This window comes from Dermacentor variabilis, chromosome 9, assembly GCF_050947875.1.
Source record: "Dermacentor variabilis isolate Ectoservices chromosome 9, ASM5094787v1, whole genome shotgun sequence".
Lineage (NCBI taxonomy): Eukaryota > Metazoa > Arthropoda > Arachnida > Ixodida > Ixodidae > Dermacentor > Dermacentor variabilis.
The window spans coordinates 20284455-20725845 of record NC_134576.1 but is presented as its reverse complement, the minus strand read 5'-3'; the positions used below and the strand labels follow the sequence as shown (position 1 = coordinate 20725845).

The 441391-nt window shown below is 47.9% G+C and overlaps 2 protein-coding genes and 1 long non-coding RNA gene across 15 annotated transcripts; 2 read left to right on the top strand and 1 right to left on the bottom strand.

Moving 5' to 3' along the window:
* Nucleotides 1–10914: 10914 nt before the first annotated feature.
* On the bottom strand, nucleotides 10915–13862 carry LOC142592537 (uncharacterized). Of its 2 annotated transcripts, XM_075704034.1 has the most exons (5): nucleotides 13718–13862; nucleotides 13555–13650; nucleotides 13261–13308; nucleotides 12346–12426; nucleotides 10915–11618 (listed from the first exon to the last, which is right to left on the bottom strand). In XM_075704034.1, exons 1-5 carry the CDS (start codon nucleotides 13749–13751, stop codon nucleotides 10933–10935), a joined length of 945 nt encoding a protein of 314 aa, XP_075560149.1. In that variant the 5' UTR covers nucleotides 13752–13862; the 3' UTR covers nucleotides 10915–10932. The 2 variants fall into 2 exon arrangements, with proteins under 2 accessions (XP_075560149.1, XP_075560150.1); XM_075704035.1 differs by lacking the exon at nucleotides 12346–12426.
* Nucleotides 13863–34173: 20311 nt separating this feature from the next.
* LOC142557940 (uncharacterized) lies at nucleotides 34174–53353 on the top strand. The gene is made up of 3 exons (XR_012822902.1): nucleotides 34174–34664; nucleotides 52642–52763; nucleotides 53203–53353. It is a non-coding gene; the product is annotated as an uncharacterized LOC142557940 (long non-coding RNA).
* Nucleotides 53354–124546: 71193 nt separating this feature from the next.
* LOC142592534 (uncharacterized) lies at nucleotides 124547–407765 on the top strand. 12 transcript variants are annotated; one of them, XR_012830714.1, is made up of 11 exons: nucleotides 124550–124624; nucleotides 150241–150336; nucleotides 179265–179478; nucleotides 224209–224271; nucleotides 265462–265522; nucleotides 299281–299844; nucleotides 343537–343621; nucleotides 345897–346050; nucleotides 371118–371404; nucleotides 371491–371603; nucleotides 385827–385915. XR_012830714.1 is itself a non-coding variant. In XM_075704019.1 (9 exons), the coding sequence occupies exons 1-9, from the start codon at nucleotides 124593–124595 to the stop codon at nucleotides 405314–405316; spliced, it is 1530 nt and encodes a 509-aa protein (XP_075560134.1). In that variant the 5' UTR covers nucleotides 124550–124592; the 3' UTR covers nucleotides 405317–407765. The 12 variants fall into 12 exon arrangements, 10 of the variants coding, with proteins under 10 accessions (XP_075560136.1, XP_075560134.1, XP_075560133.1 ...); XR_012830715.1 differs by having other exon boundaries at nucleotides 385822–385905; XM_075704019.1 differs by lacking the exons at nucleotides 371118–371404; nucleotides 371491–371603; nucleotides 385827–385915 and adding an exon at nucleotides 405029–407765 and having other exon boundaries at nucleotides 150241–150312; nucleotides 179268–179478.
* Nucleotides 407766–441391: the final 33626 nt, after the last annotated feature.

The window sequence follows — 441391 nt, the reverse complement described above, 5'->3', positions numbered from 1 at the left end:
ACTGAGGGAGTCGAACGCCTTTGAGAAGTCGGCAACCAGGCCGGGCGTGTAAAGTTTGTTATCTACATTGTATTATGTACTATGTTTTCTTTCAAATTAGTAGCACTGTTTCTGTCGACCTTCCCTTTCGAAAGCTGAATTGCGCATCTGATAAAATATGTCTGCTGGAAAAAAAGCTTGTTATATGAGTGCAAATTATTTTTTCTAAGTCTTTTGAAAAACCAAAAGAACAGAAATAGGTCTGTAGTTATTTATTATCTGCTTTTCACCCACTTCATGTATTACGGAAATCTTTGCTTTCTTCATTTCTTAAGGAAAAGTGGCAGTTTCTCGCTCAAAATTGAATATATGCTTTGGCTCAAAAGTTGGAGATGTAATAACATATTTCACAGGTCTTATTCGTATATTGTTTACATCTAAGGCCTTGCTATTGTTGAGGTTCATTTCGGCTTCATCTGTTGGCAAAAGCACTCGAAAATCTACTAATCTGAAAAACGTTTAGTATTATGGGCTAAATTCATGCTTTTCCAAAGGTATGCATTATTGAAAGCACTGGCATAGATTCCACAGTTTGGAATAAAGCTTGTGAAGGTATAACATTCAGAGCCTGTGTATGACACACAAACGTGCACATATGGCAGCCATGTCACTTCTGCACCAAAATGAAATTCTCTATGTTCGAACAGTCTCGCAACAGCATAACATTTCGTAAGTGAAGAGCACGTTAGAAATTTGGGTATATACTGCTAACACAAGAAAAATACATGCAGCATACAAAGGTGTTGAACGAGGCACACTGAAAAGCCACCTTGTAAAAATATTGTAAGTGCCTTTTCTATAACCAGCCTTTTATAACAATGTTTAGGAGGCAAGAAAACCAGCAAAATACTAATTTTTATTCTTGCAAATTACGTGCATCTGCTTGCCTTGCACTGATTGTGACTAAATTTACATAAAGGTAATGAATCGCATGTCTAGAAAAACACCTGCATTCCCATCCTAACCAAACTAAGGTACAGAACTAAGAAGGACAAAGAAAGGCATGTCAGCTGGTGACAGACCCAGTGGCTTTTGAAGAACCTGTGTTAGTAAAAAAAAAAAGGAAAAATAAAACCCTCATTTAGAGTAAAACCAGCAAATAAAAGTTATATGCTTAACATAAACATGATTAAGAAATTATGTCTACATATAAAAAAATAGCCATGACACTATCCAAAAAGATGCTGTTCCCCACTGAGAGCTGTCAAGTGTATATTTATAACTCTATAGTTTCTGTAACGCTGCCATCATTTTCGAGGACTGATTCTATGCTAGTTATGAAATTACAATATTTTAGGACCTGAACATTCACGATGCATAGTTTCTTGTTTTAAGCCTGGATTTTCAGTGGCTGTCCTCGCTAGGCTGAACAATGGTATAAAAACAAATACAACAATAACACGCACAATAATTAAGGGACCAAAAATATAAAAGTGAAGGCATATCATAATGCCAGAAGGCTGGTATAATTCACACTATAATTTAAAATGCCTATTCAGGTTCACCCAAAGCATCTCCCATGCTCTTTTGCTGCTTGGAAGTTATTATCGCTTTCCTTTGCATCTTGTTGGCAAGCTGCACTGAACACCAATTAGTACAACTGCAATAACTGATGTCTTACTCTACTTGGTCTTCCAAAATTTATTGTCTAAAATAGAATGTATCATAATCTATACAAGTTTCCGCATGACCACAGTGAAGCATGATGTTGCAACAGCATGCATAGATAGCCCTTGGACGTTATCTGGCCATTGTTATTAGGTATTTGAAGACCGCATGTGACAGTTGACGTAAGTAGAGTTTAGAACCCTAATGCAAAATATTAATCATGTACCATGCACTAAATTCTTTTGTAGAACCGACAGTCAATTTTATGGAAATGTGGGCATGCTACACAATGCTGACTTAGTCAATAACATTAGGGTAGTTTAAATTTCTGAATAAAAACCAACTGAACAATAAGCATAACATAACATGCCAACTTATCCGCTCGCAAAGTGCAATTCTTCAACCAGGCGACTGCTGCTTGACAAATGGCACGGGTCTTCATATTTTTCCATGTGGAATAAATTGTGGAAAACCAAACCATCTAGTCAAACAATGCAAGTACCTTAGAGTATCAGCAGTTTTGGCTGATATCCAAAGCACTGTCACATACGAACAGTTCTGCAATTAATAAATTAAATTTTTGGAAACTCTTCTATGGTACTGCAAGGAGGAGGAAGCTTCATATAAAAATTTCCGTCCACCAAACTGTAGCTACACTAGGTGCATTACAATTTTCTCTTTAAAACATTTCCATCAATTTTTGTTTCATTCCGAACACCATGAATTTTGGAAGTAAAAATCAATGCACTTATGCCTAGTCAAACAACAGCCCTCAAGTTACCTTCAATGATACTGTAGACATGCAGGTCCGAGGCTCATTTTCTGCCACTGGCCTTGAGTGCTGAAGTTTCCACCCAAGCTGTCTGAAAATACTGGGTACGATCCCGCAGTAAGCATCTTGAGTCCCAGCCCTTCATAAGAGAGAGCTGTCATGTCTGAAAAAAAGATGAGAGAAAATGTCAGCAAAAATAATTGAAAGCTAAAAACACTAACGTACACAACGTGGCTAGTACACTGGCTGCATTAAGGCAGGAATGAAAGCCCCAGAAAAGGTAAGGCAGAACAGCAAATAACAATCGATGATTGTGCAGTCCAAAGAAATTCTTGTGGCAACATTTACGCACAGAAACTGCTAGATGCACATAGCATTAAAAAGTTATAACTGTACCTACTGTGTACACAACAACTCAAAAACATGAAGACAAGAAATGGCAAATGATGCCTTCAGGTAATATGTGCGGGCTTACTAACCAGTGGCCTTCACCCAAAAAAGATCACGTACCCACGACACCTGTGGCAGAAAGGATATTCCACATCTGCAGCCAAATTTAGTAAGTGGTGGCACTGGCTAACTCTCCCAAGGTAAGTTCTAGTAGTAAAATGCCCAAGAAAGTCGTTGGGGAAACGGTGCCGCAGTGGCTCAATTGGTAGGGCGCGCAATGCAAGCACCCCACCTGTAGCCAGTTGTTTGTTCATCGATTTTCGTTTCCATTAATTTCCCCTGTGTTGTCCAAGCTTGGTGTCCGTGTTTGTTGGCTTTTATGATTAATAAAAATCGGGTCCCTCGATTCCCTTCCTTCTCGGTAATCAGATAATGAAGTCACTAACATTCATACCACGTTCTTGTAACTTGTGCCAGGTGTAAGTGAAAAATTCCATCTGGCACAAGTTATAAAAACGTACTCATAATGTAAATTCATAAAGCTCTTGTTTACAAGGTGACGTAGAAAAGCAGGATTGGAGCTCAACCTGGAATCTAATGTTGTCACAATATCCTATAGTCTTCCAAGAACATCTTATAATCGGCCATTGCCATTCTGCGAGTTTCGTTGCGAAAGCAACGTTGCAACCTTTCTCTCATTCTTCCTAGCTTGCTTAAATTTCGCCTTAGAATTTAACTGTTCCGAAGCAGTAGAGCAACTAGATTCAGATACATACTCTTCGTCAATAACTTCCATGGCGAGACTGATCAACCAAGCATAGCGCACCGCTATATATCCCAGTAAAGCCGCCACGGAGCGAGCGCAAGGCGAGAAGGTCGTATCAGCGGAGAGACCACCTGTTATGTGCGCCATCGGCTCGGGGGCCACGGCACACGTTGGGCTGGATGGATGTTATGGGCGTCCCCTTTGGAACTGGGCGGTGGGTTGCGTCACCAAGCTCTTGCTGCTATGCTGCTTAATATCCTACCTACACTCTTAGGCAAAGTTACACCCTTTGGCTTGCCCCTTCTGCTACACAACAATAATCGTTATCTGCCTTGATGCGTTTCCTTGCTTTAGCGCTGCGAGCCCGCAACATTCCAGGAACGAACGGCACGCGCGTTATCAGAAGGAGCACTCCAAAGGGTGTAAACTGTTCTATGCTGATAACGCGCGTGCCGTTCGTTACTGGAAAGTACCGGGCTCGCAGCGTTAAGGAGAGGAAACGAATCAATTGAGGCAGATAACGATTATTGTTGTGTGGCAGAAGGGGCAAGCCAAAGGGTGTAACTTTGACTAAGAGTGTAGGTTAACCAATGAAAAAAAATTACCGACGATTACGTTACTTCCTAATGCGAAGTTTGAGCGCAGCAAATAAGCTGTTTCACCTTTTCGATAGATTGAGGCAAAGAAATCGAGCAACACATGTATGCGCTATCACAGATTTTTTTTTTATTTTTCACACGTATTCCTTTAACAAAGACTCCACTAACAGTTCTTGACAGTCATGAAGGAAGCTTTGTGGTCGGAGAAATAGACTGATATATGTTCGACTTGGTACACCAATGCTTGATTCTCAAAGACGAGATCTATACAAGTGCCTCGCGAGGTTGTCACAGCCGTGGGACGCGTTACGAGCGAGAGGAACGGGATGTTCTCCCGCATAAGTGTTAGGAAATTGCTGTTTGTCTTTATGTCAAGCCGCCACCGATCTGGCTCTCTGATTGCCACCGCACAGGGCGAACGGCAGCGGCAATTTCGGCTCGGGCGGTGCACATATACAGATCCGCCGCCACCGATCTGGCTCTCTGATTGCCACCGCACAGGGGTTGCATTGGTGGAGGAGCGAAGAAAGGAATTAAGTTCGAGCCGGCGCTTTGACAACCGGAGACTCGCAGGAAGAGGGGGGAGGGGGGCGGCGTGTACACCCAGCGGCAAACGATGGGGGCAGAAGCGCGCGCAGCAAGCGGACAACACGATAAAGGGAGGAGGGAAGAGATAGCAGCGACTGACTGATGCCGCTGACGCCGATAGTGAGTCAACCCTAGCTGCGGAGTTGGTTTCAGGGACAACGAATAACCGGCGCGTCGGCAACTGAAGAGCACCCTATCCGCCACACAAGAACAGGGGGGGGGGGACCCTTTCCTCCTCTTTCTGCATGGCGGCGACGGTGTTCTATGCAGTCACGTTATCTTGACTCTCTAGCGGCGTCAGCGGCATCCAGCGGTATCAGTCGGTCGCTGCTAGCGCTGGGGGGATGAAAGGGGGGCGTTGCTGGTTACGAGGCCGACGACGACGCGAAACCCAGGAACGGACGCCAAAGAGCTGCGCTCTAAAATAAAAGAAAACACTATGAACTACCACGTCCAAATTTTCTGATCCCCTATTGATAGGCACATGCGACGAGCGGCTCCCTTCTCGCTGCGGCAGGGAGCAAGCTGACGTCACGCGTTGTCATAGCAACGGAGAGAGCTGACATCACACCACCTGCTACAACGTTACTAGACTAGGTTCAGTTTTCAAACTCCCGTGACTGCGTCCCAGAACTCTGATTTTGTCCACTTTTGGAATGGGGATCCCCCCAGCTGTGAGGGAGATTTGCGGTTCCTCCTTACTGGCCCTGCCTTTCCTGCCTTTCAGGCCAACAGCTTTAATGGCGAAACAATAAGGAAACTAGACGGCTGCGCAGTGCAGACCAAGAGGCTGATCCGCAGGATTGCCAACAGGCGGTCCGGGATGAGAGAAGCGAATCTATTTAAGCTAGTCCAGGCCTTTGTTATAGGTAGAATAGCTTATGTTGCGACCTTCCTCAGTTTTAGGTCATTCGAGAAGAAGATTGAGGGCATCATACGTAAAAGTGGAAAACAGGCGCTGGGGCTTCCCATCCGCACTGCAAATGAAAAGCTTTTAGCTCTACGGCTCCACAACACTCTTGAGGAGATTATTGAAGCAGTGAGGATCTCGCAGTATGAGAGACTTGCGGGAAGCCCTACGGGCAGAAAAATCCTTGCTAGGCTAGGCATAAACTATGAGGGGCAGGAAGGCATCAAAATCGACCTGCCGCGAAGCGTGCGGAACCGACTAATAATCCCACCACTACCTCAAAGCATGCACCCAATCCATCACAAGGAATGCAGAGAGAAACGGGCCGAGGCTCTTGAGAAGCGTTTCAACTCGAAGGGCGTGCTCTACGTTGATGCTGCAGACTATGGCAACGGCCGCATGGCCCTAGCTGTAGCGAGCGCTGAAACTAGATTGATGGCCAGTGGCACAGTTCCAACGGATTGCTCTCAGATTGGAGAAGAATCTGCCATAGCACTTGCAATTGCAAGTACTTCAGCCAAAATTATAGTCAGCGACGCTAAGGTTGCGGTGATGAACTTTGCCAGAGGCAGAATTTCTCCCGAGGCGAACAGAATCCTGCAGACCTGCAGAGATAGCAGGAAAATTGAAATAATCTGGGCACCTGCGCACGCCTCCCTCGCTGGGAACGAGGCGGCTCACGAATTAGCTCAAGGACTTACATTCCGAGCTGGTGGGCTAGCCGAAGGCTTCACGGGGCGGGACCGCTTGGTGCGTTACAGAGAGATCACACAACACTACAGACTATAGGGCGGGTTAAATATCTTCCGGCTGATATATCCTTACACAAGAGCCAGGCCTCCACTTGGCGTCGCCTGCAGACCAACTCGTTTCCAAGCCCGGTGTCGTGCAGCCTCTACTACCCGGGTCAGTACTCCAGCCAGTGTAAGCTATGTAAAGCCTGGGCTAATCTTAGTCACATTCTGTGGGAATGCCCACAGGCTCCCTCTGAGGGATGAATAAAGTCTTTAGAACAATGGGAGACCTTATTACTCAGCTCCGATACCGAGATTCAACTGAAGACCGTCCGACTGGCCGAAAACGCCGTTAGGGTCCAAGGACTCCTGGCCGTCGTCCAGGTGGGAAGGCTTAAAGCCTTCCCTACATCTGTTGGACACATAAAGTTTTACAATCCAAAATCCCGTGACTGCGTGGACCCACCACCGATCCTCGCATCTCGTGGCGCTGCTGTCGCACTTTGCTCGGTCAGCACGGCGCGGACAGGGCGACGAAGCACTGTCCGCTGTTTATGTGTTTTGACGCATTGTATACATGCGTGTTTTGCTGCAGTCTCGGTGCATTTTTGCGACACTTATGCGTTTTGAATGCCGTGCGCGTTTTGAAGAGTTTACGGGCCGTATCATCCAATTTTATTTGGTGACGCGAATGCATATTCATGTTCCGTTCCTGCAGCGATAACTTAATTTGAATGTGCAAGTCTGCTCGCAAGGGAGCAAAGCTCACGTAGGTTTCAACATTGCACTTGTGAATGCGGTGCTCTGATGAAAGAAATAGTGCTAGCTTCATTTTTTTTATCCCGAAATGAAGTGCTGAGAGTGTGTATATACCGTGTGTCCCAGCCGTATCCAGCTTTTCTGGACACAAGGGTTCAGCTCGCGTGAATGCCACCACGTGGCGTACTCGCCTTAAACTTTTCAAACTTCCCGCGGTGACGCGTGATGACGTCAACCAAACAAAAATAAAAAAAGTAAAAGCTATCCCTGCTCACTGAACTTCGCCACAATGCTTGTCCCGCCGGCGTTATCAGTGTTCTTGATCAAGAGTATTCGCTCGTCGCCTGGAAATTACTCGTCATCCAGCGTTTACTCGCGACGAGGAACTGTTGATTCTGGGCTTTTGATGCGGTTCTTTTTTTTTTCCTTCTTTTCTTTTTCTTTTTTTTCATTCTACGGAGTAAAGAAGCTAGCCTAACCGTCAGAAGCACTTCGGGGCAGCCTTTCTTTAGTCGGCACACATTGGGCGCGTTAAGTTAGCGCGCTCCGAACTCCAAAGAAGCACGCTCGAGTGCGCTCGAGTGCGACGCCTTCGGAGCTTAACGGCGATTTTCGCCGACTGCTTTCGGGTGCACGAACGCGCCGTCTGGCGAATGTTACGTTGCTTCCGCATCCGCTATCGCTCTTCGCGCGCTTTTCGAAAATGGCCCCGCCGACCGTACGCCTAGAAGAGGAGCCCACTGCGGGGAGGGGAACGTCAACCCAACCCCCGCCTAAGACCTCTTCTATAATAAAGTTTATCTCTTCCTCTTCCTCCTGCAGTTCTTGTTGGACGATGAAGAGGTAGAAGAACTTGACATCCGGCGGCGGAGGCAGAAGCGGCGGCTTACCTATGCGATGCAAGCTGTTCGTGCTGTTTTCAGAGGTACCTTATCAGAGGATTTATTTCTGCTCCTCGGTATGCCGACTGATGACTCATTGCAGATCTGCTTCTTTCTGGGGTTTTACGCGCCAAATCCAGATCTGATTATGAGGCACGCTGTAGTGGAGGGCTCCGGATTAACGTTGACCACCTGCCGTTCTTTAACGTGCAGTACAACGCAAGCACACGGGCGTTTTTGCATTTCGCCTCCATCGAAATTTATTGCAGATCGCAAGAGGACAGAAAGCCGTATGATCCGAGGCATCCAGAATTATGTCATCAACGTTGTGCCCAGATACACGGACTTTTGAGGTAAGTAGTCCTATCAGTTTTAAACAACGCACGCGGTTTAATCTCCGCGCCGTAACTGACGCCTCTGCTTTGCAGTCATCGACAGTCTGTGCATTATTTTTGCAGAAGGTCGCTGTACACAACACTGCCTTTGTTTCGCGAGGACCAAGTTAATGTATCAGATTAAATGTTTTAACTAGTCTACTAAGAATATCAGTGCTCACTGCACGGTTCTTATTGATGCTAAGCGCATTAAGTACAAGCTAGCAATCATAAAACTGTGCTAGCTGTTGGCTTCCAGGTCCTGTTGCAGATCACACAGGGGAGACTCACCACGGAAAGGACACCAAGGATACCTCTCCATACAAAGGTGTTAATGGATCTGTGGTTGCTTGGCAACCAAGAGTCCTTCCGAGGTGTTGCCGACCGTTTTAGAGTCAACAAGGGCCTGCTACACTACGTTGTCAACATCATTGAACTTTGGGCAGGTGCAGCACCAGAATTTATCCAGTGGCCTTTGTCACTGCAGGATGTAGCCCATGAATTCTACCGAAAGTGGCGGTTTCCTGGAGTTGTCGGTGCTGTGGACGGTTGCCATATCGCTATCAAAGCCCCAGAGAACGAGCAGGATGGTTATTACAATAGGAAAGAGTTTCACTCAATCATCCTGCAGGGTTGCTGTGATAGCAACATGGCATTCACCCATGTGCATGCAGGCTCTCCAGGAAGAATGCACGATGCCAAGGTGTTCAGTGCATCAGGCCTGGACAGGCTAGTAGAGAGGTTACCGGCAAACTTCCATATTCTTGGTGACTCGGCCTATGCACTGTCTGTCGGACTCATGCGACCTTACAGAAATAATGGCCATCTAAGTGCACAAGAAATAAAATTCAATGAAAGACTAGGCGCAGCAAGATCAGTAATTGAGCGGGCATTCGCACAGCTAAAAGGCAAATTCAGGCGGTTGAAATACCTTGACATGAAAGGCTCTGCACTCATTAGTAAATATGTGCTGGCATCATGTGTTTTGCACAACATCATTCTTATGTCAAAGGATTCCTTTGATTGTGAGGGCCTGGAGGAGGAAGGTGATGACGACGATCCATCTTTTGATGGGAACTCCACAGGAGTTTCGGAGAGCAGGGGCGCACTTAAGCGCCGAGCAGTAATGTTGGCTTTGTAGAACACAGGCATGAAAACAAACAGATACTGGCAGCTTCAGCATTTAAATGTTTGTATTAACCACCGTTTATTGCGTTTTGGTAAACAATAACAGCCATAACAAAAACATTTCATGTACTGTCCACGAACATTTTTATGTTGTGAATTGTTGGTATAAATAAAACACTTATGAAATAAACTGAGTACTTGCACCTCTATCATAAAGCAAAATATGAACACAAATGGCACTGCTTCGTGTATGTGACTAGTGTTTGTACTTCAAGTAGCGTTGCTCTTTCATGTGTTTCCATTGAGATGTGCAGCAACATACATGGGAACAGGTGATTAGTCTGTATAAAATTCTTCAAGTCCTTAGAAGATATACAATATCAGCATAAGGCACTACATAGAAACCACTTTCGTTCCCAGAAAGCTTTCTGTTGAAACAATGAGCAAAAGATGCTCTAAAAAAACTCTTATTAAAGTGTTGAAACCACACGGCAACTATGTATGTCAATACCTACATATATATACAACATCAACACAAAGAAATGCAATGCCAAAAGCAAGCAATTTCAGCACAGAACTATTTGAACCAGAGCAAACAGCAAGCTGATTGTTTTGAGACTGCAAAAAAATAAAGAGCAGGCTGGCCAATAAACCAGGTGTGAAAGCGTTATAAATGTCAAAGACAGCAACCACCAAGAAAAGTCTACTGCAACAGAAAGGTAGAGGGAGTAGTGTCACCGGTAGAAACTTCAGCACAAATATATTTTGACATAGAGCCAAAAAAAAAAAACTTAAAAACTGAACAAACGGCAAGCTGCCAAGTATGCAAACAAAAGTATTCTCTAGCATGAAAAGACAATACAAAAACCATAGCAAGGCACAAAAAGAAAAGACAACCAGATCGGTAGAACAAAGCCTGTTGTCCATTTAAGCAAATTGAGATTTTTGGCACCAGTATAATCCCATTTGAATACCGATCGGACACAAGTGACAACATACTTGGAAGTGCAGGTAATGCCTACTTATTAATCAGCAGTTTACTGAAATAAACTTGTTATTATTTCAGATTCAAAGTGAGTCATTCCTAAAAACCACATTTCTTGTTTTAGAAATCTAGAATTTATAAGGTTTACAGTATACACTCTGCACACTTTCTAAAACACTTTTCATTGACCATAGCAAAACAAAATTGTCGAATGTACATTCTGAGTGTGCATTCTACAGTCAGACATCTAGGCTGCTGGCAGTAATGCAAGCCGAAAAAAAAATAGCGTTCCTGTTTTTAATTGACTCCAGAAAACAACTGGTTTAATAACCATCTTAAATGGTGCTGTCTTTGACATTGGGACCTCCTAGAGTTACTTCTGTAAAAAATTTCAAACGCTCAATAAACTGAAACTGAAACTGAAACAATGCGTTTTAGCATTTTCAGCTTCATTCTTTGCATTTTTAGTTGCTGCTTGTAACGTTGGCGTTCTTCATCCTGCCATGCCTCCATGTTGCTCAGGATGTCTTGCAACAGAGTTGCTGGTGTTTTACGGCGTTTTGCCTTGGCAGCAACTTGTGCCGCATTGTGTTGGGAGCAACGCTCATCAGAAAAACCATCAGTGTTCTCACCAGTGGCTCCACGAGTTTCCTGAGCCGGTCCCAAGAGCTGTACACCGCCAGGTGACGTCGCTGACGTGGAGGGCTGCGTAGGCATACTAGATGAAATTGGTGCTTGGTACTCTGCACTTGAGGACAACAGGTTCTCCATCTCCCTGTAGAAGGGCCACTCCTTCCTATCCCTTCCACTCTTCCGCTTGTGTTGCCGATGTTTATCATAGGTTCTTTTTAGACCTTTAAATTTCGTGTCGCAATCAGAGGCTGTTCTCAAATAGCCGCGCTCCCTCATTTCTGTGCTTATTTGAATCCAAATATGTTTTCTCTTTTTCTTCCTGTCATGAAAATCTAGTATGTGACGCTGGTAGCTTGCAATCAAAAGAAGAACCTCAGCATGGGACCAGTTTGTGGCATCCCTTGGTGTACCAGCTTCAGCACGATGAAAGCTGGAGCCTTCATTAGGGTCACCTGCAGAAATAAAAGTTTTAATGTCAGCATCTGTGACGAGAACTGAAGAGAAAACAGCGCATAAGAAGCCTGCACACAAAGTTCAATGTGGGCAATACTTCATTTATTTTTCATCAGCAGTGACAACGGTCCAACAAGCGTCCAACATCTTCATGGCTCTACACCTGCACTTAACAAATCTTGCCTCCAGTCAGCTATTCGAGAGTGGAACAGTGTACCCGCAGCTGTCATTCTTGAGCATGACGCAGCTAAATTTAGTGTCCTTATCATCAGCTTTTGTTTGATCCTCATACTAAGTAGTCTTTCAATAAAAGCTTGTATGCCTCTCACGTTTTTTTAATAACATGTATACAGTGTCGGGTTTAAAGAATGATTGTAATTTTGTTCCTCACTGTGCATGCTTTGCATCTCATTGCCTGTAATATTGTCGATACATCTATTATTCAACATTACTTTTATTCTTCTCAGTATCTGATTCCTTAATATCTTCTATAAATGTTATTACTACTCGTGATACCATTGACAGCAACTATATTATCTTGTTTCACATTAATTTGTTCAGCTGTTCTGTCAAATATTACATGCATGTTATGCCATGTCCTTTGGTATCTCTTAAACCCCCCCCCCCCCCTTATGTAATGCCTTGTGAAAGACCCTTTTTTAAGGGTACAATAAATGATAACGATGATGATGAGGCACACTGTTTAAAAATTATGTGTGGAATTACTGTTGTAATTGTGGTCACCCGCCAGGTCCCACTCTGTACTATCATCGGCCACCCAGAGGTCATACTCATTCATGTGGTCACCTGGGAAATAAAAAAAATGGAAAATATGCTGCATGACTGCTATGTTACCATTTTACGAAGTGGCACTACTTAATGCTACCCAATAACAGAAATAACAAATACAAATAACAGAAAAAAGACATGCATTCAGTTTATCAATGCTGGGTGCAATATCTACACACAAAGTCTGTAAAATGATAAAGGAATAAACTTAAGTTAAAATGTTCATATTGATTTACTATAACAATGCTGGATTTAACAGCGAAATCTACCTCAGGAAACCTCGTTACAACTCAAGGCACACTGATCATAATTGCAAAATCCTGGAGTGCTCTGCCACTTAGACGAACATGTATGCTAACTCATTTTTGTCCGACCAGTTAACCATTGGAACAGGCTGAATGAAAAGCAAGTGCACAGTGCAAGTGAAAATGTATTTTATTCCATGTTGTAACCCCCCTGCTCTAACGCCCAAACTATGGGCGCTGCAGGGTAATTTGTGAATAAATAAATAATAAAAGCATACAATCCGCCAAAAGGCAGAAAAAGTGAGTGACAAGGCGGCCAACAAATTTAATGCGTCGTCGGCAATCAGCCCGACGCAGCATGTTGATCAACTTTACTAAAGCTAGCAGAAAAAAAGGTGCGTGTCGGTTTGTGGGAAGGTTTGGCAGCACACATAGCCTCACACGGATGCTACATTATAGTCACAATGTACTACACGTACAACAAATTATGTATATTAGGTGGACGCGATGCCTTCGTGGAAAATTACGTGCTTACAGTGAAATGTGAAATGACAGTGCGAAAGCTGGGATATCGTGACCCCAAAAACTACCAGCAAGGCATACTCACAGCCTTCGTTTCCTGGCTCTGCAAGTGGCATTGAAGGACCGTTAGCATCTGGAAACAAAAAAGAAGGAAAACATATTTAGAGGACATCAGAATGTAAAAAGCAGACAAAGACGGTGCGATTACGTGCAGCGGTTAACTAATTGCGCAGACCGAGTGAACGATAACACAAAGCGCTTCAACTGTCTTCGGGTTTATCCCAGTGAGTTATCCTTTACGTAGCTTGCGCCATTAGTCAACAACCGTCACAATGCACCGACTGGTCCTTGAAGATGTTCCTCTTTTATTAGTACTCACCGTCACCGAATATGTGCACTACGCCATCCAAGGGCAAAGACGCTTCCACCGACGTCACTTCAACTGCCCCAACCTCTTCCATGATAACATGAGGACCTGAAGAAGTCGTACACATGAATGTAGCGACGAGAAGGTACCAAACTGCGACTATTCGGTTACGTACCTGTGCGTCTGGCAAGTAATGAACGTGCCGTCATTTTCGGTTCGCGCCAAGCGCAACCGTGCCAACACGCCAAGTTCCCGATCTCGCCTGCTTCAGCGCCCGGCTGCGCGGTGGCGGGAGAAACGAGTGGGCAAGGAGAACGGAGTTGCATCAGTGGAAAACACGTCATTTTTCCGGAAGCCGTAGCAGGCGCGCGCTCTCGCGCACCGTTTCCAGGATGGTGCGTGTAGAGCGCGCTCCGTAATCACGCACCGGAAGTCGCTTTTTAGCCGTTAAGTTTAAAAGAGCGCACTCTGCTGGCTAGAGCGCGCTCGAGCGCCTTAACTTAACGCGCCCATTGTTAACGTCCGAGCATCGCACAGCGCCTTCTAGAGACGCCGTCGTGGACGGATTTTGATTTTCCCCTATCGAATTCGTTAAGGTGAACACAATTATTTCACTAGCTACTTTGCAATGCGCACTCATGGGCTACCGCCGCAGCTGCAAATCTAGATGTGCTTAAGTATTAAGACATACACATGGATATGTTGGTTTTTCACTTTGACACAAAAGTCACGAAACAAGAGTTGAGCAAACTGTCCCTGTGTCGTCGCAGGGTGTGAGACCGGGCTAGTTGGTATTCCATGCTTAAGTGACTAGCGCAAGACTGGACACGGGAAACTAAAGAGGCGACAAGGATAAGCGCAAACTTCCAACTGGGCGCTCGCCCTTGTAGCGTCTTTAGTGTCCCCTGTGCACTCCTGCGCTAGTCACTTCACTCTGTATCGTCATCCTTTAGCATGCTATGGCCGAAGCTGCTCGCAATATTAGGTCACATTTACTGGCCACCAGGCCAGGTACACCCTTGGCTACGAAATATACAGTACTTGCAGTTAGTTTCCAAAGTAGTCTCCTATGGCAGTTATCAGCGTGCGTGAAGCAAGAACGCTATTTAAAATTATTGTGCATAATATATGCAGGATTTGTATGTTCTCCACATTCTCTACCTTGTTGCCGTTCCGCCTTTATTATATAGCCGCAATGTAGACTAGCAGCTATAGAACGCCATAAAGGCTATCCACATATTCAACCCTTAATGACCATCGGTTATCTTCCCTCCTCATTACATGTCCTGCCCATGCCCATTTCTTTTTCTTGATTTCAACTAAGATGTCATTAACTCGCGTTTGTTCTCTCACCCAATCTGCTCTTTTCTTATCCCTTAACGTTACACCCATCATTATTCTTTCAATAGCTCGTTGCGTCGTCCTCAATTTAAGTAGAATCCTTTTCGTAAGCCTCCAACTTTCTGCCCCGTAGGTGAGTACTGGTAAGACACAGCTATTATACACGGACTGGATTCCAAGGGAAGGGAAGCGTAGCAGGAGGCGGCAGAAAGTTAGTTGGGCGGATGAGATTAAGAAGTTTGCAGGGACGACATGGCCACAATTAGTAGATGACCGGGGTTGTTGGAGAAGAATGGGAGAGGCCTTTGCCCTGCAGTGGGCGTAAAGAGGCTGATGATGATGATGATGATGATGATGATGATGATGACATATTCAAAGACCTCACGCGCAACTCCTGACACTTAATTGTATTCAAGAGTTGTGCGACTGCCCAGGACATCCTTAACGAATGTTACAAAACATATTATGAGGCTTTACTTGCCAAAACCACGATTTCATCCAAGAATGACACCGTAGAATGCACTGTATTCAATGTGATGAAGTCCGCGTACAATATTTCAGACCGAATCATACTGTAACTACTGACGACCAGGCATCTCGCTAATACGTGCAGTCGCTTGACAGCTGCCGAGCGCTGGCGTCGGCCACACGACCTACTTAGTCTTTGTTCAACACTTGCTGACATTCTCGCCTTATTTCGCACCATTGCGTTTCAGCTGAACTGCTTCAACAGCTGATTTATTTGTTCCAGAATTCGGCCACCCTGTCAACGTTACAGTTTCTTACTTTTAAGTCTTTTATATTTAGGGTAATGCTGTCCTGAAATTTCCAGCGGTTTCACTTTTCCCAAAATGCCCGCATTTTTGTCGGCCTCTGTTCATATTTTGGAGGATTTTTAATAGAATTGGGAACCATTGCGTGGTCCCCTGACCAAGCTGCTCAAAAAGTAATCTTTTATCCCTGAGGTCTTGTGCAAGCTTCCGCCTTCTTGCCGTTCATCAACCTTCTGATTTCCCTGTCAAGTGTACCCCATTTTGACGACTCCAATCCCACGGAAGTTGACAACGATATAATGTCCATCGAATTAAAGCCATTTAAATCAATTCTACTGTGGATACGACAGCCGCTTTTGCTCCCTATGAATGGAAATGCGTTAATGAGCGCCATTCCTAAGCACTTAAATTGAAAGCAAAAAAATTATGCGGGTCCCATATATGTGCAAATCGATGTAAGCAAAGCTTTCTGTGTTTGTTGTCGTACGTAATCTCCATAGAGTAGACAGGCACTCTCTAATGTTTGCCTGATTACGCCTGCCATCTTGAACCCTAGAAATGTCCCTCGGACGTCTCTGATGTGCTCGTTCTTATTCTCAAGTACCCAATGAAAACTCTCATCGCTGCAACTTCATGATGTCCTGGTGGCAGGCCACCATGGCGTGTCACGCAGGTATGACCACGCTGATTCATTTGGGCTGACATATACAATTTTGTGCGTCATACTTCGCCACATTCATTTTTCAAGCTATACCAGAGCTCGAAAAGGGCGGCCAACTCACTACGTCTCTTTCCTCTGTTTACCTCCGCAAAGTGTGCGTTTATCGTTGTGGTTGCCAAATACGCCCAGCGGTATGCTACCACTCAAGCCTCTCTGGCGGCTGAGCAACTGAAGTCGCAGGCTTTATTCAACATGGCGTCGACGTTCAATACGGCTATCCTCAATTACTTTTCGCGGACTTCTCTCACCGCCTTCTCTCCAGTGTCGTCTCTTACACTACTCGCTCCTGCTAGACCCAACACAAACACGCAACGACCTTAATGAAGTATCAATTACACGCTAGTTGACACGCTGTCGATGTATATTTTCGCTGAGCACCGGGATTGAATCGTGGTTTTGTCTATGGTGACATTATCCGTCTACAGCCTCGCTCAACAAGACCGCTCGTTACTCATCACGTTTTTTATTCTTTTTTTGTCAGCAAGAGCATAGTGTAATTCCTCTGAATTTGCTTTCGGCTTTATGGGTGACTTTGCACGCCCGCTTATTCCGTTACGTTGACGGCGACCGTTGTCGTCAGGATGCCGCCTCATTCTGAGCTTCGCAGTCACCAAAGAGCACAAAAAGCTGTGTTCACAAACAAACCACCAGGATTCGCGCCCATCTCCCAAATGCACCATCTTGCATTTGGGAGATGGGCACGGTAACCATTACGCTACCACCTGCCTCCACCAATTTCTGTTTATCTGCCTTCCCACTTCACGTCTTTGCCGCAGACGCAGGCAGAACGGATGCAGAAACGAAAAAAAAAAGTAAGGAATTCTTGATCCGCCAGCTGACACATGATCTTAACTTTCGCAGGTTATTCTCATTGGAGCGCATGTAGGCTTGCGGCTGCGTGCAGATTGTGGGTCGCCTTAGCTTTATTGTAAGTTTGCTTTCACCGACTCTTTGCAGCTAGAGCTGAAGTGCCGGACAAAAATGAGACCTACCGATGAATTTTTTTTCTTTTTTTTTCTAGGTTTAAGCCAGAAACGCTCATTTACACAAATAGTGATTTTTTAAAGAAATGGCATCATCATCATCATCATCATCATCATCATCATCATCATCATCATCATCAGCCTGGTTACACCCACTGCAGGGCAAAGGCCTCTCCCATACTTCTCCAACTACCCCGGTCATGTACTAATTGTAGCCTTGTTGTACCTGCAAACTTCTTAATCTCATCCGCCCACCTAACTTTCTGCCGCCCTCTGCTACGCTTCCCTTCCCTTGGAATCCATTCTGTAACTCTTAATGACCATCGGTTATCATCCCTCCTCATTACGTGTCCAGCCCATGCCCATTTCTTTTTCTTGATTTCAACTAAGATATCATTACCTCGCGTTTGTTCCCTCACCCAATCTGCTCTTTTCTTATCCCTTAACGTTACACCTATCATTCTTCTTTCCATAGCTCGTTGCGTCGTCCTCAATTTAAGTAGAACCCTTTTCGTAAGCCTCCAAGTTTCTGCCCCGTACGTGAGTACTGGTAAGACACAGCTGTTATAAACTTTTCTCTTGAGGGATAATGGTAACCTGCTGTTCATTATCTGAGAATGCCTGCCAAACGCACCCCAGCCCATTCTTATTCTTCTGATTATTTCATTCTCATGATCCGGATCCGCAGTCACTACCTGTCCTAAGTAGATGTATTCCCTTATCACTTCCAGTGCCTCACTACCTATCGTAAACTGCTGTTCTCTTCCGAGACTGTTAAACATTACTTTAGTTTTCTGCAGATTAATTTTTAGACTCACCCTCCGGCTTTGCCTCTCCAGGTCAGTGAGCATGCATTGCAGTTGGTCCCCTGAGTTACTAAGCAAAGCAATGTCATCAGCGAATCGCACGTTACTAAGGTATTCTCCATTAACTCTTATACCCAATTCTTCCCAATCCAGGTCTCGGAATACCTCCTGTAAACACGCTGTGAATAGCATTTGTGAGATCGCATCTCCCTGTCTGAAGCCTTTCTTTATTGGGATTTTGTTGCTTTCTTTATGGAGGACTACGGTGGCTGTGGGGCCGCTATAGATATCTTTCAGTATTTTTACATACGGCTCGTCTACACCCTGATTCCGCAATGCCTCCATGACTGCTGAGGTTTCGACTGAGTCAAACGCTTTCTCGTAATCAATGAAAGCTATATATAAAGGTTGGTTATATTCCGCACATTTTTCTATCACCTGATTGATAGTGTGAATAAGGTCTATTGTTGAGTAGCCTTTACGGAATCCTGCCTGGTCCTTTGGCTGACGGAAGTCTAAGGTGTTCCTGATTCTATTTGCAATTACCTTAGTAAATAGTTTGTAGGCAACTGACAGTAAGCTGATCGGTCTATAATTTTTCAAGTCTTTGGCGTCCCCTTTCTTATGGATTAGGATTATGTTAGTGTTTTTCCAAGATTCCGGTACGCTCGAAGTCTTGAGGCATTGCGTGTACAGGGTGGCCAGTTTCTCTAGAACAATTTGTCCACCATCCTTCAACAAATCTGCTGTTACCTGATCCTCCCCAGCTGCCTTACCCCCTTGCATACGGGCCGGCACCACGTATCGACGAAAGGGCATCAGAGTGCCGATGCACGCGGCAGGTTACTAAATGAAGAAAACAGGAAACGAGTGTTTTTCAGTTCTCGCAACATATTGTACATATAACGCAAGGCACCCACCACCATGACATTTTATTTTTGACAACAGTGACACACAGTGGCAGACTGATATACTTCCTTAAAGAGTTTCATTTTATTTTTTCATCGCAGAACCGCAAGCACAGATTTCGTCGCGCCTATATCGCAGCCACGTACTATGGCCGCGCGCTCCTTTTCCTCTAACAATGTGGCCCCCGGCGGCTCCAGAAGTTTAAATACACAACCTCTTTGCATAGAAACGACGGCATGATTGTTAACATATTGTTGGCTTGGATATATTTGGCACGAGGCCCAAGACCCTGTCTTCTAACGCGTTCCTATGTTTGCGTTCGCGTCTCTGTCTTGAAGGGACGCGCATCGTAACATGCTGCTATGGTGCTTGCGTTGAGCGTATGTATGGCAAAAAACGCGGTTCTTAAATGTCTGTTCACTAACTTGTGCAGTAAACCCATGTTTATAGTATTCGCGCAGTATAGTAGTAGTATAGTAAGAGTCACGAGTATGGCATCGGTAACCGCAAGCGTCACGTTATGGTCGTAACTTGTCGGGACAGCGTAGTTGTAATCCACAGACCCTGCCACTAAGGAATACGTGGCAAGGCATGGCTGATGAATAAGTAATTGCGAATATTGGTTTTCAGTAAAGGTTTATTACCAAGAACGACGGGAGCTTATACTGCCGCAAAGGACGGATGCTGGGTGGTGACTCCAATCATTTGCTCGGCACATCACACATCTACACTGGAATTCAACTGGTTTCGCCAACTCTTGCTTATATTCTCTCGCCCCTAAGCTGCGACTTCGCCTGCCACCTGGGCCTCAGCTTTTCATCTTTTTCCCCCGCTTCTTTCCCGATCTGCGGAGACGTGCTTCCACTGATGCTTGCTCCTCCTTTTTCTCCATAAATGAAGGCATTCGTTCATGCATTCCTAAGTTACTGCAGAAAATAGCATGTCTTTATCTCCATAACCACCCTGTCCCGCACCTGGACTCTCCCATCGCAAAACAAAATTGCTGTGTTGCAAATGGCTGGGCGCCACATATGCAATTCTCTAGGAATGGCCAGTACCACGGCAGGCAATTTTCGCTGGGTGACGAGACAGTACATTAGAAAACCTTCTTTGCCATATCCACACTCGGTGCTCGGCTCCGTGAGCTACTATTAGCCGCTACGACGAAGTACGAAATGAAATAAACCTAGCTGGGCTGGTCGCGGGTCTTTTTGGATTCGTGCTGCGTCGATATAATATATATATATACATATATATTGCAATGAAGAAGAAGAGCACAAGAACAAGGCCAGCCGGATCGCCAGTGCTTGGCACGAATGTGAGCCGTTCGGGCAGCCAGCTTGTCCTGCTCTGCGTCACCTGCCTCCTCGGTTACGAAGAGGCGTTACCCTCGGAACTGTTCAGTGCACCCATTACAATTGGTGGAGGTGCGGGGTACTCAAGAACATCTACACCCTGTAACTCTGGTCTCGGACTCTGCCTCCCGTCATGCCTGACTCTCCCCAGCCGACGTCGCCGCCACACTCCGTTGCCTTCTCTGGCGCTGTCCCGCAACGCCATCCAGCGGTTTTCAGCGGTACGGATGAACAGGACGTCAATGACTGGTTGGCTACGTACGAACGGGTGAGCTTGCACAATCGATGGAATGATACCGCCAAGTTAAATGCCGTCATATTCTACCTTTCGGGAGTGGCTCACCTGTGGCTTAAAAATCACGAAGCCGACTTTCAGTCCTGGTTCGCGTTCAAGACCAGTTTCGCTGCAGTTTTCGGTCGCCCTGCCGTACACAAGTTGCGCGCCGAGCAGCGGTTACGAGAGCGAGCGCAACAGCCGAGTGAAACATTCACCTGTTATATTGAAGAGGTTCTCGACCTATGCAAACATGTGGATGCGTCTATGCCCGAAAATGACAAATTGAAGCACATTTTGAAGGGAATCGCCGATGACATTTTCCAAATGTTGATCGCCAAGAGCCCGCGCACCGTAGCAGAGCTCATAAACTTGTGCCAAAGCTACGAGGAGTTCAGGAGGCAGCGCGAGTTGACCAGGCGCTCCTTAGTGGCTGACGAGGCCTTCTCTTCCATGACAGCCTTCTCTGATCGCTCCTCCTTGCTCACACAAATCCAAGCTTTCGTGCGGGAGGAAGTTGCACGTCAGCTTTCTCTGCTACCCTTCGCTAAGCTACAGCAGCCACTGCCGCAACAGCCTCCTACACAGCTCGCTTCTACGCTCCGGCGGGTTATTGAAGACCAAGTCGCTGAGGCTCTACCAATGCAGCAGCAGCAGTACCCTGCCGCCGCGCCACTTACGCATCCGTCGCCGCGCAGACCCCTCGTCAACCACTCGTTGCGCTACATCCTCGGCCGGCACCACCCGTTCATAGTCCCGTTCATCGACCTGCTCCTGCCTTTACTATTCCTTGGCGCACGCGAGACAACAGACTCATATGTTATTGGTGCGGTATTCCCGGCCAGGTTGCACGACTCTGCCGCCGCCGCATGCTGCACTCTGGTGAGTTTGTGCAGTCGCCTCCCTACGCCGACGTGCAGCCTTTCCACGACACTTATTTTAGTCGGCAGTCGAACAGGCCACCAGCCGAGCGCCCGGTCCTTACCCGTCGTTCACCTTCCCCGTGTCGCCGCTCGTTGTTCCCCATGCGTCGGCGCCCTTCACCCACGCAAGAGGAAAACTAAGCGCCGCAGTTCAGGAGGCAAGAACTGCGTCGCCATCGATCTGTACAAGTCCTCTATTGTCGCCTTCGAACGTTGTCGACCTTACTGTTGACGGCGCCCCTACCATTGCGCTAATTGATACTGGAGCAGCCGTGTCTGTCCTAAACGAACGTCTCTCTCGCGCTTTACGAAAAGTTACGCCACTTTCTGGGTTTTCTCTTCGCACAGCAAGCGCCCAGCCAGTTCAGCCTTCAGCAGCATGCACAGCCAGAGTTGTTATTCATGGCGTTCTCTATTTATTTATTTATTTATTTCAGATACCCTCATGACCCACAGGGCATTATTGAGGGGAGTGGTACACACATTGCAATAAATTTGTACAAAAGGAGACAACGCATATATACAAAACATATATATACCGGAACAAATACATAATTCACAACCCGGAACATGAAGCGAGTTCAAAATTATACAATTTCCAAGAAACGCTAAATCACGCACAAAAAAGTTGAAAATTGCAAAGCGCCACCATTAGCACAAACATGAACACAGCAAATCTGGGGGGAAAATACAGAAGGATGCGCATGATAACGAGAAAAATGGAAATGGAACCAAAGCTATGGCAAGCAATAATGTGTTAATAATTTCTTCTTAAATTCATCAAAATCTTTCGAAAGTGCAATATCCCATGGTAGCTGGTTCCAGTCCAACAATGTTTTTGGAATGAAAGAATTCCTGCAGGATGTTGTACGGCACTGTGAAACACCAACTTTGCATGGATGATCTAAGCGGGATGAAACATATGTTGGCGGCGTGAGTAATGTATCTTTAAGGATGGAATTCATGTGGTAAATTGTAAAAAATATTGGGGAGATTGTGGTTCTGCAGTCCTGTTCTCACGACGTGATACTTGGGTGGGAGTTATTTTCGCGAAATAACGCCGTCATCAATTGTGCACGTGCTGAAGTCGAATTATCGCCTCTGTGTGACATGCCCCTCGTCGGCGCCACTTCTCTTCCCGCTAAGCGAGTTCTCCGAGAAGACATCGCCATACCGCCGTACTCGTCTGCCGTTGTTCCCTTCTTCTGTGGCGCTGTCTCTGAAGGCGCTGTCCTCTCCACTCCTTCAGAACTCTTCATGACCCGCAAAAACGTCCCCTTCCCTTTCGCCGCGCTTGACATTTCAGCCGGTTTCAGCGCCATCGTTGTCTGCAATCCGCTTCCTACAGCCCTGATGGCTCTTTCCAGCGAAGCACTTGGCCATGTTCAGCCTTTTGATGACATGTTTATAACCGACGTGCCGGATGCTTCGTATGCAGAGCTCACTGACTTCTGTGCACTTTCCACTTCTGCTCCGCCATCACATGACTTATTCACACCTTTCACTGCCGATGACCTTACTTCCGAGCAGCGCTCCCAGCTTCTTCACCTGCTTGCCCAGTTCCGCTCTTCTTTTGATGTCGCTCAGCCTACTCTGGGTCGCTCGTCAACCGTCAGCCACCACATCGACACTGGCTCCAACGCGCCATTGCGGCAGCGCCCGTAGCGCGTATCCGCCAAGGAGCGTCAGGTGATCAGTGAGCACGTGGACGACATGCTTCAGCGCGGCGTCATTCGACCTTCCAATATATAGCCAGTGGGCATCACCGGTGGTTCTCGTCACAAAAAAAGATGGTTCCATTCGGTTCTGCCTCGATTATCGCCGTCTTAATAAGATAACGCGCAAAGACGTCTACCCTCTATCGCGCATTGACGACGCTCCGGACAGCTTGAAAGGCGCTAAATTCTTCTCTTCATTGGATTTACGCTCGGGCTACTGGCAGGTCCCGATGTCAGCAGTTGATCGCCCTAAAACTGCATTCATTACGCCAGATGGTTTATACGAATTTAATGTGATGCTATTTGGCCTATGCAATGCGCCTGCTACCTTTGAACGAATGATGGACAATATCTTGCACGGCATAAAACGGAGCACGTGTTTGTGCTATCTCGACTACACATCGTTGTGTTCGCCCCTGATTTCAGCACGCATCTTCTTCGCCTTAGGCAAGTGTTGACGTGCTTGACCAACGCAGGCCTGCAACTGAACCTGAAAAAGTGCCAGTTCGCCGCGCGCAAGCTCATGATTCTAGGTCACATCGGATCACAAGACGGCATTTACCCCGACCCATGGTATTACCCCGACCAGTGGTATTGGCCTTGGCGCTGTCCTTGCGCAGCGCAAGTCTGGCTACTCTGAGTACGTCGTTGCTTACGCCAGTCGTGCGCTGACCAAGGCGGAACGCAATTATAGCGTCACAGAAAAAAAATGCCTGGCCATCGTTTGGGCACTCGGGAAGTTTCGCCCCTATTTATACGGCAGGCCTTTCAATGTGGTTACTGACCATCACGCTCTTTGTTGGTTATCCTCTTTAAAAGACCCGTCAGGACGCCCTGCCCGCTGGGCTCTGCGCATTCAAGAATACGACATACACGTCATATACCGCTCATGTCGCAAGCACACTGACGCTAACGCTCTGTCCCGCTCTCCGCTGCCAGGCGACACGGCCTCCCTCTCCACCATTAAGGCGGTATCCTCGGTCGACATCGACACCTTCGCATCAGAACAGCGCATGGATCCTAGGGTGGCCTCTCTTTTGGATCTCCTTTCTGGCTCGCCTGCATCTCCCATCTCCCGCTCCCTGTGTCGTCAGGCTGTCCATTTTGCTGTCCGGGATAACCTCCTGTATCGACGCAACTACCAGCCCCATGGTCGAAAGTGGCTCTTGGTTACCCCTAGGACTTTGCGTTCCGACATGTGCGCGTCTTTCCATACTGACCCACAATGTGCACACGCAGGCGTTTTGAAGACGTATGAGCGCCTGCGGCAACGTTACTACTGGCGAGGAATGTTTACTTTTGTCCAGAAGTTTGTCCGCTCGTGCCCGCAATGCCATATATATATATGGCATATATATATATTATAATCTAAGCCTAAATGACAGCGATATAGGCGAGGTAAGTTACGGTAGCTCGTTGGCTTGGACTACTAACGACGCTCTTCACGCAGCACCTTCCTCTTATGCGTGTTTGCGAACGGGAATGAAAGACAGGAGGGTAACACGCCTTCCTGAAATGAAACATTTGGAATAACCCTTTGTTTGGCGGTTGGGCATATGTCGAGGGTCCCCGATACGAACCACCTGCAGGTCTGTATCACCTTGCAAAGGGGAACTGTAGCAAGTATGTGACGCCCCCTCGGGCATAATCTTGGTTCGCCCACCAAGCTCGGTGGCCAGCTAAAGCTCGGCAGGCAACATTGGTCACCGCACCACAATAAACACCGACGAGCACGGCTGCTCGCCGATCAGTCATCGTTCAGCACCACCAAGCTGCGGAGCGTCCGTCTAACGGAAGGTGCCGCAAGCCCTGCCTTATTCACGACCCGGGGTGGATCGTGACACTGGCGACGAGGATGCGATCCTCGTGACACTGACGAGGCTGGCGACGAGTACCTAAGGAGCCTCCCACGCCGCCGCGAGCGGCGAAACACCGCGCCCCGTTGCTGTCGCCATGCCGCTGTACGGAAGGCTCGAGCCGTTCGAGGGAGATGGGTCCGCCTGGCAAATTTACGAGGATTAAGTCCACTTGTTCTTCCGGGCAAACGACACACCCGAGGCCAGCTGCGGGACCCGCGTCTTCAGCCTCTTGCTCGACCTTCTCAAGCCAGCCACGCCGCACGTTAAGACCTTGGGTGAGCTGCTTGCCATACTGCGCTCGCATTTTAACCCAGCACCGTCCACACTAATTGAGCATTTCCGCTTCAACAACCGGAGCCGCCGGGAAGGAGAGACCCTCGGGCAATTCGTTGCTGCGCTACGAGGGTTAGCGAGTGCCTGCGCCTTCGGGGACCAGCTGGACTCGCTGCTCCGGGACCGTTTCGTCTGCGGAATCAACAACCCCGCCATGCAGACGCTACTCCTGGAGCTTCCCGATCCCTCGCTGGACGACGCCGTGAAGGCAGCGCTGGCAATGGAAGCTGCCGCCAAGGACGCCGGCGAGATTGCCCGTGCGACTGGCTCACCGTCGGCGGAAGCGGCGGTCAACAAGTTGGCGACAAAAGGCAGTACCTGCAGTCGCTGTGGTGGTGCCTGTATCATACTTGGCCACCACGGAAGCAAACGAGCTGATAGCAGCGCATCCTTCTTTCCCCTAACCACTTCTGCGCATGCGGCACCCTCTCACACGAAGATATAAAAGCAACCACAATAAGGAGCTTGTTTTTCGATGCCCAACCACTGTGTGTGTCGACTTGCTCAGACACGCACTATACATGGTATCAGAAGTGCCCGCAGCCGCGCGGCAGGAAGCAAACCATGGACGCCTTAAAACTGCCCTGCCCACTACAGTTGACCGGCAATGTCAGAAGGAACTGGGAACTCTTCAAGCAAAGACTGGACCTATTTCTGACGGCTACCTCGACAGACCATCCCAAGACAGAAGCGGTCAAGGCGGCCATCCTCCTGAGCGCCGCGGGTGACGAAGCGCTGGAGGTCTATAACAACTTCACATTCGCCGAAGGTGAGCTCAAGGATGACTACGAGACACTAGTGCGGAAGTATGACGCATACTTTATTGAGCAAGAAAACGAGGTTTACGAACGCCATTTGTTCCGTATGCGAGCCCAAGATGAAGGAGAGCGATTCGAGCGGTTTGTACGTGACCTGAGGACGCAAGCCAAACTCTGTAATTTCGGGACCCTTGAAGAGTCTCTGATTAGGGACAAGATTGTATTCGGGACTAATAACAAGACGGTCCGAGAGAAAATGTTGCGGGACAAAACCTTGACTCTACAAAAAGCCGAGAACATATGCAAAGCAGCTGAAGCGGCGGCACAAAATTCTGCATGGGCCACCGAGCGCTTGCAAGTAGACTCCACTCGCCGATATGAACGCGGCAAAGAACAAAAAGGCCGGTGCAAGCACTGTGGTCGAGCGCACGCGCCACGGCAATGCGCAGCCTACGGAAAAACTTGCTACGCATGTAAAAAGCAGAATCACTTTTCATCGTGCTGCAAGAACCCGCAAGTTCACGGCATTCAGGAAGATCGTGAAGACAGCTTTGATGTCCTTGACGTCAGCATCTGTGGCATAAGCACAAAACCAGGGAAAGACTGGACAGTGCGTGGCAAGGTCTCTGGTCACGAGATAGAACTGAAACTCGATACTGGTTCCCAAGCCAACTTGACTCCGCTTAGCATTTTTCAGCGCATGTCGAAAGTGAACACGTTGCGCAAGAGCGCAGCAGTGCTGACTGCCTACAACGGCTCCGAAATCAAGCATCTCGGTGTCGCCACTAAACCACTAGAGATGAACGGTACCACGAGAGATACTGCCTTCTTTATCGTCAAGAAAGGACGCCAAGCGATCATTGGCTTGAGCACATGCATCGAGTTCGGCATTGTCCCAGCAAACATCGACTCAGTCAGGCGAAGTGGAAAAGCAGGACCAGAAACAGAATTTGCACATCTTTTTCATGGAACGGGCTGCGTACAAAGAACGTACAAAATGGTTCTGCGACCAGACGCGGTTCCAGTCGTACAACGTGCTCGGAAAGTACCTTTGGCACTGAAGCAACCATTGCGTGACGAGCTGGCACGCATGGAGAAGGCGTCCATCATCGTCAAAGTAGAAGAACCCACCAAATGGGTAAGTCCTCTGGTCGTGGTAAGGAAAAAGAACGGCGCTCTCCGAGTATGCATGGACCCTATAGAAGTAAACAAAAATATATTACGTGAGCACTACCCGATGCCTACCCGCGAAGATATAGAAAGTGAGCTTTCAGGTGCTCGATTTTTTTCGCGACTGGATGCCAACTCTGGTTTTCATCAGATACCCCTTGATGAAGCTACATCGCGCATCTGCACGTTCGCCATTCCCTTCGGGCGCTATCGGTTCCTAAGGCTACCGTTCGGCATTTCGTCTGCCAGTGAGGTCTCAAAAGACACTGACTGAGATCTTTGAAAGTATCCCAGGAGTACGCGTTTACGTCGACGACGTCCTCATTTGGGGTGCTGACAAAACCCAGCATGACCAACGTTTGCGTGCCGCGCTAGAAAAGGCAGAAAAAGCAGGACTCACGTTTAATCCTAAAAAATGTGCGTTTGGTATGAAGGATATAACATTTCTAGGTGACATAATCAATGAAGGCGGCGTGCGCCCAAGCCCCGAGTTGATTGAAGGCATCCGAGCCATGCCCGCGCCGGAAGACAAAAATTCCGTGAGAAGAATGATGGGTGTCGTCAACTATTTCCGAAAATATGTACCCAGCTTAAGCGATAAAACGGCGTTGCTGCGAAGCCTCGTCAAGGACGATACGGTTTTCGAGTGGACTACCACCCATTGGCGCGAGTGGCAAGACGTCTGCGAGGCATGAACATCGCCGCCGCTCCTGGCATTTTTTGATGAAACTAAAGAAACAAAGATCTCGGCAGACGCCTCAGCCATCGGCACTGGTGCGTCGCTATTGCAAGAACACCAGAATGAATGGCGCCCAGTGATGTACGCCTCGCGAACGCTACCTGATAGCGAAACGCGATATTCGCAAATCGAGAAAGAAACGCTTGGCTTAGTGTTCGCCTGCGAAAAATTTCACCAGTTTACTTATGGCCACAAGATCCTCATAGAGACGGACCACCGACCGTTGTTGGCCATCGCAAAACAATACATCGGAGAAATGCCACCCCGGCTACAGCGTTTCTTTGTTCGCCTTCTAAAGTACAATTGACTTGCAGTTCATTCCTGTAAAGGACCTGCTCCTGGATGTCATGCTCTCCCGTGCGCCCTCCCTTTCACGAAACCCGGAAGCAATGGAGGACATCGAGGTTCATGCAGTTCGTCTAGTCTCGTGCATGGTAAGCCCATCGACAAAACGTCGCCTTCAGGACGAGACACTATCGGATCCCTATCTGAGTGCTGTAATGCATCAACTGTCGCGTGGAACAACGGTTCAAGGGGAATTACGTCCGTTTACGGCTGAGCTATCTGTCATTCACGGGATACTACTGAAAGGATGCAAAATTGTCATACCAAAGTCCATGAGGAGCGAAATGCTAACAAAGGTACACGCAGGTCATCTGGGTATGAATAAGTGCAAGGCAAGAGCGCGCGCTCTTATTTTTTGGCCTGGACTAGACAGCAGCATTGAATCAATGATTCTTCGTGCAACGCATGCCAAAAATATGCGTACAAGCAGCAGTCCGAGCCCCTTATTTTGCGCCCGACACCTAGCATGCCGTGGTACAGAGTAGGCATCGACATATTCCATTTCGCCGGGGAAGAGCATCTAGTAGTGTTCGACGCGCACTCCAGTTTTCCTGAAGTGGAAAAGTTATCTACAATGACGGCCCATGAGGTGGTACAAAAACATCCGCGATATTCGCGCGCTACGGGATCCCTGTGCAAGTACTTACAGATAATGGGCCTCAATTTGCATCCAAAGAGTTTGCAGACTTCGCAAGGCGATATGATTTTGAGCACATTACATCCAGCCCGCAATTTCCGAGTTCAAATGGACTTGCTTTTCTGAAAAGGGAGTACAGATAGTTAAGCGCATTATGAAAAAGACCACTGAATCTTGCGGCGATTTTTGGTTAGGACTCTTGTCTTATCGTGTGTCTGTACTAGAGGATGGCCATTCACCTGCCCAACTTTTACAGGGACGTAGCCTGCGCATCAACGTTCCGGAATACAGCACTGAGCTGGGATGCCCAATAGTAAAGCATCAACAGCAGGCCACGGGCAAAACGCTGCACCCTTTGCAGCAAGGAGACACGGTACGCATACTGGACGACAACTGGTCACGTAAGGCAAGAGTGCTTCAAGAAGCGGCTCCCCGGTCCCACATGGAGACAAAGGATGGAAGGCTTCGAAGGCGGAACAGACAACACCTGCTTCAAACGTGGGAAAAATACCGCAGGATAGACGAAGATGACAACAGCAACGCTGAAAATAGTAGCTTACAAAACGAAAGACAGGAGCCTCCAGAACAAAACCAAAGTGCACCCGGGTTAACTGGTCATCCGCAAGCCAACATACAAATCTTTCCCAAAGTGGAGACATCGGAAACAAAGCCCCGCAGGTCGACCCGTCAGCGCAACAAGCCTCAACGGCTGCAATACGAAGCGAATTTCCGTCAAGTCTCCTAGCTTTCTTTTCTTGCCTTGTGGTCATAAAGTCCTTTTTTTCATTAAGGGAAAGGAGATGTATCATACTTGGCCACCACGGAAGCACACGAGCTGGTAGCAGCGCATCCTTCTTTCCCCTAACCACTTCTGCGCATGCAGCACCCTCTCACACGAAAATATAAAAGCAACCACAATAAAGAGACAGCTTGTTTTTCGATGCCCAACCAATGTGTGTGTCGACTTGCTCAGACGCGCACGATACAGTGCCCACTCCCCCTCACAGTGCCAGTTCTCTCAAGCACAATGCTTTACGTGCGGGAAAACTGGGCACCTGGCACGTGTATGCCGAAGGGGGAGGACGAACAGCAGCAGCAGCCTGGTTCAAGCCCAGGTGCCACACAAGCCCGCGGCCAGGGTAGCCGTCGCAAGGGTATGCGGCGGGGACGTGCGGCAGCAGGCTCAAGTTCTTCCGCGGCCAGGCTCCACGTCGTGGCTGAGGACCCGTCGATTTTCGACATGTGGCACACAGGCTTTGTTCCGTCGTCTGTGCCGCCATACATGCTGACCGTCGAAATCTGCGGGCACCCCATTTCCATGGAGCTGGACACAGGGGCCAGCGCGTCTGTAATGGGCGGGAAGCTCTTCAAGCGTACTTTCCCCGGCGTATCCGTCGAGGCTTCGGGCGTGATGCTGCGCAGCTACTCCGGGCAACTCTCCCAGGTCCAGGGTCAGGCACAGGTCAGCGTTCGCTTTGGCGACAGGGAGGCAACCCTTCCCCTTTACTTAACGAAGGGGTCGTCGCCGACGCTGCTGGGCCTAAACTGGATTCATGTGCTGGGTATTCGTCTGCCAGAGTACCCGGAAGCCAGCCTGCATGTGTTGCAGAGCTGCCAAATCTGCCAGGAGCATCAGCGAGCCTCGCGTAATGTGGAAAGCACCCCCTGGCCGTTCCCACAGAGACCCTGGTCCCGCCTACATGTGGATTTTGGCGGCTCTGGCGGTGGTGGCGGAGCAGCCTCCCTGCGCTTGGAGGACCTGCAGAGCCAGCTCGAGGAACAGCGGGAGCTGGCATCGGCACGGCTGCTGGAGCTGGAGCAGCTTCAACATGACCACAAGGAGGCCCTGAAGACGGTGGAGCGGCTGCGGCTAGAGCTGCGGTCGCTGCCCGAGAGCCTGATGGTGAGCACGGCCGAGTAAAAGTGCCTGTAGAGCCAGTTCTCCGTGCAGTACAACGAGAGCATGCAACTCAAGACTCAGCTGGACGAGTGTCGCTCCTTGCTGTCGACGGGCAAAAGCTCACACCTTCGCCACATTGAGCAGATGGAATGCGAGGAGGTGGTTGTCCAGAAGAAGCTTGGCTCGGAGGTCATCCGCCTCGAAGACAACATCGCGCAGATTCGTCGAGAGTACGCGAATCTACGCATTGAGTTTGAGGCGTCGTCGGTGTCCAGCGAGCAGGCTCAGCCAATCAATCGGGAGATGCGGCACATTATAACGAGGCTGCAGAGCCGCAACAGGCAGCTCAAGAGCGAGGTCTCCCGCAGCAAGCGCAAGCGGCGGGAGGCCCAATCAGAGACGCAGACGCAGAAGCTGAAGCAGAAGCTTGCTGCTGACCAAGGGTGCCGTCCCGGGCCTTTGCCAGAGTCGGGAGCTCCAGTTTTCGCGAGGAACTTCCGTCCTGGCCTACCCTGGTCTGCCGGACAGGTGGTGTCTCCTGCCAGCGCCTCATCGCTGCTCGTCCGCATGCCAGATGAGGCCATGTGGCACAGACACGCCGACCATGTCAAGCCTCGCCTCGGGACCTGGCCAGCACCGTCGAGTGCCACTGAGTTCCAGCCCGCAGGAGGACTAGCGGCAGCACCAGTCGCTTCCAGCGGAGTACCACCCACCTCGGATGCGGCAACCGTAGCCAGTGGTGCGGCACCCGTTGGACCGGTGTCGAGCCCAGCACCACTCGCAAGGCCGACCACTACGAACCCTCCGGATGGAGCCAGGCTGGCTCAGGCAGCTCCCGGCGTTGCCACACCCGACCCGTCAACACCGGTGCCCAGGCGGAGTACTCGACGGCGGAGGCCACCAGACCGTTACTCACATAGAGTTTCTCACTATAACACCTAGAGGGTAATCTGGCGCCACCGTCTATGGGAGTTTCTTAAGGGGGCACCGTGCCGTCATGGGAATGACGGTATATGTGCCTGCGAGGCTCGTGTTGGCTGGTGTTGTAAGAGGCTTCGTCTAAAACGTGGATATGGCTACGCAAATAACGCGTTCTCAAAGTAAAATCTTCATAAAATGTTTCCATTCACGCATATTACATCTTTACTCACCCACGATGCAAGACCAAGCGAAGAAAAGCAAGAACAGCCGACCAACTGTTTTCAAAGCGAGCGCGAACCTTGTCGTCTGTCCTCCAACTTTAGCGCCCCGCTGATACTTTTTACGTAACATGTAGTCGTACACACAATAACAAGTTCTCATAGTTAAACAAAACATGTTTTCGCGTAATAATAAAGCTAAAACAGCTTTTCACGTGCTGTTCTAGTAGAAAATGAATCATTGTGACAGACGGAACGGTACTTGCCAAGCGCCTCTTCAAGGTGTCCTGTCTCTACGAGAACGATGCCAATCTGAAGTCACAATATACCGGCATTCCCATGCATACCACAGCGCAGCAGCGCCAGATTTCCCTCTAGGTAATGTAGTGAGAAACTCTATGGTTACTCACCTGGGTAGCAGGCACCGTCGACCCAGCTAGGGTGGAGGCAGAGCCTCAGAGTGTGAGCATGGACGTTTGTTTTAGAGCGCAGCTCTTTGGCGTCCGTTCCTGGGTTTCGCGTCGTCGTCGGCGTTGTCGTCGGCCTCGTAACCAGCTCCGCCCCCCTTTCATCCCCCCAGCGCTAGCAGCGACCGACTGATACCGCTGGATGCCGCTGACGCCGCTAGAGAGTCAAGATAACGTGACTGCATAGAACACCGTCGCCGCCATGCAGAAAGAGGAGGAAAGGGTCCCCCCCCCCCCTGTTCTTGTGTGGCGGATAGGGTGCTCTTCAGTTGCCGACGCGCCGGTTATTTCACGTAGGCCCCGGCACGTCGACGAATACGTGACCACCTTCCCACGGCTAGACCTGGTTCTTAGCGCTGCGGAAGCGAGGGTATCATATTGTTTGTGTCGGCATCGGCGGCGTTGTCCCTGAAACCAACTCCGCAGCTGGGGTTGACTCACTATCGGCGTCAGCGGCATCAGTCAGTCGCTGCTATCTCTTCCCTCCTCCCTTTATCGTGTTGTCCGCTTGCTGCGCGCGCTTCTGCCCCCATCGTTTGCCGTTGGGTGTACACGCCGCCCCCCTCCCCCCTCTTCCTGCGAGTCTCCGGTTGTCAAAGCGCCGGCTCGAACTTAATTCCTTTCTTCGCTCCTCCTCCAATGCAACCCCTGTGCGGTGGCAATCAGAGAGCCAGATCGGTGGCGGCGGATCTGTATATGTGCACCGCCCGAGCCGAAATTGCCGCTGCCGTTCGCCCTGTGCGGTGGCAATCAGAGAGTCAGATCGGTGGCGGCGGATCTGTATATGTGCACCGCCCGAGCCGAAATTGCCGCTGCCGTTCGGCACTGCGAAATTATCTGCCAGTTCTTTCTGAGCCATGAGCGAGACGACCGATGGAAGTCCTCCGTCTGCTGCTGCTGCTGCTAAACGAGCTGCCAGAGCAGAGGCCCAGCGCCGTCGCCGTCAGAATCCAGAGGTGCGTGCCGCCGAAGCAGAAGCTTACCGTCGCCGCCGTCGAGATGATCCAGGAGTACGGGAAATATAAAAAAAAATTCTGTGATAGCGCATACATGTGTTGCTCGATTTCTTTGCCTCAATCTATCGAAAAGGTGAAACAGCTTATTTGCTGCGCTCAAATTTCGCATTAGGAAGTAACGTAATCGTCGGTAATTTTTTTTCATTTAACAAACAAACCGGGGGTAAGGGGGTGTAGAAAGTATGTGACGGCCCCTCGGGCATAATCTTAATTCGCCCGCCAAGCTCGGTGGCCTGCTAAAGCTCGGCCGGCAACATTGGTCACCCCACCACAATAAACACCGACAAGCACGGCTGCTCACCGGTCAGTCATCGTTCAGCACCACCACGCTGGGGAGCGTCCGTCTATCGGAGGGTGCCAGAAGCCCTCCCTTGTTCACGACCCGAGGTGGATCGTGACAGGAACTCAGATGAAACGTTGTCAAACGGATAGGCTTTTAGTTATAAGGCGGCAGCGGCAGCGGCAGCACGAAAGGCCATCGCTTGAACACCGCTCTGCTTTTTCGCAGTTTCGTCTCCACCGCGGCTTGGTTGCCCACGCTGAACCTGACGAAGGAACCCAATTGCGCAAGTGCGGCAGAACTACCTCGATCTGCGAACTGCCTGGAACCACCCACGGCGCGACAAGCGACCTTCTCTGAAGATATAAGACGGACTGCACGGATCTACCAGCACTCGGCGGCAGCGGCAGCACGAAAGGCCATCGCTTGAACACCGCTCTGCTTTTTCGCAGTTTCGTCTCCACCGCGGCTTGGTTGCCCACGCTGAACCTGACGAAGGAACCCAACTGCGCAAGTGCGGCAGAACTACCTCGATCTGCGAACTGCCTGGAACCACCCGCGGCGCGACAAGCGACCTTCTCTGAATATATAAGACGGACTGCACGGATCTACCAGCACTCGGCGGCAGCGGCAGCACGAAAGGCCATCGCTTGACCACCGCTCTGCTTTTTCGCAGGTTGGTGTCGTTACTTGTGATTGATTTTAAGAATATGTGCTGCTTGCTGCCACTGCCGCCGCCCTAGTATTCTGCTATTGTCCTGTTTTTTTGTTGTTGTTCTTGTTTTGCTTGAAAACTACTGTCTTTAACGCACGATGTCGACAGATTTTTGTTCTTCTTGCAATAACAAGTTTACGCCCGAGGAAATTTCTGCCAAATGTACTGTATGCAACAAATTGTACCATCTCGGAACCTGTGCTGGGCTTACCGTAAAGCAGTACAAAAGTAAATCGGAGTCAGCCAAGCAGAAATGGGCATGCCCCACATGCAAAAATGGAAACAGCAAAGGAGGCAACCAAGGGGAAAAGCTGTCTGATGACGAGATAGCCGACATTAAAACCCTACTCGTTACTATAAATGGAAAATTAGACGAGCTGATGCCGCTTAAAGACACTGTAGCTAGCATTGAAGCAGCTGTAGAGCTAATGTCGGAAAAGTATGATGAAGTGCTAGAAAGGCTAACTGCCCAGGAAAAAGAGACAAAAGATATTCAAGAGAGATTGGAAACTTTGGAGAGAAAGGTCGGAAAGAAAGAAGAAGAAAATGAAACGTTGCGAAGTGACGTCAATGATCTTGCATGGAGGAGCAGAAAGCTGAACCTTGAACTCCATGGCATTCAGTCCACCGAACCTGAATATCTGCTAGATAAAGTAAACGCTGTGGCTGACACGATAGGAGTTTCAAGGCTTTCGAGCGCAGACGTCGATGCAATTCATCGGCTACCTGCAAAGCACGATAGGATCCCAGGAATAATAGTTAGATACACCAGGCAAGCTGTCAGAGATAAGTGGCTCGAGAAAAGGAATAAGCTGAGGGACGAAAAAAGCAACATTGCCATTATGGAAAATATGACTAGTCATAACCGACATCTGTTGCGACTGACGAAGGACTGGGCAAAACAAAATGCATATCAGTATGTCTGGCACAGGAATGGGAAGATCTTCATGCGCAAAACAGATGGTCAGGTGGCAATCGTAGTGCGCAGTGTGCGTGACCTTCCGTCATAGCACATTTCAGTGTGTCCAACAAATGGGTGTAAAGTGTGCTGTCGGAGTTTGAAATGGCTAATGACAATTACCTTCTTCCAAAAGATGTAAACGCACTTGCAACGAACCAGCACAAAAATTCACTAAAATGGCTTCATTTAAACGTTCGCTCACTTTACAACAAGGAAGCAGAACTGGATTGTTTTATCTATAGTTTTTCTTTTTTGTTCGACGCAGTCATTTTAACCGAAACTTGGTGTAAAGACGACCAGGATAACTTTCAGTTTTCATGTTATCAATCCTTCTGCTTAAATCGGAAAAATCGTCGTGGTGGTGGAGTCATGCTATTGATGAAGCCGAATGTAAAGTGTGAACTGCTTCCTTCTTTTCCTGTGCTATGTGATGACTTTGAAATATTGTCAGTTCGTGTAAATAAGCATGTGTTTTCTGTTTTTTACCGGCCCCCACATGGAAATGTGTCAAGCTTTTTTTTATTTTACGGGCAGTTTCTCGATTTTGTTTCTGCAAATTGTTACTTTGTCACGTCAGCCGGCGACTTTAATATAGATATGTTAGCAAACACTAACGAACAAAGAAACATGAAAATGCTTATTACATCAAATGGTTGCGATAATGCAATCACAATACCGACCCGAATTACGAAAGACAATAAAACACTGCTAGACCTTTTTGTGACAAATTTTGAAAATACAGACATCACAGCAGGAGCTATATCATGTGGTCTTAGCGAACATCTTCCGATATTTGTTATGGTAAAGGAGCAGAATTTAAAAGGATGCAAAAGCCGACCACCCATTTTTTTTTAATCTATTACTCTGTCAAATTTAGACAGCTTCAGGACTGAACTACTTAAGTCAGATTTTACATGGGTAATGAAGATAAAAAATGCCGACGAAGGGTATGAAAAATTTATCAACCAGTTCCTGCAGGTTTACAAGCGACATTTTCCAATAAAAACTTTTAAGCTAGGTAAAAAAAATCCGCAAACCTTGGATAACTCCAGAACTGCGCCGAAAAATCAACGAGAAATATATGCTTTACCATCAGTTTATTAAAACAAAAGATCCTGATACCTTAAAGCAATTTAAGGCGTGCCGAAATAAATTCAACAAAGAGGTTAAAAAAAGCAGATCTAGTTACATTCACTCTGAATTCCACAGTTGCCTAAAGAAAAGTGACCTCGTATGGAAAAAGTTGAACACTGTTTTTAAACGCACGAAACTTTCACCTAGAATCGAAAAGTTGTCAATAAATGACTGTGAAGTGTCTGGCTGCACCCTTGCAGATTCCTTTAATGAGTATTTACTTCATTATTCTGATCACGGTATACTTGTAGATTTTCAAAATTTTATGCCCGTTAGAAATAATTCATCTGCTTTTCTAAGCCCTGTAACAGAGGATCAAGTTACATCAGTTTTTTCTTCTTTAAATAATAGTTCAAGTTGCGACGCTGAAGGAATTCAGACACGTCCGGTGAAATGTTGTTGTTGTTGTCCGGTGAAATGTTGTCCGGTGTTGGATGTTTTATGTCCATATTTAACCCATATTTTTAACCTTTGCCTAACAAGTGCATGCTTTCCAAAGCGAATGCAAATCGCTAAAGTAACTATGCTCTTCAAAAAGGGTGATCCTAATGATATGAATAATTACCGACCCATCTCTGTCTTACCCATATTTTCCAAAGGCTTGGAGAAGCTTATCCATCATCAGCTTTGCTCGTTCTTTGATTTACACAAACTTATTTCAGATGCTCAATACGGATTTAGAAAAAACAAATCGACCGAATTAGCTTTGCTGGAACAGAAGGAATTTATTTTGTCCGAATTTGGAAAAAAGAACTTTGTACTAGGCATTTATGTCGACTTTTCTAAAGCGTTTGATTGTATTCATCACTTAGCTTTGCTGAAGAAACTGGAAATTTATGGAATCCGAGGTCATTTTCTTGAACTTATTAAATCATATCTCAGTTTTCGACAGCAGTTCGTTCAAATCGAAACGTATCGTTCTGATTTAAAACCCATAGTTAAAGGTATTCCTCAGGGCAGCATTCTTGGTCCGCTTCTCTTTAACATTTACATCAATGATCTCACTAACCTCTCTACTAAACCTAAATATGTTTTGTATGCCGACGACGCTAGTATGTTTCTATCTGCTCCAGACTGTCATATCTTACACAATGACGCGAATTCTCTCCTTACTAAGCTTAAAATGTGGTCAGTAGTAAACCATCTAAACATAAACGTTAATAAGACGAAAGCTGTAATATTTAACCTAAATCGAGGCAGCTAAATTCTCATGTAAACTTAAGTTATGGTGGCGCACCAATAGAAATCACAAATAATATTAAAATTCTGGGTGTTACATTTTCTCAGAACATGCTATGGGATAGTCACATTGATGCTGTTCTAAGTTAGCTCGAGCAGTCGGCATTATTTCCCATTACAGATCATATCTCCCGTATCAAGTAAAGATCCTGCTTTATAATTCCCTATTTTACTCCCATCTTAATTACTGTTTCTTGGTCTGGGGCACAACCACGTATACAAATTTGCAAAGGATCTTTATACTTCAAAAAAGCTTATCAGAGTACTTTTTAATCTACCATACAACAGTCACTCGCAAGGTCTTTTCTCCAAAGCATGCATAATACCAGTATTCAATCTTTACAATTATAAGCTAGCACTTGCATCCCAGCGCGAACTAAAAAATCATCTTAAATATCTGCATGAGTTGTCATTACTGAAAAAGAGCACTGTGTTTTACACTACCCGTCATAAAGAGGAGTGGATTGTACCAACTCCTAGAACCACATACACAATGGAAAAATTATCCTTCACACTTCCAACTCTATTAAACAACTGCAAAAAATCCGGGACTGACCTACTTAATATATCTAAACGTGAATTACGACAAATTCACTGCACACATTCCTAGTATAATACCGAGACCGATCAAGTTGTCCAGCCCTGTTTATTCCACAAAAGGCAACGCCCCAGCTCACGCGCGAAGAAGACGAAGAACAGGGAAGATGATGATGGCTATGTACAAATGAAAACGACGAAGTATGTTAATAGTGCTTACACTAACTTCCCCCCGTCATGGAAGCGGCCAGCCTGGCCGCAGATTAGAGATTATCTAAACGGGGAGTGAAGGGCTTCATCCGCGAGACGTGATCAATTTCGGCATTCCGGCGGCGCCGGTCAGTGACGGAGTGTACTGGGCGGACGAGATAGTACACTGCAGATGTTTGCTGCACAACGGTGTATGGGCCAATGTAGCGTGGAAGGAACTTCTCACAGAGGCCTGGGGTGCGGAGTGGAGTCCAAAGCAGGACTTGGTCTCCAGGGTGAAAACGTAGGTCACGGCGTTTGTTGTCGCAGTAACGCTTGCGCTCAGCTTGGGTAGCTTCTGTGCTTTTCCGGGCGATTTGACGGCAATGTGCAACTCGGGCAGTGTTGGGAACTCAGCGCTGACGCCCGTTGTTGCACCTGGGTCGCAAGCCCCAAGGGTAGCGTTGGCCTGGCGGCCTGGGGCACAACTGGAAGCATCCGAAGGTCCCGGCAAAGCATGAGTCGACTGGTAACAGAACAACTTGTTTATTCAAGCATAGCATAAGAGCGGGCGGTCAGGTCGACCGAAGTAGAGAGACGGGAGTGCACGTTACTCAACAGAAGAAATCGGAGCCTCTCTCTTGGCGTCCGGGGGCAGCTGCTTTTATACTCTCGCAGTTGAGGGCAAGACGGAACGCCTCTATAGACGCGCACGTGACTGTGCCGCTCGGGCACGTTGGGATGAGAAGGTGGCGCATCCACCGGGCCGGCGCCGCTCGGGCACGTTGGGACGCGTAGGTGACGCATCCGCCGGGCCGGCGCCGCTCGGGCACGTTGGGATGAGTAGGTGGCGCATCCACCGGGCCGGCGCCGCTCGGGCACGTTGGGATGAGTAGGTGGCGCATCCACCGGGCCGGCGCCGCTCGGGCACGTTGGGATGAGTAGGTGGCGCATCCACCGGGCCGGCGCCGGTCAGACCTCCTCGCTTCACAGTTGGGGGAGCTCCTCTCCCCGGCTGCCGCGCTTCGACAAGCGTGGGCACCAACATGCACACACACACACACACGCACACGAAGACACGTGGCATTGGAACATGCCTGGACGCACTTGGCGAGGAGGCGTAGCGGCGGCGCCGAACGGGCCAAAATGTCTGCCGCTTTGAACGAAGCCCCAGCGTCCGTTGCATCCGCGCCGGCTATACCGCGCGTCGTAGGCGAAACGTAACAGACCGCCCCGCCGGGGGAAGGAGATCCCGAAGGTCAGGGGACTGCATCCGCTGTCCGGAGGGATGTCGCTCGATGATGCTCATAACCGAAGTCGGGCGTCCCTCGACGTTTCTTGAGCGCAGCGCACAGAGAAGGCCTCGTTCTCTCGTTCAGGTTCGCACAGGACACTGCAAAGTGACTTCGGGAGAGTTCACATTTTTGTTCTCGTTCCCGGCAAGCGTTAGAACTACGCTGAAACTCAACCGCTCAGCCAGCAAGCACGGCACAACCCTCACTAAGCCCTGCCAGGCTCTTTCCCCTTTTATACCACTGCCTAGTTCCTTACAGTAGTCTAGCAGCACTCAGAACGCGTCCACAAATTGGAAAATTGCACTAGAAAGCACGTCATCACTTTGAAACACTAAACAAAAGCAATATGTTAAAAATCCTGCCTCAGGAAGAAAAACATCAGTAACAAACAATTTTGAGGCTGATTCCTACGTTAGGGGCTTCGACTTAAGCCATCGGCGTTACCGTTGAGACTCCCCTTTTTGTAACGCACCTCAAAGGAATATTGTTGCAAAGCGAGGCTCCAGCGCAGGAGGCGGCCATTTTTGGGAGAGATGGTCTGCAGCCATTGGAGAGGGCAGTGATCCGTCTCAATGATAAACCTCGAGCCGGCTAGATAGCATGACAATTTCTGAACGGCCCACACGAGACACGCACACTCTTTCTCGGTGGCGCTATACGCCTGCTCACGACTGGTCAGCTTACGACTAGCATACAGGACGGGGTGTTCTACTTCTCCATTTTCCCGTTGGCACAGTACAACGCCCATGCCTCGCTCACTAGCATCGCACTGAACAACGAACCCTTTTGTATAGTCTGGCGATCGTAGCACAGGCTGGCTTGTTAGGGCACTCTTTAGGGCGCTAAAAGCTCTTTCCTTTGTCTCGTCCCAGACGACTGTTTGGGGCTCTGTTTTTCTTAGAGCATCCGTCAGGGGAGCCGCGATATCAGAGTACCTTGGGATGTACCTCTGATAGTAGCCGGCGACACCTAAGAACGACCGAATATCGGTCTTCGTGCGCGGTTGCGGGAAGTCTCGCACAGCGGCCACCTTTATTTCAGGGGGGCGGCGACGACCCTGACCAATCACGTGACCGAGGTAGACAACCTCGGCCTGTGCTAACTGGCACTTAGGAGCCTTGACTGTCAAGCCCGCTTCGCGCAGGCGGGTTAGCACTGCCCGCAAGTGTGCCATATGCTCAGACCAGGATGCGGAGAATATCGCTACATCGTCTAGATACGGTAAAGCAAATTCTTGCTGTCCCCGCAACACTTTATCCATGAGGCTTGAAAAGCAGTATGGCGCGTTCTTCACACCAAAACTCAACACTTTAGGACGGAATGTTCCCATTGGTGAAATGAACGCCGCATACCTACTAGCCTCTTCTGTAAGTGGAACCTGCCAATAACCCCTGACAAGATCTAGGGTGGAAATAAACTGAGCGCTACTAACTTTCTCAAGGCGCTCCTCGATGTTAGGGATCGGATAAATTTGATCCTTAGTGATGGAATTAAGCCTGCGGTAGTCGACGCAAGGACGAGGTTCCTTGCCCGGTACCTCAACTAAAATCAAAGGGGAGGTATAATCACTCTCACCCGCCTCAATAACTCCGAGCTGTAGCATTTTCTTTACCTCAGCCTCCATAATATCGCTCTGGCGGGGTGACACCCGATACGCCTTGGATCGTACTGGCTCTGGGGAGGTAAGTTCTATGTCATGAGTAAGGACAGAAGTCCTACCAGGCCTCTCAGAGAACAGACCTTGAAACTCTTGTAAGAGCTGGCGTAGTTCGGTTTTCTGCTCAGGCGACAGCGGTGCTTTACTCATTTAGTCACTAATGACTTGATCGGTGTCTTCCCTGTTCGTCACTGAGCCTAGTCCCGGAAGCTCGACCGGAAGCTCTTCAGGAACGTTTACCATCATGCACACCACTGCTTCCCTTTGTCTATAAGGTTTGAGCAGATTACAGTGGTAAACTTGCTGTGCTTTCCGCTTTCCTGGCAGACTCACCACGTAGTTAACGTCCGACAGTTTCTGAACAATCCGTGCTGGACCCTCCCACTGCAGGTCGAGTTTGTTTTTTAGCGATGTGCGCAATATCATGACCTCATCGCCCACCTCAAAACGACGGGCCCTGGCTGTCCGATCATAATAAACCTTGGCCCTCTGCTGGGCCTTTGCCATTGCTTCACCTGACAACTCCTGTGCCCTTCTTAAGCGTTCGAGGAGCTTAAGCACGTACTCCACCACGACTGGGTCGTCGCCCCTGCCTTCCCACGATTCTCGAAGCATGCGAAGCGGAGATCGCAGCGAGCGACCGTACACCAGCTCAGCTGGCGAAAACCCCGTAGCCGCATGCGGCGCGGTCCTTAATGCAAACATCACCCCAGGCAGACACAGCTCCCAGTCAGTTTGATGTTCAAAACACAATGCTCTCAACACGCGCTTCATGACGGAGTGGAGCTTCTCAACAGAATTCGATTGTGGGTGGTACACTGAGCTGTGTAACAGCTTTACCCCACACCTTTCGAGAAAAGTCGTCGTCAAAGCGCTAGTAAACACTGTGCCCTGATCTGATTGGATTTCCGCAGGAAAACCAACTCGCGCAAATATGGACAGTAGTGCATTGACTATCTCAACTGAGCTGAGTTCTTTAAGCGGCACTGCTTCAGGGAACTTTGTCGCTGGGCAGATCACAGTCAAAATGTGTCTGTACCCCGTGGCTGTTACCGGCAGAGGTCCCACTGTATCAATAACGAGCCGTCTAAAAGGCTCCGTAATGATAGGTACCAATCTCAACGGCGCCCTCGATTTGTCCCCTGGTTTGCCCACCCGCTGACAGGTGTCACATGACCTCACGAAGTGGTCTGCGTCCCGAAAACACCCTGGCCAATAGTACTCTTGCAAGGGACGGTCCTTAGTTTTCTTAACTCCTAGGTGTCCGGACCACGAACCCCCGTGCGACAAGCGCAACAGATCCTGACGATAGCATTGAGGCACGATCAGCTGATCGAACTCCACTCCCCTGCGGTCTAGATACTTCCGGTACAGGACTCCACCTCTTTCCACAAAACGCGCATTTTTCCTGGCGATACCTTCCTTGAAATTGCAGCGTATGTTTTCTAGGCTGCCATCCTTCTTTTGCTCGGCTATCAAAGCCGACCGGCTGACTTTTAGCAACCTATTAAGTCCGTCTGACGTAGGCGCGATGAGCAAATCTGCAGATAGCTCTTCTAATTTTCCCGTGTCGGGCATTTCCTCTCCAGTATCTGGTGCCTTTAACGTTACAGGCTCAATTTTATTCAGTTCAGGCGTGCTCTGAATATCAGCTTGCTGCGCCTCTGACCCTTTTTCATTGTTTGATAACGTCGGCCCCGCAACTACCGCCTTTGCAGCGAGCTCCCGAACCTTCGATCTGGTTAAGGCCTGAACGCTAGCCTCACCAAACAAAAGCCCCTTCTCGCGCAGGAGGTGATCGGACCTGTTCGAAAATAGGTACGGGTACTGGGGGGGGGGCAGCATAGATAACACTGCGTCCTCCGTCTCAAGTGCTCCGAAAGGTCCTTCAATAAGCACTTTTGCTACGGGCAGACACACGCTATGAGCTTCCACGGCTTGCTTGATCCATGCGCACTCGCCCGTGAACATATGGGGTTCTACGTTGGAGGGGTGAACTACATCCATCGTAGCTGCGGAATCGCGAAGCACTCGGCACTCTTTCCCGTTCACGAGGAGGTCTCGCATGTAAGGCTCGAGAAGCTTCATGTTCTCGTCAGTGCTGCATATTGACAAAAACACAACTTTTGTTTTTGTTTCCGGACACTGCGCCGAAAAGTGACCCGGCTTCTGGCACGTATAACACACGCGCGCTTGCCTCATCTCGAACCGTTTTCTGCGTTCGGCTTCGGTTGCCGCCGTCTCCTTTCGTTCGTTTTGCCGCCGTCTCCGCCGTCTCCTTTCATCCGCACTACGTGTGTCGCCCCTTGCTCTCATGGGTGTGAACTTTGGCCTCTCAAACTTGGAGCCAAATTCACCCTTTTGACCGTCCTTAGCTCCGCGAGCCCGACGCGTCACAAACTCCTCGGCTAGCTCAGCGGCTTTAGCCACCGTACAAACGTCTGGCCTATCCAAGACCCAGTACCGCACGTTCTCAGGTAACCGACTATAAAACTGTTCCAGCCCGAAACACTGCAGAACTTTCTCGTGGTCACCAAACGCTTTCTCTTCTTTGAGCCACTCCTGCATGTTTGACATAAGCTTGTACGCAAACTCCGTATATGGCTCACTTCTGCCTTTCTCATTTTCCCGAAACTTCCGACGGAACGCCTCCGCTGACAGCCTGTACTTTTTTAGCAGACTCGATTTCACTTTGTCGAAATCATCTGCCTCCTCTCTCTTCAAGCGAGCGACTACGTCGGCCGCCTCGCCGGGTAACAAAGTGAGCAAGCGCTGTGGCCACGTTTCTCGAGATAACCCCTGCTTCTCGCACGTTCGCTCAAAGTTAACCAGGAACAAACCAATGTCCTCTCCAAGCTTAAACGGCCGCATCAGGTCAGTCATTTTGAACAATACTCGTTCTCCTGCACCGTGTGCCTGACTTCCATTACGAGCGCGTTCCATGTCTATCTCGAGACGCTTCATTTCCAAAGCGTGTTGACGGTCACGCTTTTCTTTTTTCTCTTGTTGCTCTCGCTCTTTTTGTTCTTTAAGTTCGCTCTCCTGTCTTTTTGCCGTCTCCCTCTCCTCAATGGTCTCAAGGCATTCCGACAGCTCGTCATCCTCAGCTTCTAACTCAAGAATAGCCCTTAGCACTTCTGGTTTTCTGAGTTTGTCTGAGACATCCAGACCCAACTCTCTTGCAAGCTCCAGCAATTTCGGTTTGCGCAACGACTTCAAATCCATGGCTGCTCTGAATGCTGCTTTCTCTACTGCCTATTATTGTCTTGCCGCAAACTAACCCGGCAGCAACGACAACCACAATTACCAGCTCTGTTTCTGACACTAACAAAAGCCTGGCAAAACTCAGAAGAAGAAAGTCCCGCACTCACCAAACCTCGCAGCCAAGAATTCAGCGCAGTCGTTCCGCTGCAGGCAACCAGTCATCACACAGGGCTCGTTGCACTGCTCCCGGATGGTCGTTGAGCTGCTCAGCATACAGTCAACTGCATATCTTCGCTGCTGGCCTCCGTTGTCGCGATCTCACCGCTGGCAGACAGTTGTTGGGAACTCAGCGCGGACGCCCGTTGTTGCACCTGGGTCGCAAGCCCCAAGGGTAGCGTTGGCCTGGCGGCCTGGGGCACAACTGGAAGCATCCGAAGGTCCCGGCAAAGCATGAGTCGACTGGTAACAGAACAACTTGTTTATTCAAGCATAGCATAAGAGCGGGCGGTCAGGTCGACCGAAGTAGAGAGACGGGAGTGCACGTTACTCAACAGAAGAAATCGGAGCCTCTCTCTTGGCGTCCGGGGGCAGCTGCTTTTATACTCTCGCAGTTGAGGGCAAGACGGAACGCCTCTATAGACGCGCACGTGACTGTGCCGCTCGGGAACGTTGGGATGAGAAGGTGGCGCATCCACCGGGCCGGCGCCGCTCGGGCACGTTGGGATGAGTAGGTGGCGCATCCACCGGGCCGGCGCCGCTCGGGCACGTTGGGACGCGTAGGTGACGCATCCGCCGGGCCGGCGCCGCTCGGGCACGTTGGGACGCGTAGGTGACGCATCCGCCGGGCCGGCGCCGCTCGGGAACGTTGGGATGAGTAGGTGGCGCATCCACCGGGCCGGCGCCGCTCGGGCACGTTGGGATGAGTAGGTGGCGCATCCACCGGGCCGGCGCCGCTCGGGCACGTTGGGATGAGTAGGTGGCGCATCCACCGGGCCGGCGCCGCTCGGGCACGTTGGGACGCGTAGGTGACGCATCCGCCGGGCCGGCGCCGCTCGGGAACGTTGGGATGAGTAGGTGGCGCATCCACCGGGCCGGCGCCGCTCGGGCACGTTGGGATGAGTAGGTGGCGCATCCACCGGGCCGGCGCCGCTCGGGCACGTTGGGATGAGTAGGTGGCGCATCCACCGGGCCGGCGCCGCTCGGGCACGTTGGGATGAGTAGGTGGCGCATCCACCGGGCCGGCGCCGCTCGGGCACGTTGGGACGCGTAGGTGACGCATCCGCCGGGCCGGCGCCGCTCGGGAACGTTGGGATGAGTAGGTGGCGCATCCACCGGGCCGGCGCCGCTCGGGCACGTTGGGATGAGTAGGTGGCGCATCCACCGGGCCGGCGCCGGTCAGACCTCCTCGCTTCACAGTTGGGGGAGCTCCTCTCCCCGGCTGCCGCGCTTCGACAAGCGTGGGCACCAACATGCACACACACACACACACACGCACACGAAGACACGTGGCATTGGAACATGCCTGGACGCGCTTGGCGAGGAGGCGTAGCGGCGGCGCCGAACGGGCCAAAATGTCTGCCGCTTTGAACGAAGCCCCAGCGTCCGTTGCATCCGCGCCGGCTATACCGCGCGTCGTAGGCGAAACGTAACAGCATCAAAATCTTCTGGAAGTGACGCGTTAGGCGAAGAAGGTGCGAAAATAGTTCTCTGTCGAATATGGTGGAAGGAGATCGTCCATACACAAGGAAGAAAGGGCTGTAGCCGGTAGTCCGTTGAATAGCAGTAATATATGCGAATGTCACAAAAGGAAGAATTTTATCCCAGTCAGTGTGGTCAGGACGGATGTACATGGAAATCATGTCAGACAGCGTACGGTGGAAGCGCTCAGTAAGGCCATTGGTTTGCGGATAAGTAGAAGTAGATTTGTGGACGGTATTAGTGGCTCGAAGAACTTCCTCGAGAACTTGTGAAATGAACGCCTTGCCACGGTCACTGAGAAGAACGCGAGGAGCCCCATGGCGCAAGACGATGGCGCGCAAGAAAAAGTCGGCGACCTCAGAAGCGGTGCCGGATCGCAGAGGGGCAGTCTCGGCATATCTTGTTAAATGGTCGACCGAAGTGACAATCCAACGGTGACCGGAGGGTGTCAACGGCAAGGGACCATATAAATCAATGCCAACAAATTCAAAAGGTGCGTCTGGGCAAGGGAGAGGTTGTAGTAAACCGGCAGGAGGGGATGTCGAGCGTTTGCGGTGCTGACATGACGCACAAGAGGCAATGTATTTGGCCACCGTTGAGGATAGGCCAGGCCAGAAGCAGCGGGTCTTTATGCGGTCGTAAGTCTTGTGGAAGCCTAAGTGGCCAGCCGATACATCGTCGTGAAGTGCCTCTAATACCCGCAAACGAAGGCAGCGAGGTAGAACTGGGACCCACCGGTGACGTGTTGGGTGGTAAACGTAGCGGTGTAGCACGCCACCTTGAAGGCGGAATTGTCGAAGTTGGCGTCGCAAGCGGCTGTTGGGTGGTTCGGCGAACCCACTAAGGCGATCCATGAGAGCTCGACAGTAGGAGTCGGCCTGCTGAAGCGAGACGAAATCAGAGCGTGATGAAAGCGTAACTTGGTCCAGGGGCGTTATCGAGAGTTGGTGAGAGGCAGGCGTAGCATCGGAACGACGTGGTTGGGAAGACGACGGCGCGTTACCTGGAGAGAATGAGAGTGGGCAGCGAGACAATGCGTCTGCATCATGATGGTGTTTTCCAGACTTGTACGTTATAGTGAAGTCATATTCCTGCAAGCGGAGTATCCAGCGGCCTAAGCGTCCTGACATGTTTTTCATTGATGACAGCCAACACAGAGCATGATGGTCGGTGACGATGGTGAAGTGGCGGCCGTAAAGGTATGGGCGAAATTTCTGAATCGACCAAACCATAGCGAGGCACTCTTGCTCTGTAATGGTGTAGTTCCGCTCAGCTGGAGAAAGTGTTCAGCTGGCATATGCTATGACTTGCTCTTTAGATGCTGTATTACGTTGCAGAAGTACTGCGCCAATACCTTGTGCGCTTGCGTCAGTATGGAGTATGGTGGGGGCACGATTATCGAAGTGGCGAAGCACTGGTCCGGAAGTAAGATGCCGCTTAAGAGCTTGAAAAGCCGACTCGCAGTCGCTAGTCCACGTGAAAGAGGCACCGGTAACCAGTAGCTTGTGTAGAGGAGCTGCTATTGCTGCGAAGTTGCGTATAAACCTACGAAAATATGACGCCAAGCCGAGGAAACTACGTAGATCTTTCTGTTGCTGGGGGCGAGGAAACTGAAGAACGGCACTAATCTTTTCGGGGTCAGGCTGGATGCCATCTTTTAAGACGACGTGACCCAACACTTTTGTTTTGCTTGCAAATTTGCATTTTTTTGTATTGATCTGGAGACCAGCATTCGCAAGGCACTTGAGAACTTCGTCTAATCGATGAAGATGTTGGCTGAAGTCAGACGAAAAGATGACAATATCGTCCAGATAACAGAGGCATGTCTTCCATTTTAGACCACGAAGTACGTTGTCTATCATGCGCTCAAATGTGGCAGGAGCATTACAAAGGCCAAAATGCATCACGTTAAATTCATAAAGGCCATCCGGTGTAGCGAATGCGGTCTTTTCTTTGTCAGTCTCGTTCATCGGAATTTGCCAATATCCTGATCGAAGATCAAGGCTGGAGAAATACTCCGCCCCTTGTAGTGTGTCCAAAGCGTCGTCAATTCGAGGTATTGGATATACGTCCTTGCGTGTGATCTTATTGAGCGCTCGATAATCCACGCAAAAGCGAACTGAGCCATCTTTTTTCTTTACCAGGACCACGGGAGACGCCCATGGGCTAGATGAAGGTCGTATTCCGCGCAAGCATGTCAGCGACCTGTTGTTCAATGACCTTTCGTTCGGACGGCGATACACGATAGGGGCGTCGTCGTATTATAGCGGAACCATCGGTTTCGATGCGGTGTGTAGCCGCAGGAGTTTGGCTCAACACAGGGGAACGGCTATCGAAACAGGCTTTGTGTTTTGCCGAGACCACCATTAAGGCTTCGGACTGCGCGGCTGTTAGGTCAGAACCAAGAACGGCTGGAGGAGGGAAAGAATCATCCAAACCTGAGGTTGGTGCTGGCGATGAAGAAGGGCAAAGCGTGACTAGAGAGATAGGTTGAGTGTCGGCGAGGGTTGCCACAGTCATCCCTTTGGGCAGCATCACAGGATCTGGGGTCGTGTTGCAAGCAGACGGAAGGGCGCGGCCGCGTGAAAACCGGACGAGACAGGTGGCAATGAGAATTCCGCGAGAAGTACAGCGGGAAGAAGGGGCGACTAGGGAGTCTCCGTCGGCGATCTGAGTGGATGTTACGGCTACAACGTCTTCGTGACCAGGACGCAGGACGTAGTCTGCAGCGATGGCCAAGTTCACGCATGAAAGTGATGAGTCCGCAACAGGTTCAAGCTCTGTATCCGTGATCTGGACAACTTCCTCTCTACATGAAATGACGGCTGAAGCAGAATGTAGGAAGTCCCAACCAAGTATAAGTTCATGGATACACGTTGGAAGGATGATAAACTCGATGTGGTGGCGTATGCCGTCGATGAGAACACGAGCAGTACACTGTCCGTCAGGGTGAATGAATGCATTATTAGCACCGCGCAAAATAGGTCCAAGATAAGGCGTTTTTACTTTACGGAGCCGGGAACACAGATCACTCCGAAGGACAGAAACGGCGGCACCGGTATCGATGACAGCTGACGCGGGAACACCTTCGACAGTCACAGAAAGCATGTTGGCGGGGCGAACAGGAGGAATTTTTGAAGACCGATAAGAAGCAGTTTCCCCTCCAAAAACTGCAACAGTTAGTTTTCCGAGTGCTGGTCGACAAAATGGGAAGTGGGACGAAGCGGTGATGTAGAGCGCCGGTAAGGGGATGGAGAACGACGTCTGGCCGAACGGGAACTATGAGGCAGACTGGGAGCAGCTGGTGGAGACGGAGAACGCTGTTGAGGGAACGAGTGCGGTAACGAGTGCGGTCCGGGATAGTAGTAGTCTGATCGGCGAGTGCGGTCTCTTTCGTGCTCAGCATAGCCTCGCCTTTCATCCTGCTGGCGCCGGCGGCAGAAGCGAGATATATGGCCGCGTATGCCACAGTAAAAACAAACCGGACGAGGTGGACGCCACTGAGGGTACGATGGCGCAGCAAGTGCTCTGGTTCCCATCGAAGCCAAATGGTCATAGGAAACGCCAGTAGGCACGGAAGTCACGGTAGGGTTGGGTAGCGAAACAACATCCGCGTAGGTAGGTGTGGAGCGCGCTACCGGAGCAAGATGCGTCGTGGGTGTAGTCATCGCCGTCAACTCCTGCTTTACGACCTCGCGCAAGTCGAAGGTGGGGGTTGGTGCGCAGGCAGCAGGGGGACGCTTTAGGTCTTGTAGTTGAAGCTCCTCGCGGATGATGGTGCGGATAAGAGCACGTAGATCTGGAGAATGAGGAACTTGAGGATCGCTGCTGTCATGTGGAAGATGAATAGATTGCAGCTCGTCGAGGCGTTGACACGTTGAAGTGATGTCTTGGACAGAAGCCGGATTTTGCACGATTAAGGCGTTGAACGCGACAGGCCCAATGCCTTTTAAGATGTGGCGAACGCGTTCGGCTTCCGTCATGCTAGGATTCGCACGGCGGCACAGAGCCAAGACATCCTCTATGTATGAGGTGTAAGACTCTTGGGGAAGTTGGCGGCGCGTTCCCAGCTTCTGCTTGGCGACTTCTGCACGGCCAGACGAGGAAGCGAAGATTTGCCGCAGCTTCGAGGTAAACGTGGACCAATCCGCGATGTCGGATTCATGGTTGAAATACCACGTCTTTGCAACACCGGTCAAGTAGAAGGCGACGTGCCTCAATTTCTGGGTGTCGTTCCACTTGTTTCAAGAACTTACGCGGTCGTAGTGGTCGATCCAATCGTCTACGACATCACCGCGGAGTCCCGCAAAGACAGGGGGATCGCGCTGAGGGCTCGTCACAGTCCAAGAGGGCGCCGCAGGTGGAGTCGTCTGTGTGGTAGGGTTTGAGGCGCCGGAAGGGCCGGGGTTGGAAGTGTCCATTGTTGTAGGGGTAGCTGGGTGCAGGCGGCGACCGGAACGGAGCTCCAGGGAGGACGGGAACGCGAGAGGACGTCGGGATCTTGACGTACCTCCACCACTTTATAATACCGAGACCGATCAAGTTGTCCAGCGCTGTTTATTCCACAAAAGGCAACGCCCCAGCTCACGCGCGAAGAAGACGAAGAACAGGGAAGATGATGATGGCTATGTACAAATGAAAACGACGAAGTACGTTAATAGTGCTTACACTAGTAACTCCACCTGTATTCCTATAATGTGTATACTTAATCCTGTGTTTATTGTACAGCTTTATATCCCGTGTACTTATTGTATTGATTGTTGCTCTATTTTCTTTGTTTCTATTTCATTTATGAAATGATCCTGTTATTTTTGGCTCTGCTGAATTGCGAAGAGATTATATGCATACTTGTGTGTGTCTTTCCCTGTTTTGCTGTTGTTGCCCTGTAGAAGGGGGCTGTGGGCCTTTGTCAAGCTGCCGTTTACGAGCAGCTTTTACCCACAACCTCCTCCATCATCCCGATGGAAATAAAGACTATTATTATAAGTATATCTTTATTGACATTCCTTACCATGAGGTGAAAGCCGACTAATAAGCATTTAAATTTTCCGCGTTATTAAAGCATCCTGTTAATAAAAGGTTGTTGTGCTTTACAGCCCCCTAAATTAAAAAAGTAACTTGTGAAAAATAAATTGGTGCGGTAAATGTGTAAACGCAGACGCAAGAAAAGGCCTAGTCCGTTTCCCCGTATTCACTCGATGAAGATGGAGCACCTCTATACTCTGACGTTTTAGTAATGTCAAGAGCAAAACACTTCCAAAAGAGTCAGTAATGAATGTTACTCATTAAAAGATGAGTTTGCGCTGGGAAAGGAAATAACGCTCAAACATAACGATAGCTGCGCGCAAAGTGCTTCCTCTGATTCCGATCTACGGATGAAGGCGTCGGTTCGTCAAATTGGAATGCTCGTACATTGCAGCGCAATCTCGGGTTGTCAAATGTGATGGAGAATGTACGTCAGTATTCGCTTCACGCGCGCAATCTTATAAGATAACGCTCTTTCGCTATTGAATCTGTGACAACATACTGGATATTAGAAACACATGCAGGCGCATCTTGAGCTAACTGATAACTTTGGAACTGTGGTTAGACGCTAAAAAAAGCCCCCCCCCCCCCCTAAAAAAAGAACAGAATACATTTGCTTTCAATATTAGCTGAAACACAGTGCTTGTGGTTTAAAAAGGGCCCCCAACACTGCACAGCGGCGCCGACATACAGGAAATTCAAGAGCGAACCACTTTGCAATTACTGGTATTTATCAAACCAGCATATCGTGGTTGGATGTAGCCCTGTAGCCCAGGGGCAAGTTCTACCACGGGTGCTGTGTCGGAGCTCATATTTCATATCAGCATTAATTGTCACAAAATCACAGTATTGTTTTCTTTAGATCTTATTATTGGACAGCTAAAATACATCCAGCGAAACCCTCACCTTAATATTTCAGTACTTTTCGTTTTAACGTACATATCCGTGCTGATCCATATGTTACAAAGTACTCTAAATGTGCCCAATGCTTTTCTCCAGGAAGCTGTTTTTATTCCTGATGATGCCAGGAAACCGAGCCTGATGCCACCAACGCTCAGAAACCCAATGGGCAGCGCGCACAATGTTCTCGCCCACCTTGTGGGATGTACCGTAGCACCGAGGTACTTATTTATTTATTTTATTTATTTATTTATTGATACTGCGGTCCTGTTTCCAGGACCTTAGCAGGGTGGATACAAAGTGAAAACATCCAAGTAAATATACAGCGATACATAACATAGGTCACTCGCGATGTACAAATGCAAGCAGTTACAGTAAATCACTCGCTACATAAACATAGGTGCGACTCAAATAATGGCAATGAGCATTGAGTTACAACGTCATCAGTAAGATTATTCCATTCAACAATAGTTCTGGGGAAAAAGGAAAATTTGAAGCAATTCTTTTTAGTAATTAACGGTGTTATTGTCTGTGAGTGCCGATGACGTGTAGCATAACCAGTAGAGAAAGTGATAAAGCGTGATGTATCAATGTTGTAGTGCCCCTTTATGAGCTGAAATAAAAACTTTAAACGGCATGTTTGGTTCCTTTGTGTTACAGGTGGCAATCCACTTCTCTTGAGAAGCTCCGTAACTGAAGTGCGGCCATACGAATTATATATGAATCGTACTGCCCTTTTTTGAACTTTTTCTAGTTTAGTAATGTTTCTTTTAGTAAAGGGATCCCATATGACAACTGCGTATTCCAACATTGGGCGAATGATGGCATTGTAAGAAAGAAAACGCACAGGAGGCGTAGCGAATTTTAGAGAGCGTCTTAGGAAAAATAGTTTTCGTAGGCAGTTTGCCGTGACAATGTCAACATGTTTGTTCCATGAGAGAGTGTTAGTAATCCAGAGGCCAAGGTATTTATATGCGGTTACCTCAGAAAGCATGATGTTTTCGGCATTGTAGTTGTACAATAAAGGCTTGTTTTTTAACGATATTCTCATAAAGACAGTTTTATCGAAGTTAATTTCCATTTGCCAATCATTGCACCATGTTACTATGCTTTTAAAGGCATCATTCAGTCTAATTTGATCGTCAACAGAGGAAATTTTTTCGTACAGAACACAGTCATCAGCGTACAACCTAATACCCACAGAAATCTGATCCACAATGTCATTTATGTAAAGTAAAAACAGAAGCGGACCAAGAACTGATCCTTGGGGGACGCCTGAATCAACGGGCACCTTATCTGAACTGGCTGAATTTAGTGTTACAAACTGACGTCGGTTAGTCAAATAACTCTTTATCCAGGCGAGTAGTTTGTTATTTTGCAGAATGTAGCTTAGCTTATGCAACAATTTGTTATGCGAGACTTTATCAAACGCCTTACGGAAATCCATGAAAATTACGTCTGTTTGTTTACCCTCGTTTATGGCTGCTGCAAAGTCATGAATGATTTCTGCAAGTTGAGTATTAGTTGAAAATCCTCGCCTAAAGCCGTGCTGCATGCAGGCAAGTAGCTTATGTTCTTCAATAAAAGCAGTTATATGTTTGTGAATAATATGCTCTAATATTTTACAAGCTGTTGAGGTTAGCGAAATTGGACGATAATTCTGAATGAGTGTTTTGTCACCAGATTTGTGTAAAGGCACGATTCTGGCATCCCGCCAATCATCAGGTACTGCAGCTTCGTTTAAACACCTAGTGTACAGAACATGTAAGTATTTTGCACACCACTCAGCATAACGTTTCAAGAAAGCATTTGGGATATTGTCTGGTCCAGGAGATTTTTTTACCTCAAGGTTCAACAGCAGGTTTAAAATCCCATGTTCACTTATTACGACATCAGGAATAGGAGGTACGGACACTTCAAAGGCGGAAGACGGCCGTCATCTTGCGTAAATATGTCTCTGAAATTTTTATTGAATGCCATCGAAGCCCCTGCATCATCCTGCACGCAGCCACCATAAACTACACGTCCGTCGTTAGAGCGAGACTTCGGGCTCACCAATCTCCAAAATTTTTCAGGTGACCTTTTGATAATGGATGGCAGTGTTATATCGAAATAGTTTTTCTTATCATGCGCAATCTTGTTCTTCACCTCCTCCGATATCTGTTCGACCATTAGTTTCAAGTCAGACCTGTTTGTCGTTCTCGCCCTCTTTTTTAGGCGTTTCAATTTTCGCTGCAGCTGCAGCGTTACTCGACTTATCCATGGATTTCGAAAGTTATGTTTTTTAGCTATCCTTGGCACGAAACGCTGAATGCATTCATGAATTACCCCCTTGAAGAAAAGCCACAAATCATTTACCGAACAAGTGCTGTTTCTGAAAGAGTCATAATTAAAACTGAGAGTATCAAGAATAGACTCGTCTTCTGCTTTAGAAAAATTAGGAAACAACTTCACATTGCCTCGCTGTTCCAATGCGACGCCCTCTAACGTCAAGACTACTGCTTTGTGATCTGAAATGCCGGAGGTGACGCTGCAGATCACTTTGTCTTTAATATTCCCACTTATAAGGAACAGATCAAGGACTGACTCAGAGCCTTTCTGAATTCTGGTTGCCTCATTTACAACTTGCAAGAGGTCGAAGTTGAACACAATGTTTAACATTTCATTCTCGACACTTTTGGCACTGGTTATCGAAAAGGTGTTCCAGAGCAGATTTGGAAGGTTAAAATCACCTGCCAGAATCAGTTTGTCTTCAGGCTTTACGTGGCGATGCATATACTGGTTAAGCTGTTCAAATATTGTGGCAGGTGAATTCGGAGGCCTGTAAACTGCTCCTAAAAGGTAGCAGACTTTATTTATGTAAAGTTTGCAAAATAGGCTTTCCACGCCTGTTACGTCAGGCATTGCTATAACATGTAATGAAGATTTGAAAAGAACCGCTACGCCTCCTCCTCCTCGATCACGATCTTTTCGAAAAACGTTGTAGTTTCTTGGAACGAACTCACTGTCAAAAACGTCTTCGTTCAGCCACGTTTCTGTGAGCACAACTAAATCAGGATCGTGGCAGACCAAAAGCGCCTCAAGGGACTCGATCTTATTCATGATGCTGCGGCAGTTAACATTAAGGATGGTGATGTTCCGCCTATGTAATATTATAGGTCACGTCTTATTTTTTGCTATATTGAAACGCCCTCCCTTCTCCTCATTCCACCCGTACAGTGTGCCGTTTACGATTAGCTTGTCAAAGACCAGCTTAGCTTTCGCGCCTTCTGCTCGTTCTTGTGCTGAGCTCAGCCAAAGTTTCTTTCTTGTTTCGCGCACGTTTTTCGAAAAATCCTCCGATATTGAATAGTTACTTCCTTTTAGCTTTGGACAAGCCTTCAGTATCGACACTTTATCTCGGTGGTCGAGCAGTTTGATTATAACTGGACGAGTCTTTCCCTTCTTTTTCCCAATTCTATGACACCTTTCAATATTGTTAACAGTGAGGCCGAGCTTCGCCAAAAAAATGTCGTTTCTTATTGTATTTGTAAGTTCATCAGGGCTTTCAGTGGTTTCTTCTAGTATGCCAAATATAACTAAATTATTCCTTCGACTTCTATTCTCTAGTTCGTCGACCTTGAATGTCAAGAATGACACGTTACTTTCAAGTTTTACTACTGTAGATTTCAATTCCTTCATTTCTGCCTTTAACTCAGCTATTACGTTCATCTGTGCTTCTAAACCATTGATTCTCTCGGAAACGCTTACAATGTCAGCTTCCATTTTCCCCTGTTTTGCCAGAACATCATTGATAGATGCAGTCATGTTACTCTGCCCCTGAAGAAGTTCCATCAACATTTCACGCTCAGTTGGGCCTGGGTTGGCCTCAACGTCACCACATAGCAAAATATTCTGTTTAAATGACAAAATACATGAAAAGAAATCACCAATATCGGGCAGGCACGGCAGCAACACCAAAAAGCGGTCATCATTACGGTAGCCTTGTGTAGGTAAGTAAACACCAACCTGCACAGCGTAGCGAAACGGGTTCGTCAACATGTCTGATGTGCCGCTGCCATGCCCACTGATTGCAGTCGCTGCGTCGAAGCCTTTTATACCGTCTCGAACGTTCACGTGATGAGATGTGACTAGCTTTGGCGCAGTCGCAGATGCTGTCACGGGTGCAACGTTGATTTCCGTGATGACGCACTGGTCCACACGTGCCGTTCCGTCTAAGCCGCTGGATTGAAGATCGTTTGTAGGCAGCCTTGTCGTCGCAAAGCCCTGCATTACGGACTGCATGCCCAGAGCCACTGCGAGAACCTGCACAGCGTAGCGAAACGGGTTCGTCAACATGTCATGTCATGTCAACATGTCTTGTATAATGTATGAGAATCGGTTGTAGAGACAGACGTGCAAGGTTGGGCCATGTGCTTAAGCTCATGAAGTTGATTTGTGCCAAGATAACTTGTCCAAGCTTTCACACTTACTTTATAAGAAGTCAACAGCACCATCAATGTGCCGGCTGCTTTTAACTGCACGAAACAAAACTATTGAAACGACACAAACAATGTTAACATCATTTTTATCATTCGAGTGTTCAGATTGGTAACCTCTAGATGCGGAGTAAGTTGAGAAGTTTTTCGCGTAATTAACGAAGCTACGTAAATAAAATTTTCAGTAATGGTTCTTACGTGGCTAAAGAAAATGAGCAGTTTGGAGCCCGTCCTCGAGATTATGTAGCCAAGCGAAAAATGTCGACTAAACATGCTTCTGTAAGAGCCATGCGAATGAAAATTTTCCAAGTAAACACTCTTGGAAGGCGTAACTGACGCAGAAAAAGAACATCCGTAAAGTCACAGAAAGAACAACACTTCACGATGGGACACAAAGGACACAAGGACACAAAGGCAAAACCACACACAAACTGCGCTAACCTTAAGCGCTTTTCTTTATGTGATAATGAAGCAACTAGCCCGTCAGTCATTCCTTCCAAACTTGTAAAGTCAACCTGACCACATCTAGCCTTTTGTGATGCTGCCATCAATAGTATGGCCCCGTGAACATATTCCCCATGGCCACATAGTCGCGTTCCATCGCGAAGGCGAGCATTTTAAAGTTTTAGTGTCAATACGGCAGTGAGCGTGTGCCGCCGAAAGCATGCTTGGTCGCAGAAGCGATGCATGACAGAATGATGGTGCAGATTTAGCGCGTCGCTGGCATCAAGACAGTGCGCTGCAGCCGAGGGAAGGAAGATAACGAAAGTGAACAGCTTGGTAGCTGCTCACGGAGCCGTGCCGATGGTGGCGGTGCCATTATGACGAAATCTGAGGCGGCAATATTGAAGGCCGAGGCATTTTTTATTTTATTTTTTATTCCTTTTTTTATAACGAAGTCGTTAAGAGGAAGCTTTAGCTCAAGTGCTCCTATCTAAATACATGTAAAAGGAGAATTCGTTTTTCTCGGCAACCACTGCACCAAATTTGACGAGGTTTGTTGCATTTAAAAGACAAACTTAAAATCTAGTGACTGTTGGTTTCGAATTTTTGAGTTAGATCGTCAATTTTTTATTAAAAATTGGCAAAAATCGAAAATTTTCAAAAAACGAAACTATCAAGTTTACAATTCTGTAACTTAACCACTAAAAATGATAATACAATTCTGTGAATTGCATCTAATAGTACATCTAAAGCGGACAAAATTGATATGTTACACATGAATATAAAAAAATTTAATCATAGAGAAATACAACTTTTGCAAAACCATTGTAACCAACGTAACAAATTCACGTAAGATGTAAAATGACATATTGAATTTGTCCGCTTTGAATGATCTAATGGGCGCCGTTTACAGAACCGCGATATCGGTTCTTGATGCAGAGCTATGAATTTATAAACTTCGTGCTTCTATTTTTTTCAAACGGTCAAATATTTGAAAATCGTTTTAAGAAAATTCAAGCCCTAAATCAAAATTCCGCTTCAAACTGTCACTAGAATTTAACTTTCTCTTTCAAATGCGACAAATTTCATCAAAATCGGTCCAGGGGTTACCTCAGAAAAACGTTTTTGCGTTTTTACATGTATTTGAATAGGCCGCGTCGGAGTTGGGCCCGAGCTAAAGCTTCTTCTTAAGAGTAAGCTTTAACTCGGGCCCAACTCCGACGCGGCCTATTCAAATAGATGTAAAACGCCGAAACTCTTTTCTGAGGTAACCCTTGGGCCGATTTTAATGAAACTTGCTGGTTTCGGGAGAGAAAGGTAAATTCTAGTGACTATTGGAAGCGGAGTTTCTATTTAAAGGGACACTAAAGGGGAAAATGCTTTCTTCTGCATCAGTAAACTACCGTTCTACAACACCAAAAACACCGCTCTTACAACGATAAGACGTTTGGTAAGCCACAAAAAGAGCAAGAACGAAATACGGGTGGCGACGCCTACTTAAGTTCCCGCACCTGGGGGCTATGACGTCTTGGATTTTGATGGCATCTTCTGGGGCCTATTAATTATATATAGCGGTACAGATTGACTACATTGTGTTCTAAAGGAACCAAATATTAAACATGGCAACTTTCGGGAACTTATATTCAGCCAACGCAGCCCAAATGCGATAAGATACTTTGGAATCCCTGACGTCACGCTGACGTACCGGCGCTGGGGTTTCGGCGCGAAATTCAAATACTGATACTCGGACCTTCATTTTCTCATGTAATAGTCAAACTATCTTTTTAAATGACTGCCTGCGGGGTGCTCAAACAATGCTTCATTAGTCTAAACTGATTTATTGTTTCGCTTTAGTGTCCCTTTAAGGCTTGAATTCTGGTAAAAGATTTTCAAAAATTCGAAAGCACGAAAAATACAGAAGCACGAAGTTTACAAATTAATAACTGTGCATCAAGAACTGATATCGCGGTTCTATAAACAGCATCCTTTAGACAATTCAAAGCGGACAAATCCAATATGCCGATTTATATCTTACGTCAAGTCGTTACGTTGTGAACAAGGGTTAATTTCCACATCACTAATTTCTTTATATTCATGCGTAATATATCAATTTTGACCGCTTTAGATGTGCTGTTAGATGCAATGTACAGAATTGTGATATCAGTTTTCATTACCGAAAGACAGAGTTGTGAACTTGATGGTGTCGTTTTCTGAAAATTTGCGATTTTTGCCAATTTTGAATAAACAAATGATGACCTAAATCAAAAATGCTATACCAACAGTCACTAGATTTTAAGTTTTTCTTTTAAATGCAACAAACCTTGTAAAATTTGATGAAGTGGTTGTGGAGAAAAACGAATTCTCCTTTTACATGTATTTAGATAGGACCACCAGAGCTAATAGTTCCTCTTAAGGGCTACTTTCCCCACTATCGCTTCCGCGTGTGTAGCAAAATCCCGAAGATAGCGTAATACCAGCCTGTCCCGCAGGGAGGTGAAGCAAGCGTTCAGCCCTCCCTATACGTGGGCTGATCCCGAATGTAACGCCATGCCAGGCCGACCTGCGGCCGAGGTGAAGCAGGCATTAAGCACTCCCCATAAGTGGGCCGATCCCGAAGACAGTGCAATGCGGGGCCGACATACGGCGGAGGTGCAGTTTGCTATTAAGGGGACCACATACACAGCTTTGCTGGTCATCTTTCTTCACAGAGTCGGAGGGCACTCAGATTTTTTACATATCAAACATCAAGTCATCGACGCCGAAACCAGGGACACCAAATCCGTCCTCGGGCTCGACCTAGAAAGCGCCTTCGACAAAGTGACGCACTTTGCCATCCTCGCGCAGGTGTTCCATCTAAACCTAGGCGAGAGGTCGTACAAATATTTCAAAGACTTTCTCACCAGCTGAACGGCGGAGCTCAGAGCCGGCGACCTGAAGACGGACGAGAAGATGTTAGGGAGCCAGGGCACTCCCCAAGGCTTCGTCATCTCACCCATGCTATTTAACCTTCTTATGATTCAAGTTGCCAAAAGACTATGCCAGCTTGAAGGACTGAAGCACACGATATACGCGGACGACATTACGCTGTGGGTGGAAGGGGGCTGTGATGCCTGCATAATATCCACACTACAGACAGCCGTCGACACGATCTAAGAAAGCCTGGAAGGTACGGGACTGCGTTGCTCCCCAACTAAGTCGGAGCTCCTGCTTTACCACCCGATCAAAACGCACCGAATCAAGAAGCAAAGACAACAAGAAAAGATCAAAATCCGCACCATGGATGGTAACAATACCGACGGTCAGTAAGATCCGAGTCCTGGGCATGACGATCGAAGCTCTCGGCAGGAACGAAGACACCATCACCCACATGTTGGCTAAGGCGGCCAACGCCACCAGACTGCTAAAGCACGTTACCACCAAGAAGGGAGTCATGAAGGAGGAAAACTTCGTCAGACTTACACACTCCTTCCTACTCTGCCACGTAGGGTAGCAAAAAGAACAAGCTAGACATCCTAATCCGGAGGGCTTATAAGACACCACTCAGTCTACCCGAAACTACCAACACGAAACGTCTCCTCCAGCTGGGCATACACAACACGTTCGACGAGATCGCCGAAGCGCAAAGAGCCGCTCAGTTGGAAAGACTGTCATCAACAAAGGCTGGCAGGAAGATCCTGTGCAGTCTAGGCATCGGTTATCACGAACAGTAGGGACCAAAATTCCCCGTCCCCGACCACGTACGACGGAACGTGCGGATTGACCCCTTGCCGTGAACATGCACCCGGAATTCAACGAGGGCAGAAGACGCGCTAGAGCCAAGACACTGACGGACCTGCACGCGGAAGAAACCGGCGCCAGATACATGGATGCAGCCGAATATGCCGGTCGCAACGGCTTCGCGATAGTGGTGGTCGACTCCGGAGGCGACGTGCGGGCGACCGCCAGCACATCAAGCAAGCAAGTGGAGGATGCAGAAGAAATAGCCATCGCCCTGGCCATCGTAGACCGAGAATGCCACATGATCCTCAGCGACTCCAGACAGGCAGTTAGGAACTACGCCAACGAAAGAATTGCCCCAACGGCGACACGCGTCCTGCTCCGACAGGCAGACCGCGATAAGAGGACTCGAATCAAGTGGTTCCCGGCGCACGCAGGACAAGCGCCGGAGAAGCATGCCAATCGCAAGGAAACGGCACACGCCCGAGCGCGAGGACTAACCGACCGCGCCCAAGGCAACGGCTGCCCGCTGTGGTTCAGCGCCAAAGACCAGATGACCAGCTATAACGAACTGACCAAGGCTTTCGGCTGGCCCGCAGACTTCTCCCGCCGCCCTGCAAAGAGCTGAGCAGGTCGCAGGCCGTGCTATTCAGGCAACTACAAACGAGAACGCTTCCAAGCCCGGCGCTATTGCATAGGATGTACCCAGAATCGCACCCCCGTGACAAGTGCAGAGCTTGCTGCAGGGAGACGGCCACATTCGAGCACATGTTATGGGATTGCTCCAAACATCAAAGCGAAGCTAACTCAGGACGTATACCGCCGCAGCTTGAGGAAGCAACGAGGAGCGATGACCAAGAAAAACAACTCCAGGCCGTCCAGCAGGTCATCGAGGCGCTGGCTAGGCAGGAGCCTGGCGAGCCGGCAACGGCGAGCGGGATCCTCGCAAGGCACCCGCCACGATGACGACGCAGGCCACGTCCGAAGCGCGCCTTCGCGCTTTACTGCAGGCTTAATAAACGTTTTCCCAATCCAATCCAATTACTTATCCGCGTTTGTCCTGCATGCGTCTGCGATGAAAACAAGAAGCAGGTATGCATAGAAATTCTGAGGTGGCGGCGGCAGGTGGTAGCGCAGAAGTTAGCATGCCCAGCCCCTGCACGTACTTATATCTGCATTGACATGGGTTCGTGGTAATGATAGCGACCAAAGCTCTACTTTTTCTGCGTTCTCTAGCCATTGTGAAACTAAGGATGTATTGCTCAGCCACTGAATGCAAATTGCAGCAGTTACGAGTGGTGGAATCCCGCTGGGGCTGATTGTGAAGAAAGCTTCCTTTCTCTGTCCACTCTCGCGATGGTGAAGCTAAAATGAGGAGGACGCCTGACGGACACAACGTTGATGGTCACCATAACAGAATGAATGGACGACCTGCGGAAAGGACAAAGCACACCAAGTTTTTAGCACTTGTCCTAGAGTAAAGCGCTACAATGGCTAGTATGCCCTCACGGGGATGGTAGACGGAAGTGCTTCTCACTGCTAACACTGGACTGATAATAAGAAAATACTCCGTTCGTAGACACCACGTTACACTGAAATTAGCAAAACAATATAAGTTTATAAACTGATAGTGTCAATTATCTGGTGTCTTTCTTGTTTGTGTGGAGGGCATAAAGGTCCTGGCAAAGAAATGGTAGTATCTGTTTTTGCTGCAGCTGCACACAAACAAAATACGTTGAAGTGATCGGACAGCGATCTAGCAGCGAAGAAGACCAACCCGAAAATTAAAAATAATTGCTGGTTTCAGATCTTCCAATGTACTTTGCGCTTAGCTACTATCTGCAATATTTTTTTTTGTGCTCTTATGAAGAGGAAAACTCCACATTACTACAATATCAACAACAGTACACAGTACTGGGGCAACAGTAGTAGTACTACAATACTACACAGTAGTATTGGGGCAACACGTTTGAGCAAAATGATTAGGTTTTCGGTCAAAGCACTGTGACAGGCGGGGAGAAATCGTTGTCATGCCCGGTCGAAACAATACCATCTGAAATCTTATTGACTTATACATATTTTTTGAAAAATCACTATAACCCTTTATACATATGCTTAGTATGAGTTATATACTAGCTTGCCTCGTCAATCTCAAAAATGTATTCTCTTGGCGGGAGAAGGCTTTCGTGAAAAACGACGCAACATAACAGTAAAACATCCAGCAAGGTTCCTATCCGGATGATTGACGAAATCGTGCACTGAGAACTTGTCGACTAGCGTGCGATTGAAAGTTGAATTATGATCGTTGTAAGCTTGTGTTGCGTCTAGCACGAGCGAGTAGTGTTAGCGATGACATTGGTGTGAAAACGGTCAGCTCGGTCTGCGACTTGTTCTTGTGGATCTCCACATTGAAAGTCGCAGTCGTCACGATGAGAGCACTCCTGTGACACTATTAGCTCAGGGGGCTGGGAAGGCTCGAGTGGTAGCTCACCTTGAGGGGTATTGGGTAACAATTATTATTATACGTACTTTGCGATGATGAAAAATATGCAGAAACACCACTGGTGTTGTCTAACTATTCGTAAACAGGCCCCAAAATTTCAATTGGCCCACCCCCAAATTTCAAGTTGGCACACCCTCAAATTTAAGTTGGCCCACGCTCAAATTTAAAGTCGGTCACGCCCGATTTTCTTTTTGCCCAGCCTTAAGCTTCAAGTTGGCCCAATCCCAAATTTCAATTGGGCCACCCCTAATTTTCAAGTTGGTCCACGCACGAATTTCCACAAATCGTCCTCCAAATTTCGAGTCGAGGCACCCCAAAGTTTAGGTTGGCCCACCCCCATATCGCCCCCAAATTCAGAATGGCCGACCCCGAGATTGCCCCCACATTTAGGTAGCACCAACCTCATATCATTCTCAAATACAGATTGGCCCGCCTACACAACACCACCAAATTTAGGTTGGCCCACTCCAATACCACCTGCAAATACCCATATACCCTCATACCCAGCTCATACCCATATCACCCCCGATTCAGCTTCGCCCAGCCTCATATCACCCTCATGGTTAGGATGGCCCACCCTCCATATATCCCCCAAATTTAGGTTCTCCCACCCCCGTGTCATCCCCGAATCCAGGCTGGCCCACCCCCCATATTCCCCCAAACTTAGGCTTACCCACCCCTATATCACCTCAAATTTAGGTTGGGCCACCCCCATATCAGCCTAAAATTCAGCTTGGCTCATTACCATTTCACCCCAAATTTAGGTTGGGCCACTCCCATATCACTACCAAATTCAACTTGGCCCATCCCTGTATCACGCCCAAATTTATGCTGATGCCACTTCCAATTTCATGTTGGCCACCCCAACCCTTTTTATAAAGACCTATGTATTCATGTGGGAAATGCGTCAAGTTTTTTGGCATTACAGACACGATTTTGCACGATTTTGCTACCAAATTGCTGGGGTACTCGCCAAAGAATGCTGCGCATTAAAATCAACTGCACCGAGCGAGCGACGCCATATGTTAATCCTAAATACTGACGGCTACAGTAAAACACGTTGTGGGGCTAGTTGGTGCATAACTTACAATAGAATAAGCGCCGAAATTGACGACACACAAGAAGGAATACGAACAGGACAAGGCACTACTTGTAACTGTTTATTGAAATGACAAGTGGCTGATTATATAGCCATGGGGAGAGGAGAACGAAAAAGAGGGACACTGAATAGGTGAATGCGCACGTGCGAGAACACTGAAGATATAGGGAATCACGCTTAATCTAAATATAAAACTTATCTAAAAACATGCTTTCATTCGTGTATATATTCAAAGACGGGGTACTGACACAGTTGTCCCCTCTTTTCTTAATCTCGTTGGCTTCCAATAATTCACGGGCAACAGAATCTTTAGTTTTATACATGATTGTCGTATCATGAAGCCTCGCTTCACGTACCCGTTCATCCTCATTTCCGCAGGCCTTGCAATGAAGCGGCAAGTTAGAACCATATCCATTTTTCATATCTCTTTTTCGTTCTCCTCTCCCCATGGCTATATAATCAGCCACTTGTCATTTCAATAAACAGTTGCAAGTAGCGCCTTGTCCTGTCCGTATTCCTTCTTGTGTGTCGTCAATTTTGGCGCTTATTCTATTGTAAACTGACGGCTAGCCAAGCTAGCTTCTCTGTAGAGCGACCGGGGAGACACAGCACGGGACATTTATTCAAATGGTTTCTTTTACGGCCACACCTACGGATTCATACCACTTGGTTGTAGGGAACACATTAACAGTAGCTATTAATCCACACACTGCACATCTTCTCCTAGTTCGTGCATTTCTTATTTGGATGAATCTTTAGAAATAATTAACGTTCGGGTAGCGACACAGCTTAGCAGACCCTTTGTTCTGCACGAATGTTGCATAGGAATGGCACTGGCCACCGGGTGGCATTGTGGCCCAGGTGGACCTGATTCGCTCGGAGTATGTGCCATTAAGGAGAGGCGAAAGTCGAAGAAAACGGACCGTCCAGAAGAACGCAATAAGAATAGCCATTTTGTTCTCCCAGATTCCACGCTACAAAGCACGAAAGTTTCTTTTTTTTTTTGCATAACACAAAGCTATGCGCAAGCTTCTAGTTATGATGTCCAATGAATAAAATCTTCATAAATTCGATCACTTAACAAATGAACACGACACTGCTATGTTTTAGGAAGGAAAAATGGAAAACATAATATTTCAAGAGAACCACTGGAAAACCAGAACCGAAAGGAAACCATGAGTTTTGTGTTTCTGCCATCTGGTGGGAGACTATAAAACTAAGTCCTATGCGGCTTTAACGAAAAAACTGCGACGCTGGAAAATCAGAACCGAAAGCAAATGTTGGGTTTTGTGTTTCTGCCATCTAGCGAAAGACTACGTTTAAAACTAGGTCCTATGCGGCTTAAAAAGGAAGTGCGAAGCGGGAATCGGACCGCGGCCACCGCGAAGCGGGACTAAAAAGAGCGCGCGATTCTACCACTCGGCCACGGCTTCCGAGGCTTTACCCCGTGGTACGCTTATCCTTTTAGAGATACTACGTGAATTTTTCACGACAGTGGTACAAAAAACGCTTTTGGGAACAGTGTTACGCCACGTGTGGAGAGTCGAGATAGGCATCAAACGAAAGCTGAGTCTCCGGACTACATACGCTGCACGGATTACGATAGACGCAGTAGCCTCATCACAGGCACCGTTCTCGCCTCGAAAATCGAGTACAAATTTTCGTCGTTTCCATAGGCTTCTATTGCTAAATCTTTAACCGCTGTGGGAACAAAATTCTTACGTGCCATAGTCATCACTGCATTTGGCACGGCATACGCGACGAGCGGTTAGACCTGGCGTAGTATTGCTTTCGCAATAAATTTTTTTCTTCATTCCGCATTTGCTGCGGGATGACAACAGTTCAAGAAACAGGCGGCTGCTCATGGAGGAAGGAAACTAAGGCGAGGCCCTACAAGAGTGTACTAGATTCGGAGAGTGGGTCCAACGAGGGCTCCGCGCTGAGGCATTTTTTATTGAAAATCCCGAGGGCGCCACCGTCGCCTTCTTCTGGAGGCCACGCCCCCGCGCGCGGCGGAGGCCGCGGCGGCGCTGATCGGAGAGCGTGCCGAACAGAAGCACGAAAGAAAAAGAAGTTCTATAGTACGGCCGCGGTCGAGCGCAGCGTTGCAGTTGCGTTCGAGGATGACCGTGCCTGGATTAGCTGGAGTCACGCAGTCAGATGGATCGCATTTGCAGTTTGCTTTCCTTACCTTATGTGCGTGTTTCACTGTGTTATAAGAAAACGAAATTCATAGCTGATATTCCGAAGAAATGGGGACCATGTGCCGTAATGGGATGAGTTACTGGAATTAATGAACTGTGTGGCATAATTGGGTGTTAAATAAAAATTGGTAAACCTTTGTTTTCTTCCTTTCTCAACGCGATGTATTGAATGCTAACAAAATTTCCCCGATGCCCTGATAACGGCAGCAATTTGAGATTTAGGGAGCCTATATGGGTCACATTATTCTTTACGTGCAGCACATTTTTGTTTTGTAGGTTAATTGTGGGTTTTGAAAATATTTACGGAATAGCCTTTTTCTTACCTACTTTTGTGCGTCATATAAGCCTGAGATGTAGTTGGTTTTCCAGACCCCCTGGGTGAACAAAGCAAAACACATTGTTTATATAGGAAGCATGTTATCGGTTGTCCATGTCTTCGAGCTCGCGCAGCTTTCCATTGACACATGCCTCCAATCTGAATGACCGTTCAACTGAGAGCGGCAGCGTTCTCTTTGTTGACCGGCCTTCATCTGTTGCATATGAGGTCGTTCTCTTTCGCGTGGGCTGCTCGGGTGTAGGCTGCTCGTAGAGATAATCCTGAAAGTACGGCAAAGGATTGTGGGTACCGCAACAGACCGAAGCGCAGGCTTTCCACGCTGTGTAGATACTTCCTGGCCTCCAATGATATGCACATAATGCCTCAGTACGTACTTTGCATCAAAGTACAGCTCACGAATGGAGTCCGTGCGGTGAAGAATGAGCTCCTGCACGCGTCGCCGTTCTTCATCTTTAGGGACTCCGAAGAGCGAGAGCTTGGCCTGACCTTTCAATCTACTGTATACGGATATGCAACCCACTACACAACAGTAGTTCTTTCGCCGAAGTGTGCTCATCCTCTCATTCTTCGAACACTGTGCCAAGTCGCCGAGTTACGAGACAAACCATAACACATATGCGAGGGCCGTCTGCGCGCGTAGATATCGTGCAGACGGCATCGTTTTACGGAAGCGAGGAACCTCAATTTATGGCAAAGCAGTAGTTATATTGTATTCTTTTTTTTACATACCTGGTACAAAAATCAATGAGAGAGAAAATGACGAAATAAACAAAAGCACGACGGCGTGTTCAGGAGACGGCGGCGCGTCGAGCAGACGACAGCTGGGCGCCGCCGTAACCACCATCGGTAGGCGTGGTTCCGCCGGGCCGTCGAGGCGCCGGATTGGCCGGAACGTGAGAAGAAGGTGACTGCAGCGCCGCCGGAAATTTCAATGTTTTTTGCTTCACTCTTGCCGCTACTCCGGGCTTCCGCTGGACCCACTCCCCCATTCTAGTACACTCTAGCCCTACGCCCTCCGCGCGCTAGAAGAAAAGTGTGGAGGAAATGACGTAGGAGTTCTCTTTTTTGCTGAATTTTTATTTCTTTGCCGTGGCGGCCACGCCTTTCGGGCCACAATGGCGGCTTTGTTTTGGTTCTGCGCGCTCACAGAACCAAAACAGGTTCGTACCATTTCGTTTCACAGGTTTCGTACCGTGGCATCCCGGCTACGGCGGCCGCATTTCGATGGGGGCGAAATGCGAAAACACCCGTGTGCTTAGATTTAGGTGCACGTTAAAGAACCCTAGGTGGTCAAAATTTCCGGAGTCCTCCACTACGGCGTGCCTCATAATCAGAAAGTGGTTTTGGCACGTAAAACCCCAAATATTATTATTATTATTACCGTGGCAAAGGCGCCGTGCGGGCAGGCTCGCGTTGGTCTCCGTGTTTTGTTGCGCTGCGTTAGCTGGACCGTGCTCTCCCGGATTTCGCTGTGGCAAGGTGGGACACGAGAGACTAAAGTTCGTGAAATGAACGCGCATGCAACGCTGTACGCAATGTACCGCACCACGGCAATGGCAACGGACGAAGAAATATCCGGGCGAAATATTGCCCTCTTTGGCGGAATCATGCTAACGTGCTAACGATTGTTTGGTATTGCTGCGAAGCGCGCGCGTCCGAGCACCACTGTTGCGCGCAGCGCGGCGTGGTTTCGCGAGAAATGTAAACAAGAGAGGAGAGCTGGCCCGATAGGCGGAGCAACGCCATGAGCAACGCCAACTTTCGGTTTGACTTTAGCTTTACAAAGAGCGACGTCAGGGCCTCTCCTGAGTTTCCTTCCTCCGTGCGGCTACACTGTAATGCGGCTGCGGCTGTAACAGTGCGGGACACCAAAATAAAAATGGCGGCTGGTGGAGCAAGCCGCATGCGCCGAACGCGAATTTTTTTGTTTTCGCGAGTATATTACGCGCATTGAAATGGTTTCTTCCGTATCAGTAATGAATAATATCGTTAACATCGGCAAGTCTGCGACAATAACGTAGCCGGCCATGTCCACTTTGAGGGGGCAGAAACAGGGGCGTGCTTAGCTGCCAGTGAGATAGAAGCACATGGCGGGTACGCTGCGGAAACTGTGGCATTTGTCTTCACTACTATCCTAATATGGCACGTTTCCACTAAAGGTGGGCGAATATCTTGGGTGTGTTACAAGCGTCGGCGTATGAATAGGGTACACTTCTAACATATCGGCGCAAACGTGGCTACTATCGTTACCGCTCGCGATTTCTTGCGTGCCCACGAGTGCAGACGAGCAGAATCGAAGGGCGCCTTTTTTGTTGTTGTTCACCACAAACGTCATAAAGCCTACAAATAATAAAGCCAAGGCAAGTTTGTAGCTTTTTTTTTCATGGAATTGTGGAAAGTGATAAAAGGAATAAAATGGGGCATCTGCTTAATCATATTTGGTGTGCGCAGACCGCTTGGTATGTCTTGAAGAGTCGTTCGTGTAGCATTCAACATCACACGACATATCGTTGCAACAAGTTTGTGGTGCGATCATTACGCGGGGAAAAAAATCTAATTTTGACGGCAAAATTTAGGGGTGCGATCATTACGCGAGTGCAATAATTATGCATGAAAATAAGGGTTCGTACTCGCTGAAACGTTTGCCTCGCTGCATCGGGCAGCGTTGCTGTGGAGGAGTGCTTGTATTGGGCAGGGCGTCAAGCTTTTGCTGTTCCAAGGCCATGCGTACTAAAAAATGAAATTGCATCAAAACGTATTTTACACAAAGTGAGACTTCGTTTGCACGAAGTCTTTTCAGGTGCGTTTTTTCTCATTTGTAGAATTCTTACTGGAGCGAATTGTGTAATTCTGCAAAGCCAGAAACTATTTCCTGTTGAAATTCTTCATGCAAGACACCTGCAAGAGAGGAGCCGCTAGTTTATGTAACACCCAACGAAGTTATGCGCCTTTGTGTGTTTATGAAAATAGGCCACAATATGGCAGCCACCGAGCGGGCGTCGCAGCCGCTCCCAGACCAGGCGAGGGAGAAGCACGAGCGATACCAGGTCACCATCGGCAGCTGGGGCTCGCAGGCGAGAATCTCGTTCGAGGTCCAAGTCGAAGACCCGGCGGAGCAACGGCGCCGAGAAACAGGTGGGCTGGGCAGCGGGGTCTCCCGTCGCTCTCGACAATAGCAATTTCCCTCCCCTCAGTACAGTACAGTCAGTACAGTTAAAAGGAAAGTACCCAACAGAGACACCACCAGCGCTACTCCAGCGGTGACGAAGCTGATCACGTCACCGGCGCAGATCACATCACCGGCGTTGACGCAGTCAGTGACGCAAACTCCACAGACAGAAACGGCAGTGGTTGCCATGGAGGAAGAGAAGGCTGAGGCCGCCGTTGCTCCGACAATGGAGTCGGTCATGAGCATGCTTACGCAAATCTCCAGCCAAGTTTCCCAAATGTCTGCGCAAGTGAACAATCTAACAGTAAGAATGGATAATGTGGAGGCCAAATGCAGCCAACTCTCCGTTAGAGTCATGACGATGGATGCGAAAAATAAGCATCTCACCGTTGCCAAGATGAAGTCACCACGGCTTAATCTACGGGTCAGGCCGCGAAAAGTTGGTTCAGTGCGCAAATCTACCGCTCAAAAAGTAGAAAATGACGAAGACTAAAGGGAAGCAGAAAGAGACTGCGACGTTATTTCAATGGAACTGTAGGAGTATTAGAAACAAGATAGGGGAGTTACAACTATTCGTTGATAAATTGGACCAAAAACCGTATATCATAGCGTTACAAGGGACCAACGGCCGGGCCAAGCTCGCGGGATACATTACGTATACGGACCCTAGCGAAAAGGGTACTGCGATCTTGGTCCGCAGCAACGTGGCGGCCACACAACACGTGACCGCTCAGCGAGGCTGCGAACATAGGCTCATCGAACTTCAAAGCAGAAGAGTGGGGGGGGGGGACAAGAACTTTTTCGTCCTGAATGCTTATTGCCGACCGTCCAGCAGGGTCATTGACTTTGAAGGCACCATATTGGACTGCATTAAAGAAGCAAAAACAAGACCGATTTTAGTGCTAGGAGATTTCAACGCCGCCCACACGATGTGGGGTTATAAATATTCGTCCAAAAGAGGAAACCAATTGGTTAAAGCTATAGAGGATCACGACATGGAGGTGGTTAACGAACCGGGCGTACCAACCAGGACAGGCACTAGCACGGTCAGAGACACCACACCTGATCTGACGCTAGTTCGGGGGAACCTCGACGTAACTTGGCGTAACACGGGGGAAAATCTTGGCTCGGATCACGATATAATTTGTGTAACCCTCGGGGGGACTGACATCAAGGCGAAACTGGGTCAAGCCAACATTACAGACTGGGACCGGTTACGTAGAAGCGCAGACAGTGAAGGCGAGGACGAAAACCAAGACACCAAGACGTATGAGGCATGGGCCAAAAAGCAACGCGAATTTGTAAAGAAATTTACGCACAAGATTACCACGACCACGCAAATTCCCTTCGTAGACAGCAGGCTTAGTCACATGTGGGCGGCCAGGCACGGTCTTACTCGAAGGTGGAAGAGGCAAAGATATAACAAGAAGCTTCGCAGACGTATACACGCGCTCAACAAGCAAGCGACCGAGTATGCGGAACAACTATGCAGGGAAAACTGGATGAAGATGTGTGATGACCTGCAAGGCACACTGTCTACGAAGAAGACTTGGAAGCTGTTGCGACACCTCATAGATCCATTAAAAAGCAAGAGCGCTTGCGTTCGAGACCTCACAAGAACGATCAACAGTTACGACGGGGACGGGGAGAAGCTCATTCGTGAACTCACACGTAAATACCTCAAGACCGAGAAGAGCGGTAACCCGACTCACGAGTATGAAGGCGATAGCAACGTCGAGATGGACGAAGCCTTCATCGAACTGGAGCTGGTTGCGGCCATCGATGAAAGTAATCAAGGCAGCGCACCGGGAATTGACGGCGTTGCATACAAGATGCTAAAAAATATGGGCGACAAAAGCCGAGCTGAACGGCTAAACCTCGTCAACGCGTCCTGGGAGAAGGGTTCGTTACCAAACGAATGGAAAGAAGCGGAGGTGCATTTCATTCCCAAGCCGGGGAAACCATCCCACGTCGACAATCTACGCCCCATCTCCCCCACGTCATGTGTAGGGAAGGTGGTCGAGCGTATGGTGTTCAAGAGACTACAGAGACATTTGGATGTCACTGATCAGATGCCACCGACCATGTACGGATTCCGGAGGCACCTGAGCACGCAAGACGTCTTGGTGCAAATACACGAGCTGGTTATCAAGCAAGCGAAGACCCCTACGCCAAGAGCTATCCTGGCGCGCGATCTCAAGGGGGCCTTCGATAACGTCACACACGAAAGTATTCTTCGTAACCTGCACCAAACGGGATGCGGAAAGCGAACATTCATATATGTGCAGGATTTCTTAACCAATACAACGGCAACCATCAAAATTGGAGAGGAGAAGTCGAAACCGATAGCCCTGGGAGACAGAGGCACTCCGCAAGGATTGGTTCTTTCGCCGCTTCTCTTCAACCTGGCACTCCTCCCTCTCCCGACTTTGCTTCAAGACATAGAGGGCATAGATCACGCTCTCATTGCAGACGATATCACTGTGTGGACGTCGAGGGCAGGGTCGGAGAGTTGGATGGAGGAGACCCTTCAGAGAGTGGCAAAGACCGTGCACGAGTTCGCTAAATCGTGCGGCCTCAGTTGCTCGCCACAGAAGTCCGAGTTACTCGTCATCAAGCCAAGAAGAAACAAAGGAGACCAAGAGAACGTACGCATCACCATCGACGGGACGACCATAACACCAACCACGCAAGCACGTATCCTGGGTGTCATCTTCCAGAACAATGGCAAGGCGGGGGCGTCGATCGACAAAATCAAAGTTTCAACGGAACAAATTTCGAACATGATCAGAAGAGTCACAAACTGACAAAGGGGATTGAAGGAGGACGATGTACTGACGCTCGTCCAGGCCTTCTTGACGTCGCGCATCGTTTACGCGGCGCCGTACCTCAAGTTACTGAAAAAAGACAGGGACCAGTTGAACGTCATTATACGAAAGGCAACCAAGATGGCGCTGGGCATTCCGAAGCATTCTTCGACCGACAAGCTTCTCGGCATGGCCAAGCACAACGTTGTCGAAGAGTTAATAGAAGCTCATCTATCTAATCAAAGAGTTCGGCTCAGTCAGACGTCGCGGGACGTCGCGTTCTTGCCAAGTTGGGCTGGCAAGAGGCAGAGCGGAAGGAAACGGGGCCGTTACCGAGGTTGTGGGCGCATAAAATCCACAGTAAGCCACTGCCTAGAAACATGAGGTCGGGTCGTAACGACGGCCGCAGAGCGGCTCGTATAGCGGCCTTGACGGAGACTTTGGGTCAAATAGTAGAAGAGGAAGAGGGGGTCACTTTCTTCACAGACGCTTCGTTACCCAAGTTTTCATCGAAAGCAACGCTGGCAGTTACGACGCGGGATGTGCTCGTAACCTGCGCCTCCATCAAGACGTCTTTTCCAGAGGTGGCAGAAGAGGCCGCGATAGCGCTAGCACTCGCGCAGCCCAAGGTGGGAAGAATTGTCACCGACTCGCAAAAGGCGTATAACAACTACAGGAAGGGGTGGGTGTCTCTTGCGGCACTAGATATTCTCCAAAGTAAACGCGACGTACCTGAAAGGAGAGTTGAGTTAATATGGACACCGGCTCACTCTGGGCTGGAGGGCAACGAACTTGCCCACCAGTTCGCCCGAGAGATGGAACACCGGGTTGAGGAAGGTGAGCCACAGTCCATATTTAGTTACAGAGACATTACGAACCATTATAAGACGGAGAGGCGCCGTTACCCCGATCCTCACAAATCGCTTAGCAGAGAACAGCAAGCGATCTACAGGCAAATACAGGCAGGATCCTTCCCGCACCCTTACCTTCAAAACAAGATGTACCCGGAAAGGTACGAGGAGGATTGTAACTTCTGCAAAACTCAGTTAGGCACGCTCCAACACGTCATTGGAGTATGCGATTTCATCAAGGCGATCCCCCCACCTCATAACTGCCCCGCTACCCTACCCCATCCCTCATCCACCCTTACCGAGCGATGGGAGACCTTGCCAACCAGCACCGCCCTGGAAGACCAGCTCGTCCTGATCTCCAGGGGCCAGGCGGCTAGGGAAGCATATGGGTCCCGTGAAGAGGGAACCACTTCCATCGACGGCGTCTAAGATGTCGAGCTCGGCTCAATAAAGTTGTTTCTCTCTCTTTCTCTTTTTGTATCGAAAATGCCAAACCTTTATGAAAAAGGACTAATTCCCGTGCTCAAGACATGGTGACGATGAACAGTACCTCTTCATCATGGCACACGAATGTCTGGTAATAACAGGTTATAGCTTTACAAAACAAAAGTTGGTAACAGTGCACCATGCTTAAACGAGCCAGATCCATCAAAATTCTAGAGCTTTTATTTTTTCTTGCGATAGCTTCTTGTTTTCATAATGAACCAGCTAGCCCAATTTGCCACTCTTCATTATTGTACTCGTGTTGAGCAAGTGCTTGAGGAATCGCATGGTCTGCATGTTGGCAGTAATAATGCAGCTGCTGATGAATAGTCACAGTACCGAAAACATGACAATATTTTGCAAGACTTATGCATGGTTTCGGGTCGGTGACCTTACATGTAGCGAAGGAGCCTACTTAACCAAGTGGCTGCCTTGAGTGGGCGATCACAGTGAACAAACAGTGCTTCACTAGCAGATGATGAAGATGTAAAGCTTCTCAGTCTGTATGCAGAGGCATGTAAAGCAGTTGAATGATGCCTTATGCGAGCAGTTGTGCTACTTGATACAACAGCATCACTTTCAAACCATGCATCTGGCTTCCTCACCTTATTTTCTCCTTTGACTCAATGTAGCTGGTGCAAGTTTATCTGTTAACTGTGGCGGTATGACCCCCCCCCCCCCTCAAGGCGTTGTATTTTTTCTGAATGAAAGAAGCAAACTCTGAAATTTCATTTTAACAGCGTATTACGGTTTGAATCAAAGACTCCAAGCACTATATATGAAGCCTGTTGCTGATAGTCTTCTTTGCTGTCGCGTGCTGAAGGCTACACAGGTTAAACTGCTCTTACACATTTCGACGTGTGGTGGTTGAACTAGCACCCAGTGAATATTTGTGTCTTCTGATTTTGCAATATGTGCGCTTGATGTTTGGCTGTTTTTGTTCATGAATATGTGGTTTTAAACATGGTAAATCAATGTTCTTACTTGAATAAGTTCTCGGATTTGTACTCACTTTTGCTTAAATAAAATTGCTGTATTGTCATGTTCTGATGTGTTGCTGTAGATCTTGTACCAATAGCGATGCTTGTCCCGTTTCCTTGCTTCCTGTCGGTGGGCCATGCCAGTTTGTTCTTTTTGCACAAGCTCACTTGTGTCCTGTCACATATCACAACACTTTTGGGACGAATGCAAACGCGCATAGTCTGGAGAAAATATCTTCATATGAAGTTGGAAACATGTGCCAATTAGATATGGTGTTCTATGCAGCATCTGTGAGCACAAATGGGCATGGTGATGTGGGTACTTCAGTCTGTGTCCTTCCTCTTATGTATGTTTAAATGTTGCTAAGTATGCTTGCTTATTGTTTAGATAATGGAGTGTAAAATAAACCCTAGTCATGTTGGTAGTCACGTCGCTTGTGTCTCGTCCTTGTCCCTTTGTCGATGCATGTGTTATCGCTGTTATAATTTTGAAATCAAGTATGCACCAACCAGCCCAGAAAGAAGTTTTAACGAAATCATGTTGGCAGTGACTAATTTATGGCATTCACAAACTCGGCCTGACATGTTAGAGCTGCAGTTAGTATCCACAGTCTTGAAAGTGCTTTGTTTTGCCTTTGTAAATAAACTTTATTGCAACAGTAATCCTGTTTTGCGTATGCATTAAATGTTGCGCATCCGTCTCACAAAATTTATAAATGGAATTTTGTATTAAAAGAACTGGAGGAGACCTGCTACAAAAATGGACTGTTACTTTTTTCATGCAAGTTCCCCAATGTAGTTTCACAGACTAAGTAACACTGTTATGCTTTGAAAACGTGTGCTTCAATTTACGGTGAAACATGTTTAGGACAATATACCTGCATACAGCTGTAAAAGGTTTTGATAATTGCACAGTTTACACAGTTTCTTTTCATTTGATACTCTAATATCCCAACTGTTTTTGTTAATCTGTTCACGTGGCAGGCAATGCGTTCGGTGTTGTATATTCAGTTCATTTTAAAAACACATCTTCAGGCGTGTGGGCACTGGTGTGTGTGCTGTTCTAAACATGCTTTATCAGTGCTTCAATTAGATCTCTGTATGTTGTATGATAATCTCTATCTGGGTTTAAAACACTGATACATCATCCTATTTGGTCTTGTAGGCAGCACAGCGAGATCTATCTGCTGCCTACTAGTCTGGTAAAGAGTTCTTTGGGTCAGGTAGGAATATATATCAGACTCATAGAAGGACCCGTACAACATATACATATTCCTAACAGACTTGTAGGAATTTCTATCAGTATTTTGCTAAAGGTGGGGGGGAGCACTACTGCCTCTTGATCCAGTCACTTCTGCCACCGCATCAGCCGAACTTGACCAATACATCTTGTTGCGCAGCACAGATAACGCCCTCACTCAAGCCCAGCGCAGCCGAGTCGTTCAACTACTTGGAACGTTTTCATGCGTCTTTGACCTCGACCAACCTTACTTGGGGCGCACGTCTGTGGTTGTTCACCGTATGTTCACCTGTGACACCATGCTGCACTGCGCCAGCGCCCTTACCGGGTATCACCGACGGAATGCCACATTATTAGCGACCACGTCGACGATATGCTGAAACGTGGCGTGATTCAAGAAGCCCACAGTCTCTGCGCTTCTCCGGTTGTTTTGGCGCGTAAAAGGGGTGGTTCGATCAGGTTTTGCGTCAATTACAGCCGACTAAAGATTACATGCAAGGATGTCTATCCGCTACCGCGTATTGACGACGTCCTGAATTGCCTTCAAGGCGCCGAATATCTGCCCTCCGGCTACTGGCAAGTGCGCATGGCTGAATCCGACTGCCCAAAACAGTTTTTGTCACCCCTGATGGTTTATTTGAATTTAATGTGATGGCTTTCGGCCTTTGCAACGTGCCTGCAACTTTCGAGATCGTTATGGACTATATTTTTTGAGGATTCAAATGGCAGACCAGTCTGTGCTTCTTAGACGATATAGTAGTATTTTCTGCAGATTTTTCCCCTCACAACACTCGCCTTGAGCAGGTTGTCGAGTGTTTCACTGCCGCAGGATTACAGGTAAACATAAAAAAAATGTCATTTTGGCGCTTAAGCCACGTAGTCTCGAAAGAAGTCCTCTTACCGGATCCTGCGAAGCTTCGTGCGGTTGCCGATTGCCCCGAGCCCTGCATTCTAAAGGAGCTCCCTAGCTTCATCGGCTTGTACTTCCACCGTTTAATCCGCAATATCGCCTCTATTATCGCCCCCTTGATGCAGCCTCTTGCCGGCAGCACTGCCCTCTCGACTTGGCTGCAGATTTTTCCCCTCACAACACTCGCCTTGAGCAGGTTGTCGAGTGTTTCACTGCCGCAGGATTACAGGTAAACATAAAAAAATGTCATTTTGGCGCTTAAGCCACGTAGTCTCGAAAGAAGGCCTCTTACCGGATCCTGCGAAGCTTCGTGCGGTTGCCGATTGCCCCGAGCCCTGCATTCTAAAGGAGCTCCGTAGCTTCATCGGCTTGTACTTCCACCGTTTAATCCGCAATATCGCCTCTATTATCGCCCCCTTGATGCAGCCTCTTGCCGGCAGCACTGCCCTCTCGACTTGGAATCTCGAATGGGATGAGTCATTTACAACGCTTCGCCGACTCCTCACATCCCCTCCAATACTGCGTAACTTCCCCCGAAATACGGAAGCAGCTATTTGATGTCTAAACAATGTCTTGAACAGCTAATTCAAAAGTCTAGTAGCTTTCTTGATAAAGACATTTTGTAGCTATGGACGTCTAGAAGTACTTCAGTAAGCCCTGCTAACGTTGCGCTAAAAGTTGGCTAATTGACAGCTTGACAGGAAGAACTGAAGACTTCCATTAGACATTCCCTCAAATTTTTGCGGCAGCTGTTACAGTAACACGAGGTTTGCCCACAGTTACACTTTATTTTAAAGGAGGCGCGAACATCAGAAAAAAGAAGTTTATATTGTCGAATACAGGCACAGGTAGTTTTTCCAGATGTAAATCATGGGAATTGGTCGATTGGTCTCATTGGTCGATTAGTGCTTTTTACTTAGACCACTCAATTGAATGGCGCCTGTGAGAATTAGTTTGTAAATAAAACAAAATCTATTTCTATTCCGTTTTTATGTCCATCTCTAGAAAAAAGAATATTTAAAATTTCTTATTCGGCATCAATGGTCATGAACTTGCTTGAGTTAAACAACGTAAATACCTAGGTCCTATATTTACACCCGACTTGCGTTGGAATCTTCACGTAAATGAACTTTGTGCAAAAGCTAACAAAGTATTGTGGGGGCTGAGACGGAACCTGCACTGTGCCTCCCCTGAAATTAAAATTTTAGCTTACAAAACCTTGCTAAGACCCATAATTGATAAAACTTCGCCCTGCTGGGTCTCCACAGAATTGAAATAGTTTCTAGCAGGAATACATTTTGTCACTGATTCAAAATCAGTTCAGGCAAAAATTATACTGGTTTCAGCTACAGGAGGCAGGATAGCCTGACACCAGTATACGAAACAGAACTCTGTGCTGCAATGGATTGTTTTGTTAGGAAATTAAGGATAGTTCACATCTGCAAAAACATTCCGTGGACCACTCTAACTGGCAATATAAATATTGTCACGTGGTAGTGACGGTGAAGAAAGCATCAATACGGTGGAATACAAAACTAGCTTTTATTGGGCGAACCTGTGCCCACAAAAACAGGCTAGACTTATAGCACAACGATAGCGGCGAACACGGTCGGCGATCGTCACAAATCTGATCAGCGGGTCAAGCGCGTCGGCTTTTAAGCGGAGACTACATGGGGCGTTTTTCTCCTGCGATTATCGCGCGCAAAAAAAAAAAAAAAAGAAACGCGCTGGCGGGACGCCGGCCAGGCTACATGAGGGGTACGAGCGGCGACCGCCGCCGCAGTGTGGCCAGACAAGGCAAAAATGTTTTGGCTACCACCAAATGAACGAACAATGCTTATACGTTGTTTGCTTGTGTTATAATGAATAAATTATGCAATAAATACCCCACTAATATGTCTATACACGTTACCAGGTATGTTTAGTATTGTATCGATATTTTTGTGGATGTTCAGCGGAGAGAGTTGGCCGGAAATGTTTCGTCTGGCGACCTTGTGCGACTGAGACGACTGGCCGCTCCCGCAGAAAACAGACGGAAGTGACTCCGACAGGCACTTCCGGTAGCGTCAGACGCGTGCGCGCCGCGTCAAAATCTAGCCGGTCCTGATCGCGGCGGCGGGCGTTTTTCTCGACGCCGGGCGTCAAATCGGCGCCGTGAGGCGAAAATCGCCTCAGAAACGCTCCATGTATTCCGGGCTTTATAGAGCAGTCGTCGAATGTTCCAGATTAATCGTTCGGACCCGCTTGCCTTCCACAAAGTTCTACACCATTCGCGTCAGGTGATGAAATCAGATAACATAAGGTTCGGCGACAACAGACAGCGGATAGAAGCATCGATAACTTTCCAGAAACTTCGGATACATGCAGGCGCGTCCCGCGCTGTGCGATTACATTTGTTAGGCGGCGAAACGTGGTTGCCCGATAAAGATAAGTACACGTGTCAATACCCCACTCTTAAAAAGCATCCTCCCGATGCTACAAATATAAGAGAGCGAAACACAAAAGGGCACTTATTAAACATAAGTAACAAAACAATGAAAAGAAACAAAGTCCAAAGGTCAGTTACGCGAAGCCCCAAAGTTCATTAACGCTGGTAGTACGGCTTGAGTCGCACAAGGTGGACTATTTCAGGTCGTGAGCGACGCCGCTGTGATAGCGAAATGCCGTCTGGCACGCCCTCATAGCCCAGTGCGCCAATACGTCGGATGATCTTGTACGGTCCGAAATAGCGACGCAAAAACTTCTCGTTCAGTCCTCGTCGGCGTATAGGGGTCCAAACCCAAAGACGGTCACCGGGCTCGTACTCGACGAAGCGTCGTCGGAGGTTGTAGTGTCGGCTGTCGGTCCTCTGCTGTTTCTTGATTCGCAGGCGGGCGAGCTGTCAGGCTTCTTCGCCGTGCTGGAGATAGGTAGCGACGTCAAGATTTTCCTCGTCAGTGACGTGCGGCAGCATGGCGTCGAGCGTCGTCGTCGGGTTCCTGCCGTAAACCAACTTGAACGGCTGATCTGTGGTGTTTCTTGCACCGCCGTGTTGTAAGGAAATGTTACGTGCGGCAGGACCGCATCCCACGTCTTGTGCTCGACGTCGACGTACATTGCTAGCATGTCGGCGAGGGTCTTGTTCAGGCGCTCCGTGAGACCATTCGTCTGCAGATGGTAGGCAGTTGTCCTCCTGTGACTTGTCTGACTGTATTGCAGAATGGCTTGCGTGAGCTCTGCTGTAAAAGCCGTTCCTCTGTCGGTGATGACGACTTCTGGAGCACCATGTCGCAGCAGGATGTTCTCGACGAAAAATTTCGCCACTTCGGCTGCGCTGCCTTTAGGTAGAGCTTTAGTTTCAGCGAAGCGGGTGAGATAGTCCGTCGCCACGACGATCCACTTATTTCCAGATGTTGATGTCGGAAACGGTCGTAACAACTCCACCCCGATCTGCTGAAAAGGTCGGTAAGGAGGCTTCATCGGCTGTAGTAATCCCGCTGGCCTTGTCGGTGGTGTCTTGCGTCGCTGACAGTCTCGGCATGTCTTGACGTAACGAGCGACATCGGCGGTTAGGTGCGGCCAGTAATACTTTTCTTGTATCCTCGATAGCGTCCGGGAGAAACCGAGGTGCCCAGCGGTCGGATCGTCATGTAGGGCGTGCAGTACTTGTGGACGCAGCGCGGACGGAACAACAAGAAGGTAGTTGGCGGGGACTGGTGAGGAGTTCTTCTTCACGAGTAGGTTGTTTTGAAGCGTAAACGAAGACAATCCACGCTTAAATGCCCTAGGGACAACGTCGGTGTGCCCTTCCAAATACTCGACTAAGGCTTTTAGCTCCGGGTCCCCTCGTTGTTGTTCGGCGAAGTCTTCCGCGCTTATTATGCCAAGGAAGGCGTCGTCATCCTCGTCATCTTGCGGCGGCGGGTCAATGGGGGCGCGTGATAGGCAATCGGCATCTGAGTGTTTTCGTCCGGACTTGTATGTTACAGTGATGTCGTATTCTTGTAGTCTGAGGCTCCACCGTGCCAGCCGTCCAGAAGGGTCCTTTAAGTTAGCTAGCCAACACAACGCGAGATGGTCGCTGACCACTTTGAATGGCCTGCCATAGAGATAAGGGCGAAGTTTCGCTGTAGCCCAAACGATGGCGAGGCATTCCTTTTCGGTTGTAGAATAATTGCCTTCCGCTTTTGACAACGACCGGCTAGCGTCAGCTATCACGTGTTCATGTCCATCTTTGTCCATGTCCAGTCCATGTTCATGTCCATACACACTGTCCAGCACCAACACGGAGGCCTAGGCTACCGGCGTCAGTGTGTATTTCGGTATCGGCGTGCTCGTCGAAGTGCGCAAGTACGGGCGGCGACTGCATGCGTCGTTTGAGTTCTTGAAATGCTTCGGCCTGCGGCGTTTCTCACTTGAACTCGACGTCACATTTAGTTAGCTTTGTCTGCCGCTCAGCGATGCGTGAAAAGTCCTTGACAAATCGCCTGTAGTAGGCACACATGCCAAGAAATCTACGCACTGCCTCCTTGTCGATGGGCTGCGGGAACTTTGCAATGGCAGCTGTCTTCTGCGGGTCGGGGCGGACTCCAGACTTGCTGATGACGTGGCCAAGGAACAGAAGCTCATCCTAAGCGAAGCGTCAATTTTCTGGCTTCAGAGTAAGCCTTGATGACTTGATGGCCTCTAGTACTGTTGCAAGCCGCCTAAGGTGATCGTCGAAATTTCCGGCGAAGACAACGACGTCATCCAAGTAAACGAGACAGGTCTGCCACTTCAATACTGTTAAAACCGTGTCCATCACGCGTTGGAACGTTGCAGGCGCCGAGCACAGTCCAAATGGCATAACCTTGAACTCGTAGAGGCCGTCTGGGGTGATGAAGGCGGTCTTTTCGCGATCTCTTTCGTCGACTTCTATTTGCCAATAGCCAGACTTCAGGTCCATCGACGAGAAGTATTTAGCGTTGCAGAGCCGATCCAATGCGTCGTCTATCCGCGGGAGGGGGTATACGTCCTTCTTCGTGATCTTGTTCAGACGACGATAATCGACGCAGAAACGTAGGGTTCCGTCCTTTTTCTTCACCAAGACTACAGGAGATGCCCACGGGCTTTTCGACGGCTGGATGATGCCGTCGCGCAGCGTTTCGTCGACTTGTTCTCTATAGCTTTACGTTCTCGCGGCGAAACTCGGTAAGGGCTCTGGCGGAGCGGTCGAGCGCACTCCTCGGTGATTATGCGATGCTTGGCGACTGGTGTTTGTCGAATCCTCAATGACGTCGAAAAGCAGCCTTTGTATCGTCGGAGCAGACTTCTCAGCTGCTGCTGCTTGATCACGGGGAGACTTGGATTAATGTCGTAGTCTGGTTCGGGAACCATGGTCGTCGGGGTAGATGCGGCGGAATCCGAGAGGACAAACGCGTTACTGGTTTTCGGAATACCTCGATGTACGCAATCGTCGTGCCCTTGTTGATGTGCTTGAACTCTCGGCTGAAGTTTGTCAGCAACACTTCGGTTTTCCCTCCATGCAGTCGAGCGATCCCTCTTGCGACGCAAATTTCGCGGTCTAGCAGTAGACGTTGGTCGCCTTCGATGACGCCTTCTACGTCAGCGGGTGTTTCGGTGCCGACCGAAATAACAATGCAGGAGCGAGGCGGGATGCTCACTTGATCTTCGAGCACATTCAAGGCGTGGTGACTACGACAGCTCTCTGGCGGTATCGCTTGACCTTGCGACAGCGTTATCGATTTCGACTTCAGGTCGATGACTGCGGCATGTTGATTCAGGAAGTCCATGCCGAGAATGACGTCTCGTGAATACTGTTGGAGGATAACGAGGGTGGCAGGGTAAGTCCGGTCATGAACGGTAATTCTTGCTGTGCAGATCCCAGTCGGCGTAATCAGGTGTCCTCCAGCGGTCCGAATTTGAGGGCCTTCCCATGCAGTCTTAACTTTCCTCAACTGGGCGGCGATGGGTCCACTCATGACAGAGTAATCGGCTCCTGTGTCTACTAAGGCGGTGACTGCGTGGCCGTCGAGAAGCACGTCGAGGTCGGTGGCTCTTTGTCTTGCGTTACAGTTAGGTCTTGGCGTCGGATCACGACTGCGTCGTGTTGAACTGAAGTTGGAACGTCGCGTCGTCAAGTCGTCTTTCGTCGGTGTAGTCTTGGCTTCCTGATTTTGTTGGGACGGTGGCGTGTCGTTATTATGTCGTCTAGATGGTCTCTTCGTCGTCTTCGTCGGCGGCGGAGGATCTTCTTCAGTTCGACGAACAGCAAGCACACCTCCATCGGTTGCTGCTTTTAGTTTTCCGGATATGGGCTCGCAGAGTGGCCCCGTGCTGGGCCAGCGTGATGGACGGCGCTGCGGCGACAGGTAGCGGCCTGGTGATGGCGACCGGGACGGCCGTCGAGGGCTCCACTGAGTAGCGGCGAGGTAGTCGGCGATGTCACTTGGGCGTTCACCTTCCCTCGGGCGCGGTGCATCGACGGCGAACCCTCACAATCCCAGGTTGCGGTATGGGCATCGGCGGTATACATGGCCGGCTTCGCCGCAGTGGTAGCAGAGCGGGCGGTGGTCGGGGGCTCGCCAAATGTCCGTCTTCCTCGCGTAGCTGCGCTGGGCGACGGGTGGGCGTGCTGGCGGTGGCGGCGGTGGACGACGGAACTGCGGTGTTACAGGGCCCTGGCGTTGTCGCGGAGGGGGACCTTGAAGGCGGGCGACGGCGGCGTAGGTCATCGCTTCCGGCTGAGGTTGCGGTGATCGTGGTTGCACCTCAGGGACTCCAAGCGATCGCTGAACCTCTTCTTTGACGATTTCAGCGATTGTATCTACTTGGGACTGCGTCCTTGGGTAGAACTTCTGCAGCTCCTCCCGTACGACCGCTCTTATAGTCTAGCGTAGATCGTCGGTAGCCAGTGATTGAAACCCGGCGTAGTTTGTAGAGTTCGTGCGGCGATCGAATTGCCGGTTTCGGATCTCGAGTGTCTTCTCAATGTTCGTCGACTTACGAAGAAACTCTTCGACGGTCTTCGGTGGGCTTCTTACCATTCCGGCGAAAAGTTCCTCCTTTACACCACGCATCAGTAGGCGGACTTTCTTCTCCTCGGCCATATCCGGGTCGGCGTGGCGGAACAAACGGCTCATTTCTTCCGTAAAGATGGCAACGTTCTCGTTTGGTAGCTGCACTCGGGCGTCCAGCATAGCTTCAGCCCTTTCCTTGCGCACGACGCTGGTAAAGGTGCGCAGGAAACCGCTACGGAAAAGGTCCCACGTTGTCAAGGTCGATTCCCTGTTCTCAAACCAAGTTCTGGCGGCGTCTTCTAAGGTGAAGTAGACATGCCGCAGCTTGTCGTCGGAGTCCCAGTTGTTGAATGTCGCGATTCGTTCGTAGGTTTCCAGCCATGATTGCGGGTCTTCAGTCGCTGCTCCATGGAAGGTTGGTGGGTGCCGAGCTTGTTGTAGGATAACGGGGGACGCTGGGACAGCCGTTGGGGTTGTCTTGACCACGATATTCTTTGTCGTCTCAGGTAGAAGTCCGTGCTCTGGGAGCAGTCCTTGCAGTCTCCCAGGTAGCGCAAAAGAGATACGTAACATTTTCGTAGCGTTTATCCAAGACGATAAAAACGGGTTGAAGAAGACACGAATGAGAGAACTTCGGCGGGAAAACGTCGTATATCTCTGCTAATGTCCGGCTTAATTACTTTCTTGAGACGACCTAGAACAGGTCTGCAAGACGTATTCGAAAAGCTGGTCTAGAAATAGGATTGGGAAAGACATAAGTAATCCCTTTGCCAAAACTTTTCGTAACCAATTTCTAAACGTTTTTAGGACGTTATCAAAAAGCTGGTCTAGGAGCGGTCTTGAAAGGTTTACGATCATCTGAAGCTAATTTTTTCGCGGGTGACAGGCGCGATCAGACATCGTTGTTCAAAACACGCGTTTAGTTTCGCCTCACGCGACTGGCCTATGCCGCGCAGACGTCGTCAGCCGCACCCGTTGGCACGGCCTAGGCCAATCGCGTGAGGTGAAACTGATCGGACGTTTCGAACAACGATCTCCAATCGCGCCCCAGATGAGTAGAAGCGTCGGTGTTGACTGTAAGAGCCATGGCGCAGTGCCAAGCACTGTTCCCCGCATGGCCGGCGCATCCTCTACGAAGTCTCACGAAAATGAGCCTGTTGGGAATAATAAATCCTTAATACCGCCTTTAGTAAGCTACGATGCTTACAAACACAATGGGAATGACATCCTGCAAAGAACAAATGGCCACGTCTTGGCAGGTGGCCAGACCAAGCCCTTCATGCCAAGAGTGCATGAAATGAGAACATTCTGACAAAGCAAAAACACTTTATTAAAATGTAATGCTTATGCAAGGTTCGAACAAACTGTGTGAGAAATGCAAATAGAAGTAAAAGTACATCAACAATGACAAAAGTCGCAGAAAGGATTCGTAATGAACTCGAAAGTGAACATTCACTAGCACATAAACAAAATTCCAAGTATACATACAAAAATGAACAGAAAAATCTGGAGTGTACTAAAGTGTCTAATTTATCATAGTAAAGTGCACGTGCTATTAGATGGACCAGGACTATGCAGAAGTGACATTGGAGCGAATGGAAGAAGTAGACTGAAAAATGCAAGAGTATGAATGGGATGGTAACCGCCTCCAAGCAATGTTACCAATCAGCTAGAAGCTTGAAAAGAGCACAAAAAGAAATACCACCGCATACCATCATAAAACAATCCTGTGACAGAAATAAAAAAAAATGGGAAAATGCAAAATTGGAAATATTGCCTTTAGTGTATATCAAAGAAGGTAATGGCGAGAAAAAATAACCATACAACAAACAAGCAAAAAGTGAAATTAGTACAGAATACTTAAACGGGGGATTCAGTGTAACAAGTGAACACTACTGTAGTACAGCGAACGATGAGACAGTAATGCTGCATCTTGCCACTCCAGAACGTGAGAAATGAATATGCAAGCCTCATATTAGAAACTTACATAAACATGGAAATAAATTGGAATGCACTGACAGCTGCATTTGTGTAACAAGGGAAGCAATGGTCATAATAAATAGTATGTGTTTTATCTAAAAAGCCCTTTACAAGAGGCAAAGTTGTACCTCTCTGGCAAAAACAAAGTTGCAACGAATAATTTGCAAACCAGCAAATACACTAATTAGCACACTGACATGTCACACTTTGCGCACATCTCCAGTTTCCTAAAGTAAAAAAAAAGCACTCTGAATGAGAAAAACGTTTAACACATGTAGCCCAGAGTAAATTCTTTGCCAGTTCACTCACACTTTCACATCCAAAAACATTTGCCACAAAGTCCAGGCACAGTTCCACTGATGTTTACCAATTCACCCCCACTTTCACGTCCAAAAATATTTGGCACACAGTCCAGGCAGAGCTTCATAGATAAACACCTTGAGAGCACCCTACTGATTATTGTGCAGTCCCGCTGCTGGAAATAGAACTGCCGCACATGCTGGTAGTGGTTTCAATGTAGACACACTTGCTGCCCTGGACAGCTATGCTCAGATAATTGCACTGGTGCTCCATTTTGTCGAAGTAGACACATTGACGCACTACGCTGGTAATTGAAATGTTTTGAATGCACAAGTATTGGCTTCACCAGAGAGACTTGCCCACATACCACCACTGGCATATATATGCACTTGCTCTTCACTCAGTAGCATTGAACTTAAAGTGTTCCCTATGTGGAAGCCATGTGTAAAACCGGTGTCGCACGACCACTCTCGATCGCGATCACGCCTGATCCGGATCGAAATTATCGATGCGACTGGCTCACTCTCGTAGCTTGCGCAGAGGAGCCAATCACGACCGAGAAATTCGATTTGTAACGGACTGGATAGCGGCTAAAAGAGCCCCGTGTAAAACCGGTATCAAATAATGCACAGACGTACGCTAGGAAAATGTGTTGCACAAGGACAAAGAACTGCGACATGCCCTGTTGTGCGAAGCGCGCGAACAGAACACATGTATATATATATAAAAAAAACTGCGAGAGCGCTTCGCGAACTCCATGCGCACACATGGCACCCGCACGAACTCAGCAGGCCGTCGTAAAGGGCGAAGGGCGCACAGCGTACATTCCGACACATTTCCCAAACTGCAAACAATCGTACTACCTAAAGCATACAAGTTATTTTATACCAAGGGTATACTCGACTCACGTATGCAGTATACACAAGCGAGTTATGCAGCGTACATGCTGTATCCATTCGCCAAATAGTAAAATTGATAACAAGCGCAAAGCTACAAGGGACTCAATACATTACTACCATTTGAGGCGTCAAATAAAATCGAATTTGGCCGTTTCATATATTGCACACAATATATGGACACGTGGTACCCGGTAATACCATGAAATACCCATCACGTGGGTAAAGAGGGCGAAAACACAATCGAGAACCTGAAGCGCAAACGATAAAAGCACGGTATGGTGCACGCAAAATTCTGTCAGTGCGCTGTAGCGCGAGGGAAGAAAATAGGGCGAGCACTTGACCTCACCTTTTGGGATACCGCACTAGTACTGAATCATTTAAAAAAAAAGCCTGTTTGAACTAGTTCCCTTGTCTGCAACACTCTTGCTAAACGGGAGACTAAAATACCACGATGACGGCTCTATTGCGGAGATCGGCAAGGTGCGCATAGACAGAAATTTTGCCGCCTTTCTTCGCATTCTGCAAAATGCTTTCTTGTTAGGATCACGCATAGCGGCCGATCCCGACGCTAGGGACACACAGGCACGATTTCGTCCCTCTAACTTTCGTCCTTATACTGCCCTTAACGCCTTAATTACAGCGTTAGTGAAAAGGCGCCTCACATAACATGACAATGAACTTGAAGAGCTGATTAGTGCTCTCCACTCCGCGCCCTCCAATTGAAAACACTACTGATTTCCAAATTAAACTACACAAACAGATCGCACAACCCAAACTAATCACAGAACGTCGTTTTCTTGACGGCAAAACCCTGCAACACTTACATGACAAAGGGCAGCGGCAGCACATTCAGAACAGCCGCTATCATACCACAGCGCAATGCAAGTGCGATAACGCTATTATGCCCGGCTCAAATAGATCGCACAACCCAAACTAATCACAGGATGCCGTTTTCTTGACAGCAAAGCACTGCAACACTTACATGACAAAGGGCAGCGGCAGCACATTCAGAACAGTCGCAAACAGACCATAGTGCCATGCGAGTGCGATAACGCAACTATGCCCGGCTTCACAAATAACATGGCCGCCTTGGTCACATAACAATTGAAAACACTACTGATTTCCAAATTAAAACCACACAAACATATCGCACAACCCAAACTGATCACAGAATATCGTTTTCTTGACAGCAAAACACTGCAACACTTACATAGCAAAGGGCAGCGGCAGCACATTCAGAACAGCCGCAAACACACCTCAGCGCAATGCGAGCGCGGTGACGTGACGACGCCATGACGACGCGACTATGCCCGGCTCGCCCGGCTGCCCAGCATCACGAATCACGTGGCCACCTTGGTCACATGATTTGACGACGGTATCGCCACATTGCGCAAGGTTAGATCGCGTTGGTGGGTTGTTGAATATTGTTGAAGCCGCTAAAGAGGCTGACGCGCCGTGGCGTGGCGTTGGCACCTTGAGTCGTTTTCAAAACGTATTCACCCCTCGTTTTTAAGCTGCCTGGCTTCCAACGTTATCAAAACGTATTCACCCCTCGTTTTTAAGCTATCTTGTTTGGAACGTCTTTGATGCGTCGATTTTGGTCAAAAATCCGTTTCAGACGTTGAATCCCTTAACACGACGTTTTCAAGACTTTGTGTGCTACCTGGGCTGCGGCTAGCACGCTGGTCTTGGGCTATGTTGGTTCTGTCCTCAGGCTTCGGGCTTGGATCGCGGCTTTGTGGGGGCGTTCGGTACATGAACGCACAAGCACCTCCACCAGATGTCACGTGGTAGTGACGGTTATGAAAGCAGCAATACGGTGGAATACAAAACTAGCTTTTATTGGGCGAACCTGTGCCCACAAAACAGGCTAGACTTATAGCGCAACGATAGCGGCGAACACGGTTGGCGATCATCGGAAATCTGATCAGCGTGTCAAGCGCGTCGGCTTTTATAGAGCAGTCGTCGAATGTTCCAGACTAATCGTTCGGACCCGCGTGCCTTCCACAAAGTTCTACACCATTCGCGTCAGGTGATGAAATCAGATAACATAAGGTTCGGCGACAACAGACAGCGGATAGAAGCATCGATAACTTTCCGGAAACTTCGGATACATGCAGGCGCGTCCCACGCTGTGGGATTACATTTGTTAGGCGACGAAACGTGGTTGCCCGATAAAGATAAGTACACGTGTCAATATATTTTTTTCTGATGTCCATGCCTCATTTAAAATAAATTGTAACTAACTTTGTGGGAGTCCCTTGGAAGGTAACACCACATGCTTGCACTGCATCACGCAGAAATAATGGCCAGTTCTTTGGCGTACCACCCATTAATTAATTCCTTGCACGTTACGGGAACTGAAGGATAAATCGTAATATGGTGTTATTTTTTAATACACTGTACAATGAGTTTTTCATGCATAAAAGATGATTGCAAGCGAAAATGCAGCAAGACACCTACTTCACACCCTGTCACATAGTCATAATTTATTACGCAATAAATTAGCGAAGATGCAGAAAGTGTAATTAGCAAGAGTTACAAATAGCAGCAAAGGTGATCATGCAGGAATCTTGAAGATGATTGCCGCCGCTGCCAGAGCAGGCCAGCCTTCGTAGGAGAGCACTGGCTGCCCAGAAAAGCTTGCTGTCACATGCCACGCGTGAAGGTTCTTGTAGGCATAGGCAAGCAATACCTGCACAGGAGAGGAAAAGAATGCGAGGGAGGAAATAGGAATGCTCAAATTGGAACTTCAATTAGCAATATGTGCTAAGTAAGAGGTTTAAAGAGGATTAAAAATAAATATAAGCTCTCCTTTCTTTTAAATTACGGGCATCTTAAGGTATGTATGTGACAATGTTTAAAATTACTAGTATAGTCCAGGGAACTAATCCAGGGAAGTTCTTCCAGGGAACTAATCACGCAACCTGAATATCGCTTCATGATGCCCAAGAAAAAAACAGCAGGGCGCTTTTATCTTCTTCCTAACATACATAAAGCACCGGTCGAAGAAATATTTACAGCAGAAATCCCTGGTCGGCCTGTTGTGTCTAATAACTTTCACACCTACTGAGTCACTATCTACATTCTTAAATCACTACCTGTCAAACATACCCACCAGCCTCCAATCTTTCATTCAAGACACGCCGCACTTCCTTCGAATTATTACCGGCATCAACGCCAACCAAATCCTTTCCGGCCGCGCTATTCTAGTCACTTTGGATGTTTCTGCCCTTTACATCAACATTCCCATGAGTGAAGGAATTGAAGCCGTTTCTAGATCCCTCGCAATCAATCCCCAAGCGCACGCTCCTGAAGTTTACTTATCGCTCTTTAGGTTAGTTCTCACGCTCAATTATTTCGAATTCGATTCTATACACTACCTGCAAATTTTCGGCACTAGCATGGGTACGCCATTCGCTCCCACGTATGCGAACATTTTCATGAGACAGCTTCAAGCAGACCTGCTGAAATCCTACCCTTTCAGACCCCACACCTATCTTCGTTACATTGGCGACATATTTATAATAAGGGAACACGGCACAAGCGTCTTAACCGATTTAATTAGCCATTTCAATCGCTTTCACCCGAGTCTTAAATTTACTGCTCACCACTCTCCTAGTCAGATCAACTTCCTGGACTCGACGGGATACATAGAAAACGGAAGACTGAGAACGACACTTTACCGGAAACCTGCAGATAGCCACCAATATTTAGACTACAAGAGTCTAAGCAAGAACAACTACAACAGACTACAAGCAAGGAATTTTTGTCGGACAAGCGAAACGTATACGAAGAATCTGCAGCGAAGACCACGATTATATTCACCACCTAAATGACCTTAAAAGAACGCTAGCAGAAAGCAACTATCCCCAAGTTGCTCTCGATAGAGCTTATGATGCCGCGTCAAGATTGGAGAGACAGTCGAAATTGGCGAAGAGACAACCCACACTAGAATCTGACAGACCGCCGGCCTTTATAACAAAATATTCTAATGCACTCCAAACATAAACAACATCCTGAGAAAATACCACCCAATATTATCAAGTAACGATCGTCTGCGAAAAGCGTTCCCGGATGTACCTAGGGTTAACTATTGCCGAAACAAGAACTTTAAAGACATGTTAGTGCACGCAAAGTCAGCCAACAGCATTCCCCCGTAATAAAAACATGTTTTTGCCCTAGGTGCAAACCTGCAGGCACCTTCAAAGTGACATTAATATTAAAAGCACCGCAAATAGTTATACACATGAAGTCAAATCTAGCTTCACCTGTACAAGTTCGGATGTGATTTATATGCTTGAATGTTCCTTCTGTAAGAAACAATATATCGGTGAAACAGGACAATCAATGAACGTCAGATTTAACGGACATCGCGCGGACACAGCTAAAAAGCTTCCCAAAGCCGTCGCCGAGCATTTCAACCAACCAGGTCATAACATTGATGAACTTAAACTCTACATCTTACAGTCAAATTTCCGTTTTGTACGAGAAAGAAAATACAGAGAATCATACCTTATCCATAAGTTCAAGACATTGCAACCAATAGACATAAACGTTTAAAAGGGAGCTTCAGCATCTATTCGCTATGCTAAACTTCAAGCTATAGGCAACAACACTTAGTTTGATTTCTTGACGTATCTCCCCCCCCCCCACTTTTTTTTTTCAGCCGCGTGTCAGACGCCCTTGATACGCCGGCTAACACGCGTGCGTTGACAGACCGGGGTGGGGGGGGGGGGAGGTGGCCCTGGCTTTGACCTTTTGCACAGCGTTCCTTTACTCTCAATTTGACACGCTAACACACTTTCCCTCGTATCTGCACCCTCCCGCCTCACACCCTCTCCACTTTAGAAGAACCCCACCTATATATACTGTGGCGAGGAAAGCGTACGTTGCCTTGAAGAAGACAAGTCCACCTGTCGAAACGTTGGCTCCTGCATTCACCTTGTTCACGTTTTGCTCGTCGTCTTGAATTTCCATCTCCCGCATTCCCCGTCTATTCCTTAGTATATTTCCTAGCATATAGTTACTAAATTGCACAGCAGAGTCAATGTCAGCCTTCAAATTAATATATGGTTTTTTCTGGCTAAAAAGGCACTTATGAACTTGTCAAACAAATCTGAGAAGCTTCCTGCAAAATATAATCAGTTTAAAACAGTAATCGGCTCTTCAGGTAAACGATGTACTAACTTAATTAAAAAGCTAAATAGTATTTTATATTGTTAAACCAAAAGCAAGTTTGGCATTTTGCACTGTCTAGCTGTTGCTTTTTTTCAAACTTATACATGACACAGTACAGTGTAAGCAGTCTGTTAGGAATATGTATATGTTGTACGGGTCCTTCTACGAGTCTGATATATATTCCTACCTGACCCAAAGAACTCTTTACCAGGCTAGTAGGCAGCAGATAGATCTCGCTGTGTTGCCTACAAGAAAAAAGGAAAGGAAGTAGCACTGCTGATATGAAACAAATTAACAATATAATTACAATTATGACGTATCATCCAAGATGTCACTGACACCTTGGGTGATACGCCATAAAAAATGGAAGTATCCCATGATGTGACCAAACGATAACATTGCCCACTGTTTTGTAAGTGTTAACCTGCTTGTTGCGCCAGAAAGTGCAAAGTGATTTGTATAGGTAGCAAACTCATAAGTGCATCTATAGCCTCGGGTAATTCTGAGCATCTACGTTGACTCGCAATTGAGAAGCCACTACACACAAAAAGATGTATTCAACTAATGGTCTATGTTGATTATTTGCCCACCTAGTGAAAGGTCAAATCTGGTAGCGTAATGTGCCAGGGCCAGTGAATTGCCAAGTTCTGATAACACCTGCAATGATATTATTGAAATAGGTGACAAAACCAGCACAGGTAAAGTTACAGGTATGACAACATTTTAAAAGCACCTCTGCAAACTGCTGGAACCCTCAGCATTATGCCTGTTCTACATGCACATATGTTGCAGCCCAATCTCAATCTCAGACACAGGCGCCTCCACACATCAATGTACGATCTCCTCACAATAAGGTTAAAAAACACTCTGCACAAACTACTCATGTGATTCATTTGGCAAGCGCCAGCCAAGTGCTGATGGTGGTAGAGCCAAATTGAAGTTTGTTCTTGTATGGAAGTCTCGGACCATGTTTTATCAATTGCAGTGGCAAAGCATACCTTTTGCAGCACACACAGAAATCTTAAATTAGCCTGCTTGCTGATGCTATATAGTAAATTCCTGTAAAAAAATAAATCACACAGAAAACATTTAGAATACAGAACTAATCACATACTGGCTTGAATACAATTGTGCATTAAGGAAGCAAGGTGTAATGTGTAATGGTATTTGGGGCGGGTCAAGCTGCTACGAGCCCCTTTTTTCCCCACTTTACTCTTGCAAGGCTGCATTTAGTTTTTGTGGAAATAAAGCATACAAACATGCATACATACACACATACATACATGCATACATACATACACTCTGTAGCAAATTTTTACTCATGCATGAAATACTGGTAAATGATGACACAACAGAGTTAATTTGTGAGTTGTTACATAGCACTGACTACCTACAGTTAAATTTTGTATGGCTTAGCGAAACTAATTAATAGTAGAACTGTGTTTTGTTAAGAACGGCCTTCTGAGGTGCAAGTTTTGCCAGCCAGGTGCGAGAGCGGCGTCGACTTTTCCTGAAAAGCCACCTCCACCCTCTAGCCACACGGCGTCGCTAAGTCTACTGTGTGCGAGGAACAGTACGCCGCGTCCTCGACCCTTCATCGAGGGATTTCCGAGATGAGTTCGACGAACGAGGCTTTGAGACGGAACACGCCACCGCCGACCCGGTCTGCTGTGAGCAAGGGAATTCCCGAGGGAACGTAGCTGGAGGCCCCTTCCCACGCACCGTCCCTGACGTAAGCCCCGAGTTCTGCGAAGACCGTCTGTCCTAGGTGGGGTCCGTGAAACCGGTGCGGAGGCGTGTTGCGGACCGTGAAACCGGTGCGGAAGCCCTCCTGCTGAAAGGCGGCTCGTCTAGTGGTCGAACGTTTCCCTCACCGAGAGAGAGAGAGGGAGAGAGAGAGAGTAAAACATCTTTATTAATAATATTTGAATGGCGAGAGCAGTGTGGGAGGAACCCTCAGTCCAGGGTCCCTAAGATGATTCTGGCGACGTTTCGAGTCCGTTGTATCACAGCTCGGAGGATCTCGGGAGGCCCGTCGCGGAAGGCATCGTCCCACAGCTCTTTGTTGCGTAGAGGATAAAGGAGAGTTGGCAAGGGAGGAAAGAGGTTTGCCGTGCACTCAATCGTGACGTGCAAGATTGTGGGCGAGCTGCCACAACCAGGGCAACGATGTGCATAACAGTGTGGGTAGAATTTATTGAGAGAGACGAGATTAGGAAAAGTTGCGGTTTGTAACTGGCGTAATGCCACTGCTTCCTCCCGCGAGGAGGACGGCGGTGGTGCGGCTTGGGTGCGGCGAATGCGTGTATAATGACGGAGTATGTCTTTGTAACGGAGCAAGGGATCCCCCCACTCTGAACTTGTCGCCTCACCACGCCGAGTCGCCCGGAGGGAAATTTCTCGGGCAACCGCATGTGCGCGTTCGTTACCCGGCAGCGAGGTATGACCAGGGGTCCAGAGTAAGTGGATGCGGGGAGGTGTGGTTGGTGTATATTGCGGGATCTGTTTGAGAATTTGGTGCGCCGCTCTCGGGATGCCATGTCCTGATAGGAACGCCCGGCATGCCGGTTGCGAGTCCGTCAATATATACACTTCCTCAGGAACACGAATGGCGTATCGAATTGCAAGAGCAACACCGAGAGTTTCTCCGTAAGCGGCATTCGTTCCGCGCATTGCAGCAGCGTCTGTCAGGGATTCGGTGCCATCCAAAACTACCGAGGTATAGCCCTCTTGAGTGCGTGATGTGTCCGTGTATAAAGTATGTGTTTCCGGGATGTTTGCAAGCATGCGGCCAATGTATCGTACACGGGCTTTGCGCCGCCCTTTGTCATGCTCGGGGTGCATATTACGTGGCAATGGATGAATACTTAGTGCTTGGCGTATCGCTGACGACAAGAGCGTTGGACGGGTTTCAGACTCAAGGGTGGGGACAGAGTATCTTAGCCGTGTGAGAAGATGGCGGCCAGTAGGAGTGAGCAGGAGGCGCTGGCGATGGCTGACCCAATGTGCCTCTAGCAGCTCGCCTAGTGTGTTATGTGTCCCTAAGTTATGGAGACGGTGTGTCGAATTATAGTTCGGGAGGCCATGGGCCAGCTTCGTCGCTTTGCGAATCATTGCGTCGATGCGAAGTTGTTGCGCTTGGGTCAACCTCTGAAATGGGAGATGGTATGTAAGGCGGCTGATCACGCATGCCTCCAGCAAGCGCAACAGGTCCTCTTCTCGAAGGCCCGAGCGCCTGTTGGAGACCCTCCGGATCATTGCCAGAATTTGCTCAATCTGTCTGGATAGAAGGGAAACTGTAGTTTGACTTGCCATCCGCTTGGACGTGTAGGCCGAGGATATGAGCACGATTAACCTGTGGTATCGGTGTGCCATCCACGTGCACTGTGATAGGGGGAGTAGAGGAACGGCTCCGGGGGCGAATGATTATGAGCTCCGACTTTTCCGGAGCACATAATAAGCCGCATTTTCTCGCGTACTCGGAAACTGTATCGACTGCTTGCTGCAGTCGGTCCTCGATGGCTCCGTCGGAACCCCGCGTCGACCAGGTAGTAATGTCGTCCGCATAAATAGCGTGGGCGACACCAGGGATCTGGTCAAGTAGCCGGGGGAGCCCTGCGAGCGCGATATTGAATAGAGTAGGGGGAAGAACTGAGCCCTGGGGTGTCCCACGTCCTATAAGGCGAATCGTACCGGATCGATGCGGTCCCATTCCTACGGTGGCTGTGCGATCTCGAAGAAATGCGCGGATATAGTTGTACATGCGAATTCCACAGTACGAATGTGCAGCATTGCGAAGGATGAGGTCATGTTCAACATTATCGAATGCCCCTTTATTTCTAAGGCGATGAGTGCTCTCGTTTGGGCGGACGACGGAGGTCCAATGACTTCCTCCCGCAATTGTAAAAGCACATCTTTGGCAGACAGGTGAGCCCGATATCCGAATTGAGAGTTAGAAAAGAATGATTTTTCTTCGAGGAAGTGCTACAGACGCCGCAAGAGTACAGGCTCCATGAGCTTACCAATGCAGGATGTTAGGGAGATGGGTCGTAAGTTTTCAACCTTAACAGGCTTGCCCGGCTTGAGGATTAGTGTGATGTCGGAGTGTCGCCATGCTTGGGGAAGCATGCCCTTGCGCCAGCAATTATTAAAGATATGGGTGAGGTGGTTAATATCCGCGTCACTGAGGTTACGAAGGGTGGCGAATCGGATGTGGTCGGCTCCCGGTGCCGTGTTGCGGCGTAGGTCTTGTAGGACAACCCGCACCTCGTCAGATGTGATGTCTGCATCAAGCAATTCGTTCGCCTCGCGTACATAAGGATAGTCAGGGTACTGCGGCGGCGGGACTGTGGGTATGAAATGCTTCTCTAGGTCTCTGAGAAGTGTCGAGACATCATCCCTGTACTCGTGCATTAGGATGTGCAGCTGTTGAAATGTTTTTCCCTTTGTTGTGGTGGTATCTGTGAGTGAGCGAAGAATCGATCACGTTTTTGCTGTGCTCATTGTGCCTGAGAGGCGTTCGCAAAATCCTCGCCAGTTATTCCTCGTAAGGATCTCTGCATACTCCTGAGATTCCCGTGTAATTTGATCTATATGTTTCCTAAGTTTGCGGTATAGGCGTTGTCGTTTCCATCGTCGTGTCAACCCTCTGCGGGCGTTCCAAAGATGGAGTAAATGCGGGTCTATGTCTGGTGTCTCGGTTGTGGTTCGCAGTGTGCTCGTGGTGGCCTCTAGATCTTGTGCGAGAGAGTCAAGCCAGCGTTCGTACCCTTGGCGCTCAGGTGGGTCCTGGCGACGTTCCCTGAATTTCGCCCAATCCGTTATACGCACATTCCGCTCGGGCCTGCGCGCACCCCGTAATGACAAGGTCGTCGCCACAATGTAGTGGTCACTACCAAGGTGATCCTCTAAAGGCCCGTGCGCAACGACTGGGCCAGTATTGCGCACGAAGGTAAGGTCAGGGCAGGTGTCACGAGATACGCTGTTGCCCATCCGAGTGCGGTGCTCTGGGTCGGTAAGCAGTGTGTATCTCATGTTACAGATGGCATTCCATAAGCGGGTCCCTTTAGCCTGCGATTTAACGTAACCCCAAGCAGTATGCTGAGCGTTAAAGTCGCCGGCCACCACACAAACCCGTCCAAACCTATCAAATTCTGTTAGTAGGTGCTGAAAACAGTACGTTCGCGAACGGGGGGAACTGTATGCGTTGAGTATAAGCAGACTCTCGCTGCGTTTACCTTGCGTAATTATTTCCAATATTTGGTGAGGAATGTCAGTGTTAGTGGTATGCATGCGACATGTAACATGTGTCGAAACTAAGGCTCCCACAAGCGGAGAGACACCCGAGAGCGTGCTGTAGCCGGATAAAGAAGGGGTGCAATTGACTTCCTGTGAAAGGATGACATCGGGAGGGTTCGTAGATGTGGCGATATACTCCTGTAGGGAACCTCGTTTTCGGCGGAATCCCCTACAATTCCACTGCCATACCACTAGTTGCTCCGCGTTACGCGGCGCCATCATCATCGCGAGAGGAAGCAGGCGGTCGTGCATAGGGATGCGGGCGCCGGGTGCCCACATTTGAAGGTTGCGGCCGAGAGCCTTGGTCGGAAAGCGCGCTTTCGTTTTACCGCTAAGCTCAGGAACTTGCATGCGTGTGAAAGTGCAGTGTATACATGATTTCACTTGCTCCGTAATCTCAATTTGAAGGGCCTCCATTTGGCGTTCTATCATGTCCAGAGCCGCCTGCATACTAGTGCTCATGTCTGCCACCAGCGCGTCCATTTGTTTTTGCAGGCGCTCACAGCGCGCCTCCATGTCACGACGTAGGCGGGCTATTTCTATTAGAGGATCGGGATTTGGTAACGAATTGGTAATAGGGGAAGGGGTAGGGAGAGATTTACGGGGCGGAGCGAGCTGTGGGGGACCCTCCGCCCGATCTACCTCCCGAGGCGCCTCCATTGCTATTTTCTTCTCCGGGGTCCGCTGCACCCCTGAAGGGACCAGGACCACCTTGGCTGGGGCGTTGGTCTGCAGAGCCTTCTTGTAGGGTTGTTGGGAAGCTGGGGAAGGAGGGCGCTTCTCTGGGAGGCGCACCGATGCCTCGCGGGATCGGGACCGAAATTTGGAGCGGGTCCGCAACTTGCGACGGGATCTCGAACGGGTCTCCGACCAGACTTTTCTGGTCTCGTTCGTTGGGTCGCGCGACTTTCGGGTCTCCGCCGTATCTGTGGTAATGTTCGGGTCGCTGGAGGGTTGGAGTTCACGCTGCTCTTTCTCGAGAGCTTTCCGCACACAAGCTTTGTTCAGTGTCTGCCTAGCACGCTGCGGGCAGTTTGGATCCGCTGTAGGGTGGATCCCGTCACAGGATCTGCAGTGTGGGGCGCACGGATGTGACGGGGTGGGGTTGTCAGTCCCGCACCTCGGGAAAATGACCACGTGCGGCGTAGGACCGTAACCAGCCCAATGGCCGAGTTTGTGACATATCTTGCAAACCAGTTGGCCGGGTCGATGGGGGTAGCAGCGGAGTTCTGCACCATAGAAACGCACGTAGCGAGGCATTTTAAGTCCTTCAAATGTTACCAACGCAACGTTGGCTTGACCCATCATTCGTGCTTGAAGTATTTGAGTTCCAGGAGCCACAAGCCCATCCACTAGCTTGAAAGACGGTGTACCGGGCAAAAGGCCAGTAACAATTCCCTTGCATGAGTTGTCTGGGGCCGCAAAATATGTCGTGATGGGATAGACGCGCTGACCAAGGTTCAGCTCCCTCACCTTGTACAATGCGTCGGCTACGTGTGACTGGGGTGTGCTCATGATTGCCAAGTTCTGCTGAGGTCGCAGTCGGAATATGATGTCCTGACGATCCTCGGTGGTCAAGCCGGCTGCACTCCATAGAGCACTAGCGAGTTCTGGGCGCGTCCACTTATCGAGACAAAGTCCTCCGTGAGGCCGCAAAATTATCTTTTCATCGTGCAAAGGAAGTTGAGGCAGGCTCTGATTCCGAATGCGCTTGCGCACGGTAGGCTGGGAGACGTCCGGAATGCCCAAGATGTTCTCGGAGAGTTGCGTCTTAGCGCGCGTTTGACGGATGCGTCGCTTATGTATGACTGTCTTCCAACAGCCACCTGTGTTGTCGTCAGTTTTGTCGTCGTAAATGTTCGGGGCAGCATCTTCCTCCATCCTTTCCCCGGTCGGGGTGTCCACCTCTCGTTGGGAGGGAAAATTGGCGACGATGGGATCTGCGGCCACTCCCGCGGTATCCACCTCGGGCCTCTTTGTTGTTGAGGAACGCGCGGCGGCATTCTCCGTCGCCGATTGCGTCTTCTGCTCGTTGGAAAATGACGTTGCGGTAGATAAATGCTCCATCGAAACAGAGCGGTGAATTGGTCGAAGGCCCTTTGCACGCCCGTTTAGAACATGGGCCTCGGAAGAGCTGGTCGCTTGGCGCTCTTGGTTCACGGCGTAGAACACACGCCAAGGCAGCTATTGCCCCGGCAGGGGCAGCCGCGTTGGAACTGCTTCAGAGCTGTAGAGGCGCGGGGAGCGGCAACAAAGTCCTGGGAAGAAAAGGCGGTCGGTGGGAAACGGTGAGAAAGCCGCTTCCCATATGACTCCCGGCGAAAGCGGCCCGGGCAAGGGCGGTCAAGGGCGGTCGGTGAAGGTCGCGTAGTCTCGGTGGTTGCGGAGCGCGCCGACGACACGTCCGTTCACTTCGGCTGACCGATTGGAACTCCCCCTCACCGAGGGATCGAGGGAGGACCGAGTGTTTATAAACCGCTGTTGTGCGGCTGCTCAGTGTACTTTCTCTCGCAGTCATGCTAGACTGATGAACTGCAACGTCCTTATGTAGATACTGTAAATAAACACATATTCCTCGTTCTCGATGAGAAGCAGTCCTTCCCTTCAACAACGTCCTCAGCGTGGATAAGCTGGACGACGGCATGGGCCAGCTACCATCTAATTCATGCCCGACTCCAATCTTGACAACTGGTTACGAGCGGTGGAATTGACCTCCCAATCCCCACAACTGGCTGACAGCGGTGGGATTGACTGCTACGTGGTGCTGTATTTGCGGTGAGTGCTTGGTTCTTGCTTTGACTCTCTGGGCTTCATTTTGTGGTTGTTCTGTTCAGAACAGTAGGGAAGCTAGATTGTTGATTGTTAGCTAGGTTGTGTTTTCCTAGGTAGGTTTAGCCAGCAGGACCAAGGCAGTAAAGCAGCAATCATGGAGTTAAGGACACTGCTGAGAGACGAATTGTTGACGTTGGTGAAGAACTGGGCCTATAATGTACGCAAGGAAATGCTAAAATCGGAATTATTGGAACTAATTTCCGAACAGGCCAGTGAGGAAGAAATTGAAATGTGGTTGGAACTTCTGAAAGAAAGAAACGGGACAGAGAGAGAGAAGAACGGGAGAGAGCAAAACGGGGCAGAGAGAGAGGAACGCGATAAAGATCGCGAGTTAAGAAAAATGCAACTTGAACTTGAAAGCAAACGTTTGGAGTTGTCTCAAGGAAGTGAAGGGGCTCTGCGACGATCAAGTGAGGCAGAATCATACCGCATGGACAGGCTATTAAGGCCATTTGAGGTCGGGATCGACATAGGCTTATTCCTACGCAATTTTGAAAGGACTCGCGAGACGATGAACTTCGGTCCGAGTACATGGCCACAGCGGTTGCTGTCTATGTTGCCGTGCGAGGCGGCGGAAGTAATCGCCAGACTCAGTCCACAGGATGCATATGATTATGCGATAGTTAAGGCTAGTCTCCTGAAGAAATACCGCCTTTCAGTCGAAACTCTTCGGCAAAGGTTTAAGACCACAGGCAAGAAAGATAGCGAGGGGTATCCGGAGTTTGCGTATAGCTTAAAGGCAAACCTAGTCGAGTGGCTGCAAAGCGCGGAAGCGTACGACAGCAAAGACAGGATCATTGAATGCATGTGTTTAGAGAAGCTTTGCAAAAGCAACCTACCATCTGCGAAGCTGTGGGTGCAAGACAGAGGACATGTAAACACTGTGGAAAGGGCGGCGGAATTAGCCGAAGAGTACGCCACACATAGAAAACTGAACGCCGAGGACGGTAATTGGGGTGGTCGAAATGAACCGCGGAAACCATTTCCGTTCAAAAGGGGTTCGCAGACTAGACGATCGGAGCCTGTAGATATGGAGCAAAAGCCCGTAGAAAAGAGCGAGGAGAAACCTAACGGGGAAACCATACACAAAGAGCAGAAAAAAAATTAGAATCTTTTAGACTGATCCGCTGGTATAAGTGCCACAAACTGGGACATATCGCTGTGAACTGCGGAAAGCCTAGCGTAGTTTTTTCCTACGTAGATGAAAAAGACGAGAATGTGGAACTTTTAAGCCCATACCTTCACGACCTGCAAGTAAATGGCAAACCATGCAGGGTGCTAAGAGACAGTGCCGCCGCGATGGACATTGTCCATCCGTATTACGTGACGTTAGATGACTTCACTGGAGAAGTAGCATGAATCAAATAGGTTGTAGAAGAACACATCGTGTGTCTGCCCATGGCCAAAGTCAAAAGCAGTGGACCATTCGGGGAGCTAGTGACCGAGGCTGCAGTTTCCAAACTTTTGTCAATGCAGTACCCTTACATTTTTTCGAATCGTTCGAATCGGTTACTGCGTGACAAAGGGCTTAAACTGGGAGAGGGCGTAGTACGGGCATTGACGCGAGGCCAAGCTCGTAAAATCGCGTCGCTTTCGGCTGTAAATGCACTAGCTGCTCCAGCGGATGCAGCAAAAGGGATAGCTTCAATAACCGAATCGAGCTAGGCTCGAGGGATGAAAAAGCGGTCGAGAAAAGCCCGCCAGGTGACCAGCTCAATGAGAGCGGATCGCTAGGGTGTCAAAGTTCACCCCTGCAGGAAGAGTCTACTGATGCATTCGCAAGCGAGATAGGGTCGTTACTATCACCGGCCTCAAAGAACTTTTATCAGCTCTTACGTGTGTACAGAGAGTCACTGGCAGCGGAGCAAAAGAATGATGACAGCTTAGCTAAATTACACCACACAGAGAAGGTATTGCTAGGCGCAAGGTGACGATACAAGAGAGAGGAGGATGGTTGTATCAGCACTACAGAGATCGAAAGGGTAGGATTCTAGATCAGTTAGTCGTACCTACTAAGAGCAGCATGGGCGTGCATAGCACGTGATTTGGTAGAAATCCACATGTGCGCTTTGCCAACAGGGAGGACCTTTTGAGTCTCTGTCGTGGAAATGGGTAGTTCGGCCGCCTAGGCATAAACAAATCAAAGGAAAGATTACTTATGGAGTACTACTGACCTGGCTGTTTGAAAGACGTAGAAAACTTTGTAAGATCATGTACGCCTGCCAGCGCTCGGATAAACCAGGAGAGACATGGAAAGCTCCACTAAAGGTAGTGCCCTTAATAACAGAACCTTTCAGACGACTTCTGATAGACACGGTAGGGCCTCTACCAAAAACGAAATCGGGTTACAGGTACTTGTTTACCATGCTGTGTCCGGCTACAATGTTTCCAGAAGCAATCCCTCTGAAAGAGCTCAGCTCCACCGAAGTAGTAGATGCACGTTTGACAGTATTTGCACACGTTGGGTTTCCAGCCGTAATTCAGGCGGATCAAGGGTCAGTATTCATCAGCGCACTGACTTCCACATTCTTGCAAAAGTGCGGAGTGAAGTTGATACACAGTTCCGTCTATCACCCTCAGTCAAACAGTGTAGAGAGGTGGCATTCAGTGCTTAAGCGAGTTTTGCGGGCACTCTGTTACGAGCACAAGGAGGACTGGGAGAACTGTCTGCCGGCAACTTTGTTTGCTTTGCGAACGGTTCCACATGAAGCTAAAGGGCTCTCGCCAGCAGAACTAGTGTATTGGAGGACACTCCGTTCTCCACTGAGAATGTTAAGAGAGATGTGGGAGGAAAGAGGAGAGAGTCCAACAGTGGTTGAATACGTGCTAAATCTGCTCGAACGGCTAAGCGCTACCCAAGAACTAGTTGGAAAGAACATGGGAGTAGCTCAAAAGAACGCCAAATTCTATTACGACAAGAATGCGAGGCTTCGTGCGTTTAACGCCGGAGACCAGGTAATGATCCCCAAACCTTCAAGAAAGAACAAGCTTGAAGTTCACTGGGACGGACCCGTTAAAGTGTTGCACGAACTTTCAGATACTAACTATGCTCTGAAAATGCCCGGTCGCAGGAAGGAGTTTAGGATAGATCAGTGCAATTTGATGAAGCCGTATGTAGAGCGGAGCGGAGTCGTTAACTGTGCCATCAAAGAGCAGGATGACACTAGTACCAAGTTTAAGGAATATTAGGCGACCTCCAAGTCAAAAATCGACCTAGAAGAAGTAGTAAAACATTCGGTAAGCTCGCACGCTCTTATACCCGAGCAAGTAAATGAGCTAAAAGGGGTGTTAGGGGAATATCCCGACAGATTCAGCGATCTGCCAGGTAGAACCGAACTAATAACGCATGAAATAGAGCTGACATCAACCGAACCCGTAAGATCAATACCTTACAGGGTGTCTCCAAGAAAGAGAGAGATTATGGAGGCAGAGCTACAGCGCATGCTAGAGTTGGGAGTTATTGAGCCCGCTGAGAGTGACTACACGTCACCGCTAATACTGGTAGAAACTCCTAACAAGGACCCTCCTCCGTGTGTTGACTACAGGAAGTTAAACGCCATCACTAGGGATCAGCTGTACTCGATACCCAGAATTGAGGAACGAATTGAAAGTGTTAACACTGCTAAATACATTTCAGCTATAGATCTCGTACGGGGGTATAGGCAAGTTCCCCTTTTAGAAAGTGCCAGCCGCTATGCCGCATTCATCTCACCTGTAGGCACTTTTCGCCCTCTCGCACTCAACTTCGGGCTGAAGATCGCGCCGTTTAGCTTCTCTAAGTTAATGGATATTGTCCTAAAAGACTTCCAGGAGTTCGCCTTGCCAACTCTTGATGATGTAGCAATTTTTTCGAACAGCTGGGAACAACACGTATCGCACATCAAATAGGTGTTCTCACGGTTGAGGGAAGCTGGCTTAACGATGAAAGCGGAAAAGTATAGATTTGGTTGTTCACAGATTACTTATCTAGGCCATGTTGTCGGCCAGGGCACGAGACGGCCGGCCGAGCTGAAAATATCTACGATTGGAGAATTTTCTCAGCCGTGCGAAAACAAACCTTCGTTCATTTTTGGGACTTGTGGGGTACTATCAACGGTACATTCCGAATTACTTGCAAATGGCAAGTCCTTTAACGGAAGCCCTCCGAAAGGGAGCACCGAGTAGCGTACACTGGGATAAAAACAAAGAACGCTTTTCAAAGTTTGAAAGCTCTATTGAATTCTCGTCCTATGCTTCGCGCGCCAGACTACACAAAGAAATTCATAGTTCAATGCGACGCAAGCGACAGAGGTATGGGCGTGGTACTTAGTCACGTCGACGACGATAACGAGGAGCATCCTGTCCTCTATGCCAGCCGTAAACTAACTGTAAGAGAGGAAGCCTACAGCGCTTCAGAGAAGGAATGCGCTAGTTTAGTTTGGGCCGCCCAGATGTTTTCGTGTTACTTGAATGGAGCGAAGTTAATCTTCGACACCGACCTCTGACCTGGCTCAATCAAATGTCGCACAAAAATGGCCGCTTGCTCCGATGGAGTGTCACTCTCCAAGAGTACAATTTCTCCGTTAGATATAAGAAGGGAAAGTTGCATAGCAATGCGAATGGTTTGAGCAGGCTAATTTGAATTCTGCGTTTAACGGTCCCTCGTAAATTTTAGGCGTATTATTGTTAATTTTGTTAAGCCAAGAAGATCCCCTCTCATTTGGCAGGGTTCCCTCCATGATTGCTGAATTTGTCAGCACGAAATTGCTTCAAAAATTGGTCTAGCGAAATGCAGCATTTTTTGTTTCTGCACTTATGTTTTCTTTGAAGCCTAGCGGGTCTAAAGGGAGATCCAAGATACGTCACCTCAGCGCAGAGCCGTGTTGTGGGGTTCGTTTTGCAGTTGCCTGTCCTTGTTGAATGTTTTGGGGTGGTCATATCATTACACAAGTGGTCGCTACGAGCCAAGGCATCACCCCTGGCCACCAGCCGTTCTCTTCCTTCCCAGCGGTTGTCAGCGCTGGACAGTCGAGATTTTCCGGGCCATGGAGGCGCTATTAGGAACGGCCTGCTGAGGTGCAAGTTTTGCCAGCCAGGTGCGAGAGCGGCGACGACTTTTCCTGGAAAGCCACCGCCACCCTCTAGCCACACAGCGTCACTAAGTCTACTGTGTGCGGAGATCAATACGCCGCGTCCTCGACCCTTCGTCGCGAGATTGCCGAGATGAGTTCTACGAACCGGGCTTTGTGACGGAACACGCCTCCGCCGACCCGGTCTGCTCTGAGCGAGGGAGTTCCCGAGGGAACTTAGTTGGAGGCCCCTTCCCACGCACCGTCCCTGACGTAAGCCCCGAGTTCTGCGAAGATCGTCTGTCCTAGGTGGGGTCCGTGAAACCGGTGCGGAAGCCCTCCCGCTGAAACGCGGCTCGTCTACTGGTCGAACGTTTCCCTCACCGAGGGATCGAGGGAGGACCGACTGTTCATAAACCGCTGTTGTGTGGCTGCTGAGTGTACTTTCTCTCGCAGTCATGCTAGACTGATGAACTGCAACGTCCTTATGTAGATACCATAAATAAACCCATATTCCTCGTTCTCGATGAGAAGCAGTCCTTCCCTTCAACAACGTCCTCAGCGTGGATAAGTTGGACGACGGCATGGGCCAGCTACCATCTAATTCATGCCCGACTCCAATCTTGACAACTGGTTACGTGCGGTGGGATTGACCTCCCAATCCTCACAGTATGTACACTGGTACTGGGAAATCGGTTACAACAGTGGCAGCTTATAAGGGACCAGTGTAAAAAAATGCCCATTTGTGAGAAACCAACTAGCTATTTTACCACGAAGCGCTCCCTGGCCTTAAGCCATACACAAAGCACTGGGAGGACCAGAGAGGGTACAGTACATTGCATTACACTGATCATGATGAGGTCCCGTCATCCAACTATTGCCAAGGTTCAAGAAGGATGCCCAGCCGCCTATAGAGTAAAAAGAACAAAATAAGAGAGCAAAAAGTCAGTTGAAATACAGATTTGCAATTAGAAATGAGGTGACCCACAGTCATTCATTAATAAATGCCGAGCGGTCGTGATTGCGATCCCAGATGAACCACCTACTAGGCTAAAGGTTTTGCTGCTTCTTTAGAACAAGACACCTGTGAAATTTTTGCATCAGCAGCCCATTGCATATGGAATTGTATAGATGAAGTAAACATTGCAGTTAATTTTTATTTTTCTATGAAGTGGGAAAGCTACAAGCTGCATAGTCACTGACGCGCGCGCGCACGCAACGCTGTAACCAATGCAAGAACAAAAGGACACAAAATAGGGCGAGTTCAGTCTGGTTCAGGATTACAGCCAGCGCGTCCTTATCGAATGCACTCCATTCGGTTGATTCGTGCTACGTTAACCACAAAGACTAAAAAGCAGAATCCTCGTGTGAAAGTAAAGATGACGAAATCCCGCAGGGCAGAAGAGCCCATCCATCAAGAATTGTCGCGGGTAACACCTAAGAATGTTCACATTCTTGACGAAAACCGAAGTGCAAAGTATTTCACTTACCGGAAAAAGTGTTATCCGAACGTGCGACATACAAAGACGCACCGAGAACAATGAAGGCGGCAAACGCAGATTCCGCCATTGTGGTAGTAAGCCGTCGGCGAAAACACGCAATACAGCCGATGTCACGAAGCACTGATGCAAAACACACGGCAAACAGCATCAGCACAGCTAAATGACTCGAGTTAGTATCCAGTATAAATGCACAGGACAGCTTACAATGACGCAGAACTGGCATAACGAACCCACGACCGGGACATGGTGGGCGGCAGTGGCCATTTCTTCAGACTTCCTACCTCCCACTGTTTCCTGCACGGAATGAAACGCCTGAGAAATTTTGAGCGTGTCTACTTGACAGCCGCCAAAGTAATCGCGGCGCGGTGGCTCTGTGACACCGCTGTGGTCATTGCGACACCGGCCTTTCGCTCCTGCTGGTGTCAGCATAGAGTTTCTCACTATATTACCTAGAGGGAAATCTGTGGTATCTGTGGTATGCATGGGAAAGCCGGTAGATTGTGACCTCGTATTGGCATCGTTCTCGGAGAGCCAGGACAACTTGAAGACGCGCCCGGCAAGCCCCGTTCCGTCTGTCGCAATGATCCATTTTCTACTAAAACAGCACGTAAGCAGCTGTTTCAGCTTTATTATGACACAAAAACATGTTTTGTTTAACTATGAGAACTTGTTATTGCATGCATAATTATATGATACGTAAAAAGTATCAGCGGGCCGCTAAAGTTGCAGAACAGACGACGAGATTCGCGCTCGCTTTGAAAAATTTTGTCGTCTGTTCTTGCTTTTCTTCGCTTGGTCGTGCATTGTGGGTCAGTAAAGATGTAATATGCGTGAACGGAAACATTTTAGGACGATTTTACTTTAAGAACGCGTTATCAGTGTAGCCATATCCACGTTTTAGACGAAGCCTCTTACAACACCAGCCAACACGAGCCTCGCAGACACATATGCCGTCATTCCCATGACGGCACGGTGCCCCCTTAAGAAACTCCCATAGACGGTGGCGCCATATTTCCCTTTAGATGTTATAGTGAGAAACTCTATGGCTGTCAGTACCTGCTGCGCGAGCATAGAAAAATCTTTTCCAGGTGTCGTGTGTGCGCCCGATGGAAAACAATAACACGTCCTTGATCGTTGAAGTTCTGGTATGAAATTATTTAAAGCCAACTTGTTTTGTTGCTTCTTACGAGTTCGATTTGTCTCTGGCGTCTTTTGTTCGTTAACGCCGACCGACGACGGTAACCGCACTTTTAACACGCCGTTTGTCATTTTATGCAGTTTTAGACAAAAATATCTAAAAAAGTTCGTGAGTTGACGTTCACAATATGTTTACCAGAATAGACTCTGGTGACACCAGTAGTGTGCTTTACCGCAGATAAAATATATACTAGCGTATTCGAGGTGCTCAGGTTATGTTCAGAATAAATTCTATTTTCAGTCTTGTCACAGACCAAGACGTCTATAGCCGTTTGTAGCCGTTTCAAGAGGTTTTTAAGAGGCTCTGTGTTTCGTGGGATTGATCCTACCGAACCTACTGAAATACACACGGACGCTAGTGGTATCGGACTTGGTGCCGTAGTCGCCCAACGCAAGCGTGGCTTTGACAAGTATGTTGTGGCGTATGCCAGCCGTACACTAACAAAGGGAGAGTCAAATTACTCCGTAACGGAAAAGGAATGCTTGGCCATTGTTTGAGCAATCGGCAAACTTCGTACGTAACTTTACGGTCGTCAGTTTGACGTCACCGACCACTATGCCTTGTGTTGGTTATCGTCGTTGAAAGATCCCACTGGACGCCTCGCTCGCTGGGCTTTACGCCTTCAAGAATATGATATTTGTGTCATTTATCGCTCCGGAAGAAAATACTCTGAGGTTGACGCCCTCTCCCGTTCACCCCTACCTTCTGAACCTGTCTGCTCAACAACTTCCACCTGGGATTCGTCATTCCTCACTATCACCGACATGCCGGCGCAACAGCGCAGACACCTGGATCGCTTCGCTACTTGGGCATATAACTCGATCTTCGCCTGACTCTTCCACACGCACCCTTCGTTGTCAAGCTCCACACTTTGCCGTTCGCGAAGGCTTGTTGTTAATCGACGGCCGCAGGTTGCTCTTCCTCGTCATCTGCGCCCGGACATTTGCTCCGTTTTCCAGGATAAGCCCCAGTGTGGCCACGCTGGCACATTCAGGACATACTCCCGTCTTCGCCTACGGTACTACTGGCGCGGCATGTATCGCTTCGTTCGCCATTATGTTCGGTCATGCCTTACGTGTCAGCGCCGCAAGGCACAGCACCGCTGGTTCTCAACAGCCACGTTCCTGCCCGACCTTCGACCGCGTTGGAGTCGACCTTTCGGTCCCCTTCCGAATCCTGACGGCAACCGGCAGGTCATTGTCGACCACCTCACATGGCATGCTGAAACATCTGCTCTGCCGACCATCAGCGCGAAAGAGGTTGCTTACTTCCTTAAGTTCATCACGTCATTCTGCGACGTGGTCCAGCCACGTGAATTACTAAGCGACCGTGGCCGCGTGTTTCTCTCAAACATCATCGAAGTCCTCTTAAAGAAATACCAAAGTGTACATTGCACCGCCTCAGCCTACCACCGTCAAGCAGACGGCATGACGGAACGTTTCAATCGTACCCTTGCGGTGACATGCTGGCGATGTACGTGCCCGACGATCACGCGAATTTGGGCCGGGTACTTCTATTCATAACCTATGCTGATAACTTTGCCGCCCAAGCTACCACTGGTTTCTCACCTTTCTTTCTTCTCTATGGACGTGAGCCATCATACTCCATAGACAGAATTCTGCCATACCGACCTGACGTTTCTGAAGCGGCTGCTTATGCAGAAGATTGCCGTCAACTGGCGCGTTCGTTTACCACGCAAGACCAGTGTCGTCAACAATCTCGCCATGACGCCGCTGCATCTACTGCCCACTATTCCCCCGTAAAGCTGGTTTTACTATGGGTTCCACCCACCACTCTCGGCCGTTCTACCAAGCTCTTGTCCAAGTACCACGGTCCTTACAGAGTCTTAGAGCAAACGTCGCCCGCGAACTATGTCATCGAGCCTATCGAGCCAACTCCCGAAAATCGTTTCCGAGGGCGCGAAACAGTTCGCGTGGCACGGTTTAAACCATGCTACGACACGCCTGTGCTGTCTTCTGCTTAGGTCGCCAGGTTCGCTTCTTTCTATCCGGGGTGTGTCGTACAGGATCACTTCGGCGCCAGTTCTGTGTCAGCACGAAGGAAGAAGCTTAAGTTGACGTTTGTGTGTGTCACGCTCTGTCCGTTTTCCGGGCTGTGGCTACCTTGTGTTAGTGTCCCTTTTCCCGACGCCGTGTCCACATTGCTGAGAGGAACACGCCTGTTACAATATGCATTTTTCGCCATTGCGCTACCATTAAATGGGAGTGGACTTTGACCTTAGGTCCTTAACCTTGTTTATGCCTGGTGTGATGACTGGCTCATGATGTTGAACACGAATAAGTGCACAACAATTTCCTGACCTCACTTTCTTTCACTTTACTTTTATTATACTGTCACGTGGTGGTGACGTAGAAGAACACAGTAGCAATACTGTGAACGACAAAACGAACTTTTATTGGGCGAACCTGTGCCCACAAGACAGGCTACACTTATAGCACAACGATAGAGGCGAACACGGTCGGCGATCGTCGAAAATCTGATCAGCGGGTCAAGCGCGTCGGCTTTTATAGATCAATCGTCGAATGTTCCGGACTAATCGCTGGGACCCGCGCGCCTTCCACAAAGTTCTACATTATTCGCGTCGCGCACACAGGCTTGCAGGGACGGCATGGCCACAATTAGTACATGACCGGGGTTGTTGGAGAAGTATGGGAGAGGCCTTTGCCCTGCAGTGGGCGTAACCAGGCTGATGATGATGATGATGATGATGATGCACACAGGCAATCAGATTACACAAGTTTCGGTCACGGGAGATAGGCCGCCGTTGGCGGCTACCGCCTCGCGTCGCGACGGCGTGAGATGGGGCCCCGTTTTTACACAGCTGGTGTGACGTCACTCTAGGTCACGTGGTGTGACGTCACGCAGCGAGGTCACGCTAAAGGGCAATGGTGCCTACCACCGCCCCGCCACGGAACGGGCTGAAGTGCGACCTAAAGTAGTATTGCTTCGCAATAAAATAGGAAGTTCGTCGGCGTCCGTAAAAGGGTTTAAGGCGCACCACGTGGACCACTTCAGATCGTGCGCGGCGCCGCTGTGAATGCGAAATGCCGTCTGGCACGACCTCATAGTGCAGAGCTCTAATACGTTGGATCACCTTGTAAGGTCCGAAATAGCGTCGGAGTAGTTTCTCACTGAGTCCTCGTCGGCGTATCGGGGTCCATATCCAAACACGATCGCCGGGCTGGTACTCGACGAAGCGTCGTCGGAGGTTGTAGTGTCGGCTGTCGGTCCTCTGCTGGTTCTTGATTCGCAGGCGGGCGAGCTGGCGGGCTTCTTCGGTGCGCTGGAGATAGATAGCGACGTCAATATTGTCCTCGTCAGTGAGGTGCGGCAGCATGGCGTCGAGCGTCGTCGTCGGGTTCCTGCCGTTGACCAGCTTAAATGGCGTGATCTGAGTTGTTTCTTGCACCACCGTGTTGTAAGCGAATGTTACGTACGGCAGGACCGCATCCCACGTCTTGTGCTCGACGTCGACGTACATTGCTAGCATGTCGGCGAGGGCCTTGTTCAGGCGCTCCGTGAGACCATTCGTCAGCGGATGGTAGGCAGTTGTCCTCCTGTGACTTGTCTGGCTGTATTGCAGAATGGATTGTGTGAGCTCTGCTGTAAAAGCCGTTCCTCTGTCGGTGATGAGGACTTCTGGAGCACCATGTCGCAGCAGGATGTTCTCGACGAAAAATTTCCCCACTTCGGCTACGCTGCCTTTCAGTAGAGCTTTAGTATCATCGAAGCGGGTGAGATAGTCAGTCGCCACGACAATCCACTTATTTCCGGAAGTTGATGTCGGTAACGGTCCCAACAAGTGCATCCCGATCTGCTGAAAAGGTCGGTAAGGAGGCTTGATTGGCTGTAGTAATCCCGCTGGCCTTGTCGGTGGTGTGTTGCGTCGCTGACAGTCTCGGCATGTCCTGACGTAACGGGCAACATCGGCTGTTAGGTGCGGCCAGTAATACCTTTCGTGTATCCTCGATAGCGTCCGGGAGAAACCGAGGTGCCCAGCGGTCGGATCGTGATGTAGGGCGTGCAGTACTTGTGGACGCAGCGCCGACGGAACAACAAGAAGGTAGTTGGCGGGGACTGGTGAGGAGTTCTTCTTCACGAGTAGGTTGTTTTGAAGCGTAAAGGAAGACAATCCACACTTAAATGTCCTAGGGACAACGTCGGTGTGCCCTTCCAAATACTCGACTAGGGCTTTTAGCTCCGGGTATCCTCGTTGTTGTTCGGCGAAGTCTTCTGCGCTTATTATTCCAAGGTAGGCGTCGTCATCCTCGTCATCTTGCGGCGGCGGGTCAATGGGGGCGCGTGATAGACAATCGGCATCTGAGTGTTTTTGTCCGGACTTGTATGTTACAGTGATGTCGTATTCTTGTAGTCTGAGGCTCCATCGTGCCAGCCGTCCTGAAGGGTCCTTTAATTTAGCTAGCCAACACAACGCGTGATGGTCGTTTAGCACTTTGAATCACCTGCCATATAGGTAAGGGCGAAATTTCGCTGTAGCCCAAACGATGGCGGGGCGTTCCTTTTCCGTTGTAGAAAAATTGCCTTCCGCTTTTGACAACGACCGGCTAGGGTAAGCTGTCACGTGTTCATGTCCATCTTTTCTCTGGACTAGGACGGCACCGAGGCCTAGGCTACTGGCGTCAGTGTCGGCGTGCTCGTCGAAGTGCGCAAGTACGGGCGGCGACTGCATGCGTCGTTTCAGTTCCTGAAATGCGTCGGCCTGCGGCGTTTCCCACTTGCTCTCGACGTCACATTTAGTTAGCTGTGTCAGCGGCTCAACAATGCGTGAAAAGTCCTTGACAAATCGCCTGTAGTTGGCACACATGCCAAGAAATCTACGCACTGCCTTCTTGTCAATGGGCTGCGGGAACTTTGCTATGGAAGCTGTCTTCCGCGGGTCGGGGCGGACTCCAGACTTGCTAATGACGTGGCCAAGGAACAGAAGCTCATCATAAGCGAAGCGGCACTTTTCTGGCTTCAGAGTGAGCCCTGATGACTTGATGGCCTCGAGTACTGTTGCTAGCCGCCTAAGGTCACCGTCGAAATTTCCGGCGAAGATAACGACGTCATCCAAGTAAACGAGACAGGTGTGCCTCTTCAATCCTGCTAAAACCTTGTCCATCACGCGCTGGAACGTTGCAGGCGCCGAGCACAGTCCAAATGGAATAACCTTGAACTCGTAGAGGCCGTCCAGGGGGATGAAGGCGGTCTTCTCGCGATCTCTTTCGTCCACTTCTATTTGCGAATAGCCAGACTTGAGGTCCATCGATGAGAAGTATTTAGCGTTGCAGAGCCGATCCAATGCGTCGTCTATCCGTGGGAGGGGTATACGTCCTTCTTCGTGATCTTGTTCCGTCGACGATAATCGACGCAGAAACGTAGGGTTCCGTCCTTTCTCTTTACCAGGACAACAGGGGATGCCCATGGGCTTTTCGACGGCTGAATGATGTCGTCGCGCAGCATTTGGTCGACTTGTTCTCTTATAGCTTCACGTTCTCGCGGGAAAACTCGGTAAGGGCTCTGGCGGAGTGGTCGAGCGCACTCCTCGGTGCAACCACCGAAACTTGTGCAATTGGATTACACAAGTTTCGGTCACAGGTAGTGGATGGAACCATCGATAACATTCCGGAAACTTCCCACACATACAAGCGCATCCTGCGCTGTGCCATAACATTTGTTAGGCGGTGAAACGTGTCGCCCGATAAAGACAAGTACACGTGTCAATACTTTAGTCACTTTATAACTTCATGTATTCTGTAAACAACGTTTCACTGTGCCGTGCGGTGTCATATATGTACTTAGGCTTGCATCTTACATCCGACCTTTCATGGAAATTGCATAACACCAACATATGTGCTAAAGCGTCACAAACACTGGGTTACGCACGTCAAAATTTGCGTGATCGCACAGCTCATACATGCAAACTAGCATATTTAACCTTCGTCCGCCCACAGCTTGAATTTGCTTCGTCCATCTGGTCGCCTCATCAAGTGTATCCAATTTTAATGCTGGAAGCCGTACAATATAGAGCCGCTTGTTTCATTTCATGTAACTATATAACGCCATCTCAGTGCAACAAAAATTAAACTAGACATTCCACTCCACACGTTAACTAATCGTCGTCCTATTGCACGTTTATGCTTAATACACAAATATATTCACAGCGTAACGTCATCCCCACTGCCACTTGAAAAACCATTAAGCACATCCAGGCGCCTTGGTAATCACGTCAGCATCAAACGCGTATTTGGTAAAACTGACGCTTTCAACAATACCTTGATTTGGGCGAGTTGGTTCATCTTGATGGTTTTCATAAAAAGCGCTAAAGACGAAGTCGAAGGAACACAGGAGCGTCAGTCCTGTCGTATGTGTTCTTTCAGCTTCGTCTTCAGCGCTTTTTATGAAAACCGTAAAACTTTCAATTCTGCGGCTTTGCTACAAGCCACCACACTTTGGAACGACCTTCCAGATGCCATTGTTTCAATCACTAACCGCGAACTTTCGCGCAAGCGCTTGTATGCACATTTTACGAACTGCGGCTCTATAATGATGTATTCTTTTGTTCTGCTTACTGTTACTTCTTGTTCTTGTTCATGCTCGTCACGCATTTTGTTGTATAATCCTGCATCACTCACTACTCCGCCCGGAGCCTGTGATGTATCTTTAAATAAATAAATAAAAAATAAATAAATAAAGTGTAACATGCCGATTATTTTTTTTTTCGCAACATATGTTGCAGCCCACTCTGCCTCTAGGCACGCCTTGCGCTTTTGAAAAATGTAACCAGCTGTACCAAAACTCCTCTCATCATTGATTATTCTTGTGGTTGCTATATGAAGGATAGCTTCTTGGATACCTCAACACAGTCTAGTGATTTTTTTTTTTGCAGCGAGTCTAGCACGAATCAAATAGTTCCCACTCTTTTTGGCGCGATTGCAATGCAACTACCTTTCTAAATATTCTTCATTTTCATTCGACTCAGTGAGGTCTAGCGACTCTTGAAGTTTTCCTTTCGCTGCCACTCCCAACCACCCCATTGCGCTTCCCCTTGTGGATAGGCGGGGCCACCGTCAAACTCACAGCGTTACGTCCGTTGAACTTCGGGTCGTCCTTCTCACGCCTGAGCATGATTACCTCTAGAAACTCCAAGCTTCGAAAAAAAAAATATGGAAGACACTTTGTCGAGACAAAAGTGAAATGGCGGAAGCCTGACACCATTGCCAATGGAGATTTATTGCGTCGAAAACACCTCGGACGCACCCAACTCGTACACTGCTATGTGAATGTTTGTTTGTTTATTCAATGTCTGCAACGTCATTTACGCCTATGTCTGTTGTTTCGATGTCTTCTGAGTGCATCATTTCAAAGCTAATAATAATAATAATATTTGGGGTTTTACGTGCCAAAACCACTTTCTGATTATGAGGCACGCCGTAGTGGAGGACTCCGGAAATTTTGACCACCTGGGGTTCTTTAACGTGCACCTAAATCTAAGCACACGGGTGTTTTCGCATTTCGCCCCCATCGAAATGCGGCCGCCGTGGCCGGGATTCGATCCCGCGACCTCGTGCTCAGCAGCCCAACACCATAGCCACATTTCAAAGCTGTCATCTGGGAGGACGTCGGCTTGCAACCCATGGCCGGTGAACTCCTTGTGCTTTAGTGGGTCCACATCCAGGATGGCTGCTTTGCAGCGCCGAACTGTTGCAGCGCCGTTTGTGGATCAGGAGGAAACGCGTCTTCCATGGCGGTGTCGGGGTGCAGTTGGCCATCCTCATCATTCACTTCGCTCGATTGACTTGTACTTGCTCGGCTTGCCGCGGCAAGATGGCGGTCACGGCGCTTCCGAACTTCATTTGCCTTGGTACCAGGAGATGCAGCGAGTCGTTTCAAACGCATTACCTCTGTTGCGTTGGCCCGTTGCGTCCCTGGACTCTGTAGTGTCGGACGCGCTTCGCCGCCCTGATGCATGCGACGTATACGCTCAGCCTCTCTTGAGCGCTTCTTGCGTTCAGCGGCTGCCGCACGTCGCGTGTTGGGAGACACTGGTTTGGCGAGACGAGGCATCCTTCCCACACGATACTGCAAAGTAAACTGCCGCTACCGCCGCCGCCACACCACACCCAAGCAGACGGTTGCGACGCGCGCTTCGTGACAGTGACGTCAGGACACACAGCGCCCAATCAGGAGGCCACCTGAAGCGCCTGACAACAGTGACGTCAGCGCTCACCGTCGAACACACGGCCGCCACGCCTGCCGATGTGATGAGTCATCCCGCGCGGCGCCGAACCACCCCGACATCCGCACTTGAAGACAGTGACGTCACGCACGCGAGCCAATCAGGAGGCGCACACCTGCGCCTAGCGACAGTGACGTAAATAGGAGACCAATCAGGAGGCCGGAAAGCTGTGACAGTTTCTGCTAACTGCAGATGACCTTGACAATGAGCCATTAAAGGCTTCCGCCTTAATAACATGGGAACAACGTTCACCAGAGCTTTCTAGTGTCGCGAAGAGAATTTAGGCAGAACCCACCTTAAGATGACTGTCGAAGTTCATGCGATCAGCACTCACGCAATGTAGCGACGCCGCCGTGACTCACTGTATTGACTAAGACATCTTTATTTAGAATGTGTATTGATCCTCCTAAGATTTCAAGTGATTCGGCTGTATGCGACATATACTAGCTGTATCCGTGATTGGCCGGCTTTGTTGCGACCTTCGCTCTTCAAGTTTGTCGGACGAGGACCGCAGGCCGACGGCGCATATGCAGTCACGGCGATGGAATCGCGAAGACATAACGACGTCGATAGAACGACGAAAACCTTACGAGGGTGATGGCATGACGACGATGGGACGACTCTAAAGTCTTGATGATAAATAACCACGAGGCAATTACAGTGCCACTACGATGGTGTCACGATTGATTGCACAATTGTGAGGAGAAATCGTGTTGATAGAAAGACGAAAGCGGCATGACAACAATTGTACGGCATTTCTGTAATGATGGCGACGGTGCGACAACATCGTGACGACGTTGGCCTGTCAACAATGGAATGATAAACGTTCAATGATGATAGTGTGAAAACGGCTGTATGGCAAAAATGGCGGGACGACGAAAGTAGGACGAGAATCGGATGACGAAGCAGGAATGACGCTGTTGGAACTGCCACGACGATCTCATGACTACGATGACAAATGCATGACGATGACAATATGGCAACAATGCAATGACGACAATGGCATGATAACTGCCACATAATCACGATTGAATGACGACATCATGATTACGATGGAGCGACGTCGGTGCAACTGCTAAGGTGGTACGACAATGAGCGTATGACGACAGCTTGATGACGTTTATGAGATGATGACGTTTGTACGACAGCGTTACGAGAACGTGACTAAAACGGAATCAGCATGACTATGACGACAATAGAACTACTATAACCCCGAGGACATGCGTAGTGTCTCAAGTTAGTAGAAAACAACTGGTTCACACGGCGTAAGATAGATAGATAGATAGATAGATAGATAGATAGATAGATAGATAGATAGATAGATAGATAGATAGATAGATAGATAGATAGATTGATAGATAGATAGATAGATAGATAGAGTGCCTGAATTAGGGCAAGGAATGCCGATAAATACCACGTGACATACCCGCTTGCGCACCTTGATTGCAGCGCTCCCAAACTGTCCGTCTACAAACGAACATAGCATCTTGCAGGGCGTGCTGCCGCTTAAAAGATGACGGGGTAGTGACGAAGGCTTTGGCTGTGGGATTTACGCCAGCGATGTGCTTCCCTGGCGGCGGTCCATGATAGTGATAAGCAGACGCAGCGGAAGCACACCCGGCCAGATGATATGTTCGTTTGTGAGCGGAACGTTTGGGAGCAGTGCAATCACGACGCGCAAGCGGGCATGTCACGTTGCGCTTTTTGTATTTCGCGGGTACCCGTAGTAAGTTGAAAAACATTAATAATTACTAGGCAGCTGTTTATTTGGACGTTTTGCAAACCGCTCTGCAAATTTCTAATTGGATTTTTTTCCCTAGCTTTGTTGCTTCAGAAGTTGGGTAATAAATCTTGACTGATTATCAAATTAAGCATAACACAAAAAATAGCGTGACACACTACATACAAAAGTGAGCAAGCCCGGGCGTCTGCGTCAGCAGGCGTTTGGTGTGTTGCGACACCAGGTACCCGAGCACACGAGGGTTGGACCCTCCCACGTGTAGCCGTGCGCGGCTTAGCCGCGTCTGGGGAAAGGGGGATCCTGGGGGTTGAGCCGATGCTGTGTGTTTGTACCGTTAAGGTCCCCCGGCGGAGGCAACACACCTCTTCGGCTTCGGCTACACATATACGGCACCTCCAGACTGACTCACCTGGAGGAAATCGGCAGTCGCCTTTTCCTGCCTCTCCCTACTCGAATCTTCGTCTTTATCTCTCACTTTGTGACCTCTCCTCTCTTCTTCTCTCTTCCATTTACTTCCTTTCTCCACAGCGGCTAGGGTTAACCTTGTGTGAGTAGCCAAGCTAGGTTATATCATATTTGGTTATAGTCGTAGCCTACAGCTGGCGTTCGTAGGCCCTGTTTTTACAGGTCCAGCAGCGTCCCCCTATTGGGCTCCATGGTGGGTGGCTGGCGCTACTGCCGAAAAATACTCTCACCTATGGCTAGTTCCTTCCCTATACTATCTGATCGCTCCCTGAAGAGGGGGCGCACCGAAGAAATGATTGAATTTTTTGGACGCCAAAAGGAAACTTTCCCACGATTTCATGTCCTCCATTCTGAAAAACAAAAGAAAAAAACAAGCACGAACAATCTCACCTTTTGTTGTTTCGAAATCCCTTATTCAGGCACTTGGACCAGGCTACAAAGCATCAAAGATGGCGAGCGGTGATCTCCTTTTGGAACTCCGCGACAAAAAGCAACAAGAGAAACTGCCTAACTTTGTGTCATTTGGAGATGCCCCAGCAACAGTGACCCCCCCCCCCCGCACGATGAACACCACCCGTGGTGTAGTTTCAGATAATGATCTGATGGAGCTTACGAACGTTGAACTATGAGAAAGCTGGAGCGACCAAACGTAATCAATGTTAAAATAATTCTACGAAGGTGCGATGGCAAAGAGATTAAAACAAAACATCTAATTCTTACCTTTGGTTCAAGAGTGCTCCCTGAGAGTATTGAGACAGGATATCTGAAGATCTGTGTCAGACCATATGTCCCAAACCCTCTGAGATGTTTCAGATGCCAGCGATGTGGCCACAGCTCATCGAACTGTCGCGGCCGCCAAACTTGTGCAAAATGCAGTGCCCATGAACACACGATTTAAGCTTGTGAGAACGCTCTCCACTGTGTAAACTGTGATGGGGAGCACGCCGGGTACTCGCGGTCGTGCCCATCCTGGAAAAAAGAAAAAGAAATTCAACTATCAAAGTAAAAGAGAATATATCATTCAAGGAGGCACGCAGGCGGGTTTCATACCTGCGCAAGAAAACCTTTTCCGATGTGACGCGACAGGGGGCAGCGTCACAACGGCCTCCGGCGGCTGTCCGACCCACAAGCAGTGAGTCGGCAGTTACGTCATCTGCCCCCGCGGCGGCGGCAGTTAGCACTGCACGGCCAACCCAGCTGAAGGGACCAGAGACCCCGAAGATGGGCGCAGTCTAGGCTGCCTCAACCTCCCTGGCTCCTTCCAGCGCTGGTAACAGCTAGCGAAGCCAAATCCGTCAGGGAGCCCCGTCGACCTCCGGGCTGGTGGGCGCAGGGGCCTTGCCTTCCGAGGCGGGACCCTCGCAGGAAACTTCTCGCTCGCAAGAGCGCGTGTCCGGCGCCTCACAAGACGCAATGTACACTACTATCCTCACGGCGCACCAAGCGCCTAAGGGGTGGCGAGGCTCCCTCGAACGCTCCAAAAAGGGTCACATCCCCGTTGCAGGGCCTGGGAAGAGCTCTGTAATCTAAGGCATCACTTCCGTTTCCGTACACACAGCACCTATTTACTTTCAATATGGATACACAAATCATTCAATGGAATGTCAGATGTCTTCTTAGGAACCTTGATGATGTGCTAGAGCTTATCCACAAACACAATCCAAAAGCGCTGTGGGGACAGGAAACAGACTTAAAAACAAAACACACAAACTTTCTTCGACAGTATGTTACTTTTCGCAAAGATCGCGATGATGCTGCCGCGTCCTCGAGCGGGGTTGCCAATGTAACTCAATAAAGCATAGCGTGTCAACGTTTACTGCTGCGAACGGCCCTTGAAGCAGCGGCGGTTCGAGTCGTTCTAAACAAACTTATCACTGCTTGCTCGCTTTACATACCCCCTTCCCCATTACAAATTAAATAAACATGAATTTCAGTCCTTTATAGATGAATTGCCAGAATCTTATGTTGTTCTTGGCGATTTCAATGCGCACAGCTGCCTGTGGGGCGACTCTCGTATAGATGCGTGAGGTCGTTTTGTTAAACACTTCCTTTTCTCTTCTGGTGCGTGCCTTCTGTATAAAAAGGACCCCGCATATTACTGTATTGCAAACAGAACATTTTCTTCGATTGACCTCAGGATACTTTCCCCGTGTATACTGCCTGAACTTGAATGGGAAGCTACCAGCAATCCTTACTGGAGCGACCACTTCCCCATACTGCTAAGAACATCTAAAGAAAACGAATATCCCCCACAAGCTCCTAGGTGGGAGATAGATGCAGCCGACTGTGAGAAATTTCGAACTCTCACTAGCATCTCATGGGCTGACATGTCTTCTTTAGAAATTGATGCTGCTGTGGAGTATCTTACAGCATTCATAATAAATGCCGCATCAAAATGCATATCTGAAGTAAGTGGCTCGGCATGCAGACAGCATGTCACGTGGTGGAACGACAAATGTACGATCGCTCGTAAAAAACAGAACAAAGCGTGGGGGCTGCTACGCGCTTCTCCCACTGCAGAGAATCTTGTCAACTTTAAAAAAGTAAAGCCCCAAGGCAGGCGAACCCGCCGACAGGCCAGATGAGAAAGTTGGCAGAAGTTTTTATCGAGTATCAACTCGTTTACTGATGAGGCCAAAGTCTGGAACAGGGTTAATAGGATAAGAGGGCGACAAACATATTCACTCCCTTTGGTAAATACACAGGGCGATACACTGCAAGACCAGGCAGACTCACTTGGGGAGCATTTTGAGAGTGTGTCAAGTTCAACAAATTATTCACAATCCTTTCTCAAATACAAACAAATAGAAGAATGTAAGCCATTCATCAGAAAATCCAGAGAGAATGAACCCTATAACCGGCCTTTCAGTATTGCCGAGTTGAGAGCTGCCTTGAACACAAGCAAAAGCAATGCACCGGGACCCGGCAGAGTCATGTATGACATTATCAGAAACCTATATACTGACACACAGGTTACACTACTAACACTTTTCAACACTATTTGGGCTGCGGGATACCTCCCATCTACATGGAAAGAAGCGATTGTGGTTCCTGTCCTGAAGCAGGGAAAAGACTTGCTGCCTCCTTGGCAGCAAGTTATCGTCCGAAAGCTCTTACAAATTCTCTGGGTAAACTTTTTGAAAAAAATGATTAATCACAGACTCCTACACTTCCTTGAACTCAACAATATGCTCGATCCCTATCAGTGTGGCTTCAGACAAGGGCGGTCGACAACCGACCATCTTGTGCGCATTGAAGGATATATCCGCGATGCCTTTGTACACAAACAGTATTTCCTCTCGATAGCCCTGGAAATGCAGAGGGCATATATGACAACATGGCGATCCGGCGTCCGACGCGCCGGAACGGCAGCCGGAATCGAAGTGTTTTGCCGTGCCGAAGCGCCGGATCGGACGTCCGGCGTGCGACAAACCGGGCAGATTTTCATCTTCCGACGCGTCCGACAACCGCACCATCGTCTCGCTGCAGCCAATGACAGCGCGGCTGGCATGTGACGTTCTCTGAAGTTCCCTCCACGGAGGCGGCGCTGGCTGGCCGGTTTCTCGCAGTCTTTTTTTTTTCCTTGCCTGCTGCAGTTTGTTTGCGACACGAAATAATTATCAGTTCAGTAAAATTATCTCAAAACTGTGCCTGTTATGCAAAGCAGCGCCTAGTACACTAGCACTAAGGTACTAGCGAGATCGGGAGCCGCGACGCGAGGGCATTTCGCGTGCAGACAGCACACACTGACTGTCTGAGGGAGGCTGGTGGCTTCGCTTGCACGTTTGCCCTTCGCAACGGCTGCGTCGAGTGTGTCTCCTGCTTTACAGGTGTTCACTCTGACGTCGGATTTCAATCGGAACCTTGCGCAAAGAATCCAATGCAGCCACGTGTTCATTGTCAATCGCTAAGACGTTCTTACAGGTGTTCACGCTGATGTCATTGATGTCAATCGGAACCAGCGCCTCTATATGTGAAGACACGGCTTGTCTGTTGAAGTGCCTCCGGTTCTCAATGGCGAGAAGTGGCGCGAAACGGATGGTCAGTACCTCGGTATTCCGCGCGGATCTCACGGTGGACGCAGTCGAATTCGATGATGTGCCGGGAAACCTTCTTTTTGCTTTACGACTCCGCACAAGCTCGAATGTGTCGTCACAAGATACATCACCGCTGACACATTACGGCACGGTGTCGCTGGTGCAGTGGCGCAGGTAGCCACCGTGGGCACTGCTGAGTCCGGCGGAGGCGCCTCCATCTCCATCGCGACTAAGCAGGGAACAGCAATTCACGAGCAAAGCACTAGCAGTAGTGCTGGAAGACTCGGCTTTCTGCCTGAAAGGCACTTGGCCTTCTTCCAGACTTTAACAGAAACGTAAAGAGACGTAAACAATCGACATGGAATTAAGTCATTTATCAGGTAAATGTAAAAGTGCGCATGCACTCCCATGTTTGAAAATACTAGGGAACGGAAAAAGTAAGAGAGAAAGGAAAATAATAGAGGCATATCATATTCTAGAGGAAGGAGATGAATGGGCAAGCGCTCCCTCGTGAGCTTTGTTGGAAATGGAAATAGTGTTCTTGCATGAAATATTAGGATTTTGCTGACTTTGTTGATGTGCACGTATACGCATGGTTATACTGGGAAAGGTTATAAAATGGCTGGTGAACTTCAAATATACTTCAAGCTGGCAGTCAATGCTTGTCTGTGGTATTTGTTTCTTCGTGTCCTTGTTTTATTAGCGCTGTTCAATCTCAGTGCTAGAGAGCAGTGTTTATTCGTAATGATAAATTAAAAATAGATAATACTTTCTTTCCTCACCGCAGTTATCTAAGGTGTATTGGGAATTGTGTTTCCGTTGAGTGAACTCAAACTGTATGTCGCTTTAATTAACTAATGGCTTTTCTTTCTTAATTTTTGTTCCCTCCTCACAAAGTGGCTCTTGAATCGCCGCTCCCATAACAACATGTTTGGATCGACGCGCCATGAATGCAGATGCCTATTAGATAAACGTTATCAGTCTAGCTGCTGCGCAATATGGGCCGTGTTTGCGCTTCGCGCACGTACTTGATAAGACGACGTCGTTTCAGGCCGACATCTGCTGCGCCGAGTGCCGCACCACATCGGCATGCTTGGAGGCAAACCGGCTTTCCATGCTTGGTGAGTTCCGAACAGACTTATCCGTTCGTGAGCATTTTCCCTGCATTCTTCGTACGGCGCTTCGTACTCTGATCAACTTTACGAGATAACTTTCTGGATCTTCTGTTTACAGTCATTTAAATGCACAGCTTTCTCGCAATCCTTGCTACACAACCATTTGCAAATAAATGCGTGTGCTGACATTCTTTGTAAAGAAGCTTGATTAGTGGCTTTTGGAAATTATTGTTCGTACTTAACGGTTTGTATGCTCCGTAGGCTGCTCTTGTCCATATTTAAGAGCGTGTTTTTTTTAGTTTTCTCTTGGGAAGATATGTCGCGTTTCTGTTTGTTACTCGCACTATGTGTTTAGTCGCTTTAAGCACTCCGCTTGTTCCAGCTCTGGTGGGAGACAGGAAATCTTCGTGCCAATATGCTCACATGTTTTTCTGATTATCCCTGTGGAAACGCTTCCACACAATTGCCGAGTATCCCATAGGCCCTCCTGCTGTGCCGGCCAGTTTTTGAAGTCACATTTGAAAAAAATATGTGAAAAGCTGCCACATGTGGACAGTGAGTGGTTACGAGTGTTCTTTAGAGTGATGCACTACTGCGCCATTGATAAAAAAAAAACCGCTGCTTATTGAGTCATGTGACACACACAAGTTCTATGCCAAACGTTCATGCTGTCAGTCGGCAAAATAGTGCGCTGAAGGAAAGTGGGCCTTGCGTTTTCGGCCAGGCAGTGAAGACCGCAAGGATGGTGCAAGATTCACGTCGCGCAACCACGTCATGCGAAGACAGAAAGTTGATAGTGTGCGTTCTCTCTTGCTCAGTGACTGCGGAAGGAGTGTTAGAATGATAATACAAGCATTTGGTGCAGGAAAGCCATTCGTTGACTGGACTTTGACTGAGAATTTGGAGCTAAAGATGGTTTGCGCCAAGATAGAATATGATGGACTATGACTCCCGAGCAAAATTTGCTACAATACATTTTAATTCTGGGCTTTTAGGTGCCGAGAAAGTCATCTAATTATCAAGAACGCCGCAGTGATTAGATTCGGATTAATGTCCACCACGTGGGGCTCCTCAACCTGTGTACACGGGGTCGAAGGGGGATTCTGAATTCTGCACTACGATAATGCATGGCAATGTGCGGGCTTTAGACACCAAGTTCCGTCGCCATACAGGGACTGGCCGGATAGACGGCGTTTGTAGTGCGATTATGATTCTTAAGACACTTTGCGTCCTTTCCGATGTATACCTGTGCTAACCGTTTTCGCAACTCATGCGTAGTTCATGGTGTAATGTGTCATAGGGATGTGCGTGGAGGAAACCGGATACTGAGGGAACCAGCTTGGATCAGTGCGTATGCTATGTGCCGTTCTTCAATGACAAAAAATAAAAGTGTAATTTCAAAGTTCTGTGGTGCTGGGCAGAATCGAACCAGCGTCATGTGAACAATCCTCCGAAACACTTTCCTGCTTCAATCATTCAGATTACATACATATCTTCATTTAAAACAGCAATCTACCACGCTATCACGTAACCTTTTTTCTTTATAGTTATTTATTTACGTGTACCTTACAGGCCTTCGAGAAGGCATTTTGTAAGGGGGAAAGAAACATCAGTACAATGAATGAAATATTCACACACCATGAAAAATTATTACGATATTAGCTAATACAATATGAAGAGCAATAACAAAAACAGTAAATATAATAGCATAATAACATTATAAACGTCTTTGCATGTATATAGTAATATGTGTAGTTAAAAATTAGGATCACTGAAATTGTTTTATTAACGTGTAGGAAAATACAGGAAAGAAGACAACACTTAAAAGAAGGGAAGACGTGTTAAACGGTTAAAAAGGCATATTGTCCGATTTGAAAATTGCGAAATGCACTGTTATGCTATGTTATCTGGTAGAGCGTTCCATAAACGGACCGTACGGGGTAAAGCTGATAAATTAAAAGCGTGTTTATAGCCATAAATTCGGGTGTCGCTGAACTGATTGTTCAGTCTTTGTGACGTCGAGGATGCTTTTTTCAGGTTTGATAACGATAGGCCAACTGTGTGAATGAATCTATGAAATAATAATAGAAGGGAAATATCAGGGTTAGTGGTTGCAACGAAAGATCGACTTTTATTTGGGTTACACTTGACAGGCCACTATATTTTTTTAAATTAAACTGCTCGCTCTATTCTGGATGTTCTCCAGGAGTTCGATGAGGAGACCATATACAAAAGGCGTACTCAATTTGTGGCCGTACAACAGTTATGCAAACTAGTTTTTTTAGTGGTGAAGGCGCAGTTCTTAAGTTGCGGCGCAGAAATCCTAACGACCTGGAGGCGTTAGCTGAAATGAAGGTGATGTGATTAGTCCATGAAAGATTGTGCGTAAGGAGCACTCCTAAGTACTTATATTCTGTGGTGTGGTCAAATATGTTAGAATCTAAAAGAACTTCTTCTTGGGCAAGTTGGTGCTTAGATTTCCTAGGTATACTTTGTGGCGCAAAATACATTTCTTGAAAAGGGACAGAAGGAAGAAAGACAGGGAAGCGCGTCACTGCCTTCCTTTCTTCTGTCCCTTTTAAAAAAATGTATTTTGCGCCACAAAGTATACCTAGGAAATGTTAGAATCCAAACCATAAGAAAAGCGAGAGTTAACAGTTTTTAAAGAAAAGGAAACTGCTTTGTAATTCGACACGTTTAGGGACATGAGCCGCGTAGCACACCAATCAATATGTGCAAGATCATTTTAGAGTGCCGCGTGGTCAGCTGAACAGTTAATCGAACGGTATACAATGCAGTCGTCAGCAAATAATCGTACAGAAGAGGATACATTATTCGCTAAGTCGTTAGTGCAAATGAAAAAGAGAAGAGGTCCGAGTACACTGCCTTGAGGTACACTCGAAGTGACGTCAGACAGGGCAGAGGAAATGTTACCAACAGCAGTGAACGCGATTAGAAAGACATAAATGAATCCATGATAAGGTTAGCGAGTCAAGTTTAGTTGCAGAGAGCTTTGATATGAGGCGAATTTGCGCTACACGATTGAATGTTTTAGCGAAGTCCAAAAAGGTGCAGTCAACTTGTTTATTACAGTTCACGTCAGAATGCAAGTCTGACGTGAATCTGCAGATCTTTTGCTTTCTTACCACTCCTTTCTGTTGTGCCTTCGGGCCTTGAAAGTATGCAGCGTAAATAAATAAACGGGGTGCTTTAACGTTAATTTTATTTAAGAAGCCTCCTCTTACATATACCGTAAATCTACTAATTGAGCTCGATTACTCGTAGAGGTAGGCATTACGTGCACAAAAAACGCCGTCGCGAAAATGACTTATCAAGAAAATCTCACTTATTAGCTGCTTAACTAATTACTTTAGTGCACGTATTGCAATTTTAGGATTGATGCCAGTTATATCACAAATCACATGCACTTGGAAAAAGTTTTGAAACTAGCGCCAATTTCGAGATAAGCGCGGCAAAACTTGCGGTAAAACTGGACAGTTGTTCCACTGACTTTTTATGGCGATACAGCTATATGGACCCTGCGGGAGAAATTTTGCCGTCGCCGTCCGCGTCCCAGTGTAAAGTTTAAGTAAAGTTCGTGTAAGGCTTAAGACCGATAACATCGTCGACGCACTGCATACGCTGCGTTCGTGCGAGTGTAAACGAGCGAAGGTGAGCCGACCATGGCGGCTCAATCTCGCGTGCGCAAGGGTGGAAAGCGGGGATGAAGCGCGCCGTCTTCCGCAGGGCAACAGGGGGGCAGGGTTATGGACAGGGGGGGGGGGGGGGTTCTGCGTTTGCTGCGTATGGCGGGGCCGCGAGCGATCGCGCGCGCCTTATCTTGAAAGCGATCTGCTTTGCCGGCAGAGTCTAGGTGCGCCGACGGCTCGTAGATTCATGGGCGCTATGACGAGACGTTTATTTGAGGGATCACCAGTCGTTTCTGCGCAAGCGCGAGTAAGAGCAGGCTTTTGCTCCTTGAATATATGACTCCGCTTAGGCACTACGGAGGAGGTTTTTCAATTCAATTTTCAATTCAACAGTAATTTTATTGAAATAATCAAAAATGGTATGCGACAACGTCTGGATCATTAGGCATTGGCTAGTTATGGATCCATGCAGTTATACAAAAAAAAGTAAACGATTCAAACACGAGCACAATCATTTCTTGTTTTGGATCAAACAAACAAAACAAAAACAGAAAGAAAAGAAAAAAGAAAGAAGGAAATGCAACCGAACAAAAACCAATAAACTAAGGTGCAGACCACCGCAGGAGGGAAAAAGCCACGGCCCCCGCCGGCTCCGGTGCGCGCCATTCCCCGCATCCCGACGACACAGCCACCGGCACCCAGAAGCGAAAGGCTTAGTTGCTGTCCAAACTGCTAAGCGTCACCCACGACAGGAGCCCCACACCACCAGTGAGGCAGCACATATCCGAGACAAGACCCAAGGCCTTCCTCCCACGGCAGCCCGAAGACATGCATGCTTGCGATAAGAATACATGAAACGGTGACACAGACAGAATTGGTTGAACATTTGTGACTTTAGCCGTTTGCAGAACAGTAACACGTAATTATTATTTACTCAACGCAGCAAGAATGTACACTGATGTGCTATATATACATTTGATGCATGGTGTGTCGAGTAAGAACAAGGGTACACCGGCATTGACACTTACGTTACTATACATCCATAAACACATACGTACGTAGAACCAACAAAAAAGCGTAACAGCAACGTTGTATCCAGTTGTTGACATCATTATACATGATGATGTTTCTTAGCACGTGTTGTATGCGTTTGTCCTCTAGACATGCCAGCATTGCGGAGTGCAGTCGAGTTTGTTTACGCTCCGCCGCTGGCTGCCAGCGCAATGAGGCAATGGGCACGGACGCCCTATTTGGTGATCGCTGTATCTGAACGGGCACGGTTCTGACTGGTGTCGTATAAGCCGTGGGTCGCTTTTTTCGTCACGACGATAGATTGGATTTTTCACAAGCACTGCTCCAGGAGGGCGCATGTAACCGGCAAACGGAGGTCTCAGGAAAGCACCTGAAATTATAATAAAGCAGGCGGCGCAGCATCTCCAGGGCACCCAAGGGCGAGCGGGGGGATCAAAGCTGGAAGCAGGGCGGCCCGTGGGTTGGGCACGCGCAGGCCTTGGCGAGCGCCAGCCCACGGAGCAGTCCGGGTTCTAGCTTTGGTGTCCGTGTTGCCGCTGTGGTGTCCTGGAGGCGCCGCCAGTAATGCGAAATGATGACACGTTGTTTCAGTTAGTAAAAAAAAAAGAGAACGATGGAATAAATATAGTTACGTCCAGCCGCCCACTTGTGACGCTAAGTTCAACACTACCGCGCTGCGCGACTTGTGCAGCACCAGTCAGCACTTTGCCTGTCGAAGGTACGTCGGACAGACTCTAGCGCCTGCGGCGCTGGTGTTGGGGTCAGTCATCGTCACTGGCGGTCTTTCAGCAGCGTCCGAGCGTAAACAAACTCGACCCCACTCCGCAATACCGGCACGCCTAAGGGACCTTAAGTACGCCGAGGGACAAACGCCCACAACACGCGCTAAGAAACCTCCTCCGTATTGCCTAGGCAGAGTCATATTGGCGGCGAGGAGTTACGGAGTCGCCATCTTTTGGAAGCGCCGCCCTTGCGTAGTATAAGGGATTACGCGGCGCGCTCCTTATAGGTTTCGCTTACGGCGCTCAATAAAAACACCACGCGGCAGCCCCCTTGGACATTTATGTAGGTGCTCTGAAAACGAGGCAAGTTTTTGGCTGTGGATACAATAATCTTGGGCAAACTGAAAGCACACAATCGTTTACAGACGCTATCTCTTTATCGAATACGTACAGCGAATGTCAGTGCGCGCGGTGGCCGCGATGGAGTCTCTCGAACCGGCTTCTTGCGTGAAAGGTAGCCAAACGCTGAGAGTAAAGTATGTGAAATATGCTCTTATAGTGGGCTGTCTGTGTAACCAAATGGGGCATAACAGAATAGAGCCTAAATCCAGCGATAGCATGGCTTCGCAGCTACCGACTGCGCGTCTGCGTGCAAGTCCGCGTACAATGTTTTGCTTTCGCTGTGAGCGCGTTTTCGCACCATGCCGTGAGCTTTAGGCCGTAGTATATAAGCATTTGACAGTACACCAGTAACCATTGTTCCGTGGACGCTATCAGAACTGTTCAAAATAATTCCGTTATAGAGACTTCGACGCCTAGCTACGGCGACTGTGATGTGCCATCGCGACGGTTCAATCTTTTTTTTTTGTCTTCTAAATTCTTGGACATTTCAATATTACTTGTCAAGTTGCGTCGGTCTGTAGGTTTATCGGTTTTCTCAGCATGCGATTTCCCTCTGCTTGTTTTTCGTAATCCAGTGCATTAATTCATTTCACAAACATGACCATATGCCGTGCCCTTTTTTAATGTGCATCTTACCGCTCCCTTTCCGTTCCAGTGAGCTTGCCAGTATCTAGCATCAGAAAGTTCATAGACCAAACCGTCATGACATTAGCCGGGCAGCGGGCGCGGGCGAGCGTCTCAGTGCGCGTTTTCTGTTACTCACCGAACATCGCGTAGCCCCGGCGCCGTAGTAGAAATGCTCCTCGCGTCGGTGCTTGCTGCATACCCGAGTTGTAGCCGATGGCTATCTGCCGGTTCTAAGTTTCGCCAGCCAAGCTTCACGCAGCTCCTTGCCCTGCGGCTACGTGGGAATAGGGCTGACACCGGGCTCCGTTGCGTACGTACGGCACTGCGGCACCGAGCAATAGCCTACCATGCTGCACGCCTCTAAAGACAGCCACTTCACATTATAGTACTTTCAAAGGTAAAGCCTCACCTTAATCGCCTCACCACTTAAACAGAATGGCGGCGCTGGAGGGACTTCAAACTTCCGTTTTCAGCTCGGTTCGGCACTTCCGAAGCAGCTGACGCGGCCGCTGTGTCCACGTGATCCCTCATGTCACGTCACGCCGACGGTGGCGCCAGCTTTTCCAGTGGTGGAGCTCGCCCCCAATATTCAATGAGCCCCCACATTTTCTCTTTCGCGCCCGCTCTTACTCGCGCCTGAGCACAAATGGCTGGCGATCCCTCAAATGAATGTCTCGTGGCGGTATCTTCTCGCTGCTCAGATTGTGTGAAGCAGCAGGACGGTCGCTTCGCTCGATGCTGCTGCTGCGCTTCCTCACAACAGCGTTTTAGCAGCGTGCGTCCGCGGTCATCGAGTGAGATGTGTTCATGTTTACTTCTGCGCGAGTGACACTCCTTGTTAATTCAGTTAGCGAATGTTTACACGTTTATACGGCCGATAACACTGCTATGCTTACTTCGCATAACTCGCTACTAATTGGCTATCGCAAAGCATGCTTAGCCTTTTGGGTGTACGTGATACTTTTTTAACACAACGTATTTTAATGCATTGATGCTCAAATATTACTGTAACACAAATGAAGAACAAGCTTTGAAGAGGCATATCTTGAAACTGGTGCCATCCTCAGAATTCGTTCCAAGTGGATACGATTACGAAGTCACTTGCAACAATTGGTAAATTGCAATATGTGCCTAAAGTGCTTAGTTTAAAACCTTATTTGCGAAACTTTGTTAATTAGTTTAGTATTCATTTTGATTCTTCGTGGAAATGATCTCCGCCTCTGAGAGTAATGCAGCTCTAGAAGCAGAAATGTGTTGCATGTCCCAGATGATTGTTAAAAATCATCTTAAAAGGGTCCTGAACAACCCTTCGGGCTTGGTGAAAAAAGATGGAGGGCGCTTAAGCTTCGCCTTTAAGGATAGAACGCGATAGCGTTCAAATAGCTCTTACGGCTTTTCATGGTCCCCGGCAACTGCAGCTTATGTAACCATAATGCTTACCCGGAAACGCTGGCTCCGAACGCTATGCACAAAGGCGAGCTTTCTGGTATAAACACGGCCTCTTGAGTGGGTCGATCTCCTGTTATCATTTCACAGTTTTAATATTTCACTCTGAGAAGAGCTAACATAAATGACTGTCGATGTTTTTTCCAGTGCATTTGTTTGCGGGCTGCCGTTCTCAAAATTCCGAGGAATAACTTTGTAAAGAATGAAAGACAAGGTATGAGCAACTTTGGTGTCAGAGAAGTGGTTGGGTAAGCGTGGTTCGGAATTTGGTCCGAATTTTTTTTCACGAAGCAACGTCCAGCGTGGGACCCCGACGCGAAAGTTTCTGCTACACCGGCTCCTTAGCGCTCTCGCGTTGAAACACAGTCTACGGATAACATACGCTGCTGTGAACACTTGAGCCAAATTTTGCAGTCATGCGTGGCGCGTAGAGTTTGCATACGGAGCCCGAAATCAGCTTTCCCACGAACGTTCTATTTTCATCAGAAGCCAACTCCTCACTCTTCTGGACGATTATTTCGTAATATTGCAGATCATACGGGAGGCTGCTTATTAGCCAATAGCTGACACCAATCAAGAGGGTGGTTTGGATCAATGCGCTTCTTACTACTGTTACTGCGTGTATGTTTTGATTCCGTTTAATGAACAGGCTGAAGTAAGCCAAAATCTGCTTTCGAATTTCGATAATAATTACGCACTTCCAGAACAAGCAGACTGTCGTCTGCTTACGCTCGGCCGCGGCCTCCCGCGTAGGAATGAAGCCATCCATGGCCGCCCTGTGGCGTAGCCATCGGGTCTCGCTGACCAGTTTTGAACATGAACCACGCACGCTTGCCAGCGCGATCTCACTCCTCTTTTCCGCTCCTGGCCGACTTGATTTCGTTTTCGGTTGCTGACAGTGCTTGAAATTGCGCATGTTGGATGTGGCTACTATCCGTCGGTCAGGGTGATGCAGGAGGCCGGACCGCACCAACGTAGCGTGGCCGGACTGCACTATATGAGCGCGTATTCAAGCCTCAAGCCCTGTATTGCACAATCGCACAAATCAAAAGCTGCGCATAGGCACTACAGTTCAATGTAGCTGCTGTATCTACGTAGCGTAGATACGTAGATCTAATAGCGTAGAATGCATCGGTGTAGCGTAGATACCACGGCCACCGCGACGAGTCCGCTGGCTGAGCGCACTTTGGCTGCTGACAAGAATCTACGTGAATTGCACTGGTAGGCGGAGCGTTGTAAGCACACCCTGCTCCGCCGTAGCCTTCGCCAATTTGATTGCCAATAACTGCGCTTCTTATGAACGCATTGATGTACTTCTTGCGGCAAAGTATTTCCGAAATGGTCTAACTTCAAATGCGTTTCTAAAATTGGATAAAAAGTGTTTCAGGGCTCCTAAGCATAAAAAAGAAACACTCCCTACATTCAGGCACTGTTGGATGACAAAGCCTGATCGATTACACTGCAGCGTGCAGGAGGGAAAACGAAACAATAAGGTAGCCGTAGCTTGCGTTTTACCAGCCGAGAGCAAGAGCGCAGCTGTTATTAGCTTTGTCCAGCTTGCAAACGATACGCCGCACACAGTATGTCATGTCACAATGGGGGTTTGACATTGTGTCGATATCCATGATCCCGAGCGGGAAATTGCCATGACTGAGTATCAAATCTGCTGATTACTATCTCAGGTAGCACAAACCCATCTAGAAGACATATATATTTGGGCTTGTTTCAGACAAAAGGTTGTCTGCAATCCGGCTTGTACAGGCTGAGCAATAGCCCTCAAACTCCACAAGCACTCCTGAAGGCAAGCTAATGCTCCCTCCGTATTCGTCTTGGGGAAGGATTCGCAAGCTGTTCGTTAGACTATGTGTAGAACTCGCGCATAAAGGCTTATTTTGCTTGCCCGAGAAAATACCGGATGTTTCAGCGAACACTTGCAAACTTTTTTAATTTCCTGGGGCAGATAGAACAATCCTATTCCATGAGCCGGTCAACTTGAAGAGGCTGGCATTACTTACAGAAAATATTGAAATGCATATTCGCATAATTAAAAAAATCACTAAATAAGTTTTAAGCTATTTCTTTTAGGCCCATATTGTAATTTAGAAATATCAACGGGCAAGGCTGCAAGGCATATCCACTTGAAAAGAATTGTGTGGATGACACCATTTACGAAACATGCGCCGTCAAACTTGCAGCAAAAATGTACTGTCGTGCTACTTAATTTAAAAAATAACGTCGTTTTATGCATTGAAGCTGAAAAGTAATTGGAGCACCGATGCGTTTCTCTGCATAGTTTGGGAATTAATATCTCGAAAATGCCATCCTCAGAATTCGTTACAAGTGGATCCGCCTTGCGAACTCTCCGGCTAGAATTGGTAAATTGCAATACGTACCATAAGGTAATTAGTTAAAATTTAATTAGTGAATTTCCCAATGAGTCGATCATAAATTAAATTTTTTTGTGCTAGCAATGTCTCTTCGAGTAGACCAGCTGAAACACCCTGTATGCAATCTGCACTGTAACAAAAAAGGGTTAAGAATGTTAATCATGCGCTAATGCAGATCACTCGTACTGATATGCTTTTATTGGAACCAGTGTCATGATTCAAGATTTCTAGTAAATGTACGTGCATTCAATACGACTGATTCTAACCTCAAAATTAAAACAGTAAAAATGTACTAATCTGAAAAACATTCAGTATTAGGGGCTAAATGCGGGCTTTTGAAAAGGCATACATTACTGAAATCACCTGCATAGATTCCACAGTTTGGAATAAAATCTGTGAAGGTGTAATGCCCCTGTCAAGCGGGAAAGTTCAGTGCACTTATGGGAAGTGCACTTCGGGAACTTGAGTGACTTTAGGCTACGCGGTGCTAAACGGGAAAACAGAGCGCACTCGCACTAAAATAGATGGCGACAGATTAAAATCATATTTTTTGAAGATGTAGATTAAAATAAAAAAAAAACCTTCTACAAGGCGTTTGCTTTAGTTGTTTTATAAATAAATAAACAATGTTAATCTATATTTACCCAACAAAAAACAAAAATATGTTTATCATAAGAGTGTTACAAGTCAAGGCCGGCCAAGACGAATGTCTAGCCAATCTAGAACAAGACGGTGCCGTGCGGCGAGTAGGCATTTGATCCTGCTAGAACAGACTATTAGCGAGTTGTGATTATTTTGTTAAAAGCTGTTCAACAGCCACAATGAACTTCTGTGTCCTTTTTCTATACATTACATTTTGCATCGTTGAAACCACTGGCGGCGAGGCTACGCACCTGACCAGCAAAGTGCGTTCCGTGAACGAACTACGACAAGAGCGCACTCTTCTGCCAGTACACTCCGCTTGCGACGTTTAGAATTGGGAAAGTGCTCTTAAAATCGAGTGCACTCTCCGTAAGTGCACTTAACTTGCCCGCTTGACAGGGTATATAACATTGAGAGCCTGTGCATGATACACAAACATGCACATATGGCAGCCATGTCGCTTCTGCACCAAAATGAAATTCTTCATGTATGAATAGTCTCGCAAGAGCATAACACTTGGTAAGTGAACAGCACTTCAGAAATTTGGGTATACTGCTAAGACAAAAAAAAATAATACATGCAGCATACAAAGGTGTTGAATGAGGCACACTGAAAAGCCACCTTTTACAAATATTGTAAGATGCCTTTTCTATAACCAGCCTTTCATAACAATGTTTGAGGCAAGAAAACCAGCAAAATACAAATTCTTATTCTTGCAAATTACGTCTGTTTGCCTTGCACTGGTTGTAACTAAATTTATATAAAGGTAATGAATCGCATGCCATCCTTTGCATTAACTGACTAGAATATATATATATATATATATATATATATATATATATATATATATATATATATTGTAAGGAAGATAACGAACGTGCGCGCAGAGTCACTATTATTATTCATAATTTACCTTACTCACGTTTAAGTATATCCTTTTCTTTCTTACTTTCTTCTTTTTAACATTCCTATCAACGCAAGGCTTACTATAGTATTGATCAATACTTTATCTAATGTATTCGCAGTTTATATTGCATCTTGCATTATTTGTTTTCCTTTCTCTTTTTCGTGTGTTATTTGTTTATTAACCAATTTATTTTATTTATTGAATAATTTACCACCCGATTCGTGGCCTATCCCCCACAGTGGGTTTGTGCCATTAACTGAGGCTTCATCATCATCATCATCATAATCATCATCATCAAGTGCGCAGCAGAGGCTCGAGCTCGGGAACTGTTCGGTGCATCCTAGAATCGGCGATCGCTACGAATCCCAATAAATCTCCTTATCCGCATTATCCGTCAAAGAATGACGGATAGTGTTCTGCGTGGCCTCAAATGGAAAATCTGTGATTGCTATCTTGATGAAATTGTGGTGTTCGCCCCTGATTTCGCAACGCACCTGCTCCGCCTCCAGCACGTACTCACTTGCTTGACGAACGCCCGGTTTCAACTTAACCTGAAGAAGTGTCGATTTGCTGTTCGTCAGCTCATAATTTTAGGCCATGTCATGTCAAAGGAGGGCATTCGCCCCGATCCCGAGAAGCTACATGCTGTTACTGCGTTCCCAAAACCTACCACTATGAAAGAGCTACGCAGTTTTATCGGCCTCTGCTCTTACTCCCGGCGATTCGTTCGAAACATTGCGTCAATTATATCGCATCTCACGCAGTTCCTTGGTGGCGCCAGAGATCTCTCATCATGGTCTCGAGTGTGACGACGCCTTCACAACCTTGCGCCGTCTTCTCACGACGCCACCCATTCTTCTCCATTTTGATCATCATCATCATCATCATCATCATCATCATCATCATCATCATCATCCTGGTTACGCCCACTGCAGGGCAAAGGCCTCTCCCATACTTCTCCAACAACCCCGGTCATGTACTAATTGTGGCCATGCCATGCCTGCAAACTTCTTAATCTCATCCGCCCACCTAACTTTCTGCTGCCCCCTGCTTCGCTTCCCTTCCCTTGGGATCGAGTCCGTAACCCTTAATGACCATCGGTTATCTTCCCTCCTCATTACATGTCCTGTCCATGCCCATTTATTTTTCTTGATTTCAACTAAGATGTCATTAACTCGCGTTTGTTCCCTCACCCAATCTGCTCTTTTCTTATCCCTTAACGTTACACCTATCATTCTTCTTTCCATAGCTCGTTGCGTCGTCCTCAATTTGAGTAGAAACCTCTTCGTAAGCCTCCAGGTTTCTGCCCCGTAGGTGAGTACTGGTAAGACACAGCTATTATATACTTTTCTCTTGAGGGATAATGGCAACCTGCTGTTCATGATCCTAGAACCTCAAGCGCCAACCAAAATCCATACCGATGCAAGCCTTGGCGCTGTGTTAGCACAGCGTCAACCTGGCCACAGAATACGTCGTCGCATACGCAAGCGGCACGTTAACCAAGGCGAAAACCAATTACAGCGTTACAGAAAAGGAGTGTTTGGCCATTGTGTGGGCGCTTGGCAAGTTTCGCCCATATTTATACGGCCGCTCGTTTGACGTAGTGACCGACCACCACGCACTATGCTGGCTGTCGACACTCAAAGATCCATCAGGCCGCCTTGCCCGCTGGGCATTGCGAATCGAAGAATATGACATCCGCGTGGTTTACCGTTCCGGGCGAAAGCACTCCGACGCTGATGTGCTATCTCGATCACCGCTTCCACCGAAGGCCAGTCGCGACTCTACCTGCGAGTGCACGTTATCCTCTCTGGACGTTGACCCTATCGCTGCTGCACAGCGTAATGATCCCTGGACTGCTTCTCTGCTCGACCTTCTCTCGGATACGTCGAAAGTTCCAGCCTCACGTACGCTTCGGCGCCAAGTTCCTCATTTTGCGGTTCGAGACCAGCTACTATATCGATGCAAATATGCCCCAGAGGGACGCAGCTGGTTGCTCGTCATTCCGAGAATCTTACGATCAGAGCTCTGCTCCTCGTTTCACGTCGACCCTCAGTATGACCATGCGGGAGTCTTCAAGACTTATGAAAGCCCTCGACACCGCTATTACATGGGGGGAATGTACAGTTTCGTTCGAAAGTTCGTCCGCTCTTGTCATGAGTGCCAACGCCGCAAAGCGCCGCCGCACCACTCCGCCGGTGAACTTCAGCCTTTACAATGCCCATCCCGACCCTTTGATCTCTACGGGCCACTTCCGTTGACTCCTACCGGCAACAGGTGGATAATCGTTGCGGTAGACCACTTAATCCGTTATGCGGAGACTGCTGCTCTACCGAATGCTACAGCGCAGGAGGTCGCCAATTTCATACTTCGCCATTTTCTCCTTCGTCATGGAGGTCCACGTGAACTTTTAAGCGACAGAGGCTGCGCCTTCTTATCTGAAGTCATCGAACAGCTGCTTGCTGAATGCGCTATGTTCATCGCTGCACTGCATATCACACACAGACTAACGGTACCATGGAACGCTTTAATCGAACTCTTGGTGACATGCTCGCCATGTTTGTCTCATCTGATCACTCTAATTGGGACCAAGTTCTTCCGTTTGTCACCTACGCCTACAACACCGCGACTCAGGTCACTACCGGATTCTCACCCTTTTACCTTCTTTACGGCCGTAATCCTTCGCATACAATCGACACCATTCTGCCCTAACGGCCGGACCCATTCGAATGCCTGCCGATCTCGGAAGCCGCCAGACACGCCGAGGAATGTCGCCAGCTGGCCCGCCGATTCATCTCGGACGACCAGAACCGTCAAAAAGCCGTTCAAGATGCCCAGAACTCGACTTCCACTTTCCTCCCGGGCGCTCTCGTCTGGTTGTTAGGGTTTACACCGCACGCCTGGGCTCGCTTCAAAACTCCTTCCGAAGTACGAAGGGCCATAACGCCTTCTCGAGAGAACATCACCCGTTAGTTACCTGGTTGAGCTGCTAACGCCGCCGTCCGACATGCGACGTCGTAACCGCGACGTCGTTCACGTTCAGCGTCTCAAGCCGTATCACCATTCTACCGTCCTTCCAGAAAACTAAGTCCCCAGGATGGCTCCTTTATTTCCGCGGGGCCATTGTAAGGAAGATAACGAACGTGCGCACAGAGTCAGCAGTATCGGCAGCATCAAGCGCGCAGCAGAGGCTCGAGCTCGAGAACTGCTTGGTGCACCCTAGAACCGGCGGTCGCTACGAACTCCAATAAATCTCCTTTATACTATTATGAATCGTATGTCTAGAGAAACTGACCTGCATTCGCATCCTAACCAGACTAAGGTACAGAACTAAGAAGCACAAAGAAAGGCATGTCAGCTGGTGGCAGGCTGTCAGATACAGGACCTTTTCCTGAGCCTCGTTTGAGTTCACCAGACCACATCGAATCGCGCTACAGCTAACTAAGGAGCGCAGAAGCACATCTACCCCGTTCCCGAGGCGCGGCACGTGCAAACGAGTTGGCGTCCCCCACCTCGTGCGCCGCAGGTGGGGCTATTCACGGCTTGACTCTTCCCGAAAGTGTAGCGGGAGCCTGGCACGGTTCCAGGTAACGCAAGTCCCGAGCAAAGCTGCTTTGCAGCACTGAGACCTCGCCCCCATCCGCCTATTGTGACGGCGCTTGCAAGCCGGGAAGGCAATACAGCAGAGAAAAGTAAGCCCTCGGACAATTGGGGCCCAAGGAGCGACCCTCGGCGCCGTGTGTGACACAATCGCACGGGCGCCTACCATTGGCCGAAAATGACGACACCTGAGCGGGCTCGCCGATTTGCCGAAAATGGTGACACCTGAGTGGGCTCGCCGATTGGCCGAACATGACCTGACTTCGAGACACCGAAGGGCTTAAAAGCCAGAGACCGGGAGCACCAAAAGAGCATTCCTTCATTCATCTCTTTCGAGCTTTTTGCCAGGGGCCGCAGCGTCCGAGTTGCTGACTGACTGACTCCGAGTAATGACTCTATGACTGTTAATTTCTTGGTCCTCTCACTGTAAATAATGTAAATAAACCTCCAGTTTTCATCTCAAAGTCCTCCTCAACTTCGGCCAACTCCCGCACCCAACGGCAAGGTCCGAAATATCTGGGGGAAAGCAATTGGGATTGTCCTCCAGATCCAACAGCTGGTGGCAGCGCTACGGATGAACCTTCGTCGAGAGAAATCCTGAGGAACCCGGAACCGCGAAAAAGAGCCGTCGTCAAAAAGGAGTCCCGAGGAACTTGGAACAGCGAAGAAGAGAGAGCCTTCGTCCAAAGTAGTCCTGAGGAACTGGGAACAGCGAAGAGCGAGCCTTCGACCCAGAGTCCTGAGAAACCGGGAACAGCGGACCAACGAATCAGATGGCAGGGTGCTGCAACCGTAAGTGAACGTGTGGTTTTTTTTCCTTTTGATTCGCCAGACTTCAAATGTGGTGTTTATTTTGATAGTCCTAGGAATCGGGAATTTGTTGCATATTGTGTGTTTGCACAAATTAATTAAGGAAAACAGTTCTAACCAGTCGGGGCAGCTGCCGTGGACCTTAGAAAGTTGACGAGGTTAGACTTGTTATTGGTGTGCGACGACATGGGAGTTGAGGCGGACGAACAGATGAAAAAGCCAGCTATCATAAAGGCAATTCAAGATAGTGGCAATGATGATGAAAGCATTAAGATTGCTTGGGAGGTGATACAAGAACTACGGGAGCGTGAGCGCCGTGAACGTAAGCGTGAGCGCCAAGAACTTAAGATTAAGTGTGAGCGTCAAGGACGTGAGCGTGACCAAAACTACGAGAAAGACAAGGCAGTATTGGAAAAACAGATACAATATTTTCAGCAGTTAAAGGAACAAAGCCAACGCCTGTCTGAAAATTCTGTAGACAGTACGGAGCAAAATAATGAGCAAGTATCTAGCGGATTTTCGCCAAAAGCCAACGAGAAGAGTAGTGCCTGTGAGATTGGCTGCACATTCATAGGCGAACAGAAAGGACTAGCCGCTAACAATGCCTTAGTGGCAACAGAGGCCGTTAAAGGCCAGAGTGAGAGCTACGAGGTGCTGTGCCAACAGAGGACTGTAGAGACAGCTAGGCCAGCTGCGAACAAATTGGCACAGTTACCGCGCGTGTGCGTCTCTTGTAATCTTAGCGAGGTTGCTAACGAGGTAGAGAGTGCTGTTGACTCGACAGACACGATCACCCATGTCGAGCCAGATCTGCAGGCCGAAGTGAAGTGCCAGCTGGACGATGCAGTTGAGCGTAGTTCTCAGGATTGCGAGCTGCGTAGCTCAAGGGAATACAACTGCATTGTTCAGGTATCGGTGCGGCTCTCCGCCAGTCTAGTTAGCCAAGAGAGGGGTGATTTAGTTATTAATCACTGAGACTGTGCGGGTAAGAGACCGATCCGGGCCGACGAAATGTGTACCGGCCAGTACGAGGTGCGAGATGGCGGCATGAGAGGGAACTCAAAGAAAAAGCGCCGCAGAAAGAAGCGCCATAAAGATAGGAATGCGGTGACTAATGTAGCGCAGCCAAAGACGGCGAGAGACCCAAAAGGGCAGGGCGCGAGGAAAAGAAAGGTGCGGTCGTCGTTGACGATGTTGGCGCATCAAACACGTTCGAGCTACCGGTCAAAAGGAGACCGAGAAGCATGTTCTGCACGGACGTGGACAAAGGGCACGGGGCAGTTATGTTCTTTGTCGGTACGTCGTTCTTTTCGAAGTTCAGCGTGTAGAGCGAAGAAGCGCAAGGTGGCAAGACGAGACCGGGTGGTAGGGAATCGCGACGCGGTCAGTCGAGTTCGAGAGGAAAGAGGGGCGCCAGGACGCAAATTTGCGGGAGACTGTAACGTCTTGGAGGAGCTGATAGTGAGTCAGCCCTTTCGTTGTTCTTGGGAAGCAGAATAGCTTTCGAACCGCGACCACCTCGAGTACGGCTCAAAAGTATGAGTCAGTCTAAAACGTTTGAAACGGGAGGCCAAGAGAGCTTCCATAGAAGGGAAACGTGCTCTTTTATTTTATTTTTGAGCACTTGGAAATTTTCGCGATTTAAGGCTAAAGTTTCTTTCAATTTGTAAAGTATGAGCTCTGTTTATGTTTTGTTTGAGAAGTTCCGAGATTTGAAAGACGCGTTTTATGTAAACCTGTAGTTTCGTGAGGTGTTCATTAATGAGTATATGGGCTTTTTTTGTGTGTGTGTGAGTAACCTGAGTGACAAGGTTATCGCTGAGAGGCCTATCGTAACGCGCGTGTGTATTAGTTAACCTTCCTTTTTTATGTGTTTTTTATTTTCTAAGGTTAAGCGCGTAGGTTTTCAGTAAGTGCGTGATTTGCACTGAGAAGCGTTCTTATTTCCATTAGCGCGTGTCCTCGTGCGGACGGAGGGAAGCAGATTGTTAACGACTGGGTTGCTCGTGTGTGTTGAGGGCAGCCGTATTCTGACTTCTCTAGTGAGCGTGCGTGGAACGAGTTATTAGCAGACGCATATATTTAAGGGTTCTGCGGAGTGCCAAAGTGCAGCAAGTTTAATTGCTCGTGTAAGTTACGTGTCCTGTTGGGACTAAAGGAAGAAACGTAAGCATAATGAAACGTTTGCCTACGACGCAAGTACGCGTTCTGAATAGTGACCACAAAGCTAGAGCGCTTGTGATTACGTGCCTGTAGAGTTGGCCAGACTGTTCAGTGGCAACAGTACGCGAGATAAGTACGCCACTGTGATTGGTTATAAGCATGCTGTTCGTGAAGTTAGGCAACTTTAGTTATGTTCAGCTGTTTTCATTGTTTGTTTGCAACGACAACGACGACCCTTTGTTTTGCAACAACAATAACACTCTGGTCTTGTCGGCATTCGAGGAGATATGGATAGCAGTTTGGAAAGGTGGTTGGTTGGAACTGCTTTGTCAAAATTGGGGAAATGAAAGATCGGGGTTCATTTTGACTCAGTAATAGCCTGGCGAGTCCGGGGTGAAGAGCCTGCGCTCACACGTGGTGCAGCGCTGCGTTGTTTTGTTTGTTTGACGCACGTTCTTCAGGGCCCAGGATCCCGAAGTTCGTCAAAGGAGGCTCGACACCAGTACCCTGCAGGTTCTTTCAGCGTTCCTCATGGCCAGCGAATTGATTTAACCGGCCATTCCGAACTTCCGGGGCGAGGAGGAGCTGTTAGACACGGGACCTTTTGCTGAGCCTCCTTCGAGTACACCAGGCCACATCGAATCGCGCCACAGCTAATTAAGGAGCGCAGAAGCACATCTACCCCGTTCCCGAGGCGCGGCACGTGCAAACGAGTTGGCGTCCCCCACCTCGTGTGCCGCAGGTGGGGCTATTCACTGCTTGACTCTTCCCGAAAGTGTAGCGGGAGCCTGGCACGGTTGCAGGTAACGCAGATCCCGAGCAAAGCTGCTTTGCAGCACTGAAACGTCGCCCCCATCCGCCTATTGTGATAGCGCTTGCAAGCCGGGAAGGAAATACCGCAGAGAGAAGTAAGCCCTCGGACAATTGAGGCCCAAGGAGCGACCCTCTGCGCCGGGTGTGACACAATCGCACGGGCGCCTACCATTGGCCGAAAATGACGACACCTGAGCGGGCTCGCCGATTGGCCAAAAATGGTGACACCTGAGTGGGCTCGCCGATTGGCCGAACGTGACTTGACTTCGAGACACTGAAGGGCTTAAAAGCCAGAGACCGGGAGCACCAAGAGAGCATTCCTTCATTCATCTCTTTCGAGCTTTTTGCCAGGGGCCGCAGCGTCCGAGTTGCTGACTGACTGACTCCGAGTAATGACTCTATGACTGTTAATTTCTTGGTCCTCTCACTGTAAATAATGTAAATAAACCTCCAGTTTTCATCTCAAAGTCCTCCTCAACCTCGGCCAACTCCCGCACCCAACGGCAAAGTCCGGAATATCTGGGGGACAGCAATTGGGATTGTCTTCCAGATCCACCATCTGGTGGCAGCGCTAGTGATGAACCTTCGTCCAGAGAGATTTAACAAGGCCCAGTGACTTTAGAAGAACCTGCGCTAGTAAAAAAGAAAGGAAAAAAGAAAACCCTCATTTAGAGTAAAACGAGCAAATAAGAGTTATCTGCTTAACATAAACATGATTAAGAAATAATCTCTACATATAAAAAAATAGCAGAGACTATCCAAAAAGATGATGTGCCCCACTGAGAACTGTCAAGTGTATATTTATAACCCTATAGTTTCTGTAATTCTGACATCATATTAAAGGACTGATTCTATGCTAGTTATGAAATTACAATACTTTATTACCTGAACACTCACGATGCATAGTTGCTTGTTTTAAGCCTCGCTTTTCAGTGGCTCTCCTTACAAGGCTCAGCAACGGCATAAAACAAATACAACAATAACAAGTACCATAATTAAGGGACGAAAATATAAAATTGAAGGCATAGCATAACGCCAGAAGACCGGTATAATTGACTGTATAAATTAGAATGCCTATTCATATTCACCCAAAGCATCTCCATGTTCTTTTGCTGCTTGGAAGTTATTATCGCTTTCTTTTACAGTGCATCTTGTTGGCAAGCTGCCCTGAACGCCAATTACCACTGCAATCACTGATGTTTTTCACTACTTGGTGTTCGCAAAATTATATCATATGTCATATATCACAATGCATACAAGTTTCCGAAAGACCACAGTAAAACATGTTGTCAGAACAGCGTGCACAGATGATCCTTGGACGTTATCTGGCCATTGTCCATAGGTACTTGAAGACCACATGTGACAGTTGACGTAGGTAGAGTTTAGAACCCTAAAACGAAATATTAATCATGTACCATGCACTAAATTCTTATGTAGAACCGACAGTCAATTTTATGGAAGTGTAAACATGATACACAATGATGACTTAGTCAATAGCATTAGTGTAGTTTAAATTTCTGAATAAAAGCTAACTGAACAATAAGCATAACATAACATGCCAACTTCTTATCCGCTCGCAAAGGGCAATTCTTCAACCAGGTGACTGCTGCTTGACAAATGGCATGGGTCGTCACATTTTCCCATGTAGAATAACTTCTGGAAAACCAAATCATCTAGTGAAACAATGCAAGTAACATAGAGTATCAGCAGTTTTGGCTGATATCCAAAGCATTGTCACATACGAACAGTCCTGCAATTAATAAATTGAATGTGTGGAAACTCAGTTCTATGGAACTGCACGGAGGAGGAAGTTTTATATAAAGATTTCCATCCACCAAACTGTGGCCAACACTAGCTGCATTACAATTTTCTCTTTAAAACATTCCCATCAATTTTTGTTTCATTCTGAACACCATGAATTTTGGAAGTAAGACTCAATGCACTTATGCCTAGTCAAACAACAGCCCTCTAATGTTACCTTCAATGGCACTGTAGACATGCATGTCCGAGCCTCATTTTCTGCCACTGGCCTTGAGTGCTGAAGTTTCCACCCAAGCTGTCTGAAAATACTGGGTACGATGCCCGAAGTAAAGCATTTTGAGTCCCGGCCCTCCATAAGAGAGAGCTGTCATGTCTGAAAAAAATAGGAATAAATGCCAGCAAAAAAAAAAAAACTGAAAGCTAAAAACACTAACATACACAATGTGGCTAGTACAATGGCTGCGTTAAGGCAGGAATGAAAGCCCCAGAAAAGGTAAGGCAGCACAGCAAATGACAATCGATGATTGTGCAGTCCAAAGAAATTCTTGTTGTGGCAACATTTACGTGCAGAAACTGCAAGATGCACATAGCATAAAAAAGTTATAACTGTACCCACTGTGATAGAACAACTATAAAACATGAATCCACGAAATGTCAATTCCTTCAGGTAGAATGTTTTGACGCGAATCGACGCGTATTCGACGAGCTGGCAAGCCGATTCTCCCGGTTACCGGTCGCGCTCCCCTTCTCCGGGACATCGTTTTGCAGCTGCAAGACGCAGCCCCACCGACGTGGCCCGAGGACGATCTCACAGCCCACGCCGGGGAAACTGAAGGCCGCGACCTCAGGGGTGGGGGGGGGGGGGAGTTGCACACCTTGGAGTGCCGAAAATACCCCATTGGCGTAGAACGCACAGCCAATACAGCCGGATGATTTGAAGATAAACGATTTTGCTAGCGCCGATATGACTGTCTCAATTGACGGCCACAACGTGATGGCGCTGGTAGACACTGGCGCGGTCTTTTCGATCGTAAGTGAAAAGCTGGCGGACAGACTTCGCAAAGTGAAAATTGAGTGGTCAGGGCCACACATTAGACGTGCTGGAGGCCAGCTACTGACGACTGGCAAGTTTACTGCAAGGGTCAACAGAGGGGATTCGTCATTCGTCGCAAATTTTGTTATTCTCCCCAACTGCTGCAAAGATATAATCTTAGGTATGGACGTCTTACCCGAGTACGGCGCTGTCATCAACATACCAGAAGCTATACTAACTTTTCCTGGGAATGAAAGTGCTGTACTACAACGTAAGTCCTTACGCATCATAGATGACGTAACCGTACAACCGTTATCTTGCCGCCTTTTTTCCGTCAGGTGCGACACAGTGTACGATGGGGAAGGTCATGCCGAGCAGATAATTACGCTTTTGTTCACTCAAGGTGTTGTCATACCCAGAAGTCTCATCCTAGTAAGGCATGGGCAAACAGAACTACTGCTGACAAAATTCAGCAAGAAAGGACGACACATTGCATAAGGCCCAGCAGTTGCTTACCTCGACGAGATTGCGAAATTCGGCGAATGCGAATGAACAGGGAGAGCAAGACGCTTCGGCACGGGTACCTGTTCTTGACGTGAGCGCGAGCTTATCGCCAGCGGAAAGGCAGCGTCTTGTGGACCTGTTGCACCAGTTTCGCAATCGCTTCTCGTCGACATTCAGAGTCGGGCAGACGCCACTGACGAAGCACGGATTATCACGGAGGAGAGAGCAACACCAATCCGACAAAAACCGTACCACGTAGCACCGAAAGAACGCGAAGCGATCCGAGAGCACGTGAAAACGATGCTCGACGACTACGTTATCCAACCATCAAATAGCCCGTAGGCATCGCCGGTAGTGATGGTCAAAAAGACGGCCGTCTGCGTTTTTGTGTGGACTACCGTAAGCTGAACCGGGTGACAAAGAAAGACGTATAACCCATTACCGCGTATCGACGATTCCCTCGACAGGCTAAGGTATGCCCGCTACTTCTCGTCGATGGATCTAAAAAGCGGCTATTGGCTAATCGAGGTTGACGAGAGAGACAGAGAAAAGACTGCTTTCGTAACGCCTGACGGGCTTTACGAATTTAAGGTCCTGCCTTTTGGTTTACGCTCAGTTCCAGCAGCTTTTCAACGACTCATGGATACGGTTCTGTCAGGCCTGAAGTGGCAGACATGCCTCGTATAACTTGACGACGTCATAGTTGTTTCGGAAACGTTTGAGGAGCATCCGAGACGGCTGCTGGAAGTTCTACAAACGATACGGCCCACCGGCCTAACACTGAAAGCAGAAAAGTGTCACTTTGGTTTCGAGGAACTCCAGTTCTTAGGTGATGTTGTGAGTCGCCAAGGCGGCGGCCCTGACCCCGACAGGATCACTGCTGTCGCAAAGTTTCCAGCGCCAACGGACAAGAAGGCAGTGAGGCTTTTCCTAGGTCTCTGCGCGTATTACCGAAGATTTATTGCCAATTTCTCGCATATAGCTTCACCTTTAGCGTGCCTTATAAGAGAAGACGCTGCCTTCGTATTGGGCGAAGAACTAGCAGCGTTTATTATCTCCGTCAATGCCTGCAAGCACATCCTGTACTGATTCACTTTGACGAGGACGCTCCTACCATGATTCATACGGATGCTAGCAACGTAGGTCTAGGTGTTGTGCTCGTGCAGTGGCAAGACTCAGCCGAGAGAGTCATTACATACGCAATCAGGACGCTCTCACGTGCGCAGTTTTATTACTCAACCACAGAAAAGGAATGCCTTGTGGTGGTATGGGCAGTTATGAAGTTTCGCCCATATCTCTATGGTCGTTCCTTCAGTGTCGTCAGCGATCATCACTCACTTTGCTGGCTGACGAACTTGAAGGATCCGTTCGGTCGACTAGCACGTTGGAGCCTAAGGCTTCAAGAATTCGATATGACAGTGGTGGACAAGTCCGGCGGACTGCCTTTCAAGGTCACCGATTGAGCAGGAAGTTACAGAAGATGGCGAAGACATGGCTTTTATAGGAGTTCTAGACGTACACACCATTGCTCGTCAGTAGCGGGAAGGAAGCAAACTGATTCCGCTAGTTTATTTTTTTGGAAGGCCGGATTACAAGCGCGCCCAAAACATTTGCAAAAGCTTGCCATAATTCTGCTTCCGTAATGATGTTCTCTACAAGAAGAACCTCTCTGTAAGCGCGAGAAGCTGCCTACTTGTCGTCCCAACCTGCTGTTTTTTAACATGCACCTAAAGGTAACCTAACGTGCACGACCGTTTTTGTATTGCGCTCCCGTCGAAATCCAGCTCCCGCGGCCGGTATAGAAACCATGACGTCGAACAATGCCATAGATGCATAGCTATCGCGGTGGGCAAAGAAGCGTTGATTTGAAGTGCGACCTCTTCCTCAGTGTTGTATAGACCCTACAGTGATTTAATATGGCTTTGCATCTGCACGCCCAGTATCAGTTGTCCGCTTGACAAACTCGCATGGTGTTCATTTTTCAGAAATATCAGAAAAGTTCAGTACCATACCTTTAGATTGCCACAACTGTTGTCGTGTCTATGGTAGTAGGGTTTCGTTACCCTCGTTTGCCTAACGTGACCTTTTCCATGTCCCGACTTTCCTTCCGAACTGCGAGCGAAACTCACTCGTTTCGCGATTGCGCCAGTTTTGTGCAGTCTCTGCCTCATCTCCTTGCTCCGTATCTACCATTCAATTTACCTCTCTCCAGGACTTCCACGTTAGTAGAAAGGTAAGCGCTGCAGTTTGTGCAATGCTTAGGCGGGGGTCACAGATAATTACAGCTGTAAAGAGGCTAATGTAACGACACCCAGGGAGCTCCAGAGAGCACTGTACACACGTAACGCGATGGAAAGGTACAAACGAGTTTCTCGCGTCGCCTTTCCATTCTTTCCCGTTACTTCCATATATATGCACGCCCTCCCCCGTCGCGGCGTGCAGGACAGCAGCAGCGGCACTGGAAAAGTCGAAGGAAGAGGCGAAGAAGCGTCATTAAAAAAATTGCTGCCATTATTTATCGTAAGGCCGCCTGTCGTCGTGGCGTCATCAGGTCCTTCGCGGGGTTTCACCACTGCGAGAGCCCCACCAACAAGCCCCTTTAGCTATCTAACTGTCCGGTCCGCCCACGAGACTTTTTGCCTTCAGGAGTAAGCTTATGCTGCTGCCAAGACGCGAATTGTATATCAAGGTTACTGCAGACCTACAAGATTGTTTTTTTTCAGCCTGTTCATTATTTGCGTCCTCCACAGCTATATCGGGGAGGCACTTTCCTTTTTACGGCACTGTGTTAATAAGTGAACTTGTTTTCGAATTATATTTTCTAATAATCCTGTACTTTTGCTATCTTAGTCTTGTGTAACATACAGAGAGTACTCAGGTACCCTCTAGTGAAATGCTTTCACTTTTTGCCTGATTATGCCCGCCATTCTAATGCAAATAAGCGCAACTTGAACTCATTTTCTTAGAAATAAACGCTGACGTCATCCTAAACAATTGATTAACAAACGCTGTAGTGCTCGGTCTTCTGATGCCCCTATTCGCAAGCTTTCTTTTTCGGGATGTGATTTTGTACCGTAGAAACGTCCCTCGGACGTAGCTGATGTGCTGGTTTTTATTTTCTAGCACCCAATGTAAACTGCCATCGCCGAGACTTCATGATGTCCTGGTGGCAGGCAACCGTGGCGTGTCGCGCAAGTACGACCAGGCTGCTTCATTTGGGTTGGCATACGCTATTTTGTGCGTTATACTTCGCCCCATTCGTTTTTCAAGCTATGCCAGAGCTTGAAAAGGCTGTCCATCTAACCTGGGGTGCTATGCAGGATGCGCCGAGTTTCTCGTTCACCCGAGTTTTACCCGAGTTTGCTCGACGGCAGTCAGTGAACGGAGATAGCGTGAAACGCGCAAAGGCTGCAGGCAAAAAAATATGTAGACAAAAAGCCGCGTATGACAACATGAGCGCACCCTGCGCGGCACGCTGCTTCCACGTTTCAAGCGCAGACGGCTGCATAACGAAAGGCGCCAGCGCCTCGTATTGTTATCAACGGATTATCGCAACTTAGCAATACCGTGGCTGTCCCGCTGTCTGCCTGCACACTAGCCGTGAGCCGCTTGCCACGCCTTTCCCGGGCGCGTCAAGGGCGTGCCTCCTCTTTCGGCAACTATCTTTCTATGCTCGATCGAATGCGAACAGGGTACATGCGGCGCATTCTTGCATACGCTTTCGCTCAAACGAATACGTTAAAATACAACAAATAAAATAACGAACATTTTTATTTCTTTAAGTGTGTTTTTCGTTTTGAATGCTAGAAATTTCTGATGACAAACGGAGATCGAGCAAATTATTAAATTTTGCACTTCCTGCCGCGAGTGGCGACAGTGAGGCGAAAGCTTAGAAGTGGATACATTGGAGCGGGTCGCACGCACGAGGCAGTTCATACGGCGAGTAGTCGCCTAGGGGCGCTACAGTGCTATTCTCAATAATGTCAGTGATCACCACTCTTTCTCTATTAGGAGAATAGAAATGCAGCGCCGCGGTGCGGCTGTTCATCGCAGGCGCCTTAAGGCCCCCGCTTTACCAACTAAAAACGACACACTAGTCATAAATACGGGACCAACGGCTGTCGCTGCAAAATGGCGGTCCGTAGTGCCGTAGTGACGCAGTTTAGTGAAAATGTAGCAGTTTATCTTTGTGCGCGAAGCCTCGGCGATGCATTGCGAAGAAGTGCGTGCTTCCCATCGACACAATTCATCGCTTGTCATCGCTTGCCCACTGAAAGTGCCTCTGAGCGCATGTACGCAGTATTTGAGTGTTTAGTGCGCACCAAGGTGCTTGCGGATTACTTATGCTGGAGCCAGCAGCGATCGCAGAAGGATATCGTAACGACACCGCAGCACTCGCATTTTGGCAGGTGAGGGCTCTTGTGTGCGGTTATGAAATGAGACTTCGAACTGAGGAAGGTGTTGGAACTGTTGAGTGCTCAGTGCTTGTGATGAAGAAATGCCATTGCACTGGGTCTAGAACAGCGAGCGATTCTCGGCCGCTGATCGTGTTTACGACGTTGTGGCTCCGATACATCACCGATGAGAGAGCAGCCATCTCAAACGACTGCTGCGATACGCACTCCTCAGCATCGTCGTCACCCTCGGCGCATCGACGCCTTGCAAGCAGCTACAGTGACGTGTCGATAATTATTTACTGTGCGCTACGTCGCCACAAAGCAAGCAATGAAACCGTGCTGTGGGGCCATCTCAGCCCGAGTAGATATATGCATAAGCCAGCGACAGTGAACGCTCTGTTTTTGATAGTAGTGCGCAGTACATCACCGATGACAGTGCGTTGTGCGTGTTTTATGTCGGTGGTGAATATTGTTGATGCCTCTCAGCTCGGCAGCGCATCGCTGTTGCCGAAAGATAAGTTGGGCGTGGCCCAACCGTGGTGGGTGCGCGCACAAGAGTTACATGCCTCGCGCGGGGCGTGACCTCTGGCATTGATTGACAGGCGAACTCGTGCTAAACTCGTACATCGCGAAACTCCGTCCGTGTTCAACTCGGGAACATGGCGGCGGCAGCAGCAGCCTGTGTTATTGCAGCCAGCGGCAGCAAGCGTCAGTATGACCGTCTGAACCCGTTCACGTACATGACCGCCGTGGAGTTTCAGCGTCATTTTGGCCTATCGAAGAAATCAGTGCGCTGGCTGTGTGACGAGCTAGGCGAAGACTCTCGTCTGTGGAGACAGCGTGGCGGGCTCGATAACTTTCCAGAAACTTCGGATACATGCAGGCGCGTCCCGCGCTGTGCGATAAGATTTGTTAGGCGGCGAAACCTGGTCGCCCGATAAATGTAAGTACAGGTGTCAATACCCCCCTCTTAAAAAGCATCGTCCCGATGCATCGTCCCGATCCCAGGTCGCGGTATGGGCATCGGCGGTACACATGGCAGGCTTCGCCGCAGTGGTAGCAGAGCGGGCGGTGGTCGGGGGCGCGCCAAATGTCCGTCTTCCTCGTGTAGGTGCGCTGGGCGGCGGGTGGGCGTGCTGGCGGCGGCGGCGGTGGACGACGGAATTGCGGCGTTACAGGGCCCTGGCGTTGTCGCGGAGGGGGAGCTTGACGGCGTGCGACGGCGGCGTAAGTCATCGCTTCTGGCTGGGGTTGCGGTAATTGTGGTTGCACCTCAGGAACTCCTAGCGATCGGTGCACCTCTTCTTTCACGATGTCAGCGATCGAGGCCACTTGAGGCTGCGACGATGGCAAGACCTTGCGCAGTTCTTCGCGCACAATGGCCCTGATGGTCTCGCACAGATCGTCCGTGGCCATTGATTGAATTCCGGAGTAGCTTGTTGGCTTGGTGCGTCGGTCGAATTGCCGGTTCCGCAATTCCAGTGTCTTCTCGATGCTCGTCGCCTCACGAAGGAACTCGTCGACGGTCTTCGGTGGGCTTCTTACCATACCGGCGAAAAGTTCCTCCTTTACGCCACGCATCAGTAGACGTACTTTCTTCTCCTCGGACATTTCTGGGTCGGCGTGGCGGAACAGACGGCTCATTTCCTCAGTGAAAATCGCGATAGTCTCATTCGGCAGCTGCGCTCTTGTCTCCAGTAGAGCTTGGGCTCGCTCTTTTCGCACGACGCTTTGAAATGTTTGCAGGAAGCCGCTTCGGAAGAGGTCCCAGGTCGTTAAGGTGGCTTCTCTGTTCTCGAACCACGTCCTGGCAGCGTCTTCCAATGCGAAGAAATGTCGCAGTTTGTCGTCGCTGTTCCAGCTGTTAAATGCAGCGACCCTCTCGTACGTCTCGAGCCAGGTTTCCGGGTCCTCGAATGTTGAACCGCGGAACGTGGGGGGCTCCCTGGGCTGCTGCAGCACGACGGGGGATGCCGGGGCTGCCATTGGGGTGGATTTGGTGGCAATCTTCCTGCTCGTCTCAGGTAGAAGTCCGTGCTCTGGGGGCAGTCCTTGCAGACGGCGGCTAGCACGCTGGTCTTGGGCGACGTTCGTTTTGTCCTCGGGCTTCAGGCTTGGATCGCGGCTTTGCGGGGGCGTTCGGTACATGAACGCTCAAGCACCTCCACCAGATGTCACGTGGTAGTGACGGTGAAGAAAGAAGCAATACGGTGAAATACAAAACTAGCTTTTATTGGGCGAACCTGTGCCCACAAAAACAGGCTACACTTATAGCACAACGATAGCGGCGAACACGGTCGGCGATCGTCGGAAATCTGATCAGCGGGTCAAGCGCGTCGGCTTTTAAAGGACAGTCGTCGAATGTTCCAGACTAATCGTTCGGACCCGCGTGCCTTCCACAAAGTTCTACACCATTCGCGTCAGGCGAATAAATCAGATAACACAAGGTTCGGCGACAACAGAGTGCGGATAGAAGCATCGATAACTTTCCGGAAACTTCGGATACATGCAGGCGCGTCCCGTGCTGTGCGATAAGATTTGTTAGGCGGCAAAACCTGGTCGCCCGATAAATGTAAGTACACGTGTCAATATGAAAGGAACCTAGCTGTGCTAGTCGCGGGCAGCTCTTTTTGGATTCGTGATTCGTCGATTTAAAATCTACCTTTGTATCCAAGCCTGAATGACAGCGATACAGGCGGGGCGAGTTACGGTAGCTCGTGGGTTTGGACTAACGACGCTGCTCAAGCAGAACTTGAGTCTTTTGCGTGGTTTTACACAAAAGTGAAAGGCAGGCGGGTAACATGCCTTCCCGAAATGAAACTCTCGGATTGTTTGACGGTTGGTCAAATACGAAGCACCTTCAAGTCGGTATCAGCACGCAAAGAGGCAACTTAGATGGAATGGTTTCAAATTGATAGGCTTTTAATTATACTAAGAATATTTTTAATCAAGTTTCCTTCCATGCCATCAGGTCAAAGCAGACTAATAAGCATTTAAATTTTCTTTATTCTAAAGACCTTCTGTGAGTGTCCGGGTTGCTGTCATCTACAATTTCTTAGGTTGAAAAAGTCAGTTGCGAATAATAAATTATTTAATTCATTTTTTAATTTAATTCATCATATTTAATTCAAGCGGTTACAATCGATCCGCTTGCAACCGCAATTTTCCGACAACTCCCTGGCAAACAGTATTGAGCTCCGGTCTATCATTCGAGCCATAGTTAGCGAGGAATTGCGAGCGCATGGCTCACCCCCTTGCAGCAGCAATCACGTCCAACCTGCTTCTGCTGACCTGCGCGGCATTACTAAGGAGGAATCGGCCTCCCTGCAGAACGCCCACAGTACCACCGCTTCTCCTTGCCGACAACCAGTTTCTTACGCCCAGGTTGCTGCAATGCCAGCCGCGCCATCTCCAATCACACCACCTGCCCCTGTTCACCTTTAGTCGCCCGAGCTCCGAACCCGCCTTACTACTCTGCCTGGCGTTCGTCGAGGCCTGTTTGCTATTACTGCAGCTTTCGAGGACATATCTCCCGGTTTTGCCGACGCCGCCAGCAAGACGAACGTCGTGGTTACGCTGCCTTTGGACGCGATAAGCCACCTCCTCGCGTCTGCCGCACTTATGACGATATTCCTCCCGTTCGCCGATCTCCATCTCCGGCCGACTTCTCCAACACCGCACACAACACACGTGCCTCGAGACGCCGCTCCCCATCGCCGCTCTGTTTTGCCGCTTCGACTTGTGTCCTAACTCCATGTCCAGCAACCGGAAAACTAACCAGTGCAGTTTTTGGAGGGAAAACTGCATCGCCATGAAGTGCTCCAAGTCCTCCTGAACGTCCATCGAACATGTTATTGGTGTCTGTAGAGGGTGTGCGTCTGTTAGCTCTGATTGACACGGGAGATACTATATCTCTTATGCGGGCGGACTTGTGCTCTCGTCTGCGGAAAGGGAAGACGCCGTATATTGGATCATCCCTGATTGGGGCTAATGGAGCAATCATTCGACCATCAGCTCAATGTACAGCATGCGTCTTCATTGATGGTGTCCATCACCACATTAAGTTGGAGATTTTATTCCCGTGCGCTCATGAACTAATTTTAGGTTGGGACTTTCTCTCGTCAGCGTCCGCTTTAATCTCTTGACGTCAACGTGTGGTCCATATGACCGAGACAGTTCATTGCAGCGGTAGTGCCGATGAGCCACGACTCCGTTTTCTCACTGTTGGCGATTCTGTACTGCTTCCAGACCACGAGCAAATCATGTCTCTCTTCTACGGACATCACCAATGGTGACGTGTTCATCACTCCTTACGGCCGCTGTCTTGCCCGTGGGATTGTCTTCGCTTCCTGCCTGGTGCGGTTCAAAGAAAGCTCTACATTAAGCATCGCTTTAGACGCAACCACTGAGACAATCCTCCTACCTCATGGCACCGCAGTGACCTGTTGTGTGGATACCGAACCAGTCTCACAGCTTACTCTTGCCGCCTCGCAAGTTCTTCCTCAACAGGACAAATCTACTTCATCTGCCCTTGCTTACGTGATAAGTCTTGACCTTACTGATATTACACGAAGAACGTGTATGACTGAGATGGGGCCCCTCTGAGCGAAGTTTGCTCCAAGTGTACCAGGCACTTTTTGTGGGCTACATACGCTAGAGCATGCCTGTGTTATCTAACATGGGGTCATCTTGTATACGCACGCTGGAGAGCCTTCAGGCACAAGCACTACGGATATGTCTTGGCTTGCCACGCTGCACGTCAACTAACGGCACAATGGCGGAAGCACGGGCTTGTCCAATCGACATATACAGTTTAACAGGGATAAGCGGGCTAGTTGGTGGTCATTCTCGGAATGCATCATGTAACCGCACAAAAACAAAGGACAAAGAAGGAACACACAAGAGAGGCGCGGAACTTCAACTAAGATTTACTCCGGGAAATCCCACATTTATACAAGTATCATAATCACTCTTGCTAATCATCAGACAGGCATCACTCGACGTTGGCATGCGAGCATGAGTGCCACAAATTTGCTTGTAAATATTTGAACTCTTTATCGCTCAATGACACTGAAGAGCTGCTTACGCAGCTGCCAGATTGCATTTTTATACAGTAAGCTTCATAGATTTCTCGGCTCAGTTGTGACGCAAACATCTTCAATACTTTAGTGTCGCGGAACTTAGGCGTGCAATTACGACAGGGGCGACAATGGTCAGCCAGTTTGCCACCCCCCGCCAATCCTTCTACTTCTGCGCGGTGCTCCTGCAGTCTGACGTTTAGGCACCGCCCCGTCTGCCCTATGTAGCTATTGCCACAAGAGAGCGGTATCTGGTACACTACCCCTATTCTGCATGGGACGAACCTGTCGACGTGCTTGATACCACATTCATTTCTTTTGTTCTTACCCTGCACCATGCTGCACATGCCCGCCAGTTTTTTGGGCGCCGTGAAAACCACCGGTACTTCACATTTTTCAGCCACCTTTTTGAGGCGGTGGGAGATTTGGTGGTAGTACGGGATGGGGGGGGGGGCAACAGGTCTACGACGTTGCGGCTCTACGCTTGGGCGGAGCTCTGATGGGCCCCGCGCTTCCTTGGCGACGGTTTATAGCACCGAGGTGACCATATCATACTGAAATCCTGCGCTATGGAGTCTTTGCAACTGTAAGAACACGCTATGTTGCATTTGATGCTGGCAGGACTTATCAAGAGCAGCACGCAGGCAGTTTTTTGCAATTCCCCTTTTTACAAGCTCTGAATGAGCAGACTGGTAGTTTAAAATACCTTTTTTTGATCGAGGCTAATACCTCCAGCACGCATGGGTTCCAACAATAATAATGAAAATGTCCAGAAACTGCAGGCATCCATGTGAAGGCAACTCAAAGGTGAAACTCAACCCAAACGCGCTTTCTCGGGAAATTAGAAGAACACGCTCTACTGCAGTTGAACCGCCTCCCTCCCCAACCCCTTTAAAACAATGGCATAATCGTCAACATATCTAAAAATCTTAGCCGAGTAGGCTGTGTCAATGCGTTCAGCAATTCGCTTGTCACAACATGATAAAAATATGTCACTTAATAAAGGGGCAATACAGGAACCAATGCACACTCCGCGCTTTTGGACGAAGTTCTTTCCTTCGAAATTAACGATGGTCGATGCCAGATAAAAATGAAGAATTTCTAAGAAGTCGTCCACACTTACACCACATGCGTTCTGAAAGGCCACAGGACCGTATTCATCAATGGCAAACGAAAACAATGGTTCCCTCGAGCCTTCATGTTCACGAAGAAATGCGATAAGCTCCTCAGAATTCCTTATCATGAACGGGTCCTCAAATCTGAGCAAGCGCAAGTGTTACTGCAGAAACTTAGAGACCGCCCCTGCCACGTGTCACGTTCCGATACGATGGCTCGGAAAGGAATGCCTTCTTTATGCGTTTTCGCGGAGAAGAAAATGCTAAGCGCTCCGCTCTTCGCACCCTTGATACCCAAACCAAGATTTTTCAGGTTACACCTATCACACAGACCCAACGCTAGCTTCTTTAGCTTAGCGGCAGTGCATGTCTTGATGGAAAAATATTTTGCGACAGCTTCCCTCGCTTTCTCACGAAATAACGAATTTGGTAGAACCGTAAAACTACCTTCTTTATCAGAAATCGTTAAAGCCGGATCATTCTGCTTGAGGTACTCGACAGTTCGCTTAACATCTCGCTGCTGGTTCTGCTTGGACCGCTTCACTGCTAGTGAGTTTACCCCTTCTGAAATACATAGGCCTTTTTCATCCTCGGGCGCGCGTCTTGCAATGTTCTTGACAATAGATAGGAGCTCGACCGGGGACTCTTGGGGTTGAATACATAACTTAGGTCCTTTAGATAAGACCGAATCAACACTTTTTGGCACATCGCAGTGTCCAATATATGAAACCTTTCCTGGAGACATATTTACCTTTTTTCGAAACTTTGCCCAATCGAGGAGCGCTGGAAGGTGCAGGGACCACAGCAGTTCGGTAAAAGGGTTACATTCGCGAGAGTGCCTTTTGTACAAGGCTTCAATGTTCTGGATTCCCTCCACTTGGCACGCTGCGAGCACCCGCAGGCATCCTTGAATATGTCGCACTTGCCTCCATAGTTCAGATCAGAGTATCTTCATCATCATCCTGGTAGAATGCCTGTTCGAGGGAGTGCACGGGTAGAAGAGGAGAACAATTTCCGGAAGGACAAGCCGATGGTTCAGGGCGAAGGCACACACACGCGCACGACAACCGATGGTGGCCGCTAAACTAACAAGGGTAGCACTCGAATTCACACATAGAAAGGCAGGAAGAACAGGGCCCATTGAACTAGAAAGTAACATATTTAACAGGGATAAGCGGGCTAGTTGGTGGTCGTTATTGGAATGCATCATGTAACCGCACAAAAACAAGGGACAAACAAGGAACACACAAGACAGGCGCGGAACTTCAACTCAGATTTACTCCGGGAAATCCCACATTTATAAAAGGTTATATTTATACAAAGTTATACAAGGTTCCGCGACACTAAAGTCTTGAAGATGTTTGCGTCACAACTGAGCCGAGAAATCTATGACGCTTACTGTATAAAAATGCAATCTGGCAGCTGCGTAAGCAGCTCTTCAGTGTCTTTGAGCGATAAAGAGTTCAAATATTTACAAGCAAATTTGTGGCACTCACGCCCGCATGCCAACATCGAGTGATGGCTGTCTGATGATTAGCAAGTGTGATTATTATTATTATTATCATACCCTCAGGGCGCAATGGGCATTACAGAGGGGGTGGGTACATGGTTTACAAACAAAAAGCATTCAAGCGTATAACACAAGGACAAGATAAACAGACAGTAAGAGCAGCAAAATGAAAGAAAAAAACAGCAAAATTTCAGTCATTTTAAAAGATGATCTGTCACAGCGGTCTTGAATGATGAGGCATCGGCTAAGGTGGCGATAGAAGAGGGCAGGCGGTTCTACTCAGAACAGGTTTTCGGCATAAAAGAATGCAGGAACATGTCAGTGCGACAAAGAGGAACAGCTACCTTATTGCTATGATCGATACGGGACGATAAGTACACTGGCTGCGAAATGAGTTGCTGATTCAATGAATGGTGATGGAACACTTTGTGGAATAAACAAAGGCGCGAAATGTTGCGCCGAGTTTGAAGGTCAGGAAGGGTAAGTGACAATTTCATCTGCGAGACACTAGCGGTACGTGAATAGTTCGACATAATAAAACGAGCTGATCGATTTTGAAGGGATTCTATGGATTGAATGAGAGTGCGGTGTGCCGGATCCCAAACTGCACACGCGTATTCGAGTTTCGGACGAACGAAAGTTCGATAAAGCACTAATTTTAGGCGCTGTGGTGGTTGGAAAAAATTTCGTCGGAAATAACCGAGAGTGCGATTTGCATTGCCTATGATGTAGTCAATGCGAGTATGCCATGACAAGTCATCAGATATGTAGACACCGAGATACTTGTAGGCAGACACGCGCTCCAGTCCGATGTCATTAATTCTGTATTCTGAAGACATTGAGGCATTAGTGCTTCGCGAAAATGTCATGTGCTTGCATTTACTGTTGTTAAGGGTCATTAACCATTTATTGCACCATTCAGATACTTTATTTAGGTCCGATTGAAGGGTAAGTGTATCATTAGGGTTATTTATTTCGCGATAGATAACGCAGTCATCAGCAAATAGCCTTCTACTAGAGTTAATGTTATCTGGAAGATCATTTATGTAGATCAGGAATAGTAGTGGACCTAAAAGGGAACCTTGAGGGACGCCAGATTCAACAGGACAAGGAGAGGAAGCGTGATTATTAGCGATAACATATTGGGTTCGGTTAGATAAAAAGCATTCGATCCATTTGAGGATGTTTGGGTCAATTTTCAAAGTGCTGATTTTTAGTAGAAGCAGTTGATGAGGTACTTTGTCGAAAGCCTTAGAAAAGTCAAGAAAAACACTATGAAGAAACGAGCCTCGGTCTAGAGCTGCTGCGATGTGATTAGTAAAGAACAGAAGCTGTGTTTCACAGGAATAGTTTTTCCGGAATCCATGTTGGCAGGAGCTAAAAAAGTCATTAGATTCAAGTTATGAGACTAAATTAGAGTAAATTACATGTTCTAAAAGTTTGCACGGGATACTAGTTAAACAAATTGGTCGATAATTAAGGGGAGAATGCGTGTTCCAGGATTTAAAAAGTGGCACTACTTTCCCGACCTTCCAATCTGATGGCAGCATACCAGATTCAATGGACTGTGTGAAGAGGTATGACAGGAAAACTGAAGAGTAAACTTTCGTGTTCTTCAGAAACTTTGCATTAATTTCATCGTCACCACATGAAGACGAAAGCTTTAGTTTCTCAATTAATTTAGCTATTCCCTCAAAGTTCACTACAATTGCATTCATGGGAAAGAAATCGCGATTATGCAGCTGCGGCGTGACAACGGCAGGTGACTTTGTAAACACACCCGCGAAGACGTCATTCAGGACAGTACAACATTCCTCATTGCGCAGCACGTGCCCAGCAGAGTCAACAAGAGAAATGGCACGGCTTTGTGCAGGTTTGACAAAGTTCCAGAACTTGGAAGGGTTGGTGGAAAGAAGAGAAGGGAGTGTGCTCTCCAGAAAAAAAATCTTTTGCCTGTTTGATAGCAATGCGATAGGAGCACAGACTATCACGATATACACGCCAACGAGCAAGACTGTCTGTAGACTTCGCTAAACGAAAAAGACGCTTTTTTATACAGTAGCCTCTTTAAGGTTGTGTTAAACCAAGGTGCCCGTTGTTTACCTGAAATTTTTTGTAACGGTATGTGTTTGTTAATGAGACTTGTAACTTTATTTTTAAAGGAAATCCAGTTTTCTTCCACTATACGATCGAAAAATGTTGGAGTGCAGCCATCCAAGAATAGTTCAAGCTCCTTATTAATTGAGACATAATCTCCCTTTTTGTAATTTTTAAACGTTTTTGTTGTCGAAGTCTGGCGCGTGCTGCAAGTCGTTATAACGAAATGAATAAGGCTGTGGTCACTTATACCAGGCATGTATGAAATCGAGTGTACAAGTCCAGGTGATGTTAAGATGAGATCAAGAATGTTAGCCGATGTAGGACCAATTCTAGTAGGCTGGGAAACGATCTGAGCGAAGTTGAAGTCTAAGCACAAGGTAGCAAAAGATGAAACACCAGGTAATGTTTCAGATACAACCGGGACAGGTCCAGACCAGTTAATTTTAGGCATATTGAAGTCACCCAAGAGAAATAATGGAGAGCGTGGGAATTGTAGAACCAGGTAATTAAGCACATCATGTAATTTTTCACAGAAATCTGAAGCAGCATTTGGCGGGCGGTAGCATGCGCAAAAAAGAAAATTTTTGTGGTTTAAGGAAATGCGAACACAAATGAACTCCAAGTCTGGGTTAGTTACAATCATATGTGATACAAGATTATCTGCCACAGCAATGAGCACGCCACCACCGTGTTTGTCGGAGCGATCACAGCGATAAATCGTGTACTTTTTTTCACACTCAAATAGCTCAGAGCTGTCAATTCTTGAGGATAACCAGGTTTCAGTAAGTAGAACCACATCGGCGGAGCATGCGTCCAAGACTGATGACAGTGCCTCACGTTTATTGACAATGCTTCTAATATTCGTGAATAAAAAAGATACTTCACGGTGAGTAGCGGGGCTTTTAGTTAGGATAACAACTGATTGTCAGAAGCCGACGTCGATGCAGGTGATGCATCTGTCGAAACGGAAGCACCATTAGCAGATTCAAGGACGCAAGCACGGTCGGTAGCTGAACAGTAAACGTAGCACTTTTTGCCGATATAGAGCTTATTATGCCGGATTGAAAATTGCTTTCCAGAAGATTTGCCATAATCAAACAATTGTTTCCTCATAGCTCTAGTCGCTCTGCAAAAGTCTTCGGTCACATCCACTCCAGATTTCTTCAGATTACGCTTTGCCGCCAGGATACTGTCCCGAAGTTTCAGTGAAACAAATTTAACAATAATAGGTCGGCATTTCCCAGGGACGTATTTGCCGAGTCGGTGCGCACAAGATAGGCGGTCGTCACTGCAATTTAGGTTTAGATTCATTGTGAAATACAGAAGGGAAACAATTTTGCCCTCTGCCTGAGCCCATGTTTCCGCGCCGGTGTCAGTAATGCCGTGAAATATAAGGTTAACCCTGCGGGAACAGTCCTCGAAATCATCAAGTCGTTGGTTAACAGCGAGTACTTCGGCTGCTGAGCTTTGTCCGACTGTGCTTTCCGCCGATGATAACCTAGTTTCAACTGCAAGAAGCCTGCTGTCTATGTTGGAAACACGCACCTCAAGTGATTGCTGAGCCTCTTTCAGCTCGTTAAGGGAACTCATAAGTTCATCATGTTTTTTATCCATTTTTTCATGCAGCGATTTCATGAGAGCAACAAGCTGGCTGTACTGCTGACCAGAGGGATCTTCCCTAGGTGGTCCTGGATTTAACTCAATATCACCAGACATAAACAACAGCTTAGCTACGTGAACGCACTCGCAGAATAAAGCGAACAAAACATTTGGGCATGGAAGTACAAGTAAGCAAATGTCGTTTGACTTTCTATAGTAAAGTGAAAGGGGGCGACCAACCTGCATCAAAAAACGGAAAGGTGTTGGCATGGTCTGCATTGTCCTTGCACTTCCATGCCCGCTGAAGAAATCCGCGGGAAGGTGGTCGCTTAAAAAGTGCGTTGCTGATGTAGCTTTCGATGCGGCGGACAGCAAGGCGTCGAGTTCCGGCTGATGTACCGCAAACAAAAACTGCGCTGACGCTTGACAGGAAGGCGAATTCACCGTCGGTAGCCGGTGGTAGTTTTCAGCGCCCTGGATTGCGCATTGCGGCTGGCACAGCTGCGCACTGACGAAGCCGGAAGTTAGATCCCAAATGGATCCAACAATCAGCATCTGCATCAAAAAACGGAAACGTATTGGCATGGTCTGCATTGTCCTTGCACTTCCATGCCCACTTACTTGTATGTACTCGTACTATGATACTTGTATAAATGTGGGATTTCCCGGAGTAAAGCTTAGTTGAAGTTCCGCGCCTGTCTTGTGTGTTCCTTCTTTGTCCCTTGTTTTTGTGCGTTTACATGATGCATTCTAATAACATATACAGGTCTTTTGAACCTGTGCGAACCTATCTTCGCCTGCTAACCAGACACCCACACCATCCACTGTCAACACTTCCAAGCACCAACCTTGACTGTGGTTTTTCTAAAGCTACTGCATGTCACGCAAGTATAATACCTGCAAGATTCCAGGCCACTGACATCCCCGCAACACCTCCATGGACATTTCCAAGACTACTAGTGAGGCTTCAGATACCCGAAATGATGAAGAAATCTCACTTTTTCTCCATTGGCTTAAAATAGCTCACCCTGTCCCATGTATGTACATTATATAGTGGGACTGTACAAGTATATACCGATGGTTTGGTCGCGCCATCTGCCACAACGGCCGCATTTGTCATCCCACAACTTGGAATTACTCGACGATTTAGATTAGACCACAAATCGACATCGACGGCTGCGGAACTTGTGGGAATACGGGAGGCTGTCCGTTTTATGAGAACACAGACACCTCATAAATGGACGATATTGTGCGATGCCAAATCAGCGCTACAGGCGATAAAATGTTTTTTAAAGAAAGGACCATACTACCTGCTCGTGCTGGAAATCGCCGAACTTCGTCACAGTGCCGAGTTAAGTGGCCACGTGATCACCTTTCAATGGGTGCCTAGTCATTGTGATGTTTTTGGCAATGAACTCGCTGACAGTGAGGCAAGATCAGCGTCCTCTTCCTCTGATGAAGTACGGATTGCCTACTCGCGACCTGACACCAATTCTATGATCAAGGCACTCATGCAGGGCCTTACAAAAGCTTACAGAGCCCACTATGACAACATTCACAGACGTCTACATATGATTGACCCAGACGGTAAATTCTGTTTGCCCCCGAAGCTTACACGGAGCAAAACATCATTGCTACACAGGATTCGGCTCGGCGTTGCTTTCACCCGTCGCTACGCGCACCTCATCGGCCAATCGAACAGCCCTGATTGTGATCACTGTCAGACGCCTGAAACATTGCAACACCTACTGTGTGACTGCCCAGCATATTTGCTGGAGCGAAGGACGTTAGAAAGTTTCTTAGCCAGCGTTGGCAGGCAACTACTGTCGGAGGAAGCTATCCTCGGCCCATGGCCTGACACTGCAATTTCAATGCGTGCAACAAAAGTATTGTTGAAGTTTCTGCAGGACACCAAGCTCGACGAGCGGCTCTAGCAAGACAACTGTCTCATGTACATGAGCACTCACCACTTCTCTTATCATCATCATCCATCCCAGTACTTTCACTCCCCTTCCCTCTTCCCCAGTGCAGAGTAGCAGACTAGAGCGCACTAGCTCAGCTCGACCTCTCTGTCTTCCCTATCAATAAATCCAATTCAATTCAATTCCTGACTGTACTGCTGCTCAGAGTGAAGTGTTGCGAAAATTGCTCACGAAGCATCAGGCCTCCTTTGATGTGGATACTGCGTCACTCAGACAGACTTCCGTTGCCTTCCATCGTATCGACACTGATGGCCAGACCATTGTACGCCGTCGTCCTTTGGCCGAACGCAAAATCACCGAGGAGAACGTTGCCGATATGCTGAACAGAAACATCATACGCCCCTCCACGAGTTCTTGGTCATCACCCGTCGTTTTAGTGCAGAGGAAGGATGGATTGGTACGATTTTGTGTTGAACACCGCGCGCTAAACAAGATCACCCGTAAGGATGTATATCCGGTGCCCGTATCGATGACGCCCTTGATTCTTCGCAAGGCGCGCAATGCTTTTCCAGCCTTGATCTTCGCTCCGGATATTGGCAAATTCCGATGCATGAAGCGGACAAAGACCGCCTTTTCTACTCCGGATGGTCCTTAAGAGTCTAACGTAATGCCTTTTGGTCTATGCAATGCCCTCACCGCATTTGAAAGAATGATTGACACTATTCTTCGCGGCCTCAAGTGGAAAACTTGTCTATGTTACCTCGACGACATCGTTGTGTGTTCCTCGACTTTCACTGACGATCTGCAACGCTTAGATGAAGTGCTGAGATGCCTTTCTAATGCCGGGCTCCAAATAAACACGAGGAAGTGCCGTTTCGCTAGTACAATGATTAAAGTCCTGGGTCATTTCTTTAGCAAAGATGGCGTCCAGCCCAATCCGGACAAAATTTCCGCAGTGCTCAACTCTCCACGCCCACTACGTGCAAAAGAACATCGCAGCTTCATTGTACTCGCCTCATACTATCGACGTTTCATTCGGAACATTGTCAGCATTGCCTCGCCCCTCCACAAGCTCCTTGCTAGTTGCAGTTTCTTCGAGTGGAACGATCAATGTGAAGCCGCGTTCGAAGAACTCAAGCGCGCACTAACATCCCCATCTGTCCTTTGTCATTTTGATGACAAGGCGCCCACATGACTGCATACTGACGCTAGTGGTCAAGGAATTGGTGCCGTTCTGCTGCAGCGCGACCACAAATTTTGCGAAAAGGTTGTTGCATGTGCAAGCCCCGTTCTCACTTCCGCGGAAAAGAATTACTCGATAACCGAACAAGAGTGTTTGGCTGTTTTCAGGTTGATTCAGAAATTTCGTCCACATTTCCACGGTCGACATCTCACGGTTGTGACTGAATACTATTCCCTACGTTTGTTGTCGACAATCAAAAACTTGTCTGGACGCCTTGGCCGCTGGATACTCCGATTACAAGCATATAATTTCGATGTCACATACAAATCCGAAAGAAAGCACTGAGATGCCGATGCTCTTTCCCGATGCACATTACAGCCATCATCGGAGCACATCACATCCCCTTGTCCAATTGGCTGCACGGAGGACGCATCGTCTATTACACTGATTTCTTCCTTGACTCCATCAAACCGCCCTTCAGTGCTTTCCACTTACCAGCGCGCCGATTCTTGTTGCCATGGTATCATCAATCGCCTTAGCGGTGTTCCATCTCCACCCAATGCCAGGCTACGGAAACAGCTCAAACTGTTCAAGTTCGAAGACGACGTGCTCTACAAGTACATTTTTCACCCGGAAGACCATCGATGGGTTCCCCTTCTACCGAGCTCTCTTCGCGCTGCATTTCTGCAGGCCTCACACGATTACCCTACGTCAGGTCACTTGGGCTACCACAAAACGTACGAGCTCATACGCAGCCGATTCTTTTGGCCAGGTCTTTCCACGAGCATAGATAGATATGTTGCCTCGTGCACGCTTTTCTAATGCTGTGAGCGACCTACTACTGCTCCGGTCGCGACGCTACAACCACTTCTTTGTCCAGTAGAACCCTTCTCTGCCATCGGCAGTGACCTTTTCGGGCCACTCCCACCTACTCCACATGGCAACAGATGGATCGTCACTGCTGTCGACCCCTTGACCCGGTACGCTGAAACAGCCTCAATACGTTCAGGAGCTGCATCAGAAGTAGCGGCCTTCTTCTTGGAGGCTATCTACTTACGTCACGGGGTGCCTCACGTTCTTTTGAGTGACCGAGGCAAGGCATTTCTTTCAAGCACTCTTAATCAAGTTCTGCAAGCGTCCAACACCGTGCACAAGGCAACGTCTAGCTACCACCCTCAAACCAACGGCCTAACAGAGCAATTTCATCGCACGCTATGCGACATGCTATCCATGTATATTCAGCCTGACCATCGTAACTGGCGTGCGATTCTCCAATTTGTAACATTTGCTTACAACACGTCTCTTCAACGGACCACCGGATACTCTCCGCTTTTCTTAGTATACGGCTGCCACCCAACCTCATCAGTCGATGTTTATTTCTTCTCTGGCCCCGTCAACGCTTCACCATTCATTTGCGACCAGTTTGTGTCTCGTCTTGCCCAATGTCGTCGTCGCTCCCGTATCAACACTGATGCCAGCCAAGACGATCGTAAACATCGGTACGATGCCTCTCACCGCGTCGTTTCCTACCGCCCTGGTGACGATGTGCTCCTATGGACACCTGCACGAACACCCGGTTTATGTGAGAAGCTTGAGTCTCGATATAATGGCCGCTACAAATTCATAGAGCAGACCTCGCCGGTGAAATATCGCGTTACACCCGTTGGTGCCCCAAGTGACGGACGCTGCCGCAAAACAGACATCGTGCACGCTTCCCCCCTGAAGCCCTTTCATCTCTGTTCCACTATCTAATGTGCAGCCAGGCTGGCCACTTCCATCCACGAGGGAAATTAGTGTAAGCATTTATGCGGACTTTATCTTCATCTGTACAAAGTAATCATCAATCATCGGCGCGTGTTCGTTTTTGCATCGGCTCCATTTTTCCTTCTTGGAACAAAGCGTCGTCTCGGCCGTGGTATATCAACACACACACACACACACACACACACACACACACACACACACACACACACACACACACACACACACACACATATATATATATATATATATATATATATATATATATATATATATATATATATATATATATATATATATATATATATATTTCATCATCAGAAGCCAACAAACAAAGACACCAGTGACCACACAGGGGAAATTACTTGTACTTCCTTATTGAACTAAGGAAATTATAAACTAATGAATATGAAAGTGGATGAAAAGCTTGCCGCAGTTGGGCAACGATTCCACGTCATCGCATTACGCGTGCGGTGCTCTACCAGTTGATCCACTACGGCGCCGTTTTTTCGTCCATTTCCTGGGGTATTTGTGTGTTACTACTAGATCTAAGCCCGGAAGTGTTAGCCTGCGCCACCACCCACAAACCATGTAGGCGGATGTGGAACATCGTTTCTGCCGCAGGCGTCACGAGTATGCAAACTTTTTATGGGTGAAGGCGACTGGTCAATGAACCTAGAGAGGCTGCCACTCTCATTTCCATTAATTTACCATTTCTGTAATTCGTTTAGTAAGTACGAGTTATTTCCCCAATGCTTTCCTTGGTGTCATTGTTTGTTGGCTTCTTATGATATGAGCCACAATCATAAATCTCGGTAGCCATACGTAGTCATATTCCATTCTCATGTTGCCCTGTTAACGAAAAACTGCGTGAGAAAGACGTAGACGATAAACGACGGGCACCACATCTTTACCTATGGAGCGCATCGTGTCACGCGTTATAGACAGATTGATGGGCATATTTCCGAAGAAAGTCGACCTAGAATGCTTACGCGTCAAAAGTACCTGGTACAGTACATGCTCAATCAAACTTTAGTGTTTATGATGCTCAGGTGAAAACATTTAGATCACACTTTTTCACACAGCGCAGCCAGTATAAACAGGCTGAAATTATCCCGCGCCACCCACTTTCACCTGTGTACGAAACTGGCGGCAAATACGACTTTCGCGTTCCCGCAAGTTATGTCAAAATCTGATCACTCCGACTGGCCTGTCACACACTGCACATTTTGGATAGCAAGACGAGCGGTTGTCACTGCTGTTTATCGCGCAGTTTAATGAAGCTTGTCGGTTTCCTAATGGTGAATTCCAATTGCAGATTAGGAGTACTTGCGGTAGTAGATATACTGGTTTTCGCGGAGCAAGTCTGCTCAATTGGGAGATTGAGATTGCCTCCCGTATCCTTTATTGGCGGATCGGGAGCAGCTCGGCCACTAGATCCACTCCACGGGGCGCCGCTGTCCACTCCGCAAAAATGGCGGAGTCGACCGGAAGTCGCTTGATATCCGTCCACCCACAGCCAACATGTGGCGCGCGCACCTGTGAAGGCGAATCTCTGGGAAGAAATGAGCGGTACTTCGCATAGTCAGCTGCGCTTTTACTGCTTGCGGAGAGCGATGGTTCATCTGGCTCAAGTTCCGAATTGACCAGCGTGGTCTAAAGCGACGAAGAAGCTCCGGTAGCTAGTGTATTCAAGCAAGCTATCGACATCATGTTTTGGCTGGCGGCCAAGACACTGAAAGTTACGCTTTTTATCGACGACGTCGTTCGCCAGGTAACAAGGCTCGGAGGTTTACATTTTAGCAGCCTTTAGTTTTGTTCATGAAATGCAGTTCCGAAGGCACTTCAGGCTGTTCCGATAGGTTGGCATCGAACTGATCGCGGGCTTCGCCTCGTCTCCGATGTTTGCGACGCACAGTCAGGGCAGACGAGAGAAGCAGACCTACATGTGGTGTGATTTCCATTAGAGCGCGCGTGGCTTAAAAAGAAACGCTAAACTTCTAAACACAACATGCCTGCGAGTCCGTGCCAGAAAGGCTGAAAACGACGAAAAATTCGAGAAATGCCGGGCGCTTTCGGAAAGGAATGTGCGCTAGCGCCCCTTCGGGAGTTGCTGGGCTCCGTCGCAGAGTTCGTCAGTAAATTGAATTCACCATTGATTCTGCCATTGGAATTCACTATAGGCAAGACGAGGCGGTGTTCTTGCTGTTTCTCGTGGCCCAATGGGCCATGCCAAGACAAGCGTGCTGAATCGCAAAAAAAAAAACATACAAACGCCGTTGTTGGCGCTGTTGGTCCCACGGAGGGTCCACCACAGACAGCAGCGTGGTCCACGTCCAAAATTGCAGAAAGAAACTCGGATGAACACTTCTAGTCGTGCATCTTCTGCGACTATATGCATACTATTATTACGCTATCGTACTATTATGACTTACCACACGCGTGCGCAGTCCATATTGATGTTCTCAGTAGACAACTATGTTCACACACACACACACACACACACACACACACACACACACACACACACACACACACACACACACACACACACACACACACACGCACACACACACACACACACACACACACACACACACACACACACGCCCACGCGCTCACACATGAAGCGGTGTGAGCCTCCGAATAGAAGATGAAGAAGCGCGGGAACCGGGGAGACAGAGGAAGAGAAGACGTCACTTTAACCCCTGACGAGATTTTAGACATGTTCTCGGTGGCTGGAGTCGTATCCGTTTACCGGTGTAGTCGAGTAATTGACAATAAAAAGGTACCAACAGAGTCAGTCATAATTACATGTGCTGGGACGATGCGGCCGACAGAAATTAAGGTCTGGCCCTTAATTTACAAGGTAGAAGCTCTGGCTCCACGCATTCTACAACGCAACAAGTGTTGGCGATTTGGTCACAGCGTTAGGGGCTGCAGATCTTCACCCCGCTGCCGTACTTGTGGAGACAACCACAATTTTAGTGATTGTTCGTCATCAGAAGAGAAATGTTGTCTCTGTGGCGGTGGTCACCCCGCTAACTACTCGAATTGCCCTGCAAGATCACAGGAAATGCAAATTATAGATGTCATTGAAAGGAGACGCTGCTCACGCCGTGATGCTGTTGTTGAGGTTCAGGGGAGACCTAGGGGATATGCAGGAGTGACAGCCCGTCAGCAAATGGTTGCAGACTCAGCCCTTTCCGATTCTATTGCGACAGCGGTCGAAAAAGCGTTGTGAAAAGCCATGGAACAATTAATATTAAACTTGTCAGAGACGCTAGCTCAAGTGCTGACTTCACAAATGATTCAGCTGTTCAGTCCTTTAACGAGTGCTAATGCTAGCTCGCAGATTCTTTCACAGACCCTAACATCGAATGCTCAACAGCTAATGGATCCATTATCAGTTAATGTAGAAGACGCAAAATTGCGAGGCCATCAACTTCTACTCAGCAGACCGACAACGGCTGCTTGTCTGGATCAGTGTCGGAAAACAACCAGGAAATAGAAATGGACCTCCCGACCCTCAAACGCACAAGATCACCTAACGCTAACTCATCGGTCTCTGTGCCGCACTCAAAAAACAAAAAGTTTGTGAAAGATCGTCGTTCCAAGTCAGATTCTAATTCTAACTCTTCCAGCTCTGTCCCTGAATCAAAACCCGCAAAGTACGGTAAAGACAGTATCTCGAAGAAAGATTTTCTAAAAGACAGTATTTTAGAGCAAGCGGTCTCTAAAGTAGGCATTAATTCATCATAGGTTATTTACAGGTATTACAGTGGAACTGCCGTTCCATTATTTCAGCAGCTACCGATTTAGTATATTTTTGTTCACAACTTTCTTCCGACATTATTCTTTTGCAGGAAACTTGGCTTTCTAACGGCCAAGATTTTCATATAAAAAATTATCGTTTATTTCGATTGGACCGTTCATCGAGAGGCGGAGGACTTGCTTTCTTGATAACAACTAAAATATGCCACAAAGTAAAAATTGCCTATCAGTATATGTCTAAAGAGTGTGAGATACTAGCAATAGATGTAACTATTCCTGGTTGTTCCCCATTTTCATTAGTTAATACATATCTTCCCACAGGCGTGCATGATACTCGTTTCCTCGATACCGTTGTCCAATCTTGTAGGAAAGAAATTGTGCTAGCCGGACACTTTAATTCTCATCATGTGTCTTGGGGTTTCAAAACGGACTCATGTGGAAAGCGATTGTCGGACTGGGCAATTAGTCAAAATTTTTGTTGCTTAAACACGAATTTAGCTGCATTTATTCAGGGCCTTTCTAAATCAGCATTGGATCTTACATTTGCCAGTTCAGGAATTGCCGTAACTTCCTGGTCTACTGTCGACTCAGCCTCAACTAGTGACCATCTTGCTATTAGGTTTGATATTGTCTGTCCTGTTATTCACCTGGAGTCTCCGACGCGGACTTTTGTCAACTACCAGAAATTTCAGAGTGTCTTGAAAACGGTCCTCAACCCCCAGAAAACGATACCCAATGACATCAAAGCCATGCGGCTTTGCGCTGTCTTAAAATGTTACTTTAAAAAGTCCCAATATAATGTTACCATAAGCAAAGGTAATACCTCTCCTTGGTGGAATTCGGATTGCACGCGGGATTATAGAAGACGAAAAGCCGCATGGAAGAAATTACTTTACAATCAGTGTCTGAGTAACTGGAGTGATTATAAATTCACAGCTGCTGCGTTCAAGAGAACAGTAACGAATGCCAAATGCGGATATGACGAAAAACATCATGACTTCCGCTCTAAGCCCAGCAACAAAAAAGCTCTGTTCAGATTCCTGCGATACAGAAAATTCATACCGACACGACCGAATACTGAATCGATAATTCTTTCACCACGCGAGATATCTGCTTCATTAGAATTCATAGGAAAGGGCTTAGCTCAACTCTTAACATCACGTTTGCCGAATGGGCCACTAAGGCCCCCCACCGCCGATGACTTTGTGGAAGTCACAATGTCAGAACTGTCTAATGTCCTTGGGTCTCTGCCTGCCTCAGCTCCAGGTCCTTACGGCATTTCCAATGCCATGCTAAAATTATTGTTTGAAATGTCTCCTGACGACATTCTGAATACGGTAAATTGTTCTCTACAAAATTCATGGATTCCACAAGAATGGAGGACAGCCAAAATTATTCCGTTGCTTAAAAAACAAGGAGCCGGCTACAATCTTGACAACATTAGGCCTATCTCTCTTACGTCAAATATGGTGAAACTAATTGAAAGAGTTTTATATGATCGCATGATGGATCATATATTCCAAAATTCGTTACTGAACACATGCCAAATAGGTTTCCGGCCCGGTCTGTCCATTTGGTGTGCGCATGTAGATTTAGAAAGCCGCATCCAACTTGCTCAACATAGAAAAGAAGCGAGTGCTTTAGTGACTCTTGACATCGCAAAAGCTTATGACAGCGTTGAGTACTCTCTCCTGCTAGACAGATTACAGTCCTACAATTTTCCTAGATATATAATGGCATGGATTTTTGAATTTCTAAGAAACAGAAAATTTCATTGTTTTCAAAACGGTTTTTCTTCAAGGCAGTTCGATCAGACAAGAGGGGTGCCCCAGGGGGCTGTTCTGTCTCCTGTGCTATTTAACCTATTGATGAGTTCAGTTCCGCTGCACCACGATGTAAATCTGTATATCGATGCCGATGACATTGCATTCTTCGCGACTGCTAGAGACATCAATTCTCTTCACCTGTCTTTGCAAACGTACCTCTGTACTCTACAGACGTGGCTTCACGATCTGCATCTATCACTTAACGTAAACAAAAGTGCAGTCCTTGTTTTTCCGTTATCCGGGCCGTTACAGTTATCATTAGTATATGAACAAAGAACCATTCCTCAGGTAGAGTCAATAAAATACTTGGGTATCATATATGACGGAAAACTTAACTGGCGTTCTCACATTGAGAATATTGGAACGAAGGGGACACGAGCCGTAGGTCTACTACGTAGAGTTAGTAACAGACGTTCTGGTATGCGAAGCGACACAATTATGATTTATCGTATGTATATACGACCGATTCTAGAATTTGGCTGTGTTTTATTATCTGGAAGTGCAAAATATAAATTAAAGCCCCTTGTTCTGTTAGAAAGAGAAGCTCTTCGACTATGTTTAGGTCTCCCTAAATTCGTTGCTAATAATGTATTATACCAGGAAGCACGCCTACCTACTCTTCACACGCGATTCCACATGCTTACGGTTCAAACCTACTTAAGAGCTTATGAATCTTCGCTACGACGGGGACAATATGCATTTATTAGTGAACCACATCCATTTTTTGAGAACACGTGTTCACGGTTGCATACCCCACAAGTTGTATTTGTGCAAGCACAATTAACACATTTAAATGTTAGCCTTAGAGAAATAATTCCGCTTCATAGCTCTACAGGATCGCTCAAAATTGAATTTGCAGACATTTTCCCTAACAATGCAAAATTTCTGCCCACAACATATTTGAATGACCGCTTACAAGAATATTTGGCTCGTTTCAAAATAAATGTAATAGCGACTGATGCTTCTTCGTGTGAAGAGAAGGCAGGCGTGGGTATCTACTCACCATCCCTTGATTGGTCTTTTTCACTTCGCCTACCAGATTACACATCAATTTTTCATGCCGAACTTCTGGCAATAGTTCTTGCCTTGAGGAAATTACCCGTTGATACTACAAGAGTTATTACTGTTACAGATTCTCTATCTGTATGCAGCGCACTTACTGCGTCTACAAAATCGACAGCATTGAACACGATTTATTCATTAGCCCCGCCTCATTTAAGCTTAGTTCAGATGGTATGGGTCCCTGGCCACCGAGGTATTCGTATTAATGAAATAGCCGATTCCTTGGCCCGAGCTTCTTCAACAGGCCCCGTGCTATGTCTGCTGCCGGCAACGGCGCACGTCACTGCAGCCAGATATAGGCAATTTTCTTTGAGCGAAGACAAAAAAGCCCTGTCATTAGCAAAATGCACAGATTTTTCGCACCTAAATTATTCTTGGAACCGAAAATGGTGTCCTAACCGGAAATTCCAAGTTTCATTTACTAGGCTGCGTTGCCGTATTTCAACACTTAATTTTTACTTGCACAGGTGTGGTCTGGCGGTATCCCCTCTATGCTACCTCTGCAATGAACCCGAATCTATAGATCATTTTTTATTATCTTGTCGGCGATTTTCTGTTCACCGAAAACTATGTCTAGAAATTCCACTTCAAAATTTAGGATTACCTTTAAACAGCACTACTATTCTCTCCCTTGGAGCAACAGTATTGGGATACAGCCACAGGAACATATGCCTAGCCATTTATAATTTTCTATGTGGCACAAAAAGAATGCCTTGTTAATAGTTCTTAGTTTCCCCAATTGATTTACTTTTACTTCAGTCTACGAAATTTAAAAAATATAAAAGCGATAATACACAGTTTAAATCCTTCTAGTATTGTTGTTCAAAAATTTCGCTTACCCAAGTTTAAGTATATGTTTCTTTTAATAATTTAGTATTCTTATCAACGCAAGGTTTACTGTAGTATTGCTCACTAGTTTTACTCAGGTATTCACAGTTTATTTTTCATCTTGGATTATATATTTATTTTACTTTTTGTGTTAGTTATTTATTAACCAAATTCTTTTATTCATTCAATCATATTACCACCCGATTCGTGGCCTATCCCCCATAGTGGGTTTGTGCTATTTGTTGAGGATTCATCATCATCATCATCAAGAGAGAAGTGAGAAATAAATGTAGACGAGATGGACGCCACTTCCACAGCAATGCTTTACGTCTTCTGTGTTCTTTAACTAGGAACGCTACAATATTTTGACGCAGCCGACAACTGACTCCAACATGTGGGTAACATCTTTCCTCGAGGAGACCTCCGCAGAGAAGATCATCTTTTCGAGATACCAAGCTCAAGACTAACCAGCGGTGAAACTACCTCGCGAACTCAACTCGGCAGAACTCGTGAACCTGGTTTTAGAGAAGGCTTCCATAGACATTGCTGAACTACGTCGGAAGGGTGCGGTGAAAGTGAACTTGCGTCTGGCGATCTTCGACGAAATAGTTATTCAACCGATGCGTCGAAAGGACTCTGGATTGCGGTCTTCGACAGAAGAGGTGAGCCTCGTTTTGAAAGCTCTTCAGCTACAACAAGATCAGATGGCGCAACAAAACCAACTGGTGACGTCACTTATAAGCTCTCTAAACGCTGAGAAGCCGGCGACTAATTTTGTAGAACCCGGTGCGTTCGACGGCATGTCTTCAAGCCCAGAAAGTTGGCTTGAATTCTATGAATATGCCGCTGGGAAGAATAAATGGCACTCTAATGAGGACAAGATTACCAACATGCGTAGTTATTTAAGAGGTGTTGCACGGAAGTGGTACTATCTGCACATTATTGAAGATGTTGGAAACTCTTGGAACCAGTGGAAGGAAAAATTCTTGACGGCATGCCGAAGCAACCCAGTGCAAAGATGGGACGCCGCGCTTGATTTCAAATTTAAGCAGGGCTCCTCCGTCGAGTATTTCTTTGAAAAACGCCGCCTTTTAAAGCTGGCCGAGCCTATGCGTCCTCCTTCTGCCATAGTAGCTCTAATAATGCACGGATTGCCCGCGGAAGTCCTGAAGCTAGTGCAAGCACGATCACCAAAAACTATAGACGGGCTCCTGGAGTGCCTTCACAACATACCATCTACTTCAGAAGAAAATATAACCACTGGCTCAAGCAGTCGCTTCAGACGGACCGGCGCGGATTGGTCAAGCCATAATCCGCGAGAACCTAGCCGCCTTGCAGGCAGTACAGAGAACTTGGGCTGGCGTGCTCCCAGAGGTCGAGTGAATACCGTCGACAACGACCCTGTCCCCCTACTTTCAGACGCTCAAGAGTCTCCGACGACAAAAAAACTAATAAACAAGGGTGATCACTCCGACCCACTGACCGCAACTGAGACTGTTTATTTAACTTGCTCTAGCCTACTTCACATTCCTGTCAAAGTGGGAAATAGACATATGATGGCTTTGATTGACAGCGATGCTTCTGTGTCTATAATAAATGCCAAGCTGGTAGATTCAAGCCACCTGCATAGTGGAAGAGTACTACGGGTGCAAGGGTACGATGGAAAAGTGACAATGCATAATCAGTGGGCCTCAGTAAACATCGAGTTCCAATGTCATGAAATAGAGAGTGAAGTACTGGTGATAACGGGAGTGACGTACGACTTTCTGCTATCCAGACCAGATATAAAGAAGCTAAAAATCAACGTATATTGGGACGATGCAGTTTTAGTGGAAGGACTATCAAGGGAAGAGACACAGCAAGATAGAAAAGATAACCTGCGAATTGTCAAGTGCGCGGAGGATATTCCAACGACCTACCCTGAACTGGTACGCATAGGAAGCTATCCACAAGAGATGAAGTTGCACAAGGTGCCTCTCGAGCTAACTGACAAGACCGTCATCCGAAAATCACCTTATAACATGTCAAGAGAACGCAAGATATGGTTGAAAGAATTGCAGGAGATGCTAGACGCCGATATAATCCGGCCTTCGGTGCCATTCTTCGCTTCTCCCATAACTATTGCGCCGAAGGAAGATGCAACTTTCAGACTGTCTACAGATTACAGGGTCCTCAATCGCCACACAGAACTTATACCATTTCCCATGCCGAAGATAGACACGATTATAGATGAGACGGGTGGTTGCCGGAGTTTTTCACGCATTGACTTGTGCAAAGGTTTCTTGGATATGTACAACAATACGATAGTTTCCCTGGTGGATGGAAATGCTCTTTAGAAGCAGCTGTAAGACATCACAATCGCTCCTACACCAGTGGCTTGGGATGCAGCCCGCAGTTCGCTTCTTCAGGAGAGACCCCTATTCTTCAAGCGGACCGTGAACTGGGGCTGTTAGAAAATCTTAAGATCGTCGAGGAGAGGAAACAAAAATCACAGGAGGAGAGGTACCGTAAACGAATGAAAAAAAAAAATTTGACAAGAGACATTGCTCAGATATCCCAGACTTTCGTCACCGACCTCATTCTAGTAAGGAAAGGAGTAATAGAATCCAGTGCCAAATTTTATGGTCCTTACTCTGTGACAAAGACGGCCACCCAGAAAAGAATATTGAAGACTGTGTGGTACATTGGTGAACGGGGCTCAGTTGAATGTGCTTAGATTGGAAACGTTTTCAAGTATTAGGAGGGGTTAGCAAAAGAAACCTGGAAGGGTGAGGCGGTATGAGCCTTCGAATAGAAGATGAAGCGCTGGAACCGGGGGGACAGAGGAAGAGAAGAGAGAAGTGAGAATTAAATGTAGACGAGATGGACCCCAGTTCCACAGCAATGCTTTACGTCTACTGTGTCCTTTAACTAGGAACGCTACAATACACACACACACGCACGCAAGCACATAAGAGAGAGAGCAAAGTAATCAGAATTGAGCAGCCTGGTGGCATTGCAACCCGATTTCCTCAAACATTTTGTTTTCGAGGAGCTGGAATAATAACTTACGCTGCCTCTAATTAAACCAAACATTCTGAAGCGTTTAATATAGACACATTAATGATGCATGACGTAAACCTCATTTTGTGCGAATTTGAACTAGGTGTACCACTTCATTTAGTCAGCATACTGGGAAAACTTGCGTATAACGCTGATATAATGTTTAACATTATATACCAATTAACCAAACGTGAAATTGGCATTAGTATCATTGCTTCGAGGAGGACGGACAAACGGCTCTATGCGCTTCGTATAAGACATGAAAATGTGAACTCCGTGTTCAGTGCCTATTTGCAAAGCTCCTAATTATGCCAGCAGTGCTATGACTTGGCCGCATCTTAGCGCTAACTTTTCCTGTCTTCGCCAAACGTGAACTCTGTGCCGCGTGCCCAGGACACTGAGAAACATTGGGAGGTAATAGCCGTACAATGGCTCAGAGCACTTCAATGAAAGATTTCTTGCAGAGCGCGCACTTGGCTGGTAATTTTCAAACTCACCTTCCCAAAACCCTGGTTTCTATTCCTCCGAAATGTCAGCTTTGCGCGTAATCTCAGTGTACTGGGCAAACTTCGTACATGGTTCGTAAAATGCGCTTTTAACGCTAGGGAACGCTCGTGTAAATAATTTTCTAAGAAGGCTGTAATTAACGTACGCTTTTAAGATATTGATCGCGCCAACTGACAGACTGAGAGACTATAGTTGGCATTGTACCAACTGATGCGTAGCGCAAAGGAGCACACAAAGCGACAGGGTAGCCGTACCTTCGTCTTCCCTGTCATAACAAACTAAACGTGGTTTGACGGCAATCCCAATGAAAATGAAAAGCGATTTCTTTGAAAAAATGGATACTTCCGTCCCAGTTGCATCCCAAAAAAGCGTCTTCTTTTGCTTTTCTTGACTGTGTGACAGCGCAGGGAATGTCCGACTTACCAGATTTCCTTGTTTCGCAGCAGCATGCTCCGCGCCGCCATCGTCTTGATCCTGAGTGCCCGCGCTGCTGTGGCCACGGTGTCCACGATAGCGTACCTTAATGGAACCTTGATGGTGACGATCCAGGGCGCCGAAGTTGGTTCCAAACTACAGCTAATGCGGCTCCGTCCTGAGGCCACCGGCTGTGCAGACAGCGTAGGAGCCACCTTCGTGCTGGAGGAGCAGCCCATTACGGTGAACTCTCTTCTCGTTTTGCGAGTGCACGCTGGCACTGTGACCTTTAAATTAGATGATCATTCGTTAACGATATCTCCACGACCACGTGCTATTACACAAACAGAGATGCACGCGGGGAGAGTTGCACATACGATGCAATCGCGACAAGTCCACCAGCTATGACACAATGTGGGCTTATTATTATTGCCGTTAGGTTTTTAAGAGCGTTAGCTCTTATCACATTTCTCAATTTCTTGGGGTCTGCTACCACCTCCTTTCGGCGTGAAATTGTCAAAGTCCGAGTAATTCGAGATGGCGGCCCCCAAGTAAATCGACATATCAACCCAATTGATTGATTGGTGACGTCACTGATATATCCAAGATGCCCGCCAATTCATGACGTCACTGGTAAATCCAAGATGGCGGCCGCCATAGTAAATCAATAGCAATTCAAATGGTGGTTGGTGACGTCACGAGACTGTGACATTATAATCGTAGATGGTGCCAATGATGACGTCGTAATCCAATATGGCGGATCGAAGTGAATCCACGTGATTATAACGTCCTAATCAGAGATTGGCATAGTTTTGGTATCTAAAATCGAAGATGGCGCCCAAATTCGGGTGCCAGTGATAATGTAATGGTCCAATATGGCGGATAGAGGCAGAACCACGTGATTATGACGTCACGTGATGGAATTGCGCCATTGTTTAGATTTCCCAAATCCAAGATGACGGCTTTCGGCATGACGTCGTAGCCGAGATGGCGGTCACATATATTAGTTGTGCCTGTACACCTCCCAAACATAGATCCTATAACAGAACAGTAAAATCGTCCCATTACGGGACCGCTATACATATACGTACATTCATTCCTCTATACGCTTCGTGCACCGCCTATAGAGACGCCACTGATAGCCAACCAGCGGGCGCTTCCAACAGCACGCGCGGGAGCAGTAGAAGACGACAACCCTTTGCAGCAAGGGTGACTGAAGTACGCGGCTGCGATTTCTCCTTTGTTAGGGCGCCAGACTGCTGCTTCTGTGGTGACAGCTGTAGGGAAGACGCTGACCTCTGTAGGAGCGGCTATGAGCACGATGTTACCGGTGTTTGGGACAACATGGTCCACATACGTACGTGCCAGGTGCGTCCCGCAGCCAAACGCCATGAACCCCATTTACACGAAGTGGAGCTCACGTTAACTAGCCCATAAATTTTGTTGAGTAATGCGATCTACCATTCGTTTTTCTTCTTAATTCTACCCTTGCCTTAATGCTGCTTCTGTACCTCAATAACTGGCACCCGTCGTTAGTACAGATTTTTATCGAACAAATCCGCACGGTGCGATATCTGCATATGCCGTTGTGATTTTTCTGCCTATGAATACATGTAACATCGCCGAATAAGTGCAGTCGAAGTCGCCTCAAGAAGAGTAATTGCGAATTTATTGATGGAAACGGGTACACTAGTAAACGAAGTCACCAAACGGACAGGTTCATAAAAGCGCGTGTTAGTGCTGTACCACCGATGCAATTCTGCTGCATACGTCGATAAACTGCCGTTCCCGCTGTAGTTTTTGCAATTTACATTCCCCAAATGAGCTACTTGAAAACGTACAAAGCTAAAGTCTGACTAACTTTCAGTGCTTTTTTATATTACTAGAGAGAGGCAGCAAGTTAGAACTCAGGTTCTCAAGGCCGGGCGCATGCTCCCACTACCAACAAATGAGATCAAGATCATCGTCAGACCCAAAGGACCATTAATATTTACAAGGTCGGCCGCCCTACAGTGAATGCTGCTATTCTTCAAGCAACGCAACTTAGCTCAGAAGACAGTCAAAACGACACAATCTGCTCGAACAATCTGCTCTTCCTTCCCAAGTCTTTTTTTCCTTTTTTGGCGCAACAATGTATTCTTCAGCAAAACATCATGGTGATCAGCATGCCCAGCCCGCAAAATGCGGACCGGTACGTAAGAATCAAGTCCATCCAAGTCAACGGGGTAACCCACGAGGTCAGCGCGTACGAAGCCGCCCCAGATAATACTTAGAACTGAGGTGAAACAGCGCGAAAAGGACGAGGACACAAGGAAACAAATACCACAGACAAGCGCCAACTAGCGAACTAGCCCTCATCAAGATCTTACTAATGCAGATAATACTACGAAAGGAGTCATCAGAGGCATCCCCCTCACCGATAACGCCAGACAAGTCGACGCTAACATCATAAATGATTGTTTTCCTCTAGCTTTGGCCGCAAAGCGAATTGGTTCCACCACGACCATCGTCATTGCCTTCGGCGGACCTGACGTACCATACATGGTTCGGTATGGCGCAACACTAATCCCATGCTCCCTGTACTGCAACCGGATCGATATCTGTTACCACTGCGGCCGTCTCGGGCACCCCTTGGACGTTTTACCTTTCCCTAATAACAAGATCTGCCGGGGCTGCGGAGCTCGCGACCCAGATCAGGATCATCAGTGTACACCCAAGTGCACGTTGTGTAGTGGACCCTACCCCACAGCGGACAAAGCTTGTACTGCCTGATACAAAACGCCGTACGTTATACGAAGACGCCTCGGGGAACGCCGAGTAGCACAGCATTCAGCCCTTCCATCAGAAGATTTCCCGTCCATGGTGACCAAGCACCGGTCCCGGTCCCGCTCCCTCTCCAGACCGAGGTCGGACCGAGGTCATTCCAGATCAAGATCCACGTCGACTCCAGGAGCCAGATATACCTCAGAAAAGGTGAGCTTCGCAGAGGCCCTGACGGGCGCCTCGCAAGAGGGTCACGTATAATCCCCCCCCCCCCCACTGCCTAAACCCAACACAGACAACACAGATATCGAACACCTTAAGAAAGAAAACGCAGTTATGCGTGATTTAATCCAAAAGCTTACCCAGGAGGTTCACAGTCTCAGACAACGCAAAACCCAACCCACACCCAGCACCCCAGAACCCGCTACCAACAGCCAAACCGAAGAACTCTCAAGACCAGCCCCAAAAAAGCGAGCCCTCCAAGAAGGAGCTCAGGTCCAAGTACGCTCCGAAGTCAAGGATATGCTCGTAACACTGCAAAGCACTGTGGAAACTTCACAGAATTCTCTAATCGCCCTTATGCACAGAGTCACCACCATGGAAGCTATTATTCAAACCCTTTTCGCACAAACCGCTTCCATCGCTCAAGCCGTAGCCATGGACACCACAGGAACCGTCGCCGCCACCCTGCCACCTGTGGCATCCCCTATCCTTCATCATGACCCACACTAACACTGACACGACATTGTGGCAGTGGAACTGCCGAGGCTACCTCCATACACAACCCATTCTCCATCAACACCTCCGTACTACTTCATGTCAACCAATCTTACTCCAGCAAACACATGATACTCCGGTGAACCTTCCAGGATATCAACCTTTCACCGCGAACAACGCTCCACACGGAGTCTCCACACTCGTTCGAAAAAGAATTACCGTAATCGAACACGATCTCAACGATCGGCGCATCGAACACCTCTTCATTGAGCTCATCCCGCACAGAAAACAAAAGGAAGGAATATTTATCCTCAACGTCTACAATACTCCATCTCAACGCCATAGCCGATTTCTAACCCTCTTCAAGAAGGCCCTTAACATCGCAGGCAGCAGCCCCCTTATCATCGGAAGTGACTTCAATCTCCCGCACACAAGACGGGGTTACAGACACAGCGTTGCCGCAGGTCGTAACTTATGGCAAGACTCCCATGATCTTGGGCTTACACTCATTACTGACCCAGCTTTCCCCACACGCCTCAGCACTTCTACTGAACGAGACACGACACCAGACCCCACTTTCACCAAAAACGCAGACAACGCCCCTTGGCGCAACACCCAACACGACCTCTGGAGTGATCACTCTATCATCGAAATTACTCTCCCACACCGAACAGCCGTTATGAGAAGAACAAGGGACTTTACTTGGACAGACTGGGATGCGTTCCGTAAACGTCGTGTAACAGCAACGACGGACACTCCAATCACTGACATAGAAGCATGGTCATGCGATCTACTGTCCGATACTAAATCGGGCACCCGCATTATCACAACAGATGCCCCGACTGAGCGCATGGACAGCAGACTCGCCCACCTTATCGAGGCCAAATCATCCATCCTCTCTAGATGGAAGGGACAACGGCTCAATAGAAGATTCAGACGGAAGGTCGCACTTCTCAACAAGGAAATTGAAGCACACTGCCGCGTTCTATGTCGACAGCAATGGACAGAGCTCTGCCACTCTCTAGACGGGCAACTCCATGACCCCCGCTCGTGAAAAATCCTTAAACATTTGGATGATAGCACTACCACAAACTCATATCAACAAGATCGCCTCATCAAGATTTATTCACAGAAAGCAAGACGCATGGCCAGGACCACGTTAAGAATAGCTTACGTCAAAAGTACATCCCATCTGGGCCCACTCAACCTCACGGGCCATACACAGGGACTTCCAACCCTGCCCTTGATGAAGATTTCAGCGTGGCAGAGATTCATGCTTCCCTGCAGAAGCTGAACAGCCGTTCGGCGCCTGTCCCAGATGGTGTTACGAATAAAACACTAAGAAATCTAGATGACCCCTCGGTGCAACAACTCACCGAATACATCAACAACTGCTGGCGCCAGGGATCCATTCCTCTGACATGGAAAACGGCCAAAGTAATTATCATCCCCAAACCCGGTAAGCCATCCAGCCTCGAAAATCTCCGGCCCATATGGCTAACTTCATGCGTAGGCAAGGTCATGGAGCACGCACTTCTAGCCCGTGTAAACACTCATCTCGAAGACACATCTGCTTACCCCCCACTTGATAATTGGCTTTAGACAGCATCTTTCCACATAAGATTCTATGTTCCAACTTCAGCATCAAATCCTAGAAGGCAAACACCATCACACGAAGGCGATCTTGGACCTTGACCTCGAGCCCGCCTTCGATAACATAAGGCACTCCACCATTCTCGAAAGCATATCCTTGCTCAACCTTGGAGAACGCACTTACAACTACGTAAGAGACTTTCTATCCAATCGGAAGGCCTTCCTGTCGGTCGGAGACATTCGATCGGAGGAAGTCTCCCTCGGCAGCACAGGCACACCGCAAGGCGCTGTCATTTTCCCAATACTGTTTAATCTGGTTATGCTCGGTTTAGCACAAGAACTACAAAAACTCGACGGCATTGAACACACCATATACGCCGATGACATTACAATCTGGGCTGCAAAGGGCAGTGACGGCCAAATCTAAACTGCCATACAAGACGCCACTGACGTCGTAGAAAATTATCTTGAAGGCACGGAACCCCGCTATTCCCCTGCAAAGTCGGAGCTTCTCCTATATCGCCCCAGACTCCGTGGACGCCCCCCACGGGGCTCCACGAATAAACACCAATACTAGGAAATAGAGCTCAACGTGAGGGATGGCAGACCCATACCCGTGGTCCCTAGCATCCGCGTTCTTGATATTGTCACGTGGTGGTGACGTTCAAGAACACAGTAGCAATACTGTGAAAGAGAAAACTAACTTTTATTGGGCGAACCTGTGCCCACAAAAACAGGCTACACTTATAGCCCAACCATAGCGGCGAACACGGTCGGCGATCGTCGAAAAATCTGATCAGCGGGTCAAGCGCGTCGGCTTTTATACAGCAGTCGTCGAATGTTGCAGACTAATGGTTGGGACCCGCGTGCCTTCCACAAAGTTCTACACCATTCGCGTCACGCGATGAAATCTGATAACACAAGGTTCGGCGACAACAGACAGCCGGATAGAAACGTCGATAACTTTCCAGAAACTTCGGATACATGCAGGCGCGTCCCGCGCTGTGCGATAACATTTGTTAGGCGGTGAAACGTGGCCGCCCGATAACGATAAGTACACGTGTCAATACTGCCCTCTTAAAAAGCATCGACCCGATGCTGCATAGAAACGAAAGTAATAAAGATAAACACTCGTAGCAAAGAAAACAACAAAATAAGGAAGTTCGTCAGTGTCCGTAAAACGGTTACAGACGCACCACGTGCACAACTTCAGATCGTGCGCGGCTCCGCTGTGAATGCGAAATTCCGTCTGGCACGACCTCATAGTGCAGAGCGCCAATACGTCGAATGACCTTGTAGGGTCCGAAATAGCGGCGCAATAGTTTCTCACTCAGTCCTCGTCGTCGTATCGGTGTCCAAACCCAAACACGGTCGCTGGGCCGGTACTCGACGAAGCGTCGTCGGAGGTTGTAGTGTGGGCTGTCGGTCCTCTGTTGGTTGTTGATCCGCAGGCGGCGAGCTGTCGGGCTTCTTCAGCGCGCTGGAGAGAGCTAGCGAGGCCAACGTTCTCTTCGTCAGTGACGTGGGGCAGCATGGCGTCGAGCGTCGTCGTCGCGTTCCTGCCGTAGACCAGCTTAAACGGCGTGATCTGTATTGTTTCTTGCACCGCCGTGTTATAAGCGAAGGTTACATACGGCAGGACCACGTCCCACGTCTTGTGCTCGACGTCGACGTACATTGGTAGCATGTCGGCGAGGGTCTTGTTCAGGCGCTCCGTGCGACCATTCGTCTGCGGATGGTAGCCAGTTGTCGTCCTGTGGTTTGTCTGGCTGTACTGCAGAACGGCTTGGATAAGCTCTGCTTTAAAAGCCGTTCCTCTGTCGGTGATGAGGACTTCTGGGGCACCATGTCGCAGCAGGATGTTCTCGACGAAAAATTTCGCCACTTCGGCTGCGCTGCCTTTTGGTAGAGCTTTAGTTTCATTCAGCAAAGCGGGTGAGGTAGTCCGTCACCACGACGATCCACTTATTCCCGGATGTTGACATCGGAAACGGCCCCAACAAATCCATCCCAATCTGCTGGAATGGTCGGCGAGGAGGTTCGATCGGCTGTAGTAATCCTGCTGGCCTTGTCGGCGGCGTCTTGCGTCGCTGACAGTCCCGGCATGTCTTGACGTAACGAGCGACGTCGGCTGTCAGACGCGTCCAGTAATACCTTTCCTGTATTCTCAACAGCGTCCGGGAGAATCCGAGGTGCCCAGCGGTTGGATCGTCGCATAGAGCGTGCAGTATTTCTGGACGCAGCGCTGACAGTACAAGAAGAAGGTAGCTGGCGCGGACTGGTGAGAAGTTCTTCACGAGCAGGTTATTTTGTAGCATGAACGAAGGCAACCCGCGCTTAAATGCCCTAGGGACAGCGTCGGTGTTCCCTTCCAAATACTCCACGAGGCCGTTTAGCTCCGGGTCTCCTCGTTGCTGTTTAGTGAAGTCTTCCGCGCTTATTATCCCAAGGAAGGCGTCGTCGTCCTCGTCGTCTTGCGGCGGGGGATCGACGGGGGCGCGTGATAAGCAGTCGGCGTCGGAGTGTTTTCTTCCGGACTTGTATATTACCGTGACGTCATATTCTTGCAGTCTGAGGCTCCACCGCGCCAGCCGCCCTGAAGGGTCCTTTAAGTTAGCTAGCCAACACAACGCGTGATGGTCGCTGACGACTTTTAATGGCCTGCCATAGAGGTAAGGGCGGAATTGAGCTGTAGCCCAAATGATGGCGAGGCATTCCTTTTCAGTCGTAGAATAATTGCTTTCCGCTTTTGACAGCGACCGGCTAGCATGCGATATCACCCGTTCAAGTCCTTCTTTCCTCTGGACTAGGACGGCACCGAGGCCTAGGCTACTGGCGTCAGTGTGGATTTTGGTATCGGCGTCCTCGTCGAAGTGTGCAAGTACCGGCGGCGACTTCATGCGTCGTTTGAGTTCTTGAAATGCTTCGGCCTGCGGCGTTTCCCAGTTGAATTCGACATCACATTTGGTAAGATGTGTTAGCGGCTCCGCGATGCGTGAAAAGTCCTTGAAAAAGCGCCTATAGTAGGCGCACATGCCAAGGAATCTGCGCACTGCCTTCTTGTCGATCGGCTGCGGGAACTTTGCGATGGCTGCTGTCTTCTGTGGGTCGGGGCGCACTCCTGATTTGCTTATGACGTGGCCTAGGAACAAAAGCTCATCGTAAGCGAAGCGGCACTTTTCCGGCTTCAGAGTGAGCCCTGATGGCTTGATGGCCTTTAACACTGTCGCAAGCCGCCTAAGGTGATCGTCGAAATTTCCGGCGACGACAACGACATCATCCAAGTAAACAAGACACGTCTGCCACCTCAATCCTGGCAACACCGTGTACATGACGCGCTGAAACGTTGCAGGCGCCGGGCACAGTCTGAATGGCATGACCTTGAACTCGTAGAGGCCGTCTGGCGTGATGAAGGCGGTCTTTTCGCGGTCTCTCTCGTCCACTTCTCTTTGCCAGTGGCCAGAATTGAGGTCCATCGACAAGAAGTATTTAGCGTTGCAGAGCCGATCCAATGCGTCGTCTATCCGTGGTAGGGGGTATACATCCTTCTTTGTGATCTTGTTCAGTCGACGATAATCGACGCAGAAGCGTAGGGTTCCATCCTTTTTCTTCACCAGGACTGCAGGAGAGGCCCACGGGCTTTTTCGATGGCTGGATGTTGTCGTCGCGCAGCACTTCGTCGACTTGTTGCCTAATAGTTTCACCTTCTCGCGTCGAAACTCGGTAAGTGCTCTGGCGGAGTGGTCGAGCGCACTCTTCGGATATTATGCGATGCTTTGCAGCTGGTGTTTGTCGAATCCTCGATGACGTCGAAAAGCAGCCTTTGTATCGTCGGAGCAGACTTCTGATCTGTTGCTGCTTACTCACAGGGAGACTTCGATTCACGTCGAAGTCTGTTTCGGGGACTATGCTCATAGGGGTAGATGCGGCAGAATCCGAGAGGACAAAGGAATTGCTAGTTTCCACAATTTCCTCGATGTATGTGATTGTCGTGGCCTTGTTGATGTGCTTGAACTCTTGGCAGAAGTTGGTTAGCAGAACTTCCACTTGCCCACCGTGGAGTTGAGCGATCCCTCTTGCGACGCAAGTTTCACGGTCGAGCAGTAGATGTTGGTCGTCCTCGATGACGCCTTGTACGTCAGCTGGTGTCTCGGTGCCAACGGAAATAATGCAGGAGCGCGGCGGGATGCTCACTTGATCTTCGAGCACACTCAAGGCGTGGTGACTACGACAGCTCTCCGGCGGTATCGCTTGATCTTGCCACAGCGTTATCGATTTCCATTTCAGGTCGATGACTGCGCCATGTAGATTCAGGAAGTCCATGCCGAGAATGACGTCTCGTGAGCACTGTTGGATGATAACGAAGGTGGTAGGGTAAGTCCGGTGATGAACGGTAATTCTTGCCGTGCAGATCCCAGTCGGCGTAATGAGGTGTCCTCCAGAGGTCCGAATTTGAGGGCCTTCCCATGCCATCTTAACTTTCCTCAACTGGGCGGCGATGGGTCCACTCGTGGCGGAATAATCGGCTCCTGTGTCTACTAAGGCGGTGACTGCGTGGCCGTCGAGAAGCACGTCGAGGTCGGTGGTTCTCTGTCTTGCGTTGCAGTTGGGTCTTGGCGTCGGATCACGGCTGCGTCGCGTTGACCTGTGACTGGTACGTGGCGTCGTCAGGTTGCCTTTCGTCGTCGTACTCTTTGCTTCCACACTTCGTCGGGACGGCGGCGTGTCGTTATGTCGTCGAGGTAGTCTATTCGGCGTCTTCGTCGGCGGCGGAGGATCTTCGTCAGTTCGACGATCAGCAACCGCACCTCCATCGGGTGCTGCTTTTAGTTTTCCGGATATGGGCTGACGGACCGGCTCCGGGCTGGGCCAGTGTATGGTCGGAGCTGCGGTGAAGGTAGTGGCCTGGTGACGGCGAAGGGGAAGGTCGTCGAGGGCTCCACTGAGTGGCGATGAGATAGTCGGCGATATTGCGAGGTCGTTCACCAATCTGTGGCCGCGGCGCGTTTACGGCGAAACCTCGCAGTCCCATCTCCAGGTATGGGCATCGGCGGTACACATGGCCGGCTTCTCCGCAGTGGTAGCAGAGCGGGCGGTGGTCGGGGGCGCGCCAAACGTCAGTCTTCCTTGGAATGCCGCGTGGGTTGACGGGTTGGCGTGCTGGCGTCGGGGGTGGTGGTGGACGACGGAACTGTGTCGCGACTGGGCCCTGCCGCGGGCGCGGAGGGGGTACGTGACGGCGGGCTACACCGGCGTATGTCATCGCTTTCGGCTGAGACTGCGGCGGTTCAGAGGCTACTCCGAGTTGTTGTTGGAGCTCCTGACGCACTGCGTCGGCAATCGAAGTCACTTGAGGCTGTGATGACGGGAACAGCTTCTGTAGCTCCTCCCGCACGACCGCTTGGATAGTCTCGCGCAGGTCGTCGGTGGCCACTGACTGAATTCCCGCGTAGCTTGTCTAGTTCGGGCGGCGGTCGAATTGCCGGTTTCGCATCTCGAGTGTCTTCTCGATGCTGGTGGCCTCGCGAAGAAACTCGTCTACAGTCTTGGGTGGGATTCGTACCATTCCGGCGAAAAGCTCCTCCTTCACACCACGCATCATAGGCGGAGTTTCTTCTCCTCGGGCATTTCAGGGTCGGCGTGGCGAAATAGACGGTTCATTTCTTCCGTAAAGATGGCAACGTTCTCGTTTGGTAGCTGCATTCCGGCGTCCAGCATAGCTTCGGCCCTTTCCTTGTGCACGACGCTTGTAAAGGTGCGCAGGAAGCCGCTACGGAACAGGTCCCACGTTGTCAAGGTCGACTCCCTGTTCTCAAACCACGTTCTGGCGGCGTCTTCTAAGGCGAAGGAGACATGCCGCAGCTTGTCGTTGGCGTCCCAGTTGTTGAATGTCGCAATTCGCTCGTAGGTCTCCAGCCAGGATTCCGGGTCTTCAGTCGCTGCTCCATGGAAGGTTGGTGGGTCCCGAGGTTGTTGTAGGATAACGGGGGACGCTGGGGCAGCCATTGGGGTTGTCTGGACCACGATTTTCTTTGTCGTCTCAGGTAGAAGTCCGTGCTCTGGGGGCAGTTCTTGCAGTCTGCGGCTAGCACGCCGGTCTTGGGCGATGTTGGTTTTGTCCTCAGGCTTCGGGCTTGGATGGCGGCTTTGCGGGGGCGTTCGGTGCATGAACGCACAAGCACCTCCACCAGATGTCACGTGGTGGTGACGTTCAAGAACACAGTAGCAATACTGTAAAAGAAAAAAAACTAACTTTTATTGGGCGAACCTGTGCCCACAAAAACAGGTTACGCTTATAGCACCACGATAGCGGCGAACACGGTCGGCGATCGTCGAAAAATCTGATCAGCGGGTCAAGCGCGTCGGCTTTTATACGACAGTCGTCGAATGTTCCAGACTAATCGTTGGGACCCGCGTGCCTTCCACAAAGTTCTACACCATTCGCGTCACGCGATGAAATCTGATAACACAATGTTCGGCGACAACAGATAGCGGGAATGAAGCATCGATAACTTTTCAGAAACTTCGGATACATGCAGGCGCGTCCCGCGCTGTGCAATAACATTTGTTAGACGGCGAAACGTGGCCGCCCGATAAAGATAAGTACACGAGTCAATATAACCATAGAAGCCAACGGAGCTAACTCTACGGCTATCTCTAAGATCCTTCGACAGACTGCTAATACATCCAGACTGTTGAAACGAGTGACCAACCGACGAGGGGATATGAAGGAAGAAAGCCTCATACGCCTTGTCCAATCTTTTATCATCTCTAACATTACTTACGTTGCGCCCTTTCTCAACTGGTACAAAGCTGAAAAGACTAAACTGGACATCATCATCAGAGGAGCCTATAAGCAGGCCTTAGGACTACCCAAGCCCACCAGCACGGAATTTCTACTACAATTAGGTATCCACAACACGCTAGACGAGTTAATCGAAGCCCAACGTCGATCTCAACTAGAGCGGCTTACCTTCACGGAAACGGGTCGCTGCATTCTAACCAAGCTTGATTTCACCTACCACCGTCAACATGGAGACAAACGCCCAATACCACGCGACATTCAACAATGGATACACGCCGACCCTATTCCGAAATACATGCACCCAGACCACAACAAAGAACGCAGGAAGGCACGAGCTACCTCCCTTATCAAAGCTTATGCCACCACCGCGGGCCTCACCTTCGTCGACGCAGCTGAGTACCAAGATGGACGGCGCTTTGCGGTGGTTACCACAGCAGGCGGTTTGCTCCGACATGCTGCCAGCATCGTTACCCAAAATCCCGAGACCGCTGAGGAAGTGGCCATCGCCCTGGCCACTCTTGACTCAGCCTGTCACACTATACTGAGCGATTCTCGCGCAGCAATCAACAACTACATCAAGGGTCGTATTTCTCAGCAATCACTCCGTAACTTACAACAAGGCCCGAATTCGTCTGAAAATCAAATCAGCCTCGTCTGAATCCCAGCACACGCCGGCGTTTTCCACCCGCACCTCACCAACCTCAACGAGGTTACACACTCCGTAGCACGAGGACTAGTGAACCGTGCTGGAGACGGTGCAGGTGCACCCGCAGGACGCGACCGCCTTACAAGATACAACGCCCTTGTGAAGTCATTTTACGTCGCAAGAAGAACGTTCCCCACCCCTCACCGCGAGTCCCTCACACGCTACCACACCATATGCCCCGACATCTACCCGAGCCAGACGTGCAAGGTCTGTAAAACTGAATCCGCAACACTCCCCCACATGCTATGGGAGTGCAAACATCAATATACAGACCTTAATCCCGTGTCCCTCTCGTCGAGATGGCACGCCGCCCTGCGCAGCTCCCATCTCGACGACCAACTCTGGGCGACCCAGCAGGCCTACGAAGCGGCGAAGAGGCAAGACCTCGACGTCCCATCGTGGGAGGCCTAGGCCCAGCTGACTGAACTGCTGGTGCTCATGAAAGTTCACTTTCTCTCTCCCTAGAGAGAGGTACCACATGAAAGATTTAAAGGCAGAGCAGTGCCAGTTAAATTATATGAGCGATGGCGGCAAGGCCGGGTCCAGTCCTCTGCAGCGTAAGCATAATAAGAAAGAATTCAGTTGAGTAAAAAATTCACATGCAAGAAGGGACTACGTTGCGAAACAAACAAATCGCTCGGCGCATCACACCTCGATGCTCAGGCAGCATCGAGGTGTGATGACTTCCCAAACGTGACGCGACCTTTTCAGTGAAAAATGCAACAAAAATGCCATATGCAGGAACTATTAGCAATTCTCGCCCTGAACTACCTATTTTCTAAACACATCTCCCGCCCCCCCCCCCCCCCAAAAAGAAAGCACACAATATTTAAAATGCCTTCGGGCGAAAAGAACAAAGCTGTTAAAGATGCGCTTCCTTGGTATCATTCCGATAAGACACAGAAGAGAGGGGGGGTTGACCGAGGGGCCCGATTTTTATTAGTCATCATAAGAAGCCGATAATCACTGACACCTAGGACAACATAAAGGAAAATGGTTGTGCTTAATCAGTGAAATGAAGAAACGATAAATTAATGGAAATCAAAGTGGATGAAAAAACTTGCCGCAGGTGGGAACCGAACCCACAACCTTCGCATTTCGCGTGCGAGGCTCTACCAATTGAGCTACCGCGGCGCTGTTTCCCATACCACTTTCTTGGGTATTTATGTGTCCTAGTAGAACACTGGGAGTGTTAGCCAGCGCTACCACTCACAGACCTTGGAGGGGAACGTGGAACGTCCTTTTTTGCCGCAGGCGTCACGAGAACGTGATCTTTTTGGGTGAAGGCAACTGGTCAATAAACCCACACATGCTACCTGAAGGCATCAATGTTGCCGGATTCGAGACCCTCGTTATGTAATAAACGAGAAGAGAGGGGGTTGACCGAGGGGCCCGATTTTATTGCCTAAATATGGCTTTCCTACTTGGATCCGTTTATTAAAACAGTAGTACTTAAAATTAGGCAAGTTGGGATTTATTTATTTATTTGCTTACTTCTTTACAGTACAGCGCGTGACGGTGGACAATAGAATATGGGGACTATTAATACCGAAGGCACGGGGCAAATGCCGACCACAGTGGCCGCATTTCGATGGCCGCGACATGAAAAACATCCGTGAGCCGTGTATTGGGGGTTCGTAAAAAAAACCACAGGTGGCTGAAGTAGTCGGCAGCTACCCGACTACGGCGTCTCGTAATCATACCGTGGTTTTGGCACGTAAAACCTCAAAATGACGTTTTGTACTTAATTTTTAGAGTATGGGTGATAGTAAAACGTTATACATATACTGCTCGGTGATAATACCAAATGGAAAGCCGACATCATATCCCGGCAATTATATTTACAAGATACTTAGTAATAACAAGAAACGTAACAGTGCAATTTTAATTTGTGCAGTATTATACAAAGATTTCGCGGACGCTTAAACTTCGCCTTTAAGAGTGGGACGCGACGGAATTCAAATAGTTCATAGTGAAATATTTAGTGCGCACAATCGACAAGGACACTGTGAAGAGGGACACACGAGCGCGTGTCCTGTGTCCTTGCTGATTGTGCGTGCTAAATATTTCACTATGAATTCGTACCGACTCGCCGAACTATCTGTTGCGCTGCAGCATTTAAAGATTCCTGACTGCCATCTCACGCTTCCCGGCAACTGCAGTTTATGGGACCCTAATGTTTACCAAGAGACGAACGCTATGCACGAAGGCGACCTTTCTGGTAGAAACGCGGCGTCTTGCGTAGGCCGCGATGGACGGATGGATGGATGTTATGAGAGTATCCTCTGGAACGGGGCGGTAGGTTGCGCCACTAAGCTCTTGCTATATACGGCCTCCATGTCCCACCTAGGTTTCACAAGAAAAAAAAATCACTACGAACTCCCACAACCAAATTTTCTCATCCCCGATTGCCAACTTTGCTTTTGTACGTCTCCGTTTTTTGTCCTTTCCCTACTTTTCTTCCACCAACCCTCCAATCGCCTCTTACATATCTCTATTGCGGACATGTTTACTTTTCCACTGCTCTCGGTGAACTAAAGTGCTTCAAGGAGGCCAGTGGTGCCTAAATCGACTGCCATGGACAGACGTCTTCACATCGTAATAAAACATGCTCCACAGTTTCCCTAGCTTTACCGCAGCAAGCACATGCTTTTTCTTCCTTCGTATTTCTCGCTTTATAGGTGCGTGTTCTAAGGCATCCCGATCTGGCTTCGAAAAGTAATGAGCTTCCCTTTGAGTTATCATAAGTTGCTTCTTTTCTGATTTCGTTTTTTCATCTTGAGTAGTTACTCATGGCAGGTTTCTTTTCCATTGCCGCCTCCCATGAGATTATTTCAGCCTCTTTGACTTTACGCTTGACGCTCTTTGCTGCTGTGCTGCCCACCGTACAGGCCGCACGCTTGCTGGTAAGCTTCCTAGTCCTTTTCCTCCACTGTGAATCGATGTTTTTCCTGTACAGATACCTCAACACTCTCCCAGCCCATTTACTTTCTTCCATATTCCCCTGTCGTCCTTCATACTCAATTTTACTGTGAGCTTCCCTCACTTCAAAACTAGGCCAGCCCATATTAGCCTGCATAGCTTCATCGCACGAGGTCGCGGGATCGAATCCCGGCCACGGCGGCCGCGTTTCGATGCGGGCGAAATGCGAAAACACCAGTATACTTAGATTTAGGTGCACGTTAAAGAACCCCAGGTGGTCGAAATTTCCGGAGCCCTCCACTACGGCGTGCCTCATAATCAGAAAATGGTTTTGGCACGTAAAGCCCCATAATTTATTTAATGGCTTCATTTGCAGTGAACAAAGACCGCAGGAGGCCCGCCGTTTCGCGGCATGCTGAAAGACGGCTGCCGTCGCGGCGCGTACCGTCGTACGCTCGAGCAGTTCCGTACACATGATGTCTACTGATCGCTGCGGTGAATTCATTTATAGCAAGCGTTTCCTCGCGTTTGTGCGCCTGAACCTAGCAGCGTGTAAACGTTACCTGAAGTTCAACTTCGTACGCGACTCGCTTCATTTGCGATTGACACCGCGCTAAAGCTTCGCCGCTTATTTCTTGAACGGCGTACCCGTATTCGGCGTCACATAATTTCTTGCCTTAGACAGCGTGCCACCCCTGAAAAAAATCTTCGGCGCCCGATATTCGCTGCAAGCCGTGGTACAACAAAAACGAAAGTGGCGAGTCCATATTGTAAACGTGCTTTGCGAAGCAGACGACCAAGCTTGGTACTACTGAGTTCAGGACCGAGGGCGCTTTTTAGCACCATTTTCGCAGCGCCCCCCGGGCAAAGCAGGAGCCCCATACAATGTGGCACGTGTATGACCGCGATGGCATGACGAGAGTAATATGACGGCAACCGGCTGGCGAATCTTGAATGGCGACGATGGCAAATCCACGGCGGTATGACAACGATGGCGTGACGACGACAGCACGACGAAAGTCGGATTTCGAAGTTAGAATGATGACGACGGAACGACTGCTACGGCATGACGACGATGGTATGAAAACAATTGCATGACGCCGACTGTATGGCGATAACGTTATGTCGTTATGATAACGTTAACGTCGCATTACAACGTTGTGAGGACAATGAGGTGACAGCAAATGTATGACGACAATGGCTTGACGAGGACTGTATCGCGAAGCCTGTATGACGACAGTGGTATGTCGAGAGTCGGATGACGAAGCTGGATTGACAATGTCATGACTACGATGGCATGACGACGACGGAAATAACACGGATGCATGACAGCGACAGTCTGACAACGACGTCATGACGACAACAGCATGACAACGGTAACAAACGCGATTAAATAACGACAGCATGATAATGGCAGATTGACAAAGAAGGATTGATATCGATGGAACCACGACGGCCATATGAGAACGACGGCATGACAACAATGCGATGACGTTGCTGAAGTGATGTCTATAGAGAAACTATATTGTGACGACGTCGGCATGACGAGAATGGTATGACGGCCACAGTGTGACGATGATGGCATAACGAGAGTCGGGTGACAAGATTGACGATGACAGAACGACTGCGATGGCATCACGCTGAAGGTATAAATCTAACGCATGACGACGACTGTGTGACGACGATGGCTTGACAATGACAGCATGCTGGGAGTCGGATGACAAAGCTGGAATGACTAGGATGAAACCAGTCTCATGGTATCATGGTCACAAGCACATACGTAGTTGCCCAGGGAGCTATTAGACAACTTGGCTCGACGTAAAAGGCGCGAGGACGACGGCATGGCGAGAGTTAGATCGAGAAGTTGGAATCAATCAATCAATCAATCAATCAATCAATCAATCAATCAATCAATCAATCAATCAATCAATCAATCAATCAATGAATCAATTTTTTATTCGCCGCAGAAGATACATTGTCACTGCGAAAATAGGGGGCCAGCGAAAAAAGCTGCATCTGTGCAGCTTGAGTAAGCTCTAGCCACCCGTACAGCAGCAGTGACGCGACGATTCGTTATATGGATTCAGTTATATAAACATATAAGCAAATAAAAAAAAATTACGATACTGGAATGACCCAGGCGGCATCGCTGCCATGAGCACACACCAGGCGTCCCAAGTTAGAAAACTTGGGCCACTGGGTTGGCGTAAGGGGCCAGGCAGCTAGCCTGCTAGATAAATATATAGATAGATAGATTGACTGATTGGCTCAAAACATCTGAAGCAGGCAAAGAATACTAATCGCACTAAAGAAAACCAGCAGAAAACCAACACAGAATTTAAACCATGATACATGCACTATAAGAAACACGCGTGGGAAGGAACCCAGAAAGGTTATGTCACCCAGAGTCACCGTGAACACTCCCGTCTCTCGACCACACCAGATATGACAGTTCCTTATTGAAAAGGTGAAAAAAAAAGCGCGTTCACGCATGTGTGACCAGACCACAATCTCATGCGGCTCTAATACGTTTCTCACTCTGATCCGCGCTTCGTACATGGACCATGCTGTTCTCAAAAGTAGGCCTACAAAAGGGATCCCACACATTATTGCCAAGATGGCCGGACACAGTTACCTGGCCGTATGGCCCGCATACGTCCTGCCACAGGCCAAGGGGATTGCGTATACTACGCGTTTGATACAGGGTGCAAGCGTCTTCTTGTAGTCTATTTTGCAGCCTTTTCCATTGCTGTGAAACTTTATAGATCTGCACAGGCTCGAAAGCTTGTCCGAGGCCGAGCACACAACGCGTGCTCTAGCATTTCCCCTATCCTCTAAAGTCTGTGACATACTTCCGTGCATGCAAGGTAAAAGAACTACCGGAACGGGTCAAAGTCGCCTATTGCACCATGCTGCTCCGCGCGGTGCCTCTATACGGTTGCGCACAAGCGATGCACTACTGTACAACAGGAGGCGGAGGCATGCCGCCACGGTAATATGTGACGACCAAGGCGAATTCCAAGAAGCCGCCGCCACCACCAGCACCCAGTGACCGGGTGGGAAGTGTCAAGCTGGACCCTTTTGCGGAAGGCCATAGAAGTGACTACAAGGCCAGCGATTAGAAATCAGTTTGTTCCCACGATCGGTGATGCCTTTTCCTTGCACGGAAGGGGCCCTACCTCGTGCGTAAAACTGGTGGTAACAATAAGCCTTTGAAAACATTGAGACAGCGTTTAGTTTTTATTGCCCTGCAAAGAGAAGTAGCCGCGGCGTCATTAAGGACGCTAATTTATCCTTCCATTACATATTGTTTATTGTTGGCGGGTTTATTTACACTTTTTACAAGGAAGCTGAAAGTGAGGCAGGAACAACAAAGATGGCGGACAATAGACAGAGATAGACGATAAAAGTCAGGAGGAGTTATCTTTTCACGTCCTGACCATCTGTATAAAATCAAATGAATTATCTGCCAGTCATTGCATTATGCATATTCGTTCTTACCTCACGCTGAATGGAATGTCTTACCGTCAGACATTGCCACAGAGGTTCACTTAGATAAGTTTCAAGGTCTAATTCACTCACGACTTACAAGCTGATCTTACTATTATTATGGCTTTTTTGACTTTATAGTGTTTCACAGGGTGAGCTGTTATGGGCCTACTGCAATAGCCGTTTCGGTTGCTGATGTGCTCCGCCGCCGGTGTCCGTCACAGCTATCGCCATGAATGAAAAGAAAAATGCCCACATCACGTCGCGATCGAACCCGGGCCCTCTGCGGGGGTGTCAGCTACTCCACCATTGAGCCACGGTAGATTGTGCCAGCTTACAGCGGAAACACGCCCTCGAGACGCGTCCTAGTTCGCGAGGAGACACGCGGTGTGAGTTGCACGCAGCGTAGCGTGCCTAGCAAGCGCGCTTTGCATTGTAGTTGCATAATATTACACCAAGTGGTGCGCCATGTAGCATTCGCATAGGTTGCCGTACAAGGTAGACAGAGAAGGTTTGAGGTATAAAAAGAAAATGAACAAAGACTCTGCCGCCCCGAATCAATTCTCTCGCTGAGGCAGGTGAACAAAGCGTGAACAAAGGCTACATAAAAACTAGCACACAAGGTATTAAGTGGCATTTAGTATACGATAATGGTTGAGACGGACAACGTGTACAATGTGCGTGCAGGCATGATGGCGAAGGCCGCAGCGGAGCGGTTGAATAATGCAAAGGAAGGGTAGGGGCGTGCAGACACGGACACAAGAGAAGCGGACAGCACGAACGCCGACTATCAACTGAAGGAAGCACTGAGGCGAAAAAAGAAAGAAGACACAAAACTTACGCATTAATTAACGCATTAACTGACGCATTAATAACAAAAACTAACGCATTATGAATCCTTACCAATTAGCTAAGCTTTCTGTCGTTCTCAGCGGTTTAATACGAGACATGAGTAACCTGGCGGCATACGCGATATGGACCATTGAACTGGGAGAACACTTTTTCGAACAGTCCGACACGTCGTGCTGGGGACCACAGAGGACGAGTGATCAAGGGACAAAGTGGGTGCTCTTGTGGTGGCGAGTCTGTTGGTGGACCTGGGACTTAGAAAATCGAGTGCGAGCCGCTTGACGTTCATGAGTGGCATAGTCTGTCGAGGATATTTAGCGGGTGGGCACCCACACGATGCTCACGCTTGCTGGCTCGGGCCTTGGCGGACACTAGCGGGCGAAATGGCCACCTTTGTGTTGTGGATAACGTAGCATTGCGATCGTATAGGATAAAAAACGGCGAATAATCAGCGGTATGATGCCTGGAATTGTTGTTCGAGAATGTCACCAAGGGCAAAGCAGCCTCCCAAACCTGGCGGCCGTCAGACACATACATTGCTAACATGTCGGTAAATGTTCGGTTGAGGCGTTCCGTCAAGCTCTTCTTCTGTGGATGGTCGGCCATAGTCAACTTATGATGTGTTGCGCAGGATTTTAGAATGTCATCGATCACACTCGACAGGAGCTATCCGACCCGGCCAGTTAGCAGTTGCCGAGGTGCCCTGTGCTTTAGTATGACGCTATGCAGCAAGAAGTCTGCAGCGCCGGTGGCACAGCTAGTGGGAAGTGCATGCGCAATGCAAACTGCGTCGCATGATTCGTGGTAACGGCGTCCTACTTGTTTCCACAGGTGGACAGAGGAAACTGGCTAAGAAATCAAGGCCGACGCGGTGAAATGGCTTGTACGGAATGTCCAGATGCTGAAGCGGGCCTGCAGGCGGCCGTGTCGACTTTTTCCAGTGCTGGCAAGGGTCGCAGGAGCCCAAGTAACGTACCCGGCGGGTTATCCCAGGGCAATAGAAACGGCAGCGTGCGCGGAAGTATGAGTTACACGCCGAGACGCCCCGCCATTGATGCGTTGTGAAGCTGCGCTAGCACAGGGCAGTGGAGGTTAGCTGGGAAGCAGCAATAGATCAGGAACGTCAGGGAGTAAGCTGCGACGATATCACGAGTATGACAAGGCGGAGGGAAAGATCAGGAGCATGGGAGAACAAATTTTTGATGATGTTATGCGGAAAAGCCTCAAGGCATTGTTCGGCAGCGATGTTAAGCAGTTTAGAGGCGGATAGAACACAAGGGCTGGAGTCGCGCTGGGCAGGGTGCGGTGAGCGTACGGTTTATCTGGAGATGCGATCGGCATCCTATTGCAAGCGGCCAGCGGCCAGACTTGTGAATGACGGTATATAACTATTCTTGAAGTTGCAGTGCCCAACGACCAAGGCGACGAGTGCAAATTTGGAGAGAAGACAGCCAGCAGAAAGCTGGTGGTCAGTAGTGACGGTGAAGGGTTGGTCATAGAGGTGAGGGCGAAACTTGCCGATGGGCCAAACAAGAGCAGGACACTTTTCTCCTGCGATCGAATAGGTTCACTCAGCAGAGAAAAGAAGGCAGCTGGCATAAGCAATAACGCAGTCCCGAACAAGATAGCGTTGAGCTATACATTCTTAGGCAAAGTTACACCCTTTGGCTTGCCCCTTCAGCCACACAACAATAATCGTTATCTGCCTTGATGCGTTTCCTTTCTTTAACGCTGCGAGCCCGGTACTTTCCAGTAACTAACGACACGCGCGTTATCAGCATAGAACAGTTTACACCATATGGAGTGCCCCTTCTGATAACGCGCGTGCCGTTCGTTACAGGAAAGTTACGGGCTTGCAGCGTTAAAGAAAGGAAACGCATCAAGGCAGATAACGATTATTGTTGTGTGGCAGAAGGGGCAAGCCAAAGGGTGTAACTTTGCCTAAGAGCGTAGAATTGCGCCAGTTCCGTGGCCATTGGCCTCGGTACGGATTCTTTTGGCGGCAGATTCCTCAAAGTGAGCCAACACTAGGTGGTGACGTCAGTAACCGAATCAGCAGTGAGAAGGCTGACGCTCGTTCAGGACCCAAAGAAAAAGTCACGTCTTAAGAAGGCAGGTTAGGGGCCGTGCTATTTCTGCAAAATATTTCACGAACCGCTGAAAATAAGAAGGAAGCCAAAAAAGGGAACGGATGGGCTGCGGAGAGCGCGTTATAACCGAGGTATAACAAGGTATAAGGAACGGCGGTAACCTTGGCAGCGTCAGGCCGTATACGCGAATCATCGACAAGAAGGCCAAAGACAGTGATTTCTTGGTGGCCGAAGCGGCATGTGGCACAGTTGAGTGCCACATGCGGCGCAGGACGCGCAGAATAGCCGAGAACCTTTCGCTGGCTTGAGAATGCAGGCGAGAAAATAACGACGTCACAAAGGCAAGTAGGCCACCTGAAACCTCGAGGAAGGCAGTGGATGATTCGTTCGAATGTTGCTGGGGCATTGCACAAGCCCAGCACAAGTTGAACTGGCAGAGCTCATCGGGTGCTATAAAGGCGCTCCCTCTCTTTTTCGTCAAAGGCGATTTGCCAATAGTCGAAGCTCTATAAAGGAATGCACTGCGCGTCATGCAAACAGTCGTCAATTGGCGGGAAAGGGCACACGTCCTTCTTTGTAATCTTGTTTCGACGCGAGTAGTCGACGCATAACTACCAGGTGTTCTCTTTTTGACGACAATGCGTCAAATGGTCCATTGAGCGAACTGGCGGATTTGGTAGCAGCAAAACTGGCTGCGACGCCACGTCGAGAGCGTGCCTCGCGCGCGCCTTGCAAGCTCGCGCTTGCTGGCCCGGGCCTTGACGGACACGCTGCCGTGGTATTGCGTGAGCTGAGCGAGCGTCGCCGCGACGCTACGTCACCCCCGCTCTCGGAAGCGTGTTATCCGCGCCTTCCTTGACGGCACAAGCTCTCGCCGGCATTATGACGGCCAACTCAAAACGGCCCAAGCATCTCAACGGGCCTGTTTGCCCACGAGGAGTTTGCACCTCTAGAGACCGCGCAGCGGTGTTCAAGACGACATTAATGTTTTCGCATTCACAACTCTTAAGAAATGCTTAGGTGTCTTCGGCTTTTTTTTTGACAAGCACCACACAGTACGCCCAAGGGCTCATATATGGTTCAATGATGCTCTTAAGCAACTTTTCACAGCGTAAGCTATCATGGGCTCATTGCAATAGCCGTTTCGGTTGGCGATGGTGTCCGCCGTTGCCGCCGCCGGTGTCGCCGGCGTTCGGTCTCCGTGGCAGCTATCACTGTGATTTTAGAAAAAGAAATGCCCATTTCCATCCAGGATCGAGCCCAGGCCCGCTGTGCGGGTGTCAGTTACTCTAGCGCTGAGTCACGCCAGCGCTTGCTATCAGCCAGCGGAAAAATGGCCTATAAACTCGTCCTACCGCACGATAAGTCCTTATCATCCCATTATTAGCATCGTATCGTGCCACTTGTCTTGCCATGTGAGATGAATGCCACGTAGCGTCGATACGTGCAGACTTAGCATTGCATTTTGCATACTATTACACCTGGTAGAACTCCAGTTGCAGATGAACAGATAGCGGTAGAAGGTTGTTAAACAAGGTTTGAGGTATAAAAGGAAGTCTAAAGCGATGTATACAAGAGCTCTAGAATAAATATATATTTTGTACGTAATTAAATCAAGCTGGATAGGGGACTATGTCACCGCTGTGTTTCAATGGGGATGTCAATACACCATCATCATCATTATTACCATCGTATCGTGTCACGTCTCACGGTGTGAGACGCACGCCGCGTAGCGTCTTTATTGACAAGCGTACTTGTTTCGCGGGTGGCCATGTTTCACCGTCTAATTGTTATCGCTCAGTTTAGGATGCACATTCATGTATCAGAATTTTCCCCGAGGAGACAGATGGAACAGGAGGCGGCGTTGCCGGACGAGACTTTTCCCTTGAACCGAAAGAGGATTTCGTAGAGTTTCGTTTCCGGGAGCGGTGTCGCCTTATCGCTGCAGAAGCATCTCTGTGTGATGATCCGTCTCTGGCCATTTTTCGCAAGATCAAGGGACTATCTAAATGCCCTTCCACGACACTCCGGAGAATTGACTGGTCGGCGTTTCGGTCGCACATGGAGGAAGTATGTCAGCAAGGGAACCATTCAAGTCTGGAAAGCGAAATTCAAAAAGCCATGCAAGATACTATGCGTGCTTTTAAGCCTTCCCCGAAATACGAAGAATTTGAAGCCGAACTGCAGCGACTACGAGCAGTTCGCCGGCGGGCTGAAAGAAGATACAGGAGAACCAAATCCATCCATGATCTCAGACAGGCAAGGCGGATGCAAAAGAAGATTCAACGCCGCATTGATGCACTTCAATCTCAAAGATGGAAACGTTTCTGTGAGTCGTTGGATCCACGTCAGCGATTATCTCAGATATGGAGAACTGTGCGTGGACTTCGCGTATCACCGCAACAGCGTGTTCCTTTTAAGTCCCTCGCTTTGCAACAAGGTCGCAGCGAAATAGACATTGCCGAAGAATTTTGCGCAAGACTTGCCAGCTCGCAGCCTCAACGCACCCTTACACCATGTGCCACACCTGTGCCACGGGATTCCCGCATGGATGTAATGTTTTCGGTGGAGGAGCTTGAAGCAGCACTAGCGACTTGCAGGCGCTCTTTGTCACCTGGGCCGGACGGCGTTACATATGCGGCGCTTGCCAATCTTGGGCAGAAAGCACGACTCATGCTGCTAAACCTTTACAACGAGTCTTGGCGCAATGGTTTGGCTCCACGTGAATGGAAATGCAGCCGCTTGGTTCCGCTTCTCAAACCTGGCAAATCACCGTTAGATTTGTCATCGTACCGCCTCATCGCTCTGGCCAGTTGCATAGGGAAAATAATGGAAAGAATGATTCTGACTCGCCTGGAATGGTACCTCGAAAGTTACAACGTGTACCCAGATGCTATGGCTGGCTTCCGGCGTGGGCGCTCATCCATAGATAATGTCATCGATTTGGTCACGTATGTTCAACATCAAAAACGGATGAAACGACTCACTGCGGCATTATTCCTTGACATAAAAGGCGCCTATGATAATGTAGCACATTATGCAATTATAGAGGCCCTGATTAAAGCAGGAATTGGTGGCCGCACTTTTCAGTGGCTGTGCAGTTATTTGACCGACAGGCATTTCTTCGTGCTGACCGAGGAAGGCGCCACGACTCAACACCAAACGTTCCGTGGAGTACCGCAAGGCGGAGTGTTGAGCCCGACGCTATTCAACCTAGTGCTCGTTGGCCTAGTCAGATGCTTGCCGAACACAGTTCAAGCATCAATCTATGCCGACGACATCTGCATTTGGGCGTCTGCTGTAACACGACTGCAGGTACGAGCACGGCTACAAAAGGCAGCTACCTTAACATCACTGTACTTGCGAAAACAGAACTTAGAGCTGTCTTCAGAGAAATGCTGCCTTGTTACTTTCACTCGGAAGGAAATGAAGCGTTATTCTGTAAGTGTCAACGGACAAGCAGTTGCAAATGCACGTAAACACCGCTTTTTAGGGGTAATTATCGACCGCGACCTATCATGGAGCCCGCACGTTTCGTACCTCAAGAAGAGGCTGCTGACAATAATACATCTCCTCAAATTTCTCGGCGGAAAGTCATGGGGCACATCGGTGCGATCAATGCTGCAGCTTTATAACGCCTTGTTCCTCGGTTTCGCAAGATACAGCCTCCCTGTGCTTGGTAACACCTGCAAAACAAACCTGCGTGTACTCCAGGGACTACAAGCTCAAGCCCTAAGGACGTGTCTCGGTCTTCCGAGGTGTGCGTCTACAGCGGCAACGATTGTCATAGCTCGGGATCACCCAATATCAACGTACTTGGTAACCGACGCTCTCAGAGCGCATATTCGCCACGTTGCCCGACTACCTTCTCACCACCTTGCTGCTCTACCCGCAGAAAGGCCACACACAACTATCAGTCGTGTGATTGTTGCCAATCGCACCTCATTGCCATTGAACTACATGCCTGCAGCAAGACCATCCTCACCTTTATGGTGCCTGCACAGACCTGAAGTACGCCTCACCATCCCAGGAATCACTAAAAAGGCTAACATGCCGTCGTTTGCCCTGAAGCAGGCCACATTAGAACTTTTACATGCAGTGCACAGCGGCCGCGTACACGTTTACATCGATGGCTCAGTCACATCTGCAAGTTCAGCTGCTGCTGTGGTGATACCAACAAGATCCGTCGAAATACAGCTAAAAACGTCGCATGTATCATCAACGACAGCTGCTGAACTGGTAGCCTTGCGTGCGGCTCTTCATTTCATTCAGGAAGAACCACCCCATGCATGGTCAGTCTTCTGTGATTCCAAGGCAGCCCTACAGAGTGTACTCTCAGCACTGCACCATGGATCACATGAACAGCTCGTCGCAGAGATCAGAGAAGTACATCATCGCATAGTTGACGAAGGACATGATATCATATATCAGTGGTTGCCTAGTAACTGTGGCATACACGGCAATGATCGAGCAGACGCAGCTGCCAGATCTGCCCATGACGGCGTCAGCTGCGTTGCCCTTCCTCTTTCGAGAGCCGACGCAGCGAAAAAACTTGCCGTACTGGCAAACGACCTGACATTAGCTCAGTGGAATTCATCCGATTTCACAAGTGCACGACTTCACACCCTGGATCCTAATTTACAACTCCGTATTCCGCCCGAGCTTCCACGACGCGACTGTACCCTTCTAGTTCGTCTATGGCTTGGAGTAGCATTTTCAAATGCGTATTCCTTTCTTATCGGAATGTCCGACAACCCACTTTGTGACTTCTGCGGGTGCAACGAAACAATCGCGCACCTTCTTTTTCAGTGCTCTCGTTTCAACCCGCAAAGAGCAGTCCTCTCAGCCACCCTAGACAAACTGGACAAGCGCCCACTGACAGAAAACAAGATCCTTGGATACTGGCCTACGCGAACATCAGCGCGATCGGCTATGAAGGCGCTGCTGCGGTATTTGAAAGACACTGGACTTTCTGATAGATTGTGACGCACGATTGTACGGTGACACTGCACAACGCTAGGAACACCTTTGCGGGCTGCGTGGCAGTGCCCACAGTAACAGTTTGTGTGTACGTGCGTGTGTGTGTAGTTTTTTTCTTTTTTTTTAAATCCTTCTCTCTCTCACCTATCGCATCCTCTTGCTCCTCCCCCAGTACAGGGTAGCCAACCGGAGATAATCTCTGGTTAACCTCCCTGTCTTTCCTTTGCCTTTCTCTCTCTCTCTCTCTCCCCGAGGGTTATTCATGGTTCGGTCCGCTGTCTGTTGTCTCCCTACCGTGTGTTATCTGATTTCACGCATTCGCGACGCGAATTGTGTAGTACTTTCTGGAAGACACGCGGGCACTAGCGATTACTCTGGAACCTTCGATAAATCATGTTTAAAAGCCGGCGCGCTTGGTCCGCTGATGTGATTTTCGATGATGGCTGGATGTGTTTGCCGCTATCGTCGGTTTTTCAGTGCAGCCTGTTAATAAAACGCTAGTTTTGTCATTCACAGTTTTGCTGTCTTATTCACGGTTGCTACTCCATAAGATATATTGAAAGTGCTGGGTACGTTCATGCGCCGAACGCCTCCGAAAAGCCGCGATTCAATCCCGAACCCGGAAGACAGCACCAACGTTGCCTATAAATTCGTCTTAGCGCATGATAAATCATCATCATCCAATCTTTAGCATCGTATCGTGCCACTTGTCTTGCGATGTGGGATGCGTGCTACGTAGTGTCGAAATGTGCAGACTTTGCATTGCATTTTACATATTATTACACCAGGTAGAACCCCCTGCGAGAGATGAACAGGTAGCGGTACAAGGTCGTTAAACAAGGTTTGAAGTATAAAAGGAAGTTTAAGGAGATGTATACAACAATTATAGAAAATGTATATATTGTGTACCTAATTAAATCAAGTCGGGTAGGTGACAATGTCACCATCGTATTTCAATGGGGATGCCAACAAACCATCATAATCATTATTCCGATCGTATCGTGCCACTTGTATTGCTGTGTGAGACGCACGCCGTGTAGCTATACTGACATGTGTACTTGTTTATCAGGTCACCGCGTTTCACCGTCTAATTGTCATCGCTCGGCATAGGATGCACCAAACGCCTTCGAAAAGCTACGATCCAATCCTGAATCCGGAAGAACGCACCAACGTGGCCTATAAACTCGCCCTAGTGCACGATAAATCATCATCATCCAGATGACGATTTATACATGATGGACTATCGAGCAAGCGGCAGACTACAAAACCTACCCCTGAAGCAGGATCTTCTACCCGAGCAAAGCAGACGAATCAACAAGAAGTCAGTAACAACCATTACAGCAGCGTCGCCATCAACAGTAGTGCTTCAACAACCAGAGGAGCCACCTTCCGTCTGCGGAGCTTCATCAGAATACCCGAAGACCTGGCTCGAGACATTCGGTAGGGTGTCTCGCTACAACAAGTAGAACCCCGAAGATAAGTTACGTCACGTCTATTCCTAATTGGATTACTCCAGGACTTGGCCTGAAAATCGAGAGTTCTCAATAATGAAATGGCACCTGCTCTGTAGCGAGTTACTGAACACTTTCCCAAGCGTCGTCTGCAGGGAAAAGGCTGCGCTTCAACTACAAACTCAAGTTCAGGTCCCTAACGAGAACGTCGCGGCGTTCACGGAAGAGATGACTCGTCCTTTGCGTCACGCTGACCTGCAAATTTCTGAGGAGAAAGTACGTCCCCTCACGCGCGGTGTAAAACAAGAACTCTTCGCCGGATTGATGCGCAGCCTGCCCACGGCCGTAGCATAATTTCTGTCAGGAGCAACGGCGACTGGGAAGACGTTAGAATTGCGCACTAAGGAACGTAACCGCCAAGTGCTCACGCCGCAGCACGCCATCCAAGCACTAGACTCCGATGACCTTCAAGAGACCGTCAGGGCCATTGTGCGCAACCTCAGGTGGCGTCAGTTCCCTACATTGTCAAGGAGGAACTGCATCGATCATTTGGAGTTCCTCAGGTATAACGAAAATCGCCCCAACCACAGCCAGAAGTGATGACATATGCCGCCGTCACCGCCGCCACGGTCTCCCTCCACACCCGCGCCAGGGCCCTGCAGCGCCTCAATTTCGCCGTTCACCGCCGCCGGGTCCAGCACGCCCGAGCGTCGCCCAGCGCAGCGTTCCAAGGAAGATAGAAATTTGGCGCAAACGCGACCTCCGTCCGCTCTGTTGTCACCGCGGAAAAGCGGGCTACGTCTGCCTCCGGTGCGCATACTGCGAAAACGAACTACGAGGTTTCGCCGTCAACGCTGCGTGCCCGCAGGATGGTGAACGTTCTCGCGATAACGTTGACTACATCACCACCACTCAGTGAAGCCCTCACCAGGCCGCTACTCGTCGCCGCAGCACCGACCATACAATGGCCGAGGGCGGCGCAGGTCCATCAGGCCATATGCGGAAATCTAAACGCGACAACCGATGGAGGGGCGGTTGGTGTTCGTCCCACAGACGAAGATCCTCCGCCGACGATGAAGACACCGAAAGAAACTGTCTGGACGGTCTATCAACGAGACACCACCATCCCGACGAAGCCTAAAAGCAAAGAATACGCCGACAAAAGACCTGACGACGCGACTTTCCAGCCACACGCCAACACGATGCAGCCGTGATCGGAAGCCAAGACATAACTGCAACGCTCGAACGGCCAACATCGAAGTGCTTTTAGACAGCCATGCAGACACCGCCTTAGTGGACACAGGAGCCAACTACTCCGTGATGAGTGAACTCCTTGCCGCACAGTTGAAAAAAAGTTACGACGGCATGGAAAGGCTCTGAAATCTAGACCGCTGGACGACACCCAATAACGCTAACTGGAACCTATACGGGAAAAACTTCCGTTCATGATCAGGCCTACGCTGCCACCTTCGTTATCCTCCAACAGTGCTCGCGAGCCGTAATTCTCGGCATGAACTTCCAGAACGAACACGACGCAATGATTGACCTGAGGTCAAAGTCAATAACGCGATCCACAGACCAAGCGATACCGACAGCGAGGCCTTCCAGCCAGCGTTTCTTGAGTCTACTTGAGAGCCAAGTCAGCATCCCACCTTGCTCCAGCATTGTCATTCCCGTCGGCAGAAAAGAAAACCCGCAGACGTAGAAGGCGTCATCGAGGGCGACCAACGCCTACTAGTCTACCGGGAAATTTCTGTACAAGAGGGATCGCTCGACTGCACGGAGCGAAAGCGAAAGTGATGCTGTCAAAATTCAGCCCGGAGTTCAAGCACATCAACAATGGCACGACGATCGCATACATCGACGAAATTGTGGAAACCAGCTATACGTTTGTCCTCTAAAATCCTGCGGCATCTACCCAAAGACCATAGTTCCCGAACCAGACTTCGTCAAGAATTTAAGTCTCGCCATAAGTAGGCAGCAACAGCTCAGAAGTCTTCTCTGACGATACAAAGACTGCTTTTGGACCTCATCAAAGATTCAATAAACAGTTGCAAAGCATGGCAGAATAAACAAAGAGTTCGCTCGACCACAGTGCCAGAGGCTTTGCGGAGTTTCGGCGTGGGAACGTTAAACTATAAGGCAACAAGTCGACGAAATGGAGCGCAACGACATCATTCAGCCGACGAAAAGCTCTTGGGAATCTCCTGTAGTGCTGTGGGCACAACGAGAAGGTAGTTTTCGCGAGCAGGCGAAAAGATTTTTTTTTCCCAGGACGGGTCGTTTCGCAAGAAATACCTTGAAGAGCCGTGCAGAAAAAGGACTGAACCCTACGTTTCTGCGTCGGTTATTGTCTACTCAGCAAGATCACGAAGCACGTATACCCTCTCCTACGGAAAGACAACGCACTGGATCGGCTCTGCAAGTTAAATACTTTTCGTCCACAGATCTCAAGACTGGATACTGGCGAATATAGCTCGCCGAGAGGGATCGCGAAGAGGGCGCGTTCATCACGCTAGACCGCCTCTATGTGTTCAAGGTCATGTCATACGGACTGTGTTCAGTATCTACAATGTTCCAGCGTGTGATAGACACGGTGTTAGCAGGACTGAAGTGGCAGACCTGTCTCCTTTACTTGGACGACGTTGTCGTCTTCGCCAGAAATTTTGACGATCACCTTAAGCGGCTTGCTGCAGTACTAGAGGCCATCAAGTCATCAGGGCTCACTCTGACGCCGGAGATGTGCCGATTCACTTACGTTGAGCTTCTATTTCTGGGTCACGTCATCAGCAAATCTGGATTCCGCCCCGACACGAAGGAGACAGCTGCCTTTGCAAAGTTCCAGCAGCCCATCGACAAGAAGGCAGTGACAGTGCGTAGATTCCTTGGAATCTGTGCTTACTACAGATGCTTTGTCAAGGACATTTCACGCATCGCTGAGCAACAGACACATCTAACTAAAATGGGATGTCGAGTTCAAGTTGAAAATTCGGCAGGCTGACTTCAAACGAGAATTCAAACGACGCATGCAGACGCCGATACCGAAATCCACACTGACGCCAGTAGCCTAGGCCTCGGTGCCTTCCTAGTCCAGAGGAAAGACAGACTGGACAGCGGTTGTCTAGCGTAAGCTAGTCGGCCGCTGTCAAAAGCAGAAGGCAATTATTCTACCATCGAAAAGGAATACCTCGCCATCATTTGGGCTACACCAAAATTCCGCTCTTACCTACATGGCAGGCCGTTCAAAGTAGTTCACGACCATGCCGCATTATGTTGGCGAACGAAATTAAAGGACCCTGCAGGACGCCCGGCGAGGTGGAGCCCCCAGAGTGCAAGAATGAAACATCATGGTAGTATACAAGTCCGTACAAAAACACTGTGAGGCAGACTGCGTGTTTCGCGCTCCTGTTTATCCGCCGCCCCAAGATGACCAAGACGAGTACGCTTTTTTCAGTTACAGACGGCTTTGCCGAACAGCAACTAGCGGACGCGGAGCTCAGAAGCCTTGCTGAGTACTTGCAAGGCCAGACTGACTTTGTCCCCAGTGTACTTAGGTGTGGATTGCCTTCGTTTTTCGTACGAAACGACGTCCTGATCAAAAATAACTTTTCGCCAGCTCGCGCAAACTACCTATTCGTTGTGCCCGCAGACTCCGGTAAGAAGCCCTGCACGCCCTGCACGATGATAAGATAGCCGGGCTCTTCGGGTTTTCTCATACGCTCGTAAAAATACGACGTGGATGGTCGCCGCGGCTGAACATCGACGTCGCCCGTTTGTTCACGATATGTCGAGGCTGCCAGTGACGCAAGACACCGCCTACAAGGACGGCGGGATTACTACAGCCAATCGAGCGTCCTTGCAAACCGTTTCAGCAGATCAGGATTGATTTGTTGGGAACCTTTCCGACGTCAACAATTCCGGAAACAAGTGGATCGTCGTGGCTACCGACTACCTTACCCGCTACGCTGAAACGAAAGCTTTGCCTAAAGGTAGTGCTGCTTAAGTCGCTAAATTCTTCGTCCAGAACACCCTCCTGTGACATGGTGCGTCAGAAGGCCTCATCACAGACAGAAGAACGGCCTTCACTGCAGAGCTCACACAAACCGCCTTGCAACACCGCCAGACAAGCCACAAGAGGACAACTGCCTACCACTCGCAGACGAATGGTCTTATGGAACGGCTGAACCTCGTCACTCCACGACCCATGCCGACATGCTTGGAAAATACGTGTGCCGATGTGCCATACGTAAACTTCGCTCACAACATGGCAGTCCAAGAAACAACGCAGCTCACGCCGTTCAAGCTGGCTTGCGGCAAGAAACCGACGACGACGACTCTCGACGCCATGCTGCTCCACGTCAACTGACGAAGAAAATGTCGCCGTCGCCGCCTATCTCCAGCGCGCCGAAAAGCCCAACAGCTTGCCCGCCTGCGGATGAAGAACCAGCAGAGGACCGGCAGCCGGCACTACAATTTTCGACGGCTACGTCGTGTTTCGGTTTGTCTCTGATACGCCAACGAGGACTTAGCGAGAAGCTTTTGCTCCGCTATTTCGCACCGTACAAGATCATCCGAGGCATTGGCGCACTGGACTGTGAGACGAAGTTTCGCAATCACAGCGGCGCCGCGCATGACCTAAAGTGATTCACGTGTTACGTGTTAAGCCCTTTTGTTTTCGCTGATGAACTTAGGCACTAGGTTTTTGTTATTTTGCTGTTGTTGCTTTTTTCTTTATTATGCGTGGTTTTAGTGTTCGCTTTCGTGTTTGTAGCGTCGCGACAATGCTTATTAGGAGGGGGATATTGGCACGTGCACTTGTTTATCCTTATCGGGCGACCGCTTTTCACCATCTAACATAGTTTAACGCTCAACGCAGGACACGCTTGCATGTATCGGAATTTTCTCGAATGGTATCGATGATTCTATCCGCGTTGTGTTGTCGCCGAAGCTTGTGTAATTTGATTGCACGTATGCGCGGCGCGAATGATATATTGACACGTGTACATTGACACGTGTATATAGCGACATATATTGGCATACATTGACATATATTGACACGTGTACACGTGTACAGAACAAGTCGACAAAATGCTGCGCGACGACATCACCCAGCCGTTGAAAAGCCTGTGGGCATCCCCTGTTGTCCTGGTAAAGAAAAAGGACGGAAGCCTACGTTTTTGCGTCGATTATCGTCGTCTGAACAAGATCACGAAGGAGGACGTATACCCCCTCCCACGGATAGACGGCGGATTGGATCGGCTCTGCAACGCTAAATACTTCTCGTCGATGGACCTCAAGTCTGGCTATTGGCAAACAGAAGTCGACGAAAAAGATCGCAAAAAGACCGCCTTCGTCACCCCAGACGGCCTCTACGATTTCAAGGTTATGCCATTTGGACTGTGCTCGGCGCCTGCAACGTTCCAGCGCGTGATGGACACGGTTTTAGCTGGATTGAAGTGGCAGACCTGTCACGTTTACTTGGATGGCGCTCTTTGGTCAAACCTGGCCCTTGCGCCATAAAACACCACACATCATCTAGTTTACTTGGATGGCGTCATTGTCTTCGCCGGAAATTTCGACGATCACCTTAGGCGGCTTGCAACAGTACTCGAGGCCATCAAGTCATCAGGGCCAGAAATCTGAAGCCAGAAACGTGCTGCTTCGCTTACGATGAGCTTCTGTTCCTAGGCAACGTCATCAGCAAATCTGGTGTCCGTCCAGACCCGCAAATAACAGCTGCCATAGCACAATTCCCGGAACCCATCGACAATAAGGCAGTGCGTAGGTTCCTTGGCATGTGTGCCTACTACAGGCGCTCTGTCAAGGACTTTTCGCGCATCGGTGAGCCGTTGACACGTCTAACTAAATGTGATGTTGAGTTTAAGTGGGAAACGCCGCAGGCCGACGCATTTGAACAACTAAAACGACGCATGCAGTCGCCGCCGGTACTTGCGCATTTCGACGAGTACGCCGATACAGAAATCCACACTGACGCCAGTAGCCTAGGCCTCGGTGCCGTTCTAGTTCAGAGAATAAACGGAGTTGAACAGGTGATAGCTTACGCTAGCCGGTCGCTGTCAAAAGCGGAAGGCAACTATTCCACGACCGAAAAGGAATGCCTCGCCATCGCCTGGGCTACAGCTAAATTTCGCCCTTATCTTTATGGCAGGTCATTCAAAGTGGTCAGCGACCATCACGCGTTGTGTTGGCTAGCGAATATAAAGGATCCTTCAGGACGACTAACGCGGTGGACCCTCAGACTAGAATACGACATCACTGCAACCTACAAGTCCGGAAGAAAACACTGCGATGCCGATTGCCTATCACGCGCCCCCATTGACCTGCCGCCGCAAGACGACGAGAATGACGACGCCTTCCTTGAAATGATAAGCGCGGAAGACTTCGCTGAACCACAACGGCAGACCCGGAGTTAATAGGCCTCGCTGAATATTTTGGAAGGGCACACCGACGTTGTCCCCAGGGAATTTAAGCGCGGATTATCTTTCTTCACGCTTCAAAACAATCTGCTCGTGAAGAAGAACTTCTCACCAGTCCGCGCGAACTACCTTCTTGTCGTTCCGTCGGCGATGCGTCCAGAAGTACTGTGCGCCCTACATGACGATCCGACCGCCGGACACCTTGGCTTCTCCCGGACGCTATCGAGGATACAAGAAAGGTATTACTGGCCGCGCCTAACCGCCGACGTTGCCCGTTACGTCAAGAAATGCCGAGACTGTCAGCGACGCAAGACACCACCCACAAGGCCAGCAGGATTACTACAGCCCATAAAGCCTCCTTGCCGACCTTTTCAGCAGATCGGTATGGACTTGTTGGGACTGTTTCCGATGTCAACGTCCGGAAATTAGTGGATCATTGTGGCAACGGACTACCTCACCCGCTTCGCTGAAACTAAAGCCCTGGCGAAAGGCAGTGCAGCCGAAGTAGCAAAATTTTTCGTCGAAAGCATTCTGCTGCGACATGACGCCCCAGAAATCCTCATCACCGACAGAGGAACGGCCTTTACAGCGGAGCTCACTCAAGCGATTCTTCAGTACAGTCAGACAAGGCACAGGAGGACAACTGCCTACTACCTACAGACAAATGGTCTTACGGAGCGCCTTAATAAAACCCTCGCCAACATGCTAGGAATGTACGTCGACGTCGAACGCAAGACCTGGGATGCCGTCCTGCCGTACGTAACCTTCGCTTACAACACGGCGGTGCAAGAAACAACACACATCACGCCGTTTAAGCTGGTTTACGGCAGGAACCCGACGACGACGCTCGACGCCATGCTGCCGCACGTCACTGAGGAGAAGAATCTTGACGTCGCTACCTATCTCCAGCTCGCCGAAGAAGCCCGACAGCTCGCCCGCCTACGGATTAGGAACCAGCAGCGTACCGACTGCCCACACAACAACTTCCGACGATGCTTCGACGAGTACCAGCCCGGTGACCGTGTTTGGGTTTGGACCCCAATACGTCGACGAGGACTCAGTGAGAAACTATTGCGACGTTATTTCGGACCTTACAAGATCATCCGACGTATTGGCGCACTGGACTATGAGGTCGTGTCAGACGGCATTTCGCAGTCACAGCGGAGCCGGGCACGATCTGAAGTGGTCCACGTAGTGTGTCTTAAACCCTTTCACGCACGCTGATGAACTTCCTTATTTTGTTGTTTCTTTGCTACGGGTGTTTTAGTTTATTACTTTCGTTTGTTTACAGCATCGGGTCCATGCTTTTTAAGAGGGGTGTATTGACACGTGTGCATGTTGATCTTTCCCGGGTGACCATGTTTCACCGCTTAACAAATGCTATCGCACAGCGCAGGACGCGCCTGAACGTATAGGAAGTTTCTGGAATGTTATCGATGTTTCTATCCGCTGTCTGTTGTCGCCAAACCTTGTGGTATCTGATTTCATCGCGTGACGCGAATGGTGTAGAACTTTGTCGAAGACACCCGGGTCCCAGCGAATAGTCCGGAACATTCGACGACTGCTGTATAAAAACCGACGCGCTTGACCCGCTGATCACATTTTCGACGATCGCCGACCATGTTCGCCGCTATAGTTGTGCCATAAGTGTAGCCTGCTTTTGTGGGCACTGTTTCGCCCAATAAAAGTTAGTTTTGTTTTCACAGTATTGCTACTGTGTGCTTAACGTCACCACCATGAGACAATATGTTGGATGTACAAATATATCATCAATGACTTACTTTTGTCGAGACGGTGCGAGCGTCACCACGTGACTCTGCTCCACCAATATGTCGCCTTCCCTCGCTGGAAGGTTCAGGCGGAAAGATAAAAGAATGTCGCTGTCTTTAGTTTAAATCAGGTGGATTAGTGGCAGCAGTAGCCGCTTGAGAATTGGAGTTCAGCCACCGTTTATTCTTTCCCAAGGTGATGCTGCTATAGCAATATCTTGTATCTGAATAGAAATGATGCATTGTTTCATGTATGGGAAATACAGATACTGACACATATCAAGGCAGCCGTATCATGATACAGATAAATATAGCGAAAGAGTATGTATGATACTACCGAAGATACACGAACGCGAAGAAAGAGAGCTAATCGAGGGGCCTGATTTTTATTAATCATATCATCAGAAGCCAACAAACAAAGACACCAAGGACAACACAGGGGAAATTACTTGTACCTACTAATTGAATTAAAGAAATCATAAATTATAGGAAATGAAAGTGGATGAAAAAAAAAGACAACTTGACGCAGGTGGGGAGCGATCCCACGTCTTCGCATTACGCGTGTGATGCTCTACCAGTTGAGCTACCCGCTGAGCGTAAATACCCCATTCCCGGGATATTTATGTGCTACTACTAGAACTAAGCCTGGGAGTGTTAGCCAGCGCCACCACTCGCAAACCTTGGCGGCAGTTGTGGCACATCTTTTCTGCCTGAGGCGTCACGAGTACGCGATCTTTTTGGATGAATGCAACTGTTCAGCAAACCCACGCGTGCTACCTGTTGCTAGATTCGAGACCCTCATTATCTAATGAACGAGAAGAAAGGGGCTTAACTAAGGGGCCCGATTTTTATTAATCATATTATGAGAAGCCAACGAAAAAATGGCACTAACGACATTATAGCGGCAATGAAAGGTACTCGGGCAATACCTTCAGAGCAAACTCGCAGCTCGACAGTCTTAGTTGCAGTTCTTCAAGAAGGACTGCAGGGGGCAACCAGTGCTGTGTGAAGTGACATTGAAGACCTATAGTATTCGGCGCCCCACAAAGAGTTGTTCATTGCCATGCGAGAATTGATTGTTGAAACAATTGTGGTCAATTTCAGAAAGAGTGTGGCGTCAACGATGAACCGCTTCTTTCGTTGCGACTATTTGTCGTCGACTATATTTTGAGAAAATGCACAAACAGGCCTGGAGTGCGGCCTGATCCCGGTGACCAGAACCGGTAACGCACTCTCTCACCAGAGCAGGATTGGCCACCCTGGTGCAGTACTGGGCCACAACCTCCTATATGAATACAACAATCAAACCCCGGCCCTCAGTCCCCAGCAGCCGCGAAGCAACTGACCACGGCGGCGGTCAGATCTGTGACGCTGCAGAGGGTGCTAAGAATACCTGGCTCCGGACAGGCCGCCATTGGAATCTGAACCTGGCAACGTTTAACGTTAGAACGCTATCTAGCGAGGCGAGTCTAGCAGTGTTATTGGAGGAATTAGAGGGTAGTAAATGGGATATAATAGGGCTCAGTGAGGTTAGGAGGACAAAAGAAGCATATACAGTGCTAAAAAGCGGGCATGTACTGTGTTACCGGGGCTTAGCAGAGAGACGAGAACTAGGAGTCGGATTCCTGATTAATAAGGAAATAGCTGGTAACATACAGGAATTCTATAGCATTAACGAGAGGGTGGCAGGTCTTGTTGTGAAGCCTAATAAGAGGTACAAATTGAAGGTGGTACAAGTCTATGCCCCTACATGCAGTCATGATGACCAGGAAGTCGAAAGCTTTTATGAAGACGTGGAATCGGCGATGGGTAAAGTCAAAACAAAATACACTATACTGATGGACGACTTCAATGCCAGGGTAGGCAAGAAGCAGGCTGGAGACAAGTCAGTGGGGGAATATGGCATAGGCTCTAGGAATAGCAGAGGAGAATTATTAGTAGAGTTTGTAGAACAGAATAATATGCGGATAATGAACACCTTTTTCCGCAAGCGAGTTAGTCGAAAGTGGACGTGGAGGAGCCCGAATGGTGAGACTAGAAATGAAATCGACTTCATACTCTGCGCGAACCCTGGCATCATACAAGATGTAGACGTGCTCGGCAAGGTACGCTGCAGTGACCATGGAATGGTAAGAACTCGAATTAGCCTAGGCTTGAGGAGGGAACGGAAGAAACTGGTACACAAGAAGCCAATCAATGAGTTAGCGGTAAGAGGGAAACTAGAGGAATTCCGGATCAAGCTACAGAACAGGTACTCGGCTTTAACTCAGGAACAGGACCTTAGTGTTGCAGCAATGCACGACAATCTCATGGGCATCATTAAGGAGTGCGCAATAGAAGTCGGTGGTAACGCCGTTATACAGGAAACCAGTAAGCTATCGCAGGAGACGAAAGATCTGATCAAGAAACGTCAATGTATGAAAGCCTCTAACCCTACAGCTAGAATAGAACTGGCAGAACTTTCTAAGTTAATCAACAAGCGTAAGACAGCGGACATCAGAAACTATAATATGGATAGAATTGAACAGGCTCTCAGGAACGGAGGAAGCCTAAAAACAGTGAAGAAGAAACTAGGAATAGGCAAGAATCAGACGTGTGCGTTAAGAGACAAAGCCGGCAATATCGTTACCAATATGGATGAGATAGTTCAAGTGGCTGAGGAGTTCTATAGAGATTTATACAGTACCAGTGGTACCCACGACGATAGTAGAAGAGAGAATAGCCTAGAGGAATTCGAAATCCCACAGGTAACGCCAGAAGAAGTAAAGAAAGTCTTAGGAGCTATGCAAAGGGGGAAGGCAGCTGGGGAGGATCAGGTAACAGCAGATTTGTTGAAGGATGGTGGTCAGATTGTTCTAGAGAAACTGGCCACCCTGTATACGCAATGCCTCAAAACCTCGAGCGTACCGGAATCTTGGAAGAACGCTAACATAATCCTAATTCATAAGAAAGGGGACGCCAAAGACTTGAAAAATTATAGACCGATCAGCTTACTGTCCGTTGCCTACAAAGTATTTACTAAGGTAATCGCAAATAGAATCAGGAACACCTTAGACTTCTGTCAACCAAAGGACCAGGCAGGATTCCGTAAAGGCTACTCAACAATAGACCATATTCACACTGTCAATCAAGTGATAGAGATATGTGCAGAATATAACCAACCCTTATATATAGCTTTCATTCATTACGAGAAAGCGTTTGATTCAGTCGAAACCTCAGCAGTCATGGAGGCATTACGGAATCAGGGTGTAGATGAGCCATATGTAAAAATACTGGAAGATATCTATAGCGGCTCCACAGCCACCGTAGTCCTCCACAAAGAAAGTAACAAAATCCCTATAAAGAAAGGCGTCAGACAGGGAGATACGATATCTCCAATGCTATTCACAGCATGTTTACAGGAGGTATTCAGAGGCCTGGAGTGGGAAGAATTGGGGATAAAAGTTGATGGAGAATACCTTAGCAACTTGCGATTCGCTGATGATATTGCCTTGCTTAGTAACTCAGGAGACCAATTGCAATGCATGCTGACTGACCTGGAGAGGCAAAGCAGAAGGGTGGGTCTGAAAATTAATTTGCAGAAAACTAAAGTATTGTTTAACAGTCTCGGAAGAGAACAGCAGTTTACGATAGGTAGCGAAGCACTGGAAGTGGTAAGGGAATACATCTACTTAGGACAGGTAGTGACCACGGATCCGGATCATGAAACTGAAATAACCAGAAGAATAAGAATGGGCTGGGGTGCGTTTGGCAGGCATTCTCAAATCATGAACAGCAGGTTGCCACTATCCCTCAAAAGGAAAGTGTATAACAGCTGTGTGTTACCAGTACTCACATATGGGGCAGAAACCTGGAGGCTTACGAAAAGGGTTCTGCTGAAATTGAGGACGACGCAACGAGCTATGGAAAGAAGAATGATGGGTGTAACGTTAAGGGATAAGAAAAGAGCAGATTGGGTGAGGCAACAAACGCGGGTAAACGACATCTTAGTTGAAATCAAGAAAAAGAAATGGGCATGGGCAGGACATGTAATGAGGAGGGAAGATAACCGATGGTCATTAAGGGTTACGGACTGGATTCCAAGGGAAGGGAAGCGTAGCAGGGGGCGGCAGAAAGTTAGGTGGGCGGATGAAATTAAGATGTTTGCAGGGACAACATGGCCACAATTAGTACATGACCGGGGTAGTTGGAGAAGTATGGGAGAGGCCTTTGCCCTGCAGTGGGCGTAACTAGGCTGATGATGATGATGATGATGATGATGATGATGATGATGATGATGATATTTTGATTTCGAGATCGCCACTTTATCCGGAAACAAGTCATCTGTATAGGTTACTCTGTGGCGCCTGTTTTAATTGTGCAAGATATCTGTGTCCAAGTTTGAGAAAAGGCTAATAATGGAGGTCGCAGCTGACGACGATAGAGTGCCTCGCGTGTAGCGATACGTAGGCGATTTTTTGATAATTTAAGGTTGGTGCCTTCTGACTGTTTGAAAGCTGTGGCGGATGACAGTTTAACGTACTTCACAGGCTGTTATGACACGTTGAATTTTACCTTTGAACTTCTTAAGAAAAAAAGAATTAGGTTTTATACATAACACTAACTTTTCAAGACAACAGTCATCTTTGCTGGGTTTACTCACCTAGAACTGTGAATGATTTGCCTCCATTTTAATCAAGCCATTCTAAGTTGGTGAAAAGAAGCATATCCACTTCATGTTTCCAGTGTGCGCTACAGGAAAGCTGTTGTGACGCCTTCCAGGGAAGCCTTGACTGTCAAGTTGAGAGGCTAACGGCGGTCGGCTTTCCTGCACAAGAATTTAAGGCGGTAGCTGAGAGGTTGCGTGTAAAGCTTAACAGACAAAAAAAGGGAACGAGAAATATGACAGCAACAAAGAAAAAGAGAAGTTCGTGAGATGCCTTATATTCATAATGTGTCGCACAATATAAAGAAAGTCGCTAGAGGACATGGTGCAGAAGTGTTTTTCGCTCTGTGTAAGCTGTCAGGGCTGCGCACACGCATTGAAAATCTTCGAAAAAAGAAAGAGGCCTGCAATACCAAGCAGGTGAACAAAAACGTCAAGTGCGTGGCACATGCTACCCACAAAATCCCGTTGAAGTGGGGTGAGGTCTACGTTGGCCTAGGCGGGCGATGCGTCAATGAGCGGATGAGCGAGCATTGCGCGTTCACCAACTGTCAAGGAGCTGGTCACGTGGCTTGTCATCGTCGTCACCGTGACTGTGCAACCACTTTTATAAAATGTGACCATTATTGGCAGGGGCAGGACGAAAAGTGAAAGAGAAATACTTGAGGCGTTTTATATTAACGTTCAAGCGGAAGGAAAATGCCTCGGTTTTCCTTCTCTCTCTCTGAGCGATGTAGAGATAGCTTTTCTAAAAGGCTGAATTTAAAGATGAGGAAGTAGAAAGTAGAAATAGTTAGGGAAAATGGTGCGTTCATCAATTAAAAAAAATTGTACCTTGCTAAGAGCATTGCGCATTCGTCGGCGGTTTGATGTTCGAGGGCTGATCCCTTTTTTCAAATATATGTCAGTTGCTAGTTCAGGGTTGTGGTGTCTCTTCATTCTGTCGTGTTTGCGTCTTAATTTTTTTGCTGGTTTTCTCAAGTGTGTTGATAATACGTCATGGGGCCTTTACATTACCAGAATTAGGGGCTATTAAATTTGTGCAATACTCTTTTTTACGAATACGCGTATAGCTCTAGTTACTATATTTTGAGCGGTACGAAGGTTTTGTTCATAACATTTGTTACCCCTATGTGACTTTACCTTAGTGTGTCAAAAGGCTTTATATTTAATTAATTTTAGCAGTCCTTTTGTCATCCAAGGACAGATAGGAGGGCTCTAATATCTTTTTTCTAAAGAGTTGACGGTTCCGTTAATGCATCACACAACGCTTTGCTGAAACAGTCAAATTGCGTATTGACATTTTGCTGCGGGTCTGTAGTTAAAGGACAGAGGAACTGACCGAATACTGGGTGGTTAACTCGGTGAGAAATACGAGAATTGCCCTGACAATGACTGGATCAAAGGAAAAAAGTGGTGGTGGTTGAATCATCCGTCACAGCAGAATCATAAACAATACACCAGCTTGAATCGTTGTTCAAATCGCACAAGATATGATCGATCAATGTAGATATCAATGAAGTTACACGTGTTGGCGATTTAGTGACGTTATGGAATCCATATGATCTAACAACATTAAAATCTTCACTGCCATGTTCCTTTAAGGATGCTTGTGAGAAGAGGAAGAAGTACGCTTCCATACTTCTTAACCAGCATGGGAGGAATACCATCAGCACCAAAAGAAAGGGAAAGTTTGAGGTGCTTCATACACTTTAAAACAAGGTCGCCATTAACTCATAGGGTACACACCGTGTTAGACTAAAAAGGGAGGTTACTTTAATCATCTTTCACACCACATATAGAACAACAATGTTGTGCATAGGGACCAGCAGCGTTCGAGACAAAACCATTTTCATCCAGAAGCTATACACCTGCGTTCTCTTCAGAAGAGTGAGACCGCACGAAGGTGCAGAAATATTTTGAAGTGCGCGTCATGCTGGCTGCAACACGTTCATTGTGGTAGTAGTGATCATTCTGCTAATAATAATAATAATAATAATAATAATAATAATAATAATAATAATAATAATAATAATAATAATAATAATAATAATAATAATCTTAGCCGTAACATGGCACTCTAGACGGCTCGTAATGCTATAAAAAGGCTGAGGCCCGTACGCTAGAGCGTCGGATTACGAGCCATTTAGAGCAGGCATTTGCATGGTGCAGTCGGCACGTGCTCAGACACGCAAACACGCACGCACACCTGCTCAATCGCAGAGCACGTCCCATACACACTTGGTATGCCAGAACTGGGCAGTCGACGGGTGCGCGACGCACAAGAGCGCCAATTCAGTATGGTCGCAAGGAACGGTGGTCTGAGTGGAGAGAAAGTTCTGTATGCCAGATATACGCCCGGAGTTGTGATGTCGACCCGTACAGGCTGTATGGGGCTCAGGCTGTTCTGAATACTTGGTGAGACGGACTGAAGAAGAAAGATGAGTGCTGCTCAGAGAGCCGTCAAACATTCTGCAGAATATACGGACTAGTGCGATGTTGCGCTCGTATTGCAGGGTGGGTCCCTTGAGTGCTTTGAGGCGACCCTCATAGGCTGGCACGAGTTTGCGACGGCAGAAAAGACGGGAGTAGGGTGTGCGTGTTGCCCGGCGCTGAACAACCTCGAGTTTGTCAGCAAGATGAGTTTGGGACGTGGACTATACTGATGAGCACTACTCACGCCGTGGCAGAATGAAAGAAGTCTAGAGTGCTCGGAAAAGCTCAGGTCCACAGGGAAGGGAGATGTGTCAGCGGCGGCTGTGGTGTAACGTGCCCACGCGCTGCCTCTCGCGGTCTCCCGATTAGCGAGGCAGTCGCGCCGTACTTCGCTCCATTTGCGACGTGCCTCACGAGACACATTGTCTGCGGCAGTCAATATGTCGCGGAACGTAAACACGTATAGAACCGCACTCAAATTTTGCAATAATTAGGGAGTATCGTAATCGTCGATAAATTTTATTTTGTCATGAAACGTGTAATTCTGTGTGAGTGATGAACAATCATAAGAATTGTTGAAAATCTGTAGGCATATATTGCTGCGTCCCACTCGAAGGGAGCGGTCACTGGATGGACAGGACGACGTGCTTTGTGTCTACGTGAACTGGCTTCCATTTTGCGCAGTGTTCTTGATGATTGTGTATATACCGTGTAAAAAGATTCTGCCTAGTTTTTTTCCACGTAGCACTTTGGCGGAGGTGTTGGGTACGTTACTCCATGTAGCAATATTTTCTGCAAAACATGTTCTATAGGGTAACTAATAACTGTTCTGGATATAGTGAAAAATGCATTGATTTAAATTATTTTTGTACGTTACTGACCTAAAGGTTGGCAAGGCTTGATAAGCAAAGGTGTGACACTGGTCTTCTCTTGCTACCCTCAGTTCTTCAAGGAAGTGGAAATAAAACTTCACAAATTGGTGTTTCTAAGTGGTGTACTGTACCGCAAGCATGCGGGAAAGAAGAATATTCGAGAGAGAGCTCTGTAGAGCTGTGTGAACTGCGCTTCCTTCTTCCAGTTGTGCCTGTGCCACTCAGCCTCTTGAAACTCACACACCAAGAAGCCCAAATTGTCATGACCGCTCCGTCTTATTTCAGGGTTTTAGGTATATATTAAGCTTGAGTAATGTGTCGCTCATATTGGGGTTATTGGGAAAATCTGTGCTGTGAATGAGGGGACAGAGACAGTGATCTATGCAGGAGTGAATGTTACAGTAAGGTATCGTCTCTATCTTACGCGAATATTTTTGTTCTTGTTGCAGGATAACTACCAGAGCATGACGTTTCCCGCAGAAAAGTTGCAGGCCGGGACGTATTGTGCAATGGTGAGTCATTTTTTTTGTTCACAGCGAGAACTTTGTCTGTAATGAGAATGATTCCGGTATCTTCATCATTAGGAGGAGGAGGAGGCTGGAAGAGCTTCGCAGATGTATGCTCATCCGAACTATTGATGCATCAAAGACAGTGAATCTGCATAGTGAAGTTCTAACACCTTCCGGAAGTCCTAGCGGTCTGTTGCCCTCCGCTGCTCAAAATCTACAGGAAACGTTAAAGACGCTTTGCTATATCTAGCGCAACTCCTTTTCTATACCCGAGCCTTCTCATTTGCTTCGCCACATGCGAGCTTTCTTCAGAGACCTGCATTTTTTCTTTAAATTTATCAAAAAGCTCATATGTATGCCCACCCGAGCCACACATACATCAAAAACAGTGAAAGTGCAGAATGGAGTAAACACATCCTTAGGAAGTCGAAATCTACCCAAGAAATGTACCCAAGACTTTGGAAACGCCTTCGCAATATATGGCACAATTTCTTCACCACACCCAACATCTTTCATATTCTTCGGTATATCTGAGCTTCACACGGACAGTTGCATATATTAGATAAAATGGACGGGCGTTCCAGATGAGAGGCGTGTCTCACGCCGTTCCGCACGCTTAGAAGGCTCGTAAGTGTTATAACGATCGTATCATTCCAAGCAACTGAGGAACATGCTTTGTTAATGATCAAAAACATCAGTGGACCAAAATTGTGAGTTCTTGCAAGTCTACTCTCGTTTTACGAGTACAAACCGTCTTTCGACGGTCCGACCTGTTCAACTGAAGTAACTCGGCCGAGATACCTGGCGTTCCTTTCGGGAAGACATCGTAGTCGACACAAATACTGCCCGCATCTTCAGAGTCTCGCATATTGTCTAACCATCGCCTCCTCCATTTTTTGAGTGCCAGTGCAATCGCCCGCTCCCGAATGGGAGCCGTCGGTGCGATGGTACGACTGCTTACGTCTTGCTTGCGTCTGAACTCGCGCCGCTGCCGTCCCGCTGGAGAAGAGCGCCTCCTTTACTTTTTCACTGCCAGCCAGATGCGACCGATCCGACCGTTACCACTGTCTCTTATCGTCCTTTCCTACTCTCCCCCGTCAACTAGTGTTTGCGCCTGCTTTACGATCTTGGAGGAGAGCACCATCTGGGTGGCGTGTAACGACAGAAGTCGGAGGAAGACTGACAGACGTGTGATAACTTGAAAGACGCAGGGACAGAGCGCCTATTGCTTCTCCAGCGGAACGGTTGAAGCGTGAGCTCAGATGCAGGCGTGATGCAAGCAGTCGTACCATCCGGGTAGCATCGCATCGCGGTAACTCTCTGAACTAAGGCACACCAAGGGCTCCCATTGGGATGCGAGCAATAGCACTGGCATTGAGCTGGAGAAACGGTAGATGCTCTACCCCTGCGTCTGTCAGGTTATCACGCGCCTGTCAGTTTTCCTCTGGCTTGCGTCGTGAGGCGTAAGTCGGAGGAAGTCATCCAGATGGTACTCTCCCCCACGACCGTACGACAGGCGCGCACGCTAGCTGACGGGGGAGCGTAGCAAAGGACGATAGGAGAGGGTCAGACAGACAGACAGACAGACAGACAGACAGACAGACAGACAGACAGACAGACAGACAGACAGACAGACAGACAGACAGACAGACAGACAGACAGACAGACAGACAGACAGACAAAGAACTTTATTAATGGCCCTGAGGAACAGCGTTAGGGTAACTCCCCTTTGAGGGAGTCCCCGTAGCCATCGCGGGCCGCACCCACGTCGGGCTAGGAAGATCGTGGTCCTCCGCCCTGTCGCAGGCCCTCTGGACAGCCCGCCGTTGCTCTGAGAGGCCGCCGATTTTAAGGGCTGTTTCCCAGTTGGTTAGAGTGGTTAGCGATGAGCTGCGTAACGCAGGGCATTGCCAGAGCATATGGGATAAGAAGCAGTACGCCTCCCCACAGTCTGGACAGTGTGGTTCTACATTAGGCGCCGCAAAGTGACTGAATCGGCCCCTGGAGGGGAACGACCCCGTTTGTAGCAGGCGAAATACCGACTATTGTGGTCTATTAAGTTTAGGGTGTGGTAGCGGAAAGGCCCGTCGAGCGAGTTGATAATGAGCCAAGATGTCATGGAAGGTGAGAAGTGGATCCCTGTACAGTCCTAAGTCGCCGCCCGTGAGTCTACCTGAACCGCCGCGGTGTGTAAGATCTCGTGCATAGTCATGGGCCAACTCAATGGCGTTAACAACCTCAGAGTGCACATTGATTCCCATATGGGCGGGGAACCATTTGATGCTATGAAAACCAGCAGCCCCCTCGCTACCGGGGATGGCCGCCGACTCCTTTGAGATCGAGCCGGAGGCGAAAGCTCGGGCTGCAGATCTGGAGTCTGTAAAGATATTGGGACGTAGAGGGTCCTTCAGTGCTATAGCTATAGCAATCTGCTCGGCTACTGTTGCAGAAACCTTCCGCACGGATGCTGAGTTAATGAGAGTGCCGTTGGAGTCAACCGAAAATACGGCATAGTGATCAGCGCGCTCGTACTGGGCGGCGTCAACAAAACATGCCAGATTCGGGGTGGTCGCAGCCGCTTTTAACAGAGAGCGAGCACTGGCTAGCCGGCGCCCTACATTGTATTGAGGGTGGACGTTACGTGGCATGGGATCTACCTTAAACGTATCTCGGACCACGGGTGATAGGGTCATGTTGCGCTCGGTGAATTCTTGGTGACCGCATCCAACGGATTCGAGGAGCGTCTCCCCGCTCGCGATGATAAGAGTCGTATTATTTGGGCCACTCGTTGAGTCTCGATCACCTCTGATAGGGTGTTGTGCATGCCTAGTTGCATCAGACGTGCGGTGCTGGTAGAGAGTGGTAAACCCAGCACGCGCTTGATGCTTTTGCGCATGAGGGGGTCAATTTTGGCCTCATCCCGTTTAGACCAGCGCAACGTGGAAGCTACATAGTTAACGTGGCTCACCAGAAGCGCGTGGTAGAGTCTGAGGTGATTGCTCTCGCTTAAACCCCCTCTGCGGTTCGAGATCCTGAGGATAAGCCGAAGCATATTCTCCGTCTTGGAGGTAATGTGGGCTATAGTCTGTGAGTTGGCCCCGCGAGATTTCAGCAAGAGTCCGAGGACCCTGATGGTATCCACTCTGTGGATTTGTTGTCCGTCCCTCGTATAAAGGACTATAGGAACTTGATCTAAGGATGTAGAGCACCTAACCCCCCGTAGGGTGGGCCTATACAATAGAAGTTCGGACTTGGTTGGTGACAGACTCAGGCCCGTGTCTAGGAGGAAGTGTTCTGCGATGTCGAGCGCCTCTTGGAGCGCACTCTTAACTGCAGCGTCAGGCCCTCCCATGCACCACACGGTAATATCATCCCCGTAGAGGGCGTGACCCGTTCCTCTTACTGTGGCCAGTCTGTCCGAGAGGCCCTTCACGGCGATGTTAAACAGTAGGGGAGAGATGACTGCTCCTTGCGGGGTGCCTCTCGCTCCCAATGTAAATTCCTTGGATTTGATTTGCCCTATTTTGACAGTGGCCTTTCAATCCCTCAGGAAGGAGCTAACGTACGCATGGAATCGTGGCCCCAGGCCCAGGTCCGGGATGGCGTCTAGCACGAACCGGTGCGAGATGTTATCAAAAGCCTTGGACAAGTCTAGAGCAAGGATACCCCGAGTATCTCTAGTGTCATCATCAATGATCATCCTTTCACCAGGAGAGGGTGGTGAAAGGTTCGATCGGCCGCACTGGCTGTCATCGAAAAAAAGTGACTAATTCTTCCGCTACCGGATGATGGGCAAAAACGAAGCTGGTCCTGTGTGCACTTGGCTTTCGTAACGGTTAAAGTGTATCCAGAGGACGGACCACGGACCACCACGGACCGAGCCGCGGGCCGGTCACGTGGGATCGACCACGCTTGGCCCTGCCTGTGACAGCATCGACACTGCGGGCCCGAGGTGCAGACGACAGCTAGGCCCGGGAGAGACACCCTCGACCCCGCAGCTCTGCAAGCTCGTTGCAGCGCACCGCTTCCGAGATTAACGTGACGCAGGCACGTACCCGGGGGGGGGGGATCCGGGCCCTCCCCTAAATTAAGCGGCATACCCTCCCGCTTTCCCCGCCCACGCCACCACTCCTCACACACATTGCTAAGCCGCCGCCAAATCAATGTTGAGACTTCACAGCTATTTGGAGGTCAAGGCATTGCTGCCTTTTTCAATCCTTTCAGTTGGCGGTAGCTATCGGCATCGCCTCGGGTGTGAAGGCCAATTTTCTCATAGATTCGGTGCCCGCACGATTAACACGATATGCATTCTGTTGTCACCACTTATTCAACGGTCATCGCATTGCTTTTGCTTCGTTAGTTCAACCTTCTTTGTTTAGACTGATACAGGAACCAGGAAAGGGATTCGGTTCGTAGTCAGCTGGTGTGTATGCACGAGAAACGAGTGTGCGGCCGGACAGAACGCCAATTGTGTTTAACTTGTCATTTTGCTTCATTATTTCCTCAAGCGACGGCTCGCCGCGACGGTGGCAGATATACCGGCGATGAGTTAGATAAGGTGCAAAATAAAATAATGCGAAACAGCGTCCATCATCTAACCCTGCAATAACCATTAAGAGGAAGCTTTAGCTCGGGCCCAACACCGACGCGGCCTTTTCAGATATATGTAAAACACAAACACGCTTTTTTGTGATAACCCCTGGACTGATTTCAATGAAATTTGTTGTGTTTGAGAGAGAAAGTTAAATTCTAGTGACTGTTGGAAGGGGAATTTCAATTTATGGCCTGAATTTCGTGAAAATGATTTTCAAAAATTTGACAGTTCGAAAAAAAATGACGCACGAAGATTATAATTGAATAGCTCTGCACGAAAAACGGATACCGCAGTTGCGTATACGGCATCCATTAGATCATTCATAGAGGAAAATTCGATACGTCATTTTATATCTTACGTTAATTTGTTGCGTTGTGAAGAAGGGTTCAGCAAAAACTCTATTTCCATATTATTGATCTTTTTTTTTAGATTCATGTGCAACATATAAATGTTGTCCCCTTTAGATGTAACATCAGATGCAATTCACAGAATTGTGATATTATTTTTCCTTTCTGAGTTGGAGAGTTGTAAACTTGATGTTTCGCTTTCTGAAAATTTTAAATTTTTTTGCCAATTTTTAATAAAAAATTTACAATTTAAATCAAAGTTAGAAACAAACAATCACTAGATTTTACGTTTCTCTTTTCAGTGCAACAAACCTGGTCAAATTTCGTGCCGTGGTTGCCGAGAAAAACGAATTCTCCTTTTGCATGTGTTTAGATAGAAGCATAAGCAATATGACTGCCACCCGTTACCTCGTCTGGGTTTTCCCTAACTGTACAGCACTTTTCGTGCAAAATTTGCAACTGGAAACAAGAGTCGCAAGGAGTTGAGAAATTAAGCGATCTAGTAAGGGAGAGAGCCGAGGCAACAGCCAAACAGGAAGAAAAAGCTAATATTGGGCCGTATTCTGTAGCGGTTCGCTTTGGAACCGGTTCGGTCTGGCTGTTACGTCTGGATTACGTCACTCAGAGAAAGAGTGGAACGGGGCGGCGTGAGGGGAAGCAATCAACGAGCGGCGGTCTGCCGGAAGATCACGTCATCATTTTTGTTTCTACTTGGGGGACGGTATAGCAGTTGAAGGATGTTCCTGGTTTGATAAAAAAAAAACATTGGTTTGTATAGAACACTTGCAAATATAATTTTCAGTAATATATGTGAGCTTGCGGCGCAAACGGCTACTGGGAGTTGTAATTTTATTTGTGTTGTTTTCTTATTTAGTCGCTAGGTAGTGTGCCATACGTTAAGCAAACAACTTGCCTCGCTTTGTTTACGTTTTGGACTTGTTCGCGCGCCGAAACCGAAACGATGTCCTCGCACAAGGACAGGCGGCTGGGTCCTCATGTTTCAGCGAGGTAGCGCGAAATACTCGTTTCATTTGTCGAGGAGCACCTCTACCTAGCAAAGGCGTCGCGTGTGTTGGGCCAGCAGCTGGCGGCAGCTTTCTGTTGCGCCGTGGATGGGAATCTAACCCATCCCTTTTCTTTGCCCACAACCGTAATGGCCTTGGCGACGGCTATAATGATCCGGCTGACCGTGGGCTGGGACAGTGCAATCGCTTCTTCATTCCCGACGCACTGTTGAAAGCTCCCGGTGGCAAAAAACCGCAGCGCGCACAGCACTTTCATCGTAGTGTCGACACCACGAAATCTTTGAGGTCCGAGATGTTCTTCCAGCTCATCGCAAAGAAGTCGCACTATGTCTTTGGAGAGCTTAAAATGCCTTCGAAACTCTTCTTCGGCCATGCCGAACGCGTTGCGTCGTTGCCTTTCGTCGCGTCGTTGTCTTTCCGCGCTCGCCAGCAGCACAACCAAAGGAGCCGCCATTGCCGTCTTTGTCTCGTCTCGTCTAGGTGCCGGCTCGTCAGCTGGCGCGAGACTAGCCGGCAGCCACGGTTGTCCAAGCAACCCTCGACACCATGCTCGCCACCGCGCGCGACCCTCGAGCGAACCACTTCTCCGCGGTTCCTCTCGTAGCAGGGAACCAGTTCCTTTCCAGATGATTGACAACCTGTGTGACGTCAACAAAATTTGTCGTCCCGCCCACCAGGGATGACGACAACGAAGCGCCCACCAATGGCAACAGCCAGACCGAACCGGTTCCAAAGCGAACCGCTACAGAATACGGCCCATTAACAAATTTAACCGTTGTTTATGAAAATCTTTATGGACCAACATCTTTTTATTTAAAAAAGAAGCAGTGAAAACGCCGCCGGAAGTGGATAACAATTCCGTGTGTTTTGAATGACGCCTCTACAGTTATCAGTCGAGCCGCATGACGTAGCCACTTCTCTGCTGCGCTTATGTATAGATGTTTTTCTAACCTTCCGCGGTGGGCGCAGTACGTCTAGAACCGCAGCGTCCTGCGCTCTACACGGGAATAACGGACTGGCGGCCACCGCATCGTTGCAACTTCCCAAGTAACAATACGAGCCCATTGTGGCACTTGGTAGAGCAGTAAACGAGGGATCCAAAAGAACTCTGATTTTTCCGCAAATGTATACTCCTGTATAATTCTTCCAGAGCTAATTCAAAAAACGCTGCTATAATCGAATACAACTCAAGTCTACAGTGAAGCCCCGCACACGCCCTCATAACCGCCAGCCACTGTTCCTCCGCGAGGCTGCAAATAATTCGTACTTCAAACTTCTCCTGGTACCCGAATCAGGCGGTAACCACAAATATAAAATTATTAGCGTGTAAATTTATACGTTTTCTCTCGTCTATTATGTGGAATGACGAATGCCTAATTCTTTATTGAACTAAAATAAAATGCTTGCTTCGCTGCAACTATGCAGTATATATATTGTCAAGTTGCACTTCAGTTGGCAGTGAAGTTTCATGGGGAAAGCGGGCTCAGGAGTGAAATGAACCGCAGACTTTTGAAGATTTCATTCATTAATTATGGAGTTTTACGTGCCGAAACCATGAGACATGCCTTGGTAGGGGACTCCGGAAATTCGGACTACCTGGGGTCCTCTAACGTGAACCTAAATCTAAGTACATGGGTGTTTTCGCATTTCGCCCCAATCGAAAATGCGGCTGCCGTGGCCCGATCGGGATTCGATCCCGCGACCTCGTGCGCGGCAGGCCAACATCGTAGCCACTAGTCAACCATGGCAGGTAAACTTTTGAAAAGTGAAATGCTCAGACTCCATACACTTTGTCCATGTCTGTTGCACACCTCATTCTTTCCGTCGATGAAAAGACTCTTTAAGAACAGCACACGCTCCTGAGGTATCAATACGACGCCATTTTGAAAAAACCACATGACGACGATTTTGTTTCCTTCTGTGATTGACTGGCGGAGTAACACAACCCCACGTGAGCCGTGTGCCTTGGTTGTCAACTGCTGTTCTTCTTTAAGTTGTTTGCTACCATAGAAATCTTTATTTTACACTTTCGCTTTTTTAAATGTTCTTGGCAGTGTTCTTCCTGCGCTCCCTGCCTGCGCGAGTCCATTTGCTGTGGTTCCTTGTTTGCCTAGTAAAGGAGAGATGTATCTCACAGGCGCACCTGTGACATACACCTTATTTCATTTCTCTTTTGCGGGTTTATGCGTCTTGATGGCGAATAGTGGGCGTTATTAACATTTGTATTAGTAAAGGTACCCCCCCCCCCAATTGGCATAGGAATGTTACCTTGGGTTGGGCACCCCCCGCCCCCCCCTCCCCGAAAAAAAATCCTGGGTGCGTGCCTGACGTGACGGATGCTGTGATGACATTTCCTTGCAAATATTCATCCATAGTTATTTTTTTCGGGCACCTAAAGAAGTCGTCCCGGCTGCTGTCCCACGAAGTAGGGAATTATTGGATTAAGGCAAAAAAGTAAAATGTGGCGTCATCCGACCACGATGTCATGGTCGCCGCAACATGTGAAAACCCAACTTCTCACCCGCGCTGCGGCTCATGCGTATGGTGGCGCTGCTGATTCAGCTTCGAAAATGACCAGCGTTGGGCTGTTGCCAGACCTGGTGAATACAAATGCTCTCAATAGTCCGCGGGCCACCGCCGGAACAAATGCGCTCGCATTTATCGGCTGCACCCGCGCGCGGACCTGGTGCGGGCCTGAGAGACTGGAAGTAAACGTGACGTGTTGGCGGATCCGCGGGCCAAAACAGGTCCGTGGTCTGTCCTGTGGATACACTTCAAGTAACACACCGGTAACGGTGCGGGATTGCTTCGGCTTCACGGTCCCTCAGCTCGGGATCTTCTCGTTGCTGTCGGATTGTGTGAGCTCGGGTGGCTCTAACGGCTTGATCGGCGCACCGACAGCGAGCCCTTTCACGGGCGAGTTCTCGCCGCTGCTCGTCGAAAGCTGCCCATTCCTTGAAGGAATGCAGAACGCGTGGCCGTGCCATCCGCTTTTCGAGACTTAAGTGAACGGAACCGAAGTCGGCGCACCGAGTGCGATATTCTTTCCTGCCCTTTCCCTCCCAGGCGGAAGCGAAACGGCTCTGATTGGCTGCGCGCGTGGCGTGAGCGCGCGCCTATGCAGCTGAAATCCTTGCTAATGACTCACGCTGCGGCGCTGGGGCAACTGTCAACTCATCAAACCGCTGTTTCCCGCAGCTTCTCTGCTCTGGGAGCACTGGTTTATTTTGCGTGACAACGACAACACCAATTGTGAGCCAATGCAAGCTTCGCTTGAGAAACAGACGAGGTGCCGGTGCAACGATAGTGCGGCTACATCGCTGGAGAACGCGTTCCTTACCGAACGAACGAATGCCGAGTGCAGCTACCCTGATGCAAAACCGACGCTTGCATCGACGACAGTGAATTCTTGCACGTGCGCACAAGAAGGGTAGAGAAACACATAAACGAGGGAGATGTAATATCGTGCGGAGTTTAGGTTCTTGCACATAAGGGTCATTCGACGCAAAGCGTCCCAGACGCGAAAAGCGACCACCGTTCATTTTCCTGAAAAAATTTGGGATAGATAGCTTTTGTGTGAATAAGGTTCCTCCAAAGTATTTTCGCAGAAAAAAAATTTTAAATAACGTGAGGGCTCTTTGAAGTTCCCCGGAAGAAGCAAAATTTGGTTCGGGGTAACTTTTTTTATTCAAGTCTGAAAGCGCGTGCAGTAAGAAACTTCATTTTAGAGCATTATACTGGCATGTTTCTTTTATAGTGGGTTATAATTGAGTGCATTTTAGAATTTTCCGCATTTATTTGGCTCAGTAAAAAAACCTACGTTTTCAGAAATTTTTTGCATAAACTGCGTGCAGTTTTCAGCTACAGCAATTTTTCTATCCTTCTGCCTGTTGCTATAGTGCCTGCTAAATGTAATGCACAATTATTGTGAAATATATTTTTTGAGAAAAATACCTCCAAATCCGGCATAAAAAATGTTTTTTGCGAGATTCATGCCAAATTTAAGCATTAAGGCCCTCTAGATAAATATATGAGATAGCTAAATATACGCACCAACCTCATACCTCTTGATATTGAAATTTTTATGCGAGTTAATTTTGTTTGAAGCAAGAAAAAGTTTTTTGGAAGTCAGCTACCGATATGACCAGTAGGCACTGCCGAGCGTAGTCTTCACTGCACAATGCGTATCTGCCACCAGAAAGTTTTTGAGCTCACATATGCATTCCGGCTTTTTGCCGACGAACGTTGGCTGTCTCGGCTATGTCGCTTGACGTGATTTTAAACACATCGTAAATGGAATGTTTTCGTCAGTTGACCACTTCTCATTTTTGTGGCTCGGGGCCGCCAGGTTGGCAAACACAGCATCGATGTGAGTGTCTCGCAATACACGTTAATGGCTAACTTTGCCTCCTGTTCTGTGCGAAAGCAGAGCGAGAGGCCACATAGCCACTTCTATTCTGCTGTGCCAACACAGAATGAAGACGCTCTTGACTGGGTCACAGACGCTAACACCTGAAGATTAGAGCCTGGAAACTAAATTTCTCAACTATGTCGGTTGCCTTCCGTTTTTTTCATCCACTCATGTTCAACTTTTCAACATGAACCTTTACAGGCAAATTAAGGCCTCCTTAGTATTGATGCCCACTTCTTGAACTTTTTCAGTGTTTGAGTATGGGGTGATTGCAAACCGAAGAGTTGAATCCTTGACTGGTTTGAAGCGGTGGAACAGTCGCGTTCCTATAACAGCGGTTGCAATGCTTAATCTCAAAGTGGGATCTGTTCGTTTTCCTTGTATTTTGGAATTTGGTACACAGATTAATGTAATTTCCTTGATATTACTTTTGGCCCTGTGAACGGATCCTCTGGAGGTTGTGATGTGGCCTTGCTCTCTGTTCCTGCCACACGTGTGCGGCTGACACGATCGCATGCACTTTTTTCCTGTGTGGCGAACAAGTCCCATTCTGCCGATAGCCTTCCTCATGGTAGAAAAGATTGAAAAAGCTGTTTTTGTTGTTATAATGTGATGATGTTCCGTCAGAGAAATGAATTTTTTTTACTTCATGTAGATCTTTTTTTACTACCTCGAGCACGGCACCCTGAAATATGTGTACTGCTACTGTACCATACTCCAGACAGTCAGAAACAACAGCAAAACACCGCGCAGAGACCTCTCCAGGGTTGCTTTGCTCCTTCCAAAAATAGACAACCGCAGGGTGTATTGTAGCTTGTTTGTAAACCCTGTGGTAGGATTGTGGGGCGTGCTCAAGTATAGAACTGTAATTTTCTGCAAACTCAAACACCATGATGACCTTGTGTTTGCTTAGCTTAAACAGCTCTCGAAATCAGCAAACTTGCTCCTTACTGATCAAATGGTGGATCTTAGTTTGGTTCAACAAGTCTTTGAACTTCTCAGAAAATTCTTCTGGCGTCAAAACAATGGTTTAGACTCTATAGTGAACTCCACTTATCTATTGCTGACATGTATGCTGTTTCTGTTCTCTGCGACATGGACAAGAGTTTGTTGAAGCAGAATCTGAGCGTGTATTGTGCCAGGGCAGGATCGCATTTGCTGAAAATGGAATCTTGGTTATCAAGTCGACATACAAGTGTATATACAAGAGCACTTCAGTTGTCTCCTTGATGCCATTAGAATGAAGCTTTAGTTTATAGTTCTGAGGTCTTGTGCAGACACACACTGTGTGTGTGCGGCTTCCACCAGCCAAAGCACAGTGTGGTGGACGCAAAGCAGCGAACGTTGAGAAGCCACACTTTAAATTGTAAGTCTTCTTCGATTCTTCATGTATTTCCTTCAGGTTCATGGACAATAGTCGCTTTTGGTGGCCTTTCAGACTGTCTTTATTCCCTGGTAGACAATAAGGCACTGAGTGATCTTCGCAGAAAGCTCTGACCAACGACTTCATTTCCTTACTAACTGGGCGACCATGTATTCTTTGTGTCCTGCCTAGAATTCCACTATTAGACTTGTTTTTCATTGCCTCGCGAACTAGTCGTTCCGATGCACCAAACAAGTCCATAATTTTTTCACGAAGCCAAGATGGGGGTTAAGTACGGTACCTTGTTTTCTTGGCTTAGTGCTTCTTCTTCAAGCTTTGCATCAATCAGGCATAATCATTGACGAGGAGTTGAGAGCCCTCGTGTTTGTCGATAGTTTTCGCATTCCCGGAGCCGTTATTTACTTCGCAATGTTCCCACTTTCTTTTTTTTTTTTGCACACGACTGTCGTCCGCGCTGAAGTTATTTCCTTTTGACGTCAACACTTTTGTCTAAGGCCTCGTTTTCTGCTCCAGTACCACCTAATTCAGGCTCACTTTCACTACCTCCGTACGGAGCGTCGAGATGTTGTTCTGGCAACACCAAAATTGCCCCCTTTTGAGTACTGTACAACTGCCACTTGCAAGCTTCACAGCTTCGATTTCCTGGAACTACGCCGAGGGAAGGGTGGGCAGCAACAACGGTCAGTGTGATGACACCCCCAGTGTTTCGCATGTCTAAAGAAAGGGTCTGAGCACAACTTCAAAGCGATTTTAGAAGTGCATCGGTGAAGGTAAAGTTGCTTGCGGGGCTTACAAATCGTCACATTGTCATTATTTGAGCGCAGTGCAAGACGACGCCGATCTATGTCGGTCAAACGAGGCACAGTTGGCAGTCGCTGCTTGCTGCAGCAAATTGTCTTGTAGAGTTCTTTGGGGCTAAGGAGCATGGTCACAAGTTTTCTTCCTGATATATTGTGCCTGTCAGCCTCCAGAAATTAGCTCGTCTTAGCTGTACTGCATTCTGTTGGTCTCATTGTCTCATTTTAACTTTTCTGGCATACTTCAAAACATGCAGCACTGTTAAAGGGAGGATTAAAAAACCTCAGCCTGCTCACGAAAACATTGCGCAATTGGCATAGCAAGCATCGTTTTAGATGATGCCTTCAAATATTGGTCTCGTGGAAATAGCTGATTCAGTACAGGTGCTCTATGTGAACTACGCAATGATTCCAAATCGCAAGTTGATTCTAGAAACATTTTCTTACCTTAATAATTGGAAGAGATCGATGCTGGAAGGCACGGTACTGAAGTTTGGATTTCGCATCCATTCTCAAAGTGTTGGACCGAGTACTGCGCCTTATTTTTTGCGATGTCCATTCGTTGGGAGTTCGTCTGTACGCATTCCTTTGAAAACCGCTCAAAGGAAGTCATGTCTGCCGCCTTCTGTGTCTGTCAGCTGGTCACATTATTCTCATCCGGCAAACACATAAAAATAGATGTAAGGGTAAACAAACATCTCCAGAAAGAGTGAAGAAAGCCGTTTGCGTTTTGTTTTCAGGACTAGAATAGCTAAAAACAAAAGAACGTCGAAAATTTCCATATGCTATACATATTAGCCGGCGTCTGCTGGATGCCAGACGGCGGCAGCAGAGCCGCCGCACGTACGCAGTGCCTACTGGTCACATGACTTTAAAAAAATTTTCTGGCTTCAAAGAAAATTTACTCCACTAAAAATTTCTATATCACAAGCTAAGAGGCCGGTGTGTATATTGAGCTATGTGGCATGTTTTTATCTGGAGGGCCTTAATGCTTAAATGTGGCCGGAATCTCGGAAAAAAGTAATTTTTTTGCCAACTTCGGACGTATTTTTCTCAAAAGATATACTTCTCAATAATTTGGAAGTTTTCTTAACTTGCACTGTAGCAACAGGCAAGGAGGTAGAAAAGTTATTACAGCTAAATGTTAACGCAGTTTATGCGAAAAGTTTCTGGAAACACATCTTTCTTGCTTTTTACCGAGCCAAATTAATGTGGAAAATTCTAAAATGCATTCCGTTATAACGTAATATGAAAGAAGGATGCCAGTATAATGTCTAGAATAAAGTTTGTTATTGCACCTACTTTCAGAGTTGAACAAGAAGACATTTACCTCCAACCAACTTTGGGTTCCTTCCTGAAACTTCAATGAGCGCTCCCATCATTAAGAATTTTTTTTCGACGAATATACTTTGGCGAAGCATTATTCGCACAAAAACCATCTAGCCCAAATTTTTTCAGGAAAGTAAGCGATGGTCGGGTCTGTGACGTTTCTCGTGGAATGACCAACAAGCATTTTGATGCTGGCAGAAAGAAAATGGGAAAGCCCACATCGTGGCGCACATACCATTCTCGTGCGCCACGATCCCTCCTCCGAGACTGCGGTGGTGCAGCGCGAATACAAAGCACACTCCGTTCAATACATAGCAGTCAACGCTGCGTAGGCTAGAGAGGCTTCCTGCAGTGGCTTCGTGCGGACTTGGGTATAGTTGGATGTTTTCTCGATACAATTGTGAAGTGATTTTTTTTTATAAGTACTCCGTATTGAATGAAGCAAGCTTTAACTCTTGGAACACACTGTGGTATACGGCTGCTACTGCGTTGTTTGACATCATATTTATTTGTGTTGTTTCTAGTGTTTTTTTTTTATTTGCAACTGGTGGCGAGGAGCCTCACGCGTGCCTGCTCGCGCATGCGAGCGCTATTGGCGCGCAGCGAAGCATGGACGGAAGGCGCGGCGTGATGGCGTTCCTTGACCGAACTTCTTGCGTACACTCTTAAAGAAATGTACACCCTTCGGGTTGTATATTTGCCACACAAAAATAATCACCATCTGCCTTGCTTGCCTCTCCTTTCCTGAGAACGCCGCGCCCACTACTTTCCTACCGAGAGCGCTCTGTCCTGCTCATAACGCGCATGCGGTTCGTGTCTTGTCTTGGAAGTACCGGGCTCGCAGAGTTAAAGGAAGGAAATGCGGACAAGACAGGTGACGTTTGTCGTTGTGAGGCAAAAGGGTGTAATTTAGCTTATCAGTGTAAAAAGCCTGACAGGACTTTACACGGTTGTCACTGCCAGTATATTATGTAAAGATGATTGGTTAACAAAAGTTTTTAGTCTTCATGAGCGTTTACGCAATTTGAAGTCCTCAGAAATTGATACTCTCTATTTTGTCATCGCAGCAAAGATAGCGCCACGCGCAGTGAGTGGGGGGGGGGGGGGGGGTGAGGGGTGTGCTCGGAGCGTGCCGAACGCGGGTGAGTACATTTCGACGGGGCGTGTGCTATCAGCTTGGCCTTGACGCACGCGACGAATGCGCTGGTTAAAGTGTTGACATATTCGTGACGCGATTGGCGTCACCGTGCTTCGCGGAGCAGACGGTGCGCGTAGATGGATAGTGCGCGTTCACAATGATGAAAGAGTGGGAAATAAAAGAAGGAAGATAATCGTCGCGACGTCACGTTTTTTTTTAAAGCGAAGCTTTATATGGCTAGGAGAAAAAAAATCCGTCCGTCCGCGCCTGGGTACAGAAAACTGTCATCATCAGCAATGCCTCGAGCGTCGGCGTCTTCTTCCACAGCTCACTCATTGCCACGGGCAACCGCGCGAAGGCGCTCGTGCTCCCGCGTTCGCCGTCTTCAGAGCTGGCTCCGTTGCAGCTGACCATTCCAACGTAGAATTTCACTTTTGTCGTCGTAATGGGGAGGCCGCGTTTACAGGGGTATGAATCATTGCTTAAGGGGGTATGAGCCATTCATTGCCTTGCGTGACGGACAGTTTTGATTTTGAAGCAATCTAATTTTTAAGAATCGCGAGCTTCAATGGCGGGCGGATACAGCTAACCACGCCGCCGAGCAAACACAGTGCATTGAACACAAGCGACAACGGCAGACAGCGGGCATACCGTCACAGACGTCGTTCTCTCCGTCGCAGCCGAACGTGTGTGTAACCTCATCAAGAGACCCAGAGACGTGACTAATGTTTGAGAAAGTCTTTAATGAAACATCAGCATTAACCCTGTGATAAACACCGCGGCCGCACCTTTCATCTTTGCTTGTTAACCAACTGTACGGAGTGCTTGGGGGCGATTTTGTTTTGACAGTAATTGAGGTAGTTCATTCCAGGGGAGATTTGATCAGGTGCAGGGTAGTATCGACAGCGTACTCTGGTGTTACATACTGCACCACACGAACGGATACTTTCATTCAACACGTCTGCTCTAGTTATTTGCACACTTTGTTGGCGGTACACGCCAGTTGCGGGCCTTATAACACTTTGCATGCCAGTATTATACTCAAATGAATTTTTTGGAGCTGGGTGCGGTTTGGCGGTTTCAGAATACTCGGCCCGTTACATGTTTGCGTGTCAGTTTAGCGCTGCTCCTGAAACCGTGTCGAACGTGTTCTCGACAGCCCACACGCAGCGAGAAAGAAAGGTGTTCGAAGAAAAGCTTGAGCAACCGTTAGGCGCTGCTCACTGAAAACTCGGACTTCAAGTTTCGTAGCTCCGCATTTGGAGCCTTTGCAAAATTTTGTCCTCGACATCTCCGAGGGTGGATCAAACACCTTATTTTGCCCATTTGACCCACCGCCATCATCAGACAGAAGAGGCAGATAGCACGAGAGACCCGGGGAGGGATGAATGGATGAACAAATTTTAGTTTATATGCCATACCTGTAACAAGCAATAGATGGAGCCCACACAGGCAAGGGCAAGTGAGGAACAAATACAGAGGTAGCACGGAGGGCTGAATTTCCTAAAAGAAGACTCAGGGTGGGGGGGGGGGTCCACCCGCACCCCGTTCCGTAGTCCCTGCGTGACTGGTCATATCCCACGAGGCTATGCCGGCTACGCCGGCTACTTCGAACCTTCGATTGAACGCAAAGCCAAAGGACGACCACGGCTCCATTTAACCATAGCGCCACTTCCTAATGCACAAGGGGGAAAGTGCTTCCTTATTAGTTGTGACGTGCCTCGCAGCTACGTTGACAAAGAAAGCCACTGTACGGAGGGTCAAAAGGGGATCACCGTGCGATGCTAACCGGAAGCTTCCAATCACTACAGCAGCAAGGACAGCAGAGTCTACTATACCTTAGTGGTTTCAGCATACTATACATTCGAAGTTGGAAAAAACCACTCGGGGCTCATTCACATGGCCCGTGCAGTTTTGTCAGAAATACGCGGACAAGATGCTGGTGTGTGGGAATTTCAATGCAAGGCGCCCTACTTGGTTGCATGTGACACGTTCGCTACAACAGTTGGCCTAAATGACAGGACAGGCTCATCTGTTCCTGGCCAACTACCTTGACTACACCACGCGACATGTGCTCCATGCAGGCCAATGAAACATTATGCCTGCTGTTACATGGTGCGCAGAAGACGCCGCACAGGACTGACGATGCTATTTAAACACATGAAGAAGCGATTACTACACCATTCGGTTGTCCTTAGACTTTAAAGCCTGTAGTGGAATACATAAGCGACGTGTTAATGTTGCAGATTGGGCCAAGTATCGAGTGGTGTTACGTTTCGCCTACGACGCGCGGTATAGCCGGCGCGGATGCAGCGGACGCCGGGGCTTCGTTCAAAGCGGCAGACATTTTGGCCCGTTCGGCGCCGCCGCTACGCCTCCCTGCCAAGCGCGTCCAGGCATGTTCCAATGCCACGTGTCTTCATGTGCGTGTGTGAGTGTATGTGCATATTGGTGCCCACGCTTGTCGAAGCGCGGCAGCCGGGGAGAGGAGCTCCCAACAACTGTGAAGCGAGGGGGTCTGACAGGCGCCGACACGACGGCTGCTCCACCTTCTCTTCCCATTGTGCCCGAGTGGCGCCGACACGACGCTGCGCCACCTTATCCCATTGTGCCCGAGCGGCACAGTCACGTGCTCGTCTATAGAGGGGTTCCTTCTTGCCCTCAACTGCGAGAGTATAAAAGCAGCTGCTCCCGGACACCAAAGAAGGCTCCGATTTCTTCTGTTGAGTAAAGTGCACTCCCGTCTCTCTACTTCGGTCAACCTGACCGCCAACTCTTTGCGATGTTAGAATAAACAAGTTGTTTTGTTGTTACCAGTCGACTCATGCTTTGCCGGGACCTTCGGATGCTTCCAGTTGTACCCCAGGCCGCCAGGCCAACGCTACCCTTGGGGCTTGCGACCCAGGTGCAACAACGGGCGTCAGCGCCGAGTTCCCAACAACTCGTGCCAGCGGTGCGATTACAACTGTCTGCCAGCGGTGAGATCGCGACAACGGAGGCCAGCAGCGAAGATATGCAGTTGACTGTATGCTGAGCAGCACAACGATCCGGGAGCAGTGCAACGAGCCCTGTGTGATGACTGGTTGCCTGCAGCGGAACGACTGCGCTGAATTCTTGGCTGCGAGGTTTGGTGAGTGCGGGACTTTCTTCTTCTGAGCTTTGCCAGGCTTTTGTTAGTGTCAGAAACAGAGCTGGTAATTGTGGTTGTCGTTGCTGCCGGGTTAGTTTGCGGCAAGACAATAATAGGCAGTAGAGAAAGCAGCATTCAGAGCAGCCATGGATTTGAAGTCGTTGCGCAAACCGAAATTGCTGGAGCTTGCAAGAGAGTTGGGTCTGGATGTCTCGGACAAACTCAGAAAACCAGAACTGCTAAGGGCTATTCTTGAGTTAGAAGCTGAGGATGACGAGCTGTCGGAATGCCTTGAGACCATTGAGGAGAGGGAGACTGCAAAAAGAGAAGAGCGTGAACGTAAAGAACAGAAAGAGCGAGAGCAACAAGAGCGTGACCGTCAACACGCTTTGGAAATGAAGCGTCTCGAGTTAGAGATGGAACGCGCTCGTAATGGAAGTCAGGCACACGGTGCAGGAGAACGCGTATTGTTCAAAATGACTGACCTGATGCGGCCGTTTAAGCTTGGAGAGGACATTGGTTTGTTCCTGGTTAACTTCGAGCGAACGTGCGAGAAGCAGGGGTTCTCTCGGGAAACGTGGCCACAGCGCTTGCTCACTTTGTTACCCGGCGAGGCGGCCGACGTAGTCGCTCGCTTGAATAGAGAGGAGGCAGAGGATTTCGACAAAGTGAAATCGAGTCTGCTAAAGAAGTACAGGCTGTCAGCGGAGGCGTTCCGTCGGAAGTTTCGGGAAAATGAGAAAGGCAAAAGTGAGTCATATACAGAGTTTGCGTACAGACTTATGTCAAACATGCAGGAGTGGCTCAAAGAAGAGAAAGCGTTTGGTGACCACGAGAAAGTTCTGCAGTGTTTCGGGCTGGAACAGTTTTATAGTCGGTTACCTGAGAACGTGCGGTACTGGGTCTTGGATAGGCCAGACGTTAGTACAGTGGCTAAAGCCGCCGAGCTAGCCGAGGAGTTTGTGACGCGTCGGGCTCGCGGAGCTAAGGACGGTCAAAAGGGTGAATTTGGCTCGAAGTTTGAGAGGCCGAAGTTCACACCCATGAGAGCAAAGGGGAACACACGTAGTGCGGATGCGAGTGAAAGCAGTCCGACAGAACGTAAGGAGACGGCGGCAGCCGAAGCCGAACGCAGAAAGCGGTTCGAGATGAGGCAAGCGCGCGTGTGTTATACGTGCCAGAAGCCGGGTCACTTTTCGGCGCAGTGTCCGACCAAACGTAAGGAGACGGCGGCAGCCGAAGCCGAACGCAGAAAGCGGTTCGAGACGAGGCAAGCGCGCGTTTGTTATACGTGCCAGAAGCCGGGTCACTTTTCGGCGCACGTGTCCGGAAACAAAACCAAAAGTTGTGTTTTTGTCAATATGCAGCACTGACGAGAACATGAAGCTTCTCGAGCCTTACATGCGAGACCTCCTCGTGAACGGGAAAGAGTGCCGAGTGCTTCGCGATTCCGCAGCTACGATGGATGCAGTTCACCCCTCCTACGTTGAACCCGATATGTTCACGGGCGAGTGCGCATGGATCAAGCAAGCCGTGAAAGCTCATAGCGTGTGTCTGCCCGTAGCAAAAGTGCTTATTGAAGGACCTTTCGGAGCGCTTGAGACGGAGGCGGCAGTGTCATCTATGCTGCCCCCCCAGTACCCGTACCTATTTTCAAACAGGTCCGATCACCTCCTGCGCGAGAAGGGGCTTTTGTTTGGTGAGGCTAGCGTTCAGGCCTTAACCAGATCGAAGGTTCGGGAGCTCGCTGCAAAGGCGGTAGTTGCGGGGCCGACGTTATCAAACAATGAAAAAGGGTCAGAGGCGCAGCAAGCCGATATTCAGAGCACGCCCGAACTGAATAAAATTGAGTCTGTAACGTTAAAGGCACCAGATACTGGAGAGGAAATTCCCGATGCGGGAAGGTTAGAAGAGCTATCTGCAGATTTGCTCATCGCGCCTACGTCAGATGGACTTAATAGGTTGCTAAAAGTCAGCCGGTCGGCTTTGATAGCCGAGCAAAAGAAGGATGGCAGCCTAGAAAACGTGCGCTGCAATGTCAAGGAAGGTATCGCCAGGAAAAATGCGCGTTTTGTGGAAAGAGGTGGAGTCCTGTACCGGAAGTATCTAGACCGCAGAGGAGTGGAGTTCGATCAGCTGATCGTTCCTCAATGCTATCGTCAGGATCTGTTGCGCTTGTCGCATGGGGGTTCGTGGTCCGGACACCTAGGAGTTAAGAAAACTAAGGACCGTCTCTTGCAAGAGTACTATTGGCCAGGGTGTTTTCGGGACGCAGACCATTTCGGGAGGACATGTGACACCTGTCAGCGGGTGGGCAAACCAGGGGACAAATCAAGGGCGCCGTTGAGATTGGTACCTACCATTACGGAGCCTTTTAGACGGCTCGTTATTGATACAGTGGGACCTCTGCCGGTAACAGCCACGGGGTACAGACACATTTTGACTGTGATCTGCCCAGCGACAAAGTTCCCTGAAGCAGTGCCGCTTAAAGAACTCAGCTCAGTTGAGATAGTCAATGCACTACTGTCCATATTTGCGCGAGTTGGTTTTCCTGCGGAAATCCAATCAGATCAGGGCACAGTGTTTACTAGCGCTTTGACGACAACTTTTCTCGAAAGGTGTGGGGTAAAGCTGTTACACAGCTCAGTGTACCACCCACAGTCGAATTCCGTTGAGAAGCTCCACTCCGTCATGAAGCGCGTGTTGAGAGCCTTGTGTTTTGAACATCAAACTGACTGGGAGCTGTGTCTGCCTGGGGTGATGTTTGCATTACGGACCGCGCCGCATGCAGCTACGGGGTTTTCGCCAGCTGAACTGGTGTACGGTCGCTCGCTGCGATCTCCGCTTCGCATGCTTCGAGAATCGTGGGAAGGCAGGGGCGACGACCCAGTCGTGGTGGAGTACGTGCTTAAGCTCCTCGAACGCTTAAGAAGGGCACAGGAGTTGTCAGGTGAAGCAATGGCAAAGGCCCAGCAGAGGGCCAAGGTTTATTATGATCGGACCGCCAGGGCCCGTCGTTTTGAGGTGGGCGATGAGGTCATGATATTGCGCACATCGCTAAACAACAAACTAGACGTGCAGTGGGAGGGCCCAGCACGAATTGTTCAGAAACTGTCGAACGTTAACTACGTGGTGAGTCTGCCAGGAAAGCGGAAAGCACAGCAAGTTTACCACTGTAATCTGCTCAAACCTTATAGACAAAGGGAAGCAGTGGTGTGCATGATGGTAAACGTTCCTGAAGAGCTTCCGGTCGAGCTTCCGGGACTAGGCTCAGTGACGAACAGGGAAGACACCGATCAAGTCATTAGTGACTTAATCAGTAAAGCATCGCTGTCGCCTGAGCAGAAAACCGAACTACACCAGCTCTTACAAGAGTTTCAAGGTCTGTTCTCTGAGAGGCCTGGTAGGACTTCTGTCCTTACTCGTGATATAGAACTTACCTCCCCAGAGCCAGTACGATCCAAGGCGTATCGGGTGTCACCCCGCCAGAGCGATATTATGGAGGCTGAGGTAAAGAAAATGCTACAGCTCGGTGTTATTGAGGCAGGTGAGAGTGATTATACCTCCCATTTGATTTTAGTTGAGGTACCGGGCAAGGAACCTCGTCCTTGCGTCGACTACCGCAGGCTTAATTCCATCACTAAGGATCAAATTTATCCGATCCCTAACATCGAGGAGCGCCTTGAGAAAGTTAGTAGCGCTCAGTTTATTTCCACCCTAGATCTTGTCAGGGGTTATTGGCAGGTTCCTCTTACAGAAGAGGCTAGTAGGTATGCGGCGTTCATTTCACCAATGGGAACATTCCGTCCTAAAGTGTTGAGTTTTGGTTTGAAGAACGCGCCATACTGTTTTTCAAGCCTCATGGATAAAGTGTTGCGGGGACAGCAAGAATTCGCTTTACCGTATCTAGACGACGTAGCGATATTCTCCGCATCCTGGTCTGAGCATATGGCACACTTGCGGGCAGTGCTAACCCGCCTGCGCGAAGCGGGCTTGACAGTCAAGGCTCCTAAGTGCCAGTTAGCACAGGCCGAGGTTGTCTACCTCGGTCACGTGATTGGTCAGGGTCGTCGCCGCCCCTCTGAAATAAAGGTGGCCGCTGTGCGAGACTTCCCGCAACCGCGCACGAAGACCGATATTCGGTCGTTCTTAGGTGTCGCCGGCTACTATCAGAGGTACATCCCCAGGTACTCTGATATCGCGGCTCCCCTGACGGATGCTCTAAGAAAAACAGAGCCCCAAACAGTCGTATGGGACGAGACAAAGGAAAGAGCTTTTAGCGCCCTAAAGAGTGCCCTAACAAGCCAGCCTGTGCTACGATCGCCAGACTATACAAAAGGGTTCGTCGTTCAGTGCGACGCTAGTGAGCGAGGCATGGGCGTTGTACTGTGCCAACGGGAAAATGGAGAAGTAGAACACCCCGTCCTGTATGCTAGTCGTAAGCTGACCAGTCGTGAGCAGGCGTATAGCGCCACCGAGAAAGAGTGTGCGTGTCTCGTGTGGGCCGTTCAGAAATTGTCATGCTATCTAGCCGGCTCGAGGTTTATCATTGAGACGGATCACTGCCCTCTCCAATGGCTGCAGACCATCTCTCCCAAAAATGGCCGCCTCCTGCGCTGGAGCCTCGCTTTGCAACAATATTCCTTTGAGGTGCGTTACAAAAAGGGGAGTCTCAACGGTAACGCCGATGGCTTAAGTCGAAGCCCCTAACGTAGGAATCAGCCTCAAAATTGTTTGTTACTGATGTTTTTCTTCCTGAGGCAGGATTTTTAACATATTGCTTTTGTTTAGTGTTTCAAAGTGATGACATGCTTTCTAGTGCAATTTTCCAATTTGTGGACGCGTTCTGAGTGCTGCTAGACTACTGTAAGGAACTAGGCAGTGGTATAAAAGGGGAAAGAGCCTGGCAGGGCATAGTGAGGGTTGTGCCGTGCTTGCTGACTGAGCGGTTGAGTTTCAGCGTAGTTCTAACGCTTGCCGGGAACGAGAACAAAAATGTGAACTCTCCCGAAGTCACTTTGCAGTGTCCCGTGCGAACCTGAACGAGAGAACGAGGCCTTCTCTGTGCGTTGCGCTCAAGAAACGTCGAGGGACGCCCGACTTCGGTTATGAGCATCATCGAGCGACATCCCTCCGGACAGCGGATGCAGTCCCCTGACCATCGGGATCTCCTTCCCCCGGCGGGGCGGTCTGTTACGTTTCGCCTACGACGCGCGGTATAGCCGGCGCGGATGCAGCGGACGCCGGGGCTTCGTTCAAAGCGGCAGACATTTTGGCCCGTTCGGCGCCGCCGCTACGCCTCCCTGCCAAGCGCGTCCAGGCATGTTCCAATGCCATGTGTCTTCATGTGCGTGTGTGAGTGTATGTGCATATTGGTGCCCACGCTTGTCGAAGCGCGGCAGCCGGGGAGAGGAGCTCCCAACAACTGTGAAGCGAGGGGGTCTGACAGGCGCCGACACGACGGCTGCTCCACCTTCTCTTCCCATTGTGCCCGAGTGGCGCCGACACGACGCTGCGCCACCTTATCCCATTGTGCCCGAGCGGCACAGTCACGTGCTCGTCTATAGAGGGGTTCCTTCTTGCCCTCAACTGCGAGAGTATAAAAGCAGCTGCCCCCGGACACCAAAGAAGGCTCCGATTTCTTCTGTTGAGTAAAGTGCACTCCCGTCTCTCTACTTCGGTCAACCTGACCGCCAACTCTTTGCGATGTTAGAATAAACAAGTTGTTTTGTTGTTACCAGTCGACTCATGCTTTGCCGGGACCTTCGGATGCTTCCAGTTGTACCCCAGGCCACCAGGCCAACGCTACCCTTGGGGCTTGCGACCCAGGTGCAACAACGGGCGTCAGCGCCGAGTTCCCAACAACTCGTGCCAGCGGTGCGATTACAACAGTGGTCATGACAATTGCGCGCCCATCATCAGTACCTACGCTTCTCAGTGAGCAAATCAGGGAAGACATGAAATGAGCGTCAGGAGTAATGCATGTGGTAGCAAACCAATCAGCCGCTGTGTCAAATTTATTGTGGTTATGAGATCGTCGCAAAAGGACACTGGAAAACTACACAAGTAACGAATGACGACACTACGACCTCATAACCGTACAGCAACACACTGCACAAGCTTGCCGACATACTAAGCAACTGACCAGCGATAGGTGGATAGCATACAGCACTACGTCCAACAGACGTGCGGGTCTCCGCAACCTTTGGTTCAGGTCCAAAGCCATGGCGGACCAGACCAATGTTCTTACACATGATACAACGGCTATCATCCGTCCTTTAGTACAAGTCTACCTGCAGTACCAGGTCCCATCATTCCTCGGGAATGATTTATTGTTAAATCCCGATACAAAAAAAATCTGTATGATCACATGACTTCATTCCGTGCATTGCTTCATCCACTTCAGATGCACTCATTCAAACGTGCCCATGCAAGTGTATGAGGGAGGTCAGTCGACGAAAGGGCTCCGCCGACGAACTTAGCTTGAATCTCCAATTGGTGAATGGCAATGCTGCCTTTCCGGCCTTCAATGACCATTTCAGCAGTGTTTACACACGAGACAACGGCTACCATCCGTCCTTTAATGTAAGTCTACGCCCAGTACCAGGTCCCATGATTTATCAGGAAGGCACTTTAATTTATGGTTAAATCCCCAACACAAAAACAAATCAGTATGAACAGATGACTTCATTGCATTTATTGTTTCATCGACTTGACTGCTTCAGATGCATTCATTTAAACATGCCCAAACAACTGTGGGAGGCAGGTCAGTCCACGAACGTGCTCCACCGACGTATTTATTTTAGATGTAAAATTATTGAGTGGCAATGCTGCCTGTGCGCGCTTTGATAACCGTTACAGAAGTGTTTACACAAGAGATAACGGCTACCATCCAGCCTTTATTGGCAGTCTATCTCCAGTACCAGATGCCATAATTTCTCATGTGGTGGTAACAACTCTATTGAAAATCCGGCAAACTCGTGGCCATGGCCCAGGCCGCCCCCGAAGAGGTCTGCAGATCCCGTCTGCTCACCGCCTCACGGGCTTGCTGGATGGCAAATAGTTGATGTTGGAAGATTGAGCTACGCAGCGCAGCCGTCTACAGCGCCGCGGCTTCATCTGGGGACACTGCATTTTCTTTGCCTGTAACCTCAGATTCCCAGAGAATGTGTCCAAGAGATGCGTGAGCACTGCCGCATATTTTGCAGTTATCGGCCGAATAGATGTCTGGATATGTCCTCCTGAAACCAGGTTGCCCGTGGTGAAACGTGGTCGCCCGATAATGATAAACAAGTAGACGTGCCAATATGTTCTACGTTGGCGTTGGAGCAGGAACGATTTGGGCAGGAAGGGTCCGAGCGAATTGCCACGTAGGGGCCGTGCGGCAGGCAGAAAATTCAGCAAATTTCGGTTAGGTTAAGCTCGGTGTTCTCCCTCCGTTCTAGCGCCGAGGTCACCCGCGGCGCGCCGTCAACGGGAGCTACAAGCATCGCATGCTTAAAACGTAGGATGCCGAAAGCTCACATGTACAGGCAGCAACAGTCTATGTTCGCTTGCGCGCTTGCGAGTAGTATTAGTTCGCGGATGGAGACGTGTTTCCTGAGGCCAGCTTTCTTAATTAAAATTATCAAAAGGCCGCGATCCTTGACCTTTTGTCATGCATGTGTGTTCTCTCACATAGAACTTCCAAATTTTGATTTTGTGGCAGACGCGCTCAGTTTCTTTTACCTGCTGTCTGCATTTTGATTCCAGCGTGCTTTTCATTTGTGCTTAACTATTTGTACATTTTTACACAGGAAAAAGATGTAGCCCAAAAATAGCCACATAGCCAGAAGGAAAGTTCTACGCCAACTAGGACAAAAGGTAGCCCAATTTGGCTAATAATAGCCCAATCTGGCAACCCTGGGTTTGGGCCGCGTGTACCACACGAACTGACCAATTGTTTCCCGGTATTGAGGACTGCCACTACGAAGGCACGTCGATCCTTGTATTATGCCGCGTTCACAAACAGCGCTTCCTCGTCCCTACCGAAGGCTTCTAGTAAAGCCTTGGCTGTACTCTCTCTTCGACCCTGATTGAGTTCGGGGTTTATGTTCTTGTGTAGATTAGAGACCTGGAGCGTTTCCTTCATCGCTCTTGGGAGGGATGTCTTGTCGCCGTGCTGCTTGTGATAGGTTATCCTGAGTTTGTCCAGGATATTCGTGCCCGTTCGTGTCCTCGTTAGTGTTTCGAGTTGCGAGATTTGCTGTGCCTTTATTAACTCTGCGAGCGTAGTGTGGACGCCCAGCAGTCTCAGAAGTTCTCGGGTAGTGGTATTTCAATGGCACAGTGCCATTGTGTGTGTTCACTTAATGAGGATATTCCGTTTGGCCTTTTCGGCCGTGTACCAGTTTGTGGTAGGTGGCCACGTAGGTGATGTGACTAATGACGAAGGAGTGTATGAGTCTGACGACGCCGACCTCCCTCGTACCCGCCCGGCCACGGCGGCCGCATTTCGATGGAGGCGAAATGCGAAAATACCCGTGTACTTAGATTTAGGTGGACGTTAAAGAACCCCAGGTGGTCAAAATTTCCGGAGTCCTCCACTACGGCGTGCGTCAAAATCAGAAAGTGGTTTTGGCACGTAAAAAGCCCATAATTTTTTTAAGTCAACAAATACTGTAGCTGCACAATTGCCTTGATCGAGAGCGAGCTTTAGTTGATCGGTTAGCGCAACAAGAGCAAGGTTGGCCAAGTATCCCGAGCGAAAGCCGTATTGAGCATGTGAGCAGCGTCGCAGCGGCAATGACTAACAGACCGCCTTTGTTTGCCATCCAGGTGCTGCTTCCACTTGAGGCGCACAGCATCTACAGTATCTGCCATCCTGCCCGTGACAGTGCTTCTTTGCACCAAGTGACGCAGTTTGCCTCCTGTCAATTGCCTCCGTTCGTTCATCAGGCGGCGCCCTCAAGATTTGTGAGCAGTCCTTTCCACTCCAGAGCTGCGGCATGGTCATCGACAGCAAGTTCAACGCCAGTATTTAAGCGCTGGTAACCGTGAGACCGCTTCAGTGGGCACATGAGAAGCGTCTCAGCGACAATGACTAACAGACCGCCTTTGTTTGCCATCCAGGTGCTGCTTCCACTTGAGGCGCACAGCATCTACAGTATCTGCCATCCTGCCCGTGACAGTGCTTCTTTGCACCAAGCGACGCAGTTTGCCTCCTGTCAATTGCCTCCGTTCGTTCATCAGGCGGCGCCCTCAAGATTTGTGAGCAGTCCTTTCCACTCCAGAGCTGCGGCATGGTCATCGACAGCAAGTTCAACGCCAGTATTTAAGCGCTGGTAACCGTGAGACCACTTCAGTGGGCACATGAGAAGCGTCTCAGCGACAATGACTAACAGACCGCCTTTGTTTGCCATCCAGGTGCTGCTTCCACTTGAGGCGCACAGCATCTACAGCATCTGCCATCCTGCCCGTGACAGTGCTTCTTTGCACCAAGCGACGCAGTTTGCCTCCTGTCAATTGCCTCCGTTCGTTCATCAGGCGGCGCCCTCAAGATTTGTGAGCAGTCCTTTCCACTCCAGAGCTGCGGCATGGTCATCGACAGCAAGTTCAACGCCAGTATTTAAGCGCTGGTAACCGTGAGACCGCTTCAGTGCGCACATGAGAAGCGTCTCAGCGACAATGACTAACAGACCGCCTTTGTTTGCCATCCAGGTGCTGCTTCCACTTGAGGCGCACAGCATCTACAGTATCTGCCATCCTGCCCGTGACAGTGCTTCTTTGCACCAAGCGACGCAGTTTGCCTCCTGTCAATTGCCTCCGTTCATTCATCAGGCGGCGCCCTCAAGATTTGTGAGCAGTCCTTTCCACTCCAGAGCTGCGGCATGGTCATCGACAGCAAGTTCAACGCCAGTATTTAAGCGCTGGTAACCGTGAGACCGCTTCAGTGCGCACATGAGAAGCGTCTCAGCGACAATGACTAACAGACCGCCTTTGTTTGCCATCCAGGTGCTGCTTCCACTTGAGGCGCACAGCATCTACAGTATCTGCCATCCTGCCCGTGACAGTGCTTCTTTGCACCAAGCGACGCAGTTTGCCTCCTGTCAATTGCCTCCGTTCATTCATCAGGCGGCGCCCTCAAGATTTGTGAGCAGTCCTTTCCACTCCAGAGCTGCGGCATGGTCATCGACAGCAAGTTCAACGCCAGTATTTAAGCGCTGGTATCCGTGAGACCGCTTCAGTGGGCACATGAGAAGCGTCTCAGCGACAATGACTAACAGACCGCCTTTGTTTGCCATCCAGGTGCTGCTTCCACTTGAGGCGCACAGCATCTACAGCATCTGCCATCCTGCCCGTGACAGTGCTTCTTTGCACCAAGCGACGCAGTTTGCCTCCTGTCAATTGCCTCCGTTCGTTCATCAGGCGGCGCCCTCAAGATTTGTGAGCAGTCCTTTCCACTCCAGAGCTGCGGCATGGTCATCGACAGCAAGTTCAACGCCAGTATTTAAGCGCTGGTATCCGTGAGACCGTTTTAGTGGGCACGTGAGCAGCGTCTCAGCGACAATGACTAACAGACCGCCTTTGTTTGCCATCCAGGTGCGTAACCACATTCCTTTGTATGCTAAGAAAAGTGACAATCGATGCTTACTGCTGCTCCCGTGCCCACGGGTGTTTCTGAGCGTGTTGACTGAGTGCTTCAACAGCTGTCTTCTTTTGCTATTGTCGGGAGATGTGGAAGTAAATCCAGGTCCTTCTCACACGCGTACCAAAATAATCGGCGGTGCTTCGAGCACAGACACCTCGAGCGAGGAAAGCAACAGTGCCGCTAAAGTCATATTAACACAATCGGAGCAAAACATGGAAATACTTCGTATCTTGAAGGAATTGCAGGCACAGGCAGTCGCGTGTTCAGCAAGTAACGGAGATATAAAGAAAACAATGGAAGAACTACGGAGCGGACAGCAGAGTATTCAGCTCTCGCAAATATTAATTCAAGGCTTACGACAGTTGAACGCTCACTTGAAGCAATTGACGAAGTAAAGCAGGACCTCGAATGCACTGGTCTTGATATTCGCAAACAAAAGCAACTGCTGCAGGCACGAATTCATGAATTAGAAGACCAGAGTCGTAGAAATAATTTAGTTTTTCATGGTATCGCCGATAAGACTGACCATAAAACATGGGATGAAACGGGGCAAAAACTTCTAAATGACCTGTCAAAATACGTTGACCCCGAACTCTCGCCGAATGACATAGATGGCGCTCATCGATTACGGCGGTATTCTGATTCTGGATGCTGTCCGGTGATTGTGAAGTTCAACAATTTCAAAACCAGAGAAAGAATTCTGAAGTCTAAAAAACACATAAAAGAAGAAGACATTCAGTGACAGAAGATTACTCGTTTGCCACATGCCAAGCAAACAAAAAAGCTTATTGGCTTCGCCAAATCATTGCCCGGCTCCCTATCTTTTAAGCTAAAATACAATAAGTTGGTCGTAAACGACAGATCCTACATGTGTGAGCCTGTAAACGATAAAACATTTGAGATTACCTCAGAATGCACCACACCAAGCCGGTAACCCAGCGCACGCCTTCGTCTCTCCCCGCTGCATCTAGCTCTTGTAAATCTGCCTAACGGTTACCGAGGGGCCGTGACCGTTGTTTAAGCGCAGCTCAAACATCAGTTTTATTTACTAATATCCGAAGTGTCACCAAAAGACGTACTGAATTCACCTCTGCCATAAGTGCGTGTTCCGCTCACATCGTCGCCTTAACTGAAACTTGGCTGCACGAATACATACGTGATTCTGAGATATTCGATTCATCATATCAGTTTCACTTCTATCGTTGTGACAGGAAAGATCGGCAAGGTGGTGGCGTACTAATAGCAGTCAGTAAAAAAATAGTCATATTCTCTTCACATAACGTCAAGCATCGAAATTATATGGGTATCTCTTCAACTAGGCTACCGCAAAATAATCCTAGGCGCATGCTACCGACCGCCTAATGCCTCTCCTACATTTGTTGCAGAGCTTCACGATACCATTAATGTCATAGTAACGTGTTACCCCTCGTCATCTATCTTTCTGTTGGGTGATTTTAACTTTCCGGGCATCAGTTGGTCCTCGGTGCAACGATCCTCCTCTTCGGCGCTATGCAAGGAATTCAGTAATTTATGTTCACTGTTCAATCTTACCCAAATTGTTACTCAGCCTACAAGAATTACTGAAGTTACAAGCACATTAGACCTCGTACTAACAACATGCCTAGAACTGTGTTCAGAAATAACCTACATGCCCCAGTTAAGCGACCATTCTTTGCTAAATTTTTCTGTAAACATTCCCATACAAAAATCTCCTAGTCACACTAAAATAATACCTATGTATCATCGCGCTGATTTCAACAAAATTTATAATGAACTAGGCTCTTTCCTGGCCACCCTTTTCGACAAATTCGACTCGCGGTTGGTGAACGCAAACTGGCTCTTATTCAAGAAGAAAATCTTAGATCTCACCAGCCGTTTCATAGCCACTCGCATAATATCTTATCACCTGCATGCGCCATGGTATAACGCGCATCTTAAGCGCTTGTCTAACCGTAAGAAACACTTCTTCCGTTCAGCTAAAGAATCACGCACTGAACATCATTGGTCCCGTTATCGGTCTGCAGCTTACACTTACAATTCTGCGGTCATGAACGCTAAAGCAAATTACCAGAATAGCACTCTACCGGGTATCACGATTTTGGCTTCTAGCGCGAAGTGAAACACGGACACAGAAAGGAGCAGACAGGACGAGCGCTAACTCTCAACTAAACCAAAAAAAAAAAAATTTAGTTGAGAGTTAGCGCTCGTCCCGTCTGCTCCTTTCTGTGTCCGTGTTTCACTTCGCGCTAGAAGCCAAAATCATGTTACCGTACCAACTCTCCCAACTGTCTATCCTTTTGCTACCGGGTATGTTGCTCAATAACCCAAGAAAATTTCGGAGCGTCATTAACCCCTCTGAAACGTCTAGAATAATACTAACGAATTCAAGTGACGAACCTATATCCGATAATGCCTGTGCAAATGCAGTGAACGATGTTTTTTCGAGCTTTTCTTCAAGTGATGAAACTACGGATTTCCCTCAACTGGATCATAACAACATCCTCCCAATGTACCCTGTAGTCATCCATCCTGATGGTATAGCCAAAATAATTGATAATCTTAAGATATCTTCCAGTGCTGGTGTTGATTGCATTACTACAAAGTTCCTGAAAAGTACTAAAATGTATTCATCACTTGCCTTAACTAAAATATTTCAGCAATCATTGGAAAACGGTGAACTACCGGCCGATTGGAAGATAGCTAAGGTGGTTCCTGTACATAAATCTGAAAATAAACACTCGCCTTTTAACTACCGGCCCATATCTATTACCAGCATCCCAAGCAAAATCTTAGAGCACGTACTGCCTTCACATAATGTGACTTTCCTTGAATCAAACTCGTTTTTTCATCCTTCTCAGCATGGTTTTAGGAAGTCCTATTCGTGCGAAGCACAGCTACTCTTATTCACGCACAAACTTCACGCAATTTTAGACTGCCGCTCCATCGCCGATTGCATCTTTCTAGATTTCGCGAAGGCATTTGATAAGGTTTCCCATCATCTTTTGTTACTAAAGATGCGCATGGTAGGATTAGACACTAACATTCAAATATGGCTTGAAGTCTTCCTTACCCATCGTCAGCAAGTTGTTTCCGTCAACAATGTTAATTCCACCGTTCACCCTGTTCTTTCCGGTGTGCCCCTTGGGGCCCCTGCTTTTTCTTATATTTATCAACGACTTACCCAGTAACCTTTCTTCTTCTGTACATTTTTTGCCGATGACTGCGTCCTTTTTCGGCAAATAACAAATGATAGTGATAAGCACATGATTCATTCAGTCTGACCTTAACGCTATCTCAACATAGTGCAAAACTTGGAATATGACTTTAAATGCCCGAAAAGTGCAAACTTATGCGCATCTCGTTAATAGTGAATTGCCAGTATATACTCTTAATGGTGTTACTTGATCCCGTTACAAGATACAAGTATCTCGGAATTCATATTATGTCTAACCTTCGCTGGCATGCGCACATTGAGCACATAACTAACAAAGCTGATCGCATGCTCGGATATCTGAAACGCAAGTTTCACGCAGCCCCAACTAGCATCAAACTTCTACTCTATACCACACTCGTACGTTCACAACTAAAAATATGCTTCATCAATCTGGGACCCTGAGTTTGATCGACCTGCTGGAGATGGTACAACACAAATCAGCGCGGTTTATTCTCTCTGACTTTCGGCGTACATCAAGCGTAACCACTATGAAGACTATTCTGGGCCTAACTTCACTTGCATCAAGACGCAAAATTGCAAGCCTGTGCCTTTTTTCACAAAATATTTCATTATGAGTCTATTGGCTACGAGTTACTTCTTCGCCCTTCATATGTTTCACGCCGCACAGATCATACATAAGGTAGGCATTTCTACATGCAAAACTAAAACATTCCCGGATTCCTTTATTCCTCGCACGTCATATGACTGGAACCACGTTCCTTCCTCAATTGCCACAATTCCTGACCGTGTATTGTTTCCGACTGCTGTTACCGCTTCTATTGAATGATATGTTGTGTTGATCACTTATTCTAACTTATCTATGCCTTGGTAATTGTTCTCTGCTGTTGCGTGTATTTTAAGTGTTATTATAAATTACCCACTACCCTCTGTAATGTTTTGCCCTGAGGGTAAAATAAATAATTAAATAAATTGGAATGGTGAGAGAATGTTAAATTTGGAAGGTAATTAGTTAAGCGTTTTTCTACAAGTTTTTCAATTACCTTGCTAAATGAAGCTAGTACACATATGGGGCGATAATTGAAAATTAGAGAGCGGTCACTCTCTTAAAAATTGCGGTGATCTTACCTTGATTAAGTTCCTGTGGGAAACTGGCTCATTTAAACTTGATGTTGACCATGTCTGCAAGGAGATCAGTTATTAAGACTGCAATTAATGTTATATGGGAAGGGTGTAATTTAGCGATACCGGCGCTGGTTATTCGCACGTTGTTTATAATGTTTAGAACTTCAAACGTACGGTAATTTTTTGGATGAAATGCTTTTTCTGTTGATAGCCGGGTTTCTTGCAATACAACGATATCAGACGAGTGTTGGCTACAGAGGTAATACAAGTCAATTGCAGCGGAATAAATGGAACGGCAACTCCACTGCAATACTTTCAGTGCTTGTGTTGAGCTAAGACCGGCAGCAGAAACTGCCTTGTCGAGGATGCTATTCTTCGAAAAATCTGTTTAAGAAAGAATCTTTCTCGTACTTTTTAATCTTCATGTTATGTGTAATTGCAGATCCTTGCGCAACAGGAGATGCGCGGCATTTAAGAGCACGGGAGTCAATGTCCATGTGCGTTTCTTGCGAGCCACAATCTGAACTCCAATCTGATTCCTGTTCTGCATGATACACGGCAGAGGTCTCGTTAGGTCGAAGTTTAGAGGGGCCTGGGTTGGATGTTTCTGCAACCTTCGCATTTGAAGGCACTGAAAGTTTGGAGGCGATGGTTGGGCGGACAATCACCTGAAAAGTTGAGTCATTTGGGTGGTAACCACTCGTGCTAATGACTCCGATAGGCTGACAAATAGATTTTCTACTGCCTTCTGCATTGCCCTCTCTACTGCCGAAACCCGCCAGGAAGCGACTGCATGAGATAGTTGATTTGTTGCACCATCCTGTAGTGTTGGTCAGCAGAAGAACGCGACAGATGTTAACCCATATCACACCAGACGCAAGACCCCTTTATTCATGCGAGCACTCATATATATATCCGGGCAACAGTGGTGCCATCTCTTTATGGGCTTTGATAGTTATGCAGCTAAGGGCACCTAGTGTCGCCCTACGACACTACATCTACCCCTTCCTTAATACAGACATATTCACAAGGCCAGTCAATGTTTATATCCAAGCACATAGTCCTGAAACCTTGCAGGTGGTCTTCTGTCTCTTGCGGAGCGGCGAAACGCTGGCGGCTCGCCAGCAGTTTCGATGACAACGGAAGCATTGTCGCCATCTTGTGAAGCTATGGACAGAGATAGATCCAACTGTCCAGATGTTCTGCCAGGTGTCCGTGGACTTGGCAGCGATGAGGCTTGTGCTCCGTGTAGAGGCGCAGTTTGGTAGTCGTCCTCCCACCATACCACATGTTGTGGCGATGCTCCCGTTGGGACTGCAGTCAGCTGTGAGGCATTCCAAGTTCTACCGTCTTCAAGGCAGAAGGACCAACGCCCTATGCGCTTAAGGATCTTCATTGGAGGTCGAAAGCTGGGAGTACTTTTCGGACCAGGAATTGTTTTCTTAACGCGCACATACGTCCCAACTTGGAACTGCGGTACTCGGGCTGCTCTTCGTCGGTCAGCGTAGACTGTTTTTGCGCTGGTGCTCTTTCACCCTTTTCCGAAGTGAGGACATCTCCGGAGCGGGGTCCGTGAAGAAGTTAGAGGTGGGATGTCCGATGACGTCCAAGGATGTCCTGACGTGCCGGCCATGCAGAAGCACTGCAGGAGAAAGGACAGTGGTACTGTAAGGAGTAACTCTGAAGATCCCCAACTACTCTGTAACAGTGTTCTTCACTGGTCGCTGCTCTAGCAAGGCCAACTGAATGTAAGAATTGAGCACACGGTTGAACCTTTCCACCTGTCCATTTGCCTGTGGGTGATACACAGCCGAGAAGCTGTGCTTGATGCCCCTGTCTTGAAGAAAGGACTCGAAATCTCGGGATGTAAATTGTGTTCCATGATCCGAGACCAGTTCGTCGGGGTAGCTTGCCCGTGCAAATATTGACAGGGGGAAGTCCACCACTTTTGTGGAAGACACATCCCTGCAGAAAGCAACTTCTGGCCATTTGGAAAAATAATCAACAACCGATATAACGAAACGGCAGTCGGCTGGTGCACGCTCAAATGGGCCCACAATATCAATAGCTATCTTGCTCCAAGGTTTATCTGGAAGGGCCACTGGCTGTAGTGGAGTGGGATAGCTCTTAGCACTTTTGTCTGCCGACTGACAGACCGTGCAGTTTCGGATGGCAGTCTCTACTTGTTTGTCCAGACCTGGCCACCAGTACTTTTCACGAAGACGTTGCTTGGTCTTCACAATTCCCGGGTGCGATTCATGGGCAAGCTGAATAAACGTAGCAGTGAGCTTGGCTGGGACCACAATACGCTCCGAGCGCATAAGCAGACCATCTACTACTGACAATTCCTCCCGGACCTCATAGTAAGGAGTCAGTCCAGCAGTCAAAGATTTCTTCACTGGCCATGATGTCTCAACAAAATGAACAACCTCCTGGAGCTTGCAATCATCGGCTGTAGCAAGTCGAAGGTCATTGACATGAACTGAAGATGTGACCAGAGACACAACTTCCTCTTATATCTGAAGGCCATCTTCTGTGTCTGGAACAGGTAGCCAGGACAAAGCGTCTGCTACCTTGTTGTATTCTCCACGTCTGTACTGAACTGTGAAATTGTAACGAAGCAAACGAGCGGTCCACCTTGTGATGCGAAGTGGTCACTGTCCTGTGCTTTGTGTCGAAAGTAGAGATACTAGGGCTTGATGGTCCGTTACCAACGTGAATGGTCGTCCCCAGAGATAAATGTGCCATTTCTCGCACGCCCACAGACACGCCAGGGCCTCCCGCTCTCCCGCTGAGTACTTCCACTCCGTTTCTGTCAGAGTTCGGGATGCGAAGGCAACAGTCCGAGCGTGTGGGCCGTGAGCCTGTTGTAGTACTGCTCCCAGGCCACAAGCAGACGCATCTGTGGCCACAATAACAGGGAGCGTCGGGTCGAATATTTGCAGTATCTTGTGCGATGCTAGGAGCTTTTTTACCCTTGCGAAGCTCTTTTCGGCAGTGTCATCCCATTCAATATGTACATCCTTACGAAGTAACCTACGCATAGGTTCTACCTCTTCAGCCAGGTGCCGAATAAACTTAGCATAGTACTCAACCAAGCCCAAAAATGAACGCAGCATGCTTGTCTCCGTGGGGGTGGCAGCGTGAACAATGGCATCAACCTTGGCTTCAAGGGGAGCTATTCCTTCCGAGCTGCCCAAGAAATGGTAACTCCAATGCATTAAAAACGCATTTCTCATTGAGCTTAAGTCCAGCTTCAGAGATTTGTTGAAGAACTTGCTCCAGATTTCTGAAGTGCTCTTTTTCAGTCCTGCCAAAGATAATGTTGTCGTATAGGTAGCACAGTACCCCTTTACAGCCTCGCAGGACTGTTGTCATGAGGTGTTGAAACGCAGCTGGGGCTGATGCCAGTCCGAAGCACACCCTTTTGAAACGAAAAAGGCGATCGTGCGTAATGAAAGCAGTGAGGTCTCTGCTATCTGGGTGAAGCAGCACCTGGTAATAGGCAGAAGCTAAATCGAGCGTTGAAAAGTGGCGTGCTCCATTCAGAGAGTGTAGAAGCTCTTCCGTATGGGCCAAGGGAAAGCTGTCGACTATAATCGCTTTGTTAGGCTCTCGTAAGTCAACGCAGAGGCGGATACTGTCGTCCTTCTTGCGGACTACAACGATAGGAGAAACCCACTCGGAAGCGTTAACCCTTTCAATGACATCATCAGAAAGAAGACGCTCAAGCTGGTCGCTAACCGGCTTGCGCAGAGAAAGTGGCAAACGTCTGAGCTTCTGCACGACTGGAGAGGCTGACGACTTTATCTTGACCTTGTGCTGAATGCCCTTGACAAGTCCAAGGCCTGGTGAGAACAAATGGCAAAATTTTGCCCATAGCAAAGCTGGCATACCGAACTTTGGATTGACTTAGTGGGTTGTGCTATTCCTGTGCCGTTTTAGCTGCTCCTTCCAGCATGGCATCTGCACCTTCTTCGGCAGCCGTGTGCAGGCAACGTAGCTGTGCACCCACAATATGTAGTTCTAGAGCTTGCACAGCGTCCAGGCCAAGAAAAGTCCCTCCGGGTGCGACATGAATGGCTATAACGGCCGTTTTTTCCTTGTACGAGATTCCGGCGTTAAATTGTCCCAGCACAGGAATCTTCCGGCGTTGGAAGTCCAACAAGGTAAGTTTAGAGCTGGTAAATTGCATGCTGTCTTCGAACACGCTTCGGAATTCTTGTTCCCGTATAATTGACACAGCGGATCCAGTGTCGACCAAGAACTTCACAACGCGCGGTTGCGATTTGGAGTTGACTGGCCTGACTGCCACTTCAATGTAGACACCTGTGGGCTTATCTTCGTAAATAGTGAGAATGCTGATGGCGTCTGACGTGTCCTGTTGAGAAACTACTTCGCGGACGCGAGCCGGGCGTCGTCCTCGTGCGCTGCGGACGCTACGGCAGACTTGCATGAAGTGACCACGGCGGCCGCATGCGAAGCAGGTCTCACCGCGAGCGGGGCATACAGACTGCTCGCAACCTGCTGTGCCGCAATTATCGCAGACACCTGAAATTCCGCTGCACGGAACAACGGCGGTGGCCGTGTCTGAAGTTGGCGAGAGAGCATGACGAACGCGGGCTTGGCTTGGGACGCGCGTGTCATTGTCGCTGAAACGCCGGTTATCTTATCTGGCCATTCCAAAAGCGTCACGTTGGCGTGGCTGTTGTACGATGCGCTGAATGGGGTTAGCAAAGGCTTCAGACTCGAGCTGAGCTCGCTCACGAAGTAGCGCAATTTCGACGGCACTGTCCAAAGTCAGGGCGTCTCCTTCCAATAACAATCGTGAACGTAATTGCGGAGATGCAACGCCAGTGATGAACTGCTCGCATATGTTTTCGTTTGCTTGCTCGCCGAAATTGCAAGAGGCAGCCAGTTCTCGAAGCGCGAGGGCGAAGTCAGAGATAGACTCACCGTGTAGCTGACGGCGTTCGCGGAAGTGGTTGCGTTCCAGCCGAACGTTGCGCGTGTCGGCGAAATGTCGAGCCAGCGTCTCGCGGTCCACGTCGTATGCGTCTGGTGAACTCGTCGCTGAGGCGTCTTGCTCGGAGAGCGCGGCTGCAGCAGTTTCGTTCGGCGCCGTTGGCGATGGGAGTGCATCGAAAATGCGTTGTCCTTCCGGGCCCAAGCAGTGTAGCAAAAGAGCTCGGCGGCGGGGCGCAGGCAGGTCGGCAGCTCCAGACGCGAGAAGAAAATTCTCGAAGAGGCGTATCCAGCGGGGCCATGCAATGGCTGGAGTGCCCGGGGTGGCGAGGAATAGCGGCGGCGGCGAAAGTGCAACGGATCCCATCCTCGTCGCCAAATTGTAGTGTTGGTCAGTAGAAGAACGAGGCAGATGTTAACCCATATCACACCAGACGCAAGACCCCTTTATTCATGCGAGCACTCATATATATATATTCGGGCAACAGTGGTGCCATCTCTTTATGGGCTCTGATAGTTATGCAACTAAGGGCACCTGGTGTCGCCCTACGACACTACACATCCTAGACGCAATATCGCTCCGCAATGTTAGAACGGGCTTCCAGTTTTGAGCATCTCTTTTGTTCAATTATTTCTCAAATTTATATTTCCTGTGCTCTCGCAGAGCAGTTAGTATGGTCAGCTGAGTGAGAACCACTGCGGAGACAACACCGTTCTTCCTGTGATGAACAATCTTTTAATTGCTGAGTTTCTCCACATTTACGACATAGAAGATGATCGGCATGCCCTAATTCTATGCCCGTAGGGCCGAGACCTAATACACCGAAGGGGTGAGGAGATAGGGATTCAACCCGGTAAATGAATGGCCGCGCCTTGAACTCCGTCGGACGCGTTGCTCCGTTGAAGGTAACAATGACTGTTTCTGCGGATATCTTCTTGTTCTCAAATAAGCGAGAGCAACGAAATACGGCCACTGCTCCGGCGACAGTACATGTCTAAAATTTCTGAAGGGGAAAGGCTCCAGTCGACCCCACGAACTAATTCTCTAACACAGGCTAAGTGAGTAGGAATGAAGGAGTTTATCGGATGTATAACAAACACTGTACATTTGAGAAGGTAAGTGATACATGTCTGGTCTGGCGAACAGCAGAGAATGCCACCGCGACCAAACTGGCGTACTTCGGTGATCAGTTGGTAGTGAGGTGTCGCCTTCTGATGTTCTTCCTGAATGAATTTGGGTATTGTCATTCGAATTGATTCCCCATTGGACGGTACCAAGGCCACAGGAACGTTGGTCAGTCCGCTGCGCAAGAGATGTTGAATCATATAATCATGAGGTGCAAGAGAAGCCGACCAGGCAGTGCTTGGCTGGCCGGGAGAAGACGCAGACATAAGTCTGGTTTGCCCAAGTCAATGACTGCCGGATATCCGGCCGTTCGCCGAGAGGGTACACCAAGACACCGGGAAGGGGCCTCTCCAGTGAAACGGTTCACATAGTCGCACGGCAAGGATCTGTCGAAGAACCAGGTAGGCCAAGAATGTCCACACCGGGTCCCGTGGAACGGACTCTCAGCACTACCAACAAATACAGTGTTACTTGCGATTTAGCTGCGATAGTTGTAGGAGGCAAACGATTTCTCGAGGTTTCTTGTCGGGGACTGCACTCGGGCGCTAGACCTAGCAGTCGACGACTGAACCATTGGACCGGTGTTTCGATGTGCGACAGCGATTCCGAGCTCGGTCGTTGGCACCACGAAGGGGTGCCAAGCGTGAAGAATACCCAGCACCTTCGCCAGTGTATTGACGTGGGAAAGACGAGGATGCGGAGCAGCACCACCAGCACATACACCTTGTCAAAGAGAAAACCAACAACGTCTTCATCGTCTTAATGCTTAACCTAAAACCCCACGCGACTTCCTCATCGTCCCCACTGGCACATGGCCGCGGCAATATAGTTGTGCCAGATATAGTTCTGCCAGTATGTCGTCGAGGTAGTGTTTGTCGGCGTCGGAGGAGAGTCGTCGTCAGTTTTACGAACAGAAAACGCGCCTCCATCGGTTCTTGCTTTTAGTTTTGCGATTGTGTGGGCTACCACCACGAAACGTAATCTTCGTGAACTTCAAGTTACGAAACGAGAAGTTCAACATTTAGCGACTTTACCTCATTTCCGTTCTATTGCGCAACTGTTTGATAAACATAACCGAATACAAGTAATGAATCTTTATGGGTACCGGCTACTGTATTGTGTTTCCTTCGGCCCTAAAATTATATCACCTTTTTAAAACACACGCCGCGACTTCAACGCGAAAAAAGTGACGCGCATACCCGCTGCCTGGACAGGCGAATAGTACCGTGCAGGTGCACAAATTATGTCATGCAGTGGCTAAGACACCCTAGCATCACTGTTGAATAAATCTGAGTAGGAAAATGTTGTCGTAAGTACTTTGACACCAAAGCAAATTGGCGCATATTTTTGTAAACTGGACTGAATACACAATAAATGAAGGGAAACGTATTTTGCATGTTGAATTCTTTATTGTATGTGATGTCCGTTCGCACTCACTGTTTCATAATGCAATGCATCCTGATATTGTGCATTCTAGACATGCTGATTGTAGTGCTTACTTTTGAAATGTGATAGATATCTTGGAGGTTGTGTAATATAGTATGCATCGTAACTTTGTTGTTCACTAAGTGTAATTGATCTTTCATAAATCTATATAATTATCTGAAAAGACGAATGTTTCTTTACATGTTTCCCATTTTTCGCTACATTTTACTTCTACATACTGACAGATAAGTGTTTAATAGGTGGCACCTAGGCCGATAAGAGGCACTGCTGCCATGTGAGTGCCTTCAGGCGCATTCAAGCTGTATGTTGCAGTTTCTCGCATTGAGGATCCCCCAAAAGTTTTCTTGTTGGAAATAAATACTTTTTTAATTTCTTATCTTTATTTATTAAGACTGTATTTGGTTGTATTGCAGAGAAATGTCAGGTGCTGATGGAGTTGGCTGCGTGAGCATTAATGCTTTGAATAGAGAACGCTATCTATGATTTAACAACATGACAGCAGCCATTTCGCAACTGAAAACGATTCCAAGGAGTGGAAAAGGTGCATAGTTTGAGGAAGTATTTCGCTTTGCAGGTCCTGTCGCCGAGCGCAAATTACACGACACTGTGGCCGCAAGAACTGAGGAGGGAACACGGTATGCGTTGCCTGAAGCGGGGACAACTTATGTTGGCTTGTCTTAGATAAGTGGTAAGCTGAACAGTTGGCAAGTGCGCAGCACGCAGCCAGCGCACGGGAAACACAGACAAGAAGGACACGAATGTTTACTCGATCTGCGTCGACCGTGCGCCGGTTCCCTGCGACATACATGTGCCTCAGCACGAATGCGGAAGGTATTCTTGGCCCATGCAGCTTAGCATTCTCCAAGGGCGCTTCCTAGCGCACGTGGTGTACTGTCTTGTGTTGTTTATCTTTGCGTTATTTGCGCTACGATAAGTTTACCTTCTTTGTCGCCCAACTTGTCCAAGTTTAATAAGCCAGAAGAAAGGTGGTTAACCGAGGGGTCTGATTTTATTAATCATGTCATCAGAAGCCAACAAACAAAGGAATTAACCTTGTCCTTGGTGTCTTTGTTGGCTTCTTATGATTTGTCCAACAATAAGTTATTTTAAAACTATTAATGTATCCGCATACAAAGAGGAACCTCCGCTTGACATGTACCTAAAAGGCGACGGTAGAAATGTATAATACCCGCCGTGGTTGCTCAGTGGCTATGGTGTTGGGCTGCTGAGCGCGAGGTCGCGGGATCGAATCCCGGCCACGGCGGCCGCATTTCGATGGGGGCGAAATGCGAAAACACCCGTGTGCTTAGATTTAGGTGCACGTTAAAGAACCCCAGGTGGTCAAAATTTCCGGAGGCCTCCACTACGGCGTGCCTCATAATCAGAAAGTGGTTTTGGCATGTAAAACCACAAATATTATTATTAAATGTATAATCTCAGGATTTATCGATTGGTTACGGAGCCCAGAAATGCTCGTGGGTAGATGGCGGTTCACTAGTTGGTTCATTGAGGCTACGCGACTCTGACGAGCGGTGACCTTCACTGTCTTTCATGAGCAGCTGCAGACATAGCGAAATAGGTCGTGGTCATCTTGCAACCGGCCGCCCGATTTAATTGGGCTTGGACGTTTACACTCTGCTCATACCAGAGTACCATCGTACGTTTCACACCGCTGCTCAGTAACAGCGCTCGAGGGCACAACGCAAGCCACAACAGAAGGGTGCTGCTTTGTTTCCGCATCGGCTACCCGTGCACTGTGGCGCGAAAGGTCCGCCGTAGTCTCGTCACATCGGGCTTGTGCTCCCGCCAGTGCGCGCAAACAGATACGCTTGAACATTGACTACAGCGATCGCGTTGCACCGTGATCGCTGCAGTCCGTCGAACACTATTTTGACGAGTATGCAGTCTTTCCGTCGACAGCGTGGAATGCCTCCTGCGGCCGTGTGGGTGAGCCAGCGTACGAGATAAGCCTTATTGCAGCCTGGCCAAGTTCATTGACAGCTTAGGATTGACGGCTTGCCTAATGCACGCGCAGTAACGTGATTCGTAGACCGCAAGGTAGAGCGAGAGAGTGATTGTGATGAGGACAAGGCAGGTGCAGCGGGACTTGTCCCATTTGAGTGCTTCTAGCGATCGCAGAGCATGTAAAGCGGAAGACACACGGTCCGATTCCGTGTCCGATCCGGCGTCCCTCGCGCCGGAACGGCAGCCGGAATCGAGGTGTTTTGCCGTGCCGAAGCGCCGGATCCGACGTCCGACGTGCGACAAACAGGGCAGGTTTTGATCGTCCGACGCGTCCGACAACCGCACCGTCGTCTCGCCGCAGCCAATGACAGCGCGGCTAGCATGTGACGTTCTCTGACTTTCCCTCCACGGAGGCGGCGCTGGCTGGCCGGTTTCTCGCAGTCTTCTTTTTTCCTTGCTTGCTGTAGTTTGTTTCCGACACGAAATAGTTACCAGTTCAGTAAAATTATCTCGAACGTGTGCCTATTATGCAAAGCAGCGCCCAGTACATTAGCACTAAGCTCTGGCGAGATCGGGAGTCGCGACGCGAGGGCATTTCGCGGACAGACAGCACACACCGACCGTCTGAGCGAGGCTGCTGGTTTCGCTTGCATGTTTGCCCTTCGCAGCGATTGCGTCGAGTAAAACAATTGTATTTAAGTAAGGGCGACCTAAGTGTACAGTGTTAATTGTTTTGGCAAAAATAAGCGCTCTTCAACGTGCTCGGGTTGGATCGTAAGCGCCGTCGAGTCCGCCTAGCTAGGCCTACCGGCCCTATCGCTGGCTGTTAGAGGAGTCGTAAGTGGACAACGCGCCGTCGTGAAGTGTTCTGTCACTCGCAGGGGCATAATTTTATTCGCAGTGTTCGCGTAAAGGGAAGCAATGTTGTGCAGGGTTGTTTATATAGCGTTTCTCGACGTGGATATTAAGTCAAGCTGGGGGTCTGGATCTGGGCGGAGCTTACGCGCCGCTCGATCGTTCGGATGCGCGCACCGTGTGCCCCGAATCGTTGTATGCCGCATGCCGGAGCATGCTGTGCCGCACGTCGGATCGGACGCCGAAGCGTACCGTGTGTCGCCTGCTTAATGCCAGCAGAACTATCAGCTCTGAGATCCCTCTTCCTTCCCATCTCCGGTCGTCTTTCAGTCCATTCTCGTTTTTTCCCCACACTGCTGACCGATGCTTAGCCATATTTCGATGGGAGGGATCTGCAGAAACGCCCGTGTTCCGTGCGTTGTGGGCACGGTACACATCCAGAGGTGGTGAAAGTTAATTCAGAGTCCTACACTACGGCGTGACTCATAACGGGATCGTAGTTTAGGCCCGTAGAACCGCAGAATTTAATTTTAGTTTACATGTCAGACGTGGGCTAGAATGTTGGTGTGTGGTCGGCAGGCTTACGTTTTCCCTGTCAACCAGTCTTTCTTTCGATGAGTGGTCCTCGCTGTGCTGCCGAACCCGTTGAGTCAAGCGCGATGTTACCTCCGCTTGGTTTCACCGCTTCCAAGCTAGCTCGCGCTTACGCGAGACGCAGTCATCAAAAATGTGAGATCAGTGCCTTTCTCTTTACAGTACGTGAGCACCTCAAATGGGAGAGAACGTTGAGGTATAGCCATCCGTTAGCAAAACACTACCAAACGTAACTCCGACTCGCACGCTTTTTCCCCTAAGAGAACGTACTTTATGAAAGAAAAAAAAATATTTGTAACAGAAATCGTTTTGAAGTGACTGTCGACGTTGATTAGCATTGAAGCCATGCAGCTACATTGCCACCACCGTTCGCATCACAACAGTAGGCGTTTACTTGCAGCCGGGGTCATTTTCGCGCTTCCCTATGGATAAGCGTCGCCATCTAGCGAGGCCGACTGGGAGCACATGTGTTGCTGGTGTCTAAATACGTATTTTGACAAGATTGTGTAAGTCAGTATGACGCTGGTTCAATTGTGCTCAGCACCGGAGGAATGTGAGAAAATTCGTTCGCCCGGCACGAACACAGTGGCGCATAACCAGTGACCGAAGTTGACGTGAAACTGGCCAGAAAATCGTGCATCAAATTGTGTGTAGTTGCCAAATAATGCCAATCGTAATAGTGCAACGTTCCTTATTTATTATCCATGTTCCACGCAACTTACAGATGCGACACATACAAGGCAGATGCGTGTAGTTATAACCGTGAAAACTGATGTAAAACCCGTACACTAAATTTATATTCCATTTAAGTCATGCATTCAGGAACCTAAACCTATATGTGCCGTTCTGGCAGCACTGCTCAATTGCGGCACCACTATCAGGCTGGAAATACGATAAGACTACAAGACAATGATATCGAGGCAAAACAATATTACTGTTACATCTCATCTCGGTAAGGGTATTGATTAGCCGTTTACCAAAAGGAAACCCTACCCCATTCATCAGTGCCTATCCAGAAGTCAACGCAGCTCTTTGACGCTGACTGTTGATGGCTCAACATAAGTCCCCGCTACCGGAACCTGACAACCTCAACTAATGATGAAGAGGGCCAACGTCGAATTATACTGTGGGAACGGCTTCGAGCTCGGATTTGCAGTTTGCTAAATGTCCTGGGGCAAAGGTGCAAAATAGGAGGCGGAGTTCTGTGGAACGGTGCAATATCACGCGCAGGATATTGTGCCAAATTCAACGTCTGTGTTTGGCCGCGATAGAATCATCAGATTTTCTTGTATAGTCAACAAGGGAGGATGGCGATATTAAATGCGTAGACCTTTCGTGCAGTGAGATTGAAGTTCCGATTTTTCCTGATGTGAACTGAGATGGTTCCTCACTTCTCCATGCAGTGGGCTTCTGTATCTGGAGCAAGTGTTAATAATGTAAAATAAACCCTTTTTCCTTTATTCCCACTAACGACGTACTCGTCGATGGGCTTGATAAGTTCCCGACCCAAACGCTACCTCGAGCTGCAGCACTGCGTCGTGTCGGCTGGTGACCTTCATGGTCTTGGTGGTGCGTTCTACGGCATGAAAATCTTTGTGTCAGCAAACGGCCCACATGGTCTATGTGTACTTAAGTATACAAGGTGGGAATGGCCGTCGAAGCACTGCGACGGAGCCGCGTTATCGGGGTCAAACGGAACGCGATCAGCGGGGTGCGTGGTCGAAGCACAACTGAAGGTACAGTTGCCTCCAGTCGTCGCATAAGTCCGACGAGCGCGTTGCATGCGAGCACGCCACTCGTAGCAGGGCGGCTTTTTTCACCGAAGGTGAGCTTGCGTTATGTTATCGCCAATGACAAGCGCACACATCCGGTTTAACCGCACTGTGCGATGATACAGCCCCTGCGACATTTTCTTTTCTGGTATATTCTTATTTGAAAGCGAGAAAAGGTAAAGCTGTAGTAATGTAGATGGCGCAAACCACGCGCGACGCTGTTCGCTTTTCGTTTGACGCCGATAGCACACAAGGTTTCGTCACAGTGCGCGAAAATATTCGCTTTATACGGTGGCACTTTAGCTTCCGCTTTCTTTGATATTTGTTTTCTCGCTTGCAAGTGAGAGGCGACCACAACTGAAACGAAAATATCGCACTATAGGGGGAGCATCACTGCATGCACAGTGCGGTCAAACCGGATGTGCGCGCCTGTCAATGGTGATGGCTGGACGGCGCGCGCTACGCTTTCATTTATGCTTTGGCCGCACGCTCCACTCTTCGCGTTTCATTTTCCGCCGATAGTACGTGTCCGTCGGTGCATCGACACGTTCTCGAGAAGCCCAACAACCTAAGTGCAGCGGTCTGTCCTTAGCACTGAGCGCACATTGAGCGGAACGTGGAGAAGTTCGTAAGCCTGCGCTGGCCCAGATTATAAATGGTGAGAGCTGGTTTGACCTTCCTGTGGAGCTGGCCAACCACGCCACTCACTGATGGACGGTTAGCAATAGCATTAGTGAATAACGTGCCAAGTGAATATACTATAGCAGGAAAGAGGGCGGAGCAATTTGCCAACGGTGATTGTGACGGTAGTGGAACAATCTAAGCAGGAGATCCAGCTCTAGATGTCGATACAAGTCACGGTGATGGCATGCATTGTTATACATGAAAGTGTAGGTGGCTCCTGCTGTCGTGTGTGGTGGTCTACACTTTCTAACAGGTGCCGTAGAGAGAACAGAAGCTGGCTGACCAAGGACGCTATGGATGTTCGAGAACTAGGTGTCTGATGGACTGAACAGAGAGTGGTGCCTTAGCTTAGCTTAGCTTAGTGGTGACCCTAGCTACACACTTGTCCTAGCGACGGGCTTCCATGTTCATGGCAGCTAGAATAACTGAGGCCTAACCGGTTTCAAGACGGCAGAGATTACTTTATAACATCAAACATATAACATCAGACATCAAACAAAAACAATTGTAACGTTTTCAAATATAAGCCTATTGACACGATAATTGAGTTTTGATACAGAAACAAACAAATTCAAAGATATTTGAATTTGAAATAGGAAAAACAATCATCAAAGGGCACCACACAATTAGGATCATTATACATGAAATATATATGTTTACGTGTGAAAGAAATACATCTTCAATTCCTTGCGAGAAAAATTAGCAGTGCAGCGTAATTATTAAGGATATTTGGTAAATTGCGTTTAATAGATAGTAATTTGTATTCAACGCGAAAGCGTGGCACATACGAAGGATCAGGGTTTCTTAGATGTACTGGTATTTTATAGCGCTGCAAGGCCGCTATGGATGTAAGCCAAATCCTTAACTCTTCTTTTGCAAAATAAAACATAAGTGAAACGCAATATTCGTAATAGTGGTCTACCCATATAACCTGGTATTTCTCTGACAAATTTTTTGTCATCGATAGGGTATTGATGCTGGCAATGTGCCAGAGGAGCGCCTCTTGTGATACAATTATTTTTTCATGTTTGTTTGTGTTGTGGTTCCCCCCCATACTAAACTACAATAAATAAATTGGGAGGTAAACAATGCATGATAAATTTTCAACTTGGTGTTTACCAACATGAGAGCTCTACAGCGAGCCAGCACCCCAACTAATGCGGAAAATCTAATGCGAAATTATCTCAACTTAGACTACAGACAGTTATCTCAACTTAGACAATTTGAGATAAGAGTATCGCAATTTAGACGACAGGAAACGTTATACCAAGTATTTTATGCTGGTTAACTAGCTCAATATTGCTATCTAAATAAATTAGTGAATGTTCCAGTTCAAAAAAATTATTTCTTGCTCTAGAAAGAACAGTTTTCGTCTTAGCAGGATTAATTCTTATTCCATTTAACTGTGACCACACAGACAGATTACGTAGCAGTGCATTACACCTAGTAATTAGTTCGTTCACATTCTTTCCAGTAAAGACTAAAGTGCTATCCTCTGCATATATAAAGAAATCAACTGTAGCATTAATATTTACTAAGCCATGAACGTATAGATTAAATTATAGTGGGCCCAAGGCACTTCCTTGTGGCGCCCCATGTTTCATTGACAAGAAAGAAGATTGTACATTATCGATACATACACAGTGAGTCCTATTTTTCAAGTATGACTTCATCAAGGCGAGGGGACCGCCGCGAACTCCACACATATAAAGTTTAGCTATAGGAATGATATGATCGAGCCAAGCAAACGCCTCGCTGAAATCAATTAAAATCCCGAGAGCGCAATTGCCTTCGGCTGTAGCTAACGCGACGTTTTCCTTCAAGGATAAAAGATCTGTCTCCGCAGATCTTCCCTTCCTAAAGCCAAATTGCGAATTTGTTATAACGTCATGTTTGCCTAGAAATTTTGTTAGGCGTGTAGAAATATTTTTTCTAGTGTTTTGGAAAAAATTGGTAGTACAGATATTGGCCGGTAATTGGAGACTATATTTACATCGCCGTGTTTGAATAACAGCGATATTCTTGCTCGTTTCATACGATCTAGGAAAGTAGCCGTCTCTATTGCTAAATTGAATATGTGAACCAACGCACGAGTGAAGCGCAAGTGTTTCATAACATATCTTATTGGCTTGATTTGTAAATTATCGATATCTAATGCATTGCTGTTATTTAAATTCATTATTTTTGTAAACACCTCATGTTCATTTGTTGGTGCCATAAGTATAGTATTAGGAATACTATTATTTATTGAATAAGCAACTGGATGGTCATGGCTGTACGCTACGCCTGCGTTCACAAAATGAGCATAAAGTGGTCAGCCGGCGCTTTACCGCTAAATTAACAATTATTATCAGATATCAATTTGGGTATTTTGCTTTTAGTTTCACGACCTAAGACTCTATTTATTACTTTCCAAACCGCATCCGGACGCTTCCTGTTAATTTCAGAAAAAAATAAACACGTTGATAGTAATCTATTTTCGCTTGCCTCAGTATCTTATTCAATCTATTTTTTTCTCTCTTAAATTCATTAAGTTTAGTATCTGATCTCGAGTGCAGGAAGGTATGATAATGGCGTTTTGTGCTTTTTATCAGCTTGACGTGCTCGTTGGTGATCCACGGTTTTCGTATCCTTTTTGAACGTCTGGCCTGTCTGAATGGAAAATGGGCAATGTAAATGAGTACAAAAGCTTGAGGAAACTCGTTCTATGCACCGTTTACGTTCTTTTTTCTTAACACGAAATTCCAGTCGTGCGTGATTACAGGCTGACTAAATAAATCAAGTGCGTCATTGGAAATGTGTCGATAAGTAATTCGTCGTGTTGTTTGTTACTCATAGAATGCGCTACAAATGTTTTTTTGGTTATTTCAAATGCCTACTCCTGCCTAAGGCCTGGTAACAAGGCTGGAAGTACTTGTAAAATAAAAATAAATAAATAAATAAAAAACCGGAGAATGATCAGTAATATCATAGGAAATGGTACCCGTAGCACATACAGGTGTATCTACATTTGAAATGAGAAGGTCGAGGGCAGATGAAGTGCAAAGAGTAACTCTGGTTGGTGTAGTAATCAGATTATTAGAGCCACATGAAAGTAGTAAGCTGTTTATATCGTGTACATACTTATTATCCTCCAAAATGTTTATGTTGAAATCACCTCCACAGACAAAATGAACATTTTCGACTAAGCAGAATTCAAAACTTTACTAAAACAACCTAAAAAATTCTTGATACTGTCATTCGGAGGGCGGTATATTACTGACAACACCTTCTTGGTGGTTTTAACAGTTAGCATTTCGTATTCATGGCTTACGAATGAAAATTCTGGCACCACTTCATAATCACAATTATTTTTACATAAAGTGCGACACCGCCTCCTCGCTTATTCTGACGGTTCATGTAAAATTATATATGGCCTTCCAGTTGAACAACGTCGTAGCTGCTTTGAAACCAAGTTTCAGATATCATCATGACGTCAAACTGAAACGAAAATTCATTGACCAAAGAAGTAATGCAGTCGCCCTTGCCAACAGCTGAACGGGAATTGAAATGCAAAACAGAGGTATGTGTAGTATCTTGCAGATGAACATTTTGCGGTAATACAAAATCAAGATATTTCATTTGAACAGAAGGTGCAGGCATGTAACGCGACATTTAGCACATTTTAGAAAGATCTTCGATCCCGCTATCAGTTTTTTTATATATCTATATGATGGTGAGCTTGAAATTCAGCTCCTCGCGTGCACAACTTCTGCAGGCTTGGAGTGACGCCTGTCACCGCCAAAGATGCCGAGAGCGAGTGGGGCTATGCTAATCCAGGTACAACCAAATTAGGAAGGCCCACAAAGCTTCAACAAGACACTCCCTCACCATATGAGGCAATGGCCTCCCTGGTGCAGTATTTGGCCACCCCCTCCCAAATGGCTAACTCAACTACCTTATGGCCCTCAGTCCTCAGCCGCTGCGGAGCACCTGACCAAGGCGGTGGTCAGATATGTAACGCAGCAGAGGACGCTAAGAATCTCTGGATCCGGACAAGCCACCAATGGAAACTGACCCTTGCAACGTTTAACGCCTGAACCCTCTCGAGTGAGGCTAGCTCAGCAGGACTCTTTGAGGAATTATGAGACATTGTTTGGGATATCATCGGCCTTAGTGAGATTAGAACTGGTGAAGCTTAGCTGAATAGCTGAATAACGAACATGTCCTCTGCTATAGAGGTCTCCTTGATAAGAAGCAATACGGGTAGGATTCCTAATCCATAAGGACATAGCGGGCAAGAATGACGAATTCTACAGCATCAGTGAGAGGGTAGCTATAGTCGTAATCAAAGTTAATAAAAGATATCGATTAAAAGTAGGTACAAGCCTATGCTCCAACATGTAGTCACGACGATGATGAAGTAGATCAGTTTTATAAAGATGTTGAATTTGCTATGAGAAAAGTGCAAACTCGGTATACAGTAGTAATAGGTGGCTTCAATGCAAAAGTTGGGAAAAAGTTAGCTAGTGAACAAGCAGTTGGCAACTACGGCGTCGATTCTAGGAAAGCTAGAGTAGAGATGGTGGTAAAATTCGCAGAAAGGAGTAAGCTTCGAATAATGAATAGTTTTTGAGGAAGCGCAGCAACAGAAAGTGGGGGACCTGGAAAAGCCCTAATGGTGAAACAAGAAATGAAATTGACTTCATACTTTCTGCTGATCGCAGCATAGTGCAGAATGTAGAAGTGATACATAGGGTAAAGTGAAGTGTTCATAGGTAAGTGAGGGCCAGGATTCACCTCAATTTTAAGAGAGAAAGGGTAAAATTGGTCAAGAAGAAACGGGTAAACCTAGAGGCAGAAGGGTAAAAGCAGACAGATTCAGGCAGGTACTTGCAAACAAATACGCTGCCTTAGAACAGAGGGATGATGATGACATAGAGCTAATGAACGAAACCGTAATTAGGTTGGCTTCAGAGGCAGCAATTGAAGCGGAAGGCAAAACACCGAGGCAATCAATTGGCAAGCTCTGCCAGGTAACGATGGACCTAACAAAGAAAGGACAGAAAATGAAAGTGTCCAACTCAAGAGATAAGGTAGAATACGCGGAACATTCAAAACTGATCAATACGGCGAAAATAAGGGATATTCGAAATACAACATGAGAAAGACTGAAGAAGCCGTAAAAAATGGACGCAGCCTGAAATCGGTGAGAAAGAAACTTGGCAGAAGACAAACCAAGACGTATGCACTGAAAGATAATCATGGTAATATATCATCAGCAATCTTGAAGATATAGTACACGCAGCGGAAGAGTTCTATTCTGATCTGTACAGTACCCAGAGGAGTCAGGCTACCTTAATTGGAAAGAGTAATGAACAGGATACAGGAACTCCTCCTATAGCTAGCGACAAGGTCAGAAGGGCCATGGAAGACGTGAAACGAGTAAGAGCGGCAGGAAAAGATGGAATAAGAGTCGATTTAATGAAAGATGGAGGGGATATAATGCTTGAAGAACTGGCGGCTCTTTATACGAAGTGTCTATCGACTTCAAGGGCCCCAGAAAACTGGAAGAATGCATACGTTATACTAATCCACAAATAGGGAGACATTAAAGAATTGAAAAATTATAGGCCCATTAGCTTACTCCCATTACTATATAAAATATTTACGAAAATAATCTCCAATAGAATAAGGACAACACTGGACTTTAATCAACCAAGTTAACAGGCTGGCTTTAGGAAGGGTTACTGTACAATTGATCGTAGCCATGTCATCAATCACGTTATCGAGAAATCCGCAGAGTACAATAAGTATCTCTATACGGCTTTCATAGGTTACGAAAAGGCATTTGACTCAGTAGAGATACCAGCAGCCATAAAGGCATTACGTAAGCAAGGAGTGCAGAACGCTTACGTAAATACCTTGGAAAATATCTACAGAGGCTCTACAGCTACCTTAATTCTATACAACAAAAGCAGGAAGATAGCTATAAAGAAAGGGGTGATACAGGGAGATACAATCTCTCCAATGCTATTCGCTTCGTGCTTAGAAGAAGTATTCAAGCTATTAAACTTGGAAGGCTTAAGGGTAATGATCAACGACGAATATGTCAGCAACCTCCGGTTCGCCGATGACATTGTTCTATTGAGCAACAATGCAGACGAGTTACAACAAGTGATTGAGGACCTTAACAAAGAGAGTGTAAGAGTGGGGTTGAAGATTAATGTGCAGAAGACAAAGGTAATGATAAATAGCCGGGCAAAGGAACAAGAGTTCAGGATCGCCAGTCGGCCTCTAGAGTCTGTGAAGGAGTACGTTTACGTAGGTGAATTAATCACAGGAAACCCTGATCATGAGAAGGAGATTCACAGAAGAATCAAAATGGGTTAGATCGCATACGGCAGACATTGCTCCTGACTGGAAGCTTACCATTTATCATTGAGGAGTACAATGGGTGCATTTTACCGGTACTGACATATGGGGCAGAGACTTGGAGACTGACAAAGAAGCTTGCGTACAAGGTAAGGACCGTGCAAAGAGCGATGGAACGAACGAACGATAGGCACAACTTTAAGAGACAGAAAGAGAGCGGTTTGGATCAGAGAGCGAACGGGTATAGACGATATTCTAATTGCCCTCAAGAGGAAAAAATGGAGCTGGGCCGGTCACGTAATGTGCCGGTTAGCTAACTGTTGGACCATTAGGGTTATAGAATGGGTACCAAGAGAAGGAAAGCGCAATCGAGGACGACAAAAGACTAGGTGTAGCGATGAAATTAGGAAATTCGCGGGTGCTAGTTGAAATCGGTTGGCGCAGGACAAGGGTAATTGGAGATCGCAGGGAGAGGTCTTCGTCCTGCAGTGGACGCAAAACAGGCTGATGATGATGATGATGATGATGAGAAAGATCGTCGTGCTCTGTCCTTGTGATTCTTTGTAAAACATTTCATCGCATTAACTTGTGGGCTACAAATAATGAATTAGAGCTAAACATTAGTAAAACCAAAGCAGTTTTGTTTCATCCACGAAACAAATTCTGCGAAATCCAACGACTACTGCTGAACGATTTGGAAATAGAAGTTGTAGAAAGTTTTAAAACCCTTGGCGTAATTTTCTCCGATAATTTGACCCGGAATGCTCGCATCAATTACCCAACAAAAAAACTGTCCAAAGTAATCGGCCTCATGCATCGACATTGCTTTACGTTGCCTCTTTCTATTAACAATGTTTTGTAAAATGCTCTATTTTCTTCTACGCTAAACTATGGTGCGCTAGTTTGGGGAACAAAAACTAAAGAAAATACAAAGAAACTTCTTTCACTTCAGAAGCGTACAATACACCTTGTTTTTAAAGCTCCTTACCTAAGTCGCACACAAGAAATGTTTAACAAGCTTAAGCTTGTAAACGTACAATCTCTATACAGTTTCAGACTACTTCGACAACATAAACTGGAAACAAACAAGAAAAATAACCTTCTGAAATCACTGGCGAGGTTGCAAAAAAAATTTTCCTCCATACAACAGACGCGATCCCGAAACATGTAAAGTTGATAGATGCCGCACGACCTACGGTAAGCAAATGTTAAAGTACACATTACCGACCTTGTTAAATGAGTTGGCCGAAGATGGCACGGATATAGAATTGATCTCTTTCAATCAGCTACGCAACATATATGCATAACTCTCCATTGTTCTATTTTTTGTTGAAACACTGCTTGTATTTTCTGTACTTTGTTTTCCTCGTTTCTGATTCAGTGAATTTCCCACCATGTTTCTCTATATTCATGGATTTTCTTTTTGCACATATTTACCTGTTGTTTCCATTGTTTTTTTTGCATTTTTTGTATTTTTGCTGTTTGATTTTTTCCTCTGCATTTTGTATGGAATTTATGCCAATGTATGCCATGCTATGGTACACGGACACAGTCAAGGTATTTCGGGCTTTTTGTCCCTGCTCCAAACATCTGACAGATGTTGAATAAAGCTGAAGTGAATTAAATTGAATTATGTAGTTACGTCGCCGATGTAGACGTAACTACAGTCTGCACGAGGAACGCTATATAGAACACCTGGGCACCTTTCTTTCGGAAGACTGTGTTTGACATTTACAAGCGCGTCTTTCAGCTTTTTCTCTGGCAAATGTGCAACGTACACATAAAAAAAAATATGCACATCCCACGCGTTGTGAAAATCGATGGAAGCGAAGATTTCCGGGCTGGATGCTTTGATTGACGATAATTAGCGGTGATGTTGACGACTAAAGCTTAATTTTTTCAACGTTTAGGCTAACACGAGAGTGGTGAGTTGATGATAAACGTTACCTTGCGTGCACCACTGTTGTTTGTCTGCGTAGTACACAGAACACGCAGAGCGCGGAACACAGAGGTGATTGCTTGAGGCGTCGTTGTTCGCCGTATTTTATAACCTCTGAGAGGGATGAGTGTTGTCACTGCCTCACATGGTACAGCGCATTTTGGTACAAGTATTAAGCGAATTCGATTATGGGGCTGCACGTTCCAGAAGCACAATCGGATTATCAGGAACGCTGTAGTGGCGGACTCCAGATTAATTTTGACACCGTGATGCTCTTTAGCGAGTAACAGAATCTAAGTGCACGTGCGTTTTCTATTTCGCCCCCTGTCGAAGTGCGGCTGCCGCGATTTGGATCAAATTCACGATCTCTATCAATGCTATAGCCGCAAAGCAGATACGGCAAGGACAAAAGTGTTGACGCTCGACCGCTTCCGTAGTGTCTATACCTGTCTTCCTATTGCGTAAGTTGTCCGCTTGACATTTTTGCATGGCGGTTATTTTTCAGAAGTAGGGGCAACGTACTGTGGCGTACCTTGAATTTAAGCTTATCGCGTTTCCCTGTGTTGAATTTATCTCAACACAGTCTCGGATCGAAGAAGAAGCGCCTGATTCCTGTGTGGAGTCCATGCTCACGAGCACGTGCAGCCGGGGGCTACCTGAACGGAGAAGAATAAAAAGAATACCTAAATTTTTGAACCTCGCTTCTTGTCATGAAACCGTACGCCATCTTAAACATTTGGTGCCGACGACCCGGGATTTACTACCGGAGACCACGGAAGGCTACGAGTGAACTGACCATCATGAAGAGGCTGCGATCGAAGCGGACGTCGAGACGATCTCTGAACTTCAGGCTTATCAACCAGGCAAGAGCTCTTCCCAGCGATGAAACAGCCACCGTAGATCAGCTCAACACTATTTACGGAAGGTGAATAACGATGAGCTGAACAAGATCAATGAGGAGCTAGAGAGCCACATAGCCGATGAAGCGTTTGAGCAAGAATACACCACCGTTGTGGAATACGAGGACAACCCTACCAGCGTCATGAGTGAGCTGCTTAGCAAGTGAGACTGTGTTGTCACGTCATCAACACTGAAGCTTCGGACTTCATCGAAAGTCAGTACAGCGGGAGTCTCTGGAACCAAGCTCCCCATGTTTACCATCGCCCCATTTGCTGATGACTTGTGTCGATGGAACGACTTCTGGGAAGAATTCGACCAGATTATTCACCGCAACGGAAGCCTCACAGGGACGGACAAGGTTAACTACCTGTGGTTCTTTTTAAGAGGCGACGCAACCTCAGTTATTGTGGGAGCGCCTACAACAGAAACTTGCTACAAGGACGCCAGCGCTATACTGAAGAAACGCTTCGGCGATAGAACAAGACTCGAACAGAAGTACTTCTCCAGGCTTCATACTTTGTCTTCGGTCCGTTCAACTGAACCGACAGCTCTTCACAAGCTATACGACCAGATCGTCATGAACATCCGTGGACTGGAGACCCTGGGGGTGAGCAAGGTGTCCTTGTCCACAATGTTGTGCGGCCTGTTGCTGCGGGCTTTACCACACGATACCCGCGAAGCTCTCCACATCTCAGTAAGGTGCCTGGTGGTGGTCTTGTGCTGACGATGCCCTCTCGGTGAGCGCATATTTTCCCCCTCATTTTTTAAGAGATTCAATACATACAAGCATTTGTCTCGCAAACCAGATTTATTTCAAGGGAATTTTCCACGTCTCAATAATTTCTCTCGTCGTATTCGAGTGCTGATTGCCGTGTTATAGTTTGTTAACGAAGCTTTCCCTCAAGTCTAAATATTTTAAGGCAGTTTGTCGTGTACTTATCATGGCCACGCACGCTTATATCGCCTTCTGTTTCTCTACCACGGTTGCGCTTTAAAACCACGGCGCTGCAAGTTTGCTTCAGAGACTTTCCTTTCCTTCCCTCTTCTCCGCCCTTAATCTGGCTCTCTTAACTACTACACGCAGAGACAAAGCAACAGCGCGCGCTTTAGATCCTTAGGATGAGATTAATATTTACAATTATTATTAGGGTTATTATATTCGAGTGCTGATTGCCGTGTTATAGTTTGTTAACGAAGCTTCCCCTCAAGTCTAAATATTGTAAGGCAGTTTGTCGTGTGCGTATCATGGACACGCATGCTTATATCGCCTTCCGTTTCCCTACCACGGTTGCGCTTTAAAACCACGGCGCTGCAATATTGCTTTCCTCTCCTTCCTTCTTCTCCGCCCTTAAACTGGCCCTCTTAACTACTACACGCAGAGACAAAGCAACAGCGCGCGCATGCGATCCCATAGATGAGATGAATATATATATATAGAAAAGTATCAGTCATAGCTCTCGAAGTATAGCCTTCTGAGCCGTTTCCTTTTTTTTTCTTTTTTTTCTTTGAAAGAAGTCCTATTAGGGTTATTATAATTACACGAAGGTATTTCGCCCTCGCCAGCAGCAGTACTTGAGATAGCTATTCCGGCGGCTAGCTTCCCACACTATGCGTGCCGCCCTCGCACCTGTTTAAGCTTTTCCTAGACGCTAGAGCTATACTATGCCCGCGCAACCTTGAGCGATCGGAAAGCGCGTTTTCCACTCTTCGCCGGCGGAAAGGGGAGGCTTCGTTCCGGCCGCGAAGCTCTCTACATCTCAGTAAGGTGCCTGGTGGTGGTCTCGTGCTGACGATGCCCTCTCGGTGAGCGCATATTTCCCCCCTCATCTTTTAAGAGATTCAATACATACAAGCATTTGACTCGCAAACCAGATTTACTTCAAGGGAATTTCCCACGTCTCAATAATTTCTCTCGTCGTATTCGAGTGCTGATTGCCGTGTTATAGTTTGTTAACGAAGCTTCCCCTCAAGTCTAAATATTTTAAGGCAGCTTTCCTAGTCTCTAAAGCCGCTCGAGTTCACGCTGCTCCTCTGGCGGCCATTTTTCCAAGAAATTAGTGTCCTCGACAATAATTTTGGAAAAATTATTGTCGCGGACAACATCAGTCCCTTTCCACATAAGTATGAGGCTCGGAGCAGGAGCTATGGCGCTTGAAAGTAACCGTTGGCTTGACGAACCAACCGACTGAGCTACCTTTCCGGGCAACATTGAAGGATCACGAGTTCAAATCACATGTTATGTCCCTTTTCTCCCCCTTTTTTTTCTTTCTTTTTAATGTCTTTTCCTTCATTTTATCACTGTACGGAAACCCTCCTAAAACAAAGATTATATATGCTCAATTATGTGTGGCCACACATGTGCAGGTCATAAATACCAGGTTCTCTAGCCGAGTGCCATCCATGCGGTATAACCGAGCTCAGATTGGTCCACCTTGACTGATCAAATAGGGCACCACTGTAGGTTAAATGAGGCGTACAACTCCTGCGGGACCCGCCGGGGTTGCTCAGTGGCTATGGTGTTAGACTGCTGAGCACGAGGTCGCGGGATCGGACCCCGGCCACGGCGGCCGCATTTCGATGGGGGCGAAATGCGAAAACACCCGTGTACTTAGAATTAGGTGCACGTTAAAGAACCCCAGGTGGTCGAAATTTTAGGAGTCCTCCACTACGGCGTGCATAATCAGAAAGTGGTTTTGTCACGCAAAACCCCATAATTCAATTTTTAATTTAACTCCTGCGGGGATGGTAGAGTATCCGTCTCCAGTGCAAGAGGACCGTGATTCAAATCCCGGTGCCGCGCAATTCTCCACCGGAAAATAAAAAAAAAACCGTGTGTTGAGAAAATTGCACAAACAGGCCTGGAGTGCGGCCTGATCCCGGTGACCAGAACCGGTAACGCACTCTCTCACCAGAGCAGGATTGGCCACCCTGGTGCAGTACTTGGCCACAACCTCCTATATGAATACAATAATCAAACCCCGGCCCTCAGTCCCCAGCAGCCGCGAAGCAACTGACCACGGCGGTGGTCAGATCTGTGACGCTGCAGAGGGTGCTAAGAATACCTGGCTCCGGACAGGCCGCCATTGGAATCTGAACCTGGCAACGTTTAACGTTAGAACGCTATCTAGTGAGGCGAGTCTAGCAGTGTTATTGGAGGAATTAGAGGGTAGTAAATGGGATATAATAGGGCTCAGTGAGGTTAGGAGGACAAAAGAAGCATATACAGTGCTAAAAAGCGGGCATGTACTGTGTTACCGGGGCTTAGCGGAGAGCCGTGAACTAGGAGTCGGATTCCTGATTAATAAGGAAATAGCTGGTAACATACAGGAATTCTATAGCATTAACAAGAGGGTGGCAGGTCTTGTTGTGAAACTTAATAAGAGCTACAAATTGAAGGTGGTACAAGTCTATGCCCCTACATGCAGTCATGATGACCAGGAAGTCGAAAGCTTTTATGAAGACGTGGAATCGGCGATAGGTAAAGTCAAAACAAAATACACTATACTGATGAGCGAATTCAATGCCAGGGTAGGCAAGAAGCAGGCTGGAGACAAGTCAGTGGGGGAATATGGCATAGGCTCTAGGAATAGCAGAGGAGAATTATTAGTAGAGTTTGCAGAACAGAATATTATTCGGATAATGAACACCTTTTTCCGCAAGCGGGTTAGTCGAAAGTGGACGTGGAGGAGCCCGAATGGTGAGACTAGAAATGAAATCGACTTCATACTCTGCGCGAACCCTGGCATCATACAATATGTAGACGTGCTCGGCAAGGTACGCTGCAGTGACCATAGGATGGTAAGAACTCGAATTAGCCTAGACTTGAGGAGGGAACGGAAGAAACTGGTACACAAGAAGCCAATCAATGAGTTAGCGGTAAGAGGGAAACTAGAGGAATACCGGATCAAGCTACAGAACAGGTATTCGGCTTTAACTCAGGAAGAGGACCTTAGTGTTGAAGCAATGAACGACAATCTCATGGACATCATTAAGGAATGCGCAATAGAAGTCGGTGGTAACGCCATTAGACAGGAAACCAGTAAGCTATCGCAGGAGACGAAAGATCTGATCAAGAAACGCCAATGTATGAAAGCTTCTAACCCTACAGCTAGAATAGAACTGGCAGAACTTTCTAAGTTAATCAGCAAGCGTAAGACAGCGGACATCAGGAAGTATAATATGGATAGAATTGAACAGGCTCTCAGGAACGGAGGAAGCCACTGTACTGTACGGAAAGTGAAGAGTGAAGTGTAGTGAAGAAGAAACTAGGAATAGGCAAGAATCAGATGTGTGCGTTAAGAGAGAAAGCCGGCAATATCGTTACTAATATGGATGAGATAGTTCAAGTGGCTGAGGAATTCTATAGAGATTTATACAGTACCAGTGGCACCCACGACGATAGTGGAAGAGAGAATAGCCTAGAGGAATTCGAAATCCCACAGGTAACGCCAGAAGAAGTAAAGAAAGCCTTAGGAGCTATGCAAAGGGGGAAGGCAGCTGGGGAGGATCAGGTAACAGCAGATTTGTTGAAGGATGGTGGTCAGATTGTTCTAGACAAACTGGCCACCCTGTATACGCAATGCCTCATAACCTCGAGCGTACCGGAATCTTGGAAGAACGCTAACATAATCCTAATCCATAAGAAAGGGGACGCCAAAGACTTGAAAAATTATAGACCGATCAGCTTACTGTCCGTTGCCTACAAAGTATTTACTAAGGTAATCGCAAATAGAATCAGGAACAACTTAGACTTCTGTCAACCAAAGGACCAGGCAGGATTCCGTAAAGGCTCCTCAACAATAGACCATATTCACACTATCAATCAAGTGATAGAGAAATGTGCAGAATATAACGAACCCTTATATATAGCTTTCATTGATTACGAGAAAGCGTTTGATTCAGTCGAAACCTCAGCAGTCATGGAGGCATTACGGAATCAGGGTGTAGATGAGCCATATGTAAAAATACTGGAAGATATCTATAGCGGCTCCACAGCCACCGTAGTCCTCCACAAAGAAAGCAACAAAATCCCTATAAAGAAAGGCGTCAGACAAGGAGATACGATATCTCCAATGCTATTCACAGCATGTTTACAGGAGGTATTCGGAGGCCTGGAGTGGGAAGAATTGGGGATAAAAGTTGATGGAGAATACCTTAGCAACTTGCGATTCGCTGATGATATTGCCTTGCTTAGTAACTCAGGAGACCAATTGCAATGCATGCTCACTGACCTGGAGAGGCAAAGCAGAAGGGTGGGTCTGAAAATTAATCTGCAGAAAACTAAAGTATTGTTTAACAGTCTCGGAAGAGAACAGCAGTTTACGATAGGTAGCGAAGCACTGGAAGTGGTAAGGGAATACATCTACTTAGGGCAGGTAGTGACCACGGATCCGGATCATGAGACTGAAATAACCAGAATAAGAATGGGCTGGAGTGCGTTTGGCAGGCATTCTCAAATAATGAACAGCAGGTTACCACTATCCCCCAAAAGGAAAGTGTATAACAGCTGTGTGTTGCCAGTACTCACATATGGGGCAGAAACCTGGAGGCTTACGAAAAGGGTTCTGCTGAAATTGAGGACGACGCAACGAGCTATGGAAAGAAGAATGATGGGTGTAACGTTAAGGGATAAGAAAAGAGCAGATTGGGTGAGGCAACAAACGCGGGTAAACGACATCTTAGTTGAAATCAAGAAAAAGAAATGGGCATGTGCCGGACTTGTAATGAGGAGGGAAGATAACCGATGGTCACTAAGGGTTACGGACTGGATTGCAAGGGAAGGGATGCGTAGCAGAGGGCGGCAGAAAGTTAGGTGGGCGGATGACATTAAGACGTCTGCAGGGACAATATGGCCACAATTAGTACATGACCGGGGTAGTTGGAGAAGTATGGGAGAGGCCTTTGCCATGCAGTGGGCGTAACTAGGCTGATAGTGGTACAGTGCCACCGGTCTTGTGCCATTCGGGCGACAAGTGAGGAGTAATGTAGCGTCTTTTACGGAGCTGGACCGCCTAATAAATTTGTTGTCCATCATGTTGGAGAGCTTAGAGAAAAGCCAGTTTGCGAATCCAGGAAGAGAGAATGCGCCAAACAAATCTCGCCATTTTCGTGACTCCAAACCCACGTCTTCAGTTCTCCACAACAACACTATGAAAGTATCTGAGAACTGTGTGTTTTGGAAGTCGAGTTAACATGTCACGGAAGACTGCGCATTTGATCTCCCACTATCGCAACACAAGCAAATTTTTTCAGGAGACACGAGGTGCTTTCGATGCACGACTAAAGGCGAGAGGGCGTGTGATTATAGACGCAAGGTTACCTGCTCTACCTGCCAAGGACGTCCAGCGACGAGTGTGTGTGATCCGCAAAAAGTAAGCCAGAAGACACGGGAAAACGCCAGAACAACTGACAATACCAACAAGGAATCCAAGCACAAACAAGACTGTGTGCGCATCTTTAGGGAAAGATTGGGACACCCCTGCATGCGACAAACGTTTATTACCTGTCGCACAGGGAAGTAATCCGACAGCACGCACTAACCCCAAAGTCAGAATAGTTTTCGACGCTTCTTCGCACGCCAAAGGGTGCTTGTCCTTAAATGAATGCCTCGAAAAGGGTGAAAACCTGTACCAGGATCTGGTGAAGGTACTATTACGCTTCAGAACGCACCATATAGCTCAGCTAGCCGACAATGAGAAACCATTCCTTCAAATCTCAATCACAGAGAAGAATAGAGATGCTTTTCGATTTCTCTGGTTTCGAGAAAAAAGTACTGCGTTTCTCCGAAGCGGAGATTCAAAAATGGAGGATGACGCGAGTCCCATGCGGATCAACATGTAGCCCCTTCCTACTGATGGCAATTACACTCCACCTAAAGAGTATGCCTTCAAGCATAGCCAGTACCACAAAACTTTTCAGCGAGTCATTCTATGTAGATGAGTTAGTGGTTGGAGCAGAGTCAGATGAAGAAGCGCTTCAAATCTGCCGCGAAGCCAAAGAGATTATGCAGGAGGCAGGAATGACGCAATGAAATGGATGACCAACTCAGATGGCCTTATTAACGCATTGGAGCATGGGGAACTGTTGGCAGGCAAAGAACTCGCTTTCTTCCACGAGACGAGCGTGAAAGTACTTGGAGTCACATGGAATCCGTACATGGATGCTTTCACTTTTTTTTGAGGGGCCTTCTCGAATTTATGAAAGAAAGAGATGATACCAAGTGGTTCGTTCTTCAAGCTGCTTCACGGATATTCGACCCAATGGGATTTGTTGCGCCGTTCACCATTGCCATCAAGAACTTCTTCCACAAATTGCTGACACGTGGAATAGGCTGGGATGAGCAGCTACCTCGAGGTCTGCAAGAAGAATGGCATGAATGGGCGAGCCAAGTACAAGTGCTGCAGAATATTTCCATACCACGTTATCTTGGCAGCGGAACCAAATCGCCCCGAGTGCTACAGGCTCACGTATATTGCGACGCAAGCCCTTCGGCATACGACGCAGCGCTCTACATAGTACCGAGCTGCTCAAAGAGGCCCCAGTGTCGTTGTCTTGGGGGCCCAAAGAGGCCCCCAAGACAACGACACTGCCACGGCATGAGCTTCTAGGAGCCTTGATCGCAGCAAGGCTACTTAATTACGTCCCAAGTGCACTCACTGACTTTGAGATCCACAGTACAATGTGGTCGGATTCCGCAATTACGTTGTTATGGATAAAAGGCGACGCAACGAAGTGGAAGAAATTTGTGTCGAACCGAGTGGGCGAGATCAGGGAAAAAAACTGATCCTTCTATGTGGAAGTATTGTCCAGGAAACGGGAATCCTGTTGACCTACTGACACGCGCAGTTTCAATGGATAAGTTATTGTGTAACCGTGCGTGGCTGCATGGACCAGACTGGATGGGCGAGTCAGAAGATAGATAGCCGCTACAACCTCCACAGCCTATCAGCACCGAAGGATAAGATAATGCGTGAAATGACTGCCATTCACCTTGCGATCTGCAGTGCGATAAAGCCGACATCGACTCTGGACATTGGCAGCTACAGCAGAATCGAAAAGCTGCTCAGGGCCACGGCATGGATATTCAAATTCATCAAACACTGTAGGTTCAAAAAGAGAGCGCACACCGGTTTTCTAGTAGCCGAAGAGATCACTGAAGCAGAAAAATATTGGATCAGACATGTACAGCAGCAAGCCTTCAGGGAAGATTTAAGTTTGATTTCAACAGGCACATCAGCAAAGATAACCTCTCGCATTAAAGACCTCAACGCGTTCTTGGATGCCGACAGCATCCTCCGAGTGGCCGGGCGCCTGTTGCACATTGACTCATCTGAGGCGGTAAAACACCTAGTCATCCTCCCGCGCGATCATCACTTTTCTACGTTACTGACAATGCGAGCACACTGCGAAATTCTACAGGTAAGCGTGAGAGACACCCTGTCACAGTTGCGAGAGCACTATTGGATCTGCCTGGCAAGAACAATACTGAAGAATGTCATACATGGCTGCTACAAGTGCAGACGTTTCAGAATTGGCCCTGGCGACGCTCCAACTGCTCCTATAGCACGACATTATGTAAGGCCGACGAATCCATTCAAAGTTACTGGAGTTCACTTCGCACGACCACTATTTGTTCTGACCCAAGCCGGAGAAACAAAATGTTACACAGCGCTCTTCGCATGTGCCACATCATAAGCAGCGCACCTGGAGCTGGTTTCCAGCATGACCTCAGAAGCATTCCTCATGTCTTTACGACGCTTTGTAGTGCGAATGGGTCTACCTCGCGTGATTTATTCAGACATCGCAAGAACATTTAAGAAGACGCCAAAAGACAGAGAAGCTTTTCAAGTTACTTTCCCAAGAGGACGTAACTGCATACTTGAGCCAGAAGAGTATCATTTGGAAGTTTATTCTTCCCAGCGGACCATGGTGGGCGGCTGGCTGGTCAGGACGATCAAGCTTCCAATGAGAAAGGCTCTCGGCAAAGCTCGACTTAACTTTGAAGAGCTGACGACTGTGCTTACGGAAGTCGAAGCGGTCGTGAACTCGAGGCCTCTCACCTACATTGAGTTGGACAGCGAAGAACCTGGCGCATTAACAGCAGCAGACCTCATCATAGGACGGAGACTAATGACGCTACCACAGGGCAGCAACGATGTGTCAGTGGACTTTACGCGCACGGGAGCTGTCTGATAACACGCCTAAAGCCTCTCCATCCCCGTTTTCGCCGACCAGATTAAGTACCGCCAACCTACCTTCTTCATTCGCGCTCCTCTCGCACTCACCCTCAGCTTCCGGCGTCAAGCGGCACTTACGTAGCTTCAGTTTCATGTTCCCAGCGGAAGTGACGCGGCGGCCCATGGGTCTCTGTGCTTTCTCAGCGAAAAGAGACGACAGGCAAAGCGTGCGGGCGCAGCGGGCACTCAGCAAACGCGCAGACGAACACCGATGATGCCTGTACGTAGGTGAAGGGGCTAGAGCGAGCTACTCAGGTTAGCGCCCGCTGCTCCAGCTGATAAGCACCTGTGAGCGTCTAACAGCAGCCATAATTCTAGCAGCGCCACTGCAGAAAGCGGAAATGCCAGAACCGGTAATACCGGAGCCGGAAATGCCGTAACCGGAAATACCGAAAACGGTACTGGTGTGACGGGAAAAGGTGGCGCACATCAAAGGTTGGGGCTAGTTAACAAAAGCGGCGGCGGCGCGTGGTTGGGTGAGCTTTTGGCACGCCTACAGAAAATGCCTTACTGATAACTTCTGGAATAGGTGGACGAAAGGATATCTGGTGCCACTTCAGTCAGCACACTTTTCCCATGGGAGACCCACCAATGAAAGAAAGACAGGAGATGACATACCCCACGAGGAGAAATTACCTCGACAAATGTGGAAACTCGCAAGGGTTCTTGAAAACTACAAGGGTGTTGAGGTCCACGTCCACTCTTGCAAGATTCAACAAATGCAAGGAGTTATTACCACCAGACCAATACAAAAACTTTATTCGCTCGAGCTGAACGAGTGATTTGGCGGTCGGGAGTGTGTTGAATTAATCTCAGCACAGTCTCGCATCCAAGGAGCGCTTCCTTCCTGTAGGAAGCACGTGTTCACGAGCACGTGCAGCCAGGGCCTACCTGAGCGGAAAACAATAAAAAGAATGCCTGATGTTTTGAACCTCGCTTCTTGTCAGTAAACCGTACGCCATCTTAAACGCCCGCAACCGCTGTCGCATAGTAATGGAGTTTCCTTGCCTCCTCAGGTCATTTCCTCCCTCTCTTGTATAGGAACTGCCTCTTCTCCTCCCTCTCCTTCTTCTACTCTTCTCTCTACAGTTCTATCTGGGTGCCCTCTCGCCTCGCACGTTAGTAGTAAGGGAAGTGCTGCCGTTCCTAGAATGCATGTGCTTGCTGCGGTAAAGCTAGGGAAGCAATGGAGCATGTTTTATTAGAATGTGAACACATGTGCCCAGCGGTCGATTTAGGCACCACTGGCCTCCTTGAAGGGTTCAACGAGAACAGGGGAAAAGTAAACATGTCCGCAACAGAGATTAGTAAGGGGCGATAGGAAGATTGGTGGAAGAAAAGTAAGGAAACGACAAAAAACGGAAACGTAGAAAAGCAAAGTTCGCAATGGCGGGTCAGAAAATTTGGTTGTGGGAGTTCATAGCGTTTTTTTTCTTCTTTTACCTAGGTAGAACATTAGGCAGTATAATAGCAAGAGCTTGGTGGCGCAACCCACCGCCCTGTTCCAAAGGCGACGCTCATAACATCCATCCAACTATCCATTCATGCTTCTGAGGGGAGTCACGGATAATTACATCTGTCAAGCGGCTAAAGTGGCGACGGCCCGGGAGCTGCAGAGGGCGTTGTGTACATTCGACACGGTGGGGTGAAAACCAGTTTCTGCCGCCACCTTTTTTCATGGGCGCCACCATTGATGAATGGATGGAAGGTAGGAGCGTCTCCTTTGAAACGGGGTGATGGCAATTGCTACCATGGTCATCTTTTATTTTTGGTTAACTGTGTTGTAAGTTATTAAAATTCATCATTTTTATTAAATGCGTCTTCCTACACTTTTAACCTTATGTCACTTCGCTGTATTTGAGCCAGCGATCCTCCAATCGATTTTTGCTCATTTCCACCGCATATACATCTACATGACTATTGTTATCCCTGAACCTTAGGGCCTCAGGAAGCCCGACTGTGCCCGCATCGACATCGGGATGGATACCATCACATTTTAGTATGCGGTGTTCTATTGTTTCTACATATTTACCACACACAGTGCATGTGTCTTCTTCTTCGTTAAATTTCTTTTTATAGCTCCGCGTTCTAAGACATCCTGACCTAGCTTCAAAGAGTAGGGCACTGCCTCTTTAGTTGTCATAATACGCTTGCTTCCTGATCTGCTGTTTCCAGTATCGATATAGTTCAACACTATGCGTCTTCTCCACTGAATTTATCCAATTTTTACCTTCCGCGTTTTCAACGTGTCGTTTAATGCTCGGTCTTTCTCCGTCCTCGTGTCTGGCATATTTACTGGTTAGCTTCCTAGTTCTTTCCCGCCATTGTGAGTCAACGCTCTTTCTGTATAGGTATTTAAATACCGTAGCTGGCCACGTGTTATCGTCGAATTTCCTCAGGCGTTTTTCGTATAGGATTTTACTCTAAGCTTCCCTTGCTTCGAACAATGCCCAGCCCATATCCCCCTGTACTGCTTCGTTTGTAGTTTTCCCGTGGGCACCTAGTGTAATCTTCCAACAGCTCTCTGATTTACTTCTAGTCTCGACAGAAATTCTGCCCTTAAGCACAGGACCGCCTTCCCGAAAGTAAGCCCCGGCACCATTACTCCGTTCCAAATACCTCGCAGTACGTCATTCCTGTTGTATCCCCACAATGCCCGATGTTTCATTGTCCCGGCATGTCTTCGCCCTTTTGCTATGCGGGGCTGTTGGTGCTTTCCGTGTACCTCTGCCCTTTGTTTACCCATGCCCCGGGATATTTCAATTCGGCCACTTGGGGTATTTCATGGCCTTGTGTTGTAAGCTCCTGATAAGTTGTACCGTTGGAAAACATCCCACCGGACTTAGTTGCACTAAAACTGAAACCTAGACTGTCTCCTTCGTCTCCACAGTAATTAGCCAGAGTCTGCAAATCTTCCTCGATATCTGCTAAAAGTACAATATCGTCCGCATACATTAAGCCCGGTAGTCGTTGCTCAACAACCTCTCCGCCTAATCTGGACGACAGATTATACCCTAGATTGCCTCCTTGTAGCCTTCTTTCCATACTTATCAGATACAGCATGAACAGCAGCGGTGACAGAGGAGAACCTTGGCTTAATCCTTTGTGTACCTCGACAGTTGTCGTACTCTTAATTCCTTCCCATGTTATTTCAACATTATTTTCTCGATATATTTCCTTTAGAAAATCAACTCATGACCGATACCTTCATCTTTTAGTATGTTTCACAGGAGTTCCCTGTTCACGTTGTCGTATGCACAGCTTACGTCCAGGAAGGCTAAACACAGAGGTCGATTTTACGCCTTAGCTGTTTCTATGCACTGGGTAAGCACGAACTGGCTATCATCAAAGCACCTACCTCTTCTGAACCCGTTCTGAAGTTCTCCGAGTATTCTATTACTATCTACCCATGACTGCATTTTTAATTTCACCGCCTGCATCGCCAGCCTATAGACCGTTTCATCGGGCGAGGAGGATAGGGCCAGCGGCGAGCCTTTCCTCCTCTCTGGCTTGGGCGATCCGGCGCGGCGGTGCTTGACAGTATTGGTGCCGCGTGCTGCGGAACGATTTCGGAATCTTTTAGATGGTACTCTGTGAAATTTAGGCCATGTACATTTATACAAGGTCGTCAGGGAAGCCTTTCAGAGCATCGGTAACTACAGTAGGGGGAAATATGTCTTGGGAGCGCAAAGATGGGACGCCCGTTATCAGCCGCGGTGTACGCACATTATCAGTCGCGGTGTGTGTTGTGAACTATTTGGCCTATATCGGTTTTAATTCAACAAAGAAAACCGGTGTCTCCGTATCACCAGCATTACCAGCATAGAGTGGGCAAGGCATCAGCAATACAGGCCAGATGTTCAAACGTTGTCTCTTCTTCACGCAGGTATGTTACCTTAAGAACGCTTATTGTATTCGATCTGCCAACCACTTCTTATTGCTGATGCCTTGCCCACGCGAATGTCTTTCTGCATGTATTTCTGTATGTGCTGATCTTGTTTACTGCATGAGCAGCCTCCTACTGAGTGGCGATATTGAAACAAACCCGGGCCCTACAAAACGCTCCGCCACTCAAACGGATGATTCTCGCTCTATGGTATCCCAAATGTTCGCTCAGCTTCTTGCCGGGCAAAATAAGATAACAAAGGATATAGCAGACGTGTGAAAATCTATCGAAGCTCCATTTGAGGCCATTGAAAAACGCATAGTTGATCTTGAGCAGGAGGCACCCACGTTTAGCGCAGCACACTACGATAACCTACAGAGCCAAATTCAGAAAATGTCATCCAATACTAACACACTTTCTTCCCAAAATGATAATTTAGAAAATCGCTCGCGTCGCAACAACTTTATTCTTTATAGTCTAACGGAATCTAATGATAGTGACACAGTGATAGTGACACTAATGAATCGCTGCAATCGCAAGTTAAGAATTTTTTTTACTGACGCACTAAAGCTTGATTTTTCTCAAATTGAGCGATTGCATAGGCTTGGTAGACCTAGAGGTGGGAGACCTCGCCCCATCATTATGAAGCTCCTGGATTTTCGTGAAAAGATTAGTGCTCTAAAGAATGGCTATAAGCTAAAAGGGTCCCAGCGGCGCTTATTCGAAGATTTTTCTTCAAACGTGCGCTCCATCCGTAAAAAACTATGGGACGCTACAGCACAATTCCATAACAATGGTTCAGTGGTACACCTCAGGTACGACCATGCGTTTGTTGATAATCAGCTCTACAATTGGGATGTTGTTTCCAACTCTCTTGTAAAAGCTCCTGATCGCACCGCTCACCATCATTTATCGCTCTCCCAGGGGAACAATCCTTGACTTAACAAGCAGGATAAACTTTGTATATTAAATCTTAACGCAAGAAGCCTATCTAACAAATATTCAAGCTTTTCCTCTTTGGTGGTATCACTTTGCCCGCATGTTATCGGTGTTACTGAGACCTGGTTGCATAGCGACATCTTTGACTGCGAAGTAACTCCCCGAGAATATAACGTCATAAGAGTAGACAGGAAAGCAATCCGGCAGAGGCGGAGGCGTTGCCTTGTTTTTGCGCTCTGGCCTACAGTTTTCTGTACTACAGTCCCACTTGAAATCGAGACGATCTGGTGTAAGGTGCACATTAATAAAACAAATATAATCATTGGTGTGTTTTATGGACCTCCCAGACATGCCTCAAATGAAATAATGATCCTAAACGCGTTCATCCAAGAACGCGGTTTTGGCTCTTCAAATTTAATGTGCATGGGGTACTTTAATGTACCTAACGTCTCGTGGGCTTCATTATCGGTAACTCGTGATAACGTCTCTCTTTCTAGAGAACCCGCCGTGGTTGCTCAGTGGCTATGGTGTTGGGCTGCTGAGCACGAGGTCGCGGGATCGAATCCCGGCCACGGCGGCCGCATTTCGATGGGGGCGAAATGCGAAAACACCCGTGTGCTTAAATTTAGGTGCACGTTAAAGAACCCCAGGTGGTCAAAATTTCCGGAGTCCTCCACTACGGCGTGCCTCATAATCAGAAAGTGGTTTTGGCACGTAAAACCCCAAATATTATTATTATTATCTTTCTAGAGAGTTGCTTGAATTTTCGCTATCCCTTGGATTGAAACAAATTGTATATAACCCTACTAGAGAGTCCTCCATACTAGAGTTGATTTTTCTAAATGCACCGCTCTTTAGAAGTGGCTTTGAGTGTGAGAATACGGATGGTATTTCCGATCACAAAGCTGTTATTGCTACTATTAATCTTTCAGTTTCAAGGCGCCATTATGAATATACAAGTTTTTACGATTATAGTCATGCAGATGATACGTCCGTGCTTGATACATTAAGCATTTCATTCGACAGATTCTCCCGGTTATGCACAACTAGTGATATTAATGCTATAGTATCCCATTTTGAAAACATTGTTCATACTTGCATAGAGCGCTATGTGCCATTAAAAACAAAAAAAGAAAGATCTTGACCATCCTTGGATGACAAGGGAAATACTGCATTTGAAGCGTCGAGTAGCCAGAGCACGTCGGAAGCGCCACATGAATGCCGAAACAAATGACCAGTTCCGCTTTATGAAGGAACTCCATCAAAAAATTGATGTAGCTAAGAACTTTTATTATCAGTTCACTCTACCTAATTTAATTAAAAATAACCCACGAATATTTTGGAGCTCAATTTCGCCAATGAAAAACACCACCCAGACATTTCTATTAGATGATTCCGAAATAAGTGATCCTGAACCTATTGCGAAAGCATTCAATTAATATTTTCAGTCTGTATTCACACAGGACAATCGCGTAATTCCTCCCTGCTCCACGACAACCAACATGTCCTGTGCAATTAACAACGTTACAATATCCAAGCAAGGTGTCCTGAACCTTATTTTAAATCTTGACACCAAAAAAAGCTGCAGTCTAGACAATGTCAACAATGTGTTCCTCCATCGTTATGCGCCTTGGGCGCGTCAATACCTCACATTGATTTTTGAGAAATCAGTATCTATTTGCAGAGTGCCTTATTTATGGAAACGCGCTAGAGTCATTCCATTGTTCAAATCTGGGCAGAAACAATCTCTTCTAAATTATAGACCCATTTCTTTAACTTCTCATGCATGCAAACTCCTTGAACACATAATTGATAAAAATATTATTACTTTTCTTGAGTCTAATAACATATTATGCAGCGCTCAGCATGGATTTCGTAGTGGTTTTAGCACAGTGACTCAATTAACTGAATTTACACATGACATCAGTTTTGCTCTTGATTTAGGTCATCAAGTAGATGCGCTCTTCATTGATTTCTCCAAAGCATTTGACACTGTACCACATCCAAAACTATTACATAATCTAAGCCTTATCCTTAATAACCCTCTTCTCGTTGACTGGATCCGCAGTTTTGTTTATGATCGTTCAGAGCATGTTTCTTTTAATTCATTCAACTCCCCTGGCGCATCAGTATCTTCCGGGGTGCCCCAAGGTTCTATTTTAGGGCGATTGCTTTTTTGCTTTATATTAACGACATTCCAAGCTCTATTCATCAAAAATTCGGCGTTACGCTGACGACTGCGTTCTCTACAATGTCATTTCTTCACCTAACGATCATAACACTCTGAATCAATCTTTTATAAGTTTTTGTGAATGGTGCTAATTCTGGCAAATGAACATTAACTTTAAAAAACCGTCGCCATGTCCTTTCAAAAGCATGCTAATTGCTCATACTTCAATTACTCCTATAAATCCACTTTTCTGCAGCGCGCATATGAATATAAGTATTTAGGTCTCATTTTCACTGCAACGTTATCCTGCCCAGAACATATTCTAACAACTTGCAATAAAAGACTAAAAAACTTGGTTACCTAACCCGAACTCTGCGTGCTGACCCCAAAGAAACTAAACTCATTACATACAAAACACTTGTAAGACCTATTCTTGAATATGCGGCTACCATATGGAACCCTTACAAAATTTCGGACATCCACAAAGTTGAACACGCTCAGAAAAAGGCGGTTCGTTTCATATACCGCCTTTATGACAATGTTTTCACCGTCATCTCATCTGAATATGCTCGGTTTAACCTCTTTTCCACCGTCGTCACAATTATTCTGTGAAACTTCTACACTCTCTATTTTACTCTCCACGTTATGCTTCCCCTAACACATATCTGACCCTGCAAAGCACCTAATCACGAGAAACAGCAGTGACTTAAACTTATCTGTCTGTTTTGCTCGGACCAACACTTTTAAATACAGTTTTTTTCCTAGGACAATTGAACTCTGGAATGACCTGCCTGGTTCCATCCGTTGTTTACCGCATAGAGAATTTGGGGATGCTATTGAGTGCTGCCCTCAGCCATGTTACTCACATATGCTTCTTTTGTATAGTGATTTGTTTTTCCCCCCACATTTTGTATTCACCCACTCCTGCAATAGCCCTTCCGAGTTGCAGTATTTGTAAATAAATAAATAAATACGTAAAATTAAATGGTAAAACAGCTCACTGTCTGATCGCTTGGCGTAGGGAGTGAAACAAAGCAGAAGAGCGCATGCTCGTGCACGGCCAACCTAAGGCAACCACGCAACATCTAAGCGGCAGGCGCTATCAAATATTTGTGATGCACCGGCACCGTTCTCGCGCATTTCAAGTCTAGTAGGCTTGAAATTACTATATGTCTACGCTATAGCCTTCCTGCATGAGGCCGATGGCGCTGCTCAACACAGTGGTCACTGCGGTTGGTGAACCACCACGATAGAAATGTAAGCTGTGCGCTTCGGCATTGCCCTTTTGGCCTGTATACAGCCATAATATATGAGAGCTATCGCATAAAAAGAATGCGATGGCTATTTTTGAGGACGAAATTTCCGTGATACGTGTGAGTGCGTCGTAGACAACGCAACGAACACAACCGAAAAAAAAATTCGGTTATTATCCTCTTTCTCGAAAAAGAAAGAGAAAACAGGCTAACGCGTCAATACGACCTCGCATAGTCAAACCGCACAACGTTTATAGGTATATAACCGCTGATCCCGTATGCTTGGACCATGCGGTATATAGAATAAAGATATCTCTAATCTAGAACCTACCACTGCTTAGGACGCTCACGCAGTTCGTAAACAGTCCCTTTGCTGGACAAGCTTAATTCAGACTGTAAGGTATGCTGCTATTACTTGCCAAAACTATTTTATTTAGGGGCGGAAACCTCATCCATCGAACCAAGTAGTCACGCAATGTAACCTACAGCGAACAGTTTGAACGCTGGTCAAAGTTTAACATCACAGCTCCTATCGCAGCAGAACGGTGCCCATGCTGTTACAATCGTCGCGTATGTTTCATGGCTCTTAAACCGCAGCTTAGAAATACAGGTTGATAATGCAATAAGGTCACATTAGTGAATGGAACATTCAGAAATACGCAATTGATCTCCGAGGCTGATTGTAGGCTCAAATAAGCGCGCACACATCGCGCTGCCTGTTCCGTCCACTTCAACGCCAGCAGAAATTCCGGCCATGACGCCTTAAACCACTTCAGCACGTCTCAAAGAACCGTTTACCACGTAGAACACGCACGTCATACTAAAGAGACCGCAAGAGCGCGAGAACAAACGTCAGAAACTACCACCGAGCGTATACCTGTCATGCAAAACACCGCTGTCACCCAAGCCAGTATGGCGCTGCTCATAGGCGGCGCCACTGCGTTCACAATATGGCGGCGCCTACGAAAAAACGGTGTATATATAACTGATTTTATCGCAATTGGTCTGAAGGATTTTATGTTTGTCTTGTCGCATTCCCTTTATTAATCAAGTTCATTTTACTCCCTTTCCAGCTGTGCGGAATTTGATTATTTGTTATGACTGCCTCCAATGCTTTCATCAGCGTTTCCTTGCTTCTAAGGTCAAGTTCATGGATTGATTGGAGTTTCGTCTATCCCTGCGGATGTGCATTTCGGAACACTTGCTTCCGCCTTTTTCCAGTTACGATTGGTCAGTTCTAAGAAGTTTTCTATTGTGCTATCCTGTGTTGCTCCCTCATTTGGGGCGATTACCCTACCGTCTTTCCTAAGTGACTCAGCTATAACTGAACCAATGTAGTTCACAGCGTCATCTGCCTCTAAACAATTTCCCTCGGCATCGTGAATCTGTTCCTGCTTTCTGTGATTCGCTTTACCCAGCCAGCTTATATGGTTCCAGAATTTTCTTGACCCCGCTTTAGTTGCATTGCCAACTTCAGCCAGCCAATGATGAGAGGACTGATTTATTTTAGCCTGGACGAGGACCTGCACTTGTTCCTTTTGTCAATAAAGTTCCCATTCTTGGCCTATTTCCTCTTTAGATAACTGCGCCCTCTTTGCTTCTCTGTTTTCCCGTGATTGCCAACCCTTGTTGTTCGATGGCCTCCCAATTTTCGTATTCCACCAACTTCGTGGCGTCCTCTTTCCTCTCCAGCGGTTTACTCTTTTTAACTCTATTATTTTGATACTAATGAGTAGTTATAACTGTTTATAATCCCACTTTTCCATGGGATGTTTCGCTATTGCACGGGCACGGGCACTGCACCGCTACGAGCATGGTCACAGGAATGCCTTTCTTCTTGCTGCAGGCTTTTTTGCTGTCGCAAATCTCGCCGATGTTATCCTGCCTTGGCTGCAACGTCACCACCGGCGTAGGAATTTGCGAAGAGCCGGGCTGGAACCAGCGTGTAAACATCGTCCAATTGTCATCGCATTTTGCAACCCTCGACCGGATCTTCGCCTGGCAACTCCATGCCACTATCTGCGCGGGAGCATTGCCTTGGCTACAAAGGCACCCAACCTTCACGAACCACTTGGGGCACCGCACCTCTACGAGCATGGTCACAGGAATGCCTTTCTTCTTGCTGCAGGCTTTTTCGCTGTCGCAAATCTCGCCGATGTTATCCTGCCTTGGCTGCAACGTCACCACCGGCGTAGGAATTTGCGAAGAGCCGGGCTGGAACCAGCGTGTAAACATCGTCCAACCGTCATCGCCTTTTCCAACCCTCGACCGGATCTTCGCCTGGCAACCCCATGCTACTATCTGCGCGGGAGCATTGCCTTGGCTACAAAGGCACCCAACCTTCACGGACCACTTGGGGCACCGCACCTCTACGAGCATGGTCACAGGAATGCCTTTCTTCTTGCTGCAGGTTGGTTATTTGCCGGGCGCATCTTGTACTCGCTCTAGCGATCCATGCTTACTTGCGGTGTCGTGCCCCTCAGCCACATTCAAACGTTGCCAAGTGTTTTTGTATCGGTGCTTACGTTCTTTCGCCGTCAATGCTCATTTTTACTCCTTGCTTCTTGTTCTGTCAGGCGACATCGAGTTAAATCCTGGTCCTCCCCCGTCCCTTGACTCTATTGCTGAGTGTTTGTCACGCTTAGAACTTGCACAAAATTCCGTTCTGTCTGAACTTGCAATGATTCGCGCTTCCCAGTCCAATTTCCAAAGCTTGGTCAGTAGCCTTTCATCGCGCGTTGATGCCCTGGAAAAAATTGTCGCAACGAGTCACTGCAATGATGTCAGTCTAACGCCTAATTCAAACTCGGATATTCACAGCCTTTCATCCGAAATTCGAATCCTCAAAGAAAAATGTGACGATTCCGAAAACCGACATCGGCGAAATAACCTGCTGTTCTTCGGACGGCCCGATGCGGCGGATGTAACATGGGAGCAATCTGAAATGGCCGTAATTTCTTTCTGCTCAGGTAAGTTAAGCATACCAATCGATTCCGCCAACATTGAACGAGCGCATCGCTTAGGCCGCTTTGAGCAAGGGAAGAAACGGCCAATAATAGTCAAATTCTCGCATTTTCAAGATAAATGCAAAATCCTTTCTGCTGGCCCTAAGATCAAGAAAACTGACTTTTCAATCCGTGAAGATTTTTCAACGCGTGTGCGTACAGCTCAAAAGAAACTTCGTGTGTTCGGCAAAGAAAGTGGCTTAAAATACAAAATAAGGTATGATAAGTTAACCATAGGCAACAAGCAGTTTTTCTACAATGCTGATACAGATTTCCGTGCTAGAGCATGGGTCATAGCGGTCACTATCTACTTCAAAGCTCCCCTCCCACCGTCAGCCACTTTTGCCTTCGTCACGCCCACATGTTTGTGAAACTATGGCGTTTGTTTTAGCAAACATTCGTAGCTATCTTCCAAAAAGAGAGTCAGTGGAAGCGTTTCTTGATGACAACGGCACCGATAGCGCTATATTTACAGAATCGTGGCTCTCCGAAAGTATCCTAGACGAGGAACTGCTTGACAACAACAAACCGTTTTTCATCTACAGACGTGACAGGGTTTCGCGCAGGGGTGGGGATGTTTTAGCCTTTGTTAAAACCAGCCTTAATTCTTCTCTTCTTACGACTCATTCCTGCATTGAAATTCTTTGTATCAGAATTACGCTTTCCACAACCACATGCATAGTTATTGCATGTTATCGCCCTCCTGACAGCGACAGTTCCTTTACTACTGATATTTACTCGGTTCTGCTCGATCTTAATACTCGTTTTCCTAAAGCCAATTACATCCTATGCGGTGACTTAAATTTCCCTGACGTTGACTGGGGAAACGTGTGCGCATTTTCTCGTCAATCGAAAGATTTCCTTGACGTTGTCATGACATTCAACCTCAGCCAAACAGTAAATTTTCCCACACGTGGCAGTAACACCCTTGATTTAGTCTTTACGTCCAGCCCTGAACTCATCCAATCCATGTCGAGCACTGACGGTTTCAGTGACCACAAAACAGTTATTTTCAACCTATCACTTCCGTTCTTCCGTTTCCCCAACGGCAGCGCTCTGTTAAGTTCATTCGCGATTATAAAAAGGGAGAGTTCGCCCGTATCAACTCGGAGCTTGAGAACTTTTTTTTCATTTCAGGCTATCCGCATCTAATAGGTCTGTCGAGGAAAACTGGCTAGCTTTCTAAAATAAACTTTCAGATCTGGTCGAAACCTATGTTCCACTGATATGCATTCGCGGCGACTCCAACAAGCCCTGGTATTCTAACTCCTTAAGGAGGCTTTCCTAAAAGAAAAAGCGTCTTTTTCGTGAAGCTAAAGGAACTGCGCTGGCTTTTAAATGGAAGAAATATTTTGCGTGCCTACATGATTACACGCGTCTCCTTAGGTGTACAAAAAGAAAGTTTTTTCACAATGATCTGTATGGCATTCTACTAACAAACCCGAAGAAATTCTGGCGGATGTTATCACCCAAATCAAGCAACACTCATTGCATTACCTTTTTATATCCTGATGGTTCACAGGTGCCTACAGAACTTCGATCTGACGTCATGAACTCTTATTTTACATCAGTCTTCACACATGAGCCTGCCTGGAATACACCACACCAAACATTTTTTAACTTTCCTGCGATGGCCCCTATCAACATCACTACTGCTGGCATTTGTGCTCTAATAGACAAACTAAACTTTTCCAGTGCCGCCGGGCCAGACAATATCACTGCGAAAATATTAAAACACACAAAAAATGTATCTTCTCATTTTCTAAAGATAATTTTTGATCAATCTCTTGCGAACAGTTCTATACCTAGTGACTGGAAAATTAAAGTTGTTCCTGTGCTCAAGGCTGGCAGCCGGAGCAACCCGTCGAACTATCGTCCGATTTCGTTAACTTGCATACCATGTAAATTTCTTGAGCATATTATATACTCGCATATTGCATCCCACCTTAATTCCAACTCCTTCTTCTTCAAAAATCAGCATGGCTTTCGTCATGGCTATTCATGTGAATCAGTTATTCGAGTTTACCATGGACCTTCACCTAAACCTTGATTGTTTGTTCCAAACCGATGTCATCTATCTTAATTTTTCCAAAGCATTCGACCGTGTTCCACATCTACGTCTTATGTACAAATTTTCAGGTCTTCACCTTCACCCACTTGTTTTAGACTGGATTCACAACTTTCTCACATCTCGCTCTCAGTTCACCGTAATAGGCGGACTTCCTTCAAGTTCTACTTGCGTCACCTCCGGAGTACCACAGGGGTCTGTGTTGGGCCCGCTTCTTTTCTTAATTTTTATTAACGACCTCCCACTCAACATCTCATCCACCATCCGCCTTTTTGCAGATGATTGCATTATCTACCGGCGTATAAATACTAAAGACGATCAAGCTGCCCTCCAGAACGATCTGAAGCTTATTGAAAATTGCTGCACATCGTGGATGATGGAATTAAACACTAGAAAGTGCTGTTTTATGGAAATTTCTCGAAAGCGGTCTAATTTAATTTATCCTCACTTTTTATTTTCTGAGGACCTATTGCAGGTAGACACCTATCGTTACCTTGGCATCACAATCATTAGCAAATTAACTTGGGTTGATCATATCGCAAAAATCACGGCCGACTTTTCACGTACACTTGGTTTTATCAGAAGATCACTTCCCACTTCCCCCGATAACATACGAAAACTGGCATATGAAACTTTTGTCCGCAGTAGGCTTGAGAATATGCATCCGCGATCTGGAGTCCTCATGAGTCCTACATAATTAACATGCTTGAATCCGTCCAGAACCGTGCACCACGCTTCATATCGTCGACATACGGCTTTCATTCCAGCGTAAGCTCCATTAAACTATCACTTGGCCTCACTTCCTTAGCTCTCAGACGAAAAGTTGCACGCCTGTGTTTATTCCATAAGTTATATTTCAATTTCCCCTATCTGCGTGGTTCCCTTATATCTCCTCCCATTCGTACATCGCGCCGCCTATTCAATTCAAATAGCGTCCAACGACTTCATGGCTCCACTAAAGCTTTTAACAAGTCCTTCTTTCCGACTGCAATTGAAGAATGGAACCTGCTGCCCGATTCAGTAACTAATGAGCACGACGCGACAAGGTTTAAGGCGATGTTGTTAAATCATCTGGGTTGACATGTTTCTTTTTGCTCCGATTTGTGTTCATGAAATTTTATCCATTTTTCTGTACTGAGTTTTTTTTTCTTCTTCCCTGTAACCATTGTGTACTCGCCCTGCTGCCCTAACCTTTCGCCGACATGTGTGGCGCTTGTGGCTTCAAGGCAATATTGCCAAGCACCGTGTTAACTATCGCGTTCCTTGCTTCTTTTTATGTCCCTGTGTTGATTGTTATGTTTTTGACCTTTGTTCTTATTGTACCTTGTATACGCTCCCCCCTTATGGAATACCTCGACAGGGGCCTCTAAGGGACAACAAATGATGATGATGATGATTGCTTCTTCTATGCAAACCGCTATTTGCACTATTTGTTCGTCATTTAATTTTGCATACTCTTTTTGACTTCCCCGCATTTCTCTTTTGAGCAGGGCTCCAAATTGTAGCCTAATACGCTTATGATCGCTTCCGAGGCTGTACTTCCCCTTTTCGTCTATTTCCATTATTGCGAGCTTGCTATACATTCCCTGCGACATTAAGCAGTAGTCAATGGTCGTTTGCCTGCTACGGGATTCCCACGGGATTTGTCCCTCACATTTAGTTTCTCTATTTACTGTAACTAATTTGTCTTGTTCACATAAGTCTAGCATTACCTTCCCGTTACAATCTGTGTATCCATCCAGATCCTCGATGTGGCCATTCACGTCACCCTGCAGACAAATATCGGCACCTTCTCCAAACTGCTTTATATCGTCATCGAGACACTTCACTAGATCCTTGTTCTGTTGCCTGCATTTGTCCCCTGTGCCTAAATAAACTACACCTATAGCCGGATCCAACTTTAGAAAAAGGGGGCGTTTACTCCTCCGAGGCGGAGGCACGCGAGCATCCACCAATGGGCGTGCACTCTGGACTAACGTCATGAGCCAGACGGCCGGTGACTCCGTCGACGGAGAAGATGGCCGCCCGCGCGTCGAACTGGGCGAGGTCGTGTCAGCTGTGTGCTTCAGCCCCTCGTCAGAGTGAATTCCAGAACTGTTTGTGATGGTCTATCATGCCGGAAATGTTACTACGGGCTTACGATGCGGCATTCGTGCCGCGTGCGTTTATTCTGAGCTGTGATCTGGCGAAGGAACATTGCAGCGAGCATCGCTGGCGCTGCGCTACGCTTTGCCTGAAAACAGGATCCCGCGGCGACCGCTACGAACACACATCCTGCGTATTTGTTCCATGTTTTTTTTTGTTTCGCTCTGGAGTGAAGTTACGACGAGAAAAGTTTTTCAAAGATTTGTGCCTACTGTTAGCAGCTGGTGTGTTCGTGTACTGTGTCGCTGCATTTTTCGTCGGACTAGGGGAAGTGATGGAGCAAAACCATTCGCAGGAGAAATCAGAAAAGTGTGCGCGCATGAAACGAACCTACGAGTGTCTCAACAAAAAATATTTGCAGAAGAAGCCGTCAACACAAAGACTTGTCGCCGTCAACTTAGCGTGAACGATTATTGTAAGCAGTGAGATAGCAGACCGTTGTGTAGCACCGTCGATTGATTGCTGTCCACCAGTGCTCACTGCACGCGCAAGCTGTAGAATGCATGCTGTGAAATTGTGAAAAGACAAAACAAAGAAAATATAAGTTTTATGCGATTTAAAACCAAAAGTACTTATTTAAAACGATGAATGAAACATCTTTGTACCTTCCTGCCTCGACCGTATTCTCGCCCCAGGTTTGTAATGGTTGCGATAAATGCATTGTTTTATATAACTACTTCTTCAATAGCAACTGCTTTATTTTAAGCTTGGAAAACCAGTAGTAGACACACTGTGTACATGTGAACAAGCGCAAAAGCCTTGCAGAGCTGCTCTCTACTTTTGTCAATTTCAGCCCCACAGGGGCGTCTGCGTGAGCAGGCGTTTGGTGTGTTGCGACACCACGTACCCGAGCACACGAGGGTTGGACCCTCCCGCGTGTAGCCGTGCGCGGCTTCGCCGTGTCCGGGGAAAGGAGCATCTTGGGGGTTGAGCCCCACCGGGTGTTTGGACCGTTAAGGCCCCCCGGCGGAGGCAACACACCTCTTCAGCCTCTGCTTCGCGTATACGGCACCTCCAGGCTGACCCACCTGGGGGAAATCGGTAGTTGCTTTTTCTTGTCCCAATGTCCCCATGTCTAGTTTCAATGCCTTTAACTGATGTCCTTGGTCCAGGCTATAAGGCATCAAGGATGGCAAGTGGTGATCTCCTCTTAGAACTGCATTATCAGAAACAATATGAAAAATTGCCGTCTAGCGTCATTTGGGAATGTTCCCGTGACAGTAACTCCTCGCCATACTCTGTACGCCACTCGCGGCGTTGTCTCGGATGATTTGCTCCAGCTCACAGAGGCTGAGCTCCTGGAGGACTTCAGTGAGCAGAATGTTGTCAATGTCAAAAGAATTAGGCTGAGGCGGGATGGTAAAGAAATTATGACCAAGCACCTAATACTTACATTCAGTTCAAGTATTCTGCCCGAGTCTGTAGAGGCCGGGTACATCAAGCTCCGTGTCAGACCATAGGTGCCGAATCCCCTAAGATGTTTCAAATGCCAGCGTTTCGGCCACAGTTCACAGAGCTGCCGGGGCCACCAAGCATCTGCGAAATGCAGTGCCCATGAACACGCCACTGAAGCTTGTAAGAACGCTCTCCACTGTGTAAACTGTGATGGGGAGCACGCCGCGTACTCGCGGTCGTGCCCATCCTGGAAAAAAGAAAATGAAATTGTAACAATAAAAGTAAAGGAGAATATCAGTTTCAAGGAGGCACGCAGGCGGGTATCCTACCTGCCCAAGAAAACCTTTGCTGAAGTGGCGCGTCAGGGGGCAGCGCCACAACGGTCTCCGAGGGCTGTCCGACCCACACCCAGTGAGGCGGCAGTGACGCCATCCGCCCCCCACCGCGTGTGCAGCTAGCGCTGCAACGTCAATCCAGTAGACGGGGCCATCTACCCCGGAGGTGGGCGCAGCCGCGGCTGCCCCAACCTCCCCGGCCCCTTCCAGCGTTGGAAACAGCCGGCGCAGCCAAATGCCCCAGGGAGCCCAATCGACCTACGGGCTGGTCGGCGCAGGGGTCTTGCCCTCCAAGGCGGGACTCTCCCTGGTAACTGCTCGCTCGCAAGAGCACGTGTCCGGCGCCTCACAAGAGGCAATGGACACTAAACCTATCCCCACGGCGCGCCAAGCGCCAAAGGAGCGGCGAGGCTCCCTCGAACGCTTGACAAAGGGCAAAACCCCGATTACAGGGCCTCGAAAGAGCTCTGTAATCTAATCTCTGAAATTTCTGTAATTAACACTTCTGTTTCTGTACACACAGCACCTATTTACCACCAACATGGAATGTCAGAGGTCTCCTTAGAAACCTTGATGATGTGCAAGAACTCATCCACAAACACAATACAAAAGTACTGTGTTTACAGGAAACACACTTAAAATCAAAGCACCCAAACTTTCGCCGACAGTATATAACTTTTCGCAAACATCGCGATGATGCTGTCGCATCATCGGGCGGTGTCGCCATTGTCATCCATAAGAGCATTGCGTGTAAACTTTTACAGCTACAAACGCCTCTTGAAGCAGTGGCGGTTCGAGCTGTTCTCCTAAACAAACTCATCACCATTGGCTCTCTTTACATACTCCCACATTACAAATTAACGAAACATGAATTTCACTCCTTTAAAAATCAATTGCCAAAGCCTTATGTTGTTCTTGGCGATTTCAATGCGCCCAGCTCCCTGTGGGGCGACTCTCGTATAGATGCGCGAGGTCGTCTTCTTGAACAGTTCCTTTTTTCTTCTGGTGCGCTCCTTCTGAATAAGAAGGAACCCACATATTAGTCTTGTAAACAGAACCTTTTCCTTAATTTATCTCAGCATAGTCTCCCTGTCTATACTGCCCGAACTCGAATGGGAAGTTATGAACAATCCTTACGGGAGCGACCACTTCCCCATACTGCTGAAAACATATAAAGAAAACGAATATCTACCACAGGCTCCTAGGTGAAAGATCGATACAGCCGACTGGGAGAAATTCCGAACTCTCACTAGTATCTCATGGAATGACATGTCTTCTTTAGAAATTGATGCTGCTTTGGAGTATTTTACAGCGTTCATAATAGATGCCGCATAAGAATGCATATTCGAGGTGAGTGGTTTGGCATGCAAACGACGTGTACAGTGGTGTAACAACGAATGTACGATCGCCCGTAGGAAACAGAACAAAGCGTGGGGATCGTTACGCGCCTCTCCACTGCAGAGAATCTTATTAACTTCAAAAAAGTAAAGTCATATGCCAGGAAAACGCGCCGACAGGCCAGAAGAGAGTTGGCAGCAGTTTTTATCGGGTATCAACTCTTATACAGATGAGGGGAAAGTCTGGAATAGGGTCAAAAGGATAAAAGGACGACAAACATTTTCACTCCCCCTCGTAAACAGAGAGGGCGGTACCCTGCTTGAACAGGCAGACTCACTTGGGGAGCACTTTCAGAGCGTGTGAAGTTCCACCAATTATTCAAAACCCTTTCTCAAATGTAAACAAATAGAAGAACGCAAGTCACTCATAAGAAGGTGTCGACAGAATGAACCGTTCAACTGTCCTTTTAGTATAGCAGAGTTTAGAGCTGCCTTGAGCACATGCAAGAGCTCTGCACCGGGATCTGATAGAATCACGTATGAAATGCTGAAAAACTTACACAATGGCACGCAAGTTTCACTACTTACACTTTTCAACACTATCTGGGACGCAGGGTACCTTGCAACCGCATGAAAAGAAGCCAGTGTGGCCCTTGTTTTAAAACAAGGGAAAGACCCTTTCTCAGTGGCAAGTTAACGCCCGATAGCCCTCAGAAGTTACATTTCTAAGGTATTTAAAAACATAAATCGGCGTCTCATCCATTTCCTTGAAAATAACAAAATGCTTGATCCCTATCAGTGTGTCTTCCGAGAGGGGCGCTCATCTTGTACGTATTGAAGGAAATATCCGTGACGCATTTGTACACAAACAGTTTTTCTTATCGATATTCCTCGATATGGAGAAGGTGTACGATACAACATGGCGCAACGGAATCTTGAGAGATTTGTCAGAAATGGGCATTCATAGTAATATGCTAAACGTAATAAAAAGCTACTTCTCCAATCGTACCTTCCGGGTAAAAGTCGGCAATCTGCTGTCACGTCCTTTTACACAAGAAACTGGTGTACCCCAGGGAGGCGTGCTCAGATGCACACTCTTTATTGTTAAGTTGACAACACTTCGTGCTTCCTTACCACCGGCCATTTTGTATTCCGTCTATGTGGACGACATTCAAATAGGTTTCAAATCCTGTAACCTCACAGTGTGTGAGAGACAGGTACAGCATTGTTTGAACAAGGTGTCAGGGTGGGCAGAGAAACATGGATTTAAAATCAATCCTCATAAGAGTTGTTGTGTTTTCTTTACAAGAAAGGGAGGCCTAGTTTCGGATCCTTGCTTAGAACTGTGTGCACAACAGATACCTGTATACAAAGAGCACAAATTTCTAGGTGTTATACTTGACAATAGACTCATTTTAGTCCCACACATTAAACATCTTAAATAAAAATGTCTGAAAACAATGAAGCTAATGAAACTTCTATCCCAGACTACGTGGGGTAGTGACAGGAAGCGCCTAATGAATCTCTATAAGAGCCTGATCCGGTCACGATTAGATTATGGTGCCGTGGTATATAACTCTGCCGCCCCGAGCGCGCTAAAGATGCTAGACCCTGTTCACCATCTAGGTATCCGCTTAACTACGGGCGCTTTCAGGACAAGCCCGATTGAAAGCTTATATGCCAAATCGAATGAATGATCACTCAACCTGCAGAGATCATACATTAGCTTTACATATTTTCTCAAAGTGCGCTCTAATCTTGAACATCAATGTTTTGGTGCCGTTACTTTTATGACGTGCGCTACACTTTTCAGCAATCGCCCCACCATAAGACAGCCTTTCTCGCTGCGTGTAAAGGAGCTTAGCGATGAAATGCATGTCCCACTCCTCGAGCATCGCTTAATGCACCTAACCAAGCTCTTGCCTCCTTGGGAGTGGCAGGTGACAGAATGTGACATATCCTTTATAAAAAGTTACAAAGCACGCTCCAGAGGCCGAAATGCGAATGCATTTCCTAGAACTTCGGTACAAGCACTCCTGCGCAGAATTCCACACAGACGCTTCGAAGTCAAATGCCGGGGTATCCTATGCAGCCGTCGGCCCATCGTTTTCGGAATCCGATGTACTGCATCCGGAAGCAAGCATCTTTACGGCCGAGGCCTACGCATTACTCTCTGCTGTGAAGCATGTAATAAAATCGAATCTTCCAAGAGCAGCGATCTATACAGACTCTCTAAGCGTCGTGAAGGCCTTAATTTCACTCAGCAAACATAAAAATCCCGTATTTAATCAACTGTATTCGGTCTTGTGTACAGCGTACTCATCTCACCAGAATATCATAATATGCTGGGTCCCTGGCCATAGGGGAATCGAAGGTAACGTTGTGGCGGACGAGATGGCAACGCCAATCACATCGCAAGCTGTTAACCTTACCGCTGATGTGCCTGTCACAGATCTGAGGCCTTTCTTACGAAATAAACTGCGACACCACTGGAGTGCACGTGGAACGCGCAAACAAATAACAAACTGCACGTTATAAAGCCACAGTTAGGTTTTTGGCCCTCCCCAACAATATCTCGGCGAACAGATGTCCTATTGCCGCCGGTATGTGCCAGGCGATGAGAACGACGCTGCAGTAGCGCGCGAGTAGGAAAACAGAGACGACAACGACGCCGCGTCAACTGCTCTCATAAAGTGCTTTTACACGTCCTCGACACCGGCTTTCCCGTCTCCTACTAGGCATTGACACTGGTGGAGGTGCGGGGTAGGATTGCCTCATGATCGGCACCCCTTCGCGGAGCCATACATAGAACGCGGAATCACTTGCGTTCGTAGGAACTCCTGTTCACCAATGCAGTCGCCGCCTCCTAGGCCTGACGCCCGAGTTCAACCCTTTGCAGGACCCTGCAAGAACGCGTCTACCAATTTCCGCCATGGCCACTGCAACTCCATCGCAGGTGACGCTGCAGAATCCCAAGATCCCCAGAAAGTTTCCATGGTGACGCTTTTGAAGATGTCCAAGATTGGCTGGAGCAATTTGAGCGTGTCGCCAGTTATAATGACTGGGGCTCCACGCAAAAGTTGTCTAATGTCTATTTTGCGCTTCAAGACAGTGCGCGTACGTGGTTTGTGAACCGGGAGAGAAATTTGACCACGAGGGATGCCTTCCACACCCAGCTGCTAGACACATTCACTAGTAGCGACAGAAGAGACAACGCGCAGCACCTGCTCGAATCCCCTATTCAAAAACCAAACGAGGGCGTCACCATGTTTCCAGAAGATATGGCCCGCCTTTTCCGCAGAGCAGACCCTGAGATGGCCGAAGAAAATAAGCTGCGCTATCTCTTGCGCGGAGTGAAGGAGGAACTGTTTGGCGGGCTCGTGAGGAATCCACCGACGACAGTGGCCGAATTTACCAAGGAGGCTGCCGCTATAGAACGGGCACTACAGCAACGGTACCGCCAATATGACCGCAAGAGCTCGCCGGTGAATGCTTCAGTTCTACCTGAGAGCTACGGCATGTCTCTGCGTGAAGTCATTCGGGAGATTGTGCGAGAGGAGATCCGGCAGCTCGGGATTTCTCCTATGGCACCAGCGGTGGCTTCTGTCGCTGATATCGTTCGGGAGGAAGTTCGACAGGCCTTTTCGTCCTCCGACCGGCAGGCGGTGCCGCGACGGCTAACCTACGCGGAAGCTGTCTGTCGTCCACCTCCCGTGACTTCGATGCTGCTGACACCGTCGACCACTACGACGCAGCCATCACTACCACCCCCGATGCCCTATTTTAGACAGTCACAACTGCCGCCAACTATGCCGTATCGACGCCAGTCGATCGCTGCGCCTCGTTTCTACGGTGAATCCCCTGCCGGCTACCCGGTTCGAAAGACCGATTTGTGGCGCACCGCTGACGGCCGGCCGCTATACTTTCATTGCGGCGAAGCAGGACATGTTTACCGCGCGTGCCACTACGGCGCGGCTGGGTATTCAAGATTTCCCAATTGCAATTACCCTGTGCCTGATGCTGCGCGTAGCCGCGACAAAAATTCTACAACCTTTCGGCCAGAAGGTTCAACGACGCCTCGATCACGTTCCCCTTCTCCGGCTCGTTAGACCCCACCGACTCGGCGCGATTTTTCTGACGCCTCTAGGAGCAGGTCCCCTAGCCCGCGCCGGGGAAACTAGACGCAGCGACCTCCGGGAGTGAGGTTGCAAACCGGATAGATATCCAAGAGCCCGACGATCTCCGATGATCGACGACTCTACAACTACGACGACTCCAACCACACCCCCTGTAACCGACGCCGTCAGCGGCGATCTTGTCGTTTGCATTGACGGCCACCAAGTGGCCGCTCTCGTCGATACTGGTTCGCATTTTTCGATAATAAGTAAGAAGCTGGCCGATAGGCTGAGAAAAGTGAAGACGCCGTGGACCGGGCCCAACATCAGAACTGCCGGCGGCCAGTTGATGACGCCGATTGGAAAATGTACAGCCAGGATATTAATCGCCGGTGCAACCTTTGTCGCCACCCTCGTCATTTTTTTAGTGTTGTAAGGAACTTATATTGGGGATGGATTTCTTGATTGAGTACGGTGCAGTGATTAATGTTCGTGATCTCGTCGTCACACTTTCTACGAGCTCAGACGACGTCGACTCCGCGGAACACCAGCGACCCCGCTTACGTATCGCCGACGACGACGTCACGCTTCCGCCGCGAAACTGTTCCCTCGTACCTTAATCTGCGACAACTTGAACACCGGCACTGGCGTCGCTGAACACATCGACGCACTGGTACTGAGTCAAGGGGTTTCCGTCGCCAGGGCCGTAATTAACGTACACGACGGACATGCTGAACTCCTGCTGACGAATTTTACCAGGGAACGTCGACACATTGTTAAAGGCACGGCTGTTGCTTACTTCGACGAATTTACTTCAATACAGGACTGCCTCTCAGTGGAGCGCGCGACGTCCACCATGGTTATGCCTGCCCCTGTGGTTGACATCAGTCCCACCTTATCGCCCGTGGAACGCAACAGCCTCCTTGAACTCATCAATGAGTTTAAGAGCTGCTTCTCATCCACGTCCCGAGTCAGCCAGACGCCGCTCACTAAGCACCGTATTGTCACCAAAGCCGACGCGAGACCAATTCGGCATAATCCTTATCGTGTAGCACCTAAAAAGCACGAGGCAATACAAACACAAGACCATGCTTGAGGACGGAGTTATCCGGCCCTCTAAGAGTCTTTGGGCATCGCCTGTCGTATTGGTGAAAAAGAAGGACGGCAGCCTGCGCTTCTGCGTCGACTATCGAAAACTCAACCAGGTCACAAAGAAAGACGTTTATCGGCTACCACGTATCAACGATTCACTGGACAGGCTACGAAACGCACATTACTTTTCGTCGATGGACTTGAAAAGCGGCTACTGGCAAATAGAAGTTGATGACAGAGACCGTGAGAAGACCGCTTTTGTGACGCCCGACGGACTTTATGAATTTCAGGTGCTCCCCTTCGGTTTGTGTTCTGCGCCGGCAACGTTTCAACGGCTAATGGGCATGGTACTCCCAGGCCTCAAATGGCAAACCTGTCTGCTGTACCTCGACGACGTGATTGTTTTCTACGTCACGTTCGAGGAACACTTGCAGAGACTAAGGACGGTCTTTGCAGCGATACGCTCAGCTGGTCTAACTTTGAAACCTGAAAAGTGCCATTTTGGTTTTGAAGAACTTCAATTTCTCGGTCACGTTGTTAGTCGTGAAGGTATCTGACCTGACCCTGATAAAATCTCTGGCGTCGCTAATTTCCCAACGCCATCAGATAAAAATGCAGTGCTACGTTTTCTGGGCCTTTGCGCCTACTACCGACGGTTTATCGCGGAATTTTCGCGTATCGCATGGCCATTAACACATCCTACCAGAGGAGATGTCCCCTTTGTGTGGGGTGAAGACCAGCAACGGGCTTTTGATGACCTACGGCAACGGCTGCAGACGCCTCCCGTGCTCGCACACTTTGATGAAGACGCCCCTACGATTCTTCATACTGACTCTAGTAATGTCGGCCTTGGCGCAGTGCTTGTACAGCGGCAGGACGGTGCCGAAAGAGTAATTGCTCACGCCAGCAAAACGCTATCAAGAACGGTGGCTAACTACTCTACTACAGAAAGAAGAATGTCTCGCACTGGTGTGGGCCGTCCTGAAATTTCGGCCATATTTGTATGGTCGGTGGTTCACCGTTGTCAGTGATCATCATGCACTTTGCTGGCTGACTAATTTAAACGATCCAGCTGGTCGGCTGGGTAATTTACGCAACGCGCAGAAGAAGCCAGGCAGCTTGCGCGTCTGCGAATCAAAGAACAACAGGAATACGATACCCGACACTACAATCTTCGACACAGACCCGTCACATACAACGTCGGTGACGCGGTGTGGGTCTGGGCTCCTATTCGTCGGCTGGGGCCGTCTGAGACGCTCCTGCGAAGATACTTCGGCCCGTACACAGTTCTGCGCCGCATCAGCGATGTGAATTATGAAGTTGTCCCCGACAGTCATAACTGCTCCAAACGCAGGCGGCATCTGCCCGAAGTTGTGCACGTGCTTCGTATGAAGCCATACTTTTCCTCATGTCCTCAACTTTGCATCGTCTGTGCACAGCCTTCGGAGATTGGTGCATCGGGACGATGTCTTTTTTTCCAAAGGAGGGGCAAATGCCCCATCCTATATGGTCGCCATGGGTATGTGCCAGACGATGAGAACGACGCTGAAGTAGCGCGCGAGTAGAAAAACAGAGACGACAACGACGTCGCGTTGACTGCTCTCAAAAAGTACTTTTAAACGTTCTCGACACCGGCTTTCCCGTCTCCTACTAGGCCGTGACACTGTTCTGTCGCCTCAGAAGAGGACACACATTTGGCACCCATAATTATCTGCTTACTGGAAGTGAACCTCCAACCTGTGGTAGATGCGGCGAGGGGTTGACCGTCCTCCATGTGCTCCTGGAGTGTCGGGAAGCCGAAACGGAGAGAAACATTTCCCGCTTGCATACCATTATTACATCCCCCTACACCCGCTATGTTTCTTGGTAAGGAACCTCTTTTAACGCGACAGCGTTAAGGAACTCGTGTCGCAGAAAAACCGGTGTCGTCGGCGTCGTTGGCCGTGAGCGATAACTCCCGGGAGGCACTTCATGAATAAAAAACAAGTTGCAAGATGGGCTGGGTGGTGTTGCACCTGGGTCGCAAGCCCCAAGGGTAGCGTTGGCCTGGCGGCCTGGGGCACAACTGGAAGCATCCGAAGGTCCCGGCAAAGCATGAGTCGACTGCTAACAGAACAACTTGTTTATTCTAGCATCGCAAAAGAGCGGCCGGTCAGGTCGACCGAAGTGGAGAGACGGGAGAGCACGTTACTCGACAGAAGAAATCGGAGCCTCTCTCTTGGCGTCCGGGGGCAGCTGGTTTTATACTCTCGCAGTTGAGGGCAACAAGGAACGTCTCGTCAGAGGCGCACGTGACGCGGGCACGGACATGCTGAGAGACACGTTGAGACGAGTAGGTGACGCATCCGCCGGGCCGGCGCCGGTCAGACCTCCTCGCTTCACAGTTGGGGGAGCTCCTCTCCCCGGCTGCCGCGCTTTGACAAGCGTGGGCACCAACATGCACACACACACACACACACACGCACACACGAATACACGTGGCATTGAAACATGCTTGGACGCGCTTGGCAGAAGGCGTTGCGGCAGCGCTGAACGGGCCAAAAATGTCCGCCGCTTTGAACGAAGCCCCGGCGTCCGTTGCATCTGCGCCGGCTATACCGCGCGTCGTAGACGAAACGTAACAGTGGGAATCTAACCAGGGTCTCCGGAGTGTGAGACGGAGACGCCACCACTCAGCCACGAGTTTTTTTATTTACCGGCTTGGCAAAAGAGAATACAATGTGAATATTACATGGCCATAAAAAACAACTAGTCAATGCCGGATCAGTGTGGTGTGATAAGAACAATGTAGGCTAGTCACTTTGTCCAAAGCACTTAGCCAATCAGGAGGATCACTCTGTGGACAGAAAAATTCGCGTATATATAACACACTTTCAATGAAGTATTCATGTGCTGGAGCCTGAACAATGTGCTCATGTCTAATATCCATACGCGTTCGCCCCACACTCTGCATGCACTGAAGCATTAACAGATCGACAGGCACTCCTTCTGGTTCCGCGCATGGCAGGAAGCGTATCCCGAAAGCACTTAACGGCAATTCCTTTTTAAAGCTACGTTTTAGAATATCCCACAAAAACACTGCGTCATGGCAGTTCAAAAAGATATGCTCAATCGTCTCCGGTTTTTTGTATATAAAGCAATTCACAGACCAAGGTACAAAAATGCCTTTGCTTTGCAGCCACGGTTTCACTGGGAGAGTGCCTGTATGTAGTTGAAAAAAGAAAGATTTAACAGAAGCTCTTACCGGCATTCGTTTAACTCTCTTAAGAACATCTTGTTCTGAACCTTAAACAAATACTGTACGATAAAACGGTACAGGCAAGAATACATCAACAAGATCTTTATACCACTTCTTACTAGTAACAGCGGCCAGATATTCACTAGAAGATCGTGCTTTTAGGATTTGGAAAGACGCGACCACTTCACGCAAAAAAGCACTTAAAGGCATTGGCCCCGTATACATGGACGACACTACATAATCAGGCAATGAATCGCGCAGTCTAGCTTGAATCATTGTTCTCAGAAAAGCATCCTTTTGATCACGCAAAAAAAGAAATCTGCTTACAATCTGCTTGAGGAACAAATGTGACAACCCCAGCCCAGCATTCAACACTCTATGGAACAGATTACTACGACTTGTACGTTCCCATGTTGAGGCCCAAATAAACATCGCAAATACTCTATGCAGCTTTTGCACAGACATCCTCGTCAGTCATAACGCTTGCATCACATAGAAGATTTTAGCCACTAAAAACAAATTACACACGGTGGCTCTTGTAAACATTAAAAATTTGTGCCCTCCCCATTGGCCGGTCTGGGTTTTCGTTCGCACTACTTCATTGTCCCAATATTCTTTACTATCTCGATAATGTTCGAGGGGGACACCTAGGTAGGTGCCTGGAGTCACCGCCCATTGCATGTTACAAAAGGTCTCAGGCTTGTATTGCCAATTCCCATGCCAAAAACCAAGACACTTGTTCCAGTTAATAGCACTTCCACTTGCAGTACAAAATTTTACAGCCTCTTGTACAACTGCTTTAACACTGTCATGGTCCGTACAAAACACTGCTACATCATCAGCATATGCTAAAACTCGAACTTCAGTTTTATGAAAAGTGTAACCCCGGATGTTTGGGCTCTTCAGCAGCCTGCATCGTACGTGCTATTCTTACTAATCACTCAGCCACGAGTTCGATGCTTCAAAGCGGTACAAAAGCGCCTCTAGTGAATGCGGTGTTGCCTTAGAAACGTGCCGTAGAAAGTTATACTGCGGTGTATATCGGTATTTACGAGCGTGTAACTTACAGAAGTCGCAGTTGCGCGAGTAGCGAAGTACGTTTCCGCTGCATTGCTTCTGCGCTCTGCGCACACGAAGATCCATCTTGCGGCAAACACAGAAGATCCCCTCCTCGCAATGTGCGGCGCTGCCCCGACACGTGGCGCGCCACTCGCCCGCTTCTTAGAATCACTTGAAAAAATTTCAGAGTACCGCATTTGCTTTCCCGGCGCCGCCGACGCGTTCATTGGCCCAACCGTACCACGTGACTTTGGGGTGCCATATACGTTCCAAGCACCGGGCGGGCCGGCTGAGTTAGAGCGCAGGCAACGCAGGTTCCCTACGTTTTTTGTGTTCCGATTGTCGCGCTCGCGTTTGACTGCAAGGAAATCATGCCTGGTTGCTGCGCCTTCGCATGCAGCAACCGAACTGAGACTGGAAAGATGTTTTTCTAGATTCCGACCGGGAAAAATGACCGAGAGCGTCGTTCTGCGAGGTTGCACAGAATCGGCCGGGAGAACTTCAAGCCTACAAAAAACACCCGCGTGTGCGAGGTATAAGTACACCTTGCTTGTGCTTTTCGGCACTGTTTTAGAATATATTTAAGCGAAGTGCACGTGGTGTTAGCAATATGCTACGAAAATAGGAGTTCATTGCAGGGATCATTCGCGTCTTGCACGCTTGACGCATGCACACGTGTACGCGTTTGTTGCTCAACACACGCGGTTATTCCGTGCTCGTGGCACGCGAAGGCGCACTTGTCACGCGAGAATTCGGCGTCCTCACGTGCACCAGGTACTCGCATGATTTATCCGTGCACGTGAGTGCGCTCTCGCCTCGAGTCACTCGACCCATATGACACTTGTTTTTCGCAGATGGTGACGATCGCAGTCAATAAAAACATGGTCAATACGAGGCCCATGATACTTCTCTTTTTCCACTTATCCTTTGCTCATTTATACAGACGCAATTCGAGCTTGAAACCAATGGCCAGGTGATATTCACAACACACGCTTCAAATTTTGAGCTTGTATATACCGAGCACATGCAATGAACTGAAGTCAGCATACATATTATGTTTTATGTTGAAATGCTACGGTGCATGCCCAAATAATGTTGTGCTTGATGCATAACAAGAAATACAAAACAACAAAACACCCAATAGCTTTAGTTTCACTCTGTCACTATGCATGTTACATAAACCGCTTCATTTTATACATCGCCTATGTAACTTGGAAAAAGTGCTGCGTCACCAGCGGGCGTTCTTGTTTTTTTTTACACAAGTAGCAAATCTTGGCCGTCTATGAAAATAGTCACAAAAAGTTGAGAAAATGGGCCGCTCATGAACGCACTAGACAGCCGCGTTCATAAATCGCAATGTAGCAAACTCTCGCTCATTATCAGTGTACAGAAGTGCATATACGTTGCTGTAATCACGCAAATGGCTCATATTGGCCTTCCACAAGAGTCAGTGTGCAAGATGATAATCGAAGTTGGTTTTTACGCCTGCTGTGCACAGATCGTCTTACGATCACGGCCAAACACCGGTGCGCACACGGCAGTCGCAGTGCGTCGTGCGTATACGGATGAAGTCGCCCTGCAGAATCGAGAACGCCCGGTATCCGTTTACAAACTATATTAAATGTATCCGATTAAGCTTATGAAATTATACAATGAACCTACGTGCTTGTGATGCTGTCAAGTGTTCCGTTCTGCTTGGAAACATTCAATAGAAGCCGACGGCGGCCCACGATGTTCATGCCCAAAAGCACAAGCTTGCCTCATTGCGGCTCGAAGTGACGAAATGTATCCTTCGTAACTCGCTCCGCGGAAGGAAAAAAAAAAACCGCGCGCATAAGCTCCCGATAGCAGCGCTAAGCTGTTGCCCACAATCGTAGCACAGTTGCAGCAGTAAACACGATCGGCGTGCAAAACAACCACCGGCTGCATTACTTCGCACCAAATAACATTTTATTTTCGTTCTTAGCAACCATTATCTTCGGGCACAAAGTATTTGTACTTCAGTAAACAGTCAACCCGATGTGTCACCGAATATCAAGCTCTTCCAACACGGCGGCCTTGCCGCGACGTAGTTGGCTTGGAAGGTATATGGCGTTGGCCGCTCAGTGCTGCCAGTCAAATCCCGACCTTTGCGGTACTCTGAAATTTTTTCCATTGACTCTACAGCGATCAGGTCAGAGGCGCCCGGAATCGGACGCTGCATCTAGGTATCGCGCTGTGAGCGGAAGGAGGAGCCACGTCGCCAAAACGCGAGGATGTGAGTGACGAGTGAAGCTGGAAGGGGAGAGAGCGAGAAAACTTATTAAACGCGAGCGTAGTGGGGCATCCTCGCACCGGTCCCCGCACGGCCCGAAGGGGAGAAGCGGTAGAGTCACTGCAAAAAATTTCAGAGTACCGCAAAGGTCGGGATTTGACTTGCAACACTGAGCGGCCACCGCCATATACCTTCCAAGCAGACTGCGTCGCGGGAAGGCACCGGGTTGGAAGAGCTAGATATTCGGTGACACAGCGGGTTGAGTGTTTACTGAAGTACAAATACTTTGTGCCCGGAGACAGTGGTTGCTAAGAACGAAAAGAAAATTTTATTTTGTGCGAAGTAATGCAGCCGGTGGTTGTTTTGCACGCTGATCATGTTTACTGCTGGAACTGTGCTACGATTGTGGGCAGCAGCTTAGCGCTGCTATCGGGAGCTTATGCACGCGTTTTTTCCCCTTCCGCGGAGCGAGCTACGAAGGAAACATTTCGTCACTTCAAGCCGCAATGAGGCAAACTTGTACTTTGGGCATAAACATCGTAGACCACCGCCGGCTTCTATTGAATGTTTCCAAGCAGGAGGAAACTAACACCTGACAGTGTCACATGTACGTACGTTCATTGTATAACTTCACATGCTAAATCGGACACATTTAATTTAGTTTGTAATCGTATACCGCGCGTTCTCGACTCTACCGGGCGACTTCGTCGGCCGTATACGGAAGACACACTGCGAATGCCGTGTGCGCACCGGTGTTTGGCCGTGATCGTAAGACGATCTGTGCACAGCTGGCGTAAAAACCAACTTCGATGACCATTTTGCGCACTAAATCTTGTGGAAGTTCAATATGAGCCATTTGCGTGATTACAACAACGTATATGTACTTCTGTACACCGATAATGAGCGAGTGTTTGCTACATTGCGATTTATGAACGCGGCTGTCTAGTGCGTTCCCACGAGCGGCTACTCTTCTCAACTTATTTGTGACTGTTTTCTTAGACTGCCAAGATTTGCTGCCTGTGTAAAAAAAAAAAAGGCAGTAACGCCCGCTGGTGACGCAGCACTTCTTTTTCCAAGTTACTTGGGCGATGTATAAAATTCTTGTGCTTTTAGAGCGGTTTATGTAATATGCATAGTGACAGAGTGAAACTAAAGCTAATGGGTGTTCTTTTGTTTTGTATTTCTTGTTATGCATCAAGCACAACATTATGTGGGTATGCAACGTAGCATTTCAACTAAAACATAATATCAGTAAAATTTCATTGGGCCTAGTTGGTACATAATTCTGAACTTAGCTTTACAGCGCAAACACCTAAGACGAACCACAAAAGGAAGAGACGACACACACTGGCGCTGACTATCAACTTCTTTATTTCTTCGTCGTCGATGCATATACATACCTAGAACACACAACCGTGCAGGCGCAGAGAATACATTACTGACATCTGCCAACTTATCGCATACGCAAACGTAGGAATTCAAATTCTGATGGGTGCAGGGACAAAGATGTGTCACTTATGCAATTATTGCCTTGTCTTTTTGTGTGGTAGGCCTCTAAGGCAAGCCGCATATGCTCATTCTTGCTTTTGCCAAGAATTAACGTTCGATTAAGTCTCACCTCACAATTGCTGCAAAAATTTTATATGCGCAACAAGGTGCGCTCCTCTATCTACATTTTTGTTTACTTTTAGCGCATGTCTTTGAGTCGCTCATTGACGCACCGCCCTGTCTGGCCAACGTATGTCTTACCACATGAAAGTGGAATGTCATAAACCACGCCGACAGCGCACGACACGTATGAGGCACCATGCCGAATTTGGCGTCCTCCTCTGCTCTCTCCGCAGGTGCGGGAGCATAGCTTTGAAAGCTTGTTTGGCGCAGAAATTGCCAAGGGAACACCATGCCTGCAAGCAAGTTTCTTGAGTTGATGGGTCACCTTATGCAAGGGACAACCGCAGGCTTTCGCGTTTCACGTTCGGCGGCCGGCCTTTTTGTGGTTTTTCTTTTCTGAATCAGAGCTTCAGTCACGGCAGTCAAAAGCGACATAGGGAACCCAGCTGCCAAAAGTCGGCTGATCTGTCTATCAAAACTTTTTTGCATCTTGTGCTCACATGAACTCTTAAGAGCCAATTCGATAAATTCACAGGGGAAGAAGAAGTGTATCTGTTCGGTCGCGGTTTTTGTGCGGTGCTCTGAGTTTTCTTGTTTTTGGACATTTACGGTTACCATTGACCACGACTGATTAACAAGACGTCGGGCGAAGGTTCAACGAGCCAGGCGCCTTACAGGTACGACACTTCTTTTTTTAAGGACCTGGCCATTACCCTGCCGCTACGGTGGTCGGAAGCCGAGAACATCGTCACGAGCCTTATGCTCGTCCAAACGTGACAAGCCATATGAATGATGCTACGGGCCGTAATGAAAAGCCTGGGGCCTTGCAAGCGTCACAAAGCTTCATGAAGCCAGCACGTTTGGTTCTCCACAACTCGGAATCAACTTCAGCGAATTCAGGAATAATGGCTGACGGTGAAGCCGAGAGCAAGAAGCCTCGCCTAGAAGACAGCAAGTACGATGACACGACATCGAATTATGAGCTAAGTGATGAAGAAGAGATGGGTGAAGATGCACCATTTACTTTGGTCACGTACAAGAAAACGCGAGCCGAAGGCATTCCGGTTGTCTTTCGCCCAAGTGAAGGTACTACTTTTTGGCAAGTAAATCCAAACCGAGTGTCTGCCGAAATAGTTTCCGCTGCCAAAGAAAAAGTACAGTCTTTCAGGACGAACAGAGATGGAAGTTTCAGTGTCAGCGTTGCTTCCTTACCGTCTGCGAAACGCCTTTTGATGCTCTCAAGTGTAGGCGGCCTGGAAGTCAAGCCCTTCATCCCCGAGTCATACACGCGAAACGTTGGGAAAGTAAAACATGTGCCTCTGCAGTATACAGACGAACAACTCCTAGACTTCTTGAAAGACGCAGGAGTTATATCGGCACGCAGACAGATAAGGTATTCCCGCCAAGAAGATGGAGCAGTACAGTCTCATTCACTTCACACGGTAATTCTGACTTTCAGAGATGATCGCCCTATTCCAGGAAGAATTTACTTGGGTTTCACCAGTCACCCTGTCGAGGAATACCTAGGACCAGCACTTCGTTGCTATAACTGCCAGAGATTTGGGCACATGGCGAAAACCTGCCACAGCACACGTCGATGCAAAATCTGCTCAGAAGATCATGACCACAAGGAGTGCAAGTCAGTTCTTCAACCTAAATGTGCAAACTGTGCGGGGAACCATGCTGCCTCCTTCTCAGGCTGCCCTCAGAAAAAAGCAGCTGCACAAATGCGTCGACATGACCTAATCCATGGAAGACAACCGCGACGCAATGAACCCGCCCCAAACCTTGAGATTGTCCATCCAGTGCCAGATCGCCCACCTCAGCGGGCACCGGAACCACCACAGCCAAGAGCACCAACAAGCTATTCCTCCTCTAGAGAACAACCAACAGTGCAATCAAGAGACCAATCAAGAGGATCACAGTCAAGTGCGCAGTCTTACGCATCAGTGCTACGGAAACCCAGACGGCAACAGGCAGAAAGTAATACACAAGAAAGCTCCAGTACTCGCACACATTCCTCTCAGCGACCTTACTCATCTACTGCAGAAGTAACACCAGCTAATAGCGAGCATACCACAGCATCGGTGACACAACTGATTTTGCCAATGCTTTTCGCAGCTCTTAAGGCAATCCTATCTGCTCTGCCGGAAGCAAACAACCTACCAGAAGTGAAAGCCTTGTTGCCTCTAGAAGCACTATTGTGTCAACAATCCGGGTCGAAACTGCGGCAGGCAGTACATGAATAACCGCTACAAAAATGTCTCCATATTTCAGTGGAATGCCAACAGTCTTCGAAGGAAGTGTGCTGACTTTCGTAAACTGCTTGTGCAATACAACTTCCCAATACCTTGCATTCAAGAGGCGGGAATCAATGACGACTTTCGCCTCTCAAATTATGTGATATACAAGACTTCTCGTCAAGGTGCTGTTAGCAGAGTGCTCCTGTGCGTCAGAAAGGACCTACCATCTTATCAAATTCTGTCCAGTGATTCAGACTTCCCGGAATTCATCGCATGTAAGGTATCCTTTGGCAAGCTCTGTATAACAGTGATTAATTTATACCTACAACCTTCAAACCGGATTTCAGTAGAAGCGCTAGTGGATATCTTCAAAATAGCTCATTCTAATGTATTTATATGTGGCGACTTCAATGCACACAACACCATCTGGGGCAGTGATCGTTGTGATGCGCGGGGTAACGTTATTGAGTGCGCCATAGATAAATGCAACTTGACTGTTTTAAACGATGGGTCGCCAACATTCCTGCGCGGATATAATTACTCAAGCTGCATAGATGTTACCCTGTGTTAACATGATCTAGGGAATGGTGTGGGATGGACAACAGATATGGAAACGCGCGGAAGTGATCATTTTCCCATCCTTGTTAACCACCCTAGCATGCACTGTGATATCAGGCGTTACAGCAGACTAACCAACTGGCAAGCTTTTCGGTACCGCCTAACGGATCAAATTAATCAACATGCAACAGTGGAAAAATTTACAGAACTTTTGCAGGACAATATGAACATATGCACAAAGAGGGTCCCAATTCCAAAAAATTACGCTGCAGTTGACGGAGAATATGAACACCTAAGAGCCATCCGACGCCGATCCGAAAGAGCTTACCGACGGAGTGGAAGTTTAGAAGCATACAGAAACGCTCAGAAAATACACAATGTAATGCGCAGACGAATGGAAAATTTAGGCAAACGGCGCTGGCGCGATTTCTGCGGCACGCTGTCTCCTCACACGGCTGTCCCACGAATTTTTCTAGTAATTCGTTCTTTAAGTGGACCTGTAACACAGAGCTTCCCCTTTCGTGCTCTCGCGGTAGCACGGGACACGTGCGAAATAATAGTTGCAGATGAATTTTGTGAGCTTATTTCCAGACCTGCTTTCTCATCGCAATGTGCAGAGTTTGATATTTCAGTAGTGTTGGCTAAGCGAAAAATTACGGCTTGCTACTGGGCCCAACATCCTCAATTAGATCATACTTTCACATTAAGCGAGCTTCAATGTGCAATTGCATCATGTCGCCAAAAGTCCGCTGCTGGGCCGGTCGGCATTACGTACAATATGCTAAGAAACCTCGGACCGACAGGTACAAATGCTCTCTTAGACATCTATAATAACTTATGGATAGAGGAAACGGTACCTGACTCTTGGAAAGTCGCTCGAATCATACCAATTTTAAAACCTGGTAAGACGCCCTTGTGCCTTGAATCCTTCCGCCCTGTTAGTTTGACAAGTTGTTTATGCAAAGTAAGGGAGAAAATGATTGACGCGCGACTTCAGTGGTGGTGTAATGAAACGAATGTGCTGTCCAACTACTTAGTAGGTTTTAGAAAACATAGATGCACAATGGATGCAATATTAGATATAGTAACCTGTGTGGAGCACGAGCGTGCACGTGGGAACATGACTATAGCAGTATTCCTAGACATCAAGAGGGCATTTGACACTGTTAGTCACGTTCATGTTTTGCTAAGCATGTTGGAACTTGGTCTGTCTGGCAGGTCCTTGCGATGGATTTCTGAATTTCTATCAGGTCGCAAAATATTTGTTCACACGGGTGAAGGAAAGAGTGCTGACATATCGCCAAACAGGGAGTACCACAGGGAAGCGTACTCAGCCCCTTCCTTTTTAACTGCTTCATGGCGGATTTAACCAGAAGGCTGCCATCACAGTTAAAATTTTCCCTGTATGCAGATGATGTGTGTATTTGGACATCTGGGTCTAATGCTCAACTACTTCAAATGGCATTGCAAGATGGCATAAATATAATCGACAAATTGTTGAGAGAGAGAGGAATGGTACTATCACACGCAAAGACAGCTGTATTGCCCTTCACTCGAAGGCGGTTAAAAAATTTCGCTCTTAGTCTGGAAGGACACCCTCTAATGATTTTCACACAGCATCGATTTCTAGGCATAATACTTGATAGGCAGCTATCCTGGGCAGCCCACATAAAGAAACTCGAAAACGAGGTCAATGCCGTAGTGACTGTACTTCGCAGACTTGCAGGCACATCATGGGGCGGATCAGTATCGTCCATGCTAACTTTATACAATGCATTAATACGACAGAAAGTAGCGTATTCCGGACTTTCCCACACGTCAGAAGAGCGACTTCAAAGACTTTTAGCTAGAGGACTACGCCTATGTCTAGGAGTTCCACGAGCGACTTCTAGTTCTCTTGTAATAGCTGAGGCTCGCCAATCACCATTTCCAGTTATGCGAACAACAGAAACATGCCGGCATTATTTCCGTCTTCAAACCCAGCATAAAAACAACCCATTGGCTCTAGACATAATGAAACGAGATAGAAGTTATGTTCATATAGAAATTAGAGAACATCTTCACATATTGCCAAGAAATGAATTTTGGAACTCAGACATCGAATATCCTCCATGGCTGCTTACAGTTCCAAAAATCGAATTGTCAGTAGATGGGATATTCAGCAAAAGAGATATGTTCATTCGAGCTGCTCAACAACTAGCGCTGTATCAGATATATATGCGGTATTCAGGATACACACACGTCTATACAGATGGCTCCAGTACAGCAACCTCTTCAACTTCATCATTCATTATACCACACCTCAACAAACAAGAATCATTCAAATTATCTCGTGCGACTTCGTCTACAACGGCTGAACTGTTCGCAATCCTATGTGCGATAAAATTTATATGGTCAGTAAGAGATGCGCAAAAATGGGTAATTTTCAGCGATTCACAGGCGGCTCTAACATCACTCTGCAACACAACGGGGCAAACATTCAGTGACAGTATAATATATGAAACACTTAAAAACCTCACAAAGGCAAGCGAAGCGAAACATGCCATATCATTCCAGTGGATACCAGGGCATTGCGACATTCCTGGCAACACAGCAGCCGATGATGCAGCACGACAAGCGCACTTAAAAGATGATGCGGCTCCGCTCCCAATATCAAAGGATGAATTACGCTGCATTATAAGGACAACGTCTCTCAAATTATCTAGAAACACTTGGTTTGACCAGAATTCTAAGAGCTCGGACTTATACCATATTGATCCATTTATTGAATTCAAATTGTCATTGTCGTTAGATAGAACTATGGAAACCCTTATTCATCGATTAAGGCTAGGCACTGCTTACACAAAGCATTTCTTGCACAGAATTGGCCGTGCGGAAACCCCCGAATGTGGTTGTGGATTTCTAGACGAAGATATATATCACCTCCTTCTAGATTACCCACATCACGACACACCAAGAAGCCGACTTAAATCAGCGCTAATTAAATTAGACCGCAGACCTTTCAGTTTAAGGAAACTTTTGGGCCCTTGGCCAACAACGGCCTTGCAGAAGAGTGCTTTAAAAGCACTCTTCTTGACTTTTCTTGACTTTTCTTGACTTAAAAGCACTCTTCTTGACTAAAAGACTTTTCTTGAAGACAGCGGCATTGCTGGACGTTATTAGCGCTTTCATTGTTCCCTTCATTTCATTGTCACTGTATATATCCATCTGTTTGTGAATTATGTTGACTGTTCTGTTGAGACTGCATGTGATAATGCATTTACACGATGTATCTACCACCCGCTGACTATACAATGTGTTATTAGGCGACAATATCTTTTGTACTTTTGAGACTTTCATCTACATAAGTGTGGAGACATTTACATTATATATTGTATGTACCATGTGTTCCTTACGTCATAGTCTCCCTGTGGAAACGTTGCGTGATAAGTCTGGGTGCTTGTGTGAAAAGACTGTTTGATATGTAACCTTGAACCCTGTACGATGTATGACGGAACCACTCAAGAGATGAGGACTAGCCGGCGCCTTAAATTGTGCGCCAACATCTCCTTATATCATATCAATAAAAAAAAGAAAGAGCCAATTCCATACATGAGGACGCAATGCCTCATTTCACAATCTTCGAGTGCGCAAACTTAACGGACAAAAGTTCCTTTTTCGCACGGGGTTGATATGCCCAACATACGTGGCGTTCACAGAATTCAAGCTTCAGTTCCAGAACTGCAATACATTGTTTTGTGGACTCTCGTGGGTAAACACAAGACCTTGTTTATGTAACTTAAAATCCTCTAAAACCTTATTGATCGTATCTTGGTAGGACGAGTCAAGCGATAAAAATAGGAAAAATTCATCTACATATCTAAAAACTTTTAAAACTTTCCGCTCAATAAAAGCATGGTCTAAAGAATGATCCACACTAGACAAAAATATCTACAAGAACGGGAGCAACACATGACCAAATACAAATACCATTCCGTTGTAAATACGGTTGGTCATTAAAAACAATAAAAGTAGCTCGAAGATAATATTCTATATATTCCTTTTGTGGTTCGTCTTAGGTGTTTGCGCTGTAACGTTATGTTCAAAACATAATATGTATGCTGGCTTCAGTTCATTGCATGTGCTCGGCTTACAAGCTCAAAATTTGAAGCATGTGTTGTGTATATCACCTGGCCGTTGGTTGCAACCTCAAAATACGTATGTATAAATGAGCAAAGGATAAGTGGAATGCCCATCTACTCTAGGCTTCTCGAAGTCTTCAGCACAAAAGTGATCCTGCAAATGTTTGTTCTATGGTTAGAAGTGTGATGCTGGTCACCCTAACGCTCGGCTGCCCAAGGAGGTTCCCAGATGAAGCCCTGTTTCAGACATATGAAACGAGAAAAACATGGAAGATACCTGTAATAATAAATTGAAAGACCCAACTAAAGAGACGAAGAATACGTTATAAAGGTTTAGAAGTTTACGCAGTGAGACAATTAAAATAGCTCAATTGAGATGTACACGCGCATGTGGCTGCAAACACGCAGCTTCAAGGATTGCTAACATTTAACCCATTTGTAGTTTTCTACCAGTGCCAACACAACTGCACAGAAAGCGGCCGTTATGTGGACGCACGACATGCACTTACCATGTTTTTATTGACTGCGATCGTCACGGTCTGCGAAAAACAAGTGCCATATGGGTCGAGTGACTCGAGGCGACAGCGCGCTCACGTGCGCGGAGAAATAATGCAAGTACCTGGTGCACGTAAGGACGCGGAATTCTCGCGCGACAAGTATACCTTCACGTGCCACGAGCACGGAATAATCGCGTGTGTTGAGCGACAAACGCGTACACCTGTACCCGCGTCAAGCGTGCAAGACACGAACGTTCCCTGCAATGAACTCCTATTTTCGTAGCATCGCTAACACGGCGTGCACTTCGCATAAATATCTTCTAAAACAGTGTCGAAAAGCACAAGCAAGGTGTACTTATACCTCGCACGCGCGGGTGTTTTTTGTAGGCTTGAAGTTCTCCCGGCCGATTCTGTGCAACCACGCAGAACGACGCTCTCGGTCATTTTTCCCGGTCGGAATCGAATAAAAAGTCTTTCCAGACTCGGTTCGGTTGCTGCATCCAAAGGCGCAACAGCCAGGCATCATTTCCTTAACGCGAGCGCGACAATCGGAACACGAAAAAAAAAACCGTAGGGAACCTGCGCTGCCTGCGCTCAACAAACGCGATTATTCCGTGGTCGTGGCACGTGATGGCACACTTGTCGCGCGAGAATTCCGCGCCCTTACGTGCACCAGGTACTCGCCTGGTGCTTGGAGGGTAAATGGCACCCCAAAGTCACGTGGTATGGTTGGGCCGATGAACGCGTCGGCGGCGCGGGGAAAACGAATGTGGTACTGTGAAATTTTTTCCAGTGACTCTAGATCGCTGCGCCGTAGCGCGTCTGTTGGGTCAGCGACCCCTGCGATGTGTGCCGAGCTGCTTTCGAGGAGTCATGCGTGTGCGTGGTGCTCCCAAGCGATAGAGGACGATCCCATCGAGGCATCAGCCCCATGATCGCGTCGGCCTTCATGGCGTGTCGCGTCCCGGCTTTCCGTGCTGATCACGACGTTTGGCTCGCGTAGATAATTTCTCCCTCCGAGGCACCGAGTTCTTTGGTTCGCTCCGCTTGCTCAGGCGCACGTTTCGTTGCCGCGCCGAACGCTGCGTTGCTCGGCGCTCACCGCGTGATTGGTGGGTGCAAAGTCCGACGCAGGGCGCCTCATAAGTGATCGCTGCACCGTTGCGCAATGTCTTACACCTCCTTGGCGGGTCGATGGGAACGCTATCGCGTTCCACTCTTGAAGGCGAAGCTTAAGCGTCCTCCAATTTTTTAACACCAAAGCAGTCCTCAACTTTTCAAATGATGTTGGCCTACATGTATTAGGCCCATTAAACTCGTAGCGCATCCTCTTTCCAGAGGATGCCGCTGTGATAGATGTTTTGTATAGCACATGCCTCTAGGCCCTTGTGTCTCAAGGGCTCTAACGAGGCCGTGGTGCTCTAGTGAATTTTACAATCTAGATGTTTTGTATAGCACATGCCTTTATGCCCTTGTGTCTCAAGGGCTCTAACGAGGCCGTGGTGCTCTAGTGAATTTTAGTATATTATACATTTTTATATGGTATCAGTATTTCGCAATGCACCTTAATGCTCATAGTTCACGTCTTTTATCACTGCCGTAATCTTATTACACATAGACTTTATGCACATTAGAGCGACCATTTTTAAGGCCCCTTTACAGCCACGTCACATCAACTTCATAGAAGTCATAACTCCATTGCAAACTCATCAACACTGGCATGGCGCTCTTTGGACATACCTGTCCCTTGCGCCAATAAACACCATTCATTCATTCATTCATTCATTCATTTTGTCACTTGCAATGAAGCTAAAGAGCAGACGACGGGCAGCGTTGTAGAACCCAGGTAGCACAAAAGAGATACGTAACGTTTTCGTAGCGTTTATCCAAGACGATAAAAACGGGTTAAAGAAGACACGAATGAGAGAACTTCGGCGGGAAAACGTCGAATATCTCTGCTAATGTCCGGCTTAATTGCTTTCTTGAGACGATCTAGAACAGGTCTGCAAGACGTATTCGAAAAGCTGGTCTAGAAATAGGATTGGGAAAGACACAAGTAATCCCTTTGCCAAAACTATTCGTAACCAATTTCTAAACGTTTTTAGGACGTTATCAAAAAGCTGGTCTAGAAGCGGTCTTGAAAGGTTTACGATCATCTGAAGCTAATTTTCGCGGGTGACGGGCGCGATGAGACATCGTTGTTCAAAACACGCGTTTAGTTTCGCCTCACGCGACTGGCCTATGCCGCGCAGATGTCGTCAGCCGCACCCGTTGGCACGGCCTAGGCCAATCGCGTTAGGTGAAACTGATCGCGTGTTTCGAACAACGATATCCAATCGCGCCCCAGATGAGTAGAAGCGTCCGTGTTGACTATAAGAGCCATGGCGCAGTGCCAAGCACTGTTCCCCGCATGGCCGGCGCATCGTCTACCAAGTCGCACGAAAATGAGCCTGTTAGGAATAATATAAATCCTTAATATCGCCTTTAATAAGCTACGATGCTTACAACCACAATGGGAATGACATCCTGCAAAGAACAAATGGCCACGTCTTGGCAGGTGGCCAGACCAAGCCCTTCATGCCAAGAGTGCATGAAATGAGAACATTGTGACAAAGCAAGAACACTTTATTAAAATGTAATGCTTATGCAAGGTTCGACCAAACTGTGTGAGAAATGCAAATAGAAATAAAAGTACATCAACAATGACAAAAGTCGCAGAAAGGATTCGTAATGAACTCGAAAGTGAACATTCACTAGCACATAAACAAAATTCCAAGTACACATACAAAAATGAACAGAAAAACCTGGAGTGTACTAAAGTGTCTAATTTATCATAGTAAAGTGCGCGTGCTATTAGATGGACTAGAGTTATGCAGAAGTGACATCGGAGCGAATGGAAGAAGTAGACTGGAAAATCCAAGAGTATGAATTGGATGGTAACTGCCTCCAAGCAATGTTACCAATCAGCTAGAAGCTTGAAAAGAGCACAAAAAGAAATACCACCGCATACCATCATAAAACAATCCTGTGACAGAAATAAAAAAAAATGGGAACAATGCGAAATTGGAAATATTGCCTTTAGGATATATCAAAGAAGGTAATGGCGAGAAAAAAATAACCATACAACAAAAAAGCAATCAAGTGAAATTAGTACAGAATACTTAAACGGGGGATTCAGTGTAACAAGTGAACACTACTGTAGTACAGCGAACGATGAGACAGTAATGCTGCATCTTGCCACTCCAGAACGTGAGAAATGAATATGCAAGCCTCATATTAGAAACTTACATAAACATGGAAATAAACTGGAATGCACTGGAAGCTGCATTTGTGTAACAAAGGAAGCAATGGTCATAATAAATAGTAAGTGTTTTATCTAAAAAGCCCTTTACAAGAGGCAAAGTTGTACCTCTCTGGCAAAAACAAAGTTGCAACGAATAATTTGCAAGCCAGCAAATACAATAATTAGCACACTGACATGTCCCACTTTGCGCACATCTCCAGTCTCCTAAAGTAAAAAAAAAGCACTCTGAATGAGAAAAACGTTTAACACATGTAGCCCAGAGCAAATTCTTTGCCAGTTCACTCACACTTTCACAACCAAAAACATTTGCCACAAAGTCCAGGCACAGTTCCACTGATGTTTACCAATTCACCCCCACTTTCACGTCCAAAAATATTTGGCACACAGTCCAGGCAGAGCTTCATAGATAAACAGCTTGAGAGCACCCTACTGATTATTGCGCAGTCCCGCTGCTGGAAATAGAACTGCCGCACATGCTGGTAGTGGTTTCAATCTAGACACACTTGCTGCCCTGGACAGGTATGTTCAGATATCTGCACTGGTGCTCTATTTTGTCGAAGTAGACACATTGATGCACTACGCTGGTAATTGAAATGTTTTGAATGCACAAGTATTGGCTTCACCAGAAAGACTTGCCCACATACCACCACTGGCATATATATGCACTTGCTCTTCACTCAGTAGCATTGAACTTAGTGTTCCCTATGTGGGAGCCATGTGTAAAACCGGTGTCACACGACCACTCTCGATCGCGATCAAGCCCGATCCGGATCGAAATTATCGATGCGACTGGCTCACTCTCGTAGCTTGCGCAGAGGAGCCGTCACGACCGAGAAATTCGATTTGTAACGGACTGGATAGCGGCTAAAAGAGCCCCGTGTGAAACCGGTACCAAATAATGCACAGACGTACGCTAGGAAAATGTGTTGCACAAGGACAAAGAACTGCGACATGCCCTGTTGTGCGAAGCGCGCGAACAGAACACATGTATATATATATTAAAAAAAACTGCGAGAGCGCTTCGCGAACTCCATGCGCACACATGGCACCCGCACGAACTCGGCAGGCCGCCGTAAAGCGCGAAGGGCGCACAGCGTACATTCCGACACATTTCCCAAACTGCAAACAATCGTACTACCTAAAGCATACAAGTTATTTTATACCAAGGGCATACTCGACTCACGTATGCAGTATGCACAAGCGAGTTATGCAGCGTACATGCTGTATCCATTCGCCAAATAGTAAAATTGATAACAAGCACAAAGCTACAAGGGACTCAATACATTACTACCATTTGAGGCGTCAAATAAAATCGAATTTGGCCGTTTCATATATTGGACACAATATATGGACACATGTGGTACACGGTAATACCATGAAATACCCATCACGTGGGTAAAGGGGGCGAAAACACAATCGAGAACCTGAAGCGCAAACGATAAAAGCACGGTATGGTGCACGCAAAATTCTGTCAGTGCGCTGTAGCGCGAGGGAAGAAAATAGGGTGAGCACTTGACCTCACCTTTTGGGATACCGCACTAGTTGTGAATCATTAAAAAAAAGCCTGTTTGAACCAGTTCCCTTGTCTGCAACACTCTTGCTAAACGGGAGACTAAAATACCACGATGATGGCTCTATTGCGGAGATCGGCAAGGTGCGCACAGACAGAAATTTTGCCGCCTTTCTTCGCATTCTGCAAAATGCTTTCTTGTTAGGATCACGCATAGCGGCCGACCCCGACGCTAGGGACACACAGGCACGATTTCGTCCTTCTAACTTTCGTCCTTATACTGCCCTTAACGCCTTAATTACAGCGTCAGTGAAAAGGCGCCTCACAAAACACGACAGTGAACTTGAAGAGCTGATTAGTGCCCTCCACTCCGCGCCCTCCAATTGAAAACACTACTGATTTCCAAATTAATCTACACAAACAGATCGCACAACCCAAACTAATCACAGAACGTCGTTTTCTTGACGGCAAAACCCTGCAACACTTACATGACAAAGGGCAGCGGCAGCACATTCAGAACAGCCGCTATCATACCACAGCGCAATGCAAGTGCGATAACGTTATTATGCCCGGCTCAAACAGATCGCACAACCCAAACTAATCACAGAATGTCGTTTTCTTGACAGCAAAGCACTGCAACACTTACATGACAAAGGGCAGCGGCAGCACATTCAGAACAGTCGCAAACAGACCATAGTGCCATGCGAGTGCGATAACGTAACTGTGCCCGGCTTCACGAATAACGTGGCCGCATTGATCAAATAACAATTGAAAACACTACTGATTTCCAAATTAAAACCACACAAACATATCGCACAACCCAAACTGATCACAGAATATCGTTTTCTTGACAGCAAAACACTGCAACACTTACATAGCAAAGGGCAGCGGCAGCACGTTCAGAACAGCCGCAAACACACCACAGCGCAATGCGAGTGCGGTGACGTGACGACGCCATGACGACGCGACTATGCCCCGGCTCGCCCGGCTGCCCGGCATCACGAATCACGTGGCCACCTTGGTCACATGATTTGACGACGGTATCGCCACCTTGCGCAAGGTTGGATCGCGTTGATGGGTTGTTGAATATTGTAGAAGCCGCTAAAGAGGCTGACGCGCCGTGGCGTGGCGGTGGCGTTTTGAGTCGTTTGCAAAACGTATTCACCCCTCGTTTTTAAGCTGTCTGGCTTCCAACGTTATCAAAACGTATTCACCCCTCGTTTTTAAGCTATCTTGTTTGGAACGTCTTTGATGCGTCGATTTTGGTCAAAAATCCTTTTCAGACGTTGAATCCCTTAATACGACGTTTTCAAGACTTTGTGTGCTACCTGGGAAGGCACGGAGTTATTTTTCTCTCGCGATCCGGCATGTGCTGTAGCATATGAGAGCTCTACTAAAGCAGTCATCAAAATACAAATATCTTTATTTATACCGAGAATTACGTATTTCAGGAGCACGATTTTTGGAGCGGGACTATTTTAGTCGCGGAGGCAATCGGCTGTCGCGCTTCGGTCATCTGGGCGGGGTCTCCCCTTTTTTCTAAAGTTGTATCCGACTATAGACATGTCTTTTTACCGGCAATTGTACCTGATACCCAGACATGTTCTTTGCAATTTGGCTTTATTCACGGCCACTTTGTTCTTTGATGTATCAGCATACCTATTCCTCCTCCCTTCTTCTCCGTTGTTGTTCTGTTGCTCCCTTCCCAGACGTAGCTTTCAATAAACGGTGGGTCTTCTAGATCCCTGAGATGTGTTTCGCATAGCGTGTATACACCTGCTTCTTCGTCCTTTAACTGCTGTTCTATTTCTAACCACTTCGCTCTCTTTCTACCGCCTTGCATGTTTATGTACTTGACCCTGGTGTTAAATTTATTTTTTGTAGTTTTTTTTCCTGGACCTCCTAGTGGCAATTTTATTGGTGTCAGCCTCTACTGTTGCATCTTTTACATTGCTTCTACCTACCCTTACGCCCTGAACCGCAGTGCACCCCCTAAATTAGCTACTGCCCGACCTGCCAGGCGCCAGCCGACCTCGGCTCCTAGCCTTCCATTAAAGTGGAAGCCATTTCGTGTAAAGCCTCCGCCAAAGCCTGCTCTATGCACTTCTCTGCTTATGTCTGCCACTTCAAAATTTTTCTTCTGGCTTACCTTTCTTATCTCTCGATTAACAGCCACAACGTCCTTGGTAATTTTTCCATTCCGTCCTTTCACCTCCGGCACTGTGCATACCATGATCTGGACTTGCTGTGCTATCGCCCTTAAATCGTCAACTCCATCCGCTAATATTTCTACTACTTCTGCGGCTTCACCATTCAGGACATCATTCTTAGGAAGCTCGCTTTTTGTTTCTCTCAGTACTGCGTTCATTGTCCTTCCTGGGAACGCCCCGACTGATACCATTTTATCACCCTTTGCACGCTCAACTATAGTTCTTTTGCACCTACTCATATTTGAGTCACCACCGATAAGTACTAGGGTATTCGCCCTCCTAACTTCCACATTATGCTACCTCTTATCATTGACTACGACCTAATTCTTTGGGGTCAGCTTGTTCCCCTTCTCTCCTCACGCCCGCTGTCGCCCCTGTAGCGGCAGCGTCGCCTCACTGGGGGCGTGTTGCGCTGCTTCACTATAACTACGCCCATTCACTGGCGGCGTCCCGACTCCCGCTTGCTCTGCCTCCCTGCCTTCCACTTTGCCTGTAGGGTCTACCCTACTTTCTGGGCTTTTGCCACTGGCTTGATGTTCGGACCATCATTCTCCGCTGCCCGCGTCTCAAGCGCACCGAGCTGCCTTTCTAGTTCTGCGCTCCTTTCCGCCTCTTTGCCACAGCCGCCAGTTTTCCAAGCAGTAAATCTCTTCCATCTTTGATTAAATCGACTGTTATTCCATATTCTCCTGCCGCTGTTCCTCGTTTCATGTCTTGAAAGGCGCTTCTGATATCATGGATAGTTATAGGAGGACTTTCTGTGTCCTGTTCATTACTGTTTCTAATTGAGGTATCTTGACTCCTCTGGATACTGTACAGGTCAGTATAGAATTCTCCCACTGCTTTTACTATGTCTTCAGGACTGCTGACTATATTACCCCGCTCATCTTTCAGTGCATACATCTTCGTTTGTCCTATGCCAAATTCCCTTCTGATTTGAGGCTGCGTCCATTTTTTACGGCTTCTTGTACCGTTATGATTTCGAACATCACTTATCTTCGCCTTGTTGATCAGTTTTGACAGTTCCGCGAATTCTATCTTATCTCTTGAGTTGGACACTTTCATTCTTTGTCGTTTCTTTATTAGGTCCTTAGTTACTTGGGAGAACTTGCCTACTGGTTCGGCTTTGTTGGTGCCTTGTCTCCCACTTCAATTGCTGCCTGTGAAGTAAGCCTAGTTACGGTTTCATTCTTTACCTCTTTGTAAACTTAATGTCTTTGTTCTAAGGCTGCATATTTGTTTGCAAGTACCAGCCTGAATTTGTCTGCTTTTACTCTTAGTACCTCAGGGATGACCTGTTTCTTCTTCACCAATATTACCATTTCTCTCTTCAAATTGAGCTGAATCCTGGCCGTCACTTACCTATGAACACTGCACTTTACCCCACGTATCACTTCTACATTCTGCACTATGCTGGGATCAGCAGAAAATATAAAGTCAATTTAACTTCTTGTTTCACGATTTGGGCTTATCCAGGTCCACTTTCTGTTGCTGCGCTTCCTGAAAAAGGTGTTCGCTATTCGAAGCTTACTCCTTTCTGCAAATTCTACCAGCATCTCTACTCTAGCGTTCCTAGTATCGACGCCGTAGTTGCCAATTGCTTGTTCACTAGCCAGCTTTTTCCCCATTTTCGCATTGAAGCCACCTATTACTACTGTATACTGAGTTTGCACTTTGCTCATCGCTAATTCGACACCTTCATAAAACTGATCTACTTCATCATCATCATCGTGACTGGATGTTTGAGCATAGGTTTGTACTACCTTTAGTATATACCTCCTATTAAGCTTGATTGCGACTACAGCTACCCTCTTATTAATGCGGAAAATTTCGTCAATGTTGCCCGCACTGTCCTTACGGATTAGGAATCCTACCCGTATTGCTTCTTATCAAGGAGACCTCTATAGCAGAGGACATGTCCGTTATTCAGCAATGTATAAGCCTCCCCAGTTTTTCTAATTTTGCTAAGGCCGACGATATCCCAAACAATGTCTGATAGTTCCTCAAAGTGTCCTGCTAATCTAGCCTCACTCTACAGAGTTCAGAAATTAGAGGTCTACAGGGTCAGTTTCCATTGGCGGCCTGTCCGGACCCAGATATTCTTAGCACCCTCTGCTGTGTTACATGTCTGACCGCCGCCTTGGTCAGGTGCTCCGCAGCTGATGGGGACTGACGGCCATGGGTTAATTGTAGGAATCATTCGGGAGATTATCTTCCCTACGAATCACTCAGCCTGCCCAGCTCCAAGTTTTCCTGGTAATTTCAACTACCACTTCTCTTATCGTTAGACCTAAAATTCTTGATTTCATCGTTTTTTTTATCTATAAGGAGGTACATGGTTGTGGCGGAAAAATAAGGGGGAAAAGCTGCAGAGAAAGCAGCTTGACTGGCCCCAGGTTCCGTTCACAATGGCAGCAGCAGGGCAGGTGGGAAAAGTTTTAAGGAAAAAAAAAAGAGGAGAGCGATCCTTGTCTTGCTTGAGCGATCCTGCACTTGCGGTCAAGTTCTCGTGTTAACCTCCACGTTCCTGCTCCATATGATAGTGCTGGAAGAACAGAATGATTGTAGACTTTTTCAGAGACTGCTTTGAGCAGCGAGCAATATTTAGATAATGCCGGCCGTAAGCGTTCCGACCAAATTCCATTCGCCCGTAAATTCCTTTCTCATGGTCAGAGCTCCCGGCGAGTAATTAACCGGAATAAACTTGCTCCTGCACACACTCTATAGGTTGACTGCCGATGAGCATTTCTTTCTCGCTTGATAGATAATCCAACATAAGCTTCGTCTTCTGCATAGTAATCTTCAACCTACTCTTACACTTTCTCGGTTAAGGCCCTAAACATACTATTGCAATCTGGTCCCTAGCGTTGTTCAACAGGTCAATGCTATCGGCAAGCTCTTCATCCTTCTCAGTGTAACAGCTTGACTATTTCTTCTCAGCATACAATGAATATGATTGCAGTGGTCGCGGTTCTGTAAACGGCACGCATTAGATAATTCAAAGCGGACAAATTCGATAGGTCCATCTATGTCTTACGTGAATTTGTTACGTTGTGTACAAGGTTATGCAAAAGCTCTTATCTGATAGTACATTAGATGTACTATCAGATGCACTTAACATAATTGTGATACCATTTGTCTTTGCTGAGTTGGAGAGTTGTAAACTTGATAGTTCCGTTTTCTGAAAGGTTTTTATTTTTGCCCATATTTAGTAAAAAATTGATAACCTAAATTAAAATACGAAATCAACAGTCACTACATTTTATGTTTTTCTGTGAAATTCAACAAGCCTCGTCAAATTTGGTGCAGCGGTTGCCTAGAAAAACGAATGCTCCTTTTACGTGTATTTAGACAAGAGTACGTGAGCTAAAGCTTCCTGTTAAGGCGCACCACGCGGAGGATTTCAGGTCGTGAGCGGCACCCCTGTGATTGGGAAATGCCGCCTGGCATGACCTCCTAGTGCGCCAGTGTGCCAGATGACCATGAAGGGTACGAAATAGCGGATCAACAGTTTCTCGCTTAGTCCTCATTGGCGTATCGGAGTCCAGACCCAAACACGGTCGCCGGGCGGGTATTCCACGTAGCGTCGTCGAAGATGGTAGTGTCGGCTGTCAGTATTCTGCTTCTTCTTGATGCGCAGGCCGGCAAGCTGTCGGGTTCTTCGGCGCGCTGGAAATAGGCGGCGACGTCGACATTTTTCTCGTCAGTGACGTGCGGCAGCATGGCGTCGAGAGTCGTCGTAGGGTTCCTGCCGTATGCCATTGAGCAGCATGATCTGAGTTTTTTTCTTTCACTGCCGTGTTGTAAGCGAAGGTCCATTCTTCTGCGGTTAGTAGGCAGTTATCCTCCTGTGGTTTGTCTGGCTGTATTTCAATATGGTTTGGGTGAGCTCTGCAGTGAAGGGCCTTCCTCTGTTGGTCATGAGGCCTTCTGGGGCGTCATGTCGCAGCAGGAGGTTCTCCACGAACTTGGCCACTTCGGCTGCACTACCTTTAGGCAGAACTTTCGTTTCGACGTAGCGAGTCAGGTGGTCGGTAGCCACGACCTTGACGACTTTGACTTGACGTCAGAAAGGGCTCCAACAAATACATCGCAATATGCTGAAGCGGTCGGCAAGGAGGCTCTATCGGCTGTAGTAATCCCGCCGACCTTGTGAGCGATTTATTGTGTCGCTGGCAGTATCGACATGTCTTGACGTAACGGGCGACGTCTGCGGTCAAGCTCGGCCAGTGGCACTTCTCTTGTATTCTCGCAAGTGTACGGGAAAACCTGAGGTGCCCGGCTCTCGCTGGATCGTCGCTGGGGGCCCGCAGCCCTTGTGACTGGACTGTTGCGGCCATAACGAGAAGATAGTTTCCACGAGCTGGCGAAGAGTTCTTCTTAACCCGGACGTCGTTTCATAAGAAAAACGAAGACAATCCGCACCTGAACACTCTCTGGACAAAGTAGGTCTTGCCTTGCAAGCACTCAGCACGGCTTCTAAGCTCCAGGTCCGCTTGCTGCTGCTCAGCAAAGTCATCTGCACTTATTTTACCTGAAAAGGCGTTCTCGTCTTGGTCATATTGGTGTAGCGGGTCCAGTGGAGCGCAGGCAGGCCGTCGGCATCAGATTGTTTTCATTCGGACGTGTAGATTACAGTGATATCGTGTTCTTGCACTCAGAGGCTTCACCCCGGCAGGCGTTCTGGAGGGTCCTTTAATTTCGCTAGCACAGACAACGCACGATCGCCCCTGATGACTTTGAACGGCCTGCCAAAGAGGCAAGGGCGGAATTTTGCTTCAGCCCAAATGGTGGCGAAGCATTCCTTTTCAGGCGTAGAATAATTTTCTTCCACTTTTGAGAGCGACCGGCTAGCGCCAGCCAACACCCGTTGGAGTCCGTCTTTCCTCTGAACAAGGCGACACCGAGGCCTAGGCTACTGGCATCAGTGTGGATTTCGGTATGGGCGTACTCGTCGAAGTGCGCAAGTACCGGTGGCCACTGCATGTGTCGTTTGAGTTGTTGAAATGCGTCGGCCTGCGGCGTTTAACCACTTGAACTCGACATCACATTTAATTAGATGTGTCAGCGGCTCAGCCATGCGTGAAAAGTCCTTGACAAAACGCCCGTAGTAGGCACACATGCCAAGAAATCTGCGCATTGACTTCTTCTCGATGGGCTGCTTGAACTTTGCGATGGCAGCTGTCTCCTGCGGGTTGGGGCTGACTCCAGATTTGCCAATGATGTGGCCCAGGAACAGAAGCTCATCGTAAGCGAAGCGGCACTTTTCCGACTTCAGAATGAGCCCTGACGACTTGACGGCCTCTAGTACTGTCGCAAGCCGCCTAAGGTGATCGTCGAAATTTCCAGCGAAGATGACAACGTCATCGAAGTAAACAAGACAGGTCTGCCAATTCAATCCTTCCGATAGCGTGTCCATTATGCGTTTTGGAACGTTCCAGGCACCGAGCACGGTCTGAATGACATGACCTTGAACTCGTAGAGGCCGTCTGGTGTAACGAAGGCATTCTTTTTGCGATCCTTCTCGTCGACTTCTGTTTGTCAGTAGCCAGTCTCGAGATCCATCGATCAAAAATATTTAGCGTTCCAGAGTCAATCCAGTTTGTCATCTATCCGCGCAAGGGAGTATCCGTCCTTCTTAGTGATCTTGTTCAGTCAACGATAATCGACGCAGAAGCGTAAGGTTTCATCCTTTTTCTTCACTGAAACTGCAAGATATGCCCAGGGGCTTTTCAATGACTGGATGACGTCAACGAGCTGCATTTCGTCGACTTGTCCCCTTATAGCTTCCCGCTATCGCGCCGAAACTCAGTGAGGGCTCTGGCGGAGTGGTCGAGCGCACTCTTCAGGTATTATACCATTGTTTTGAGACTGGTGTTTGTAGAGTCCTCGATGACATCAAAAGCCATCTTTGTATCGTCGAAGAATACTTCTGAACTGTTGCTGCCTATTCATTCGGAGACTTCGATTTATGTCGAATTGTGGTTCGGGAACTATGGTCGCCGGGGTAGATGCGGCAGAATAGGAGAGGGCAAGCGCATTGCTGGTTTCCACAATTTGCTCGATGTACGCGATCGTCTTGCTCTTGTTGATGTGCTTGAACTGCTGGCTGAAGTTTGTTAGCATCACTTTCGCTTTCCCTCCATGCAGTCGAGCGATCCCTCTTGCGACGTAAATTTGGCGGTTGAACAAAGGACTTTGGTCGCCCTCGATTACGCCTGATACGTCTGCGGGTGTTTCGGCGTCGACATAAATGACAATGCCGGATCGAGGCGACATGCTGACTTGGTCCTGAAGCAAACTCATGGCACGCTGACTGGTAGTCCTCTCCTTCGGTATCGCTTGGTCTGACGGCATCGTTTTCGCCTTTGGCCTCAGGTCGATGAATGCGCCGTGTTGGTTCGGAAAGGCCATGCCGAGAATCACGAGTCGTGAACACTGTTGGAGAATAAAGAAGGTCGCAGGATAAATCCTATCATGAAGCGTAATTCTTGTTGTGCAGGTTCCAGTTATAATATGAGACCTATCCCGTGCATTCTTGACATTTATCTTGGCAGCCAATAACTCACTGATGATGCAATGATCGGCTGGAGTGTTTATAGGTGCGGTGACTTCCTGGCCGTCGAGATACATGTCGAGTTTTGTGGTTCTTTGTCTTACGTTACAGTTAGGTAATGGCGTCGGATCACGGCTGCGTCACTTTGACCAATGACTGGTATGTGGTGTCGTCAAGTCGTCTTTTGTCGGCGTGTTCTTGACTGCCAGGCTTCTTTGGGAAGGAGACGTGGCGTTGATGCGTCGTCGAAATTGATCTTCAAGCGTCATCATCAGTGGCGGAGGATCTTCGTCATTTAGACGTAAACAGCAACCGCACCTTTATCGGTTGCTGCTTTTAGTTTTCCGGGTAGGGACTTACGGAGGGTCGTCAGGCTGGGTTGATGATTGGTCGGCGCTGCCGCGAAAGGTAGCGTCCTATGGACGGCGAACGCGAAGGTCGTCGCGGTCTGCACTGCGTTGTGGCAATGTAGTAGGCAATGTCACGTGGCCACTCATCAAGCTCCGGACGTGGCGCGTTGACGGCGAACCCTCGTAGGCCCATCTCCTGATATGGACATTGGTGGTAGACGTGACCCGCCTCTCCGCAGTGATAGCAGAGTGGGCGGGGGTCGGGGGCGCGCCAAACGTCAGTCAAGCAAGTACACCGGTCAATATGCTACATCAGGAGTACCAAGGTTTCACAGCCAGGCCACGACGGTTACCATTTTGCGAGAATATATTTGACAACCTAAATGTATAATTCCTATTGAAATCGCGAACAGCGTGCTGGAGTCTATCAGTGTGAATAAAGGCCATTTCATTTCTATAAGCGTCTCGCAATACTTTCTAGCCATTTTTCGGTCCCTTTAACGTGGACCTACCATATTAACCTCATGCTTGCCGCAGCTAACGGTGATACTGGGTCTTCTAAGAGGAAACGTTGAATGAGCTTCAGTAAACGTTCGAAATCTCGTCTATACAACACTAATTCGACCAAGAATTGAGTATACAGCAGCCCCCACCATCTGGAACCCAAAACAAGCATGCCTTATTAGCGATATGAAATCTTTGTTGTCCGCTTCAGTGTTTCACAGTATGCGCGCAACACTAGCACTTCATCCTGAAGGAATGTGCCGCCATCGAAGATATATGATTGCGTCACACTATTTCGCGCTTATCACTCCCTCACAAACTTATCTGATGAACGGATCATAAAAGCGCCATGCAAGACATCGTGCCTTGTGGCTGTTTCGGCCATTGTCTTCGACGGGGCGTTTGCTTCTAGCTGCTAGAAGCTTGATCTCGTTTTTAGCGGCTGCTAGCTCGTCGTTAGTACTTTTTAGTTCACCATGCATTAGCGCATTTCCTTGTTCAAGCCTTTCTCTCTCCACCTCCCCCTTTCCCCCCTTTTTCCGCGCTTTTAGTTCACCGACAACGTGCTTTCGATCATTCTCGTGTTCGCTTTCAGATTTGAACGGCTTACGCGCATCTGAAACTCCAGTGCCATGCAAGAGTTGGAAAGCCACTGTGACTCTGCAGGTTTCATATGCTCGGTAAGTGGGCAGCTTCTAGCGCCTTTATTTCTGCCACTGATCACGTGTTTTGTCCAAGCATTGCTTCTAGTAATTAGTATACAGCGGCAGTGCGCAAAAAACAGTTTATGTTCGTATGGCATGCCGAGCTTACCTACTATGCTGTTGCGGGGGTATGTTTAGCAGTATGTATTGGGCAGTTGCGTCTGCCTAAACGGAACTTGAAGGGAAAAAAAATTGTGTTTCGTTTATCCGAAGATTTGCTTAAGCGAAAAAGACAAAAATTACCAACAATAACTTTATTCAAAATGCATCCGAGTGTTTGCGTTAATGTGCGAAATGCTCAGCGAAATGCTCGCGTTCGAAATAGCACTGCAGTCTTTCGACTGCTTCTCTTGCTGTGTGGGCCACCAAAAGTAACGCGAACTATAAAAGTAGTATCTACGTCTTCGTCAGTGGAATCATGCTTTTCGCCCGAACTTCACGAAGAATCTCTTCAAGTGTATCTCCAGTGCAGCAATGGTACAGCCAGGAATCTCCTGCTGTGGGGGCATGCACTTCACTGTGGACGGGTAGGAGGAGGCAGGTGGGAGGGTGGCTGGGAAGGCCGCATGCTAATGCAGATATTTCGGGGGGGAAGCGGCACGTGTGCCATCCACTGGCTACGCCACTGCAGAGAAGGATCACCTGGGGTATGCTAATCCTGGCGCTGTGAACACGGTGACGGGAACGGGAAGGAAGTGCATGGTTAAGAGAGGGGCCCAATTTCTTTTAATCATATCATAAGAGGTCAACATTGTTTGTTGGCTTTTTATACGGTGATGGGATACAAGCACTAGTGGCATCGTGACTGCAGGTTCAACACGTACTCCTTAGTTCTCTCTTTTTACACAGAGTTTCTATCTTATCCCGCGAATTCTTCACGATAGACGTAGCTGCAACATTGACATCTTTAATATTGCGTCACCTTTGTCTCAGTTGCTTGATAGATTGAATTTTCTTTACATTTATGAGCATCGCCATGTCACATGCTTACAGACTTTTCTTGTACCGTACGCCGCTGACGTAGATGGCGATTCGGTGAAAGTTCCGTTTAATGCAACTCCAGAAAGCGATGTGTTCCCTTTAAGTGAAGTTTACTAAAATGGTGCATATAGGCGGCCAACAAAAGTTGATTCTACTGTTCCATTTATCCTGCATTTCCGATTGTTATCCGTGGTTCACTGTATCTAATAAGCAGGCGCACAGTAGGTGCTTCTCGGAATCACGAATGTGTTGTAAGGCTTCCAAGGCAGCTGAGTATCCATGCAATCATTTCTTCCAGTGAGCAATGTTAAGAGCACATTTCAGATGGACGTGTATTTGAACTATTTCCTGCAGGCTCTTAACGTGACGGCAAAGGAAATCCCAACTATTATAGCAGCCGGTTTGATTGTTTATTAGGGCAAGAGTCATTCCTGCGAGATTTTGCTATACATTGCGAGAGTCATTCACTCCACTTAATTTGGTATGGAGCAATGATATACGGTGATATGATTTGTGCGCTGCAGAAAACGCGCATCAATTTCTTACCTAATAGAACTCATACAGAATAGAATGTCTGCTGCTTTTGGACGTTAAATTTCATATACAATTGCCATGGTAGTGCCGCAATGTGCGAGTGGCAGTTTGTCGGATCCTTTCTCTATGTTATAATTAACGCAAATTATGAAAACTTTTGTGGCAGATGCTGCTAAAGAGGAGGTCATCCAACTCAGTTCTTGAGCGATAGAAAAGAGGCTGGAAAAATATTTATTGTGAATTGTATGGTATCCGAAATTCCTTTCAGCTCCCTCAGAAAATTATATTTTCGTTGAGTGCACTTGGAATTTCGTGATATTTGGCCATGCTTCATCACCTCCGATCAACTTGAAGAGGTTCACACAAGAAGAACGTGACATTGCTCTTAGCGTTGATTTTTAAAACATTTTCGCCACGCTAAGCAGGGTTACTTTCGTAACCTGAGATAGTTTAACAAAGTTGTCTTGGCTATAACATTGCAGTTGTCTTGAAACAGTGGGCCTTGATAAATGCGCTTCTTCGTTTGACTTAAGTAATAACGGCATCTCTCTTGGCTTCACTACTATGCCACTCTCTAATACTCTGACTAGGTCATCGTGTTCTTGTGTTATTTAACGGATGTGCCATTGAAATGATGTTCACTGTCTGTCAATTATGGAGCTTTGCTGCCATGACGGGTAAGCAGTCTAGCTTTGAGAGGGGCTGTTTTGACGACAGAGCCTTATTCTCTTTACAGGAGCTCCGCTAAGGCATCGGTGAACGTGCTTGAGAACAAGACGCCACTCTGTGAGCATTTGCGCGTCAGTCTCTGGAAAATGACCAGGCTTTCACAGTTCCCACCTTGTGCCACCCACGTCAACTACACGAGCGAACAGACAAAAGTGATTGCTGTACGTTGTAATTGACAAGCGAATAGTCATGCAGTGTGGTTGTTTATCAGGCATGGAAAAATAACCTGGAAAATTCACTGTCGCGCAAGCTCAAGATAACAGGCATAAGAGTATTCCTTGGCATAAAGTTTCTGTGGAACCCATCTCACGATGATTGTCAGCTGTAATGCATTTAGCACTGACTTAACATAGCTATACAACGTATTGCCACCGTCGAAACTAGTTATGTATGAGGCGTGTACTGTAGCGATATTCCTCTGTAGCGTTGCCTTAAGAACAGTCGGTTCCATGTAGCACCGCCGCCTGCGCGACGGGACGGGCAAAGACTAAAGAGAATAACATCACCAGCGATTACGGTATTCACCAGTGCGCAATTTTAGCGCAGCAGTCAACCTGTTTTCATTTCGTGTTATACGAGCTGACGCAGACAATGTGTGTCGTGCTGCACGTTGCGAACGAAGCGATGTGTGGCGCGACGGCGTCGCGCATCTGAAGTTGGCGAGAGGCAGCGCGTGGGTGAAGCGTGGGCGCGATTCACAGCAACCGCCTCATACTTCCCACACGACGCGCACCACTCTTGCGCTATCTGATAGCCATCATCACCGCACCAGGCTTTTCTTCTCACCCTTTCGCCATACACCCCTCTTCCGCTTTCCGTCTTATGCTTCTGCAACACCTTCCTCCTCTGCTTTGCTCCTCGCCTTTCTCGTCCCCCACTGCACTCCGCGGTCACTTTTTCAGCCTTCGCTGCGTTTGTTCACTTGGTTATGCCGACGCCAACGATGACGGTCGCCGCAGGAACGGGCGCGTAAGAGCTGCGTTATGAAACCCATCACGCGGCCGCCGGGCTCCTCTCTCGCGCTTTTTTCTGGACACGCTGCGCCATCTACTGACAGCTCCGAGAAGTCCGCGCGTCACTTTCGAGACGCGAAGTGTAGCACACCGGTGCCTGAGAACGCTGAGACTTGTTCTGTCACTTGCCGTACACTTAGTGACCCAAGTGGGCGAGAGCTTCATTGAAAAGTGGCACGCACCCACTGCCTTACTGACGCAGCCTGCTAATTCGTCGGGCTACTGTCCTAGGAGAACACTGGTGACACCGGTTCGATTCGTCTCAGCACGAGAAATTTAGGGTACATTCCCAGCGGCACCTACGTGGTCACCCGTCATCTTCACCGGCACATGGTTATGTACACCGCAGGACGAACGCCTCTTCCAGCGATCTTCAACTGCCCCTGCATTGCGCCAGCGCATTCCAAATGGCGCCTGCGAAATTGCAGATTTTGCTATCGCGCTTCCTACCGTCCTCCGCTGTGCTTCCCATTCCTTGGTACCCACAATGCAAATAATGGTACACCGGTTATTTACCTTACGCATTACATGGTCTGTTCAGCTCCATTTTTTTCTGTCTGGCAACTAGAATATCGGCTAGTTAGCCAAGTTAGCGTAAAAGACGTTCACTGAGGCAAGGCAGGTGCCCATTGGCACATACCCAATTACCAAAGTTGGCATCAAAGAGGTCCATTGAAGACTAGCACAGACCAACTGGCACATACGTTATAAACATCGTCATCAGCCTGGCTACGCCCACTGCAGGGCAAAGGCCTCTTCTATACTTCATCAACCACCCCGGTCATGTGAAAATTGTGGCCATGTTGTCCCTGCAAACTTCTTAATCTAATCCGTCCACCTAACTTTCTGCCGCCGCCCCCTGCTATGCTTCCCATCTCTTGGAATCCAGTCCGTAACCCTTAATGACCGTCAGTTCTTTTCCCTCCTCATTACATGCCCTGCCCACGCCCATTTCTTTTTCTTTACCTGAACTAAGATGTCATTAACTCGCATTTGTTCCCTCACCCAATCTGCTCTCTTATTAACCCCCTTAACGTTAAACCCATCATTCTTCTTTCCATAGCTCGTTGCGTCGTCCTCAATTTAAGTAGAACCCTTTTCGTAAGCGTCCCGTCTTCTGCCCCGTAGGTGAGTACTGGGAAGACACATCTGTTATACACTTTTCTCTTGAGGGATAATGGTAAGCTGTTGTTCATGATCTGAGAATGCTTGTCAAACCCTGGTTAGTGGCACATACACTGCGCTCTAACTCGACGTCAAAGAGTTTCTGCGAACAGCAGTACATAAACAGTCCCCCGTCTACAGTCACCCAAGTTTGCGTGAAAGAGGTTCGTTGAAGAGCGGCACGTATGTACAGGTTTCCACACTCAGGGACCCAAGTAGGTCCGAAGGGTGGTTTCGAATCCTGTTCCCCTCAGCACAACAGCCCGATTCGCTAACCACGGTCTAATCAGTTACCCAAGTAGGCTGGAAAACGGCTAGAAGCAATCATAATCTGGCGACGGGTGAAGTGCGAACCAGAAGTTCTCTTCAGGCGTCCGAAGAGAGCAGGCAGGAAACGTCAGCAATGTCTGAAATTAGGTTTTATTCTGCACAATGCTAAAGCCGGTGCTGGCGCGTGAGGAGCGCAGCATCCGTGCTCGTGAGAATGCTATGACATTCATGCGAGGCCAATGCAGCTGCGCTACAACAGACAGACAGACAGACAGACAGACAGACAGACAGACACAGACAGACACAGACAGACAGACAGACAGACAGACACAGACAGACAGACAGACACAGACAGACACAGACAGACAGACAGACACAGACAGACAGACACAGACAGACAGACACAGACAGACACAGACAGACAGACACAGACAGACAGACACAGACAGACACAGACAGACAGACACAGACAGACAGACACAGACAGACACAGACAGACACACACAGACAGACACAGACAGACAGACACAGACAGACACAGACACAGACAGACAGACACAGACAGACAGACACAGACAGACACAGACAGACAGACAGACACAGACAGACACAGACAGACAGACACAGACAGACAGACACAGACAGACACAGACAGACAGACAATCTCCCAAAAGTGTGCGAAGTACCTTAGCAATACTAACACATTAAATATTCAAGGCATAAGAACGACTAGAGCGCCCGAAACAAATACTAATGCGTTTGCATTTTTAGGGTAGAGCACGCTCTTTTCGGGAGTTATCTATTTTAATGCGTTGGAATTCTTATGGTACTTCATGCACTTTCCGGGGCCAGATGTCTGTCAATACGTAAATGTTAAAATATTTGAATCTATGTAAGTTTGCATCTAATCATTTTCCTGCCTAAATGGGTCATTCGATAGCCCGTGGTCGAATGGGTAGAACATTGGGTTGCAGTACTAAGGGAACAGGGCTCGAAACCAGCCATTGGACCAACTTGGGTCATTTGGCAGTGCGTATGTACGTGCCACTCTTCAACGAACCTCTTTGACGCCGACACCGGTCACTGTAGATACTGGACTGTGTAGGCGCCGCACTTCGATGAAACTCTTTGACGCCGACTTGGAGCACTGGATGTGTGCGACTCTCGTATCAATGGGCCTTTCTTATGCCAGCTTGGGTCACTGCCTATGTGGCAGTAAAGTGTTTGATGTTCTTCAATGAGAGTGTTTGACGCTAACTTGGGTAACTAGGTATGCGCTACTCGAGTGTGCCGCCCTACAGTGACGAAAAAGAAGCACTCTCCGATGTAGGGCCAAATCGAACCCAGATCACAAGGATTCCTTAAAGACCACAACCTGACGCATTAGCAGGCTGCACTGTAAATGCACTGGCTATGCGACCATTTTCAATGAGCGCCTTTCACGCCAGTGCTTCCCGTAGGGGTACATTTTGTGCATGTTGCACATTTCTGGTCGCTATGTGATGTATTACACAAAGACTGTTTATCACAATTGCCTCTGCATAGGGGGTCGCTTTCTACTGGCACCTATCACCTTCAACAGTTTGCGTGAGCTGCACCACGAGTGTAAACGCTCAATCATACCGCCGACTTGAGGAAGCCGCGGGACCACTTGCGCCTTGCCACGAAAAGTGACTGAAGATGAAAGATGCTCACACCGGCAACGTGGCTGAGCGCGACCTATCAGTCGCAATCCTGGCCATTCTCGTTCTCAGCGAGACCTCTAACGATCTATGCAGTTCACGCGCACTTCGCTCTGGTTTCCGTCAACAGCCATGGATTGGGATTCCAGCAAAGAGGAAAACGTCGTCTCTGCGCTGATGTGCTCATTAAGGAACTCTTACATAAGTACACTCCAAAGGTGCTATGTGTCCAAGAAACACATCTTAATGCTTCACACACGAACTTTCTCTGGCAGTATGCCATATACCGAAAAGACCGCAACGACGCCCTTGCCTCGTCTGGCGGTGTGGCGATAATTGTAGATAAGGGTGTTGCTTGCCGGCAATTACAGCTTAAAACACCCCTAGATGCATTTACAGTCCGTGCGATACTGTTTGATAAACTAGTAACAATTTCCTCACTATACATCCCCCCGAATTGCCATCTTTAAAAAACAGAATTTCAAAGCTTTATTAATGAACTGCTCGAACCTTATATTGTCGTCGGAGATTTGAATGCACACAACACCCTTTGGGGAGATTGTCGTTGTGATGCCAGGGGACGCTTAGTAGAAAGCCCCCTCTTCACTACAGGTGCATGCTTACTAAATAATAAAGAGCCTACATGCTATAGCATGGCAAACAAAACATTTTCATCGATTGATTTGAGCATTGCATCTGGTACACTCGAACCGTATCTACAGTGGAATGTGCTTAAAAACCCATATGGGAGCGATCATTTTGCAATTGTCATAAAGTCAACGAAACATGAGCAATGCTCCCCATACGTCCCTCACTGGATAGCCGAGTCAGCCGACTGGAAACGTTATGAAGAAATCACCCGCATGACCTGGGAAGACAACTCTGCACTTCCTATTGATGACACCGTGGAATATCTGACAGCATTTATTGTTGATGTGGCGTCACTGTGTATCCCCGAATCAAATGAATCGCACACTAGGCGACGTGTTCCCTGGTGGAATGCGGAGTGCAATGAACCTCGTAAAAATCAAAATAAGGTTTGGGGTCACCTTCGCGAATCTCCAACTGCCGAGAATCTTATTAATTTCAAGAAAATAAAGTCACTAGGTAGAAGAACACGTCGCCGGGCCAAACGGAAAAGTTCGCAAAAATACATCAGTAGCATCAATTCATCTACAGACGAACGGAAAGCCTGGAATAGGGTCAACAAAATAAAAGGCCGCGAAACGCATCCTCTACCTTTAGTAAACACACAAGGAGACACTATTGAGAACCAAGCTGATTCGCTAGGGGCACATTTCCAGTACATCTCGAGTTCATCCCATTACTCAGATAGATTTCTAAGATATCGGCGACAAACGGAACGACAGCCTCTGCACTAGAAAGGAAATAAAAATGAACCTTACAACCGGCCATTTAACATGGTGAAATTTCAGGCTGCACTGAAATGTTGCAATAAATCAGCTCCTGGAGGCGATCGAACAGTTTGAGATGATTGAACACCTACACGCCGAAACACACAAAACACCACTATCACTCTTAAATTCCATATTCTTTGCCAGTTACATTCCATCTGCCTGGAAGCAACCAGTCGTAATTCCTATTCTCATTGAGGGCAAGGATCCAACTTCAGTCTGCACTACAGGCCTATAGCCCTGACAAGCTGCCTAGGCAAACTATTTGAGAAAATGGCAAACAGACGCCTAATTCATTATCTTGAAAGCAACAAAATACTAGACCCCTTGCAGTGTGGTTTTATGGAGGGTAGATGTACGACAGATCACCTTGTCCGCATGGAGGCGAATATCTGAGATGCCTTCGTGCACAAGCAGTTTTTATTAGCCGTATTTTTAGATATGGAAAAGGCATACGACACAACCTGGCGTTTTGGAATTCGTCGTGATCTGGCTTATATGGGTGTCAGAGGCAATCTCTTGAACCTGATTCAAAGCTACCTCTCTAATCGTACGTTCCGTGTGTGGGTCGGTAAAGTGCTATCTCGTCAATTTACGCAAGAAACAGGTGTGCCCAACGTGGTGTGCTGAGATGCACGCTCTTCATCGTAAAAATGAATTCCCTCTATAGCATCATACCGCGAACAATGTTTTATTCAGTGTATGTGGGTGACGTACAGATAGGATTTAAATCATGCAATATGTCTATCTGTGAGCGACATATACATCTTGGCCTAAACAAAATATCTAAGTGGGCTGACGAGAATGGATTCAAGTTAAACCCCCCAAAAAGCACATGCGTTCTATTTTCGAAAAAGAGAGGTATATTACCTGACCATGTTGACCATCTTAAGGGACAGCCGCTATCTGTCGGCCACGAACATAAATTTTTAGGAATCATCTTAGACACGAAACTAACATTTGTCCCTCACCTTAGATGTCTGAGAGTGAGATGTCTGAAGACAATGAATTTACTAAAGCTCTTGTCCCGCACATCTTGGGGAAGTGACAGGAGATGCCTTTTGAGCCTCTACAAAAGCCTTATACGGTCCCGCCTCGACTATGGAGCAATAGTATATAGCTCTGCTGCGCCTAGTACATTAAAGATGCCAGATCCCATTCACCACTTGGGTATACGTCTGGCTACAGGAACTTGTAGGACAAGTCCCGTAGTAAGCCTGTATGTGGAGTGTAATGAATGGTCATTACATCTCCAAAGGAAATATTTAACTTTTTTTTTATGCTCTCAAGGTTAAATCAGACGTGCAGCATCCATGTCACTCATCTATTCATGAAGTGTCTATAGCCAGATTATTTCGTAACCACCCAGCTATTAGAGCTCCGTTGAGCCTCCGTTTGACAACACTGGCAGAAGAAACAGGTGTCTTAGTCCGAGAGAATGTCCTAATGGCACCCACTCGCCTGCTCCCACCATGGGAATGGCAGACCATAAATGCGACGTCACTTCCGTAGAAATATCTAAGAGGGCTCCAGAAGCACATATACAATTCCATTTTCGTGAACTTCAGGAGAAGCACTCCTGTACAGAATACTATACAGACGCTTCCAAGTCCTCTAAAGGAGTTTCCTACGCAGCTCTGGGACCCTAATTTTCAGTATCCGGGGCACTAAATCCACACACAAGTATCTTTACAGCGGAAGCCTGAGCTATACTATCGGCTATTCAAAACATAAGACTCACAAAACTTGCTAGAGCTATTGTGTTCACAGATTCATTAAGTGTAGTCAGAGCCCTACTTAGACCAAGAAGAAATAAAAACTTAGTTTTTAGTGAGCTGTACAGTCTGTTGTGCTCCCTATATATGTGCAATCAAGTGATTGTCATATGCTGGGTACCTTGTCACAAAGCTATAAAAGGCAACGAAGCTGCTGACCAAAGCGCTAGGTCAGTAACTTTTAGCGATGCAGATTCATATATCCCTATCCCTGCCACAGACCTAAAGCCTTTTCTACGCAGTAAATTGAGGAATCATTGGCAAGGCGAATGGGATATGCAAGCAATGAATAAGCTTCACATAATAAAACCAAAACTCGGGAACTGGATAAATGGGAAAATAGCGAGGTACAAGGAAGTGCTTCTTTGCCGTTTAAGGATAGGCCACACATACGGTACTCACTCTCATCTCTTGGCTGGGCCCAGGTAGCACAAAAGAGATACGTAACGTTTTCGTAGCGTTTATCCAAGACGATAAAAACGGGTTAAAGAAGACACGAATGAGAGAACTACGGCGGGAAAACGTCGGATATCTCTGCTAATGTCCGGCTTAATTACTTTCTTGAGACGATCTAGAACAGGTCTGCAAGACGTATTCGAAAAGCTGGTCTAGAAATAGGATTGGGAAAGACACAAGTAATCCTTTTGCCAAAACTATTCGTAACCAATTTCTAAACGTTTTTAGGACGTTATCAAAAAGCTGGTCTAGAAGCGGTCTTGAAAGGTTTACGATCATCTGAAGCTAATTTTCGCGGGTGACGGGCGCGATCAGACATCGTTGTTCAAAACACGCGTTTAGTTTCGCCTCACGCGACTGGCCTATGCCGCGCAGACGTCGTCAGCCGCACCCGTTGGCACGGCCCAGGCCAATCGCGTGAGGTGAACTGATCGGGCGTTTCGAACAACGATCTCCAATCGCGCCCCAGATGAGTAGAAGCGTCGGTGTTGACTGTAAGAACCATGGCGCAGTGCCAAGCACTGTTCCCCGCATGGCCGGCGCATCGTCTACCAAGTCGCACGAAAATGAGCCTGTTAGGAATAATAAATCCTTAATACCGCCTTTAGTAAGCTACGATGCTTACAACCACAATAGGAACGACCTCCTGCAAAGAACAAATGGCCACGTCTTGGCAGGTGGCCAGACCAAGCCCTTCATGCCAAGAGTGCATGAAATGAGAACATTGTGAGAAAGCAAGAACACTTTATTAAAATGTAATGCTTATGCAAGGTTCGAACAAACTGTGTGAGAAATGCAAATAGAAATAAAAGTACATGAACAATGACAAAAGTCGCAGAAAGGATTCGTAATGAACTCGAAAGTGAACATTCACTAGCACATAAACAAAATTCCAAGTACACATACAAAAATGAACAGAAAAACCTGGAGTGTACTAAAGTGTCTAATTTATCATAGTAAAGTGCGCGTGCTATTAGATGGACTAGAGTTACGCAGAAGTGACATCGGAGCGAATGGAAGAAGTAGACTGAAAAATGCAAGAGTATGAATTGGGTGGTAACTGCCTCCAAGCAATGTTACCAGTCATCTAGAAGCTTGAAAAGAGCACAAGAAGAAATACCACCGCATACCATCATAAAACAATCCTGTGACAGAAATAAAAAAAATGGGAACAATGCAAAATTGGAAATATTGCCTTTAGGATATATCAAAGAAGGTAATGGCGAGAAAAATAACCATACAACAAAAAAGCAATAAAGTGAAATTAGTACAGAATACTTAAACGGGGGATTCAGTGTAACAAGTGAACACTACTGTAGTACAGCGAACGATGAGACAGTAATGCTGCATCTTGCCACTCCAGAACGTGAGAAATGAATATGCAAGCCTCATATTAGAAACTTACATAAACATGGAAATAAAATGGAATGCACTGGAAGCTGCATTTGTGTAACAAAAGAAGCAATGGTCATAATAAATAGTGTTTTATCTAAAAAGCCCTTTACAGGAGGCAAAGTTGTACCTCTCTGGCAAAAATAGAGTTGCAACGAATAATTTGCAAACCAGCAAATACATTAATTAGCACACTGACATGTCACACTTTGCGCACATCTCCAGTCTCCTAAAGTAAAAAAAAGCACTCTGAATGAGAAAAACATTTAACACATGTAGCCCAGAGCAAATTCTTTGCCAGTTCACTCACACTTTCACATCTAAAAACATTTGACACAAAGTCCAGGCACAGTTCCACTGATGTTTACCAATTCACCCCCACTTTCACGTTCAAAAATATTTGGCACACAGTCCAGGCAGAGTTTCATAGATAAACAGCTTGAGAGCACCCTACTGATTATTGTGCAGTCCCGCTGCTGGAAATAGAACTGCCGCACATGCTGGTAGTGGTTTCAATCTAGACACAATTGCTGCCCTGGACAGGTATGTTCAGATATCTGCACTGGTGCTCCATTTTGTCGAAGTAGACACATTGATGCACTACGCTGGTAATTGAAATGTTTTGAATGCACAAGTATTGGCTTCACCAGAGAGACTTGCCCACATACCACCACTGGCATATATATGCACTTGCTCTTCACTCAGTAGCATTGAACTTAAAGTGTTCCCTATGTGGGAGCCATGTGTAAAACCGGTGTCACACGACCACTCTCGATCGCGATCAAGCCCGATCCGGATCGAAATTATCGATGCGACTGGCTCACTCTCGTAGCTTGCGCAGAGGAGCCATCACGACCGAGAAATTCGATTTGTAACGGACTGGATAGCGGCTAAAAGAGCCCCGTGTGAAACCGGTATCAAATAATGGAAAGACGTACGCTAGGAAAATATGTTGCACAAGGACAAAGAACTGCGACATGCCCTGTTGTGCGAAGCGCGCGAACAGAACACATGTATATATATATATATAAACTGCGAGAGCGCTTCGCGAACTCCATGCGCACACTTGGCACCCGCACGAACTCGGCAGGCCGCCGTAAAGCGCGAAGGACGCACAGCGTACATTCCGACACATGTCCCAAACTGCAAACAATCGTACTACCTAAAGCATACAAGTTATTTTATACCAAGGGCATACTCGACTCACGTATGCAGTATGCACAAGCGAGTTATGCAGCGTACATGCTGTATCCATTCGCCAAATAGTAAAATTGATAACAAGCACAAAGCTACAAGGGACTCAATACATTACTACCATTTGAGGCGTCAAATAAAATCGAATTTGGCCGTTTCATATATTGGACAGAATATATGGACACATGTAGTACCCGGTAATACCATGAAATACCCATCACGTGGGTAAAGGGGGCGAAAACACAATCGAGAACCTGAAGCGCAAACGATAAAAGCACGGTATGGTGCACGCAAAATTCTGTCAGTGCGCTTTAGCGCGAGGGAAGAAAATAGGGCGAACACTTGACCTGACCTTTTGGGATACCGCACTAGTACTGAATCATTAAAAAAATGCCTGTTTGAACCAGTTCCCTTGTCTGCAACACTCTTGCTAAACGGGAGACTAAAATACCACGATGACGGCTCTATTACGGAGATCGGCAAGGTGCGCACAGACAGAAATTTTGCCGCCTTTCTTCGCATTCTGCAAAATGCTTTTTTGTTAGGATCACGCATAGCGGCTGATCCGGACGCTAGGGACACACAGGCACGATTTCGTCCCTCTAACTTTCGTCCTTATACTGCCCTTAACGCCTTAATTACAGCGTCAGTGAAAAGGCGCCTCACATAACATGACAATGAACTTGAAGAGCTGATTAGTGCCCTCCACTCCGCGCCCTCCAATTGAAAACACTACTGATTTCCAAATTAAACTACACAAACAGAACGCACAACCCAAACTAATCACTGAACGTCGTTTTCTTGACGGCAAAACCCTGCAACACTTACATGACAAAGGGCAGCGGCAGCACATTCAGAACAGCCGCTATCATACCACAGCGCAATGCAAGTGCGATAACGTTATTATGCCCGGCTCAAACAGATCGCACAACCCAAACTAATCACAGAATGTCGTTTTCTTGACAGCAACGCACTGCAACACTTACATGACAAAGGGCAGCGGCAGCACATTCAGAACAGTCGCAAACAGACCATAGTGCCATGCGAGTGCGATAACGTAACTATGCCCGGCTTCACGAATAACGTGGCCGCCTTGATCACATAACAATTGAAAACACTACTGATTTCCAAATTAAAACCACACAAACATATCGCACAACCCAAACTGATCACAGAATATCGTTTTCTTGACAGCAAAACACTGCAACACTTACATAGCAAAGGGCAGCGGTAGCACGTTCAGAACAGCCGCAAACACACCACAGCGCAATGCGAGTGCGGTGACGCGACGACGCCATGAAGACGCGACTATGCCCCGGCTCGCCCGGCTGCCCGGCATCACGAATCACGTGGCCACCTTGGTCACATGATTTGACGACGGTATCGCCACCTTGCGCAAGGTTGGATCGCGTTGATGGGTTGTTGAATATTGTAGAAGCCGCTAAAGAGGCTGACGCGCCGTGGCGTGGCGGTGGCGTTTTGAGTCGTTTGCAAAACGTATTCACCCCTCGTTTTTAAGCTGTCTGGCTTCCAACGTTATCAAAACGTATTCACCCCTCGTTTTTAAGCTATCTTGTTTGGAACGTCTTTGATGCGTCGATTTTGGTCAAAAATCCTTTTCAGACGTTGAATCCCTTAATACGACGTTTTCAAGACTTTGTGTGCTACCTGGGGGGGCGATCCTCCAACTTGTGTTAAGTGCGGCAATAGTCTCACAGTCCTCCATGTTCTTATTCAGTGCCCAGCAATAGAAACAGACAGGAAAAAGTACTTCCCTGCTGCATATCGCGAGAATATACCCCTTCACCCTGTAATTTTTCTTAGCGATGAACCACTTTGTAATCTGCAAACAGTCTTAGAGTTTTTAGTCGAAACGGGCACCCTGAAAATCATTTGGCCAGGCAACTTTTAGCGCACGGCTAAGAGCCCTGCATTGAAGGGATCTCTTGAAACTCTGGTGCGAGTGTTATGTTTTATTGCATCATGTTTTAACGAAAGCCCATTGCCTTAGCCCACCCCACATTCTTGTCACTGTCGTTATTTCAGCACCTATATATTCTGCGCCACTCACAGCTACAGGTTTTAGGCCCTTTTAAAGCCATGTCCCATCTACCATGAGTAATTAATTGCGCACGCCATCCATAATACATCGTCAACATTACCACTTGTCACGGCGCTCTTTGGCCAAACCTGGCCCTTGCGCCATAAAACACCACACATCATCATCATCATCATTCACCAGAAGATAATAATAATAATATTTCGGGCTTTACGTGCCAAAACCACTTTCTGATTATGAGGCACGCCGTAGTGGGGGACTCCGGAAATTTCGACCACCTGGGGTTCTTTAACGTGCACCTAAATCTAAGCACACGGGTGTTTTCGCATTTCGCCCCCATCGAAATGCGGCCGCCGTGGCCGGGATTCGATCCCGCGACCTCGTGCTCAGCAGCCCAACACCATAGCCACTGAGCAACCACGGCGGGTGTCACCAGAAGATGGACCAAGTTTGGCGTGTATGGCACCAAGACAACTTTCGGTAAGCAAACGCTCATGTTATCCGAGGAATTGTTCGTGTAGAATAAATTTTTCTATGGTATTACGGACACGTACACTCCCTAAACCAAAGCAGCAATATCCAATACTTATTTTATTCAGGAGATATTGATAATAATTGAAACTGAATTTTAAATTATAAACTTTTCAGAGGCAAAGCAATGATCGCTTTTGAAAGTAAGAGTGAAATAAGAAATCGCAGCCCTAATATTTTCCTACGTCCTTAATTCAATTCTGGACTTAGGCGAAACTCCTCCCTTCGTACAATGGAGGTTCAAAGTCCAAAATGAAAACACTGCATTTTGTTGGAATAAAGGTTCGAAGATTTGTTCATGAATTTATGAAAATGTTTACCGAGCGTGCTCATGCATATAAGGAAGCCCGAACACGTCTACATTTTTTGTAATGTGTTTTTTTGTATGGTGTATGTTATACATGCGAAAGTTGGGCTCTGAAAAAACATTTTTTTTCTTCAGGTATTTGCCTCAATTCATCCAGGGTAGTAGCCAGTGGCCGTTCTGTAATTGTCTGGGGCTCCATCACACCGACCGGCCTGGGACCCTAAGGTTTGAAAACAGATTCGACGCTGACATGTACTGCTTAATATTGGACTATGTCACGTTCCCATATCTTCTGGGCACACCGCCCACTGACGGCAACGTTATCTTGTAGCATGACAACCCTATTCACAAGTCCGGAAAAGTTTGGGCATTTATGGAATGTTAGCAAGTGGAAGTTCTGGAGTGGCCTGCCCAATCTCCGGGCCTCAGTATTATTGAGAACGTGCGGGCCAGCATGAAAGTGTAAATGGCCTGCAGGCAGCTCCATGGACTCTCTGCAGGTGCGCTATGGGCCGCTGTCGAAAGAAAATGGGAACGAGTTAGAGCCGAACGCGGCCTTCGCGAGTCCCTGTACAGCTCTCTGCCCGGCAGGATGCAGGACGTCATTGACGCTGCCTACGAAGCCACGCGTTACTAAAATTTAATGAGCACTCAAGAGCGTATTTGCCGCAAAGCCGCGATTCGTCTCGCGTCTAATTTGCCGTAAGAAGAAAGCACGCCCGGCACTTTGCCTACCTTCACTCAGCGCTTAGGTGGAGCCTACAGTGGATGCTTCTCACTGAAGCAAAAGTAACGACGTTCACACGAAGTATCTGTGGCGTCAGCACATCTTAATTTAATTTTAGCCAGGACAATTCTTCGCCATTTTCGTTTTTCAATAAGCTTCAACATCCATATATTTCGCTGCACCTCTGTCTACCTATCCTCCTCTGTTTTATCTCGCTACAGTGTGTCATTTTATTTTTCACTTGAGAAACAACTGCAAATTACTGGCTGTAAAATACGTAAAGAAAGTTTAAAATCAAGAAGGGGGCTGACAGATGGAATAGCACACTGTGGTATGAAGTTTGTGTATAAAGTTGTGCCTAAGAAATGCTGGCCAACGTTTCGATAGGAGGACCTATTTTCATCAGAGGCAGCCTCCTCATCCTCGGCATGTTAGTTTTAAAGGGTTAGTGCAGTGACGTCACGTGCAGTTATTGTCGGTGGCGGTTGGATATAAAGGAAGAGACTTCAGAGGTAATGAGCGCTGTCGCCTGACGTCTCTGAGAGTCGTTTCCAATACGAGGGGACAAAAGCGGGAGAGTGGGAAGGCGGGGAGAAAAGAAAAGAAAGAAAAGAAGAGAAAACGCGAGGGGGGGACACCAAGAGGGAATAAGAAGGGAGAAGAACAAGAAAAAAAGAGAAAAGTTCAGGAAGGACAAGGTTAGAATTTGCCTGGACCGTACAGCGCTTAATGAAGTGCTGCTGCGCGAACATTACCCAATGCCAACCCTAGAAAGCAACCTCTCAACTGTCCAGTGCTAAGCACTTCTCAGCATTCGACGCAGCGTCAGGATTTTGGCAAATTGAACTTTCTGAATAAAGCTCTAAACTATGTACAATGAGCACGCCGTATGGGCGATATCGGTTTCTTCGAATGCCCTTCGGCATTGCGTCAGCTCCAGAAATCTTCCAAGCAGCTATGCATCGCTTGCTGGAAGGCTTACCGTGCGTAGCCGTGGTAATGGATGACATACTACTTTGGGGCCGCATGAAGGAGGAGCATGACCACCATCTGTCGCTTTTGTGGGCACGCGGTCTCGAAAACAACCTCAAGCCAAACCTCAAGAAATGCACCTTTTGCAGCCCGAAGTCCGCTACCTAGGGCACATCCTTAGCATAGAAGGCCTCCGCGTGGACCCTGGTCGAGTGAACGACATACTGGAAATGAAACAGCCAAAGAACAGTAAGAAACTCCAAGTCTTTCTAGGCATGATGAATTATGTACAACGTTTCATTCCTAACACTGCACCAGTGAGGAGATTGCTGCGCAAGGACATTGCCTGTGTTTGGACCGAGGCTCAGCAACGAAGTTATGGAATGTTTAGTGAGAGCTTAGTTAACGCACCAATCCTTTCCTTTTTCGATGCAACTAAGTTGGTCCCCCTTTCGGTCGACGCGAGCCAAATGGGAGTTCGTGCAGTGCTTATGCAAGACGGCCGCCCCGTCGCTTTCTCGTCACGTTCAATAACAGAGGCGCAGCAACGCTACGCACAAATTGAGAAAGAAACATTGGCAATTGTGCATGGCTGCATCAAGTTTCATGATTATATCTTCGGCCAGGAAAACGTAAATGTGGAAACTGATCGCCGCCCCTTGGTGCCGATATTCAGCAAACCACTATATCAGTGTCCGCTTCGCCTACAGCGCATGCGTTTGACTTTGCAGCAACATCCTGTTAGGCTGCTCTACAAGCCAGGGAAAGAGCTGTTTTTGGCTGACGCCTTATCTAGATTCCCTAGCAAGCAACTCTTGTAAGAAAAAACTGAGCAATTTCAAGTAAATGTGCTTGATTACATTTCAGCTTCGCAACAGCGCCTGAGGGATCTTCTTGCGTCCACCAATGAAGATCCTGCTCTCGTTAAGCTTCGAGGTTACTCGAAACAAGCTGGCCAGAAAGAAGCAAGGTACCCGAAAATGTGGGTCCCTACTGGTCCTACAAAGAAATGGCTTCCCCAACGCCCCCCCAGGCCCCCCCCCCCATGGGTGGGCGCTGGGGAAGCGAGAGGTTAGGGAGTATTCAGGGGTGTCGTTGGCGGCATGTTTTTTGTGGCATTAGAAGAGCCGGTCAGGCGGTCAGTGCGCGACTAACCCAAAAGACCCAAAAACAACCATGAGTTGAAAGAGTGACTTGAGCAACATAGCAGCAATGCGTCGAGTAATTTGGAGTAGTTAAAATGGCGACAAGGAGTCTGGGGTGCAATGTATCTGGAAACCAGCGCCATGGTCTTTCAAGGGACGTTAGCCCCAGTAGCTCAAAATAGGTGTCGTTACCTCGGTATACAGAAATGGCGATACCCTGTGCGGCTGAGATGCCGAAAAAGGTATACTGACGTCTGGGACTTCGGAATTTGTTGGTGAGGGTGTTTCAAAAACATATAATAAAAACAGACAAATAAGGAGAAAAGATAGGGGGGAACCAAAACCGGAATGACAAATAGGAACGTGATGTGCGCAGAAGCGGGCGGGGGCAGGTGTATATGGGAAAAGGAGGACGTACAGTTGATATAAACGTAAAAACTTAAAAGAGTATATTAAATTGAGTAGTAGGCAGGAAAAAAATTTCGAAATGGAGGAATAGGTGAGGTGAAGAATTAAGTTTAGGTGGTGGCATAATGTGTTTTGTGTCTCGGTTGATGATATGAGAATTTCAGGTTTAAGTTACCGCTTTTAAAGATTCTAAGTTGCCTTGTGCCAAAATAATTCCCGTCGGGTGCAGGCAATTAAACTTGTGTATGAGGTATGATTCCGTATATTTCCTTTCTCGAGGTGGACGTAAATTTGTTTGTAGTATATAGAGCCTTCCTTTGTCAAATAGATGACCATGTTCATTAGAGTGGCTGGCTGCTGCTTTAGGTAAAATGTGTTTTGTGTCCGCTCGGTGACCGTTGAGTCTTGTATAAATTTCTTGTCCAATCTCACCTTTGTATTCTTTGCTACAAGCGGCACATTCTAGACAGTAGACTATGTTGCTTGATGTGCAGGTGAAAGCCGAAGTTAACTTGCGTATGTAATTCGACGCTTTACTTTTTACTGTAGTAGTAAATTGAATATGTTTGCATGTAGAGCACCTGGGGCGGCCACAGGGACCGGTTCCCAACTTCGTATTTGTCCTTAGTTTGGCATGAACAAGAATATCTTTAAAATTGGTGTTGCGTCTGTAGGCTACTCTGGACGGGTCGGGAAAAATCTTATTAAGATTCTGGTTGCTGGTGAGGATTGGTAGTATTTACTGAGGCTGGTATTCACGTTCGGGAGTGCCTTTTATAATTTAGTAGTAAGAAGAGGCGTTGTTCTTGTGATCCTCGGACGGGGCTTGAGGACCTCGGCTCGATCAAGTTTGGTTGCAGCGGTGTAGGCTCTTTGAAGGTCGCTGTTTTGGTGGTTCCTGTTTGATAGAGCTTCTTTAAGTTGATCGAGTCTATGTAAGTAGTCTTGGTTTTCAATGCAAATGCGACGTAGCCGTCTGGCTTGGCCTTTAAAGATGCCGTGTTTGCAATGTCTGGGATGGTGGCTCGTATATTATAGGTGCTGCTGTTTGTCGGAAGGTTTCCTATACAACGTTGTCTTGAGTGCCCCATTGTCAATGTATATTGTTGTGTCCAGAAAGTTTATGCGCTCAGTTGAGGATTCTAGTGTGAATTTTATTGTTAGAATAAAAGAGTTTGGAAATGCTACATATTTATCTAGACTGTCTTGACCATGTCCCCATACTATTAATATGTCGTCTATGTGTCGTAGGTATGTGTGGGGCTTCTCAGTGCAGCGAGATAGAAAATCTGTTTATAGAATCCCCATAAATATGTTCGCGTAGGCTGGTGCCAAAGGCGTACCCGTGCTTCTACCATGTACCTGTAGATAGTAACTCTCCTCAAATTCCAAGCAGTTATGCGTTAGAACTAATTCAAGGAGAGCCAAGTAGACTTCAGTAGAGTGTTGTGCATTGTGTTTAGACAGCGTTCGTTTTATCGTAGTCAAACCATGCGGGATTGGTATGTTGCAAAATTGCTGTTGGAATTGTCGGAAAATTTTTCCTGCCTACTACTAGATTTAATATACTCTTTCATGTTTTTACGTTTATATCAACTGTACGTCCCCCGTTTCCCATGTACACCTGCCCCCGCCCGTTTCTGCGCACGCCACATTCTTATTTGTTATTCTGGTTTCGGTTCCACCCCTCTCTTTTCAACTTTTTCGGTCTTTTTTTATTATGTTTTTTTGACACACCGTCATCAACACATTCCGAAGTCCCAGGCGCAGTATACCTTTTTCGGCATCTGAGCCACACAGGGCATCGCTATTTCTGTATACAGCCGTAACGACACCTACGTTGAGCTAATGGGGCTAACGTCCCTTGAAAGACCATGCCGCTTCCTTCCAGTTACATTGCACCCCAGACTCCTTGTCGCCATTTTAACTACTTCAAAATTACTCGACGCATTGCTGCTATGCTGCTCAAGTCACTCTTTCAACTCATCGTTGTTTTTGGGTCTTTTGGGTTACTCGCGCCCTGAACGCCTGACCGGCCCTTCTAATGCCACAAAAAAACATGCCACCAATGACACCCCTGAATAGTCCCTAACCTCTGGCTTCCCCAACGCCCTCTCCTGCCCCCTTCTTTTCTCTTTATTTTCTTGTTCTTCCTTTTTTTCCTTTTGGTGTCCCCCCCCCCCCGTTTTTTTTCACTCCTTTTTTTCTTTTCTTTTCTGCCCGCCACCCCACTCTCCCGCTATTGTCCCCTCGTCTTGGGAACGACGCTCTCATACGTCAGGCGACAGCACTCATTAGAAGTGAAGTCTCTCCCCTTATAACCAACCGCCACCGACAACTGCACGTGACGTCACTGCACTAACCCTTTAAAACTAACATGCCGAGGATGATGAGGCCACTTTTGACGAAGATAGGTCCGCCTATTAAAACGTTGGCCACCCTTTCTGAGGCTCCTTATCCCTGTTTACAAACTTTATACCACAGTAAAGAAAGTTTGTAATTCAGTGAGTTATAGGCAAGACAGCTTCTTTATAGTTGTTGATCCCTACCTTTCAAAGTAAACATTCAGAAGTCCGACATTCTTTAGATCAGCGGATGACACTGGTTGTGGCCAGTTGTGGCCAGGTTGTGGCCAGCCTTTCTGAGGCTCCTTATGCCTGTTTACAAACTTTATACCACAGTAAAGGAAGCTTGTAATTCAGTGACTTATATGCAAGACAGCTTCTTTATAGTTGTTGATCCCTACTTTTCAAAGTAAACATTCAGAAGTCCGACATTCTTTAGATCAGCGGATGACACTGGTCACGTCGTCGCACGCCTGCCTTCAAAGCTGCAAGTGAACTGAAGCTTAGAACGACAGATGGATGAGCTAGTTGGTGAGGATTCATTATTCAAAAAAGACGTGAGGCGTGCACACAGGACACAAGAGTAGAGAAGTGGACAACACGAACGCCGGCGTTCGTGTTGTCCACTTCTCTACTCTTTTGTCCTGTCTGCACGCCTCACGTCTTTTTTGCATAAGTGAACTGCCAGGTACTCCCCTGAACACGATCCCTCTAAGAATACACACGCATCTCCTATATTAACTGTGATCGCTAGAGCCGACGAGAAAATGTTCATGCTCACGTTACCTTGGGGATTATTCTTAAAAAACGAAGAATTTGCTAACACTGCGTACGTTAAATTAAGTTTTTTTAGTACTGTCAATTTATGGCTAGGAAATTGTGCTTTTCTTAAGAATTCACTTTGCGTTATGCTGTTCACTGCGCTTAGCATTCTGAATCTGCCGGTCGCCAAGGTGCGACACTAAAACGAAAAGTTCTCTTCGCTGGGGCAACCACACATGACACTGCAAGCAAAGTTTGTTTCACGGCAATACAAGCTCATATTGCCAAAGGCTTTAGCGCAATTCAAAAAGAGGAACGTGACACAGACACAGGACAGCGTTATACAAGCTATACATGCTTGAGGCGCCCAAGAGCGCGAGAACTGTAGCAGACGACAGGAAGCTACACCTGCAGGCATTGCCGCGCCTGCGCAGGTTTGCTTCGATACGCGGCCGCGCTGGCTGCGGTGGCGCCGCCGCGGCCAGGCACTCGCGTCTTTACCCTAAGAGTGGATGACCCTGTACATACAGAACATGTCAGGGAGGGTCTCGTTGAGCCGTTTTGTAAGCCCAATAGTTTGAGAATGGTAAACTGTCGTCCTGCTATGAGTCGGACCGCTGAGCGTGAGCACACTTCTTAACAGCTCCGCTATGAAAGCAGTTCCTCTATCTGTTATGACGACAGATGGAGCACCACGGCTTAGGACGATGTTCTCAATAAGAAATTGTGCCGCCTCAGCTGCCGTGCCACTCGACACTGCCTTGGTTTCCGTGTACTTGGTGAGGCAGTCTGTCTCGACTGTGACCCATTTATTTCCGCTGGCAGATGCCGAAAGTAGGCCGAGAAGGCCAAACTGGAAGTTTGGGCAAACGGCGACTCTGGCACTTCAACAGGGCCTAAGAGCCCGGCGGGTTTAGTGGGTGGAGCTTAGCGTCGCTGACAGTCAATCCAAGTTCTGGTGTAACGCTTCACCTCTGCTGCAAGCTTTGGCCGATAGTATTTGCTTCTTATTCGTGCCAATGTCCTTGTGTAGCCGAGTTGGCCTGATATGGCTTCGTTGTGCATGCCTGCAGGATTTCTTTGCGGAGAGTATATGGGAGGACTAACAGGTAGCTGTGTTCTGCCGAAGAATCGTTCTTATAGAGGACGCTATTGCGAACTCAGAACGATGATAGTCCGTTTAAATACACTTTAGGTACCCATTTGTAGGTCGGCCTTCCAAAAAATATCAATGAGTGAATGGAGCTCTTGATTCTCTTATTGTCGTGAGATGGTGGCAGCATCATCAACTGCTTAAAGGCCTGCGTATTCATTATCATCAGAGCCTGGTGATTCAAGTGGTTATCTTGAGAAGCAGTCTGCATCCATGTGCTGCTTCCCCGATTTATGGCCCACTGTCATGTCGTACTCTTGGACTAGTAGGCTCCAGCGTGCCAAACGTCCAGAGGGGTCTTTCATGTTGGTCCACCCAGAAACCGAATGATGCTTGCTCACTACTTGGAAGGAGCGGCCGTATAAGTACGGACGGAACCTACTGTCGGCCCCTACTACAGCCATGCATTCCTTTTCTGTAGCGGAATAGTTGTACTCTGCAAGTGACAGGGTTCTGCTTGCGTAAGCAATGACTCGCGAAGCGCGGTCTAGCCACTAAACGAGCATGACGCTTAGGCCCCCGTTGCTAGCATCTGTGTGGATTGATGTAGGGATACCTCCATCGAAGTAATCGAGTACAGGTGAGGTTTGTAGGTGCTGCCGTAACTCTTTGTATGCCGCTTCCTGCATCTCTCCCCATATGAATGCGACGCCTTCTCTTGTGAGACTGGTGAGCGGAGATGCAATGTGCGAAGCACCATTGGTAAAACACCAGTAACAGGCGCAGAGGCCCAGGAAGCGTAGTATGGCCTTATTGTCCTTGGGTCTTGCAAACTTCGCCACGGCAACAATGACAGAGGGATCAAGGGTAACACCGTCATGACAGACCACATGACCCAAGAACTGAAGTGCTTCAAATCCAAATTGGCATTTTTCTGCTTTCAAAGTGAGTCCAGCGGACCGTATGGCGTGAAGAACGGAGAGGCAGCGCTTAGGATGTTCCTCGAATGTGGCCGTAAAAAGAATTACATAGTCCAAATATACCAAGGAAGTCTTCCATTTTAAACTGGAACTGCGGCATCCATTAGTCGCTGAAACGTGGCTGGGGCTGAGGACAAAGAGAAGGGGAGAACCTTGAATTCATACAGCCCATCTGGCGCCACGAACACAATCTTCTCTTGATCACGCTTATAGCCTTCTATTTGCCACTACCAATTTTTAGATTCATTGATGAGAAAAAACGCGCTTGCCGTAGCCGGTCGATAGAATCATCTATGCGTGGAAGCGGATAAACGTCTTTCTTTTTAACACGATTTAGCTTGCGGTAATCAATAAAAAAAACCGCAAGCTTCCATCCTTCTTTTCCCGAGTACCACTGGCGCCGAAGGCTTTTTGACGCCTGGATGACATCATCCTCTATCATTTTCTGGACCAACCGTTGTATTGCATCGCGTTCTTTCTGAGCCACACGGTACGGATTGTGTCGAATTGGTGTTGCAATATCCTCCGTGATTATGCGGTGCTTAGTCAGCGGCATTTGGGGCCAACTAGAGACATGGAGGAGAAACAATCCTTAAATTGGTCAAGCAGTTCGCGAAGCTTTTGTCTACTTTTCGGCGGTAAACTTGAACCAACATCGACGACAGGTACAGGTCGAACAACATCAGCCGTTGCTTCCACTTGAGCAGCAAAGCAATGTTGAACGTTGTCGATTTCGTCAACGTATGCACCGCGGTGTCTGCTTTTGTGGCGGTGTTCGTTAGTGAAATTTGTCACCAGCATGTTTGCACGTCCCTCTATTAGGCTTAGAATTCCATGAGCGATAACAATACCTTGACACAGCAGAGGTGCCATTATTTGTTCGGCTACGTCTTCGCTGTATTGTGCGTCCAATTCAGTGGAGAAAGACTGCATTATAGGGGCGGTATAAGGACGTCGCTATCGACGACACGTTGTGGTTCTGCGTTGTGGTTCTGCACCATTGTTCTTCATGTCTTTACCAGTGGAAAAAGTGGCCAGGCCATCACCTATGTTAACCACAACGTCATATTCGCGCAAGAAGTCCGTGCCTAGCATGAGCTGTTTGCAGCACTGTTGTAGAATGACGGAGGTAGCGAAAAAATCTGTATTCCCGATACGAGTCTTGCCGTCCATTTGCCTGTAGGCGTCGTCAGCTGACCTCCGGCTTTTCGAATATAAGGACCCATCTATTGCGTTTTAACCTTAAATTTGTCTACAAGAGGCTTACTCATTATAGAAAAGTCGGTGCCAGTGTCAACTAAGGCCATTACGTTGTGCCCATCAACGATTACATGGAGGTCGGCATTCGCAATTTTGTCGGCGTTCTGCTCTGATAGGTCATCGATCTGCTGCGTTCTTTGCAATAATGAGGCTTTTCGGCAATTCAATTACGTGCAGCCTTCCCTGAGGAGGTCTCTGCTTTCAGTTTCCCTGCTGTGGGCTGGGAGCCCTCCTTACCACCCCGTCAGCAAAACTGCGGCGGTTCGGCGATGAAAAACGTTTTGGAGACGGCGACCGTGACCGGATATCAGAGCAGCTTACTTGTCGTCCGGTAAAGTTGTCGTCAAAGGGCCCGGGTTTTCATCAACCTGACAGCGCGTTGTGGCAGGTAAATTTATCGGGTAGCCATCCTGACCATAAGGGCAGAAGCGGAAAATGTGGCCTGGTTCTCCACAATTGTAGCACAATAGTCGGCGATCGGCAGTGCGCCATACATCCATCCTGCGAACTTGTTGGGTCAGCCGAAAAGGCTCTCGTTGGATCCAGGCTGTGACAGGTGGGCGCTCGCGGTACTGGTGCGTCGTTACTGCACACAGTGGACGACGGACAGCGTCGGCAGGGCTGTAAGGAATTGCCTCGAAGCATGGTTCGGGGCACCGGTTCGGGAGGCGCAAAGGCTTGTCGGAGTTCTTGGCACATAACTTCAGCAATGGAGGCGACTGTGTGCTTTGCAATCGCAATCTTCTCGCGCTAAATCTCCCTTATTAATTGGCGCATAGGATTTGCGTCGGTGGCCGCCAATACTATGCCTCCTGCAGGCGCTTCCCCAACGTGCAGGTGGGGAAGCGCCTGCACTGGTGACGTTGCTGTAGCACCTGCTGACTAGCTGTGGTCTCTCTCATAAATTCGTCTCCTGTCGTCGGTGGCCTGCGTACAAGGCCAGCAAAGTGCCCTTCCTTGACGTTACGCATGAGATGATTTAGCTTCTTTCGCTCTGTCATATTGGCATCTGCGTGGCGAAACAAACGTGTCATGTCTTCGGCAAATATCGCGATACCCTCATTTGGCCTTTGGATACGCGACTCAAAAAGGTGTTGGTCTTTTTGCCATCAATTGCATTGCCTAAGGTCCAAGTAAAAGATGGCAAAACTCGTCCCAGTTTGGCAAGTTTTCTTCGCGGTTCACGAACCATGTTCTTGCGCTCCCTTCGAGGACGAAGTACGCGTTCGAGAGCTTCTGTTCGGGCGCCAGCGATTGGAGTTGGCCACGTGTTCATACTAGTCCGGCCAGTCTTCAGCATCTTCATGCACACTGCCATGAAAGCTCGCGGGGATTCAAATGTTTTGAAACGTTACGTATCGGGCTTGCCAACGCCCTTCCTTGAGCAGATGTGGCCGTTCACAGGGCTGGTCCTTGCAGGATACCGAATTCTGGGCTCAGACCCTTGCAGGCGGCGGCTTTCCCAGTGCACGGGTGTTTCGGTGCGGGCATCTCTCACTGGGCTTGATGTAGGGCTGCTGAAAGGAGTCCTGATTATTGGGCTATGAGCGCAGTACCCACACATCCACTGGTGTCGGTGTTTACTGAGACTCTGAACATTAAGTGTAAGAGGTCGTCCTATCGCAGTCTATCGGTACACCCTAGAATAGGGAACGCAGTCTTCTTGTAATGAGTGTGCACACGCTCTCGAGCAGGTTGTCTTTGCCGTTACCATCGTTGCTCGAAGTAGACAATATATTTCCGCGGCAGTATGTTTGTTGCTATCTCTTGTGCTACTAGTGTACATCACATTTATGTTTTTTGACAAGGAAATTTATCCATGCGATAGGCAAAAAGGGTGAAGCTGAATTGCGCAAAAAAGCCGTGAAACCCACCGCACTTTGATTTTCTGATTGAACATCTTGTTGAAGGGTGAAACGCAAATGACCATTATCAGAGGTTACTTATGTTAATTTCGGTGTTACTGCTGATCATATGTGCACAGTAAAAGGTTGCGAAACAAGGGAGATAAGGTCGTTATTGGAAGGCTGAGCTTCAGAAAAGAAAGACACTGTGCTGCGTAATGCAGCTGGAACGTTTTGCGTTACATGCCATTTTTGCCATAGGGCACGCTGTACTTCATTTCAGCAGTTGTACTGTATTGCGGTGATGCATATTTTGAAAGACTAATTGGACATTTTTTTTTCATGATTGCATTGAGAAGCGCTTTTTTTGCAGAATCGCATGAAAACGCAAGTCAGACATACAAGCAATGAATTTTCAACTGCCGTTTATGCAGGGCCCTGATAGTCACCGAAAACGCCCTTCGCATCTTGACAAAAGGATGGAGAATTATGCGGCGACCATTTAAAGCCAAGAACGACAACGTCATCAGATATTTGGGAAACTGCATATCGTTGGCCAGCATTTTGATCAAGGAGTAATCAGCATCTTTTGCTGCGTGCTGCCCTCCAGGTTTTGCCGACAGCGATGACTAGGAAGAACGGTTTCCCCTGGCAGCTGGAAGGAGCAACCAGCCACAGGTGCCCTCTTGCCGTCAGAAACTATTGGGTGCCACGCTGCTCGGTAGGTGGGTTACCTGCGTTTCGAAATATGTTTGCTGTTAAGAATGTCAAAGATAGACAATAAAGCCTAGGATATTATTTTTATAGGTATGCAAAAGAAGTTCGGGATAAGCTGGCACACCACTTCATCACAGCCGGACAAATTCCCCGGCACGATAAAGGGGTCAGCAGTACTTGAACTGCAAAAGATGAGTTGTCAAGTAAGTTTATTCATAAGAAACACTTGTGTTATACATAAGAAATTTCTTGTACAAAATATCACAAATACACAGCAAAACAAGTAACAGAGGTCTCAGTTTCATGCGAAGTGATTCCTTCAAAATAATGACACGTGTACTTATTTGTCTTTATCGCGTGACATGTTTCACCGCCTAACAAATGTTATCGTAAAGCGCAGAACGCGCCTGCATGTATGGGAAGTTCCTGGATTGTTATCGATGCTTCCATCCGCTGTCTGTGAGCGAACTTTGTGTAATCTGATTGCATGTGTGCGCGACGCGAATAATGTAGAACTTTGTGGAAGGCACGCAGGTCCCAGCGATTACTCTGGAACATTCGACGACTGATCCATAGAAGCCGACGCGCTTGACCCGCTCATCAGATTTTCGACGATCGCCGACCGCGTTCGCCGCTATCGTTGTGCTATGAATGTAGCCTGTTCTTGTGGGCACACTTCGCACAATAAAAGTTCGTTTTGTCTTTCACAGTACTGCTACTGTGTTCTTCAACGTCACCACCACGTGACATCTGGTGGAGATGCTTGTGCGTTCATGTACCGAACGCCCCTGCAAAGCCGCGATCCAAGCCCGAAGCCCGAGGGCAAAACCAGCATCGCCCAAGACCAGCGTGCTAGCCGCCGACTGCAAATACTGCCCCCAGAGCACGGACTTCTACCTGAGACGACAAAGAAGATCGTGGCCAAGACAATCCCAATGGCTGCCTCTGCGTCCCCCGTTATCCTGCAACAACCTCGGGACCTACCGACCTTTCATGGAGCAGCTACTGAAGACCCGGAATCTTGGCTGGAGACCTATGAACGAATCGCGACTTTCAATAACTGGGACTCCGACGGCAAGCTGCGGCATGTATACTTCGCATTAGAAGGCGCCGCCAGAACGTGGTTTGAGAACCAGGAGTCGACCATGACCACATGGGACCTGTTCCGTAACGGTTTCCTTCACGAGCGTCGTGCGCAAGGAAAGGGCCGAAGCTATGCTGGACGCCCGAGTGCAGCTACCTAACGAGAACGTTGCCATCTATACGGAAGAAATGAGCCGTCTGTTCCGCCATGCCGACCCGGATATGCCCAAGGAGAAGAAAGTCCGCCTACTGATGCGTGGTGTAAAGGAGGAACTTTTCGGCGGAATGGTACGATGCCCACCCAAGACTGTTGACGAGTTTCTTCGCGAGGCCACTAGCATCGAGAAGACACTGGAAATGCGGGACTGGCAATTCAACCGCCGCACGAACTCGACAAGCTGCGCCGGAGTTCAGCCACTGGCCACCGATTACCTGCGTGAGACTATCCGAGCTGTCGTGCGGGAGCAGTTACGGAAGCTGTTCCCGTCATGACAGCCTCAAGTGGCTTCGATTGCCGACGCCATCTGTGAGGAGCTCCAACAACAACTCGGAGTAGTCCCTGAATCGCCGCAACCTCAGCCGCAAGTGATGACATAGGCCACTGTAGTCCGCCGTCACGTACCCCCTCAGCGCCCACGGCAGGGCCCAGTAACGACACAGTTCCGTCGTCCGCCACCAACCCCGCACGCCAGCACGCCAACCCATCGCCCCACGCAGCATTCCAAGGAAGACTGATGTTTGGTGCACCCCCGACCACTGTCCGCTTTGCTATCACTGCCGAGAAGCCGGGCACATCTACCGCCGATGCCCATACCGGGAGATGGGACTCCGAGGGTTCGCCGTAAGCGCGCCGCGACCACAGATTGGCGAACGACCTCGCGATATTGCCAACTACCTCGCCCCCACTCAGTGGAACCCTCGAAGACCGTCCAGTTCACCGTCACCAGTCCACTGCCTGTCGCCGCAGCGCCGACCATACACCGGCCGAGCCCGGGGCCGCTTTGCGAGCCCATATCCGGAAAACTAAAAGCAGCAACCGATGGAGGTGCGGTTGCTGTTCGTCGAACTGACTAAGATCCTCCGCCGCCGACGAAGACGCCGAAGAAACTACCTCGACGACATAATGCCACGCCACCGTCCCGACGAAGTCTAGAAGCAAAGAATACGACGACGAAAGACGACCTGACGACGTCACATACCAGCCACAGGTCAACGCGACGCCGCCGTGATCCGACGCCAAGACCGAGCTGTAATGCAAGACAAAGAACCACCGATCTCGACGTGCTTCTCGACGGCCACGCAGTCACCGCCTCAGTCGATACAGGGCCTGATTACTCCGTCATGATTGGACACATCGCCGCCCAGTTGAAGAAAGTTAAGACTCCATGGGAAGGCCCCCAAATTCAGACCGCTGGAGGACACCTCATTACGCCGACTGGAATCTTCACGGCAAGAATTACTGTTCATGAGCGGACTTACCCTGTCACCTTCGTGATCCTCCAACAGTGTTCACGAGACGTCATTCTGGGCATGGACTTCCTGAACCAACACGGCGCAGTCATAGACCTGAAATCAAAATCGATAACGCTGTCGGAAGATCAAGCGATACCGCCGGAGAGCTCTCGTATTGACCACGCCTTGAGTGTACTCGAAGATGAAGTGAGCATCTCGCCGCGCTTCAGCAGTATTATTTTAGTCGGCATCGAAACACCCGCTGACGTAGAAGGCGTCATCGAGGGCGACAAAAATCTACCGCTCGACCGTGAAATTTGCGTCGCAAGAGGGATCGCTCGATTCCACGTAGGGCAAGCGGAAGTTATGCTAACCAACTTCAGCCAAGAGTTCAAGCACATCAACAAGGGCACGGCAATCGCGTACATCGAGGAAATTGTGGAAACCAGCAATGCCTTTGTCCTCTCGGATTCTGCCGCAGCAACGCCGATGAGCATAGTCCCCGAACCAAACTTCGACGTCAATCCAAGTCCTTCTATGAGTAAGCAGCAACAGATCAGAAGTCTTTTACGATAATACAAAGACTGCTTTTCGACGTCATCAACGATTCGACAAACACCAGTTGCAAAGCATCGCATAATAACCGAAGAGTGCGCTCGACCACTCCGCCAGAGCCCTTACCGAGTTTCGACGCGAGAACGTGAAGGTTTTAGGCAACAAGTCAACGAAATGCTGCACGACGACATCATCCAGCCGTCGAAAAGCACGTGGGCATCTCTGTAGTCCTGGTGAAGAATAAAGACGGAACCCTACGCTTCTGCGTCGATTATCGTCGCCTGAAGAAGATCACGAAGAAGGATGTGTACCCCCTTCCACGGATAGACGACGCATTGGATCGGCTCTGCAACGCTAAATCTCGTCGATTGACCTCAAGTCTGGCTACTGGCAAGTAGAAGTCGACGAGAAAGATCGCGAAAAGACCGCCTTCATCACGCCAGAGTGCCTCTACGAGTTCAAGGTCATGCCATTCGGACTGTGCTCGGCGCCTGCAACGTTTCAGCGCGTCATGGACACGGTGTTAGCAGGATTGAAGTGGCAGACGTGTTTTGTTTACTTGGATGACGTCGTTGTCTTCGCTGGAAATTTCGACGATCACATTAGGCGGCTTGCGACAGTGTTAGAGGCTATCAAGTCATCAGGGCTCACTCTGAAGCCCGAAAAGTGCCGCTTCGCTTACGATGAGCTTCTGTTTCTAGGCCACGTCATCAGCAAATCTGGAGTACGCCCCGACCCGCAGAAGACAGCTGCAATCGCGAAGTTCCCGCAGCCAATCGACAAGAAGGCAGTGCGCAGATTCCTTGGTATGTGTATCTACTATAGGCGCTTTGTCAAGGTCTTTTCACGCATCGCGGATCCGCTAACACATCTAACCAAATGTGATGTCGAGTTCAAGTGGGGAACGCTGCGGGCCGACGCATTTCAAGAACTCAAACGACGCATTCAGTTGCCGCCGGTACTTGCACGTTTCGACGAAGACGCAGATACCGAAATCCACACTGACGCCAGTAGCCTAGGCCTCGGTGCCGTCCTAGTCCAGAGGAAAGACGGACTTCAACGGGTGATCTCTTACGCTAAACGGTCGCTGTCAAAAGCGGAAGGCAATTATTCTACGACTGAAAAGGAATGCCTCGCCTTCATTTGGGTTACAGCAATATTCCGCCCTTATCTGTATGGCATGCAATTCAAAGTCGTCAGCGAACATCACGCGTTGTGTTGGCTAGCTAACTTAAAGGACCCTTCAGGACAGCTGGCTCGGTGGAGCCTCAGACTGCGAGAATATGACGTCACGTCATACTCAGTCGGCGTAAGAAAACATTCTGACGCGCCCCCATCGATCCCGCACCGCAAGACGACGAGAACGACGACGCCTTCCTTGGAATAATAAGCGCTTAAAACTTCACTGAACAGCAACGAGCAGACCCGGAGCTAAAAGGCCTCGTCGAGTATTTGGAAGGGAACACCGACGTTGTCCCTAGGGCATATAAGCGTGGGTTGTCTTCGTTCACGCTACAAAGCAACCTGCTCGTGAAGATGAACTTTTCACCAGTCCGCGCCAGCTACCTTCTTGTTACACCGTCAGCGCTCCGTCCAGAAGTACTGCACGCCCTGCTCGACGATCCAACCGCTGGGCACCTCGAATTCTCCCAGACGCTGTCGAGGATACAGGAGAGGTATTACTCGCAGCGTCTGACTGCCGACGTCGCCCGTTACGTCAAGACATGCCGAGACTGTCAGCGACACAAGACACCACCGACAGGCCAGCAGATTACTACAGCCGGTCGACCCTCCACGCCGACCATTCCAGCAGATTGGGATGGATTTGTTGGGGCCGTTTCCGACGTCAACATCCGGGATAAGTGGATCGTCGTAGCGACGGACTATCTCACCCGCTTCGCTGAAACTAAATATTTATAAAAAGGCAGTGGCGAAATTTTTCGTCGACGACATCCTGCTGCGACATGGTGCCCCAGAAGTCCTCATCACCGACAGAGAAACGGCTTTTACAGCAGAGCTCACTCAACCTATTCTGCAATATAGCCAGACAAGCCACAGGAGGACAACTGCCTACCACCCGCAGACGAATGGTCTCACAGAGCGCCTGAACAAGACCCTCGCCGACATGCTAGCAATGTACGTCGAAGCCGAGTATAAGACGTGGGACGCGGTCCTGCCGTACGTAACCTTCGCTTACAACACGCGGTGCAAGAACCAACACAGGTCACGCCGTTCAAGTTGGTTTACGGCAGGAACCCGACGACGACGCTCGACGCCATGCTGCCTCACGTCACTGACGAAGAGAATGTTGACGTCGCTACCTATAGACCTCAGGCTCTGCCAAGGGGGCGCTGCGGAAAACCCGTTACCAGCGCCCCCATCGGAGTCTTGGCGCGAACTGAGTTGTGCAAGGAAGCTGTCCGCAAGCGGAGGTGCATAGGCCAAAATGGACCCTTCTCTTTGGTTTGTGTTGAGGCACGGTTTCCCAAAGATCAAGAACCTGGAAAGCTTCTTCCGCCCATCCACGCTTCGGAAAGGAAGCTCAACAGGGCGAAGTACGTGTACAATATAAAGTAAAGTCTGAAGTGTTATTTCGGCGTGCTGCAACTCGCAACTACAGAGAGCATCAGGTTTGTCTATAGGCGTATCCGCATAAAAATCTAAGCATTTCAAATTGGTTCATATTGAATATGTCCTGAACACAAGAGTTATTAAGTATCTGCTATCTTATGTAATTTATCGTAATGTTCTGCCTCGCAATTATTTACAGAGAGTAAATCCTTTCATAGCATTTTCCAGGGCAACAAACAGAAAACGTTTTCCAAGGCAGCAAATAGCGTGCGATCATAACGAAAGTAAGCTTCCTACAGTGCCTACGCGCTGCATCTTTCTTTCTCGCAGGAGCTACAGAATCGCTCAGTACCTTAATTTGAAATTTTGCAGACGCTTCGAGCAACAAGCGCACAAAAAAAGTAAATAAACGCGACATTTTTTTCTTTACACACATGCGTTATTTCGCAATTACTCATCCAGTGCTTCTACAGCAACTTTATTGCTCACATTTCAAAAACGCAGTAGAGCAGGCTCAGCACATTGCGAAGCGTGCTCGTTGTATCGGCGCAGGACATACAAAATACCGAAAGTGGAAATGAGCTCGCGATACAACGATGCTCTAGAACAGGATTTTGAATTCATAAACGAACCAAAATGTTTGGTTAAACTGACCTGCCAAATTTCTCCGTTCCACTTGTTGAGTTAAGCGGAGGCGGACGTCTGTTAAAAGGCGGATATATCGATGCCACATAAGCAGGATGGTTCGCAACGTTGTTTTTTCTGTTACCAACGAAGTGGTGGCTGCAGATCCTTGAGTTTTCGCTTGGTTACCCCTGTCCTCCGTCAGGGATACGCAACACAACTACAGAAGAACAAAACTGTCACACATTCTCATGCGAGCCGCTGTGTTGTGGGGAATGCAAGTAATCCGATTACCCAACAGGTTGAAAGGCCCGTATCCAGCGCTCTCGCCTTTCCCCTTCATACGATCGCGATGGAAATCGGTAAAACTGAAGGTTGACATTCCGTCCTTCACGTTCATGCCAATTTGCAACATAGCAGTGGCGTCTATTGCGGCGTTTCTTCGTAGCGCGCGGAGCTATCGCGGTTGCCGTCGTTTCCGCCATCAGTCTGATGAGTGAGCCAGCAAGCGTTTTATGGCAGTTCGGCGGCGCGTCCGACTAGCATAGAAATTCATAGCTCTCTGTCTGCGTGTTAAATGCGCAAAACACTCGCCATATGGACCAAAATCTAGTTAAATCGTCGTTTCGCAGTCGCTAGCTACATAGCCAAGTTAGCAAGGGAGTCGGCGCTACTCAATTACTACCTCTTCGCACCGGCAGGTGGCGCTACGCGTCTTGCAAAACTCCAGAGTCTGACGTCCATCTCCAGCGCGTGAAAGAAGCCCAACAGCTCGCCCGCCTACGGATCACGAACCAACAGAGGACCGACAGCCGACACTACAACCTCCGACGACCCTTCGTCGAGTACGAGCCCGGCGACCGTGTTTGGGTTTGGACCCCGATACGCCGACGAGGATTAAGTGAAAAACTACTGCGGCGCTTTTTCGGACCCTACAAGGTCATCCGACGTATTGACGCACTGGACTATGAGGTCGTGCCAGACTGCATTTCGCATTCACAGCGGCGCCGTGCACAATCTGAAGTGGTCCACGTAGTGCGCCTTAAGCCCTTTTACGGAGGCTGACGAACTTTCCTTATTTTGTTGTTTTCTTTGCTACGAGTGCTCTTCTTTATTACTTTCGTTCGTTTGCAGCATCGGGTCGATGCTTTTTAAGATGGGGGTATTGACACGTGTACTTATTTGTCTTTATCGGGTGACATGTTTCACCGCCTAACAAACGTTACCGTACAGTGCAGAACGTGCCTACATGTATGGGAAGTTTCTGAAACGTTATCGATGCTTCCATACGCTGTCTGTGACCGAACCTTGTGTAATCTGATTGCATGTGTGCGCGACGCGTATAATGTAGAACTTTGTTGGAAGGCACGCGGGTCCCAGCGATTACTCTGGAACATTCGACGACTGATCTATAAAAGCCGACGCGTTTGACCCGTTCATGATATTTTCGACGATCGCCGACCGTGTTCGCCGTTGTCGCTGTGGTATAAGTGTAGCCTGTTTTTGTTGGCACAGGTTACCCCAATAAAAGTTCGTTTTGTCTTTCACAGTATTGCTACTGTGTTCTTCAACGTCACCACCACGTGACAATAATATGTAACGTGTCTTACGTGAACACATAAAAGTATTGCATTTATAAAATTGTTAAAGGCACATGCGTACGGAATATCACAGCTGCAGCTCGTACACAGGTGAATAATTAATAGAAAATTTGCAACAGTTGCAGTAAGAGCTTCAAATATTCCCTATTATTTGGAACGGAATGGTGATAACATAGTTAAACCTCGAGATAACGAACTTAAATATAACGAAATTCTCTATATGACGAAGTATTTAACTTTTCATAACCTCTTGCCTATAGAACACCATCTAACTATAACCTCAATATAGCGAAGTGTACTTGTATACTACTTCAAAATACTGAAATTTCGCTTCCGCAGCAAAGGAATGCCGAGACAACAAATGGAAACTTCCGAGGACGAATAAAATGTATGAATTAGAAGCGGCTGCTTGGCAACCCACCTCTCAAATCGCGCGCGGCGCAACAAGAGCGACGGCCGCAGTGAAGCCGCATCATGTTCCGTCGTAAGTGGAAGTGCGATAAGATCCTATCGCACCCCGCGGACTTTTTGCTTGAGCTGCGAGTGAACGTGTCCGCGGGTGCGAAAGAAAGATGGTGGCTTCACGCGCGAGTGCCGCCTACCCGCGCGAGCAGTGGGAAAGAGGGGTTGGCGGGCGCCTGGACGGCACACGGGTGCAAGCGCGGCTGAGCGTATACGCAGCCGTGTACCGTGCTTTAATCTGGCGCGTGCAGAGATCGTGGCATCGTGTAAGCTGTCTTACCGCGCGTTTGTGTTTGAAGGTTGCTCAATCTCGAATTTCGGTGACCCGTAGAGCGAGCGGTAGGTGAAGCACTCGCTTCCCGCTGCCGGCGCTTTTCGTGAAAGCGTCGTCTGAGTGCGGACGACGCCATCAGCCGCGGGGTGCACGCGGAAGCGGGGCTGGCTTCGCTCAACTCTTTCATTACCACGCCTATTCAGATCGATCACCGGTGAACGATGACTTAGATCGCCAATTTCGACTTATTGGAGCCCTTTCTTATCCCTATAAGGCCATCCACTTGTATAGTACAGGCACTTCGAGCACGTCACGAATTAAATTATATCGTCGGCTTTGCCATCCGACGGTGCTGAGCGGTGATAGTTAACGGAAAATGACGCCACCTGTTCTCTAGTGAGCTTTGGTTTCAATTCGGAATCATTTTTCCGCTAAAGTGTATTTCTCAAGGTCCGCGGCATGTCCAACATGTGTACCCGGTTTTGGCGATCAGTTTCCAAAAGCTTCGGTTACGCTTCTGTCGTAGAATTCCGGCAAGGGACGCTGCCGGTGTCACTGCGCAGTTATCGAAAGTCGCTCCCATGGCGCCGTCACGCGCGGCGTCATCGCGAGGAAAGCGTCCTGCTCGAAACTATGCTGCAACTGCAGTTGAATTTAGTGATGAGGACACTAGCTATGATGCTGAAGATGACGGTAAAGCAGATGCAAGCTCTGACGGCGACGTGAGTCAGCCTGGGACATCTGCGGCTGTTGGGAGGTCTCGGCCTTGAGAGGTCTCGTTCCTTGTGCGCGCTTATGAGCTGATCTTTTTTCACGACCTGAGAGCTCTATTAATTATGTTCAGGGTGCATACTTCGCTTGGTTATGGTGTGCTGACATAGGCAGCAACGAAACTTCCGTTCACGCCAAGAAGGCCACCTGTAGCACATCTCGGCCTGGCACCACGGATCAGCGCAAGACAGTTTACAATTGCGGGGGATTTCTTCATATTGTTCTTCTCTGCAGAGGTGACAAAGGCAATGTGCAAAAAAGCAATGAGATATGCTTGGATGCATGATCTTGGAGTTGCCCAGCTACGCTGAAAGCGATCGGTCTTGGAAGAGGTGCATGACCCTAGACGAACTGGGGAAGTACGTCTCTTGGTGAAGTACTTTCTCATCGGACCATCCACAGAAGATGCCAAAAAACGGAACTGCAAAATGTGTTACGAGGACCTAAAAGTTGAACGAAAACCATATGTATCATGCGAAAATTGTGGAGTGAACCTATGCTTCAGAAGATCCAGGAACTGTTTCAGCGCATGTCAAGAGCGATGAACTGGTCTTAGTTTCTTTTTGTATCCGAAGAACGGCGGTGTACTGATCATTTATTTTTTTCAGAAACTATACCTGGGTTACTTATCTTCGAAATGTATATTCTGAACTTTCTTATATTTTTATTTTTCTAGATATGAAGTATTTTATTGTTCTTTTTATCAACTGGCAGCAAAAATGGCACTTCCTAGATTTTCACGTTCTACCTAATAATTTTGTTTGTTTGGAAATGTATGTTTTTGTAAAGGGCATCTCATTATACACAATATGCTATGCTGCAATGTGTGCTGAAATATTATTTGTAGTGGTAAATAATTTTTTTCGAGACCTATGAAAACGACAATTTTCTCGTAGCAACGAAAGAGTTAACTAATACCGCCTTTGTGAAGATATCGTCGACGTGGCAAGAAATCGCATGATTTGTCGCCGACTCCTAAATTTATCAAAGTGAATTGTATTCTCATTCAACTTTGCTTTTTTTCGATTGCCGAAATTTCGAAAAATTCTGCACCTTTTCGCGCAAGAAAAATCGATCGGCGACTGTAATTATTTGCATAAAAGGCGAATTTCAAGCCAAGAAAATTTCAATATAACAAAGCAATGTGCCGATTTTACCTGCTTCGTCATAGCGAAGTTCAAATGTACAACTACAGAGCTCACCATAGACGAATAAAAAAGGCACGCTTTTAGAAAAGGAAGTTTTCAGAATGCTGAAGAAAGTATGACAAAAAATACAAAAAAGTAAGCTTTACCGCGCGACCAACTCCACTTTTGCTAATCATGTAGATGTAAACACCCAGTGCGATCACTACAAGGCTATTAAATGGATTTGAATGCAGCATGTAACATTACAGACAGAAACGTGTTCTAGCTTCCCTTGCAATCGAACGTTTCATTTACAGTCAAAAATGAGTACAAGTTTCGGATGTTTGAAAATAATAAAAGATACAATTACAAAGTTAATAACTGCGTAGCACAGCACTAAAGGAAAAAGAAAGAAAGGAAACACTACCACAATTGCAGAAAGTGCATCTGTTGCAGCATCCTAAGTGGCCAAATATGCCACATCATGGGAAGCCAACAAACAAAGACACCCAGGAAAACATAGGGGAAGTTACTTGTATTTACTGATCGAATTAAAGGAATGGCAACGCGTGCGATGCTCTAACAGCACCGCACGTGGAGTGCGAAGACGTGGGACCGTTCGCCACCTGCAGCAAGTTCTTTTTCGTCCACTTTTATTTCCATTAATTTATCAATGCTTTAATGCAATTACCAAGTACAAACAATTTCCACTATCTTTTTCTGGTGTCTGTTTGTTGTCGTCTCATGATATGATTAATAAAAATCGGGCCCATCGGTTAACCCCTTTCTTCTAGTCATATGTCATATGTCATATTTCATATGTCAGAACCCACAGATTTCTTGTCGTAATTATCGACCGAGACCTCAGTTGGAGCCCGCACGTGGCGTACATGAAACGGCGCCTGACAGCAACCTCCCAGTTGTTTAAATACTTGACAGGAAAGACGTGGGGGATGTTAGTAGACGCAATGCTGAGACTCTACAGAGCTCTCTTTCTCGGTTTTTTTAAGATACAGTCTACCTGTACTGAACAACACCTGCAAGACAAATATTCGTGTTCTGCAGGCAGCACAAGCTCAAGCACTCAGAGTTTGTCTTGGTTTGCCCAGATGCACTTCAACTGAGGCAACTATTGCGATTGCTCGGGACCATCCAATGCAAACTCACATCACGGTGGAAGCCCTGAGAACGCATATCACACATTTTGTACGTGCTCCCTATCAGCACCTTGCAACACTACTTTCAGATAGGCACCAAGCATCATTCTCTAAAACTATCGTCAAGTGCAACGACAAACTTCCCTCGGGCTTCACCGCTGCATCTAAACCATCGATACCCCCTTGGTGCCTTGTCATCCCCACAGTCCATCTCAGCGCACCAGGAATTGGGAAAAAATCTGATTTGTCGTCGCCTGTGCTGAAACAACTGTCTATGCTTCTTCTGCACGAGAGGTACGCGGACAGGGCACATATTTATACAGATGGTTCCACAAACATCCAGTCTTCGTCCGGTGCTGTGGTCGTCCCAGCAAAAGGTATTACCATCAGCTTTAGGACTGACCACCCAACGACATCTACATCTGCGGAACTAGCTGCTCTTCGCGCTGCACTTTGTTTCGTCAATCGAGAACCACCTCGACAATGGTCAATTCTCAGTGACTCAAAGGCAGCCCTACAATCTGTGCTATCAGCTCTGCGTCGTGGGCCATTCGAACAGCTCGTGCTCAATATTAGATGCCTACTTCATACATCACATGAGAAAGGACATTACGTGACGTTTCAGTGGCTGCCAAGTCACTGCGGCGTCATAGGAGATGAAGACGCCGATAAAGCCGCACGGACAGCTCTTGAAGACACACAGGAAGAGGCCATACCACTTTCACGGTCCGACGCAGCCAGAAGCCTTCAAGTGCTTGCACGGGAGATCACGCTCTCTCTATGGTGCACACCAAGCAGCCAGACCAACCGCAGCAATCATCAACACGACCTGCCCTCATTGATGCATCTGTGTATGCCAACTGGACTCCGCCGAAGTGAGACCACCCTGCTTTATCGCTTATGGCTAGGGGTGGCCTTCACGAAATCCTACTCGTTTCGCATTGGAATGGCCGACAACGCTCTCTGCAATGCCTGTCTTTGCGAGGAGACGCTGGAACACATTCTGTGCGACTGTCCTGAATATAATGTTCCGAGACAGTCCATGGTATCCGTTCTAGCGCACCTGGACAATAGACCATTGTCAGTTGCAACCATTTTCACATATCGCCGACAGAAGACATCGCAGCTGAAGGCGACGAAGGGACTACTTCGGTTTATGAAGAATACGGGCTTGGACAAGCGGCTGTGACAGTGATGTCGCGTACCGCGCAAGAGTGGCGCACTGTAACTGACGATGTGTTTGCTGTGTTATGTGCTCTCTCTCTCTCTCCTCCCATCTTTCATCCCCCCATCCCGCTCCCATGTGTAGGGTAGCAAACCGGTTAGACTACACTGGTTAACCTCCCTGCCTTCCTTCTCCACTTTTTCCTTCCTTCCTCGTCCTTTCAAATATGGCACAGTAATTTACAGATTACGTAACATTGTTCCGGGGACTTGCCAAAGTTATACTCACATGGGTGTGGTTTAACACACAAAATTACAATGTATCAGTTTTATCTGCTTTAAATGCTCCAACAGATGTATTTTAGACAACTGTGAGATTGTACTGCTCAGCTACAAAGTTGTAAACGTGATGCTCTGTTTCTTTTATTTTTAGTTTTGCTCTTTGTAGCTGTTTGTGTAAAACATTTAACTGATAAAGTAGCATTTGGTACCAGAAGATCGTTGGTTTAATTTTTTTTTTCTTTTGAGTGTAAAACAAGCTGTAGGTTGAATGCTGAGTTCGCATTCATTATTGCAACATGTGGCCACACCCGAGGTAATCCTTGCTCCTAACGGCTGGCGTTCATGTTTTCCAGCTCCGCCTGACCGACTCCATCGGGTGTTGAGCGATTTTGAGGTTTGCTCACGGGGGCATCAGTTCGCAGTGTAAATATGCAATGCCGTCCTTTTTGCTTGTAGCATTCTGCTCCCTGAATTGCGCAAGGTGTTCCATACAGGCTTGTGCAACAGCCTCGTGGCTTGCATTCTCACTTGCATGGCTGTTGAGGAAGTATTTCATCTTCGATGCCTGAATACCGATGCTTCATTCACACTCTTACTTGCTAGTCATTTGCGCTGTGTGGCATGCGCAGCTTTTTTGCCTAGATGGTAACTAAATGTTTTGTAGATTAATGTTCAGCAAACATTACACTCGTCTCACTTCGAACCTTCAGTTTGCTCGTGCTGCCTTGACGCCCGCGCTCTGCAAGCAGTAAAGCATAGTGTGTTACGTTGTACAAAAGGAAAGATACCTTACAAAGATTTTAAAAGGTCTCTAGCTGCTAGAAAAGTTAAATCCTTGCTCGCATACCGTTTCGCTGGTGCCGTTTCTACTGTTTTGATTTGAGTTTTTTCTCTGGCATCTTTTAAAAAGCAACCATTATTACAGCACATCAGGCAGTAAAGCGCAGCGTTTTATGTTGTACAAAAAGAAAGGTCTCTTGAACGAATTTTCAAGTGTAGTGCTTCTAATTGCTAGTAAATTAAAATATGTTATCACATACCGTTCTGCTGGTGGCGTCTGTGCTGTTTCATCTTGTATTTCTTCTCTGACATCTATGCAAAAGAAACCGCTATTACAGCACACCTGATGCAACATCATTGCATCGTCAAGCATAACCTCCAAAAAACCAGGTGCATTCCTCAATACTTCTGGCAATTCAAACCGCTAATAAACATGGAAATTACAATTCATGCAGTAATTCTTACAAACATGACTGTGTTAAGAGTAACGAACATTTCAAGTTTTCTTTACGCATAAGTGCAGGTTTCCACGCCTGGTGCCATGGAATCGGAGGATACCCCCGTTTGTTTGCCATCAACTACCCCTACTGCTGCTTCGCTACAATGACAGTAGAAGAATAGCTTTTCATGTATGACATTTGACAGGGACATTTCTGCATGCAAATGTTACTATTGATGAACTGGCCGCCAGTCATTCATGCCTGCTCACCTCTGCTTACGCTCATCCATTGTGGTGCACATGCTGTAACGAAATGAGCAATGTGTATCCCCATTCACCTCTTAAGATAGTACATGTGCCAGCATACATGTTATGTTGTGAACTGTTGTGCATTAGCACTTTTTGACCTCACAAGTACTAGTTTATACAGTTGTCAAGGTTCCACTTACAGAAAGTTAGAGGTTTCTGTTATGGTCAACCATCGTATGACAAACTACATCGTTTACCCCTATCTCATATGCAGGCTGAAATTTGTACGTTACTTTGATTGAATGTCAACAATGCGGCAAAGCACTCTGAAATACGCCTCTCAAATGGAAGTTTGCCGTCGCTAGCCTGATTATTGTGACATGATCCAGCCTAATAAATTTATAGGTCGTGTACAGGCTCGTCCACTCTTAGGGTGAACACGGCTCACCGTGGCCGCGCTCCGCGGGGCGCCAGTGCGTCCGGCGCGGCGGCGCATCGAAGCGAAGCGGCGCAGGCGCACACGGACCTCGGGGAGGCGCTTCGCGTCGTCTGCTACAGAGCTGGAGCGCGCCGCTCCGGCTTTGCTGCAAACTTCGCTAGACCCAGGTGACTGAGTGACCGAGGCGGCATTGCGGGAAGGCGTACTTTACTAACTGGAGCATTTTCCAGCTAGTTCGGTCTACAGCTTGTGAACAGCCTGCTTAATCAATATACATTAACAGAAACAAGCTTATCACCACATAATTCACTTAGCATGTTTTTATAAGTGATGAGGGTAAAAATACAGTCATTTTTTCGCGGTCTTTATTAGGCTGGGGCGTCGAGGCGACGCTTGATAGTCGTGTCAGAGACGTCACCTAGCCAGAGGCTGTTCTTAATTTCCCGAGCGATAAAGGTCGGGTTTGCAGCAGCCGCCGCAACAATGGTCATGTATTCAGCTTCAGTGGTCACTGTTTGCCGGGCTTTACGGGGAGCATCCGCAATTCTTCCATCCTTCTTGTAAGCCTGGACTATTCGATTCACAGTTTTCAGTGGCCTTTTTGTCATCTACGATATAACGCGTTGAGAATAGTTTTGTAGGCTCAGATCTACAATGCGTCGTCTTTCTTTTTCCGGTACCCGTGACATGGCCAGTTTCCGAAAGTGCACCGGGGAAATAAAATCCTGCACTGTTACAGCGTTTTTGTCGCCGAAGTGCCCCGGCAACCGACAACCGAACAAAATGCAATTCATCATGCAAGTCGATAGAAATGCGTTTAATGGAAACACCTCTGGTGTCTTTCGATTTGATGAGTCATCCCAGAATACTTAACTCGTGAGCGGCCAGTCACTCACTTGAGCAGCCGTTGGCTGCACCACATCGCCATATTAAGCTAAAATGGAGTAGCATGACCTAAGCCAAAAAAAAAAGGGGGGAGCGGGGGGGCTCGGTAGTAGATCCGGCTGACGCCCATGGTCAGTCAAAAAGTAGAATGGCCCGAACATAGCAATCTGGCTTGGGCCGGGCTTGGCTTTTACAAATGTCGAACCCGTTGGCCGACCACCGGCATGCTGTCGGCAGACGACACCGGGCTGGCCTCATGACCGCCGGGTTAATTATCGTGGCCACGTTCGTCCAACACACGGACCGGCCACTTCCCCATGACGGCAACAGCGTCGCTTGTTCAAGGCAAGGGTTCCTGTGCCGTATCCATATTTGAGTTTTACCCACTCAGCCTCGCCACCCCCCTAACCCCTAAAAAAGGAGAAATCAATTCCTCCTTTTCTCCAAACTTATCCGATGCCCCCCTGTATGGCGTAACGCAGAGGGCCATGTGCCGCTTCGGGACGCATACCGCACAGTTATATGCTAGTGAGAATATACATATGACCTATTCCGAGGAAGTACTGAAATGAAATACAAGCGAGTAACGACTTAATTACCCGGCAATACGTAATTTAAGCTATGAAACAGACATGTAGATTATCGATTTCCCACTTCAATTACGCGGTAGGGCAAGGCCTGACTGTCCCAACGTGGGAGCGGCCCGCAGCGCGCTGAGTCGCGTACCTCAGGACCTTATTAAAGTTTTGCATCCATTCACCCATTTATTCAATTACCGATTCAAAACGGACAGAAAGGGCACTCGCATGCGGTGTGCATCGACTCGAAGGAGAAAAAAACAAACAACCAAATAAACGACGGCGCCACATGTTTCACTCCACCTAATCAATGTAATCAAATAACTGACCGACGATTCCTCTAAATAAGAATGCGATTTCTCACGTCAGGTAGCCGTCAAAGGACCGGCACCGCTTCGGCGATTTTAACCAATCTGTGACAACAACAATATGATGTAGAAAGATGAAAAGGGAGAGTAAAACTGCCGCCAAATCAGTTGCTATACAGGGGAGAGCCCTTTCCAACATCGCGTAAAGCGCTCCATGCACCCCTACCAGCGACATTAACGCGTCAATAAGAAAGTCACGAAGTAGCGGATGTCACTTCTTAGTTGCTGTCGAAGTAATATTATTGCCCTCCTTAATGGTAAAATTGATGGCAAACATGATGATGCATGATTGAACAATCGTTCTCTAACTTTCTGTGGAATTTATTGCGGGTTTCGGTCGCTTTTTTAGGTAAATTAAGCACATTCGTTCTAGCATCAAGACATGCGCGAAATGGCGCGCTAGGCTCATCACATGATGACTCCAACGAAGAAGAGCGCGCCTAATAGGTTTCTCGGTATGCACTACACCAAGTGCTGTGAGAGTCAAATAAAATGGCACCAGCCTAATAAAGAGCGCGAAGAAATGACTATTTTTACCCTCATCACTTATTAAAAACATGCTAAGTGATTTATGTGGTGATAAGCTTGTTTCTGTTAATGTATATTGATTAAGCAGGCTGTTCACAAGCTGTAGACCGAACCAGCTGGAAAATGCTCCAGTAAGTGAAGTGCGCCTTCCCGCCACGCCGCCTCGGTCGCTCAGTCACCTCGCTCTAGCGAAGTGTACTTTACAGCAAAGCCAGAGCGGCGCACTCCAGCGCTGTAGCAGACGACGCGAAGCGCCTCCCCGAAGTCCGTGTGCGCCTGCGCCGCTTCGCTTCGATGCGCCGCCGCGCCGGACGCACTGGCGCCCCGCGGAGCGCGGCCACGGTGAGCCGTGTTCACCCTAAGAGTGGACGAGCCTGTACGTACAGCTTAATAATGTCATGACATGCAGGTGTTTAAGGGCTACCGTACTTCCGGAAAATAAGTAGTGTTTTTTTTCTTTTAAGGTTTCGTCCGTGCCTGTTATACAGCGATGTGACTTATATACCATGCACGATAACGCGACCAATGTAGGCGCTTTCTTTTCCTGAGCACTCTATGCCGCAGAAGCAGTGCCAGGGAGATGCCGCAAAACGCCTTCTAAATGTGACCCACGACGTGACCCACGACGTGACCTACGACGGTGACCCGCGGCGGTGACCCACGACGGTGACTCAGCTATGCTGCCGGCTGAAGTAGCTCTGCCTAGTATAGCTGTGTCAGAGAGAGATGCGTTTTTGGCTTCAGTGGAATTAGTGTTAGTCTTAAGCTCTATGAGGAGTGTTGGTAGGTCACTCTTTATTGCTACAATGAGCTGCTCCTAAAAAGTTGTTGAGAAATTTAGTAAAGCTAAGTATTTTGATATTAGCATACAAGGGTACATATTAGTGCTTCATCATGCGGATTAAATTAACGCGGAGTCTTACACCAGTGCGACTCGTCGATTAGTTTTTTCTTTGAAAACCGTTAGGAGTAGAAATTCCCGACAATACAGAGGTGCAACCCATGATAGGGAATGTGCGGAAATCATGCTTCATGCATGCGGTAACTGAAGATGAAACTTTAAGGCTACATAAATTTTGTGATTGTCCATTGCTCGCCAGCGCAAACACCATTTGAACACGGAGCTGTACTAAATTCTGAGCATGTACGTTTCCTGTAAAACTTTCCTGTCTGTTTGCAGGCATGAAAATGAAGTGTTTCATTGCAAAAGCAAAGTAAACGTCACCTCCAACATGGCTTCGAAGTGCAGACACCATTTGATACTGCGGACATCAATCGCCCCTGCACCGCAGCGCTGCTTGTCGCGCACATCTTGCTGCTGTCGCTTAAGGATGTATTTTAGGTTTTTAGGTTCTTTTTTTCTCTGCAAAGGTCCCTGCAAAATAAGTAAGGTATTGTACATGGAAAACAGCATGAGATCGCATGATATAAAATCTGCTATAAGGAAGCCTCCTCTGTCTGTTTCTGTGACTGTGGTGCCTTAGCTGAAATGCTTTATATTTTCACGATGGTTGCGTAAATCCCGAAAACGTAGGCAATAGACAGCTTTAGTAACACGTACGTGGAGGCTTTGCGTACGTAGGACTTCTACGAGTAAGCAGTGCGCATGCGTCGAACGTAGCGGCTGCGCGCTAATCGCACGGACGTACGTGAGATTCAATTCTTTGCGTGCGTTTCTTGCGCACGTAGACGGCTTCGCGCGGGAGTTTCGCGAGATAACGAACACGCGATACCGGGCCGTGCGCACGCAGACGGCGATAGATGGAGCTAAGTGGTATCTCTTGGCGCGCGTCGCGTACGTGTAGCTAAAAGCGTTTCAGGGGGCGCGCATGTAAGGTACGTAGGATTTTCACGTTTGCGTACGTGAAATCTCTACGTACGTTTAACTAAAACTGTCTAATATACCTAGCTGTGCCACCTCTCGAACATTTTTGAAAAAAGCGTGCGATACGTCAGTGTAAACCGCGCTTTACCATGCTGTTTCTTTCGCTAATAAACGCGCCTGGCTTGTGCTATCCACGAGGCTCCATCGTTCAAGCTAAGTTCCTGACAACTCATGCGCACTGATAAATTTTCTGTGTAATTTTTGCGCCGCTAAATGCCGTCAATACGGGAAAAAAAAGCGGTGGAGCGGGGGGGGGGGGGGGAGTTGCTGCGTCACATACGACATGCTAGACGTGCACGTAACTGCGAATGTTTGTAAAAATGTTGCAAACAGATAGAGGCACGGCTTGCAGGAAGGTCCTGCGTACTCTCAAAATAAACAACCATGGATCACGCAGACAAGCATTGGGCCGTGGTTCTGTTGCGTTGCTTTTTCGGACGAGACTCTCCGCCCGGGGAACAACGTCGATCTCACCCCACACGGATGCCTCAAAAGCGACAAGACATTAGCATTGAAAAAGCTATCGCTACGAAATCGTGACCTAAGTATAGCGTCACTTTTTTTTCATTGACAACGCGCGAACTAAACGACTGCTCCACACGTAGCAACAAATACAAAAGTACAGTGCTTTCGCTTGAGGTATTTGCGGGAGGTGCTGAACATGTTTTTTTCAGGATATATTTCAGGATAGCTACTCCCGGAAAACACAGGTATAACCTTAGGAAAAGCCACCTATTACAGTGAAAGGATTCGAACCAACTACGGCGAGCAAAAACTAACGCACCTTATTCCATCATTTTTAAACTCTTACATGACGGCCATGAGCATAGCGAATGAAAGCCGATCAGTGGCAATATTAAAAAAAAGATACCTGCTTATCTAATGGCGTTTCAAACATGACAATTTTTTTCTCTTTCTCTTCCGTGTAAGACTTGCTTGTATTGTATACTTTCTTCCAGAACTGTATTGTGCCTCAAAATTCAGCCATGAATATTTCTTGTCGATAAGCAGTTGATATGAATGATGTTCTAGTTCACTTATTAAAACCACGGCTCAGTTCTTTTTTTCTCCTCTGCATTTATGTATTACATGATGTATTCACTCCTGCACTCCTGCATTCTCACTCCTGCACTCCTCACTCCTGCATTCACCTTGTTGACGTTTTGCTCATCGTCTTGAATTGCCATCTCTCGCATTCCCCGTCAGGCTCCTGCATTCACCTTGTTCACGTTTTGCTCATCGTCTTGAATTGCCATCTCCCGCATTCCCCGTCTTTTCTCATGATGTATTAGTGTTACATTATGTATCATTACGTAGTATTATATTTATGTATTATGTATTACAGGCTGAGTGTACTGCAATAATTTAGTTGTTCTTTTCTTTTTTTCTTTTTTACTACATTGATGTATTACAGAGTGACACGCTGAGTGTTGTGCAATATCGTGGTCGGGGTGGGGATTGGCGCATTGTCAGGCATTCAGTTGCCTTTTCGCCACACCTTCCCACTGTACCACTGGATATGTATGCTGAACTGATGATGAAATAAACCATTCATTCATTCATTCATTGTTCCCAATCTCCGTTCATGCGAGGTGCTTCTTGTTAAGGTCTTTGAACAAAGGGTGCAAGTAGTTGTAGGCGCTCCGTCGAATAGTAGCTAACTATCGTGGTGGCTAGGACGTTGCATTTGGCGCGACTATGGAGGACGCCCGATGAAAACACATGATAAGATCACTTCCGTTGTGCCGCTTACTGGTTTAGCAGTTTTGCAACCATGGTCGCGCGACTGCAAAATCGAGCAGCGAGCGGCTGGTCCAATGTAGTCGCTTTGCCCAGCAGAGCGACTGTTTGCGACTACTTGCGACTGATCGTCTTGCGACCAAACCGGTCGCGCTACCACTGTCAGTCGCCGGCGTGAATGCACCTTAATAGGAATGTGCCAACCTTCAATGAGCCTCTCACCAACTTGCGTCAATGAGTGTGCAGCAAGCGAGAGAACAATTCTCACTGTTCGCAGGCACCGACGCTCATCTCGGAGGCCACGAGCGGACTTGTCGGCAGCGCCACTGGATAACGGCAGGAAGAAGCGCGAGACGCAGTTGCTCGGCGTTCGGACGCGCGCCATGCATTTGAAGGCCACGCGCAGGCTTTGCGGTGGCGCTGCCAGATGACACTTCTTAGGGAAGCGCGAAAGAGGAGTCCAGCTGCAGCGCACGCCTCATACGTGACTCGTTTCAATGGCGGCAAAACGTTGTGCCGCCATGCTGATTCAATGCTTAATGCATTATGTCGAGTCATCGTGATATTGGTTCCCAATTGGTACTGTTAATTATGCGGCCGATGTCTACGTTCCATGACGGGTTATTGGTGATAGCAAACCCTATGTACTTGTGGGAGTGAATACAGTGCAGTCTGGTACTATTGATGAAGAACTGACGTAAGTAGTATTGGGTTTAGAAGACAAAATACTTGCATAGATTTGCATTTGTTGATATCGGGATTCATGCCCCAGTTAGAAATTTGAGCAAGGTCACTTTGTAGTTTACAAAATTCGTCAAGACTAGCAATATTGATGTACAGTCGAGCGCGATTTGAAGGTTATCGCGCGAGCGTCAACCAGCCTACCACTCCAGGCACCTGGCGGCCGCTTTTGGGACAGAAAAAATCATGATTTCGCAGTCTTCTCTCCCTCGTTCGCTGTTCCATACAGCAACCATCACCCCCGCGACAAACTCACCGCCCTTTCTCTCTATTCTAAGCTTTCCATTTGTTGCGATAAAGTGTGGACTTGGTTACCTCGTATCTTCGCGGGCGATAACAAAATTGGTGGGAAAGATCTGCTAAAGGCAGTGCTTGGCATTTCTTGATTTTAACGACTTTGAAGTTGGAAAAATATATCAACGCAGCATCGCCGCGTCATATCGCCTTTGTTCACCAATAAATTTCCGCAAAACATTTTTTCATAAGGGTATATAACGGCTGCAATGATCGATGCGATCCCAGACCACATGTCGCAAGAAAAATGCCACGACGACTTACGGCACAGGAGCGCCAAGAAATTGTTTCATTGGGAAAGTTTATGTCCCAGCGAGAGATATCCCGGCAGGTGAACCGTCCTCAGAAGACAGTAAACCGCATTCTTCGAGCGTTTCACCGGGAGAACCGCTTGGAAGATGCCCCGCATCAAAGGAGGCCTAGAGGAACAACTGAGGAGGAAGACGCTCTGATAATAGCTGCCGCCGTCAACGATCCATTCATGACAGCGAAGAAAATCAAAGAACAACTTGGCCTTCGCCTAAGTCTTTCGTCCATCCGAAAGAGACTTAACGCTGCGGGTCTTAAAAGCCGAGTGGCTGCGAGAAAGCCACTTTTGACCAGCGAACATCGCAGGAAACGTCTGGAATTTGCGCATCGGCACGAAACATGGAGCGCTGAGGACTGGCAACACGTCATATTTAGTGACGAATCTACATTCACTACCTACTGGAACCAGCGACTCCGCGTTTGGAGAGTCGATGGCTGCCGGTGAGATTTACTTTTCTTGCATATCATTTCACACCTAACTTTCCACCTAACTTTCTGCTGCCCCCTGATACGCTTTCCTTCTCTTAAGATCCAGCCCGTTACCCATCCCTTAATGACCAATGGTTGTCTTGCCTTCTCATTACCTGCCTTGGTCATACCCATTTCTTATTGATTTCGACTGAAATGTCCTTAACTCGTGTTTGTTGCAGAATAAGGGAGATTTTGGAAAGTTGGTACGGTGTCGTTTTTGAATTTACCAGAGTGAAAGACAGGGACATGAAGTTTATTGAAGTAACCGCACAAGCATGCACCAAGCGTGGCTTTAGGGCCGGCATACCATAGCGGAGTTTTAGTCGAAGTGCGAGTATGTGTGCAAACCTAAAATCTGCGGTCTCTAGCTGGAAAATATGCACGTCGCTCTGAAATTCTTCACCTCAGTATATCACGAGCTGCAAATACCTTAGCAGCTTTCGCTCAGTTTCTCATTATACAGTGGTAACTGCCCTGTGAGTGCTTTGGTTATTAAATTCGATGCACCAATTTTATTGCAGCTATGACGATGAAAACGTCCGCGATGTCGCAGCAAGCGGGCGTGTCTCGGTGAACGTCTGGGGTGCAATAACCTACGCCGGTCTGGGTCCGCTCTTCCGCATCCCAGGGAGGCTCACGGCCGAAGTCTACAATGAGATCGTCGACACTGTTCTCCTTCCTTTCGCCGTGAATGGACCTTTCCCTGACGGGTGTTTTTATTTCCAACACGACGGCTGCCCTGTTCACACTGCATCCTCAGTGCAGGAAAATCTGAACAAGTCTGGAATTGCACAGCTCCTCTGGCCGCCAAAGAGCCCCGACCTGAACATAATTGAAAATGTTTGGGGTTTAATGAAGGCACGGTTGGCTCGCTCCACCTTGGCGAACACTGACGCAGACACTCTGTGGGCAGCCGTTGAGAGGGAGTGGAATGTCCTCCGACAGGACCCAGAACTGGCAGAATCTCTGTTCGCTTCTATCCCGAAAAGGATAAAGGACGTGAAAGAAAGAAAGAAAGGGCGCCGCGTTGAAGTATTAGGACCGAGGTCAAAGGGTTAGGCCTGGGATAATGCATAAGAAGCATTAGTCTCTTTTGGAAGCCAATAAAGAAGGGTTGAAATGAATTTGCGCCTAATGAACATTAATGGGTAAGCATCGATGACACGGCCATTTTCAGAGGCAGTTCGTTGCTTAGCCCTCTCCCTATACGATGCCACTGACGTCGAAAGTGAAGTAATTCTTTACATAACCATGACTGAAATTCGCAGCACCATTTAGAGACCATAGCAGCCTGAAGAGATATCGAAACGGTTAGCGTTTGTCATATTCAAAGGCCTTAGTGACTGTCGTTCCTCGTTTGTCTCTTATTTGTGACCCGCTGCTCTGGCTTGGCGGCAGCACACATTCTAATCGCGACCTCATTGTCTGATCTCGGCCTCAGGGACCAGCTTGTACATGTGGATCCTTTCATCGGTGATGATTTCCCTCTGCTTCGCACGTGTGTAACAACAGAGCTTTGAAGGGAACGGGAGCGCTCATCCTGTGGTCGCTCCTTGCAACAGTCATAATAAGATGGGTCGTGCTGTAGTCATAAACACAAGAAAATCGTGATGCGCCGGGACAATCGGACAGCTCTCGACGACCGCACACAAAACATTCATTCTTAAAATGTTTAGGACATACCTGGTTACAATATTTCGTCATAGTACAATTGGCGGCGCGAAAGCTAGGAAAAATAATAGAGATATCGAGCATATTATCCAGACTGGAGTTTATACTTCCCGCGTCCTTCGTCGTTTTCTTTGGTTGGAGCCTTCGCAAATAAAATAAAGAAACAGTAGAGGGAGGCCGCACATAACCGACGCATCGCGGGCTTAAGCTAATGTTCTTGGTCACCCATTCTTCCTGTCCCAGCAACAATGACGTTACATAGGCTAGATACAGCTTCGTAACGTCCAATTTCGGATAATACCGTAGAATACGTCGTGCGCACTACGATCACTGCCTGTTCGCAGAACCAAAAAAATTAAAAATAAGACTGATAGCCCAGCAGGGAGTGACGGCTGCTGAAGGAACAGCAAAAAGAGTGAGGGAAGCAGGCCTGATACCACCCTCGCCTCGGCAGAGAATTCTGGGCCATGGCGCTGTTCGCGTTCCCGGTCGACGCTCGCGCGATAACCTTCAAATCGCGCTCGACTGTACATTACGCACCCGACTGCAAATAGCTTATTAAAGGAAAATTGAAAATGGACAGGTGAGTTAAAAAAGTAATAAAAAACAGGAGCCCATGGACAGACCCTGGATGTTTCAGGTGAACAAGATGAAAATGAATTGTTAGCTGCTACGTGTTGCAAACTATCTTGTTGAAAGATTTATCTTCAAGAAGAACACTCTGGGGAAGGTGTAGTTCATTAAAATTCAGAGAAAGTCGTGAGAAATAGTGTCGAAAGCTTTATCAAGGTGGGTAAAAATGTTGTCACCTGTTGTGGCGGTGTAGCAGCTTCGCCAGTGCCTGGCTAATCCCTAGGGCGATTGTCGAATCCCTGCCTCGTACGCCCCATTTCCTTGCGAGCGCAGCGCAAGACGGCCCGTGTACCATGCACTGGGTGCACCTGGAGGAAGCCCGGGAGATAAAATTATTCCGCAGTTCCCCATTACTGCGCGCTTGATAATCATATTGTGGTTTTGGCATGGAAAGCCCCAAAAGTTTATTTTTTTATAAAAATGAAATTAGCATCGAAATCAGAATCGACATTTACATAGGAGGGATGGAGGGAAAGAGATAAGAGGAAGGCAGGGAGGTTAACCAGAATCACGCCCGGTTGGCTGCCCTACACCGGGGGAATGGGAAAGAGGGAAACAAAGATAACAGGGAGAGAGAGGAGGGAAGGAAAGAAGGAAATTGCAGTGAGTTTGCTGACGTGTGTGGCCTTACAGAAATTGCATTAATAGTCACAAATGGTCGCACAAGCCCGTCATCCTTAAGAAGCACAAAAGTGGCTTTACCGCTTTATGGGCCATAAGTCGTTAATAAAAGAGTAGAGCTTCGCATGAAATCGATTTTTTTTTATTAAAGCACCTTGGCAGGCAAGTTTGATTCTATAATGTTAACAGCCTGCGGAAAAATGATGTGTTCAGAGATCTTACTTGGAGTGTTAGTAAGAGAGTTTGGAAGAATGGTTTATGGAAATTGGAGATTACCTGACTTCTGGATTAAAATCAGTTGCCCTAACTATCTCTTACTGGGCAGCATTGAGCACTGTAAAGATTCACACAATATCATGGACGAAGAGACGCTTTTGCACTTCAGGATTTCTGAATTCATCAAACCTAGACCTGCAGAAGAAGATTTAATACTTCCGATTTAATTTTTAACACCAATCCAGTCCATAAACATTGAATCCGTTAGTTCGAGATCATAAGAAGGTACAGGTGGGCGTGTGTTATAATGTGTTTTTTTTTAATTAATAGATTACTACTACAGCCGTTCATCGTGTTGGAGAAATTACGAGGATGTGAGCGCTACAGCTCTCGTACGGAAACGATAAAGAAATTTTCTTATGTGTTGTACACAACTCATTTGTATTCGGTGTTAGCATGGTAGCTAATGGAGCCATTTATCGTGTCTGTTAGTACGTTTTGCGCGATGGTATAGAAGCTACTTTTAAGGCAAAAGCTTTATATGCGCCACCAAGTGGAAAATACGGCGAACGTCTGGCGTTAACATCCGATGGCAAGAAAACCCTCGTGACCATGTGATGACGTCACGTTCCCGGCGCGGGACCGGCTCGCACTGTAAGGGTGAACAGCGACACCGTCGGAGGGACGCCGTGGCCCAAAGCAAAATGACTTTGCGCAGTTCCAAAATTGAATGGACCCACGTTCAAGACCGCCGTGGCCCATTACGTAATTGACTGGTGCCAACCACAAGATTTGCATGGCCTACCCTCAAAATTGACTACGCCGAATTAAAAAAATTTAGTCACCCACGTTCAAAACCGACCTGGCGCGCGAACGCCCGAAATCGGCCTTACACATCCCTAACATGTGGTTGACCCACCCCGAAAATTGATTTAACCCAATTCGATTATTGAGTAGGCCTACGTACAAAACCGACCTGGCCCCGTCCCAAAATTCACTTGGCCCAAGACCGAAATTTTGGTGGCCCTTCCTCAAAATTGACTTTGTCCAATACAAGCACCATGTGAAAAAAAAAATAGTATTGCGCGGAACAATTAAGAATGCTTTCGCATTCAAGGCGCATAAGGCGACTTAAGGGTCCCTGCAACTTTTGCATTTTGTAGGTGTTGCAGCAAGCTGAGCCACCGTGAATGCTAATAAAACACTATATATATTCTTGTTGTAATATGTTCTATAATTCGCAATATTTATTTTTGTGTGTTATTCAGTTTTTATCAATTGTCATGTTCAGGAATTAGGCATTTATTCAACAATGATATGTTTGATTTCAGCCGCAGTGGCAGTTACGTTGGCTTTAGTGTTGAGGATAGCGCGAGTTGATATTGCGTTTTAAAACTGGTGCAGCGCAACAAGGAAGCCGGCCAGAAGTACGCGCCGAGCGCCTTGAGCGGCCAGTCGCGCGGCAATTGTGCGCGTGCATTTGCGGGCTGCTTTCACGCTAGGAAAATACACTTTTACGCAGCAGCAACGGAAAGTTGTGTCGGGAGTTTTTCATGTCGCTCTACTATCTTCTCATTTACACTTTTTATCTATTTATAATATTTGTTAGGTTGATCATTTATTGATACTAATTATCTAATTAGGCGAAATGAAACCGTGGCGACGCGCGATCACGTAGATCGGTCAAGTCTCGGGCCCTCGCAGAAAAGGAAAAACCGACGCTCCTTTTAGCCTAGCATTCTTTTAATTAATCTCCTTCGGAACGCTAGCCCGTGCCGGAGCGTGCCAGCCGCTCGTGCCTCGTGTTGAGGCGAGCGTTTACGTCATCTCTCGTGCGACGCCTATGCTGCTGCCGCTACAGAGGGCTCCCCCGCCCCCTCCCATAGAGAGGAAGAAGGTTCGACGGACGATGGAAAGCCCACGTGACGCGGCCTGTCTTGGCGTTGGTCTTCGGTGTCACGTGCGCAGTCGGCGGCGAAGGATGGAGCAGGGTCGCGTCGCATACTGGTGGAGCTGATGGCGCGGGTGCTTCGATGTAGGCGGGTTTGAGACGTTCAAGGGCAATTGTGCTGATCGGCCGTTGACATTTACGACAAAAGTCGTCGGACGACGCTCGAGAACACAATATGGCCCGCAGTAGTGTGGTTGCAAAGGCTTCCGCATGGCCCAGTTACGCACGAAAACGTGGGTAGCAGAGGTGAGTGCGGGAGAAACGTACGGGGACCTTGTTTCTTGTGAACGTGTAGACACGGGCCGTATCTGGCTGAAGAAAGCTTGCAGTTCGGCAACATAGTCGGCAGGTGATGGTATAGGTGTTTTGGTGGCGGCGGCAAAGAAATCGCAAGGAAGGCGCAGGTGAGTGCCGTAGACTAGCTCAGCACAGGATCAACCTAGGTCGCTCTTGAGCGCGGCTCTGATGCCAAGTAAGACTAGAGGCAAATGTAGAACCCACTTCTCCGGCGATTCATGCGCCATGAAAGAGGCCTTGAGATGACGGTGAAAACGTTCAACTAATCCATTGGACTGCGGGTGGTAAGCAGTCGTGCGAAAACGTGTCGTTCGGAGTAGTCTGAGTAGCCCGTTGAAGAGTGCTGACTCAAACTGCCGACCGCGATCGATGATTATTCTGGATGGGCAGCCGAACCTTGCGATCCATGTAGACACGAAAGCTGCTGCAACAGTAGGCGCTGAGTTGTTAGATATAGGTGTAGCTTCTGGATACCGTGTATAGCGGTCGATGCATGCCAGTATATGGCAGTAACCTTTCGAAGGTGGGAGAGGGCCGATGAGGTCCAGGTGTACGGCGTCAAAACGAACATCCAGTGGAAGAAAAGACTTGGCAGGAGGAATGGGGGGACGCTTGATCTTAGAGCGTTGACACGACAAACAGCAGCGAACCCACTCGCGAACTTGCGCGTTTAGCCGTAGTAAAACGAAGCTACTGGAAAGAAGCTTCTGTGTCGCGCGTATCCCAGGATGCGACAGGTTGTGCACGGCTTTGAATAGACGTCTGCAAAGGGAGGCCGGAACGTATGGTCTAGGTATGGCCTAGAAGTGTCGCAGACGACGGACGTACCATCTGGAATCACAATGACGTCCTCCAATTTCAGGGATGTTGACGAATTTCGTAGTGTACGATGTTCGGTGTCGTCGTGCTGTTCACTGGCAAGTAAATGGACATTGCTGATGACAGGTTCCGACGTCAACGTGGAAATGGCATTGACGCTACTCAGAACGTCAGCTGGAACGTTGTCGGTGCCCTTGATGTGGCGGAACGTTGTTGTAAACTCTAGGATGTGGGAAAGGTGTCCAATATCGCGGGGCGAGTAACAGGACGCCGAATGTTTCGTTGCGTGCACAAGGAGCTTGTGGTCAGTCAAGACAGTGAATGCACGGCTTTCTAGGAAGTGGCGAAAGTGTCTGATAGCCAGGTAAACGGCGAGAAATACACGGCCGAACGCGCTGTAGCGAGACTGCGCAGGCATCCGTTTCTTGGAGAAAAAGGCGAGTGGATGCCTCGCATCGTCGATGAATTGCTGCAGAACGGCACCAACTGCGGTGTTTGAAGCGTCGGTCATGATGGCAGTGAGCGCGTCTGGCTTTGGGTGTCTAAGCAGCGTGGCGTCGGTGAGGACATAATTGACTCTTGTGAAAGCGTCGGTGGCCTCTTCAATCCACTGAAGCAATTGTTTACGTTTGTTTACCAGTAGAGCGTCTAGCGGAGCCATAAGTCATACGCAATCGGGAATTAATCGGCGGTAGAAATTGACAAAACCGAGATGTTGGCGAAGCTTAGTGAGGGTGGTAGGTCAGGGAGCGTTTTCGATGACGCGAATCTTGGACGGCAGTGGTCGAATGCCGTTAGCTTCAACGATATGACCGAGGAACTCGAGTTCAGGTTGACTGAAGTCCCTCTTGGCGGCGTCGGTGACAATTCCTTTACTGACAAAGCGTGAAAACAACAACCGCAAGTGGGGAAGATGTTCTTCTGCGGAAGAGCTTGCGACGAGAAGGTCGTCAATGTATGCGATAACGAAAAGCATGCCTCGGGTGACAGAATCGGTGAAATGTTGAAAGGATTGGCCCGCGTTTTGTAAACGGAAAGGCATGCGGAGACATTTGAAAAGACCGAAGGATGTGGTGATGGCGGTCTTGGGAAGGTCTTCTTCAGCGACCGGTAGTTGATGATAGGCGCGAACGAGATCGATCTTAGAAAATATCGTCGCACCGTGCAACGCTACCGTGAAGACCTGAATGTTTGGTAAAGGGTAGCGATCAGGAACTGTGAAGTTGTTTACTGCCCGGTAATCACCGCATGGACGCGTCTGCCGCCTTCTTAGGAACCATGTGTAGTGGTGATGCCCACTTACTGGAGGAAGGGTGGATGAAGCCAAGTTGCATCATGTGTTAGAACTCCGCGCGAGCGATCTTGAGCTTCTCCGGGGACAAACGCCGGGGCCGGAAATAGACCGGTTGGTCGGAGGTGACGATGTGATGGCACACGATGTGATGGCACACGTTATGTTGCACCGGTTGTGTCCAGTCGGGCAAGCTCGTCAAAGTGGGAAACTCGCGTAGAAGCGCGGCGAAAGGTTCGTCAAACATGACAGAAATAGGTGCGATTGGCGATGTACCTGATGATGGGACGCCGGGAATGGATAGCAGGGTGACGGAGTCGATGAGACGGCCTTGTTGGACGTCGACAAAAAGTGAGTAGTTGTGCAAGAAGTCTGCTCCAATGACTGCACGATGGACGTCGGCAATCAGGAAAATCCAGCGGAACGCTCGTCGAAGGCCAAGGTTTAGCATGACGGAGCGTGACGAGAAAACTGGAATTCTGGTGCCGTTGACGGCTTGCAAAAACGACACGGGTGTCTCTCTCCGGTCAGAGTACTGGGCGGGGAGAATGCTGACGTAAGCTCCTGTCTCGACTAAGAACCGTTGTCCCGTAACTCTGTCCGTCACGTAGAAAAGGCGATTTGTGTGTTGGGCCGGACCACTCGTCTCCGTTAGAGGTCGGCCGTCCTGTTTCCCTCCCAAGCACAGGGACGCCGACAGTGACGAGGGTCGTTTACAAAACGTTGGTGGTAGTAGCAAACGCCAGACGTTGTAGTTGATGTTTCATTGCGGATGTCCGTACGTCTTGATTTGCTGGAACTACGGCTGCGTGGGTGACGATGTTCCGCTCCACAGATGATGCGTTCAAGGCGCTCACACAAGGAGTCGAGCGAAGATTGCGCTGCTGAAGAGCAGGGAAGGCTTTGCAGGGCGGTTGTATTGTCACGCGGAGACGTTGCCGTGGCTGCGATAGTTGGGGTGGCTACTTCAATGACTTTGTCGGCCAAAGCGGCAAGTCCGGTAACGTCCATGGTAGAGGCTGTCACCAGGACATCTGCATGTTAGCCGGGAGTCGCTGCAAAAACAATTTGCACAACAGCGCGTCGTCGATGGATCTCACGCTGTTTCCGAGCAGCTGCCTCATACGGCGAAGGAGTTGACTAGGGCGTCGGCAGGCAGAAGTTTCTGGATGCGAGAACGCTGCGAAGCTGCTCTGCGCTCTAGCAGGGCTGCCTTGAGGTTGTCATAGGCGGCGGTAGACCACCGGGAGTTCAAGAAATCTGCTACTTTGCCAATGGCGGCGGGCGAGAGCGCTCCAGCGGCGTAATGAAACTTTAAGACTTGAGAGCGGTTACCAGCGACTTGAAATTGCGATTCGGCCTGAAAAAACTACGCCGAACGATGCTGGTCCCAGTACTGTGGGAGGCGGACAGCGATAGCCGAGCAGGAGGGCTCACCGCGTTCCTCGGAAGGGTTCTGGCCTTGAGCTCTCGTAGCGTTAGTCTGGTGCTTGGTCGTATCTAGCGCAGGAGCGTATGGCAGTATCACGTCCGCGGTCACCAAACTGTGGCGACGAGCGACCACGTAGAACGGTAAAGTGTCGGGCTCTCGCAGGAGAGGAAAAACCGGCGCTCCTTCTCTTAGCGTAGCATTCTTGTCTTGTCTTGTGTCCCAGACAGTGGCGCATACCCACTATGGGGGATTGGCCAAGAAGCAGGCGGTTTTTCGTATGCTTAGAAGTAAAGCCAAACTAGATTTAAATTGTGGAGCGTGAGACTAGAACTGTAATTTAGACGAGTGATGAAAATATTGTGAAGAATTTTGATAAAATAACTTAACGTAAATAAATTAAATAATAGAAAACATTGATAATATTAAAAAGTCAGCAAAGTACTCTTTTTGTATCTCTGATAAAATTGTAAATTTTAACGGCCCTTTTGGAACGCTAGCCTGTGCCGGAGCGTGCGAGCCGCTCGTGCCTCGTGTAGACGCGAGCGTCTACGTAATTCTCATGCGAGGCCGATGCTGCTGCCGCTACAAAACAAATAATTTGAGTATCTCCAAGCGAAGGCAAACAACATTACTTTGGGTTTGTCCAGTTACATGGCAGTCGCATAGTTTTAAACTCTGGCTAAACTTAGCTAGGGCACACTGTATAGGGGTTGCTTCTTTCAATAAAGTACCAGTTGTAGTTTAGCGCCGCGTCCTGTTGTTCTTCTCTTTGTCGCCGTCTGTATGCGTTGTTATCCGCTTTAAGATGCTTTCCCAGCTAGCCCACCAAACCATCCTTGTGAATATCCATCTTCTTTAAAGAAAAAGATAGCTGTGATGATCATTCTTTTCTTCCCTTTATTTATGTGCATGAGCTTATATGTGCTTCCAAAAAATCGGCACTTAGGTGCGAGCACTTTGCCCTTATGATTAATTTATTTACCACGAGTTTCTTTCTATTACGAAAAAAATGTTCTCCTGGTGCAGTGAATTTCTTACAAACAGGTGGGTGGGCCGAACTGCATTGGCAGACCAATCCCGCTGATAGTGCAGTCGGCACTTATATGGCAAGGGGGCGACTCGGTATGTACGCTGAGTATGTGCACGGGGGACAATTGGTGTGTTCCATTGGGTTTTAGTTTCCTTCAAATTTGATATCTTGGCAGTAGAAACATTTTGATTCATTTATCAGAAATATAAACAGTACAGCGCATATTCCCCACATAGCTGTTTCCCACACAATACTAGCATAAGTCACACAACCATTCTTCACAAATTTTCACTTTTTGGAATTACGTAAGCGTCAAACTATGGCTAAATGTGCATTTTGTTTTTTGCTTCTTGTGTGCAAGAAGGTAAACCCGCATATGTTAGGTATGCCGCTTTGTTAACCTTATTATCCACGAGTGTATCACCAGAGGTTAGGAGACTGCACCAAAATAGCAATCTTTGTTACGAATCAATGAAAACTTACCAAAACAGGTCGAGAGAACGGTAATGAACATAAATAGAGATACAAGGAACAGCAGTTACAAAGCAGATAGCGTTTTCGCATGGCTGTCCTAGTGGACTGGCACGAACATTGAAAAGAAGACGCTGATTAGCTCTAGCGCCTTAGCCATAAAGAGACCATCTACGTTCTGTCACGCTGCACCACAGTGTGCGAAGAATCATTTTACAGAATTAAAAAGAACTTGAGCTTTTGTCGAATACATTTACTTTATTTAGGTTTCGACCACATTTTAGCATGGATGTTACCCGAGGAGCTAGAACTCTGAATAACAATTTCGCTGTCAGACCTTGACCTGCTTTTCTAAACTGTTTCACAGAACCTCTCCGTGGTGGCCTTGTTTGAAAACTTGACGGCGGGGAACTATTGCGTTCGGGTAAGCATCGTCACTATCCTGCTGCATGAGGCTTTTTGTGGCATGCTCCTACCTGGAAAAAGGGAAAACGATCCGATAGAAAGGTCAAGCACCCTGAGTAGTCCTTCTTATTGCAATAGATACCTTACAAAACATTATCTTCAGGGTGCAACTTATTATACTCCTATTATGTGTTTGTTATGGAGATATTTAAATAAAGGAATGCATTTGTTTGGAACACTCGTGTTCTGAACATCTGACTGTGCATTCCGGCACGGGGCCATCAAGAAATGGAATCAGCAAACATTGTCACACTCGGATGAGAGCAGAATCGAGAGTTTGTATGCTATGAGAACCGGTTCCCATTAAGTGATTTCTAACCTTGCGAATCAATTAATGTTAGCTTCCGCTGTGACATCCAAAGTTTTCTGTTATTTTCATTGATTCTGCTAGCCCTTGTGGACAAATGTGGTGAACATTTACGCTGTGTAGCTTTCTTAGTGGGCGCAGAACAGAGTTTTGAAGTTAGGTTCAAATATTCACCGCATTGTTCATGTTTACGCACAGCACTATGATGCTTACATCGTGGTGCATTATACACTGTAAATAGCACACAAAACAAATTTCACCAAGAGTTGAGAGTAGTGACAATGAGAGAAGTTTGACGCGTTGTGAAAATTACAAAATTCTTCATAGTTGACGGGGGATTCGTGCCGGCCGGTTTTTCTTGTACGATACGGCCTTCTTCGAGATCCGTCCCGGGACGTGCCAGAGCTGGGCGCACGCTGCTGAGGTCGGGCCCGTGCATGCCACTGAAAGAAGGAACAGCGGCCTGGCACAGTTCTCAGGGTTGTACGGAACAGAACTGACCTGAAAGAAAATTATTGCGGAAGCTGCTTTCTCTTTCACATAATGTCTTTTCTCACCTAATATTAGAAATTGAGTTCTTTCTTTTTCCGTGTGCTCATTTAGGACGTTAGACCTCATGATACTAACTTCCATTTGACATAGGAGGCTCGTAGCGCGGTTTCGCACAGGTTAAATGCCACTCGTAGTACGCGCCTGTCGTCCTCCAGTGTTAAGATGCGCCCGAGCTCCGCACACATCAGCTGAGCGCAGCCGTGTTTAGGGTTCAGATTCGCAGATTCATGCGAAAGGTTGCGCTTAGCTACGCGAACAGTGAGTTATTAACATGCAGTGGTGGCTGCAATATGACTATTTCACGATAATTGGTGCTGCGCACGCTGCTGTTATCATGCGAGCTTAGATATTCGTTCGCTGAGGAGAATTACACTTTAGTAGCCATCAAGTGGCGCTGTCACGATTGCGGATAAGCGTAGCACGCACGTATTTTGTCTGGCGCAGAAACGCCAGTACTCGTGTGACCACAATACTCTGTGATCGTGCGCATATCGTCATCGGAGACACTGCTGGGTTTCTGTCATTTCCTGAACTAGGTTCGCTTCCAATGTTCTTGCGAAGTGTAATGTGAAACAAAGAGGGCCTGCTAGACTGTAAAAAATGAAACTGTCAGAAACACTTGCGCACGCTATTCTGCTAGAAAGAGGCAGAGAAAAGTCTTTATTGAAACGCCGGATATTCTACGGGCACATTTGAAGGCGACTAAATGCTTCTCTGCATGGGGTAGATGATTGGGGACAGAAAGGCCATTGGATGAGAAAGGCGGGAAAAAGGAAAATAAAGTGAGCAAATATATGATGCCGCAGCTCGTGTAAGATACCCGCCGTGGTCGCTCAGTGGCTATAGTGTTGGGCTGCTGAGCACGAAGTCGCGAGATCGAATCCCGGCCACGGCGGCTGCATTTCGACGGGGGCGAACTGCGAAAACACCTATGTACTTAGATTTAAGTGCACGTTGACGCCACCATGTTGACGCTGCAGGCGTGCAGCCAGACTCGTGGCAAAGTTTGCGCGGTTAGTATATTCGCCTAGTTCGCGCTCAGCAAAGTAAGTATACCTCTTTGAGGCATACTTCTGCCATTTTGTCAAGAGCTTCTCAGACGTAGCCCTTCCTCGCACTGGCCTACTGAAGAAGGGCGTCGTTTTCAATTGGAGTCGTGAACAGCAGGCCTTTTCAACCTAACGTAACCTCACCTAACGAACCCGCCAGTTCTAGCAAATTTCGACCCGTCAACCAGCACTTATGTTCGTACCGATGTCAGTGGCCACAGCATAGGCGCCGTCCTCGCACAACAGCAGCATGGCCTAGACTACGTTGTCGCCTACGCAAGCCGCCTTCAGTCGCCGTCGGAGCGAAATTGCTCTACGACAGAATGCGAGTGCTTTGCTGGTCTGGGACATCGTAAAATTTTGAACGTGCCAGTATGGTATTCACTTCTTAGTTATTACAGACCACCATGCACTTCGCCGGCTTTCCTCGCCCAGGGACCCCACTGGTCGCATGGGTCATTGGGCACTACACCCGCAAGAATACACATTTTCTGTGTTCTAGAAATCTCGACAGCTCCACTAAGAAGCTGATAGCTTGTGTGTATATCGTACCGATGTCAGTGCCGTAGAAATTGCAATCAGCGGACCGTCGAGCGTGCGTTGCAGCAATCGGCTCGGGGTTGCTGGTACTGTACTCGACGATTTTAGGTTAATGACTTTGGTGGAATGATACGAAACACATCATTTTGACACTTGTATTCCACGGGGCGCCGCGCACCAAACTGCACAAACCGCACGGGAGGTGACAAAGCTTTTTACGTGGTGCCATGCGGACGGACGAGACCGGCCGGCAGCGAAAGAAAGCAGGATATGCGAGGTACGTTCCCCTTGTTTACAGAGGTGAGTTCGGCTTGTTTACACTAAAGCAGCATTTAGCTCGTGTAACACACCTGTACACGCTGAAATGCGTACTCCTGGTGTGAGAGGTGCAATTATGGGCGCATACATGAAGCGCAACACAGACGCGGGACAAAGAATGAACGGCATGCGTGCACTGCGCTGCAAGTATTGCGCCAAAAGTGTTAACTTACCAACTCACCAAAATTAGCTGTGTTGCTTGCGCGATTGTTCTGACTATGCGGGTCTAGAACAATGTGTTGAAAACAGTAAATACTAGCATATTCAATTTGCCCGCTGCAGCCTGGTATTCCCCCCCTCAATCCATTTTCTTTTTAATATGTTTTGTCGGTGTTCTGATTTTTCGTGCAAGGTCGATTGATGTGCTGGTGTTCAGTGTTATGTAGTAAGCGAAAACATCGTGCGCTCCCGCTGATGTGACAGCTGTGATAGCTTCAGCATTTACCGCCCACAATGTGTTGCTTGTTCTATCAGCCTTAGTCAGCGTGAAGAGTGTAAATTTCTTTTTGTACGTTTAATAAGCGCTGTGTTATAGTGAATTAACCTGAGTAGCATAAAGAGATAAAGGAAAATGTGTTGTCGTAATACAAAGTGCAATATGTGAATAATTACTTTGCAAGTTTGCCATCTTATACGATTAGCGCAGTAAAAATAACCCGTTGTTACTCTTAATAACTTGTTGCCTTTCCAGTGGCCTTGAATTATGTCCCCCAAGCCTCCAAGAACCAGTACGAATCCCCTGACGCCACCATTCATTGCTCATCCATTCCCCTGTAGGAAATAAGTTTGAGCTAGAAGCTCCTGCATCTTGAATCCTTTTCCACTTGCAGATTTGGAGCTGCGAAGCAGCTGTTATGTTTGCGGTATGAATGGTAAAAATAAGCTTTATTTAGAATGGGCGCATGTGAACATTTGAAATGTATTTAAATGTACGTGTATTCACCGCATATATCGAAAACGTGCAGCTGCTGTGAACGACTGTTAGTTATGAATGACGGCCACAGTTAACGGTCACTGACCTAACTGCAGGCACTATAGTTCTCTTGGCGGCAATCACTATTCGTCTGGTTTCGGCCGCCAAAATGTGCCCACTTAATTATCCACCACACGTGTGTGAAGTTTTCTTTAAGCATCTTTTAAAGCATTTCTTGCCTTCCGGCCTACGGGAGGAAACTTCATGTGCATGCTGAAAAATATTGCACCGGTTTTTGTTGCAAGCTAATGCGCGTTTACACGAGAACTTTTGAGCTGTTCGAGCAACGGACGTAGTCAGGATATTATTTCGAGGGATCGATGGGGGTTCTACTCTTCTTTTTTTACGATGCTCGCAGCAGCTAATGCACGGCATTAACACTAGCGCCCCCGCAGGGGCGTCTGCGTCAGCAGGCGTTTGGTGTGTTGCGACACCACGTACCCGAGCACATGGGGGTTGGACTCCTCCCGCGTGTAGCCGTGCGTGGCTTAGCCGTGTCCGGGGAAAAGGGGATCCTGGGGGTTGAGCCAATGCCGGGTGTTTGGACCTTTACGGCCCCTCGGCGGCGGCAACACACCCCTTTGGCCTCGGCTTCACGTAGACGGCACCCCCGGACTGACCCACCCGGGGGAAATCGGTAGTCGCCTTTTCCTGTCCTCCTCTCCAATCTTCGTCTTTCTCTCTCGTCTTTTACATCTTTCCTGTCTTCTCATCACTTCTCCTCACTTCCTAGTTTCTCGGCGGCAAGGGTTAACCTTGTGTAGCTAGCCAGCCTTGGTTATGCTGTATTTGGTTATAGCAGCGATGTACGGCTGCCGTTGGCAGCGTTTCTATAGCAGGAGCTCCTGTCACGTCCCCCTGTTGGGCTCCATGGTGGGTGGTCGGCATCGCGGCCGAAAACCCAACAGTACTTATGGAAAACGCTTTTCCTAAACTCCCTGATCGCCCTCAGAAACGAGGGCGCACCGAAGAGGTCTTTCAGTTTTTCGGACGTCAAGTCCAGAATTTTCCTCGTTTTCATGTAATCCACGCAGAAAAACCAGCTAAACAAGTACGAACAATCTCCCCATTCCTAGTATCTAAGTCCCTTACCGAAGTTTTTGGGCCAGGACCAGAAGCAATTTGAGAAGCTGCCACAGCTAGTATCATTTGGGGAGACCCAAGTAGTAGTAACCCCGCACCGCACGATGAATACCTCCCGCGGCGTTGTCTCGGACGATGATTTGCTGGAGCTCACTGAGGCTGAGCTCTTGGAGGGCTTCAGCGAACAGAATATTGTAAATGTCAAAAGAATTAAGATGAGGCGAGATGGAAAAGAAATCCAAACAAAACACCTGATACTCACTTTCGGCTCAAGTGTCCTCCCCGAGTCCATCGAGGCCGGTTATATCAAACTTCGTGTTAGGCCATACGTGCCCAATCCTCTCAGATGCTTTAAGTGCCAAAGGTTCGGCCACAGTTCACAGAACTGCCGAGGCCGGCTGACATGTGCCAAGTGTAGTGACACTGAACATTGCTCCGAAACATGCCAGAACACTGCACATTGTGTCAACTGTGATGGCGAGCATGCCGCATACTCGCGGTCCTGCCCGTCATGGAAAAAAGAAAAGGAGATTGTGACAATCAAAGTCAAAGAAAACATATCTTTCAAAGAGGCACGTAGGCGGGTGTCATACCTGTCTAAGAGCAGCTTTGCCGATGTGGCGCGTAAGGGGGCAGCGTCACAACGGCCTCCAGCGGCTGTCCGACCCACAGGCAGTGAGTCGGCACTTACGCCATCTGCCCCCGCGGCGGTTGCAGCTAGCGCTGCTCCGTCAACACAGCAAGGGGGACCATCGACCCCGAAGGTGGGCGCAGCCGAGGCTGCCCCAACCGCTCCGGCCCCTTCCAGCGCTGGCAACAGCCGGCGCAGCCAAATCCCGCAGGGTGCCCCTTCGACCTCTGGGCTGGTGGGCGCAGGGGTCTTGCCCTCCAAGGCAGGACTCTCTCTTGTAACTTCTCGCTCGCAAGAGCACGTGCCCGGCGCCTCACAAGAGGCAATGGACACTACACCTGTCCTTAAGGCGCACCAAACGCCTAAGGAGCGGCGAGGCTCCCTCGAACGCTCCAGAAAGGGCAGAACTCCCGTTACAGGGCCTCGAAAGGGCTCTGTAATTTAATCTCTGTAATCTCCATAATCACTACTTCTGTTTCTGTACACACAGCACTTATTAACTTCCAATATGGATACACAAATAATTCAATGGAACGTCAGAGGTCTTCTCAGAAACCTTGGTGATGTACAAGAACTGATCCACAAACACAATCCAAAAGTGCTGTGTTTACAGGAAACACACTTAAAATCTATACACACAAACTTTCTCCGAAAGTATGTTACGTTTCGCAAAGACCGCGAGAATGCTGTCGCATCATCTGGCGGTGTAGCCATTATTGCTGACAGAACTGTAGCATGTCAGCATTTAAAGCTCCAAACGGCCTTTGAGGCAGTGGCCGTTCGAGCCGTACTTTCAAATAAACTCATAACCATCTGCTCCTTGTATATACCACCACATTATCACCTTCACAGACGAGACATAGAATCATTAATAGATGAGCTCCCGGAGCCCTATTTGATTCTTGGTGATTTTAATGCACACAATTGTTTGTGGGGCGACTCACGCTGTGATGCGCGAGGTCGCGTCATTGAACAGCTGCTTTTTTCTTCTGGAGCATGTCTCTTGAATACAAAGGAGCCTACTTATTTTAACCTGGCTAACAAGTCATATTCTGCCATAGATCTTAGCATTTTATCGCCGACACTTTTACCTTATTTTAAATGGAGTGTGCTTAATAACCCGTATGGCAGCGACCACTTTCCAATAATCTTAAGTACGACGGAACAAGATCAACTTCTCCCGCAGGTCCCCCGGTGGAAGGTTGAATCAGCCGATTGGGAACGCTACCGAGCTCTTACTCATATGACGTGGACTGAGATGTCCGGTATAGCCATAGATGATGCTGTCACGTATTTTACAGTTTTTATACTAGATGCCGCCTCTAAGTGTATTACTCAAGTGAGCGGCACTGGTTCTAAGCGGCGTGTTCCCTGGTGGAACGATGCATGTAGGCAAGCGCGGAGGAAGCAGAACAAAGCATGGGCGCTGCTTCGCGATTCGCCAACAGCAGAAAACCTGGAAAATTTTAAGCATGTCAAATCACAGGCGAGGAGAACGCGCCGACAAGCAAGACGAGAGAGTTGGGCAAAGTTTATCTCAAGCATTAACTCTTACACAGATGAGAGAAAAGTCTGGAATAGAGTGAAGAAAGTTAACCGGCAACAAACGTATTCCTTACCTTTAGTAAACAGCCACGGAGAAAGCCTGGAAGATCAAGCCAACTCTCTTGGTGCACACTTTGAATACATATCGAGCTCCTCGCACTACTGCGAAACCTTCCTAAAGAACAAAACGCGAATAGAACAGCAAAAGTTACAAAGAAAATGTGCTAAAAGTGTGGCGTACAACGAACCATTCTCCATAGCAGAACTGCAGGCAGCACTGAACTGTTGTAATACATCCGCCCCAGGTTCAGACCGCATAATATATGAGATGTTGAAACAACTACCCCCCGAAACACAAAAAACCCTCCTTTACCTTTACAACATTATATGGTTTTCCGGCGAGATCCCCTCTGTTTGGAAGGAGGCTATTGTAATCCCAATTCTAAAGCAAGGAAAGGATCCTTCCTCTGTATCAAGCTACAGACCCATAGCATTAACAAGTTGCATCTGCAAAGTTTTCGAAAAAATGATTAACTGTCGCCTACTACACTTCCTTGAATCAAACAATTTGCTCGATCCATACCAGTGCCGGTTTCGGGAGGGTCGATCTATCAGTGACCATCTTATACGCATAGAGGCACGTATCCGTGAAGCTTTTGTCCATAAGCAGTTTTTCTTATCTGTATTCCTTGATATGGAGAAAGCTTATGATACTACGTGGCGGTTCGGGATATTGAGAGACCTCTCACACTTAGGTATACGCGGAAATATGTTCAATGTTATTGAAAGTTATCTGTCAAATCGGACATTCCGTGTTCGAGTGGGCAATGTTTTGTCACGGAAATTTGTACAGGAGACTGGAGTGCCGCAGGGCGGGGGCTCAGCTGCACGCTCTTTATAGTAAAAATGAATTCTCTCCGTCTACACACACCACATAACATCTTTTATTCAATATATGTTGACGATGTGCAGATAGGATTTCAATCAAGTTCTCTCGCAATCTGTGAGCGACAGGTCCAGCTTGGTCTTAACAAGGTCTCCAAATGGGCTGATGAGAACGGGTTCAGACTGAACCCACAAAAAAGCACCTGTGTTTTCTCTAGAAAAAGAGGCCTGCACGCTGATCCTGAAATTCTGTTGCATGGTGAGCGTCTGCCCGTAAACAGGGAACATAAATTCTTAGGCATAATCTTAGACGCGAAATTAACCTTTATACAGCACATAAAATATCTTAAAAACAAATGTATGAAAACAATGAATATCTTAAAGGTTCTCTCACGCACAACCTGGGGCAGTGATAGAAAATGTCTCATGAACTTGTACAAAAGCCTCATACGCACACGACTAGACTATGGAGCCATAGTTTACCAGTCGGCTACTCCAACTGCTCTAAAGATGCTAGACCCTGTCCACCACTTAGGAATTCGCCTGTCCACAGGCGCCTTTAGAACAAGTGGAAAGCCTGTACGTTGAATCGGATGAGTGGTCACTACATCCGCAGAGAACATATTCGTCTTTCATGTATTTTCTTAGAGTGAACGGAAACAGTCAGCATCCCGCGTATTACACCATAAACGACTTGTCCAGTTGTCAACTTTTCCGCAACCGGCCCACAGTGGCACAGCCTTTCTCCATGCGTGTTAGAGACATGGCTGAAAAAACAAGGGTTCCACTGCTTGAGTACCACCTTATGTACCCTGCTATACGGCCCCCACCGTGGCAGTGGCAACCAATAGACTGTGATACATCTTTCGTAGCTGTTACAAAGCACGCGCCTGTCGCGCATATACGAATGTACTTCCTCGAGTTACAGCACAAATACTCCTCTCCTGAATTCTTTACAGACGCATCAAAGTGTAATTCTGGCGTATCCTACGCAGCGGTCGGTCCATCCTTTTCAGATGCCGGTGTTCTGCACCCTAACACAAGTATTTTCACAGCAGAGGCCTACGCGATATTGGCTGCCGTTAAACACATTAATGAATTTAATATCCCAAAGGCAGTTATATACACAGACTCTTTGAGTGTCGTAAATACTTTGAAAACTGTCAGGAAATATCAAAACCCTGTAATTCTATCTCTTTACACAGCATTATGCACAACCTATGAGTCCAAGCAGCATATCGTCGTATGCTGGGTGCCGGGGCACCGAGAGATAGAGGGAAACGTGTTGGCTGACCAGCTAGCCACATCCGTCCACGCGAACGCTTCCAACACTTGCACGACTGTCCCTGTAATGGACCTCAAGCCCTCAATAAGAAAAACACTAAGGGCTTTCTGGCAGCGCTTGTGGGATAAAGAGACAGAAAATAAATTACATGTTATCAAGCCGTATCTTGGCAACTGGCGGCCGGTATCAAAAAATAGCCACACAGAAGTAACACTTTGCAGACTCAGGATAGGACACACATACAGCACACACGCATACCTCTTGTCCGGTGGCGATCCACCCACGTGTGATAAATGTGGTGAGCCACTTACCGTGCTTCACATCCTGCTGCAATGCACTCAATTAGACGCTAATAGGAAAAAGCATTTTCCATTACCACATCGGCAGCTAATTCCACTCCATCCTCAAATGATTATAGGTATAGAACCTCTCTTTAATCATGAATCCCTGTTTCGATATTTAAAAGATGTACATAGTTTTCATATTATAGCCCCAGGAAATCCGTAGCACAACCTCTAACAGAGGTTTCTGCTGCGGTAGGTGCAATAAAGCACCTGCCTCCCAGCCTTTGGGCTCAAAGGCCCTCCGGAGGCACAAGTGTTTATTTACATATTCTTGCATTTACCTCCATGATCACTTATCACGCGTACTATATTCACAGACCACTACATGTATCACAATCATACTTTTAGGCTATATACTATTTTACGCTTCCATGACACTGATTTTAGGCCACTTTACAGCCATGTTACATCCCACCATCGCCACTCACAAGTCAGCGTTTAAGACAACATTATCAGTCATGGCGCTGTTTGGCAATACCTGGCCCTTGCGCCATTAAACAACACACATCCATCCATCCATCCAACACTAGCGTGGCGTATTGACTGTTGCAAGTTTTCGCCGAGTGTCCCCTCTTGTTGAATGTCTTTATAACTGTAGTATGGAGATCGGGCAAGACGGCATTTCGCTATCACAGCGGCGCTGCTCACGACTCCAAATAGTCCATGTTGTGCGGCTTAAGCCGTTCTATCAGCGCTGACCAACTTTTGTACTGTTTCCTTGTTGCGTTTTCTTTGCTAAGCGTGCTTTTGCTTTGCGCTCTCCTGTTATGATTGTAGCATCGGAATGCTGTTTTTAAGAAGGGGGCATTGACACGTGCACTGGTGTATCTTTCTTGTGTGACCTCTTTTGCACCGGCTAACAAAGTATAGACGTTACCGCTAAGCGTAGGACGCGCCTACATGGATCGGAAGGTTCGCGAATGTTATCGATGGTTCTATCGTTTGTCTGTTGCCATCGAACCTTGTGTAATCGTAACGTTTGTTCTACACAAATTGTGTAGTGCTTTCAGGAAGACACGCGGGTACCAGAGATTTTCTGGAACTTTCGGCGACTCATGTACAAAAGCTTACGCGCTTCCCCACAGATCAGGTTTCGACGATCGCCGACTGTGTTCGCAGCTATCGTGGTGCTTTGAGTGTAGCTTGTTTTTATGGGCACAGGGTCGTCCAATAAATAGTGTCGTCGTTCGCAGTTTTGCGACTGTTTTATTCATCATCACAAAAACGTGACAATATCGCGAAAGGAAAACAGTTTAAAGCTGCGTTTAAATTTTGCATTAGGAAGTATAGTAATCGTCGGAGAATTTTTTTTCTGGCAGGAAATGATGAAATCCGTGAAAAAGTTTCAGGAGGGAAATTTCACATCACATAGCGAGAAGCGGTACGTCAAGCCATAACTTTAAGTGCGAATGAATACTCTGAAGCGAGCAGCTCTGTTATGGGTCAATTGTTTTAATGTATTCCCTGTCATTGAGTGGTCCATCCCTGCTTGTCACGGCCCGACACAAGAAAAAAAAAAGCAAGCGAAAAGAGGCGGAATCCTTCTTTTGGGGATGTTTATCGTCGGTTGTTCTATTCATATTCAATCGGTGGTGCAAATCTGACTTCGTGGTGGGAGGTTGCTTATTAAGAGCATTAGAAAGGCGATGTTTATTGTTTATTTTGTCAAGAGGCGTTATAGTTCAATTGATAAAACGCTCAGATAGCAGAGCACCGCAGCTAGAGGACACAGAGCTTCGGCAACACGGGCACAAGGCTTGCAACCACTCGTTGTCGTCGTCTTTCTCGAAGCAGTGCCTGATGCTCGTTCTTCTCCAGTACAATTGCCTCCCCGGCGGAGAGGAGCTGTCTAGGCGACCTACAGGCAAGATAGCACAGATGGATCAAAGTATGGCTTCATCCGCTGAACGTGCACGATTTCGCGCCCTCGGCGGCGCTTATCGGAAGGCGGCTCAAGGGGTTCTACCAAATGGTTCGCAGGAGACGCTTGACAGACGACACGGTAGGAACCCTGGTCCTTGGGGACAAGCTTGGGTGAACGTCCAGAGCTGGTAGCGGGAACCCAAAGCCAGACTAGTGAGTCAGGGGCATAGGGTGCCGGAGAAGAGGGAAAATCCCGAAGGTTTTTCTGTCGCTGCTGATCTTCAGAAGTAAATGTGCGGGCGAGCTTTCGGCACTCTTCCGCGTGTGCAGCAGCCTCTGACAGGGTAGTAGCCTCCGTTGTATCAGGGCTATACGGAAGGATAGTGTCCATTGTGAAGGAAGGCTCGCGTCCCTAGAGAAGAAAGAACGGAGAAAATCCTGTAGTGGTCTGTGTGGCGGTATTATAGCGTACGTCACGAAGGGCAGAATTCGGTCCCAACTGGTTTGGTCAGATGCGACGTACATGGCTAACATATTGCCAAGAGTGCCGTTAAGGCGCTCAGTCATGCCATTCGTTTGCGAGTGGTATGCAGTAGTGATACGGTGAATTATGTTGCATTCCTTGAGTAGGGCTTCTATAATATCAGAGAGAAAGAGGTGGCCTCTGTCGCTCAGCTCCACGGCGAAGTATGATGTTACGCAGACGGAACCAGGCAACATGCCGCGCAGATGCGTTGCGCAGAGGTGAAGTTTCGGCGTAACATGTGGGATGGTCTATCACCACTGTCACCCAGCGGTTGCCGTCTGAAGTACTCGGAAGAGGTCCATAAAGATCAACTGCGATCCGTTGAAAGGCCCGTCCTGGACAAGGCAATGGTTGCAGTGGAGCAGCTAAGGCATGAGGTGTATTCTTGCGCCGTTGGCAAGCGAGGTCGGAGCGGACATATTGGGGGACGAATCGGTACATCCCGCGTCAGTAATAACGAATTCGCAGGCGCGCGTATGTTTTTAGTACTCTTGCATGTACGCATTACGGGTCATCGTGAAACGCTGCACATATGTCCGAACGTAGATGCTGAGGAACCACGAAGAACCATTTGCGCCAGTCCGAGAGTTAGTTACCGCGGTATAGGAGCCCGCCACGAACAGCAAAGTGGTGTGCTTGGCGACGCAATGTATGGCCAGTAGAAGGCGCTGATGGGTCTGACAGAAAATCCAGCATAGTAAAAATCCATGGATCCTTCTGCTGCTCCGAAAGCATATCCGTGGCGATGAGGCAGGCCTCGCATACTTGTACTTTCTGATGATTGTGCTTGCCTGACACTGGGGAGTGAGTCAAGGCATCCGCGTCCGAATGTTTACGGCCGGAACGATACAACACTCAAATATCATACTCTTGGAGGCGAAGCGCTCATCGAGCGAGGCGACCTGAAGAATCTTTCAAGGACGACAGCCAGCGGAGTGCATGGTGGTCCGTGATGACGTCGAACGGGTGGCGGTAGAGATAAGGACGAAATTTAGTTATGACCCAAATGATAGGCATTCTTTTTCGGTAAAGGAATATAGCTTGCTTCCGCTTTCCTGAGTGCGCGGCTAGCGAAGGCAACAACATATTCATCGAAGCCACTCTTTCATGGTGCAAGAACAGCGCCAATGCCAACGCCACTCGCATCCGTGCGTATTTCTGTCGGTGTGCTTGGGTCAAAATGTCGGAGTATGGGGGTGAGGTCGGAAGACGACGCAGCGTCGTGAATGCGGCATCGCAAACTGGCGGCCAGGTCAGGAGGTCGTGGTTACCCGGGAGAAGCTGCGTCAAAGGCGCTATTATGGTGGCGAAGTTGCGGATGAAACGACGAAAATAGGACCATAATTCGATGAAGCTACGGAGTTTTTTTGTGGTCTTTGGTCGTGGTAATTCGGCAACGGCTTGGAGTTTGGTTGGATCTGGGAGCACACCATCTTTCGAAACAACGTGGCCAAGGATGACTAGCTGCAAGGCGGCGAAGTGACACTTCTTTAAGTTGAGCTTGAGTTCAGCTTCAGTTCAGCATATGAGGCCCTGGAGGATGTTATCCATCATTCTTTCAAACGTTGCAGGCGCATTACAGAGGCCAAAGGGCATCACGGTAAATTAATATTGACACGTGAACTCGTTTGCCTTTTTTTCCCGGAGCACGGACTTCTACCTGAGAAGACCAAGAAGATTGTGGCCAAGGCAACCACAATGGCAGCCCCAGTGTCACCCATCGTATTTCAACAGCCCCCTACTGTCCGTGGAGCTACGTCGGAGGATCCGGGAACCTGGCTGGAAACCTTAGAAATGAACTCCACATTCAACAACTGGACCTCTGAGGATAAGCTATGGCATGCGTACTTCTCCTTGGAAGTTGTCGCGAGGACTTGCTTCGAGGACCGGAAGTCCACCCTTACAATATGGGAACTGTTCCGCAGTAACTTCCTGAAGACGTTCACGAGCGTTGTCTGTAAAGAAAGGGCCGAAATTCTGCTGGAAACCCGAGGCCAACTACCCATTGAGACCATCGCCATCTTCACGGAAGAGATGACCCGTCTTTTCCGGTACGCTGACCCGGTAATGTCCGAAGAGAAAAAAGTGCGTTTCTTGATGAGAAGCGTAACGTAGGAACTTTTCGCCGGACTGATCCGAAACCCACCAAAGACCACAGCCGAGTTCTTGACAGAGGTAACGACGATAGAGAAAACTTTAGAAATGCATACTAGGCAATATAACTGTCAAGTGCTCAGGCCTCAGTGCGCCATCCAAGCACTGGGCTCCGGTGATCTCGAAAATATATCAGGGCGATTGTGCGCGAAGAACTGCGCAAGGTCTCACCTTTGTTGCAGCCTCAAGTGGCCTCCATCGCTGACATCGGGAAAGATGCCTCGCCATCATTTGGGCTACAGCAAAATTCCGCCCTTACCTATATGGCGGGCCATTCAAAGTAGTCAGCGACCATCACGCGTTGTGTTGGCTAGTTAACCTAAAGGACCCTTGAGGACGGCTGGCGTGGTGGAACGTCAGACTGCAAGAATTTGACGTCACGGTAATCTACACGACCGGACGAAAACACTGTGACGCCGACTGTCTATCACGCGCCTCCATCGATAACCCGCAGCAAGACGACGAGGGCGACGAGGACGATGACGCCTTCCTTGGAATAATAAGCGCGGAAGACTTCACTAAACAGCAACGAGCAGACCCGGAGCTTTAAGGCCTCATCGAGTATTTGGAAGGGAACACCGACGTTGTCCCTAGGGCATCTAAGCGCGAGTTGTCTTCGTTCACCCTACAAAACAACCTGCTCGTGAAGTACTTCTCACGAGACCGCGTCAACTACCTTTTCGTTGTTTCGTTAGCGCTGCATGCAGAAGTACGGCACACCCTACATGACGATCCAACCGCTGAGCACCCCGGATTCTCCCGGACGCTGTCGAGGATACAGGAAAGGTATTAGTGCCCGCGTTTGACCGCTGACGTCGCCCGTTACGTCAAGACGTGCCAAGACTGTCCGCGACGCAAAACACCACCGACAAGGCCAGCAGAATTATTAGAGCCGATCGAGCAGATCGACTCTAATAATTTCAGCAGATCAGGATGGATTTGTTGGGACCGTTTCCGACGTCAACATTCGCAAATAAGTGGATCATCGTGGCAACGGAATACCTCACCCCTTTCGCTGAAATTAAAGCTCTACCGAAAGGAAGCGCAGCCGAAGTGGCGAAATTTTTCGTCGAGGACATCCTGCTGCGACATGGTGCCCCAGAAGACCTCATCACCGACAGAGGAACAGCCTTTACAACAGAGCTCACCCAAGCTATTCTGCAATACAGCCAGACAAGCCACAGGAGGACAACTGCCTACCACTCGCAGACGTATGGTCTCACGGAGCGCCTGAAGAAAACCCTCGCCGGCATGCTGGCAATGTACGTCGACGTCGAGCACAAGACGTGGGACGCGGTACTGCCGTTTGTAACCTTCGCTTACAACACGGCGGTGCAAGAAACAACACAGATCACGCCGTTCGTGCTGGTTTACGGCAGGAATCCGACGACTACTCTCGTCGCCATGCAGCTGCATGTCTGCGACGAAGACAATCTCAACGTCGCCACCTATCTCCAGCGCGCCGAAGAAGCCCGACAGCTCGCCCGCTTGTGGATCAAGAACCAACAGAGGACGGACAGCCGACACTACAACCTTCGACGACGCTACGTCGAGTACCAGCCCGGCGACTGTGTTTGGGCTTGGACCCCTAAACGCCGACGAGGACTGAGCGAGAAGCTTTTACGCCGCTTTTTCGGACCATACAAGATCCTCCGACGAATTGGCGCACTCGACTATGAGGTCGTGCCAGACGGCACTTCGCTATCACAGCGGCGCCGCTCACGACCTGAAGTAGTTCATGTTGTGCGACTTAAGTCATTCCACCAGCGCTAATGAACTTTGGGAACATCGCATAGCTGAACTTTGGACTGTATTTTGGATTGTGTCACCTTGGGTTTTGTTTTCTTTTTGTTTGGTTACTTTGGTTAACAAATGACCTTTTGTGTTTCACTCTCCTGTTATGTTTGTAGCATCGGGACGATGCCTTTTGAGAGGGGGGCATTGACAAGTGAACTCGTTATCTTTTACGGGTGAGCGCTTTTAACGTCTAAGAAATGTTATCGCTCAGCGCAGGACGCGTCTACATGTATCCGAAGTTTCTAGAATATTATCGATGCTTCTATCCGCTGTCTGTTGTCGCCGAACCTTGCGTAATCTGATTGAATGTATGCGTGACGCGAATGGTGTAGAACTTTGCGGAAGGCACACGGGTTCCAGCGGTTACTCTGCAACATTCGACGACTGACCTATAATAGTCGACGTGCTTGACCCGCTGATCAGATTTTGACGATCACCGACTGTGTTCGCCGTTGTGGCCGTTCTTTAAGTGTAGCCTGTTTTTGTGGGCACAGGTTCGCCCAAGAAAAGTTAGTTTCGTCTTTCGCAGAATCGCTACTGTGTTCTTCATACGTCACTCCACATAACAATATTAGCTGTCAGGTGTAATAAATGCTGTTTTCGGGCGGTCGGCGTCAGCCACCTTCCAATAACCGGATCGTAAGTCTAAGGACGAAAAGAATTCAGCCTCTTGGAGGCAGTCCAGTGCGTCGTCGATACGGGGAAGGGGATATGCATCTTTCCGGGTTATCTTGTTTAGTCGTCAATAGTCCACACAAAAACGAATAGTCCTATCTTTCTTTTTGACCAGCACTACCGGAGAAGCCCAGGGACTGTGTGACGGCTGTATCACGCCGCGTCGAAGCATGTGTCTTACGTGCTCATCGATGACACGGCGCTCCGTCGCGGACGCTGGTATGGACGTTGGCGTAGCGGCGCGTGGCTGCCGGTGTCGATGTGGTGAACAACTGAGGAGGTACGTCCTAAACATTGTTTTCGGAGGTCGAAAGAAGTTCGAAATCGGTTAAGGAGGTCCACGATCTGAGTGCGCCGACTCGGAGTCAGGTTAGGATCAATAAATAGAGCAAACGTTCGGTCACATGCAGGCGCAGGCGCAGAGACAGGGAGAGCCATGGCGTCAACGTGAAGAGGAGACGAGTCTTCAGGCACATCGTACACAGAGCTCGTGTCGAATTCATCAGCAAAACAGAGGAACTCGTCATGATGTAAGCTTGATGGACACGAAAACGGATTCGAAACGTAAAGTATGGCAAAGGGAAGGAGGGCAAAGGGAAGCGAGCAAAAGACGGCGTGCAGCAAGTTGAGATGGAATGAAAAGAACTGGTTAATCGTAGAAAGCAGCGCAGGAAATGGGTACAAGGGCGGAAGAGAAAGGACGGATATCAGCGTCGGTGGCGACGAACACTCGAGCAGAAGGTGGAGGCAAAACTTCAGAAGGACTTCCACGAAATGGAGTCCGCGCAAGTTCTGCACTGGCACAAACAATAACAGCGTGAGGAGATGACAGGAAGTCCCATATTAGAATGATGGCATGATAGCAGCGGGGAAGAACAACAAACTCAATGTGGTGCAAACTGTCTTGTATGGCGCCACGGACGTTACATGTTCCTAAGGGCTCAATTGGCTCTGCGCTTGCTGTGCGTTGCGAAATGACAGAAAACGGCGTCGCGACTTTTCGGAGCGTATGGCGATGCTGGTCGGGAATCACGGACACTGCGGCGCCCACGTCGACAAGCGCGTGAACTGCGACACCTTCGGCAAAAACTTCAATGACGTTCGTAGGGAATAAACGACGGTTTGAGCAGTTCGAAGAGATCGCAGTTCTTGCCTCCGGAACTGCGCCTTTAGTTTTCCGCCACAGCTGGAGGACGGCGGACGATGGGGGAGAGGGAACGTCGACGGGGAGATAGAGACCGACGAGTGTTCAAGCTTCAGGGAACAGGAGACGAAGGAGCGAAGTGCGGAACTGGTGGCGATTAGCGGGACTGGGAGTCAGGAGCATTCCCTTGAAATCTCACAGTATCCGGAAGATACCAACCCCGCCGGCGGCAGAACCGTGCCACGTAGCCAGCAAAGCCACACGCGAAGCAGATCGACCGGTTGTCTTGGGTACGCCACAGATTATCAACAGGGGGCCTAGGTAGCGGTGCACAGTTGGGCGTAGGGGCTGCAGAGGCGCGCAGAAGCCACTTCTGGGCAAGTAGTTCGCAGCTGGAGAAGGCGAGGCGTAGAAGCCGCCCTGTGGGGGTGCAGTGGGCAACTTCATGCGGTGGTCTTGGCCTAGTGACGACGGCAGCGTACGTGAGCGGAACCGGCGCTGAAGGTGGCTGATTAGCGAGAGGTAGTGCGTCGCAGACTCTTCATTTATGACGCGTCGGAGTTCCGGGGACAAAGAAGACCCAGACGACTGGGTCGCAGGCAGCAGTGAAAGTTGGCATGCGACATCTTCGCGAACGAATTGGTCGATTTGATCGAGGAACGAAGAGTGGGCGGGAGAAGTGCTGAAACTGTCGGTTAAAGCCGAAATCGTGTCGTCGGGTGCGGCAGCTCGGCGAATAGTAAGGCGTTGTTTGCGGAGCTCATCGTAGCTCTGGCATAGTATAATGACCTCGTCAATCATTTGAGGATTTCTCGGCAAGAGCATTTGGAAGGCGTCATCCTGTATGCCCTTTATGACAGTCTTGATCTTTTCAGAGTCGGGCATGGCGATATTAATGTGCCAGCAAAGGTCAACTACGTCGAAGTTGAGCTGGCGAAGTTTTCACCCTTTTGCTGAGCGCGACCAGGCAAGCGTTGTTCAGCGCGAAGTTTGCGCACAGGAGGGCGACCGAATACTTCTTTGACACAATGGGTAAATGCTGTAAATGCAGGTGGAAAGTTGGATTCATGATTCCGGAACCAGAGATTAGGGACTCCGGAAATAGAGAAGATGGCGTTAATCCGTTTAGCTTTGTCATCCCATTTGTTATGCGCACTCACGCAATCGTATGACGAGAGCCAATCTTCCACGTCAGGGTCGTCGTTGCCGCTGAAGACCGGAGGGTCTCGCTCATGTAGAGCACCGGAGCAGATGACAGGCGATACCAGGGGAGGATCGGCTTGCGCGGCGTCCTGAGGCATGGCAGAAACGGTAGGCAGCATCCGGCTGCAGAGTTCCAGGTTTGGGAAGGGCCACGGAAATATTTAGGAGTGGAAACTGCGCTGTTTGCGGCGACCAGTAAAGGTCACAAGCCCGCGGATATATTTTTATGCTGGCGACACCTGGCGGCATGGGAAGAAATTACCGCCGTTCCGGTTGCCAGGGCAACCGGTTGAGCCTGTTGCTCCCGTTCGGCCGCGCGCGCCTGACTTCTTCCACGGAGTGGCCGGAGCTGCCGGAGCCGCCGAGCCGCCTGCCGGGCGCTGCTTTTTTTTTCCGCTGCGGCTTCTACGACGCGCCGCATGGTGCCGCCACTTTATACGGTAGCGTCGGCGCATGCAAAAATTGTGACTTTATCTGGTCGCCCGCGCTCGCTCGCGCTGACGGGAGTTTCACCTCCTATATGTCTTACTCCGTGGGAAGGGCCTAGCCCGTCCACCAAATGTCAAGATGCGTTATAGCTGAATTGATAAAACGCTCAGGTAGCAGAGCACCGCCGAGAGAGGACACAGAGCTTCGGCAACACGGGCACAAGGCTTATAACCACTCGTTGTCATCATCTGAGTGGGTATCATCATCATCATCATGAGTGGGCATGGTGGTACGACAAGGAAAACAACGATGGGCTTACGCACGCTTTTCTCCATTGTGCAGTTCTTCAGCCCTTGGGTACCTGCACGGCAGTGCGGCTCGACTATGGTTTTCCGGCACCAGGGCCCGTCCATAGGCAACGCATCGGCTCTTCTGGAGAGCGAGAGCGGCTTCGCCTACCTTTCGCCCATCATTCCACCGACAGCCAGATAGCATATGCGCACATTCGTGCACGTGCACAATGTTCACGAGTGCGCAGCTGCAACATCGTGTAGAGCTTTGCTGGCGAAGGATGTAAAACCAGGCCCGGCTGCATGGCTTGTCAGTGGGCATGGTGGTACGACAAGAAAAACAACGATGGGCTTACGCACGCTTTTCTTCATTGTGCAGTTCTTCAGCTCTTGGGTACCTGCACGGCAGTGCGGCTCGACTATGGTTTTCCGGCACCAGGGCCCGTCCATCGGCAACGCATCGGCTCTTCTGGAGAGCGAGAGCGGCTTCGCCTACCTTTCGCCCATCATTCCACCGACAGCCAGATAGCATATGCGCACATACGTGCACGTGCACAATGTTCACGAGTGCGCAGCTGCAACATCGTGTACAGCTTTGCTGGCGAAGGATGTAAAACCAGGCCCGGCTGCATGGCTTGTCAGTGGGCATGGTGGTACGACAAGGAAAACAACGATGGGCTTACGCACGCTTTTCTTCATTGTGCAGTTCTTCAGTTCTTGGGTACCTTCATGGCAGTGCCGCTCGACTACGGTTTTCCGGCACCAGCGTCCGTCCATCGACAACGCATCGGCTCTTCTGGAGAGCGAGAGCGGCTTCGCCTACCTTTCGCCCATCATTCCACCGACAACCAGATAGCATATGCGCACATTCGTGCCCGCGCACAATGTTCACGAGTGCGCAGCTGCAACATCGTGTACAGCTTTGCTGGCGAAGGATGTAAAACCAGGCCCGGCTGCATGGCTTGTCAGTGGGCATGGTGGTACGACAAGGAAAACAACGATGGGCTTACGCACGCTTTTCTTCATTGTGCAGTTCTTCAGCTCTTGGGTACCTGCACGGCAGTGCGGCTCGACTATCGTTTTCCTGCACCAGGGCCCGTCCATCGGCAACGCATCGGCTCTTCTGGTGAGCGGGAGCGGCTTCGCCTACCTTTCGCCCATCATTCCAGCGACAGCCAGATAGCATATGCGCACATTCGTGCACTTGCACAATGTTCACGAGTGCGCAGCTGCAACATCGTGTATAGCTTTGCTGGCGAAGGATGTAAAACCAGGCCCGGCTGCATGGCTTGTCAGTGGGCATGGTGGTACGACAAGGAAAACAACGTTGGGCTTACGCACGCTTTTCTTCATTGTGCAGTTCTTCAGTTCTTAGGTACCTTCATGGCAGTGCGGCTCGACTACGGTTTTCCGGCACCAGGGTCCGTCCATCGGCAACGCATCGGCTCTTCTGGAGAGCGAGAGCGGCTTCGCCTACCTTTCGCCCATCATTCCACCGACAGCCAGATAGCATATGCGCAGATTCATGCACGTGCACAATGTTCACGAGTGCGCAGCTGCAACATCGTGTACAGCTTTGCTGGCGAAGGATGTAAAACCAGGCCCGGCTGTATCGCTTGTCAGTGGGCACGGTGGTACGACAAGGAAAACAACGATGTGCTTACGCACGCTTTTCTTCATTGTGCAGTTCTTCAGCTCTTGGGTACCTGCACGGCAGTGCGGCTCGACTATGGTTTTCCGGCACCAGGGCCCGTCCATCGGCAACGCATCGGCTCTTCTGGTGAGCGGGAGCTGCTTCGCCTACCTTTCGCCCATCATTCCACCGACAGCCAGATAGCATATGCGCACATTCGTGCACTTGCACAATGTTCACGAGTGCGCAGCTGCAACATCGTGTATAGCTTTGCTGGCGAAGGATGTAAAACCAGGCCCGGCTGCATGGCTTGTCAGTGGGCATGGTGGTACGACAAGGAAAACAACGTTGGGCTTACGCACGCTTTTCTTCATTGTGCAGTTCTTCAGTTCTTAGGTACCTTCATGGCAGTGCGGCTCGACTACGGTTTTCCGGCACCAGGGTCCGTCCATCGGCAACGCATCGGCTCTTCTGGAGAGCGAGAGCGGCTTCGCCTACCTTTCGCCCATCATTCCACCGACAGCCAGATAGCATATGCGCAGATTCATGCACGTGCACAATGTTCACGAGTGCGCAGCTGCAACATCGTGTACAGCTTTGCTGGCGAAGGATGTAAAACCAGGCCCGGCTGCATCGCTTGTCAGTGGGCACGGTGGTACGACAAGGAAAACAACGATGGGCTTACGCACGCTTTTCTTCATTGTGCAGTTCTTCAGCTCTTGGGTACCTTCATGGCAGTGCGGCTCGACTACGGTTTTCCGGCACCAGGGTCCGTCCATCGGCAACGCATCGGCTCTTCTGGAGAGCGAGAGCGGCTTCGCCTACCTTTCGCCCATCATTCCACCTACAGCCAGATAGCATATGCGCAGATTCATGCACGTGCACAATGTTCACGAGTGCGCAGCTGCAACATCGTGTACAGCTTTGCTGGCGAAGGATGTAAAACCAGGCCCGGCTGCATCGCTTGTCAGTGGGCACGGTGGTACGACAAGGAAAACAACGATGGGCTTACGCACGCTTTTCTTCATTGTGCAGTTCTTCAGCTCTTGGGTACCTTCATGGCAGTGCGGCTCGACTACGGTTTTCCGGCACCAGGGTCCGTCCATCGGTAACGCATCGGCTCTTCTGGAGAGCGAGAGCGGCGTTGCCTACCTTTCGCCCATCATTCCACCGACAGCCAGATAGCATATGCGCACATTCGTGCACGTGCACAATGTTCACGAGTGTGCAGCTGCAACATCGTGTACAGCTTTGCTGGCGAAGGATGTAAAACCAGGCCCGGCTACATGGCTTGTCAGTGGGCATGGTGGTACGACAAGGAAAACAATGATGGGCTTACGCACGCTTTTCTTCATTGTGCAGTTCTTCAGTTCTTGGGTACCTTCATGGCAGTGCGGCTCGACTACGGTTTTCCGGCACCAGGGTCCGTCCATCGGCAACGCATCGGCTCTTCTGGAGAGCGAGAGCGGGTTCGCCTACCTTTCGCCCATCATTCCACCGACAGCCAGATAGCATATGCGCACATTCGTGCACGTGCACAATGTTCACGAGTGCGCAGCTGCAACATCGTGTACAGCTTTGCTGGCGAAGTATGTGAAACCAGGCCCGGCTGCATCGCTTGTCAGTGGGCACGGTGGTACGACAAGGAAAACAACGATGGGCTTACGCACGCTTTTCTTCATTGTGCAGTTCTTCAGTTCTTGGGTACCTGCACGGCAGTGCGGCTCGACTATGGTTTTCCAGCACCAGGGCCCGTCCAACGGCAACGCATAGACTCTTCTGGAAAGCGAGAGCGACTTCGCCTACCTTTCGCCCGTCATTCTACCGACAGCCAGACAGCACATGCGCACATTTGTGGACGTGCACAATGTTCACGAATGCGCAGCTACAACATCGTGTACAGCATTGCTGGCGAAGGATATAAAACCAGGCCAGGCTGCGTCGCTTGTGAGTGGGCATGGCGGTAGGACAAGGAAAACAACGATGGGCTTACGCACGCTTTTCTTCATTGTGCAGGTTAGTAGGTTCCCAGAACAACCCCACGCTTCTTTTAAATCTGATGTCCTGTTCCTTGTCGTGCTTCCATGCCCAAAAGCCTTGGTTGATCCTTTCTATTCTTTGCTTTTGTTGTTATGTGGTTAAGGTGAGAGCTATCCCGGTCCCAGTACAGGTTTGCAAAAAGCGCAATCTTCGAGTGCTGTGGAAGAAATTTTGAAAACGCTTAAGGATCTAGACGAGCGATCTATAAGAATGGAAACCTTGCAGAAATGTATGGCTACGTATGACCTAAAGGTAAAACAGGAATCAGTTTGTCAGGTGATATCAGATATAAAAGCCAGATTAGAAAAAGTTGAAGAGCAAACTTTTACAATTGAGCAAAAACACACAGATCTCGAGGACGTGTGGGATTCCGTAGTCCGAGTAGAAAAGGACGCGCGGACATTCCACTCAAGACTAAACGACGCCGAAGACCGGGCTCGCCGGAATAACTTGTTGTTCTACGATGTGCCTGACTCCGCTGATGAAACCTATTCCAAGTCGGAAGAAAAAATACTGAAAATTTTCGCCGATACTTTAAAAGTGGATATTTCAAGTAACAACATAGCCAGAGCACACAGAATCGGGCGATTTGCCACAGGGAAAGCACGGTCACTATTAGTAAAATTGGAAACATACAAATGTAAGGACTTAGTCCTTTCCAAGCGCCAAGTTCTAAAGGATGCAAAAAAAAAATATCCGTAAGCGAAGATTGCGGATATTACGGATTGCCCAGCAACAAGACACTGCCAGAAAAAGTTGATCGAATTTGGAAAAAACACAAAAAAAGTAATTCAAGTTGCATTACAATAAATTGATTATCGGTGGAAAAACGTATGTTTACAATGAAGCTCATAATACTGTAACTGAAAGAGAAGCTTTCTGTGGCACACAGAACGACCTCAGCCCTCGTACTCTTCGCTCTGGACGTGAATCCCCATTAAAAAAATATAGGGGAACAAACGCGGAGGGGGTTCTCAGCTGTGTTCTTGCTCAGTACTTTCCTCGAACATGCGTAGTCTTCTGCCAAATAAGGACGAACTGTGTGCTATTACTGATGACTGTGACGCTGACATCATTGCGTTAACTGAAACCTGGCTGTCATCTAGGGTGGCTAACTCTGAGTTGTTTTCTTGCAGAAATAAATACGCTGTTTTTCGGTGCGATTGCACCGGTAAAGTAGGCGGTGGTGTGCTTCTTGCAACCAGTGACCGATTTGAGGGTTTTTGTGTGCCGGCTGTTTCAGATTTAGAAATCATTTGGTGCTGGGGGGGGGGTTACAATAAAATTGAAAAAAACTACTAATAGGGGCTTTTTACCGGTCACCCTCAAGTCCTTTGTCCTTTTGCAATTACCTGTATGACAACTTGAACCAGATAACAATATGCTGTCCTGGAGTGCCAATATATCTAATGGGCGACTTTAATTTTCCAAACATCGTATGGTCCCACATCAGTCCGTTTTCTGAGCCCTCACCTACTGTATGTAATGAGTTCATTACACTTTGTTCAGACTTCGGTTTCTCACAAATGGTCATCTCACCAACGCGAATAACTCGGCACTCAGCCTCACTACTTGATCTGGTGCTCACACCTTCACCCGACAACGTCTCATCGATAACTCACTTACCTGGTGTCAGTGATCACATTTTGCACTTCACGCTTACATTCCGCCAGCAGTATTAATGCAAACAACTAAACACTATTAGAAACTTCAAATGAGCCAATTTTTCTGCCATAAACTCAAGCCTATGTTCATTTCTTGACGACTTCTTACCGCAGTTTTTTGAACGATCAGTTCAAAGAAATTGGTGTATGTTCAAGAATAGTATTTTAGAATTAATCCGTCAGCATGTTCCACTCCAGCGCGTTTATTTTCATAATCAAGCCTCCTGGTATAACAGGTTCCTTAATATGCTCTCAAATAGGAAAAGACGCCTTTTTCGCAACGCTAAATAGACGAAAAAGCCTGCACATTGGCTTGCATATAAAGATGCTGCGTCTAACTACTCAATTACTGCTAAAATACTAGCACACATTTTCTAGCAAAATCCTGCCATTACTACTAAAAACAATTCCAAAGCGCTTTTGGAGCGTAGTAAAATGCAAACGCGGAAATAAGATTGCATTAATCCAGTCTGGTGGTCAGGTTTCCGGCTATCTTTGCGCAGACGTGTTGAACAGCGCGTCTGCGCAATCATTTTCCTCTCCCGCATCTAACAACGAACGTCCCGTCCTGCAGGGCTGTAACTTTCCTCCTATGGACCCTATTATATTTGACACAACAGGAATTTAAAAAATTATCGAAAATTTGAAAATTACATCCTCCTGCGGTGCCGATGAAATCACCACCATATTCTTAATTAGCACAGTTGAATATTCGTCTATCATATTTCAATATCTATTCTCGCAATCATATTACTCTGGCATGCTTCCGCGAGATCGGAAAACCGGAAAAATCATTCCAATACACAAATCAGGTGACACTCATAATCCCTTTAATTATAGACCAATTTCTCTTACCTCAGTACCTTGTAAAATTATGGAACATGTAATCTACACGCATCTCATTAACTTCCTTGATGACAATAATTTCTTTACTCCTCACCAGCATGGATTTAGAAAAAACTTCTCTTGCGAAACACAGCTTCTAACATTTACAAACGATTTACACTCTAACTTTGACGCAGGCTTCACGAGGGACTGTATGTTTTTGGATTTCGCTAAGGCATTCGACAAGGTGTGCCATGCTCAACTCCTAGACAAACTAAGCATTTTAAACAAGGACCCTACACTACTTAAGTGGATATGTAGCTTTCTTACATCGCGCGTTCAGTTTGTTTCTGCTAATGAATCTAATTCCTCTTTAGCCCCTGTCGGCTCAGGCGTCCCTCAAGGATCTTTCCTTTGCCCACGTTTGTTTCTTATATACATTAATGACTTACCTACTAATATTTCATCAAAGATATGTTTATTTGCAGACGATTGTGTGATATACCGCAAAATTTCCTATGACTGTGATGTAACAGCTCTACAAACTGACTTAAATGGAGCGTAGTAAAATGCAAATGTGGCGATAAGATTGCATCGTTGCAGAGGGCACGGCAGCTGGCCGCAAGGGCACATGGCTAACACTTTTGTATTCATCGTGCAGATAGCCGCAACCCTGCTGCTGATAGCCGCAGGTCATGGCCCCCATGAAACACCAAGCCTACAGATGGACAACACGCAGGTTGCGCATACGCTTCCGGGCCGCTGCACCACCGAGCCAGTCGCGCTGGCATTGCACAGCAACAGCCCGCGTTGTCGACATGCTTCTTCGACCACTCCGAGCGCCAGCTCAGGGTTCAACGTTGGTGGCGCATCAATCGCTTCGTGCTATAAGAAGGGGCGACACATTGCCGCGGGCCATAGGGCACGGCAGCTGGCCGCAGGGGCACATGGATAACCCTTTTGTATTCACCGTGCAGGTAAGAAAGCACTTTAAAGATTGCTTGTATTCGAACGAGCTTTGTTTAGTTGTGCTGCCGTGCCCTGGGCTGCTGTGTGAACTAATCTTTGACATAGTGGATCTCGTCAAATTATTGCTACTAGCTGGAGATATAGAAACAAACGCGGGTCCTGATACACCGGAAATTTCGCGGCAACTACAACAAATCCTGTAGGATTTAAAAGAAATTAAGGAACAGCATTTAACTCCAATAGACAAGAAACTAGAGCAGCTTACAACCCTAGACAAAAAGATTTCGTCTTGCGCGGAGAAGGTAACTAGAGAAAGTCGTTTCAACGCTGGAACTAAGACTAGACGACCTTGAAAACTGCTCCAGACGATCCAGTCTAATTGTGTATGGTGTGCCAGCAGAGGACAAGGAAAATGAAGGCACATTACAACTTGCAGTAAATTAAAAGTTGTCAAAAATGTCCTGAAACTTGAAGCTGTAAGTATCGAACGTATTCATAGATTAGGCAGGCCGGACAGCACTAAAACAAGACCAATAATTTTTAAACTTCTCGACTTGACACAAAACTAAAATCTTCAGACACTGTTTCAAGATAAAGGGATGAAGTTTTTTGATCTCGGAAGATTTTTCGCCTCGCGTACGAGACTTAAGAAGGAAGTTATGGAATTCTGCCAAACCAAGGTAAGAATCCGGCGATAAAATTAATCTAATTTATGAGAAACTACGAATCAATGGCGATATGTTCTACTGGGACGAAGAAAATAATAATATAGCCACTTTGAAACCAGTTTCCGTCAATCCTGATTCAAAAAACCAGCAAAACGGCCCTCGAAGCCTACGTTCACGCTGAACTTTATATCCGACTTATCCTTCTTGAACATAAATGCCCGTAGCATATTAAAAAGAACGGATTCCCTTGAAGCCTTGGTTCTTGCATATGAACCTGACTTTCTAACACTAACAGAAACCTGCCTAACGGCTGATATTAAAGATGTTGAGATAGCCCCTGCCACCTACGCTATCATGCGGAAAGACCGGACAACACGAGGCGGTGGCGTGGCCATTCTAGTAAAGAAGGAAATCCCGTTTTTAATGTTACCGAATGTTGCGGGCGTTGAGGCTATCTTTTGTAAACTGCGCTTCGCTTCTTACACTGTTGTCGTAGGCTGCGTCTATCGCAGTCCTTCCGGCATCGACAATACGTGCCAATTGCATGAATATACTGAGCAATATGCATCAGGGTCCAGATTAATAATCGCAGGTGATGTTACGTTCCTGAAGTGAATTGGCAAACAATTCAGCATCACTCACCCTGTGCGGATGTGTTACTTGACTTTACGTTATCGTTCAACCTTACACAAATTGTAACTGAACCTACACGTGTGTAGGGATCCAGCTGTTCCATACTAGATCTAATATTCCTCAGCAATCACTTCATAAATGACGAAACAAGATTAAGCTTAACAGATGGTATTTCGGATCACAAAATTGCCTATTGCACTATGCCCCTTCATGACAGCGTTACCCCTCGGCAAATCATCGCTTACCCCGACTATATTAAGGCTAACGACACTTGTATACTTGATTGCCTGATTAATGAATACCACTCGTTTTTGCAACTTTCCCATAACAGCAATAGAGGCATCGATACATTGTGGCTCGCACTTAACGTCATTATATCATTGTATAGCAAATAACATACCAACTAGAAAAAAGAAACTCACTAGGCGTAATTCATGGATAACGAGTGACGTTATACATGCGAAACGTAAAGTAAACCGAATGCGAAAATTGCTGAAAACTAACCCATTAAAATTTAGACATGAAAACCTCAGCGCAGCTATCCAACTTATGAAATCAAAAATTAAGACAGCCGAACAGTTCTACTTTACTAATACACTCACAAACTTTTTGAAAACGGCTCCCACAAAATTCAGGAGCTACATTAACCAAAGGAATCCCGACGACAACGAAGCCTCAAATGAAGATAACAGTAACTCTGCTAACTTGCTTAACGACTACTTCTGCTCCATTTTCACTGAGGACAACGGCACACTACCACAAGCAGGCTTCTCTAGAAATAAGCCACTGGAGCCCCTCACACTAACCGGAACAGGCGTACTTAACCTACTGCTTAACTTAGACCCAAAGAAATCACCAGGACCTGATAATATTCCTAATGCACTCCTTCCCAGATACGCTGAGTGGATGGCCAAGTACTTATTAGTAATTTTTAACAAATCAATCTCCTCACGTACCCTCCCTAAGGATTGAAAAACAGCTAAAGTGAAACCAATTCATAAATCGGGAAGTAAAACAGAATCCGTTAACTACAGACCAATCTCACTAAAATGCACCGTTCGTAAACTACTAGAGCACATTATCCTAAATCATATAACCAAACACCTTGAACAGGAATAAATACTAACAGATTGTCAGCATGGTTTTCGCAAAGGAGTTTCCACACAACTAATTGAGCTTGTCCGCGATGTATCGTTAAGTATTGACCAACAGAAACAAATCGATCAAATCTTTCTAGATTTTCTAAAGCTTTCGATCGCGTAACACATAGGAAATTAACTTATAAACTCGAACTTACCTTGGGAAAGGGCCCTATTCTGAACTGGATCAAAGACTACCTTAATAACCGCACTCAGTTTGTAGAAGTTAACCAGCAGTATTCTATGAAATCTAGCGTAAGATCCAGAGTTCCACAAGGAAGTGTTCTGGCTCCAATTTTATTTCTTATATATATTAATGATCTGCCTTCTAATATTCCAGTAAATGTTAGACTTTTTGCTGACGATTGTGTTCTGTATCAGGTAGTCAATTCTCATAATGACCATGTGGTCTTGAATGACGCTTTGTCACTTGTGTACAAATGGTGTAACGAATGGCAAATGACTTTAAATATTTAAAAAATCAGCTATTTTATCAATTACTAGCAAAAAGCTCGCATCAGAATTAAAACCACTCATCAGTATTCCATTCACGTTTCATTGAAGGGAAAAATGAATGCTTATGGCTTTCCGTATGAAATGGGTGTTCGTTTATTGATAGTGAATATTTATGTCGGGTGAGTCGTGTTTGTGCTAAAGATAAGTATTTGGAACTGTCTATTTTCAATTCATTATTAATAAGTCGATACATAATTTTTAATTGTGTAAGCTTGGCTCATTTTTGTAAGGTCAGTATACCGGCCTGTTTTAGCAATTCTGTGGGTGAGTCTGTTAACCTATGTTTGTTGTAAATATATCTTTGTGCCTTCCTTTGAATTGCTTCTAAATTGTTAAGGAGTTCTTTGTCTTAAACAACGTTAGCATACTCGAATACAGATTTGACAAATGTGTTATATGCTAGTAGTTTTTTGTTTGGGGGTGCTAGTCTAAGACGTCTGTTCAGGAAAGTTTTTTTTTTTTTGTGCGGTCGAGGTAACGTTGGTTAACATGGCGCTCCCATCTGAAATCGTGTGTTAATGTTAAGCCAAGGTACTTGTACTCCTTCACTTTGTTAAGTGTGCCGTTATTTATAGTGTAGTTAAATTATGGAATAAGCTGGACCCTAGTATTACAAGCAAACCATTGTTAACTACTTTTTTGGCATTAGCCGAAAATGAATGGCGTGCTTCACAATTATGATGTACCTGTGTCACCATTTATTTTTGTACCATTTTAATTCATTAGATTGTGTACATAATCACAATTTCTTTAACGACACCTTAAACGTATCTTATGGATTACTAACTCTTGTGTATACCTCACTTTTATAACTTGTATTACTTGCCATTACTCAGTACTATTCTTTATTTATGCAAATTGTTTATTTCTCTTCCTGTTGTATTTATTGCTTGCCACAACTGGTATTGGACAGACTACCTCATTACCCTTGTTGCTATTAAATTTAATGCTGTGTCTTACTGTGTAATTCATGCCTACCATTTCGTTCACGTTTGTAAATTTTCTACCTTTTGATTACCTCTTGTTTTTTTCGTAACATTACAGTGTATAACGTTACTTTTCGGCCTACTACAGTGTCTGCCTCTGCTAATTGCATGTCTAGTGTGTGTAATCTTAATATTGCGCTAATTATTATTGTTACACTGCAAGATAACTATGTATGCCCTTCATGTTATGATCCCTGATGGGATCGACAGTAGGAATAAATAAAATAAATAAATAAAATAAATAATATAACTGTTTGGTGCAGAACGTGGAAAATGCAACTTAACATTAAGAAGTGCAAAACTTATGAGGGTTTCTCGTATTAACTCTAGTTCTCCTAATTATTCTCTCACTAATATATCACATGAATCTGTCACCTCGTATGGTTATTTAGGAGTGACCATAACTAACAATTTGTCTTGCAAATCGCATATTGATATTATAGTGTCCAAAGCTAGTCGCACTTTACGGTACCTGCTCCGAAGTTTTTCTCGTGCACCATCATCATTAAAACAATTTCTATATGCCAATTACTTTCGCTCACAACTTGAGTATGCTTCATCAAAATGGGATCCCTGGCATTCAACACATGTAGCGTTCCTAACTATAACGGCAACAGAAATGACATATTCTAAGTGAGACGGGTGTCGTCCGCCATTTTATTCGAACTTCTTCCTTCTCACTTCTCCCCTAGCCCATTTCTTCGTCTTCTGTCATGCGTCCAGCGCAGACCGCTTCACTCTTCCGGATTTCTTTTAATCACACCTCCTGGGGTAATACTTGAATATGTTTCCAACAGCGGCGCACTCCGTTTGGTCCGAGGCTCCGGCGTACCAGACATTCTTCAATATTCCATGCTGGCATGCAGTCTTTAACTTGAAATGGTTTTTGAAATGCAAATTTTGAATTTGAAGGCACAGCTCCTTTCCTTACACGAACATAGTCTCCAGGCTGTATGTCCGGTATCTCGCTACTGTTCCTTTTATCAAAGTTTCGCTTCATGTGGCGCTTGTAGACCTGTTCTTTGACAGTTTTCCTTACTTCGGCGAGTTCGAGGTTCTCTAGGAGACCTAGCTCACGATCTGCAGGAAGTATGGGCGCTGTACCCAAAGTTACGAAATGAGGGTTGCAGCCTAAAGCCGTGGTGTATGATCTGTTGTGATGTTTCACAGCGGCCTCGAGACAGCACTTCCAGCCACTGGCAAAGTCTGGATACATCTTCAGATACTGTTTGATGTCTCGTATGGCACGTTCCGCTAGGCCGTTTGCTGCCGGGTGGTATGGAGAAGAATACTTTATCATTATGCCGTGCTCCTGTGCCCACTTTGATAATTTGGCACTCCGGAAAGCCGGCCCGTTGTCGCAGACGAGCGTCCTTGTCTATTTAAAACATTCAGCTTTCAGGAGATCTATTACGCTGTTTGCGTCTTCTTTGCCAGATTTAGCCGCAATTGTCCATGTGCACTCGTCTATGGAGAGCAAGAAAGCTTGCGTTCGCTTGACTCCTTCCGCCTTCTTTTTGAGCTCCGCGAAGTCCAAATGAATTACTTTGAACGGGACGCTTGAATATTCAGGGTTTGTCATAACACCTGTCGATTGCTTGAATTTAACTTTGTTCACCTGGCAGAGGTGGCATGTGCTGATGTAATGGCTGATGTCGTTTTTCATGCCCGGCCATATGAATCTCAAGAGCAATTTCTTATAAGTGCGCCAGAAGCCATCATGTCCACCCGATCCAGGGGGGTCGTGGTAAAGATGAAGAATCCTTGGACTAGCTGTAGTATCCCACAACGTAGTGTTTGGTCTGATCAGCTTGTTTGGATGGCTTCTGGTATTGAACTGCACCGGTAGCATAATGTGATGCGTCCGTGTTCAGCACGGAAGGCGGAGAAAAATCCGGTATTCGCAAGATCGGGTCCGATGATATTAGTTTTACAAGCTCACGATAGACAGCTTCGTACTTCTCGTTCCAATGAAAAGGCACGTCTTTCTGAGTTAAACGTGTGAGGCACCTTGTTCTCAGTGCAGAGTCTTTGATAAACGCCCGGAAGTGTCCTGCAAGGCCAAGAAAAACGCGCAGGGATTGCACATCATAAGGCTTTACCAGCTTGGAGATTCTCTCTACCGATTCTTGCTTAGTGCTTTTAGTCTGTCGATCAAACACCCTGCCAAGAAATACTACGGTATCTTGAAAGAACGAACTTTTCTTGAAGTTGACCTTGAGTTGGGTAAGTCTGAGTGCATGAAGAACTCTTTAAAGATGACTACGGTGTTCTTCTTTTGTCTTTGAGTAGATGATGATGTCGTCGATGTACACATTGCAATATATGCCCAGGTAAGGTTTCAGAATGTCCGTCATAATCTTCTGAAACCACGCAGGGGAGTTTTTCCATCCAAATGGTAGGCGGTTGTACTCAAACAAGTCAAATGGGGTTATGAACGCGGTGTACTTCTTCGTTTCTTCACTTAGTGGACTCTGCCAAAAGCCCTTGCAGAGATCTATTCGGGAAAAACAATGGCAACCACCAGTTTCGTCAATGATGTCGTCGATTCTCGGCATTGGATAAAGTATCGATTCAGTTTGACGATTGAGAGCCCGGTAGTCTGTGCAGAGGCGGAATGTCCCGTCTTATTTAGGTGCAATAGTTGTAGGAGCAGCAAATGGGGATACAGAAGGCCGGATGATACCTGCGTTTAACATTTCTTGCAACTCCTTTTTCAGCCACACCTTTTTATCTCTGGACATATTATAGGGGTTCTACGAACCACTGTTTTATCTGCGAGCTCGAAAGGAACGACATGTGATTTCATTGCTGGAGGGTAGCTTCCCATGCATATAAGCTCTGGGTACTTAGTCTTGATGTCTTCCTGATAAAAAATTAGCCTTGATAGACTCGGTTCTTCACCAGGATCTTCTGTTCTTATGGTGTCTTCTGCTATTACCTTGTCATCCCAACAGAGGTTTATCTTAAGTTTCTTTCATGTCTGGACAGGACAAAACAAAATCGTAGGTGACGTTGGGAATTGCCAATACCTCACTGGTAATAGCATTTCCTTGAAGTTCAATAGCCAGGGTTACCCATTCGCTATGCATGGTCACTGACCCATCGTAGGCTTGGACACGCAATGTTCTACCAGCGTACAGACGACTGGCATTCACTCCAGTCTTGTTGATAATTGATACCGAAGCTCCACTGTCAACGACAGCCTTCACTTCAATGCCATCTACCTTAATGGGGGCGTACAATAAGCTTGACGACACCAAATACACTGTCTCTCTAAAGCTCTTTTTCTGGGGCTTGTGATGCACGGTAGACAGAATATGTGGAAGCAGGTTGCCATGAACTGCGGTAATTGGTTCTTCACCATCCTCCCAGTCATGATTTACGCTTCCCAGAGATTTGTTTATGAAGCTGTGTTCACATTCAGTTGACGGCAACGACTCTAGATGCTCACTCTACTTACGAGAACCAAGTTGCTCTGTTCTACCATCTGGCTGTCTTATCGATGTAATTCTTGGCACTGAGGTCTGTAGAAGGTTCAGAAGGTCATCAAACGTTCTTGGACGTTTGAGCTGGACATGACTACGGATCTCGATACCCAACCCTTGCGTTATCAATGCTACAACAGCAGAAGACGACAGCTTCGGTTTTGCAGAATACAATAGGCGATGCTTCACAAGACAGTACTGAACCGTAGTGCCGCATCCCATCTGTCTACTGCATTGCCTTCGAAAGCCGCTAAAAAGTTGCTTTTCCACAGTTTTCAACATGTTGTTTCATGATCCATGAGTTGCACGTCATACCATTTTATGGCTATACCGCCCAAATAGCGGCGCATATTCAAAATCTTTGTTTTGTCGGAGTGCCACATATTCTTGTCACAGGCGTAGTCGAAAAACCACAGCCAGTAGTGTGCACTTTGCGAGTTTCCTTCAAAAGCATCTGGTTCAACAATGCTTCGTGCTGACTGCTCTCGACTAAGCGCTTGGACGAAAGCGCCCATTATTTCGATCTGTTTTATAATGTTCCTTTGCAGTTCCATAACACTCAAGTCTAGGCTCGCCTACCCGGCAGGCGTTTCCTCTTCGAGGGTGCCACGTCGTAGGGGTTCCAGAACGAGTTCGCTCAGTGTCTGCAGTTGTAGATTCACTGTCACCGATTTTGTTTGCACGAGGGCTTGGCGGCTGATTGCAGCTTGTTTCGGCACCACGTTCATCAGCGCGGTAGAACTAACTTCATGAGGAAGGTCCGTCGCTGGCTCACTGTGCACTTGGTATCGGGTGAACACAACAAACTCCGATCACGCCTGGTCGACGAAAAACGTCACCCGCATGGCTGGTCTTCAAAAACTGTCGGCTGCGCCAAAATGTAGCGTTCCTAACTAGAACGGCAACAGAAATGACATAATCTAAGTGAGACGGGTGTCGTCCGCCATTTTATTCCAACTTCTTCCTTCTCACTTCTCCCCTAGCACATTTCTTCGTCTTCTGTCATGCGTCTAGCGCAGACCGCTTCAATACATACGCTGGAAGCTATACAAAACCGCTCAGCCTGTTTCATTTAAATAACTTCAATCGGACAGCAAGCGTAACACACATTAAACGTTTATTATTAAACCTGCCTCTCTTATGCGACCGCCGAAAACACTCACGCATTTCTCTTTTTCATAAAATCTATTATCATAACACCTTTTTGCACACTCTTTGAATCAGGCCAGCACCTTTCATGTCTTCTCGCCGTGATCATAATCAGAAAGTTAGCATATCTCATTTCAATACTATCATGGGCGCAAATTCATTCTTACCAATGACTGGAACAGCTTATCCCCTTCATTAACAGGTATAATTAATCCACTCATGTTTAGAAACGAACTTGAAAACGAACTTTTGTAGTATACTTACCATTTGTCTTGCCTATGTGTATGTACCTTTCTCTATTGCAGCGTTTTCATCAGCATCATGATCAAAAAGTTAACAATGCATTTTGTAAATCTACTGTAAATACGTTTTTCGAACCTCTTTCTCATTGTGTACATCACATTTGTATTTGTATCTCTGGTACTTCTGTTTGTTATCATCGGATGTCAAATGAAAATTTGGAATTATTGCCGCTGTTATTTATTTTATTTGAGTTACTTTTACCGATGCTTACTTTGTATTCTCTTAGCCCCCACCCTCTATAATGTACTATGTACCTTGAGGGTAAAATAAATGAAATCTTTCTCTAACCAGTGCCTGCTGATCGTTCTTCTCCATTACAATTTGTCGATTTACAATGCGCTCGGGGCCATAAGGAATTAACGAGGGGAGTGCAAAACAAGCAAACAAATAAACAAGTGCAGTGAATTTGGTAACTTATTGAGTTTCCTGATTATACATTGTTAGCTAATGTTTCGCGAAAAAGTTCGTTATCCGTGATGGAAACGACACTTAAGGGAAGATGGTTCCGTTTCTGAGACGTATGGGGGATGAAAGATTGAAAGAAAGACTTGGTGCGACATGAATCAATTCCTACCCCACTACGGTGATCGTCGCGGTTTGGAATGTACTGAGGCCGCAGTATGAAGTCGTCATGAAGTTTGCTGTGATGGAAACTTTTG

Bases quoted from the DNA above. Each gene is read 5' to 3' on its own strand.
- LOC142592537 (XM_075704034.1), bottom strand. From the start codon at position 13,751: ATGACGGCACGTTCATTACTTGCCAGACGCACAG. The intron at 13,651-13,717 runs GTACGTAACCGA...CGACTTCTTCAG, and splicing joins ATTACTTGCCAGACGCACAG to GTCCTCATGTTATCATGGAA. The intron at 13,309-13,554 runs GTGAGTACTAAT...TTTTGTTTCCAG, and splicing joins AGTGCACATATTCGGTGACG to ATGCTAACGGTCCTTCAATG.
- LOC142592534 (XM_075704016.1), top strand. From the start codon at position 124,593: ATGCTTGGAGGCAAACCGGCTTTCCATGCTTG. The intron at 124,625-150,240 runs GTGAGTTCCGAA...TTTATTTTCTAG, and splicing joins AAACCGGCTTTCCATGCTTG to CACCCAATGTAAACTGCCAT. The intron at 224,272-265,461 runs GTGAGTCATTTT...TTCGCTTTGCAG, and splicing joins CCGGGACGTATTGTGCAATG to GTCCTGTCGCCGAGCGCAAA.